This window comes from Petromyzon marinus, chromosome 1 (genome assembly GCF_048934315.1).
Source record: "Petromyzon marinus isolate PM22_M1 ecotype Great Lakes invasive population chromosome 1, UKy_Petmar_22M1.pri1.0, whole genome shotgun sequence".
Taxonomy (NCBI): domain Eukaryota; kingdom Metazoa; phylum Chordata; class Hyperoartia; order Petromyzontiformes; family Petromyzontidae; genus Petromyzon; species Petromyzon marinus.
In genome coordinates this window covers 5,883,590-6,433,418 of record NC_133667.1, presented here as the reverse complement: position 1 = coordinate 6,433,418, position 549,829 = coordinate 5,883,590, and the positions used below count along the sequence as shown (strand labels likewise).

Sequence of the window (549,829 nt, the reverse complement as noted above, 5' to 3'; positions counted from 1 at the left end):
GTAACCCTTGCTATTATCGATTACGGGTTCCAAAAGTCAGGAAGTAGAAATCTTGTCCTGTGGAATGTCGGGAATGAACGCACTGATTTGTACGTGCCGAAGTACAAACTGCACAGCACGTGCGACTGATTGGCCTCCCCAAGCCACACCTACGCTTAGGGCAGCCACATCAAGTTCCCGTGTGGTGCACTGGTTTCTCAGCTAGGGCAACATTGAAGGTGCAGCGCTGTAATTGCGTGCTCATGCTACTGTTGGTGGAAGTGCCTCAACTAGAGGGAACCCTCAAGGGTATCTGTTCTACTCATGCTGACCAAACGTGTTGGAAGAGGTGGGCGTACCCACTCTTTACCCCACCACATGAAACCAGCTGATCGACTAACTTTGGAGTACCCATGAAACTATAATAATAGGGTTTTTCCCCTTTTTTCTGGCAACAAAACTGAAACCTTCTTACAAGGATTCATGTCTGCATTAACCACAATACCTGCAGTCAAAATGCAAACAAAAAACATACTATGATAATATATGCATTGTCCTTGAAACTGATTGGTCCACATCAAGGCACGACTTTCCTTTGAGCCTCGACCCAATTGGTACTCGACCAGATGGCATTTAAGAAACTTGCTCCATTCGTTCAACTTCCTCGCCGAGAGACTGAATCGAACCACTACCAGGATTGCAAGTTAAGTGTGATGACCATTACATCGCATAGAAGACGATGGACACAAAAACACCAGATTGTATGTTTATTGTTAGACATTGTCGTATGAGTGACAAACCAATACTCGGGTTTTTACCAGTTTTTACAGTGTAGTTATCGGGCATGAAAGTAAACATGTGAACAAGCCTACAGGAATGGGGAAGACAAATGGCTCTCCTAATCTGGAGAATGGTAGGGGCGTGGCAGTGCAATGTCGTCGTCCACCCGGCTTATTGAAAGGCAGAATGGAAGTGGACTCAAGCCTACATGTAAAACTAAAAGATAGATCATCCGAGACGGAGCAAGTGTGATAACATTTATAAATGTATTCTCCACTGGACATCGTGACCGCCAATTTGTGACTATCCCTCAAATCGGCACGGAGTGAATGGTTACTTGGCTACGAGACACAATTCTAGCGCTCGCTGCACGAGTTCTTCTTATCGCGATATTTGATTGTATCGCTGCACGAGTTTTCCCTATCGCGATATTTGATTGTATCGCTGCACGAGTTTTCCTTATCGCGATATTAGTGACAGAGCGAGGAGGCCCAGTTCACTCCTCCTCACACCCAAGGGGCGCGGTTGGACGGCTTCGCTTCAGCGAGCACAGCCGCCACGCAGCTCACGCGGTGGTGGCCCCGAGGCCAAGTTGACTGCAGGGCCCCCCCCCCCAGTGCCACTCTCAGACAGGGGCTGGCCCGTTACAAGAGAAACCCTCGCAGTCTTTCCCGAGGAACACAGCGCAGCGAGTACATAGCAGGATGCAATTACATTGGAGATTGTTTACACTTGAGATGAATGACTATCACTGCGCCGCATACTCCGGATTAGAAGACAAACTCTTCCCTGCGTCTTACTGTTCCGGAGCGTCTCATAACCCCGTGAATGCGGTGACTGTCGACTCAGATGACGACGCTGCGGGCGGCAGCCTCCTCCTCTGTTCTCGTCTGAGACGCCGCCCGCTCCATGCACCCAGGGGCGACGCCGGGTCCCAGGTGACGATGGCTGCAGTGCTACCGGGCCCAGGTCGACCAGGGAGCCCCCCACCCCTATTCACAACGAGGCAGGGAGGCGGCACTGTTGGCGGGTCCCATCATCATCATCATCCGCTGTCGCCACCACCACCACCACGAGTGGTTCTCGTGACCCGCGCGGTCTCCCTCGTGGCGGGGTCTCTGCCGCTCCTGCGAGATCCTCACAGCGCTCGGATGTCGCGGTCGAGGTCACCGCTGCTACAGCGAGGCGACTGTCGCCTGTCACACAGCGTGGGGTAACACGGAGGTCGGATTTGCGAGATAATTGTTATAATAATAACAACCTCTCTTTTTATACAGCGCCTTTCATATTGAAGTTTTCTCAATGCGCTGTACGTAAAATGAATCTACACGCACAAGTATTGACAACATCTAAGCCAAATGAAAACCTGCTAATAACAATATTAATGACTACACTCCAAGTCCCCATGATGTGGATGCTGTGCGGAGCGACATTTGCTGTGGTTGACAGGACGAGCGAGTGGCAGGAAGATGGTCAAGGAGTGTTTCACGGTGTGGTTGTACTGCGAGCTGGGATGCGATGTACAAACAATTAACGTATTCGTGATTATCCGGGCTCGTGATGGACTCATTGACGTTCTTATGTTGTAGTCGTTTTGGATGAATCTGCATTGAAGCCTGTTGTTGGTTTAAGGAGCACAGCTGCATGTAGATGCATTTATATTGATGTGTGTGTATCTATACAGATGCATGTGTATCTATACAGATGCGTGTGTATCTATACAGATGTATATGTATGAATACAGAAGCATGTGTATCTATACAGATGCATGTGCATCTATACAGATGCATGTGTATCTATACAGATGCATGTGTATCTATACAGATGCATGTGTATCTATACAGATGCATGTATATCTATACAGATGCATGTGCATCTATACAGATGCATGTGTATCTATACAGATGCATGTGTATCTGTAGTGGAGTAAACGATACGCGTAGGAATTGGCCACATACAGTACATACAGACAGACAAGGAGAACGAGTCACATGAGGTCGAACAGGTGGTCGAGTCACGGGTGGCGTAAACAACCCGAAGTAATTAAGGGAGTCGTGGCACGAGGGCTGTGATTGGTCGAGAGGCTGTTAGTGTTAAGTGGTGGCGTCGCGAAGTCTGACGAAGGGGACAGGTGCGAGCTGGCGGGAAACGGCCAGCGAGCCACGTGGCAATTAATTAAGGTTAATGGGAAATGGGATAAAACGCGAGGTGATTTGAACGGAGGGAGAGTTGTTGCTGGGGAGTTGTTGGCGAGAGGTGGAGAGATACGAAGAGGACAGCTGGCAATGTGAGGGAAGAATAGATAGAGAGCCGAACCCAAGAGACAGTAAATAGCGATAGGGAGAGTTAGCGTTAGTGGAGACAGATAGAGTCACTGTGTGAATAGATAGATAGTCACTGTGTGTGAATAGGTAGATAGAGTCACTGTGTGTGAATAGGTAGATAGAGTCACTGTGTGTGAATAGACAGACAGGATACTGTGTGAGGAGATAGAAGAAGAACCACTGTGTGTGGAAGGGAAGTCACTGCATGTGAGGAGATAGCGACGATACTGTGTGTGAGGAGATAGAAGAAGAACCACTGTGTGTGGAAGGGAAGTCACTGCGTGTGAAGAGATAGCGGCGACACTGTGTGTGAGGAGAGGAAGAACGACTGTGTGTGGAAGGGGAAGCACGGACGATGCCAAAGTGAATCGGAGTGTCCGAGTTGGCGGAGCGCGAAGAGGAGAATTACTGTGTGTACGGAACGGTGGAATAAAAGTGACGGTGGAAAAGAGACGGTTGTCGTCCGAGTGAATTCACGGCACTACATTTGGTGTCAGAAAAAGTACGGAATACGCCACGATGTCAAGGAAAGCGGCAAAGAAAAGAAATGTGCCAGTGGACTCGGGTGGCGACAGCGACAACGTCGATTTGCAGCCCGGCCAGATGGCCGGCAGTACTCCGGACGGTGACAGTGGTTCGGGTGGTGCTGAAGGCCCGGGATCGCCGGAGGATTGCCGAGTCCTCATGACCCAGTGGGAGGCCAGGATGGAGACGTTGTCGGAGGAGTTCCGGAACTTCTTGATGGAGAACCGCATTCAACTACCCGTACCGGGTCTGCCGCCGGAGGTTGCCGCTCAGCCGGAGCGGTTGGAAGATTCTGACGACGAAGACGACCAGTCGGAGGGACCGCCACGATGGCTACACGTACAACGATTTGAGGCCAAAGTGGGAGATTGGACGGCGTTCATACGAAGATTCCGTGCGGCTTACGAGTCCCTGAATTGGACGGAGAGTGCCGCGTTACGAGCACTGCCGACGGCATTGGATGATGACTCCTTGGCGACTTTTAACGGACTCCCTGCCGCTGTCAGAAAAACATTGGACGGTGCTATTGCGGCAATGAGGAAGGTCTATGAGCCGCGGTCGGTCGCCAAACGTCGATTTCAACAGAGGAAACGGGAGGCCACGGAGTCCCCCTTGGCATTCCGCAGCGCCTTGCTGGCCCTCGCCCAGGTTGCGTACCCGGCGATGGACGAGGAGGGCTGGGACTCCCTGCTGCAAGAGAAGATGTTACAGCTGGCGAAAGAATTGAAAGTCGTCTTGTCGCTCCCGGACAAGGATGACGACGACGACGACATGTCATCGTTGCTGATCGCCAGGAACATACAAGTCAGCCTTGACATACGAGACGAACCAGCGGCGGCGAGCACGGTGGCGGTAGACGAGACGCCGCCGATGGCAGCGGCGACCGGGGTGTCAACCGGAGAACAACGGCGTCGTCCCGGGGTATATGGAGACGGCGTGCATCGGACATGCTACGAGTGCGGGCGGAGGGGTCATCTCGCCCGCGACTGCTGGAGACGGAGAGGTGGTCCTCCGTGGGCGCTGAACAACTACAGCGGGCGGTTCTCCCAAGACCAAGGATCCCGTGTGAGTCGAGATGCATTCAATACACGGCCGCCCTATCCACATCACTCATCCGCGTCATCTCAACCGTATTCATCGGGTTCGGATAGTACGCATAGCCGGAATATGTGGGGCGCGTTGGTACATCGTGTGTTGGGGGCCGCGCCGGGATCGTCGGATGTGATGGCATGTATTCAAGGTGTTATGGTACGGGTTATTGTAGATACCGGGGCGTCAGCAACTCTCATTTCGTTGCAAACTTTTCGGTCGCTGCCGACGTCACCTGGATCATTAGCGCCAGTGGAAGGGCCATGTGTAGCGGCAAACGGGGGTAGTTTGGGCATTATGGGCTGCGTGGTTGCGACAATTCAAATTGGGGAGGTTATTATGAGAGGAAGTGTTTTGGTTTAAACGGCCTTGACCTTACCGTGTTTGTTGGGCACGGATTTCTTGCAAAAGATGCCAATTAAGATTTCAGTGGAAAAAGGTTGTTTGGAATTACCATCGGGGAGATGTATGAAATTTTTGGGGACGCCTTTGAAATTTGCGGTGGCGAACGTTGTGGTGCAGGCCGTGGTGAGCCGCACCGTGCGCATCCCGCCTGCATCGCAAATATTGGTGCCGCTACGGTTAAAGAAGGAATTGCCTTGGGATGAGCTATAGGAGGGAGTGCTGTTGACACCCTCAAATGCTGTGTCAAGAATGCCCACCGTGGTAGGAGCTTTGACCATAATACCAACATATTGTGATCCTTTCATTCAAATTGTAAACGCGGGGCACGAAGAGGTTATTATTCAAGGGGGCACTACGTTGGCGCACGCAACGGGTGCGCCGGGTCCAGAAACAAAAACATGTTTTGCTACGGGACAGGATGAAATGTTGTCAAGGGAGGAGGACGATCCGGAATGGTTAAGGGATCTTTACAAACAAAACCCAGAGTTATCGCCTGTGCAACGGTCGAGTTTGCATGCGTTGCTAGTGGAATTTAAGGATGTGTTCAGTTCAGGGAAATACGACGTGGGTCGAACGACATTGTTGCAGCATCGTATTGACATGGGGTATGCACCCCCGATCAGGTTAAATTCGCATCGTGTAGGTCCTCTTGAGAAAGAATGTATTCGGCGATCTGTTGACGAAATGTTAGAGCAGGATATTATCGCCCCACCGTCCAGCCCGTGGGGAGCCCCTATTCTCCTCGTTAAAAAACGTGACGGAACCATGCGATTTTGTGTTGACTATCGGAAATTAAATAAAGTTTCGGTGGCGGAAGCATACCCGCTTCCACGAATTGATGATTCGCTGGATGCCCTGTCCGGCGCCAGAATCTTTTCGACCCTCGATTTGTTGTCAGGCTTTTGGCAATTGCCCCTGGATAATGAGTCAAGACCTAAAACGGCATTTCGGACACCACAAGGATTGTATCAATTTAATGTGCTCCCGATGGGACTCCACTCAGCGCCGGCGACCTTCCAGCGATTAATGGAACTCGTGTTGTCGGGCCTGGAGTGGGAGTCATGTTTGATATATTTAGATGATGTGATTGTTTTCAGAAGGAATTTCGATGAACATTTGCAACGGCTGCGTGCCGTTTTTGGCAGAGTGCGGCGCGCTGGATTGAAATTTAAACCACAGAAGTGCCAATTGTTGAGAACATCGGTGAAGTATTTGGGACACGTCGTTAGTGCGTCAGGAGTGGCCACTGATCCGGAAAAGACGAGTTGTGTGCGTACATGACCAGTGCCGAAAACAGCAGGGGAAGTGCGTAGCTTTGTGGGCTTTGCGTCGTATTATCGGCGGTTCGTTAAGGATTTTGCCACGATTGCTCGACCATTGCATACGCTGACCAGGAAAGGTGTAAAGTTTCAATGGGGGATTGCTGAACAGAAATCGTTTGAAGCGTTGCGGGCCGCACTGGCGGACGCACCGCCGTTGGGATACCCGGATTTTACGAAGCAGTTTATACTTGACACGGATGCCTGTGATACGGGCATAGGCGCGGTTTTGTCACAAATGGTTGATGGTGTCGAGAGAGTGGTGGCATATGGCAGCCGGGTGTTATCGCCGGCGGAGCAAAAATACTGTGTGATGGGTAGGGAATTGTTGGCGATTGTCCATTTTGTGCGCTAGTACCGACCGTATTTATACGGCAGGGAATTTTTGATCCGCACTGATCACGCGGCGCTACAGTACTCGCTGCGCGTGGATCAGCCGTCGGGGCAAATGGCTCGCTGGCTTGAGACCCTCCAGGAGTACTCTTTCACGATCCAGCATAGGAAAGGAACGCACCATGTAAACGCGGATGCTTTGTCGAGGTTGCCTCGACCGGCTGAGACGTGTCGGTGCACAGAGGGCTCGCTACGTTGCGGCCCGCCGCTGCAGGAGGTTCCGCAAACGGTCGCTGCAGCGGGTTCGGGGGTGCCAGGGATAATCCCTGTAGCAGAAATTGGATTGTTGGGGTTGTCATTGAAGCAGTGGAAGCAACTGCAGGTGGAAGATTCCTCGCTGACCAGGATGAGGCTGCGTGCCTCTCGTTAACGGGGATCGGAGGATCGCCCATTTTTGATGTTAACGGAGGGGTTGCTTGTTTGCTGGGATGTGGAAGCACAAAAATTTTGTATTGTTGTCCCGAGGGTATTGCGGGGGAAACTGATTAACGAGATACATGAGAAATTGATGCATCTGGGGGAGAAGAAGACCGCGTTGACGGTGGGGAGTGAATTTTACTGGCTGGGAATGTTTAACTATGTGAAACAGCATGTAAAAGCGTGCCAGGAATGTGCACGGAGAAAAGCGCCGGCTATTGTAAAATTGGGGATTCGAAAACGGGAGAAATCTACGACGATGCCTGCTCCGATGCAGGTGGCTTTGGACCGTCTACGGGAAGCCCGAGAGGTTGCATTGCAAAATACGGCCCGACGACAAGCCGCTAACGAAATATTGTTCAGCAGGCAGCGGCCACGAGAGCCGTGGAGTGTTGGAGATAAAGCCTGGTTGCACTGCCCCATGGTGCCGGTAGGAACATCCCCGAAGTTTCACCGCTCCTGGCAGGGGCCCGTTGATATTGTGGAGGTTTTACGGGATCAGAGTGTGCGAATAAAATTCGGTCGTCGGACATGGTTTGTTCACCCGTCGCGCCTGAAGAAATTTGTGTTACCATATGATGCGTCATCCCCTATCCGAGAGCGGCCTGTATTGGATGTGTCCGACGAACCTGTGGGGAGGTCACAAGTGCGCGTGTCCCAGAGATCTGCCCCCCGTGTGCCTGCAGGATCGCCCTTTTTGGGCAGGGTTACCGACCGGACGCCGATTGAATGGCCACAGATCCGGACCAATGGCCGTCCTGAACGTGAACGACAGACAGCCCCGCCAGCTGAGTGTCGCTGGGACAGGGATGGGCGCAGGGTTCATTGGCAAGATGAGCGAGGCCCTCCCTTACCGCAGGGTATCCCATGCAGGAGAGATGGACCGGCAGCGGGAACCCGTTCCAGGAGGAATACAATACACTGACTTTGGCGGTTGGGAATTCTGTATAAAGGTGTTGTGTGCGTGTCGCTGTGTGGTTGTACAAAATGGTTGTGTATTGCAAATGCGTTATGTATATATGTTGTCATCGTTCCGTTCGCTTCACTCCACTACTCCAAATTCGAGTATATCGTTGCCGGGGACGGCTAGGTTCTTTCATCACGGGGGGGGGAGTGATGTAGTGGAGTAAACGATACACGTAGGAATTGGCCACATACAGTACATACAGACAGACAAGGAGAACGGGTCACATGAGGTCGAACAGGTGGTCGAGTCACGGGTGGCGTAAACAACCTGAAGTAATTAAGGGAGTCGTGGCACCAGGGCTGTGATTGGTCGAGAGGCTGTTAGTGTTAAGTGGTGGCGTCGCGAAGTCTGACGAAGGGGACAGGTGCGAGCTGGCGGGAAACGGCCAGCGAGCCACGTGGCAATTAATTAAGGCTAATGAGAAAGGGGATAAAACGCGAGGTGATTTGAATGGAGGGAGAGTTGTTGCTGGGGAGTTGTTGGCGAGGGGTGGAGAGATACGAAGAGGACAGCTGGCAATGTGAGGGAAGAATAGATAGAGAGCCAAACCCAAGAGACAGTAAATAGCGATAGGGAGAGTTAGCGTTAGCGGAGACAGATAGAGTCACTGTGTGTGAATAGACAGATAGAGTCACTGTGTGTGAATAGATAGATAGAGTCACTGTGTGTGAATAGGTAGATAGAGTTACTGTGTGTGAATAGACAGACAGGATACTGTGTGTGAGGAGATAGAAGAAGAACCACTGTGTGTGGAAGGGAAGTCACTGCGTTTGAAGAGATAGCGACGATACTGTGTATGAGGAGATAGAAGAAGAACCACTGTGTGTGGAAGGGAAGTCACTGCGTGTGAAGAGATAGCGGCGACACTGTGTGTGAGGAGAGAGAGGAAGAACGACTGTGTGTGGAAGGGGAAGCACGGACGATGCCGAAGTGAATCGGAGTGTCCGAGTTGGCGGAGCGCGAAGAGGAGAACGATGGAATAAAAGTCACGGTGGAAAAGAGACGGTTGTCGTCCGAGTGAACTCACGGCACTACATATCTATACAGATGTATATGTGTACTATATATAGGTGTGCATGTAGCTGCATTCGTACATACATATGCATGCACGTATCTACATACATGTGTGTATGAATGTACAGTATGTGTCTACATACTGTACAAATGCGTGCGTGTATGTGTGTATGTACGCACCGTCACTTTCGTTACGTCATTCCCCTTGCAATTGCACTGAACCCCTGTGCTCACATCTCCCCGTGCACGATCTCCGTCCACGTCCCCCCCCCACCGGACAAGGCGGCTTCGCCCTCTGCCTGCAGACGGCCTCCACTCGTCCACCCGCCCGCACGTGGCGCTGCCGCCTGGCGCCTCGCGAGGGCTGCGAGCCAGCGAGACGAACGTGCAGGGGACACTCGTCTCGGTGCGGGGGTCATGCAGGTGTCAGCATCTTTGGCCAAACCAACTAGGACATAAAATGGCAGTGTTCATGAAGGTAGACAATTTCACTGCCTTTCTTGTCCAGGAGCTAAGAGGTAAAGACGCAGCTCTGCAAGTGCTTGCTCACTCAACTGCTGGTGGAAGGGTCTGCACTAGAGGGAGCTCTAGAGAGGGGTATATTCGAGCTACGCTTCAATGCTTGTAAGGGATGGAGGTAGCCGCAGTTTACCGCATATCACACGACCGACGAACTGTGGTGTCATTTAATGAACTCGCACAGTCGTTTTAACTGCCGCTCTGCAGTTCCCTCTGTAGTAAGATGCTGTCAGCCACTGAATGAGAGCTCGCACGTGAGAGGGAACCAGAGCACCCAGAGAACACACACTCGTGCGAGGGGGTCACACTCTATCCCACACAGACGGGACAGGTGGGAGTCCACGTGTTTCCCGCGTTGTCATCCGGCGACGAGGGTTCACCGAGCATGGAAGTGGGGAGCAGTGGCGCGGTGGCCCCTGCACTGCGCTACGAACTCGCCAGCTCGAGTTCGATCCCGGCCACGGCTCACGTCAGTGGCGAGCGATGTCTCGCCTGGCCCCAGGCCCTCTCCACTTCACCAGCCGGCGTTGACCGGCGCGGTGAAGCACGCCAAGTGAAGCAGCCCCCATGGCCGACACGGCGCGGGGGGAGGCCTTCATCCAGCAGTGGATTGTGAAGGGTGGTGCAGAATTTACAGTGTTTACATTTAGTGCTTAATGTATTGTTTAAGTGTACAGTGTTTAAATGTACAGTGTTTATATGTAGTGTTTAAATGTACAGTGTTTAAATGTACAGTGTTTCAATGTACAGTGTTTAATTTACAGTGTTTAAATGCGCAGTGTTTAAATGTACAGTGCTTGAATGTAGTGTTTAAACGTGCAGTGTTTAAACGCGCAATGTTTAAATGCAGCTGCATCTCAGATCTCCGCGCCTCGCTGATGAGGCACAGCAAGGGCGAGACTCGTCTCAAGTCGCTTCGTGTCCCCAACTCCAGCGCCTTGTCAGTGACGGGGAGGCCACGTGACTCGCCCTGGCGAGGCGACGTTCAACACCGACACCGCCACCTGCAGGGCAGGGCACGGTCATCGCTGTTGTCACCTCGCCGCTGTCTCACGCCTCCTGATCACCCCCACCCTTTTCCTCTTGTTTCCCACCACTCTGTATCTCCATAAAAGAGGTTGTCACGTAAACAGAACATGCCAATGTGTGTTTACGTGACAACCCTTAATAGTTGGCTGTGTCGGGTGGTGGCGAGTTTTAACGACACATCTATATATTTACACGATCTAACCCAAAAACCTCTATTATGGATATTGGTCGCGCAAGCCTCCCACGTGTTAAACTGACTCTGTATGTCTGTTGGGGCTTCTCCCGATCTGCTGTCCCCTGCATTGACGCCGTTCGTCAGCAACTCCCCTGTGCGTGGTTCCTTGTCCCCTGCGTGACCCCCCCCCACTCAACCCTGGTCGTGTCCCCGCACCACCTCTACAAAAGCATTACTTGGAGAGCCAGTTGATCAAATCTTATTTTTTTATTTGACACACAGACGTATGCTGTTGTACGATAAATTAATGTTGTAAAAATACATCTCTGTGAATAATAATCTGCAACCTTTTGTAAACCGACTGCTAGGTGAAGAGCTCCCACACACTGCATTGGCAATGATGGTGGCTGTCCAAACTTCACCAAGCTGGGCAGTGCACGCTGGTGAAGGGTGGAGGTCCAGGACCGCTTCAGATTTCACTCGCAGTAGGAACTAGACCAGTGGTTCTTAACCTGGGTTCGATCGAACCCCAGGGGTTCGGTGAGTCGATCTCAGGGGTTCGGCAGAGCCCCCACCACGGAGGTCCGGACACACTTGAATTATTGTGTAAATTTGTGATGACACACACGGCCCGCTTGGCCATCACTGGCTGCAGATGATCATGCTACACTGCTTGGCCAATCAGCGCTGCGGGGAATTTAGTGCGTACTCAGTAGTCAACGTGTGACTGTTGTTGTCGTACGTCGTGTGATTTCTTTAATATTTTATCCATACTAACTATGTCGGGCAAAAGAAGAAAGTGGTCGGACGAATATGTACAACATGGATTCTCATGTATCACGGAACGTGATGGGAGCGAGCGTCCTATCTGCATGATTTGCAACGCCAAGTTGAGCAACTCTAGTCTTGCACCGGCAAAACTAAAGGAACACTTCTTGAAGCTGCATGGAGACGGGGAATACAAGAACACAACACTTGCTGAATTCAGGGTGAAGAGAGCCAGATTCGATGAAAGGGCCACTCTGCCTGCTCTTGGATTTGTACCTGTTAACAAACCGATCCTGACAGCATCGTACGAAGTTGCTTACCTGATCGCAAAGCAGGGCAAGCCACACACCATTGGTGAAACACTTGTGAAACCAGCTGCATTAAAGATGGCGAATCTGATACTCGGAACAGCGGCCGAAGGTAAATTATCCCAAATTCCCCTTTCAAATGACACCGTCAGTGACAGAATAGAAGACATGAGTAAAGACATCTTGGCTCAAGTAGTCGCGGATCTGATTTCAAGCCCGGCAAAATTCAGCCTTCAACTCGACGAAACCACAGACGTTTCTGATCTAAGCCAGCTTGCTGTTTTTGTACGCTATGTGAAAGACGACATGATAAAAGAAGAGTTTTTATTTTGTAAGCCTCTTACAACAACAACGAAGGCAGCCGATGTGAAGAAGCTTGTGGATGACTTCTTCAGAGACAACAATCTTTCATGGGATATGGTTTCTGCAGTTTGTACGGACGGAGCTCCAGTCATGCTGGGAAGAAAGTCTGGTTTTGGTGCGCTAGTAAAGGCCGATGCACCACACATCATTGTGACGCATTGTATTCTGCACAGGCATGCGTTGGCAACAAAAACCTTACCTCCAAAAATGGCAGAAGTATTAAAAACTGTGGTGGAATGTGTGAACTATGTGCGAAAAAGTGCTCTGAGGCACCGCATCTTCAGTGAGCTGTGTAAAGAAATGGGCTCTGAATTTGAGGTACTTCTGCTCCATTCTAATATTCGGTGGTTATCCCGGGGACAGGTGCTGAATCGTGTTTTTGCCATGCGTGTGGAATTAGCCCTGTTTTTGCAAGAGCACCAACACTGCCATGCAGATTGCTTCAAAAATCCTGAGTTCATTCTCATTTTAGCGTACATGGCTGATATATTCGCAGCTCTCAATCATCTCAATCAGCAGATGCAGGGTGGTGGAGTCAATATCATGGAAGCGGAAGAACACCTGAAGGCTTTTCAAAAAAAGCTACCGTTATGGAAACGACGAACAGAGAACAATAACTTCGCAAACTTCCCGCTTCTGGACGACTGTGCAAGTAAGATCGAAGATGTGTCTGGAATCGGAGATATTTCTGTATCCACGGAACTGAAGCAAACAATTGCCACGCACTTAGATGAGCTTGCAAAGTCTCTCGACGGATATTTCCCTACAAGAGAGTCATATCCAGCATGGGTGAGACAGCCGTTCACGTTTGCTGTTGAAACAGCAGATGTCAATGATGAATTCCTCGACGAAATCATTGAAATTCAGCAGAGCCAGGTTCAACAGCAACTCTTCAGAACAACAACGCTCTCAACGTTTTGGTGTCGACAAATTAACAAGTATCCAGTTATTGCTAAGAAAGCCCTGGATTTTTTTTATACCATTTGTTACAACATATCTTTGTGAGCAATCCTTTTCGAGGATGCTGGACATAAAAACGAAGAAAAGGAACAGACTTTGCTGTGAAAATGACATGAGAGTGGCACTTGCCAAGGTGAAGCCACGCATATCTGAACTGATCTCTCAAAGGCAACAGCAGAAGTCACATTGATTTCCAGGTATGTAATTTGTTGTGAGTTTATGCATTGTGTTGGTTTTATTCTTTGAACAAGGTAATGTTCATGCACGGCTCATTTTGTGTACCAGTAAAAAACATATCTACGTCTTGAATTTGAAAAAAATCACATTTTATTTTTCACTAAAGAGGGGTTCGGTGAATGCGCATATGAAACTGGTGGGGTTCGGTACCTCCAACAAGGTTAAGAACCACTGGTCTAGGGAGAGGTGGGAGTGCCCGCACTTTGACTCACCACACGCGACCCGCCGACAGACTGTGGCGATGGTCTAGTTCAGTGGTTCTTAACCTTGTTGGAGGTACCGAACCCCACCAGTTTCATATGCGCATTCACCGAACCCCTCTTTAGTGAAAAATAAAATGTGATTTTTTTCAAATTCAAGACGTAGATATGTTTTTTACTGGTACACAAAATGAGCCGTGCATGAACATTACCTTGTTCAAAGAATAAAACCAACACAATGCATAAACTCACAACAAATTACATACCTGGAAATCAATGTGACTTCTGCTGTTGCCTTTGAGAGATCAGTTCAGATATGCGTGGCTTCACCTTGGCAAGTGCCACTCTCATGTCATTTTCACAGCAAAGTCTGTTCCTTTTCTTCGTTTTTATGTCCAGCATCCTCGAAAAGGATTGCTCACAAAGATATGTTGTAACAAATGGTATAAAAAAATCCAGGGCTTTCTTAGCAATAACTGGATACTTGTTAATTTGTCGACACCAAAACGTTGAGAGCGTTGTTGTTCTGAAGAGTTGCTGTTGAACCTGGCTCTGCTGAATTTCAATGATTTCGTCGAGGAATTCATCATTGACATCTGCTGTTTCAACAGCAAACGTGAACGGCTGTCTCACCCATGCTGGATATGACTCTCTTGTAGGGAAATATCCGTCGAGAGACTTTGCAAGCTCATCTAAGTGCGTGGCAATTGTTTGCTTCAGTTCCGTGGATACAGAAATATCTCCGATTCCAGACACATCTTCGATCTTACTTGCACAGTCGTCCAGAAGCGGGAAGTTTGCGAAGTTATTGTTCTCTGTTCGTCGTTTCCATAACGGTAGCTTTTTTTGAAAAGCCTTCAGGTGTTCTTCCGCTTCCATGATATTGACTCCACCACCCTGCATCTGCTGATTGAGATGATTGAGAGCTGCGAATATATCAGCCATGTACGCTAAAATGAGAATGAACTCAGGATTTTTGAAGCAATCTGCATGGCAGTGTTGGTGCTCTTGCAAAAACAGGGCTAATTCCACACGCATGGCAAAAACATGATTCAGCACCTGTCCCCGGGATAACCACCGAATATTAGAATGGAGCAGAAGTACCTCAAATTCAGAGCCCATTTCTTTACACAGCTCACTGAAGATGCGGTGCCTCAGAGCACTTTTTCGCACATAGTTCACACATTCCACCACAGTTTTTAATACTTCTGCCATTTTTGGAGGTAAGGTTTTTGTTGCCAACGCATGCCTGTGCAGAATACAATGCGTCACAATGATGTGTGGTGCATCGGCCTTTACTAGCGCACCAAAACCAGACTTTCTTCCCAGCATGACTGGAGCTCCGTCCGTACAAACTGCAGAAACCATATCCCATGAAAGATTGTTGTCTCTGAAGAAGTCATCCACAAGCTTCTTCACATCGGCTGCCTTCGTTGTTGTTGTAAGAGGCTTACAAAATAAAAACTCTTCTTTTATCATGTCGTCTTTCACATAGCGTACAAAAACAGCAAGCTGGCTTAGATCAGAAACGTCTGTGGTTTCGTCGAGTTGAAGGCTGAATTTTGCCGGGCTTGAAATCAGATCCGCGACTACTTGAGCCAAGATGTCTTTACTCATGTCTTCTATTCTGTCACTGACGGTGTCATTTGAAAGGGGAATTTGGGATAATTTACCTTCGGCCGCTGTTCCGAGTATCAGATTCGCCATCTTTAATGCAGCTGGTTTCACAAGTGTTTCACCAATGGTGTGTGGCTTGCCCTGCTTTGCGATCAGGTAAGCAACTTCGTACGATGCTGTCAGGATCGGTTTGTTAACAGGTACAAATCCAAGAGCAGGCAGAGTGGCCCTTTCATCGAATCTGGCTCTCTTCACCCTGAATTCAGCAAGTGTTGTGTTCTTGTATTCCCCGTCTCCATGCAGCTTCAAGAAGTGTTCCTTTAGTTTTGCCGGTGCAAGACTAGAGTTGCTCAACTTGGCGTTGCAAATCATGCAGATAGGACGCTCGCTCCCATCACGTTCCGTGATACATGAGAATCCATGTTGTACATATTCGTCCGACCACTTTCTTCTTTTGCCCGACATAGTTAGTATGGATAAAATATTAAAGAAATCACACGACGTACGACAACAACAGTCACACGTTGACTACTGAGTACGCACTAAATTCCCCGCAGCGCTGATTGGCCAAGCAGTGTAGCATGATCATCTGCAGCCAGTGATGGCCAAGCGGGCCGTGTGTGTCATCACAAATTTACACAATAATTCAAGTGTGTCTGGACCTCCGTGGCGGGGGCTCTGCCGAACCCCTGAGATCGACTTACCGAACCCCTGGGGTTCGATCGAACCCAGGTTAAGAACCACTGCCCTAGACGCTTGGCTAGCGTAGAAGAGCAAACAAAATACCTCTAGAGTGTAGAGGGGCTCTCTGCAGCTCCCTCTAGTGGAGGCCCTTCCACCGGCAGTGGCGCGAGTGAGCGAGTGCAGCGCTGCGCCTTTTTAATACATTCTCCTACACTGAATACAAATATTCGCAAAATTCTCCCGTGAAATATTTGGGTGGGTGGCTGGATGATGACAACCGATGGAGACCGACACAGATGATGTGGTTGTGTGACTCTGATGCCACGGGGCCGTTCTCCAACATGAAGGTTTTCACTGCAACGCGATAGATCGGATGTCATAGCAATCTCGCAATCGAGGTGCAATTGGGGTGAGGGGTGGAACATTTATATAACTAATTATTTAAAGCTCGCGTACCACCAAGTGCACAATTCAAGTTCTAACTCTGGCCGGGTGCGACTGCGCGGGTGGCTTGGTCCCCTGTGGGGCTCGAGTCGCCCTCCTCCGTCCAGCCGGTCTCCGGTCTCCGTTGCCCACAAAGGCGATGAGCAAGTTACGGGTGGCAAGGTAACAGGAGGGTGTAAACGTTACCAGTGAGTGCGCCTCTGTACAGACCACTTGGTATGGACGAGGGGGGCGACTCAAGCGACAACTGGTGATGAGGTTGCACGCAGTCAACCCCAAATAGAGTTCACAGGACGAATTGTAATCATGTTGCAGAATCTCTCAAGATTTGTTTTGTTCTGTTTAAATTAAAATATTTCACTCCGATTGCCTCTGGAGATGGCCCATCTTGCTTGCAAGGGTGCCCAGGGTAACCTAAGCCAACAACGTGCACACTGCACCCCAGGCAGGTGCTGCACGTTAGGTTTATGAGGCAGGAATCTTGACGCCCATAATAATAATAAAGAGCTGCCCTGCTCAAGGGGGTTCCTCCGCCATGGGTCATCAAGTCACCGGTAGAAAAGTCCCCAACCCGAAGTCCACAACACGAACTCACCCCGTCTATTGTGACTCATCCGCCAGCCCATACAGACCGTGGCGTCACGCGCCTTTCCGTGGCTTCACGCCACCGCTGGGCAATCTCACGTTGTATTCCCAGCAGCAGTGCAACACTGGCAATACCTGCTACACGTGCCGCTCCCCCCTCAATATTTATCCTGCTGCTGCTGTGGCTGCCTTCTTGTTATATATCATCACTGCTGGGGAAAGAAAAAAAATTTTTTAATTGAACCACAGCAGAGGTGTAATTTGACCACTGGTCAGTATTCAGGAATAGTTTTTTTCAGGTCACCCTAGTTTGAATGTGGTTAGTCTGAAGACTAGAGACTATAGCACATGGATCACGTTGTCTGCGTTTACACACATTAAATATTATCTGACACAGTGGTGACATTGATAGGGACAGTGGAACCAAAGCTGAAAAGTGTGCAAACACGCGTGACGAGTTGCATGCTTGGAATTAACGCAGAGAGAGAAAGAAGAGCACGTGATCTTTGGTTCTATTCGGTAAAGTCACGTAGGTAAAAAATAAATAAATACAATCACGACGTTTCGGCCACAACACAAGTGGCCTTCATCAGGTGAAGGGACAGTGCTGTCACGAAGACAGCGTTGGAATTAAGAAAGTCAAGCCAGGTCGCGTCCTGCCTGTGATGCCGCGTGGGCACGTGGTGCATTCGCACGAGCAACACACTCAACTCTTTCTTGATCAATAATAACCATGCCTTCAAGGAAAACAAACGGATAATATTAAAGTATTAAAGCTTTTGTGACTACATAAAATTACTCATTGTTTTTTTCGGTAAAGTCACGTATGTAGAAATACAATAAAATTATATTTAAAAAAACAATCACGACATTTCGATCACAACGCAAGCGATCTTCATCAGGTGTCAAGAACAAATCACGGAGGTAAATACAACAAAAAGATGAGAGACGAGAATTCAACAAACCTGAAAAAACATGTGAAGCACATCCAGTCAGGCCAACAACACAGACACTTCCTGGCGGACCACGAATTTCAGAAGAGTGATAAATTTCGTGTTCAACCTTTGGATTGCACATACCAGCATAGATAGAATGAAAAATACGAGGTACACGGTCGGTAGAAATACATATACAAGTCCACCAAGAGGTAAGGAGGGAGGAAAGACGGACAGGGAGGCAGAGAGAGGGGGGGGGGTGCCGGAGGGATGAACAGAAGCTTAAATAGGAAATACGGTTGGAGGGGGGGAGGGGCCAGAGCGAGAGCGGCAGCTCAAACACGCACATCTTACACATACAAAACGGCAGCTCAAAAAAGGACCACCTCTTGTAAATACAAAACGGCAGCTCAAAAAATGACCACCTCTTGTAAATACAAAACGGCAGCTCAAAAAGGGCACATCTTACACATAATTACAACGGTAACTTCCCCGTAGAAATGTGATAATAAAGTATTAAAGCTTTCGTGATTGTTTTTTGTTTTAATATAATTTTATTGTATTTCTACATACGTGACTTTACCCAAAAAAAACAATGAGTAATTTTATGCAGTCACGAAAGCTTTAATACTTTATTATCACACTTCTACGGGGAAGTTACAGTTGTTATTATGTGTAAGATGTGCCCTTTTTGAGTTGCCGTTTTGTATTTACAAGAGGTGGTCATTTTTTGAGCTGCCGTTTTGTATTTACAAGAGGTGGTCCTTTTTTGAGCTGCCGTTTTGTATGTGTAAGATGTGCGTGTTTGAGCTGCCGCTCTCGCTCTGGCCCCTTCCAACCGTATTTCCTATTTAAACTTCTGTTCATCCCTCCGGCACCCTCCCCCCCCTCTCTCTGCCTCCCTGTCCGTCTTTCCTCCCTCCTTACCTCTTGGTGGACTTGTATATGTATTTCTACCGGCCGTGTACCTCGTATTTTTTATTCTATCTATGCTGGTATGTGCAATCCAAAGGTTGAACACGAAATTTAACACTTCTGAAATTCGTGGTCCGCCAGGAAGTGTCTAACTGTGTTGTTGGCCTGACTGGATGTGCTTCACATGTTTTTTCAGGTTTGTTGAATTCTAGTCTGTCATCTTTTTGTTGTATTTACCTCCGTGATTTGTTCTTGACACGTAATGAAGATCGCTTGCGTTGTGATCGAAACGTTGTTATTGTTTTGTTTTAATATAATTTTATTGTATTTCTACATACGTGACTTTACCGAAAAAACCAATGAGTAATTTTATGCAGTCACGAAAGCTTTAATACTTTATTATCACACTTCTACGGGGAAGTTACCGTTGTAATTATATGTAAGATGTGCCCTTTTTGAGCTGCCGTTTTGTATTTACAAGAGGTGGTCATTTTTTGAGCTGCCGTTTTGTATTACAAGAGGTGGTCCTTTTTTGAGCTGCCGTTTTGTATGTGTAAGATGTGCGTGTTTGAGCTGCCGCTCTCGCTCTGGCCCCTCCCCCTCTCCAACTGTATTTCCTATTTAAGCTTCTGTTCATCCCTCCGGCACCCCCCACCTCTCTCTCTGCCTCCCTGTCCGTCTTTCCTCCCTCCTTACCTCTTGGTGGACTTGTATATGTATTTCTACCGGCCGTGTACCTCGTATTTTTCATTCTATCTATGCTGGTATGTGCAATCCAAAGGTTGAACACGAAATTTAACACTCTTCTGAAATTCGTGGTCCGCCAGGTAGTGTCTAACTGTGTTGTTGGCCTGACTGGATGTGCTTCACATGTTTTTTCAGGCTTGTTGAATTCTCGTCTCTCATATTTTTGTTGTATTTACCTCCGTGATTTGTTCTTGACACCTGATGAAGATCGCTTGCGTTGTGATCGAAACGTCGTGATTGTTTTTTTATTTTAATATAATTTTACTCTATTTCTACATACGTGACTTTACCGAAAGAACCAATGAGAAACTGATAATAGAAGACGTTTTGGGCTGTGACCCTCCTGTGATGTGGCCCTACATCATGGCTCTGCTAAGAAGAAGAAGGGGCCGTTTCCTCAAAACACGGCTATTGTAAATGTTTTACTGTTCAGGGCAGTAATTTATCAATGTGTTGAGTTTTTTCAAATAACACGCGGATGACGAAGTGCACACGACTGCGGCTGTAACCGCGTTTTATTGCTCTGCAGCTGATGTTCTGTGTGCAGGGGGGATCACAGCGTGCGTGTTGGGAGGAGCGGTGGTGCAGTCGTTAGTACACTGACTTCGAGTTTCAATCTCACTCAAGAACTCCTGGTCTTCCCCTAGGTCGACTCAGCGTTAAATGAGTGCCTGGTGCGTTGTATAAAACATCAGCGCTGGGGAGACAAAGGCGGTCGTGCGTGGTGTTAGCCACCTACTCCCTCGTGTATTGTACCTGCCTTAATAGGTGCTCGCTAACATAACTTTCCCTAACAGCCTGTTAAAAGGCTATGTTGAGGGTCGTTGTCTTTATATTTTGTGTGCGTGAGCCAAGCGGGTGGTCAGAGTTAATGCCCGCAACTGATTTCTCAATCACCACATCTTTTAGAAATCCCCTTTCGTGGCGTCCCCTTCTCTTCAACTAATAATTTGCATGCCCCTGTGTTTCTCAGATCACTGTTTGGTTACTCTGGCAGGGAGCTTCTCATAAACGAGCTCCGTTAAGCGAAACCCCGGTGACGTCATCTGATCCGATCTCACGTGACGAGTCCCTGGCACTCGGCCGCTGTGCAGGTGCCACAGCCGCACGCGAGCTGCCCCTTTAGGCCCCTTCACTCGGCATTCACACACAACGCGCCGTTCTGGGGGAGGAACTCTAGGGGCTCAGGTGGCCAATCATCATCACATCATCAGCAGTAGTCATGATCCATCCACTGCTGGATGAAGGCATCTCCGAGCCGTTGCCATATTTCACATCCACCTGGGTTCTGCACACGAGCTGATGTAATCACTCCGTCTCTGTGGTGGATGTCCTCTTAGGCGTGCTCTCTCCTTTGGTTGCCACTCCTTTGTTCGTTTTGACCACCGCCCATCGTGCGCTACCAAAGCCACTTTCCTTTCCTTAACAGTCCATGTGATGTCTCCAACCTGCGTATGTTCTCTAATTCACGTGCTCTTCTTTCTCTCTCTGCGTTAATCCAAGCATGCAACTCGTCACGCTTGTTTGCACACTTTTCAGCTTTGGTTCCACTGTCCTTATCAATGTCACCACTGTGTCAGATAATATTTAATGTGTGTAAACGCAGACAACGTGATCCATGTGCTATAGTCTCTAGTCTTCAGACCGACCACATTCAAACTAGGGTGACCTGAAAAAAACTATTCCTGAATACTGACCAGTGGTCAAATTACACCACTGCTGTGGTTCAATTAAAATTTTTTTTCCCCCAGCAGTGATGATATATGACAAGAAGGCAGCCACAGCAGCAGCAGGATAAATATTGAGGGGGGAGCGGCACGTGTAGCAGGTATTGCCAGTGTTGCACTGCTGCTGGGAATACAACGTGAGATTGCCCAGCGGTGGCGTGAGGTGGGAGAGTGATTTGGCGCTGCAGAGCGCAGATCGCGTGACGCCACGGTCTGTATGGGCTGGCGGATGAGTCACAATAGGCGGGGTGAGTTCATGTTGTGGACTTCGCGTTGGGGACTTTTCTACCGGTGACTTGATGACCCATGGCGGAGGAACCCCCTTGAGCAGGGCAGCTCTTTATTATTATTATGGGCGTCAAGATTCCTGCCTCATAAACCTAACGTGCAGCACCTGCCTGGGGTGCAGTGCGCACGTTGTTGGCTTAGGTTACCCTGGGCACCCTTGCAAGCAAGATGGGCCATCTCCAGGGGCAATCGGAGTGAAATATTTTAATTTAAACAGAAAACAAATCTTGAGAGATTCCGCAACATGATTACAATTCGTCCTGTGAACTCTATTTGGGGTTGACTGCGTGCGACTTCATCACCAGTTGTCGCATGAGTCGCCCCCCTCGTCCACACCAAGTGGTCTGTACAGAGGCGCACTCACTGGTAACGTTTACACCCTCCTGTTACCTTGCCACCCGTAACTCGCTCATCGCCTTGGTGGGCAACGGAGACCGGAGACCGGCTGGACGGAGGAGGGCGACTCGAGCCCCACGGGGGACCAAGCCACCCGCGCAGTCGCACCCGGCCAGAGTTAGAACTTGAATTGTGCACTTGGTGATACGCGAGCTTTAAATCATTATTTATATAAATGTTCCACCCCTTCCCCCAATTGTATCTCGATTGCGAGTTTGCTATGACATCCGATCTATCGCGTTGCAGTGAAAACCTTCGTGTTGGAGAATGGCCCCGAAAGTGGATACCGCAGAGCTACCTCTCAGATCTCTTCAAGTGCTCCACACACAGTACGGGGTAGGACCCTTCCCAGCCATAGTCCAACGTTGACCCAACGTTCCATGTTTCCTAGGAGTCTACTTGCTGGATGACAGCCTCCCCTACGCCATGCAGGTCGTGGTGGATGGGTGGTTAAATGACCATACTTCACCACGCAGTGCGGGTTGATGAAGGCGAGGTTTATGCCGTACCACCCTCTGCTGGCTACAGCGTAGCCCCGGGCAGCCTATAGCGACCTGTTTCATGAGTGGTGGTCGCCCATCCACGCACTGTCCAGGGTGACTTCTGCTTAGCTCGCAAGAACCTGACACGATTGGGGCAGTGCATGCCGGGTGCTTTGGTAATCGGCAAGAATCTCAAGGGTGCAGTCAGTGGGGCTCAGGGCGTCTCTCTACAGTTACTGAGAGACAGGAAACGCTCTACCAGCTGACGTGTTGAGCCGTGGTGGTCTCTGAGTGTTGTAATTTCAGTGCACGAATCTAATCGGATATAAAAGTCTCCTTTTGGGATTATGGTTTCGAAGAAAGGAAATTGGTGCAAATGCTTATTATGTTTTCGCTCAGGAACACTTTTTTTTGCAATAAATTCGGGTTTGTTAAGTTCTACATGAATCGGTGATTGTGCGTATTGTTGTATATGTGGGTGTGTGAAAATTGATGAAAAATAATTAAAATTAAATGAAAATCGAAATTTGCATAATTAATCCGAAATTATGCTAATTCGTGTAATAATGCGTGTAACTATGCTAATTAGAGAGGTAATCGTATTAATTTATACGAGTGGGTGTGGTTGTGTTAATGATAACCTTTATGATAATCAGGCCCCGCCTCGTTGACGAGGTGGGGTTATCAATCAGGATAACGCAATCAATCGTGTGCAGTTACGCTAGTGTCAATTCGGCCTCGTTGTCTAACTTCGTATTATTGATGAGCATAATGCAATGATTCTCGCTTTAACACTCCCCGAGTGTTCATATTTTAGGTCCCATGTTCATATCGTTCGCTTTAGTTTAATGAGTGTGTATTGGTGTGTTTATAGTTTAGGTTCCCGAGTTCATATCTCGTCGCAGGATACAGATCTTATGCAAAAATTTCAGGAGAGAATCACACGACCACTTCTGTATTAATCAATTTATTTTCTAATTAAACCTTAACTATAATATGTATGTGAACTCTCAATCTCGGAACTTCAACACGGTATCCACACGGTATCAAGACAGTATCATCAACGACTGTACGATTTCACTTTGATAACACATGGACCCCGCATAAAGTGATTGCTGTTAGTGAGAGAGTCAGGACATGTAAATGCTATGCTACACAAAAGCTTATACATTATAATATGAACGATCATTATGCTTGAAATGGTCAGCACATTATCACAGGCGATTGATTAACATGCAACGGTATTCATATAAAAAGACAATCAAACAGTTATTATTTCCAAAGGCATAAATGTAACAACAGATCCACCGGACAGACTATAAGATTACCGAAATGGCTTAGTGTGAGGGTATGCGGCGGAACGTGTAATCTCACGGGATATTAATTAATTAATTCGTGAATAAGATTGTATGATCAGAAAATCGGTTTAGCACGATTCCTCCCCTGGGAGCGTAGCTCCGTGGCGAAGGTGCCAAGGGCTAATTCGTATTGATGGATCGGTTGGTAACTTATGCGATTAGAAGTACAGTCCAAAACAAAATATTAAAGAGGGAAATTATGAATATACTTATAAATGACGGACTGTTATCACACAATCGATGCTTCCACAGCCAGATGGTTCACGGACTTGAGTGTTCGCTTCTGGTTAAGGACCCGTGTATGTTTGAGTGATATGAATTGTTTTGAATAGTCAGTGTTTGGAATTAATTATTTGCGTTGCCATACGCTGAAGTTGGCATCGCTTGTAGGAGAAGTAGCCTCGCTCCCTTTAGAGCGGTGAGGTGTGTGGGAGTGTGTCATACGAATCACCGCCTTCCTCCACGCAGCAGCCAGCCTCCGTCCACGGGGGAGAGTTGCTTGATCGCTCTCAGTGCTGCTCAGTGGACACCTCTCTCCACTGCTGGATGAGCTGCGCGATCACGCTCGTGCTGGTTCGCTGACAGCAGTTTCTCTCCGCTGTTGGATGAGCTGCATCGGCACGCTCCCTCTCTCTGGGTGGAGAACTCGAACGTACTCGTTGCTGGTTTGCTGAAAGCAGGTTTTTCTCCACTGCTGGATGACTCAAGTCGCACGTGCTCTTGCTCTGGTTTGCAGAAGCTCTTGCTTGGTGCGTCGGTCGCTCTGCAGCTGGACTCAATGTAGAATAATCTTTCAGCAATACTCTGTCTTTCAGCTCTTGGAAATCACACTAGGTGACGCCTCACTACCCTGCGAGTCTTGCCAACGTCAGTGGGTAGCGACGGGGCCACTTTGGCTTCTGCTCGCCGCCCCCTGCTCTGCAGCTCGCCGGCTGGCGACCTGTTGCTCTCGTTCCCGATTGGAACTGCTCCTGAGCCGACCCACTGGTCGAACTCCCCACGTTCCGACCTCCTCCGAGTCGAACTCCCCGAGTTCCGACCCCCCTGGTCGAACTGTTCCGAGTTGCTCCTCCGAGTCGAATTGTCTCCCGAGAGTCGACCCCCCAGTCGAACTCTGGTGAGCCGACCCACTCCTGTCGAACTCTTCCGAGTTGCTCCTCCGAGTCGAACTGTCTCCCGAGAGTCGACCCCCCGGTCGAACTCTGGTGAGCCGACCCCCCCCCCCCGGGTCGAACTCCCCGAGTTGCTCCTCCGAGTCGAACTGTCTCCCGAGAGTCGACCCCCCGGTCGAACTCTGGTGAGCCGACCCCCCCCCCCGGCCGAACTCCGGTGAGCCGACCCACTCCTGTCGAACTGAGGTTTCAATGCTCAGGATCCTCTTTTTATGCCCAAAAATCCCTTCACTCGGATCCTGCCCACAAGCCGGGGTTTCTTTCGATTTTTGCTGTCAGGATTTGTCCGTATGCATCTGCGTCCGTGTGTGTGTCCGTACGTGTGTCAGTGTGTGTCCTTGTGCATCACCGACGGTATATTCCGTTGTCATACTCCTACCATAAAACCCACAAGTAAAACAATCAAATGTTATAAATTGTCTCGAAGGCGCCTCTCTGTCTGGGTGCACAACCTGGAAGGAGGGGTGATATTCCCTCCGACTTTCACCGACGCACAAAGAAATGGTTAAAAAGTTTTAAGTTAACATTTCATTTCATCAGAGTTCCATAGTTATGATTCTGTATTAATCCAAGGTCTGAGTCAGCTTCTCGTTGTGGTGTTTGACTCGTGTTTCCCCAAGCGTATACACACTCCTACCCCGCGCTGCAGGGATACAAAGACGGCCGGGATTTCCCTTTCTCTCCGACCCTGGGTTTAACATCGCCCTTTGCTTACGTTGCAGTTTTGCTGTGCGCTTGCATTTCTTTTCCTCTCTACTCTTACTTTAACCCTGCTTATTATTTGCGTATGGGTGGACGCTAGGGCATTTATGTAGACTTAGGAAAACCTGATTGTTATAGGCTTCGGGTCAAGTCGTATAGAAATTATTAAAATATGGAAATACATTTCATATTAAATTAATAGACGGGTGATGGTTACATTGACGTAGCTTGTGGCAGGGTTCAATTGAAGTGGGTGTGAAGATCAATAACTTTAGCCTACCCTGTCGTTAAATTTCGATTTTAAGTTACTTCAATAGTAATGTAGAACCAATCAGCTTTTTGACTGAACTATATCTAGGCTAACGCAAACTCCCAGTGACCCTGGCTTGGTGTGTTTACGTCAGCCCCTGGCAATCCGCTGCGCTCTGCTCTCTATCTGCTCCCTCTGACCCTGGGAGGGCTCTTAATGTCAACATCGTGTTAGTGGGTCATGGTAAAGATAACCTCCACATGCCATGCGGAGGCCTGGTTTGGTGTTTTTATTCATTATTATAAAAAAAAACAATAGAAACATGTATCTATATGTATCGGAAAATTACCTGTTAACATTAAGATGGAAAAGGGGCCTAGATACAACAGTATGGCAGCAGTGTACGAGGTGAAGTCGTTCTCAACACTGCTGCCACGATTGAGAGATCATCTCGCGTAGCTCTCTAATTATCAATAACATTGCTGGGTGGGGAGTCGTGGCACAGCGGTTATCACACTGCACGATTGAACCCGGCGACCCGGGTTTGATTCCCGACCGTAGCTAACATGAGTGGTCAGCAGCGATGTCCGAGCTGCTTGTACCCCCACCCATCACTAACATTGACCAGCTTGGTGAAGTATGGCCAAACAACACCGATCACTGTAAAAGTGTGGGGAGGCCTTCTTCCAGCAGTGGATTGACAAAAGTTGTACATTCATTTATTTGAAACATCGTATATTTGTCTAAAGAATAATTAAATATTATTTTAAATATGCTGATAAGCTGTCATTTTGATTACCTGTCACTTGCAACTTGATTAATATTTATTTTTAAAGTCTTAGCCAGGGGCAGAGCCAGGGGGTGACAGGGTAGACAATTGTCACCCCCGAAAAAATAAAAAATCGAAAATCTGAAACATTCTGCATATAAGTGTACGACACTCGGTCTGGCGGACTCCGTGCAACTGCATTGTCAGAGTGTGTCGCCAACCAATGGCGTCTAGTTCAACAGCCTGACTCTCTAATCATTCTTGAAATTAAAATTTGTTGAATGTCACCCCGGGCTGAAAATCTTGGCTCCGCCCCTGGTCTTAGCCGTACTCTAATAGGTGTTAAGTGTGGCTGTTACAGTCACTGGTCTCTGTCTTGAATAGACGTTTAGTCGCAATGGGCTCCCTTAGGTATAAAACGTGACCCTGAATAATCAGAGATACTTCATGCTAAGCACACAGAGAGCAGCACTCAGCTCCTTTGGGATGCCCCGAGTCACAGTGGTGGAAATTCCACAGTGCTATGACTGATCAGTCTCTTCGTAGAGCAACCACTATTGATCAGAGATCGCATAAATCACATGAGCATGACATCTCAAAATAACTTGAACCTGATACTGTACTTGTTAACACATGTACGCCTAACAATAGCTTCGGTGAATTTCATACGGACAGTAAATGTCTTTGTGTCTCTCTTTCAGTGCGTTTTGAAATCTAGAAGGCTCTCTGCAAGTGCGTGGCAGTGGTTGAGTCTCTTATAAGAGGTAAAGGCGCAGCGCTGCACTCACTCACTTGCGCCACTGCCGGTGGAAGGGCCTCCTCTAGAGGGGTCACGCAGGGGACAAGGAACCACGTCCAGGGGAGTCCTTGACGAATGGCGTTGATGAAGGGGACAGCAGATTGGGAGAAGCCCCAACAGACACACAGAGTCAGTTTAACACGTAGGAGGATGGCGCGACCAATATCATCCATAATAGAGGTTTTTGGGTTAGATCGCGTAAATATATAGATGTGTCGTTAAACCCGCCACAACCCGACACAGCCAACTAGTAAGGGTTGTGCACGTAAACACGAATTGTCATATGCTTAGTTCTTTCGGTAAAGTCACGTTGAAGGGAAACAACAAAATAATAAAATATATATAAAACAATAAAAATTCTCACGACGTTTCGACCATAACACAAACGGTCGTCTTCAGGTTTGTGTTATGGTCGAAACGTCGTGAGAATTTTTTATTGTTTTATATATTTTATTATTTGTTGTTTCCCTTCAACGTGACTTTACCGAAAGAACTAAGATAATGAATTACTGCAGTCACGAAAGCTTTAAATCACGAATTGTCATGTTCAGTTTACGTGACAACCTCTATTATGGAGATACAGAGTGGTGGGAAACAAGAGGAAAGGGGTGGGGGGTGATCAGGAGGCGTGAGACAGCGGCGAGGTGACAACAGCGGTGACCGTGCCCTGCCCTGCAGGTGGCGGTGTTGAACGTCGCCTCGCCAGGGCGAGTCACGTGGCCTCCCCGTCACTGACGAGGCGCTGGAGTTGGGGACAAGAATCGACTTGAGACGAGTCTCGCCCTTGCTGTGCCTCATCAGCGAGGCGCGGAGACCTGAGATGCAGCTGCATTTAACATTGCACATTTAAACACTGCACTATTAAACACTACATTCAAACATTGCAAATTTAAACACTGCACATTTAAACACTGTACATTTAAACACTGCACATTTAAACACTGTACATTTAAACACTGCACATTTAAACACTGTACATTCAAACACTGCACATTTAAATATTGCACATTTAAACACTGTACATTCAAACACTGCACAATTAAACACTGTACATTTAAACACTGCACATTTTAACACTGTACATTTAAACACTGCGCTATTAAGCACTACATTTAAACATTGCACATTTAAACACTGCGCTATTAAACACATTCAAACACTACATATTTCAACATTGCACATTTACACACTGTACATTTAAACACTGCACATTTAAACACTGTACATTTAAACATTGCATATTTAAACACTGTACATTCAAACAGTGCACAATTAAACACTGTACATTTAAACACTGTACATTTAAAACTGTACATTTAAACACTGTACATTTAAATACTGCACATTTAAACACTGTACATTTAAACACTGCGCTATTAAGCACTACATTTAAACACTGTACATTTAAACATTGCAAATTTAAACATTGCACATTTAAATACTGTACATTTAAACACTGCACATTTAAACACTGCACATTTAAACACTACATTTAAACACTGTACATTTAAACACTGTACATTTAAACACTGTACATTTAAATACTGCACATTTAAACACTGTACATTCAAACACTGTACATTTAAACACTGCGCTATTAAGCACTACATTTAAACATTGCACATTTAAACACTGCGCTATTAAACACTACATTCAAACATTGCAAATTTAAACATTGCACATTTACATACTGTACATTTAAAGACTGTACATTTAAACACTGCACATTTAAACACTGCACATTTAAACACTGCACATTCAAACATTGCACATTTAAACACTGTACATTCAAACACTGCACAATTAAACACTGTACATTTAAACACTGTACATTTAAAACTGTACATTTAAACACTGTACATTTAAACACTGTACATTTAAAACTGTACATTTAAACATTGCACATTTAAACACTGCGCTATTAAACACTACATTAAAACACTGCACATTTAAACACTGCACATTTAAACACTGCACACTTAAACACTGTACATTTAAACACTACATTTCAATACTGCACATTTAAACACTGTACATTTAAACACTACATTTTAATACTGCACATTTAAACACTGTACATTTAAACACTGCGATTTAAACACTGTAAATGTAAACAATGTACATTTAAACACTACCTTTAAACACTACATATAAACACTGTACATTTAAACACTGTACACTTAAACAATACATTAAGCACTAAATGTAAACACTGTAAATTCCGCACCACCCTTCACAATCCACTGCTGGATGAAGGCCTCCCCCCGCGCCGTGTCGGCCATGGGGGCTGCTTCACTTGGCGTGCTTCACCGCGCCGGTCAACGCCGGCTGGTGAAGTGGAGAGGGCCTGGGGCCAGGCGAGACATCGCTCGCCACTGACGTGAGCCGTGGCCGGGATCGAACTCGAGCTGGCGAGTTCGTAGCGCAGTGCAGGGGCCACCGCGCCACTGCTCCTCACTTCCATGCTCGGTGAACCCTCGTCGCCGGATGACAACGTGGGAAACACGTGGACTCCCACCTGTCCCGTCTGTGTGGGATAGAGTGTGACCCCCTCGCACGAGTGTGTGTTCTCTGGGTGCTCTGGTTCCCTCTCACGTGCGAGCTCTCATCCAGCGGCTCTGACAGCATCTTACTATAGAGGGAACTGCAGAGCGGCAGTTAAAACGACTGTGCGAGTTTATTAAATGACACCACAGTTCGTCGGTCGTGTGATATGCGGTAAACTGCGGCTACCTCCATCCCTTACAAGCATTGAAGCGTAGCTCGAATATACCCCTCTCTAGAGCTCCCTCTAGTGCAGACCCTTCCACCAGCAGTTGAATGAGCAAGCACTTGCAGAGCTGCGCCTTTACCTCTTAGCTGTTTAATAAGAAAGGCAGTGAAATTGTCTACCTTCATGAACACTGCCATTTTATGTCCTAGTTGGTTTGGCCAAAGATGCTGACACCTGCATGACCCCCGCACCGAGACGAGTGCCCCCTGCACGTTCGTCTCGCTGGCTCGCAGCCCTCGCGAGGCGCCAGGCGACAGCGCCACGTGCGGGCGGGTGGACGAGTGGAGGCCGTCTGCAGGCAGAGGGCGAAGCCGCCTTGTCCGGTGGGGGGACGTGGACGGAGATCGTGCACGGGGAGATGTGAGCACAGGGGTTCAGTGCAATTGCAAGGGGAATGACGTAACGAAAGTGACGGTACGTACACACACATATACACGCACGCATTTGTACAGTACGTAGACACATACTGTACATTCATACACATATGTATGTAGATATATGCATGCATATGTATGCACGAACGCAGCTACATGCACACATATATAGTACACATATACATCTGTAAAGATACACATGCATCTGTATAGATACACATACATCTGTATAGATACACATGCATCTGTATAGTACACATGCATCTGTATAGATACACATGCATCTGTATCGATGCACATGCATCTGTATAGATACACATGCATCTGTATAGATACACATTTATCTGTATAGATACACATGCATCTGTATAGATACACATGCATCTGTATAGATAGACATGCATCTGTATAGATACACATGCATCTGTATAGTACACATGCATATGTATAGATACACATGCATCTGTATAGATACACATGCATCTGTATAGATAGACATGCATCTGTATAGATACACATGCATCTGTATAGTACACATGCATATGTATAGTACACATGCATCTGTATAGTACACATGCATCTGTATAGATACACATGCATCTGTATAGTACACATACATCTGTATAGATACACACGCATCAATATAAATGCATCTACATGCAGCTGTGCTCCTTAAACCAACAACGGGCTTCAATACAGATTCATCCAAAACGACTACAACATAAGACCGTCAATGAGTCCATCATGAGCCCGGATAATCACGAATACAGTCGTTGTGTGTACATCGCATCCTAGCTCGCAGTACAACCACACCGTGAAACACTCCTTGACCATCTTCCTGCCACTCGCTCGTCCTGTCAACCACAGCGAATGTCGCTCCGCACAGCATCCACATCATGGGGACTTGGAGTGTAGTCATTAATATTGTTATTGGCAGGTTTTTATTTGGCTTCGATGTTGTCAATACTTGTGCGTGTAGATTCATTTTACGTACAGCGCGTTGAGAAAACTTCAATATGAAAGGCGCTGTATAAAAAGAGAGGTTGTTATTATTATTATAACAATTATCTCGCAAATCCGACCTCCGTGTTACCCCACGCTGCGTGACAGGCGACAGTCGCCTCGCTGGAGCAGCGGTGACCTCGACCGCGACATCCGAGCGCTGTGAGGATCTCGCAGGAGCGGCAGAGACCCCGCCACCAGGGAGACCGCGTGGGTCACGAGAACCACTCGTGGTGGTGGTGACAGCGGATGATGATGATGGGATCCGCCAACAGTGCCGCCTCCCCGCCTCGTTGTGAATAGGGGTGGGGGGAGGGGGCTCCCTGGTCGACCTGGGCCCGGTAGCACTGCAGCCATCGTCCCCCGGGACCCGGCGTCGCCCCTGGGTGCATGTGTAGGGGTGCTATGGGGAATAAACACATGACACGGGAAGGTGTGGTTCACCCACACCTTGGTGGCTACAACAACGTCCGCTAAGGCTCCAGTGGGTATAAAGTGCGGGGAGCCAGGGAGCTCGGGGCAGAGTGTGGGGCCCGAGGCTGAAGCAACCAGTGAAGAAAGAAGGCCAGCTAGGTGAGACCCTGGAACTCCTGTGACCGCTGCCCTTTTCAGGGCCGGCACAGCAAGCCAGTGGTGCGGCCCCAGAGCCCCAGAGTCAGAGTCCTTCTAAGGGCCGGTCTGGTCGGCGGGGTGCCGAGATCTGTGCCTAACCAGGGCCGGATCTGATAGCCTCCCTTAGAGCCCTACCAGGAGGAACTGGGAGCCTAGAGCTTAGGCCAGAGAGCCTGGGGTGTGTTCCTGAGTTATACGGGTGGAGGGGCCGCTACCCCTTCTAGTGTAACCCTTGTTAAGGTTTAAATAAATAGTGCTGCTTCTATTCTGCCGTCTCCGTGTCCTGGAACCCACTACAACTGGTGTCAGAAGTGGTCTTAAAATGGACACAAGGAGTACAAACCGATCACAGGAACCCCAGGAGGAGGACGGCTCGCCTGGGATTGCGCCAGAGGCCGCGGCCGACGATCCTGGGATGTCCCAGACGCCCCAACAGCAGCCGCCGCTGGAGGAGTGGCCGCCGATGGAGGACGGGTTGCAGGCGGCTCACTCTCGACTGGCTGAGCTGCTGTATGCCGCGGCTTCCACGCTGGAGGAAATCAACCTTGCGGGGCTGCGGGCGCAAAGGCGGCAGAGAGACGAACGCCGTTCAACGGCCATTCCCGCCGAAACACAGCCACCAGATTTCGGATTTGCCGCCATGACAGTGTCCGCCACGGCGATTGGAGGGTCGCAGCGCCACGTGGACGCTGTGGGCCAATCAGCGGTGGTGACGTCATCACCAACGGACGCCCGCTGTCAGGACCAATCGGCGGGCGCATCGTCATCACCTGCGCGACCGCCGATGGGTGTCCTCAGCCCCTCAGACACCGGGGGAGAGGCCGGAAATGGCGCGCGGCACCTCTCAGAGACGAAGCCATCGTTTCAACAACGCCTGCCGGTGTTGAAGGAGTTCGTTTCAGACGGCGGCGACTGGGGGGCCTTTCAACGCCGCTTTCTCGCTCATCAAGAGATGGCCGGCTGGACGGACAACGAGGCGTTGAGTGCGCTACCGGCCATGCTGGACGATGACGCCCTTGCTACGCTCATCACAGCTCCCAGATCAACGCGATCTACGCTACAGTCGGCGCTCCAGGTCCTCACCATAGTCTACGGGCCATCGTCGGACTGCCGCAAACTCTTCCACGAGCGGTGCAGGGGCCAGAAGGAGCCACCGCTGGCGTATCGCACGGCTCTCCTGGCCCTCGCAAAAGCGGCTTTCCCGCGGATGGACGGCGAAGGGGTGGACGCGATGGTGACGGAGAAGCTCCTGGCGTTGGCCCAGGAGCTACAGATCGTCATCGTCGCAGAGGACGACGCGGACATGTGCTCCTTGCGGGCAGCAAGACACATCCACGCGCACCTGATAGCGCAGCGTCGATCACCTCTCGTCCCCAAGGGCGCAGCTGCGGTGTGCGCTGGGACGCCGACCATCCCCCCCTCCGAGGAGGTCTTCGCGGCGGGTCGCCCGGTGGAGTGGAGATCCGGAGGGAGGCCGGCTCGGACCACACCGGATCGCCAGGAGCACCCCAAGGCGCTCATCACGTGCTACAACTGTGGCCGCAAGGGCCACGTGGCTGCGGAATGCCGGGCGCCTCGTCAACGACAGCCGGGACGGTCGGACGGCGCTCCAGCCTACAGGCCTCCGCATCGCAACCCGGCAAGTCGCGGCACCCCACATGCTCGGCCTGTGCACACACCTGTCCCCACCTCGCGCGTTTCGGTGTACGGGCCTCGGGGTACGCCCATTGGTTTGTTGGGTGGCGGCGGGGTCGAGAGGGTGCTCGGGCCGGGGCAGTGGACGGAATTGGCCCACCGCATTGTTGCTGCGTCGGCAGGCTCGTCCGTGGTCGCGGGTCACATTGACGGGGTCGAGGTGCGTATCCTCGTCGATACGGGAGCTTCGGCGACCATTGTGTCAGACTTGATTTATAATATTCTTCCCGTTCAAAGCCGCCCCTTGCTCCCAGTCACCGTTCCATGTTACGCAGCGAACGGGGGTTCGCTGGGTATCATAGGCCAAATTCGAGCACAAATTTGCATTGGCGATATCAAACTCTCCGGGCCGATATTAGTCTCGTCCTCGCTGGCGGTTCCGTGCTTGTTGGGGACGGACTTTTTGGGCAAAATGCCGATTAAAATTCTAATTGATCAGGGTTGCATCGAGCTTCCCTCGGGCCGACGGGTAACATTCCTGCCTTCCCCTGTCACCTCAAGGGCAGCGTGCGCGTCGATACAAGCGTTCGTCACTCGGACGGTGCGTGTACCTCCCGGGGCGCAAATGCTCGTGCCCCTTCGCTTGCGTCGGCCTTTCGTGCCCGGTGTTCTGGACCAGGGAATTCTGTTAGGGCCCTCGAGGGCTGGGGAAAACGGGCTGGATCTGGTGGCCGCTCAAACGCTCGTTAAGGGGAGCGATGACCCGTTTATCCTCGTCCTTAACGTTGGCGTACAGACGGCCGTCGTTCCTCAGGGAACTGTGCTCGCGCACGCGACACCGGTCCCCGTGGTAGACACGGTTATGGGTAATGTGGGGACCGATCCTCTGGCTCAACCGCATTCTGAGGGGGACGATAGTTGGATGGACACACTATGTTCGGGCACGAGTGATCTGTCCGACTCCCAGCGTGCCGGCCTACGCACCCTTCTGACGGAATTTTCCGATGTTTTTAGTAAACACAAATATGACATTGGGTGCACGAAATTGTTGCGTCACCACATTGACACGGGTGACAATGCCCCGGTACGCCAGAATCCTTTTCGGTTAAGTCCGGCCGAAAAAGATCATGTCAAATTGGCAGTGGATGACATGCTGGCTGCAGACATTATAGCCCCTTCCACCAGTCCATGGGGAGCACCCATAGTGCTTGTCAAAAAGCACGATGGGTCCTTGCGATTCTGTGTGGATTTTCGCCGCCTTAATAAGATCTCCGTGGCCGACGCGTATCCACTTCCCCGGATGGACGAATCTCTGGATGCTCTGGCTGGCGCACGTTTTTTTTCTACGTTGGACTTGTTATCCGGATTTTGGCAACTCCCATTGGATGATGAGTCCAAGCCAAAGACTGCGTTTCGCACACCACACGGCCTATTCCAATTTAACCGGTTACCTATGGGATTACACTCCGCTCCGGCGACATTTCAGCGCCTTATGGAACTGGTTTTGGCTGGCTTACAGTGGAACGTCTGTTTGATCTACCTGGATGACGTCATCGTGTTCAGCAAGACATTTGACGAACACCTTTTGCGCTTGCGCGCCGTGTTCCTCAAAATGCGTGCTGCGAATTTGAAATTTAAGCCGCAAAAGTGCCACCTGCTACGGGAATCCGTACGCTATTTGGGGCACATCGTCAGCCGCTCGGGCATATCCACCGATCCCGCAAAGACGCAGTGTGTCAACTCCTGGCCAACCCCCACCTCGGTGGCTGAGGTCAGGAGTTTCATTGGATTTGCGTCTTATTACCGGCGGTTCGTCGCGGATTTCGCGACCATTGCTAAGCCCTTACACGCTCTGACGGCGAAGGGAGTGAAATTTCACTGGGGCCAGGAGGAGGAGGTCGCTTTTTGTTCCCTTCGCGACGCTCTCGTGCGGGCCCCTCCATTGAGCTACCCCGATTTTTCGGAACCCTTCCTGCTCGATACAGACGCCAGCAATACGGGCATTGGGGGTGTGCTCTCACAGGTGATCTGTGGTGTGGAACGCGTCGTGGCTTATGGCAGTAGGGTTTTGTCTCCGGCGGAACAGAGATACTGCGTCACGCGTCGGGAACTCTTGGCTATTGTATTTTTTATGCAACAGTATCGCCCATACCTGTACGGTCGGCATTTCACTGTCCGTACGGACCATGCGGCATTACAATATGCCTTGCGGGTGACACAGCCTTCGGGGCAATTGTCCCGATGGCTCGAAATCCTTCAGGATTATGATTTCACGACCACATATCGGAAGGGTGCTCGGCACACTAATGCGGATGCGCTGTCTCGCCTGCCGCCCGCCTCAGATTGCGCTTGTCTCAGGGGATCGGGGCGTTGTAAGCCGCCAGAGGATAGCCCCCCCTTAGATATCCCGGTTCTCGCTGCTGCCACTGAGGACCCCTTGCCTGAGGGTCCTGTCGGGGAGGGAGGTGCGGACTCCTTGCTGGGGTTGTCCGTTGCTGAATGGGGGCGCCTCCAGATGGAGGACGCATCCCTCCTCGCGTTGCGTCGTCGCGCAGGGGGTTCCGTGCGGGGGGTCGCGGGGATTGATTCATACGGGCTGCTCCAGGGGCTCCTAATGCATTGGGATGGGAGGGCCTGCCGTCACAGGCTTGTGGTGCCATCCGCTTTGCGGGGTAAGGCCGTTTGGGCCGCACACGAGCGACTTTTGCACCTGGGGACCCACAAGACCCTTGCCGTGCTCCAGCTGGATTTCTTCTGGCCGGGTATGGCAAGGGATGTGGATGACCTCCTGGGTGCATGCACTCAGTGCGCCCAACGAAAACCACCAGCGAAAGGCGCCTGCCCACCGCTACAATCTATCACGGTCTCTCGGGTTAACGAACTCGTCGCACTCGATATATTGGGGCCCTTCCCTGCGACCCCTAGGGGTAACAAGTACCTGCTGGTTGGCGTGGAATATTTCACCCGATGGCCTATGGCATGGCCTCTTGCTAACCAGTCAGCAGCAGCCGTTGCCGAGGCCTTTGTCCAGGGCTATGTCCTCGACAAGGGTGCTCCCGAACGGCTGCTGACTGACCAAGGGAAGAACTTCTCTGGCGTCCTTCTGCACGAGGTGTGTGCGCTTCTTGGTACGAAAAAGATTCGCACATCCCCCTATCACCCACAAACCGATGGCATGGTGGAGCGGCTGCATAGGACGCTCACATCTATGTTGTGTCACCAGGTGTGTGACTCCCAGACCGATTGGGACCTTCACATTCCGGGGGTTTTGGCCGCCTATAGAATGGCTCCTCACGTGGCAACCGGCTTCTCGCCGTTCTTTTTGATGTACGGTCGCGACGTTGACCCACCAATTGCGAATCAGCTCCGCGTCTCGGAAACCAGCAGAAAATCGAAATTGGCCGACCACGTTAAATTTAATATCCTGAGGTTGACCGAGGCGCGGGAGGCAGCGGCCCAAAACTCTTCCTCTCGGCAGAAGGCCAACGAGAGGTTGCGATCGCGCCAATCACGCACACATGCGTGGAAGCCAGGCGATCAAGCCTGGCTGCACTGCCCTCAGGTGCCGTTGGCGACCTCGGCGAAATTGTTGCGGCCTTGGAGGGGCCCTGTGGTTATTGTGAAGGTTATGCGGCCGCAGTGCGTTCGTATCCAGTGGGGGAAACGCCGCTGGTACGTACACCCCTCGCGTCTGAAGCCGTTTGTGGCGCCGCGCGTCCCTCCACCACATTACACAGGCCGAGCATGTGATGTCTCCGCTGACTCCCGGACGGCGTCTTCGTCACCTGCCCTTGATGCTTCGCTAACTGTTCCACCTTCAGGCGCCTCAAGAATGACGGCTTCCAGCGCGCCTGCGCCACCCGGTGGGGACGGAGTTTGCCCTTCCGGGGTGACGGAAGACGGTGCACCTGCACAGCCGGTGCCCACTGCCGGGCCGACCGGACCCTCCCCCTACGATGGACCCGCAAATCGGACTCGCGCCAAAATGCGCCGCTTGTTGTAAAAATGGTTCTTGTTACTCTTGTTGTTCACTGTTAAGTTTTCTTGCTGCGTTGATGGGGGGGGCGGGTACAATGTATATGTGTATATAGTGTAATTTTGTATAGGTGGGTTGGGTTATTTATTGGGGTGTTCGTTCTTATGAGGCACGCACGGGTGGGGGTTTGTTGTGTTTATTGTTCGAGTATTGTTGCAGCCGGGACGGCTGCGGGTTACACGGGAGGGGGTGATGTAGGGGTGCTATGGGGAATAAACACATGACACGGGAAGGTGTGGTTCACCCACACCTTGGTGGCTACAACAACGTCCGCTAAGGCTCCAGTGGGTATAAAGTGCGGGGAGCCAGGGAGCTCGGGGCAGAGTGTGGGGCCCGAGGCTGAAGCAACCAGTGAAGAAAGAAGGCCAGCTAGGTGAGACCCTGGAACTCCTGTGACCGCTGCCCTTTTCAGGGCCGGCACAGCAAGCCAGTGGTGCGGCCCCAGAGCCCCAGAGTCAGAGTCCTTCTAAGGGCCGGTCTGGTCGGCGGGGTGCCGAGATCTGTGCCTAACCAGGGCCGGATCTGATAGCCTCCCTTAGAGCCCTACCAGGAGGAACTGGGAGCCTAGAGCTTAGGCCAGAGAGCCTGGGGTGTGTTCCTGAGTTATACGGGTGGAGGGGCCGCTACCCCTTCTAGTGTAACCCTTGTTAAGGTTTAAATAAATAGTGCTGCTTCTATTCTGCCGTCTCCGTGTCCTGGAACCCACTACACATGGAGCGTGCGGCGTCTCAGACGAGAACAGAGGAGGAGGCTGCCGCCCGCAGCGTCGTTGTCTGAGTCGACAGTCACCGCATTCTCGGGGTTATGAGACGCTCCGGAACAGTAAGACGCAGCCTAAAGCTGTGCTCGTCGTCAATACACGCATACAAATGTGGTCACACACACACGTGCGCACGTACCGGATTATAAGACGCACCACCAACCGCTGAGCAAGATACAGGAGGGAAGAGTTTGTCTTCTAATCCGGAGTATACGGCGCAGTGATAGTCATTCATCTCAAGTGTGAACAATCGCCAATGTAATTGCATCCTGCTGTGTACTCGCTGCGCTGTGTTCCTTTTGGAAAGACTGCGAGGGTTTCTCTTGTTAGGGGCCAGCCCCTGTCTGAGAGTGGCACTGGGGGGCCCTGCAGTCAACTTGGCCTCGGGGCCACCACCGCGTGAGCTGCGTGGCGGCTGTGCTCGCTGAAGCGAAGCCGTCCAACGCGCCCCTTGGGTGTGAGGAGGAGTGAACTGGGCCTCCTCGCTCTGTCACTAATATCGCGATAGGGAAAACTCGTACAGCGATACAATCAAATATCGCGATAAGGAAATCTCGTGCAGCGGTACAATTAAATATCGCGATAAGGAAAACTCGTGCAGCGATACAATCAAATATCGCGATAAGAAGAACTCGTGCAGCGAGCGCTAGAATCGCGTCTCATAGCCAAGAAACCATTCACTCCGTGCCGATTTGAGGGATGGTCACAAATTGGCGGTCACGATGTCCAGTGGAGAATACATTTATAAATGTTAGTTTTACGTGTAGGCTTTCACGACCAATATTATTCGATCAGAATTAGTTTATTCAAGGTGAGATCGCGTGGCTATAATGTCAATTGTTTTACTGTAGCCCTCCACCACCCGACAGAGGAATTAAAGTTGCCACGTGGGCACAACGTCGCTCGCTTCGCAACATTCCCTGCACTTTGTTGAAAAACCAAACCGGTGGGCTCGTTTGATCTCACGTGACAACTTCATTTGATTGACTCTGTCGGGTGGTGGAGGGTTATAGTTAAACACTTTACATTATACCGACACAATCTAACCCAACGGGAACTATGAATTGTCATCCATCTTGTTCATTCTCTTATTCCTAAAGCTATGAAAAAATATTACAGTCCTTTGCCAGCCACTTTTGTGTTCTCCAGCTTGATGCACTCATCATGTAAAAGCGTGAAAAAGCATCACATTGATCACGTTATATAACAGTATGAAAGGCTTCTTCAACCCGCACTGACCAGCATGGTGAAGTGTGGTCCAACACAGCGTGCGGAGGCCCTCATCCAGCAGTGGATTGACAACGTGCTGTACAATTCCTATCTGATATAAAGTGCAGGTTTATCGTTTTATTTTACAACAATAGTTATTGTATACCGTGGCGGTGCCATGGCCTAGCAGGAGCGCTGTGCAACCGTTCTGTTTGTTACTGGCCGCTTGGTGCTTTTGGCGCGTGCTTGGCAACAGATACAACGCGAGATCTCCTCTCTTTAATGTTTAAACGCGGCTGCTGAGCACAAGTCCAATAACGCAAAAACGTGAAGCGGCCAGCTACAAACGGCACTATCAAACTTGCAATAGGTACTCTTTGGTTCTTTCGGTAAAGTCACGTCGTAGGTATACAATAAAATAAATCACGAAAGCTTCAAATCAAGATTGCAATAGGTAATCGTTAACAAGACGCGCGTTGTATTGAGCGGGGCTATGATGAGAACTTGAGAACTTGGGAACAGGGACAGGCCGAGCCCTCGACACGCGAGGAGGAACCGACGGGTGGAGTTCGCGAGATCGGTGATCGCGGTCGTAGCGAGAGAAGAGGAGGCAGGAGAGAAGAGTGACTTTGAGTGAATCGGTGAGAGCTGGATCATCAAACAACCCGGCTGCTGCTGCTGTACGTTGATCTCCATCGCGTGCAGCGAGCTGCGTGCTCCACGCCGGATGCGCCTTGCCACGCTCATTCCGCTATGTAACACAATTTTTGTTCCTGAGTGCTAAGTGTTATTTTTAAATTGATTATGCCTAAAACGTATAGAAAATGGCTATTATTCCCCACAAACTTTGCTTTTGTGACCAGGACTTTATGTGAACGTAAGACACAAATGCAATCCACGTTTTCTCATTGAAAATAGGTACATTTCTAAATATCACTGTCCTGGTCACAAACGCAAAGTTTATGGGGAATAATAGCCATTTACTGTACTTTTGAGGCATAACCAACTAGGAAATAACACTTACTACCCAGGAACAAAATTTTGTGTTTGTTACACAGTATTATTAATGTAGTCGATTATTAAATTTGCTCTTGCGTGCTGGTCACAAAAGCAAAGTTTGTGGGGAATAATAGCCATTTACTGTACTTTTGAGGCATAAGCAATTAGGAAATAACACTTACTACCCAGGAAAAAAATTTTCTTTGTTACACAGTGTTCTCATTCCTGCGGCAGTGCGCTCAGAGGCGGCGTTGCTCGAGTTCCGGGCGTGACTCTGGGGCCCCGTGTGGCCGCGCCGCGCTCTGCTACTGGGGAGCGCTCTCGCCTGAAACAACGAAAGCTCCCCATTTCGCATTCCGTTACTTTCGGCTTTCGGGTGAGGCTGGGATTTCCTCTGAGCGCATTGCGCAGCTCTGCTGATGGCAGTAGCGCGCGGGCCGTCATCGTGCCACCAGCTGGTGTCACCTGTAGGTGTTGCTGGCACCCATCCAGCACCACCGGACTTGCCACCCGGCCCATGCGCCACCCACACGCGCATCCAGCAGCCGCCTACACCACGCGCACTGTCCGTCTCGTACCCATCCATCTCTCACTCACAATGTCTTGACGCCCCCTCTCTCTCGACCCATGAGCTAACGAGCAGGATGATATCATTATGATTATGTAGGACATGGATCAGAAATTATACACCGTGACGACGTAAGTTTACAGAGGGACACAGAGAGACAAAAGTCCCAAGGTTATCGAGAACAACAGAATGTGCTGTTAACAGCACCACACACGGTCGCCTTTGTCCTCCTACTTGTATTGTTTACAAATCTGCGACCATATCATCCGTGGTAGGGAATCGAACCTAGTCCCACCAGCACCCCGTGTACGCTGCCCCGCTGAGTCATATCAAGTGACGTCAAGAGACCACGCCCCCGCTAGACGTAGTATAAATACTCCTGGCTGTGGCCCCACTCACTGAGAGACAGCAGCGTGGTCTTGCTGTGTGCCGTACAGACGCGCGCTTGCGAGGTGCTGGTCAGCAGAGGCAGCAGGGACACGAATCGTGTTTTACTTTTTAGAGTGAACCTCCAGCGCTGCCTGATATGGTCGCACAGCGTGTGATGGAGGTGGTGGTGGCGGCGGTGGTGTTGGTGGCCGTCAAAGCTGCATCTGGTAAGATGTTCCAACGCGTCACCATCCAACTACAAAGTCATTCTCGCTGCCAGCTCTCTATCCCTGCTCTGATGACGGCAGCCGTAGGTTTGCCACCTGTACATTACTAGTATGGACCGTACTTACAGTGAGGGAAAAAAGTATTTGATCCCCTACTGATTTTGTACGTTTGCCCACTGACAAAGAAATGATCAATTCTAGATTTAAAGCTTTCGTGACTGCTAGGATCCATACTCTTTGGTTCTATTGGGTAAAGCCACGTAGGTGAAACACGGCAAAACGAATTCTTCTGCCGTGGCTGATCACTGTTACAATGCTGTGGGGGATCACGATATAATTTTCTCCGATACCAAGGTTCTTTGCAAACCCACGGGCTTTTATCAGAGATTTGTTCATGAAGCAATTCAGATCTACAAACACAGACACAATTTCAACCGAGAGGATGGTTTCAAATTAAGCAACCATTGGAAAGATGTGCTAAATCGAACTAAACATTAAAATAATGTCAATGGTACAGTATATTTTTTCAAGTAGTGGTACCCCAAACTTTCGCAGCTCTTATAAATTCCCCCTTTTCACACCATCAATAGGTAAACTCCCCCTTCCCCCCCCCCCCGCGCCAAACTGCAAGTCCACCGGCACGTACACCACCTCTTTCCTAAAATCCGCCAATCAAATGCTAATTTTTATGCTAATTTCTTTGTCAGAACACCTTGTTTGCTCGCACACAGGTCCGATGTCTGAGCGTGGTTGTGTTTCGCTAAATTCTCCTGTTTGATGAGTACTAGGTGCCTCGGTGAATGTATATGCTCTAACTTTAACATAGCTATTTCTGTGACCAGTTACAAGCTAATCACTCAGCTATTTCAATGCTAAATTCGATGCTAATTCCTTTGTCAAGGGGTACCTCTGTGGCTGTGTATACTTTAACTTAGCTATTTCAATGAGCCATTTCAATGCTAAATTATATGCTAATTCCTTTGTCAAGGCGCTTGGTCTTTTTCTTCTCACACAGCTTAAAGGTCGTGATCTAAGCGTGGCTTCTTCCACTCCAGCTCTAATTCCTTTGTCAAGGGGTACCTCTGCGGATGTGTATACTTTAACTTAGCTATTTCAATGAGCCATTTCAATGCTAAATTATATGCTAATTCCTTTGTCAAGGCGCTTGGTGTTTTTCTTCTCACACAGATTAAAGGTCGTGATCTAAGCGTGGCTTCTTCCACTCCAGCGCTGTCCTCCAGACAGTCTCGTCCCTTCACCTGATGAAGGCCGCTTGTGTTGTGGCCGAAACGTCGTGATTTTTTGTTATTTTATTTTCACCTACGTGGCTTTAGCCAATAGAACCAAAGAGTAAAGAAATGATCAGTCTATAATTTAAATGGTAGGTTTATTTGAACAGTGAGAGACAGAATAACAACAAAAACCAGAAAAACGCATGTCAAAAATGTTATAAATTGATTGGCATTTTAATGAGGGAAATAAGTATTTGACCCCTCTGCAAAACATAACTTAGTACTTGGTGGCAAAACCCTTGTTGGCAATCACAGAGGTCAGACGTTTCTTGTAGTTGGCCACCAGGTTTGCACACATCTCAGGAGGGATTTTGTCCCACTCCTCTTTCCAGATCTTCTCCAAGTCATTAAGGTTTCGAGGCTGACGTTTGGCAACTCAAACCTTCAGCTCCCTCCACAGATTTTCTATGGGATTAAGGTCTGGAGTAGCGGGTAGTTTGTGATAAACTACCTCAGGGTGTGACGACCCTGCCTTACGCAAGTCCCAGGCACAGCTGGCCCGGCTGTCAGTACCTGGTAAGGGCCCCTCCCAGGGTTACGCAGTTTTCTCACTGCCTTGTGAGTGTCTCGGGAGAGTCAATGGCTAAGGGAGTAAACCCTGACAGAAAATCAGGATTGGGGCCCCTCAGGCGGTTTTGTGACGCACTGCGGCACATTGCCGGCAGCCCCTGCAGCCAAACTGGTACCAAACGTCGTGCGTGGTACTCCTTTGGACATCACCAGCAAGGCCGAGGGGGGGATCCTGACGCCTTGGCAACCCAAGATTTCCAGAATAACCTGCCCGGGCTTTGCGCTAATAAGAGGTGCAAAAATGGGGAGAGGACACTCCTCGGCCACCTAATCATGGCCAAGAAACACAGCAGCAGTCACGGGTTATAAGCTCATTTTAGATTGGCGTAAAAAATGGGTGCCACAGGTTGCCATCGTCGGTGGGAGGGGTCATTGCACCCCAATGGATAGCTACCGCCCGCCTCAAGCTGGGCAGCCCCCGGCCAATAATGTGCTTTCCCGCCACGGCTCACCTGCTCCAATGGGTGCTTGGAGCTTATGGTTCATCACCAGACAAGTGGGCTGCAAAACCTGCACCAGACAAAACAAAACGAAAGAAGGTTCCAGCCCTTCATTTTGCAAGCTGGAATGTACGCACAATGTGTTCTGGACTCTCCGAAGATCTATTGAGGATTGAGGACATCCGCAAGACTGCAGGTATCAACAGGGAGTTAGCGAGACTCCATGTCGATATTGCAGCACTGCAGGAGACCCGGCTTGCTGGCAGTGGCTCACTACGAGAGAGTGACTACACTTTCTACTGGCAAGGAAAACAGAACGAACCAAGGCAACACGGTGTTGGGTTCGCCGTCAAAAACACACTCCTTGACATGATAGAACCACCGACTGCAGGCTCCGAGTGGATTCTACTCATGAGATTGCTCACTGCTTCTGGCCATGTAAACATCTTGAGTGTATATGCCCCAACACTCTACTCACCTCCGGAGATTCATGACCAATTCGATGAAGAGCTTCACAATATTATTCGCAAAATCCCCAGCTTTGAGCACATGTTTCTGTTGGGAGACTTCAATGCAAGGGTTGGGGCTGACCACGACGCGTGGCCCGCATGCCTTGGCTATCATGGCATTGGAAAGATGAATGCCAGTGGCCAAAGACTACTGGAGCTTTGTTCATATCATAATCTCTGTATCACAAACTCATTCTTTCTCACAAAACCATGCCATAAAGTATCATGGAGACATCCAAGGTCTCTTAATTGGCACCAACTGGACCTCGTCATCACCTGACGAGCCCTCCTCTACTCGGTACTCATCACACACAGCTACCACAGTGCAGTCTGTGACACTGATCACTCGCTGGTATCCAGCACGGTCAGACTACGCCCCAAAAAAATACACGGACTCAAACAAAAGCGCTACCTACACATCAACTCTGCCAAGACATCCCTCCCAGAGCTCACTCAATTATTCCAACACAGCCTTGAGCAGTCCTTACACGACACACCAGATGGAAGCGTGGAGACAAAGTGGGCATACATCAGAGACGCCATCTTTAATGCAGCCATCAATACCTTCGGCAAGCAGACAAGGGGAAACACAGGCTGGTTTGAGGAACACCTGGCTATATTGGAACCCATCCTCCAAGCCAAACGCATGGTGCTCCTGAAGTACAAGCAAGTCCCAACTACAGAATCATTAAGGGCTCTGAAAGCTGCTCGCAGTGCAGCTCAAACGACTGCCAGACGCTGCGCCAACAACTACTGGGTGAATCTCAGTAGTAGGATCCAACTCGCCTCTGACACTGGCAATATCCGTGCCATGTATGAAGGCATCAAGACAGCCTTTGGTTCAAACATCAGGAGGACTGCCCCCCTTAAATCCAGCACAGGGGCCATCATCACTGATAAACAAGAGCAAATGGCCAGGTGGGTAGAACACTACTCAGAGCTCTACTCACGAGACAACGGTGTGTCAGAAGCTGCCCTTGCTGCTGTAAAGCCCCTACCAACGATACACGAACTGGACAATGTTCCAACCTTGAAGGAACTTGACAACGCCATCAACTCACTAGCCAACGGCAAGTCACCGGGACAGGACGGCATCACACCTGAGGTACTGAAATGTGCAAAACCCGCCGTCCTCACAAAACTCCATGAACTTCTCTACCAGTGCTGGGAAGAAGGAGCAGTGCCTCAAGACATGAGAGACTCCAACATCATCACCCTATATAAAAATAAGGGTGACCGTGGGGACTGCAATAACTACCGCGGCATCTCCCTGCTGAGCATTGTGGGGAAAACCTTTGCCCATGTGGCCCTCAGCAGGTTACAGATACTAGCTGAGAGGACGTATCCTGAGGCTCAGTGTGGCTTCAGAGCAGGAAGGTCTACAATTGACATGCTCTTCTCCTTGCGTCAGCTACAGGAGAAATGTCGAGAACAGAGAACGCCCCTGTACTTGGTATTCATTGATCTTACAAAAGCCTTTGACCTCATCAGTAGGGGATGCCTTTTCAAACTCCTCAAAGTGATCGGCTGTCCACCGAAGCTGCTGGCAGTCATCTCCTCTTTCCATGACAACATGAAAGGAACAATACAGCACAGCGGCACCACCTCAGAGGAATTTCCCATACTCAGCGGTGTAAAGCAGGGGTGCGTGCTTGCCCCAACACTATTTGGCATATTTTTCTCACTTAAGCTCACACATGCCTTTGGGACAGCAGAAGAGGGAGTCTTTCTTCATACAAGATCTGATGGCAAACTCTTCAACCTTGACCGTATCAGATCCAAAATCAAAGTCCTCATCAGAGAACTCCTATTCGCTGATGATGCTGCGCTGACAGCTCACACAGAACAAGGTTTGCAGACACTCATCGACCACCTTGCCAATGCCTGCAACAACTTTGGCCTGACAATCAGTCTGTAAAAGACCAATGTCATGGGCCAGGATGTCAGAGACACCCCTTCCATAAACATTGGCAGCTACACCCTGGAAGTCGTTCAGGACTTCACCTACTTGGGTTCTACCATCACCTACAATTTGTCCCTTGTCACAGAGATTGACAAGCGCATTGGGAAGGCGTCAACAGCTATGTTCAGGTTGACTAAAAGAGTGTGGGAGAACAAATCCCTAACGCTCAACACCAAAGTACAAGTGTACCGGGCCTGCGTCCTTAGCACCCTCCTCTATGGGTCTGAGTCCTGGACAACATACGCCCATCAAGAACATCGACTAAACACATTCCACCTCCGATGTCTCAGGCGCATCCTCGATATCAGATAGCAAGATCGCATTCCCAACACCTCAGTTCTCAACTTGGCCAACATTCCCAGCATGTACTCTCTACTCAGTCATAGGCGCCTGAGATGGCTTGGACACGTGCGCCACATGCAGGATGGCAGAATACCCAAGGATGTCTTCTACGGCGAGCTGGCATCAGGCACACGGGTCACTGGTAGCCCGGTCCTGCGCTTCAAAGATGTCTGTAAACGGAACATGACGAGCTGCGACATCAACTCAAATGACTGGGAGAAAACAGCCGGCGACCGACTCAGCTGGCAGCAGGCTGTAAAAACAGGCCTCAGGAGAGGCGAGGAGAAAAGACACACTGCTTGGCCGACCAAGAGGGAGCGATGTAAAGAAAAAGCAACAAACACCTCTGGAGCTGCCACCGCATTCACTTCAAATTGCTGTGGCAAGGATTGTCACTCGAGGATTGGCCTACTAAGTCATTCTAGGCGCTGCAAAACCTACAGCTGACCTCTAAGGCGCAAAAAATAATTGTCTCTCGAGACACAAAGGCCTATGCATGTAAGGTCTAGAGACTGGCTAGGCCACCCCAGGACCTTAATGTGCTTCTTCTTGAGCCACTCCTTTGTTGCCTTGGGCGTGTGTTTTGGGTCATTGTCATGCTGGAATACCCATCCACGACCCATTTTCAATGCCCTGGCTGAGGGAAGGAGGTTCTCACCCAAGATTTGACGGTACATGGCCCCATCCATCGTCCCTTTGATGCGGTGAAGTTGTCTTGTCCCCTTAGCAGAAAAACACCCCCAAAGCATAATGTTTCCACCTCCATTTTGACGGTGGGGATGGTGTTGTTGGGGTCATAGGCAGCATTCCTCCTCCTCCAAACACGGCGAGTTGAGTTGATGCCAAAGAGCTCCATTTTGGTCTCATCTGACCACAACACTTTCACCCAGTTGTCCTCTGAATCATTCAGATGTTCATTGGCAAACTTCAGACGGGCATGTATATGTGCTTTCTTGAGCAGGGAGACCTTGCGGGCGCAGCAGGATATCAGTCCTTCACGGCGTAGTGTGTTACCAATTGTTTTCTTGGTGACTATGGTCCCAGCTGCCTTTAGATCATTGACAAGATCCTCCCGTGTAGTTCTGGGCTGATTCTTCACCGTTCTCATGATCATTGCAACTCCACGAGGTGAGATCTTGCATGGAGCCCCAGGCCGAGGGAGACTGACAGTTCTTTTGTGTTTCTTCCATTTGCGAATAATTGCACCAACTGTTGTCACCTTCTCACCAAGCTGCTTGGCAATGGTCTTGTAGCCCATTCCAGCCTTGTGTAGGTCTACAATCTTGTCCTTGACATCATTGGAGAGCTCTTTGGTCTTGGCTATGGTGGAGAGTTTGGTATCTGATTGATTGATTGCTTCTGTGGACAGGTGTCTTTTATACAGGTAACAATCTGAGATTAGGAGCACTCCTTTTAAGAGTGTGCTCCTAATCTAAGCTCTAAGAGTGTGCTCCTAATCTCGGCTCGTTACCTGTATTAAAGACACCTGGGAGCCAGAAATCTGTCTGATTGAGAGGTGGTCAAATACTTATTTCCCTCATTAAAATGCAAATCAATTTATAACATTTTTGACATGTGTTTTACTGGATTTTTTGGTTGTTATTCTGTCTCTCACTGTTCAAATAAACCCACCATTAAAATTATAGACTGATCATTTCTTTGTCAGTGGGCAAACGTACAAAATCAGCAGGGGATCAAATACTTTTTTCCCTCACTGTATATTCAGATGCAATGTCTGCCACTCCTCGGCAGTGGTTTGACTCTGAAAGGGCTTTGCGTTATTCGGCGCCGTTGTTCCCAGCGCACGTGTTGCGGGATACACTTCGGACGTGCAGCGCAGCGCTGGCGTCCGTGCTCAGTGGAATTTTCCATACGCTGCTGTTGGGCAGTGCCAATGAGCGATGTGCCGTAGTGCCGGAGCACCGGCACCAACGATAACGCAGTCCCGCACCTGGCAGACCTCGAGCCAGCACTGCCATTGCCTGAACCCGGAGCCTCCTCGACGTCGAGAGGGGCCGGGGTGCAGTGTGGGCCTTAGAGACGCACGAGGGGACGTGGGGAGACAGACGCAGACGGACGCGGCGAGGGACGCGCGCGCAGAGACACGGAGGCATGAAGAGTGGCAGACACCGACAATGATCTTGAGATGTAGAGACACACAGGGACGTGGAGACACGAGCGGAGACGTGGAGACGTGCAGTCAGAAAACCAGAGCAGGTGCAGACACCGAGATTGAGATAGGAAGATAAAGACACACGGAGACACAGAGACACCCAGATATAGAGACACACAGACTCATGGAGACATGCGGAGAGACAGACACGCAGTCATAAACATCAGACGAGGTGCAGAGATAGACACGTGGGCACACAGACATAAAGAAGACTATGTAACACAATTTTTGTTACTGAGTAGTTAGTGTTATTTCGTAATTGCTTATGACTAAAAGTATAGAAAATGGTTATTATTCCCCACAAACTTTGCTTTTGTGACCAGGACAGTGATATTTAGAAATGTACTTATTTTCAATGAGAAAACGGGCGAATTTGTGTCTGCATCTTTACCCTTTACATCGCTCTACTCTACTAACACGGGTCACGCACAACAACAACACAAACGAGAGAAGAAGAGAACTCGAATGAGCCGTGGCGCGGTACTGAATCCCAGTGGGCGATGGGACGGGTGGGATAGAGAGAGGGGTGGGTGGTGTTGTTGCTGCTGCGTGTCCGCCACTGCCAGCGCAGTGCCCCTGTGTGCCGTGCGTCTCACGCAGTCCGTGCCCTGCTGCCCTCGTCTTGCAGAGCCCTCGGACGAAGAGATCGTGAACAAGTGCGGCTTTTCTCTCCAGGCGATCCACGGTGAGTACCGGCCTATTGAGAGTGAGTACCAGCTCCTGTGAGTACCGGCTCCTGTGAGTACCGCCTCTTGAGAGTGATTTTTCAGTTTATTTATTTGGTATAGCCCTGTGAGCCATTCGACTCTTGAATCGGGTGCAACCACAACAAAAAAACACGAACAAGAAAACATCTTAAAGTGACTATGTGACTGTGCAAACAGAAAATCCATGAAAAAAACAGCAAAATATTCCTGAAAAAGCACCGTACACCAACGCTGCGTGCAAAAATCCCAGTGGGATGCAAGTCAAACAACAACCACAAGAAAACTTAGATTAAGGCCATCAGTCTAACTCTGTACTACAACAAAACAAACATGTCCAAACCAAAAAACGTTTTCGAAATCACCAAAAAATAACGCCATAATTTCAATGTAACAGTGATCATAGGGACTGTGACCGAATTTTTTTACAATAAACTACATAAATAACATGTAACACCAAACCCTAGAGCCATAGCCGGCTGCATGAGTTACTCCACAACAACAGAAGCATCAGTCGGAGTATCAAATTTTTAAATGCACCTTTAAGATCAGCACTCTAAATCAAAATACAGATAAAACTTTGCAGCGTCATCCGGAGCGAAACATTTTATTTTGTTTTACGCCAATGAATAGCAGTGGCAGCTAGGGGTGTACAATTCCTCTAGAGCAGTTTTGAGAGAAGATCTCATTGGTAGATATTCAAATTGCAGTTTATTGGCAATATCATTCCAGACCCTGGGGGCATCAATAGAAGAGGCCCTTCCTCCAGTTTTTGTATGGCAATGGGGAATGTGAAGCTGGTAAATGAGCGAAGGCCTGAGGTCAAATTTGTTCTTTGAAACAGAGAGGAGATCCAGCAGGTAGTATGCGGATTTCTTTGTAAGTACATCGTGAATAAATAAGATCTGGTGCATAAGCCGTCGAACATTAAGAGATGTTAAGTTTGACCCAATGTAGAGATCACAGTGGTGAGTCCTATATGGGCAGTTCAATGTAAAGCTTAAAGCCGAGTGATAGATGGAATCAAGCTTTTTCAGTACAGTACTTGGGGCTGATTTATACACGATGTCACAGTAATCAAGTAGAGGCAGTATGGTAGCTTTTATCAATTCCAAACGGAGCATTGGGGGGAAGCAGTGCTTGTGTCGATACAGAAAACCAATTTTTATTTTTGTCTTTTTACCAATATAATCAATGTGATCTTCAAAATTCAGTTTTGAATCCAGGATGACCCCAATAAACTTATAGATCTTGACTTGCTCTATTTGATCATTATTTAAGGAATGTAATTGGGGAAAATAACTTCCTGCTTTAGTCCTGGTGAGAAGCATAGCACCTTGGTTTTGGAGGTATTCAGGACTAGTTTAAGAGCAACTAGCTGATGTTGTAGTTTGTTGAAATCACCCTGGAGCTTAGCAATCACGTCATCTGGAGAGCGGCCAGCAGTAATCAGTATCATGTCATCTGCAAAAGATTTACCCTGGAATGATCCAGGTCAGTGCCCAAGTCATTGACATAAAGAGAGAACAAAAGGGGGCTGAGGATGGAACCCTGTCGAACCCCTTTTGTTATCTTAACACTGTTTGACCTCCAACCATCTGTGAATACAGTTGGGGTGTGAGAAAAGAGGTAATTTTGTAACCATTTTACTTCGTTTTCGGAAAAACCGAGGCAACTTAGTTTACAAAGCAGGGTGTTGTGGTCTACTGTATCAAAAGCTTTGGACAGGTTAAGAAAAAGACAGGCACAGTACTGATTATTATCAAGGCTACTGTAATTGTGATTAAGAGATGCTAATGCAGCAGATGTGGTGCTGTATTTTTTCAGAACCCAGATTTTTTAGATGTAGTAGATTGTTGGTGGACAGGAAACTGCTAATTTGGTAGTTCAATAATTTTTCAAAAATTTTCATCAACAGGGTTAGTTATTTGGATCATCTTTAGGGCCTCCTTTGTGAAGTAGACGGACTTAAGAATGTTTCCATTCTAGAGGAACTGATGCTTTTTTGATGGACAGGTTGAAAATATGGGCTATAGGTTTGTATATTAGGTGACCAACAGTTAATAGAGCAAAGACGGGAATACTATCTGCTCCGGTAGAGGAGGACCCTTTGAGGTAGGACAGTTGTTTCAGAACATTACTTTCGTGGTTTGGCTGGAAACTAAATTCGTTTAATGTTTGGACAGGGGTGTAGGAATTTGCATGAGCAGGGGTGACTACCTTTAGAGCTTCGGTCAAGCCGAAAAAGGTTGTAGTTGTCAATCGTAATCTGCAAGTCATTGACGGCAGGAATGAGAAATGTTTCTGTAAGGCAAAAAATGTCCGAGTCAAGATTTTCCACTTCTAGTTTTAGTTGACTTAATTTAATCACAAGTCCTCTGATGTTGATATGTAGAACACCAACACCTTTCCTGCCAGAAAAATATACATAATTATACGAGTTCTTTACATTTGGGCCAGGATGAAACTCAATACCACCCAGAAATAAGAAAAGTAGAATTAATAGTTTGCACAAGTATTTTCTGTGAAAGGATGAAGAGCGGCGAACCTTGGACGAATAGCAGTAGCTCGCAGATGGTGTTATTTTTAAGAGCAGAATGAAGTTTGGAAGGAGTGCTGGTGAAGTAATGGGACAAAGATAGGGTTTTAAAGGATACAATGATGGAGTGTAGAAGTGTCTATAAGCTGTTTCAGTTGCTGGTGTAGTGGCAAATCGAGCAACAAGTATGGACGCAAAGTAACGAGGGTAACCGTTTGTAGAGTTGAGTGTGGCACTAGATATGGCCGAGAGGGATAGCAGTAGGATACAAAGCAAGAGAATTGCCATCTCTAAAATATCCGGGGTACACACAGATTAACACACAAGCGGAAAAGAAAAAATATATATACTTGTAGGCCGAGCACGAGAAAACGTCTTGCCGCACTCATCACACATGCACGGCTTCTCGCCCATGTGCTAGGATTGAACAGTCCCCCCCCCCCCCCCTCAGACAGGGACAGCAGATTCTTGGCTGTAGTGTGCTCGGCTGAACCGATTGCACCGCCTCCTTTCCCCGCCGCAGGATGGTGCTCGAGCTAGCCCTCCTTGAGCTCAGCCCACTACTGGAATGTCGTTTCTTAGCCCCTCGTGTCTCTGCTGTCCGACCAGACGGCCCCACTGAAGCCCACACAGGGGACTCTTCATTTACGACACTTGGCCGTCTTGACGATCTCTGTGAATTTTTCCAGGATGGAGCACCTTGACAGGAACACAGCTTGGGGTCCGTCGCAATGTTGCCTTGGCAGGAACACAGCTTGGGGTCCGTGGCAATGTTTCCTTTGCAGGAACACAGTTTGGGGTCCGTTGCAATGTTGCCTTGGCAGGAACACAGCTTGGGGTCTGTGGCAATGTTGCCTTGGCAGGAACACAGCTTGGGGTCCGTGGCAATGTTGCGTTGGCAGGAACACAGCTTGGGGTCCGTGGCAATGTTGCCCTGACAGGAACACAGCTTGGGGTCCGTGGCAATGTTGCATTGGCAGGAACACAGCTTGGGGTCCGTCGCAATGTTGTCTTGGCAGTAACACAACTTGGGGTCTGTGGCAATGTTGCCTTGGCAGGAACACAGCTTGGGGTCCGTGGCAATGTTGCCTTGGCAGGAACACAGCTTGGGGTCCGACGCAATGTTGTCTTGGCAGTAACACAGCTTGGGGTCCGTGGCAATGTTGCTTTGGCAGGAACACAGATTGGGGTCCGTGGCAATGTTGCCTTGCACGATTAACTCGGCCTCACTCAGGCTGCGCCAGGTGCACGATTTACGAGGCCTCACTCAGGCTGTGTCATGTGCAGTATTACCTAGGCCTCACTCAGGCTGCGCCAGGTGCATAATTAACTAGGCCTCACGCTGCTCCAGGTGCACGATTAGCTAGGCTTCACTCAGGCTGCGCCAGGTGCATGATTTAGCTAGGCCTCACTCAGGCTGCGCCATGTGCACTATTAACTAGGCCTCACTCAGGCTGCGCCAGGTGCATGATTAACTTGGCCTTATGCTGCTCCAGGTGCATGATTTAGCTAGGCCTCACTCAGGCTGCGCCATGTGCACGATTAGCTAGGCCTCACTGAGGCTGCGCCAGGTGCATGATTTAGCTAGGCCTCACTCAGGCTGCGCCATGTGCACGATTAACTATGCCTCACTTAGGCTGCACCAGGTGCACGATTAACTATGCCTCACTCAGGCTGCACCAGGTGCACGATTAACTAGGCCTCACTCAGGCTGCGCCACGTGCGCGATTAACTAGGCCTCACTCAGGCTGCGCCACGCGCACAAATAACTAGGCCTCACTCAGGCTGCGCCAGGTGCACGATTTACTAGGCCTCACTCAGACTGTGTCATGTGCAGTATTACCTAGGCCTAACTCAGGCTGCGCCAGGTGCATGATTTAGCTAGGCCTCACTCAGGCTGCGCAATGTGCACGAATAGCTAGGCCTCACTCAGGCTGCACTAGGTGCATGATTTGGCTAGGCCTCACTCAGGCTGCGCCAAGTGCACGATTAGCTAGTCCTCACTCAGGCTGCGCCAGGTGCATGATTTAGCTAGGCCTCACTCAGGCTGTGGCATGTGCACGATTAACTATGCCTCACTTAGGCTGCACCAGGTGCACGATTAACTATGCCTCGCTCAGGCTGCACCAGGTGCACGATTAACTAGGCCTCACTCAGGCTGTGCCACGTGCGCGATTAACTAGGCCTCACTCAGGCTGCGCCCGGTACACACACGAGTGTACATCACTACACTATCACACACACAGAGAGTGTACATCACTACACTATCACACACACACGAGTGTACATCACTGTTTGAACGCAGAAGTCCCTCTCGTCACGGCCATGAAGCTATGAAGCTGCTGAACTACATTTGCTGGGGGTGGCCTCCAAAATAAAATCCAGAATAGGCGACGTTTTGGCCAATGGCCCTTACAACACACAAGCATTAAAATCACGTCTCACTCTCACACGGCTCACACGGCTCACCCTCACACGGCTCACTCACACACACTCACACACGGCTCACCCTCACACGGCTCACTCACACACACACGCAGCTCACACGCAGCTCATTCTCACTCACATTTTCATACATTCTCACGCACAGTTTACACTCACGCAAAACAACTCACACGCTGCTACACACGCTGCTACACACGTAGACATGGGAGCATGGAAGTACAGGATGACAGTAGATTTTGGCTATACTTCTCTCTGCTGTCTGCAACCTTAGGATAAGTAATTATGAACCCCTACATTTGAACCTTATGGCGCACGCTCCGTGTCACCCAGGGCGTGTGCACAGTCCGTGTGGTGGCAGTGGCGTTGATGTGTACACGTCGATGTGTATACAGTGGGGAGCGGTAACGTAGTGGTTAACGCATTGTACCACGAACCTGGCTACCTAAGTTCGATACCCGCTCATGGCCATGAACAGTGGCAAATATTTTAACTGGTCCTGGGCCTCCCCTAGATCGACTCATCCATACAAATAAGTCCACACATCGTGAAGGCATGATATGGTGTTCAATTAAGAGGACACAACAGACACATACATACAGACACAGACACACACAACCACACAACAACTCCGTTGTTGGATGGCAACTGCCTCCAACTGCCCAGTAGCGTCCTTCATGAGCTTCCTCCAAAGAGTTGTTGGATGGCAACTGCCTCCAATTGCCCAGTAGCGTCCTTCTGCCCAGTAGCGTCCTTCATGAGCTTCTTCCACAGAGGCTGATCTTGACACCGCTGGTACCAGTCATCGGCAATTCCACTCAGCTCCACATCCTCCTGTACCACATCACTGCATCTCTTCTCTAGCCCCTGCTGTGCCCGTTTTGCCCCCTCTATCTGGCCGAACAAAAGCTGTTTAGGCATGCGGTAACTGGGCATGCGAGCTACATGACCCAGCCAACGCAGCCTTGCCTGCTGAAGGAGCTCACCAATGGGACTTTGTCCAGATCTTTCAAAGATTTGTGAGCTCCTCACACAATCCGGCCTGGTTAAACCCAGGATGGGTCGTAGGCAGGCCAGCCAAAATGTTTCTAACTGGCGAAGATATTCCATTAGGTGGGTCAACATGCATACACACAGACACATATCCAACAACAACAACCGCCAATCGCCACTACGTGGCTGTGATGTCGCCACCACGACGCTTGTACCAGGCTATGTGCACCTTGAGGCCATGTGAAGTGTCGAACGCCCACTGGCAGGAGGTCATGGGGCAGACCCTGGTGCCACGGGTTGACTGAATGAGACAACTGGCTGATGCACCACCTGTGCCCCCTACTGTGTCAACTTGCTGTGCTTTAGCCACCTGGCACTCTGCTCGTTGTTGTGAGCGTCGCTCCTCCGCCCTCTGTTGTTGTTGGAGGGCGGCTGCCTCCAACTACCCAGTAGCATCCTTCATGAGCCTCCTCCACAGAGGCCGATCTTGACACCGCTGATACCAGGCATCAGCAAGTCCACTCGGCTCCACATCCTTCTGTACCACATCACTCCATCTCTTCTGTAGCCCGTGCTGCGCCCGCTTAGCCCCCTCTATCCGGAAAAACAAAAGCTGTTTGGGCATGCGGTGATTGGGCATGTGGGCTACATGGCCCAGCCAACGCAGCCTTGCCTGCCAGAGGAGCTCACCGATGGGACTTTGTCCAGATCTTTCGAGGATTTGTCAGCTCCTCGCACAATCCAGCCTGGTTAAACCCAGGATTGATCATAGGCATGCCAGCCTAAATGTTTGTAACCTGGGAAGATGTTCCATTAGGGCGTCCACGTTTAGCAAGCATAGAGAAGGGAGGGAATGACTGTGGCCGAGAAGACCCGAAGCTTCGTGTGGAGCGACAGACCAGGTAGCTTCCACACAGCGTTACGCAACCGATGAAAAGATAATGCCGCTCGACTGATTCGGAGTGAGACTTCTGCTGTTAAACCGGAGCCCGTCATGAACACACTGCCCAGGTATGGGAAACTCTCCACTCTCTCCACAACTGCCCCATCACCGGTTGGGAGTTGTGGGGGTGGAATGCCCGATGGTACAAAATACCCAGGCAGGTGCTTCGTTTTGGTGGGGCTGATGGTAAGGCCCCATCTCTTAGTGGCACACTCCAGTTTCAGCAGGAGCGCTTCCAACTCCTCCTCTGAGTGAGCCGCAATTACTAGGTCATCAGCATACATAACGTGGTTGACCAAGAGGGAGCCATCCCTTGACCGCACCCGGGCATCGATCAGCCTCCCATTGTATCTGTACCTTGATGGAAATTCCTCCAGTACAGCTACTGAAAGCTTCACGAACTACGTGCTTGAAATAGATGTTAAATAATGTTGGAGCCAGAGGACATCCCTGTCGCACCACAAGGTGTACAGGGAATGGCTCTGACTCCCGGTCACGTAGTTTTATCCGGTCCTGCTCACCATCATGAAGGTCCTTAATGAGCGTGAGCAGAGGGGCAGCGACTCCGAAAGCATGAAGAACAACCCAGAGCCCAGGCCTACTGATGGTATCATAGGCCTTGACCAGGTCAATAAAGCAGAGATGTAGTTCTTGTTGGAATTCCCTACACCTCTGCTGTAGCAGACGCACAGAAAATATAGCATCTGGTGCAGGACCGCCCTTTCTTGAAACCACATTGGGGCTCCGCAAGCCTCTCCTCAGCGTGCCTGGCAAGGCATTGTTGAATAATCCTTGCCAGGACCTTTCCCGGCACACTGAGGAGTGAGATGCCCCTGTAGTTGTTACAGTTTTTGTGGTCCCGCTTCTTAAAGAGGGGGACCACCAGGGCATCCTTCCAATCCTGCGGAACCCATCCAGTGGCCCAGACTGTTGTTATGATGTCATGTAGGGTAGTCTGTGCACAAATGCCACCCTCTCTCAGCATTTCGCTAGGGAGATCATCTCTGCCTGGTGCCTTTCCTGGTCTCAGCCTCTGGATCGCCCTTAGTACTTCCTCAACAAATGGCACCTCATCCAGCTACTCACAGGGGGTGCCTTCCTCCTCCAATATTTAAGGCACTGCAGCCTCAGCAGGGTCATCCCCACTTTGTCCCATGATGTTTTCCAGCCTCAGTGATTTCCCTCACAGAAATGCTCAGCAAATCTGCAAACCTGTTCCTGGGGGTTGGAGATTGGATCACCGTTCTTTCCCCTAACGATGGTAATAGGTGTGGCGTTGCAGGTTACTTTTTTATGGAGTTAAATAGGGATTTGTGATCGTGGGCCATTGAGGCAGACTCCATCTCCTCAGCAACCCGCGACCACCACCCATCCTTGAAGCGCCTCATGGCTCTCCGAACCTCCGAGCGAAGGCTCCTCATTCTCTGACGTAGGATGCTGTAGACGATTAGATTGGGCCTGTCGTTTTTTCTCAACCATCCTGAACACCTCCTCTGTCAGCCAGGGTCTCTGGGGAGGTCTGGACCCCGTACCCAAAGCAGCCATTGCAACTGCATGAGTCACAGTCCTAAACCTCGCCCATTTACCCACGACATCAGGAGGAGTGGGGGACGATGTCAACCCCAGCCACAAGCGATGATGAAAGTCTCGCTTGCAACTTTCATCAGCTAGCTGAGACCAGGCCATCTTAGGTTGGAATGGGGTCCTGGGTGTACACCCACCACCGGAGTGGAAGAATGGCAGGCGCATCTTACAGATGACATGTTGATGGTCAGAGGGCAGATCAGCTCCACTGTTGGTCCTGGTGTCAATGACATGGGCTCGCATCTGCTGGTTTGTCACTATGTAGTCCAGCAGATGTTCTTGCTTGGACCTGGCATGCATCCAAGATGTTGTGTGGATGCGCCGATGCTGGAACAGCGTATTGGTAATTACAAGCCCATGGGCTGCACAATAATCTAGCAGCTTCCTACCATTGTTATTGAGCTGATCTGGCCCATGCCTTCCAATTACTACAGACCAGGTGCCAGCATCATGACCAAATCGGGAATTGAAGTCACCCAACAAGATGACTCTATCCCGAGGGGCCACTTTTGCCAGTACCTGTGACAGGAGGTCATAGAAGGCATCTGACTCATCGGGCTTGCCTGCATCCCTCCACGGATGTTCGTCTTCGGTGGGGGCATAAGTAATCACGACCACCACTCCTCGCCTCCGGTTGATGGGGTTTTCGCCATGAGACGTCATAGATGCCCCCAGCACAAGCTTATTAGTTAGATATTTTCGACATGGTTTAGTGGTAATTTATTGAAGGTGGAGGGGTTACCAGCCCCTCGCACTCGTCCAGAGCCCCCATTTAGTCGCTGTGGTGGCTACAAACGCCCAGAGGGGAAAGGCCAATCGGAATTGGCCTTCCCATCACGGCACTGTCCACGACAACGTTGCCTGTCCGGCACCACGAGGAGGTAGGGGGTTGTTTTGCACACACGTACGCACACAGACACACATACACACACAGACACATAGACACACACAGACACACATACACACAGACACACCACCACCAACAACCACGCGCTCTACCTCCACAGAGCGCACGCGCTCACTGCAGAGCATTCCAGGGCTGTTTCCGAGTGGTTTGCATGCAGAGAAGTCGACCCTTCCCTATCGATGGTTTCTCGCTTGAGTTCGCTGCGATGTCCAGGTTCAGAGTTTTCAGATGCCTAATATTTCACACAAAATCACCATCATCACCATTACCATCAGCAGCTGCCATTGTGTCTCCGTCTCGCCACTGCTGGATGTAACAAGCACTGTCCATGTCGAGGTAGTGGGGCAGCCCTGAGAGTGCCGCCGCACGGCACTGCTGATGGAAGGGCCTCCTTCTCCACAGGCGGCAGCTCGAGAGAGCCGCTCTGGAGAGTGACTGGGCCTGCACTACTCATGGCTCGACCACATCACAACTAGTTCCACTCTTAGACTTGTTGATGATGTTCGTTCTCATATCAGAGCACTGCTCGATAGGCTCCTAACAGCTGACTCATCTTTGGTTATGCTCATTATCCATGCACAACATCCTACGCGTGTGTCCTCATTTGTTTATAATTCATGTAAGTTATGAAACAAAGATAATGACAAAGACAACTTAATCAAAGTTGAAAAATACACGACGAAGCTTGTAGAGGTACTTGTTGGGACTTGCACTGAGACAGAGGAGCACGTGAACCAGAACGTGCGCCAACTGGAGACATCGCACTGCCTGTTAACAATGTTATGTCGGTCTCTAATGGGGTCACTAGGCAACAGACTTTACAGATCTCTTTCTTCTCATGAGACCTATAGACAGTGAACGGCGTGAATGAGGTCCACACGGGTAAACGTGTCTCGGGTACTGAACTCACAGGGTGGCCAGTCTCGGATTCTTAAGTTCAAGATTTCTGCCTCGAACCGTGGAGAAACGCCACGTGCACAATCCGTGAAAGCCACTGCAGAGAGGAAGTTAGAGTTCCATGCAATCCAAGAATTTGAACTTCCTCTGTTCGGTCGCTGCCGCGGCCACGGACATTGTCTCTTAGTCATGTTCCATCAGAGAGTAGCGCTCAACAAATTAAACAAAACACGAAGGCCACAAGGGACATTTAAAACTTGTCAGCTTAGTTATTTAAATATTTAGACAGTCCAACTGCCGGGATGCCATGCCAGAAGATCGAACTGAATGGGCGACCTCCGGACTGTGGGGCCCGTGGGACCAATGATTGTGGGAAACTCGCGACGGTGGCGAAGGCCCCGTGCCGATCGCTTCGGTGGCACCGCAGGCCCCTCAGCTCCCTGGGCCACACCGGCCCCTGGCGCCGGATCTCCTTCCACTGTCAAACACGCGCGACCTCTGAACCAATGGAACAAACTGCATGGAGCAGCGGAGACTAAACGTCACAAACCTGGCTCAGTTATTCACGGAGTGGAGAAGTAGGATATGTCGTGACGAGTGTGTGTGTCGTGACGCGTGTGTGTGTGTGTATGTTGTAACGTGTGTGTGTGTGTGCATGTGTCTTTGCACATGCAGCGGTTAATGCGTTACACTATGAGCCCGGCGAATTGAGATCGATTCCCGTTCACGGCCACCAACAGTGACGAATATTTTAATCGGTCATGGGCCTCCCCTAGGTCGACTCAGCCTCAAACGAGTACCTGGTACGGTGTGTAAACATCGCCACTATAGAGACAAAGCTGACCAGGCGTGGTGCTAACTTGCCACAAAAGTCTGCTTTGGATAAAAGGGAGATATTTGTCTTTGCACCACGAACCCAGCAGCTAAGATGAGTGGCGAGCGATATCTGCACCAGTCTTGAACCTCCCAAATGTGGACTCTGGCTTAAATGAGTACTCGCTGCAGTGTGCGATCAGCGCTGGGCAGCAAAGGTGGCCGGGTGTGGAGGTAGCCACCACACTTTGTGTGCCGTGCCGGCCTTCGTCGGAGCTCACGAACGGCACTCTCCCCAACAGCCTGTTAAGGCGACACCGGGGCCCTTTGTTTTTGTACTTCTCTGTGTCTTTATTTGACTGTGTACGCATTTGTGTGTACATGGCTGTGTTGCACCTGTGTTGTTGTAATATCATAGCACGCACAGAAGTAGTTTTGGTGGTTTCAAAATATCTAGTTGTCTGCTCAGGAAGTGGATTGGTACTTCTGCTGAAATTCATAGAAGTTGAATCTGAATTTTGATAATTCTGCTTCTGCGGCATGTCGTCAATGTGGTGGCCAAACATCCCCTGTCGAGTATTCCCTCAGATCCCGTCACGTGCTGGCTGCATCGGCCAAATGGTCGCGTGGATTTTTCTCCGGGTCCTCTGGTTTTCCCTCCACATTTATAAACATGCGTTTAAAGTTTTGCCTGATGTATATATACACGTGATAAGTCACTTTGCTGAGCTATCATTTGTGGGCCAGGTCGCTTCTGAAAAGAGCTATACATCTCAGTGGGCATCAGCTGCTAAAATAAAGAAAATAAATTAATGAGTCACGTGGGCAGAGCACTCTGGCGGGGCGCTGCGCGGCAGGCGGCTCTCACGGAGCGGTGGGGACGCCGAGAGCCTCGCAGTAGCGTCATACACCTGGCTCAGGCAATGAGCGTGCTCATTCGTGTTACAATGCGTGATACACAAAATATAATACAAAGTGTAATCTACGTATCTGGGAAACTGCGTTGATTTGTGAAGTAGTTTTGCCGTAAGATGCAGGGGCAGGGTTGGAGCATGACTGCGCTGAATGGGCAGTCGGGGAGTGGCGAATCTCCTCCCTCCCATCAGGGTCGTGATTACATTCAAGAATCGATCTTGTTTTGAAGTTTTCGTCACTGCAGGAACCCCATACTCTTTGGTTCTTTCGGTAAAGTCACGTAGGTAGAAAAATAAAGAATAAATTATGACGTTTCAATCGCAACACAAGCAATCGTCATCAGGTAGAAAGATATCTACAGATGTATCTTTCTACCTGATGACGATTGATTGTGTTGCGATCGAAACGCCGTGATTTATTATTTATTTATTTCCCCTACGTGACTTTACAGAAAGAACCAAAGCGTATTCAATAATCGATTGTCTCTTTTTAACGTTGTGGTGAATTTTATCAGCTCAATGAGTTGTATGGTCCTATTAACACAGCAGTCTTGTTGAGACGAAAAGCTAACCGATCCCTAATCACGTGATCGATGTGCGAACCGCTGAAGCTCGGGGGAATGGATATCAGTTGTTCCCCCCCCCCCCAACGTCCGTTGCTAACCTCTCCATCGTGATGCATCTCTTTTCTGCTTCAGAATGCAAAAACACGAAGTGCCTCGCAGCCTCACAATTTTGCCAGACGAGGACCGAGCAGGAAAGCGCCGATTCAGGTGAGGGAGACTCTCTGAGCCGTACTAGGCGAGGTGCATGCGGCCTGCATCTCATGTTGGAGATGCACGGTGACACGAGGGCGCAACCGTCCCTCACCCCACGAATGGCGAAGCGCAGCGATCCCGGCTCCTTCTGCACTCATCGCTGGCCACCTCTCCCCTCTCATCTCACTGTCTCACTACCGCATTCTCCACGATCTCTGCTACCTCTTCCTCTCTTATCACTCCACTCCCCTCCACACTGTCTCCTACCTTCCCCTCTGATCTCACTCCACTCCCCCTCCACGCTCTCTCCTACCTCTCATCTCACTCCACTGCCCTCTCTGTATTCTCCACTCGGCTTGATATCGAAGCCTCCCAGTCAACCTTCCCTCCGTGGGAGGCCCATCAGCTCGCTGCCCTTGAGAGCCACGTGTGGCCGATGCCTCGGCTGGAACTCAGGGGGCGAGTCGGCTCTGCCGGCTCCACGCTCTGATCCCCGAGCCAGCAGATGTACGAGTTCACTCCTCGCAGTGTTAATGGGGGGAGGGAGGCTTTGGGGGGCAGTCAAAGTCCCTGGGTTCAAGCCGTGCTGTGCAGCAGTACCAAGTGGCTCGGTTCCATCAAGATCTCTAAGAGAGTACACTTATCAGATTGAAACATTTGCAAACTTTCATTAAAAGAGGAACAATTCGACCCTTCCTGGCGTCTGTTACGAAAGTCAACTTCTCTGTCGAGTGAAAGCATGTCCCTATTTTAGGCACGTGTTTATATGAAGTGGAATCTCCGCTTGTGCAACGTTATCCAATGCTAGCGGTTTCCAAACGAGCTTTAAAACAGGGTCAACCCCCACCACCTGCCACTGGACACCACGCAGCCAAAATAAATCCTGCCACCACCAACAGCTGTGAGCAGGCCACCGGCCCTGGATCGTCTGTTGTACGGAATGGTTCCTCGCGGTAAAGCGACCATCAGTTTCTTATTTAGTTCTACGCAACTTTCTGTTTAACATCTTAAACCGCTCGTGTCTGGTCACAACGTGAATTTAAAATGTAGGTTTCCGGAATACTTGCGATCCCATATTTGTTTTGTGGGTGAGGTCACATTTGGAAGTTTTTATGCCAAAATTCTTGTCATGAACCCTCACTCGACGTGATTATCACCTTTACAAATATCATATTTGCACCTGGCCAATATATGGATCACATTCTGCTTGCTCGCTCCCTGTGCTGCAGAGTGCCAGATGCAACTCTGTATGGAGGCCAAGACGGAGTGCGAGGCGCCACTCAACAAGAACCTCTCTGGTGCTGAAGGTGAGAGACGGTCGACTCTGAATCGAAACGTCGACCTCTGGTTTTCAAGTCAAGGGGACTTAGCCATTGCACACAGGGTCGATTATAATTGAATTGAATCGTGCCCCTGCATTGGAACAATTCAAGGATTTGCTTGGTGAGGGGGTGGGGGTTGGAATTGAATAAAAAAATAAAGCCGCCCACGACAGTGGTTGCCATGTTGTGATTACTCTCGCCCGCAGTTAGAGAGTGGTGATGCATCTGAGAGGCTCTCACGTGGCCATGTGATGGACATAGTCCCTCGTGTTAAAGCACCTGGGCCACTGTCTGTGTGCCGTGCGCTGCGTTTGTAGCACTGTGCAGCGTGCACACTCAGCTCTCTCGGCAGGTTCTTGGAGCAAATGGGCTAAACCCCGTTTGGAAATGACGTTATGAATAGGTAAATAATTCTAGAGTGACACATTAAGCTAAAATGCATGATCAGTAGGCATTTGTTGGGCAGAATTCAATGTGTTCATTGCACAGTAGCAGTGCGTGTTCCCTGCTATGACTAACGGATGAGAGACCTGAACAATGTCAGGAAATTGAACACAATTCTGAAAAGTGTGAAACAGAAGTGCATCGCAAGATGCGTACTCACCATTACATAGAGAGACAAGAAGAGCAACACGTGGATTGGAGAATGCACGCGAGTTAGAGAATACACGCGAGTTAGAGGGACCGTCGGCGTGCTGTGCACTGCCTGTTTCGAGTGTGCATGCACTATTTCACCCCAGCGGTGGTAACACGGTCGGCGCTCCCCGGCCCCCTCTGTGCTGCTCTCAGTGTGCGAGGGGGACGGCTTCGACCGCACCGACCTGGACTGCCTCCTTCTGCACAGGAAGTCGATGGCGGAGCTGACCGGTGAGCTGGGACCTCGGCAGCATCGGCACAGCGAGCACACACACCTGCACGTGTACACACTCACACCTGTCCATGTACACACACTAACTCAAACCTGTCCATGTACACACACTCAATCACACCTGTCCATGTACACACACTCACTCACACCTGTCCATGTCCACACACTCACCCACACCTGTGTACCTGCACACCAGCCCATTCCACATACCTGCACATACACACACCTACCCAGGTACACACACACCTGTCCAGATCCACACACACTTCCTCGTGTCTACCTGTCCACCAATACACCTGTCCACCTGTGCATCTCTACCCCTGTTCATGAATACACCCTCCCCTGCCCACATGCTAACCCGCACACCTGCCGAGCTGTCATGGACGCATACCTGCACAGCACAGACATGGAGCCCCCACACGTATTAAGTACTTCAATGCATTAATGCACAAACATTACCCACACAGCACTGGTCTGTGAGACTTGTGGGTGTGTGTGCTTGTGTGTATGCACGGGGGGGAGTGGTTGCGGAGCGGTTAGCATGCTGCGCTGTGATCTTGTACGACCTGGGTTCGATTCGCGCTCACGGTCAACAGCAGTGACGATTATCTTAACCCTTTCCTGAGCCTCCCTTAGTTCGACTCAGCCTCAAATGAGTACCTGATATGGTGTGTAAACATCGGCACTAGGGAGTCAAAAGCGGCCAGCAGTGGTGCTGGCCACTCACCCTCTCGGGTGCCGTGCCGGTTTTCATAGGTGCTCGCTAACAGCACTTGCTCCTACAGTCTGTTAAAGCTATACGGGGGATCTTTGTTTTTGTATGAATGTGAGGGAGTGGTGGCGTAGTGGCTTGCGCGCTCCACTATCAACCCAGTGACATGGGGTCAACTCCTGAGCAGGGCTAATATCAGTGACAAGTCGTGTCTGCACTTGTCCTGGACCTCCTCCAGGTCCACTCAGCCTTACAATGGGTACCTATTGCAGTGTGTAAAACATGAGCACTGCGGAGACAAAGATGGCCATGCACGGTGCTGGCCACACCCCCTCGGGGCGCCGTGCCCTTCTCAATAGCTGTTCAGTGGCAACAGCTGTCCCAACAGTCTCTGAGTGAATGCGCACGATCTTTGCGGGTGTGCGCGTGTGCGAGCAGATTGCAAGGCTCAGGGCTACTTGAAGGTCAAACGCGAGTGTTTCAACAGGGTGTGGTCGAACATCGTCCGCACTCAGGGTGAGTGCGGCGGTGCTGCTGGCGTCTCACCGCGCCCACTCCCGTGGGCCGGGGCTGGCCCAGTGCGCTCCGTGTGCCGGCTGCCCGTGAGCGGCGCCCAGCGGCACCGCTCAGGGCCAACCCGGCGTGATCCTTGCTCCCTCGCAGGGGAGACGCCGCTGCAATCCATAGCCACAGGCACAGCGCGTAGTCATAGCCATAGCGGTGATCGGCGCACCACCGCGATGTGAACTCTGCAGCCTGAGGTCCATTCAAAAGCCACGGCGAATGTCGGCGGCGAGTAGCATCTCAACGGGTCCTGGCACCTTCACGAACCTACAATGACCAGCTTGGTGAAGTATGGTCAAACAACACCCATGACCGATACGGCGTGGGGAGGCCTTTGTCCACAAATTGACTGTAAATTGTTTTGCATTCACTTCAGCTCACCCTTAATTACAGAGCCTTCTACTGTGAATGTCACCAAATGGTGCCCAGTAATGCCTGAATTGTGTCTCCCATAAAATCAAATCGTTAACTCGCATAGCTACGTAGGGGTCATCATTAGTACAGTCTTGAAGTTAATTATGTAAAGTACTTTAGGAATAAGAAGAGTCGATACAATATGGTGGTTGATAAAATGTGTTTCTTGGCCATTGTGAGATTTTTTAAAAAGTGCCACTCCATCTGCTGCTGTGAAATGTAAAACACCACACGGGTTACATTCCTGTGAACACGACGTGTGTGCTGCATAGGCTCTGGCGACACTTGCAAGGAACTGAGGGGATTTTGAACAATTCCCATACGGCCTGGAGCACCGCTCTCAATGCAGTTCAGGCAAATTGTCAGGCACCGTGCAGTAGAGCGGCACGCACTCCCGGTGTGTGTTCCACTGCCCAAGGAGACACTCGTGTACCGTACTGCATCGCGTTGTGATATCCTGAGCTGTGTGGTGTCAGTGTGAGGAGGGGAGCCCCACCAGACGTGGAAGTGGAGATGGGGTCACAGCAGGGTATGGGTGAGACCGGGGGTGCCTGGTTGTGTGGATGAGTGGTGGTGCAGTGGTTAGCGCACCGTGCTCTGAACCTGGTGACCTGAGCTTGATGCTTCACCACGATAGCAATCAGTGGGGAGTAATCTCTGAACCAGTCCTGGGCCTCCGTTGTGCAATGTGTAAACATCAGCACTGGGTAGCCACACGACCCACTCATGTGACACGTCAGCCTTCATAGATGCTCACTAACAGCACTTGCCCCATGAGTCTGGTGGCGGCTGTACTAGCGGTGTGTGTCTTGTGTTTCTCCCCTCCTCCCAATGCAGCTGAAGCCCTGCTGAAGCGGCCGCACGTCTCCGACGACCTTGTGGGTGGGTATCTCTCCTCCAATCCCACCACGGCTGACCAACCCTCACCCACCCATCCACACCTCCTCTGTCGTGTCTCCAGCGTGACCCATCTGTTGGTGTTCCCATGCCATCTCAACTGCCCAGGCCCGACTTCCACCCTCATAAAAAAAACCCTTTAGAGTTTAGAGGCAACTGGCTCTTGCTACAACTTGGTAAAGACCACCACTGGCCAACTCGATTGTCTTTTACAGGAGCCAAGAGCACAGTTGGGCTCTTTATTGAACCTGAACAAACTTACTACCATCCCCAAATCCATCAAAGCACTTCCCAAACTTCACCTGACCACTAACAACCCCCGTGCTTCAGAGTCACGGACAATTATGTCTGTGAAATAGTGTACACGTATATTGCATTATTGTTTAAAAATTAGCTAACATCCCAATGCAGGACCATCCTAAAGAGTAAGCATCAGACTGAGCGAGGTTTACCTGGGTTGAATAATTGTCACTTTTATTTGAGAGCACGCTGTCAATGCTGTGAGTGCCTCTGTGCGTGAGCGTTTTTCAGTCGCGTCTCTGTGCGTCCTCTGTGCAGAATGCGCGCTCAGCAGCTGCTTCAACAACACGGAATGCTTCCACAACTACCACCACGAGCTCGCTCAGAACCCCGGTGAGCAATTAGGTTCCTTCCTTCCCCCTGCTACCCCTCCACCCACCCATGCCTACACAGCTCCCACTCCCCCCACTCCCCCGTGACCCGAGGCTGGGCCGTGTTGCGAGCGCCCTGGTGGCTGAGAGCACGATTCCCATGTAGGGCAGGGAGACTGATGAGGGCTGTAGGTACACCGCGTCTATCCATCGATTCATTCCGACTCTTAATGCTCACGATACATGCATCGACATGCTTGCATAAGAATTTATGTTTTTATATTTATATAACTGTGTGTGGATATCTCTCACTGGGTGCCCTGTGTGTGTAGATTTCTCTCACTGGGTGCTCTGTTTGTGTGTGTGGATATCTCTCACTGGGTGCCCTGTGTGTGTGTGGATATTTCTCACTGGGTGCCCTGTGTGTGTGTGGATATATCTCACTGGGTGCCCTGTGTGTGTGTGTGCCTCGTGTGTAGCGTCTCACCAGGTGTTCAACCTCACGCTGTGCGCATTCGTCTCCACCGACTACCCACTTGGTGAGTCCCGCAATGTGAGCCCTTCGCGGGACACACAGACAACACTCAAGTATTTGTTTTAGAAACCTAAGCCACGTTCCTAAGCACAGCACCCGGGCCAGGGTGAAAACCTAGGGGTGAGTGGCTGAGCGGTGGCCGTGCCTCACCGCGTGCTCGTGCTGTATCCTTCTTGGTGTTGTTGTCCATCGGTGCAGAGTGCGACCACCGCAACTGTACCCTGGACATCGCCGCCTGCAAGCACCTGGACACGGCGAGCATGCCGGGTACGTGCGCACACACGCACACGTGACCTGGAGCGCACGCAAGCACGAGTACACACAACACGCGCCGTCAATGCTCATGATTCGTCAAACAGGATCGATCCCTGTGCTCTTCGCACAAACGTGGAAGCGTTCGCGTGGGAATCGTTGAAGTGTCATATAGCCAAATTATGTGCGTATAGAGGTGGAGTGGCGGTGCAGTGGTTAGCGCACTGCACGACGTAACCCGGCAAGTTCGATTTCCAGCCACGGCTAACATCAGTGGCGAGCGGTATCTGACCCGGCACTGGGTGTCCCGTCAATTCAACCAGCAGTGGCCAGCGCGGTGAAGTATGGCTAAACAACCCCCGTTACCGACGGCGCAGGGATCATTTCATCCAACAGTGGACGGACAAAGCGCTGTTCACTGCGATGGTCGATGTGACACTCCTCGCTTGCATGGAACGGTTTCCCCTGCAGTGGAGAGGGCAGGGCGAGTGTCGCTGCACGGCGGGGCTCACGCCGGGCCCTCCCCTTTTAAAACGAGTATGGCCGCTACAGTTTTGCGCTCGTGTGAATGTGTGTGTGTTGACACTCGTGTTTGTATTTGTGTCTCTACCAGCTGGAGCTGTGGTTGCAGTGGTGCTGGTCGTTCTGGTGGTTCCGGTGGTACTGGTTCTGGTCATCCTCTACTTGCGAAGACGTGAGAACCAGCGCTTCAGATGTATTACACAAAAAACAAAGATTCCCCGTATAGCCTTAACATACTGTTGGAGCAAGTGCTGTTAGCGAACACCTATGAAGGCTGGGACGGCACACGAAGGGTGGTTGGGTGGCCAGCACCACACCGTTGTCTCCATAGTAGTGATGTTTACACACCGCACCAGGTACTACTTTGAGGCTGAGTCGACCTCGGGGAGCCCCAGAACCGGTTCAGATCATCACTGGTGTTGGCCATGAGCAGGAATCGAACTTGAGTCACCTGGTTTGTAGCGCAGACGTTGCACTACCGCTCTGTGTCTTTGCCACAAATACACACACACTCACACACACGTGCATGTGCACACACGAAGAGGACAGGCTGTACTGCTCTGGTGTGCCACATCTGCCAGCTTATGTGCATGTTATTTGTAGCGCACTGCATTTGCAATCCAGAAGTCGCCAGCAGTTGAAACAATGCTACAAGTTTCTTAAACCCCCCCACCTCTGTCCACCGAGCAGTGTCAATGGGTACGCCACAGTCAATCGGCAGGTCGCGGTGTGATGGGGTAAAGTGTGCGTACTCCCACACCTTACAAGAAGCATCAACAGCTTTTGTTCGGCTAGATAGAGGGGGCTAAACGGGTGTAACATGGGCTAGTGCCCTGTTAACTATTGTTTAAGGGCGCTTTATAAATTTTAATAATTATTATTAGAGAATCAATGGAATGATGTGGCACGAAAGGAAAGGGAGCTGAGTGGACTTGTCAATGATTGGTACCAGCGGTATCAAGATCGGCCTCTTTGGAGGAGGATCGTGAAGGACGTTACTGGGCAGTTGGATGTAGTCACCCTCTAGCAACAATAAAAGGCAGAGGAGCAACGCTCACAACAATGAGCGCAGAGCCATTAGGCTAAAACACAGCAAGTTGACACAGTAGAGGCACAGGTGGTTTGTCTGCCAGTCATCTCAGTCAACCCAAGGCACTTTCTGAGTCTGTCCCCCGACCTCCTGCCAGGCGGGCGTTTGACGCGTCACGTGGCATTAAAGTGCACATAGCCTGGCACATGCGCTGTGGTGACATTACCGCCAACTAGTGGCGAATGGCGGTTGTTGTTGTTGGTGCTTGTAGCTGTGGTGGTTACAGTTGTGGTGGTTTTGGCAGCAGTTGTGGTTGCAGTCGTTGTGTGGTAATGACTGTGGTGGTTGCGGTAGCGGTTGTGGTGGTTGTGCTTGCTGTGGTTGTGGTTGCTGTGGTTGCTGTGGTTGTGGTTGCTGTGGTTGTGCTGCTGTGGTTGTGGTTGCTGTGGTTGTGCTGCTGTGCGTCCACTCCACTGAGTTACGCGCTGCCTCCTCCTCCCCTGCCCTTGTCCCCAGGGAGGCGGGGAGCGAGCCAGGGGGGTACAGCAGCACCAGATGTGAGTGTGCGCGCTCACCACAGCAGCAGCGGGGGGGGGGGGGCACACAGAGGATGTGCAACGCTGAGATCAAGGAGAGCCAGAGATGGGGTGGAACATCGCCCATCTCAGATTGACTGACAGCACGGTCTCCGTAGCTACGGCGCGGTGCGCGTGGACACGGACAGCGGTCCCACGCCTCGGCGTCTGCGCTTCCCAACCCGATTTGTTTGCTTCTCAGTTTTTGTTCCATCTTCATGTTCTCACGAGAGTAGCGCCGTCAGGTGGCTGTACACGAGACTGCACGATTGATTTTAAAATCCCTAGCAAATAAATTAAATGAGCGACTCAATAACTTCCTCCTGCTCAGCTCCAGTAACTCACCGGTCCTTTGCAATAGAAATAATGAATTACAGCGCACGCTGATTTAACACACGCGTTTCACTTTGATAGGTAATCGTTAAAATCTTACTTCGTGCACATACACGTAGGCCACAGCTCATCAGTATAAAAAGACCAGGAGCATTACTCATTCATCATGTAATTATTATGTTAACTTAACGTGGATCGTTTTTGTCTCCCATGTGATTGCGGTGTCATCACAGCGGCCTAGGTGCAGGGCTGTGGGGAGAGAAACTCGAGGTCAAGGAGCTGCTGCTCTTCCTTCTCTCCTACGGATTCTACCCTGAGAGCAGCTCGGGACATTCGGTGCTTCCCCTGCACTTCCAGTGACAACGTCACCGAGAAAGCTTCAGGAGCAACCTCACCGAGCATCGCACCTCCAGGAGCAACCTCACTGAGCTCCACACCTTCAGAAGCAACCTCACTGAGCCCCACACCTTCAGAAGCAACCTCACCGAGCTCCACACCTTCAGAAGCAACCTCACCGAGCTCCACACCTTCAGAAGCAACCTCACCGAGCACTGCACCTTCAGAAGCAACCTCACCGAGCTCCACACCTTCAGAAGCAACCTCACTGAGCTCCACACCTTCAGAAGCAACCTCACTGAGCCCCACACCTTCAGAAGCTACCTCACTGAGCTCCACACCTTCAGAAGCAACCTCACCGAGCTCCACACCTTCAGAAGCAACCTCACTGAGCTCCACACCTTCAGAAGCAACCTCACTGAGCTCCACACCTTCAGGAGCAACCTCACTGAGCCCAACACCTTCAGAACCAACCTCACCGAGCGCAGCACCTTCAGAAGCAACCTCACCGAGCTCCACACCTCCAGGAGGAGGCTGGAGCTGGGATAAGATCCCGTGGTGGTGATGTCTCTCTGAGTCACCATCCCAGCCACTCGCCTCGGCTGGCAGCTCGCTGTGCCTCCTACCACTGCGGTTGAATGTTGGTGTTGTTTTAATTTAACTTATTTTCAAAGTTTTGTTATCATTCAGTCTTTAGTTTTAGGCTCGAGTTTAACTATTTTAGTTGTTAATTTTAGGTTAAAGCACCGGCGTATGTTGTATTTATTGTCTTAAAATTTTACATTTTCATATTATTCAGTAAGCGTTCCTCAAATTTTCTAATTTTTATTTAATAAGAAGTCTGAGTTAGAGTGTTGTCATCCTCACATGACAGCACTCATTGCTGTTGGTATTACTGAGCCATTGTTGTAAATTCCACAGTAACAGGTCAGGGAGCACTTTCTCAATATCACAAACGCGACTGACTTCCTACAAACCAATTTTACAAACCCCAATGGGAATATAGATTCGTTCAGTTCCTGCCCGATCAGGATTTCAACTTGCGACCTGTCATGGTGAGTTGAGCTCTCAAACCATGATGCCATCGGAGGCCTCCATGTCTGACATCGGAACCATCATCACCACCGGTCCCTTAACCGTGGCACTGTGGGGGCTGCAGTGATGCTTTGGCGTTCAACTCTCTCCACCTCTCGCGATCAACGTCTGCAACTGATCTCCTAATGGTCATGTCACCTCCACGCGAAGTTATTCACCCGAACAATGGGCGGTGCGTGGCAGTCGTTGGAAGCACCGCATCTCTGAAATGATTCCAAGACTCACAGCTATAGAATGTAAATTACTACCGTTCATGCAATGGACAACAGTAATATCTAAATCATTATATGAACAGCATTATGTTTCAAATACTATTACAAGCAAACTGAGGCCGTTGCGGTAACGTGAGCCGGCACAGGAAGCAGCAGGATCTGATCGTAAAATGATATCTCAATTCACCACACGTGGCATCTCGTGGCACAAGGCTCATTGTCTCAGACCATTGCAGTTCTGATTAAATACGTCTCGTTGTCCTGCGATTAACGCGGTTGACCACGTACGGTGCAAAAGAAGTTAAACATACGTACGTAGAGAATGCAGCATTAATTGTCATGAATTTGGAGTTGACTTGAATATCACTGCCACCTAGCGATCCAACATCCCCTCTCAGTTGCCAACCATCGTTCCCTGTGTCCTCTCATCTCGCCCCGGCCTCTCTACTCCTCCCCTCTCTCTCACGAGCAGCCGTTTCCCTCCACAAGCACAAATCGTGAAGATGGTGCGAGTTCGACAGCGACATCCCACGTGTCACCACAGCTGTTACACATTACCCGGCACGTGTCACTTTGAGGACTTTCATATTGGTCAGCCAATGTCAGATTATTAGTTTGTAAAACTTAAGAAAAGTGTGTTTTGAAATGGATATATGAAGTTACATGTTTTCTCGGTGGGGGTGTTAATCCACAGAATAGCACGCGCCGTTCATTGCGTATTAGCAGATGCGTTCATGACGTCTGACCATAAATCATAAAACCGTGAACACTCAGACTGTGGGCTTGCAGAGTCGGTGTTGGGTGCTGCAGTGCATTCTGTGTAGGGTACCCTGTTTTTTCTCCATTAAGGCAAAATGTGCCTATTTATAATTTATGTTATTTATATTGTTTTTAATGTATATACAGTACAACCTTGCATATCTGACCGTCATCTATCCACTTTGCCCAATTAACCACCACACCCAGCGCTGTGCTTGTGCACGGTGTAGCGGTCATCTTCGATTGATGCTCACATATTTGACCTTTACACAAATCTGACCTTTATCCACCTGTAGTTCAGTCTGTAACAAGTCAGATATGTGACGCACTAACAGAAAAGACATCAGTGCGACCACCACAGCTAGGGTGCGCACTGGCAGCGTGACCCCAATCTGGGGGATTTTTCAGTGCAGAGCTTGAGGAGATCAAATCGGTTTAGTGAAACCAATTTGATCAAGTCACCTAAAGCCCACATTACAGGCACTCATTTATGAACATGTTCTAAATTATAACCCACCTCAAATAAGTTAGATTTTTTTGTAAATGTGTAAGTCCATACGGTTGTGTTAGATTAACATTGTCACCTAGCATTAGCTGTACTTTAGTTATAATACGCGTTTAAGTAGAGATAATAAACCTTGCTTAATACGAAATGTTATCTATGCAAGTCTGCGCAGGGTACGCGTCGCTGTACATGGTAGGAATGTCACGATTCATCGATCAACATCGATTCTCGAAAATAATAATATCCAGCTCACAATATTTTTGTACATATTAAATAAAAATGAGCAAATGATACAAGCTGTGTATTTGGTCATGCATGTGCTGAAGGAAGTCTCCACTACAGGGATCTCCAGGGAGCCCCCTAGAGGGCGCCAGGCCTCCTGCTCCACGCATTCTCGCGGCACCAGGAGCCGTTCTCACGCTTGCCGCGTGCTTCACACTCGGCACTTCGAATCTCACGGACGCGGCGATTCCCTCTCCTCCTCATTGCCGCTTTTCTCACGCTGCCACGAGTTGATGTCAGGAACCTCACAGTGGCCTCGATCGCGCATTTCAACTTGAGGAGTCTGCCACAGGTGACATCGTGTGTTGTGGGGCTGCCCGGCACCAACAAGCTGACAAACCATGTGTACATCAATAGAGCTTCCACTCTGTTTGGGGCTGTATAATTGTATCAAAACACCTTGGAGGTGGGGCTTTAACATATTTTGTGAATGTATTTTGTAGACATTTTTTTACCAAAACCTTTCACTCTGGCAAAGTTGGTAAAAGGTGCGTTCACGTTTTGTAGGGATTGCTTCAGGGTTTTGTTTTTTTTTTAAAACAAATGTCTCTTTGGACAGAGAGACATCCCCTTGTCTCTTGCCTTAAATATTGGGAAACCGTGATGTGTATTGCATCTGAGCTGCTCGCTATCCAATGTAATAATGTTGCATTGCTGCAGCTCATCGACAATAACCATGCCCATTCAAACGACCAGTCACAGTCGTCTTGCTCAAACAAGCATTGGGTGGTGCTCTACTCGGTTAATGGACCTGAGCTCGCAATGGAAATTCCACATCCCTATGACAGGGACCAGACTATCTGCTGGTGGCAACGCTGCTTGGGTTATTGTGACATCACCAAATCCGAAGCGGAGGCGGCCTCAGCTTGACCCAAACTGTGAACGGCGCTCCCCTTAACGAAGCCCTCAATTAAAGTGAACAATCACCAATGCGCATCGCACTTCGTGATTTAACAGTTTGCATGGCACAGGATGAGAAAATGTGAGGCGGCGATTTCCAACGATGTTGATAATCAGGATTAATTGTTTCTGCTCTTTACAAAATGTATATTATATATTCATTTAAGCATTTTAAAACTCGTGAAGTAGACAATTTTTCGTAAGGAATGGCTGTGTTGCTATAGTAACGCAGCCTGCATCACGACCTCTTTGTTTATTCGTTGCAATGCTCGTGGTTTGTGTTTGGGGCCACGCCAGGCTGGCGGCGATTGGCTCGAATCGCCACGCGGCCACGTGCCCGCAGACGGCAACGCTGCCGGCTGTGCCCCAGGGTGCGGCGCGCGGAGTTAAATCGGCGGTGCCGCTCGCACAAGCGGACTCCGAGTTGCCCGGTCTCTCGCAGTGTCGCTGCCCCCAGCAGGCACCCTGAAGCTGTGCAGTCTTCCCGTGCCTCAGCTCTGTCCTTTCACACGAACTCTTCTCCAGTAGCTGCTGCGACTTCTGTGGCCGGTGACACAACAATGAGTCACGTCATTCTTATTTATTTCACATTTGCTTTGATCTTGACCGTGCCAAACACAGTCGTGTTGTTTGTTCGGAGGGGTGATCTAGAGACTGGTTGAACGCGCGATGAGTTGAGATTTATTGTAGCGATAAATGCGCTGCTGCATGTTGGCTTCCCATATCTGCTGGTGGTCCACGTGCTGAGGGCAGGGGCTGTGACGCCTCCGCTTGGAGAGTCTCCGCGTTCTTGGCGATGGAGACAGCGGCTTGCTGTCTCACCAGAAAGTGGATGACTCGAATCCGTGAGGCGCTCCTCGCTTTGTGCTTCTCAGATGCCGTGGGGCTCCCTCGAACCCTCGTCGAGAGACTCCTAACAACTGTTGAGTCTCAATGTTGATCTGGGGCCCCTCGACTTCGTTGTCGATGTTGTGTCAGTGTCCACTGGTACTCAAATTACTCCACGTACAGTCCGCGCCATGATAGGTGTTATAGGCAGCGAGGCCACTTTGATCATGATGGCAAAGTGTAGTGTATGGGGCCATCCATAAATGACATGACGCGATTTTTGACGATATTTGACCCCCCCTCCCTCAAATATGACGTCACAAAGCTCTGCCCCCCCTCCCCCCCAAAACCATATTTCTATTTTGAAAATAAAACATGCTTCAAATCACTTTAAACTATTGTCATTGTAGTGCGTATTTAACGTGCACTCTGATGTTGTAGGACTGTTATGACAATTAGTGTTGTTATAGCAATTCTATAGTCATTTAAAGTTCTGCATTTTGATGTGACGTCACATTTCTCAACCCCACTGCCTCGTCACACATCGTCACAAATGTCTGACCCCCCCCCCCCCAGGTGCGTGACGTCATTTATGGACGGCCCCTATGTCGACTGAGGCGCACACACACTGTTGTAGGAGGCAACGCGTTTATTAAACAATTCACTGTACACCGGATTGTGTTGCTCAGTGGGGCTAACTTGTCCTAGGCTGCTCACTATGCGCGTACCTGTTAACTCGTGACCCCCAACACGACCCCCGAGTCCCACTGACGCCCCCCATGTCTCGTGCCCCCCCCCCCTTGCTGTATAAAGGCCGGCGCTCCCCGCTTCCGGCGACGCTCCCTTGACTCCTCCCATCGAGGCACCGCTTCAGGTCACGTGCCCTTGACTCCTCCAATCGAGGTCCACTTCCGGTCACGTGCCCTCAGCTCGTCCAATCGAGGCCTGCTTTCGGTCACGTGCCCATAGCTCGTCCAATTGAGGCACCACTTCAGGTCACGTGACCTTAGCTCGTCCAATCGAGGCCCGCTCCCGGTCACGTGTCCTTAGCGAGTCCAATCGGGGCACCCGGCGCCCCTCCAGCACTGTAGCTGGCGCGACCCACAGAGACATTTAACTGTCTACACTTACAGTAGTGATATATATTTTTGGTTCTTTCGGTAAAGTCACGTAGAAGGGAAAAAATAAAATAATAAAAATATAAAACAATACAATTCTCACGACGTTTCGACTGCAACACAAGCACTCATCATCAGGTGTGAAAACCACACCTGATGATGATTTTTTATATTTATATTATTTTATTGTTTCCCTTCTACGTGACTTTACCGAAAGAACCAAGCATATGAATCCCTGCAGTCATGAAAGCTTTAAAAAAAATTTTAGTAGTGACTGTGTTCACGACACTACAAAAGTAACAATATCAACTGTTGTACAGTACTTCTATGGCCCCACGTCTACACCCCCCACCCTCACCCCACCCACACTCACCAAAGTGAGGCGTGCTCTCGAACCCGGCCCTTAGAAGGACATCGGCTCTGAGGCTCTGGGGTGACACCTCTGGCCTGCTCTGCCGGCCCTGAGAAGGACTGCGGGTCAGAGGAGTTCCAGGGTCTATCTAGCCGGTCTTCAGTCTTCAACTCGGTCTTCGGACTTCGGCTCGTGAACACTGCCCCTATCTCTCTGGCTCCCCGTCTTTTATACCAATTCCCCGCCGAGGAGCGGGGTTCTGAGGGATCACAGCACATCCCGCAGCCCCCACCCGTTGGGAGGGCACGCGGGGATCCAAAGCCCACAGCCCCCTGCGGGTAAGCCAAGGGTGCTAGCTGTAACCGATGTGTGTTTGTCCAGTAACACCACTACACATGGACAGCCACTTTGCCAATCCATGACTCGATAAGGGCCTCTATACGCCGGTGCAGGTTGTGGGGCTTAGTTGACTCCGCCTAGCTGCATGTTAATGTTATAACCTTTCTCATAGTGATAATCCAAGCCCTGATCCCTAAGCCTCGTTATAACCCTCCATGTCATCTTAGCCTCATCTATAATAGGCGTAATGGTCTAATCACAATCCTGGCCTTAATCAGAATGCTGAACAATGTCCCGTTGTGACTCATCGCCAATGTTGATTCACAGAAAGAGCCTCCAGATTGAGCAGCATCACTTACTCACGGTGCCACTTCTCTACATTGTCAATCAAACGCGTCGGAGCGTGAGGAAGTTCACACGCGGTGCTACTGCAGGGGTAATGGCACCGCTAGGATACGGTGCCGCAGTCCTGGCGGCTGTGTGAGCTGGGGGCCGCTCCCTCGCGCTGGGGCTGCTGCTGCTGGGTGAGGACAGGGGTCAAGCAGCGTGACCCTAACCTGGCGGATATTTCAGTGCAGAGCTCGAGGAGAACAATCCGGTATAGCGAGAGCGATTTGATCAACAGTCACCTAAAGCCCACATTACAGCATCTCATTTATGAACATGTTCTAAATTATAACCCACCTCACGTTAGATTGTTTTGTAAATGTGTAAGTCCATTTGGTTTGGTTAGATTAACATTATGTCACGTTGCATTAGCTGTACTTTAGTTATACGCATTTAAGTAGAGATGATAAACCTTGATTTATATGAAATGTTATCTATGCAAGTCCCTGTTGCGGGTACGCATCGCTGTACACGGTAGGAATGTCACGATTCATCGATCAACATCGATTCTTGAAAATAATAATATCCAGGTCACAATATTTTTGTACACGTTAAATAAAACTGAGCAAATGATCCAAGCTGTGTATTTGGTCATGCGTGTGCTGGTGGGGAAGAGCCTCCACTGGAGGGATCTCCAGAGAGCCCCCTAGAGGGCGCCAGGCCTCCTGCTCCACGCGTCTCTCAGTCGGCTCGCACTCTCGCGGCACCAGGAGCCGTTCTCACTCTCGCCGCGTGCTTCACACTCGGCACTACGAATCTCACGGACGCGGCGATTCCCTCTCCTCCTCATTGCCGCTTTTCTCACGCTGCCACGAGTTGATGTCAGGAACCCCACAGTGGCCTCGATCGCGCATTCCAACTTGAGGGGTCTGCCACAGGTGACATCATCGTGTGTTGTGGGCCTGCCCGGCACCAACAAGCTGACAAACCATGTGTACATCAATAGAGCTTCCACTCTGTTTGGGGTTGTATAATTGTATCAAAACACCTTGGAGGTGGGGCTTTAATATATTTTGTGAATGTATTTTGTCGACAAGTTTTTTACCAAAACCTTTCACTCTGGCAAAGTTGGTAAAAGGTGCGTTCACGTTTTGTAGGGATTGCTTCAGGGTTTTGTAATTTTTTTTAAACAAATGTCGTCTCTTTGGACAGAGAGACATCCCCTTGTTTCTTGCCTTAAACATTGGGAAACCGTGATGTGTATTGCATCTGAGCTGCTCGCTATCCAATATAATAATGTTGCATTGCTGCAGCTCATTGACAATAACCATGCCCATTCAAACGACCAGTCACAGTCGTCTTGCTCAAACAAGCATTGGGTGGTGCTCTACTCGGTTAATGGACCTGAGCTATGTTGTATATATAGGTGTTATGAAAATTGATGAAAATAATGAAAATTAAATGAAATTTGAAATTTGCATAATTTATCCGAAATTATGTTGATGTATCTGGTGGCCTGGTCTTGATTGGAGTGAGCACGAGGACCGCTAACTTTAGCTTATTCTTGTTATTGCATTTTAAATTTGAACCGTTGTTTTAATGACAAAGGAAAAATATATATATTGTTTAACCCGTGGGCGTCCTCGTTTCTGGCTTGCGGAGGGCTTCCCTCTGCGTGACCTGCCTTAGGGCACATCAAACTCTTGTTCATCTGGAGATCTTCGCAGATAGCTGCTAACATCCTCGCCTGGAGAGTTTTATTATTTCTTTATTTCTTTAATGGTCTGTTTATGATCGACATCTGGTTTTTCGTGTGCCTGGCTTACGGGTTTTATTGATTTTTTTTGTTTGTAAAAAAAAACATATTATATAACGCAAATATTATTGTTAATATCAATTTTGGAAAAGGCTCATATACAACACACCGCCCTTTTAAAAATGATCGGTGGTCTGCCACGGATTATTTTTAAAAATAAAAGAAAAATGCCTTTTCCATCTCGAACCATCGACATTCCTCGAGTTGACTGATTTTTCCTTACAACGCGCGCGTACGTGTCTCAGCATGATTACATTTGAAATAAGAAAATAAAATAACAGGAAAAATAAAAAAATAAAGGCAACATGTTACATCGGTTGTTATCAATTATTGCTACTTTGATTTTTGTTTCAGTTCCTGGGAAACACTGGATAGCGGTTTTGAGCCCGGTGGTAGACCGTTTCCCTCCATTCACCTCTTTGTTTAATGTTTACCAAGTTATCTCATGGCCAGGTATTTTAGAGTAACCTGTAACCTTTCCATGCAACATAATCACATTGTCGTTTTGGTTCATCGTCGGTATGGCTTTAGCCAAATGAGCACGGTGCCTTGGTTCGTATCGGTAATTTTTTTTATCCTTCGCCTTCCCTGTGGGTTTATGTGGCGTGAAGCCATGTCGAGCGCCACCAGGATTAGTACACAACACGAGTTTCCGTGCTCGACTGTTGGGGTAATTTGCCTTCTCCGCAGCCATGTGCAGATTTGCTGACTCCGTACCACGATTCGATTCCGTGCCTCGATTCGATTCCATGTTTTTGCGTGTGCTGGATTTCCACACATTCCATCATGGATTTTTGTCTCCGTAACGCGTTTCCCTGGCACTTTCACAGTACTCTCACGCAATTTTGCGACACAATTGATCGCGTTTCCATTTACCAAACAAGCATGTTTCTCCTCCCGATCCTGTTGGTTATCATTTCCTGTTCGATCACACTTAATGGTTATTTTTCCCTGTTCAATAGGTGTGTTCACCACGGGAGCGACTCTCGTGTTCTCCACCACATTATCAGAGCGGGTGCATGACGCATTTAGTTTTCCACAATCATGGTTCCCCTCCTGGTTCTGTTTGTAACCTCCAGCCTGCTTGATTTTTTCAAAGGGCTGTGATTTTATTTTCAGATCAGCGGACACCTCTTTCCCTGTCATTTTCCTCTCAACCAGTGTGAGCGATTTATCACGTGCCCATGTCACCCTCTTTGTTACAGCCAAGCCATGTGTGCCCCTTCTGTATCGTGGAATGGGGAATCGGCGTGATTCTGCTCTTGGCCTATACACGCCGTGATTCTCGCGATTATGTGTCTTTGTGTGTCGTGGCCGCCCATTCTCTATGTGCCACTGTCGACCGTAATTGTTATCTCGCCATCTGTGTGGGTAATTTTGGCCGGCTGTGTGCCGCTGCATTGGGTGAAGATATGGTCCTGCTCTTTGCTTCCACCCGTGGCGATTGTCGCAAATACGCGTCTCTGCACGCTGCGAACGCTCCTGGCCTGTGTGCCGTGGAATTGGGAACTGGTCTGACTTTGCTCGTGGTGTCCACACGTTCCGATTGTCGCAAATACGCGTCCCTGCACGCTGCGATCGCTCCCGGTCTGCATGCCATTGTCTCGTGTAATTGTTATCTGACCACCCGTGTATGTAATTATGTTGGTAATCCGTGGGTGCTTTTTGTTTTCTGCACTGTGGGCCTGCATGCATCAAATGCCTCACATGTTTTTTCTTTTCCTCTGATAGGCTGGTTACCTTGCCCCATTCTCTGTGTGCTGTGGAATCATTGTTTTTAGCCCGGTACTGCCAAGCCATGTGTGCCCGATCCACTATGTGGTCTAAGGAGGCTGTCTCTGGACTCAAGACCATTCCCACAATTTCTGTAATCTCTGGACTCAAAGATCCAAAAAACATAATTTTGAACCTTTTGTCACCTTCGTGATACTGATCCATATCGCCTGCATAGTACGCTCTTTTAAATCGCATGAGGTAATCCTGAGGATCCTCGTCTGCGCACTGGATCATAGATTTTGCAGCGTTAAATCCCTCAGACAGTGTTAGATATTCTCCAAACTTCCGAATCACTGCCAGGCTCAGCTTTTTAAAATCGTTCCGAACCTCGTATGGTAGCGACTTTACCCATGATATGGATTGTCCATGCAAGCTGCGTTTCAGCAAACTCGCTTTTTCATCCGTTTTCCTCAGACCCCTGATCATTGCTTCTGCTTCTACTGTTGCGATGTGAGTGTGAATGTCCCTGTTCTTATTGTGTGGATCAAAATAGGGAATTTGGACGAGAGCTTTGTCCATCAATCTCAGAGTGTTACTTCTGAACGAGTATTCAGAAAGTTGATCATCGTCATCCGAGTCAGATTCGGATGAGTCATTAACATCACGGTGGCGTTGCTTAACATGATTTTTGTAGTGTATTTTGCGCCTGTAACGTGGGTCAACTTTGCTCGGTGACTCATGTTTGTCCCATGGCTCATACTTATGTGGTTTTTGTGGGGTGTTTGCTTTATATTTGTCTGGTGCGTCGTGCCTGTCGCGATGTTTGTGTCGGCCGTCTGTGCGTGGTGTGCGTTTTCCTGGAGAGTTGCCTCGGAGCTTCGGCTCCGCCCTTTCTCGCGTTATCAGTACAGAATCCCCTAGTGACTTGGTTTTAATATTCTGTCTCACTCTGACTTCGGGGTAATCAGCCCCACCCGTTTCTTTTCCGAATTTTTACTCATTCCATAATCTCTGTTTGTCTGTCTGTGCGAGAGGGTCCGAGTTCAGCGTAGCTATTCCTGAGGTTTTTACATCGTGTTCGCTTTTGTCCCATTTTATCCAGTTCTTAAGCAGTGTCCCAATGTCATCAATACAGCTCCCCTTCCATGTGTCTCCCTGATTTGTTTGCTCTGTAGCAGATCGGCCTGACCGTTTTGGTACAAGTTCCCAATATCCCACAATCCACTCAAAAATTCCTCTTAATACGAGCATCTCTGGAATTTTACTTCAGATTGCATATCAAAACAGTTGTATCCAGAATGCATCAGTTCGACTCGTGTGACTCTGGTATTCCCTTCAGAGCACGTATAAAAACACTTGTATCACAGGATGTGGTCAGTTTGACTCGAGCAAATAATCTTACTTCAACTGTCTTTGTTATACGGCTTGCTCTGGAATTTCCCTTCAGAGTGCGTTTTTGTTTGTTTGTTTTACACCCGTTACAGTCACAGGGCAACGTTAGATCATAAAACCTTGGTTAATACAACAGTGATTTGTTCCTTAATTCGAGCATAAACTGTCTGCGAGAGATCCCGGACGACGCCCCCAATATGTTGTATATATAGGTGTTATGAAAATTGATGAAAATAATGAAAATTAAATGAAATTTGAGATTTGCATAATTTATCCGAAATTATGTTAATCAGTGTAATTATGCGCATAAATTATGCTGATTCGAGAGATAATCGTATTAATTTATGCGAGTGGGCGTGGTTATGATAATGCAGGTCGTTATGGATTATCAGGTCGAGCCTCGGTGACGAGGATTGTGTTATGAATTGGAATAACGCAATTAATCGTATGCAGTGACGCAGGCGTTGTGAGCGTGACCGAGAGAGAGTCGATTCGACTCTGCTCTTTAATTCCGTATTATCGATAAGGATACGATTACTCTCGATTGAACATTATGAATTATGTGTGTTATGGATTATGTGTAGTGATAGTGTGCTTATGATAGGTCTCCAGGATTCAGATCTCATACGCAGAACAATATTATGCAGAATTTCAGGAAGAACCACACACAAACCTTCTGCTTTGATCAATTTTATTTTCTAGCTAACTTTAATTTTTGGATAATATGAAAACTCAATCTCGGGATGTTGGAATTTAAACACAGCGTTAACATGATACCATCACGATTGCGTTGTTTCACCTCGATAGCGGCACCTGTGGTTAATTCCCGACGCGTAACGCAATCGATCGGTTGTTGAGAGAGAGATTAAAAACATGCGAACTATTCTATCAAAACCTTAACCTTATAATATGCAAACTCGTATTCTTGAATGATTACACAACACGGCACTCGGTCTTTGATTCGTATCCAATCCTTAACACATTCTGATATGCGAAATTATTATGCTTGAAATCGTCAGCACAGTACCACGGCGATGTTCGTTCATTGATTCATCAACGATTATGCAATTAAAGCGTTCGACTGAAATAATTCTGATTGCCTCATCAACGTAACTCAATGGGTGGCGATGTTTTTCGTTATCAGCTAATAGTTGACGCAGTTATCATGAGTCTTGTATGTTTAATGGGAGGGTTGTTGATTTATTGCGTTGAGCAAACGCCTAGGTTGATTTCCTTGTCAAAAAAAATGTTTGTTCGTTGTGTAGCGGTGGGGGAGTGAGGAAGGGAGTGTGGGGGAGGGGCATACGAACGACTGCCAGTTTCTGTCCACCGCTGGCTGGATGAGTCAGCACGACGCTCGCCGTCGTCGCGCCGATGAGTGTTGAGTGCGGGGCCGCTTCCCTCTCAGCTCTGGTGACGCGAAGTTGCGCGCTGTAGCACGCTGGTGGCATGCTGTTGGCACGCGCTGGTGCTGGTGGCACGCTGGTGGCGCGCTGTTGGCACGCGCTGGTGCTGATGCTGGTGCTGATGGCACGCTGGTGGCGCACGCTCCCTCTCCTTGAAGATGCACGAACGCGCCCGTGCTGGTTCGCTGATAGCAGTTTCTCTCCATTGCTGGCTGAGCTGCTGCACGCTCTTGCTTGGCGTTGCTGGCCGCGCTCTTTCTCCTTGAAGATGCGCGAACGCGCCCGTGCTGATTCGCTGACAGCAGTTTCCTCCACTGCTGGATGAGCTGCACCGGTGTGCGCTCTTTCCGCTGCTGTAGTATCTGACGCTGCGCTCGCGGGCGACAGGTCAAGTTTTTCTTCTGCTGAGTGAGCCGAGTCGCACGCGCTCTCTTTGTTGAGGTTGTTGGTGGCTCTCTGACAGCAGGTTTCCTCCACTGCTGTATGACTCAAGTCGCACGCGCTTGGTCACTGGTTTGCTGAAGTTGTTGGCGGCTGCTCGTGCTTTTCCGCTGCTGGTTGAGCCACGTTGCACGTGCTTTCTTTGTGGAGATGCTCGAGCGCTCTCAGCGCTGATTCGCTGATACTTTGTTGGCGGCTGGCCAAGCTTTTTCTTCAGTTGAGTGAGTTGAGTCGCACGTGCTCTCTCTGTTGAAGTGCGCGAACGCGCCCGTGCTGGTTCGCTGACAGCAGGTTTCCTCCACTGCTGTATGACTCACATTTGTTGATACATCGCGACTCAGCGATCCTCGCTACTCAGCGAGGCTCGGAGCCAGCTTGTCCTGTGGACGTCTTGACTCGCTGATCTGTCTTGACTCTTGACTTAACTTCACTGACTTTTTGAAAATGCGACTGACCATTATATTCAAAGACAATTCTCTCTGCGCAGTGGAAAAGGGGGGGGGGGCGGGGTCTGTGTGTGTGAGTTCGTGTGTGTGTGTGTGTACAGATGGCTCCTGCGATAACGATCTGTTTGCCCTGGCGTGAAATTCCTCTCTCGCGCTCTTCGGGAGAGACAAAGGTGGTCGGGAGTACCTATCTCTTTATTCTTTCGACTTTATATTTCTCAAATACCATTTGGTCCCATGTTCGCCAAGACTCGTGTTTGAAACTACGTCCTCCCGACACCCCTCTCGGGTTACCGAGGTTCGCATTGATATGATGGAGTTATTAGAAAGAAAAATAATTTTCATTCTGAGTTTAAGAGGTCCGTTTCCAGATTGTTGGAATCCATATCCCTTGGTTCTGTAAGGTTCTATAATGGAATATCGTTTAAGGTTAACACGTTATTATTAATGTTATATTGCAATTTTCTTTAAAACTTTGTTTGCCTGGTTGCCGTGTGTGGGGTGGGGTGTGTCTCCTCATCAAACCCGGCTGGCTTTCCAGATGGCCCCTTGTGATAAGGTGTAATTCCTGCTTTTCCGCGCTGTGAGAGAGACAAAGGTGGTCGGGGTTGCTTGGAATATTGTTTAAACTCTTTCGTAAGTTTGCCCGTTCACCTCATTCCTTCTCGATAACCTTTGATGTGACTCGGTATTTTGTCTCCAAGCTTTGCTTTAACAGTAAAAGTATTAAAGGTGAAAATCATTTGATAGCGAATTAATTATTGGATAATAATTCACTGATGTATCTGGTGGCCTGGTCTTGATTGGAGTGAGCGCGAGGACCGCTAACTTTAGCTTATTCTTGTTATTGCATTTGAAATTTGAACCGTTGTTTTAATGACAAAGGAAAAATATATATATATGGTTTAACCCGTGGGCGTCCTCGTTTCTGGCTTGCGGAGGGCTTCCCTCTGCGTGACCTCCCTTAGGGCACATCAAACTCTTGTTCATCTGGAGATCTTCGCAGATAGCTGCTAACATCCTCGCCTCGAGAGTTTTATTATTTCTTTATTTTTTAATGGTCTGTTTATGGTTGACATCTGGTTTTTCGTGTGCCTGGCTTACGGGTTTTATTGATTATTTTTTTTGTTTGTTAAAAATATATAACGCAAATATTATTGTTAATATCAATTTTGGAAAAAGCTCATATACAACAGCTCGCAATGGAAATTCCACATCCCTATGACAGGGACCAGACTATCCGCTGACGGCAACGCTGCTTGGGTTATTGTGACATCACCAAATCCGAAGCGGAGGCGGCCTGAGCTTGACCCAATCTGTGCACGGCACTCCCCTTAACGAAGCCCTCAATTAAAGTGAACAATCACCAATGCGCATTGCACTTCGTGATTTAGCAGTTTGCATGGCACAGGATCAGAAAATGTGAGGCGGCGATTTCCAACGATGTTGATAATCAGGATTAAGTGTTTCTGCTCTTTACAAAATGTATATTATATATTCATTTAAGCATTTTAAAACTCGTGAAGTAGACAATTTTTCGTAAGGAATGGCTGTGTTGCTATAGTAACGCAGCCTGCATCACGACCTCTTTGTTTATTCGTTGCAATGCTCGCGGTTTGTGTTTCGGGCTACGCCAGGCTGGCGGGGACTGGCTCGAATCGCCACGCGGCCACGTGCCCGCAGACGGCAACGCTGCCGGCTGTGCCCCAGGGTGCGGCGCTTGGAGTTAAATCGGCGGTGCCACTCGCACAAGCGGACTCCGAGTTGCCCGGCCTCTCGCAGTGTCGCTGCCCCCAGCAGGCACCCTGAAGCTACGCAGTCTGCCCATGCCTCAGCTCTGTCTTTTCACACAAAACCTTCTCCAGTAGCTGCTGCAACTTCCGTGGCCGGTGACACAACAATGAGTCACGTCATTCTTATTTATTTCACATTTGCTGTTGATCGTGACCGTGCCAAACACGGTCGTGTTGTTTGTTCGGAGGGGTGATCCAGAGACTGGTTGAACGCGCGATGAGTTCAGATTTATTGCCGCGATGAATGTGCTGCTGATTGTTGGCTTCCCATAGCTGCTGCTGGTCCACATGCTAAGGGCAGGGGCCGTGACGCCTCCGCTTTGGGAGTCTCTGCGTTGTTGCTGATGGAGACAGCGGCTCGCGGTCTCACCAGAAAGCGGACGACTCGAATCCGTGAGGCGCGCCTCGCTTTGTGCTTCTCAGATGCCGTGGGGCTCCCTCGAACCCTCGTCAAGAGACTCCCAACAACTGTTGACTCTCAACGTTGATCTGGGGGCCCTCGACTTTGTTGTCGATGTTGTGTCAGTGTTCAATGGTACTCAAATTACTCCACGTACAGTTCGTGCCATGATAGGTGTTATAGGCAGCGAGGCCACTTTGATCATGATGGCAAAGTGGAGTGTATGGGGGCCGTCCATAAATGACATAACGCGATTTTTGACGATTTTTGACACCCCCCCCCCTCCCTCAAATATGAGGTCACAAAGCTCTGCCCCCCCTCCCCCCCAAAACCCTATTTCCATTTTGAAAATCAAACATGCTTCAAATCTCTTTAAACTACTGTCATTGTAGTGCGTATTTAATGTGGCGCTGCACTCTGATGTTGTAGGAGTTTTTTTTAATAACAATTAGTGTTGTTATTCTATATTCAATTCTATAATCATTTAAAGTTGTGCATTTTGATGTGACGTCAAATTTCTCAAACCCACCCCCCTCGTCACACATCATCACAAATGTCTGACCCCCCCTAGGTGCGTGACGTCATTTATGGACGGCCCCTATGTCGACTGAGGCACACTGTTGTAGGAGGCAACGCGTTTATTAAACAATTCACTGTACACCGGATTCTGTTGCTAAGTGGGGCTAACTTGTCCTAGGCTGCTCACTATGCGCGTGCCTATCAACTCTTGACCCCCAACACGAGCCCTGAGTCCCCCTTACACCCCCCCCCCCCCTTGTCTCGTGGCCACCGCCCCGCCCCTTGCTGTAACAAGGATGGCGTTCACCGCTTCCGGCCATTTGCTCTTAACTCCTCCCATCGAGGCACCTCTTCAGATCACGTGCCCAGACACCTCCAATCGAGGCCCACCTCCGGTCACGTGCCCTCAGCTCGTCCAATCGAGGCCCGCTTCCGGTCACTTGCCATTTACTCCTCCAATCAGGGCCCACTTCCGGTCACGTGCTCTTAGCTCGTCCAATTGAGGCCCGCTCCCGATCACGTGCCCTTAGCGCGTCCAATCGGGGCACCCGGCGCCCCTCCAGCACTGTCGGCAGGCGCGACCCACAGAGACATTTTACTGTCTACACTGACAGTAGTGGCTGTGTTCACGACACTACAAAAGTATTAATATCACCTGTTGTACAGTACTTCTATGGCCCCACGTCTACACTCCTCACCCCACCCATACTCACCAAGGTGAGGCGTGCTCTAATAACCTCCACGACCCACGTGACACGGGGAGGCGCTGATCCAGCAGTGGATTCAAAAAAGTGCTGGACAAGGCCGCAGTGCCACCGAATAAACACTGAGAGCCGGAGAGTTCTGTGGAGGAGTCGCTGCCTCACAGTCTGCTCGTTCCAATTGCAGTCACGGGTAGGCTGAGCTCAACACAAGCAATCATCATCAGGTGTGAACACCACACCTGATGATGATTGTTTTATATTTATATTATTGTATTGTTTCCCTTCTACGTGACTTTACCGAAAGAACCAAGAATATGAATCCCTGCAGTCATGAAAGCTTTAAATTAAAATTTAGTAGTGGCTGTGTTCACGACACTACAAAAGTAACAATATCTACTGTTGTACAGTACTTCTATGGCCCCACGTCTACACCCCCCACCCTCACCCCACTCACACAAAGGTGTGGCGTGCTCTAGTACCCCCACGTCTACACTCCTCACCCCACTCACACTCACCAAGGTGAGGCGTACTCTAGTACCCCCACGTCTACACTCCTCACCCCACCCACACTCACCAGGGTGAGGCATGCTCTAGTACCCTCACGTCTACACTCCTCACCCCACTCACACTCACCAGGGTGAGGCGTGCTCTAGTACCCCCACGTCTACACTCCTCACCCCACCCTCACTCACCAAAGTGAGGCGTGCTCTAGTACCCCCACGTCTACACTCCTCACCCCACTCACACTCACCAAGATGTGGCGTGCTCTAGTACCCCCACGTCTACACTCCTCACCCCACTCACACTCACCAAGGTGAGGCGTACTGTAGTACCCCCCACGTCTACACTCCTCACCCTCACCCCACCGACACTCACCAAGGTGAGGCGTGCTCTAGAACCCGGCCCTTAGAAGGACATCGGCTCTGGGGTCACACCTCTGGCTTGCTCTGCCCGGCCCTGAGAAGGACTGCGGGTCAGAGGAGTTCCAGGGTCTATCTAGCCGGTCTTCAGTCTTCATCTGGGTCTTCGGACCTCGGCTCCTACACATTGCCCCTATCTCTCTAGCTCCCAATCTTTTATACCAATTCCCCACGGAGGAGTGGGCTTCTGAGGGATCACAGCACACCCCGCAGCCCCCACCCGTTGGGAGGGCGCGCGGGGGATCCAAAGCCCACAGCCCCCTGCGGGTAAGCCAAGGGTGCTAGCTGTAACCGATGCGTGTTTGTCCCGTAACACCACTACACATGGACAGCCACGTTGCCAATCCATGACTGGATAAGGGCCTTAAAGTATTAAAGCTTTCGTGACTGCATAAAATTACTCATTGTTTTTTTCGGTGAAGTCACGTATGTAGAAATACAATAAAATTATATTAAAACAAAACAATCACGACGTTTCGATCACAACACAAGCGATCTTCATCAGGTGTCAAGAACAAATCATGGAGGTGAATACAACAAAAAAGATGAGAGACGAGCATTCAACAAACCTGAAAAACATTATGTGAAGCACAGCCAGTCAGGCCAACAACACAGTTAGACACTTCCTGGCGGACCATGAATTTCATAAGTGTTAAATTTAGTGTTCAACCTCTGGATTGCACAAACCAGCATAGAAAGAGGGGCCTCTATACGCCGGTGTGGGTCGTGGGAGTTAGTTGACTGCCTAGCAGCATGTTAATGTTATATCCTTTCTCATAGTCATAACCCTAGCCCTGATCCCTAAGCCTCGTTATAACCCTCCATGTCATCTTAGCCTCATCTATAATAGGCTTAATAGTCTAATCACAATCCTGGCCTTAATCAGAATGCTAAACAATGTCCCGTTGTGACTCATCACCAATGTTGATTCACAGGAAGGGCCTCCAGATTGAGCAGCATCACTTCCTCACGGTGCCACTTCTCTACATTGTCGATCAAACGCATCGGAGCGCGAGGAAGTTCACGCATGGTGCTACTGCAGGGGTAATGGCACCGGTAGGAGACGGTGCCGCAGTCCTTGTAGCTGTGTGAGCTGGGGGCCGCTCCCTCGCGCTGGGGACCGCTCCCTCGCGCTGGGGCCCGCTCCCTCGCGCTGGGGCTGCTGCTGCTGGCGCTGGGTGAGGGGTCAAGCAGCGCGACCCCAACCTGTCGAATATTTCAGTGCAGAGCTCGAAGAGAACAAACCGGCATAGCGAGAGCGATTTGATCAACAGTCACCTAAAGCCCACATTACAGCGACTCATTTATGAACATGTTCTTCATTATAACCCACCTCAAGTTAGATTGTTTTGTAAATTTGTAAGTCCATTTGGTTGTGATAGATTGACATTATGTCACGTATCATTAGCTGTACTTTAGTTATAATACGTGTTTAAGTTGAGATACTAAACCTTGCTTTATGCGAAATGTTATCTATGCAAGCCTCTGTGCAGGGTACGCATTGCTGTACACGGTAGGAATGTCACGATTCATCGATCAACATCGATTCTTGAAAATAATAATAATATCCAGCTTACAATATTTTTGTACATATTAAATAAAACTGAGCAAATGATACAAGCTGTGTATTTGGTCATGCGTGTGCTGGTGGGGAAGAGTCTCCACTGGAGGGATCTCCAGTGAGCCCCCTAGAGGGCGCCAGGCCTCCTGCTCCACGCGTCTCGCAGTCGGCTCGCACTCTCGCTGCACCAGGAGCCGTTCTCACGCTCGCCGCGTGCTTCACACTCGGTGCTTCAAATCTCACGGACGCGGCGATTCCGTCTCCCCCTCATTGCCGCTGTTCTCACGCTGCCACGAGTTGATGTCAGGAACCCCACGGTTGCCTCGACCGCGCATTCCAACTTGAGGGGTCTGCCACAGGTGACGTCATCGTGTGTTGGGGGGCTGCCCGGCACCAACAAGCTGACAAACCATGTGTACATCAATAGAGCTTCCACTCTGTTTGGGGCTGTATAATTGTATCAAAACACCTTGGAGGTGGGGCTTCAATTCCTTTTTTGAATGTATTTTACCAACATCTTTCAATCTGGCAAAGTTGGTAAAAGGTGTGTTCACGTTTTGTAGGGATTTCTTCAGGGTTTTGTAATTTTGTGAAATCAAATGTCGACTCTTTGGACAGAGAGACATCCCCTTGTCTCTTGCCTTAAACATTGGGAAACCGTGATGTAGATTGCATCTGAGCTGCTCGCTATCCAATATAATAATGTTGCATTGCTGCAGCTCATTGACAATAACCATGCCCATTCAAACGACCAGTCACAATCGTCCTGCTCAAACAAGCATTGCGTGATGCTCTACTCGGTTAATGGACCTGAGCTCGCAATGGAAATTCTACATCCCTATGAGAGGAACCAGCCTATCCAATGGGCAGCACGCTGCCTGGGTTATTGTGACATCAAATCCGAAGCGAAGGCGGCCTCAGCTTGACCCAAACTGTGTATGGCGCTCCCCTTAATGACAGCGCTCAACGAAAGTGAACAGTCACCAATGCGCATCACACTTCGTGATTTAACAGTTTGTATGGCGCAGGACGAGAAAATGGCAGGCGGCGATTTCCAACGATGTTGATAATCGGAATTTATTGTTTCTGCTCTTTACAAAATGTATATTATATATTCATTTAAGCATTTTAAAACTCGTTAAGTAGACAATTTTTCTTAAGGAATGGCTGTGTTGCTATAGTAATGCAGCCTGCATCACGACCTCTTTGTTTATTCGTTGCAATGCTCGCGGTTTGTGTTTGGGGCCACGCCAGGCTGGTGGTGATTGGCTCGAATCGCCACGCAGCCGGCTGTGCCCCAGGGTGCGGCCCGCGGAGTTAAATCGGCGGTGCCGCTCGCACAAGCGGACTACGTGTTGCCCGGCCTCTCGCAGTGTCGCTGACCCCAGCAGGCATCCTGAAGCTACGCAGTCTGCCCGTGCCTCAGCTCTGTCTTTTCACACGAAACCTTCTCCAGTAGCTGCTGCGACTTTTGTGGCCGGTGACACAACAATGAGTCACGTCATTCTTATTTATTTCACATTTGCTGTTGATCGTGACCATGCTAAACACGGTCGTGTTGTTTGTTCGGAGGGGTGATCCAGAGACTGGTTGAACGCGCGATGAGTTCAGATTTATTGCAGCGATGAATGCGCTGCTGATTGTTGGCTTCCCATAGCTGCTACTGGTCCACATGCTGAGGGCAGGGGCCGTGACGCTTCCGCTTTGGGAGTCTCTGCGTTGTTGCTGATGGAGACAGCGGCTCGTGGTCTCACCAGAAAGCGGACGACTCGAATCCGTGAGGCGCGCCTCGCTTTGTACTTCTCAGAAGCCGTGGTGCCCCCTCGAACCCTCGTCGAGAGACTCCCAACAACTATTGAGTCTTAATGTTGATCTAGGGCCTCTCGACTTCGTTGTCGATGTTGTGTCAGTGTCCAATGGTCCTCAAATTACTCCACGTACAGTTCGCGCCATGATAGGTGTTATAGGCAGCGAGGCCACTTTGATCATGAAGGCAAAGTGTAGTGAATGGGAGCCGTCCATAAATGACATAACGCGATTTTTGACGATTTTTGACCCCCCCCTCCCTCAAATATGACGTCACAAAGCTCTGCCCCCCCTCCCCCCTAAAACCATATTTCCATTTTGAAAAGAAAACATGCTTCAAATCGCTTTAAACTATTGTTATTGTAGTGCGTATTTAATGTGGCGCTGCACTCTGATGTTGTAGGAGTGTTGTTATAACAATTAGTGTTCATATATATTCATTATTTTATTATTTTATTGTTTCCCTTCAATGTGACTTTACCGAAAGAGCTAAGAATATGAATTACTGCAGTCACGAAAGCTTTAAATCAAAACAATTAGTGTTGTTATAGCAATTCTATATTCATTTAAAGTTGCGCATTTTGATGTGGCGTGACATTTCTCAAACCCACCACCCTCGTCACACATCGTCACAAATGTCTGACCCCCCCCCCCCCCCCAGGTGCGTGACGTCATTTATGGACGGCCCCTATGTCGACTGAGGCGCACACACACTGTTGTAGGAGGCAACGCGTTTATTAAACAATTCACTGTACACCGCAATCTGTTGCTAAGTGGGGCTAACTTGTCCTAGGCTGCTCACTATGCACGTGCCTGTTAACTCGTGACCCCCAACACGAGCCCCGAGTCCCCCTGACGCCCCCCCCCCCTTGTCTCGTGGCCCCTGCCCCGCCCCTTGCTGTATCAAGGACAACGTTCACCGCTTCAGATCTCGTGCCCTTGACTCCTCCAATCGAGGTCCATTTCTGGTCACGTGCCCTCAGCTCGTCCAATCGAGGCCCGCTTCCGGTCACGTGCCATAGACTTCTCCAATCAAGGCCACTTCCGGTCACGTGCTGTTAGCTCGTCCAATCGAGGCCTGCTTTCGGTCACGTGCCCTTCGCTTGTCCAATTGAGGCACCACTTCAGGTCACGTGACGTTAGCTCGTCCAATCGGGGCCCCCGGCGCCCCTCCATCACTGTAGTTGGCGCGACCCACAGAGACATTTAACTGTCTCCGCTTACAGTTTTGATATATATTTTTGGTTCTTTCGGTAAAGTCACGTAGAAGGGAAACAATAAAATAATAGAAATATAAAACAATACAATTCTCACGACGTTTCGACTGCAACACAAGCAATCATCATCAGGTGTGAACACCACACCTGATGATGATTGTTTTATATTTATATTATTGTATTGTTTCCCTTCTACGTGACTTTACCGAAAGAACCAAGAATATGAATCCCTGCAGTCATGAAAGCTTTAAATCAAAATTTAGTAGTGGCTGTGTTCACGACACTACAAAAGTAACAATATCTACTGTTGTACAGTACTTCTATGGCCCCAGGTCTACACCCCCCACCCTCACCCCACTCACACTCACAAAGGTGAGGCGTGCTCTAGTACCCCCACGTCTACACTCCTCACCCTCACCCCACTCACACTCACCAAGTTGAGGCGTACTCTAGTACCCCCACGGCTACACTCCTCACCCCACCCTCACTCACCAAAGTGAGGCGTGCTCTAGTACCCCCACGTCTATACTCCTCACCCCACTCACACCAAGATGTGGCGTGCTCTAGTACCCCCACGTCTACACTCCTCACCCCACTCACACTCACCAAGGTGAGGCGTACTGTAGTACCCCCCACGTCTACACTCCTCACCCCACCCACACTCACCAAGGTGAGGCGTGCTCTAGAACCCGGCCCTTAGAAGGACATCGGCTCTGGGGTCACACCTCTGGCTTGCTCTGCCCGGCCCTGAGAAGGACTGCGGGTCAGAGGAGTTCCAGGGTCTATCTAGCCGGTCTTCAGTCTTCATCTGGGTCTTCGGACCTCGGCTCCTAAACACTGCCCCTATCTCTCTAGCTCCCAATCTTTTATACCAATTCCCCAACGAGGAGTGGGCTTCTGAGGGATCACAGCACACCCCACAGCCCCCACCCGTTGGGAGGGCGCGCGGGGGATCCAAAGCCCACAGCCCCCTGCGGGTAAGCCAAGGGTGCTAGCTGTAACCGATGCGTGTTTGTCCCGTAACACCACTACACATGGACAGCCACGTTGCCAATCCATGACTGGATAAGGGCCTTAAAGTATTAAAGCTTTCGTGACTGCATAAAATTACTCATTGTTTTTTTCGGTGAAGTCACGTATGTAGAAATACAATAAAATTATATTAAAACAAAACAATCACGACGTTTCGATCACAACACAAGCGATCTTCATCAGGTGTCAAGAACAAATCATGGAGGTGAATACAACAAAAAAGATGAGAGACGAGCATTCAACAAACCTGAAAAACATTATGTGAAGCACAGCCAGTCAGGCCAACAACACAGTTAGACACTTCCTGGCGGACCATGAATTTCATAAGTGTTAAATTTAGTGTTCAACCTCTGGATTGCACAAACCAGCATAGAAAGAGTGGGCCTCTATACGCCGGTGTGGGTCGTGGGAGTTAGTTGACTGCCTAGCAGCATGTTAATGTTATATCCTTTCTCATAGTCATAACCCTAGCCCTGATTCCTAAGCCTCGTTATAACCCTCCATGTCATCTTAGCCTCATCTATAATAGGCTTAATAGTCTAATCACAATCCTGGCCTTAATCAGAATGCTAAACAATGTCCCGTTGTGACTCATCACCAATGTTGATTCACAGGAAGGGCCTCCAGATTGAGCAGCATCACTTCCTCACGGTGCCACTTCTCTACATTGTCTATCAAACGCATCGGAGCGCGAGGAAGTTCACGCATGGTGCTACTGCAGGGGTAATGGCACCGGTAGGAGACGGTGCCGCAGTCCTTGTGGCTGTGTGAGCTGGGGGCCGCTCCCTCGCGCTGGGGCCCGCTCCCTCGCGCTGGGGCTGCTGCTGCTGGCGCTGGGTGAGGGGTCAAGCAGCGCGACCCCAACCTGTCGAATATTTCAGTGCAGAGCTCGAAGAGAACAAACCGGCATAGCGAGAGCGATTTGATCAACAGTCACCTAAAGCCCACATTACAGCGACTCATTTATGAACATGTTCTTCATTATAACCCACCTCAAGTTAGATTGTTTTGTAAATTTGTAAGTCCATTTGGTTGTGATAGATTGACATTATGTCACGTATCATTAGCTGTACTTTAGTTATAATACGTGTTTAAGTTGAGATACTAAACCTTGCTTTATGCGAAATGTTATCTATGCAAGCCTCTGTGCAGGGTACGCATTGCTGTACACGGTAGGAATGTCACGATTCATCGATCAACATCGATTCTTGAAAATAATAATAATATCCAGCTTACAATATTTTTGTACATATTAAATAAAACTGAGCAAATGATACAAGCTGTGTATTTGGTCATGCGTGTGCTGGTGGGGAAGAGTCTCCACTGGAGGGATCTCCAGTGAGCCCCCTAGAGGGCGCCAGGCCTCCTGCTCCACGCGTCTCGCAGTCGGCTCGCACTCTCGCTGCACCAGGAGCCGTTCTCACGCTCGCCGCGTGCTTCACACTCGGTGCTTCAAATCTCACGGACGCGGCGATTCCGTCTCCCCCTCATTGCCGCTGTTCTCACGCTGCCACGAGTTGATGTCAGGAACCCCACGGTTGCCTCGACCGCGCATTCCAACTTGAGGGGTCTGCCACAGGTGACGTCATCGTGTGTTGGGGGGCTGCCCGGCACCAACAAGCTGACAAACCATGTGTACATCAATAGAGCTTCCACTCTGTTTGGGGCTGTATAATTGTATCAAAACACCTTGGAGGTGGGGCTTCAATTCCTTTTTTGAATGTATTTTACCAACATCTTTCAATCTGGCAAAGTTGGTAAAAGGTGTGTTCACGTTTTGTAGGGATTTCTTCAGGGTTTTGTAATTTTGTGAAATCAAATGTCGACTCTTTGGACAGAGAGACATCCCCTTGTCTCTTGCCTTAAACATTGGGAAACCGTGATGTAGATTGCATCTGAGCTGCTCGCTATCCAATATAATAATGTTGCATTGCTGCAGCTCATTGACAATAACCATGCCCATTCAAACGACCAGTCACAATCGTCCTGCTCAAACAAGCATTGCGTGATGCTCTACTCAGTTAATGGACCTGAGCTCGCAATGGAAATTCTACATCCCTATGAGAGGAACCAGCCTATCCAATGGGCAGCACGCTGCCTGGGTTATTGTGACATCAAATCCGAAGCGAAGGCGGCCTCAGCTTGACCCAAACTGTGTATGGCGCTCCCCTTAATGACAGCGCTCAACGAAAGTGAACAGTCACCAATGCGCATCACACTTCGTGATTTAACAGTTTGTATGGCGCAGGACGAGAAAATGGCAGGCGGCGATTTCCAACGATGTTGATAATCGGAATTTATTGTTTCTGCTCTTTACAAAATGTATATTATATATTCATTTAAGCATTTTAAAACTCGTTAAGTAGACAATTTTTCTTAAGGAATGGCTGTGTTGCTATAGTAACGCAGCCTGCATCACGACCTCTTTGTTTATTCGTTTCAATGCTCGCGGTTTGTGTTTGGGGCCACGCCAGGCTGGCGGTGATTGGCTCGAATCGCCACGCAGCCGGCTGTGCCCCAGGGTGCGGCCCGCGGAGTTAAATCGGCGGTGCCGCTCGCACAAGCGGACTCCGAGTTGCCCGGCCTCTCGCAGTGTCGCTGACCCCAGCAGGCACCCTGAAGCTACGCAGTCTGCCCGTGCCTCAGCTCTGTCTTTTCACACGAAACCTTCTCCAGTAGCTGCTGCGACTTTTGTGGCCGGTGACACAACAATGAGTCACGTCATTCTTATTTATTTCACATTTGCTGTTGATCGTGACCATGCTAAACACAGTCGTGTTGTTTGTTCGGAGGGGTGATCCAGAGACTGGTTGAACGCGCGATGAGTTCAGATTTATTGCAGCGATGAATGCGCTGCTGATTGTTGGCTTCCCATAGCTGCTACTGGTCCACATGCTGAGGGCAGGGGCCGTGACGCTTCCGCTTTGGGAGTCTCTGCGTTGTTGCTGATGGAGACAGCGGCTCGTGGTCTCACCAGAAAGCGGACGACTCGAATCCGTGAGGCGCGCCTCGCTTTGTACTTCTCAGAAGCCGTGGTGCCCCCTCGAACCCTCGTCGAGAGACTCCCAACAATTATTGAGTCTTAATGTTGATCTAGGGCACCTCGACTTCGTTGTCGATGTTGTGTCAGTGTCCAATGGTCCTCAAATTACTCCACGTACAGTTCGCGCCATGATAGGTGTTATAGGCAGCGAGGCCACTTTGATCATGAAGGCAAAGTGTAGTGAATGGGAGCCGTCCATAAATGACATAACGCGATTTTTGACGATTTTTGACCACCCCCTCCCTCAAATATGACGTCACAAAGCTCTGCCCCCCCCCCTCCGCCCTAAAACCATATTTCCATTTTGAAAAGAAAACATGCTTCAAATCGCTTTAAACTATTGTTATTGTAGTGCGTATTTAATGTGGCGCTGCACTCTGATGTTGTAGGAGTGTTGTTATAACAATTAGTGTTCATATATATTTATTATTTTATTATTTAATTGTTTCCCTTCAATGTGACTTTACCGAAAGAGCTAAGAATATGCATTACTGCAGTCACGAAAGCTTTAAATCAAAACAATTAGTGTTGTTATAGCAATTCTATATTCATTTAAAGTTGCGCATTTTGATGTGGCGTCACATTTCTCAAACCCACCCCCCTCGTCACACATCGTCACAAATGTCTGACCCCCCCCCCCCCCCAGGTGCGTGACGTCATTTATGGACGGCCCCAATGTCGACTGAGGCGCACACACACTGTTGTAGAGGGCAACGAGTTTATTAAACAATTCACTGTACACCGGATTCTGTTGCTAAGTGGGGCTAACTTGTCCTAGGCTGCTCACTATGCACGTGCCTGTTAACTCGTGACCCCAACACGAGCCCCGAGTCCCCCTGACGCCCCCCCCCCCCCTTGTCTCGTGGCCCCCGCCCCGCCCCTTGCTGTATCAAGGACGGCGTTCACCGCTTCAGATCACGTGCCCTTGACTCCTCCAATCGAGGTCCATTTCCGGTCACGTGTCCTCAGCTCGTCCAATCGAGGCCCGCTTCCGGTCACGTGGCATAGACTTTTCCAATCAAGGCCGCTTCCGGTCACGTGGTCTTAGCTCGTCCAATCGAGGCCTGCTTTCGGTCACGTGCCCTTCGCTCGTCCAATTGAGGCACCACTTCAGGTCACGTGACCTTAGCTCGTCCAATCGGGGCCCCCGGCGCCCCTCCATCACTGTAGTTGGCGCGACCCACAGAGACATTTAACTGTCTCCGCTTACAGTTGTGATATATATTTTTGGTTCTTTCGGTAAAGTCACGTAGAAGGAAAACAATAAAATAATAGAAATATAAAACAATACAATTCTCACGACGTTTCGACTGCAACACAAGCAATCATCATCAGGTGTGAACACCACACCTGATGATGATTGTTTTATATTTATATTATTGTATTGTTTCCCTTCTACGTGACTTTACCGAAAGAACCAAGAATATGAATCCCTGCAGTCATGAAAGCTTTGAATCAAAATTTAGTAGTGGCTGTGTTCACGACACTACAAAAGTAACAATATCTACTGTTGTACAGTACTTCTATGGCCCCACGTCTACACCCCCCACCCTCACCCAACTCACACTCACAAAGGTGAGGCGTGCTCTAGTACCCCCACGTCTACACTCCTCACCCTCACCCCACTCACACTAAGGTGAGGCGTACTCTAGTACCCCCACGTCTACACTCCTCACGCCACCCACACTCACCAGGGTGAGGCGTGCTCTAGTACCCTCACGTCTACACTCCTCACCCCACTCACACTCACCAGGGTGAGGCGTGCTCTAGTACCCCCACGTCTACACTCCTCACCCCACCCTCACTCACCAAAGTGAGGCGTGCTCTAGTACCCCCACGTCTGCACTCCTCACCCCACTCACACTCACCAAGATGTGGCGTGCTCTAGTACCCCCACGTCTACACTCCTCACCCCACTCACACTCACCAAGGTGAGGCGTACTGTAGTACCCCCCACGTCTACACTCCTCACCCTCACCCCACCCACACTCACCAAGGTGAGGCGTGCTCTAGAACCCGGCCCTTAGAAGGACATCGGCTCTAGGGTCACACCTCTGGCTTGCTCTGCCCGGCCCTGAGAAGGACTGCGGGTCAGAGGAGTTCCAGGGTCTATCTAGCCGGTCTTCAGTCTTCATCTGGGTCTTCGGACCTCGGCTCTTAAACACTGCCCCTATCTCTCTAGCTCCCCATCTTTTATTCCAATTCCCCACCGAGGAGTGGGCTTCTGAGGGATCACAGCACACCCCGCAGCCCCCACCCGTTGGGAGGGCGCGCGGGGGATCCAAAGCCCACAGCCCCCTGCGGGTAAGCCAAGGGTGCTAGCTGTAACCGATCCGTGTTTGTCCCGTAACACCACTACACATGGACAGCCACGTTGCCAATCCATGACTGGATAAGGGCCTTAAAGTATTAAAGCTTTCGTGACTGCATAAAATTACTCATTGTTTTTTTTCGGTGAAGTCACGTATGTAGAAATACAATAAAATTATATTAAAACAAAACAATCACGACGTTTCGATCACAACACAAGCGACATTCATCAGGTGTCAAGAACAAATCATGGAGGTAAATACAACAAAAAGATGAGAGACGAGCATTCAAAAAACCTGAAAAACATTATGTGAAGCACAGCCAGTCAGGCCAACAACACAGTTAGACACTTCCTGGCGGACCATGAATTTCATAAGTTTTAAATTTTCTGTTCAACCTCTGGATTGCACAAACCAGCATAGAAAGAGTGGGCCTCTATACGCCGGTGTGGGTCGTGGGAGTAAGTTGACTGCCTAGCAGCATGTTAATGTTATATCCTTTCTCATAGTCATAACCCTAGCCCTGATCCCTAAGCCTCGTTATAACCCTCCATGTCATCTTAGCCTCATCTATAATAGGTTTAATAGTCTAATCACAATCCTGGCCTTAATCAGAATGCTAAACAATGTCCCGTTGTGACTCATCACCAATGTTGATTCACAGGAAGGGCCTCCAGATTGAGCAGCATCACTTCCTCACGGTGCCACTTCTCTACATTGTCGATCAAACGCATCGGAGCGCGAGGAAGTTCACGCATGGTGCCACTGCAGGAGTAATGGCACCGGTAGGAGACGGTGCCGCAGTCCTTGTGGCTGTGTGAGCTGGGGGCCGCTCCCTCGCGCTGGGGCTGCTGCTGCTGGCGCTGGGTGAGGGGTCAAGCAGCGCGACCCCAACCTGTCGAATATTTCAGTGCAGAGCTCGAAGAGAACAAACCGGCATAGCGAGAGCGATTTGATCAACAGTCACCTAAAGCCCACATTACAGCGACTCATTTATGAACATGTTCTTCATTATAACCCACCTAAATTTAGATTGTTTTGTAAATTTGTAAGTCCATTTGGTTGTGATAGATTAACATTATGTCACGTATCATTAGCTGTACTTTAGTTATAATACGTGTTTAAGTTGAGATACTAAACCTTGCTTTATGCGAAATGTTATCTATGCAAGCCTCTGTGCAGGGTACGCATCGCTGTACACGGTAGGAATGTCACGATTCATCGATCAACATCGATTCTTGAAAATAATAATATCCAGCTCACAATATTTTTGTACATATTAAATAAAACTGAGCAAATGATACAAGCTGTGTATTTGGTCATGCGTGTGCTGGTGGAGAAGAGTCTCCACTGGAGTGATCTCAAGTGAGCCGCCTAGAGGGCGCCAGGCCTCCTGCTCCACGCGTCTCGCATCGGCTCGCACTCTCGCTGCACCAGGAGCCGTTCTCACGCTCGCCGCGTGCTTCACACTCGGCGCTTCGAATCTCACGGACGCAGCGATTCCGTATCCCCCTCATTGCCGCTTTCTCACGCTGCCACGAGTTGATGTCAGGAACCCCACAGTTGCCTCGACCGCGCATTCCAACTTGAGGGGTCTGCCACAGGTGACGTCATCGTGTGTTGGGGGGCTGCCCGGCACCAACAAGCTGACAAACCATGTGTACATCAATAGAGTTTCCACTCTGTTTGGGGCTGTATAATTCTATCAAAACACCTTGGAGGTGGGGCTTTAATACCTTTTTTTATGTATTTTACCAACATCTTTCAATCTGGCAAAGTTGGTAAAAGGTGTGTTCACGTTTTGTAGGGATTGCTTCAGGGTTTTGTAATTTTGTGAAAACAAATGTCGACTCTATGGACAGAGAGACATCCCCTTGTCTCTTGCCTTAAACATTGGGAAACCGTGATGTGGATTGCATCTGAGCTGTTCGCTATCCAATATAATAATGTTGCATTGCTGCAGCTCATTGACAATAACCATGCCCATTCAAACGACCAGTCACAATCGTCCTGCTCAAACAAGCATTGCGTGGTGCTCTACTCGGTTAATATACCTGAGCTCGCAATGGAAATTCTACATCCCTATGAGAGGAACCAGCCTATCCAATGGGCAGCACGCTGCTTGGGTTATTGTGACATCAAATCCGAAGCGGAGGCGGCCTCAGCTTGACCCAAACTGTGTACGGCGCTCCCCTTAATGACAGCGCTCAACGAAAGTGAACAGTCACCAACGCGCATCACACTTCGTGATTTAACAGTTTGTATGGCGCAGGACGAGAAAATATCAGGCGGCGATTTCAGACGATGTTGATCATCGGGATTAATTGTTTCTGCTCTTTACAAAATGTATATTATATATTCATTTAAGAATTTTAAAACTCGTGAAGTAGACAATTTTTCGTAAGGAATGGCTGTGTTGCTATAGTAACGCAGCCTGCATCACGACCTCTTTGTTTGTTCGTTGCAATGCTCGCGGTTTGTGTTTGGGGCCACGCCAGGCTGGCGGTGATTGGCTCGAATTGCCAAGCAGCCGGCTGTGCCCCAGGGTGCGGCCCGCGGAGTTAAATCGGCGGTGCCGCTCGCACAAGCGGACTCCGAGTTGCCCGGCCTCTCGCAGTGTCGCTGACCCCAGCAGGCACCCTGAAGCTACGCAGTCTGCCCGTGCCTCAGCTCTGTCTTTTCACATGAAACCTTCTCCAGTAGCTGCTGTGACTTCTGTGGCCGGTGACACAACAATGAGTTACGTCATTCTTATTTATTTCACATTTGCTGTTGATCGTGACCATGCTAAACACGGTCGTGTTGTTTGTTCGGAGGGGTGATCCAGAGACTGGTTGAATGCGCGATGAGTTCAGATTTATTGCAGCGATGAATGCGCTGCTGATTGTTGGCTTCCCATAGCTGCTGCTCGTCCACATGCTGAGGGCAGGGGCCGTGACGCCTCCGCTTTGGGAGTCTCTGCGTTGTTGCTGATGGAGACAGCGGCTCGTGGTCTCACCAGAAAGCGGAAGAATCGAATCCGTGAGGCGCGCCTCGCTTTGTACTTCTCAAAAGCCGTGGGGCCCCCTCGAACCATCGTCGAGAGACTCCCAACAACTATTGAGTCTTAATGTTGATCTGGGCCCCCTCGACTTCGTTGTCGATGTTGTGTCAGTGTCCAATGGTACTCAAATTACCCCACGTACAGTTCGCGCCATGATAGGTGTTATAGGCAGCGAGGCCACTTTGATCATGAAGGCAAAGTGTAGTGAATGGGAGCCGTCCATAAATGACATAACGCGATTTTTGACGTTTTTTGACCCCCCCCTCCCTCAAAAATGACGTCACAAAGCTCTGCCCCCCCCCTCCCCCCCAAAACCATGTTTCCATTTTGAAAATAAAACATGCTTCAAATTGCTTTAAACTATTGTTATTGTAGTGCGTATTTAATGTGGCGCTGCACTCTGATGTTGTAGGAGTGTTGTTATAACAATTAGTGTTCATATATATTTATTATTTTATTATTTTATTGTTTCCCTTCAACGTGACTTTACGGAAAGAGCTAAGAATATGAATTACTGCATTCACGAAAGCTTTAAATCAAAACAATTAGTGTTGTTATGGAAATTCTATATTCATTTAAAGTTGCGCATTTTGGTGTGGCGTCACATTTATCAAACCCACCCCCCTCGTCACACATCGTCACAAATGTCTGACCCCCCCCCCCACCAGGTGCGTGACGTCATTAATGGACGGCCCCTATGTCGACTGAGGCGCACACACACTGTTGTAGGAGGCAACGCGTTTATTAAACAATTCACTGTACATCGGATTCTGTTGCTAAGTGGGGCTAACTTGTCCTAGGCTGCTCACTATGCACGTGCCTGTTAACTCGTGAACCCCAACACGAGCCCCGAGTCCCCCTGACGCCCCCCCCCCCCTTGTCTCGTGGCCCCCTCCCCGCCCCTTGCTGTATCAAGGACGGCGTTCACCGCTTCAGATCACGTGCCCTTGACTCCTCAAATCGAGGTCCATTTCCGGTCACGTGTCCTCAGTTCGTCCAATCGAGGCCCGCTTCCGGTCACATGCCCTAGACCTCTTCAATCAAGGCTATTTCTGGTCACGTGCTCTTAGCTCGTCCAATCGAGGCCTGCTTTCGGTCACGTGACCATAGCTCGTCCAATTGAGGCACCACTTCAGGTCACGTGACCCTACCTCGTCCAATCGGGGCCCCCGGCGCCCCTCCATCACTGTAGTTGGCGCGACCCACAGAGACATTTAACTGTCTCCGCTTACAGTTGTGATATATATTTTTGGTTCTTTCGGTAAAGTCACGTAGAAGGGAAATAACAAAATAATAAAAATATAAAACAATACAATTCTCACGACGTTTCGACTGCAACACAAGCAATCATCATCAGGTGTGAACACCACACCTGATGATGATTGTTTTATGTTTTATTATTGTATTGTTTCCCTTCTACGTGACTTTACCGAAAGAACCAAGAATATGAATCCCTGCAGTCATGAAAGCTTTAAATCTAAATTTAGTAGTGGCTGTGTTCACGACACTACAAAAGTAACAATATCTACCGTTGTACAGTACTTCTATGGCCCCAGGTCTACACCCCCCACCCTCACCCCACTCACAAAGGTGAGGCGTGCTCTAGTACCCCCACGTCTACACTCCTCACCCTCACCCCACTCACACTCACCAAGTTGAGGCGTACTCTAGTACCCTCACGTCTACACTCCCCAACCCACTCACACTCACCAGGGTGAGGCGTGCTCTAGTACCCCCACGTCTACACTCCTCACCCCACCCTCACTCACCAAAGTGAGGCGTGCTCTAGTACCCCCACGTCTACACTCCTCACCCCACTCACACCAAGATGTGGCGTGCTCTAGTACCCCCACGTCTACACTCCTCACCCCACTCACACTCACCAAGGTGAGGCATACTGTAGTACCCCCCACGTCTACACTCCTCACCCTCACCTCACCCACACTCACCAAGGTGAGGCGTGCTCTAGAACCCAGCCCTTAGAAGGACATCGGCTCTGGGGTCACACCTCTGGCTTGCTCTGCCCGGCCCTGAGAAGGACTGCGGGTCAGAGGAGTTCCAGGGTCTATCTAGCCGGTCTTCAGTCTTCATCTGGGTCTTTAGACCTCGGCTCCTAAACACTGCCCCTATCTCTCTAGCTCCCAATCTTTTATACCAATTCCCCACCAAGGAGTGGGCTTCTGAGGGATCACAGCACACCCCACAGCCCTCACCCGTTGGGAGGGCGCGCGGGGGATCCAAAGCCCACAGCCCCCTGCGGGTAAGCCAAGGGTGCTAGCTGTAACCGATGCGTGTTTGTCCCGTAACACCACTACACATGGACAGCCACGTTGCCAATCCATGACTGGATAAGGGCCTTAAAGTATTAAAGCTTTCGTGACTGCATAAAATTACTCATTGTTTTTTTCGGTGAAGTCACGTATGTAGAAATACAATAAAATTATATTAAAACAAAACAATCACGACGTTTCGATCACAACACAAGCGATCTTCATCAGGTGTCAAGAACAAATCATGGAGGTGAATACAACAAAAAAGATGAGAAACGAGCATTCAACAAACCTGAAAAACATTATGTGAAGCACAGCCAGTCAGGCCAACAACACAGTTAGACACTTCCTGGCGGACCATGAATTTCATAAGTGTTAAATTTAGTGTTCAACCTCTGGATTGCACAAACCAGCATAGAAAGAGTGGGCCTCTATACGCCGGTGTGGGTCGTGGGAGTTAGTTGACTGCCTAGCAGCATGTTAATGTTATATCCTTTCTCATAGTCATAACCCTAGCCCTGATTCCTAAGCCTCGTTATAACCCTCCATGTCATCTTAGCCTCATCTATAATAGGCTTAATAGTCTAATCACAATCCTGGCCTTAATCAGAATGCTAAACAATGTCCCGTTGTGACTCATCACCAATGTTGATTCACAGGAAGGGCCTCCAGATTGAGCAGCATCACTTCCTCACGGTGCCACTTCTCTACATTGTCGATCAAACGCATCGGAGCGCGAGGAAGTTCACGCATGGTGCTACTGCAGGGGTAATGGCACCGGTAGGAGACGGTGCCGCAGTCCTTGTGGCTGTGTGAGCTGGGGGCCGCTCCCTCGCGCTGGGGCCCGCTCCCTCGCGCTGGGGCTGCTGCTGCTGGCGCTGGGTGAGGGGTCAAGCAGCGCGACCCCAACCTGTCGAATATTTCAGTGCAGAGCTCGAAGAGAACAAACCGGCATAGCGAGAGCGATTTGATCAACAGTCACCTAAAGCCCACATTACAGCGACTCATTTATGAACATGTTCTTCATTATAACCCACCTCAAGTTAGATTGTTTTGTAAATTTGTAAGTCCATTTGGTTGTGATAGATTAACATTATGTCACGTATCATTAGCTGTACTTTAGTTATAATACGTGTTTAAGTTGAGATACTAAACCTTGCTTTATGCGAAATGTTATCTATGCAAGCCTCTGTGCAGGGTACGCATTGCTGTACACGGTAGGAATGTCACGATTCATCGATCAACATCGATTCTGGAAAATAATAATAATATCCAGCTTACAATATTTTTGTACATATTAAATAAAACTGAGCAAATGATACAAGCTGTGTATTTGGTCATGCGTGTGCTGGTGGGGAAGTCTCCACTGGAGGGATCTCCAGTGAGCCCCCTAGAGGGCGCCAGGCCTCCTGCTCCACGCGTCTCGCAGTCGGCTCGCACTCTCGCTGCACCAGGAGCCGTTCTCACGCTCGCCGCGTGCTTCACACTCGGTGCTTCAAATCTCACGGACGCGGCGATTCCGTCTCCCCCTCATTGCCGCTGTTCTCACGCTGCCACGAGTTGATGTCAGGAACCCCACGGTTGCCTCGACCGCGCATTCCAACTTGAGGGGTCTGCCACAGGTGACGTCATCGTGTGTTGGGGGGCTGCCCGGCACCAACAAGCTGACAAACCATGTGTACATCAATAGAGCTTCCACTCTGTTTGGGGCTGTATAATTGTTTCAAAACACCTTGGAGGTGGGGCTTCAATTCCTTTTTTGAATGTATTTTACCAACATCTTTCAATCTGGCAAAGTTGGTAAAAGGTGTGTTCACGTTTTGTAGGGATTTCTTCAGGGTTTTGTAATTTTGTGAAAACAAATGTCGACTCTTTGGACAGAGAGACATCCCCTTGTCTCTTGCCTTAAACATTGGGAAACCGTGATGTGGATTGCATCTGAGCTGCTCGCTATCCAATATAATAATGTTGCATTGCTGCAGCTCATTGACAATAACCATGCCCATTCAAACGACCAGTCACAATCGTCCTGCTCAAACAAGCATTGCGTGATGCTCTACTCGGTTAATGGACCTGAGCTCGCAATGGAAATTCTACATCCCTATGAGAGGAACCAGCCTATCCAATGGGCAGCACGCTGCTTGGGTTATTGTGACATCAAATCCGAAGCGAAGGCGGCCTCAGCTTGACCCAAACTGTGTATGGCACTCCCCTTAATGACAGCGCTCAACGAAAGTGAACAGTCACCAATGCGCATCACACTTCGTGATTTAACAGTTTGTATGGCGCAGGACGAGAAAATGGCAGGCGGCGATTTCCAACGATGTTGATAATCGGAATTTATTGTTTCTGCTCTTTACAAAATGTATATTATATATTCATTTAAGCATTTTAAAACTCGTTAAGTAGACAATTTTTCTTAAGGAATGGCTGTGTTGCTATAGTAATGCAGCCTGCATCACGACCTCTTTGTTTATTCGTTGCAATGCTCGCGGTTTGTGTTTGGGGCCACGCCAGGCTGGTGGTGATTGGCTCGAATCGCCACGCAGCCGGCTGTGCCCCAGGGTGCGGCCCGCGGAGTTAAATCGGCGGTGCCGCTCGCACAAGCGGACTCCGAGTTGCCCGGCCTCTCGCAGTGTCGCTGACCCCAGCAGGCATCCTGAAGCTACGCAGTCTGCCCGTGCCTCAGCTCTGTCTTTTCACACGAAACCTTCTCCAGTAGCTGCTGCGACTTTTGTGGCCGGTGACACAACAATGAGTCACGTCATTCTTATTTATTTCACATTTGCTGTTGATCGTGACCATGCTAAACACGGTCGTGTTGTTTGTTCGGAGGGGTGATCCAGAGACTGGTTGAACACGCGATGAGTTCATATTTATTGCAGCGATGAATGCGCTGCTGATTGTTGGCTTCCCATAGCTGCTACTGGTCCACATGCTGAGGGCAGGGGCCGTGACGCTTCCGCTTTGGGAGTCTCTGCGTTGTTGTTGATGGAGACAGCGGCTCGTGGTCTCACCAGAAAGCGGACGACTCGAATCCGTGAGGCGCGCCTCGCTTTGTACTTCTCAGAAGCCGTGGTGCCCCCTCGAACCCTCGTCGAGAGACTCCCAACAACTATTGAGTCTTAATGTTGATCTAGGGCCCCTCGACTTCGTTGTCGATGTTGTGTCAGTGTCCAATGGTCCTCAAATTACTCCACGTACAGTTCGCGCCATGATAGGTGTTATAGGCAGCGAGGCCACTTTGATCATGAAGGCAAAGTGTAGTGAATGGGAGCCGTCCATAAATGACATAACGCGATTTTTGACGATTTTTGACCCCCCCCTCCATCAAATATGACGTCACAAAGCTCTGCCCCCCCTCCCCCCTAAAACCATATTTCCATTTTGAAAAGAAAACATGCTTCAAATCGCTTTAAACTATTGTTATTGTAGTGCGTATTTAATGTGGCGCTGCACTCTGATGTTGTAGGAGTGTTGTTATAACAATTAGTGTTCATATATATTCATCATTTTATTATTTTATTGTTTCCCTTCAATGTGACTTTACCGAAAGAGCTAAGAATATGAATTACTGCAGTCACGAAAGCTTTAAATCAAAACAATTAGTGTTGTTATAGCAATTCTATATTCATTTAAAGTTGCGCATTTTGATGTGGCGTGACATTTCTCAAACCCACCACCCTCGTCACACATCGTCACAAATGTCTGACCCCCCCCCCCCCCCAGGTGCGTGACGTCATTTATGGACGGCCCCTATGTCGACTGAGGTGCACACACACTGTTGTAGGAGGCAACGCGTTTATTAAACAATTCACTGTACACCGCAATCTGTTGCTAAGTGGGGCTAACTTGTCCTAGGCTGCTCACTATGCACGTGCCTGTTAACTCGTGACCCCCAACACGAGCCCCGAGTCCCCCTGACGCCCCCCCCCCCCCCTTGTCTCGTGGCCCCTGCCCCGCCCCTTGCTGTATCAAGGACGGCGTTCACCGCTTCAGATCACGTGCCCTTGACTCCTCCAATCGAGGTCCATTTCCGGTCACGTGCCCTCAGCTCGTCCAATCGAGGCCCGCTTTCGGTCACGTGCCATAGACTTCTCCAATCAAGGCCACTTCCGGTCACGTGCTGTTAGCTCGTCCAATCGAGGCCTGCTTTCGGTCACGTGCCCTTCGCTTGTCCAATTGAGGCACCACTTCAGGTCACGTGACATTAGCTCGTCCAATCGGGGCCCCCGGCGCCCCTCCATCACTGTAGTTGGCGCGACCCACAGAGACATTTAACTGTCTCCGCTTACAGTTGTGATATATATTTTTGGTTCTTTCGGTAAAGTCACGTAGAAGGGAAACAATAAAATAATAGAAATATAAAACAATACAATTCTCACGACGTTTCGACTGCAACACAAGCAATCATCATCAGGTGTGAACACCACACCTGATGATGATTGTTTTATATTTATATTATTGTATTGTTTCCCTTCTACGTGACTTTACCGAAAGAACCTAGAATATGAATCCCTGCAGTCATGAAAGCTTTAAATCAAAATTTAGTAGTGGCTGTGTTCACGACACTACAAAAGTAACAATATCTACTGTTGTACAGTACTTCTATGGCCCCAGGTCTACACCCCCCACCCTCACCCCACTCACACTCACAAAGGTGAGGCGTGCTCTAGTACCCCCACGTCTACACTCCTCACCCTCACCCCACTCACACTCACCAGGTTGAGGCGTACTCTAGTACCCCCACGTCTACACTCCTCACCCCACTCACACTCACAAAGGTGAGGCGTGCTCTAGTACCCCCACGGCTACACTCCTCACCCCACCCTCACTCACCAAAGTGAGGCGTGCTCTAGTACCCCCACGTCTACACTCCTCACCCCACTCACACCAAGATGTGGCGTGCTCTAGTACCCCCACGTCTACACTCCTCACCCCACTCACACTCACCAAGGTGAGGCATACTGTAGTACCCCCCACGTCTACACTCCTCACCCTCACCTCACCCACACTCACCAAGGTGAGGCGTGCTCTAGAACCCGGCCCTTAGAAGGACATCGGCTCTGGGGTCACACCTCTGGCTTGCTCTGCCCGGCCCTGAGAAGGACTGCGGGTCAGAGGAGTTCCAGGGTCTATCTAGCCGGTCTTCAGTCTTCATCTGGGTCTTTAGACCTCGGCTCCTAAACACTGCCCCTATCTCTCTAGCTCCCAATCTTTTATACCAATTCCCCACCAAGGAGTGGGCTTCTGAGGGATCACAGCACACCCCACAGCCCTCACCCGTTGGGAGGGCGCGCGGGGGATCCAAAGCCCACAGCCCCCTGCGGGTAAGCCAAGGGTGCTAGCTGTAACCGATGCGTGTTTGTCCCGTAACACCACTACACATGGACAGCCACGTTGCCAATCCATGACTGGATAAGGGCCTTAAAGTATTAAAGCTTTCGTGACTGCATAAAATTACTCATTGTTTTTTTCGGTGAAGTCACGTATGTAGAAATACAATAAAATTATATTAAAACAAAACAATCACGACGTTTCGATCACAACACAAGCGATCTTCATCAGGTGTGAAGAACAAATCATGGAGGTGAATACAACAAAAAATATGAGAGACGAGCATTCAACAAACCTGAAAAACATTATGTGAAGCACAGCCAGTCAGGCCAACAACACAGTTAGACACTTCCTGGCGGACCATGAATTTCATAAGTGTTAAATTTAGTGTTCAACCTCTGGATTGCACAAACCAGCATAGAAAGAGTGGGCCTCTATACGCCGGTGTGGGTCGTGGGAGTTAGTTGACTGCCTAGCAGCATGTTAATGTTATATCCTTTCTCATAGTCATAACCCTAGCCCTGATTCCTAAGCCTCGTTATAACCCTCCATGTCATCTTAGCCTCATCTATAATAGGCTTAATAGTCTAATCACAATCCTGGCCTTAATCAGAATGCTAAACAATGTCCCGTTGTGACTCATCACCAATGTTGATTCACAGGAAGGGCCTCCAGATTGAGCAGCATCACTTCCTCACGGTGCCACTTCTCTACATTGTCGATCAAACGCATCGGAGCGCGAGGAAGTTCACGCATGGTGCTACTGCAGGGGTAATGGCACCGGTAGGAGACGGTGCCGCAGTCCTTGTGGCTGTGTGAGCTGGGGGCCGCTCCCTCGCGCTGGGGCCCGCTCCCTCGCGCTGGGGCTGCTGCTGCTGGCGCTGGGTGAGGGGTCAAGCAGCGCGACCCCAACCTGTCGAATATTTCAGTGCAGAGCTCGAAGAGAACAAACCGGCATAGCGAGAGCGATTTGATCAACAGTCACCTAAAGCCCACATTACAGCGACTCATTTATGAACATGTTCTTCATTATAACCCACCTCAAGTTAGATTGTTTTGTAAATTTGTAAGTCCATTTGGTTGTGATAGATTAACATTATGTCACGTATCATTAGCTGTACTTTAGTTATAATACGTGTTTAAGTTGAGATACTAAACCTTGCTTTATGCGAAATGTTATCTATGCAAGCCTCTGTGCAGGGTACGCATTGCTGTACACGGTAGGAATGTCACGATTCATCGATCAACATCGATTCTGGAAAATAATAATAATATCCAGCTTACAATATTTTTGTACATATTAAATAAAACTGAGCAAATGATACAAGCTGTGTATTTGGTCATGCGTGTGCTGGTGGGGAAGTCTCCACTGGAGGGATCTCCAGTGAGCCCCCTAGAGGGCGCCAGGCCTCCTGCTCCACGCGTCTCGCAGTCGGCTCGCACTCTCGCTGCACCAGGAGCCGTTCTCACGCTCGCCGCGTGCTTCACACTCGGTGCTTCAAATCTCACGGACGCGGCGATTCCGTCTCCCCCTCATTGCCGCTGTTCTCACGCTGCCACGAGTTGATGTCAGGAACCCCACAGTTGCCTCGACCGCGCATTCCAACTTGAGGGGTCTGCCACAGGTGACGTCATCGTGTGTTGGGGGGCTGCCCGGCACCAACAAGCTGACAAACCATGTGTACATCAATAGAGCTTCCACTCTGTTTGGGGCTGTATAATTGTTTCAAAACACCTTGGAGGTGGGGCTTCAATTCCTTTTTTGAATGTATTTTACCAACATCTTTCAATCTGGCAAAGTTGGTAAAAGGTGTGTTCACGTTTTGTAGGGATTTCTTCAGGGTTTTGTAATTTTGTGAAAACAAATGTCGACTCTTTGGACAGAGAGACATCCCCTTGTCTCTTGCCTTAAACATTGGGAAACCGTGATGTGGATTGCATCTGAGCTGCTCGCTATCCAATATAATAATGTTGCATTGCTGCAGCTCATTGACAATAACCATGCCCATTCAAACGACCAGTCACAATCGTCCTGCTCAAACAAGCATTGCGTGATGCTCTACTCGGTTAATGGACCTGAGCTCGCAATGGAAATTCTACATCCCTATGAGAGGAACCAGCCTATCCAATGGGCAGCACGCTGCTTGGGTTATTGTGACATCAAATCCGAAGCGAAGGCGGCCTCAGCTTGACCCAAACTGTGTATGGCACTCCCCTTAATGACAGCGCTCAACGAAAGTGAACAGTCACCAATGCGCATCACACTTCGTGATTTAACAGTTTGTATGGCGCAGGACGAGAAAATGGCAGGCGGCGATTTCCAACGATGTTGATAATCGGAATTTATTGTTTCTGCTCTTTACAAAATGTATATTATATATTCATTTAAGCATTTTAAAACTCGTTAAGTAGACAATTTTTCTTAAGGAATGGCTGTGTTGCTATAGTAATGCAGCCTGCATCACGACCTCTTTGTTTATTCGTTGCAATGCTCGCGGTTTGTGTTTGGGGCCACGCCAGGCTGGTGGTGATTGGCTCGAATCGCCACGCAGCCGGCTGTGCCCCAGGGTGCGGCCCGCGGAGTTAAATCGGCGGTGCCGCTCGCACAAGCGGACTCCGAGTTGCCCGGCCTCTCGCAGTGTCGCTGACCCCAGCAGGCATCCTGAAGCTACGCAGTCTGCCCGTGCCTCAGCTCTGTCTTTTCACACGAAACCTTCTCCAGTAGCTGCTGCGACTTTTGTGGCCGGTGACACAACAATGAGTCACGTCATTCTTATTTATTTCACATTTGCTGTTGATCGTGACCATGCTAAACACGGTCGTGTTGTTTGTTCGGAGGGGTGATCCAGAGACTGGTTGAACACGCGATGAGTTCAGATTTATTGCAGCGATGAATGCGCTGCTGATTGTTGGCTTCCCATAGCTGCTACTGGTCCACATGCTGAGGGCAGGGGCCGTGACGCTTCCGCTTTGGGAGTCTCTGCGTTGTTGCTGATGGAGACAGCGGCTCGTGGTCTCACCAGAAAGCGGACGACTCGAATCCGTGAGGCGCGCCTCGCTTTGTACTTCTCAGAAGCCGTGGTGCCCCCTCGAACCCTCGTCGAGAGACTCCCAACAACTATTGAGTCTTAATGTTGATCTAGGGCCCCTCGACTTCGTTGTCGATGTTGTGTCAGTGTCCAATGGTCCTCAAATTACTCCACGTACAGTTCGCGCCATGATAGGTGTTATAGGCAGCGAGGCCACTTTGATCATGAAGGCAAAGTGTAGTGAATGGGAGCCGTCCATAAATGACATAACGCGATTTTTGACGATTTTTGACCCCCCCCTCCATCAAATATGACGTCACAAAGCTCTGCCCCCCCTCCCCCCTAAAACCATATTTCCATTTTGAAAAGAAAACATGCTTCAAATCGCTTTAAACTATTGTTATTGTAGTGCGTATTTAATGTGGCGCTGCACTCTGATGTTGTAGGAGTGTTGTTATAACAATTAGTGTTCATATATATTCATTATTTTATTATTTTATTGTTTCCCTTCAATGTGACTTTACCGAAAGAGCTAAGAATATGAATTACTGCAGTCACGAAAGCTTTAAATCAAAACAATTAGTGTTGTTATAGCAATTCTATATTCATTTAAAGTTGCGCATTTTGATGTGGCGTGACATTTCTCAAACCCACCACCCTCGTCACACATCGTCACAAATGTCTGACCCCCCCCCCCCCCCCAGGTGCGTGACGTCATTTATGGACGGCCCCTATGTCGACTGAGGTGCACACACACTGTTGTAGGAGGCAACGCGTTTATTAAACAATTCACTGTACACCGCAATCTGTTGCTAAGTGGGGCTAACTTGTCCTAGGCTGCTCACTATGCACGTGCCTGTTAACTCGTGACCCCCAACACGAGCCCCGAGTCCCCCTGACGCCCCCCCCCCCCTTGTCTCGTGGCCCCTGCCCCGCCCCTTGCTGTATCAAGGACGGCGTTCACCGCTTCAGATCACGTGCCCTTGACTCCTCCAATCGAGGTCCATTTCCGGTCACGTGCCCTCAGCTCGTCCAATCGAGGCCCGCTTTCGGTCACGTGCCATAGACTTCTCCAATCAAGGCCACTTCCGGTCACGTGCTGTTAGCTCGTCCAATCGAGGCCTGCTTTCGGTCACGTGCCCTTCGCTTGTCCAATTGAGGCACCACTTCAGGTCACGTGACGTTAGCTCGTCCAATCGGGGCCCCCGGCGCCCCTCCATCACTGTAGTTGGCGCGACCCACAGAGACATTTAACTGTCTCCGCTTACAGTTGTGATATATATTTTTGGTTCTTTCGGTAAAGTCACGTAGAAGGGAAACAATAAAATAATAGAAATATAAAACAATACAATTCTCACGACGTTTCGACTGCAACACAAGCAATCATCATCAGGTGTGAACACCACACCTGATGATGATTGTTTTATATTTATATTATTGTATTGTTTCCCTTCTACGTGACTTTACCGAAAGAACCAAGAATATGAATCCCTGCAGTCATGAAAGCTTTAAATCAAAATTTAGTAGTGGGTGTGTTCACGACACTACAAAAGTAACAATATCTACTGTTGTACAGTACTTCTATGGCCCCAGGTCTACACCCCCCACCCTCACCCCACTCACACTCACAAAGGTGAGGCGTGCTCTAGTACCCCCACGTCTACACTCCTCACCCTCACCCCACTCACACTCACCAAGTTGAGGCGTACTCTAGTACCCCCACGTCTACACTCCTCACCCCACCCACACTCACCAGGGTGAGGCGTGCTCTAGTACCCTCACGTCTACACTCCTCAACCCACTCACACTCACCAGGGTGAGGCGTGCTCTAGTACCCCCACGGCTACACTCCTCACCCCACCCTCACTCACCAAAGTGAGGCGTGCTCTAGTACCCCCACGTCTATACTCCTCACCCCACTCACACCAAGATGTGGCGTGCTCTAGTACCCCCACGTCTACACTCCTCACCCCACTCACACTCACCAAGGTGAGGCGTACTGTAGTACCCCCCACGTCTACACTCCTCACCCTCACCCCACCCACACTCACCAAGGTGAGGCGTGCTCTAGAACCCGGCCCTTAGAAGGACATCGGCTCTGGGGTCACACCTCTGGCTTGCTCTGCCCGGCCCTGAGAAGGACTGCGGGTCAGAGGAGTTCCAGGGTCTATCTAGCCGGTCTTCAGTCTTCATCTGGGTCTTCGGACCTCGGCTCCTAAACACTGCCCCTATCTCTCTAGCTCCCAATCTTTTATACCAATTCCCCAACGAGGAGTGGGCTTCTGAGGGATCACAGCACACCCCACAGCCCCCACCCGTTGGGAGGGCGCGCGGGGGATCCAAAGCCCACAGCCCCCTGCGGGTAAGCCAAGGGTGCTAGCTGTAACTGATGCGTGTTTGTCCCGTAACACCACTACACATGGACAGCCACGTTGCCAATCCATGACTGGATAAGGGCCTTAAAGTATTAAAGCTTTCGTGACTGCATAAAATTACTCATTGTTTTTTTCGGTGAAGTCACGTATGTAGAAATACAATAAAATTATATTAAAACAAAACAATCACGACGTTTCGATCACAACACAAGCGATCTTCATCAGGTGTCAAGAACAAATCATGGAGGTGAATACAACAAAAAATATGAGAGACGAGCATTCAACAAACCTGAAAAACATTATGTGAAGCACAGCCAGTCAGGCCAACAACACAGTTAGACACTTCCTGGCGGACCATGAATTTCATAAGTGTTAAATTTAGTGTTCAACCTCTGGATTGCACAAACCAGCATAGAAAGAGTGGGCCTCTATACGCCGGTGTGGGTCGTGGGAGTTAGTTGACTGCCTAGCAGCATGTTAATGTTATATCCTTTCTCATAGTCATAACCCTAGCCCTGATTCCTAAGCCTCGTTATAACCCTCCATGTCATCTTAGCCTCATCTATAATAGGCTTAATAGTCTAATCACAATCCTGGCCTTAATCAGAATGCTAAACAATGTCCCGTTGTGACTCATCACCAATGTTGATTCACAGGAAGGGCCTCCAGATTGAGCAGCATCACTTCCTCACGGTGCCACTTCTCTACATTGTCTATCAAACGCATCGGAGCGCGAGGAAGTTCACGCATGGTGCTACTGCAGGGGTAATGGCACCGGTAGGAGACGGTGCCGCAGTCCTTGTGGCTGTGTGAGCTGGGGGCCGCTCCCTCGCGCTGGGGCCCGCTCCCTCGCGCTGGGGCTGCTGCTGCTGGCGCTGGGTGAGGGGTCAAGCAGCGCGACCCCAACCTGTCGAATATTTCAGTGCAGAGCTCGAAGAGAACAAACCGGCATAGCGAGAGCGTATTGATCAACAGTCACCTAAAGCCCACATTACAGCGACTCATTTATGAACATGTTCTTCATTATAACCCACCTCAAGTTAGATTGTTTTGTAAATTTGTAAGTCCATTTGGTTGTGATAGATTAACATTATGTCACGTATCATTAGCTGTACTTTAGTTATAATACGTGTTTAAGTTGAGGTACTAAACCTTGCTTTATGCGAAATGTTATCTATGCAAGCCTCTGTGCAGGGTACGCATTGCTGTACACGGTAGGAATGTCACGATTCATCGATCAACATCGATTCTTGAAAATAATAATAATATCCAGCTTACAATATTTTTGTACATATTAAATAAAACTGAGCAAATGATACAAGCTGTGTATTTGGTCATGCGTGTGCTGGTGGGGAAGTCTCCATTGGAGGGATCTCCAGTGAGCCCCCTAGAGGGCGCCAGGCCTCCTGCTCCACGCGTCTCGCAGTCGGCTCGCACTCTCGCTGCACCAGGAGCTGTTCTCACGCTCGCCGCGTGCTTCACACTCGGTGCTTCAAATCTCACGGACGCGGCGATTCCGTCTCCCCCTCATTGCCGCTGTTCTCACGCTGCCACGAGTTGATGTCAGGAACCCCACGGTTGCCTCGACCGCGCATTCCAACTTGAGGGGTCTGCCACAGGTGACGTCATCGTGTGTTGGGGGGCTGCCCGGCACCAACAAGCTGACAAACCATGTGTACATCAATAGAGCTTCCACTCTGTTTGGGGCTGTATAATTGTTTCAAAACACCTTGGAGGTGGGGCTTCAATTCCTTTTTTGAATGTATTTTACCAACATCTTTCAATCTGGCAAAGTTGGTAAAAGGTGTGTTCACGTTTTGTAGGGATTTCTTCAGGGTTTTGTAATTTTGTGAAAACAAATGTCGACTCTTTGGACAGAGAGACATCCCCTTGTCTCTTGCCTTAAACATTGGGAAACCGTGATGTGGATTGCATCTGAGCTGCTCGCTATCCAATATAATAATGTTGCATTGCTGCAGCTCATTGACAATAACCATGCCCATTCAAACGACCAGTCACAATCGTCCTGCTCAAACAAGCATTGCGTGATGCTCTACTCGGTTAATGGACCTGAGCTCGCAATGGAAATTCTACATCCCTATGAGAGGAACCAGCCTATCCAATGGGCAGCACGCTGCTTGGGTTATTGTGACATCAAATCCGAAGCGAAGGCGGCCTCAGCTTGACCCAAACTGTGTATGGCGCTCCCCTTAATGGCAGCGCTCAACGAAAGTGAACAGTCACCAACGCCCATCACACTTCGTGATTTAACAGTTTGTATGGCGCAGGACGAGAAAATGCCAGGCGGCGATTTCCAACGATGTTGATAATCGGAATTTATTGTTTCTGCTCTTTACAAAATGTATATTATATATTCATTTAAGCATTTTAAAACTCGTTAAGTAGACAATTTTTCGTAAGGAATGGCTGTGTTGCTATAGTAACGCAGCCTGCATCACGACCTCTTTGTTTATTCGTTGCAATGCTCGCGGTTTGTGTTTGGGGCCACGCCAGGCTGGCGGTGATTGGCTCGAATCGCCACGCAGCCGGCTGTGCCCCAGGGTGCGGCCCGCGGAGTTAAATCGGCGGTGCCGCTCGCACAAGCGGACTCCGAGTTGCCCGGCCTTTCGCAGTGTCGCTGACCCCAGCAGGCACCCTGAAGCTACGCAGTCTGCCCGTGCCTCAGCTCTGTCTTTTCACACGAAACCTTCTCCAGTAGCTGCTGCGACTTTTGTGGCCGGTGACACAACAATGAGTCACGTCATTCTTATTTATTTCACATTTGCTGTTGATCGTGACCATGCTAAACACGGTCGTGTTGTTTGTTCGGAGGGGTGATCCAGAGACTGGTTAAACGCGCGATGAGTTCAGATTTATTGCAGCGATGAATGCGCTGCTGATTGTTGGCTTCCCATAGCTGCTACTGGTCCACATGCTGAGAGCAGGGGCCGTGACGCCTCCGCTTTGGGAGTCTCTGCGTTGTTGCTGATGGAGACAGCGGCTCGTGGTCTCACCAGAAAGCGGACGACACGAATCCGTGAGGCGCGCCTCGCTTTGTACTTCTCAGAAGCCGTGGTGCCCCCTCGAACCCTCGTCGAGAGACTCCCAACAACTATTGAGTCTTAATGTTGATCTAGGGCCCCTCGACTTCGTTGTCGATGTTGTGTCAGTGTCCAATGGTCCTCAAATTACCCCACGTACAGTTCGCGCCATGATAGGTGTTATAGGCAGCGAGGCCACTTTTATCATGAAGGCAAAGTGTAGTGAATGGGAGCCGTCCATAAATGACATAACGCGATTTTTGACGATTTTTGACCCCCCCCCTCCCTCAAATATGACGTCACAAAGCTCTGCCCCCCCCCTCCCCCCCAAAACCATATTTCCATTTTGAAAAGAAAACATGCTTCAAATCGCTTTAAACTATTGTTATTGTAGTGCGTATTTAATGTGGCGCTGCACTCTGATGTTGTAGGAGTGTTGTTATAACAATTATTGTTCATATATTTATTATTTTATTGTTTCCCTTCAATGTGACTTTACCGAAAGAGCTAAGAATATGAATTACTGCAGTCACGAAAGCTTTAAATCAAAACAATTAGTGTTGTTATAGCAATTCTATATTCATTTAAAGTTGCGCATTTTGATGTGCCGTCACATTTCTCAAACCCGCCCCCTCTCGTCACACATCGTCACAAATGTCTGACCACCCCCCCCCCCCCCAGGTGCGTGACGTCATTTATGGACGGCCCCTATGTCGACTGAGGCGCACACACACTGTTGTAGGAGGCAACGCGTTTATTAAACAATTCACTGTACACCGGATTCTGTTGCTAAGTGGGGCTAACTTGTCCTAGGCTGCTCACTATGCACGTGCCTGTTAACTTGTGACCCCCAACACGAGCCCCGAGTCCCCCTGACGCCCCCCCCCCCTTGTCTCGTGGCCCCCGCCCCGCCCCTTGCTGTATCAAGGACGGCGTTCACCGCTTCAGATCACGTGACCTTGACTCCTCCAATCGACGTCCATTTCCGGTCACGTGTCCTCAGCTCGTCCAATCGAGGCCCGCTTCCGGTCACGTGCTCTTAGCTCGTCCAATCGAGGCCTGCTTTCGGTCACGTGCCCTTCGCTCGTCCAATTGAGGCACCACTTCAGGTGACGTGACCTTAGCTCGTCTAATCGGGGCCCCCGGCGCCCCTCCATCACTGTAGTTGGCGCGACCCACAGAGACATTTAACTGTCTCCGCTTACAGTTGTGATATATATTTTTGGTTCTTTCGGTAAAGTCACGTAGAAGGGAAACAATAAAATAATAGAAATATAAAACAATACAATTCTCACGACGTTTCGACTGCAACACAAGCAATCATCATCAGGTGTGAACACCACACCTGATGATGATTGTTTTATATTTATATTATTGTATTGTTTCCCTTCTACGTGACTTTACCGAAAGAACCAAGAATATGAATCCCTGCAGTCATGAAAGCTTTGAATCAAAATTTAGTAGTGGCTGTGTTCACGACACTACAAAAGTAACAATATCTGCTGTTGTACAGTACTTCTATGGCCCCACGTCTACACCCCCCACCCTCACCCCACTCACACTCACAAAGGTGAGGCGTGCTCTAGTACCCCCACGTCTACACTCCTCACCCTCACCCCACTCACACTCACCAAGGTGAGGCGTACTCTAGTACCCCCACGTCTACACTCCTCACCCCACCCACACTCACCAGGGTGAGGTGTGCTCTAGTACCCTCACGTCTACACTCCTCACCCCACTCACACTCACCAGGGTGAGGCGTGCTCTAGTACCCCCACGTCTACACTCCTCACCCCACCCTCACTCACCAAAGTGAGGCGTGCTCTAGTACCCCTACGTCTACACTCCTCACCCCACTCACACTCACCAAGATGTGGCATGCTCTAGTACGCCCACGTCTACACTCCTCACCCCACTCACACTCACCAAGGTGAGGCGTACTCTAGTACCCCCCACGTCTACACTCCTCACCCTCACCCCACCCACACTCACCAAGGTGAGGCGTGCTCTAGAACCCGGCCCTTAGAAGGACATCGGCTCTGGGGTCACACCTCTGGCTTGCTCTGCCCGGCCCTGAGAAGGACTGCGGGTCAGAGGAGTTCCAGGGTCTATCTAGCCGGTCTTCAGTCTTCATCTGGGTCTTCGGACCTCGGCTCTTAAACACTGCCCCTATCTCTCTAGCTCCCCATCTTTTATACCAATTCCCAACCGAGGAGTGGGCTTCTGAGGGATCACAGCACACCCCGCAGCCCCCACCCGTTGGGAGGGCGCGCGGGGGATCCAAAGCCCACAGCCCCCTGCGGGTAAGCCAAGGGTGCTAGCTGTAACCGATGCGTGTTTGTCCCGTAACACCACTACACATGGACAGCCACGTTGCCAATCCATGACTGGATAAGGGCCTGAAAGTATTAAAGCTTTCGTGACTGCATAAAATTACTCATTGGTTTTTTCGGTGAAGTCACGTATGTGGAAATACAATAAAATTATATTAAAACAAAACAATCACGACGTTTTGATCACAACACAAGTGACATTCATCAGGTGTCAAGAACAAATCATGGAGGTAAATACAACAAAAAAGATGAGAGACGAGCATTCAAAAAACCTGAAAAACATCATGTGAAGCACAGCCAGTCAGGCCAACAACACAGACACTTCCTGGCGAACCATAAATTTCAGAAGTGTTAAATTTTCTGTTCAACCTCTGGATTGCACAAACCAGCATAGAAAGAGTGGGCCTCTATACGCCGGTGTGGGTCGTGGGAGTTAGTTGACTGCCTAGCAGCATGTTAATGTTATATCCTTTCTCATAGTCATAACCCTAGCCCTGATCACTAAGCCTCGTTATAACCCTCCATGTTATCTTAGCCTCATCTATAATAGGCTTAATAGTCTAATCACAATCCTGGCCTTAATCAGAATGCTAAACAATGTCCCGTTGTGACTCATCACCAATGTTGATTCACAGGAAGGGCCTCCAGATTGAGCAGCATCACTTCCTCACGGTGCCACTTCTCTACATTGTCGATCAAACGCATCGGAGCGCGAGGAAGTTCACGCATGGTGCTACTGCAGGAGTAATGGCACCGGTAGGAGACGGTGCCGCAGTCCTTGTGGCTGTGTGAGCTGGGGGCCGCTCCCTCGCGCTGGGGCCCGCTCCCTCGCGCTGGGGCTGCTGCTGCTAGCGCTGGGTGAGGGGTCAAGCAGCGCGACCCCAACCTGTCGAATATTTCAGTGCAGAGCTCCAGCAGAACAAACCGGCATAGCGAGAGCGATTTGATCAACAGTCACCTAAAGCCCACATTACAGCGACTCGTTAATGAACATGTTCTTCATTATAACCCACCTAAAGTTAGATTGTTTTGTAAATTTGTAAGTCCATTTGGTTGTGATAGATTAACATTATGTCACGTATCATTAGCCATACTTTAGTTATAATACGTGTTTAAGTTGAGATACTAAACCTTGCTTTATGCGATATGTTATCTATGCAAGCCTCTGTGCAGGGTACGCATCGCTGTACACGGTAGGAATGTCACGATTCATCGATCAACATCGATTCTTGAAAATAATAATATCCAGCTCACAATATTTTTGTACATATTAAATAAAACTGAGCAAATGATACAAGCTGTGTATTTGGTCATGCGTGTGCTGGTGGGGAAGTCTCCACTGGAGGGATCTCCAGTGAGCCCCCTAGAGGGCGCCAGGCCTCCTGCTCCACGCGTCTCGCAGTCGGCTCGCACTCTCGCTGCACCAGGAGCCGTTCTCACGCTCGCCGCGTGCTTCACACTCGGCGCTTCGAATCTCACGGACGCGGCGATTCCGTCTCCCCCTCATTGCCGCTGTTCTCACGCTGCCACGAGTTGATGTCAGGAACCCCACAGTTGCCTCGACCGCGCATTCCAACTTGAGGGGTCTGCCACAGGTGACGTCATCGTGTGTTGGGGGGCTGCCCGGCACCAACAAGCTGACAAACCATGTGTACATCAATAGAGTTTCCACTCTATTTGGGGCTGTATAATTGTATCAAAACACCTTGGAGGTGGGACTTTAATACCTTTTTTATGTATTTTACCAACATCTTTCAATCTGGCAAAGTTGGTAAAAGGTGTGTTCACGTTTTGTAGGGATTGCTTCAGGGTTTTGTAATTTTGTGAAAACAAATGTCGACTCTATGGACAGAGAGATATCCCCTTGTCTCTTGCCTTAAACATTGGGAAACCGTGATGTGGATTGCATCTGAGCTGCTCGCTATCCAATATAATAATGTTGCATTGCTGCAGCTCATTGAAAATAACCATGCCCATTCAAACGACCAGTCACAATCGTCCTGCTCAAACAAGCATTGCGTGGTGCTCTACTCGGTTAATAGACCTGAGCTCGCAATGGAAATTCTACATCCCTATGAGAGGAACCAGCCTATCCAATGGGCAGCACGCTGCTTGGGTTATTGTGACATCAAATCCGAAGCAGTGGCGGCCTCAGCTTGACCCAAACTGTGTACGGCGCTCCCCTTAATGACAGCGCTCAACGAAAGTGAACAGTCACCAACGCGCATCACACTTCGTGATTTAACAGTTTGTATGGCGCAGGACGAGAAAATATCAGGCGGCGATTTCAGACGATGTTGATCATCGTGATTGTTTCTGCTCTTTACAAAATGTATATTATATATTCATTTAAGAATTTTAAAACTCGTGAAGTAGGCAATTTTTCGTAAGGAATGGCTGTGTTGCTATAGTAACGCAGCCTGCATCACGACCTCTTTGTTTATTCGTTTCAATGCTCGCGGTTTGTGTTTGGGGCCACGCCAGGCTGGCGGTGATTGGCTCGAATTGCCACGCAGCCGGCTGTGCCCCAGGGTGCGGCCCGCGGAGTTAAATCGGCGGTGCCGCTCGCACAAGCGGACTCCGAGTTGCCCGGCCTCTCGCAGTGTCGCTGACCCCAGCAGGCACCCTGAAGCTACGCAGTCTGCCCGTGCCTCAGCTCTGTCTTTTCACATGAAACCTTCTCCAGTAGCTGCTGCGACTTCTGTGGCCGGTGACACAACAATGAGTTACGTCATTCTTATTTATTTCACATTTGCTGTTGATCGTGACCATGCTAAACACGGTCGTGTTGTTTGTTCGGAGGGGTGATCCAGAGACTGGTTGAATGCGCGATGAGTTCAGATTTATTGCAGCGATGAATGCGCTGCTGATTGTTGGCTTCCCATAGCTGCTGCTGGTCCACATGCTGAGGGCAGGGGCCGTGACGCCTCCGCTTTGGGAGTCTCTGCGTTGTTGCTGATGGAGACAGCGGCTCGTGGTCTCACCAGAAAGCGGAAGAATCGAATCCGTGAGGCCCGCCTCGCTTTGTACTTCTCAGAAGCCGTGGGGCCCCCTCGAACCATCGTCGAGAGACTCCCAACAACTATTGAGTCTTAATGTTGATCTGGGGCCCCTCGACTTCGTTGTCGATGTTGTGTCAGTGTCCAATGGTACTCAAATTACCCCACGTACAGTTCGCGCCATGATAGGTGTTATAGGCAGCGAGGTTACTTTGATCATGAAGGCAGAGTGTAGTGAATGGGAGCCGTCCATAAATGACATAACGCGATTTTTGACGTTTTTTGACCCCCCCCTCCCTCAAAAATGACGTCACAAAGCTCTGCCCACCCCTCCCCCCCAAAACCATGTTTCCATTTTGAAAATAAAACATGCTTCAAATCGCTTTAAACTATTGTTATTGTAGTGCGTATTTAATGTGGCGCTGCACTCTGATGTTGTAGGAGTGTTGTTATAACAATTAGTGTTCATATATATTTATTATTTTATTGTTTCCCTTCAACGTGACTTTACGGAAAGAGCTAAGAATATGAATTACTGCAGTCACGAAAGCTTTAAATCAAAACAATTGGTGTTGTTATGGAAATTCTATATTCATTTAAAGTTGCGCATTTTGGTGTGGCGTCACATTTCTAAACCCCACCCCCCTCGTCATACATCGTCACAAATGTCTGACCCCCCCCCCCACCAGGTGCGTGACGTCATTAATGGACGGCCCCTATGTCGACTGAGGCGCACACACACTGTTGTAGGAGGCAACGCGTTTATTAAACAATTCACTGTACATCGGATTCTGTTGCTAAGTGGGGCTAACTTGTCCTAGGCTGCTCACTATGCACGTGCCTGTTAACTTGTGACCCCCAACACGAGCCCCGAGTCCCCCTGACGCCCCCCCCCCCCCCCCTTGTCTCGTGGCCCCCTCCCCGCCCCTTGCTGTATCAAGGACGGCGTTCACCGCTTCAGATCACGTGCCCTTGACTCCTCCAATCGAGGTCCATTTCCGGTCACGTGTCGTCAGCTCGTCCAATCGAGGCCCGCTTCCGGTCACGTGCCATTGACTTCTCCAATCAAGGCCATTTCCGGTCACGTGCTCTTAGCTCGTACAATCGAGGCCTGCTTTCGGTCACGTGCTCTTAGCTCGTCCAATCGAGGCCTGCTTTCGGTCACGTGCCCTTAGCTCGTCCAATTGAGGCACCACTTCACGTCACGTGACCTTAGCTCGTCCAATCGGGGCCCACGACGCCCCTCCATCATTGTAGTTGGCGCGACCCACAGAGACATTTAACTGTCTCCGCTTACAGTTGTGATATATATTTTTGGTTCTTTCGGTAAAGTCACGTAGAAGGGAAACAATAAAATAATAAAAATATAAAACTACAATTCTCACGACGTTTCGACTGCAACACAAGCAATCATCAGGTGTGAACACCACACCTGATGATGATTGTTTTATATTTTTATTATTGTATTGTTTCCCTTCTACGTGACTTTACCGAAAGAACCAAGAATATGAATCCCTGCAGTCATGAAAGCTTTAAATCAAAATTTAGTAGTGGCTGTGTTCACGACACTACCAAAGTAACAATATCAACTGTTGTACAGTACTCACCCCCCACCCTCACCCAACTCACACTCACAAAGGTGAGGCGTGCTCTAGTACCCCCACGTCTACACTCCTCACCCCACCCACACTCACCAAAGTGAGGCGTGCTCTAGTACCCCCACGTCTACACTCCCCACTCACACTCACCAAGGTGAGGCGTACTCTAGTACCCCCCACGTCTACACTCCTCACCCCACCCAGACTCACCAAGGTGAGGCGTGCTCTAGAACCCGGCCCTTAGAAGGACATCGGCTCTGGGGTCACACCTCTGGCTTGCTCTGCCCGGCCCTGAGAAGGACTGCGGGTCAGAGGAGTTCCAGGGTCTATCTAGCCGGTCTTCAGTCTTCATCTGGGTCTTCGGACCTCGGCTCGTAAACACTGCCCTTATCTCTCTAGCTCCCCATCTTTTATACCAATTCCCCACCGAGGAGTGGGCATCTGAGGGATCACAGCACACCCCGCAGCCCCCACCCGTTGGGAGGGCGCGCGGGGGATCCAAAGCCCACAGCCGCCTGCGGGTAAGCCAAGGGTGCTAGCTGTAACCGATGCGTGTTTGTCCCATAACACCACTACATGTGGACAGCCACTTTGCCAATTCATGACTGGATAAGGGCCTTAAATTATTAAAGCTTTCGTGACATCATAAAATTACTCATTGGTTTTTTTGGTGAAGTCATGTATGTAGAAATACAATAAAATTATATTAAAACAAAACAATCACGACGTTTCGATCACAACACAAGCGACATTCATCAGGTGTCAAGAACAAATCATGGAGGTAAATACAACAAAAAAGATGAGAGACGAGCATTCAAAAAACCTGAAAAACATTATGTGAAGCACAGCCAGTCAGGCCAACAACACAGACACTTCCTGGCGGACCATGAATTTCATAAGTGTTAAATTTTGTGTTCAACCTCTGGATTGCACAAACCAGCATAGAAAGAGTGGGCATCTATACGCCGGTGTGGGTCGTGGGAGTTAGTTGACTGCCTAGCAGCATGTTAATGTTATATCCTTTCTCATAGTCATAACCCTAGCCCTGATCCCTAAGCCTCGTTATAACCCTCATGTCATCTTAGCCTCATCTATAATAGGCTTAATAGTCTAATCACAATCCTGGCTTTAATCAGAATGCTAAACAATGTCCCGTTGTGACTCATCACCAATGTTGATTCACAGGAAGGGCCTCCAGATTGAGCAGCATCACTTCCTCACGGTGCCACTTCTCTACATTGTCGATCAAACGCATCGGAGTGCAAGGAAGTTCACGCATGGTGCTACTGCAGGAGTAATGGCACCGGTAAGAGACGGTGCCGCAGTCCTTGTGGCTGTGTGAGCTGGGGGCCGCTCCCTCGCGCTGAGGGCCGATCCCTCGCGCTGGGGCTGCTGCTGCTGCTGGCGCTGGGTGAGGGGAGAGGTCAAGCAGCGCGACCCCAACCTGTCGAATATTTCAGTGCAGAGAGAAGATATTCAGTGCAGAGAGAAGAATATTTCAGTGCAGAGAGGAGAACAATCCGGTATAGCGAGAGCGATTTGATCAACAGTCACCTAAAGCCCACATTACAGCGACTCATTTATGAACATGTTCTACATTATAACCCACCTCAAGTTAGATTGTTTTGTAAATTTGTAAGTCCATTTGGTTGTGATAGATTAACATTATGTCACGTAGCATTAGCTGTACTTTAGTTATAATAGTGTTTAAGTTGAGATACTAAACCTTGCTTAATGCGAAATGTTATCTATGCAAGCCTCTGTGCAGGGTACGCATCGCTGTACACGGTAGGAATGTCACGATTCATCGATCAACATCGATTCTTGAAAATAATAATAATATCTAGCTTGCAATATTTTTGTACATGTTAAATTAAACTGAGCAAATGATACAAGCTGTGTATTTGGTAATGCTTGTACTGGTGCGGAAGAGCCTCCACTTTAGGGATCTCCAGAGAGCCCCCTAGAGGGCGCCAAGCCTCCTGCTCCACACGTCTCGCAGTCGGCTCGCACTCTCGCGGCACCAGGAGCCGTTCTCACGCTCGCCGCGTGCTTCACACTCGGCGCTTCGAATCTCACAGACGCAGCGATTCCGTCTCTCCCTCATTGCCGCTGTTCTCACGCTGCCACGAGTTGATGTCAGGAACCCCACAGTTGCCTCGATCGCGCATTCCAACTTGAGGGGTCTGCCACAGGTGCCGTCATCGTGTGTTGGGGGGCTGCCTGGCACCAATAAGCTGACAAACCATGTGTACATCAATAGAGCTTCCACTCTGTTTGGGGCTGTATAATTGTATCAAAACACTTTGGAGGTGGGGCTTTAATACCTTTTTTGAATGTATTTTACCAAATCTTTCAATCTGGCAAAGTTGGTAAAAGGTGTGTTCACGTTTTGTAGGGATTGCTTCAGGGTTTTGTAATTTTGTGAAAACAAATGTGGACTCTTTGGACAGAGACATCCCCTTGTCTCTTACCTTAAACATTGGGAAACCGTGATGTGGATTGCATCTGAGCTGCTCGCTATCCAATATAATAATGTTGCATTGCTGCAGCTCATTGACAATAACCATGCTCATTCAAACGACCAGTCACAATCGTCTTGCTCAAACAAACATTGCGTGGTGCTCTACTCAGTTAATGGACCTGAGCTCGCAATGGAAATTCTACATCCCTATGAGAGGAACCAGCCTATCCAATAGGCAGCACGCTGCTTGGGTTATTGTGACATCAAATCCGAAGGGGAGGCGGCCTCAGCTTGACCCAAACTGTGTATGGCACTCCCCTTAATGACAGCGCTCAACGAAAGTGAACAGTCACCAATGCGCATCACACTTCGTGATTTAACAGTTTGTATGGCGCAGGACGAGAAAATGGCAGGCGGCGATTTCCAACGATGTTGATAATCGGAATTTATTGTTTCTGCTCTTTACAAAATGTATATTATATATTCATTTAAGCATTGTAAAACTCGTGAAGTAGACAATTTTTCGTAAGGAATGGCTGTGTTGATATAGTAACGCAGCCTGCATCACGACCTCTTTGTTTATTCGTTGCAATGCTCGCGGTTTGTGTTTGGGACCACGACAGGCTGGCGGTGATTGGCTCAAATCGCAACGCGGCCATGTGCCCGCAGACACAAACGCTGCTGGCTGTGCCCCAGGGTGCGGCGCTTGGAGGTAAATCGGCGGTGCCGCTCGCACAAGTGGACTCCGAGTTGCCCGGCCTCTCGCAGTGTCGCTGCCCCCAGCAGGCACCCTGAAGCTACGCAGTCTGCCCATGCCTCAGCTCTGTCCTTGCACACGAAACCTTCTCCAGTAGCTGCTGCAACTTCTGTGGCCGGTGACACAACAATGAGTCACGTCACTCTTATTTACTTCACATTTGCTGTTGATCGTGACCGTGCCAAACACGGTCGTGTTGTTTGTTCGGAGGGGTGATCCAGAGAATGGTTGAACGCGCGATGAGTTCAGATTTATTGCTGCGATGAATGCGCTGCCGATTGTTGGCTTCCCATAGCTGCTGCTGGTCCACATACTGAGGGCAGGGGCCGTGACGCCTCCGCTTTGGGAGTCTCTGCGTTGTTGCTGATGAAGACAGCGGCTTGTGGTCTCACCAGAAAGCGGACGACTCGAACCCGTGAGGCGCCTCGCTTTGTGCTTCTCAGATACCGTGGGGCCCCCTAGAACCCTCGTCAGGAGACGCCCAGCAACTGTTGAGTCTCAACGTTGATCTGGGGCCCCTCGACTTCGTTGTCGATGTTGTGTCAGTGTCCAATAGTACTCAAATTACTCCACGTACAGTTCGTGCCATGATAGGTGTTATAGGCAGCGAGGCCACTTTGATTATGATGGCAAAGTGGAGTGTATGTGGGCCGTCCATAAATGACATAACGCGATTTTTGACGATTTTTGACACCCCCCCTCCCTCAAATATGAGGTCACAAAGCTCTGCCCCCCCTCCCCCCCCCAAAACCCTATTTCCATTTTGAAAATCAAACATGCTTCAAATCGCTTTAAGCTGTCATTGTAGTGTGTATTTAATGTGGCGCTGCACTCTGATGTTGTAGGAGTGTTTTTATAACAATTAGTGTTGTTATTCTATATTCAATTCTATAATCATTTAAAGTTGTGCATTTTTGATGTGACGTCACATTTCTCAAACCCACCCCCCTCGTCACACATCATCACAAATGTCTGACCCCCCCTAGGTGCGTGACGTCATTTATGGACGGCCCCTATGTCGACTGAGGCACACTGTTGTAGGAGGCAACGCGTTTATTAAACAATTCATTGTACACCGGATTATGTTGCTAAGTGGGCCTAACTTGTCCTAGTCCGCTCACTATGCGCGTGCCTGTTAACTTGTGACCCCCAACACGAGCCCCGAGTCCCCCTTACACCCCCCCCCCCCCTTGTCTCGTGGCCACCGCCCCGCCCCTTGCTGTAACAAGGACGGCATTCACCGCTTTCGGCCATGTGCCCTTAAATCCTCCCATCGAGGCACCGCTTCAGATCACGTGCCCTAGACACCTCCAATCGAGGCCCACCTCCAGTCACGTGCCCTCAGCTTGTCCAATCGAGGCCCGCCTCTGGTCACTTGATATTTACTCCTCCAATCAGGGCCCACTTCCGGTCACGTGCTCTTAGCTCGTCCAATTGAGGCCCGCTCCCGGTCACGTGCCCTTAGCGCGTCCAATCGGGCACCCGGCGCCCCTCCAGCACTGTCGGCAGGCGCGACCCACAGAGACATTTTACTGTCTACACTTACAGTAGTGGCTGTGTTCATGACACTACAAAAGTAACACTATCACCTGTTGTACAGTACTTCTATGGCCCCACGTCTACACTTCTCACCCCACCCACACTCACCAAGGTGAGTCGTGCTCTAGTAACCCCCACGACCCACGTGACACGGGGAGGCGCTGATCCAGCAGTGGATTCATAAAAGTGCTGGACAAGGCCGCAGTGCCACCGAATAAACACTGAGAGCCGGGGAGTCTGTGGAGGAGTCGCTGCCTCACAGTCTGCTCGTTCCAATTGCAGTCACGGGTAGGCAGAGCTCATCATCCCTCTGGGCAGATCAAAAAAGCACTACTTTCTTGGCAGCTGGAAGTGGTTATCAAGGATAGACTGGCCTCGTCAATAGTAACGTGGAGTTGTCACCACTGGCTCAGGTGCCCTCAGTGGGAGTGAGCACTGCCCCAAACCCGCCGGAGCTGGGATACGCTGAGACTCGACCCAAGCAACACGCACCAGCCGTGTGGCGTGGCTGAGTAAAGCCGCGTGTTCCTCCTGCTATGTCAGCTGTGTCTGTGCAGAGTCTAAGAAACTCATACATCTGAGTCAGCCTGTCTCAGGGCTTGCTTGAGTAATTTTCATCATGCAGAGTCCAATTGTAACCAATAGTGTTGATTAGCTATCGATGTACATACAGAATCAGAATATGTAGTTATACAGAGGAATGCAATGGGCGATACAGCTCTTTTTTTACAGACGATCAGTACAACATTTTACAAACTAAAAAACGCCATGACGAAACATTCACATACAAATCTCATGCTCACAGAAGTATGGACACTTTCGTGCCATTATTTCGAGGGTTTGAGATGAGAGTTGGGAATCGGACACGAACTTCAATATCATGGGCGTTGTTTGTGACGTGGATACAACTCATTCAGCATCAACTGGACACAACTGCAACCGCTCCCTGCCCGATTCCAAATTATGCACAGTGCAAAGGAATGTGTACATGGGCATCCCGTTGTTTTAACTCCACTGCTGGATGAAGGCCTCCCCACGCCGTGAGGGTCACTATATTTGACCATCCTGCACCGCACTGATCAGTGCGGGGTGGCGAAGGTGGAGGAAGGAGAGCACAATGGACTTTGCCGCACTGCCCTCTTCTGCCCATACAAATCCACCTGTAGCTCAGTCTGTAGCAAGTCAGATATGTGATGCACTAACATAAAAGAAAACGACATCGGTGCGACCACCACAGCAAACACGGGCACGTTCTGCAGGGTACGCAGTGGCAATTCAGTGGCTAACTGGAGCTGCCTGCTGCGTGGCTGTGCAGCATGGAGATGCAACTCAAGGCGAAGCAGCGTCGTGCCCCGTGACATTTTTGAGCTGCAGGAGTGCCATTATTTCGCCTATTTGGTTCACTTTTAGGGGATCGCGAAACCCCTATTGTATGCGGGACATGGTACATCCACCACGCTATCTCGAGGACACCCTACAGTCACCACAGTCACCTCTGGGCATGCAGACAATGGTGGAAGCAAGCAAGACCATGAGGGCTTTGTTCGCTAACCCTTCCACAAATGTCTATTCAACGTCAGAGACTCCGTCTTCAAGCGGTGCTTATCTCTGTGGAAAAAAAAATCCACGTTTGTGTGGTGCGGGTCAGTACCTCACTATAACGACGACTGTTGACGTCCCACAATACTGCACTCATTTTAACCACACTGGAGCAATGATGGGTTGATAGACCTCGGCAAGGTAAGGTAATTTACCCTTTTTACTTGGTAAAAGGGTAAAGGATAAAGGTTTCGACATGCTAAGGGGTAAGGTAAAGGGTAGGGTAAAGGTAGAGCGGAAGAATTACCCAGTAGGGTAAAGGTAGCGCGAAGTATTACCCGGTAAATACCATGTTTACCGCTCGTTAAAAGCTCCGTGGCACAGTCCCTGGCCTCCATTAAAAATTGGAATCCTTGAGAGTATTCTATATGAATAAAGTGTTCTACCTAGCATTTACCTGTTATAAATGTTTTTCATGTGTAGTACCCCAGTAATTACCCTGTAATCGGGTAATTTGTATGGGGTAAGGGTAAAAGGTAGGGTAAAGGTAGGCTCGTTGCTTTTGACCTTTTACCTTACCTTACTTAGAGTGATTGTATTGCGGTAAGGTAAAAGGTAGGGTAAAGGTAGGCTCGTTTTTACTTTTTACCTTACCTTTCCGAGGCCTATGGGCTGAGTCAACCATCGGATTGTAACTCGCGGCGTTCTGCTTGCGAGTCGAGCTCTGTGCCACAGCGCCACCCTCCTACAGAGCTCCGGTCTGGTGCGAGGCTTTTGAAGGGTTTTGTGGCTTGGCTTTGTATTCAATTTTTACTTTAAAATGCCACGACGTGCAAAGTGATGCACACTGAACTCAGTGTTTCAGAATAAAACGCAACTTGTATTTGTATGCGTGTGTATGTACATCCACGACTCGAGGGCCTCTCTACGCCGATGCGGGTCGTGGGGGTTCGTTGATTGCCTAGCAGCATGCTAACGTTATAACCTTTCCCATAGTCATAACCCTAGCCCTGATCCCCACGCCTCGTTATAACCCTCTATGTCATCTTAGCCTCATCTATAATAGGCGTAATGGTCTAATCACAACCCTGGCCTTAATCAGAATGCTAAACAATTTCCCGTTGTGACTCATCGCCAATGTTGATTCACAGAAAGGGCCTCCAGATTGAGCAGCATCACTTCCACACGGTGCCACTTCTCTACATTGTCGATCAAACACATCGGAGCAAGAGGAAGTTCACGCGAGGTGGTACTGCAGGGGTAATGGCACCGGTAGGAGACGGTGCCGCAGTCCTAGCGGCTGTGTGAGCTGGGGGCCGCTCCCTCGCGCTGGGGCTGCTGCTGCTGCTGGCGCTGGATGAGGACAGGGGTCAAGCAGCGTGACCTCCAACCTGGCGGATAATTTCAGTGCAGAGCTCGAGCAGAAAAAAACGGTTTAGTGAGACCAATTTGATCAACAGTCACCTAAAGCCCACATTACGATGAATCATTTATAAACATGTTCTAAATTATAACCCACCTCAAATAAGTTAGATTTTTTTGTAAATGTGTAAGTCCATACGGTTGTGTTAGATTAACATTATGTCATGTAGCATTAGCTGTACTTTAGTTATAATACGCGTTTAAGTAGAGATGATAAACCTTGATTAATATGAAATGTTATCTATGCAAGTCTCTGTGCAGGGTACGCATCGCTGTACACGGTAGGAATGTCACGATTCATCGATCAACATCGATTCTTGAAAATAATAATATCCAGCTTACAATATTTTTGTACATATAAAATTAAACTGAGCAAATGATACAAGCTGTGTATTTGGTCATGCGTCTGCTGGTGCGGAAGAGCCTCCACTGGAGGGATCTCCAGAGAGCCCCCTAGAGGGCGCCAGGCCTCCTGCTCCACGCGTCTCGCAGTCGGCTCGCACTCTCGCTGGACCAGGAGGCGTTCTCATGCTCACCGCGTGCCTCACACTCGGCGCTTCGAATCTCACAGACGCGGGGATTCCGTTTCTCCCTCATTGCCGCTGTTCTCACGCTGCCACGAGTTGATATCAAGAACCCCACAGTGGCCTCGATCGCGCATTCCAACTTGAGGGGTCTACCACAGGTAACATCATCATGTGTTGTGTGGCTGCCCGGCACCTACAAGCTGACAAACTATGTGTGCATCAATAAAGCTTCCACTCTGTTTCAGGCTATATAATTGTATCAAAACACCTTGGAGGTGGGGCTTTAATATCTTTTCTGAATGTATTCAAATCTAGAATGTATTTTGTTGCCAACTTTTTTACCAAAACCTTTCAATCTGGCAAAGTTGGTAAAAGGTGCGTTCACGTTTTGTAGGGATTGCTTCAGAGTTTTGTAATTTTGTGAAAACAAATGTCTTCTCTTTGGACAGAGACATCCCCTTGTCTCTTGCCTTAAACATTGGGAAACCGTGATGTGTATTGCATCTGAGCTGTTCGCTATCCAATGTAATAATGTTGCATTGCCACAGCTCATTGACAATAACCATGCCCATTCAAACGACCAGTCACAGTCGTCTTGCTCAAACAGGCATTGGGTGGTGCTCTACTCGGTTAAAGGACCTGAGCTCGCAATGGAAATTCCACATCCCTATGACAGGGACCAGCCAGCCGCTGGCCAGCACGCTGCTTGGGTTCTTGTGACATCACCAGATCCGAAGCGGAGGCGGCCTCAGCTTGACCCAAACTGTGCACGGCGCTCCCCTTAACGAAGCGCTCAACGAAAGTGAACAGTCACTACGCGCATCGCACTTCGTGATTTAACAGTTTGTATGGGGCAGGACAAGAAAATGTCAGGCGGAGATTTCCAACGATGTTGATGATCGGGATTATTTTTTTATTATCTTTACAAAATCTATATTATATATTCATTTAAGCATTTAAAAACTCGTTAAGTAGACATGTTTTCATAAGGAATGGCTCTGTTGCTATAGTAATACAGCCTGCATCACGACCTCTTTGTTTATTCGTTGCAATGCTCGCAGTTTGTGTTTGGGGCCACGCCAGGCTGGCGGTGATTGGCTCGAATCGCCACGCGGCCGGCTGTGCCCCAGGGTGCGGCCCACGGAGTTAAATCGGCGGTGCGCTCGCACAAGTTGACTCCGAGTTGCCCGGTCTCTCGCAGTGTCGCTGCCCCCAGCATGCACCCTGAAGCTACGCAGTCTGCCCGTGCCTCAGTTCTGTCCTTTCACACGAACCCTTCCCCAGTAGCTGCTGCGACTTCCGTGGCCGGTGGCACAACAATGAGTCACGTCATTCTTATTTATTTCACATTTGCTGTTGGTCGTGACCATGCCAAACACGGTCGTGTTGTTTGTTCGGAGGGGTGATCCAGAGACTGGTTGAGCGCGCGATGAGTTCAGATTTATTGCAGCGATGAATGCGCTGCTGATTGTTGGCTTCCCATAGCTGCTGCTGGTCCACGTGCTGAGGGCAGGGGCCGTAACGCCTCCGCTTGGGGAGTCTCCGCGTTGATGGCGATGGAGACAGCGGCTCGCGGTCTCACCAGAAAGCGGACGCTTTGTGCTTCTCAGAAGCCGTGGGGCTCCCTCGAACCCTTGTCGAGAGAATCCTAACAACTATTGAGTCTTCATGTTGATCTGGGGCCCCTCGACTTCGTTGTCGATGTTGTGTCAGTGTCCACTGGTACTCAAATTACTCCACGTACAGTCCGCGCCATGATAGGTGTTATAGGCAGCGAGGCCATTTTGATCATGAGGGCAAAGTGTAGTGTATGGGGCCGTCCATAAATGACGTCACGCGATGTTTGACCCCCCTCCCTCAAATATGACGTCACAAAGCTCTGCCCCCCCTCCCCCCCAAAACCATATTTCCATTTTGAAAATAAAACATGCTTCAAATCGCTTTAAACTGTTGTCATTGTAGTGCGTATTTAATGTGGCGCTGCACTCTGTTGTAGGAGTGTTGTTATAACAATTATTGTTGTTATTGTAATTCTATATTCATTTAAAGTTGTGAATTTTGATGTGACGTCACATTTCTCAAACCCGCCCCCCTCGTCACACATCGTCACAAATGTCTGACCCCCCTCCCCCCCCCAGGTGCTTGACGTCATTTATGGACGGCCCCTATGTCGACAGAGGCGCACACACACTGTTGTAGGAGGCAACGCGTTTATTAAACAATTCACTGTACACCGGATTGTGTTGCTAAGTGGGGCTAACTTGTCCTAGGCTGCTCACTATGCACGTGCCTGTTAACTCGTGACCCCCAACACGAGCCCCGAGTCCCCCTGACGCCCCCCCCCCCTTGTCTCGTGGCCCACGCCCCGCCCATTGCTGTATCAAGGACGGCGTTCACCGCTTCCGGCCACGTGCCCTTAACTCCTCCCATCGAAGCACCGATTCAGATCACGTGCTCCTTGGCTCCTCCAATCGAGGTCCACTTCCGGTCACGTGCCCTCAGCTCGTCCAATCGAGGCACGCTCCTGGTCACGTGCCATTAACTCCTCCAATCAAGGCCCACTTCCGGTCACGTACTATTAGCTCGTCCAATTGAGGTCCTCTCCCGGTCACGTGCCCTTAGCGCGTCCAATCAGGGCACCCGGCGCCCTCCAGCACTGTAGCTGGCGCGACCCACAGAGACATTTAACTGTCTACACTTACAGTAGTGGCAGTGTTCACGACACTACAAAAGTATCAATATCACCTGTTGTACAGTACTTCTATGGCCCCACGTCTGCACCCCCCAAGTTCACCCCACTCCCACTCGCCATGGTGACGGCGTGCTCTAGAACCCCCACGTCTACACTCCTCACCCCACCCACACTCACCATGGTGAGGCGTACTCTAGTACCCCCCATGTCTACACTCCTCACCCCACCCACACTCACCAAGGTGAGGCGTGCTCTAGTACCCCCCCACGTCTACACTCCTCACCCCACTCACCAAGGTGAGGCGTGCTCTAGTAACACCCACGACCCACGTGACACGGGGAGGCGCTGATCCAGCAGTGGATTCATAAAAGTGCTGCACAAGGCCGCAGTGCCACCGAGTAAACACTGAGATCCGGGGGGTTCTGTGGAAGAGTCGCTGCCTCACAGTCTGCTCGTTCCAATTACAGTCACGGGTAGGCTGAGCTCATCATCCCCCTGGGCAGATCAAAATGCACCATCTTCTGGGCAGCTGGAAGTGTTTTTTAAGGATAGACTGGCCACGTCAATAGGAATGTGGAGTTGTAACCACTGACTCAGGTGCCCTCAGTGGGAGTGAGCATTGCCCCAAACCCGTCGGAGCTGGGATACGCTGAGACTCGACCCAACCAACACGCACCAGCCGTGTGGTGTGGCTGAGTGAAACAAGCCGCGTGTTCCTCCTGCTGTGTCAGCTGTGTCTGTGCAGAGTATAAGAAACTTATACATCTGAGTCAGCCTGTCTCAGGGCATGCTTGAGTAATCTTCATCATGCAGAGTCCAGTTGTAACCAATAGTGTTGATTAGCTATAGACGTACATACAGAATCAGAATATGTAGTTATACTGAGGAATGCAATGAGCGATACAGCTCTTTTTTACAGACGATCAGTGCAACATTTAGCAAACTAAAAAACGCCATGACGAAACATTCACATACAAATCTCATGCTCACAGAAGTATGCGCAGCATGGAGATGCAACTCAAGGCGAAGCAGCGTCGTGCCTCGTGACATTTTTGAGCTGCAGGAGCGCCATTATTTCGCCTATTTGGTTTACTTTTAGGGGATCGCGAAACCCCTATTGTATGCGGGACACGGTACATCCACCACGCTATCTCGAGGACACCCTACAGTCACCACAGTCACCTCTGGGCATGCAGACAATGGTGGGAGCAAGCATGGCCATGAGGGCTTTGGTCGCCAACCCTTCCACAAATGTCAATTCAACGTCAGAGTCTTCGTCTTGAAGCGGTGCTTTACGCAGTGGAAAAGGAATTCCACGTTTGTGTGTTAGGGGTCAGTACCTCACTATAACGACGACTGTTGACGTCCCACAATGCTGTACTCATTTTAACCACACTGGAGCAATGATGGGCTGATAGGCCTCGGCAAGGTAAGGTAATTTACCCTTTTTACTGGGTAAAAGGCTAAAGGTAAAGGGTAAAGGTTTCGACATTCTAAGGGGTAAGATAAAGGGTAGGGTAAAGGTAGCCCCGAAGAATTACCCAGTAGGGGAAAGGTAGCGCGAAGTATTACCCGGTAAATACCTTGTTTACGGCTCGTTAAAAGCTCCATGGCACAGTCCGTGGCCTCCATTAAAAATTGGAATCCTCGAGAGTATTATATATGAATAAAGCGCTCTACCTAGCATTTACCTGTTATAAATCTTTTTCATGTGTAGTACCCCAGTAATTACCCTGTAATCGGGTAATTTGTATGGGGTATGGGTAAAAGGTAGGGTAAAGGTAGGCTCGTTGCTTTTGACCTTTTACCTTACCTTGCTATAGGGTAAAAGGTAAGTGTAGAGTGATTGTATTGTGGTAAGGTAAAAGGTAGGGTAAAGGTAGGCTCGTATTTACCTTACCTTTCAGAGGCCTATGGGCTGAGCCAACCATCGGATTGTAACTCGCGGCGTTCTGCTTGCGAGTCGGGCTCTGTGCCACAGCGCCACCCTCCCACAGAGCTCCGGTCTGGTGCGAGGCTTTTAAAGGATTTTGTGGCTTGGCTCTGTGTTAAATTTTTACTTGAAAATGACACGACGTGAAAAGTGATGCACACTGAACTTAGTGTCTCAGAATAAAAAGCAACCTGTATTTGTATGCGTGTGCATGTACATCCACGTCATGATGAGGGGCTCTCTACGCCGATGCGGGTCGTTGGGGTTCGTTGACTGCCTATCAGCATGTTAACCTTATAACCTTTCCCATAGTCATAACCCTAGCCCTGATCCCTAAGCCTCGTTATAACCCTCCATGTCATGTTAGCCTCATCTATAATAGGGTTAGTCGTCTAATCACAATCGTGGCCTTAATCAGAATACTAAACAATGTCCCGTTGTGACTCATCACCAATGTTGATTCACAGAAAGGGCCTCCAGATTGAGCAGCATCACTTCCTCATGATGCCACTTCTCTGCATTTTCGATCAAACGCATCGGAGCACGAGGAAGTTCACGCGCAGTGCTACTGTAGAGGTAATGGCATCGCTAGGAGAAGGTGCCACAGTCCTAGTGGCTGTGTGAGCTGGGGGCCGCTCCCTCACGCTGGGGGCCACTCCCTCGCGCTGGGGCTGCTGCAGCTGCTGGCGCTTAGTGAGGAGAGGGGTCAAGCAGCGTGAACCCACTCTGGCGGATATTTCAGTGCGGAGCTCGAGGAGAACAAACGAGTTTAGTGAGGCCAATTTGATCAACAGTCACCTAAAGCCCACATTTCAATGACTCATTTATGAACATGTTCTAAATTTATAACCCACCTCAAACACGTTAGATTTTTTTTTTAAATGTGTAAGTTCATTTGGTTGTGTTAGATTAACATGTCACGTAGCATTAGCTGTACTTTAGTTATAATGCGCATTTAAGTAGAGATAATAAACCTTGCTTAATACGAAATGTTATTTATGCAAGTCAGGGTACACATAGCTGTACATTGTAGGAATGTCACGATTCATCGATCAACATCGATTGTCAAAAATAATAATATCCAGCTCACAATATTTTTGTACATATTAAATTAAACTGAGCAACTGATACAAGCTTTGTATTTGGTCATTCGTGTGCTGGTGGGGAAGTCTCCACTGGACGGATCTCCAGAGAGCCCCCTAGAGGGCGCCAGGCCTCCTGCTCCACGCGTCTCGCAGTCGGCTCGCACTCTCGCTGCACCAGGAGCCGTTCTCACGCTCGCCGCCTGATTCACACTCAGCGCTTCGAATCTAACGGACGCGGCGATTCCCTCTCTCCCTCATTGCCGCTGTTCTCACGCTGCCACGAGTTGATGTCAGGAACCCCACAGTGACCTCGATCGCGCATTTCAACTTGACGGGTCTGCCACAGCTGACATCGTGTGTTGTGGGGATGCCCGACACCAACAAGCTGACAAACCATGTGTACATCAATAGAGCTTCCACTCTGTTCGGGGCTGTATATATGTATCAAAAACTTGGAGGTGGAGCTTTTATACATTTTCTGAATGCATTTTACCAGCATATTTCAATCTGGCAAAGTTGGTAAAATGTGCGTTCACGCTTTGTAGGGATTGCTTCAGGGTTTTGCAATTTTGTGAAAACAAATTTCGACTCTTTGGACAGAGAGACATCCCCTTGTCTCTTGCCTTAAACATTGGCAAACCGTGATGTGTATTGAATCTGAGCTGCTCGCTATCCAATATGTTGCATTGCCGCAGCTCATTGACAATAACCATGCCCATTCAAACGACCAGTCACAGTCGTCTTGCCCAAACAAGCATTGGGTGGTGCTCTACTCGGTTAATGGACCTGAGCTCACAATGGAAATTCCACATCCCTATGACAGGGACCAGCCTCACCGCTGGCCAGCACGCTGCTTGGGTTATTGTGACATCACCAAATCCGAAGCGGAGGCGGTCTCTGCTTGACCCCAACTGTGCACGGCACTCCTCTTAATGACAGCACTCAACGAAAGTGATCAATAACCAATGCACATCGCACTTTGTGATTTAACAGTTTGTATGGCTCAGGACGAGAAAATATGAGGGGGCGATTTCCACCGATGTTGATAATCGGGATTAATTGTTTCTGCTCTTTACAAAATGTATATTATATATTAATTTAAGCATTTTAAAACTCGTTAAGTAGACATTTTATCGTAAGCAATGGCTGTGTTGCTATAGTAACGCAGCCTGCATCATGACCTCTTTGTTTATTTGTTGCAATGCTCGCGGTTTGTGTTTGGGGCCACGCTAAGCTGGCGGTGATTGGCTCGAATCGCCACGCGGCCACGTGCCCCAGGGTGCGGCGCGCGGAGTTAAATCAGCGGTGCCGCTCGCACAAGTTGACTCCGAGTTGCCCGGCCTCTCGCAGTGTCGCTGCCCCCAGCAGGCACCCTGAAGCTGCGCAGTCTGCCCGTGCCTCAGCTCTGTCCTTTCACACGAACTCTTCTCCAGTAACTGCTGCAACTTCTGTGGCCGGTGACACAACAATGAGTCACGTCATTCTTATTTATTTCACATTTGCTGTTGATCGTGACCCTGCCAAACACAGTCGCGTTGTTTCCTCGGAGGGGTGATCTAGAGACTGGTTGAACCCTCGATGAGTTGAGATTTATTGCAGTGATGAATGCGCTGCTGCGTGTTGGCTTCCCATAGCTGCTGCTGGTCCACGTGCTGAGGGCAGGGGCCGTGACACCTCCGCTTGGGGAGTCTCCGCGTTGTTGCTGATGGAGTCAGCGGCTCGCGGTCTCACCAGAAAGCGGACGACTCGAATCCGTGAGGCGCGCCTCGCTTTGTACTTCTCAGAAGCCGTGGGGCCCCCTCGAACCCTCGTCGAGAGAATCCTAAAAAAATTTGAGTCTTAACGTTGATCTGGGGCCCCTCAACTTCGTTGTCGATGTTGTGTCGGTGTCCACTGGTACTCAAAGTACTCCACGTACAGTCCACGCCATGATAGGTGTTATAGGCAGCGAGGCCACTTTGATCATGAGGGCAAAGTGTAGTGAATGGGGGCCGTCCATAAATGACGTCACGCGATTTTTGACCCCCCCCTCAAATATGACGTCACAAAGCTCTGCCCCCCCTCCCCCCCAAAACCATATTTCCATTTTAAAAATAAAACATGCTTCAAATCGCTTTAAACTATTGTCATTGTAGTGCGTATTTAATGTGGTGCTGCACTCTGATGTTGTAGGAGTGTTATAACAATTACTGTTGTTATAGCAATTCTATATTCATTTAAAGTTGCGCATTTTTATGTGACGTCACATTTCTCAAACCCACCCCCCTCGTCACACATCGTCACAAATGTCTGACCCCCCCCAGGTGCGTGACGTCATTTATGGACGGCCCCTATGTCGACTGAGGCGCACACACACTGTTGTAGGAGGCAACGAGTTTATTAAACAATTCACTGTACACCGGATTCTGTTGCTAAGTGGGGCTAACTTGTCCTAGGCTGCTCACTATGCACGTGCCTGTTAACTCGTGACCCCCAACACGAGCCCCGAGTCCCCCTGACGCCCCCCCCCGCCACCATGTCTCGTGGCCCCCGCCCCTTGCTGTAACAAGGTGGCGCTCCCCGCTTCCGGCCACGTGCCCTTAACTCCTCCCATCGATGCACCGCTTCAGATCACGTGCCCTTGACTCCTCCAATCGAGGGCCACTTCCGGTCACGTGCCCTCAGCTCGTCCAATCGAGGCCTGCATTCGGTCACGTGCCCTTGACTCCTCCAATCGAGGCCCACTTCAGGTCACGTGACCTTAGCTCGTCCAATCGAGGCCCGCTCCCGGTCACGTGCCCTTAGCGCGTCCAATCGGGGCACCCGGCGCCCCTCCAGCATTGTCGCTGGCGCGACCCACAGAGACATTTAACTGTATACACTGACAGTAGTGATATATATTTTTGGTTCTTTCGGTAAAGTCACGTCGAAGGGAAACAATAAAATAGTAAAAATACAAAACAATACAATTCTCACGACGTTTCGACTGCAACACAAGCATTCATCATCAGGTGTGAAAACCACACCTGATGATGATTGTTTTATATTTTTTTTATTTTATTGTTTCCCTTCTACGTGACTTTACCAAAGAACCAAGAATATGAATCCCTGCAGTCATGAAAGCTTTAAATCAAAATTTAGTAGTGGCTGTGTTCACGACACTACAAAAGTAACAATATCAACTGTTGTACAGTACTTCTATGGCCCCACGTCTACACCCCCCAACCTCACCCCAATCACACTCACCAAGGTGATGCGCGCTCTAGTATCCCCACGTCTACACTCCTCACCCTCACCCCACCCACACTCATCAAGGTGAGGCGTACTCTAGTACCCCCACATCTACACTCCTCACCCCACCCACACTCACCAGGGTGTGGCGTGCTGTAGTACCCCAACGTCTACACTCCTCACCCCACCCACACTCACCAAGGTGTGGCGTGCTCTAGTACCCCCACGTCTACACTCCTCACCCTCATCCCACTCACACTCACCAAGGTGAGGCGTGCTCTAGTACCACCACGTCTACACTCCTCACCCCACTCACACCAAGATGAGGCGTGCTCTAGTACCCCCACGTCTACACTCCTCACCCCACTCACACTCACCAAGGTGAGGCGTACTCTAGTACCCCCCACGTCTACACTCCTCACCCACCCACACTCACCAAGGTGAGGTGTACTCTAGTATCCCCACGTCTACACTCCTCACCCCACCCACACTCACCAAGGTGAGGCGTGCTCTAGAACCCGGCCCTTAGAAGGACATCGGCTCTGGGGTCACACCTCTGGCTTGCTCTGCCCGGCCCCGAGAAGGACTGCGGGTCAGAGGAGTTCCAGGGTCTATCTAGCCGGTCTTCAGTCTTCAACTGGGTCTTCGGACTTCGGCTCGTAAACACTGCCCCTATCTCTCTGGCTCCCCATCTTTTATACCAATCCCCCACCCGTTGGGAGGGCGCAGGGGATGCAAAGCCCACAGCCCCCTGCGGGTAAGCCAAGGGTGCTAGCTGTAACTGATGTGTGTTTGTCCCGTAACACCACTACACATGGACAGCCACTTTGCCAATCTATGACTGAATAAGGGCCTTAAAGTATTAAAGCTTTCGTGACTGCATAAAATTACTCATTGTTTTTTTCGGTAAATTCACGTATGTAGAAATACAATAAAATTATATTAAAACAAAACAATCACGACGTTTTGATCACAACACAAGCGATCTTCATCAGGTATCAAGAACAAATCATGGAGGTAAATACAACAAAAAAGATGAGACACGAGCATTCAACAAACCTGAAAAACATGTGAAGCACAGCCAGTCAGGCCAAAAACACAGACACTTCCTGGCGGACCACGTATTTCATAAGAGTGTTAAATTTCGTGTTCAACCTCTGGATTGCACAAACCAGCATAGAAAGAGTGGGCCTCTATATGCCGGTGTGGGTCGTGGGGGTTAGTTGACTGCCTAGCAGCATGTTAATGTTACAACCTTTCTCATAGTCATAACCCTAGCCCTGATTCCTGAGCCTCGTTATAACCCTCCATGTCATCTTAGCCTCATCTATAATAGGCTTAATAGTCTAATCACAATCCTGGCCTTAATCAGAATGCTAAACAATGTCCCGTTGTGACTCATCACCAATGTTGATTCACAGGAAGGGCCTCTAGATTAAAAGCATGCATCACTTACTCAAGGTGCCACTTCTCTACATTGTCGATCAAACGCGTCGGAGCGCGAGGAAGTTCGCGCGCAGTGCTGCTGCAGGGGTAATGGAATCACTAGGAGATGGTGCCGCAGTCCTGGCGGTTGTGAGCTGGGGGCCGCTCCCTCGCGCTGGGGGCCGCTCCCTCGCGCTGGGGCTGTTGCTGGCGCTGGGTGAGGGGAGAGGTCAAGCAGCGCGACCCCAACCTGGCGAATATTTCAATGCAGAGCTCGAGGAGAACAATCCGGTATAGCGAGAGCGATTTGATCAACAGTCACCTAAAGCCCACATTACAGCGACTCATTTATGAATATGTTCTACATTATAACCCACTTCAAGTTAGATTGTTTTGTAAATTTGTAAGTCCATTTGGTTGTGATAGATTAACATTATGTCACGTAGCATTAGCTGTACTTTAGTTAAAATATGTGTTTAAGTTGAGATACTAAACCTTGCTTAATGCGAAATGTTATCTTTGCAAGCCTCTGTGCAGGGTACGCATCGCTGTACACGGTAGGAATGTCACGATTAATCGATCAACATCGATTCTTGAAAATAATAATATCCAGCTCACAATATTTTTGTACATATTAAATAAAACTGAGCAAATGATACAAGCTGTGTATTTGGTCATGCGTGTGCTGGTGGGGAAGAGTCTCCACTACAGGGATCTCCAGAGAGCCCCCTAGAGGGCGCCAGGCCTCCTGCTTCACGCGTCTCGCAGTCGGCTCGCACTCTCGCGACACCAGGCGTCGTTCTCACCGCTTCCGGCCACGTGCTCTTAACTCCTCCCATCGAGGCACCGCTTCAGATCACGTGCGATTGATTCCTCCAATCAAGGCCCACCTCTGGTCACCTGCCCTCAGCTCGTCCAATCGAAGCTCACTTCCGGTCACGTGCGATTGATTCCTCCAATCAAGGCCCACTTCTCATCACGTGCTCTCAGCTCGTCCAATTGAGACCCGCTCCCGGTCACGTGCCCTTAGTGCATCCAATCGGGGCACCCGGCGCCCCTCCAGCACTGTAGCTGGCGCGACCCACAGAGACATTTAACTGTTCTAGATTTGAAGCTTTCGTGACTGCAAGCGTCCACACTCTTTGGTTCTTTTCGGTAAAGTCACGTAGGTAAAAAATAAAACAAAAATCACGACGTTTCGACCACAACACAAGCGGTCTTCATCAGGTGAAGGGACCAGACTGTCTCGAGGACAGCGCTGGAGTGAACACAGCCAAGCTCAGCTACAGCTAATTTCAACTGAGAAGATGGTTTCAAATTAAACAACCATTGGAAAGATGTTCTAAATCGAACCAAACATTAAACTAATTTTCAATGGTACAGTATATTTTTTTAAGCAGTGGTACCCCAAACTTTCGCAGCATCCCCTCTCGTCCCTTTTCACACCTCCCCCCCTGAACATGTTCACCTTTCATCATGCTAAGTCCGCCAATTAAATGCAAATTTTATGCTAATTCCTTTGTCAAGGCACCTTCATTCCTCTCACACAGCTTAAAGGTCGCGGTCTGAGCTTTGCTGTGTTCACTCCAGCGCTGTCCTCGAGACAGTCTGGTCCCTTCACCTGATGAAGGCCGCTTGTGTTGTGGCCAAAACGTGATTTTTTTTTTTACCTACGTGACATTTAACTGTCTACACTGACAGTAGTGGCTGTGTTCACGACACTACAAAAGTATTAATATCACCTGTTGTGCAGTACTTCTATGGCCCCACGTCTACACCCCCCACCCTTACCCCACCCACACTCACCATGGTGAGGCGTGCTCTAGTACCCCCACGTCTACACTCCTCACCCTCACCCCACTCACACTCACCAAGGTGAGGCGTGCTCTAGTACCCCCCACGTCTACACCCCCCACCCTCACCCCACACTCACCATGGTGAGGCGTGCTCTAGTACCCCCACGTCTACACTCCTCACCCTCACCCCACTCACACTCACCATGGTGAGGCGTGCTCTAGTACCCCCACGTCTACACTCCTCACCCTCACCCCACCCACACTCACCAAGGTGAGGCGTACCCCCACGTCTACACTCCTCACCCCACCCACACCATGGTGAGGCGTACTCTAGTACCCCCACGTCTACACTCCTCACCCCACTCACACTCACCATGGTGAGGCGTGCTCTAGTACCCCCACGTCTACACTCCTCACCCCACTCACACTCACCAAGGTGAGGCGTGCTCTAGTAACCCCCACGACCCACGTGACACGGGGAGGTGCTGATCCAGCAGTGGATTCATAAAAGTGCTGCACAGGGCCGCAGTGCCACCGAGTAAACACTGAGAGCCGGGGGGTTCTGTGGAGGAGTCGCTGCCTCACAGTCTGCTCGTTCCAATAACAGTCACTGGTAGGCTGAGCTCATCATCCCTCTGGGCAGATCAAAACACCACCTTCTGGGCAGCTGGAAGTGTTTTTTAAGGATATACTGGCCTCGTCAATAGGAATGTGGAGTTGTAACCACTGGCTCAGGCGCCCTCAGTGGGAGTGAGCACTGCCCCACACCCGTCGGAGCTGGGATACGCTGAGACTCGACTCAACCAACACGCACCCAGCCGTGTGGCGTGGCTGAGTGAAACAATCCACGTGTTCCTCCTGCTGTGCCTGTGCAGAGTATAAGAAACTCATACATCTGAGTCAGCCTGTCTCAGGGCTTGCTTGAGTAATCTTCATCATGCAGAGTCCAGTTGTAACCAATAGTGTTGATTAGCTATAGACGTAAATACAGAATCAGAATATGTAGTTATACTGAGAAATGCAATGAGCGATACAGCTCTTTTTTTACAGATGTCCAGTACAACATTTGACAAACTAAAAAACGCCATGACGAAACATTCACATACAAATCTCATGCTCACAGAAGTATGGACACTTTCGTGCCATTACTCCGAGGGTTTGAGATGAGAGATGGGAATCGGACACGAACTTCAATGTCATGGTCGTTGTTTGTGACGTGGATAAAACTCATTCAGCATCAACTGGACCCAAATGCGACCGCTCCCTGCCCGATTTGTCTTGGCTGTCCAACCTTTGAATTACGATGAAAGGAAAATTTAGTGCAGGTTCCAAATTATGCACAGTGCAATGGAACATGTTAATGGGCATCCCGTTGTCACTCCACTGCTGGATGAAGGCCTCCCCACGCCGTGCCAGCTGCGAGGGTCACTATATTTGACCATCCTGCACCACGCTGGTCAGTACGGGGTGGCGAAAACGGAGGGAGTAGAGAGCAAAGGGCGTTTCCGCACTGCCCTCTGCTGCCCACACGGCCCTTTGCACCTGCTCCATGCACGGTGTTCGCCCGTCGAAGCGCGATCCGAGGTCCACGCAGCTTCGCTTCCGACATCTGGCGAGTTCGGGCGCGTTCCGGCTGAGTTGGCCGTGCCTATGAAGGACGCCGAGGAAGGCCGCGACCTCCTAAACCAAGGGTGGGTTTGGTAAACGCCTGCGAGGGTCCGCAGTGACCACGCCCTGGCTCCTCCATCACTCGCACCTCACCAAGTCAGCAGCTGGGCGCGCAGCCGCTGCCTTGTCGACTCTCCCAGCAGTGCCAGCGATGGCGGCACGGGGCCCGTCGCCACGTGCAGCCAACAGGCACATGGGCTCTGCCGCACGGCGACGACGTCTCTCGCGGCTCTCACGGCTGCCAAGCAACAGCAGCAGCAGCCCCCACGTTCTCGCTGCAAGGGGCAGAGCCGAGCGGCTCATCGTGCCGCGCCGCTGGGGGGAGGGGCCCTGGGGGGGCGGGGCCCTGGAGGGCGTATATTCTTGAAAGCATGCGTTCCTCTTGCCGTGTATGTTAGTGTAATTCTTACCATAAATATTCCCATGCTGTTTTGAGCACTTACATGTTTTCGCCATTTTTTCATTTGATGTCCACGTCTCTGATCAATATGGCATGACAGGTGTTCGTGCACTGTGCCACAAACTCGGCCACCGAAGTTTGATTTCTGGTCACGGAGAACAACAATGGCGAGTGATACGCTAGATCTATGTGCTATGCGGAAGGACCATTTTCCAAAACGTCACCTATTATATATTTAAATGTTAAAGCTATGGAGGCAAAACAAGACGCGTCATGTTTCCTCCAGCAGTGTACAAAGTAGAGCGACCGAGGCGGTTGGAAGAGACCTTGTAGGGCAGCTATCAACTGCGAGGAAGGAGGCGATGGCGAGTTGAGGTGGCATCAGTGGCTCTGGCCGTGGTTACCTCTTTAGCGTGGAGTTTAGTGGCTCGCCAGCCCCCGCACGGAGCTATGAATGGGGGGCACTGCTGTTCCCGATTGGGCCATGGACCTCTACAAGCCACCTTGTATCCCGGGTTTCCAATGCTCTTTTTTTACTTGAATAACTGCTATTTTCGATAAATGCTGCTTAGTGTGGCACATTAGGAATGAACCACTCTTTTGAATAATTCCTTATGTGCTGTGCAATACATCAATGCACGTGTGTACACCAGCATGTGATGACTGAGTTGGGCCTGTGGGGGGCTGGCAGGGTTATTGATTAACCACACTTGTACACCAATCACATGGTTAATGGCGACTCGGTTCAAGTTTCATTTATTAGGTATAGCCCTGTGAGCCATGCGGCTCTTGAGTTGGGTGCAACCGCAACAAACAAAATATGAACAGAGAACATCTTAAAGCGACGACGCGCAACAGAAACATCCTGGAAAAACCAGCAAATCTTCATTTAAAAAAACACCGTATTACAATGCTGTGTGCAAAAATCCCAGTGTGATGCAAGTCAAACAATAACAACCATAAGACAATTTAGATGAAAGTTATCAGGCCAACTCCGCACTTCCGCAAGAAACATGGCTTAACCATATGTTTTTGAAATCACCAAAATTGAGCTATAAAGTACAATGTAAGAACAGTAATCATAGGAACTTTGATTCAAAGTTAACAATAAACGATATACATAACATGTACGATAAAACTTGCAGCCATATCTGGCAGCATGACACTCCCAGTGTATGGTGTGTGAGTGAGCCAGTGGTAGTGTGAGTGTATGATCTGTGAGTCGGTGTATGATGAGTGAGTCAGTGTCTGATGTGTGAGTCAGTGGTAGTGTGAGTGTATGATGTGAGTGAGTCAGCGTATTGAGTGAGTGTATGATGAGTGAATCAGTGTATGATGAGTGAATGGATCAGTGGTTGTGTGAGTATGATGTGTGAGTGAGTCAGCATATGATGAGTGAGTCAGTGTATGATGTGTGAGTGAGTCAGTGTATGATGTGACTGAGTCAGTGTAAGATGAGCGAGTGTATCACGGCATCCTCCCTGCTATCACGGCCTTCTCCACGCCATCACGGCCTCCTCCCCGCCATCGTGGCCTCCTCACCATCACGGCCTCCTCCCCGCCATCGCGTCATACTCAACGCCATCGTGGCCTCCTCCCCGCCATCGCGGTCTCCTCCACACCATCGCGGCCTCCTCCACGCTATCGCGGCCTACTCCCTGCCATTACGGCCTCCTCCCCACCATTGTGATTGAAGGATTGCTATGTGTGACACGCGTGCTGTTGAATCTTTCAGATTAACCACAATAAATGTGTTTTTCCTCGATTTGGAGCACCTGCCCACGTCCTTCATTTTGATTGTGCATCATTAGAAAACCGCATTGCAGCGTGGTGAGGTATGGTCAAATATCTCCACTATTTGCACAGCGTGGGAAGGCCCTCATCCAGCAGTGGACTGACAATAGGGCTTGAACACAGTAGACGGGGCAAGTCCGGGTCTTTGCCCAGTAAAATCTGAGTGTTGTTTCAAAGGACATTGCAATGATTGAGGACCGGTTGAGATTTTTAAACCCAGCGGTAAGGTTCACACCACACAGTTCTCATGCCCAGTCTTATTTATTTCCCTTTCTATTGCGGTGCTCGTTGACAATGCCTGCTGCTGGCTCCCATACCAGAGCCGTCATCTCACGATGCCGTGACCTCTATTCGGATCATGATGTGGACGACGTGTTCATCTGTTGATGGCAACAGACAGGTGGCAGCATGGCCCTTCGCAACCGCATGACTGATGGCTTGCGAGATGACGACTTCTGTCGTGCTCTCGTGATGCGTGCACAATTATTTATCCACAATACACGAACGCGTACAGCGTTAGCCTGGCTCCTCTACGGCGACCAAGCGATGGCGCAGCACGCTGACGAAGTGGCGAACCTGGCAGGAGACGGGACAGCGCTACAGGCAGGAGTACAACACCCACGTCGTGCTGTGTAAGACAGTCACCAAGCTCAAGGAATGTTGTATCAGGATGCACCATCAGCCATGAGCTATCCACTGCTAGATGCACACCTCTCCAATCCGTTACCATATATCATGGTCTTGTGATGCCACAATCTATATAGGTCCCGCACATGATCCAATTCATTGCTCTGTGGCCACGGTGGACAACTTCTCAGGCGTGTTCTCTCCTTTAGCTGCCACGCCATCATTAGTCTCGACCACTAGCCATCATCCCCTCCAGTGACATGTTCTGCACAAGTCACTTACTTCTCTTAAGCCAACGACTTTCTCTCATAACCCAACGACTTTCTCTCATTACCCAACATGCTCTACTACAAAGTGTACCTCTTCATAGCTATGATGAGGTTCATCTGTTCTCTCCTCGTGGTGGTCGCATGGAATGTACTCCTGGTCCTCCGGTGTTGTCCTCCGTATTTAGAAACATTGTTTAGAAACACACGTGTACATTGTTTAGAAACACACGTTTCGGTTATTTAGAAACACGTGTACATTGTTTAGAAACTCACGTGTAGATTATTTAGAAACACACGTGTACATTATCAAAAAACACCCGTACATTATTTATAAACGCGTGTACATTATGTAGAAACAAACGTGTAGATTATTTAGAAACACGCGTGAACATTGTTTAGAAACACACGTGCACATTATGTAGAAACGCGTGTACATTATTTATAAACACACATGTACATTGTTTAGAAAAACGCATGTACATTGTTTGGCAGCTATCAGTTGTAATGGGGTCGCCTCTGTAAACGAGCTCCTAGCTCAGTGGGCTTGGTAAATAAAATTGTTTAGTTGAGTCTCCTTCGCAACCCACACTGATCAATGCAATGCAGTGCAGGTGAAATCAAAATCCCCATGACCACGTGGCATATGGGAGGCCTTCATCAATAACACACGCGGAACACGACTGTGGCTTCTTCCTCACAAACTACACAAGTTAGGATGACACCACAGAAGGCCGTCCTAGTCCATGTTGATCATGGGGGTTGCTTGACTATACTTCACCACGCTGGTCAACGTGGGTTGGTTAAGGAATGCTGGAGGGCGGGACTAGGTTAGATATTACTCGCTTCTGCAATCAGTCATGGCTATGCACCTGTACACAGGTACATGAGGAAGATGATATAGTTGCACTGTGTATCTGTACTCACACACCTGTACATAGGTACATAAGGGAGATCATGCAGTTTCACTATATATCTGTACTCACACCTATACACAGGTACATGAGGAAGAGCATGCAGCTTACACTGTGTATCTGTACCCACACACCTATACACAGGTACATCAGGAAAATCATGCAGTTTACTGTGTATCTGTACCCACACATCTGTACACAGTTTCAGCAATTAGTCACTGTTATTCACCATTCGTAGGGCAGCGCGCTAACCGCACCTACACACGCATACACTATGTATTAGTGTCTGACCAGCTAGTTGTGCCTCAGGCTTGTTCCATCTGGGCCGGCCCTCTAGTTGCTACCGTAGGCGCACACCAGGCTCAACATCCCTGGTGAGTCGGTACAGTCAGCAGCTGCCAACGCCGAACCCCGGGCAGTGGTTAACTAATCTGGAAAACTCAGCTTGTCTGAGCCTGGGCATGTGGAACCCCTGGTGGAGGAAATTCCACCAAAAGGGTCTTTGGACCTTCCACTGCAACCAGGACCATCTCCAGTCGTCTTGACTACGTCTTGCTACTGGGTACAGAAGGGGGCTGGTCAAGAGAGTGAGGTTGATGCTGCGCTAATCACCCTCACTTAAATCCAAGTTCTCTGCGCAAGTCATGGCACTTTTACCATCGTCATTATCCAAGTCCTGTGGCGATGGGTGAGTGATGAAGCAGCAGGCACAGATATGCTAGAAGCTGTAGCCACAAACCTGCATGCAGGTGGCTCAGGATATTGGTCGTGCCCTTGTCGGGGAGGCTGACCCCCGTCTCCCCGCTCATCTGTGACCCACCGCTCTCCGACTCCCCCCCCCCTCGCAGCGGCTCCTCGAGGCATGATTTTAAAGGGGCTGTACGAACCGCCCTGCGAGATCGCAGCTGTGCACCTTTCGCACACGCTAACCACGAGCCGCGCAGTGGTGAGTGCACCCACGCGGGTAGAATACCCGCCGGCGCATGAACACAGGGCACCCCAACGAGTAGGCTCACAGGTTTAACGTGCGCAGTGAGCGCGCACACGTGGGTGAAATTACACACTCGTGCGCAAACACAGGAAACCACAGCGAGCAGGCTCACAAGACCATGCACTCCTCTCCTTACTCGCAGAGACAACACGACAAGGTGTAATGTCTACTGAAGTTAATCTATCCGTGTCAGTGTGGGCCAGCAGGGCACGTCTAACCTATCTCCTGGCGGTCTAGGACTCAATTTGCCTGGTCTCTCCCTACTCACTTTCCCTAAGGGATATTCCCCTTTGTCTTACCGTACTTACGACCCGATCTCGAGGTGTAGGAAGTCGCGGAAAGGCGAGGCTGCACGTAGCTTTTGCTGGGAACTGGACCTGGCTGCTTTGCGACCCGTCTCATGGACGTTCGAGTAGCAGGGGACGATGACTCCATCCCTTTTTATCCCCCTACATCAAAGCTAGCGTGCCGCTACCCGCTGGCCTCTCGTCCAATCCAGAGCCTCGGATTTCCCGCTCTTGATCAATTGGATTAGTCCCCTCTCCAATGCCCGCCTTATATTGTTTAACCAAGTGCACGGCCGAGAGGTCTTCCTGTACCGCCCCAACACACGTTGTGCAAGGGCGAGGTCCCTGCACACGTTGTGCGGGGACGAAGGCCACTCCCTGCCTTCCTGTCGCTCGCTACTCCGCCCTACCCCCCTACCCACCTGCTGACCCGTGTCGAGTGTGGATGCTTTCTATCCGCGGTGGCTCAGCAGCCCCCGTCGTGACCATGTAATTACAACCCAGGTCACGGCGCCATGGTGCATGTTAGCCACGGGGGAGGTCGCCCAATTCCCTGGTCGCAGGAAACCGTGAAGTTTCGTCCCGTGGGAGTGCTTCTGGGTGAAAACCTGCGGCCAGGTGACTTCCCCTCGGGGCTCTATGTGTGGGGGGGTGTGTGTGTGTTTAGGTGGGAGGTGGTGAGGGACGAGCAGCGTCGGCCCCGTCGCTCGGAGGTGGCGGCGTCGTGGCCACTGGGTCAGCAGAACGGCTTTGCTGCTGCGGCATCACAGTGGCAGGCCCGGCCTCGGCGGAGCGGCTTCGCTGCCGTGGCACCACACCCTCACTGGACCAAAGCAGCAGTGAAGTCCGGCAGCACCCTGAGTGACTGAGCAGCCCTATTCAGGATCACCACACTGCTCAACTCCATAGTGAGGAAAGGGTTATACAGCTTTCTTTTGAGCCTCGTCTCAATTGGTGCTAGACCAGAGGACGCCAAAAGGCCTACAGCTCAAAGACATTGCACTATCAAAGTAATGAGGGCTCGGGGTAAGCATCCACATCATTAGACCACCTTTGCCAGTACCAAATTATAATAATAGGGTTTTCCCCTTTTTTTCTGGCAACAAAACAAACCTTTTTTTATAATGCAATCAACGGCATGCGTTTCTAACCACACATATATACAAAAATGTATCGGCCTTTATAGGTTACGTAAAAACACCATCAGCAGTTCCTGAAGAACTGCAATGTGGTCACCATCAAAATGGTGACCACAAATGTGTAAATGTAAACAACTAAAACGAAACTTTTTATTTTACCAGGTAAGGCCCACTGAGCTACAGAGCTCTTTTTCAGAAGCGACCTGGTCACATTTGAGAGCTCAACGAAGCGGCTTGTCATGTGCAAATGGAAAGAAGCCAATACTATAAAGGCATGTTTCTAAATGTGGAGGGGAAAATCGGAGGTCCCAGAAAAAAATACACACGACCACGGGGAGAACATGCAACCTCCAAATATACAGGTGTCGGGGATGGGATCGAACCCACGTCCTCCTGTATACCAGGTGAGGTAAGACTGACAGTAGCAGTGAGACAGACAACTGCAGACCAGTTTCGTTCTTATTAGGACTCATCAGTACAGTGTCCAATGTTCTTCAGGAACAGCTGATGTTTTTGCATGATGCATGTTTCTATGGTTTGTAAAATTTATGGTTGTCCGGCCTGCACTACATTTCTATTGTGGTGATTTAATCAAAGACAAATTGCAAAACACACAAATCCAGTATTTAGCTCACAGTAGTTTATCACACCGAGTCTTGAGTGCAATAAAATACCTAAATACACCTCTCAACGTTTGTGGTCCAGGGCAGGTCCATGGCTTGAGTTGTCTCTTTCAGATGCCACTGCCCCTGCTCACCTGACAGCAGCACACGCTCCACTCAGCTTCTTGAGCCATACCGAGGGAAGGTTGAGGTGGCTTCCTGTGGCCTTCCAAAATTCTCTTGAATTCGGTGACACCATCGCCAGATGCAATTTTACTTCACACCCTGAATGTACCCGATTTATTTTTTTATGTAAAGTTTTAGGTTTTTAATCTTCAACGTTTTTTTTTTCAATTTCACATTTAGGACATGAGGGTGATGACAAGAATGTGAAGCTGCCTTCCAGTATGCAAGAATGAAATGAAGACCACGTTCGCCACTGGTTGGTTCACGAAGCTAAATTGAAAGAGCAACATGCCAACAAATTACACGAGGAAGAGTTAACAGTGCTTTTTTTAGTAAAGCTGCAGCGTGAACAACTCAAGGAGTTTTGGTCTCAAGTCGCTACAAATATCCTTACTCATAGATTCGCGTGATGAATACCTGAAGAAGTCCAAGCTCAAGTCGTCCAGCACCCCTAGCCACGGAGCGACAACACCTGCACTCGGTGATGAAGCCTCGGAGAAGCCACCGTGAAACAAAGGGGGCACAACTCGTTCCTGGCAGCACACAAGCCGATTTCTCAATCTCTGAAGAAAACCCTCCGAATAAAAACAAGAAAATAAATTAAAAGGGCACAGAACAACAGCAAGAGAAGTGTGCGGATCAGAAGCAGACAGAGCCAGGTGATGTGGTTCATGGTGATGACACGAACATAGCACAGCAGGTACATGAAGAAGCTTCACAACCACCTGCAGAGGTGGGGACACAGGAGCATTCCGCTGTTGATGATTCAAGCCAACAAAACACCAGAAAGTCAGGTGAATATTTGCTCACCATGCCCATTTGATCACCATTACACTTCACACAGATATATCAGAGGAAGTGTGCTGGCTAGTGAAACGGGAAACACAAGCTATATAGATCCGGTTCACGAGTTTAAGCTTTTTGCCTGCGAGGGCGACGTTGATGAAGAAATTCTGTAATGAGGTGTTCAGGTTCTCTGCTGGGTGCATGAACAGGAGGACAAATGGCAACATACACTTTGGTGTGGGAGACACAAAGAGCGGGTACAGGCACGGTGAAGTTACCGGTGTCCACGTAGAATACCAGAGCAAGTTTGTTGATACAATCGATAACAACATCTCAAAGTACTTCCAGAAAGACAGGATCAAGATGCTAAAGAATGCATACGACCTCCAAGATTTGTGGAGGTCATTTCGCCTGAACATACAAGTCTTGGTGCATATGTGATAGAATTCGATGTTATCCCTAAGAGCACAATATGCAAATACAATGTTTATTAAATAAAGCAAATGAAGCACACCAATGAAAAATGGCAAGCAGATAAAGAGAACCACGCATAAAAACGAGACGGTGCATCTTCTAAGGATATTCTGGCAACACAGAATTCGGAACAGTGGAAAGAAGAGTATAGACGCGTTTGTAAAGATGTGAAAAAGTGGAATGAGCAGAGCAAACTGGCCGAAACTAACCAAAAAATAGGTCGTAAGCCAGATGATGAAGGCAAAAAACTAACTCATCTGATAACAGGAAGGAAAGGGAGACTCGATGATTCCTATTTTAGTTCCTACATTTTGGTGGTTAACAAAGCAGACAAAAGCCAACTTCAACATCTTGAAATTGTGAAATAAATCAATTGGTTTGCTGTCCTTGATTTTGACCCTGAATCTAACGTCTCTGGACTGTGCAGCCGTGTCCGCCCTGATAGATCACTTAATCTGCATTTTCCTTGGCAGTTTGTAGAACGTGAACATTCTGACATTGAAACATTAGCCAAGGAGCTTAACCTTCACAAGCAAACCAGCTGGATATCATGCAATGGAAGGGCAGACATAGGCAATAACAAAGCCATGGATGCAAAAGAGTTTCAGAGAAAACGTAGTGGAAACCACAGCAGGCTGGTTAGCTTGTGCCACAAGGACCTTTTGCCAAGTGGGAGATTTCTTCTTGTGTTTCTGTCCCCCATTAAAGTTGACAATTTGATTGACCCAATAATGGAAAAAAATATATACTTTCATCAGAAAATGCAGGGCCTTGCTGATAGTATGTTGATAACAGAAAACGTGGCAACATACGAGAGCTGGGCCAATCTTGCACAGACAAAAGTTGACGAAACTGACTTGGGACATAAATCAATTCGTGTTATGAGTTTAGAGCACGTAAACTCAACTATTTTCAAGATCAAAGCTGCGTCAAAAAGCACACAGCGCTTTCTGCGTACGTCCACAAGAGGCTCCTGCTGTTTAACCAAAGTGCAGGAGGAGCGCATGTCTTCCCTCACGGTTGTTTGTGAGAATGAATGTGAAGGCACTGAAGTAAAAAAAGATGAGAAAGGTTTTGACGACTTTCGAATAAGTTTTGAGGAAAACTACTACAAGGGAGGAAAAGTCTGCCCGTGGAACTTCTATTTCTCTGAAAAGCGAAGAAAGCCTTTTATCAAACGTGAGCCGTTTCGTGCTTTAAAGCAGAACGTTGAAGATGCACTTAGGTCAAAGCGATGCCTTCAAATGGTGAATTTGTTTCACCATCCTGGTTGTGGAGGAACAACACTTGCATGGCATGTCCTGTGGGAGCTCAGGAAAAGGTTTAGGTGTGCTGTGATTAAAAACAACTATGATGATCACAGAGAAATTGCACTGCTAAAGTATGCAGAGGCTGACCCTAATATCTACACCCCGGTACTTCTTCTCGCTGATGATGCTTATGATGCAGAAAGCCTCAGAAACCTGCAACACAGCATAATATCCGAGCTGTCAGATGTTCCATTTGATGAGGCACTCATTGTGATGATTAACTGCATGCGTTCACAGGCCCCTGAAGAAAGTCGAAAAGCAAGTGTTTTTGACAGTGTCATTTTAGAGCACAAAATTTCCCCAACAGAGCAAGAACGGTTTGAAAAAAAGCTTAAAGTAATGGAAAATTATTACAAAGAATGTGACAGCTTTCTTTCGTTTATGATCATTAAGAAAAATTTTGATACAAATTACATCGCAAATATGGTAAAGAATATGATGAAAGGTGCTGACTGCAACAGTGAAAATGGTAAACTTATCAGTTGCATTGTATTGCTAAACAGCTACGTAAAGAACGCATCAATACCGGTGACTCGGTGTGAGGTGATTCTTGGAATCTCAAACGTAAAATCCACATTTTGGAGAAAGCAAACTCTTGACGATGGGCTGAGCAAGCATGCTAAATTACTGCTCATTAAATGCCCCATGGATGAAGTGAATGGCACATGAATCTGTGAGAATGTCACACCCACTCGTGGCAGAGCAAGTGCTGAAAGAATTTGAAACAACTGGTGGCCCATCAAGATGTAAAATTGCGCATGATATCCTGGATGAACACTTACTTTACACGGATGGTATGGCGAGAGAATACGTGGTAAAAAATGTGAGGAGCATGTTCATCACACGCCATTGGAAAGAACAGGGTGATGAGACAGATACTCTCTTTGCACCCCTCATTGAAGATGTCATTTCAAACAAATTCAGTGCATCTCATTCAGGCCATGTGGTGCCCGGCATGGAATTGGCCAGGAATGTGCTGCTTCGTGCAGCAGCCAGATTCCCAAAATATGCAGTAATGGCTCAGGCTCTGGCAAGGTATTACTCCCTAAAAGAGAAAACATTTGGCGAAGCTAAACATTGGGCGGAGATTGCAAAATCATTGGCCAAAAGTAACTCGTATATCACAGATACAATTGGTCAAGTTTACAAGTGTGAGCTGAAGCAGACATATGACCTCCGTGCCATTGAGAACAGTGGCTTTCTCCTTCCATCAGATCTCAATAAAGCACTGCAACTGGCAAAAAGGGCATCTGACTTTTTCAAGGAAGCACAGGAACTGGCTAAGAAGGAAGATGCTGTTTTCAACACTGCTGGATTCTTTGGTGATGTTGAAGTGGCCTCATACATATGCACCTTTTTGATCTCACCAAACTGTTTGACAAAAACTACGAAATTAACAAGAAAACGAAGGTGGCATATCTAAATGGAAGGATAGAATTATCACGGATTCCCACAAGTTATGAGGAAGTAAGAGCCACAGTGGAAGTTATACAAAACAATGAATGGTACCTTCGAGAATTAAAAAACCGAATGAAGATTTCTTTGGAGTTTTTGGAAGACTATTTTTGGCTCTTTAAGCCCAGGTATTCTGAAAAGGAAAAAAACTGAAAATAGAGTCCGTCACACAGTCTTACGTTACTATTCTCAGTACACAGATGCTTTTTGTTCAGACAGTTTGGATGGTGATAACAAACTGGATGCCACCAAATACCCTCGACTGAGTGCCAGATCAGAGATTGAAGCAAAAATGGTAACAATGTTAAGGAAAAGCAGAATTTTATTTTTGCAAACCTCGTCTTAAATTGCGTCAGTCCAACATCCAAAAGAATTTCTCCACAAGGAAAACTGCAGTTGATGGTTAAAGACATGCTCCTTGAGATAGGGTTGGAGCATCGATTTCCTGAACGAACCATACTTGATGGCTATGCTGCTCCTGTGGCCCAAAGCAGACGGCAACAGGCGTGAAGTGCGCACCCTGGCAAGTTGCATTGAGGCCATGAATCGATCATGCCGAATGAAATATAAATTAATTATCCGTAAGCGTCAGTTTATGACCAACTTTTTCTTGGTAAACGGCACCGGACTTAACAGGATCGTGTCTCGTCAGAAGATAGACAAGACTTCGGAGATGCAGGGAACTGGGAAATCGTTGTATCAATTATGGCTCAGTGGAGATATTCTGAAAGTGAAACGGGTTGAGGAAACGCTTTTCAGAGTGCACGGATCAACCAACGATGAAGGAAATATATTTCTGGATCATAAATTGATTGTTGGAGACGATAATAATGAGGCGATCATGATCCCTGTGCGCCCAGTAAACCTTGGACAGCTGCGGAAGGGCAAGAGCATTGAATGTGTTAAATTCTTTATGGGATTTTCTATGGATGGTCCCATTGCCTATGATGTACAGTCTGTACGGGACTTCTGAGATAGATTGTGTTATACAGCGGTCTGAATATCAAAACTACATTCTTGAATGCACAGGAAGTTTTCAGTGAATTTTAACATTATTACAAATATATCTATATCAGCAATCAATGTCTGGAAAACTTTGAGAAGATAAGGCCATGTTCTACGTTCTCTAGTATACAAACTTAAGTGAAGAAGTAAAATTTATATTCTTAGTTTTTTTCGGTAAAGTCACGTTGAAGAGAAACAACAAAATAATAAAATATATATAAAACAATTAAAAAATTCTCACGACGTTTCGACCATAACTCAAACGGTCAAACCATAACTCAAACGGTCAAAACTAAGAATATGAATTACTGCAGTCACGAAAGCTTTAAATCAAAAGTAAAATTTAGTTTACAGCTATAAACGGTATTTTAACAGAGGACATCAATGAACCATCTTACAATCAATTATATAATTCAGAGGAACTTTTGTCAATATAACTTTGTCTCCAGATCAAGATGCTATCATGGGCACAGCAAGTGATGCGACGGCACTTTGCCAATCCTATATACCTTCTGCCAGATCCTGAAGGCGATGTAAAGTAGACACGATACCTCCAACATCTGCCTTAATGGGATCGCACCACCTGGCCTTCGGTCTTCCCTTTGGTCGCCAGATGTATGGAGACCACTCCAGTGCTCTGCCTCAGAAACCAGGACTCCTCCTTCCTGTACACGTGCCCTATGTAGCACAATAGCTTTTGCCTGATCATATCTACAACATAGACCTGGCATGTTCCCTTTTGGAATGCTGCATTGTTCATTAATTTAATCGTGTTGGTCTCGGATATCTGTATTCAAATGCCAACAATTTATTTTTAAACTGCATATAATCCATCTATTTGGCTTATGCAATAATTTAGACACCACTTCTACATAAATAACCATTATATCTTTTTTTATGTCCAGATTTATTTTCTTTACCAAAGTGATATCCACAGCTCTTCAAACACCTGACCTTATAAAGCAATATGCCTCCTGACCTCATTCTCACAACGCCCATGCATTGTGGACGTTATTGCACAAGTACACAAAGTCCTCTACGACCTTAACCTTATTTCCTATTGTCGGAGCCCCATGTCAAACGATAGCCAATGCCCAGCTGCAGTTCATCACGACTGCCAAAAGCTGGACAGCTTCAGCCACAGTACTAGCCAACAAATTCGCTTCTGTCTGCACCAAGTCAAACATTCATCTCAGTTGCATTGATCCATGGGTGTTTTACTGTGCTAACTTCATTCATATTGTCATTGAACACGTAGTCCAGCACACCGTTAAACAATGTGGGAGACCAAATACAACTTTGATGAATGCTTGTCCAAACATCAAACCATTCTGATGACTCACCTTCTATTCATACACAGGCCTATCTACTACAATACAGGTGCTTAATCAGCCAACTTAACTATCTTAACTGCGACCTCGCCAGTCATTCGCTTGCTTAACATCGACGAAGCAAATGCAGAGGTCCTCCCCATATCCCCAACTATTCTCTGTTTGTGTAATGATCAGGTCACTGCAGTCTCTCCTTGATCTAAATCCATGATTTTCCTATGAGTCCTTTTATTTATGATTATGAACCCCATTTACAAAGTTTCTAGTAAATGCCTCACGTGGAGTGCTCAGCAGGCTTGTCCCACTAGTTACTGCTCTCCCTTCTCTCCCTGTCGTTATTGAATCTGATGCCTTCGTCCAGTGCTGTGGTAGCTGTCCTCTATTCCAATCAGCATTGATTACCTGAAAATAAAGGTGATAACTTATAGAATTACAATATATACCATAACTACTGTATACCATGTGCGATTTTTTTTCCAAATATCTATTATCTTATTTCATAACTGAACTGCATTTTGCTGACTACGTTCTAATGAAATATTTGTAAGGAAAAGTTTTTCTACTTTTTTGATAGTTTGATCTACTGATATTAATATGTTGTTGCTGTCTAAATAACCTTATTTCATTGCATTAATAGTATATGTACACACACACACAAAGATCATTGTATATACTGACTGTATTGAAACGAGTCATACGAGTTACTTTTGTGGATATCCTATAGTATATTAATGTCTGAAACATTCCATAGGCTACACACGTTTCGTTTTTGCATAAGTATCAACCCGCATGTCAGTTGGAGGTGCCCATCCCCCCCCAGCCAGCCAGCAAGCAAAACTTGTGCCTGATGTAGTACAATCTGATACTATGGTAGCAGGCTGGTGGGTGGTTGTGGGGGGGAGACATGACGTCAGCATGCACGAACCCGGCTCAATGCTGTTCGATGCGAGTGACGTCATCGCGCAGATGTGCGCGGTGATGTCACCACTTGGCCACGTGCCGGTCGCGCGCCAGCCAGACAGGAATCCAGCCAGACAAACTTTGTTTCTATTCTCGTACGAGACGTGGATCTACTCGCGGGTATATTGAGCTCCGTGAGAGATGTGCAGCGCTGTAGCGAGGGCGGGGCAAGCCGCGGGCTGTACGGGCGGCGGGCACGGGGATGGCGCCTTGCCCCGAGTGCCGTCCTCAAGGTGCTGTGCAGCAGCATGTTACAGCTCTTCCACTTCACAACATTCACTGTGCAGCAGCATGTTACAGCTCTTCCACTTCACAACATTCATTGTGCAGCAGCATGTTACAGCTCTTACACTTCACTACATTCACTGTGCAGCAGCATGTTACAGCTCTTACACTTCACGACATTCACTGTGCAGCAGCATGTTACAGCTCTTCCACTTCACAACATTCACTGTGCAGCAGCATGGTACAGCTCTTCCACTTCACTACATTCACTGTGCAGCAGCATGTTACAGCTCTTCCACTTCACTACATTCACTGTGCAGCAGCATGTTACAGCTCTTCCACTTCACAACATTCACTGTGCAGCAGCATGTTACTGCTCTTCCACTTCACTACATTCATTGTGCAGCAGCATGTTACAGCTCTTCCACTTCACAACATTCACTGTGCAGCAGCATGTTACAGCTCTTCCACTTCACAACATTCATTGTGCAGCAGCATGTTACAGCTCTTACACTTCACTACATTCACTGTGCAGCAGCATGTTACAGCTCTTCCACTTCACAATATTCACTGTGTTACAGCTCTTCCACTTCACAACATTCACTGACGAGCGTGCATGCGTCTCGATGCGTTATCTGCATGGCACAGGTTTATAAGATAAAATAAAACGTAGCATGAAAAATGCGTGACTAATGTCTTGTGAGTTAAACTGCGTCTATGAGCTTTTCACATTCATTGGGTCTGATCGCTATAATTCCACAGCAAGTGCAGAATGATAACAATGATGGGATGGTGAAGACGAGGTTAAAGATGATGGTGATATGACAATTATAGTGTTTCGAAATTATAATGTATGAGAAAGATTCGAGTAATCGTGATACATGATCATATTGATGGTGTTTGTGGTAGATGGATGAAAATGATTGTAGAAATAGATTAATTAAAAATATGACAATGAATCTGCAGCTACAACTGCTGATCATCCACCAATCCACAATCGCCACACTCCCCATCCCGTGTCAATCCACCATCGCTCACCTCCAAAGTGCACACTGCATGAGGGACTCGTCTCAGGCTGAGTCACGATAAGAGTGGCTCGACACAGGCTCAACTGGTACAATATTTGCCATGGCCGGAAATCATTGGTGGGGTGCCAGGTTCGAAGCGCAGTGAGCGAGCCATTGCACCACCGCTCCCTGTCATCGCCACCGTGATCATTGTGTCGCACCTGGCACGTCACTACATCACGAGGCGCATGCAAATTGGTTTACCACGTGCACCAAATGCCCCCCCCCCCCATCTACAAACACCACAGCCGCACGTTGCTGTACAGAGAAACGTACAAATCAACTCTCGATTATCTGCGGGAAGACGATCGACGTTGCGGATTCGCGGTGCCCACTCGACGGGTGTCGTTTTATTTTCTCCGTGAACCGCGGAGTTTCACTGAAGACACAAATCGGAAACATTCTCCAGATGGCCGCTAGTTCGACTTTGAGCTGGGTGCCGGATCGACCGAGCGGAATCGATACAATGAGCCGCGAGTCACGATCCACGACGACCATATATGGCAAGGACACGCCCCTCGATTAACGCCACGCCTACCTTTCTGACCATATAAAAAGAGGCGGGGCGTCTGTACAGTCCCGCTTCCTGTGGGCTGCGCTCCGTCACTCGTTGGCTGCGAGGCAGTGACGCGGCAGTGACGTGGCGCGCGGTGACGCCCACAACTCCACCTCAGCCGCGCCCCTCCAGCTGCTCCGCGCGCTGCGATGCCACTGCGGGTTCGTGACAACGTGGACGACACGCGCCTGGTTTCGTACATCGATTAATATACAGGGTGCTTCAAACAGAATGGTAACACTTGTATGGGACTATCGTATTTAATGGGAAAAGAACGGATAATAATAAAACACTGTAGCATGATAACAAATGTAATGTTAATCGCTTAAAAAGTCAAGAGTCTCCACTTGTTCGCCATCATTGTCAACACGTGCCTGAAATCTTCTCCAGGTGCTCTCCAGAGAGGCACTTTTCTTGTGGTATTGTTGCAAATTCTCTGAAGTGTTTACATTTCTATGAAGCACCCTCTAAAGCACCCTCTAAGTTACGTAAACTACCCTCTAACCCTAAGATCTAAATGCCAAAAAGTACACAGCTGCGTTCAAAAAAACAACTTTTTATGTTCCGATAATATGAATCATGTACGATTGGTGTTTAGAGAGCAGTGAATGAGTTTTGTCACCAGGGTGGGGGGCTGCTCGGTCCGCGGAAAAGTTTGCGACGTTCCATTAAGGAGTGACGTCACTGCGGAGCCTGTGCCAGGCTGCGTGCACTCTGAGGCCACGCGGAGACGCGAATAGTGAGGATGAAGCCAGGCGATAGAGGCTCGCACGAGGCCCCCTCTTGGTGTGCAAATAGCGCGACAGCGACACGCGGAACGGCCACGCCGCGCGGCGCCCCGCGGCGCCACTCCACTCAGTGCAACAGCACCAGGGCACGACTCCCATGGTGCCTTTCACGCGGGTCAGGTGACCACCAAAGTGCACGCGCAATGCTCTCAGCCTTGTCTAGACCACCAGCTCACGAGATGGATGCGTGGCCGTGTTATTGTTTAGGCCTCCAACTAAGAGATACAAATGTGCCCATCGCAACTGCGAGCTGTAGACCGGTTTCGTCCTCACAAGGACTCATCAGTACATTACAATAATCAATATTCGCTGCTCTTCAATGCCTCTGGGACAATAGTGGTGGCTTTATGGGGTGCAGGGGCGGGGAATCCAGGGATGGAGGTCGGGAGTCGGGGTGCATGGTCGCTGCTCATGAACAACGGATTGCAGTGGTGCTTGTGATTGCCTTCACAGGAACTGTGGGATGGTAAATGATGGACGACATAAGGAACTGGTGTCGGCGAAAGTGACAAAAACTAAAACACGTCCGTGCATTCAGCCAGCCCTTGAACACTGGAACCCAACACATCACAATGCTGCTGCCGCCCCCACTTTCAGCAATTTATTCATGCTTTGATAACAAATATACATTGCCAGCGTACAGATCTCCCCTATTACAATCCCTGAGTAGTAACACAGTGGTGGCGGTGCGAGTTATACACCGTAGACAGAGACATCGACCTTCCGTGTCTCGCGTGTTTGTCCCTTTGTCCTGCTCCCTTGTGATGGAGCGACTTTCTTCCAGGCTCACAAGACATTCGTTCTCTCAATGAGCTCTCAACTGATCAAAGAAGCATTGATATTAGCTTGTGGTACTCTACATTCTTACGTGTAGCCGTTCTAAAGATAATATTTAAAATGTAGTTTATTTTGCGTGTAAGGAATCTAACCCACTGCAGAAGTTGTGCTATAGCTGCAAAGTAATTCGTAGCGAGTTAGAAAAGAGACATTTCAGCGATGTTAACTTAATATGTTTAACACGTAGGCTTTAACTTAATCTACCATAGCTATGTTAACCTGCATAACCTCTAGAAGTGATTCGGCCACACACACACTTGTATTCACATAAAGAATTACAATTGACAAAATAAACATAATTAGCTAAAGTTGCCTGTGCACATAATAAAAAAATGCAATATGTTAATTAATAAAATCCTTAAATCACAACACATGCCAGGTGAGTCCTTTATCCAGAGTTTTGACTACACCTGCAGGTGAGTCCCTCCTTTACCCAGAGCCAGCCTTGAGGAAGTACACCTCCAGGCGAGTCTCTTCTTTACCCAGAGCCCTGGGTGAATACACCTGCAGGTGAGTGTCTTTTTTACCCAGAGCCCTGAGCGAGTTCACCTGCAGGTGAGTCCTTTACCCAGAGCCCTGGGCGAGTACACCTGCAGGTGAGTTTCTCCTTTACCCAGAGCCCTGGGCGAGTACACCTGCAGATGAGTCCTTTACCCAGAGCCCCGAGTACACCTGCAGGTGAGAGCCCTGAGTACACCACCTGTAGGCAAGTTCCTCCTTTACCCAGATAGCGCCACAAGCGAGTACACCACCTGCAGGTGATTCCCTCACTCCTACGGCTCCCATCAGTTCAAGGGCACCAAGCACAGAGTGATAAAGCGTAAAGCATACATCTCCACAAGGGCGCAGCTTAATCAGATGGCTTGCAGAGGTCCCAGTAAGGTTTACTGTAAGGTTTACTGGGACCTCTGCAATTGTCACACGCCCATTGGAGGTAAACTACCATTTATATGAAGCTTACAAACATTAAACACTAATATATTAATATTCCCGTACATATGTAAACATATCCATTTATATCCCTAAATTAGCAGTAAAATAAAAAAAAATGACAAAAAAAACCCATCATGGGCCACTCGTGAAGGCTGACAATGACGGCCAATGACACGGACAAACTCAGCACGATTCCGCATCGCCCCGACGGCCCCGTGCACACAGACAGACGTAGCCCGCACGATGCTGCAGCTGTGGCATGAGGGACGAGCAGAGGGCGCTTGCGGTCAGTGGTGACGATTGGTGGTGCTGCTACAGCCATGGCCAGAGCCATGAGCTCCTGTTCTGCACCACCCGGACATCCGCTGGCACTGGCTTGGCGCAGTGAGCTAAAGTCTCACGACCGTGCTCTGCAGTGCAGAGGGTAACGTTGGTACCAATGTACTGTACTTGATTTGAGAGGTGAGCTTTGCACAGATTGAGTTTTTTGGTTCACTGGCTGCTGGGTTCATGTGGCATGTTGGCCGAGCACCTTGTCTGGTCTACAGTCGCTGGTCACGAGAACTTCCCAGGAGAATACAATGCTGGCCAAATTTCCCTCTAATCATTATCTGTAAACTCCGACATCTCAATTAGCATAGCAAACCCAGTCGCGTGTGAATGGACGAGCGCCTCCTGCTGGAACGGAGCCCACACGACCCAAAACTTGCCCAGTGCTGGCGAAATCATTCACCGACGCAGCTTCAGCCCGCGACTTGCCCCGCCCTTGCTACAGCGCTGCACATCTCTCACGGAGCTCAATGTACACCTTGTACGAGAACAGAAACTCTGTCTGGCTGGCGCGACCGGTACGTGGCCAAGTGGTGACATCACCACGCACATCTGCGCGATGACGTCACTCGCATAGAACAGCGTTGAGCCGGGTTCGTGCATTCTGACGTCATGTTCCCCCCCCCAACCACCCACCAGCCTGCTACCATAGTATCAGATTGTACGACATCAGACACAAGTTTTGCTGGCTGGCTGGCTGACTGGAGGGGGGGGGGTACGGATAGGCACCTCCAACTGACATGCGGGTTGATGCTTATGCAAAAAGAAACGTGAGTAACCTATGGAATGTCTCAGACCTGAATATACTATAGGATACAAGGCCGTAGCCATGGAGTCAACATTGGGGGGGAGGGGGGGGGCAAATCTTCCAAGGGGTCTGGGGTCCCCCTAATTTCCTGCCTAAAATATAAAAAAATTCACTAACACATGGGATGGACTCTTTATTTATTTTGTGCAATAATGCCTAATAGTATAATGTATTACATTTCTCTGTTTTTTTCTTTTATACCTTTTGTTGTTTCATTGTATAACTGAAGAGACCTCTCACCTCTGGCACCATTTCCCTAATAATGCTAGCAATATCTGAGCCCGTTTGATATGTGTGATTAGCCCCAAACATGGTCAGATGTACCTGCAATAGTCTTGAATTCAATTCATGTCCATGTCTCCGCGTAGCAGCACATTTTCAAGCTGCTGCAAGCTTGTGGAATCCAGCTTGATCAAACCTCTCTATGAATTGAGTATTCACTGTGTCCAAGGTGTTGTAGAAATGGGCTCTGTGCAAAGACTGGGCATCCGGATGGATATGGGCTGCAGCCTGACCGGGGAAACGCTTTGTAGGTTTGCGGATATGAGGCAACTGAATAGGTTGTAGGTCCAACTTTGTTGCCATAGCAGTTGCTTTTGCGAACAAGACATCAAAGTGCTCCTCCGTTCGCTTGTCCTGCATGATTGTTTTCACATGGTCCAGAGCCTCCAACATGCCTGAAGCAGACTGTTTGCTAAGCTGCAGGGAGGTGTTCAGGCACTCCAAATTTCCCATCAGGTCTTCAGTCATTGCAAGGCCGAGCACAGTGTTCCCTTTTAGAAATGTTCCACGAAGACCATTGGCCTTAGTTGAAGTGTCAGATGAGCTGCATGACGCAATTTCTTCAAGGGCTGTCAGCACTGACTCATACTGGCTGAGAACTGAGCAGATGGCAGGGGTGCGAATAGTCCACCTGGTGGGACAGAGAAGTTTCAACGAGGTGAAACCATGCTCTGATTTTGCGATTTCCTGGAAAATCACCTTGAACTTGCCAGATTGATTAAAGAAGCCCCCCAATCCATGCACCAGACCCATTGATTATCTTACTAGTGGAGAGGCTACACAAGCAGCCTGCGTAACTAAGTTCACACAGTGTGGACCACAGTGACAATACATAGCCAGCGGTTCTTTCCTTAAAATGGCTTGCACCCCCTGCAATCGTCCAGCCATATTTGCGGCACCGTCATAGGTTTGTCCTCGAAGTTGGGACAGAGGAAGGCCTAGACACATCATCACATCACGTGCAATCTTGGATATATTTTGCCCTGTCGTTGATGACACTTCCTAGAGTCCTAGGAATTATTCTTTTGGTTGTAGATCTGCATCTACAAAGCGCAAACATATTGGCTCCTGCTCAACTGATATATCCTGGGTGCCATCAATGATGAGTGCGAACTGGACCACTGGCATTGATGTCATTCCCGACACAATTCCTTTGACTGTATTGCCCACCAGCTTAAAATTTCGTTTTGCATTTGGGGACTGGTGAAACAAAAGGTCACCTTTCAGCCAGGTGGTCAGCTCTGCATCGCCCTCTGCCTTGTACTTTAGAAGCTGGCTGAAATTCCCACTCTCCTTATCAACGCCTCGAAAAGCCAGACCTTGCCGTGCCAAGTACTTCACACCCCCAACAATATTCATAAGATTTCTCATCGCTTGTTGCTGCTGTCTTTCAAGCTCATGTGAAAGTTGCACATTAACAGGTGTTGGCTTTTGAATCCGAGTCATCACAGCTAATTTGTGACACTGGTTGTCTTTCTGCGCACTAAATTTCTCCAGTGACAAAAGCTAAATCTGCTTTTGTGTTGCAAAGTATTTAGCACAATAGAAACAGAGGAGGCTGTAATGGAGCTAAGTATAATCTTTAAACCATTTCTCCTGAAAGTAGTGTCCTATTGGATAGATATGACATTAAATCTTGACTTAAAGCTTTCGTGACTGCAGGAATTCATATTATTTCTGTCGTTCGCTAAATTCACATAGATAGAATAATAAAATAATAAAAATGAAAATAAAGTGAATACAAAAATGAATACAAATATCACTATGTTTCTATCGCAACAGAAGCAATCGTCATCAGGTAAAAAAGAGGGGGAAAAGCTGCTAAAGCAGGCTGTTTTAAAGGTTTGAAATGGGTGTAGCCCAAGGGTCATAAAACTAAGTGGGTAGGGCTAGTGATGTTAAAGTGAGAGAGATTAGCATGTCAATGTAAGAGATTAGCATGTCAATGTAAACGGCGGCTTTGTTAGTGTGAACCTGTTAATGTAAAATCAGAGAGTCCAAAAATAACTATCAACACATCACAATCCCCGTTGTGTCCTGTACTCATGACTGGCAGTGGACTTCACGTGCTCTCCACTGGCGTTATGAAAAGCGCCAGGCAATAGTTGCGTAACACGTGAAGTTAGACTTGGATTCATTGCCCGTTAAACCCGCCGCTTGATAAAGGGTCCTAGGCCGAGGTTTAACACAGAAGATGTTCATCAGCTCGTTCTACGCGTGGACTCGACGAAGTGTGCGCCAGTGGCAGCTCTCTGGCCCTCCTCAACCCCTCGCTCCCAGCCGGCCGCTGCAGCACCACGTGGGACGAACTCGCCAAGCGGCAACGCGCGCTGTGGAACCTCCTCGCAGGGGTCGCGCTCCCTCCCCGCACCCCTCCCCCTGCGACGCCTCGCGAGGCACCCCCCCCCCATTCCCTACGGGCTTCATGACAGGAGACACGCGGCGAGTGTGAATGCACGACAGCTCTCAATACTCATTTTCAGCAAAGTCCTGCATTGCGATATTTGACCACTTCTACTCATGAGGGTCTTCATGGGAGTAGGAGATTGGAGTTCCTGGAGAACGCCCCCTCCCTCCACGTACGAGGGGGGTTACACTCAACACCGCCATCTCCTGTCCACGTCGCAGCCCCGCATAGGGCCCGCTGGTTGTTACCCATCCAGGAACTCGCCCGGCTCGCCCGTGCCTCGCTTCCGAGATCCGACGAGGCCGGGTGCCCTCAGGGCGATGTAGCCGCAGTCAAAGAAGAGAACGGCGCCCGTGGTCACGAGCCGAGCACGCCGATGTCAGGGAATCGCTCGTCTCCGGCTAAACTCGCCGGGAGCGCCGCGCTTCCCCCACGCTGCCGTGAACTTTGTGGAAGAAGCCGCGAGGCTCGACCCCCACCCTAAGCGCCTCTCTGCCCAAGTGCCTAGACCGTGGCAAGGTAAGGTAAAAGGTATAAACAACGAGCCTACCTTTACCCTACCCTTTACCTTACCACAATAAAATCACTCTACCCTTACCTTTTACCCTTTAGCAAGGTAAGGTAAAAGGTAAAAGTTAAAAAGCAACGAGCCTACCTTTACCCTACCTTTACCCCATACAAATTACCCGATTACAGGGTAATTACTGGGGTACTACACATGAGAATGGTTTATAACAGGTAAATGCTAGGTAGAGCGCTTTATTCATATCGAATACTCTCGATGATTCCAATTTAAAATGGAGGCCGCGGACTGCGCAACGGCGCTTTTATCGAGCGGTAAACAAGGTATTTACCGGGTAATACTTCGCGCTACCTTTACCCTACCGGGTAATTCTTCCGCGCTACCTTTACCCTACCTTCTACCTTACCCCTTGGCATAGTCGACACCTTTACCTTTACCCTTTTACCCGGTACAAAGGGTAAATTACCTTACCTTGCCGAGGCGGCAGTGCCAGCGTCGCGATCGTCCGCACAAGCGACGCCTCGCGCGTGTTCTTAGCTCGGCCGATTGCCCGGTGGGTCGGAGACTGCTGCCCCTCCAGCAGCACCCCACGAGGCGTGCGCAGTGCGATGCGGCTGCTGCTGCTGCTGCTAATGCTGCCTTGTAGGGCCCAGCCGTGGGAAGGAAATGAGCCATGAGGGTTGTCCCCACCTGTGCGTGTGGTTTTTACTCACAAAACATTCATTCTCGAGTGGTTGGTTAAGCATCCCAGTTGAAGACCCTCTTGAGACTCGGTGAAGCCATCGTAACTAAGTAGCAGTGTTCTTACAGTATCAACATCGTGATTATTATTAATGCGGAACCTCGCACCGCGCCAGGGAATGTTCCTGGAGCAATGGCAGCACGGGAGCCCCCAGCACCACGTGGCACACTTTGGCGCTCCGAGCCAACAGAAGCTGATGGGATCAGCCAAATATAAATCACAGCATAATAGGATTTTTCCTTTTTTTCTGACAACAAAACTGAAACCTTTAACAAGGAATCATGTGTGCATTAACCAAAAAAAAAACACTATAATATATGCATTGTCCTGAAACTGATTGGTCCACACCAGGGATGGCTTTCTTTTGAGCCTCGACCCAATTGGTGCTCGACCAGATGACGCCAAGAGGCGTACAGTTAAAAGACAATGCACTATCAAAGTAATGTAGGCTCGGGGTAAGCATCTACATCATTAGACCTCCTTTGCCAGTACCAAAATATAATAATAGGAAAGCCTACGTGTTAATCTATAAGAATAGGGTTTTTCCCCTTTTTCTAGCAAAAAAACTGAAACCTTTTACGAGGAATCATATGTGCATTAACTACAATACTTGTGGTCAAAATGCAAACAAAAGCACACTATGTCTTTGAGCTGTACGCCTTTTGGCGTCCTCTGGTCTAGCACCAATTGGGTCGAGGCTCAATAGAAAGCCATCCCTGTTGTGGACCAATCAGTTTCAAGGACAATGCATATATTATCATAGTATTTTTTGTTTGCATTTTGACCACAAGGATTGTGGTTAATGCACACACGATTCCTTGTAAAAGGTTTCAGTTTTGTTGCCAAAAAAAGGGGAAAACCCTTATTATATTTTGGTACTGGCAAAGGAGGTCTAAGGATGAAGAAATCACAGCGTTTGTTCTGCAGCCATTGGTGGCTGGGCTCAGACGGATCAAACCATCACCCGGGGACGGCGATTTAATCAGCGCAGTGGCTGTGCGGGAGCAAGATAGACCGGGGCATCGAGACCAGGAGGGATGGTGACAGCATGGCATGGCTTTCATCCAGCAGTGGATAGATAGTGGCTGTCTGGATATAAACACAGCGTTGCCTGTTCAGTGCTTGGCACGATAATTACCCACATTATCTGGCTGAACAACTCGACGCTTCGTGACCATGACCAATCTCAGTTGTAATTTGGGGCTTTTATTTGCTACTCACTTGCAAGCTTTCCCAAATCCCTTTGTTCGTGTCTACACCAGTACTTGGGATACAAAGGCGGCCCGACGAAGTGCTTGCCACACCCCCGCCGTGTGATTATTTAACGCACTTGCTCCCAGTAGTTAAGTAGGTTACCCGAGGCATCTTTGTCTTTGGTGCCGATGGTGGTGGCTGCGAGCATTGCCCGCTCTGCTCTGAACCGCCCACCAGAGTCCAGCTGCTGTCCGTGCAGCAGCGACGGCGGCGCCACGTGGGGGTACAGAGGGGGTCACGTGGGGGCACAGAGGGTGGTCACGGCTCAGGAAGGGCCGCGCATGGCCCAGCTAGAGGCAGGGCTGATTCATCAACCCCATTGTCAAACCCGAGGCTCCTGAGACGTCCATCTAACTGCCTGTTAACTATCCCGCGAACAAGAAGTGGGAAAGGTGACAAAGAACTATGCCGTCGCAGCACCAACATTTTGGAACAACCTCGTTTCTTCCATTAACATCGTAAATCTTCCTTCAAAAATAGTCCAATGCGGAGGATTAGTGCTGGATACAGCCACATTTACAAATGTGATCTGTAACTTTAATCGCTACCCATGTATGGATGATTCAATCTGAATGTGTAATTGTATTGAGGGACTGCGTTGTCTTGGTGGGGTCTGCGACTCTTTTGGTTTTGTTGCCGAGCTTGCATTTGGTGTTGAAAATTGAGCAGGAATTAATGTACTCATGAAATTTTATATTACATGGACTTGCTTAGGGGCCTTCCATAAATGACATCACGCATCTGGGGGGGGGGGGGGGGGGTCAGACATTTGTGATGATGTGTGACGAGGGGGGGTTTGAGAAATGTGACGTCACATCAAAATACGCAACTTTAAATAAATATAGACAACACGTTCTACTTATTCATATTCTTAGTTTTTTCGGTAAAGTCACGTTGAAGAGAAACAACAAAATAACAAAATATATATAAAACAATAAAAAATTCTCACGACGTTTCGACCATAACTCAAACGGTCATCATCAGGTGTGTCGGTTTGCATAAATTTATTTTGAAAACGGCATATTTATTTATATATATAAAAATAACGTTTGCGTCACGCGCAACGATGGCAGTTTGCCAGGACTAGTCCATCTATTTTTTGAAAAGAGGAGGGGGGAGACGAAATTTGTTTTTATGTATGCTGTCTGAAAGGCACTGTAAGCGTGAACAATCAATCAAGAACTGAAATGATTTATCAAATCTTTCCAATGATTGCTAAGATAGAATCCATCTTCTCGGTTGAAATTGTCTCTGTGTTTGTATATGTGGATAGCCTCATGAACGAATCTCTCATGGAAGCCAGATGGCTTACAAAGAACCTCTGTCTTGGAAAAGTCAATGGCATGTGAGCCTACTGAATTAGAACAATGATCTGCTACGGCCGAGGTGTTGGTCCTACCGTGTTTAAGGTCTGCTTTATGTTCACGAATGCGGTCCGAGATATGGCGTTTGGTTTCTCCAATGTAACTACTACCACAGAGGCAACTTAGTTTGTAGACACCAGGGTATTGTATGTCCGGAATCACATCTTTTACAGACGGAACCAGATCACGGATTTTATGTAATGTGTTGAAACGGACCTGGATCTTGTGTTTATTCAAGATTTTGGAGATCTTTTTTGTGATCCCAGCAATGTAGGGTAAAGTGATGGTTTTGAAAGGCTCCTCAAGAGGGTTCTTCTTCATGGTTTGAGTGATAGCTTTGCGGATTGTATAGTCGGAGTAACCATTAGCCCTAAGAGCTTGGTGTACGTGCTTGAGTTCACTGCTTATGTGTTCCTGGTCGGATATGCATTGGGCTCTATGATACAGAGTCTTGATGAGAGAATTCTTCTGTGATGGATGGTGGTGGGAATCCGGTTTCAGATAAGCATCCGTATGGGTAGCTTTCCTGTAGACAGAGTGGCTCATTGAACCATCAGGTCTCTTTTTAATTAGGACATCCAAAAAAGGTATCTTGCCATCTATTTCGACTTCCATGGTAAATCTGATGGCTGGGTGTATGGAATTGATGTGGTCGAAGAATTTGTCTAGAGCAGGCCGGCCATGTGGCCAGATGACAAAAGTGTCATCCACGTACCTCTTCCATAAGGTTGGGCGCAGAGTGGCAGTCTGGATGGCGTCAGTCTCAAATTTCTCCATGAAAATGTTAGCTATAACTGGAGAAAGAGGGGAGCCCATTGGGGTGCCCTCAGTTTGTTTGTAGAAAGTTCCATTCCAAGTGAAGTATGTATTGGTTAAACAGTGTCTCACCAGGGGGGGTACCTCAGTGTTTAGTCCTTGATGAACCAAGTCTTCAATGATTGCAATGGTGTCAGGTACAGGAACCTTGGTGAATAAGGAAACTACATCAAAACTGACAAGCAGGTCGTCTGGGGACAGGGAAATACCCTTGATTGTTGATACCAGGTGAGTAGAATTTTGTACCGCAGAGGTGGTCTTTCCAGTGAAAGGACGCAGGATTTCAGACAAAAAACGAGCTAGTTTGTAGGTGGGGGAGCTGATAGTAGAGACTATGGGACGAAGAGGTGTATCAACTTTATGTATTTTTGGTAAGCCGTATAATCTTGGTGGCCTGGCAGCAGAAGGTTTCAACGAAAACTGTTTAGATTGATCAATTAATGCGGTTGAATCAGAAATTATTTTGTTGGTTTGTGTGACGAGGCTGTTGGTGGGATCTCTTTTTATTTTTGTATAACTACCATCGTCGAGTAATTCTTTAATTTTGTTGTTGTATTCTATTTTATCCATGATAACAGTAGCATTGCCTTTGTCAGCTGAGAGAACTACAATATCATTCCTCTTTTTTAATTTATATAATTCAAAACGCTCATCTTTGCTGAGGTTGCTAGCTGGCATCTTAGCGTTTTTGAGGGTTGCAGCGATTTCAGATCTTGCTACGTCTGCAGCGATGTGACCCAGGCCCCTGAGAGCAACGTCTACTTGGGCAATTATATCATTAACTGGTATGTGTTTAGGTGTGACTGCAAAGTTTAGACCTTTAGCTAAAACGGATTTCAGACCATCGGAAATAGAACTGTTACTGCGATTAATTACGACTTTATTAACATCTAACTTTTTGGTGTGTGGGCTCACATGCCATTGACTTTTCCAAGACAGAGGTTCTTTGTAAGCCATCTGGCTTCCATGAGAGATTCGTTCATGAGGCTATCCACATATACAAACACAGAGACAATTTCAACCGAGAAGATGGATTCTATCTTAGCAATCATTGGAAAGATTTGATAAATCATTTCAGTTCTTGATTGATTGTTCACGCTTACAGTGCCTTTCAGACAGCATACATAAAAACAAATTTCGTCTCCCCCCTCCTCTTTTCAAAAAATAGATGGACTAGTCCTGGCAAACTGCCATCGTTGCGCGTGACGCAAACGTTATTTTTATATATATAAATAAATATGCCGTTTTCAAAATAAATTTATGCAAACCGACACACCTGATGATGACCGTTTGAGTTATGGTCGAAACGTCGTGAGAATTTTTTATTGTTTTATATATATTTTGTTATTTTGTTGTTTCTCTTCAACGTGACTTTACCGAAAAAACTAAGAATATGAATTACTGCAGTCACGAAAGCTTTAAATCAAAATTTAATCGCCTCTACGGGGAGGGTTTTCACATAACTTTAAGATCTTTCAACAAACTCCGGGATAAGAAAGCTCAGCTGATCGAGTCTCTCACCTTCCTGAAGAGATGCCGCGACTCTGGGGTAATACCAATCGCATTTACACTCACCTCTGCTACTGTAACTTCTTCTAATGCGAAACGAATTCTTTTCAAAACTAGCTTAGCTCTTATCTCAGAAAAAATCAGACTTATACGCACAGAACTAGATCAGTTAGACAAGACACTCTACAAATCACACTTATCATTGACGGCAATAATGTCCACATCGGATTGGGAACATGTAGACAATATGACTGCCTCTTCAGCTGCTACTATGTCGACCAAATGTAAGGAAAACCTGATTTCCAAATTTAACCTCCTCTTAAACAAAAGACCGGACCCACACACCAAAAAGTTAGATGTTAATAAAGTCGTAATTAATCGCAGTAACAGTTCTATTTCCGATGGTCTGAAATCCGTTTTAGCTAAAGGTCTAAACTTTGCAGTCACACCTAAACACATACCAGTTAATGATATAATTGCCCAAGTAGACGTTGCTCTCAGGGGCCTGGGTCACATCGCTGCAGACGTAGCAAGATCTGAAATCGCTGCAACCCTCAAAAACGCTAAGATGCCAGCTAGCAACCTCAGCAAAGATGAGCGTTTTGAATTATATAAATTAAAAAAGAGGAATGATATTGTAGTTCTCTCAGCTGACAAAGGCAATGCTACTGTTATCATGGATAAAATAGAATACAACAACAAAATTAAAGAATTACTCGACGATGGTAGTTATACAAAAATAAAAAGAGATCCCACCAACAGCCTCGTCACACAAACCAACAAAATAATTTCTGATTCAACCGCATTAATTGATCAATCTAAACAGTTTTCGTTGAAACCTTCTGCTGCCAGGCCACCAAGATTATACGGCTTACCAAAAATACATAAAGTTGATACACCTCTTCGTCCCATAGTCTCTACTATCAGCTCCCCCACCTACAAACTAGCTCGTTTTTTGTCTGAAATCCTGCGTCCTTTCACTGGAAAGACCACCTCTGCGGTACAAAATTCTACTCACCTGGTATCAACAATCAAGGGTATTTCCCTGTCCCCAGACGACCTGCTTGTCAGTTTTGATGTAGTTTCCTTATTCACCAAGGTTCCTGTACCTGACACCATTGCAATCATTGAAGACTTGGTTCATCAAGGACTAAACACTGAGGTACCCCCCCTGGTGAGACACTGTTTAACCAATACATACTTCACTTGGAATGGAACTTTCTACAAACAAACTGAGGGCACCCCAATGGGCTCCCCTCTTTCTCCAGTTATAGCTAACATTTTCATGGAGAAATTTGAGACTGACGCCATCCAGACTGCCACTCTGCGCCCAACCTTATGGAAGAGGTACGTGGATGACACTTTTGTCATCTGGCCACATGGCCGGCCTGCTCTAGACAAATTCTTCGACCACATCAATTCCATACACCCAGCCATCAGATTTACCATGGAAGTCGAAATAGATGGCAAGATACCTTTTTTGGATGTCCTAATTAAAAAGAGACCTGATGGTTCAATGAGCCACTCTGTCTACAGGAAAGCTACCCATACGGATGCTTATCTGAAACCGGATTCCCACCACCATCCATCACAGAAGAATTCTCTCATCAAGACTCTGTATCATAGAGCCCAATGCATATCCGACCAGGAACACATAAGCAGTGAACTCAAGCACGTACACCAAGCTCTTAGGGCTAATTGTTACTCCGACTAAACAATCCGCAAAGCTATCACTCAAACCATGAAGAAGAACCCTCTTGAGGAGCCTTTCAAAACCATCACTTTACCCTACATTGCTGGGATCACAAAAAAGATCTCCAAAATCTTGAATAAACACAAGATCCAGGTCCGTTTCAACACATTACATAAAATCCGTGATCTGGTTCCGTCTGTAAAAGATGTGATTCCGGACATACAATACCCTGGTGTCTACAAACTAAGTTGCCTCTGTGGTAGTAGTTACATTGGAGAAACCAAACGCCATATCTCGGACCGCATTCGTGAACATAAAGCAGACCTTAAACACGGTAGGACCAACACCTCGGCCGTAGCAGATCATTGTTCTAATTCAGTAGGCTCACATGCCATTGACTTTTCCAAGACAGAGGTTCTTTGTAAGCCATCTGGCTTCCATGAGAGATTCGTTCATGAGGCTATCCACATATACAAACACAGAGACAATTTCAACCGAGAAGATGGATTCTATCTTAGCAATCATTGGAAAGATTTGATAAATCATTTCAGTTCTTGATTGATTGTTCACGCTTACAGTGCCTTTCAGACAGCATACATAAAAACAAATTTCGTCTCCCCCCTCCTCTTTTCAAAAAATAGATGGACTAGTCCTGGCAAACTGCCATCGTTGCGCGTGACGCAAACGTTATTTTTATATATATAAATAAATATGCCGTTTTCAAAATAAATTTATGCAAACCGACACACCTGATGATGACCGTTTGAGTTATGGTCGAAACGTCGTGAGAATTTTTTATTGTTTTATATATATTTTGTTATTTTGTTGTTTCTCTTCAACGTGACTTTACCGAAAAAACTAAGAATATGAATTACTGCAGTCACGAAAGCTTTAAATCAAAACGTTCTACTTAATTAGACTTTTTCATAAATGTTTTCTCCTACAACATCACAGTGAAACGCCGCATTAAATGCGCACTAGAATGACAATAGTTTGAAGCGATTTGAAGCATGTTTTATTTTCAAAATGGAAATATGTTTTTTTTGGGGGGGGCGAGCTTTGTGACGTCATATTTAAGGGGGGGGGTCTGACTTTTTGTGACGCCGTGTGACGAGGGGGGGGTAAAAAAATCTTCCAAAATGACGTCATTTATGGACGGGCCCTTAGCTTTCCTAGACTTTGCACTCAGACCTGTTTGTGTATTGTTTGTTGTTGTAACTTTCTGATCCCGCCCCTGCTGAACATCTGTGAAAAATAATTGCATAGTTCATCGGATTCTTCCGGTCTAAATAGAGATCCCGAGTCTGACAATAGAGGCGGTGACCCCCACACATTGACGTCTTGGGTCGATGCGGCGTGCAGCAGTCCCCAAGTCCCATGCTGTGCACGACTTGGCGACTCCCCCCCCCCCCCCCACTCGGTGCCGCGTGGCCAGGCGGTCGGGGTCACTGAACTCGCCACTCTCTGCAGGGGCCCCACGCGCGCCGCCAGTGCCGGAGTCGCGGACTCCCCCCACGCGGCTCCATCACCAAGCGCAGCCCCCGCAGGTGCGGGGTGCGTGCACGTCAACACTACCACCCAGCGGCGATCCCAGCACACCAGTAGATAGGGGGGCAGGGCTTAACTACGGGAGGGGGGGGGGGCTCCCGAGTTAACTTATCTAGCGGGAGCCATGATAACCTTCATAACGTGAAGTTCAGTGGCTTGCCAGCCAAGCCAAGGAGCTATGAATGGGGGCACTGCTGTTCACGATGGGGGCATGGTCCCCCTAAGTCCCCTTGTGTCCCGGGTTTCCATGTATTTTTTGTGTTACAATTAAGTTATGTTATGAATATACATTGCTCGGGAAATCGCGTTGACCAGCATGGTAACCCCCACAATGTGCACAGCTTGGGATGGTCATCTACCAGCAAGTGGACTGACAAAACGGATGTACATTTTTAATAATAGTAGAGTCAACCTGCGGTGTGAGTGAACTAGTGGCCATGGGAGGCAATACCAGGGGTATCAGCTTGCAGTACGAAGGGACTGGTGGCTAGGGATTGATCGAGAATAGGAGCCTGGACAGGTGACGGTAGAGTCTGTTGGTGGAGTGAGCGTCTAGAGCCAGCGAGAAAATTCGGGAATGGGGGTGTGGCCTTGGTCCATATTTAAGGAAGATGCTCGGGAGACTCGGGGCTGTTGCAGTGGGGTCTCCGCCTGTTCAATGGAACGTGTCTCCTCAATAAAAAAATATATCTCAAGACAAGTGTGTCAAGTCGTCATTACATATGCACAATTATATAACCCAGCACAATGCCCTCTATGAATTGACTTTACTCTTAGCAGCACAGTTACATTCACCACAGCTGGGGATGTCTATACGCATTCACTTCGCTGCTGCGGTTGCTACACTCATTGAGAGCAGTGACAAAGCTGGCTCACATTTATGATTCTAGAGATGGGGGGGGGGGGGGGGGGGTCAGGATCATTGTCAAACCAAAGTGTCTCCCTGCTCAATCGAGCAACGGAATGGTCATGTGGCAGTTGTGGAAATTCCACGTTCCCATGGCGGGGGATCAGCCTCTCAATGGGTTTACTACTTACTGTTCAATTCCCGCAACGTGGTGGTCGTTTATGGCTCCTCAGCCGAACTGCGTTGACCCGCCCAGCTGGGGCTTGAGCTGGCAAGCTTCCACTTGTGAGTGACGTCCTGTGACCGTGGCCCATGGTCGAGCCCTCTACCACTCGTGAATAAGCGAAGCAGGCGATGCTGCGTGTGGGCAACTGGGCTTTCTCTGACGCTAAATAAGCTCTCTCTAACGGCTGTTTTCGTATTTGCTTGTTTAAAATGGTCACGCCCCAAAATGGTTTGTGAATTTGACATGAGGACTTTGACGCACAAAAAGCGCACTCTTCAAACAGAAACTCGCCACAGGGGTTTCATGTCCTCCACTAAAGACCGCGCAGTAACTTAATTTAATTGTTATGATTGTTTACCAAGAAAAAACCTCAATGAGTCTCATGACTCTTTCTCAGCAGGGTCCTGCCAAGTTTTGGCAGAAGGGGGCTTTGTTGCCACCTGCAGCCCCAAAGTTGCAACCTGTGGGCAACCCTGCAGAGTTGGCAAATCTAGACCATGCCACCGACACACAACGGTCCCCACTCGCACGCATGACCCCAGGGGATTCCCAACGTCCGCCGTGCAGCAGACGGCGCGTAGCGTTTGTTGGTGCATGCAGCGGGGCAGCCACAAACCTCTAGGGCGGTCTGCGATCCGAACCGCGAACCTCCGCAGCGAGCCACCTTGTTAGACCCTGTGTAGTGCCTATTTAGACACGGGTACTCCCTTGCCAGTCACTGTCTACGCGTTGATAATCCCTGTGTAGTGCCTATTTATACACGGGCACTGCCTTGCTAGTCACTGTCTACGCGTTGATAATCCCTGTGTAGTGCCTATTTATACACGGGTACTGCCTTGCTAGTCACTGTCTACGCGTTGATAATCCCTGTGTAGTGTCTATAAAGACGAATGTTTCTCCTTGCTAGTCACTGTGTACTTTTAAATACTGTAGCTGTATAGTGTCTATGTAGTTACGTGTAATCGCATGATTATCGCTGTGTACGCCTTGTTAATACCTGTGGAGTTTCTATGTTGATGCGTTTGCTCCCTTGCTACTTACGAGCTGTCTACTCCTGGTTAATCCCCGTGTAATTATTATCGTTAAATAATAATATTGCATGCATACGGTGCTACACATTGCATGGATGTGAGCATCATGGCGCTTGGCAGGGTGGCTTTTTTGCTAGAGCCCTCAACTCACCAATGGACGGTTGAGAGTCCTCATCCGGGTCAGGTGTTGCCTCATCACCCTCCAAGGTCGATAAAATCGCTATCACGTGGTAGAAAGCCAACAGTGGTCGTCTTTGGATAGACTATGGCCATGTGGGATTCCCGCTGCTGCTGCTACTCACAGTTGCTGTTGTAGAGGAGCAGCACTTAGATTCAACAAGAAGACCCCGACTATTTTGTTTCAATTTGTGCTTTCGTGTTATTGCATGTGTAGTGTTGTAAGGACGAGCAGACTTCTTTAGGAGGCACACTCTGTTTATTGTATTATTTCCTTATACAACGCTTAACACACACAGAGGGATATTCGGTCCCCTCACCCGATACCCTAGGGAGGTACAGCCTCCGGACCTGGCGGGACTCACACGCCTACCGCTAACCTCCTTGATACCTAAGGAGGTACACAGCCTCCGGACTTGGCGGGACTCACACGTCTACCGCTAACCTCCTTGATACCTAAGGAGGTACAACCTCCGGACTTGGCGGGACTCACACGTCTACCGCTATCCTAGTCCTCCGGCTAGGACCTAGGGGAGGCTATCTGACCCACCGCTGGCCCGGTGGGTCCTGACCACTGGGTATGCCGAGCCTTAGCCCTTAGAAGGGCTGAAAGGCTGGTCCAGGGTCCTAGCTAGGCTTCAGCCCAGTCTTCTATCTTCGTGCAGGGAGAGAACTCCCCGAGGTCCGTTGGGTCACCCGTCTTATACCCCTTCGTGGCCAGGTAGAACCAATCATACATTCCTACGTGGAACCGTCTGATTGGTTCGCACCAAACCCTGGCCACGATCCGTTTCACCTCGACTGACCCCAACCGTTGTACCCAGGGGTAATGCTGCACTGCCCTGGTGGCAATGCAGGTTACGCAACAGCACGTAGTTAACACCTCTACACATGCACACAGAAGCTTCAGTTGGACCCAAACAATAATTGCAAGTGACCGCACAACTTATCTATATGAGGTCACTTGCCACGGAGTGAGCTTAGATACAGTAGACATTAATTCCTGTCTTTGCCCAGCTACAATTGACCGAGTAAAGGGCATTGGTGTAATGCGGACATTTTGAGATGTTTAAACCTGTGGCAAGGTTCACATTTCACATTTCCCATGTCTGATTATGAGATTTATTTTCCTTTGCAGTACGTTTTGTCAGTCCATGCTACCGGCTTCCATATCCGATCCCTCACCTTGTAAGACCAGACTTAGGGCAACATACTGCAGGTGGCAGCATTGTCCTTTACAGCCGCGTGATTGATGGCTTGCGTGATGACTACTTTCATGACTCAATTTTTTTATAATTATTTATTCACGTAAACATTTACAGTCTCAGCCTGCTCCTGTACCACAACAAAACAATGGTAGGAGACAGGAAACAGAGCTACAAGGCAGGACTAGAGCACCAGAGCTAGAGCATGTGAGACAGTCACCAAGCTAAAGTGATTATTATGATTTCAAGATGGGTCATCAGTCATGCATGATCACTGCTGGATGAAGGCCTCCCTAATCCGTGACCATCTCTCATTGTCTTCCAATGCAACAATCCATTTAGGTCCTGCACACAATCCAACATCCTTGCTCCATCTCCACGATGGACGTCTTCCCATGCATTTTCCAGCCAGCATCTTTTCCACTGATTTGTCCTGCCCAATCCACGCTATGTTCTTATATTCTCGAATACACATAGCCCTCTTCCTGTCTCTTCATTCATTATTTTTTAAATGCATATCTCCATGCTTTCTCAATTTTCAGCATGAGATCACATCTTCAATAACTTCCCTAGGTATTCAAACTCGAATGGGTTTTTCAGATGTATTCCTCTGTTTACCTAAATTGTACAAACTGAGTTCAGGAAAGGTTTCTCTCCCATCGACCACATACATACTATTAATTAGATTCTGGGACAGAATACTTATAGTCAAATGCATTATGAAAATGGAACGTAAGTCAAATGAATTACGAAAATAACCAAATACATATTGAACAGGCACGCTATCACCATTGCATAAAGGTGGATTTGCAGATAAACCGCGTGATGGATTAACTCGAGATGGCAACATCACAGCAATGAATACATCCTCTTTAGCACGGTATGCCCAGTCAAACTTTACAACGTTCATATAAAAAGTGCACTTGCCACATACACTGAATGCGTCACACATTTAACAACTCATTTAAATTAAACCCACTTAAACAAAGTCCACGTTTGTCACAAGGACATTAGGTGGAGAGGTAATAACGCGACATCACGAGATGAGGAAATGTTCGTGGTCTCCTTGGTGTTTGCATGTGGACTGTGGTGGGCCCCTATTCTCACCCCTCTCACGTGTATCTGTAATAAACCGTATGCTGAACGGGGATGTGTGCTGAGAAAACGAGTTGTGTTCCAGCACCAGGTGCACGACTGACTGTGTGCACATTATGGAACCAATAACCTGAGAGACCTTATATTAAAAGTTCTCAACTTATCTCTCACAGCACATCCAAAGTTACCTGGTTGTCAATTCATGTTGAGATCACATCACAGACTAGTCCTTGCCCATAACTCTATTATTATTTCCCATGCAACGGCCCAAATTGTCTAAAATATATAAGGAAGTATGTTAAAGGCGAGACTAAAGGGATTGTCATACACAAGCAAATAAACATTGCAATGTATATATTTGGGTGAAAATGTATTTATTTTAAATGTTATTGGTAAATAAAATGATCAGACGCACAATCTTTTTCTACAATGTTCTTCCAGACTATGATACAGACGCAAAATGACAAATATTTGTTCAATCACCAAAGATCAAAACTCTCCCTGTGCCGCCGCATCCCTTGAGCACCGTAAAGAAACTCAAATAGGATCTCAAGCTCCTCTCTTCTCCTGGAACTTCTAAAATTTTCCCAATCTCCAGAAGCCTTGCCACTTCTCTTATCAAGGCTTTCTTCCTGATGAATCCAGGACTCTGCCCACACGGTACATGGTACTTGCCCTATGAATTATAGAACATGTCCTCACTTCATGGGCCCCAGAACCCAGATTTAACTAGCAACCCCAACCTCTTTTGGAGGTGACCGTCTGTACGTCCCTCACAGCCAGCCAGCCAGCAAAACTTTGATTCTTACATAGAACCATATCTCTCTCCACCGTTCAGGTGCCTTCTTTGTACTGTAATCCACAATGTATCTAGATTTCTCACGTTGTCTCTGTGTCTATCAGCTTCTCTCTTCCCCTGCCCCCTCTTCTACCACTCCCTCTCAATTATTTTCCTCCCTCCACTGTCTCACCCACTTCCCTCCCCGCTCTCTTTCTTCTACCTTTCTCACTCTTCCTCACCTCTCATCGTCGCTCTTCTCATTCCCACCTCTCCAATTCCCATCTCAATGTCTCTTTCCTCTCCCTAATCCTCACTCCCACTGCTTGTCGCTTTGCCTCTCTCTCCGTTTCACGCCCTTTCACGCTCTCCCCACTCCTCTCCATCTCTTCCTCCTCTGTTCTCCTCCCGCACCTCCCTCTGCCATCGCCTTGCGCGAGACACGTGGCTGGGGTGGATGGTGGGTGGGGAGCAGCACGGCATTCTTTGTGAATTAAAAATAAAATTTACACCATGCTCCATGTACAGGCTACGTGATGCGTTCACTCTTGAATTTATTTCGATTATTGAAAACGCCTTCGCCACAGGTAGATGACTATATTGTTGAAATTACAGCCAAAACTCATGCGTGAGTATGAGGTCAAAATTGGTCGACAGCCAAGTAACGTTAGACTCGCCGTGACAGACGAGATCTGTCAGGAGTGGCATAATGCATTTGCACAGGGCGTTTAACGCACCTCTGTGCCTGGGTTCTCGTACCCATACACCTGTACGCAGGTACATGAGATAGTCCATAGAGCTACACTATGTCCGTACCCCCAGATATCTATAAAACTCTATTCAGGTATTTTTTTTATTTAAAGCTTTCATGACTGCAGGGATTCATATTCTTGCTTCTTTCGGTAAAGTCACGTAGAAAGGAAAAAATTAAATAATAAAAATATAAAACAATAAATATTCTCACGACGTTTCGACTGCAACACAAGCAATCATCACACCTGATGATTTTCAAACCTGATGATTTCTTGTGTTGCAGTCGAAACGTCGTGAGAATTTTATTGTTTTATATTTTTATTATTTTATTGTTTCCCTTCTACGTGACTTTACGAAAGAACCAAGAATATATATTCAGGTACATACAAAAGTTAAAAGCATTACGCTGGGTATCCGTGCTCACACATTTAGATAAATTGATTCGGAAGATGTCATGCCCACACGCACTGTGCTGTATCTGGTCGGACTGGCAGGTCGGCTGTGTGGGCGGGGCTTCTCAGGAACAGGCGAGGTAACAACACTGCGACTGTCGGAAAGCCCCAAACTTACCTGCGCACCCGGCATCCGGATCAAGGGACTGTTTGTAACGCCTTACTTTGACCCTCAGAGCCAGTCGTGGTGTTGTAAAGAACACAAGCTCGTGGGCACTCCGGCCTCGTGTTGAATAAGTTCACGTCCTGCATTGGCAAACACAAAATCCCACCGATATATAATTAAATAAATCAGTCATGTTGATCTGATTGGAGCGTCTCACCCAATTGTTTGTAGCCTCATTTCAGCAGCAGTGTTACTACTCTAGGAATGTGGAATTTCCACTGCTGGCTCATGGCCACAAATGAAAATCAATGCCACCGCAGTGCTCGAATAGAGAGGCAATTTGACTTTGGCTACTTGGTCTTGAGAGTTTCAACTGCATACCAAGGAACCTAAATCTGTCTTGGGCCTTGATGACTCATGGCGACGCAAATACCCCGAAACTCGCTCTCAAGATATTTGTAATGTTTATAGTGTTAATTAAGTCTGTAATGTTCGAGCATGACAAACGCATGCAATATACGATGTGTGCACAATGGTACGAGTAAATGAGCTTGTGAGAGAAACTATAATTTTTACGTATTTTCCAGGATATCCACAATGAGCGATATACCTTTTTTTCAGGAGGGTACTGAATTGAATTTGTATTTTAAAATGTTTAGGAAATTGACGATGAGTGTTTATATAAGTGGAAAGACACCAGAGCATCCGGAGAAAAGCCACACGCACCAGAGGGCAACACTCTATCCCCGTACAGATGGAAAGAGATGGCGGTTAATCCACTTGCTGTGCCGCCTTCTCCTGGCGAGCCAGGGTATGGCACCTCGACGCCCACGGGAAGGGAGTTTCACGACACTTGTTTGGTCCACCAACCCTTGCCTCCCCAGTGCTGGATTACAGGCTGTCTAACTAAGATGTCCATCATCACCATGACAGAGACACTCGGCTACATGACAGTATCTTACAGAAATATTTGTCATCCACTTTAATAATCGTGGGAAAATGTATAAATAAAAGAAATATTTCTATCTTCTTTTAAAAAATGTGCACGTCGAGTACCAGAAATTGTAGTGAATTCAAATATTTTATTCATGAAAACAGCCCAAACTCAACAGCGAACCGTGGTGCAGTCTTAGAATCTCCACATCGCATGGCTCTGTCGACCCACGCAAGGGGTTGTGATGGTATCACATCCAGCCATTGGGTGACGCTGTGATACACATCGAGCCATTGGGTGACGCTCTGATACAGTAGTCAGCGCACATTCATGTGGATTTAATTCAAATCCACGGCTAACATGAGTGGCGTGTGATATCTAAACCATCCTGAGGTGTCTCCTTCACAAACCGCACTGACCAGCGCGATGAAGTATAGTCAACTCCCTACGACCACATGGCATGGGGAAGCCTTCATCCAGCAGTGGATCATGCAGATAAGACTGTGTATCTCTACCCAAAGACAACGATCCCCCGTATAGCTTTAATAGTATGTCGGGGCAAGTGCTGTTGCTAGCACCTATGACGGCCAAGCACGGCAGACGAGGGGGTTGGTGGCCAGCATCAGGTCCGGCCGTCTTTGTCTCCCGAGCGGCGACATTTTGAGACACCGCACCAGGTGCTCATTAGATGCTGAGTTGACGGTGGGGAAGCCTAGGACGGTTTACATAATCGTCACTGATATTGACCGTGAGCGGAAATCAAACTCGGGTCGCCGGGTTTGTAGCACAGCGCACTAACCTCTACACTACCGCTCCCCACTGTGTATCTACCCACACACCTGTACGCAGGCACATGAGAGAGATCATGCAGCTTGTATGCCCCCCCCCCCCCACCTAAGGATGTGTTCCTGATATTGGATACATTCAAGAAAATCCGAAAATTGGGCCGAGATACAAAATTGTGGTTGATCCAAATATTTACGTCAAATTGGTCGGTCTCTCCACGTAAAAGTATACATTTTAAATTAGGAGCCGTCCATAAATGACGTCACGCATCTAGGGGGGGGGGTTCAGATATTTGTGACGATGTGTGACGAGGGAGGGCAGGGTTGAGAAATGTGACGTCACATCAAAATGCGCAACTTTAAATAAATATAGACAACACTTTCTACTTAATTAGACTTTTTAATAAATGTTTTCTCCTACAATATCAGAGTGCAGCGCCACATTAAATACGCACTACAATGGTAATAATTTAAAGCGATTTGAAGATTTTTTTTGGGGCGGGGCAGAGCTTCGTGACGTCATATTTCAGGGGGGTCTGACTTTTTGTGACGCCGTGTAGCGACGGGGGGGGGGGGGAGTCAAAAATCGTCTAAAATCGCGTGACGTCATTTATGGACGGCCCCTTACACAACCCATTTGTCACAGAGAGTATATTATTTCAGCAACATTGAAAACTGTGGACCGGTTTTGACAAAGTGTATCAACAGTAATCAGGGTTGATTTCATCAGTGCTGGTGAACTCAGAATTACGTTTTATTGTGTTACAGGAGAACTCCTCTTATCTGTGAGTTCTATTGTGTAGAGGAGAACTCCTCTTATCTGTGAGTTCTATTGTGTACAGAACTCCTCTTATCTGTGAGTTCTATTGTGTACAGGAGAACTCCTCTTATCTGAGTTCTATTGTGTAGAGGAGAACTCCTCTTATCCGTGAGTTATATTGTGTACAGGAGAACTCCTCTTATCTGAGTTCTATTGTGTAGAGGAGAACTCCTCTTATCTGCGAGGATGTGTAGCAGCAATATTGCAGATCTTATTATCTGCGGGGTAAAAATTCGCCGATAACGCAGCAGGGCGAATATACCGCTTAATTCCTCTTATATGTCACGTGTTATAACATGACTAGTGACGTAACGTCCGGTACCCATTGGTGAGTCTGCAGGTAATAGGATGGATTTGTCATGCATCTCCAAACATCTCAGGTAATAGCAGATTTGAGCAGATTTTCAAAGCAACGATGTGGTGCTTCAAACCCCCACGGCTGTCTCTGTATCTCCTTGTAAGCAACAGAGACGGATATACAGAGACACAGATACATACAGATACTAAGAGCCTCAATATAGCCTTCGGGGCCGTCCATAAATGACGTCACGCGATTTTGGACGATTTTTGACCCCCCCCCCTTTGTCACACGGCGTCACAAAAAGTCAGACCCCCCCTCAACTATGACGTCACAAAATAACATGCTTCAAATCTCTTTAAACTATTGTCATTGTAGTGTGTATTTAATGTGCCGCTGCACTCTGATGTTGTAAGAGAAAACATTTATTAAAAAGTCTATTTAATTAAATAGAACGTGTTGTCTATATTTATTTAAAGTTGTGCATTTTTACGTGACGTCACATTTCTCAACCCCCCCCCCCTCGTCACACATCGTCACAAATGTCTGACCCCCCCCCCCCTAGGTGCATGACGTCATTTATGGACGGCCCCTTAACATACTGTCAAGGCAAGTACTATCAGCAAGCACCAATGAGGGCCAACACGGCATAAGAAGGGGTGGGGGGTTACCAGCACCACCCCGTGTGCACTTTGTCTCCCACGTGGCAGTGATTATACACCGCACCAGCTACTCAGTTGAGGCTGAGTCGACCGAGAGGAGGCCCATGACCGGCTCAGATATCCATCACTGGTGTTGGCCGTGAGCAGGAATCGAACTCTGGTCGCCGGGTTTGTAGGGCAGCTTGCTTAACCGCAGACATCGGGCAACGGGTAATAGGGCCGCGGATAAGAGGAATTCTCCTGTGTCTGGTTGGACTGCAGGGCGGCTCTGTGGGCTGGGTTTGTCCGCAACCCGCGAGCGAGCAACGCCGCCGCGACTGTCGGAAAGCCCCGAACTTACCCAGCGCCTGGTTTCCGAGCAGTGACTAAACGCGTGCTATAAATAACCCACGCGGAATGCGCCAGCAGGCAATAAAGCAAATAGATACCCGGTAAGCGCCCGTGGGCACTGTATGTGACATGGATCAAACCCACGCGTGAGGGTGAGCTCTCAAAGCTCTGCCCAGATGGATTAATTCACAGACTCAATCAACTCGGTGGACCCGATCTGTATGTGGAGTCTACTTGGTGCTGCACTTCACGACCCTTGCAGTGCCTATTTCAGAACCCCAGGCAAGCCCTTGTGGTCTCTCACCCGAGCGCTAAGCAGGCTTTAACCTGCTTAGACTGCGAGATCCGACAAGATCGGGCGTTTAGTATAAATCTAGAAGCGAAATAGGACGTTGGTCTAAACAAAAACAATAATTTTAGACAAAAATTTCGTGACTGCAGGAATTCATATTATTGGTTCTTTCGGTAAAGTCACGTAGATAGAAAACAAAAAACTAAATAAAAAGCAAAAAAACTCACGACGTTTCGATCGCAACACAAGCGGTCTTGTTCAGGTTTCATATTGAGATATTTGGCGATGTATTTATTTTATTATCTAGAATTCTCCATGACGTGCATAACGAGTTTTAATGTGAATAGTCCATACAACGTACAACGAAGCAATGCCCGATCTACAAATACGAAGGAGACATCACAGCGATACACTCAACCGCTCCTGACGCGGTTATCTGGTTTGACCACCCGAATGTGAAATTGCAGTTGTTGCTCTGCATCCGCATCAGTCAATGAAAAGAAGCAGAATGGGAATAGTGTGGTAGCAGGGGGCACTCAGTAGCGCATCCATTGCCTGAAACTCCGGCATACACGTGGCTGCCTCATGTGGCTGTCATGTTCATTACTGTGGTGTCGGTGTGCGAGTAAAATGGTTCAATTAGTTCCCTCGCGCATTCACGTGTCCAAGGACAACCCGACAGCCCGCGATGTTTGGTGGACTTATAAACCCGCTGTGACGTCAGTGAATTACCTGATGATCCAATTGTGATTGTTTATTCAAGTAGCGCCACACAAATGGCATCATTATGAGCACGATACTCCCTTTTACTTCATCCACTCAATCCATTGCCTTCATGAATCGTACGACAATTATTATTAATAAATAATCTATCATGCTAAATCTCTATTTTTTCAGTTCCACCTCGTATTCAAATTGTGCTGTTGGCGTCATGAGATGGGAAGTTTACTGGAACGAGGCCATCGGCTCGCTAGGATGGAGTCCACGCGTGTGCTGTGCTGCATTCTCCTGGCACCTCAACGCCCACGGAGAGGGATGTTCCACGATCTTTGTGCGATCCACCAACCCTCGCCTCTACAGTGCTGCATTATGGGCGTGCGACACCAACGCCTGGCAAATAATATACACTCGACTGGGAATAATTCTAGATTTTATTAGGAATTTAATGCATGATTCACCATGTTTCATGTACAAGCTACATGATGTTTTCACTCGTGATTTCACCTTTTTTCAACTTAAACTACCGTCGGCACAGGTTAAACGAATATTGTTGAAATTGCAGCCACACCACATGAATTGGTATGGGGTCAAAATTGGTCAACATCCAGGTAACGTGAGACTCGCCGTGAGATAAATCTGCATGCAGCATTTCTTGGCAAGAACATTGAAGATGAGGTCTGTCGGCAGAGAGGCTGCATGCATTTGCTTTGGGCGTATAACTCACCTCTGTGAGTGTGTTTTAGAACTGCACGCAGGTACATGACAGAATCCACAGAGATACACTATGTTACTGTACGCCCGGGTACCCATACAACTCCATGCAGGTACATATGAAATAATAACGCTGGGTATCCGTGCTGCACACACCTTTAGGCAAATTGATTCGGGGGAGGTCATGCACACACGCACTGTGCTGTATCTGGTCGGACTGGCAGGTCGGCTGTGTGGGCTGGGCTTCTCAGGAACAGGCGAGGTAACAACACTGCGACTGTCGGAAAGCCCCGAACTTACCTGCGCACCCGGCATCCGGATAAGGGGACTGATTGTAACGCCTTACTTTGACTCTCAGAGCCAGTCGTGGAGTTGTAAAGAACACAAACTCGTGGGCACTCCAGCTTCGTGTTGAATAGGTTAACGTCCTGCCATGGCCTATACAAAATCCCACCAATATATTATTAAATAACCCAGGCATGTTGGCCTGATCGGAGCGTCTCACCCAATTATTTGTAGCCTCTTATCAGCAGCAGTGTCACGATGTTAACGTACACACCTGTACACAGGTAAATTATGGAGATCATGCAGCTACACCGTGTTTGTACCCACACACCTATACACAGGTACATAAGGGAGATCATGCAGCTCCACTGTGTATCTGTACACACACACCTGTACACAGGTACACAGGGAGATCATGCAGCTCCACTCTGTTTGTACCCACACACCTGTACACAGGTAAATTAGGGAGATCATGCAGCTACACCGTGTGTCTGTACCCACACACCTGTACACAGGTACATTAGGGAGATCATGCAGCTACACCGTGTGTTTGTACCCACACACCTGTACACAGGTACATAGGGAGATTATGCAGCTACACCGTGTGTTTGTACCCACACACCTGTACACAGGTACATTAGGGAGATCATGCAGCTACACCGTGTATCTGTACCCACACACGTGTACACAGGTACATTAGGGAGATCATGCAGCTACACCGTGTGTTTGTACCCACACACCTGTACACAGGTACATTAGGGAGATCATGCAGCTACACCGTGTATCTGTACCTACACACCTGTACACAGGTACATTAGGGAGATCATACAGCTACACCGTGTGTTTGTACCCACACACCTGTACACAGGTACATTAGGGAGATCATGCAGCTACACCGTGCATCCGTACCCCCAGAGATGTGTTCCTGTTTTTGGATGCATCCAAAAAAAGTTTGAAAATTGGGCCGAGATACAAAATGTTGTTTGATCCAAATGTTTGTTTGTTTCAGATTGATCGGTCTCTCCACAAAAACAAACATTTTTGCAGAAATCATTGGCCCCACGGCATTCTAAGAATACATAATTTCAGAAACCTTCACCAATGCAAGCAAACTCTGGACAAAGTGTCTCAGGCAGGCTTGATAGATTCAATGCTGGTGACTTCAGGATTATTTTCTGTTATGTACAGGATAACTCCTCTCGTCTGTGGTGATTTGAAGAAGCAATATTGCAGTTTCTATTCTCTTTTGCACGGGGTAAAAATTGGCGGATAACCCTTGGATAATAGGACTATTTTACACATTACTCCTTTTATCCTTGCAAAAATTGTGGATAGTGAGTTGTGGTGTAACCTCTAGTACCCGCTGTTAAATCTGCGGGTAATAGGGTAGATTTGCGAAAAAAAAATCGCAGGTAATAAGTAGAATGGACACGTATCTGCTTCAAGGACAAATGTCTGTCTCTATCTCCGTGTAAGCAACAGAGACAGATATACAGACACACACAGATATGAAGACAAAGATCCCCCATATAGCCTTAACAGACTTTTCGAGCAAATGATGTTAGCAAACACCTAAGACGGCCGACACTGTACACCAGCGGGTAGGTGGCCAGCACCACGCCCGACCACCTTTGTCTCCCTAATGGCAATGTTTGAGTCGACCTTGAGGAGGGCCATGACCGGTTCACAGTTTCGTCACTGGTGTTGGCCGTGAGCAGGAATCTAGCTCGGGTTTCTGGGTTCGTAGTGCAGCGCTCTCGCTGCACACACAAAATGTATGATGGGTACACTATGGGTACAGTCACCGATAACCAAGGACAATAGTAATAAATGTGGTAACGGATAATAGGAGTTTTCGCGGACCCTACAGCCGCCACGGGTAATAGGGCCGCGGATAAAGAGGAATTCTCCTATGTCTGGTTGAACTCCAGGGAGGCTCTGTGGGCTGGGTTTGTCCGGAACCCGCGCAGCAAACAACGCCGCGACTGTCGGAAAGCCCCGAACGTTACCTGTGCGTCTGGTTTCCGTGCAGTGACTCAACGCGTTTCATGCGTTATAAATGCCACCTGCGGAATGTACTGGCAGACAATAAAGAAGTTACCCAGGTAAGTACCCAAGCGCACTGCATGTGACATGGTGACACCCCACGCAGATGAGGGGAAACTCTCTGCACAGATGGATCAATCCACAGACTCAATCCAGTTCGTGGATCAGATCTGAATATGGAGTTTACTTAGAAATGCACTTAACAACCCCTGCAGTGCCCAATCCAGAACCCCAGGCAAGCTCTGTGGTCACCCATCCGAGCGCTGACAAGGCTCCAACCTGCTTGGCCTGCGAAATCCGACAAGATCAGGCGTATGAAGGTGATTGCTGGAACGCAAATGCCGATGCACATGCTGCTGTTTAGCATCAATCTAGAAGCTCAAAAGGCAGTTGGCCTAAACTTAAAAAATAACTATACACATTTTTATATTGAGATATTGGGCGAATTATGTATTTTATTGACGAGAATTCTCCAGTAAGTGCACAATCAGTTTCAATGTTAATAGCGTGGTAGCAGGAGGCAGTCGGTAGGGCATCGATTGCCTTGTACACAGGGTTGCCTCATGTGGCTGCCATGTTCATGAATGTGTGCGGTGTGCGAGTAACATGGTTCACATCGTTCACTCGATCATTCACGTGCCCTAGGACAACCCGGTAGCTCGCGATGTTTGCGGGATATATAAACCCATCGTGACGTCACTGAATTACCGGATGATCCAATTGTGATTGTTTATTCAAGTAGCGCCACACAAATGACATTATAAGCACGATACTCCCTTTTACTTCATCCACTCAATCAATTTCCTTCATTAATCGTACGACAATTATTAGTAATAAATGATCTCTCATACTAAATCTCTTTTTTTTTAGTTCCACCTCGTATTCAAATTCTGCCGTTGGCGCTATGAGATAGGAAGTTGACTGGAACGAGGCCATCGGCTCGCTAGGATGGAGTCCACGCGTGTGCTGTGCTGCATTCTCCTGGCACCTCAACGCCCACGGAGAGGGATGTTCCACGATCTTTGTGCGATCCACCAATCCTCGCCTCTACAGTGCTGCATTATGGGCGTGCGACAACAACGCCTGGCAAATAATATACACTCGACTGGGAATAATTCTAGATTTTATGAGGAATTTCATGCATGATTCACCATGTCTCATGTACAAGCTACATGATGTTTTCACTCGTGACTTCACCTTTTTTTTTCAACTTAAACCACCGTCGGCACAGGATAAACGAATATTGTTGAATTTGTAGCCACACCACATGAATTGGTACGAGGTCAAAATTGGTCGACATCCAGGTAACATGAGACTCGCCGTGAGATAAATCTGCATGCAGCGTTTCTTGCCAGGAACATTGAAGACGAGGTCTGTCGGCAGAGTGGCTGCATGCATTTGCTTTCGGCGTATAACTCACCTCTGTGAGTGGGTATTAGAACTGCACACAGGTACATGACAGAATCCACAGAGATACACTATGTTACTGTACGCCCGGGTACCCATACAACTCCATGCAGGTACATATGATGGAATTACGCTGGGTATCCGTACTGCACACACCTTTAGACAAATTGATTCAGGAGAGGTCATGACCACACGCACTGTGCTGTATCTGGTCGGACTGGCAGGTCGGCTGTGTGGGCCGGGCTTCTCAGGAACAGGCGAGGTAACAACACTGCGACTGTCGGAAAGCCCCGAACTTACCTGCGCACCCGGCATCCGGATCAAGGGACTGTTTGCAACGCCTTACTTTGACCCTCAGACCCAGTCGTGGTGTTGTAAAGAACACAAACTCGTGGGCACTCCGGCTTCGTGTTGAATAGGTCAACGTCCTGCCTTGGCCCACACAAAATCAGAAAGGGTTTTATTCGCCATGTAAGTTCACACCGACACGGAATTTACTTTGGCAGGATGGTGCATACATTCAACATATAGGAATCTAAAATCTTAAATAAGTTTTAAAAGTCTAACACCAAGGGGCTGAAGTATATAAAATTAAATAAATATCGAATATAAAATAGCTTTAAGATATAATTTAAAAAAATACAAATAGGGTAACATAGTTAATATCGTCAAGGTGTCGTTATGTAGATCAAATGTTAAAAACAGTGTTAGCCCTTGGCCTTGTTTAACAGGCCAGCAGCAGATGGGAAGAAACTGTTTTTATGGCGTGAGGTTTTGGTCCTGATGGACCGAAGCCTTCTGCCGGAGGGGAGTAGCTGAAACAGAGAGTGTCCAGGGTGGGAGAAATCGGCCATAATCTTCCTCGCTCGCCTCATGGACCTTGTCGTGTGCAGGTCCTCGAGGGTTGGTAGATTGCAGGCAATTACCTTCTCAGCAGTGTGGATGATACGCTGCAGTCTGCTCTTGTCCTTGGCAGTGGCAGCAGCGTACCAGACGGTTATGGAGGAGGTGAGGATGGATTCAATGATCGCTGTATAGAATTGCACCATCATTGTCTTTGGCAGGTTGAATTTCTTCAGCTGCCGTAGAAAGTACATCCTCTGTTGAGCTTTCTTGGTGAGGGAGCTGATGTTCAATTCCCACTTGAGGTCCCGGGAGAGAATAGTGCCCAGGAAGCGGAAGGACTCTACAATTTTGACTGGAGAGTCTAACAGGGTGATGGGGGTGAGTGGTGCTGTATTCTTCCTGAAGTCCACAACCATCTCAACTGTCTTTAGAGCATTTAGCTCTAAGTTGTTCTGGATACACCAGGTCACCAGATTGTCAGCTTCCCACCTATAGTCAGACTCATCCCCACCAGAGATCAGCCCAATGAGGGTGGTGTCATCCGCAAACTTCAATAGTTTGACGGACAGATGATTGGAGGTGCAGCTGTTGGTATACAGGGAGAAGAGCAGAGGGGAAAGGACACAGCCCTGAGGAGTTCCGGTGCTGATGGACCTGGAGTCAGAGACTTGTGTTCCCAGCTTAACGCACTGCTTCCTGTCAGACAGGAAGTCTGTGATCCATTTACAGGTGGTGTATGGCACGTTCAGCTGGAAGAGCTTGTCCTGAAGCAGGGCAGGGATGATGGTGTTGAAGGCAGAGCTGAAGTCCACAAACAGGATCCTGGCGTAGGATGCTGGGGCGTCCAGATGCTGTAAGGTGAAGTGGAGGGCCATGTTAACTGCATCGTCCACAGACCTGTTGGCTCTGTAGGCAAACTGAAGGGGGTCCAGGAGAGGGTCTGTGATGGCTTTGAGGTGTGCCAGTACCAGGCGCTCAAAAGACTTCATTACCACAGATGTAAGGGCGACCGGTCTGTAATCATTTAGTCTTGTTGGCCTTAGCTTTTTGGGCACAGGGATGATGGTGGAGGACTTGAGACAGGCTGGTACATGGCATGTCTCCAGGGAGGTGTTAAAGATGTTGGTGAACACCGGAGACAGCTGGTCAGCGCAGTGCCTGAGGGTGGCTGGAGAGACAGAGTCCGGCCCGGCTGCTTTGCGTGGATTCTGCCTCTTGAAAAGTCTATTAACTTCTCCCTCCTGAAAGGAGATAGTCGTCTCTGTAGTATTGGTGGGGGATGGGGCCTCTTGGGTTGGAAGGGGTGGTTCAGGACAGTCCAATTGTCTTTCAAATCTACAGTAGAACTCGTTCAGGTCGTTGGCTAGGCGGGAGTCGTTAGTGGTGTGGGGGGCTCTGGGTTTGTAGTTGGTGATCTGCCTGAGCCCTCTCCAGACAGAAGCAGCGTCGTTTGTAGAGAACTGGTGTTTTAGTCTCTCTGAGTACAGTCGTTTAGCCTCTCTCACCGCTTTGCTAAACCTGTTCTTCGACTCCTTGAATCTGTCTCTATCTCCACTCCTAAACGCTTCCTCCTTCTCCAACCTCAACCTTCTGAGCTTTGCTGAGAACCAGGGCTTATTGTTGTTAAAGTTCACCCTGGTACGTGTTGGGATACAGCAGTCCTCACAGAAGCTGATGTAGGACGTCACAGCCTCTGTGAGTTCATCCAGACTATTGGTAGCAGTCGTGAACATATCCCAGTCAGTACAGTCTAAGCACGCCCGCAAATCTTCCACAGCCTCACTGGTCCACTGTTTAGATGTCCTCACAGCAGGTTTACAGAGTTTTAGTTTCTGCCTGTATGCAGGAATCAGGTGGACCATGGCATGGTCAGAGTGTCCTAGTGCTGCTCGGGGGACGGCGTGGTAGGCTCTACTGACTGTAGTGTAGCAGTGATCCAGAGTGTTCCCTTTTCTGGTTGGGCATTTAATGAATTGTAAGTATTTGGGGAGTTCGTGGCTGAGATTACCTTTGTTAAAGTCGCCAAGTACGATAACCAACGAATCTGGATTTGCTCGCTCCACACTCAGAATCTGATCGGCGAGCATGCGTTGGGCCTCTTTAACCTGAGGACAAGGCGGCAAATAAACGCCGACCAAAATGAGCGACGCAAACTCGCGAGGCGAGTAAAACGGTTTACAGGTTATAAAAATTGATTCAAGGAGTGGAGAACAATGTTGCAGAATCACTGTGACATCTACACACCAGCCACTGTTAATGTAAAAACAAATACCACCGCCTTTCGTCTTGCCGGAGAGTGCTATGTCACGATCCGATCTTACAAGATGGAATCCTGCTAGTTGTAGCGAAGTGTCCGGAATCAAATCACACAGCCATGTTTCCGTGAAGCACAATGCAGAAGCTGAAAGAAAGTCTTTGTTTTTTACCATCAGTAGCTGAATTTCATCCATTTTGTTGTACAGTGAACGTACGTTGGAGAGGAAAAAGCTCGGAAGCACTGTTCGGATCCCGCGTCTGCGTAGCCGTACTAGAGCCCCCGACCGTTTACCCCTTGGGCGGCGTTTCGTTACTTGAGCAAAGCCTAGCGCGGCATTGACTAGAATGCCTACTAATTCTGCCGCTGGAAGCAGAAAAGTAGGAATTAAATCCACAGGAGTTGTTTCCCTGATATTTAAAAGTTCGTCTCTTGTTAGAGAACTCCGAAAATCTTGGCAAAACACTGAATTGACAGACAAAACAAGACAAAACAGGGCGCACCGACCGGCTGAGGCTACCATCATCAGCGCCATCTTCGCACCAGCACGGGTGTGCTGAACAGCAGGACTCTCTCACCAGCACTGGTGTGTTGAACAGTAGGCCCCTCTCACCAGCATGGGAGTGGTGAACAGCAGGCCCCTCTCACCAACACGGGTGTGATGAACAGTAGGCCTCTCTCACCAGCATGGGAGTGAACAGCAGGCCCCTCTCACCAACACGGGTGTGATGAACAGCACGCCCCTCTCACCAGCACGGGTGTGATGAACAGCAGGCCTCTCTCACCAGCACGGGTATGCTGAACAGCAGGCCCCTCTCACCAGCACGGGTGTGATGAACAGCAGGCCCCTCTCACCAGCACGGGTGTGATGAACAGCAGGCCCCTCTCACCAGCACGGGTGTGTTGAACAGCAGGCCCCTCTCACCAGCACGGGTGTGTTGAACAGCAGGCCCCTCTCACCAGCACGGGTGTGTTGAACAGCAGGCCCCTCTCACCAGCACGGGTGTGCTGAACAGTAGGCCCCTCTCACCAGCACGGGTGTGTTGAACAACAGGCCCCTCTCACCAGCACGGGTGTGCTGAACAGTAGGCCCCTCAACACGGGTGTGCTGAACAGCAGGCCTCTCTCACCAGCACGGGTGTGCTGAACAGCAGGCCTCTCTCACCAACACGGGTGTGCTGAACAGCAGGCCCCTCTCACCAGCAGGCCCCTCTCACCAGCAGGCCCCTCTCACCAGCAGGCCCCTCTCACCAGCAGGCCCCTCTCACCAGCAGGCCCCTCTCACCAGCAGGCCCCTCTCACCAGCAGGCCCCTCTCACCAGCAGGCCCCTCTCACCAGCAGGCCCCTCTCACCAGCAGGCCCCTCTCACCAGCAGGCCCCTCTCACCAGCAGGCCCCTCTCACCAGCAGGCCCCTCTCACCAGCAGGCCCCTCTCACCAGCAGGCCCCTCTCACCAGCAGGCCCCTCTCACCAGCAGGCCCCTCTCACCAGCAGGCCCCTCTCACCAGCAGGCCCCTCTCACCAGCAGGCCCCTCTCACCAGCAGGCCCCTCTCACCAGCAGGCCCCTCTCACCAGCAGGCCCCTCTCACCAGCAGGCCCCTCTCACCAGCAGGCCCCTCTCACCAGCAGGCCCCTCTCACCAGCAGACCCCTCTCACCAGCAGGCCCCTCTCACCAGCAGGCCCCTCTCACCAGCAGGCCCCTCTCACCAGCAGGCCCCTCTCACCAGCACGGGTGTGCTGAACAGCAGGACCCCTCAACACGGGTGTGCTGAACAGCAGGCCTCTCTCACCAGCACGGGTGTGCTGAACAGCAGGCCTCTCTCACCAGCACGGGTGTGCTGAACAGCAGGCCCCTCTCACCAACACGGATGTGATGAACAGCAGGCCCCTCCCACCAGCACGGGTGTGCTGAACAGCAGGCCCCTCAACACGGGTGTGCTGAACAGCAGGCCTCTCTCACCAGCACGGGTGTGCTGAACAGCAGGCCCCTCTCACCAGCACGGGTGTGCTGAAAAGCAGGCCCCTCTCACCAGCACGGGTGTGCTGAACAGCAGGCCCCTCAACAGCAGGCCCCTCTCACCAGCACGGGTGTGCTGAACAGCAGGCCCCTCAACAGCAGGCCTCTCTCACCAGCAAGGGTGTGCTGAACAGCAGGCCCCTCAACATGGGTGTACTGAACAGCAGGCCTCTCTCACCAGCACGGGTGTGATGAACAGCAGGCCCCACAACAGCAGGCCTCTCTCACCAGCACGGGTGTGATGAACAGCAGGCCTCTCTCACCAGCACGAGTGTGTTGAACAGCAAGCCCCTCTCAAGACAAAACTGGACAAAACTAGACAAAACAGGGCGCCCCAACCGGCCGAGGCTGCCATCATCGGCGCCATCTTGACCAATATATTATTAAATAACCCAGGCATGTTGGCCTGATCAGAGCGTCTCACCCAATTATTTGTAGCCTCTAATCAGCAGCAGTGTCAACATGTAAACGTACACACCTGTACACAGGTAAATTAGGGAGATCATGCAGCTACACCGTGCGTTTGTACCCACACACCTGTACACAGGTACATTAGGGAGATCATGCAGCTACACCGTGTGTTTGTACCCACACACCTGTACACAGGTACATTAGGGTAGATCATGCAGCTACACCGTGTGTTTGTACCCACACACCTGTACACAGGTACATTAGGGAGATTATGCAGCTACACCGTGTGTTTGTACCCACACACCTGTACACAGGTACATTAGGGAGATCATGCAGCTACACCGTGTATCTGTACCCACACACCTGTACACAAGTACATTAGGGAGATCATGCAGCTACACCGTGAATCTGTACCCACACACCTGTACACAAGTACATTAGGGAGATCATGCAGCTTCACTGTGTATCTGTACCCACACACCTGTACACAGGTACATTAGGGAGATCATGCAGCTACACCGTGCGTTTGTACCCACACACCTGTACACAGGTACATTAGGGAGATTATGCAGCTACACCATGTGTCCGTACCCCCAGAAATGTGTTCCTGATCTTGGATGGATTAAAAAAAGATTAGAAAATTGGGCCGAGCTACAAAATGTTGTTTGATCCAAATGTTTGTTTGTTTCAGATTGATCGGTCTCTCCACAAAACTTTTTTTTTACAGAAATCATCGGCCCCACGGCATTCTAAGAATACATAATTTCAGCAACAATCACCAATGCAAGCAAACTCTGGACAAAGTGTCTCAGGCAGGCTTGATTGAATCATGCTGGTGACTTCAGGATTATTTTCTGTTATGTACAGGATAACTCCTCTCTTCTGTGGTGATGTGAAGAAGCAATATTGCAGTTTCTATTATCTGCAGGGTTATCCACTATTTTACTCCTCTTATGCACGGGGTAAAAATTGGCGGTTAACCCTTGGATATTAGGACGGATTTTCCACATTACTCCTCTTAATCTTGCAAAAATTGTGGATAATGAATTGTGGTGTAAACTCTGGTACCCATTGTTAACTCTGCGGGTAATATGGTAGATTTGTAAAGTAACTGTATTTTAACGAAAAAATCGCAGGTAATAAGCAGAAGGGACACGTATCTGCTTCAAGGACATATGTCTGTCTATATCTCCGTGTAAGCAACAGAGACGGATGTACAGACACACACAGATATTAAGACAAAGATCCCCCATATAGCCTTAACATACTTTTCTAGCAAGTGATGTTAGCAAACACCTATGACGGCCGACACGGTACACCAGGGGGTAGGTGGCCAGCCCCACGCCCGACCACCTTTGTCTTCCTAGTGGTAATTTTTGAGTCGACCTTGAGGAGGGCCATGACCGGTTCACAGTTTCGCCACTGGTGTTGGCCGTGAGCAGGAATCTTGCTCGGGTTGCTGGGTTCGTAGTGCAGCGCTCTCACAGGACGCACCCACACACACAATGTATGATGGGTACATTATGGGTACAGTCACAGATAACCATGGATAACAGGAAGACATCGGGCAACGGATAAGAGGATATTTCACGGACCCTACAGTTGCCACGGATAATAGGGCCGCGGATAAAGAGGAATTCTTCTGTGTCTGGTTGAACTCCAGGGAGGCTCTGTGGGCTGGGTTTGTCCGGAACCCGCGCAGCAAACAACGCCGCGACTGTCGGAAAGCCCCGAACGTTACCTGTGCGTCTGGTTTCCGTGCAGTGACTCAACGCGTTTCATGCGTTATAAATGCCACCTGCGGAATGTACTGGCAGACAATAAAGAAGTTACCCAGGTAAGTACCCAAGGGCACTGCATGTGACATGGTGACACCCCACGCAGATGAGGGGAAACTCTCTGCACAGATGGATCAATCCACAGACTCAATCCAGTTCGTGGATCAGATCTGAATGTAGAGTTTACTTAGAGATCAACTTAACAACCCCTGCAGTGCCCAATCCAGAACCCCAGGCAAGCTCTGTGGTCACCCATCCGAGCGCTGACCAGGCTCCAACCTGCTTGGCCTGCGAAATCCGACAAGATCAGGCGTATAAAGGTGATTGCTGGAACGCAAATGCCGATGCAAATGCTGCTGTTTAGCATCAATCTAGAAGCTCAAAAGGCAGTTGGCCTAAACTTAAAAAAAAATAACTATACACATTTTTATATTGAGATATTAGGCGAATTATGTATTTTATTGACGAGAATTCTCCAGTAAGTGCACAATCAGTTTCAATGGTAATAGCGTGGTAGCAGGAGGCAGTCGGTAGGGCATCGATTGCCTTGTACACAGGGTTGCCTCATGTGGCTGCCATGTTCATGAATGTGTGCGGTGTGCAAGTAACATGGTTCACATCGTTCACTCGATCATTCACGTGCCCTAGGACAACCCGGTAGCTCGCGATGTTTGTGGGATATATAAACCCACCGTGACGTCAGTGAATTACCTGATGATCCAATTGTGATTGTTTATTCAAGTAGCGCCACACAAATGACATTATAAGCACGATACTCCCTTTTACTTCATCCACTCAATCAATTTCCTTCATTAATCGTACGACAATTATTAGTAATAAATGATCTCTCATACTAAATCTCTTTTTTTTCAGTTCCACCTCGTATTCAAATTCTGCCGTTGGCGCCATGAGATAGGAAGTTGACTGGAACGAGGCCATCGGCTCGCTAGGATGGAGTCCACGCGTGTGCTGTGCTGCATTCTCCTGGCACCTCAACGCCCACGGAGAGGGATGTTCCACGATCTTTGTGCGATCCACCAATCCTCGCCTCTACAGTGCTGCATTATGGGCGTGCGACAACAACGCCTGGCAAATAATATACACTCGACTGGGAATAATTCTAGATTTTATGAGGAATTTCATGCATGATTCACCATGTATCATGCACAAGCTACATGATGTTTTCACTCGTGACTTCACTTTTTTTTTCAACTTAAACCACCGTCGGCACAGGATAAACGAATATTGTTGAATTTGTAGCCACACCACATGAATTGGTATGAGGTCAAAATTGGTCGACATCCAGGTAACATGAGACTCGCCGTGAGATAAATCTGCATGCAGCGTTTCTTGCCAGGAACATTGAAGACGAGGTATGTCGGCAGAGAGGCTGCATGCATTTGCTTTGGGCGTATAACTCACCTCTGTGAGTGGGTTTTAGAACTGCACACAGGTACATGACAGAATCCACAGAGATACACTATGTTACTGTACGCCCGGGTACCCATACAACTCCATGCAGGTACATATGATGGAATTACGCTGGGTATCCGTACTGCACACACCTTGAGACAAATTGATTTGGGAGAGGTCATGCCCACACGCACTGTGCTGTATCTGGTCGGACTGGCAAGTCTGCTGTGTGGGCGGGGCTTCTCAGGAGCAGGCGAGGTAACAACACTGCGACTGTCGGAAAGCCCCGAACTTACCTGCACACCCGGCATCCGGATCAAGGGACTGTTTGTAACGCCTTACTTTGACCCTGAGACCCAGTCGTGGTGATGTAAAGAACACAAACTCGTGGGCACTCCGGCTTCGTGATGAATAGGTTCACGTCCTGCATTGGCAAACACAAAATCCCACCAATATATCATTAAATAAATCAGGCTTGTTGGCCTAATCAGAGCGCCTCTCTCAATTATTTGTAGCCTCTTATCAGCAGCATTGTTACGATGGAAACTTACACACCTGTACACAGGTACATTAGGGAGATCATGCAGCTACACCGTGCGTTTGTACCCAGCTCGTTACCTGTATAAAAGACACCTGGGAGCCAGAAATCTTTCCGATTGAGAGGGGGTCAAATACTTATTTACCTAATTAAAAAGCAAATCAATTTATAACATTTTTGACATGCGTTTTTCTGGATTATTGTTGTTGTTATTCTGTCTCTCACTGTTCAAATAAACCTACCATTAAAATTATAGACTGATCATTTCTTTGTCAGTGGGCAAACGTACAAAATCAGCAGGGGATCAAATACTTTTTTCCCTCACTGTACATTAGGGAGATCATGCAGCTGCACCGTGTGTTTGTACGTACACACCTGTACACAGGTAAATCATGGAGATCATGCAGCTACACCGCGTGTTTGTACCCACAGAGATGTGTTCCTGATTTTGGATGGATCCAAAAAAAGATAAAAAAAAATTGGGCCGAGATACAAAATGCTGGTTGATCCAAATGTTTGTTTGTTTCAGATTGATCGGTTTCTCCACAAAAACGAACATTTTTACGGAAATCATTGGCCCCACGGCATTCTAAGAATATATTATTTCAGCAACATTCACCAATGCAAGCAAACTCTGGACAAAGTGTCTCAGGCAGGCTTGGTTAAATAAATGCTGGTGACTTCTGGATTATTTTCTGTTATGTATAGGATAATTCCTCTCTTCTGTGGTGATTTGAAGAATCAATATTGCGGTTTCTATTATCTGCAGGGTTATCCACTATTTTACTCCTCTTATGCACGGGGTAAAAAATGGCGGATAACCCTTGGATAATAGGACAGATTTTCCACATTACTCTTATCTTTGCAAAAATTGTGGATAATGAGTTGTGGTGTAACCTCTGGTACCCGCTGTTTACTCTGCGGGTAAGAAGGTATATTTGCGAAAAAAATCGCAGGTAATAAGCAGAACGGACAAGTATCTGCTTCAAGGACATATGTATGTCTCTATCTCCGTGTAAGCAACAGAGACGGATATACAGACACACACACAGATATGAAGACAAAGATTCCCCATATAGACTTAACAGACTTTTCTAGCAAGTGATGTTAGCAAACACCTATGACGGCCGACACGGTACACCAGCGGGTAGGTGGCCAGCACCACGCCCGACCACCTTTGTCTCCCTAATGACAATGTTTGAGTCAACCTTGAGGAGGGTCATGACCGCTTCGCAGTTTCGTCACTGGTGTTGGCCGTGAGCAAGAATCTACCTCGTGTCACCGGGTTCGGAGTGCAGCGCGCTCATAGCACGCACCCAGACACACACACAATGTATGATGGGTACACTATAGGTACCATCAACGATAACCAGGGACAATAGTAAGACATTTGGTAACGGATAATAGGAGTTTTCGCGGACCCCACAGTGTCCACGGGTAATAGGGCCGCGGCTAAGAGGAATTATCCTGTGTTTGGTTGAACTGCAGGGAGGCTGTGTGGGCTGGGTTTGTCCGGAACCCGCGTAGCAAACAACGCCGCGACTGTCGGAAAGCCCCGAACGTTACCTGTGCGTCTGGTTTCCGTGGAGTGACTCAACGCATTTCATGCGTTATAAATGCCCCCTGCGGAATGTACTGGCAGACAATAAAGAAGTGATCCAGGTAAGTACCCATGGACACTGCACGTGACGTGGAGAAACCCCTCGCAGATGAGGGGAAAATCTCAAATCTCTGCACTGATGGATCAATCCACAGACTCAGTCCAGTTCGTGAACCAGATCTGTATTTGGAGTTTTCTGAGTGCTGCACTTCGCAACCCTTGCAGTCTCTAATTCAGAACTGCAGGCAAGCACTGTGGGTCACCCATTCCGAGCGCTATCCAGGCTCCATACTGCTTAGATTGTGAGCTCCGACAAGATCAGGTGTAGAAAGGTGATTGCTGGAGGCAAATTCACGATACAAATGTTGCTGTTTAGCACAGAAGCGCAATGGGCCATTGGACTAAATAATGATAACACATTTTTTATGGAGATGCTATTCGATTTTTTTAAATATAATTTGCTAGAACTCTCCATTACGTGCATAAGGAGTTTTTAAATGGTAAGTGTGGTAGCAGGGGGCAATCCGGCGTACACGGGGCTGCCTCATGATGTGGCTGCCGTGTTCATGAACGTGTTGGTGTGCGAGTAAACTGGTTCACATCGTTCACTCGCGGGGTCACGTGTCCAAGGGCAACCCGACAGCCCGCGATGTTTTGTGTATTTATAAACCCACCGTGACGTCAGTGAATTACCTGAAAATCCAATTGTGATTGTTTATTCAAGTAACGCCACACAAATTACACCATCATAAGCACGATAATCATGTTACATCATCTACTCCACTTCCTCCATAATTCATGTAACTATTATTAGCAGTGAGTAATTATCTCTCACGCTAAATCTCGTCTTTTTCAGTTCCACCTCACATTCAAATCGTGCTGCTGGCGTCATGGGCTGGGAGTTTGAACTGGGACGAGGCCATCAGCTCGCGTGGCTTGAGAGCCCAGCAGGGTCCCAGCAGCGCCCTGCCACGGTGCAGGCCACCCGGCCACCAGCCGCCTCTCTGTGCAACCTCTCTGCACCACTCACGCCTCACGCCGTGCCTGCTGCTTGACTCTGGGCACACCGACACGGACAACGTGCCCCCTCCCCGGGCAGTGCAGCAGCTCTGTTAGCCAATGTCACCCAGTTCGTGGGGATCACTCAAAACGAGTACCTGGTGCGGTGTGTAGTAAACATCGCCGCTAGGGAGACAAAGGCGGCCGGGCGTGGTGCTGGCCACCCACCCCCTCGTGTGCTGTGCCGGCCTCCATAGGTGCTCGCTAACAGGACTTGCCCCTACAGTCTGTTAAGGCTATACGGGGGATCTATTTCTTTGTGTGTATGTTGAACTTCTTTCACACCGTACTTAACCAACCGTGCTAATCGGAGGTGAGGGGGAAGGACAACAAACTTAAAACAAAAAGTAGTTCTAAAGAATATTATTTTGGTTCTTTCGGTAAAGTTACGTCGATAGAAAAATAAAAATAAAGTGAATAAAAATAATAAAAAATACTGTAGCCTGGTTCTAATCGGAGTACGGTGTACTGGCAGTCTATAATGTAGACTGTAGCCTGGTTATTAAGCTGAGTGAGTATACTGGTAGTCTATAATGTAGACTGTAGCAATGATTATTAAGCTGAGTGAGTGTACTGGCAGTCTATAATGTAGACTGTAGCAATGGTTATTAAGCTGAGTGAGTGTACTGGCAGTCTATAATGTAGACTGTAGCAATAGTTATTAAGCTGAGTAAGTGTACTGGCAGTCTATAATGTAGACTGTAGCCTGGTTATTAACCTCGGTGAGTGTACTGGTAGTCTATAATGTAGACTGTAGCAATGGTTATTAAGCTGAGTGAGTGTACTGGCAGTCTATAATGTAGACTGTAGCAATGATTATTAAGCTGAGTGAGTGTACTGGCAGTCTATAATGTAGACTGTAGAATGCTTATTAAGCGGAGTGAGTGTACTGGCAGTCTATAATGTAGACTGTAGCCTGGTTATTAAGCTGAGTGAGTGTACTGGTAGTCTATAATGTAGACTGTAGCAATGATTATTAAGCTGAGTGAGTGTACTGGCAGTCTATAATGTAGACTGTAGCAATGGTTATTAAGCTGAGTGAGTGTACTGGCAGGTTGTAATGTAGACTGTAGCAATGGTTATTAAGCTGAGTGAGTGTACTGGCATTCTATAATGTAGACTGTAGCAATGGTTATTAAGCTCAGTGAGTGTACTGGCAGTCTATAATGTAGACTGTAGCAATGGTTATTAAGCTGAGTGAGTGTACTGGCAGTCTATAATGTAGACTGTAGCAATGCTTATTAAGCTGAGTGAGTGTACTGGCAGTCTATAATGTAGACTGTAGCCTGAAAAATATAAAAAAGCCACGACGTTTCGATCGCAACACAAGCGGTCGTCATCAGAAGAAGGGGAGTTCTAAAGAAATTAGTTTTCAATTCAGATTTAAAAGTGCATAGCCACAGTGGCTTCCTAATATCGTAAGGAAGAACGTTCCAGACGGCCACAGAAGCGCATCTGAAAGCGCGAGTGATGCGGTGACCACCGTCTTTGTTCGATGGCCAGCCAAAGGCCGCTGCGAGGATGGCCGGAGTTGGCGTGGTGGTGATGATTTATGCCCCTAGACGACATCACCAAGGTGGTGGTGATGGTTTATGCCCCTAGACGACATCACCAAGGTGGTGGTGGTGATGGTTTATGCTCCTAGACGACATCACCAAGGTGGTGGTGGTGATGGTTTATGCCCCTAGACGACATCACCAAGGTGGTGGTGGTGATGGTGGTTTATGCCCCTAGACGACATCACCAAGGTGGTGGTGATGATTTATGCCCCTAGACGACATCACCAAGGTGGTGGTGGTGGTGGTTTATGCCCCTAGACGACATCACCAAGGTGGTGATAGTGATGGTTTATGCCCCTAGATGACATCACCAAGGTGGTGGTGGTGGTGGTTTATGCCCCTAGACGACATCACCAAGGTGGTGGTGGTGATGGTGGTTTATGCCCCTAGACGACATCACCAAGGTGGTGGTGATGATTTATGCCCCTAGACGACATCACCAAGGTGGTGGTGGTGGTGGTTTATGCCCCTAGACGACATCACCAAGGTGGTGATAGTGATGGTTTATGCCCCTAGACGACATCACCAAGGTGGTGGTGGTGGTGGTTTATGCCCCTAGACGACATCACCAAGGTGGTGGTGGTGGTGACGGTTTATGCCCCTAGACGACATCACCAAGGTGATGGTGGTGATGGTTTATGCCCCTAGACGACATCACCAAGGTGGTGGTGATGGTTTATGCCCCTAGACGACATCACCAAGGTGATGGTGGTGATGGTTTATGCTCCTAGACGACATCACCAAGGTGATGGTGGTGATGGTTTATGCTCCTAGACGACATCACCAAGGTGATGGTGGTGATGGTTTATGCTCCTAGACGACATCACCAAGGTGGTGGTGATGGTTTATGCCCCTAGACGACATCACCAAGGTGATGGTGGTGATGGTTTATGCCCCTAGACGACATCACCAAGGTGGTGATGGTGATGGTTTATGCCCCTAGACAATATCACCAAGGTGGTGGTGGTGATGGTTTATGCCCCTAGACGACATCACCAAGGTGGTGGTGATGATTTATGCCCCTAGACGACATCACCAAGGTGGTGGTGGTGGTGGTTTATGCCCCTAGACGACATCACCAAGGTGGTGATAGTGATGGTTTATGCCCCTAGACGACATCACCAAGGTGGTGGTGGTGGTTTATGCCCCTAGACGACATCACCAAGGTGGTGGTGGTGGTGACGGTTTATGCCCCTAGACGACATCACCAAGGTGATGGTGGTGATGGTTTATGCCCCTAGACGACATCACCAAGGTGGTGGTGATGGTTTATGCCCCTAGACGACATCACCAAGGTGATGGTGGTGATGGTTTATGCTCCTAGACGACATCACCAAGGTGATGGTGGTGATGGTTTATGCTCCTAGACGACATCACCAAGGTGATGGTGGTGATGGTTTATGCTCCTAGACGACATCACCAAGGTGGTGGTGATGGTTTATGCCCCTAGACGACATCACCAAGGTGATGGTGGTGATGGTTTATGCCCCTAGACGACATCACCAAGGTGGTGATGGTGATGGTTTATGCCCCTAGACAATATCACCAAGGTGGTGGTGGTGATGGTTTATGCCCCTAGACGACATCACCAAGGTGGTGGTGGTGATGGTTCATGCCCCTAGACGACATCACCAAGGTGGTGATGGTGATGGTTTATGCCCCTAGACGACATCACCAAGGTGGTGGTGATGGTTTATGCCCCTAGACGACATCACCAAGGTGATGGTGGTGATGGTTTATGCCCCTAGACGACATCACCAAGGTGGTGGTGGTGATGGTTTATGCCCCTAGACGACATCACCAAGGTGGTGGTGATGGTTTATGCCCCTAGACGACATCACCAAGGTGGTGATGGTGATGGTTTATGCCCCTACACGACATCACCAAGGTGGTGATGGTTTATGCCCCTAGACGACATCACCAAGGTGGTGGTGGTGATGGTTTATGCCCCTAGACGACATCACCAAGGTGGTGGTGATGGTTTATGCCCCTAGACGACATCACCAAGGTGGTGGTGGTGATGGTTTATGCCCCTAGACGACATCACCAAGGTGGTGGTGGTGATGGTTTATGCCCCTAGACGACATCACCAAGGTGGTGGTGGTGATGGTTTATGCCCCTAGACGACATCACCAAGGTGGTGGTGATGGTTTATGCCCCTAGACGACATCACCAAGGTGGTGGTGGTGATGGTTTATGTCCCTAGACGACATCACCAAGGTGGTGGTGATGGTTTATGCCCCTAGACGACATCACCAAGGTGGTGGTGGTGATGGTTTATACCCCTAGACGACATCACCAAGGTGGTGGTGGTGGTGGTTTATGTCCCTAGACGACATCACCAAGGCGGTGGTGGTGATGGTTTATGCCCCTAGACGACATCACCAAGGTGGTGGTGGTGATGGTTTATGCCCCTAGATGACATCACCAAGGTGGTGGTGGTGGTGATGGTTTATGCCCCTAGACGACATCACCAAGGTGGTGGTGGTGGTTTATGCCCCTAGACGACATCACCAAGGTGGTGGTGGTGATGGTTTATGCCCCTAGACGACATCACCAAGGTGGTGGTGGTGATGGTTTATGCCCCTAGACGAGATCACCAAGGTGGTGGTGGTGGTGGTGGTTTATGCCCCTAGACGACATCACCAAGGTGGTGGTGGTGATGGTTTATGCCCCTAGACGACATCACCAAGGTGGTGGTGGTGATGGTTTATGCCCCTAGACGAGATCACCAAGGTGGTGGTGGTGATGGTTTATGCCCCTAGACGACATCACCAAGGTGGTGGTGGTGATGGTTTATGCCCCTAGACGACATCACCAAGGTGGTGGTGGTGGTGGTGGTTTATGCCCCTAGACGACATCACCAAGGTGGTGGTGGTGATGGTTTATGCCCCTAGACGACATCACCAAGGTGGTGGTGGTGATGGTTTATGCCCCTAGACGACATCACCAAGGTGGTGGTGGTGATGGTTTATGCCCCTAGATGACATCACCAAGGTGGTGGTGGTGGTGATGGTTTATGCCCCTAGACGACATCACCAAGGTGGTGGTGGTGGTTTATGCCCCTAGACGACATCACCAAGGTGGTGGTGGTGATGGTTTATGCCCCTAGACGACATCACCAAGGTGGTGGTGGTGATGGTTTATGCCCCTAGACGAGATCACCAAGGTGGTGGTGGTGATGGTTTATGCCCCTAGACGACATCACCAAGGTGGTGGTGGTGGTGGTGGTTTATGCCCCTAGACGACATCACCAAGGTGGTGGTGGTGATGGTTTATGCCCCTAGACGACATCACCAAGGTGGTGGTGGTGATGGTTTATGCCCCTAGACGAGATCACCAAGGTGGTGGTGGTGATGGTTTATGCCCCTAGACGACATCACCAAGGTGGTGGTGGTTTATTTGTGGCGAGCGCTTTAAAAGGTGGCCACGAGCCTCACGCGACGCGGCTCAGCCCCAGCATGGAGCCTGCACAGAAGTCGCACTCGCGACACTCGCTGTGGTGCACGCGTTCGTGTCCATTGATGCAGGGACAGTGAACACAGTCCAGTCAGTATGTGGTCATGGTTTAGAAGGCACTTGTCTCTGACTAACAACAACAATAATTCTAGATTTGAAGCTTTCGTGACTGCAGGGAACATCGCCCCAAGTACATCAAGTATTTGATGCTGTGACTGTTCCACCTGAAGACGGAAGCTTGTGTTGCCTCCGAAACGTCGTGATTTAATTGTTTTATTTTAATTTACCTACGTGACTTTACCGAACAACAATATTACCTATTCTTGGTTCTTTCGGTAAAGTCACGTAGACAGAAAATCAAATAAAAGTTAATGAACTAATATTTGAAAAAATATATTTAATTTAATTTTGTAATCTTTTATTTTGACTTTACTGAAAGAATTTCGATTTAAAGCTTTCGTGACTGCAAGGATTCATCTTCTTTGGTTCTTTCGGTAAAGTCACGTAGAATGAGAATAAAATAATAAAATAAGACAATAAAATTATCACGACGTTTCGGCCACAACACAAGTAGCCCTCTTCAGGTGAAGTAACAAAACTGTCGGGACGACGGAGCTCCAATGAAAGAACCAAGAATATTAATTCCTGCAGTCAAGAAAGTTTAAAGTAAAAAAAAATCTTCTTACCTATAAAAGTATTTTTTTGTCTCTCTGTCTGCGCACGCCTTGCAACGCACTAAGCCCCGCCGACAAAAATGTGCTGTTTGTTTTCCTCCGTCAAACGTGAACAAATAAAATCACATTTTAACTTAAAACTTTCGTGACTGCATGAATTCATGGTTCTTTGGGTAAAGTCACGTAGATAGAAAATACAAATTAAATAAAAAATACAATTTTTAAAAACCCACCACGTTTCGATTGCAACACAAGCGGTCTTCTTCGAAAGAACCAAGAATAATAAAATCACACTTTATAATAATTTATATTACTACGCTGATCGCGAACGCCAAAGCACGCATCTGCGCATGCGCGGGAATTCCGCCCCGTGGTTGCCCCTGGCAACGCACGCGCGGGAATTCCGCCCCGTGGTTGCCCCTGGCAACGCACGCGCGGGAATCCCGCCTCGTAGTTGACCCTGGCAACGCACGCGCGGGAATCCCGCCTCGTAGTTGCCCCTGGCAACGCACGCGCGGGAATCCCGCCTCGTAGTTGCCCCTGGCAGCGCACGCGGCCTCGCTCAGCGGCGACGTGAGGGAGCTTCCCCCTCGCGTCAAAAAGGCGGGAAAACAACACGGGCACTACGCTGAGGTAAATGTTGATACTACTACAACACAGAGGCACAACGCTGAGGTAAATGTTGATACTACTACAACACAGACACAATGCTGAGGTAAATGTTGACACTACTACAACACAGAGGCACAACGCTGAGGTAAATGTTGATACTACTACAACACAGAGGCACAACGCTGAGGTAAATGTTGATACTACTACAACACAGAGACACAACGCTGAGGTAAATGTTGATACTACTACAACACAGAGACACAACGCTGAGGTAAATGTTGATACTACTACGACACAGAGGCACAACGCTGAGGTAAATTTTGCACGGTTTGATGTCCTCCTCGCCCCTCCCCACCTCAACGTGTGCAGTTACTACTACAGAGATAGACACTGCTATAGAGTCAATAGATACTACTACAGAGACAGTAGATACTACTATAGAGTCAGCAGATACTACTACTGTCAGTAGATACTACAGTCAGTAGATACTACTGTAAAGTCAGTAGATACTACTACAGTCAGCAGACACTGCAATAGAGTCACTAGACACTACTAACTATTGTGTGTAGCGTGTGTAGGTGTCTATGCCTACAAAATAAAAATTGGCTGGGGGTCGACAATTTGTGGAAACCTTTTAGGTAAACTATTTACCCCCCACTTTCTACAACCTTTTGATTCAGGACTTCTGCAAGCCTCTTTAATTTTGTTGACGGACAAATGGACAAACGGAAAGCCGGGCTTTCACAATAGCTTAGTATTTGTGTATGTACGGTATATGTTATATATTCTTGGTTCTTTCGGTAAAGTCACGTAGAAGGGAAAAAATAAAATAATAAAAATATAAAAAATAAAATTCTCACGACGTTTCGACTGCAACACCAGCAATCATCATCAGGTGTGAAAACCACAACAAGAAAATTTGAAACATTTTCTTGTTGTGGTTTTCACACCTGATGATGATTGCTTGTGTTGCAGTTGAAACGTGAGAATTTTATTGTTTTATATTTTTATTATTTTATTGTTTCCCTTCTACGTGACTTTACCGAAAGAACTAAGAATATGAATCCCTGCAGTCACGAAAGGTTTAAATCAAAAGTATATGTTATGTTTTTAAGATACATTTTCAAACGCCAGGTGCTTCCCGCTAGTAATCAATACAACGCTGATGATGATGACGACGATGTTCCTGATGGTGGTATTGATGATGACGTTGCTGCTGATTATCATTATGAAGTTGATGATCATTTTGACGAAGGCGTTGATGATAATGAGGATAATGCGATGATGAAGACAGTAATTAGGATGCTGTTGATGATAGTTTTGACAATGTTGCTGCTGATTATAATCATGATGCTGATTATAACAATATTGCTGCTGCTGCTGTTGATAATTATAGTAGTTATGACGATGCTGCTGCTGCTAAATATGCTGCTGATGACAGTTTTTAAGATAACTATGATACTGCTGGTGACAGTCATGGCATTGCTGATAATTCTGAAAACGCTACCGAAGATGATAATTAAGAAGATGGTGATGATAATGTTGATGATTATGAACACGCTGCTGATTATAATGGATTTGAGGTCACTGCGTGGACGATGTGCCCTCCTCGTGTTTCTGTTAAAGCGTCAAGGCGCAGCCCTGCAAGTGCTCGCACCGCTGCTCGTGGAAGGGGCTTCAGTGGAGGCAGCTCGAGAGGGCGCCTGTTCGATTACTCCACGTTGACCAGATGCCCTGGAAGAGGTGAGCTTACCCACACTTTACCCCACCGCACGTGACGAGACGATCATACACTGGATGCAGGCTACCCAGTAGTAACGCTGCTAAGTGAAGACACGTTTTGAAATGTATTTTTCCCCCCCGGGGAAACGCCGGGTTACCTCCTGCCAGTATAAAATAAACCCCTAAAAGAACAACAACAATAACAACAATAACCCCGACGTATCTCGGCGCTCCTCGCCTTGGTCCTCGTGGCTAGCCTGACGATGTCTCACCACTCACCTAGCCCTTACCACTCACACAACACTCACCACTCAACACTCACTCACCACTCACACTCACCACTCACTCACCACTCACCACTCACTCACTACTCACTCACTGCTCATCTAACACTACTCATATAGCCCTCACCACTCGTGGTCAACCTGACGATGTCTCACCACTCGCACTCACCACCACTTACACTCACCTAGACCTTACCACTCACACAGCCCTTACCACTCATACTCACCACTCACTCACCACTGACTCACCACTCACACTCACTACTCATCTAACACTACTCATATAGCCCTCACCACTCGTGGTCAGCCTGACGATGTCTCATCACTCACACTCACTCACCACTCTCCTAGCCCTTGCCACTCACACAACCCTCACCACTCAGCACTCATCATACACCACTCATATAGCCCTCAGCACTCGTGGTCAGCCTGATGATGTCTCACCACTCACACTCACCACTCACTCTCAACCACTCACTCACCACTTACACTCACCTAGCCCTTACCACTCACACTCATGTAGCCCTCACCACTAACACTCACCTAGTCCTCACCACTCACACTCACCTAGCCCTCAGCACTCATACTCACCACTCACTACTCATCTTACACCACTCACCTAGCCCTCACCACTTATCTTACACTACTCACAAGACACTCATCACACCACTCACCTGATACCAGTCAACACCCACCAGACATTTACACCACTCACTTAACACTCACTAATCGCCTGCCACTCACCAGATACTACTCGCCACTCACCAGATACTACACTCCTGACACCACTTACATGACACTCACCAGATACTATATTGAACCAAGTAGGCTTCAAAGCGATCCCTCATCGTGATTACCCGTGCTCTATCCACTGATGAATAACAGCCTCTTAAAGCACCAACTTTACAAATAAATTTAACAACTCACAGAGATGCACACTGCATGTACAACGCCTCTCAGCCTCATCCAGACCACGAGCTCAGACATAACTTACATTTATGACCATGTTGTATTTATATACCACAACTTAAAACAATTAGAAAAAATGGCCAAACATAGCGTAGAGGTCAGCCCTGTCCCTGCGTAAGGCTCCCAGGGGCATACGGCAGCAGTGAAGACTGATGACTGCTCCACTGATGAGTCCTTAAAAAGACGAAGCCGGTCTATAGTTGTGTCTTTGTTTCACTGCTGCTTGTTGGTTGGCCATAGTTTCTAAATGTTTCAGTTTGTGGTCTAATATAGCAATGTGGACACACGTGCAGTTCTTTGTGCATATTAGCGAAGTGTTAATGAACACAGCTAAACAGCTGAATATTGCAGCAGACAAAACATTCACTGTGCGTCTATCAGTGACGCCACATGCCGTGACAATCCAGAGTGTGGAGGGTAAACTCCCAAAACACTGTCAGTGGGCATTTGGGCTTCTTAAGAGTCTTGAGTAGAGTCGACCCACACACCTGTACACAGGTACATAAGGGAGATCATGCAGCTACACTGTGTATCTGTACCTACACACCTGTACACAGGTACATAGGGAGATCATGCAGCTTCACTGTGTATCTGTACCCACACACCTGTACACAGGTACATAGGGAGATCATGCAGCTACACTGTGTATCTGTACCTACACACCTGTACACAGGTACATAAGGGAGATCATGCAGCTACACTGTGTATCTGTACCTACACACCTGTACACAGGTACATAAGGGAGATTATGCAGCTACACTGTGTATCTGTACTCACACACCTGTACACAGGTACATAGGGATATCATGCAGCATCACTGTGTATCTGTACCTACACACCTGTAAACAGGTACACAGGGAGATCATGCAGCTACACTGTGTATCTGTACCTACACACCTGTACATAGGTACATAGGGAGATCATGCAGCTACACTGTGTATCTGTACCTACACACCTGTACACAGGTACACAGGGACTATCTCCACAAGGACCATGCCCACATGCACGGTGCTGGGTGTGGTTGGGCTGCAGGGCGGCTCTGTGTGCCGAGCGTCTCAGGAACCCGTGAGCGAACAACACTGCCACTGTCGGAAAGCCCCGAACTTTACCTGCGTGCTTGGGTTCCGTATCCGGGCACTGTACGGAACGCGTTACTTTGACCCTCACACCAGTCGTGGTGTTGTAAAGTCAGAATCAGAATCTGTATTTAGAGTGGAGGAATCCGATGAGCTTTGAAGCTCTTTCTCACAGATGTCCAGTATGGGCGGGTCAGCAAAGTGAGCGTGCCAGTGGGCACCCAGCCTCTGTGTTGAACGGGTTCACGAATTTCCACTGCTGACTCAGAGCCACCAATGAAGATGAGCGCCACACCGTGCTGGTTGAGGCGAGAGACAGTTGAAGTCGTTCACTTTGACTTGTCTTAGTTTGCCCCTCTCAAATTTGAGAGCGTCCCCATGCCGCACAATTGTTAGCTACACAATCACGGGTACGCAGACACAGGTTGTGATGCAAACAGCGAGCATCGGTACTTGCTCCATATGTTACATAAACAGGGAACCGTTTCAAAACGTGAATAAAAACGTGACTGTATTATTTTACGAACAATTTGTAATTTACCAAAGCAAACCCAATTAGTAACAGGGAACCCGAAGTGTGATCCACACAAACTTGAGCTGCACATTATAGTATTCTTTATAAAAAAATGCATTATTCAATGCACTCACAACCCTTACACTGGATGATCCCTGATGAGCATCGATGTCATCTCTATATAAACATGTAACTGCTGTTAAAATATAAAACATCCCGTACTGCGCAGTGTCAACACAGCCATCATCACTCCACACTACACACACCATGTACCACACAGTGTAAACACACCCAGCATCACACCACACTACACACTCCATACACCACACAGTGTAAACACACCCATCATCACTCCACACTACACACACCATGTACCATACACCACATAGTGTAAACACACCCAGCATCACACCACACTACACACTCCATACACCACAGTGTAAACACACCCATCATCACTCCACACTACACACACCATGTACCATACACCACAGTGTAAACACACCCATCATTACTCCACACTACACACACCATGCACCATAAACCACACAGTGTAAACACACCCATCATCACTCCACACTACATGCACCATACACCACACAGTTTAAACACAACCATCATCACATCCAACATATTGGTAATTAACGCTCCCTTATATTAAAAAAAATGTTGGGCAATGGCCCTTCACCACCAGACCACGTGGCTAGCCCGGGTGCTGCCCCCGCCCCGCGTCCCAGCCTGGAAAGCCCCTGGCAGGGAGCCAAGCGAAGTGAAACTCCACGCCCCAATCGCACCTCGCCGCATCACTGGGCGAGAGACGCTCACTCAGTGGTGAGGGTAGACGCGGGGAGCGAGCCAGAGCTCAGAGAGAGTCGCCCGCACTGAGCTCATCGCTGCGTCGCCTGCAGAGGCTGGGACAGGAGCAGCAGGAGCCGCTGCTGCTGCTGAGAGAGGTGAGAGAGCTCTGAGTAGTTCCAGGTCGGGGTTGACCGAATCGTCAAACCCGGTGACCGCTTGTGCGCTGCGCGACTTTGAGATCTGTACCTGAATCGTTGGGGCAGAAAGAGCTCCACTGGCAATCTTAGCGTTGACATTCGGGAAGGTAACGCGTCTCACACAACCAGTACCTCTCTCTCACAACCAGTACCTCTCTCACACAACCAGTACCTCTCTCTCACAACCAGTACCTCTCTCTCACAACCAGTACCTCTCACACACAACCAGTACCTCTCTCACACAACCAGTACCTCTCTCTCACACAACCAGTACCTCTCTCTCACACAACCAGTACCTCTCTCTCCCAACCAGTACCTCTCTCACACACAACCAGTACCTCTCTCACACAACGAGTACCTCTCTCTCACAACCAGTACCTCTCTCTCACAACCAGTACCTCTCTCTCACAACCAGTACCTCTCTCACACAACCAGTACCTCTCTCACACAACCAGTACCTCTCACACAACCAGTACCTCTCTCTCACACAACCAGTACCTCTCTCTCACACAACCAGTACCTCTCTCACACAACCAGTACCTCTCTCACACAACCAGTACCTCTCTCACACAACCAGTACCTCTCTCTCACAACCAGTACCTCTCTCACACAACCAGTACCTCTCTCACACAACCAGTACCTCTCTCTCACGACCAGTACCTCTCTCTCACGACCAGTACCTCTCTCTCACAACCAGTACCTCTCTCGCACAACCATTACCTCTCTCACACAACCAGTACCTCTCTCTCACACAATCAGTACCTCTCTCTCACGACCATTACCACTCTCACAACCAGTACCTCTCTCACACAACCAGTACCTCTCTCTCCCAACCAGTACCTCTCTCTCACAACCAGTACCTCTCTCACACAACCAGTACCTCTCACACACAACCAGTACCTCTCTCTCTCACAACCAGTACCTCTCTCTCACAACCAGTACCTCTCTCTCACAACCAGTACCTCTCTCACACAACCAGTACCTCTCTCACACAACCAGTACCTCTCTCACACAACCAGTACCTCTCTCTCTCACAACCAGTACCTCTCTCTCACAACCAGTACCTCTCTCACACACAACTAGTACCTCTCTCACACAACCAGTACCTCTCTCTCACACAACCAGTACCTCTCTCTCACACAACCAGTACCTCTCTCTCCCAACCAGTACCTCTCTCTCACAACCAGTACCTCTCTCTCACAACCAGTACCTCTCTCACACAACCAGTACCTCTCACACACAACCAGTACCTCTCTCTCTCACAACCAGTACCTCTCTCTCACAACCAGTACCTCTCTCTCACAACCAGTACCTCTCTCTCTCACAACCAGTACCTCTCACACAACCAGTACCTCTCTCACACAACCAGTACCTCTCTCTCACACAACCAGTACCTCTCTCACACAACCAGTACCTCTCTCTCACGACCAGTACCTCTCTCACAACCAGTACCTCTCTCACAACCAGTACCTCTCTCACACAACCAGTACCTCTCTCTCACAACCAGTACCTCTCTCTCACAACCAGCACCTCTCTCTCTCACAACCAGTACCTCTCTCACACAACCAGTATCTCTCACACACAACCATTACCACTCTCACACAACCAGTACCTCTCTCTCACAACCAGTACCTCCCTCTCACGACCATTACCACTCTCACAACCAATACCTCTCTCACACACAACCAGGACCTCTCTCTCTCACAACAAGTACGTCTCTCACACAACCAGTACCTCTATCACACAACCAGTACCTCTCTCACACACAACCAGTACCTCTCTCACAACCAGTACCTCCCTCTCACGACCATTACCACTCTCACAACCAATACCTCTCTCACACACAACCAGTACCTCTCTCTCTCTCTTACAACCAGTACGTCTCTCACACAACCAGTACCTCTATCACACAACCAGTACCTCTCTCACACACAACCAGTACCTCTCTCTCACACAACGAGTACCTCTCTCTCACAACCAGTACCTCTCTCTCACAACCAGTACCTCTCTCTCACAACCAGTACCTCTCTCACACAACCAGTACCTCTCTCACACAACCAGTACCTCTCACACAACCAGTACCTCTCTCTCACACAACCAGTACCTCTCTCTCACACAACCAGTACCTCTCTCACACAACCAGTACCTCTCTCTCACAACCAGTACCTCTCTCACACAACCAGTACCTCTCTCACACAACCAGTACCTCTCTCTCACGACCAGTACCTCTCTCTCACGACCAGTACCTCTCTCTCACAACCAGTACCTCTCTCGCACAACCATTACCTCTCTCACACAACCAGTACCTCTCTCTCACACAATCAGTACCTCTCTCTCACGACCATTACCACTCTCACAACCAGTACCTCTCTCACACAACCAGTACCTCTCTCTCACAACCAGTACCTCTCTCTCACAACCAGTACCTCTCTCTCACAACCAGCACCTCTCTCTCTCACAACCAGTACCTCTCTCACACAACCAGTATCTCTCACACACAACCATTACCTCTCTCACACAACCAGTACCTCTCTCTCACAACCAGTACCTCCCTCTCACGACCATTACCACTCTCACAACCAATACCTCTCACACACAACCAGTACCTCTCGCTCTCACAACCAGTACGTCTCTCACACAACCAGTACCTCTCTCTCACAACCAGTACCTCTCTCTCACACAACCAGTACCTCTCTCACACAACCAGTACCTCTCTCACACAACCAGTACCTCTCACACAACCAGTACCTCTCTCTCACACAACCAGTACCTCTCTCTCACACAACCAGTACCTCTCTCACACAACCAGTACCTCTCTCACACAACCAGTACCTCTCTCGCACAACCATTACCTCTCTCACACAACCAGTACCTCTCTCGCACAACCATTACCTCTCTCACACAACCAGTACCTCTCTCTCACACAATCAGTACCTCTCTCTCACGACCATTACCACTCTCACAACCAGTACCTCTCTCACACAACCAGTACCTCTCTCACACAACCAGTACCTCTCTCTCACAACCAGTACCTCTCTCACACAACCAGTACCTCTCTCACACAACCAGTACCTCTCTCTCACGACCAGTACCTCTCTCTCCCAACCAGTACCTCTCTCTCACAACCAGTACCTCTCTCACACAACCAGTACCTCTCACACACAACCAGTACCTCTCTCTCTCACAACCAGTACCTCTCTCTCACAACCAGTACCTCTCTCTCTCACAACCAGTACCTCTCTCACACAACCAGTACCTCTCTCACACAACCAGTACCTCTCTCACACAACCAGTACCTCTCTCTCTCACAACCAGTACCTCTCTCTCACAACCAGTACCTCTCTCACACACAACTAGTACCTCTCTCACACAACCAGTACCTCTCTCTCACACAACCAGTACCTCTCTCTCACACAACCAGTACCTCTCTCTCCCAACCAGTACCTCTCTCTCACAACCAGCACCTCTCTCTCTCACAACCAGTACCTCTCTCACACAACCAGTATCTCTCACACACAACCATTACCTCTCTCACACAACCAGTACCTCTCTCTCACAACCAGTACCTCTCTCTCACAACCAGTACCTCTCTCTCTCACAACCAGTACCTCTCTCACACAACCAGTACCTCTCTCACACAACCAGTACCTCTCTCACGCAACCAGTACCTCTCTCTCTCACAACCAGTACCTCTCTCTCACAACCAGTACCTCTCTCACACACAACTAGTACCTCTCTCACACAACCAGTACCTCTCTCTCACACAACCAGTACCTCTCTCTCACACAACCAGTACCTCTCTCTCCCAACCAGTACCTCTCTCTCACAACCAGCACCTCTCTCTCTCACAACCAGTACCTCTCTCACACAACCAGTATCTCTCACACACAACCATTACCTCTCTCACACAACCAGTACCTCTCTCTCACAACCAGTACCTCCCTCTCACGACCATTACCACTCTCACAACCAATACCTCTCACACACAACCAGTACCTCTCGCTCTCACAACCAGTACGTCTCTCACACAACCAGTACCTCTCTCTCACAACCAGTACCTCTCTCTCACACAACCAGTACCTCTCTCACACAACCAGTACCTCTCTCACACAACCAGTACCTCTCACACAACCAGTACCTCTCTCTCACACAACCAGTACCTCTCTCTCACACAACCAGTACCTCTCTCACACAACCAGTACCTCTCTCACACAACCAGTACCTCTCTCGCACAACCATTACCTCTCTCACACAACCAGTACCTCTCTCGCACAACCATTACCTCTCTCACACAACCAGTACCTCTCTCTCACACAATCAGTACCTCTCTCTCACGACCATTACCACTCTCACAACCAGTACCTCTCTCACACAACCAGTACCTCTCTCACACAACCAGTACCTCTCTCTCACAACCAGTACCTCTCTCACACAACCAGTACCTCTCTCACACAACCAGTACCTCTCTCTCACGACCAGTACCTCTCTCTCCCAACCAGTACCTCTCTCTCACAACCAGTACCTCTCTCACACAACCAGTACCTCTCACACACAACCAGTACCTCTCTCTCTCACAACCAGTACCTCTCTCTCACAACCAGTACCTCTCTCTCTCACAACCAGTACCTCTCTCACACAACCAGTACCTCTCTCTCACAACCAGTACCTCTCTCTCACAACCAGTACCTCTCTCTCACAACCAGCACCTCTCTCTCTCACAACCAGTACCTCTCTCACACAACCAGTATCTCTCACACACAACCATTACCTCTCTCACACAACCAGTACCTCTCTCTCACAACCAGTACCTCCCTCTCACGACCATTACCACTCTCACAACCAATACCTCTCACACACAACCAGTACCTCTCGCTCTCACAACCAGTACGTCTCTCACACAACCAGTACCTCTCTCTCACAACCAGTACCTCTCTCTCACACAACCAGTACCTCTCTCACACAACCAGTACCTCTCTCACACAACCAGTACCTCTCACACAACCAGTACCTCTCTCTCACACAACCAGTACCTCTCTCTCACACAACCAGTACCTCTCTCACACAACCAGTACCTCTCTCACACAACCAGTACCTCTCTCGCACAACCATTACCTCTCTCACACAACCAGTACCTCTCTCGCACAACCATTACCTCTCTCACACAACCAGTACCTCTCTCTCACACAATCAGTACCTCTCTCTCACGACCATTACCACTCTCACAACCAGTACCTCTCTCACACAACCAGTACCTCTCTCACACAACCAGTACCTCTCTCTCACAACCAGTACCTCTCTCACACAACCAGTACCTCTCTCACACAACCAGTACCTCTCTCTCACGACCAGTACCTCTCTCTCCCAACCAGTACCTCTCTCTCACAACCAGTACCTCTCTCACACAACCAGTACCTCTCACACACAACCAGTACCTCTCTCTCTCACAACCAGTACCTCTCTCTCACAACCAGTACCTCTCTCTCTCACAACCAGTACCTCTCTCACACAACCAGTACCTCTCTCACACAACCAGTACCTCTCTCACACAACCAGTACCTCTCTCTCTCACAACCAGTACCTCTCTCTCACAACCAGTACCTCTCTCACACACAACTAGTACCTCTCTCACACAACCAGTACCTCTCTCTCACACAACCAGTACCTCTCTCTCACACAACCAGTACCTCTCTCTCCCAACCAGTACCTCTCTCTCACAACCAGCACCTCTCTCTCTCACAACCAGTACCTCTCTCACACAACCAGTATCTCTCACACACAACCATTACCTCTCTCACACAACCAGTACCTCTCTCTCACAACCAGTACCTCTCTCTCACAACCAGTACCTCTCTCTCTCACAACCAGTACCTCTCTCACACAACCAGTACCTCTCTCACACAACCAGTACCTCTCTCACACAACCAGTACCTCTCTCTCTCACAACCAGTACCTCTCTCTCACAACCAGTACCTCTCTCACACACAACTAGTACCTCTCTCACACAACCAGTACCTCTCTCTCACACAACCAGTACCTCTCTCTCACACAACCAGTACCTCTCTCTCCCAACCAGTACCTCTCTCTCACAACCAGCACCTCTCTCTCTCACAACCAGTACCTCTCTCACACAACCAGTATCTCTCACACACAACCATTACCTCTCTCACACAACCAGTACCTCTCTCTCACAACCAGTACCTCCCTCTCACGACCATTACCACTCTCACAACCAATACCTCTCACACACAACCAGTACCTCTCGCTCTCACAACCAGTACGTCTCTCACACAACCAGTACCTCTCTCTCACAACCAGTACCTCTCTCTCACACAACCAGTACCTCTCTCACACAACCAGTACCTCTCTCACACAACCAGTACCTCTCACACAACCAGTACCTCTCTCTCACACAACCAGTACCTCTCTCTCACACAACCAGTACCTCTCTCACACAACCAGTACCTCTCTCACACAACCAGTACCTCTCTCGCACAACCATTACCTCTCTCACACAACCAGTACCTCTCTCGCACAACCATTACCTCTCTCACACAACCAGTACCTCTCTCTCACACAATCAGTACCTCTCTCTCACGACCATTACCACTCTCACAACCAGTACCTCTCTCACACAACCAGTACCTCTCTCACACAACCAGTACCTCTCTCTCACAACCAGTACCTCTCTCACACAACCAGTACCTCTCTCACACAACCAGTACCTCTCTCTCACGACCAGTACCTCTCTCTCCCAACCAGTACCTCTCTCTCACAACCAGTACCTCTCTCACACAACCAGTACCTCTCACACACAACCAGTACCTCTCTCTCTCACAACCAGTACCTCTCTCTCACAACCAGTACCTCTCTCTCTCACAACCAGTACCTCTCTCACACAACCAGTACCTCTCTCACACAACCAGTACCTCTCTCACACAACCAGTACCTCTCTCTCTCACAACCAGTACCTCTCTCTCACAACCAGTACCTCTCTCACACACAACTAGTACCTCTCTCACACAACCAGTACCTCTCTCTCACACAACCAGTACCTCTCTCTCACACAACCAGTACCTCTCTCTCCCAACCAGTACCTCTCTCTCACAACCAGTACCTCTCTCTCACAACCAGTACCTCTCTCACACAACCAGTACCTCTCACACACAACCAGTACCTCTCTCTCTCACAACCAGTACCTCTCTCTCACAACCAGTACCTCTCTCTCACAACCAGTACCTCTCTCTCTCACAACCAGTACCTCTCTCACACAACCAGTACCTCTCTCACACAACCAGTACCTCTCTCTCACACAACCAGTACCTCTCTCACACAACCAGTACCTCTCTCACACAACCAGTACCTCTCTCTCACGACCAGTACCTCTCTCACAACCAGTACCTCTCTCACAACCAGTACCTCTCTCACACAACCAGTACCTCTCTCTCACAACCAGTACCTCTCTCTCACAACCAGCACCTCTCTCTCTCACAACCAGTACCTCTCTCACACAACCAGTATCTCTCACACACAACCATTACCTCTCTCACACAACCAGTACCTCTCTCTCACAACCAGTACCTCCCTCTCACGACCATTACCACTCTCACAACCAATACCTCTCTCACACACAACCAGGACCTCTCTCTCTCACAACAAGTACGTCTCTCACACAACCAGTACCTCTATCACACAACCAGTACCGCTCTCACACACAACCAGTACCTCTCTCACAACCAGTACCTCCCTCTCACGACCATTACCACTCTCACAACCAATACCTCTCTCACACACAACCAGTACCTCTCTCTCTCTCTTACAACCAGTACGTCTCTCACACAACCAGTACCTCTATCACACAACCAGTACCTCTCTCACACACAACCAGTACCTCTCTCTCACACAACGAGTACCTCTCTCTCACAACCAGTACCTCTCTCTCACAACCAGTACCTCTCTCTCACAACCAGTACCTCTCTCACACAACCAGTACCTCTCTCACACAACCAGTACCTCTCACACAACCAGTACCTCTCTCTCACACAACCAGTACCTCTCTCTCACACAACCAGTACCTCTCTCACACAACCAGTACCTCTCTCACACAACCAGTACCTCTCTCTCACAACCAGTACCTCTCTCACACAACCAGTACCTCTCTCACACAACCAGTACCTCTCTCTCACGACCAGTACCTCTCTCTTACGACCAGTACCTCTCTCTCACAACCAGTACCTCTCTCGCACAACCATTACCTCTCTCACACAACCAGTACCTCTCTCTCACACAATCAGTACCTCTCTCTCACGACCATTACCACTCTCACAACCAGTACCTCTCTCACACAACCAGTACCTCTCTCTCACAACCAGTACCTCTCTCTCACAACCAGTACCTCTCTCTCACAACCAGCACCTCTCTCTCTCACAACCAGTACCTCTCTCACACAACCAGTATCTCTCACACACAACCATTACCTCTCTCACACAACCAGTACCTCTCTCTCACAACCAGTACCTCCCTCTCACGACCATTACCACTCTCACAACCAATACCTCTCACACACAACCAGTACCTCTCGCTCTCACAACCAGTACGTCTCTCACACAACCAGTACCTCTCTCTCACAACCAGTACCTCTCTCTCACACAACCAGTACCTCTCTCACACAACCAGTACCTCTCTCACACAACCAGTACCTCTCACACAACCAGTACCTCTCTCTCACACAACCAGTACCTCTCTCTCACACAACCAGTACCTCTCTCACACAACCAGTACCTCTCTCACACAACCAGTACCTCTCTCGCACAACCATTACCTCTCTCACACAACCAGTACCTCTCTCGCACAACCATTACCTCTCTCACACAACCAGTACCTCTCTCTCACACAATCAGTACCTCTCTCTCACGACCATTACCACTCTCACAACCAGTACCTCTCTCACACAACCAGTACCTCTCTCTCACAACCAGTACCTCTCTCTCACAACCAATACCTCTCTCACACACAACCAGTACCTCTCTCTCACGACCAGTACCTCTCTCTCACGACCAGTACCTCTCTCACAACCAGTACCTCTCTCACAACCAGTACCTCTCTCACACAACCAGTACCTCTCTCACAACCAGTACCTCTCTCACACAACCAGTACCTCTCTCACAACCAGTACCTCTCTCACACAACCAGTACCTCTCTCACAGCCTCGTATCGGTGATTACTCGCTCGTTGTTATTCTCGTGGTGATGTCGAAGTCAACACTCGGGGCGCGTGAGCTCCAACTTGGTGGGGACAAACTCGGCCCCGTCCATACCAATGCGGAATTTCCATCACTGGCTCAGGGTTGTAAACAGGAGATGAGAACCACGTAAATGCTCATTTGAGCAGGAAATCATTTGAGTTTACCGTTAATAATAATCGTAAAGTATGTGAGAGTACAGTAAACCCTCGCCTTGCGCGAGTTCTGGATTCACGAGGTTCGCATATTGGCGAGTGAATCAATGTAAACGAATTCCCTCTTCGAGACCCGCCCGACTGCAGTGTTCGCGAGTGAACGTGCCAGCCCACCGACACCGGGGAGGTGACATCTGAAACTGTCTGGGAAGGTTCGGCTCGCCTCCTCGGCTGCCCGCTTCGTCCTCGGTCTCACAGAGATCCCGCTCTGAACTCGCTACTGTGCATTTTTACTTCATACATCCAGTCGACTGGTTTGTACATGGTACAAGTGAGTCGACTGTGAGGTCCAGTAAAAAGAACGCGAATGCAATTAGGAAACTCGTTGCTGCTAGCGCTCCCCAAATGATAACTGTGCATTGTTACTAAACACCGGCATCTCCAGAGGAGTCATCCTACTGAATTCCCCTCCATCACCACCACCTCCATCGTGGGCAAATTATCGTCATCAAATTACTATCATCAAAGGTAACACATTGTAATGTATTAATTATTGCAGTAATTGTTGTTCAACATTTACCATCCCCCCCATGTTCACTTGTACCAGGAACGTAACCCAATTTTTCCACTTGTACCAGGAGCGTAACCCATTAAATTTGGGTAGTTAGTGATTTATGGATATGAAAAATTGGAATGTGATTGCCATTTGGATGCCAGGAGATAATTGGTGCATTCCCTTTAATGGTGTTTGGCACGTGGGAAAAATAAACTCTAAGACTCGGAGTAATTGCGTGAATATAAGGAGGTTCCAGTAAAAAAATCTGCACAGATAGATTGAATAATTAATGTCTGTACTGCCATCTCCTGGACAGTTTACAGATCAAGCCTACAACACATGATATCCCCAGGTATTCACCCAAAGTAGGAACCAGGATCAACCTTGACTTCGACAATCGATGTAGTGAGGTCCGGTCATGGGTGGTGGGGTTCGATGGCAGTCGCTAGACCATTTCTCTGTTGCGAGAACACAGCGTCAGCATTCCCTCAAAACGTGTGCATAGGGATTGATTCATTAAGCCTCCTGTGTCGAGTTCAATATAATGCACACACTCATTGCTTATTGTAGTCAATCTATTCACATTTACTACACTAAGCAATTTATATTTTACAGAGTAAGGCCCAGTGAGCTCTAGAGCTCTTTTTCAGAAGCGACCTGGCCGTAAATTATTATAGCTCAACTAAGTGGATTATCATCATGTCGACATTTATAGCAGCCAAATACTCGAAACGCATATTTAGAGTATTTGGACCCAGAGAAAAATCCACACGACCATGGGGAGAACATGCAAACTTCAAATATACAGGCGTTATGGTCGGGATCAAACGCACGGCCTCCTGTATACCAGGAGAGTTAGCATCTCGCCACCGTGGCACCCTTTTTTACACTCCATTGTAACAGAAATGTCCACCTTAAACCCAGCGAGTGCTGCGTGTCGTGAGCCCTAATTGGGTTGGGCATCTGGGGGAGGGAGATAGAGTGCTGGTAGGGCTGTGCGTGCTGATGGTTTGCAGAGCTGAGGGGTAAACCTGGGTTGGTAACGAGAGGCAGTGTTGAGTGAGTTGATGGGCTGTGAAGGGAGGGATATCGGTCTGGGGTCAGGCAGGGGCAGATGGGGTCTTGGGAAAGGGCCTGGACTGTGAAATGACACAAGGGAGACGATCTGTGTCACTGACCCCAACAACAGTCCGGCCTCTAAGCCCAAACCTGGCTCTGGTCCCAGCCTCATGTGAACCACTGAGATGACACGTGGGCAGCTGGTGCTACCAGTCTTCAATTATAATACCGTGTATCTGTACCAAAACACCTGTACACAGGTACAGTATATAAGGGAGATCATGCAGCTACACTGTGTATCTGTACCTACACACCTGCACACAGGTACACAGGGATATCATGCAGCATCACTGTATCTGTACCTACACACCTGTAAACAGGTACACAGGGAGATCATGCAGCTACACTGTGTATCTGTACCTACACACCTGTACACAGGTACATAGGGAGATCATGCAGCTACACTGTGTATCTGTACCTACACACCTGTACACAGGTACACAGGGACCATGCCCACATGCACGGTGCTGGGTGTGGTTGGGCTGCAGGGCGGCTCCGTGTGCCGAGCGTCTCAGGAACCCGCGAGCAAACAACACCGCCACTGTCGGAAAGCCCCGAACGTTATCTGCGTGCTTGGGTTCCGTATCCGGGCACTGTGCGGAACGCGTTACTTTGACCCTCACACCAGTCGTGGTGTTGTAAAGTCAGAATCAGAATCTGTATTTAAAGTGGAGGAATCCGATGAGCTTTGAAGCTCTTTCTCACAGATGTCCAGTATGGGCGGGTTAGCAAAGTGAGCGTGCCGGTGGGCACCCAGCTTCTGTGTTGAACGGGTTCACGAATTTCCACTGCTGACTTAGAGCCACCAATGAAGATGAGCGCCACACCGTGCTGGTTGAGACGAGAGACAGTTGAAGTCGTTCACTTTGACTTGTCTTAGTTTGCCTCTCTCATTCTGGAGAATGTGAACGGAACTTTGAGAGCGTCCCAATGCGGCACAATTGTTAGCTACACAATCACGCATACGCAGACAGGTCGTGATGCAAACAGCGAGCATCGGTACTTGCTCCATGTGTTACATCAACAGGGAACCGGTTCAAAACGTGAATAAAAACGTGACTGTATTATTTTACAAACAATTTTGTGTAATTTACCAAAGCAAACCCAATTAGTAACAGGGAACCCGAAGTGTGATCCACACAAACTTGAGGTGCACATTACAGTATTCTTTATTTATTACAAAAAATATCTAAAGACATTTACCAATTTCAAAATAAAAGTAATTATTTGAAAATTTGAGGAGTTATTCAATGCACTCACAACCCTAAAACTGGATGATCCCTAATGAGCATCTGTACAAACATGTAACTGCTGCTAAAATATAAAACATCCTGCACTGCGCAGTGTCAACACAACCATCATCACTACACACTATACGCACCATGTACCACACGGTGTAAACACACCCATCATCACACCACACTTCACACTCCATACACCACACAGTGTAAACACACCCATCATCACTCCACACTACACACACCATGTACCATACACCACACAGTGTAAACACATCCATCATCAAACCCAACAACTTCGTCAATGATGCTTCCTTAAAATAAAAAAATATAATAGGCGACGTTTCGGGCAATGGCCCTTCACTGCACAAACACCACCAGACCACGTGGCCAGCCCGGGTGCGTCCCAGCCTGGAAAGCCCCTGGCAGGGAGCCAAGCGAAGTGAAACTCCCCGCTCCCCTTGCACCTCCCGCATCGCTGGGCGAGAGGCGCTCACTCAGCGGCGAGGAGCTGGTGAGGAGGAGGACGAGGCGAGGGTAGAAGCGGAGAGCGAGCCAGAGCTCAGGAGAGAGCTGCCTGCACTGAGCTCATCGCTGAAGCAAACCCAATCAGTAACAGGCCGGGACAGGAGCAGCAGGAGCCGCTGCTGCTGCTGCTGCTGCTTAGAGCGGTGAGAGAGCTCTGAGTCGTCCCAGGTCGGGGTTGACCGAATCGTCAAACCCGGTGACCGCTTGTGCGCTGCGCGACTTTGAGATCTGCGCCTGAATCGTTGGGGCAGGAAGAGCTCCACTGGCAATCTTAGCGTTGACATCGGGAAGGTAACGCATCTCACACAACCAGTACCTCTCTCTCACAACCAGTACCTCTCTTTCGCAACCTCGTATCTAAGATTACTCGCTCGTTATTCTCGTGGTGATGTCGAAGTCAACACTGCAGCCAGGTGAGAGATGGGAGGGCTCAGAGAGCAGGGTGAGCTGGGCAGTGCATGATTAGTTTAAAAGAAGTTAAATACTGTGTCCGGAGATGTAAACATTTGTGTTTTGTGACTCTTACTACTGTACACACAGCCCTGACTCGTATCACACCCTAACTCAGTATAACCCTAACTCTGTGTCTAACCCTGCTCTGTCGTCCCGACAGTTCTGTTCCTTCACCTGAAGAAGGCTGCTTGTGTTGTGGCCGAAACGTCGTGATTTTTGTTTTATTTTTTTACCTCTGTCTAGCCCTGACCATCACGCCATCTCTCACCCTAACTCTGTCTAACCCTGACCATCACACCATCTCTCACCCTAACTCTGTGTCTAACCCTGACCATCACACCATCTCTCACTCTAACTCTGTCTCTAACCCTGACCATCACGCTATCTCTCACCCTATCTCTGTCTAACCCTGACCATCACACCATCTCTCACCCTAACTCTGTCTCTAACCCTGACCATCATGCTGTCTCTCACCCTAACTCTGTCTCTAACCCTGACCATCACGCTATCTCTCACCCTAACTCTGTCTCTAACCCCGTCTCTATCCGTATCTCCATCTCTAAGCCGCCTTACTCAATGTAGAACCACACTACAGTATGTAACCCTGACCCTGACTGGGACCCTGTGGAAGTGCGAGTCCCACTTCTCCACTGCTCACTGCTTCTCGTGCCAGCACCGCGCGCTCACTGCCACCTGTGCCACCACCACCACCACCACGGCGACTCAGCGGAGGGGTTCGCGTGAAGTGACCCCGAGCCAGGGCGGTCTCCAGCCCCTCCTCGCTGGGTGCTGCTGCGCCTGTGTAGAGCGGCAGCAGCGGCGCCTGTGTAGAGCGGGGGCAGCAGCAGCGCCTGTGTAGAGCGGCAGCAGCAGCGCCTGTGTCGAGCGGCAGCAGCAGCAGCGCCTGTGTCGAGCGGCAGCAGCAGCAGCGCCTGTGTAGAGCGGCAGCAGCAGCGCCTGTGTAGAGCGGCAGCAGCAGCGCCTGTGTCGAGTGGCAGCAGCAGCAGCAGCGCCTGTGTCGAGCGGCAGCAGCAGCAGCGCCTGTGTAGAGCGGCAGCAGCAGCGCCTGTGTCGAGTGGCAGCAGCAGCAGCAGCGCCTGTGTAGAGCGGCAGCAGCAGCAGCGCCTGTGTAGAGCGGCAGCAGCAGCGGCGTCGCGAGTGGCTTCGTCTCTGCGCCACAGGGAGGCGTCTCGCTCTGGCCAGGCTCCGCGCTCGCTCCCCGTGCTAGAGAACGCGCCTCGTCCTCTCGCTTCTCTCTCCGTCGCCAACGATCGGACAAATCGCCAGGGCGATGTCTCAGCCTTTTCATTAACACGGGGATCTGGCTTATAGTCTATGGGTGGTCAAAACTGCTGACAGTGCCGACTCAGTTAAAACTGAGTCGCGATTGTTAACCTTGTGGCCTTTATTAAACCAGTGAGACTCTTGCTGTGTTTAGTAAGAGAGACCTGGGGCTGTCTGTAGTGAGGTATAGGGGCTGTTGTACATGATTGGTGATTTAGACGAGATCGCTGTAATACTCACAGGAGTGCTCTGATGCCAACACGAAGTCGTTTCTCTCGAATGGCGTCAGGGTTGGGTCTTTAACCTCCACTCGAGAGCCGACCGCGTGATTCGGTCGTTCCTGACACAAACGAGCGAGCAGTGCAGGAATCGAACCGCGGCCTCTGAGACTGCGGAGCTGACGATGCTCAGGCCGGGGTCGTCCCCAACCTGGACCCCGTCTCGCGCTGCCTGCAGACACTCTGAGGGGTTTGCTCCGTGCAGTGCGACATGCCACAGCGTTGTCATTGGGTGCATTTCACTATTGACGTTGTGCTTTTAATAATATATAATGTATGTGTGTCTAGGGGTGCAGTTAAGCGTTGTGGGGAGCAGTAGTGTAGCGATTAGCACGCTGCGCTATAAACCCGGCGACCCGGGCTCGATTCCCGCTCACGGCCAACACCAGTGACGATTATCTGAACCGGTCCCGGGCGTCCCCGAGGTCGACAGCCTCAAATGAGTACCTGGTTGCGGTGTGTAAACATAGTCACTTGGGAGACAAAGGTGGTCGGGCGTGGTGCTGGCCACCCACCCTCTCGTGTACCGCTCCGGCCTTCATAGGTGCTCGCTCACAGCACTTGCCCTTACAGTCTGTTAAGGCTATACGGGGGATCTTTTTCTTTGTAATTAAGTGTCATGGTGGGTGATTGTCTCGTATTCAAGACACAATCAGAGAGACACAACTCGTGTAACGAGCGTCCTGCGAGGGATGTTTGGTAAACTCCTGACCGAGCGTTCACGCGTGAGGGAGCAACCGGACAACTTGCGGGGAAACCCTCGTATACGAGGGGCTACCACTCAGCATCCCTAGACAGTACAGGGCAGCCACCTACTTGCTGTACTACCAGGCAGTCCTGGTCGTCACGTCACGGCCCTGCAGGCCCCGTGTCGTGCGAGCCTCTGTGGGCCCCAGCACGGGGACCGCTCCACCCTCGGGGCTGCGCGGCCTCAGCAGAGTTCCCTCTCGGCCACTCCGCCACCCACTCCACACTTCTCTTGCCGAGCTCAACGCAGAAACTGTCGGGCGAATATAGAAGCTGAGCCGTCGAACGCAGCAGCAGCCTCTGTGCCTCCGAGTTGTGAGGCAGCACCGGGTGGCTGGTGTGGTAGCCGTGGTACTAGAACGCTGGACTTGAATAACCATGTTGTGGATGGACGAGGGAGTGTGGCGTCTCCGATGTCCAAATAAGTGTTGTCTGTGGATCAGGTCTATTGGTGATTTGAGTCGGTGTGGAAAAATTCCCTGTTTCTATAGCAGGGTCTACGATGTAAAGCGACAGTTTTGTTTAACATTTACATTTAAGTAGCATTTGCCTTGGGAAATGTGCCTCACATTGCACACGCACGTGGGCTCACACCGTACAGCACCGTTCCTGTGTCTCAACAACAGACCAACCAACTAAACTCTGTGATAATCTTCAGTTTATCGGCAATACTCTAATGGAGACTGTAGCAATTGTGTTCACGTTGTCTTGATAATAGCGCAGCCGACCAGGTTCCCCAGCGGGAGAGTGCGTGGCTCACAGTCGGGAGGCTGCGAGTTCATCATCCATCTGGTGTCTATAAAATGAGTACCACTTTGTGGGGAAGTCAACCAGTGGTTGTCCTCTGGATAGACTCGCCCCTGCTGTACTACCGTGACATTTTCAACACTGGCTAAGGGCTATACTCGGTATATGAGAACCCCCTCAATGCTAAGTTGAGCAGACAAATCACTTGAGTTGTCATGTAATAATAATACGTCATATAAAAGTATGGGTTTGGCTTTCCATATATTATCTGCAGTTGATTGGGAAGAAGTCAGATAGTAATCTAGATTTGAAGTTTTCGCGGTTCTTTCGGTAAAGTCACGTAGGTATAAACTTCAACCAAGAAGATGGATACAGATTGTGCAATCATTGGAAGGATGTTATTGACCAGGTAAAACCTGAACTGCTTTGTCATGGTTGTCTATCATATCTGCCGGGTACTACTACTACTCTATTTTTCAGAGTTAACCCCTCCGCATCCCCAGCTCTCTCGGCCTCCCACTCCCAGCCCCGCCCACTTCCCACCCCCCCCCCCCAGCCTCGCGTCCCTCTCCTGGCGTCCACGCAGCGCTCCCCCTACCCCACACCCCCACCCCTCCCTCTCCCCCCTTGCTCCTCCCCCTTTCTTGCCTGTGTAGTGTTGTAAGGACGAGCAGACTTCTTTAGGAGGCACACTCTGTTTATTGTATTATTTCCTTATACAACGCTTAACACACACAGAGGGATATTCGGTCCCCTCACCCGATACCCTAGGGAGGTACAGCCTCCGGACCTGGCGGGACTCACACGTCTACCGCTAACCTCTTTGATACCTAAGGAGGTACAACCTCCGGACTTGGCGGGACTCACACGTCTACCGCTATCCTAGTCCTCCGGCTAGGACCTAGGGGAGGCTATCTGACCCACCGCTGGCCCGGTGGGTCCTGACCACTGGGTATGCCGAGCCTTAGCCCTTAGAAGGGCTGAAAGGCTGGACCAGGGTCCTAGCTAGGCTTCAGCCCAGTCTTCTATCTTCGTGCAGGGAGAGAACTCCCCGAGGTCCGTTGGGTCACCCGTCTTATACCCCTTCGTGGCCAGGTAGAACCAATCATACATTCCCACGTGGAACCGTCTGATTGGTTCGCACCAAACCCTGGCCATGATCCGTTTCACCTCGACTGACCCCAACCGTTGTACCCAGGGGTAATGCTGCACCGCCCTGGTGGCAACGCAGGTTATGCAACAGCGCGTAGTTAACACCTCTACATCACCCCCTCCTTCGGAAGCTCCAGCCATCCCGGCTGCAACAATGGGAAACTCCGAAATTACCAACGGTAGAAGAATTGTGAGTGTGCCTCACGAACAACAAGAACAATTAAACCCCTATAAATACCCCCCTTAACAACATAACGTATGTACAAGGCACTAGACATGTCAAAAAAAACATAACAACCGGCGAGATTTCGCGCGCGTGCGTTTCGCGGGGCCATCGTAGGGGATGGCAGGCTTTGTCGGCGGCACAAGGGAAGGAGGAGGATGAGCCAGAGCATCCGGTGGGCCTTTAGGCATCTCCACGGGGACACCTGCTGCTCCACGGTCCATTGAGACCGAACATGGCCTGCATGGAGCCGTCACTCCCGCGTCATCTGCAGGAGGAATGACACGCCTGCGCTGCGGGTTAGGCACCAACGGGGCAACATCCGGCTCGTCGGACGCGTCGCACACTCGGCCCCCATGTCGTGTGTGTTGTGGAGGGACGCGTGGCGTGACGAAGGGTTTTAACCGAGAGGGGTGAACGCACCAGCGACGCCGTCCCCAGCTAATTTTAACACATTGGGGACGCAGGACTTCCACTACCTCAACCGGGCCTCGCCATGGTCTGAGGAGTTTGGCCGACGTGGACACCGGCACCTGGGGGCAGTGGAGCCATGCCCTGTCTCCCGGTGCCCACCGATGCGTGTACGACCGAGGGTCCCGCAGTCGCAAATTTGCCCGTTGGCGGGAAGCCGAATTTTCAATGGCGGCCTCCCGTGCCTCGGCCAACTTACGGAGGTTGAATCGCAAGTGGTCAACGAGCTTTGACTTTTGCGGTGGCTGTTCGATTTCCAGCCGAATGTCGGCGGGAGGAAAGGCATCCCTGCCGTACATTAGAAAGAACGGGGAAAATCCCGTCGCCGCGTGAGGTGCCATACGGTATGCGGCGAGGACCCCCGGAACCTGCAAGTCCCAATCGAGGTGGGATTCATCGACCTGATGGCATAACATAGCGGTGAGAGTTCTATGAAGGCGCTCCACCATGCCGTCGGTCTGGGGATGGTAGGACGAAGTGCGCACTTTCTTAGTGCCCAACAGGCGGCACACATCAGTCAGCAAGGCTCCTGAAAAATTTCTTCCCTGATCGGTCAGCAACCGTTCTGGTGCGCCCTTGTCCAGGACGTAGCCTTGAACAAAGGCGTCCACAACGGCCGCCGCCGACTGGTTGGGGAGGGCCCAGGCCATAGGCCACCGTGTAAAATACTCTACCCCAACCAGAAGGTACTTATTACCCCGTGGCGTAGTAGGAAAAGGGCCCAAAATATCGAGAGCCACCAACTCATTTATACGAGAGACCGAAATGGGTTGCAGGGGTGGACATGCCGGTTTAGCCGGCGGTTTACGTTGCGCACAATGGGTGCATCCCAGCAAAATGTCAGTGACGTCGCGCAGCATGCCTGGCCAGAAAAATTGCAACCGCAACAACCCAATGGTCTTATGAACACCCAGGTGCAATAAACGCTCATGCGCCGCCCATACGGCCTTGCATCGCAAGGCAGATGGCACGACGATTTTATGTTGACACGAGTCAGCATCCCAATGCATCAACAAGCCGCGCTTCATGACAAATGAATTAAATTTGCCCTGTCTTGGAGCTGCATTATTCGCGTGGCGACGCAACCTCAATAACGACATGTCCTCGCCCTGGTGCCGACCCCATTCGGCCAAAGTTAGCCCCAGCAAATCGTCACTGGCCATTGGATCTGCATGATCCAACATCGGCGCTGAGGCGGCGGGAAGTGCGGCTGACACCGTTGTGAGAGGCGCGACCTGCGCAGGCAGTGGCGGCTTACAACGGCCCGAGCCCAAAAAACACGCACATTTTTGAGCCGGCGGAAGGCGAGACAACGCATCGGCATTCGTGTGTTGTGCACCCCTACGGTAAGTGACATTGAAATCGTAGTCCTGAAGGACTTCGAGCCACCGAGAAAGCTGCCCGGACGGTTGGTCAACCCGCAGAGCGTACTGTAAAGCCGAATGATCAGATCGCACGGTAAAATGCTGACCATACAGGTACGGCCTGTATTGCTGAATAAAAAAAACAATGGCCAGCAGCTCACGTCTGGTCACACAGTATCTTTGTTCAGCAAGAGACAAGACTCTGCTACCATAGGCAACAACCCTTTCAATGCCATCAACTTTTTGTGACAGAACACCCCCAATCCCCGTATTGCTAGCGTCGGTGTCCAACACGAATGGCACGGAAAAATCGGGGTACGCAAGGGACGGTGCCGTCACGAGCGCGTTCCGCAAGGAGTCGAACGCAGCCTGTTCTGCGTCCCCCCAATGAAACGCCACCCCTTTTGACGTAAGGGCGTGGAGCGGCTTGGCAATCGTCGCGAAGCCAGCAACAAACCGGCGGTAGTACGACGCAAAACCAATAAAACTACGAACATCGCCCGCAGATGTAGGGGTCGGCCAATGTTGAACACATTTGGTTTTTTCAGGGTCGGTAGAGATGCCCGAGCGGCTAACTATGTGGCCCAGATAGCGCACAGACTCACGCAGAAGGTGACACTTCTGCGGCTTGAATTTCAAGTTAGCGGCCCGCATTTTCAAGAAGACAGCACGCAACCGTTCGATGTGTTCGCCGAACGTGCGGCTAAAGACGATGACGTCGTCAAGATAAATGAGACATGAGTCCCACTGGAGCCCAGCGAGGACCAGCTCCATGAGCCTCTGGAACGTCGCTGGGGCCGAGTGGAGACCCATGGGCAATCTATTAAACTCGAAAAGGCCCTGTGGTGTCCGAAAAGCAGTCTTAGGTTTTGACGATTCGTCGAGGGGGAGTTGCCAAAACCCCGACAGAAGGTCCAAGGTGGAGAAATAGTGCGCCCCTGCCAGGGCATCCAATGACTCGTCCATACGAGGAAGAGGGTAGGCGTCCGCTACCGAGATTTTATTTAGGCGCCGAAAATCAACGCAAAAACGGAGACTGCCATCGTGCTTTTTGACCAGCACTATTGGAGCACCCCAGGGACTAGTGGAGGGAGAAATTATATCGGCCTTCAGCATGTCATCCACAGCCGATTTAACATGCTGTTTCTCCGCCGGGCTAAGCCGAAACGGGTTTTGTCGAATCGGGGCAGCGTCACCAGTATCAATGTGGTGACGCAGCAGCTTGGTGCAGCCAATATCAAATTTAGATTTACTAAAGACATCGGAAAATTCTCGCAGAAGAGCGCGCAATTTAATTCGCTGCGAATGAGACAGATCACCCGTGTCTGTGCAGAGCGCGTCCAACCATCTCTCATCCGATTCGGAAGGAGGTGGGACCTGCGGCGTGTCATGCACGTGTCCCGCGACTCCGGTCCCCAACGGCACCGGGGTCGCGTGAGCGAGCACAGTTCCTTGCGGAATGACGGTTGTGGACAATCCGACATTCAAAACCTGCAAGAACGGCTCCCTGTCGGCTGCTACGAGGGTCTGTGCAGCCACCAAATCTAACCCCTTAGCAGCTGCGTTTGAAGGCCCCAGCAAAATGCCATGTGCCGAGGCCTCCGGGGCTAGCGGTTTTTTAAGTTGCAAGGGCACGAGCATTTGTGTCCCTGGCGGAATGCGGACTGTGCTCGCAACAAACGCCTGCACCGAGGCACTAGCCATGCGCGGATGTGAGGGTGTGGGCAAGAACGCCATCCGTCGACCCGACAGGAGTTCGATGCAGCCTTGATCTACAAGGATCTTAATAGGCATTTTCGCGAGGAAATCAGTGCCTAACAAACACGGCACGGCGAGGGAAGAAGAGACCAAAATAGGCCCTGCCAATTTAATGTCTCCAATCGAAATTTGCGCCCGAATTTGCCCAATAATGCCAAGTGAACTGCCATTAGCGGCGAAACACGGGATAGAAACCCGTTCCAAGGGGCGGCATCGTACGGGCAGTATATTGTAAATCAGATCCGAAATGATCGTAGCCGACGCACCAGTATCGACCAACACACGAAATTCCACACCTTCGATTGATCCGACAACCACGGACGAACCTGCCGTCGCCGCGACTACCCTATGGGCCAACTCAGACCACTGCCCAGGTCCGAGTGGCCGCGAACAAACGCCAGAATACCCCCCATCACACGCCGAATCGTGAGCCCTTCTTATGGTGCGTTGCAGTGTGTATGGTGTGAATGAGGGCCGAGCGTGAGAGGCGTCGCGACTTGCCTGGTTTTGCCGCGATGCCGTGGACGTCCTGTAGTCCTGGCCCCGGGATGCGGAGGGGCGTCGTCGAGGCGCACGGCAGTCAGAGGAGATGTGGCCTCGTCGGCCACAGTTGAAGCACGTCACGTCGCCACGTGGAGCAGGCCGTCCCCGCTGCTGGTCGTTGCGGCGACCAGCGTGGTCGGACGATCGCCGGCCCGTTGACCTGGTCGCCATGAAGGCCCGGTCGGGGGAGAACTCGGCGTCCCTGCTGGCAGGCTCCGACGTCAAAGCCGAGGCAGCGATGGTCCATTCCGTGTGGAGCAGCAGATGTGCGTGGATGCACTGAGCGGCTCGTAGCGAGCACATACCGTCGTCGTCCACCGCTTGGATGACGATGCGCAGCTCGCGCGCCAGCTCCAGCATCTTCTGGAGAACGATGGCATCGATGGCCTCGTCGTCCATGCGAGGGTAACCCGCTCTTGCCATCGCAGGAGAGCGGTCCGGAATGCCAACGGAGACTCTTTAGGGCGGCGTCGCCTGTCGTAAAATCGGCTGCGGACGTCGGATGGAGGCCCGTACACGTCGGACATCCGTCGGAGGGCCGATTGAAGAGTCGCCCTTTGTTGCCTGGGGATGGTGAGGAGCGAGGCGAGAGCGTCGTCATCCAAAGTGGCCGGTAGTGCTCGGAGTGCCTGTGCGTCCGACCAGCCCACCATCTCTTGGTGGCTCAGGAAGCGACGCTGGAACGCCGTCCAGTCGCCCCCTTCAGATGTGAATTCTCGGAAGATGGGCAGGCGTTGTTGGAGGGCGGACGTCGTCTCCCCCTCAGCTTGTACCGTCTCGAGCCGGAGATCGGCGATTTCCCGGGCGATAGAGTCTACTGTACCGTGTCGGTACAGTGATGATGCAGCGTCCGCTGAGGAAATTGAATTCGCAGCGTCGTGTGCTGATGACGTTGCGGGTTGTGATTGGCCCCCCGCGTTCCCAGGATGCCCCTGGCTTCCGCTTCCGGCGGAATCACGTGGTTCCCCGGCGGGAAAATTAAAATGTCTGCCCTGGCCGATGGCGGGAACGTCTGCCGGCTGTTGACTCGGCCTGCCCGCAACCTCCAAGTTGATCTCTTCGAGAATGGAGGCCGCGGCGTGTAGGAGTTGAGCGAGACGGCCGTGTGCTGCCCTGAGTCTGTCCCCCATGGCAGGGGGAGCAACCGGCTGCTCAACCGGTGGCTGGGCGGCCGTCAACGCGGCAGCGTTTTCAGCGGAGCTGGCGGTGCTTGCAGGTGAGACAGCGTTATCTTCGTTTTGGCTCCGCGCGTGGGCTGAACTTCTGGTTTCCATTTCCAACCACTTCTGACTCCAGTTGTAGTGTTGTAAGGACGAGCAGACTTCTTTAGGAGGCACACTCTGTTTATTGTATTATTTCCTTATACAACGCTTAACACACACAGAGGGATATTCGGTCCCCTCACCCTAGGGAGGTACAGCCTCCGGACCTGGCGGGACTCACACGTCTACCGCTAACCTCCTTGATACCTAAGGAGGTACAACCTCCGGACTTGGCGGGACTCACACGTCTACCGCTATCCTAGTCCTCCGGCTAGGACCTAGGGGAGGCTATCTGACCCACCGCTGGCCCGGTGGGTCCTGACCACTGGGTATGCCGAGCCTTAGCCCTTAGAAGGGCTGAAAGGCTGGACCAGGGTCCTAGCTAGGCTTCAGCCCAGTCTTCTATCTTCGTGCAGGGAGAGAACTCCCCGAGGTCCGTTGGGTCACCCGTCTTATACCCCTTCGTGGCCAGGTAGAACCAATCATACATTCCCACGTGGAACCGTCTGATTGGTTCGCACCAAACCCTGGCCACGATCCGTTTCACCTCGACTGACCCCAACCGTTGTACCCAGGGGTAATGCTGCGCCACCCTGGTGGCAACGCAGGTTACGCAACAGCGCGTAGTTAACACCTCTACACCTGTATAACCTTTTACCACGGCAACTCTCTCTCCCACTTCATCAAAACATGTTCTTGCTGTGGTTTTCCCACCTGATGATGATTGCTTGTGTTGCAATCGAAACGTCGTGATTTATTTTATTTTATACCTACGTGACTTTACCGAAAGAACCAAAGAGTAAGTCAGGTAGTGATTGATGGACATGAATCACTGGAATCGGATTGGCACCTGGAATCCCCGAGGTATTCACGTCAAGTACGAACCAGGCTCAAACTACTTGATTTCAACGATCGATGCAGGGAGGTCCGGTCAAGAGTGGTGGGGTTCAATGGTATCGCTAGACTCCGCTTCTGTGGCGTGAACACGGAGCCAGCGTTCATTCACAACGTGTGCATGGAGACTGATTCATAAAGCCTCCTGTATCCAGCTCAATGCAATTCACACACTCATTGCTTATTGTGGGCATTCGCTTCGCATTTACACTCCATTGTAACAGAAAACTTCAACTTAGATCCAGTACCACCTAGCGTGAGCCCTGTTGGGTTGGGAATCTGGGAGAGATGGTGCTGGTAGAGCTGTGCATGCTCTACCAGCCCCGCTGCGAGTGAACTTCACTGACGATCACTCGCACTGAGTACCCGGCATTGGCTTAGCAGAGCACACCCTGCTGATGAGACTCAGTGCAGGTGAACCCAGGCCAGGGTTTAGCTGAGTGAGTAAACAAACCCTGCACCTGCTAACTGCTTCAGACGCATCATCGCCCGTTACTCGCCAGGGAACAGCACGACCACAGCCGCTGCAGCCCCACGGTGATGGTGGATGGCTCTCCATCAGGTGACCCAGTGGCGTTTGTTTACTGGCCACACAATGCTGATGGGACTCAGTGGAGACGAACCCTGGGAGGACTGTCCTTGTCTAAGGTAATGCCACTGAGGTAAAGTAGTCCTGGTGAGCCCAGTGGTTGATGGGTGAGATGTTAATAAAGTATTAAAGCTTTCGTGACTGCATAAAATTACTCATTGGTTTTTTCGGTAAAGTCACGTATGTAGAAATACAATAAAATTATATTAAAACAAAAAACAATCACGACGTTTCGATCACAACGCATATACAAGTCCACCAAGAGGAAAGGAGGGAGGAAAGACGGACAGGGAGGCAGAGAGAGGGGGGGGGGGGGCAGAGGGATGAACAGAAGCTTAAATAGGAAATACGGTTGGAGGGGGGGAGGGGCCAGAGCGAGAGCGGCAGCTCAAACACGCACATCTTACATTTACAAGAGGTGGTCCTTTTTTGAGCTGCCGTTTTGTATGTGTAAGATGTGCGTGTTTGAGCTGCCGCTCTCGCTCTGGCCCCTCCCCCCTTACAACCGTATTTCCTATTTAAGCTTCTGTTCATCCCTCCGCCCCCCCCCCCTCTGCCTCCCTGTCCGTCTTTCCTCCCTCCTTACCTCTTGTTGGACTTGTATATGTATTTCTACTGACCGTGTACCTCGTATTTTTCATTCTATCTATGCTGGTATGTGCAATCCAAAGGTTAAACACGAAATTTAACACTCTTCTGAAATTCGTGGTCCGCCAGGAAGTATCTAACTGTGTTGTTGGCCTGACTGGATGTGCTTCACATAATGTTTTTTCAGGTTTGTTGAATTCTCGTCTCTCATCTTTTTGTTGTATTTACCTCTGTGATTTGTTCTTGACACCTGATGAAGATCGCTTGCGTTGTGATCGAAACGTCGTGATTGTTTTTTGTTTTAATATAATTTTATTGTATTTCTACATACGTGACTTTACCGAAAAAAAACAATGAGTAATTTTATGCAGTCACGAAAGCTTTAATACTTTATTATCACACTTCTACGGGGAAGTTACCGTTGTAATTATGTGTAAGATGTGCCCTTTTTTGAGCTGCCGTTTTGTATTTACGAGAGGTGGTGATTTTTGAGCTGCCGTTTTGTATTTACAAGAGGTGGTCCTTTTTTGAGCTGCCGTTTTGTATGTGTAAGATGTGCGTGTTTGAGCTGCCGCTCTCGCTCTGGCTCCTCCCCCCCTCCAACCGTATTTCCTATTTAGGCTTCTGTTCATCCCTCCCCCCTCTCTCTCTCTGCCTCCCTGTCCGTCTTTCCTCCCTCCTTACCTCTTGTTGGACTTGTATATGTATTTCTACTGACCGTGTACATCGTATTTTTCATTCTATCTATGCTGGTATGTGCAATCCAAAGGTTGAACACGAAATTTAACACTCTTCTGAAATTCGTGGTCCGCCAGGAAGTGTCTAACTGTGTTGTTGGCCTGGCTGGATGTGCTTCACATAATGTTTTTTCAGGTTTGTTGAATTCTCGTCTCCCATCTTTTTGTTGTATTTACCTCCGTGATTTGTTCTTGACACCTGATGAAGATCACTTGCGTTGTGATCGAAACGTGATTGTTTTTTATTTTAATACAATTTTATTGTATTTCTACATACTTGACTTTACCGAAAAAACCAGTGAGTAGGGTGAGATGTTCTCTCATTTCTACCACTAAACCCCGCGCTTGGTTTGTGAACTTATATCAAAATAATAAACTACATCCCATTGCAAGCTACTACTGGGTGTCAGGTCAAGAGAGATGTTTGGCCATACTTCACGCTGGTCAGTGGGAATTGGTGAAGTGGGGGCGAGAGGATGTCGGGTGTGTGTAGGTCCAGGACTGGTTCAGATATCACCACTGATGTTGGCCGTGGCCAGAAATCAAACGCAGGTCGCCAGGTTTACATCGCAATATCCTAACCGCCGTGCTATAGCTCCGCCTGTTTATTTTGCTGTGATCCACAGCTGGCATGGATTGTGCATAAATATGACAACGGCAATGACAGCTGTCACTGCTTGCATGCTCATCACTGGTATCCAAGCGCTCAGTGGTTTGCTGATCATTCGTGTGGCCTTGAAACTTCACAAAGTTCATGACGCGCCATTGTGGAGGATCATGACCCACAACTCCCTCCGGTGATTACAACTCCTCATGGTGACTTTAATTACCACCATTATGAGGAAATGTTCACGCTCCTATTCCAACAGCTGTTCCCCTCTCACTGAGTTCCCTCTGTTCCCACAGCGCTGAGGAGGGAGCGGTTCCACCGTTGACGGTGACGTTGCGAGCTGAGCACGTGAAGCCATGGCTACAGGTTCGTACAGGAGCCGAGACCTGGGGCCACACGAGCCCTGACCTCAGCACCTGGGTCACAGGGACACGGAGACACAGGGCTCAGCCTCCTCACCACAGCCCCATAGCTCTATCCTCTAGACGCAGCGTGTAAACTTACACGCTGCGTCTAGAGCATGTGCAGAGGCCTGTCTGCACGCATGGCTTGAGCACACAGTCCTGAGCTCACGTGGCATCTTTGTGGGGCATGGCCCTGTGTACACGCATGACCTTAGGGTACAAACCTCGACACAGACATGGCCTTCTGTACAAGAAGCCATGGGTCCACTCACGTAAATATAAGTATATAAATCACATACTCTTTGGTTCTTTCGGTAAAGTCACGTAGGTAGAAAAATAAAATAAAAATAGCCACAAGCACGCCAAGTCTCCATCCACAGGCATTGCCGAGCAGCATGGCAGACGCTGAGTGCCCCTCACAGCTCCCTTGGCGCTGGGCTCGGTGTGGCACTCACAACCCTCCCGGTCACTCGCGGGGCCTCTAGAGCAGCGGTCCCCAACCTTTTTGGCACCAGAGACCTGTTTCGTGGAAGACAATTTTTTCATGGACCGGGGGAGGGTCATCATTGGGTCTTTCCCCCTTTTCAAAGAAGCTCTCCAGCGACGTTTGTTTTTTTACTCATTTTGGCTAGGGTTAGCTTGTGGGCTCACCACAACTGTGACTGAGACAAGTGCGCAGTGCGGGAAAGAGGTGCGGACGGAAGTGGTAAATAACAATGTACGGGCTATGCGTAGACTAATATACTGTGTCGGATTCTGACTTCTCATAAGGAGCGCACAATCTAGATCCCTCGCATGCGCAGTTTACAGTAGGGTTCGCGCTCCTATGAGTATCTAATGCCGCCGCTGATCTGACAGGCGGAGCTCAGACAGTAATGCGAGCGATGGGGAGCGGCTGTAAATACAGATGAAGATTCACTTGCTCGCCCACCGCTCACCTCCTGCTGTGCGGCCCGGTTTCTAACAGGCCACGGTCCGGTACCGGTCCGTGGCCTGTTAATTCTCACATAACTTGAAAATTAAATGTATGTATGCTCAATATGCACACATTTGAGCCACTGCTCACTATAATGCGTGCGAGACCCTGCGTGCCGCGTCTGTGACCGTGGTAGCCACACGCACGCCGAGTCTCCATCCACAGGCATTGCCGAGCAGCATGGCAGGCGCCGAGCGCCCCTCACAGCTCCCTCGGCGCTGGGCTCGGTGTGGCGCTCATAACCCGGCCGGCCACTCTCGGGGTCTCTAGAGCAGCGCCACGCGACCCGCTGTGGGTGGAGTTCTGTCTCCCTCTGTGTGGGGCGCGCTGCTCGCAGGCTCAGGGGGGGTTGTGCTCGCGCCGTTCTCCTGCGGCTCCCGCGTCCCAGGCGCGACGCGGTGCGTGGCGGTGGCGCCACCGGGAGCCGTGGGGAGGGTGCGGCCACCGCACGTGGGGGGCGGCGTCCCGTGCCACGTGGGGCTGTGGGGGGCACCGTAGGCGACTCCGCTCCCTTTTCGCGTTACAGCAGCGGCTGTCGTGGTGAGCTCTGAGGGCCCTGATCTGAACACCTCGAGTCTTGTAGCTGGAGCCTTGCTGGCACCATCAGCCCATTAGGCAAGGGATTGGCAGTCGGTGCTCTGGCAGATAATGCTACTCACCGTCAGAAGGTTGAGAGCTAAATCCTCATTGGAGGATGACTATCTGAAGTAGGTAAAAAACAACATTTTTGGGAAGGTATCCTTTTGAGAGGCTGGCTTCTGATATGGGAATGTGAAATATCTACCGTGGATTCAGGGCCCCCAGTGGAGTTGCCACTGACCCATGCTCCTTGAAGCCAAAATGATTGAGTCAATGGACTCGAGTGCGACCCCAGTAATCCGGGTTGTGCTGCTGCTGCGACAGACGAGAGATTCAAGAAGAAGACGGAGCAGGTGCGGATTCTACTGGACGACCTCAAGAAGCTCTCCAGGTGAGAGGGACGTCTCCTCACCTGCAGCGGGGATCCCTGCTGCTATACATTTGAACATAATTTAATTATACAATTGTATCTTTGTTGAGTGTTCCTGCTGAGGACTGCAGTTTCCATGTTAACGACAAATGAATGAATAAACATTAAAAATTAACTCTCTGTGGGAAGCAGAAGCCAGAAATAGTGGGGCAGAGCACAAGCTGGAAGCATAAGAGATATAGAGACATGGGGAAAGGTAGAGGCAGGAGAGACGAGGATTCACGTGGAATATAGTTGAGAATCGGAGAGAAAGACATTTACATGAGCCCTACATAACGCACACACACTGGACATTCGTAAATCATTCCAATTTCTCGTTAATTACATAAAACTATGTTTTTGTCTGTGTATCAGCATTGAACTTGCAATGTGGCCACTGACAGATTTTTATAATGAATAAAAAACAATTCTGAGTGATATCAGTTGTAAAATTGTCTAAAGAGTGACATGAGGTGAATCCTTTTCAGTGACATAGATGCAATTACTAAACAAGCAACTATACAAACAATTACGAGTTTCACTTCCCTGCAATAACATCGACACCTACGGCCAGAATACATGAAATTTACTTCGTATCTGCGACCCACTGTAGAGATTAATCCAAAGATCACTTGTGCATGCGTGTGATCCACATCTCCAGGCCACAGCAGACATTCTGCCTCCCAACCACAGAATACACAAGCACAGTAATGCCAGACTCAGTTATCCTACACCAGCTGTTCACAAAGACAAAATGTGCCATATAAACATTAATAGCGTTTCTCAATTTGTATATCAGTATTCTCTCTTTATAAACAAAATAACTCTAATCCTCAACTGTACCCTTTGTTTTTAGATTTGATAATTCCACCGTTTCAACTCTGCTGAGGATTGATGCTGTAAATGATCGATACAATCCAGAGGAGCGACTCTCCCTAGCACAAACTTTCCACAAGGATGGGGGTGCAGGTGGGTGTCATTCCTGACTGTATCGCGGCTTTTGTAATACACTTTTAACCATATTCTCTCTGGTTCTTTCGGTAAAGTCACGTAGATAGAAGAAATAATCGAATAAAAGAAAACACGACGTTTCGGTCGCAACACAAGTGTCCGTCTTCAGGTGTGAGAAAATGATCTGCTGTTGTGGCTTTATATAGGCACGGGAGGGGAGAGGGAAGGGGGGGGGGGGAGTTTGGCTGTGGGAGTTTAAGGGAGAGGGAAGAGGGTTTGTGGTGTGCAGGGATGGGAGGCACCAGGGAGAGAAGGGGGAGGGTTTGTGGTGCGGATGCACGGGTGGGGTTAGAGAAATTAGCAAGTAAATGGACTTGTTGTACAAGTCGTAATCGGACGATGACAACCGAGTGGGTGAGTGAGGAAAATGACAACCAGGTGTACGAGTGAAAATCTTAGCAGTTAAAACTTAACGTGGTTTATCACATCCTCCCAATGATTGCTCAATCTGAATCCATCTTCTCGATTAAAGTTTTGTCTGTGTTTGTATATCTGGCTGGCTTCATGAACAAATCTCTGAAGGTGGCCCGATGGTTTGCAGAGCACCTTGGTCTCGGAGAAAACAATGTCATGTGTGCCTACAGCATTGAAACAATGGTTCGCCACCGCCGAGGAGTTGGTTCTGCCGTGTTTCAAATCCGCTTTGTGTTCGCGAACCCGGTCTGAGACACGTCGCTTCGTTTCACCAATGTAACTGCTGCCGCAGACACAACTCAGCTTATAGACACTAGGACGTTGCATGTCCGAAATCTTATCCTTCACCGATGGTATCAAATCAGGGATTGTGTACTGTATTGAACCGAACTTTGATCTTGAGTTTAAGATTTTGGAAATCCTTTTTGTGACCCCTGCTATGTATGGTAAGGTGATGGTTTTTATTGGGTCCTCAGATGGTTCTCTACCCATGGATGGGGATGCAGCTTTGCGGATTGTGCGGTCAGAATATCCATTCCTTCTGAGAGCCTGGCATACGTGTTCAAGCTCACTGGCTAGGTGGTGCTGCTCGGAGATGGTGTGTAGGGTTTTGACGAGGGAGGGAGTCAGGCTTTGGATAGGAATCCGTGTGGGTGGCTTTCCTATTGACAGTATCCCAACAAGCCATCAGGTCTCTTCTCGATCAAACATCCAGGAATGGTAGCTTGCCATCATTTTCCACTTCCATGGTGAATTTGATAGATGGGTGTATGGAATTGATGTAGTTGAGAAATTGGTGTAGTACCATCCGGCCATGTGGCCAGATGACAAACGTGTCATCTACGTATCTCTTCCACAAGGAAGGACGGCGGGTGAATGTCTGGATGGCATCTGTCTCAAATTTCTCCATGAAAATGTTCGCTACCACTGGTGATAGGGGGGAGCCCATTGGGGTACCTTCATTCTGTTTGTAGAAAGTACCATTCCAGGTGAAGTAAGGCAATGCCTTACCAACGAAGGTACATCAGGATCCAATCCCCGTTGGACTAGGCCTTCAATGATTGCAATAGCATCAGGTACGGGTACCTTGGTGAAGAGGGAGACTCCATCAAAACTGACAAGTAAATCATCCGGGGACTGTGATATGTCCTTAATTAGTGTAACCAAGTGGGCCGAATTAAATACAGCTGAGGCAGTCTTGCTCGTGAAGGGAAGCAGAGTCTCAAACAGAAATCGTGCCAGTCTGTAAGTGGGTGAATTAATGGTAGATATGATAGGACGGAGTGGAGTACCCTCTTTATGGATTTTTGGAAGGCCGTTAAATCTGGGTGGTCTAGCAGCTTCAGTTTTTAGAGAGAGCTGTTTGGTGCGTTCGATTAGGGAAGTCGAATTGGTGATGATTTTGTTGGTTTTTGTAGCCAAGCTATTGGTAGGGTCTCTGTTAATTTTGGTATAGCAGCCATCATTGAGAAGATCCTGGATTTTGTTGTTGTATGTGGTTTTATCCATGATGACAGTGGCATTGCCCTTGTCAGCTGAGAGGATGAAAATATAATCTCTCTTTTTTAATTGAGCGAGTTCAAAGCGTTCGTCCTTGCTAATGTTGCTAATGGGTTTCTTAGCATTCTTGAGGATAGCAGCCATTTCAGATCTTGCAACGTCTGCCGGGATGTGTCCAAGACCTTTGAGGGCTACGTCGACCTGGGAAATGATGTCATCCACTGGGATGTGTTTGGGGGTGACTGTGAAATTCATCCCCTTAGCTAGTACCGATTTTAGGCTGTCAGAAATTGGGCTGTTATGGTGATTGATAACAATCTTGTTAACATCTATCTTTTCCAAGTGTGGTTCGGGTTTCTTTTTTGACAGGAGGTTGAATTTGGCAATCAAGTTGGCTTTGCTTTTGGTTGACATTGAAGCAGCTGAAGAAACAGGCATGTTATCTACATGGTCCCAATCAGATGTGGACATTTTGTCTGTCAATGCTAAATGTGATTGTAAGAGTATCTTGTCTAAATTATCAAGTTCAAATCGGAGCAGCCTTATTCTTTCTGAGATTAGGCCTAGGCTGGCCTTGGACAGGATCCGTTTAGCGTTAGGGGAAGCAACAGCAGCAGATGCGAGTGTGAAGGTGATCGGTATTATCTTGTGGTCGCGGCATCTCTTCAGGAAGGTGAGAGACTCGATCAGGTGTGCCTTCTTGTCTCGCAGTCTGTCAATCTTGCTGTAAACTCTTGATAATTGTGAAACTGGTAACCATTTATGTAATCGATTACCAGTTCCTAAGTTAGGAATTGGTAATCATCTTCAGTGTAATTTTAAGACTTATTTAGCATTAGCGGAACTACCAACGGCATGGCGGCCAAAGTCACAACATGGTAGATTTGCTCTCGTTGCGCAGCCCCGTAATTACTTGCTCTGCCACTGCTGGCACTAGGACATACACTAGAGCGAGCTCTAGAGAGTATTTGGTCGTCTCCTCTTTCATGCTGACATGATGTTTTGAAATAGATGGATGTACCCACCCTTTAACCTCGACTGTGGTGTACCCATTTATGTTGTTGGCTGGGCAGAGGTGGGGGGATTTTTTAAACTTGCACCATTGTTTCACTTGCCTTCCTGGGAGATGGAATGGAATCGGCGACGTCCAGATTGTGTGTCAAACCATTACTCCATGTCAGCTCCCTTATCTTTTCCATTAAAAAGGGGAAAAGGTTATGGTTATTGATACACATTTCTATATATATTTATGGCAAACCGGTAACTGTGTATTTAATAATAATACATTTTATTTATGAGCTCTTTTCTGAATACTCAAAGACACTTTACATAAAATCATAAAAGCAGCAAAAACAACATCAAATGGTAAAAACACTAAAAACACATCAAACTTAGCTAAACATTAAAAGCAATTTTAAAAAGGTGAGTTTTAAATAATAATATTTACTATTTGTTGCAATTTCATTACCAGTTATAGTTTTGTACTATTTAAACTCTAATACTGATTAAAACAATATCCATGTTGCTGAGTTGTCTGATGAGTCATATTGCCTCCCAGAGCTCTACATGAAGATTCTGACGTCCCTCTCCCCGGACGGCTCCAACGTCCAGGACTCCCTCCACAGAACCATGGAGTGGACTGTGAGGAACCTCGTGCAGTATGTTTTAACCCCAGATCTGAGTGAGTACTGCGCCGCACTGGGGATTCCTGTAAACTGTACAGCACCGGGGATTCCATGAACCATCGCTCCCTACGCCACGTGCCCCTCAGGTTCCTGCACCACGGATCTGACGCCTTCACTCAGCCAGTGCCTCCTGTGCAGCCGATGTGAAATCTGTGTCCATGCCAAGGAATCTTCATTTATACCAACTCATACATAGACGATTAAGTGTACTGTTAGATACTTGCCATTGATTACAGCTAATGCATAAAATTCAATTCAATCGTGTAATGTGCAGTATATTCAGTCATGTGTGTGAGCCTGTGTAGGTGAGGCTCACATAGTGAGCATGTGACTTGTTCAGAGAGGAGAGGGAGAGATCGCTGTCAGTGAGAGGGCTTCACGCGATGCGGAGTGTGAATGGCGGGAGCCACAGCTCCCAGGGCTCTGTGCGATCACGCGCGGCGTGCGTAGCCCCACCACAGAGCGGTTTCAGAGCGGCTGATGCAATCGAGCCCTCCAGCTCCTCGCATCGCACAGATCAGGCTCATAGATCCTTCACCTGGCAGAGGCACACAGGGAGATCTGACAGTGTGATTACTGACACCGAGTTAGTTGATCAGCAGGTCGTGTATGATGGGGTAAAGTATGGGTACGCTAGCCTACTCCAAGATAACTGGTCACCGTGCAAGAGAGCTCCATCGAGTGGAGGGCATTCCACCAGCAGTGGCATGAGCAAGAAATTGGAGGGCTGCACATTTGCACTGCTGACACACAACAACCGGCATTCGCCGCTATGTGACGGTGACGTTGCCACGGCGCTTGTGCCAGGCTCTGTGCACCTTAAGGCCACGTCAAGTGTCAAACGCCCGCTGGCAGGAGGTCACGGGACAGACCCAGGTGCCTTGGGTTGACTGAGATGACTGGCTGATGTACCACCGACACGCAGTGAGTGCTGACACCAGTTTGCTCTTACACACAATGAGTCGTAATGAGTGAGTTCTGACAGTGCTTACTTAGACACAGTGAGTACTAGCATAGTGTGAGGAGTGAAACAGTGAGTCCTGATACAGTGATAGTGAGGAAACAGTGTTTACTGACATGCAGTGAATAATGACACAGTGTGACTGACAGTGTGAGTACTGCCAAACATTGAGGACTGACAAGAATACTGATGTACTGACACATGTTGCACAATGACAGTGTGAGTAGTCACAGTCAATGCTGACATAAAGCAAATACTGACACACTAAGTACTGATATACAGTGAATACTGATGTGGAGCATCCTTAGACTACAACGTGGTGAGATGTTAAATACATCTAGACATGGTGGCGAGATCTTAAATACCTCACCTGGTATACAGGAGGTCGTGGGTTCTATCCCAACCTTGACACCTGTTGTATATTTGGAGTTTGGATGTTCTCCCCGTAGTTGGTGGTCGCGTGGATTTTTATCCGGGTCCTCCGGGTTATTCCCTCCACATTTAGAAACATGCGTTTAAAGTATTTGGCTACAATACATTTTGACATGATAAGCCACTTCGTTAAGCCATCATTTATCGTCAGGTGACTTTTGAAAAAGAGCTATACAGCTCAGTGGGCCTTACCTGGTAAAATGTAAAGTTTAGTTTAGGAAGTTTAATTTAGACAGTGTGAGTAATGACACAGTGAGTAGTAACAGTAACTATTGATAATCAGCGAGCGTAGTAGTAGCAGTCTGCGTGAGCGGTGTGTGGTAGTCACCGGTAGCCACCGTTAGCAGTTTGGTGCACGCAGAGCGGTGCCTGGAGCAGTGAGCACCATGTGGTGGTGGCCTCGTCACTGCGCAACGCAGGGGCTGCCGCGGTGCCGTGGTGAGGAGCCGCCTGGACTCGCCCCCTGCACGGCTCTGCGCCTCCACTCCACCTCCCAACCCCACACTTGAAACTGTCATTGGGAGACGATCTTCACAACAACAACCACTCACAACAAACAACAACCACTAACAACAAAGACCACTTGCAACAACAACAACCACTTGCAACAACAACAACAACCACTCACAACAACAGGCACTCACTACAACAACAACCACTCTCGACAACAACCACTCACAACGACAACCACTCACAACAACAACCACTCACAAACAACAATCACTCACAACAACAACCACTCACAAACAACAACCACTCACAAACAACAATCACTCACAACAACCACAACAACGGCCATTCACAAACAACAATCACTCACAACAACAACCACTCACAAACAACAACCACTCACAACAACAAACGACCATTGGGGAACGATCCTCACAGCCCCAGCGCCTCTGTCCACCCAGCGGCATGAGTGATGGGTGGCAGGTCGCGTGTGGTGGGGTGATGTGTGGGGACGCCAAACTACTCCACGATGTCCCTTCACCGTGGAAGAGGAGACCAAACACCCACAAGAGCTCCGTGCTCGTGGAGGTCCTCACGCCAGCATGGCACGAACACGCAATTGCAGGGCTGCATCTTTGTTGTGTGGACACCAGAGGGTGAAGATACAATGAGGGGGCTGACATCCAGTGAGAGTGCTGACACAGTGAGAGTACTGACACACAGTGAGAGTACTGACACACAGTGAGAGTACTGACACAGTGAGAGTGCTGACACAGTGAGAGTACTGACACAGTGAGAGTACTGACACAGTGAGAGTACTGACACAGAGTACTGACACACAGTGAGAGTACTAACACAGTGAGAGTACTGACACAGTGAGAGTACTGACACAGTGAGAGTACTGACACACAGTGAGAGTGCTGACACGCAGTGAGTACTGACACAGTGTGAGTACTGACACACAGTGAGAGTACTGACACAGTGTGAGTACTGACACACAGTGAGAGTACTGACACAGTGAGCGTACTGACACAGTCAGAGTACTGACACACAGTGAGAGTACTGACACATAGTGAGAGTACTGACACACAGTGAGAGTGCTGACACAGTGAGAGTACTGACACGCAGTGAGAGTACTGACACAGTGTGAGTACTGAGACAGTGAGAGTACTGAGACAGTGAGAGTACTGACACAGTGAGAGTACTGACACACAGTGAGAGTACTGACACAGTGTGAGTACTGATACAGTGAGAGTACTGACACACTGAGAGTACTGACACACTGAGAGTACTGACACAGTGAAAGTACTGACAGTCAGTGAGAGTACTGACACACAGTGAGAGTACTGACACACAGTGAGAGTACTGACACAGTGAGAGTACTGACACACAGTGAGAGTGCTGACACTGAGAGTACTGACACAGTGAGAGTGCTGACACAGTGAGAGTGCTGACACAGTGTGAGTGCTGACACAGTGAGATTACTGACACAGTGAGAGGACTGACACACTGAGAGTACTGACACAGTGAGAGTACTGACACAGTGAGAGTACTGACACACAGTGAGAGTACTGACACACAGTGAGAGTACTGACACACAGTGAGAGTGCTGACACAGTGAGAGTACTGACACACAGTGAGAGTGCTGACACTGAGAGTACTGACACAGTGAGAGTGCTGACACAGTGAGTGCTGACACAGTGAGAGTGCTGACACAGTGAGAGTGCTGACACAGTGAGAGTGCTGACACAGTGAGAGGACTGACACAGTGAGAGGACTGACACAGTGAGAGGACTGACACAGTGAGAGTACTGACACACAGTGAGAGTACTGAAACACAGTGAGAGTACTGACTGAGGGTACTGACACAGAATGAGAGTACTGACACAGTGAGGGTACTGACTGAGGGTACTGACAGTGAGAGTACTGACACTCAATGAGAGTACTGACACTGATTACTGACACAGAATGAGTAGTGACATAATGTGAGTACTTATACACTGAGTACTCAGACAGTAAGTATTGACACACAGTGAGTGTACTGACAGTGACACAGTAAAATTACTGAAGTACTGTATTGACACCCTGATGGGACTGACACAGTGACAGTATTGATGTGAGAGTACGGACACACAGTAAGTACTGACAGAATTAGTAGTGACACAGTGAGTACGTACACAGAGTAGTGACACAGTGAGTAGTAACACAGTGAGTGTACACTAGAGGAGTGACACAGTGAGTGTACACACAGCACTGACAGATTAGTGACACAGTGAGTAGTAACACACTGAGTATGTACACATAGTGACACAGAATGAGTAGTTGCACAGTGTGAGTAGTGACACACAGATTGAGTAGTGACAGTGAGTAGTGACACATAGTGAGAAGTGACACACAAAGTAGACACACAGTGAGTAGTGATACAGACTGAGTAGTGACACAAACATAGTGGGTAGTGACACAGTGAGTAGTAACACAAAGAGATAGTAGTGACACAGTGAGTAGTGACAGAAGGTTAGGAACACAGTGAGTAGTGACACAGCGAGAGTAGTGACAGTGAATTTTGACACAGTGAGTAGTGACACATATGGAGTAGTAACACAGTGAGTAGTGACACAGTGAGCACTGACACAGAGTGAGTAGTGACACACATAGTGAGTAGTGACAGTGAGTAGTAACACAAAGGGATAGTAGTGACAGTGAGTAGTGACACAGAGATAGTAGTGACAGTGAGTAGTGACACACAGAGTGAGTAGTGACACACATAGTGAGCAGTGACACAGAGTGAGTACTGACACAGAGTGATGACACAATAGTTCAGGTAAACTGTGAGGACTGACACATAATGAGAGTACTGACACACAGTGAGAGTACTGACACACAGTGTGAGTACTGACACACAGTGTGAGTACTGACAGTGAGGGTGCTGACTGAGGGTACTAACAGTGAGAGTACAGACACTCAATGAGAGTACTGACACTGATTACTGATACAAAATGAGTAGTGACATAGTGAGGGTGCTGAGACAATGTGAGTACTGAGACAGTGACAGTATTGACACACAGTGAGTGTACTGACAGTGACACAGTGAAATTGCTGAAGTACTGTATTGACACCCTGATGGGACTGACACAGTGACAGTATTGATGTGAGAGTACAGACACACAGTAAGTACTGACACAGTAAGTACTGACAGAGTTAGTAGTGTCCACGATCAACTCCCCTACCTACAAGCTAGCCCGTTTTCTGTCAGATACTCTGCTTCCCTTCACTGGCAAGACCACCTCAGCAGTACTTAACTCAACCAAATTAGTTTCTATGGTCAAAGACATTGTACTATCTCCTGACGATATCCTCGTCAGCTTTGATGTGGTCTCCCTGTTCACCAAGGTCCCAGTACCTGATACCATAACACTAATTGAAGATTTGGTCCAACATGGACTGGACCCTGATGTACCTGTGCTAGTTAGGCACTGCATCACCAACACCTACTTTACTTGGAATGACACACAGTGAGAGTACTCACTCTCACTGTGTGTCAGTACTTACACAGTGAGTACTGACACACAGTGAGAGTACTGACTCTCACTGTGCACCAGTACTTACACAGTGAGTACTGGCACACAGTGTGTGAGTACTCACTCTCACTGTGCACCAGTACTTACACAGTGAGTACTGACACACAGTGTGAGTACTCACTCTCACTGTGTGTCAGTACTTACACAGTGAGTACTGACGCACAGTGTGAGTACTCACTCTCACTGTGCACCAGTACTTACACAGTGAGTACTGGCACACAGTGTGTGAGTACTCACTCTCACTGTGTGTCAGTACTTACACAGTGAGTACTGACACAGTGTGAGTACTCACTCTCACTGTGCACCAGTACTTACACAGTGAGTACTGGCACACAGTGTGTGAGTACTCACTCTCACTGCACCAGTACTTACACACTGAGTACTTACACACAGTGTGAGTACTCACTCTCACTGAGCGCCAGTACTCACACACAGTGAGTACTGACACAGTGTGAGTACTCACTCTCACTGAGCGCCAGTACTTACACAGTGAGTACTGGTGCACACTTAGAGTAATGAAACAGAGTACTGGCACAGTGTGAGCAGTGACACAGTAATTGTGCCGACTCACAGCGAGTACGAACCCAGAGAGAGTATTGACACACAATGAGTACCGACAGTGTGAATATTGACACGGTGAGTACTGACACACAGAGTACTGACACAGTGAGAGTACTGCCAGTGTGAGTACTGGCACAGTGTGAGCACTGACACAGTAAACCTGCTGACTCACAGCGAGGACGAACCCAGAGAGTACTGACACACAGTGAGAGTATGAGTACTGACACACAGTGAGTATTGAGAACGTGAGTATTGACAGAGTGAGTAATAATACCAGTACTGACATAAAGTGTGAGTACTGACACAATGAGTACTGACACACAGTGAGTAGTGACAGACAATGACATTACTGACACACAGTAAATAATGACACAGCTTGATGAATACATCTGCAAGACAGGCTAGTTGTGCTCGCCATTCAGTGTTTGAAGCATGGTAGCTAATGGAGATGTAAGCTCTGACAGAAAGCTGTGCACTTCAGTTTATAGTTCAAAGCCTGTTCAGTATTCTCCCTCTAAACAGCCAGTGGGAAGTCATCGTTGCTCGTGTTCAGATCCCTTGGCTTCGCACAGCTTGCAAAAAACAGTCGAGCATTAAGTGGCCTTGACTTGACCAGGTTTATTGCTTTAACAGCGTCATTTTATACTCCATGCAAATCAGAACTCATTGTTTTTGGAGGCCAACGCTTCCTGATGTATCATGCAGTGGGTCCACTGCACACCGCGATTTTCATTCCTAATCCGTGCTGAGAATCCTCTCAACCGCCCAGTCATTGACGCGGCCGCGAAAACACAAACTTGGGTGCAGGGATTGCAGCTCAGACCGTGTTCAGAGATCAAGTGGTGGACAATGTTAAGAATGTCCTGTCTAGTTGGATTCCCCTTTACACTCTTGCAACATTTGACATGCTGACAACTGTCGTCAGTGTCCCTGTATTGTACACATGCAAGCAGCTGTGCCTCCCCACTGATACCTGTAGACTCATCGAGCTGGAGGGCAAATTAATTACCCATTTTAAGTTTTTCCACAAGTTAATCGATAATATCGGTGGCCATGTCACCCATCCTTCAGGACACTGTGTCACGTGACAAAGGAACGCTCTTAAATGCGTCCACTGCTTTTGTGTCAAGCCTGGTCTCTTGTGTTGTTAGGGTCGCCGGCCCCCGGGATCTCCCCTGCCTGCGACCCTGTCCGCGAAGTACCGACGCTCCCAGACCCTCCACTAGTGTGGGAGCTGCCGCCGCCGCACTCCTCCCCTGGCGGGGAAAGGTCGTCGCGCTCCTGTTCCCCCCCCTGTGCCGTCCCCCCCCGAGTCCGGGTCTCCTGCCGGTGGGGCATCACCCTCGACCTCCCTGGGACCCGCTAGCGCTTCGCCGGCACCCAAACGCGACGCTCCCCGCCCGCGCAGTCGGTTCGTCGTCACTGCCGTCTGGTCCTCGCGGCGCGTCGATACGTCCCACGGACGTTCGCGCGGCTGGACTCGGGAGTTGACGGGCCTGGGGTTGACTCGAGTAGCCAGAGAACCTTTTTCCTTCGCCCTGACCCGCTTTATTCTTTCTACATCAAAGGGGCTACCTGGTGCCGACTCGCGGGCCAATCAGCTCGCTGGGATCACCCGCCAATCGGTAGGCCCATCTGTATCCCAGCATCCCCCGGGCCGTTGCTTTCAGCGACGTCCGCATCTAAATTTACCTGCTCAGCGACCCTCCAGCCAGAGGGCGACCCTGCTTTCCCGCCGCTCGTGGCTCTGCCCTCCTACCTGCCTGCTGACCCGTGTGTGTTGTGTGTGCTGTCTACCCGCGGTGGCTCGGCAGCCCCGTCGTGACCATGTAATTACAACCAAAGTCACGGCGCCGCGGTGGGTGTTAGCGTCGGGGGAGACCGTCCAATTCCCTGGCTGCAGGAAACCGTGAAGATTATCCCTTTACGAGGGCTTCTGGGTGAAAACCTGTCGGCCAGGGTGTCTCCCCACGCGCTCTAATGGTGGGGGGGAGTGCGTGCGTGTGTGTTCCGGTGGGGGGGGGGGTGGGGAGGTGGTGGGGTGGAGCAATGTCGGCCTCGCCGCTCGGAGCGGCGAGATCGCAGGTGGGCCACCCGCCGACCGGCTCCGTGGCGGCGGCATCACAGTGTCAAGCCTGGTCTCTTGTGTCAAGCCTGGTCTCTTGTGTCAGGCCTGGTCTCTTGTGTCAAGCCTGGTCTCTTGTGTCAAGCCTGGTCTCTTGTGTCAAGCCTGGTCTCTTGTGTCAGGCCTGGTCTCTTGTGTCAGGCCTGGTCTCTTGTGTCAGGCCTGGTCTCTTGTGTCAAGCCTGGTCTCTTGTGTCAAGCCTGGTCTCTTGTATCAGGCCTGGTCTCTTGTGTCAGGCCTGGTCTCTTGTGTCAGGCCTGGTCTCTTGTGTCAGGCCTGGTCTCTTGTGTCAGGCCTGGTCTCTTGTGTCAAGCCTGGCCTCTTGTGTCAAGCCTGGTCTCTTGTGTCAGGCCTGGTCTCTTGTGTCAGGCCTGGTCTCTTGTGTGTCAAGCCTGGTCTCTTGTGTCTCAAGCCTGGTCTCTTGTGTCAAGCCTGGTCTCTTGTGTCAGGCCTGGTCTCTTGTGTCAAGCCTGGTCTCTTGTGTCAAGCCTGGTCTCTTGTGTCAGGCCTGGTCTCTTGTGTCAGGCCTGGTCTCTTGTGTCAAGCCTGGCCTCTTGTGTCAGGCCTGGTCTCTTGTGTCAAGCCTGGTCTCTTGTGTCAGGCCTGGTCTCTTGTGTGTCAAGCCTGGTCTCTTGTGTCAGGCCTGGTCTCTTGTGTCAGGCCTGGTCTCTTGTGTCAAGCCTGGTCTCTTGTGTCAAGCCTGGTCTCTTGTGTCAGGCCTGGTCTCTTGTGTCAGGCCTGGTCTCTTGTGTCAAGCCTGGCCTCTTGTGTCAAGCCTGGTCTCTTGTGTCAGGCCTGGTCTCTTGTGTCAGGCCTGGTCTCTTGTGTGTCAAGCCTGGTCTCTTGTGTCAAGCCTGGTCACTTGTGTCAAGCCTGGTCTCTCGTGTCAAGCCTGGTCTCTTGTGTCAAGCCTGGTCTCTTGTGTCAGGCCTGGTCTCTCGTGTTAAGCCTGGTCTCTTGTGTCATGCCTGGTCTCTTGTGTCATGCCTGGTCTCTTGTGTCATGCCTGGTCTCTTGTGTCAAGCCTGGTCTCTTGTGTCAGGCCTGGTCTCTTGTGTCAGGCCTGGTCTCTAAGCACGACGGCTGTGGGCAACATGAGATCGTCAGCTACAAGCAATGCCACTGCATGAGACGCCTCAAGTGCTTTGGCTGATGTTGTTGAGGCTGTTTTCATCGTGAATTGACACCACCTGAAGTGGGAGAGCTTTCTCTGAAAACAACTCAGCTGGCTTAAAGACTTAAGACATTGGTGTTTCCTGTTGAGATGCCGTTACAGATGGGCCGGCTTCATGCTCTTGTTAGCCACAATCTCTCTGCACGGGAAGCAGAGAGGTTGAGGAGGATCGGAGGTCGTGGAAGTAAATCCAAACATGGAATATTCTTCGCGAAATTGGCTGCATTTTGTGGGGTCTGTGTTCACCTTTTTTGTCGTTTCAGTTTCTTTGTCGCTGTTATTGTCTTTATTGCTGCTATTAGGGCGTTTTAACCAATCGTCAATTTTGTGAGGTGTCCTAACGAGCTGGTAACTGTAAGGGAATAAACAAATCATCAGACGCTCTGCATGCGTGGCTACTCTTGGAAACCACATTGTTTACAATCAGTGAGTTTAGAAAGGTATTGTATATCGTTATAGGTTACCATATGGATTTAAATTGTCATTATTTTATATTGGCAGAATCAGACGTGATTATTCTCCAAAGACTCTCGTGTATGATATAATTTCACACATTTATACATCACCTCACGTACCCCCTGGGGTCCACGTACCCCCAGCTGAGAACCACTGGTTTACTTTGTAGTTCTCAGTTTGGGTTGCATGGCCACAGTCGCACTGTGACTTGTCTTTAGTTTTACATTTACGAAGGAGATGAAGCAGTGAAATGTTTCACCAGTGTCTTCAAGGACGAATGTCAAAGCCAGGTGGTGTGATGTTTGGGTCTCAAATGAGTTGTTTATTTTGGATATCCAATTAGCACCGGCACTTCCGATTAGCACAGCTGGCTACATACGTTGCGAAAGAAGTTCAACACAGTACATAGATGTCCACATTGTTCCATCTGTTCACCGGAACTTTTTTGGATGTGGGTGAGATTCTAGGATGGAGAGAGCAGTGCGATCCCAGAAGGACGATCGGGACTTGATTTGGTAACGAGGAACATTGTTGAGGTCTTGGTTGATGGGTCGGTGGTTGTCGCTGGCAAGAAGACGTGGAAACTGCCTTGCAGTTTGCGCAACGTCTCTGTGGATTATTGGTGGCAGAATGATCACCAGAACAGGGAGCCTGGGGACTGGTTTCAGTGTTCTGGGTGAGTGCTGACACATTGAGTCATGACACAGTCAGCAGTGACACACAGTGAGTACTGACAGAGTACGGACACAGTAGGTAGTGACATTGCAGTGAGCATTGACACAGAGTACTGACACAGAGTGATGACACATACCGTATTTTCCCGCATCTAGCCTGCATACGTATATATCCCGCAGACGCATATACCCTGCAAAAATAGCGTTTTGTGTAAAACAAATTTCAGATAGTCCGCATCGTCATATACCCCGCATGCATTCACATCTTTAACGTCGTTACCGCAGCTTAATTCCATCATATTAATACGAAGTTTACAGTTGTAATACATTCCACTATCAATTGTTAACATTAAAATCATAACGTGCACAAATAAAACAAACTAACCGGAAACGAGTGAACTTAAAACAGTAAATAAGTAACAGAAGTAAATATCCAATAAATAAGTAACACATAACTGGTAGATAAATAAGTAAGCGTACTGTTAGGTTTACCAGCATTTGACCTGATCATATTACAGCTACTGGACCGGTAGTTACCCCTGTACAGATGTAGCACTGGTAGATTGTGCACTGCGCAGACAAAGCTCATGGTCGCGACTGTATAGTGCTCAGCCAATAGCAGCGGCCTAAGGAACTCAGCAATTATGATTCCGCGTCTGATAGACGCTTGTTAAGGCCCTTCCCATTGTGCGATCCATAGCCTCAGCTGAAACTTTCGCACCCCCCTGCAGCCACTGAAAGTATTACGGTAAACAAAGTGCGCCCACTTCAAACATTGTCGTTTCATTGTACAAACAATTCGAATAATTTAAAACGTGATAACATGTGCAATTTTAGTGTGAGTGGTTTATTCAGCAGTGCTTTAGTCAAAGGTAAGTGTTGCATAGTGGATAGTCCTACTATGAAAAAATGAAACAAGTTATGACATGTCACACGTGTAAAATATTTTTGGGATAGCCCGCACCTCTATATACCCCGCAGGGTCTTGTTTTGTTTGTAAAAAGTGGTATACCCCGCGGGTTATATGCGGTAAATTACGGTAATAGGAGTTCAGTACTGACACAGTGAGCGTGCTGACACGCAGTGAGAGTGCTGACACGCAGTGAGAGTACTGACACAGTGAGAGTACTGACACGCAGTGAGAGTGCTGACACACAGTGAGAGTACTGACAATGTGAGTACTGACACGGTGAGAGTGCTGACATGCAGTGAGAGTGCTGACACAGTGTGAGTACTGACAGTCAGTGAGGGTACTGACTGAGGGTACTGACAGTGAGAGTACTGACACAGTGAGAGTACTGACACTCAATGAGAGTACTGACACAAAGTGAGAGTACTGACAGTGAGAGTACTGACAGTCAGTGAGTGCTGATATGCAGTGAGAGTACTGACAAAGTGAGAGTACTGACACAGTGAGAGTACTGACACACAGTGAGAGTACTGACACAGTGAGAGTGCTGACACACAGTGAGAGTATTGACACAGTGAGAGTGCTGACACAGTGAGAGTGCTGACAGTCAGTGAGGGTACTGACAGAGAGTACTGACACTCAATGAGAGTACTGACACACACTGACACACTGACTACTGACACAGAATGAGTAGTGACATAGTGAGGGTGCTGACACAATGTGAGAGTACTGACACAGAGTACTGAGACAGTGAAAGTATTGACACACAGTGAGTGTACTGACATTGACACAGTGAAATTGCTGAAGTACTGTATTGACATCCTGATGGGACTGACACAGTGACAGTATTGATGTGAGAGTACGGACACACAGTAAGTTCTGACACAGTAAGTACTGACAGAGTTAGTAGTGACACAGTGAGTACGTACACAGAGTGAGTAGTGACAGTGAGTAGTGACACAGTGAGTGTACACTAGAGGAGTGAAACAGTGAGTAGTGGCACAAAGTGAGTAGTGACACAAAGTGAGCACTGACAGGTTAGTGACACAGTGAATAGTAACACACTGAGTATGTACACAGTAGTGACACAGAGTGAGTAGTTGCACAGATTGAGTAGTGACACACATATTGAGTAGTGACTGAGTAATGACACAAACATAGTGAGTAGTGACACAGTGAGTAGTAACACAAAGAGATAGCAGTGACACAGTGAATAGTGACACAGTGAGTAGTGACACAGTGAGTAGTGACAGAAGGGTAGGAACACAGTGAGTAGGGACACAGAGAGAGTAGTGACTGAGTATTGACACACAGTGAGTACTGACACACAGTGCGTAGTGACACACATATGGAGTAGTAACACAGAGTGAGTAGTGACACAGTGAGTATATACAGCGTAGTGACACAGTGAGTAGTGACACATAGTGAGCAGTGAGACACAGTGAATAGTGACACAGTGAATAGTGACAGTAAGTAGTAACACAAAGGGATAGTAGTGACAGTCAGTAGTGACAGAGTAGTAACACAGTGAGTAGTGACACACATAGTGAGTAGTGACAGTGAGTAGTGACACAGAATAGTAACACAGAGATAGTAGTGACACAGAGATAGTAGTGACAGTGAGTATTGACACACAGAGTGAGTACTGACACAGAGTACTGACACACATAGTGAGCAGTGACACACACTGAGTAGTGACACACACAGTAGTGACACAGTGATTAGCGACACAGAGTAGTGACACACAGTGAGTAGTGACACAGTGAGTAGTGACACACAGAGTAGTGACAGTGAGTAGTGACACACAGTGAGTAGTGATACGCAAAGTAGTTACAGTGAGTAGTGATACAGAATGAGTAGTGACACAGTAAGTAGTGACACAATGAGTAGCGACACACAAGAGTAGTGACAGTGAGTAGTGACACACAGAATGAGAAGTGACACAGTGAGAAGTTACACACAAAGTAGTTACACAGTGAGTAGTGATACAGAATGAGTAGTGACACAAACAGAGTGAGTAGTGACACACTGAGAAGTAACACAAAGAGATAGTAGTGACACAGTGAGTAGTGACAGAAGGGTAGGAACACAGTGAGAGTGACACAGAGAGAGTAGTGACTGAGTATTGACACAGTGAGAAGTGACACACAGTGAGAAGTGACAGTGAGTAGTGACACAAAGTGGTTACACAGTGAGTAGTGATACCGAATGAGTAGTGACACACACATAGTGAGTACTGACACAGAATACTGACACACAGTGAGCAGTGACACAGTGAGTTGCGACACACACAGAGTAGTGACACACAGAGTAGTGACAGTGAGTAGTGACACAGAGTGAGAAGTGACACAGTGAGTAGTAATACACAAAGTAGTTACAGTGAGTAGTGATACAGAATGAGTAGTGACACAGTAAGTAGTGACAGTGAGTAGTAACACAGAGAGAGTAATGACACAGTGAGTAGTGACACACACATAGTAGTGCCACAGAGTAGTGACAGTGAGAAGTGACACAGTGTGAGCACTGACACAAACAGTGGGTAGTGACACACGCATAGTGAGAAGTGGCACACACAGTGAGTAGTGACACTGAGTAGCGATGCAGGGAGTGAGTAGTGGAACAATGAGTGTACACAGTAGTGACACACAGTGAGTAGTGACAGTGCGTAGTGACACACATAGTGAGAAGTGACACAGTCAGTAGTAACACACAGAGTGAGTAGTGACACAGATTGAGTACTGACACAAAGTAGTGACACACAGTGAGTAGTGACACATAGTGAGCAGTGAGACACAGTGAATAGTGACACAGTGAGTAGTGACAGTAATTAGTACCACAAGGGGATAGTAGTGACAGAGTAGTAACACAGTGAGTAGTGACACAGAGATAGTAGTGACAATGAGTAGCGACACACAGAGTGAGTACTGACACAGAGTGAGTAGTGACACAGAGTGAGTAGTGACACAGAGTAGTAACACAGATATAGTAGTGACACAGAGATAGTAGTGACAGTGAGTATTGACACACAGAGTGAGTACTGACACAGAGTACTGACACACAGTGAGCAGTGACACAGTGAGTTGCGACACACACAGAGTAGTGACACACAGAGTAGTGACAGTGAGTAGTGACACAGAGTGAGAAGTGACACAGTGAGTAGTAATACACAAAGTAGTTACAGTGAGTAGTGATACAGAATGAGTAGTGACACAGTAAGTAGTGACAGTGAGTAGTAACACAGAGAGAGTAATGACACAGTGAGTAGTGACACACACATAGTAGTGCCACAGAGTAGTGACAGTGAGAAGTGACACAGTGTGAGCACTGACACAAACAGTGGGTAGTGACACACGCATAGTGAGAAGTGGCACACACAGTGAGTAGTGACACTGAGTAGCGATGCAGGGAGTGAGTAGTGGAACAATGAGTGTACACAGTAGTGACACACAGTGAGTAGTGACAGTGCGTAGTGACACACATAGTGAGAAGTGACACAGTCAGTAGTAACACACAGAGTGAGTAGTGACACAGATTGAGTACTGACACAAAGTAGTGACACACAGTGAGTAGTGACACATAGTGAGCAGTGAGACACAGTGAATAGTGACACAGTGAGTAGTGACAGTAATTAGTACCACAAGGGGATAGTAGTGACAGAGTAGTAACACAGTGAGTAGTGACACAGAGATAGTAGTGACAATGAGTAGCGACACACAGAGTGAGTACTGACACAGAGTGAGTAGTGACACAGAGTGAGTAGTGACACAGAGTAGTAACACAGATATAGTAGTGACACAGAGATAGTAGTGACAGTGAGTATTGACACACAGAGTGAGTACTGACACAGAGTACTGACACACATAGTGAGCAGTGACACACACTGAGTAGTGACACAGTGAGTAGCGACACACACAGAGTAGTGACACACAGTGAGAAGTGACACAGTGAGTAGTGATACACAACGTAGTTACAGTGAGTAGTGATACAGAATGAGTAGTGACACAGTAAGTAGTGACACATAGAGTAGTGACAGTGAGTAGTGACACAGTGAGCAGTAACACACAAAATAGTTACAGTGAGTAGTGATACCGAATGAGTAGTGACACACACATAGTGAGTACTGACACAGAGTACTAACACACAGTGAGCAGTGACACAGTGAGCAGTGACACACACACAGAGTAGTGACACAGAGTAGTGACACACAGTGAGTAGTGATACACAAAGTAGTTACCATGAGTAGTGATACAGAATGAGTAGTGACACAGTGAGTAGTGACAGTGAGTAGTAACACAGAAAGAGTAATGCCACAGTGAGTAGTGACACAGTGTGAGCACTGACACACAGAGTACTGACACAAACTGGGTAGTGACACACGCATAGTGATAAGTGGCACACACAGTGAGTAGTGACACTGAGTAGCGATGCAGGGAGTGAGTAGTGGAACAGTGAGTATACACAGTAGTGACACACAGTGAGCAGTGACACTGAGTAGTGACGCACTGAGGAGCGACACAAAGTGTTAGTGAGTAGTGATACAGAATGAGTATACACACACAGAGTGAGTAGTGACACAGTGAGTAGTAGCACACAGAGTGAGTAGTGACACAGAGTGAGTACTGACGCAGAGTAGTGACACACAGAGTGAGTAGTGACACACAGTGTGAGTACTCACTGTGTGTCAGTACTTACACAGTGAGTACTGACACACAGTGAGAGTACCCACTCTCACTGTGCACCAGTACTTACACAGTGAGTACTGACACACAGTGTGTGAGTACTCACTCTCACTGTGTGTCAGTACTTACACAGTGAGTACTGACACACAGTGAGAGAGAGTACTCACTCTCACTGAGCGCCAGTACTTACACAGTGACTACTGGTGCACATTGAGAGCCAGAAAAAAGGGGAAAAACCCTATTATTACATTTTGGTACTGGCAAAGGAGGTCTAATGATGTAGATGCTCACCCCGAGCCCTCATTACTTTGATAGTGTATTGTCTTTGAGCTGTGTACGCCTTTTGGCGTCATCTGGTCGAGCACCAATTGGGTCGAGGCTCAAAAGAAAGCCGTCCCTTGGTGTGGACCAATCAGTTTCAAGGACAATGCATATATTATCATAGTATGTTTTTTTTGTATTTTGACTGCAGGTATTGTGGTTAATGCAGACATGAATCCTCGTACAAAGGTTTCAGTTTTTTTTCCAGAAAAAAGGGGGAAAACCCTATTATTAGTTCAAAGCCTGTTCAGTATTCTCCCTCTAGACATCCAGCACACCTGAGTGTGAAGTCATCGTTGCTCGTGTTCAGATCCGATGGCTTCGCACAGCTTGCAAAACAGTTGAGCATTAAGTGGCCTTGACTTGACCAAGTTGATTACTTTAACAGCGTCATGTAATACTGCATGCAATGCAGAACTCATTGTTGTTGGAGGCCAACGCTTCCCGATGTATCATGCAGTGGGTCCACTGCACACTGCGATTTTCATTCCTAATCCGTGCTGAGACTCCTCTCACCCGCCCAGTCATTGATGCGGCCGCGTCAACACAAACTTGGGTGTAGGGACTGCAGCTCAAACCGTGTTCAGAGATCAAGCGGTGGACAATGTGAAGAATGTCCTCTCTGGTTGTAGTCCCCTTTACACTCTTGCAGAAGGGGTCATGCTGACAAATGTCATCAATGTCCCTGTATCGTACACATGCAACCAGCTGTGCCTCCCCACTGATACCTGTAGACTCATCGAGCTGGAGGGAAAATTAATTACCCATTTTAAGTTTTTCCATAAGTTAATCGATAATAACGGTGTCCATGTCATCGATTCTTCAGGAAACTGTGTCACGTGACAAAGGAACGCTCTTAAATGTGTCCGCTGCTTTTGTGTCAGGCCTGGTCTCTTGTGTCAAGCCTGGTCTCTTGTGTCAGGCCTGGTCTCTTGTATCAGGCCTGGTCTCTTGTGTCAGGCCTGGTCTCTAAGCACGACGGCTGTGGGCAACATGAGATCGTCAGCTACAAGCAACGCCACTGCATGAGACGCCTCAAGTGCTCTGGCTGATGTTGTTGAGGCTGTTTTCATCGTTAATTGACACGACCTGAAGTGGGAGAGCTTTCTCTGAAACCAACTCAGCTGGCTTAAAGACTTAAGGCATTGGTGTTTCCTGTTGAGATGCCGTTACAGATGGGCCGGCTTCATGCTCTTGTGAGCCACAATTTCTCTGCACGGGAAGCAGAAAGGTTGAGGAGGATCGGAGGTGGTGGAAGTAAATCCAAACATGAAATATTCTTCGCGAATTTGGCTGCATTTTGTGGGGTCTGTGTTCACCTTTTTTGTCGTTTCAGTTTCTTTGTCGCTGTTATTGTCTTTATTGCTGCTATTAGGGCGTTTTAACCAATCGCCAATTTTGTGAGGTGTCTTAACTAGCTGGTAACTGTAAGGGAATAAACAAATCATCAGACGCTCTGCATGCATGACGTAATTTGTTCGCGCTCGCTGGCTACTCTTGGAAACCACATTGTTTACAATCAGTGAGTTTAGAAAGGTATTTTATATTGTTATAGGTTACCATATGGATTTACATTGTATCATTATTTTATATTGGCAGAATCAGACATGATTATTCTCCAACGACTCTCGTGTATGATATAATTTCACACATTTATACATCACCTCACGTACCCCCTGGGGTCCGCGTACCCCCAGCTGAGAACCACTGGTTTACTGTGTAGTTCTCAGTTTAGGTTGCATGGCCACAGTCGCACTGTGACTTGTCTTTAGTTTTACATTAACGAAGGAGATGAAGCAGTGAAATGTTTCACCAGTGTCTTCAAGGACGAATGTCAAAGCCAGGTGGTGTGATGTTCGGGTCTCAAATGAGTTGTTTATTTTGGATATCCAATTAGCACCGGCACTTCCGATTAGCATGACTGACTACATATGTTGCGAAAGTAGTTCAACACAGTACATAGATCTTCTTTGGTTCTTTCGGTAAAGTCACATAGAATGAGAATAAAATAATAAATTGATAAAATAAAATAACACAATAATATTCTCACGACGTTTCGGCCACAACACAAGCGGCCTTCATCAGGTGAAGGGGGCGAGACTGTCTGGTAGGACAGCGCTGGAGTGAGAGAGCCACGTTCAGATCACGGCTTTTAAGCTGTGTGAGAGGAACAAAGAGCCTTGACAAAGGAATTAGCATAAAATTTAGCATTGAAATGGCTGAATGATTAGCTTGTGACTGGTCACAGAAATAGCTATGTTAAAAGTTAAAGCATACACATCCGCAGAGGCACCCATTGTTAAAAGGAATTAGCATAGAATTTAGCATTGAAATAGTTAAGTTAAGGCATACACATCCGCAGAGGCACCCCTTGACAATGGAATTAGCATAGAATTTAGCATTGAAATAGCTGAGTGATTCACTTGTAACTGCTACAGAAATAGCTACGTTGAAGTCAGAGCATACACATTCACCGAGGCACTTAGTACAAATCAAACAGGAGAATTTAGCATTGAAATAACTAGGCGAATTTAGCATTGAAATAACTGAGTGATTTGCTAGTGACTGGTCACAGAAATGACTACACATCTGAGCTATTCACAGTACTATATAGTGAACCAATAAAAACTAAAATATAAATTACCTTCATGTTATCAATAAACTCTATATTCTCCAATCAGCTAAGCTACCAACAATAAGTCGTTATATATCACAATGCTATATGGCGAAAAAATGGGTGGATTCTTACCCTCAAATTTCCGCACCATGGATAGCTACGGGCCCCGTTCAGACGGACGAGTTCGTCCATGGTCGGAACAGAGGAGGGGGAGAGACAGCTGCGAGGCCCTAGTATACTCCATGTTGTAAACCATACCATTAACCGTGGTGTGAGAGGTATTAAGAGGCAATGCTGGCGAAAGAGCTGCGGTCTGAAGGTCATCGTAGAAATACAATTAATTAAGAACAGAAATGATTTAACACATCTTTCCAGTGGTTACTAAGCCTGAATCCATCTTCTCGGTTGAAATTATCTCTGTGCTTGTATATGTGAATGGCCTCATGAACGAATCTCTCATGGTAGCCGGTTGGTTTGCAAAGAACCTCCGTCTTGGATAAGTCAATGTCATGTGAGCCCACTGAATTGTAACAGTGATCTGCCACGGCAGAGGAGTTCGTCCTACCGTGTTTCAAGTCTGCTTTATGTTCGCGGATGCGGTCCGAGATATGTCTTTTGGTTTCTCCAATGTAGCTACTACCACAGAGGCACTTTAGTTTGTAAACGCCCGGGTACTGTATGTCTGGAAGAGCATCTTTTACAGATGGAACTAAATCACGGATTTTGTGTACTGTGTTGAATCGGACCTGGATCTTGTGTTTATTCAGGATTTTGGAGATCTTTTTAGTGACCCCTGCAATGTAGGGTAAGGTGATGGTTTTGAGTGGCTCCACAAGAGGATCCTTCTTCATGACTGGAGTGATGGCTTTGCGGATTGTGTAGTCGGAGTAGCCATTAGCCCTGAGAGCCTGGTGTACGTGCTTGAGTTCACTGGTAATGTGTTCCTGGTCGGAAATGCATTGGGCTCTATGGTATAGAGTCTTGATGAGGGAGTTCTTCTGGGATGGATGGTGGTGGGAATCCGGTTTCAAGTAAGCATCTGTATGGGTAGCTTTCCTGTAGACAGAGTGGCTCATTGAACCATCATGTCTCCTTTTAATTAAGACATCCAAAAAGGGTAGTTTGCCATCTTTTTCGACCTCCATGGTAAATCTGATGGCTGGGTGTATGGAATTGATGTGGTCGCGGAATTGGTCTAGAGCAGGCTGGCCATGTGGCCAGATGACAAAGGTGTCATCAACGTACCTCTTCCATAAGGTCGGGCGTAGAGTGGCAGTCTGGATGGCGTCAGTTTCAAATTTTTCCATGAATACGTTGGCTACAACCGGAGATAGGGGGGAGCCCATTGCGGTGCCCTCAGTTTGTTTGTAGAAAGTTCCATTCCAGGTGAAGTATGTGTTGGTTAAGCAATGTCTCACCAGGGGGGGTACATCAGTATGCAGTCCTTGATGAACCAGGTCTTCAATGATAGCGATGGTGTCAGGTACCGGGACTTTGGTGAACAAGGACACCACATCAAAACTGACAAGCAGGTCGTTTGGGGACAGGGAAATGTCTTTGATTGTCGATACCAGGTGAGTAGAATTTAGTACCGCAGAGGTGGTTTTTCCAGTGAAAGGTCGCAGTATATCAGCCAGAAAACGTGCCAGTTTGTAGGTGGGGGAGCTGATAGTAGAGACGATGGGACGAAGGGGTGTATCTTCTTTGTGTATCTTTGGAAGGCCATATAATCTTGGTGGTCTGGCAGCAGAGGGTTTCAACGAGAACTGTTTGATCTCATCAATTAATGCTGTTGAATCAGAGATAATTTTGTTCGTTTTGGTGACCAGGCTGTTGGTGGGATCTCTTTTTATTTTTGTATAGCTGCCATCGTTGAGTAGTTCTTGAATTTTGTTGTTATATTCTGTTTTGTCCATGATGACAGTGGCATTGCCTTTGTCGGCTGAGAGAACGACAATATCATCCCTCTTTTTTAATTGAGATAATTCAAAACGTTCGTCTTTGCTGATGTTGCTGGGTGGCAACTTAGCGTTTTTGAGGGTTGCAGCGATTTCAGATCTTGCTACGTCTGCAGAGATGTGACTCAAGCCCTTGAGTGCAACGTCGACATGGGCAATGATATCATTAACCGGTAAGTGTCTCGGTGTGACAGCAAAGTTTAGACCTTTAGCTAAAACGGATTTCAGACCATCAGAAATGGAACTGTTACTGCGATTAATTACGACTTTGTTGACGTCTATCTTTTCGGTGTGTGGATCCGATTTTTTGCTGGAGAGGTGATTGAATTTGGAAATCAAATTGTCCCTACATTTGTTCGACATAGTGGCAGCTGAAGAGGTAGTCATATTGTCTACATGTTCCCAATCCGATGTAGACATTGTTGCTGTCAATTTTAAGTGTGATTTGTAGAGTGTCTTGTCTAACTGATCGAGTTCGGTGCGTGTAAGTCTGATTTTTTCCGAGATAAGAGCGAAGCTAGTTCTAGCTAGAATTCGTTTTGCATTGAGAGAAGTTGCAACAGCAGAGGTTAGTGTAAATGCGGTTGGTATTACCTTAGAGTCGCTCTTATCTCGGAAAAAATCAGACTTACACGCACCGAACTCGATCAGTTAGACAAGACACTCTACAAATCACACTTAAAATTGACAGCAACAATGTCTACATCGGATTGGGAACATGTAGACAATATGACTACCTCTTCGGCTGCCACTATGTCGAACAAATGTAGGGACAATTTGATTTCCAAATTCAATCACCTCTCCAGCAAAAAATCGGATCCACACACCGAAAAGATAGACGTCAACAAAGTCGTAATTAATCGCAGTAACAGTTCCATTTCTGATGGTCTGAAATCCGTTTTAGCTAAAGGTCTAAACTTTGCTGTCACACCGAGACACTTACCGGTTAATGATATCATTGCCCATGTCGACGTTGCACTCAAGGGCTTGAGTCACATCTCTGCAGACGTAGCAAGATCTGAAATCGCTGCAACCCTCAAAAACGCTAAGTTGCCACCCAGCAACATCAGCAAAGACGAACGTTTTGAATTATCTCAATTAAAAAAGAGGGATGATATTGTCGTTCTCTCAGCCGACAAAGGCAATGCCACTGTCATCATGGACAAAACAGAATATAACAACAAAATTCAAGAACTACTCAACGATGGCAGCTATACAAAAATAAAAAGAGATCCCACCAACAGCCTGGTCACCAAAACGAACAAAATTATCTCTGATTCAACAGCATTAATTGATGAGATCAAACAGTTCTCGTTGAAACCCTCTGCTGCCAGACCACCAAGATTATATGGCCTTCCAAAGATACACAAAGAAGATACACCCCTTCGTCCCATCGTCTCTACTATCAGCTCCCCCACCTACAAACTGGCACGTTTTCTGGCTGATATACTGCGACCTTTCACTGGAAAAACCACCTCTGCGGTACTAAATTCTACTCACCTGGTATCGACAATCAAAGACATTTCCCTGTCCCCAAACGACCTGCTTGTCAGTTTTGATGTGGTGTCCTTGTTCACCAAAGTCCCGGTACCTGACACCATCGCTATCATTGAAGACCTGGTTCATCAAGGACTGCATACTGATGTACCCCCCCTGGTGAGACATTGCTTAACCAACACATACTTCACCTGGAATGGAACTTTCTACAAACAAACTGAGGGCACCCCAATGGGCCCCCCCCTATCTCCGGTTGTAGCCAACGTATTCATGGAAAAATTTGAAACTGACGCCATCCAGACTGCCACTCTACGCCCGACCTTATGGAAGAGGTACGTTGATGACACCTTTGTCATCTGGCCACATGGCCAGCCTGCTCTAGACCAATTCCGCGACCACATCAATTCCATACACCCAGCCATCAGATTTACCATGGAGGTCGAAAAAGATGGCAAACTACCCTTTTTGGATGTCTTAATTAAAAGGAGACATGATGGTTCAATGAGCCACTCTGTCTACAGGAAAGCTACCCATACAGATGCTTACTTGAAACCGGATTCCCACCACCATCCATCCCAGAAGAACTCCCTCATCAAGACTCTATACCATAGAGCCCAATGCATTTCCGACCAGGAACACATTACCAGTGAACTCAAGCACGTACACCAGGCTCTCAGGGCTAATGGCTACTCCGACTACACAATCCGCAAAGCCATCACTCCAGTCATGAAGAAGGATCCTCTTGTGGAGCCACTCAAAACCATCACCTTACCCTACATTGCAGGGGTCACTAAAAAGATCTCCAAAATCCTGAATAAACACAAGATCCAGGTCCGATTCAACACAGTACACAAAATCCGTGATTTAGTTCCATCTGTAAAAGATGCTCTTCCAGACATACAGTACCCGGGCATTTACAAACTAAAGTGCCTCTGTGGTAGTAGCTACATTGGAGAAACCAAAAGACATATCTCGGACCGCATCCGCGAACATAAAGCAGACTTGAAACACGGTAGGACGAACTCCTCTGCCGTGGCAGATCACTGTTACAATTCAGTGGGCTCACATGACATTGACTTCTCCAAGACGGAGGTTCTTTGCAAACCAACCGGCTACCATGAGAGATTCGTTCATGAGGCCATTCACATATACAAGCACAGAGACAATTTCAACCGAGAAGATGGATTCAGGCTTAGTAACCACTGGAAAGATGTGTTAAATCATTTCTGTTCTTAATTAATTGTATTTCTACGATGACCTTCAGACCGCAGCTCTTTCGCCAGCATTGCCTCTTAATACCTCTCACACCACGGTTAATGGTATGGTTTACAACATGGAGTATACTAGGGCCTCGCAGCTGTCTCTCCCCCTCCTCTGTTCCGACCATGGACGAACTCGTCCGTCTGAACGGGGCCCGTAGCTATCCGTGGTGCGGAAATTTGAGGGTAAGAATCCACCCATTTTTTCGCCATATAGCATTGTGATATATAACGACTTATTGTTGGTAGCTTAGCTGATTGGAGAATATAGTTTATTGATAACATGAAGGTAATTTATATTTTAGTTTTTATTGGTTCACTATATAGTACTGTGAATAGCTCAGATGTGTAGTCATTTCTGTGACCAGTCACTAGCAAATCACTCAGTTATTTCAATGCTAAATTCGCCTAGTTATTTCAATGCTAAATTCTCCTGTTTGATTTGTACTAAGTGCCTCGGTGAATGTATATGCTCTGACTTCAACGTAGCTATTTCTGTAGCAGTTACAAGTGAATCACTCAGCTATTTCAATGCTAAATTCTATGCTAATTCCATTGTCAAGGGGTGCCTCTGCGGATGTGTATGCCTTAACTTAACTATTTCAATGCTAAATTCTATGCTAATTCCTTTTAACAATGGGTGCCTCTGCGGATGTGTATGCTTTAACTTTTAACATAGCTATTTCTGTGACCAGTCACAAGCTAATCATTCAGCCATTTCAATGCTATATTTTATGCTAATTCCTTTGTCAAGGCTCTTTGTTCCTCTCACACAGCTTAAAAGCCGTGATCTGAACGTGGCTCTCTCACTCCAGCGCTGTCCTACCAGACAGTCTCGCCCCCTTCACCTGATGAAGGCCGCTTGTGTTGTGGCCGAAACGTCGTGAGAATATTATTGTGTTATTTTATTTTATCAATTTATTATTTTATTCTCATTCTACGTGACTTTACCGAAAGAACCAAAGAAGATGAATCATTGCAGTCACGAAAGCTTTAAATCGAAACAGTACATAGATGTCCACATTGTTCCATCTGTTCACCGGAATTGTTCTGGATCTGGGTGAGATTCTAGGATGGAGAGAGAGAGAGAGCAGTGCGATCCCAGAAGGACGATCGGGACTTGATTTGGTAACGAGTAACATTGTTGAGGTCTTGGTTGATGGGTCGGTGGTTGTCGTTGGCAAGAAGACGTGGAAACTGCCTTGCAGTTTGCACTACGTCTCTGTGGATTATTGGTGGCAGAATGTTCACCAGAACAGGGAGCCAGGGGACTGGTTTCAGTGTTCCGGGTGAGTAGCGACACATTGAGTCATGACACAGTGAGCATTGACACCCACTGAGTACTGACAAAGAGTGATGACGCATAATAGGAGTTCAGATAAACCGAGGACTGACACATAATTAGTGTACAGATAGTCCCCGAGTTACGATGGTCCCCGACTTACGATATTTCGATCTTACGATGGCGATATCGATACGACAAAATTGTAAAATATTTTAAATTTCGCGCGGCAGGCACACGCAGCAGCGTACGAGGAATCTTGGTGAGTACAGTGAAATATGATACGTTACGATACGTTCAGTGCATGTATGATACGTAGCTTTAGGGTTACCATTATACGATACGTTCAATGCATGTTAAAAGTGTTTATAGCAGATAGGATTGTTTCCAAAGAAAACGTTCTATTAAATTGCAGTTCGTATAGGTAGGCTAAGAACTCACCTTGTTTTTTTACTTTACATTTTACTGTGCAATACAGTATTGTAATTAATAAATGCATACAGTATATAGTTTATACAGTACGGTACTGTAAATTGCTGTTTTGTTAAATTATCACCGTTCTTCAAGACTCCTGGGTAGGCTAGGCTAGGCCATCTTCGACTTACGATATTTTAGACTTACGATGGGGTCGTCATAACGCATCTCCATCGTAAGTAGAGGACTACCTGTACTGACACAATCTGAGTACTGACGCACAGTAAGAGTACTGACACAATCTGAGTACTGACACAGTGAGAGTACTGACACAGTGTGAGTAATGACACACAGTGAGGGTAATGACACAGTGTGAGTGCTGACACACAGTGAGGGTAATGACACACAGTGAGAGCGCTGATAGAGTGTGAGTACTGACACAGTGAGGGTACTGACACGCAGTGAGAGTACTGACAATCTGAGTACTGACACGCAGTGAGAGTACTGACACAATCTGAGTACTGACACGCAGTGAGAGTACTGACAATCTGAGTACTGACACACAGTGAGAGTACTGACACAGTGTGAGTGCTGACACACAGTGAGGGTAATGACACACAGTGAGAGCGCTGATAGAGTGTGAGTACTGACACAGTGAGGGTACTGACACACAGTGCGCGTACTGACAGTGAGAGTACTGACACACAGTGAGAATACTGACACACAGTGAGTACTCATGCGCAGTTGGAGTACTGATACACTAAGTACTGACACAGAGTGACTAGTGACACAGTGAGAGTGCTGACACAACGTGAGTAATGAGACAGTGCAAGTAATGGCACAGTGAGTGTATTGACAGTGACACATTGAGATTGCTGACACAGTACTGTACTGACACACTGATGGGACTGACACAGTGACAGTATTGACATGAGTGTATGGACACACAGTAAGTACTGACACAGTAAGCACTGACAGAGTTAGTAGTGACAGTATGTACAGAGTGAGTAGTGACAGAGTAGTGGCACACAGTGAGTAGTGACACACAGTGAGTAGTGACACAGTGAGTAGTGACACAAAGTAGTTACACAGTGCGTAGTGATACAGAATGAGTAGTGACAGTGAACAGTGATAGTGAATATTGACACACAGAGAGAGTAGTGACACAGTGAGTAGTGACACACACAAAGTGAGTAGTGACACACACAAAGTGAGTAGTGATAGAGTACTGACACAGAGTAGTGAAAGTGAGTAGTGACACACAGTAAGAACTAACACAGAGTGAGTAGTGACACACGGAGTAGTGACACTCGGAGTGAGTAGTGACAGTGAGTAGTGACACAGTGGGTTGTGACACTGAGTAGTGACACAGTGAGAAGTGACACTGAGTAGTGATACAGTAGTGACACAGTGAGTAGTGACATTGAGTGTACACAGAGTAGTGACACACAGTGGGTTGTGACACACAGTGAGTAGTGACACTGAGTAGTGACGCTCAGTAGTGACAAAGTAGTTACAAAGTGGGGAGTGATACAGAATGAGAAGTGACACATAGTGAGCAGTGATAGTGAGTAGTAACACAGAGAGAGAGTAGTGACGCAGTGAGTAGTGATAGTGAGTAATAACACACAGAGAGAGTAGTGACGCAGTGAGTAGTGATAGTGAGTAGTAACACACATAGAGAGTAGTAACATTGTGAGTAGTAATAAACAGAGAGAGTAGTGACGCAGTGAGTAGTGATAGTGAGTAGTAACACACATAGAGAGTAGTAACATTGTGAGTAGTAATAAACAGAGAGAGTAGTGACGCAGTGAGTAGTGACACAGAGTAGTGACAGAGTAGTAACATAGTGAGTAGTGACACAGTGAATAGTGACACAGAGTAGTGACACAATAATAACACAGTGAGTAGTGACACGGTGAGTAGTGACACACAAAGTAGTTACATAGTGAATAGTGATACAGAATGAGTACTGAAACACACATGGTGAGTAGTGACAAAGTGGGTAGTGACTGATTAGTGACACAGAGAGTAGTGACACAGTGAGTAGTGAAACACAAAGTAGTGACACAGTGAGTACTGACACAGTGAGTGTATTGACAGTGGCACAGTGAGATTGCTGACATAGTACTGTACTGACACACTGATGGGACTGACACAGTGACGGTATTGATGTGACAGTACGGACACACAGAGTAGTGACACACAGAGTGAGTAGTGACACAGAGTGAGTAGTGACACACAGTGAGTAGTGACACACAGTGAGTAGTGACACAGTGAGTAGTGACACACAGTGAGTAGTGACACACAGTGTGAGTAGTGACACAGAGTGAGTAGTGACACACAGAGTGAGTAGTGACACACAGAGTAGTGACACAGAGTGAGTAGTGACACAGAGTAGTGACACACAGAGTGAGTAGTGACACAGAGTGAGTACTGACAAACAGTAGTGACACAGTGAGAGTAGTGACACGGTGTGAGTAGTGACAGAGTGAGTAGTGACAGAGTGAGTAGTGACACAGTGAGAGTAAAAATTTTGATTTAAAGCTTTCGTGACTGCAGTAATTCATATTCTTAGCTCTTTCGGTAAAGTCACGTTGAAGGGAAACAATAAAATAAGAATATATATAAAACAATCAATATATTTATATATTGTATTATTTTATTGTTTCCCTTCAACGTGACTTTACCGAAAGAGCTAACAATACAGTGAGAGTAGTGACACAGTGAGAGTAGTGACAAAGAGTGAGTAGTAACACAGAATAGTGACACACAGAGTGAGTAGTGACAGAGTGAGTAGTGACACACAGAGTGAGTAGTAACACACAGAATAGTGACACACAGAGTGAGTAGTGACACACAGTGAGTAGTGACACACACAGTGAGTAGTGACACACACAGTGAGTAGTGACACACACAGTGAGTAGTGACAGTAAGTAGTGACACAGTGAGTAGTGACACACCACAGTGTTGTGTTTACGACCGCCGCGTACCCCGCGTGCTCGCTGTGCCATAGTCCTCAAAGACCGTGAGCGCCTTCTCTGGGACGCTGCTGTTGTTGTAGCTGTTGTTGTAGTAGCTGCTGCTGCTGTTGTTGTAGCTGTTGCAGCTGTTGTTGTTGCTGCTGCTGTTGTTGTAGCTGTTGTTGTTGCTGCTGTTGTTGTAGCTGCTGTTGTTGTTATAGCTGCTGTTGTAGTAGCTGTTGTTGTAGCTGCTGCTGTTGTAGCTGTTGTTGTAGCTGCTGTTGTTGTTGTATCTGCTGCTGTTGTTGTAGCTGTTGTTGTTGTAGCTGTTGTTGTTGTAGCTGCTGCTGTTGTTGTAGCTGCTGCTGTAGCTGTTGTTGTTGTAGCTGCTGCTGTTGTTGTTATAGCTGCTGTTGTTGTTCGTGTAGTAGCTGCTGCTGTTGTTGTCGCTGCTGCTGCTGTTGTTGTTGCCGCTGCTGCTGGCTACACGGGACCATCATCCGCCGTGTCACAAGTCAACTGACTTACACAGCAAGAGAGCTCACACACAGCGTGACTACTGACACAGTGTGAGTACTCACTCTCACTGTGTGTCAGTACTTACACAGTGAGTACTGACACACAGTGTGAGTACTCACTCTCACTGTGCACCAGTACTTACACAGTGAGTACTGGTGCACAGTGATAGTGTGACTAATGACACAGCGAGTACTAACACACAGAGTGAATTACTGACAGTGCAAGTAACAACACAGTGAGAGTGCTGACACAGTGAGGGTGCTCACATGGTGAGTACTGACACAGTAATAGTACTGGCACACAGTAAGATTACAGACACAGTAAGAGTACTGACACACAGTGAGTATTGACACAGTGTGACTAATGACACACACGGTGAGTACTGACACAGTGATAGTACTGGCACACAGTAAGATTACAGACACAGTGAGTACTGACACACAGTGAGTATTGACACAGTGTGACTAATGACACACACGGTGAGTACTGACACAGTGATAGTACTGGCACACAGTAAGATTACAGACACAGTAAGAGTACTGACACACAGTGAGTATTGACACAGTGTCACTAATGACACACACGGTGAGTACTGACACAGTAATAGTACTGGCACACAGTAAGATTACAGACACAGTAAGAGTACTGACACACAGTGAGTATTGACACAGTGTGACTAATGACACACACGGTGAGTACTGACACAGTGATAGTACTGGCACACAGTAAGATTACAGACACAGTAAGAGTACTGACACACAGTGAGTATTGACACAGTGTCACTAATGACACACACGGTGAGTACTGACACAGTAATAGTACTGGCACACAGTAAGATTACAGACACAGTAAGAGTACTGACACACAGTGAGTATTGACACAGTGTGACTAATGACACACACGGTGAGTACTGACACAGTGATAGTACTGGCACACAGTAAGATTACAGACACAGTAAGAGTACTGACACAAGTGACACTGATGAATGGCACACAGTGAGAGTGCTGACAGTGAGGTCTGACACTCAACGTGAGTACTGACACAGTGAGTACTGACACACAGTGAGTATTGAAACTGTGTACTGGCGCAGTGTGAGCATTGACACAGCGAGTTTTGTTATGACGGCAGTCGCACAGAACTGGCACACAGCGAGTAGTGACACACAGTGAGTAGTGACACACAGCGAGTAGTGACACAGTGAGTAGTGACACACAGTGAGTAGTGACACACAGTGAGTAGTGACACACAGCTAGTAGTGACACACAGTGAGTAGTGACACACAGTGAGTAGTGACACACAGTGAGTAGTGACACAGTGAGTAGTGACACACAGTGAGTAGTGACACACAGTGAGTGGTGACACACAGAGTAGTGACACACAGTGAGTAGTGACACACAGTGAGTAGTGACACACAGTGAGTAGTGACACACAGTGAGTGGTGACACACAGTGAGTAGTGACACAGAGTGAGTAGTGACACACAGTGAGTAGTGACACAGTGACTAGTGACACACAGTGAGTAGTGACACACAGTGAGTAGTGACACACAGTGAGTAGTGACACACAGTGAGTAGTGACACAGTGAGTAGTGACACACAGTGAGTAGTGACACACAGCGAGTAGTGACACACAGCGAGTAGTGACACACAGTGAGTAGTGACAGTGAGTAGTGACACAGTGAGTAGTGACACATCGAGTAGTGACACAGCGAGTAGTGACACAGTGAGTAGTGACACAGTGAGTAGTGACACAGTGAGTAGTGACACACAGTGAGTAGTGTCACACAGTGAGTAGTGACACAGTGAGTAGTGACACACAGTGAGTAGTGTCACACAGTGAGTAGTGACAGAGTGAGTATTGACACAGCGAGTAGTGACACAGCGAGTAGTGACACACAGTGAGTAGTGACACACAGTGAGTAGTGACACACACAGTGAGTAGTGACACACAGTGAGTAGTGACACACAGTGACTAGTGACACACAGTGAGTAGTGACACACAGTGAGTAGTGACACACAGTGAGTAGTGACACAGCGAGTGTAGTAGTCGTAGTATTCGCGGTGTGTGTGTTGGATGGACTTTTTATTTATTTTTTACAATAATGTCTAATAGTGTATTGTATTACAGTGCTCTGTTTTTTATTTTTTTACCTTTTCTTGTTTCATTGTATGTAATGGAAGAGATTAGGGATTAATAAAGTACAACTATAACCTCAATCATAAAAACAGGAATCTATGCATTGTTATAGGAAGACAAGTCCAGATAGTGTGGCCAAGGTTTATCAAATTGTTGTTTATATTTACATATTTACAAGTAAACTTGGGTGGGCAGCAGAGGCGTTTGCTCTGCTCTCCTCTCATCTCCTCTCTAGACAATGACAAGTGTCTCAACTTGCCATTCTTCAAGCAAAGGATCCAAAGGCATTTTTGTGCTTATCGTTGACACCGATAAAAGACTGTCATATTCAATCTCGATTTGAAGCTTTCGTGACTACAGGAATTACTCTTTGGTTATTTTGGTAAAGTCACGTAGTAGGTATAAAATAAAATAAATCAAGACGTTTCGACCGCAACACAAGCGGTCGTCCTCAGGCGGAAAAAAATAAAATCCAGCAGTGGAACTGCTGAACCAGCGAGAGAGCAGCTACAGCAACAAGGAGGTTATAGATGTGGTGAAGGAGGAACACAGCGAGAGAGCAGCTACAACAACAAGGAGGTTATAGATGTGGTGAAGGAGGAACACAGCGAGAGAGCAGCTACAACAACAAGGAGGTTATAGATGTGGTGAAGGAAGAACACAGCGAGAGAGCAGCTACAACAACAAAGAGGTTATAGATGTGGTGTAGGAAGAACACAGCGAGAGAGCAGCTACAACAACAAGGAGGTTATAGATGTGGTGAAGGAAGAACACAGCGAGAGAGCAGCTACAACAACAAGGAGGTTATAGATGTGGCGATGGGCAAGCAAGCGGGGTCTGAGCTGGAAAGGAATTCCATCCCCGGACGCAAGCACCTCAGTTGTGTTAATGGGGGACATTAGGGAGAGAGGGATCAGGGAGGGAGATTAGCATGAATGAGCTTCCTTAGCCGCATAAGAGTATCATGCCCGCAAGTATGCGCACAACAGCAGTGTTAATGAGAGATTAGCACCATGAGAGGTGCAATCCAAGTGACACGTGAGCATGAGAGTGCAATCCAAGTGGCATGTGAGCATTGTCTCAAACTCACTCTCCCTTCTTGATTGTATTATCTGAAATACACATGAGAAGCCATACTTAAGAGGAATATCTCAGCTTAAATTAACATTAAGATTAGACTGTTGCGATGTCATTCGGTCTTAACCATCAATATTGGCTCCTTTTCTCACTCACCTCCATGTCACCTGCTCTCCCTGCCCTGCCGGCATCCTCATGCCCTCTCTCTCTACTCTGAATGCACAAGGGTGAACATGGAATAAATAGTATCAGTAAACAAGTGGTGTTTCTTGCCATGATGTTCAGGAATGGATTAATAACAATTTCTGATCTGAACGGCAATTATGATTATATGGAGAATCATTAACTCATCTCTTGTACTACTGTATACTTCTATCATCTGACTGGAACTCATTTTCTCACTGCTCTCAACTTTTCTTCTTTTCTGAGGCTGCCCAAAAAACTCACGAATGTCACTGCCACCCTTCCTGTTGCTCGTGATGACACTCAATGTGAATGTCACTGCCACCCTTCCTGTTGCTCGTGATGACACTCACTGTGAATGTCACTGCCACCCTTCCTGTTGCTCGTGATGACACTCACTGTGAATGTCATTGCCACCCTTCCTGTTGCTCGTGATGACACTCAATGTGAATGTCACTGCCACCCTTCCTGTTGCTCGTGATGACACTCACTGTGAATGTCACTGCCACCCTTCCTGTTGCTCGTGATGACACTCACTGTGAATGTCACTGCCACCCTTCCTGTTGCTCGTGATGACACTCCCTGTGAATGTCACTGCCACCCTTCCTGTTGCTCGTGATGACACTCACTGTGAATGAGCGCTGAATGTAATAAAACTGCGTGCACTTTAATCAAAGAAACACTAATAATGGCATTTATCATAAGTACAGCTATACACTCTACTATACGAATATGCAATAAATGAGAGCGACTGTCTACAAATATGACACATGCAGCGCAACATAAATTATTGACACTTTACTCAGACTTCACGTGGGCTTTCTGACAAATATAACGTAATAGAGACATTCACGTTAGTTGAACACGCCCGTGAGCGCCACTGTTGGTCGCTGGGTGAATGTGTGGCTAATTCACTTTCCAAGTAACTTACTTCGCTATGATAGCTAACGTTACTGATGGTTGATTGATTAGCAATCGCAAATCGGCCCGTTTTCACCAAAAATGTTTGTTTTGACTCGACAGTGATGTAGCCTACGTAACACTCATATAACTTTCTAGTTTTCCACTTTTTAATACATTTTAAAGTAATGAAATGGAGAGACAGTACAGTGCGTTACATTGATTGTACCTACCCACAGCAGTCGAGCAACGGATGGTGCTGGGGTAGGGCAACACCACGTGACCACCACACGCAGAACTGCAGTGCACCGTGATACTAGAACCGGTAGCAGTAATAATGATGGCAACTTGTTAAGTTTGGTTATGATTATTATTACAGTTGCTCATGATTATTTCGTACGGCGGTGCGTGATTTGCTTGTCGTAGCATAGCATTTTTTAATGTTTTATAACAATATATTGGGGGGGGGGGGACATTGAGCATATTTGAATATTACAATTACGGCCTTGGTTTAAAGCGATTTGAAGCATGTTTTATTTTTAAAATGGAAAAATGGTTTTGGGGGGGGGGGGGCAGAGCTTTGTGACGTCATATTTGAGGGGGGTCTGACTTTTTGTGACGCCGTGTGACGAGGGGGGGGGGTCAAAAATCGTCCAAAATCGCGTGACGTCATTTATGGACGGCCCCTAACCACTAAACTCAACTTCACCACTGAGCAGCTCACCCCTCCCATCTCATTCACCCCCCCTCCTCCACCCCTTCTTCACTCTACACTCACCTCTTACTCAGCCACTCACCACCCCTCACTCACCACCCCCTCACCCACTACCTCACTCACCGTGCAGTGTCCACTCACTCAACACAGCGAGTAGTGACACACAGTGAGTAGTGACACACAGTGAGTAGTGACACACAGTGAGTAGTGACACACAGCGATTAGTGACACACAGTGAGTAGTGACACACAGTGAGTAGTGACACAGCGAGTAGTGACACACAGTGAGTAGTGACACAGTGAGTAGTGACACACAGCGATTAGTGACACACAGTGAGTAGTGACACACAGTGAGTAGTGACACAGCGAGTAGTGACACACAGCGATTAGTGACACACAGTGAGTAGTGACACACAGCGAGTGTAGTAGTGACACAGTGAGTAGTGACACACAGTGAGTAGTGACACACAGCGAGTAGTGACACACAGTGAGTAGTGACACATAGAGTGAGTAGTGACACACATAGTAGTGACACACAGAGTGAGTAGTGACAGAGTGAGTAGTGACACAGTGAGTAGTGACACACAGTGAGTAGTGACACATAGAGTGAGTAGTGACACACATAGTAGTGACACACAGAGTGAGTAGTGACAGAGTGAGTAGTGACAGAGTGAGTAGTGACACACAGTGAGTAGTGACACACAGTGAGTAGTGACACACAGCGAGTGTAGTAGTGACACAGCGAGTAGTGACACAGTGAGTAGTGACACAGAGAGTGAGTAGTGACACACAGTGAGTAGTAACACAGAGTGAGTAGTGACACACAGTGAGTAGTGACACACAGTGAGTAGTGACACACAGCGATTAGTGACACACAGTGAGTAGTGACACACAGTGAGTAGTGACACAGCGAGTAGTGACACACAGTGAGTAGTGACACAGTGAGTAGTGACACACAGCGATTAGTGACACACAGTGAGTAGTGACACACAGTGAGTAGTGACACAGCGAGTAGTGACACACAGCGATTAGTGACACACAGTGAGTAGTGACACACAGCGAGTGTAGTAGTGACACAGTGAGTAGTGACACACAGTGAGTAGTGACACACAGCGAGTAGTGACACACAGTGAGTAGTGACACATAGAGTGAGTAGTGACACACATAGTAGTGACACACAGAGTGAGTAGTGACAGAGTGAGTAGTGACACAGTGAGTAGTGACACACAGTGAGTAGTGACACATAGAGTGAGTAGTGACACACATAGTAGTGACACACAGAGTGAGTAGTGACAGAGTGAGTAGTGACAGAGTGAGTAGTGACACACAGTGAGTAGTGACACACAGTGAGTAGTGACACACAGCGAGTGTAGTAGTGACACAGCGAGTAGTGACACAGTGAGTAGTGACACAGAGAGTGAGTAGTGACACACAGTGAGTAGTAACACAGAGTGAGTAGTGACACACAGTGAGTAGTGACACACAGTGACTAGTGACACAGGGAGTAGTGGCACACAGCGAGTGTAGTAGTGACACAGTGAGTAGTGACACACAGCGAGTAGTGACACACAGTGAGTAGTGACACAGAGTGACTAGTGACACACAGTGAGTAGTGACACACAGTGAGTAGTGACACAGTGAGTAGTGACACAGTGAATAGTGACACAGTGAGTAGTAACACACAGTGAGTAGTGACACAGCGAGTAGTGACACACAGTGAGTAGTGACACACACAGTGAGTAGTGACACACAGTGAGTAGTGACACAGTGAGTAGTGACACACAGTGAGTAGTAACACACAGTGAGTAGTGACACAGCGAGTAGTGACACACAGTGAGTAGTGACACTGAGTAGTGACACAAAGTAGTTACACAGTGCGTAGTGATAAAGAATGAGTAGTGACAGTGAACAGTGATAGTGAGTAGTGACACACAGAGAGAGTAGTGACACAGTGAGTAGTGACACACACAAAGTGAGTAGTGATAGAGTACTGACACAGAGTAGTGAAAGTGAGTAGTGACACACAGTAAGAACTGACACAGAGTGAGTAGTGACACACGGAGTAGTGACACTCGGAGTGAGTAGTGACAGTGAGTAGTGACACACAGTGGGTTGTGACACTGAGTAGTGACACAGTGAGTAGTGACACTGAGTAGTGACACAGTAGTGACACAGTGAGTAGTGACATTGAGTATGTACACAGAGTACTGATACACACATAGAAGTGACACTGAGTAGTGACACATAGTGAGTAGTGACACACAGTGGGTGGTGACACATAGTGAGAAGTGACACAGTGAGGAGTGACACTGAGTAGTGATACAGTAGTGACACAGTGAGTAGTGACATTGAGTATGTACACAGAGTAGTGACACACAGTGGGTTGTGACACACAGTGAGTAGTGACACTGAGTAGTGACGCTCAGTAGTGACAAAGTAGTTACAAAGTGTGGAGTGATACAGAATGAGAAGTGACACATAGTGAGCAGTGATAGTGAGTAGTAACACACAGAGAGAGTAGTAACATAGTGAGCAGTGATAGTGAGTAGTAACACACAGAGAGAGTAGTGACGCAGTGAGTAGTGACACAGACAGAGTAGTGACATAGTAACATAGTGAGTAGTGACACAGTGAATAGTGACACAGAGAGTAGTGGCACAATAATAACACAGTGAGTAGTGACACGGTGAGTAGTGACACAAAGTAGTTACATAGTGAGTAGTGATACAGAATGAGTACTGACACACACATGGTGAGTAGTGACAAAGTGGGTAGTGACTGATTAGTGACACAGAGAGTAGTGACACAGTGAGTAGTGAAACACAAAGTAGTGACACAGTGAGTACTGACACAGAGAGTGAGTACTGACACAGTGAGTGTATTGACGGTGGCACAGTGAGATTGCTGACATAGTACTGTACTGACACACTGATGGGACTGACACAGTGACGGTATTGATGTGACAGTACGGACACACAGAGTAGTGACACACAGAGTGAGTACTGACACAGAGTGAGTAGTGACACACAGAGTGAGTAGTGACACAGAGTGAGTAGTGACACAGAGTGAGTAGTGACACAGAGTGAGTAGTGACACAGAGTGAGTACTGACAAACAGTAGTGACACAGTGAGAGTAGTGACACGGTGTGAGTAGTGACAGAGTGAGTAGTGACACAGTGAGAGTAAAAATTTTGATTTAAAGCTTTCGTGACTGCAGTAATTCATATTCTTAGCTCTTTCGGTAAAGTCACGTTGAAGGGAAACAATAAAATATATATATAAAAATAGATATTTATATATTTTATTATTTTCTTGTTTCCCTTCAACGTGACTATACCGAAAGAGCTAAGATTACAGTCAGAGTAGTGACACAGTGAGAGTAGTGACACAGAGTGAGTAGTGACACAGAGTAGTGACACACAGAGTGAGTAGTGACACACAGAGTGAGTAGTGACAGAGTGAGTAGTGACACACACACAGTGAGTAGTGACACACAGAGTGAGTAGTGACACACCACAGTGAGTAGTGACACACGGAGTGAGTAGTGACAGAGTGAGTAGTGACACAGAGTGAGTAGTGACACAGAGTGAGTAGTGACACACAGCGAGTGGTGACACAGTGAGTAGTGACACACAGTGAGTAGTGACACACAGCGAGTAGTGACACAGTGAGTAGTGACACACAGTGAGTAGTGACACACAGTGAGTAGTGACACACAGCGAGTAGTGACACAGTGAGTAGTGACACACAGCGAGTAGTGACACACAGCGAGTAGTGACACAGTGAGTAGTGACACACAGAGTAGTGACACAGAGTGAGTAGTGACACACAGAGTGAGTAGTGACACACAGTGAGTAGTGACACACAGCGAGTAGTGACACACAGTGAGTAGTGACACAGTGAGTAGTGACACACAGTGAGTAGTGACACACAGTGAGTAGTGACACAGTGAGTAGTGACACAGTGAGTAGTGACACACAGTGAGTAGTGACACAGTGAGTAGTGACACACAGAGAGTAGTGACACAGAGTGAGTAGTAACACACAGAATAGTGACACACAGAGTGAGTAGTGACAGAGTGAGTAGTGACACACAGAGTGAGTAGTGACACACACAGAGTAGTGACACACAGAGTAAGTAGTGACACACAGTGAGTAGTGACACACCACAGTGAGTAGTAACACAGAGTGAGTAGTGACACAGAGTGAGTAGTGACACACACAGAGTGAGTAGTGACACAGTGAGTAGTGACACAGAGTAGTGACACACAGAGTGAGTAGTTACACACAGAGTGAGTAGTGACAGAGTGAATAGTGACACACACAGTGAGTAGTGACACACAGAGTGAGTAGTGACACACAGTGACTAGTGACACACAGCGAGTCGTGACACACAGCGAGTAGTGACACAGAGTAAGTAGTGACACACACATTGAGTAGTGACACACCACAGTGAGTAGTAACACAGAGTGAGTAGTGACACAGTGAGTAGTGACACACACAGAGTGAGTAGTGACACAGTGAGTAGTGACACACAGAGTAGTGACACACAGAGTGAGTAGTGACACAGTGAGTAGTGACACACAGAGTGAGTATTAACACACAGTGAGTAGTGACACACAGTGAGTAGTGACACACACAGTGAGTAGTGACACACACAGTGAGTAGTGACACACATAGTGAGTAGTGACACACACAGTGAGTAGTGACACACACAGAGCGAGTAGTGACACACAGTGAGTAGTGACACAGTGAGTAGTGACACAGTGAGTAGTGACACACAGTGACTAGTGACACACAGTGAGTAGTGACACACAGCGAGTAGTGACACAGTGAGTAGTGACACAGCGAGTAGTGACACACAGTGAGTAGTGACACAGTGAGTAGTGACACACAGTGACTAGTGACACACAGTGAGTAGTGACACACAGCGAGTAGTGACACAGTGAGTAGTGACACAGCGAGTAGTGACACACAGTGAGTAGTGACACAGTGAGTAGTGACACAGAGTGAGTAGTGACACAGTGAGTAGTGACACAGTGAGTAGTGACACACAGTGAGTAGTGACACAGTGAGTAGTGACACACAGTGAGTAGTGACACACAGTGAGTAGTGACACACAGTGAGTAGTGACACACAGCGAGTAGTGACACAGTGAGTAGTGACACAGCGAGTAGTGACACACAGTGAGTAGTGACACAGTGAGTAGTGACACAGAGTGAGTAGTGACACAGTGAGTAGTGACAGAGTGAGTAGTGACACGGTGTGAGTAAAAATTTTGATTTAAAGCTTTCGTGACTGCAGTAATTCATATATTGTTATATATTTTATTATTTTATTGTTTCCCTTCAACGTGACTTTACCGAAAGAGCTAAGAATACAGTGAGAGTAGTGACACAGAGTGAGTAGTAACACACAGAATAGTGACACACAGAGTGAGTAGTGACAGAGTGAGTAGTGACACACAGAGTGAGTAGTGACACACACAGAGTAGTGACACACAGAGTAAGTAGTGACACACACATTGAGTAGTGACACACCACAGTGAGTAGTAACACAGAGTGAGTAGTGACACAGTGAGTAGTGACACACACAGAGTGAGTAGTGACACAGTGAGTAGTGACACACAGAGTAGTGACACACAGAGTGAGTAGTGACACACAGTGAGTAGTGACACACACAGTGAGTAGTGACACACACACAGTGAGTAGTGACACACACAGTGAGTAGTGACACACATAGTGAGTAGTGACACAGTGAGTAGTGACACACACAGAGTGAGTAGTGACACACCACAGTGAGTAGTGACACACCACAGTGAGTAGTGACACACACAGTGAGTAGTGACACACATAGTGAGTAGTGACACACACAGTGAGTAGTGACACACACAGAGTGAGTAGTGACACACCACAGTGAGTAGTGACACACCACAGTGAGTAGTGACACACCACAGTGAGTAGTAACACACAGAGTAAGTAGTGACACACACAGAGTGAGTAGTGACACACACAGTGAGTAGTGACACACAGAGTGAGTAGTGACACACAGAGTGAGTAGTGACACACACAGTGAGTAGTGACACACAGAGTGAGTAGTGACACACACAGAGTGAGTAGTGACACACACAGAGTGAGTAGTGACACACAGAGTAAGTAGTGACACACAGAGTGAGTAGTGACACAGAGTGAGTAGTGACACACACAGTGAGTAGTGATACAGAGTGAGTAGTGACACACAGTGAGTAGTGACACACACAGTGAGTAGTGACACACACAGTGAGTAGTGACACACACAGTGAGTAGTGACACACATAGTGAGTAGTGACACAGTGAGTAGTGACACACACAGAGTGAGTAGTGACACACCACAGTGAGTAGTGACACACCACAGTGAGTAGTGACACACACAGTGAGTAGTGACACACATAGTGAGTAGTGACACACACAGTGAGTAGTGACACACACAGAGTGAGTAGTGACACACCACAGTGAGTAGTGACACACCACAGTGAGTACTGACACACCACAGTGAGTAGTAACACACAGAGTAAGTAGTGACACACACAGAGTGAGTAGTGACACACACAGTGAGTAGTGACACACAGAGTGAGTAGTGACACACAGAGTGAGTAGTGACACACACAGTGAGTAGTGACACACAGAGTGAGTAGTGACACACACAGAGTGAGTAGTGACACACAGAGTAAGTAGTGACACACAGAGTGAGTAGTGACACAGAGTGAGTAGTGACACACACAGTGAGTAGTGATACAGAGTGAGTAGTGACACACAGCGAGTAGTGACACACACAGTGAGTAGTGACACACACAGTGAGTAGTGACACACATAGTGAGTAGTGACACACACAGTGAGTAGTGACACACACAGAGTGAGTAGTGACACACCACAGTGAGTAGTGACACACCACAGTAAGTAGTGACACACACAGTGAGTAGTGACACACATAGTGAGTAGTGACACACAGTGAGTAGTGACACACACAGAGTGAGTAGTGACACACCACAGTGAGTAGTGACACACCACAGTGAGTACTGACACACCACAGTGAGTAGTGACACACAGTGAGTAGTGACACAGTGAGTAGTGACACACAGTGAGTAGTAACACACAGTGAGTAGTGACACACAGTGAGTAGTGACACAGTGAGTAGTGACACACAGTGAGTAGTGACACACAGTGAGTAGTGACACAGTGAGTAGTGACACACAGCGAGTAGTGACACGGTGAGTAGTGACACACAGTGAGTAGTGACACACAGTGAGTAGTGACACACAGAGTAGTGACACACAGTGAGTAGTGACACAGTGAGTAGTGACACAGCGAGTAGTGACACAGCGAGTAGTGACACACAGTGACTAGTGACACACAGTGAGTAGTGACACAGTGAGTAGTGACACACAGCGAGTAGTGATACACAGAGTAGTGACACAGAGTAGTGACACACAGTGAGTAGTGACACACAGTGAGTAGTGACACAGTGACTAGTGACACACAGTGAGTAGTGACACACAGTGAGTAGTGACACACAGTAAGTAGTGACACACAGTGAGTAGTGACACAGTGAGTAGTGACACACAGAGTAGTGACACACAGAGTAGTGACACAGCGAGTTGTGAGACACAGTGAGTAGTGACACACAGTGAGTACTGACACACAGAGTGACTAGTGACACACAGTGAGTAGTGACACACAGTGAGTAGTGACACACAGTGACTAGTGACACACAGTGAGTAGTGACACAGTGAGTAGTGACACAGTGAGTAGTGACACACAGTGACTAGTGACACAGTGACTAGTGACACAGTAAGTAGTGACACAGTGAGTAGTGACACACAGTGACTAGTGACACACAGTGACTAGTGACACACAGAGTGAGTAGTGACACACAGTGAGTAGTGACACACATAGTGAGTAGTGACACACAGAGTGAGTAGTGACACACAGTGAGTAGTGACACACACAGTGAGTAGTGACACACAGAGTGAGTAGTGACACACAGAGTGAGTAGTAACACAGTGAGTAGTGACACACAGCGAGTAGTGACACACAGTCAGTAGTGACACAGTGAGTAGTGACACAGTGAGTAGTGACACAGTGAGTAGTGACACAGTGAGTAGTGACACACAGTGAGTAGTGACACACAGTGAGTAGTGACACACAGCGAGTAGTGACACAGCGAGTAGTGACACACAGTGAGTAGTGACACACAGTGAGTAGTGACACACACAGTGAGTAGTGACACACAGCGAGTAGTGACACAGCGAGTGTAGTAGTCGTGGTAGTCGCGGTGTGCGTGTTGGATGGACTTTTTATTTATTTTTTACAATAATGTCTAATAGTGTATTGTATTACATTGCTCTGTTTTGTCTTTTTTACCTTTTCTTGTTTCATTGTATGTAATGGAAGAGATTAGGGATTAATAAAGTACAACCATAACCTCAATCATATAAAGAGAAATCTATGCATTGTTATATAAAGACAAGTCCAGATATTGTGGCCAAGGTATATCAAATTGTTGTTTATATTTACATATTTACAAGTAAACTTGGGTGGGCAGCAGGGGCGTTTGCTCTCCTCTCCTCTCATCTCCTCTCTAGACAATGACAAGTGTTTTGACTTGTCATTCTTCAAGCAAAGGATCCAAAGGCATTTTTGTGCTTATCGTTGCCACCGATAAAAGACTGTCATATTAAATCTCGAATTGAAGCTTTCGTGACTGCAGGAATCCATACTCTTTGGTTCTTTTGGTAAAGTCACGTAGTAGGTATAAAATAAAATAAATCACGACGTTTCGATCGCAACACAAGCGGTCGTCCTCAGGCGGAAAAAATAAAACCCAGCAGTGGAACTGCTGAACCAGCGAGAGAGCAGCTACAGCAACAAGGAGGTTATAGATGTGGTGATGGAAGATCACAGCGAGAGAGCAGCTACAACAACAAGGAGGTTATAGATGTGGTGAAGGACGAGCACAGCGAGAGAGCAGCTACAACAACAAGGAGGTTATAGATGTGGTGATGGAAGAACACAGCGAGAGAGCAGCTACAACAACAAGGAGGTTATAGATGTGGTGATGGGCAAGCAAGCGGGGTCTGAGCTGGAAAGGAATTCCATCCACGGACGCAAGCACCTCAGTTGTGTTAATGGGGGACATTAGGGAGAGAGGGATCAGGGAGGGAGATTAGCATGAATGAGCTTCTTTAGCCGCATAAGAGTATCATGCCCGCAAGTATGCGCACAACAGCAGTGTTAATGAGAGATTAGCACCATGAGAGGTGCAATCCAAAGGGCATGTGAGCATGAGAGTGCAATCCAAGTGACACGTGAGCATGAGAGTGCAATCCAAGTGGCATGTGAGCATTGTCTCAAACTCACTCTCCCTGCTTGATTGTATTATCCTGAAATACACATGAGAAGCCATACTTAAGAGGAATATCTCAGCTTAAATTAACATTAGGATTAGACTGTTGCGATGTCATTATTTGGTCTTAACCGTCAATATTTGCTCCTTTTCTCACTCACCTCCATGTCACCTGCTCGCCCTGCCCTGCCGGCATCCTCATGCCCTCTCTCTCTCTCTCTACTCTGAATGCACCAGAGTGAACATGAAATAAATATGATCAGTAAACAAGTGGTGTTTCTTGCCATGATGTTAAGGAATGGATTAATAACAATTTCTGATCTGAATGGCAATTATGATTATATGGAGAATCATTAACTCATCTCTTGTACTACTGTTTACTTCTATCATCTGACTGGAACTCATTGTCTCACTGCTCTCAACTTTTCTTCTTTTCTGAGGCTGCCCAAAAAACTAACAAATGTCACTGCCACCCTTCCTGTTGCTCGTGATGACACTCACTGTGAATGTCACTGCCACCCTTCCTGTTGCTCGTGATGACACTCACTGTGAATGTCACTGGCACCCTTCCTGTTGCTCGTGATGACACTCACTGTGAATGTCACTGGCACCCTTCCTGTTGCTCGTGATGACACTCACTGTGAATGTCACTGCCACCCTTCCTCTTGTCGTGATGACACTCACTGTGAATGTCACTGCCACCGTTCCTGTTGCTCGTGATGACACTCACTGTGAATGTCACTGCCACCCTTCCTGTTGCTCGTGATGACACTCACTGTGAATGTCACTGCCACCCTTCCTCTTGCTCGTGATGACACTCACTGTGAATGTCACTGCCACCCTTCCTGTTGCTCGTGATGACACTCACTGTGAATGTCACTGCCACCCTTCCTGTTGCTCGTGATGACACTCACTGTGAATGTCACTGCCACCCTTCCTCTTGCTCGTGATGACACTCACTGGGAATGTCACTGCCACCCTTCCACTTGCTCGTGATGACATTCACTGTGAATGTCACTGGCACCCTTCCTGTTGCTCGTGATGACACTCACTGTGAATGTCACTGCCACCCTTCCTCTTGCTCGTGATGACACTCACTGTGAATGTCACTGCCACCCTTCCTCTTGTCGTGATGACACTCACTGTGAATGTCACTGCCACCGTTCCTGTTGCTCGTGATGACACTCACTGTGAATGTCACTGCCACCCTTCCTGTTGCTCGTGATGACACTCACTGTGAATGTCACTGCCACCCTTCCTGTTGCTCGTGATGACACTCACTGTGAATGTCACTGCCACCCTTCCTGTTGCTCGTGATGACACTCACTGTGAATGTCATTGCCACCCTTCCTGTTGCTCGTGATGACACTCACTGTGAATGAGCGCTGAATGTAATAAAACTGCGTGCACTTTAATCAAAGAAACACTAATAATGACATTTATCATAATCAAGTACAGCTATACACTCTACTATACGAATATGCAATAAATGAGAGCGACGACTGTCTACAAATATGACACGTGCAGCGCAACATAAATTATTGACACTTTACTCAGACTTCACGTGGGCTTTCTGACAAATATAACGTAATGGAGACATTCACGTTAGTTGAACACGCCCGTGAGCGCCACTGTTGGTCGCTGGGTGAATGTGTGGCTAATTCACTTTCCAAGTAACTTACTTCGCTATGATAGCTAACGTTACTGATGGTTGATTGATTAGCAATCGCAAATCGGCCCGTTTTTACCAAAAATGTTTGTTTTCACTCGACAGTGATGTAGCCTACGTAACACTCATATAACTTTCTAGTTTTCCACTTGTTAATACATCTTAAAGTAATGAAATGGAGAGACAGTACAGTGTGTGACATTGATTGTACCTACCCACAGCAGTCGAGCAACGGCTGCTGCTGGGGTAGGGCAACACCACGTGACCACCACACGCAGAACTGCAGTGCACCGTGATACTAGAACCGGTAGCAGTAATAATGATGGCAACTTGTTAAGTTTGGTTATGATTATTATTACAGTTGCTCTTGGTTTTTTCGTACGGCGGTGCGTGATTTGCTTGTCGTAGCATAGCATTTTTTAATGTTTTATAACAATATATTGGGGGGGGGGGGGACATTGAGCATATTTGAATATTATAATTACGGCATTGGTTTAAAGCGATTTGAAGCATGTTTTATTTTTAAAACGGAAATATGGTTTTGGGGGGGGGGGCAGAGCATTGTGATGTCATATTTGAGGGGGGGTCTGACTTTTTGTGTCGTCGTGTGACGAGGGGGGGGGGTCAAAAATCGTCCAAAATCGTGTGACGTCATTTATGGACGGCCCCTAACCACTAAACTCAACTTCACCACTGAGCAGCTCACCCCTCCCATCTCATTCACCCCCCCTCCTCCACCCCTTCTTCACTCTACACTCACCTCTTACTCAGCCACTCACCACCCCTCACTCACCACCTCCACTTCCTCTTCATTCATGGACACGTGAACAAAGACAAAGATACCCCGTGTAGCCTCAACAGGCCGTTGGGGCAAGTGCTGTTCGCGAGCACCGATCAAGGGCGGCACTGTGCACAATGGGGTGGGTGGCCAGCACCACGCCCGACCGCCTTTGTCTCCCTAGAGACTATGTTCACACTTTGCATCAGGGACTCGTTTCAGGCTGAGTCGACCTAGGGGAAGCCCAGGACCGGTTTAGATAATTGCCACTGGTGGTGGCCGTCGGCTTCATAGCGCAGCTGCACTCCCGCTCATCACTACCACAACCACCATTACCTAACTACTATAACTACCACTACAATCACTAGCACCATTACCTAACTACTATAACTACCACTACAACCACAATCACCATTACCTAACTACTATAACTACCACTACAACCACTAGCACCATTACCTAACTACTATAACTACCACTACAACCACTACCACCATTACCTAACTACTATAACTACCACTACAACCACTACCACAACCACCATCACCTAACTACTATAACTACCACTACAACCACTACCACAACCACCATTACCTAACTACTATAACTACCACTGCAACCACAACCACCATTACCTAACTACTATAACTACCACTACAACCACAATCACCATTACCTAACTACTATAACTACCACTACAACCACTACCACCATTACCTAACTACTATAACTACCACTACAACCACTACCACAACCACCATCACCTAACTACTATAACTACCACTACAACCACTACCACAACCACCATTACCTAACTACTATAACTACCACTGCAACCACAACCACCATTACCTAACTACTATAACTACCACTACAACCACAATCACCATTACCTAACTACTATAACTACCACTACAACCACTACCACCATTACCTAACTACTATAACTACCACTACAACCACTACCACAACCACCATCACCTAACTACTAAAACTACCACTACAACCACTACCACAACCACCATTACCTAACTACTATAACTACCACTACAACCACAAACCACAACCACCATTACCTAACTACTATAACTACCACTACAACCACGACCACAACCACCATCACCTAACTACTATAACTACCACTGCAACCACAACCACCATTACCTAACTACTATAACTACCACTACAACCACAATCACCATTACCTAACTACTATAACTACCACTACAACCACTACCACCATTACCTAACTACTATAACTACCACTACAACCAATACCACAACCACCATCACCTAACTACTATAACTACCACTACAACCACTACCACAACCACCATAACCTAACCACTATAACTACCACTACAAACCACAACCACCATTACCTAACTAATATAACTACCACTACAACTACTACCACAACCACCATCACTTAACTACTATAACTACCACTACAACTACTACCACAACCACCATTACCTAACTACTATAACGACCACAACCACTACCACAACCCACCATTACCTAACTACTATAACTACCATTACAACCACTACCACAACCACCATTACCTAACTACTATAACTACCACTACCACCATTACCTAACTACTATAACTACCACTACAACCACAACCACCATTACCTAACTACTATACCTACCACTACAACCACTACCACAACCACCACTACCTAACTACTATAACTACCACTACTACCACAACCACTATTACCTAACTAATATAACTACCATTACAACCACTACCACAACCACCATTACGTAACTACTATAACTACCACTATAACCACTATCACCATTACCTAACTACTATAACTACCACTACAATCACTACCACAACCATTACCTAACTATAACTACCACTACAACCACTACCTAACTACTATAACTACCACTACAACTACCACCACCATTACCTAACTACTATAACTACCACTACAACCACTACCTAACTACTATAACTACCACTACATCTACCACCATTATCTAACTACTATAACTACCACTACAACCACTAACACAACCACCATTACCTAACTACTATAACTACCACTACAACCACTACCACAATCACCATTACCTAACTACTATAACTACCACTACAACCACTAGCACCATTACCTAACTACTATAACTACCACTACAACTACAACCACTACCACCATTACCTAACTACTATAACTACCACTACAAACACTACCACAACCACCATCACCTAACTACTATAACTACCACTACAACCACTACCACAACCACCATTACCTAACTACTATAACTACCACTGCAACCACAACCACCATTACCTAACTACTATAACTACCACTACAACCACAATCACCATTACCTAACTACTATAACTACCACTACAACCACTACCACCATTACCTAACTACTATAACTACCACTACAACCACTACCACAACCACCATCACCTAACTACTAAAACTACCACTACAACCACTACCACAACCACCATTACCTAACTACTATAACTACCACTACAACCACAAACCACAACCACCATTACCTAACTACTATAACTACCACTACAACCACGACCACAACCACCATCACCTAACTACTATAACTACCACTGCAACCACAACCACCATTACCTAACTACTATAACTACCACTACAACCACAATCACCATTACCTAACTACTATAACTACCACTACAACCACTACCACCATTACCTAACTACTATAACTACCACTACAACCAATACCACAACCACCATCACCTAACTACTATAACTACCACTACAACCACTACCACAACCACCATAACCTAACCACTATAACTACCACTACAACCACAAACCACAACCACCATTACCTAACTAATATAACTACCACTACAACTACTACCACAACCACCATCACTTAACTACTATAACTACCACTACAACCACTACCACAACCACCATTACCTAACTACTATAACGACCACAACCACTACCACAACCCACCATTACCTAACTACTATAACTACCATTACAACCACTACCACAACCACCATTACCTAACTACTATAACTACCAATACCACCATTACCTAACTACTATAACTACCACTACAACCACAACCACCATTACCTAACTACTATACCTACCACTACAACCACTACCACAACCACCACTACCTAACTACTATAACTACCACTACTACCACAACCACTATTACCTAACTAATATAACTACCATTACAACCACTACCACAACCACCATTACGTAACTACTATAACTACCACTATAACCACTATCACCATTACCTAACTACTATAACTACCACTACAATCACTACCACAACAATTACCTAACTATAACTACCACTACAACCACTACCTAACTACTATAACTACCACTACAACTACCACCACCATTACCTAACTACTATAACTACCACTACAACCACTACCTAACTACTATAACTACCACTACATCTACCACCATTATCTAACTACTATAACTACCACTACAACCACTAACACAACTGTAGGGGTGCTATGGGGAATAAACACATGACACGGGAAGGTGTGGTTCACCCACACCTTGGTGGCTACAACAACGTCCGCTAAGGCTCCAGTGGGTATAAAGTGCGGGGAGCCAGGGAGCTCGGGGCAGAGTGTGGGGCCCGAGGCTGAAGCAACCAGTGAAGAAAGAAGGCCAGCTAGGTGAGACCCTGGAACTCCTGTGACCGCTGCCCTTTTCAGGGCCGGCACAGCAAGCCAGTGGTGCGGCCCCAGAGCCCCAGAGTCAGAGTCCTTCTAAGGGCCGGTCTGGTCGGCGGGGTGCCGAGATCTGTGCCTAACCAGGGCCGGATCTGATAGCCTCCCTTAGAGCCCTACCAGGAGGAACTGGGAGCCTAGAGCTTAGGCCAGAGAGCCTGGGGTGTGTTCCTGAGTTATACGGGTGGAGGGGCCGCTACCCCTTCTAGTGTAACCCTTGTTAAGGTTTAAATAAATAGTGCTGCTTCTATTCTGCCGTCTCCGTGTCCTATAACCCACTACAACTGGTGTCAGAAGTGGTCTTAAAATGGACACAAGGAGTACAAACCGATCACAGGAACCCCAGGAGGAGGACGGCTCGCCTGGGATTGCGCCAGAGGCCGCGGCCGACGATCCTGGGATGTCCCAGACGCCCCAACAGCAGCCGCCGCTGGAGGAGTGGCCGCCGATGGAGGACGGGTTGCAGGCGGCTCACTCTCGACTGGCTGAGCTGCTGTATGCCGCGGCTTCCACGCTGGAGGAAATCAACCGCGCGGGGCTGCGGGCGCAAAGGCGGCAGAGAGACGAACGCCGTTCAACGGCCATTCCCGCCGAAACACAGCCACCAGATTTCGGATTTGCCGCCATGACAGTGTCCGCCACGGCGATTGGAGGGTCGCAGCGCCACGTGGACGCTGTGGGCCAATCAGCGGTGGTGACGTCATCACCAACGGACGCCCGCTGTCAGGACCAATCGGCGGGCGCATCGTCATCACCTGCGCGACCGCCGATGGGTGTCCTCAGCCCCTCAGACACCGGTGGAGAGGCCGGAAATGGCGCGCGGCACCTCTCAGAGACGAAGCCATCGTTTCAACAACGCCTGCCGGTGTTGAAGGAGTTCGTTTCAGACGGCGGCGACTGGGGGGCCTTTCAACGCCGCTTTCTCGCTCATCAAGAGATGGCCGGCTGGACGGACAACGAGGCGTTGAGTGCGCTACCGGCCATGCTGGACGATGACGCCCTTGCTACGCTCATCACAGCTCCCAGATCAACGCGATCTACGCTACAGTCGGCGCTCCAGGTCCTCACCATAGTCTACGGGCCATCGTCGGACTGCCGCAAACTCTTCCACGAGCGGTGCAGGGGCCAGAAGGAGCCACCGCTGGCGTATCGCACGGCTCTCCTGGCCCTCGCAAAAGCGGCTTTCCCGCGGATGGACGGCGAAGGGGTGGACGCGATGGTGACGGAGAAGCTCCTGGCGTTGGCCCAGGAGCTACAGATCGTCATCGTCGCAGAGGACGACGCGGACATGTGCTCCTTGCGGGCAGCAAGACACATCCACGCGCACCTGATAGCGCAGCGTCGATCACCTCTCGTCCCCAAGGGCGCAGCTGCGGTGTGCGCTGGGACGCCGACCATCCCCCCCTCCGAGGAGGTCTTCGCGGCGGGTCGCCCGGTGGAGTGGAGATCCGGAGGGAGGCCGGCTCGGACCACACCGGATCGCCAGGAGCACCCCAAGGCGCTCATCACGTGCTACAACTGTGGCCGCAAGGGCCACGTGGCTGCGGAATGCCGGGCGCCTCGTCAACGACAGCCGGGACGGTCGGACGGCGCTCCAGCCTACAGGCCTCCGCATCGCAACCCGGCAAGTCGCGGCACCCCACATGCTCGGCCTGTGCACACACCTGTCCCCACCTCGCGCGTTTCGGTGTACGGGCCTCGGGGTACGCCCATTGGTTTGTTGGGTGGCGGCGGGGTCGAGAGGGTGCTCGGGCCGGGGCAGTGGACGGAATTGGCCCACCGCATTGTTGCTGCGTCGGCAGGCTCGTCCGTGGTCGCGGGTCACATTGACGGGGTCGAGGTGCGTATCCTCGTCGATACGGGAGCTTCGGCGACCATTGTGTCAGACTTGATTTATAATATTCTTCCCGTTCAAAGCCGCCCCTTGCTCCCAGTCACCGTTCCGTGTTACGCAGCGAACGGGGGTTCGCTGGGTATCATAGGCCAAATTCGAGCACAAATTTGCATTGGCGATATCAAACTCTCCGGGCCGATATTAGTCTCGTCCTCGCTGGCGGTTCCGTGCTTGTTGGGGACGGACTTTTTGGGCAAAATGCCGATTAAAATTCTAATTGATCAGGGTTGCATCGAGCTTCCCTCGGGCCGACGGGTAACATTCCTGCCTTCCCCTGTCACCTCAAGGGCAGCGTGCGCGTCGATACAAGCGTTCGTCACTCGGACGGTGCGTGTACCTCCCGGGGCGCAAATGCTCGTGCCCCTTCGCTTGCGTCGGCCTTTCGTGCCCGGTGTTCTGGACCAGGGAATTCTGTTAGGGCCCTCGAGGGCTGGGGAAAACGGGCTGGATCTGGTGGCCGCTCAAATGCTCGTTAAGGGGAGCGATGACCCGTTTATCCTCGTCCTTAACGTTGGCGTACAGACGGCCGTCGTTCCTCAGGGAACTGTGCTCGCGCACGCGACACCGGTCCCCGTGGTAGACACGGTTATGGGTAATGTGGGGACCGATCCTCTGGCTCAACCGCATTCTGAGGGGGACGATAGTTGGATGGACACACTATGTTCGGGCACGAGTGATCTGTCCGACTCCCAGCGTGCCGGCCTACGCACCCTTCTGACGGAATTTTCCGATGTTTTTAGTAAACACAAATATGACATTGGGTGCACGAAATTGTTGCGTCACCACATTGACACGGGTGACAATGCCCCGGTACGCCAGAATCCTTTTCGGTTAAGTCCGGCCGAAAAAGATCATGTCAAATTGGCAGTGGATGACATGCTGGCTGCAGACATTATAGCCCCTTCCACCAGTCCATGGGGAGCACCCATAGTGCTTGTCAAAAAGCACGATGGGTCCTTGCGATTCTGTGTGGATTTTCGCCGCCTTAATAAGATCTCCGTGGCCGACGCGTATCCACTTCCCCGGATGGACGAATCTCTGGATGCTCTGGCTGGCGCACGTTTTTTTTCTACGTTGGACTTGTTATCCGGATTTTGGCAACTCCCATTGGATGATGAGTCCAAGCCAAAGACTGCGTTTCGCACACCACACGGCCTATTCCAATTTAACCGGTTACCTATGGGATTACACTCCGCTCCGGCGACATTTCAGCGCCTTATGGAACTGGTTTTGGCTGGCTTACAGTGGAACGTCTGTTTGATCTATCTGGATGACGTCATCGTGTTCAGCAAGACATTTGACGAACACCTTTTGCGCTTGCGCGCCGTGTTCCTCAAAATGCGTGCTGCGAATTTGAAATTTAAGCCGCAAAAGTGCCACCTGCTACGGGAATCCGTACGCTATTTGGGGCACATCGTCAGCCGCTCGGGCATATCCACCGATCCCGCAAAGACGCAGTGTGTCAACTCCTGGCCAACCCCCACCTCGGTGGCTGAGGTCAGGAGTTTCATTGGATTTGCGTCTTATTACCGGCGGTTCGTCGCGGATTTCGCGACCATTGCTAAGCCCTTACACGCTCTGACGGCGAAGGGAGTGAAATTTCACTGGGGCCAGGAGGAGGAGGTCGCTTTTTGTTCCCTTCGCGACGCTCTCGTGCGGGCCCCTCCATTGAGCTACCCCGATTTTTCGGAACCCTTCCTGCTCGATACAGACGCCAGCAATACGGGCATTGGGGGTGTGCTCTCACAGGTGATCTGTGGTGTGGAACGCGTCGTGGCTTATGGCAGTAGGGTTTTGTCTCCGGCGGAACAGAGATACTGCGTCACGCGTCGGGAACTCTTGGCTATTGTATTTTTTATGCAACAGTATCGCCCATACCTGTACGGTCGGCATTTCACTGTCCGTACGGACCATGCGGCATTACAATATGCCTTGCGGGTGACACAGCCTTCGGGGCAATTGTCCCGATGGCTCGAAATCCTTCAGGATTATGATTTCACGACCACATATCGGAAGGGTGCTCGGCACACTAATGCGGATGCGCTGTCTCGCCTGCCGCCCGCCTCAGATTGCGCTTGTCTCAGGGGATCGGGGCGTTGTAAGCCGCCAGAGGATAGCCCCCCCTTAGATATCCCGGTTCTCGCTGCTGCCACTGAGGACCCCTTGCCTGAGGGTCCTGTCGGGGAGGGAGGTGCGGACTCCTTGCTGGGGTTGTCCGTTGCTGAATGGGGGCGCCTCCAGATGGAGGACGCATCCCTCCTCGCGTTGCGTCGTCGCGCAGGGGGTTCCGTGCGGGGGGTCGCGGGGATTGATTCATACGGGCTGCTCCAGGGGCTCCTAATGCATTGGGATGGGAGGGCCTGCCGTCACAGGCTTGTGGTGCCATCCGCTTTGCGGGGTAAGGCCGTTTGGGCCGCACACGAGCGACTTTTGCACCTGGGGACCCACAAGACCCTTGCCGTGCTCCAGCTGGATTTCTTCTGGCCGGGTATGGCAAGGGATGTGGATGACCTCCTGGGTGCATGCACTCAGTGCGCCCAACGAAAACCACCAGCGAAAGGCGCCTGCCCACCGCTACAATCTATCACGGTCTCTCGGGTTAACGAACTCGTCGCACTCGATATATTGGGGCCCTTCCCTGCGACCCCTAGGGGTAACAAGTACCTGCTGGTTGGCGTGGAATATTTCACCCGATGGCCTATGGCATGGCCTCTTGCTAACCAGTCAGCAGCAGCCGTTGCCGAGGCCTTTGTCCAGGGCTATGTCCTCGACAAGGGTGCTCCCGAACGGCTGCTGACTGACCAAGGGAAGAACTTCTCTGGCGTCCTTCTGCACGAGGTGTGTGCGCTTCTTGGTACGAAAAAGATTCGCACATCCCCCTATCACCCACAAACCGATGGCATGGTGGAGCGGCTGCATAGGACGCTCACATCTATGTTGTGTCACCAGGTGTGTGACTCCCAGACCGATTGGGACCTTCACATTCCGGGGGTTTTGGCCGCCTATAGAATGGCTCCTCACGCGGCAACCGGCTTCTCGCCGTTCTTTTTGATGTACGGTCGCGACGTTGACCCACCAATTGCGAATCAGCTCCGCGTCTCGGAAACCAGCAGAAAATCGAAATTGGCCGACCACGTTAAATTTAATATCCTGAGGTTGACCGAGGCGCGGGAGGCAGCGGCCCAAAACTCTTCCTCTCGGCAGAAGGCCAACGAGAGGTTGCGATCGCGCCAATCACGCACACATGCGTGGAAGCCAGGCGATCAAGCCTGGCTGCACTGCCCTCAGGTGCCGTTGGCGACCTCGGCGAAATTGTTGCGGCCTTGGAGGGGCCCTGTGGTTATTGTGAAGGTTATGCGGCCGCAGTGCGTTCGTATCCAGTGGGGGAAACGCCGCTGGTACGTACACCCCTCGCGTCTGAAGCCGTTTGTGGCGCCGCGCGTCCCTCCACCACATTACACAGGCCGAGCATGTGATGTCTCCGCTGACTCCCGGACGGCGTCTTCGTCACCTGCCCTTGATGCTTCGCTAACTGTTCCACCTTCAGGCGCCTCAAGAATGACGGCTTCCAGCGCGCCTGCGCCACCCGGTGGGGACGGAGTTTGCCCTTCCGGGGTGACGGAAGACGGTGCACCTGCACAGCCGGTGCCCACTGCCGGGCCGACCGGACCCTCCCCCTACGATGGACCCGCAAATCGGACTCGCGCCAAAATGCGCCGCTTGTTGTAAAAATGGTTCTTGTTACTCTTGTTGTTCACTGTTAAGTTTTCTTGCTGCGTTGATGGGGGGGGCGGGTACAATGTATATGTGTATATAGTGTAATTTTGTATAGGTGGGTTGGGTTATTTATTGGGGTGTTCGTTCTTATGAGGCACGCACGGGTGGGGGTTTGTTGTGTTTATTGTTCGAGTATTGTTGCAGCCGGGACGGCTGCGGGTTACACGGGAGGGGGTGATGTAGGGGTGCTATGGGGAATAAACACATGACACGGGAAGGTGTGGTTCACCCACACCTTGGTGGCTACAACAACGTCCGCTAAGGCTCCAGTGGGTATAAAGTGCGGGGAGCCAGGGAGCTCGGGGCAGAGTGTGGGGCCCGAGGCTGAAGCAACCAGTGAAGAAAGAAGGCCAGCTAGGTGAGACCCTGGAACTCCTGTGACCGCTGCCCTTTTCAGGGCCGGCACAGCAAGCCAGTGGTGCGGCCCCAGAGCCCCAGAGTCAGAGTCCTTCTAAGGGCCGGTCTGGTCGGCGGGGTGCCGAGATCTGTGCCTAACCAGGGCCGGATCTGATAGCCTCCCTTAGAGCCCTACCAGGAGGAACTGGGAGCCTAGAGCTTAGGCCAGAGAGCCTGGGGTGTGTTCCTGAGTTATACGGGTGGAGGGGCCGCTACCCCTTCTAGTGTAACCCTTGTTAAGGTTTAAATAAATAGTGCTGCTTCTATTCTGCCGTCTCCGTGTCCTATAACCCACTACACAACCACCATTACCTAACTACTATAACTACCACTACAACCACTACCACAATCACCATTACCTAACTACTATAATTACCACTACAACCACTACCACCATTACCTAACTACTATAACTACCACTACAACTACTGCCACCATTACCTAACTACTATAACTACCACTACAACCACTACCACAACCACCATTACCTAACTAGTATAACTACCACTACAACCACTACCACAACCACCACTACCTAACTACTATAACTACCACTACAACTACTACCACAACCACCATTAACTACCTACTATAACTACCGCTACAACCACTACCACCATTACCTAACTACTATAAATACCACTACAACCACTACCACCATTAACTAACTACTATAACTACAACCACTTCCACCATTACCTAACTACTATAACTACCACTACAACCACTACCACAACCACCATTACCTAACTACTATAACTACCACTACAACCACTACCACAACCACCACTACCTAACTACTATAACTACCACTACAACCACAACCACCATTACCTAACTACTATAACTACCACTACAACCACTACCATAACCACTATTACCTAACTACTATAACTACCACTACAACCACTACCACAACCACCATTACATAACTACTATAACTACCACTACAACCACTACCACCATTACCTAACTACTATAACTACCACTACAACCACCATTACCTAACTACTATAACTACCACTACAACCACAACCACCATTACCTAACTACTATAACTACCACTACAACCACTACCACAACCACCATTACCTAACTACTATAACTACCACTACAACCACAAACACCATTACCTAACTACTATAACTACCACTACAACCACAACCACCATTACCTAACTACTATAACTACCACCACTACCACAATCACCATTACCTAACTACTATAACTACCACCACTACCACAATCACCATTACCTAACTACTATAACTACCACCACTACCACAATCACCATTACCTAACTACTATAACTACCACTACAACCACAATCACCATTACCTAACTACTATAACTACCACTACAACCACCACCGCCAGCAGCAGCGCGGTCGCTCCTCACACGCGGGAGGGGGAGACGGAGTCCGCCTCGTGGCCACTCAGCCACTAGGGGACATTCACTGTCTCCACTCAGCCAGTGGGGGACATTCAATGTCTCCACTCAGCCACTGGAGACATTCACTGTCTCCACTCAGCCACTAGGGGACATTCACTGTCTCCACTTAGCCACTGGGGGACATTCACTGTCTCCACTCAGCCAGTGGGGACATTCACTGTCTCCACTCAGCCAGTGGGGACATTCACTCTCTACTCAGCCACTGGAGTAGTGACACATAGCGAGTAGTGACACACAGTGAGTAGTGACACACAGTGAGTAGTGACACAGTGAGTAGTGACACAGTGAGTAGTGACACAGTGAGTAGTGACACACAGCGAGTAGACACAGTGAGTAGTGACACACAGTGAGTAGTGACACAGCGAGTAGTGACACACAGTGAGTGTAGCAGTCGTAGTAGTCGCGGTGTGTGTGAGTAGTGACACACAGTGAGTAGTGACACACAGCAAGTAGTGACACACAGTGAGTAGTGACACACAGTGAGTAGTGACACAATGAGTAGTGACACACAGCAAGTAGTGACACGCAGCGAGTAGTGACACACAGAGTAGTGACACAGAGTGAGTAGTGACACAGTGAGTAGTGACACACAGTGAGTAGTGACACACAGTGAGTAGTGACACAGTGAGTAGTGACACAGTGAGTAGTGACACACAGTGAGTAGTGACACAGTGAGTAGTGACACACAGTGAGTAGTGACACAGTGAGTAGTGACACAGTGAGTAGTGACACAGTGAGTAGTGACACAGCGAGTAGTGACACAGCGACTAGTGACACACAGTGAGTAGTGACACACAGTGAGTAGTGACACACAGTGAGTAGTGACACAGTGAGTAGTGACACACAGTGAGTAGTGACACAGTGAGTAGTGACACACAGAGTAGTGACACAGTGAGTAGTGACACACAGTGAGTAGTGGCAAACAGTGAGTAGTGACACAGTGAGTAGTGACACAGCGAGTAGTGACACACAGTGAGTAGTGACACAGTGACTAGTGACACACAGTGACTAGTGACACACAGTGAGTAGTGACACAGTGAGTAGTGACACACAGCGAGTAGTGACACAGCGAGTAGTAACACACAGCGAGTAGTGACACAGTGAGTAGTGACACAGTGAGTAGTGACACACAGTGAGTAGTGACACACAGCGAGTAGTGACACAGTGAGTAGTGACACAGTGAGTAGTGACACAGTGAGTAGTGACACAGCGAGTAGTGACACACAGCGAGTAGTGACACACAGTGAGTAGTGACACACAGTGAGTAGTGACACAGTGAGTAGTGACACAGTGAGTAGTGACACACAGTGAGTAGTAACACACAGTGAGTAGTGACACACAGTGAGTAGTGACACACAGTGAGTAGTGACACAGTGAGTAGTGACACACAGCGAGTAGTGACACACAGTGAGTAGTGACACAGTGAGTAGTGACACACATTGAGTAGTGACACAGTGAGTAGTGACACACAGTGAGTAGTGACACACAGTGACTAGTGACACAGTGAGTAGTGACACATAGCGAGTAGTGACACACAGTGAGTAGTGACACACAGTGACTAGTGACACAGTGAGTAGTGACAGAGTGAGTAGTGACACACAGTGAGTAGTGACACACAGTGAGTAGTGACACAGTGAGTAGTGACACACAGTGAGTAGTGACACAGTGAGTAGTGACACACAGCGAGTGTAGTAGTCGTGGTAGTCGCGGTGTGCGTGTTGGATGGACTTTTTATTTATTTTTTACAATAATGTCTAATAGTGTATTGTATTACATTGTCTGTTTTTTTATTTTTTACCTTTTCTTGTTTCATTGTATGTAATGGAAGAAATTAGGGATTAATAAAGTACAACCATAACCTCAATAATATCAACAGAAATCAATGCATTGTTATAGGAAGACAAGTCCAGATATTGTGGCCAAGGTTTATCAAATTGTTGTTTATATTTACATATTTACAAGTAAACTTGGGTGGGCAGCAGGGGCGTTTGCTCTCCTCTCCTCTCATCTGCTCTCTAGACAATGACAAGTGTCTCGACTTGCCATTCTTCAAGCAAAGGATCCAAAGGCATTTTTGTGCTTATCGTTGACACCGATAAAAGACTGTCATATTCAATCTCGATTTGAAGCTTTCGTGACTACAGGAATCCATACTCTTTGGTTCTTTTGGTAAAGTAACGTAGTAGGTATAAAATAAAATAAATCACGACGTTTCGACCGCAACACAAGCGGTCGTCCTTAGGCGGAAAAAAATAAAATCCAGCAGTGGAACTGCTGAACCAGCGAGAGAGCAGCTACAGCAACAAGGAGGTTATAGATGTGGTGAAGGACGAACACAGCGAGAGAGCAGCTACAGCAACAAGGAGGTTATAGATGTGGTGAAGGAGGAACACAGCGAGAGAGCAGCTACAACAACAAGGAGGTTATAGATGTGGTGATGGGCAAGCAAGCGGGGTCTGAGCTGGAAAGGAATTCCATCCACGGACGCAAGCACCTCAGTTGTGATAATGGGGGACATTAGGGAGAGAGGGATTAGGGAGGGAGATGAGCATGAATGAGCTTCCTTAGCCGCATAAGAGTATCATGCCCGCAAGCATGCGCACAACAGCAGTGTTAATGAGAGATTAGCACCATGAGAGGTGCAATCCAAAGGGCATGTGAGCATTGTCTCAAACTCACTCTCCCTGCTTGATTGTATTATCTGAAATACACATGAGAAGCCATACTTAAGAGGAATATCTCAGCTTAAATTAACATTAGGATTAGACTGTTGCGATGTCATTATTTGGTCTTAACCATCAATATTTGCTCCTTTTCTCACTCACCTCCATGTCACCTGCTGTCCCTGCCCTGCCGGCATCCTCATGCCCTCTCTACTCTGAATGCACCAGAGTGAACATGAAAGAAATAGTATCAGTAAACATGTGGTGTTTCTTGCCATGATGTTCAGGAATGGATTAATAACAATTTCTGATCTGAATGGCAATTATGATTATATGGAGAATCATTAACTCATCTCTTGTACTACTGTTTACTTCTATCATCTGACTGGAACTCATTGTCTCACTGCTCTCAACTTTTCTTTTCTGAGGCTGCCCAAAAAAACTCACGAATGTCACTGCCACCCTTCCTGTTGCTCGTGATGACACTCACTGTGAATGTCACTGCCACCCTTCCTGTTGCTCGTGATGACACTCACTGTGAATGTCACTGCCACCCTTCCTGTTGCTCGTGATGACACTCACTGTGAATGTCACTGCCACCCTTCCTCTTGCTCGTGATGACACTCACTGTGAATGTCACTGCCACCCTTCCTCTTGCTCGTGATGACACTCACTGTGAATGTCACTGCCACCCTTCCTGTTGCTCGTGATGACACTCACTGTGAATGTCACTGCCACCCTTCCTGTTGCTCGTGATGACACTCACTGTGAATGTCACTGCCACCCTTCCTGTTGCTCGTGATGACACTCACTGTGAATGTCACTGCCACCCTTCCTGTTGCTCGTGATGACACTCACTGTGAATGTCACTGCCACCCTTCCTGTTGCTCGTGATGACACTCACTGTGAATGTCACTGCCACCCTTCCTCTTGCTCGTGATGACACTCACTGTGAATGTCACTGCCACCCTTCCTGTTGCTCGTGATGACACTCACTGTGAATGTCACTACCACCCTTCCTCTTGCTCGTGATGACACTCACTGTGAATGTCACTACCACCCTTCCTCTTGCTCGTGATGACACTCACTGTGAATGTCACTGCCACCCTTCCTGTTGCTCGTGATGATACTCACTGTGAATGTCGCTGCCACCCTTCCTGTTGCTCGTGATGACACTGTGAATGTCACTGCCACCCTTCCTGTTGCTCGTGATGACACTCACTGTGAATGTCACTGTCACCCTTCCTGTTGCTCGTGATGACACTCACTGTGAATGTCTCTGCCACCCTTCCTGTTGCTCGTGATGACACTCACTGTGAATGTCACTGCCACCCTTCCTCTTGCTCGTGATGACACTCACTGTGAATGAGCGCTGAATGTAATAAAACTGCGTGCACTTTAATCAAAGAAACACTAATAATGACATTTATCATAATCAAGTACAGCTATACACTCTACTATACGAATATGCAATAAATGAGAGCGACTGTCTACAAATATGACACACGCAGCGCAACATAAATGATTGACACTTTACTCAGACTTCACGTGGGCTTTCTGACAAATATAACGTAATGGAGACATTCACGTTAGTTGAACACGCCCGTGAGCGCCACTGTTGGTCGCTGGGTGAATGTGTGGCTAATTCACTTTCCAAGTAACTTACTTAGCTATGATAGCTAACGTTACTGATGGTTGATTAGCAATCGCAAATCGGCCCGTTTTCACCAAAAATGATTGTTTTCACTCGACAGTGATATAGCCAACGTAACACTCATATAACATTCTAGTTTTCCACTTGTTAATACATCTTAAAGTAATGAAATGGAGAGACAGTACAGTGCGTGACATTGATTGTACCTACCCACAGCAGTCGAGCAACGGCTGCTGCTGGGGTAGGGCAACACCACGTGACCACCACACGCAGAACTGCAGTGCACCGTGATACTAGAACCGGTAGCAGTAATAATGATGGCAACTTGTTAAGTTTGGTTATGATTATTATTACAGTTGCTCATGATTATTTCGTACGGCGGTGCGTGATTTGCTTGTCGTAGCATAGCATTTTTTAATGTTTTATAACAATATATTGGGGGGGGGACAGTGAGCATATTTGAATATTATAATTACGGCCTTGGTTTAAAGCGATTTGAAGCATGTTTTATTTTTAAAACGGAAATATGGTTTTGGGGAGGGAGCAGAGCTTTGTGACGTCATATTTGAGGGGGGGGGGTCTGACTTTTTGTGACGCCGTGTGACGAGGGGGGGGGGGTCAAAAATCGTCCAAAATCGCGTGACGTCATTTATGGACGGCCCCTAACCACTAAACTCAACTTCACCACTGAGCAGCTCACCCCTCCCATCTCATTCACCCCCCCTCCTCCACCCCTTCTTCACTCTACACTCACCTCTTACTCAGCCACTCACCTCTTACTCAGCCACTCACCACCCCTCACTCACCACCCCCTCACCCACTACCTCACTCACTGTGCAGTGTCCACTCACTCAACACTCACCTCTTACTCAGCCATTCACTCACCACCCCCTCACCCACTACCTCACTCACCGTGCAGTGTCCACTCACTCAACACTCACCTCTTACTCAGCCATTCACCACCCCTCACTCACCACCTCCACTTCCTCTTAATTCATGGACACGTGAACAAAGACAAAGATCCCCCGTGTAGCCTCAACAGGCCGTTGGGGCAAGTGCTGTTCGCGAGCACCGATCAAGGGCGGCACTGTGCACAGTGGGGTGGGTGGCCAGCACCACGCCCGACCGCCTTTGTCTCCCTAGAGACGATGTTCACACTTCGCATCAGGGACTCGTTTCAAGCTGAGTCGACCTAGGGGAAGCCCAGAACCGGTTTAGATAATCGCCACTGGTGGTGGCCGTCGGCTTCATAGAACAGCTGCACTCCCGCTCATCACTACCACAACCACCATCACCTAACTACTATAACTACCATTACAACCACAACCACCATCACCTAACAACTATAACCACAACCACCATTACCTAACTACCACTACTACCACTACAACCACTACCACCATCACCTAACTACTATAACTACCACTACAATCACTAGCACCATTACCTAACTACTATAACTACCACTACAACCACAATCACCATTACCTAACTACTATAACTACCACTACAACCACTAGCACCATTACCTAACTACTATAACTACCACTACAACCACTACCACAACCACCATCACCTAACTACTATAACTACCACTACAATCACTACCACAACCACCATTACCTAACTACTATAACTACCACTACAACCACAACCACCATTACTTAACTACTATAACTACAACCACTACCACCGTTACCTAACTACTATAACTACCACTACAACCACAACCACCATTACCTAACTACTATAACTACCACTACAACCACTACCACAACCACCATTACCTAACTACTATAACTACCACTACAACCACAACCACCATTACCTAACTACTATAACTACCACTACAACCACTACCACCGTTACCTAACTACTATAACTACCACTACAACCACAACCACCATTACCTAACTACTATAACTACCACTACAACCACTACCACAACCACCATTACCTAACTACTATAACTACCACTACAACCACAACCACCATTACCTAACTACTATAACTACCACCACTACCACAATCACCATCACCTAACTACTATAACTACCACTACAGCCACAATCACCATTACCTAACTACTATAACTACCACTACAACCACAACCACCATTACTTAACTACTATAACTACCACTACAACCACTACCACCATTACCTAACTACTATAACTACCACTACAACCACCATTACCTAACTACTATAACTACCACTACAACCACTACCACCGTTACCTAACTACTATAACTACCACTACAACCACTACCACAACCACCATTACCTAACTACTATAACTACCACTACAACCACAACCACCATTACCTAACTACTATAACTACCACTACAACCACAACCACCATTACCTAACTACTATAACTACCACTACAACCACAACCACCATTACCTAACTACTATAACTACCACCACTACCACAATCACCATTACCTAACTACTATAACTACCACTACAACCACAACCACCGTTACCTAACTACTATAACTACCACTACAACCACTACCACAACCACCATCACCTAACTACTATAACTACCACTACAATCACTACCACAACCACCATTACCTAACTACTATAACTACCACTACAACCACAACCACCATTACTTAACTACTATAACTACCACTACAACCACTACCACCGTTACCTAACTACTATAACTACCACTACAACCACAACCACCATTACCTAACTACTATAACTACCACTACAACCACTACCACAACCACCATTACCTAACTACTATAACTACCACTACAACCACAACCACCATTACCTAACTACTATAACTACCACTACAACCACTACCACCGTTACCTAACTACTATAACTACCACTACAACCACAACCACCATTACCTAACTACTATAACTACCACTACAACCACTACCACAACCACCATTACCTAACTACTATAACTACCACTACAACCACAACCACCATTACCTAACTACTATAACTACCACCACTACCACAATCACCATCACCTAACTACTATAACTACCACTACAGCCACAATCACCATTACCTAACTACTATAACTACCACTACAACCACAACCACCATTACTTAACTACTATAACTACCACTACAACCACTACCACCATTACCTAACTACTATAACTACCACTACAACCACCATTACCTAACTACTATAACTACCACTACAACCACTACCACCGTTACCTAACTACTATAACTACCACTACAACCACTACCACAACCACCATTACCTAACTACTATAACTACCACTACAACCACAACCACCATTACCTAACTACTATAACTACCACTACAACCACAACCACCATTACCTAACTACTATAACTACCACTACAACCACAACCACCATTACCTAACTACTATAACTACCACCACTACCACAATCACCATTACCTAACTACTATAACTACCACTACAACCACAACCACCGTTACCTAACTACTATAACTACCACTACAACCACTACCACAACCACCATTACCTAACTACTATAACTACCACTACAACCACAACCACCATTACCTAACTACTATAACTACCACTACAACCACAACCACCATTACCTAACTACTATAACTACCACTACAACCACAACCACCATTACATAACTACTATAACTACCACCACTACCACAATCACCATTACCTAACTACTATAACTACCACTACCACCACCATTACCTAACTACTATAACTACCACTACAGCAACAATCACCATTACCTAACTACTATAACTACCACTACAACCACTAGCACCATTACCTAACTACTATAACTACCACTACAGCCACAATCACCATTACCTAACTACTATAACTACCACTACAACCACTAGCACCATTACCTAACTACTATAACTACCACTACAGCCACAATCACCATTACCTAACTACTATAACTACCACTACAACCACAACCACCATTACATAACTACTATAACTACCACCACTACCACAATCACCATTACCTAACTACTATAACTACCACTACCACCACCATTACCTAACTACTATAACTACCACTACAGCAACAATCACCATTACCTAACTACTATAACTACCACTACAACCACTAGCACCATTACCTAACTACTATAACTACCACTACAGCCACAATCACCATTACCTAACTACTATAACTACCACTACAACCACTAGCACCATTACCTAACTACTATAACTACCACTACAGCCACAATCACCATTACCTAACTACTATAACTACCTCTACAACCACCACCGCCAGCAGCAGCAGCAGCGCGGTCGCTCCTCACACGCGGGCGGGAGGGGGAGACAGAGTCCGCCTCGTGGCCACTCAGCCACTGGGGGACATTCACTGTCTCCACTCAGCCACTGGGCGACATTCACTGTCTCACTCAGCCAGTGGGGACATTCACTGTCTCTACTCAGCCACTGGGGGACATTCACTGTCTCCACTCAGCCAGTGGGGACATTCACTGTCTCCACTCAGCCAGTGGGGACATTCACTGTCTCCACTCAGCCACTGGGGACATTCACTGTCTCCACTCAGCCACTGGGGACATTCACTGTCTCCACTCAGCCACTGGGGGACATTCACTGTCTCCACTCAGCCAGTGGGGACATTCACTGTCTCACTCAGCCAGTGGGGGACATTCACTGTCTCCACTCAGCTACTGGGGACATTCACTGTCTCCACTCAGCCACTGGGGACATTCACTGTCTCCACTCAGCCAGTGGGGACATTCACTGTCTCCACTCAGTGGGGGACATTCACTGTCTCCACTCAGCCAGTGGGGACATTCACTCTCTACTCAGCCACTGGAGTAGTGACACATAGCGAGTAGTGACACACAGTGAGTAGTGACACAGTGAGTAGTGACACAGTGAGTAGTGACACAGTGAGTAGTGACACACAGCGAGTAGACACAGGGAGTAGTGACACACAGTGAGTAGTGACACACAGTGAGTAGTGACACAGCGAGTAGTGACACACAGTGAGTGTAGTAGTCGTAGTAGTCGCGGTGTGCGTGAGTAGTGACACACCGTGAGTAGTGACACACAGCAAGTAGTGACACGCAGCGAGTAGTGACACACAGAGTAGTGACACAGAGTGAGTAGTGACACAGTTAGTAGTGACACAGTGAGTAGTGACACACAGTGAGTAGTGACACACAGTGAGTAGTGACACACAGTGAGTAGTGACACAGTGAGTAGTGACACACAGTGAGTAGTGACACACAGTGAGTAGTGACACAGTGAGTAGTGACACACAGTGAGTAGTGACACAGTGAGTAGTGACACAGTGAGTAGTGACACACAGTGAGTAGTGACACAGCGAGTAGTGACACAGCGAGTAGTGACACAGCGACTAGTGACACACAGTGAGTAGTGACACACAGTGAGTAGTGACACACAGTGAGTAGTGACACACAGTGAGTAGTGACACAGTGAGTAGTGACACACAGTGAGTAGTGACACAGTGAGTAGTGACACACAGAGTAGTGACACAGTGAGTAGTGACACACAGTGAGTAGTGACACACAGTGAGTAGTGACACAGTGAGTAGTGACACAGCGAGTAGTGACACACAGTGAGTAGTGACACAGTGACTAGTGACACACAGTGACTAGTGACACACAGTGAGTAGTGACACACAGTGAGTAGTGACACAGTGAGTAGTGACACAGTGAGTAGTGACACACAGCGAGTAGTGACACAGCGAGTAGTGACACACAGCGAGTAGTGACACAGTGAGTAGTGACACAGTGAGTAGTGACACACAGTGAGTAGTGACACACAGCGAGTAGTGACACAGTGAGTAGTGACACAGTGAGTAGTGACACAGTGAGTAGTGACACACAGCGAGTAGTGACACAGTGAGTAGTGACACAGTGAGTAGTGACACACAGCGAGTAGTGACACACAGTGAGTAGTGACACACAGTGAGTAGTGACACAGTGAGTAGTGACACAGTGAGTAGTGACACACAGTGAGTAGTAACACACAGTGAGTAGTGACACACAGTGAGTAGTGACACACAGTGAGTAGTGACACAGTGAGTAGTGACACACAGCGAGTAGTGACATACAGTGAGTAGTGACACAGTGAGTAGTGACACACATTGAGTAGTGACACACAGCGAGTAGTGACACACAGTGAGTAGTGACACACAGTGACTAGTGACACAGTGAGTAGTGACAGAGTGAGTAGTGACACACAGTGAGTAGTGACACACAGTGAGTAGTGACACAGTGAGTAGTGACACACAGTGAGTAGTGACACAGTGAGTAGTGACACACAGCGAGTGTAGTAGTCGTGGTAGTCGCGGTGTGCGTGTTGGATGGACTTTTTATTTATTTTTTACAATAATGTCTGTTTTTTTTTATTTTTTACCTTTTCTTGTTTCATTGTATGTAATGGAAGAAATTAGGGATTAATAAAGTACAACCATAACCTCAATAATATCAACAGAAATCAATGCATTGTTATAGGAAGACAAGTCCAGATATTGTGGCCAAGGTTTATCAAATTGTTGTTTATATTTACATATTTACAAGTAAACTTGGGTGGGCAGCAGGGGCGTTTGCTCTCCTCTCCTCTCATCTCCTCTCTAGACAATGACAAGTGTCTCGACTTGCCATTCTTCAAGCAAAGGATCCAAAGGCATTTTTGTGCTTATCGTCGACACCGATAAAAGACTGTCATATTCAATCTCGATTTGAAGATTTCGTGACTACAGGAATCCATACTCTTTGGTTCTTTTGGTAAAGTCACGTAGTAGGTATAAAATAAAATAAATCACGACGTTTCGACCGCAACACAAGCGGTCGTCCTCAGGCGGAAAAAATAAAACCCATCAGTGGAACTGCTGAACCAGCGAGAGAGCAGCAACAACAACAAGGAGGTTATAGATGTGGTGAAGGACGAACACAGCGAGAGAGCAGCTACAACAACAAGGAGGTTATAGATGTGGTGAAGGAAGATCACAGCGAGAGAGCAGCTACAGCAACAAGGAGGTTATAGATGTGGTGAAGGAGGAACACAGCGAGAGAGCAGCTACAACAACAAGGAGGTTATAGATTTGGCGATGGGCAAGCAAGCGGGGTCTGAGCTGGAAAGGAATTCCAACCCCGGACGCAAGCACCTCAGTTGTGTTAATGGTGGACATTAGGGAGAGAGGGATCAGGGAGGGAGATTAGCATGAATGAGCTTCCGTCGCCGCATAAGATTATCATGCCCGCAAATATGCGCACAACAGCAGTGTTCATGAGAGATTACCACCATGAGAGGTGCAATCCAAAGGGCATGTGAGCATGAGAGTGCAATCCAAGTTGCATGTGAGCATTGTCTCAAACTCACTCTCCCTGCTTGATTGTATTATCTGAAATACACATGAGAAGCCATATTTAAGAGGAATATCTCAGCTTAAATTAACATTAGGATTAGACTGTTGCGATGTCATTATTCGGTCTTAACCGTCAATATTTGCTCCTTTTCTCACTCACCTCCATGTCACCTGCTCTCCCTGCCCTGCCGGCATCCTCATGCCCTCTCTCTCTCTCTACTCTGAATGCACCAGAGTGAACATGAAAGAAATATGATCAGTAAAGAAGTGGTGTTTCTTGCCATGATGTTCAGGAATGGATTAATAACAATTTCTGATCTGAATGGCAATTATTATGATTATATGGAGAATCATTAACTCATCTCTTGTACTACTGTATACTTCTATCATCTGACTGGAACTCATTTTCTCACTGCTCTCAACTTTTCTTCTTTTCTGAGGCTGCCCAAAAAACTCACGAATGTCACTGCCACCCTTCCTGTTGCTCGTGATGACACTCACTGTGAATGTCACTGCCACCCTTCCTGTTGCTCGTGATGACACTCACTGTGAATGTCACTGCCACCCTTCCTGTTGCTCGTGATGACACTCACTGTGAATGTCACTGCCACCCTTCCTGTTGCTCGTGATGACACTCACTGTGAATGTCACTGCCACCCTCCCTCTTGCTCGTGATGACACTCACTGTGAATGTCACTGGCACCCTTCCTGTTGCTCGTGATGACACTCACTGTGAATGTCACTGCCACCCTCCCTGTTGCTCGTGATGACACTCAATGTGAATGTCACTGCCACCCTTCCTGTTGCTCGTGATGACACTCACTGTGAATGTCACTGCCACCCTTCCTCTTGCTCGTGATGACACTCACTGTGAATGTCACTGCCACCCTTCCTGTTGCTCGTGATGACACTCACTGTGAATGTCACTGCCACCCTTCCTGTTGCTCGTGATGACACTCACTGAATGTCACTGCCACCCTTCCTGTTGCTCGTGATGACACTCACTGTGAATGTCACTGCCACCCTTCCTCTTGCTCGTGATGACACTCACTGTGAATGTCACTGCCACCCTTCCTCTTGCTCGTGATGACACTCACTGTGAATGTCACTGCCACCCTTCCTCTTGCTCGTGATGACACTCACTGTGAATGTCACTGGCACCCTTCCTGTTGCTCGTGATGACACTCACTGTGAATGTCACTGCCACCCTTCCTGTTGCTCGTGATGACACTCACTGTGAATGTCACTGCCACCGTTGCTGTTGCTCGTGATGACACTCACTGTGAATGTCACTGCCACCCTTCCTGTTGCTCGTGATGACACTCACTGTGAATGTCACTGCCACCCTTCCTGTTGCTCGTGATGACACTCACTGTGAATGTCACTGCCACCCTTCCTCTTGCTCGTGATGACACTCACTGTGAATGTCTCTGCCACCCTTCCTCTTGCTCGTGATGACACTCACTGTGAATGTCACTGCCACCCTTCCTGTTGCTCGTGATGACACTCACTGTGAATGTCACTGCCACCCTTCCTCTTGCTCGTGATGACACTCACTGTGAATGTCTCTGCCACCCTTCCTCTTGCTCGTGATGACACTCACTGAATGTCACTGCCACCCTTCCTGTTGCTCGTGATGACACTCACTGAATGTCACTGCCACCCTTCCTGTTGCTCGTGATGACACTCACTGTGAATGTCACTGCCACCCTTCCTCTTGCTCGTGATGACACTCACTGTGAATGAGCGCTGAATGTAATAAAACTGCGTGCACTTTAATCAAAGAAACACTAATAATGACATTTATCATAATCAAGTACAGCTATACACTCTACTATACGAATATGCGATAAATGAGAGCGGCGACTGTCTACAAATATGACACATGCAGCGCAACATAAATTATTGACACTTTACTCAGACTTCACGTGGGCTTTCTGACAAATATAACGTAATAGAGACATTCACGTTAGTTGAACACGCCCGTGAGCGCCACTGTTGGTCGCTGGGTGAATGTGTGGCTAATTCACTTTCCAAGTAACTTACTTAGCTATGATAGCTAACGTTACTGATGGTTGATTGATTAGCAATCGCGAATCGGCCCGTTTTCACCAAAAATGTTTGTTTTCACTCGACAGTGATATAGCCAACGTAACACTCATATAACTTTCTAGTTTTCCACTTGTTAATACATTTTAAAGTAATGAAATGGAGAGAGAGTACAGTGTGTGACATTGATTGTACCTACCCACAGCAGTCGAGCAACGGCTGCTGCTGGGGTAGGGCAACACCACGTGACCACCACACGCAGAACTGCAGTACACCGTGAAACTAGAACCGGTAGCAGTAATAATGATGGCAACTTGTTAAGTTTGGTTATGATTATTATTACAGTTGCTCATGATTATTTCGTACGGCGGTGCGTGATTTGCTTGTCGTAGCATAGCATTTTTTAATGTTTTATAACAATATATTGGGGGGGGGGGACATTGAGCATATTTGAATATTATAATTACGGCCTTGGTTTAAAGCGATTTGAAGCATGTTTTATTTTTAAAACGGAAATATGGTTTTGGGGGGGGGGCAGAGCATTGTGATGTCATATTTGAGGGGGGGTCTGACTTTTTGTGACGTCGTGTGACGAGGGGGGGGGTCAAAAATCGTCCAAAATCGCGTGACGTCATTTATGGACGGCCCCTAACCACTAAACTCAACTTCACCACTGAGCAGCTCACCCCTCCCATCTCATTCACCCCCCCCTCCTCCACCCCTTCTTCACTCTACACTCACCTCTTACTCAGCCACTCACCTCTTACTCAGCCACTCACCACCCCTCACTCACCAACCCCTCACCCACTACCTCACTCACTGTGCAGTGTCCACTCACTCAACACTCACCTCTTACTCAGCCACTCACTCACCACCCCCTCACCCACTACCTCACTCACTGTGCAGTGTCCACTCACTCTACACTCACCTCTTACTCAGCCACTCACCACCCCTCACTCACCACCTCCACTTCCTCTTAATTCATGGACAAGTGAACAAAGACAAAGATCCCCCGTTTAGCCTCAGCAGGCCGTTGGGGCAAGTGCTGTTGGCGAGCACCGATCAAGGGCGGCACTGTGCACAATGGGGTGGGTGGCCAGCACCACGCCCGACCGCCTTTGTCTCCCTAGAGACGATGTTCACACTTCGCATCAGGGACTCGTTTCAGGCTGAGTCGACCTAGGGGAAGCCCAGAACCGGTTTAGATAATCGCCACTGGTGGTGGCCATCGGCTTCATAGCACAGCTGCACTCCCGCTCATCACTACCACAACCACCATCACCTAAGTACTATAACTACCACTACAACCACAACCACCATTACCTAACTACTATAACTACCACTACAACCACAACCACCATTACCTAACTACTATACCTACCACTACAACCACCATCACCTAACTACTATAACTACCACTACAACCACAACCACCATTACCTAACTACTATAACTACAACCACTACCACAACCACCATTACCTAACTACTATAACTACCACTACAACCACTACCACAACCACCATCAGCTAACTACTATAACTACCACTACAACCACTACCACCATTACCTAACTACTATAACTACCACTACAATCACCATTACCTAACTACAATAACTACCACTACAACCACTACCACCATTACCTAACTACTATAACTACCACTACAACCACAACCACCATTACCTAACTACTATAACTACCACTGCAACGACAACCACCATTACCTAACTACTATAACTACCACTACAACCACAATCACCATTACCTAACTACTATAACTACCACTACAACCACTACCACCATTACCTAACTACTATAACTACCACTACAACCACTACCACAACCACCATCACCTAACTACTAAAACTACCACTACAACCACTACCACAACCACCATTACCTAACTACTATAACTACCACTACAACCACAAACCACAACCACCATTACCTAACTACTATAACTACCACTACAACCACGACCACAACCACCATCACCTAACTACTATAACTACCACTGCAACCACAACCACCATTACCTAACTACTATAACTACCACTACAACCACAATCACCATTACCTAACTACTATAACTACCACTACAACCACTACCACCATTACCTAACTACTATAACTACCACTACAACCAATACCACAACCACCATCACCTAACTACTATAACTACCACTACAACCACTACCACAACCACCATAACCTAACCACTATAACTACCACTACAACCACAAACCACAACCACCATTACCTAACTAATATAACTACCACTACAACTACTACCACAACCACCATCACTTAACTACTATAACTACCACTACAACCACTACCACAACCACCATTACCTAACTACTATAACGACCACAACCACTACCACAACCACCATTACCTAACTACTATAACTACCATTACAACCACTACCACAACCACCATTACCTAACTACTATAACTACCACTACCACCATTACCTAACTACTATAACTACCACTACAACCACAACCACCATTACCTAACTACTATACCTACCACTACAACCACTACCACAACCACCACTACCTAACTACTATAACTACCACTACTACCACAACCACTATTACCTAACTAATATAACTACCATTACAACCACTACCACAACCACCATTACGTAACTACTATAACTACCACTATAACCACTATCACCATTTCCTAACTACTATAACTACCACTACAATCACTACCACAACCATTACCTAACTATAACTACCACTACAACCACTACCTAACTACTATAACTACCACTACAACTACCACCACCATTACCAAACTACTATAACTACCACTACAACCACTACCTAACTACTATAACTACCACTACATCTACCACCATTATCTAACTACTATAACTACCACTACAACCACTACCACAACCACCATTACCTAACTACTATAACTACCACTACAACCACTACCACAACCACCATTACCTAACTACTATAATTACCACTACAACCACTACCACCATTACCTAACTACTATAACTACCACTACAACCACTGCCACCATTACCTAACTACTATAACTACCACTACAACCACTACCACAACCACCGTTACCTAACTACTATAAATACCATTACAACCACTACCACAAACACCACTACCTAACTACTATAACTACCACTACAACTACTACCACAACCACCATTAACTACCTACTATAACTACCGCTACAACCACTACCACCATTACCTAACTACTATAAATACCACTACAACCACTACCACCATTAACTAACTACTATAACTACAACCACTGCCACCATTACCTAACTACTATAACTACCACTACAACCACTACCACAACCTTCATTACCTAACTACTATAACTACCACTACCACAACCACCACTACCTAACTACTATAACTACCACTACAACCACAACCACCATTACCTAACTACTATAACTACCACTACAACCACTACCATAACCACTATTACCTAACTACTATAACTACCACTACAACCACTACCACAACCACCATTACATAACTACTATAACTACCACTACAACCACTACCACCATTACCTAACTACTATAACTACCACTACAGCCACCATTACCTAACTACTATAACTACCACTACAACCACAACCACCATTACCTAACTACTATAACTACCACTACAACCACTACCACAATCACCATTACCTAACTACTATAACTACCACTACAACCACAAACACCATTACCTAACTACTATAACTACCACTACAACCACAAACACCATTACCTAACTACTATAACTACCACTACAACCACAAACACCATTACCTAACTACTATAACTACCACTACAACCACTACCACAATCACCATTACCTAACTACTATAACTACCACTACAACCACTACCACAATCACCATTACCTAACTATTATAACTACCACTACAACCACTACCACCATTACCTAACTACTATAACTACCACCACCACCGCCAGCAGCAGCAGCGCGGTCGCTCCTCACACGCGGGCGGGAGGGGGAGACGGAGTCCGCCCCGTGGCCACTCAGCCACTAGGGGACATTCACTGTCTCCACTCAGACACTGGGGACATTCACTGTCTCCACTCAGACACTGGGGACATTCACTGTCTCCACTTAGCCACTGGGGGACATTCACTGTCTCCACTCAGCCAGTGGGGATATTCACTGTCTCCACTCAGCCACTGGGGACATTCACTGTCTCCACTCAGACACTGGGGACATTCACTGTCTCCACTTAGCCACTGGGGGACATTCACTGTCTCCACTCAGCCAGTGGGGACATTCACTGTCTCCACTCAGCCAGTGGGGACATTCACTGTCTCCACTCAGCCACTGGAGTAGTGACACATAGCGAGTAGTGACACACAGTGAGTAGTGACACAGTGAGTAGTGACACAGAGTGAGTAGTGACACAGTTAGTAGTGACACAGTGAGTAGTGACAGTGAGTAGTGACACACAGTGAGTAGTGACACAGTGAGTAGTGACACACAGTGAGTAGTGACACAGTGAGTAGTGACACAGTGAGTAGTGACACAGTGAGTAGTGACACACAGTGAGTAGTGACACAGCGAGTAGTGACACAGCGAGTAGTGACACACAGTGAGTAGTGACACACAGTGAGTAGTGACACACAGTGAGTAGTGACACACAGAGTAGTGACACAGTGAGTAGTGACACACAGTGAGTAGTGACACAGTGAGTAGTGACACACAGAGTAGTGACACAGTGAGTAGTGACACACAGTGAGTAGTGACACACAGTGAGTAGTGACACAGTGAGTAGTGACACAGCGAGTAGTGACACACAGTGAGTAGTGACACAGTGACTAGTGACACACAGTGACTAGTGACACACAGTGACTAGTGACACAGTGAGTAGTGACACACAGCGAGTAGTGACACAGCGAGTAGTGACACACAGCGAGTAGTGACACAGTGAGTAGTGACACAGTGAGTAGTGACACACAGTGAGTAGTGACACACAGCGAGTAGTGACACAGTGAGTAGTGACAGTGAGTAGTGACACAGTGAGTAGTGACACACAGCGAGTAGTGACACACAGTGAGTAGTGACACACAGTGAGTAGTGACACAGTGAGTAGTGACACAGTGAGTAGTGACACACAGCGAGTAGTGACACAGTGAGTAGTGACACAGTGAGTAGTGACACACAGCGAGTAGTGACACACAGTGAGTAGTGACACAGTGAGTAGTGACACAGTGAGTAGTGACACAGTGAGTAGTGACACACAGTGAGTAGTGACACACAGTGACTAGTGACACACAGCGAGTAGTGACACACAGCGAGTAGTGACACAGCGAGTAGTGACACACAGTGAGTAGTGACACACAGTGAGTAGTGACACAGTGAGTAGTGACACACAGTGAGTAGTGACACACAGTAACTAATGACACAGCGAGTGTAGTAGTCGTGGTAGTCGCGGTGTGCGTGTTGGATGGACATTTTATTTATTTTTTACAATAATGTCTAATAGTGTATTGTATTACATTGTCTTTTTTTTACCTTTTCTTGTTTCATTGTATGTAATGGAAGAAATTAGGGATTAATAAAGTACAACCATAACCTCAATAATATCAACATAAATCAATGCATTGTTATAGGAAGACAAGTCCAGATATTGTGGCCAAGGTTTATCAAATTGTTGTTTATATTTACATATTTACAAGTAAACTTGGGTGGGCAGCAGGGGCGTTTGCTCTCCTCTCCTCTCATCTCCTCTCTAGACAATGACAAGTGTCTCGACTTGCCATTCTTCAAGCAAAGGATCCAAAGGCATTTTTGTGCTTATCGTTGACACCGATAAAAGACTGTCATATTCAATCTCGATTTGAAGCTTTCGTGACTACAGGAATCCATACTCTTTGGTTCTTTTGGTAAGGTAACGTAGTAGGTATAAAATAAAATAAATCACGACGTTTCGACCGCAACACAAGCGGTCGTCCTTAGGCGGAAAAAAATAAAACCCAGCAGTGGAACTGCTGAACCAGCGAGAGAGCAGCTACAGCAACAAGGAGGTTATAGATGTGGTGATGGAAGAACACAGCGAGAGAGCAGCTACAACAACAAGGAGGTTATAGATGTGGTGAAGGAAGAACACAGCGAGAGAGCAGCTACAACAACAAGGAGGTTATAGATGTGGTGAAGGAAGATCACAGCGAGAGAGCAGCTACAACAACAAGGAGGTTATAGATGTGGTGAAGGAAGAACACAGCGAGAGAGCAGCTACAGCAACAAGGAGGTTATAGATGTGGTGTAGGAAGATCACAGCGAGAGAGCAGCTACAGCAACAAGGAGGTTATAGATGTGGTGATGGAAGATCACAGCGAGAGAGCAGCTACAACAACAAGGAGGTTATAGATGTGGTGTAGGAAGATCACAGCGAGAGAGCAGCTACAACAACAAGGAGGTTATAGATGTGATGATGGAAGAACACAGCGAGAGAGCAGCTACAGCAACAAGGAGGTTATAGATGTGGTGAAGGAAGAACACAGCGAGAGAGCAGCTACAACAACAAGGAGGTTATAGATGTGGTGTAGGAAGATCACAGCGAGAGAGCAGCTACAGCAACAAGGAGGTTATAGATGTGGTGAAGGAAGAACACAGCGAGAGAGCAGCTACAACAACAAAGAGGTTATAGATGTGGTGTAGGAAGATCACAGCGAGAGAGCAGCTACAACAAGGAGGTTATAGATGTGGTGAAGGAAGATCACAGCGAGAGAGCAGCTACAGCAACAAGGAGGTTATAGATGTGGTGAAGGAGGAACACAGCGAGAGAGCAGCTACAACAACAAGGAGGTTATAGATGTGGTGATGGGCAAGCAAGCGGGGTCTGAGCTGGAAAGGAATTCCATCCACGGACGCAAGCACCTCAGTTGTGTTAATGGGGGACATTAGGGAGAGAAAGATCAGGGAGGGAGATTAGCATGAATGAGCTTCCTTAGCCGCATAAGAGTATCATGCCCGCAAGTATGCGCACAACAGCAGTGTTAATGAGAGATTAGCACCATGAGAGGTGCAATCCAAAGGGCATGTGAGCATTGTCTCAAACTCACTCTCCCTGCTTGATTGTATTATCTGAAATACACATGGGAAGCCATACTTAAGAGGAATATCTCAGCTTAAATTAACATTAGGATTAGACTGTTGCGATGTCATTATTCGGTCTTAACCATCAATATTTGCTCCTTTTCTCACTCACCTCCATGTCACCTGCTCTCCCTGCCCTGCCGGCATCCTCATGCCCTCTCTCTCTCTCTATTCTGAATGCACCAGAGTGAACATGAAATAAATATTATCAATAAACATGTGGTGTTTCTTGCCATGATGTTCAGGAATGGATTAATAACAATTTCTGATCTGAATGGCAATTATGATTATATGGAGAATCATTAACTCATCTCTTGTACTACTGTATACTTCTATCATCTGACTGGAACTCATTTTCTCACTGCTCTCAACTTTTCTTCTTTCCTGAGGCTGCCCAAAAAACTCACGAATGTCACTGCCACCCTTCCTGTTGCTCGTGATGACACTCACTGTGAATGTCACTGACACCCTCCCTGTTGCTCGTGATGACACTCACTGTGAATGTCACTGCCACCCTTCCTCTTGCTCGTGATGACACTCACTGTGAATGTCACTGCCACTCTTGCTCGTGATGACACTCACTGTGAATGTCACTGCCACCCTTCCTGTTGCTCGTGATGACACTCACTGTGAATGTCACTGCCACCCTTCCTCTTGCTCGTGATGACACTCACTGTGAATGTCACTGCCACCCTTCCTGTTGCTCGTGATGACACTCACTGTGAATGTCACTGCCACCCTTCCTCTTGCTCGTGATGACACTCACTGTGAATGTCACTGCCACCCTTCCTGTTGCTCGTGATGACACTCACTGTGAATGTCACTGCCACCCTTCCTGTTGCTCGTGATGACACTCACTGTGAATGTCACTGCCACCCTTCCTCTTGCTCGTGATGACACTCACTGTGAATGTCATTGCCACCCTTCCTGTTGCTCGTGATGACATTCACTGTGAATGTCACTGCCACCCTTCCTCTTGCTCGTGATGACACTCGCTGTGAATGAACGCTGACTGTATTACAACTGCGTGCACTTTAATCAAAGAAACACTAATAATGACATTTATCATAATCAAGTACAGCTATACACTCTACTATACGAATATGCGATAAATGAGAGCGGCGACTGTCTACAAATATGACACATGCAGCGCAACATAAATTATTGACACTTTACTCAGACTTCACGTGGGCTTTCTGACAAATATAACGTAATAGAGACATTCACGTTAGTTGAACACGCCCGTGAGCGCCACTGTTGGTCGCTGGGTGAATGTGTGGCTAATTCACTTTCCAAGTAACTTACTTAGCTATGACAGCTAACGTTACTGATGGTTGATTGATTAGCAATCGCAAATTGGCCCGTTTTCACCAAAAAATGTTTGTTTTGACTCGACAGTGATATAGCCAACGTAACACTCATATAACTTTCTAGTTTTCCACTTGTTAATACATTTTAAAGTAATGAAATGGAGAGAGAGTACAGTGTGTGACATTGATTGTACCTACCCACAGCAGTCGAGCAACGGCTGCTGCTGGGGTAGGGCAACACCACGTGACCACCACACGCAGAACTGCAGTGCACCGTGAAACTAGAACCGGTAGCAGTAATAATGATGGCAACTTGTTAAGTTTGGTTATGATTATGATTACAGTTGCTCATGATTATTTCGTACGGCGGTGCGTGATTTGCTTGTCGTACCATAGCATTTTTTAATGTTTGACAATATATTGGGGGGGGACATTGAGCATATTTGAATATTATAATTGCGGCCTTGGTTTAAAGCGATTTGAAGCATGTTTTATTTTTAAAACGGAAAAATGTCTTGGGGGGGGGGGGGCAGAGCTTTGTGACGTCATATTTGAGGGGGGGGGGTCTGACTTTTTACTACCACCACCATTACCTAACTACTATAACTACCACTACAACCACTACCACAACTACCATTACCTACCTACTTTAATTACCACTACAACCACTACCACAATCACCATTACCTAACTACTATAACTACCACTACAACCACTACCACCATTACCTAACTACTATAACTACCACTACAACCACCACCGCCAGCAGCAGCAGCAGCGCGGTCGCTCCTCACGCGCGGGGTGGAGGGGGAGACGGAGTCCGCCTCGTGGCCACTCAGCCACTAGGGGACATTCACTGTCTCCACTCAGCCACTGGGGACATTCACTGTCTCCACTCAGCCAGTAGGGACATTCACTGTCTCCACTCAGCCAGTGGGGACATTCACTGTCTCACTCAGCCAGTGGGGACATTCACTGTCTCCACTCAGCCAATGGGGACATTCACTGTCTCCACTCAGCCAGTGGGGACATTCACTGTCTCACTCAGCCACTGGGGGACATTCACTGTCTCCACTCAGCCAGTGGGGACATTCACTGTCTCCACTCAGCCAGTGGGGACATTCACTGTCTCCACTCAGCCGCTGGGGACATTCACTGTCTCACTCAGCCACTGGGGGACATTCACTGTCTCCACTCAGCCAGTGGGGACATTCACTGTCTCCACTCAGCCAGTGGGGGGCATTCACTGTCTCCAATCAGACAGTGGGGACATTCACTGTCTCCACTCAGCCAGTGGGGGACATTCACTGTCTCCACTCAGCCAGTGGGGGACATTCACTGTCTCACTCAGCCAGTGGGGACATTCACTGTCTCCACTCAGCCAGTGGGGACATTCACTGTCTCTACTCAGCCAGTGGGGGACATTCACTGTCTCCACTCAGACAGTGGGGACATTCACTGTCTCCACTCAGCCAGTGGGGGACATTCACTGTCTCCACTCAGCCAGTGGGGGACATTCACTGTCTCACTCAGCCAGTGGGGACATTCACTGTCTCCACTCAGCCAGTGGGGACATTCACTGTCTCCACTCAGCCAGTGGGGATATTCACTGTCTGTACTCAGCCAGTGGGGGACATTCACTGTCTCCACTCAGACACTGGGGACATTCACTGTCTCCACTCAGACAGTGGGGACATTCACTGTCTCCACTTAGCCACTGGGGGACATTCACCGTCTCCACTCAGCCACTGGGGACATTCACTGTCTCCACTCAGCCAGTGGGGGACATTCACTGTCTCCACTCAGCCAGTGGGGGACATTCACTGTCTCCACTCAGCCAGTGGGGATATTCACTGTCTCCACTCAGCCAGTGGGGGACATTCACTGTCTCCACTCAGCCAGTGGGGACATTCACTGTCTCCACTCAGCCAGTGGGGACATTCACTGTCTCCACTCAGACAGTGGGGACATTCACTGTCTCCACTCAGCCACTGGGGACATTCACTGTCTCCACTCAGCCAGTGGGGACATTCACTGTCTCCACTCAGACACTGGGGACATTCACTGTCTCGACTCAGCCACTGGGGGACATTCACTGTCTCTACTCAGCCAGTGGGGGACATTCACTGTCTCCACTCAGACACTGGGGACATTCACTGTCTCCACTCAGCCAGTGTGGACATTCACTGTCTCCACTCAGCCAGTGGGGCACATTCACTGTCTCCACTCAGTCAGTGGGGACATTCACTGTCTCCACTCAGCCACTGCGGGACATTCACTGTCTCCACTCAGCCACTGGGGGACATTCACTGTCTCCACTCAGCCAGTGGGGACATTCACTGTCTCCACTCAGTCACTGGGGGACATTCACTGTCTCCACTCAGGCAGTGGGGGACATTCACTGTCTCCACTCAGCCACTGGGGGACATTCACTGTCTCCACTCAGCCAGTGGGGACATTCACTGTCTCCACTCAGCCAGTGGGGGACATTCACTGTCTCCACTCAGCCAGTGGGGACATTCACTGTCTCCACTCAGCCACTGGGGGACATTCACTGTCTCCACTCAGCCAGTGGGGACATTCACTGTCTCCACTCAGCCACTGGGGACATTCACTGTCTCCACTCAGCCAGTGGGGGACATTCACTGTCTCACTCAGCCAGTGGGGACATTCACTGTCTCCACTCAGCCAGTGGGGACATTCACTGTCTCCACTCAGCCAGTGGGGACATTCACTGTCTCCACTCAGCCACTGGGGGACATTCACTGTCTCCACTCAGCCACTGGGGGACATTCACTCAGAGTGGTCTCCTTTGTTTGACCAGAGGGAAACACTGAGATTCACTCTACCCAGAGTAGTCTCATCTTACTAAATTGGAGCCCCTGAGAAAATTTCTAGCGAATTAATTAATTATTTGACCAGGTGCGAGTTATTTAGATGAACTGTCTCTATTGAGCGATTCCTTTATTTAACCTTTAATATTCACTATCTTTAGTGAGTGATTCATGTGTTTAACCATGCGAGAGTTGTTGAGATGCACGCTCTACTGATAGGGGCCATTAAGATTTACTATCCAGATTGAATGACTCCTTTATTTAACCAGTTAAGAGCCATTGCGATTCACTATCTCTCGTGAGTAACTCCGTTATGTAATCCTGCGAGAGCCATTGAGGTTCACTCGATGCAGTGATTTACTTCTTTAACCAGGTGGGAATCATTTACTTCTCTAGTGAGTGAATTAATTATTTAACCAGGTGAGAGCCATTGAAATTCACTCTCTCTAGTGAGGGGTGAGGGGGTGAGGGGGGCGGTGGTGAGGGGGTGAGGGGGAGGCGGTGGTGAGGGGGTGAGGTGGTGTGTGTACACGGTTTGTGTGTGTACATGGTTTTTGTGTGTGTGTACATGTTGTGTGTGTATACATGGTGTGTGTGTGTGTATACATGGTGTGTGTGTGTATACATGGTGTGTGTAGGGGTATCGTGGTGTGTGTGTACATGGTGTGTGTGTACGTGGTGTGTGTGTGTACGTGGTGTGTGTCTGTGTACGTGGTGTGTGTACATGGTGTGTGTGTGTGTACATGGTGTGTGTGTCTGTGTACATGGTGTGTGTCTGTGTACATGGTGTGTGTCTGTGTACGTGGTGTGTGTGTACATGGTGTGTGTGTGTGTATACATGGTGTGTGTAGGGGTATCGTGGTGTGTGTGTACATGGTGTGTGTGTGTACATGGTGTGTGTGTGTACGTGGTGTGTGTCTGTGTACGTGGTGTGTGTACATGGTGTGTGTGTACATGGTGTGTGTGTCTGTGTACATGGTGTGTGTCTGTGTACGTGGTGTGTGTACATGGTGTGTGTGTACATGGTGTGTCTGTGTACGTGGTGTGTGTCTGTGTAGTGGTGTGTGTAGAGGTATCGTGGTGTGTGGAGGGGTACCACGGTGCGTGTATCGGGTGGAGTGGAGGGACCTCTGAGTCTGATTCTCCTCTCTCTCTGGTCACAGAGACGACCTTCGTGGACTGTGGAGGCCTCAAGTTCCTGCTGAGCCTGCTCATGCACCACGCCTGCCAGGGCCTCATGCTGCGCTTTGTGAGTCACGCGGAGAGGGGGGGGGTGAGAGACAGAGAGAGTTAGAGAGTGAGTTAGTTAGTTAGTGAGAGAGTTAGAGAGGGAGTTAGTGAGTGAGAGAGTTAGTGAGAGAGTTTGTGAGTTAGAGAGAGAGTTAGAGAGTTAGTTAGTGAGAGAGAGATAGAGAGTTAGTAAGTGAGTTAGAGAGAGTGAGAGAGTTAGTGAGTGAGTTAGCGAGAGAGTTAGTGAGTGAAAGAGTTAGAGAGAGAGATAGAGAGTGAGTGAGTGAGAGAGTTAGTGAGTGAATGAGAGAGTTAGTGAGTGAGAGAGTTAGTGAGTGAGTGAGAGAGTTAGCGAGAGAGTTAGTGAGTGAGAGAGTTAGAGAGAGAGTTAGTGAGAGAGAGTTAGCGAGAGAGTTAGTGAGTGAGAGAGAGAGTTAGAGAGAGAGTTAGTGACTGAGAGAGAGTTAGCGAGATAGTTAGTGAGTGAGAGAGAGAGTTAGAGAGAGAGTTAGTGACTGAGAGAGAGTTAGCGAGAGAGTTAGTGAGTGAGAGAGAGACAGTTGAATAGTGAGTGAGAGAGTTAGAGAGTTAGTGAGTGAGAGAGTTAGAGAGTTAGCTAGTGAGAGAGTTAGAGAGTTAGTGAGTGAGAGTTAGAGAGAGAGTTAGTTAGTGAGTGAGAGAGATAGAGAGTTAGTGAGTTAGTGAGTGAGTGAGAGAGTTAGTGAGTGAGTGAGAGAGTTAGCGAGTGAGTTAGAGAGAGAGAGATGGGTTAGAGAGAGAATTAGTGAGTTAGTTAGTGAGTGAGAGAGTTAGCGAGTGAGTTAGAGAGAGAGTGATGGGTTAGAGACATTACTCCACGTTATTGACGTCCTAACAGACGAACCTTACAGCTCACAATGAGGGAGACAGACTTAGAAGACAAATGTCAATGTGGAGTGGGAGCGATCTCAGGGTGTCTTGTCGAGTGCTTGTAGAATCGCCAGTGTGAATGGGGCCGTCCATAAATGACGTCACGCACCTGGGGGGTGGGGTCAGACAATTGTGACGATGTGTGACGAGGGGGGGGGGGGTTGAGAAATGTGACGTCACTTCAAAATGCGCAACTTTAAATAAATATAGACAACACGTTCTACTTAATTAAATAGACTTTTTAATAAATGTTTTCTCCTACAACATCAAGAGTGCAGCGCCACATTAAATTCTCACTACAATGACAATAGTTTAAAGCGATTTTGAAGCATGTTTTATATTTGGGGGGGGGGGGCAGAGCTTTGTGACGTCATGTTTGAGGGGGGTCTGACTTTTTGTGACGCCGTGTGACGAGGGGGGGGGGTAAAAAAATCGTCCAAAATCGCGTGACGTCATTTATGGACGGCCCCAATCATCCTGCCGGATAAGCCTGCTGTTTGTGTACTCTGTGTACATTCTTGTGTTTGTACCTCAGATGTGTGCGCCGTGTTGTTGGCGTCTTGCCTAGCAAGTCCGTCCTGCGCCGTGCGATGTTGCTGTGCCGTGTGTGCCCTGAGCGTCTCTCGCGTCTCTGCACTTCACCGCCTCGTCTACAAGTTGTCACTTGGGGATTGCCACTTGGGGATTGCCTCTTGAGGTGCGGCAGCGATCTCGCGTGCGCTCCGTTCTGCCTCCTCCTCCTCCCGCTTGTGCCGCCGCTCCTCCTCCTCTATCCGCTCCTCCTCCTCCTCTATCCGCTCCTCCTCCTCCTCCTCTATCCGCTCCTCCTCTATCCGCCGCTCCTCCTCCTCTGCCGCGATGAGCTTCAGCCGTGCCAATCTGGCGGAGTCGTAGACACGAGACCAAGTCCTAGTGCAGAGTGGCGCCGTCTTACACAGTGGAGACGCTTGCACCGGGGGCACCATCTTGCTGGCCTGCTGCTGCTGCTGGACGTCTCGAGAGAGAGAGTTAGAGAACGAGGTGGAGAACGAGGTAGAGAGAGAGGTAGAGAGAGAGGTAGTGAACGAGGTAGAGAGAGAGGTAGAGAACGAGGTGGAGAACGAGGTGGAGAACGAGGTAGAGAACGAGGTAGAGAGAGAGGTAGAGAGAGAGGTAGAGAACGAGGTGGAGAACGAGGTAGAGAACGAGGTAGAGAGAGAGGTAGAGAGAGAGGTAGAGAACGAGGTGGAGAACGAGGTGGAGAACGAGGTAGAGAGAGAGGTAGAGAGAGAGGTAGTGAACGAGGTAGAGAGAGAGGTAGAGAACGAGGTAGAGAACGAGGTAGAGAACGAGGTAGAGAGAGAGGTAGAGAACAAGGTGGAGAACGAGGTGGAGAACGAGGTAGAGAGAGAGATAGAGAACAAGGTAGAGAAGGAGGTAGAGAACGAGGTAGAGAGAGGTAGTGAACGAGGTAGAGAGAGAGGTAGAGAATGAGGTAGAGAACGAGGTAGAGAACGAGGTAGAGAACGAGGTAGAGAACGAGGTAGAGAGAGAGGTAGAGAACGAGGTAGAGAACGAGGTAGAGAACGAGGTAGAGAACGAGGTAGAGAACGAGGTAGAGAGAGAGGTAGAGAGAGAGGTAGAGAACGAGGTAGAGAACGAGGTAGAGAACGAGGTAGAGAATGAGGTAGAGAACGAGGTACAGAACGAGGTAGAGAGCAAGGTAGTGAACGAGGTGGAGAACGAGGTAGAGAACGAGGTAGTGAGAGAGGTAGAGAGAGAGGTAGAGAACGAGGTGGAGAACGAGGTAGAGAGAGAGGTAGAGAACGAGGTAGAGAACGAGGTAGAGAGAGAGGTAGAGAACGAGGTAGAGAACGAGGTAGAGAACGAGGTACAGAACGAGGTAGAGAGAGGTAGAGAAGGAGGTAGAGAACGAGGTAGAGAGAGAGAGGTAGAGAACGAGGTAGAGAACGAGGTAGAGAGAACGAGGTAGAGAGAGAGGTAGAGAACGAGGTGGAGAACGAGGTAGAGAACGAGGTAGAGAGAACGAGGTAGAGAACGAGGTAGAGAGTTGGTGACTGTATCGCTGTGTGAGAGTAGTGGGGAGCGGTAGTGTAGTGACCTGCGCGCTGCGCTACGAACCCGGCGCCCCGGGATCCATTCCCACTCACGGCCAACACCAGTGACGACTATAGAAGCCGGACTCCCCTAGGTTGACTCAGCCTCAAAAGAGCAGCTGGTGCAGAGTGTGAACATCGCCACTAGGGGGACAAAGGCGACCGGGTGTGGTGCGGTCAGTCGCCTCCTCGTGTGCCGTGCCGGCATTCACAGGTGCTCGTTTAAAGCACTTGCCACGACAGTACGTTAAGACTATGCAGGGGAACTTTGTCTTTGTATGTTTGAGAGTGTGGGAGAGTGTGTGTGAGTGTGTGAGAGTGTGTGAGGGTGAGTGTGTGAGAGAGTGTGGGTGAGTGTGTGAGAGTGTGGGTGAGTGTATGAGAGTGTGGGTGAGTGTGTGAGGGTGAGTGTGTGAGTGTGTGAGAGAGTGTGGGTGAGTGTGTGAGAGTGAGTGTGTGAGAGAGTGTGGGTGAGTGTGTGAGAGTGTGGGTGTGTGAGTGTGTGAGAGAGTGTGGATGAGTGTGGGTGAGTGGGTGAGTGTGTGAGAGTGTGTGAGTGTGTGTGAGTGTGGGTGAGTGTGGGTGAGTGTGTGAGAGTGTGTGAGGGTGAGTGTGAGAGAGTGTGTGAGAGAGTGTGGGTGAGTGTGTGAGAGGGTGGGTGAGTGTGTGAGAGTGTGTGTGAGTGTGTGAGAGTGTGTGAGAGTGTGGGTGAGTGTGTGTGAGTGTGGGTGAGTTTGTCAGAGTGTGGGTGAGTGTGTGTGTGTGAGAGAGTGTGGGTGAGTGGGTGAGAGTGAGTGTGTGTGAGTGTGTGTGAGAGTGTGATAGTAACTGTGTTTGTATGGGGATGAGTGTGAGTGTGTATATGAGAGTGAGTGTATGTGAGTGAGTGACTGTATGGGGATGAGTGTGTATAGAAGAGTGAGAGTGTGTGTGATAGTGACTGTATGGGGATGAGTGTGAGTGTGTATATGAGAGTGAGGAGCGGTGGTGCAGCGGTCAGCTCACTGCACCACGAACCCAGGGACCCGGGTTTGATTCCCGCTCACGGCCAAAGCCAGTGACGATTATCTGAACCGGTCCTGGGGCCCCTCTAGGTCCACTCAGCCTCAAACTGGTATCCGGTGCGGTGTGTAAACATCACCACAAGGGAGACAAAGGCGGCCGGGGCTGGTGCCGGCCACCCCCTCGTGCGCCGTGCCGCCCTTCACAGACGCCGCTCGCTACCGGCGCTTGCCCCGAGAGCTGCTGAAGGCTGTCGGGGCGACCTTTGTCTTTGTTGGTGAGCGTGGGGTGAGAGGGAGTGACGTCATCACCGAGGGGTGCGAGTGGCAGTAAATGAGTGACAGTGAGTGTGATTGAGTGTGAGTGAGTGACAGTGAGTGAGTGACAGTGAGTGACAGTGAGTGAGTGACAGTGAGTGACAGTGACAGTGAGTGAGGGACAGTGAGTGAGTGACAGTGAGTGACAGTGAGTGAGTGACAGTGAGTGAGGGACAGTGAGTGAGTGACAGTGAGTGACAGTGAGTGAGTGACAGTGAGTGACAGTGACAGTGAGTGACAGTGAGTGAGTGACAGTGAGTGAGGGACAGTGAGTGAGTGACAGTGAGTGACAGTGAGTGAGTGACAGTGAGTGACAGTGAGTGAGTGACAGTGAGTGACAGTGAGTGACAATGAGTGACAGTGAGTGAGTGAGTGACAGTGAGTGACAGTGAGTGAGTGACAGTGAGTGACAGTGAGTGAGTGACTGTGAGTGAGTGACAGTGAGTGACTGTGAGTGAGTGACAGTGAGTGACAGTGAGTGAGTGACAGTGAGTGACAGTGAGTGAGTTACAGTGAGTGAGTGATAGTGAGTGACATTGAGTGACAGTGAGTGACAGTGAGTGACAGTGAGTGACAGTAAATGAGTGACAGTAAATGAGTGACAGTGGGTGACAGTGAGTGACAGTGAGTGAGTGACAGTGAGTGACAGTGAGTGACAGTGAGTGAGTGACAGTGAGTGACAGTGAGTGAGTGACTGTGAGTGAGTGACAGTGAGTGACAGTGAGTGAGTGACAGTGAGTGACAGTGAGTGAGGGACAGTGAGTGAGTGACAGTGAGTGACAGTGAGTGAGTGACAGTGAGTGAGGGACAGTGAGTGAGTGACAGTGAGTGACAGTGAGTGAGTGACAGTGAGTGACAGTGAGTGAGTGACAGTGAGTGACAGTGAGTGACAATGAGTGACAGTGAGTGAGTGAGTGACAGTGAGTGACAGTGAGTGAGTGACAGTGAGTGACAGTGAGTGAGTGACTGTGAGTGAGTGACAGTGAGTGACTGTGAGTGAGTGACAGTGAGTGACAGTGAGTGAGTGACAGTGAGTGACAGTGAGTGAGTTACAGTGAGTGAGTGATAGTGAGTGACATTGAGTGACAGTGAGTGAGTGACAGTGAGTGACAGTGAGTGACAGTAAATGAGTGACAGTAAATGAGTGACAGTGGGTGACAGTGAGTGAGTGACAGTGAATGACAGTGAGTGAGTGACAGTGAGTGACAGTGAGTGAGTGACTGTGAGTGAGTGACAGTGAGTGACAGTGAGTGAGTGACAGTGAGTGACAGTGACAGTGAGTGAGGGACAGTGAGTGAGTGACAGTGAGTGACAGTGAGTGAGTGACAGTGAGTGAGGGACAGTGAGTGAGTGACAGTGAGTGACAGTGAGTGAGTGACAGTGAGTGACAGTGACAGTGAGTGACAGTGAGTGAGTGACAGTGAGTGAGGGACAGTGAGTGAGTGACAGTGAGTGACAGTGAGTGAGTGACAGTGAGTGACAGTGAGTGAGTGACAGTGAGTGACAGTGAGTGACAATGAGTGACAGTGAGTGAGTGACAGTGAGTGACAGTGAGTGAGTGACTGTGAGTGAGTGACAGTGAGTGACTGTGAGTGAGTGACAGTGAGTGACAGTGAGTGAGTGACAGTGAGTGACAGTGAGTGAGTTACAGTGAGTGAGTGATAGTGAGTGACATTGAGTGACAGTGAGTGAGTGACAGTGAGTGACAGTGAGTGACAGTAAATGAGTGACAGTAAATGAGTGACAGTGGGTGACAGTGAGTGAGTGAGTGACAGTGAGTGAGTGACAGTGAGTGAGTGACAGTGAGTGAGTGACTGCGAGTGAGTGACAGTGAGTGAGTGACAGTGAGTGACAGTGAGTGAGTGACAGTGAGTGACAGTGAGTGACTGACAGTGAGTGACAGTGAGTGAGTTACAGTGAGTGAGTGATAGTGAGTGACATTGAGTGACAGTGAGTGAGTTACAGTGAGTGACAGTGAGTGACAGTAAATGAGTGACAGTAAATGAGTGACAGTGGGTGACAGTGAGTGAGTGACAGTGAGTGAGTGACAGTGAGTGACAGTGAGTGACAGTGAGTGAGTGACAGTGAGTGAGTGACAGTGAGTGACAGTGAGTGACTGCGAGTGAGTGACAGTGAGTGAGTGACAGTGAGTTACAGCGAGAGAGTGACAGTGAGTGACAGTGAGTGACAGTGAGTGAGTGACAGTGACAGCAACTGAAGCAGCTGAATCAGCTACTGAATGAGCTACTGAAGCAGCTGAATCAGCAACTGGCAGTGCGTGACAGTGAGTGACAGAGTGAGTGACAGTGAGTGACTGAGTGAGTGACAGTCAGTGAGTGACAGTGAGTGACAATGAGTGAGTGACAGTGAGTGAGTGACAGTGAGTGACAATGAGTGAGTGACATTGAGTGACAGTAAATGAGTGACAGTGAGTGACAGTGAGTAACAGTGAGTGAGTGACAGTGAGTGTGAGTGAGTGACAGTGAGTGAGTGACAGTGAGTGACAGTGACAGTGAGTGACAGTGAGTGACAGTAAGTGAGTGACAGTGAGTGACAGTAAATGAGTGACAGTGAGTGTGATTGAGTGTGAGTGAGTGACAGTGAGTGACAATGAGTGAGTGACAGTGAGTGACAGTGAGTGAGTGACAGTGAGTGACTGAGTGAGTGACAGTGAGTGACAGTAAATGAGTGACAGTGAGTGAGTGACAGTGAGTGGCAGTGAGTGACAGTGAGTGGCAGTGAGTGAGTGACAGTGAGTGACAGTGAGTGACAGTGAGTGAGTGACAGTGAGTGAGTGACTGAGTGACAGTGATAGTGAGTGACAGTAAGTGAGTGACTGAGTGACAGTGACAGTGAGTGAAAGTGAGTGAGTGACAGTGAGTGACAGTGAGTGAGTGAAAGTGAGTTAGTGACAGTGAGTGACAGTGACAGTGAGTGACAGTGAGTGAGTGACAGTGAGTGAGTGACAGTGAGTGACAGTGAGTGAGTGACAGTGAGTGACAGTGAGTGAGTGACAGACAGTGAGTGACAGTGAGTGAGTTACAGTGACTGAGTGACAGTGAGTGAGTAACAGTGAGTGACTGAGTGAGTGAAGGATAGTAAGTGACAGTGAGTGAGTGACAGTGAGTGAGTGATAGTGAGTGACAGTGAGTGAGTGACCGTGAGTGACAGTGAGTGAGGGACAGTGAGTGAGTGACAGTGAGTGAAAGTGAGTGAGTGAGTGAGTGAAAGTGAGTTAGTGACAGTGAGTGACAGTGAGTGAGTGACAGTGAGTGAGTTACAGTGAGTGAGTGACAGTGAGTGAGTGACAGTAAGTGACAGTGAGTGACAATGAGTGACAGTGAATGACAGTGAGTGACAGTGAGTGAGTGACAGTGAGTGACAGTGAGTGAGTGACAGTGAGTGACTGTGAGTGACAGTGAGTGAGTGACTGCGAGTGAGTGACTGAGTGAGTGACAGTGAGTGACAGTGAGTGAGTGACAGCGAGTGAGTGACAGCGAGTGATAGTGAGTGACAGCGAGTAACTGAGTGAGTGACAGTGAGTGAGTTACAGTGAGTGACAGTTAGTGTGAGTGACAGTGAGTGACAGTGAGTGAGTGACAGTGAGTGAGTGACAGTGAGTGACAGTGAGTGTGTGACAGTGAGTGACAGTGAGTGACCGTGAGTGAGTGACTGTGAGTGACCGTGAGTGAGTGACCGTGAGTGAGTGACTGTGAGTGACAGTCAGTGAGTGACATTGAGTTACAGCGAGTTACAGTGAGTGACAATGAGTGAGTGACAGTGAATGACAGTAAATGAGTGACAGTGAGTGAGTGACAGTGAGTGTGATTGAGTGTGAGTGAGTGACAGTGAGTGACAATGAGTGAGTGACAGTAAATGAGTGACAGTGAGTGACAGTGAGTGACAGTAAATGAGTGGCAGTGATTGAGTGACAGTGATTGTGACAGTTAGTGATTGACAGTGAATGAGTGACTGTGAGTGACAGTGAGTGACTGAGTGACAGTGAGTGACAGCGAGTTACAGCGAGTTACAGTGAGTGACAATGAGTGACAGTGAGTGAGTGACAGTGAATGAGTGACAGTGAGTGTGAGTGACAGTGAGTGACAGTGAGTGAGTGACAGTGAGTGACAATGAGTGAGTGACAGTGAGTGACAGCGAGTGACAGTAAATGAGTGGCAGTGAGTGAGTGACAGTGAGTGTGAGTGAGTGACAGTGAGTGACAGTAAATGAGTAACAGTGAGTGAGTGACAGTGAGTGACAGTGAGTAAGTGACTGACAGTGAGTGACAGTGAGTGAGTGACAGTGACAGCTACTGAAGCAGCTGAATCAGCAACTGAAGAAGATGAATCAGCAACTGACAGTGACAGTGAGTGAATGACAATGAGTGAGTGATAGTGAGTGACAGTGAGTGAGTGACAGTGAGTTACAGTGAGTGCCTTAGTGAGTGACAGTGAGTGAGTGACAGTGAGTGAGTGACAGTGAGTGACAGTGAGTGGGTGACAGTGAGTGAGTGACAGTGAGTGACAGTGAGTGAGGTACAGCGAGTGACAGTGAGTGACAGTGAGTGAGTGATAGTGAGTGAGTGACAGTGAGTGAGTGATAGTGAGTGAGTCACAGTGAGTTACAGTGAGTAACAGTTAGTCAGTAACAGTGAGTGAGTGACAGTGAGTGAGTGACAGTGACTGATAGTGAGAGACAGTGAGTGAGAGTGACAGTGAGTGAGAGTGAGTGACAGTGAGTGAGTGACTGCGAGTGAGTGACAGTGAGTGACTGAGTGAGTGACAGTGAGTGACAGTGAGTGACAGTGAGTGAGTGGCAGCGAGTGACAGCGAGTGAGTGACAGCGAGTGATAGTGAGTGACAGCGAGTATCTGAGTGAGTGACAGTGAGTGAGTTACAGTGAGTGACAGTTAGTGTGAGTGACAGTGAGTGACGGTGAGTGAGTGACAGTGAGTGACAGTGAGTGAGTGACAGTGAGTGACAGTGAGTGTGTGACAGTGAGTGACAGTGAGTGACCGTGAGTGAGTGACTGTGAGTGACCGTGAGTGAGTGACCGTGAGTGAGTGACTGTGAGTGACAGTCAGTGAGTGACATCGAGTTACAGCGAGTTACAGTGAGTGACAATGAATGAGTGACAGTAAGTGACAGTGACAGTAAATGAGTGACAGTGAGTGAGTGACAGTGAGTGTGATTGAGTGTGAGTGAGTGAGTGACAGTGAGTGACAATGAGTGAGTGACAGTGAGTGAGTGACAGTGAGTGAGTGGCTGTGAGTGACAGTGAGTGAGTGACAGTGAGTGAGTGACAGTGAGTGACAATGAGTGAGTGACAGTGAGTGACAGCGAGTGACAGGAAATGAGTGACAGTGAGTGAGTGGCTGTGAGTGACAGTGAGTTACAGTGAGTGCCTTAGTGAGTGACAGTGAGTGAGTGACAGTGAGTGAGTGACAGTGAGTGACAGTGAGTGGGTGACAGTGAGTGACAGTGAGTGAGTGACAGTAAATGAGTGACAGTGAGTGAGTGACAGTGAGTGAGTGACAGTGAGTGTGAGTGAGTGTGAGTGAGTGAGTGACAGTGAGTGACAATGAGTGAGTGGCAGTAAATGAGTGACAGTGAGTGACAGTGAGTGACAGTAAATGAGTGGCAGTGATTGAGTGACAGTGATTGTGATTGAGTGTGAGTGAGTGACAGTGAGTGACAATGAGTGAGTGACAGTGAGTGAGTGACAGTGAGTGACAGTGAGTGAGTGAGTGACAGTGAGTGACAGTGAGTAAGTGACAGTGAGTGATAGTGAGTGACAGTGAGTGAGTGAGTGACTGAGTGAGTGACAGTGAGTGAGAGTGAGTGACTTAAGTGGAATTGAGTGAGTGACAGTGAGTGAGTGACAGTGAGTGAGTGACAGTGAGTGAGTGACAGTGAGTGACAGTGAGTGGCAGTGAGTGAGTGACAGTGAGTAACAGTGAGTGAGTGACAGTGAGTAACAGTGAGTGAGTGACAGTGAGTGACAGTGACTGACAGTGAGAGACAGTGAGTGAGAGTGACAGTGAGTGAGATTGAGTGACAGTGAGTGAGTGAGTGACTGCGAGTGAGTGACAGTGAGTGACTGAGTGAGTGACAGTGAGTGAGTGACAGTGAGTGACTGAGTGAGTGACAGTGAGTGACAGTGAGTGACAGTAAATGAGTGGCAGCGAGTGACAGCGAGTGAGTGACAGCGAGTGATAGTGAGTGACAGCGAGTAACTGAGTGAGTGACAGTGAGTGAGTTACAGTGAGTGACAGTGAGTGTGAGTGACAGTGAGTGAGTGACAGTGAGTGACAGAGTGAGTGAGTGACAGTGAGTGACTGAGTGACAGTGAGTGACAGCGAGTTACAGTGAGTGACAATGAGTGAGTGACAGTGAGTGACAGTGAGAGTGACAGTGAGTGAGTGAAAGTGAGTGAGTGCCAGTGAGTGACAGTGAGTGAGTGAGTGACAGTGAGTGACAGTGAGTGAGTGGCTGTGAGTGAGTGGCTGTGAGTGACAGTGAGTTACAGTGAGTGCCTTAGTGAGTGACAGTGAGTGACAGTGAGTGAGTGACAGTGAGTGACAGTGAGTGGGTGACAGTGAGTGACAGTGAGTGAGTGACAGTGAGTGAGTGACAGTGAGTGTGAGTGAGTGATAGTGAGTGACAGTGAGTGACAGTGAGTGAGTGATAGTGAGTGAGTGACAGTGAGTGAGTGATAGTGAGTGAGTGACAGTGAGTTACAGTGAGTAACAGTTAGTCAGTGACAGTGAGTGAGTGACAGTGAGTGAGTGACAGTGAGTGACAGTGAGTAACAGTGAGTGAGTGACAGTGACAGCTACTGAAGCAGCTGAATCAGCAACTGAAGTTGCTAATTTAGCAACTGAAGCAGCTGAATCAGCTACTGAAGCAGCTGAATCAGCTCCTGAAGCAGCTGAATCAGCTACTGAAGCAGCTGAATCAGCAACTGAAGCAGCTGAATCAGCTACTGAAGCACCTGAATCAGCTACTGAAGCAGCTGAATCAGCCACTGAAGCAGCTGAATCAGCTACTGACAGTGAGTGACAGTGAGTGACAGTGAGTCACAGTGAGTGAGTGACAGTTAGTGACAGTGGGTGACAGTGAGTGAGTGACTGTGAGTGACAGTGAGTGAGTGACAGTGAGTGAGTGACTGTGAGTGACAGTGAGAGACAGCGAGTTACAGTGAGTGACAATGAGTGAGTGACAGTGAGTTACAGTGAGAGTGACAGTGAGTCAGTGAAAGTGAGTGTGAGTGAGTGAGTGCCAGTGAGTGACAGTGAGTGTGAGTGAGTGACAGTGAGTGACAGTGAGTGAGTGACAGTGAGTTACAGTGATAGTGACAGTGAGTGAGTGTGAGTGTGAGTGAGTGAGTGCCAGTGAGTGCCAGTGAGTGTGAGTGAGTGCGTGACAGTGAGTGACAGTGAGTGACAGTGAGTGACAGTGAGTGAGTGACAGTGAGTGAGTGGCTGTGAGTGACAGTGAGTTACAGTGAGTGCCTTAGTGAGTGACAGTGAGTGAGTGACAGTGAGTGAGTGACAGTGAGTGACAGTGAGTGGGTGACAGTGAGTGACAGTGAGTGAGTGACAGTAAATGAGTGACAGTGAGTGAGTGACAGTGAGTGAGTGACAGTGAGTGTGAATGAGTGACAGTGAGTGAGTGATAGTGAGTGACAGTGAGTGACAGTGAGTGATAGTGAGTGAGTGACAGTGAGTTACAGTGAGTAACAGTTAGGCAGTGACAGTGAGTGAGTGACAGTGAGTGAGTGACAGTGAGTAACAGTGAGTGAGTGACAGTGACAGCTACTGAAGCAGCTGAATCAGCAACTGAAGTAGCTAATTCAGCAACTGAAGCAGCTGAATCAGCTACTGAAGCAGCTGAATCAGCTCCTGAAGCAGCTGAATCAGCTACTGACAGTGAGTGACAGTGAGTGAGTGACAGTGAGTGACAATGAGTGAGTGACAGTGACAGTGAGTGAGTGACAGTAAATGAGTGACAGTGAGTGAGTGACAGAGTAAGTGACAGTGAGTGTGAGTAAGTTAGTGACAGTGAGTGACAGTGAGTGAGTGATTGAGTAAGTGACTGTGAGTGAGTGAGTGACAGTGAGCGACAGTGAGTGAGTGACAGTGAGTGAGAGTGAGTGACTGTAAGTGGCATTGAGTGAGTGACAGTGAGTGAGTGACAGTGAGTGAGTGACAGTGAGTGGCAGTGAGTGAGCGTGAGTGAGTGACTGTGAGTGACCGTGAGTGAGTGACCGTGAGTGAGTGACTGTGAGTGACAGTCAGTGAGTGACATCGAGTTACAGCGAGTTACAGTGAGTGACAATGAGTGAGTGACAGTAAGTGACAGTGACAGTAAATGAGTGACAGTGAGTGAGTGACAGTGAGTGTGATTGAGTGTGAGTGAGTGAGTGACAGTGAGTGACAATGAGTGAGTGACAGTGAGTGACAGTGAGTGACAGTAAATGAGTGGCAGTGATTGAGTGACAGTGATTGTGACAGTTAGTGATTGACAGTGAATGAGTGACTGTGAGTGACAGTGAGTGACTGAGTGACAGTGAGTGACAGCGAGTTACAGCGAGTTACAGTGAGTGGCAATGAGTGAGTGACAGTGAGTGACAGTGAGTGAGTGACAGTGAATGAGTGACAGTGAGTGTGAGTGACAGTGAGTGACAGTGAGTGAATGACAGTGAGTGAGTGGCTGTGAGTGACAGTGAGTGAGTGAGTGACAGTGAGTGAGTGACAGTGAGTGACAATGAGTGAGTGACAGTGAGTGACAGCGAGTGACAGGAAATGAGTGACAGTGAGTGAGTGACAGTGAGTGTGAGTGAGTGACAGTGAGTGACAGTAAATGAGTAACAGTGAGTGAGTGACAGTGAGTGACAGTGAGTAAGTGACTGACAGTGAGTGACAGTGAGTGAGTGACAGTGACAGCTACTGAAGCAGCTGAATCAGCAACTGAAGAAGATGAATCAGCAACTGACAGTGACAGTGAGTGAATGACAATGAGTGAGTGATAGTGAGTGACAGTGAGTGAGTGACAGTGAGTTACAGTGAGTGCCTTAGTGAGTGACTGTGAGTGAGTGACAGTGAGTGAGTGACAGTGAGTGACAGTGAGTGGGTGACAGTGAGTGACAGTGAGTGAGGTACAGCGAGTGACAGTGAGTGACAGTGAGTGAGTGATAGTGAGTGAGTGACAGTGAGTGAGTGATAGTGAGTGAGTCACAGTGAGTTAAAGTGAGTAACAGTTAGTCAGTGACAGTGAGTGAGTGACAGTGAGTGAGTGACAGTGACTGACAGTGAGAGACAGTGAGTGAGAGTGACAGTGAGTGAGAGTGAGTGACAGTGAGTGAGTGACTGCGAGTGAGTGACAGTGAGTGACTGAGTGAGTGACAGTGAGTGACAGTGAGTGACAGTGAGTGAGTGGCAGCGAGTGATAGTGAGTGACAGCGAGTAACTGAGTGAGTGACAGTGAGTGAGTTACAGTGAGTGACAGTGAGTGAGTGACAGTGAGTGACAGTGAGTGAGTGACAGTGAGTTACAGTGAGTGCCTTAGTGAGTGACTGTGAGTGAGTGACAGTGAGTGAGTGACAGTGAGTGACAGTGAGTGGGTGACAGTGAGTGACAGTGAGTGAGGTACAGCGAGTGACAGTGAGTGACAGTGAGTGAGTGATAGTGAGTGAGTGACAGTGAGTGAGTGATAGTGAGTGAGTCACAGTGAGTTAAAGTGAGTAACAGTTAGTCAGTGACAGTGAGTGAGTGACAGTGAGTGAGTGACAGTGACTGACAGTGAGAGACAGTGAGTGAGAGTGACAGTGAGTGAGAGTGAGTGACAGTGAGTGAGTGACTGCGAGTGAGTGACAGTGAGTGACTGAGTGAGTGACAGTGAGTGACAGTGAGTGACAGTGAGTGAGTGGCAGCGAGTGATAGTGAGTGACAGCGAGTAACTGAGTGAGTGACAGTGAGTGAGTTACAGTGAGTGACAGTGAGTGAGTGACAGTGAGTGACAGTGAGTGACAGTGAGTGAGTGACAGTGAGTGTGTGACAGTGAGTGACAGTGAGTGACCGTGAGTGAGTGACTGTGAGTGACCGTGAGTGAGTGACCGTGAGTGAGTGACTGTGAGTGACAGTCAGTGAGTGACATCGAGTTACAGCGAGTTACAGTGAGTGACAATGAGTGAGTGACAGTGAGTGACAGTGACAGTAAATGAGTGACAGTGAGTGAGTGACAGTGAGTGTGATTGAGTGTGAGTGAGTGAGTGACAGTGAGTGAAAATGAGTGAGTGGCAGTAAATGAGTGACAGTGAGTGACAGTAAATGAGTGGCAGTGATTGAGTGACAGTGATTGTGATTGAGTGTGAGTGAGTGAGTGACAGTGAGTGACAATGAGTGACAGTGAGTGAGTGACAGTGAGTGACAGTGAGTGAGTGACAGTGAGTGACAGTGAGTAAGTGACAGTGAGTGATAGTGAGTGACAGTGAGTGACAGTGAGTGAGTGAGTGACTGAGTGAGTGACAGTGAGTGAGAGTGAGTGACTTAAGTGGCATTGAGTGAGTGACAGTGAGTGAGTGACAGTGAGTGAGTGACAGTGAGTGAGTGACAGTGAGTGACAGTGAGTGGCAGTGAGTGAGTGACAGTGAGTGAATGACAGTGAGTAACAGTGAGTGAGTGACAGTGAGTAACAGTGAGTGAGTGACAGTGAGTGACAGTGAGAGACAGTGAGTGAGAGTGACAGTGAGTGAGATTGATTGACAGTGAGTGAGTGAGTGACTGCGAGTGAGTGACAGTGAGTGACTGAGTGAGTGACAGTGAGTGACTGAGTGAGTGACAGTGAGTGACAGTGAATGAGTGTCAGTGAGTGACAGCGAGTGAGTGACAGCGAGTGATAGTGAGTGACAGCGAGTAACTGAGTGAGTGACAGTGAGTGAGTTACAGTGAGTGACAGTGAGTGTGAGTGACAGTGAGTGAGTGACAGTGAGTGACAGAGTGAGTGAGTGACAGTGAGTGACAGTGAGTGAATGACAGTGAGTGACAGTGAGTGAGTGACAGTGAGTGACAGTGAGTGACAGTGAGTGTGTGACAGTGAGTGAGTGACTGTGAGTGACCGTGAGTGAGTGACTGTGAGTGACAGTGAGTGAGTGACAGTGAGTGACAGTGAGTGAGTGACAGTGAGTGACAGTGAGTGAGTTACAGTGAGTGACAGTGAGTGAGTGACAGTGAGTGGGTGACAGTGAGTGACAGTGAGTGGGTCAGTGACAGTGAGTGAGTGACAGTGGGTGAGTGACTGAGTAACAGTGAGTGAGTGACAATGAGTGAATGACAGTGAGTGACAGTGAGTGTGAGTGAGTGAGTGACAGTGAGTGACAGTGAGTGAGTGACAGTGAGTGACTGTAAATGAGTGACAGTGAGTGACATTGAGTGAGTGACAGTGAGTAACAGTGAGTGAGTGACAATGAGTGAATGACAGTGAGTGACAGTGAGTGTGAGTGAGTGAATGACAGTGAGTGAGTGACAGTGAGTGACAGTGAGTGACTGTAAATGAGTGACAATGAGTGACAATGAGTGACAGTGACAGCAACTGAAGCAGCTGATTCAGCTCCTGAAGCAGCTGAATCAGTAACTGAAGCAGCTGATTCAGCTCCTGAAGCAGATGAATCAACAACTGACAGTCCGTGACAGTGAGTGACAGTGAGTGAGTGACAGTGAGTGACAGTGAGTGACAGTGAGTGGGTCAGTGACAGTGAGTGAGTGACAGTGAGTAACAGTGAGTGAGTGACAATGAGTGAATGACAGTGAGTGACAGTGAGTGTGAGTGAGTGACAGTGAGTGACAGTGAGTGTGTGACAGTGAGTAACAGTGATTGAGTGACAATGAGTGAATGACAGTGAGTGTGAGTGAATGACAGTGAGTGAGTGACAGTGAGTGACAGTGAGTGAGTGACAGTGAGTGACAGTGAGTGACTGTAAATGAGTGACAGTGAGTGAGTGACAATGAGTGACAATGAGTGACAGTGACAGCAACTGAAGCAGCTGATTCAGCTCCTGAAGCAGCTGAATCAGCAACTGAAGCAGCTGATTCAGCTCCTGAAGCAGATGAATCAACAACTGACAGTGCGTGACAGAGTGAGTGACAGTGAGTGAAAGTGAGTTACAGTGAGTGAGTGACAGTGAGTGACAGTGAGTGAGTGACAGTGAGTGAGTGATAGTGAGTGACAGCGAGTGAGTGACAGTGAGTGACGGTGAGTGAGTGGCATTGAGTAACAGTGAGTGACAGTGAGTGAGTGACAGTGAGTGACAGTGAGTGAGTGACAGTGAGTGACAGTAACTGACAGTGAGTGACAGCCTCTAGGATCCATTCAGGGCCCTCTTTGGTGGGGTTTAGTGTCACAGGGACAAGAGGGATTTCACTTTACTACAAACATCAACTTATTGTTTTTAACAATGGTAAATTTTAAACAATCCCAGACCTGTGCAGTTCCACAGGTGTTGGTTATCTCATTGTACCAGAGCAACTGGGCCTCATTCTTCGTGACGTCTTTGCTAGTTAACACCAATAGTTTCGTGTTTCAATGAACGTGGATTTCTGTTGCCTATACAACAAGAGAGAGTGGCTGTCGTGTTGAGCAGCAGCAGCTGCTGTGGTTACGCAACAGAATTCGGTCTCCTGCAGCAGCTGATAGGGATCCCATTCTGCTGGCGGCCGATCAGATCCAGATTCCCAACACGCGGAGTGGATCTCAGCGGCTGGGATTCAGGGTCAGGCTGAGTGCGCCTCGTGACATCGGCTCCCATGGGCCCCGCACCGTGCACTCTGATGTTCAAGTCAACACCACCATCACTCATCATCATCACCATCATCTCCATCATCATCACCATCATCTCCATCACTCATCACCATCATCACCACCATCATCGCCATCATCATCACTACCACCATCATCATCATGACCACTACCATCATCTCCATCATCATCACCACCACCATCATCACCATCATCTCCATCATCACCACCATCATCACCACCATCATCGCCATCATCATCATCACCACCACCATCATCACCAACATCAGCATCACCGCCATCACCACCATCATCACTATCATCACCCATCATCATCATCACCATAATCATCACTCATTATCATCACCACCATCACTCATCATCACCACCATCATCACCACCACTACCATCATCATCACCACTACCATCATCATCATCACCACCATCATTATCACTCATCATTATCACCACCATCATCATCACTACCATTATTATCACCATCATCACAACCATCAACATCATCACTTGCACCACCATCATCATCACTCATCACCATCATCACTCACCATCATCATCACTACCATCATCACCACCGTCATCATCACAACCATCAACATCATCACTTGCACCACCATCATCACCATCATCACCACCATCATCACTCATCACCATCATCACTCACCATCACCATCACTACCTTCATCACCACCATCATCACAACCATCAACATCATCACTTGCACCACCATCATCACCATTACCACCATCATGACCATCAGCCACTGTCCATCCACTGCTGGATGAAGGCCTCCCCAAACTGTCCCATGCAGTGTTCAAGACAATCTGAAGCAAGTTGCAATGCAGCTACTCACTTGCTCAGCCCCATCCCATGGCCCAGCCGACTGGGAAGCTGAGTGGGAAGCTGAGTGGGCAGCTGAGTAGGAAGCTGAGTGGGCAGCTGAGTGGGAGCTGAGTGGGAAGCTGAGTAGGATGCTGAGTGGGAAGCTGAGTAGGAAGCTGAGTGGGCAGCTGAGTGGGCAGCTGAGTAGGAAGCTGAGTGGGAAGCTGAGTGGGAAGCTGAGTGGGCAGCTGAGTGGGAAGCTGAGTGGACAGCTGAGTGGGAAGCTGAGTGGGCAGCTGAGTGGGCAGCTGAGTGGGCAGCTGAGTGGGAAGCTGAGTGGGCAGCTGAGTAGGAAGCTGAGTGGGCAGCTGAGTGGGAAGCTGAGTGGGCAGCTGAGTAGGAAGCTGAGTGGGCAGCTGAGTGGGAAGCTGAGTGGGCAGCTGAGTGGGCAGCTGAGTGGGCAGCTGCACGGAGCTCCGAGGGATCCCTGACAGAGGCAGGGGCAGGCCCCAGCCTCGTGCTGAGCTGCACTCCGCACGACGCTCATCGTCACAGCAGCAGCAGCAGGCGGTTGTTGTCACCGTTGCCGTGAACAGGAAACCCGCTTCCTCAGCGCGGTTCTCAGCGTCGCTTGCGCCGTTTGTCGCCGTCGATCCGCGCTGCTGCGTCGCATCAGGACGTGGTTTGTGTCGCCGTTCGTCACTTCTGTTACCTTGCATTGGAAACTCAAACTTATTGACTTCGAGTATTGCCTGCAACTCGTTTATGTTGCATCAACACGTGAGTTGTTTCAACAGGAACTACATCTGTGCATCTTATTTGTCCTTATGCTTAATTTTTATTACATTTTATTGGTAGTTGATTTTCTTATTTAACCCTATGCATTGACAAGTGCAGTGTAGCTGTAGAATGAACCTGACGCTCGCTGTGGTGACTCGTTGCAGGAATCCCGCAACACGCTGAGGTATGCTGTTACAACTCTCTCAAACCTGAGCATGGAGCCGGAGCTGAAGTCGTGCTTCCACCAGGAGCTGGCGGCGGACGTGCTGGCCTGCTACCTGGACGTGCCCGACGCTCCCTGCAAGCTCTCCGCTCTTTACGCCCTGGCCAGGGTCTCCACTGAGCAGGACCTGGACATCATCTGTAACGCACAGGGTGAGGAGGAGGAGTCTCACCACGGGCTGTGTGACCACCCTTGGGGTGAGGGGCACTGGGGTCGAGGTGTGTAGAGTCACGTGGCCACGCGGTGCCGGCGTCTCTCCGTGCGTGGCGATCGACCGCGACGGGGGGGGAGTGGAGTGGAGGCCGCGTCACCAACCACGCCCCTGACCCAGTCACGTGACCCCCCCCCACTGCCCACGTGCCGCTGAGGGCCCTGCCAGGCCGCGTGCTCAGCTCGAGGCGCTGCCGCTCCCTCGCCGTGCCGGTGCCGGGAGGCCCCAGCCAGGGCAGAGACAGCGTGCTCTGCTGTGTGCTGCTGTGTTAGCTGTGTGTGTGTTAACTGTGTGTGCTGTGTGTGTGTTAGCTGTGTGTGTGTTAGCTGTGTGTGTGTGTTAGCTGTGTGTGTGTTAGCTGTGTGTGTGTTAGCTGTGTGTGTTAGCTGTGTGTGTGCTGTGTGTGTGTTGTTCATGCTGTGTGTGTGCTCTGTGTGTGTTGTGTGTGCTGTGTGCTGCTGTGTGTGCTGTGTGCTGCTGCTGCTACAGGAGCCATCTCCCTGCTGACGGACATGGTGAACCGGCCCTCATACAAGAACTACACGGTGCTGGAGAACATCCTGTACTCATCCAAGGGGCTGGTGAAGACTCTCACCATGGTCTCCATCACGGCCGGCATCCGCAGGAAGGTGAGGAGGCCTCGCGCTCCGTGCCGCGGGCTCCTGGCCAGGCGGCAGCGGCCGCTGTGCCGATGGCTCCTGGGGAGAGCCCCTTGGGGCAGCGTGGCGCTTGTAGGGAGAGGGGGGCGGGGGTGGGGGCGGTGGGGACGGGGGGTGGGGGCAGTGGGGGCGGGGGGTGGGGGCGGTGGGGGCGGTGAGGACGGGGGGTGGGGGCGGTGGGGACGGGGGGTGGGGGCAGTGGGGGCGGGGGGTGGGGGCAGTGGGGACGGGGGGTGGGGGCGGTGGGGGCGGTGAGGACGGGGGGTGGGGGCGGTGGGGACGGGGGGTGGGGGCGGGGGGTGGGGGTGGGGACGGGGGTGGGGACGGAGGTGGGGACGGGGGGTGGGGGCGGTGGGAACGGTGGGGACGGGGGGGTGGGGGCTGGGGGAGCTGAGCCCAGACACCAGCGATGACGACACCAGTCAGGCGGTGTGAGGGTCTCTCCATGCGCACAACGCTCACGGGAGCAGCGCTACGACCAGTGCAGGTGACTCGTGGATGTCAATAATTATATACACACTCATTGAATACAACTTTAGATATAATGCGTAAGGAATTAAAATATATTGTTATAATTGTTCATCATAACTTGCGAGTGCACATTGAGCGTAACATGGATGCAGGATAATGTACTGTGCTACTTTTGATGCTTGGATATTTACAAGACGCACGTTTGTCCATGAAAGGGCAGGTAGACAAGTCTACAGGGACACTCACGTCTACACAGCATCACAGCGTTCATACGAATCTGGTTACTGGGCTGTACCTGGTCCCCACGTGGTTGGTGTGGCTGCTGTGAACATCCCAGATGCTCCACTCTGTGAGTCACTCCACGTGACTGGGTAGAGTGACTCTGTCCAGATTCTCACAGACAGCAGATCTGTGTGTTTACTGTGTATAGATGTGGGATTACTGTGTTTAGACGAGAGATTACTGCGTGTCGAAGAAAGACTACTTTATATATTTTTGATTTTCTTTTAACCTATCTACGTGACTTTACCAAAAGACCCAAAGAATATGAATTCCTGCAGTCACAAACGCTTTAAGTCAAGATTAAAGACTACTTTATTTAAATGGGAGAATACTGTGTTTAGATAATAGATTACTGTGTTTAGATAATAGATTACTGTGTTTAGTTAATAGATTACTGTGTTTAGATAATAGATTACTGTGTTTAGAAGAAAGACTACTTTGTTAGATGGGAGATTACTTTGTTTAGATGAGAGATAACTTTTTCGATTAGCGATTACTTTGTTTAGATTATAGATGTTGCTTAGATGAGAAATTACTTTGTTTAGATGGGGGTTACTTTCTTTAGATGAGAGATTTATTAGTTTGGATAGAGGATTACTTTTTTAGATTGTGAATTACTTTCATTGGATGAGCGATTACTTTGTTTTGATAACAGATTACTGTGTTTATATGAGATATTACTTTGTTTAGATGTTAGATTACTTTGTTTATATGAGACATTACTTTGTTTAGATGAGAGATTACTTTGTTTAGATGGGGGTTACTCTATTTAGATGAAATATTCTTTTTTTTAATGGAGGATTACTTTGTTTAGAGGGTGGTAACACTCATTCCCCTTACAGAATGAACAGATGTCAATGAATCCACTTGTACCGCCATCCCCTGGCAAGCCAGGAGGTGGTGGCCTGGCTCCCGTGGGAGTTTCACAAATTTGTGCGATCCTCCAACCCTCGCATCCACGGCGCTGGGTCACGGTGCACAGAGCCCCCGGCGCTACGTGGGGTCACTTGCGAGCGATGTTCAGAGTCGGACCGTGACGCCGGCCCGCATCGCCGCTGGTTTTCAACCGCGGATCTTTAACGTCCGCCGTGAAGCAGGCCGCGTGCACGTTTGGTGACTCCCCCCGCGGTATTTACCAGGGCGGCCCCCGGGATCAAACCCCGAGGCTCCGCACGAAGCGGCGACCGCGCCGCCGCCGGGCCCCATCGGCCCCCTCGCTGCGAGCGACCGTCGCTCGGCACAGCGCACGGCTGGGAGAGTCTCTGTGGGGACTCGGTGGGGTGGTGGGGGGCCCGGTTGGTCTGGGCCCCCCTCAAGTAACACCGGGGGAGCCCAACGGCACCAGACGTCTCCTCTAGCGGAGCAGAGCTGGGCGCGGCGACACAGGGGACGAGTCTACGCAGCTTCACAGCTTCTAGGAGCACAGTCAGTTTATCAGCTGTGCACGTTAAACAATAGACATTAAATAACAACCACACATTGACAATAGCAGTACAGGAACAGTAAACAACAACGCGGTATAAACAATCCAACTAAATTTGCAGTCAGATAATTTCAGTTGTGGAAAGAAACACGAATCGACGGTAATTAGTTTCATGAATTCAGGATCACGACTCAACTCATCAGACGCTGCAAGGGATCCGCGTGCAGGGGCCGCGTGGAAGCGCAGGAGAGAGGCGACGCCGCCCACGCACGAGGCCACCGCTAGCGGAGTCCAGACGCGGGCTGCCCCCTCCGGGACACGGCAGGGGGTGCCGAGGCTCGCGCCGCGGGGACTCGCGCGCGGAGTTCGTGCGGCGGAGAGACTCGTGGGCGACCGCCCAGGAAACAAACTCTCCCCGGCGGTGCCGTCTCCCCGCAGCGCGCGGTAGCGGCCACGCCGGTGGGCGGGGCGGTCCTCGCGCGGAGGGAAGCGCCGGAGGGAAACCCGGCCCGGACTCGGCGAGGCCGATCCGCTTACCGCCACCGCCGTGCGTCCGCGCGCCGCGTGGCCGTGATCGGCGACGCGGCCGCAGGGGGCGGCGGCGCGCCGCTAGGGAGCGGTTCGCGACGAGCGTCGCTCGCTCTCTGGGAGGGAAGCTGCCGTGGGGTCGTGGCGAGGAGGGCGCTGGACTCGCTATCCGCGGGTCGCCGGCTCGATCCGATCTCCCGGCGCGGCAGCTGAAACAGCGGGGCAAGCTTCTTAAACCCCCGCCTCTGTCTGCCCAGCGGTAGATTGCTCGCTGCAGTGAGTTGATGAGGAGGCCGCGTGTGGTGGGGTACAGTGTGGGTACTCTCACGTCTTTCAAGATGTCTGGGCAGTGTGGAAGAGTAGACCAAATACCCTCTAGAGGGGCTGTCTATAGCTTCCTCTACAAGACACCCTTCTGCCAGCAGTGGCGTGAGCGGGCACTTGCAGGGCTGCTTCTCTGCTTAGTACTTGTGTACAAGACCCTCGTGTAGGTGAGTGTTGTGTACAGGGGGTGTACTTGTGTGCCAGCGTGCAGATGGATAAAGCCAAATACCTGGAGAGTTGCAGGATTTCGCCTTTTTCAAACACACAACGTGGTTCATGATATTCCACATTTCATCTCTGCCTGCTATTATCTCTGCCTGCTTTTTCTACAAAAGCCTTCAGCGTATACGATCTCGTTCAATGTTACACGTCCAGGTGCAATGTTGATTGGTCGGTGCCGTTTGGTCGGGTCTCTGCGGAAGCCGTACTCAAGAAAATATATTTTAAATACAACCAGGAAGATTCCCCACCAGTTGCTTCCAATACTTTTTCCCAGTTTATATTTTCAACATCTGCAATAATTTGTATCTTGTGAAATTCGTTGGTGTATCTTGTTCTAAGCATCTTGGGGGAGGGTGAGTTATGATACTTAGCAAGTCCATTCCAGCTTTCCATTACAGTTCTCATGTTTATACCTAACATTCCCACAGACACCTCATGTGTTTATAAGGTGTGATTAGCAACACAGAGACGTTTAACATGTAGGTTTTCATAATAGACGTTTTTGGGTTAGATCGCGTAAATATATAAATGTGTCATTAAAACCCGCCACCACCCGACACAGCCAACTAGTAAGGATTGTCACGTAAACAGAACGTGTCAATTCGTCACTAGTACAGCACTAACCGGTGTGTTGGAGAGCCAAGCCACAACATTTACAATCTGAGTACGACGTTTCGCCAGTAATTACAACTAGCTTCATCAGGCGACAGCCAGATTTGTGGAGAAGTCCACTTGTTTTATTCCTTATATAGAGGCATAGACGTGGTGACCACACTTCTGCGCTCTTGCGCCAAGTGGGGAAGGGATTAATGATCCCTTTGGGGCTCGTATAATGCGGATGCATAATGTACGTTGACTCATTAATTCCCCCCCCCCCCACATTGCGCAAGAGCGCAGAAGTGTGGTCACCACATCTACTCCTCTATATAAGGAACAAAACAAGTGGACTTCTCCACAAATCTGGCTGTCGCCTGATGAAGCTAGTTGTAATTACTGGCGAAACGTCGTACTCAGATTGTAAATGTTGTGGCTTGGCTCTCCAACACACCGGTTAGTGCTGTACTAGTGACGAATTGACACGTTCTGTTTACGTGACAACCCTCACTAGTTGGCTGTGTCGGGTGGTGGCGGGTTTTAACGACACATTTATATATTTACGCGATCTAACCGAAAAAACCTCTTAAGGATGATATTGGTCACGAAAGGCTACGTGTTAAACATAGCCTTTCTCCCGGCACGGGAGAAAGGCTATGCTCACACCACACACGGGTCTCTCTGAGTGAGAGTGAGAGGATGACTCGTCCCTGCTTTGCCCCCAGACGCTGCAGCCTGGAGCCGAGCTGGATGAAGAGGCGCTGCAGGAAATCCTCCCTGAGGTGAGGCGGCTCCCGGGGCTCCCTCGGCTCCGGCGTGGCACCGCGCCCGGCGCCCGGCGCTCAGGGTGCCGCGTGGCGCGCGGTGCACGGGGGGCGACGTGACGAGCGCGACGCCGGCCTGCCGCTCGTAGAGCGACGCGACACCGCACTAACTGCACTCGCTGCAGCGCTCCACGCGTCCACGCTGCTCCACGCGTCCACACTGAGCTCCACGCGTCCACGCTGCTCCACGCGTCCACGCTGCTCCACGCGTCCACACTGAGCTCCACGCGTCCACGCTGCTCCATGCGTCCACGCCGCTCCACACGTCCACGCTGCTCCACGCGTCCACACTGAGCTCCACGCGTCCACGCTGCTCCACGCGTCCACGCTGCTCCACGCGTCCACGCTGCTCCACGCGTCCACACTGAGCTCCACGCGTCCACACTGAGCTCCACGCGTCCACGCTGAGCTCCACACGTCCACACTGAGCTCCACACGTCCACGCTGAGCTCCACACGTCCACACTGAGCTCCACACGTCCACGCTGAGCTCCACACGTCCACGCTGAGCTCCACGCGTCCACGCTGCTCCACGCGTCCACACTGAGCTCCACGCGTCCACGCTGCTCCACGCATCCACGCTGAGCTCCACGCGTCCACGCTGCTCCACGCATCCACGCTGAGCTCCACGCGTCCACACTGCTCCACGCATCCACGCTGCTCCACGCATCCACGCTGCTCCACGCGTCCACGCTGTGCTCCTTACACGGCAGTCGTGCGTCGTTACACCCGGACGTAGTCAGTGGGATCCCACGCTCCTTGTATTGATAAACACAGTTGTGGAGCTGAACATTGACAAATACAACAATAAAACATTCTTGGAGTTGTATTGTGAGAGGAGAGGTATTATCGTGCGTATAAATACTCCCATGTCTATTCTCCTTACTTTCATGAACCCACAATGACCAGTGTGGTGGAGTATGGTCAAATTACCCCCCCAACAGCAGTGGATTGACGACACGGCCTACACACGTCCACGTGCACACTGCCAGCTACAATTCTCAGGCGACGAATTTTCTTTACGACAGCAAAACGCGACCGCGATGCAACACGCCGAGACATTCCAGTAACGGGCTGCATGACGTCGGCGGTAATCCATTGTGACGTCACGGCACCACACGGCAGGGGGAGGGGGGGAGGGGAAGTGGCCCACTGCCCCAGCCAAGTGGGGAGCTCGCGTTAGGGGGGAGAGGAAGATTGACATGGGGAGGGGACACGGAGAGGGAGGAATCAGCAGCAGGCTGAGGAGAAGCCAGGGAGAGGGGGGAGGGGGGGACAACTAACCCCCTAATGAACGAGTTGACCCACACGCGGCTGGTGGGCTTAGCAGGCGGCCTTCCACCACTCCTCATTCCGCTGCCGCTTGACCACCGAGGGTCTCTGTCCCTCTTTCTCCCGTCCCGACCTCCCCACCTCCTCGTCCGCCCCGCTCATCGTAGACTCTGTAGGAAGGGAGACCACGTGACTTCGAGCTCCCACTCCCTCCCTTTAATCTTGTGGCTCAAGTGCTCCATGCCCGCCTGTGTCAGGGGGGTGTTGTGTCAGGGGGGTGTTGTGTCAGGGGGGTGTTGTGTCAGGGGGGTGTTGTGTCAGGGGGTGTTGTGTCAGGGGGTGTTGTACCAGGGGGTGTTGTGTCAGGGGGGTGTTGTGCTAGGGGGGTGTTGTACCAGGGGGGTGTTGTGTCAGGGTGTTGTGCTAGGGGAGTGTTGTGCCACTGTTTCCATGGAGGGGTTTGTGCTCCTTCCACTTGCCCAGTCGTCTTCCTGGCTACGATGCTAAAGGGTTGGAGTAGGGCGTGCTGCTGTCTCGTCACGGTAGCGGGTTTCAGGCCCCAGAGTCCCTTCGATCGACGGGGAGAGGTTAGTACCACGTGTCGTTGGACAGCACCAGAGTGTCGTGATGGAGATTTACAACGTCCGGACATAGCCACAAAGCATGGAGGTAGTCGGATTGTGATTTTAACGGAGCTCTTGAGGAAGAATGATGCGGGAGCCCTGGCAATGAGCATGGCTCGGCACACGCAGTGGGACACGGGCAGTGACATTGACGACGATCATCACGTGACGTGAAGACGAGTGTAGCAGGCGGCGTGCGTGCATCTCTACCCCTCCACTCTGTCTCCCTGTCTCTCGCTGTGAGCGCAGCTGAGAGAGAAGCTGAAGGTGGAGACTGAGAGACGAGGTGAGGAGCACTCCTTGTAGTGTCACTTACACTCAGTGTGTGTTACATACACTCAGTGTGTGTGTCACTTACACTCAGTGTGTGTGTCACTTACACTCAGTGTGTGTGTCACTTACACTTAGTGTGTGTGTCACTTACACTCAGTGTGTGTGTCACTTACACTCAGTGTGTGTGTCACTTACACTCAGTGTGTGTGTCACTTACACTTAGTGTGTGTGTCACTTACACTCAGTGTGTGTTACTTACACTCAGTGTGTGTCACTTACACTCAGTGTGTGTGTCACTTACACTTAGTGTGTGTGTCACTTACACTCAGTGTGTGTCACTTACACTCAGCGTGTGTCACTTACACTCAGTGTGTCACTTACACTCAGCGTGTGTGTCACTTAAACTCAGCGTGTGTGTCACTTACACTCAGCGTGTCACTTACACTCAGCGTGTGTCACATACACTCAGCGTGTGTGTCACTTAAACTGTGTGTGTCACTTACACTCAGCGTATGTCACTTAAACTCAGCGTGTGTGTCACTTACACTCAGCGTGTCACTTACACTCAGCGTGTGTCACACTCAGTGTGTGTGTCACTTACACTCAGTGTGTGTGTCACTTACACTCAGTGTGTGTGTCACTTACACTCAGCGTGTGTGTCACTTACACTCAGCGTGTATCACTTATACTCAGCGTGTGTCACTTACACTCAGTGTGTGTGTCACTTACACTTAGTGTGTGTGTCAATTACACTCAGTGTGTGTCACTTACACTCAGTGTGTGTCACTTACACTCAGTGTGTGTTACTGACACTCAGCGTGTGTGTCACTTACACTCAGTGTGTGTGTGTCACTTACACTCAGTGTGTGTTACTTACACTCAGTGTGTGTCACTTACACTCAGTGTGTGTGTCACTTACACTCAGTGTGTGTGTCACTTACACTCAGTGTGTGTGTCACTTACATTCAGTGTGTGTGTCACTTACACTCAGTGTGTGTGTGTCACTTACACTCAGTGTGTGTTACTTACACTCAGTGTGTGTCACTTACACTCATTGTGTGTGTCACTTACACTCAGTGTGTGTGTCACTTACACTCAGTGTGTGTGTCACTTACACTTAGTGTGTGTGTCACTTACACTCAGTGTGTGTCACTTACACTCAGTGTGTGTGTCACTTACACTTAGTGTGTGTGTCACTTACACTCAGTGTGTGTCACTTACACTCAGTGTGTGTGTCACTTACACTCAGTGTGTGTTACTTAAACTCAGTGTGTGTCACTTACACTCAGTGTGTGTGTCACTTACACTTAGTGTGTGTGTCACTTACACTCAGTGTGTGTCACTTACACTCAGCGTGTGTGTCACTTACACTCAGTGTGTGTGTGTCACTTACACTCAGTGTGTGTTACTTACACTCAGTGTGTGTCACTTACACTCAGTGTGTGGTGTCACTTACACTCAGTGTGTGTGTCACTTACACTCAGTGTGTGCGTCACTTACATTCAGTGTGTGTGTCACTTACACTCAGTGTGTGTTACTTACACTCAGTGTGTGTCACTTACACTCAGTGTGTGTGTCACTTACACTTAGTGTGTGTGTCACTTACACTCAGTGTGTGTCACTTACACTCAGCGTGTGTGTCACTTACACTCAGTGTGTGTGTGTCACTTACACTCAGTGTGTGTTGCTTACACTCAGTGTGTGTCACTTACACTCAGTGTGTGGTGTCACTTACACTCAGTGTGTGTGTCACTTACACTCAGTGTGTGCGTCACTTACATTCAGTGTGTGTGTCACTTACACTCAGTGTGTGTGTCACTTACACTCAGTGTGTGTGTCACTTACACTTAGTGTGTGTGTCACTTACACTCAGTGTGTGTGTCACTTACACTCAGTGTGTGTGTCACTTACACTCAGTGTGTGTGTGTCACTTACACTCAGTGTGTGTTACTTACACTCAGTGTGTGTCACTTACACTCAGTATGTGTGTCACTTACACTCAGCGTGTGTTACTTACACTCAGTGTGTGTCACTTACACTCTAGTGTGTGTGTCACTTACACTCAGCGTGTGTGTCACTTACACTCAGTGTGTGTGTGTCACTTACACTCAGTGTGTGTTACTTACACTCAGTGTGTGTCACTTACACTCAGTGTGTGTGTCACTTACACTCAGTGTGTGGGTCACTTACACTGTGTGTGTGTCACTTACATTCAGTGTGTGTGTCACTTACACTCAGTGTGTGTGTCACTTCTATTCAGTGTGTGTGTCACTTCCACTCAGTGTGTGTGTCACTTACACTTAGTGTGTGTGTCACTTACACTCAGTGTGTGTCACTTACACTCAGTGTGTGTGTCACTTACACTCAGCGTGTGTGTCACTTACACTCAGCGTGTGTGTCACTTACACTCAGCGTGTGTGTCACTTACACTCAGCGTGTGTCACTTACACTCAGCGTGTATCACTTATACTCAGTGTGTTTGTCACTTACACTTAGTGTGTGTGTCACTTACACTCAGTGTGTGTCACTTACACTCCGTGTGTGTGTCACTTACACTCTGTGTGTGTCACTTACACTCAGTGTGTGTGTCACTTACATTCAGTGTGTGTGTCACTTACACTCAGTGTGTGTGTCACTTACACTCAGTGTGTGTGTCACTTACACTTAGTGTGTGTGTCACTTACACTCACTGTGTTTCACTTACACTCCGTGTGTGGTGTCACTTACACTCAGTGTGTGTGTCACTTACACTCAGTGTGTGTCACTTACACTCAGTGTGTGTGTCACTTACATTCAGTGTGTGTGTCACTTACATTCAGCGTGTGTGCCACTTACACTCAGTGTGTGTGTCACTTACACTCAGTGTGTGAGTGTCACTTACACTCAGTGTGTGTGTCACTTACACTTAGTGTGTATGTCACTTACACTCAGTGTGTGTCACTTACACTCAGTGTGTGTGTCACTTACACTCTGTGTGTGTCACTTACACTCAGTGTGTGTGTCACTTACACTCAGTGTGTGTCACTTACACTCAGTGTGTGTGTCACTTACATTCAGTGTGTGTGTCACTTACACTCAGTGTGTGTCACTTACACTCAGTGTGTGTCACTTACACTCAGTGTGTGTCACTTACACTCAGTGTGTGTGTGTCACTTACACTCAGCGTGTGTCACTTACACTCAGTGTGTGTGTCACTTACACTTAGCGTGTGTCACTTACACTCAGTGTGTGTCACACTTAGTGTGTGTGTCACTTACACTCAGTGTGTGTGTGTGTCACTTACACTTAGCGTGTGTGTCACCTACACTCAGTGTGTGTGTGTCACTTACACTTAGTGTGTGTGTCACTTACACTCAGTGTGTGTGTCACTTACACTCAGTGTGTGTGTGTCACTTACACTCAGTGTGTGTTACTTACACTCAGTGTGTGGTGTAACTTACACTCAGTGTGTGTCACTTACACTCCGTGTGTGTGTCACTTACACTCTGTGTGTGTCACTTACACTCAGTGTGTGTGTCACTTACATTCAGTGTGTGTGTCACTTACACTCAGTGTGTGTGTCACTTACACTCAGTGTGTGTGTCACTTACACTTAGTGTGTGTGTCACTTACACTCACTGTGTTTCACTTACACTCCGTGTGTGGTGTCACTTACACTCAGTGTGTGTGTCACTTACACTCAGTGTGTGTCACTTACACTCAGTGTGTGTGTCACTTACATTCAGTGTGTGTGTCACTTACATTCAGCGTGTGTGCCACTTACACTCAGTGTGTGTGTCACTTACACTCAGTGTGTGTGTGTCACTTACACTCAGTGTGTGTGTCACTTACACTTAGTGTGTATGTCACTTACACTCAGTGTGTGTCACTTACACTCAGTGTGTGTGTCACTTACACTCTGTGTGTGTCACTTACACTCAGTGTGTGTGTCACTTACACTCAGTGTGTGTCACTTACACTCAGTGTGTGTGTCACTTACATTCAGTGTGTGTGTCACTTACACTCAGTGTGTGTCACTTACACTCAGTGTGTGTCACTTACACTCAGTGTGTGTCACTTACACTCAGTGTGTGTGTGTGTCACTTACACTCAGCGTGTGTCACTTACACTCAGTGTGTGTGTCACTTACACTTAGCGTGTGTCACTTACACTCAGTGTGTGTCACACTTAGTGTGTGTGTCACTTACACTCAGTGTGTGTGTGTGTCACTTACACTTAGCGTGTGTGTCACCTACACTCAGTGTGTGTGTCACTTACACTTAGTGTGTGTGTCACTTACACTCAGTGTGTGTGTCACTTACACTCAGTGTGTGTGTGTCACTTACACTCAGTGTGTGTTACTTACACTCAGTGTGTGGTGTCACTTACACTCAGTGTGTGGTGTCACTTACACTCAGTGTGTGTGTCACTTACACTCACTGTGTGTCTCACTTACACTCAGTGTGTGTCACTTACACTCAGTGTGTTTGTAACTTACACTTAGTGTGTGTGTCACTTACACTCTGTGTGTGTCACTTACACTCTGTGTGTGTCACTTACACTCAGTGTGTGTGTCACTTACATTCAGTGTGTGAGTCACTTACACTCAGTGTGTGTGTCACTTACACTCAGTATTGTGTCACTTACACTCAGTGTGTGTGTCACTTACACTCAGTGTGTGTGTCACTTACACTCAGTGTGTGTGTCACTTACATTCAGTGTGTGTGTCACTTACACTTAGTGTGTGTGTCACTTACACTTAGTGTGTGTGTCACTTACACTCAGTGTGTGTCACTTACACTCAGTGTGTGTTACTTACACTCAGTGTGTGTCACTTACACTCTATTGTGTGTCACTTACACTCAGCGTGTGTGTCACTTACACTCAGTGTGTGTGTGTCACTTACACTCAGTGTGTGTTACTTACACTCAGTGTGTGTCACTTACACTCAGTGTGTGTGTCACTTACACTCAGTGTGTGCGTCACTTACACTGTGTGTGTGTCACTTACATTCAGTGTGTGTGTCACTTACACTCAGTGTGTGTGTCACTTACACTTAGTGTGTGTGTCACTTACACTCAGTGTGTGTCACTTACACTCAGTGTGTGTGTCACTTACACTCAGTGTGTGTTACTTACACTCAGTGTGTGTCACTTACACTCTAGTGTGTGTGTCACATACACTCAGCGTGTGTGTCACTTACACTCAGTGTGTGTGTGTCACTTACACTCAGTGTGCGTTACTTACACTCAGTGTGTGTCACTTACACTCAGTGTGTGTGTCACTTACACTCAGCGTGTGTGTCACTTACACTCAGTGTGTGTGTCACTTACACTCAGCTTGTGTGTTACTTACACTCAGTGTGTGTCACTTTCACTCAGCGTGTGTCACTTACACTCAGCGTGTGTGTCACTTACACTGTGTGTGTCACTTACACTCAGCGTGTATCACTTATACTCAGTGTGTTTGTCACTTACACTTAGTGTGTGTGTCACTTACACTCAGTGTGTGTCACTTACACTCTGTGTGTGTCACTTAGACTCAGTGTGTGTCACTTACACTCAGTGTGTGTGTCACTTACACTCAGTGTGTGTGTGTCACTTACACTCAGCGTGTGTCACTTACACTCAGTGTGTGTGTCACTTACACTTAGCGTGTGTCACTTATACTCAGTGTGTGTCACACTTAGTGTGTGTGTGTCACTTACACTCAGTGTGTGTGTGTCACTTACACTTAGCGTGTGTGTCACCTACACTCAGTGTGTGTGTCACTTACACTTAGTGTGTGTGTCACTTACACTCAGTGTGTGTCACTTACACTCAGTGTGTGTGTCACTTACACTCTGTGTGTGTCACTTACACTCAGTGTGTGTGTCACTTACACTCAGTGTGTGTCACTTACACTCAGTGTGTGTGTCACTTACATTCAGTGTGTGTGTCACTTACACTCAGTGTGTGTGTCACTTACACTCAGTGTGTGTCACTTACACTCAGTGTGTGTCACTTACACTCAGTGTGTGTGTGTGTCACTTACACTCAGCGTGTGTCACTTACACTCAGTGTGTGTGTCACTTACACTTAGCGTGTGTCACTTACACTCAGTGTGTGTCACACTTAGTGTGTGTGTCACTTACACTCAGTGTGTGTGTGTGTGTCACTTACACTCAGCGTGTGTGTCACCTACACTCAGTGTGTGTGTCACTTACACTTAGTGTGTGTGTCACTTACACTCAGTGTGTGTGTCACTTACACTCAGTGTGTGTGTGTCACTTACACTCAGTGTGTGTTACTTACACTCAGTGTGTGGTGTCACTTACACTCAGTGTGTGTGTCACTTACACTCAGTGTGTGTCACTTACACTCAGTGTATGTCACTTACACTCAGTGTGTGTGTAACTTACACTTAGTGTGTGTGTCACTTACATTCTGTGTGTGTCACTTACACTCTGTGTGTCACTTACACTTAGCGTGTGTGTCACTTACACTCAGTGTGGGTCACTTACACTCAGTGTGTGTCACTTACACTCAGTGTGTGTGTCACTTACACTCAGTGTGTGTTACTTACACTCAGTGTGTGTCACTTACACTCTAGTGTGTGTCACCTACACTCAGTGTGTGTGTCACTTACACTTAGTGTGTGTGTCACTTACACTCAGTGTGTGTCACTTACACTCAGTGTGTGTGTCACTTACACTCAGTGTGTGTTACTTACACTCAGTGTGTGTCACTTACACTCTAGTGTGTGTGTCACTTACACTCAGTGTGTGTCACTTACACTCAGTGTGTGTCACTTACACTCAGTGTGTGTCACTTACACTCAGTGTGTGTGTGTGTCACTTACACTCAGCGTGTGTCACTTACACTCAGTGTGTGTGTCACTTACACTTAGCGTGTGTCACTTACACTCAGTGTGTGTCACACTTAGTGTGTGTGTCACTTACACTCAGTGTGTGTGTGTGTCACTTACACTTAGCGTGTGTGTCACCTACACTCAGTGTGTGTGTCACTTACACTTAGTGTGTGTGTCACTTACACTCAGTGTGTGTGTCACTTACACTCAGTGTGTGTGTGTCACTTACACTCAGTGTGTGTTACTTACACTCAGTGTGTGGTGTCACTTACACTCAGTGTGTGGTGTCACTTACACTCAGTGTGTGTGTCACTTACACTCACTGTGTGTCTCACTTACACTCAGTGTGTGTCACTTACACTCAGTGTGTTTGTAACTTACACTTAGTGTGTGTGTCACTTACACTCTGTGTGTGTCACTTACACTCTGTGTGTGTCACTTACACTCAGTGTGTGTGTCACTTACATTCAGTGTGTGAGTCACTTACACTCAGTGTGTGTGTCACTTACACTCAGTATTGTGTCACTTACACTCAGTGTGTGTGTCACTTACACTCAGTGTGTGTGTCACTTACACTCAGTGTGTGTGTCACTTACATTCAGTGTGTGTGTCACTTACACTTAGTGTGTGTGTCACTTACACTTAGTGTGTGTGTCACTTACACTCAGTGTGTGTCACTTACACTCAGTGTGTGTTACTTACACTCAGTGTGTGTCACTTACACTCTATTGTGTGTCACTTACACTCAGCGTGTGTGTCACTTACACTCAGTGTGTGTGTGTGTCACTTACACTCAGTGTGTGTTACTTACACTCAGTGTGTGTCACTTACACTCAGTGTGTGTGTCACTTACACTCAGTGTGTGCGTCACTTACACTGTGTGTGTGTCACTTACATTCAGTGTGTGTGTCACTTACACTCAGTGTGTGTGTCACTTACACTTAGTGTGTGTGTCACTTACACTCAGTGTGTGTCACTTACACTCAGTGTGTGTGTCACTTACACTCAGTGTGTGTTACTTACACTCAGTGTGTGTCACTTACACTCTAGTGTGTGTGTCACTTACACTCAGCGTGTGTGTCACTTACACTCAGTGTGTGTGTGTCACTTACACTCAGTGTGCGTTACTTACACTCAGTGTGTGTCACTTACACTCAGTGTGTGTGTCACTTACACTCAGCGTGTGTGTCACTTACACTCAGTGTGTGTGTCACTTACACTCAGCTTGTGTGTTACTTACACTCAGTGTGTGTCACTTTCACTCAGCGTGTGTCACTTACACTCAGCGTGTGTGTCACTTACACTGTGTGTGTCACTTACACTCAGCGTGTATCACTTATACTCAGTGTGTTTGTCACTTACACTTAGTGTGTGTGTCACTTACACTCAGTGTGTGTCACTTACACTCTGTGTGTGTCACTTAGACTCAGTGTGTGTCACTTACACTCAGTGTGTGTGTCACTTACACTCAGTGTGTGTGTGTCACTTACACTCAGCGTGTGTCACTTACACTCAGTGTGTGTGTCACTTACACTTAGCGTGTGTCACTTATACTCAGTGTGTGTCACACTTAGTGTGTGTGTGTCACTTACACTCAGTGTGTGTGTGTCACTTACACTTAGCGTGTGTGTCACCTACACTCAGTGTGTGTGTCACTTACACTTAGTGTGTGTGTCACTTACACTCAGTGTGTGTCACTTACACTCAGTGTGTGTGTCACTTACACTCTGTGTGTGTCACTTACACTCAGTGTGTGTGTCACTTACACTCAGTGTGTGTCACTTACACTCAGTGTGTGTGTCACTTACATTCAGTGTGTGTGTCACTTACACTCAGTGTGTGTGTCACTTACACTCAGTGTGTGTCACTTACACTCAGTGTGTGTCACTTACACTCAGTGTGTGTGTGTGTCACTTACACTCAGCGTGTGTCACTTACACTCAGTGTGTGTGTCACTTACACTTAGCGTGTGTCACTTACACTCAGTGTGTGTCACACTTAGTGTGTGTGTCACTTACACTCAGTGTGTGTGTGTGTGTCACTTACACTCAGCGTGTGTGTCACTTACACTTAGTGTGTGTGTCACTTACACTCAGTGTGTGTCACTTACACTCAGTGTGTGTGTCACTTACACTCTGTGTGTGTCACTTACACTCAGTGTGTGTGTCACTTACACTCAGTGTGTGTCACTTACACTCAGTGTGTGTGTCACTTACATTCAGTGTGTGTGTCACTTACACTCAGTGTGTGTGTCACTTACACTCAGTGTGTGTCACTTACACTCAGTGTGTGTCACTTACACTCAGTGTGTGTGTGTGTCACTTACACTCAGCGTGTGTCACTTACACTCAGTGTGTGTGTCACTTACACTTAGCGTGTGTCACTTACACTCAGTGTGTGTCACACTTAGTGTGTGTGTCACTTACACTCAGTGTGTGTGTGTGTGTCACTTACACTCAGCGTGTGTGTCACCTACACTCAGTGTGTGTGTCACTTACACTTAGTGTGTGTGTCACTTACACTCAGTGTGTGTGTCACTTACACTCAGTGTGTGTGTGTCACTTACACTCAGTGTGTGTTACTTACACTCAGTGTGTGGTGTCACTTACACTCAGTGTGTGTGTCACTTACACTCAGTGTGTGTCACTTACACTCAGTGTATGTCACTTACACTCAGTGTGTGTGTAACTTACACTTAGTGTGTGTGTCACTTACATTCTGTGTGTGTCACTTACACTCTGTGTGTCACTTACACTTAGCGTGTGTGTCACTTACACTCAGTGTGGGTCACTTACACTCAGTGTGTGTCACTTACACTCAGTGTGTGTGTCACTTACACTCAGTGTGTGTTACTTACACTCAGTGTGTGTCACTTACACTCTAGTGTGTGTCACCTACACTCAGTGTGTGTGTCACTTACACTTAGTGTGTGTGTCACTTACACTCAGTGTGTGTCACTTACACTCAGTGTGTGTGTCACTTACACTCAGTGTGTGTTACTTACACTCAGTGTGTGTCACTTACACTCTAGTGTGTGTGTCACTTACACTCAGTGTGTGTCACTTACACTCAGTGTGTGTCACTTACACTCAGTGTGTGTCACTTACACTCAGTGTGTGTGTGTCACTTACACTCAGCGTGTGTCACTTACACTCAGTGTGTGTGTCACTTACACTTAGCGTGTGTCACTTACACTCAGTGTGTGTCACACTTAGTGTGTGTGTCACTTACACTCAGTGTGTGTGTGTGTCACTTACACTTAGCGTGTGTGTCACCTACACTCAGTGTGTGTGTCACTTACACTTAGTGTGTGTGTCACTTACACTCAGTGTGTGTGTCACTTACACTCACTGTGTGTCTCACTTACACTCAGTGTGTGTCACTTACACTCAGTGTGTTTGTAACTTACACTTAGTGTGTGTGTCACTTACACTCTGTGTGTGTCACTTACACTCTGTGTGTGTCACTTACACTCAGTGTGTGTGTCACTTACATTCAGTGTGTGAGTCACTTACACTCAGTGTGTGTGTCACTTACACTCAGCGTGTGTGTCACTTACACTCAGTGTGTGTGTGTCACTTACACTCAGTGTGCGTTACTTACACTCAGTGTGTGTCACTTACACTCAGTGTGTGTGTCACTTACACTCAGCGTGTGTGTCACTTACACTCAGTGTGTGTGTCACTTACACTCAGCTTGTGTGTTACTTACACTCAGTGTGTGTCACTTTCACTCAGCGTGTGTCACTTACACTCAGCGTGTGTGTCACTTACACTGTGTGTGTCACTTACACTCAGCGTGTATCACTTATACTCAGTGTGTTTGTCACTTACACTTAGTGTGTGTGTCACTTACACTCAGTGTGTGTCACTTACACTCTGTGTGTGTCACTTAGACTCAGTGTGTGTCACTTACACTCAGTGTGTGTGTCACTTACACTCAGTGTGTGTGTGTCACTTACACTCAGCGTGTGTCACTTACACTCAGTGTGTGTGTCACTTACACTTAGCGTGTGTCACTTATACTCAGTGTGTGTCACACTTAGTGTGTGTGTGTCACTTACACTCAGTGTGTGTGTGTCACTTACACTTAGCGTGTGTGTCACCTACACTCAGTGTGTGTGTCACTTACACTTAGTGTGTGTGTCACTTACACTCAGTGTGTGTCACTTACACTCAGTGTGTGTGTCACTTACACTCTGTGTGTGTCACTTACACTCAGTGTGTGTGTCACTTACACTCAGTGTGTGTCACTTACACTCAGTGTGTGTGTCACTTACATTCAGTGTGTGTGTCACTTACACTCAGTGTGTGTCACTTACACTCAGTGTGTGTCACTTACACTCAGTGTGTGTGTGTGTCACTTACACTCAGCGTGTGTCACTTACACTCAGTGTGTGTGTCACTTACACTTAGCGTGTGTCACTTACACTCAGTGTGTGTCACACTTAGTGTGTGTGTCACTTACACTCAGTGTGTGTGTGTGTGTCACTTACACTCAGCGTGTGTGTCACTTACACTTAGTGTGTGTGTCACTTACACTCAGTGTGTGTCACTTACACTCAGTGTGTGTGTCACTTACACTCTGTGTGTGTCACTTACACTCAGTGTGTGTGTCACTTACACTCAGTGTGTGTCACTTACACTCAGTGTGTGTGTCACTTACATTCAGTGTGTGTGTCACTTACACTCAGTGTGTGTGTCACTTACACTCAGTGTGTGTCACTTACACTCAGTGTGTGTCACTTACACTCAGTGTGTGTGTGTGTCACTTACACTCAGCGTGTGTCACTTACACTCAGTGTGTGTGTCACTTACACTTAGCGTGTGTCACTTACACTCAGTGTGTGTCACACTTAGTGTGTGTGTCACTTACACTCAGTGTGTGTGTGTGTGTCACTTACACTCAGCGTGTGTGTCACCTACACTCAGTGTGTGTGTCACTTACACTTAGTGTGTGTGTCACTTACACTCAGTGTGTGTGTCACTTACACTCAGTGTGTGTGTGTCACTTACACTCAGTGTGTGTTACTTACACTCAGTGTGTGGTGTCACTTACACTCAGTGTGTGTGTCACTTACACTCAGTGTGTGTCACTTACACTCAGTGTATGTCACTTACACTCAGTGTGTGTGTAACTTACACTTAGTGTGTGTGTCACTTACATTCTGTGTGTGTCACTTACACTCTGTGTGTCACTTACACTTAGCGTGTGTGTCACTTACACTCAGTGTGGGTCACTTACACTCAGTGTGTGTCACTTACACTCAGTGTGTGTGTCACTTACACTCAGTGTGTGTTACTTACACTCAGTGTGTGTCACTTACACTCTAGTGTGTGTCACCTACACTCAGTGTGTGTGTCACTTACACTTAGTGTGTGTGTCACTTACACTCAGTGTGTGTCACTTACACTCTGTGTGTGTCACTTAGACTCAGTGTGTGTCACTTACACTCAGTGTGTGTGTCACTTACACTCAGTGTGTGTCACTTACACTCAGTGTGTGTCACTTACACTCAGTGTGTGTGTGTGTCACTTACACTCAGCGTGTGTCACTTACACTCAGTGTGTGTGTCACTTACACTTAGCGTGTGTCACTTACACTCAGTGTGTGTCACACTTAGTGTGTGTGTCACTTACACTCAGTGTGTGTGTGTGTGTCACTTACACTCAGCGTGTGTGTCACCTACACTCAGTGTGTGTGTCACTTACACTTAGTGTGTGTGTCACTTACACTCAGTGTGTGTGTCACTTACACTCAGTGTGTGTGTGTCACTTACACTCAGTGTGTGTTACTTACACTCAGTGTGTGGTGTCACTTACACTCAGTGTGTGTGTCACTTACACTCAGTGTGTGTCACTTACACTCAGTGTATGTCACTTACACTCAGTGTGTGTGTAACTTACACTTAGTGTGTGTGTCACTTACATTCTGTGTGTGTCACTTACACTCTGTGTGTGTCACTTACACTTAGCGTGTGTGTCACTTACACTCAGTGTGGGTCACTTACACTCAGTGTGTGTCACTTACACTCAGTGTGTGTGTCACTTACACTCAGTGTGTGTTACTTACACTCAGTGTGTGTCACTTACACTCTAGTGTGTGTCACCTACACTCAGTGTGTGTGTCACTTACACTTAGTGTGTGTGTCACTTACACTCAGTGTGTGTCACTTACACTCAGTGTGTGTGTCACTTACACTCAGTGTGTGTTACTTACACTCAGTGTGTGTCACTTACACTCTAGTGTGTGTGTCACTTACACTCAGCGTGTGTGTCACTTACACTCAGTGTGTGTGTGTCACTTACACTCAGTGTGTGTTACTTACACTCAGTGTGTGTCACTTACACTCAGTGTGTGTGTCACTTACACTCAGTGTGTGCATCACTTACACTGTGTGTGTGTCACTTACATTCAGTGTGTGTGTCACTTACACTCAGTGTGTGTGTCACTTACACTCAGTGTGTGTGTCACTTACACTCAGTGTGTGTGTCACTTACACTTAGTGTGTGTGTCACTTACACTCAGTGTGTGTGTCACTTACACTCAGCGTGTGTGTCACTTACACTCAGCGTGTGTGTCACTTACACTCAGCGTGTGTGTCACTTACACTCAGCGTGTGTCACTTACACTCAGTGTGTGTCACTTACACTGTGTGTGTCACTTACACTCAGCGTGTATCACTTATACTCAGTGTGTTTGTCACTTACACTCTGTGTGTGTCACTTACACTCAGTGTGTGTGTCACTTACACTCAGCGTGTGTGTCACTTACACTGTGTGTGTCACTTACACTCAGTGTGTGTCACTTACACTCAGTGTGTGTGTCACTTACACTCTGTGTGTCACTTACACTCAGTGTGTGTGTCACTTACATTCAGTGTGTGTGTCACTTACACTCAGTGTGTGTGTCACTTACACTCAGTGTGTGTCACTTACACTCAGTGTGTGTCACTTACACTCAGTGTGTGTCACTTACACTCAGTGTGTGTGTGTCACTTACACTTAGCGTGTGTCACTTACACTCAGTGTGTGTCACACTTAGTGTGTGTGTCACTTACACTCAGTGTGTGTGTGTGTCACTTACACTTAGCGTGTGTGTCACCTACACTCAGTGTGTGTGTCACTTACACTCAGTGTGTGTGTCACTTCCACTCAGTGTGTGTCACTTACACTTAGTGTGTGTGTCACTTACACTCAGTGTGTGTCACTTACACTCAGTGTGTGTGTCACTTACACTCAGTGTGTGCGTCACTTACACTGTGTGTGTGTCACTTACATTCAGTGTGTGTGTCACTTACACTCAGTGTGTGTGTCACTTACACTCAGTGTGTGTCACTTACACTCAGTGTGTGTGTCACTTACACTCAGCGTGTGTGTCACTTACACTCAGCGTGTGTGTCACTTTCACTCAGCGTGTGTCACTTTCACTCAGCGTGTGTCACTTATACTCAGTGTGTTTGTCACTTACACTCTAGTGTGTGTCACCTACACTCAGTGTGTGTGTCACTTACACTTAGTGTGTGTGTCACTTACACTCAGTGTGTGTCACTTACACTCAGTGTGTGTGTCACTTACACTCAGTGTGTGTTACTTACACTCAGTGTGTGTCACTTACACTCTAGTGTGTGTGTCACTTACACTCAGCGTGTGTGTCACTTACACTCAGTGTGTGTGTGTCACTTACACTCAGTGTGTGTTACTTACACTCAGTGTGTGTCACTTACACTCAGTGTGTGTGTCACTTACACTCAGTGTGTGCATCACTTACACTGTGTGTGTGTCACTTACATTCAGTGTGTGTGTCACTTACACTCAGTGTGTGTGTCACTTACACTCAGTGTGTGTGTCACTTACACTCAGTGTGTGTGTCACTTACACTTAGTGTGTGTGTCACTTACACTCAGTGTGTGTGTCACTTACACTCAGCGTGTGTGTCACTTACACTCAGCGTGTGTGTCACTTACACTCAGCGTGTGTGTCACTTACACTCAGCGTGTGTCACTTACACTCAGTGTGTGTCACTTACACTGTGTGTGTCACTTACACTCAGCGTGTATCACTTATACTCAGTGTGTTTGTCACTTACACTCTGTGTGTGTCACTTACACTCAGTGTGTGTGTCACTTACACTCAGCGTGTGTGTCACTTACACTGTGTGTGTCACTTACACTCAGTGTGTGTCACTTACACTCAGTGTGTGTGTCACTTACACTCTGTGTGTCACTTACACTCAGTGTGTGTGTCACTTACATTCAGTGTGTGTGTCACTTACACTCAGTGTGTGTGTCACTTACACTCAGTGTGTGTCACTTACACTCAGTGTGTGTCACTTACACTCAGTGTGTGTCACTTACACTCAGTGTGTGTGTGTCACTTACACTTAGCGTGTGTCACTTACACTCAGTGTGTGTCACACTTAGTGTGTGTGTCACTTACACTCAGTGTGTGTGTGTGTCACTTACACTTAGCGTGTGTGTCACCTACACTCAGTGTGTGTGTCACTTACACTCAGTGTGTGTGTCACTTCCACTCAGTGTGTGTCACTTACACTTAGTGTGTGTGTCACTTACACTCAGTGTGTGTCACTTACACTCAGTGTGTGTGTCACTTACACTCAGTGTGTGCGTCACTTACACTGTGTGTGTGTCACTTACATTCAGTGTGTGTGTCACTTACACTCAGTGTGTGTGTCACTTACACTCAGTGTGTGTCACTTACACTCAGTGTGTGTGTCACTTACACTCAGCGTGTGTGTCACTTACACTCAGCGTGTGTGTCACTTTCACTCAGCGTGTGTCACTTTCACTCAGCGTGTGTCACTTATACTCAGTGTGTTTGTCACTTACACTTAGTGTGTGTGTCACTTACACTCAGTGTGTGTCACTTACACTCAGTGTGTGTGTCACTTACATTCAGTGTGTGTGTCACTTACATTCAGCGTGTGTGTCACTTACACTCAGTGTGTGTGTCACTTACACTCAGTGTGTGTCACTTACACTCAGTGTGTGTCACTTTCACTCAGTGTGTGTCACTTACACTCAGTGTGTGTGTGTCACTTACACTCAGCGTGTGTCACTTACACTCAGTGTGTGTGTCACTTACACTTAGCGTGTGTCACTTACACTCAGTGTGTGTGTCACTTACACTCAGTGTGTGTGTGTCACTTACACTCAGTGTGTGTTACTTACACTCAGTGTGTGGTGTCACTTACACTCAGTGTGTGGTGTCACTTACACTCAGTGTGTGTGTCACTTACACTCACTGTGTGTCTCACTTACACTCAGTGTGTGTCACTTACACTCAGTGTGTGTGTCACTTACACTTAGTGTGTGTGTCACTTACACTCTGTGTGTGTCACTTACACTCAGTGTGTGTGTCACTTACATTCAGTGTGGGTGTCACTTACACTCAGTGTGTGTGTCACTTACACTCAGTGTGTGTCACTTACACTCAGTGTGTGTGTCACTTACACTCAGTGTGTGTGTCACTTTCACTCAGTGTGTGTGTCACTTACATTCAGTGTGTGTGTGTCACTTACACTTAGTGTGTGTCACTTACACTCAGTGTGTGTGTCACTTACACTCAGTGTGTGTGTCACTTACACTTAGTGTGTGTGTCACTTACACTCAGTGTGTGTCACTTACACTTAGTGTGTGTGTCACTTACACTCAGTGTGTGTCACTTACACTCAGTGTGTGTGTCACTTACACTCAGTGTGTGCGTCACTTACACTGTGTGTGTGTCACTTACATTCAGTGTGTGTGTCACTTACACTCAGTGTGTGTGTGTGTCACTTACACTCAGCGTGTGTCACTTACACTCAGTGTGTGTGTCACTTACACTTAGCGTGTGTCACTTACACTCAGTGTGTGTCACACTTAGTGTGTGTGTCACTTACACTCAGTGTGTGTGTGTGTGTCACTTACACTCAGCGTGTGTGTCACCTACACTCAGTGTGTGTGTCACTTACACTTAGTGTGTGTGTCACTTACACTCAGTGTGTGTGTCACTTACACTCAGTGTGTGTGTGTCACTTACACTCAGTGTGTGTTACTTACACTCAGTGTGTGGTGTCACTTACACTCAGTGTGTGTGTCACTTACACTCAGTGTGTGTCACTTACACTCAGTGTATGTCACTTACACTCAGTGTGTGTGTAACTTACACTTAGTGTGTGTGTCACTTACATTCTGTGTGTGTCACTTACACTCTGTGTGTGTCACTTACACTTAGCGTGTGTGTCACTTACACTCAGTGTGGGTCACTTACACTCAGTGTGTGTCACTTACACTCAGTGTGTGTGTCACTTACACTCAGTGTGTGTTACTTACACTCAGTGTGTGTCACTTACACTCTAGTGTGTGTCACCTACACTCAGTGTGTGTGTCACTTACACTTAGTGTGTGTGTCACTTACACTCAGTGTGTGTCACTTACACTCAGTGTGTGTGTCACTTACACTCAGTGTGTGTTACTTACACTCAGTGTGTGTCACTTACACTCTAGTGTGTGTGTCACTTACACTCAGCGTGTGTGTCACTTACACTCAGTGTGTGTGTGTCACTTACACTCAGTGTGTGTTACTTACACTCAGTGTGTGTCACTTACACTCAGTGTGTGTGTCACTTACACTCAGTGTGTGCATCACTTACACTGTGTGTGTGTCACTTACATTCAGTGTGTGTGTCACTTACACTCAGTGTGTGTGTCACTTACACTCAGTGTGTGTGTCACTTACACTCAGTGTGTGTGTCACTTACACTTAGTGTGTGTGTCACTTACACTCAGTGTGTGTGTCACTTACACTCAGCGTGTGTGTCACTTACACTCAGCGTGTGTGTCACTTACACTCAGCGTGTGTGTCACTTACACTCAGCGTGTGTCACTTACACTCAGTGTGTGTCACTTACACTGTGTGTGTCACTTACACTCAGCGTGTATCACTTATACTCAGTGTGTTTGTCACTTACACTCTGTGTGTGTCACTTACACTCAGTGTGTGTGTCACTTACACTCAGCGTGTGTGTCACTTACACTGTGTGTGTCACTTACACTCAGTGTGTGTCACTTACACTCAGTGTGTGTGTCACTTACACTCTGTGTGTCACTTACACTCAGTGTGTGTGTCACTTACATTCAGTGTGTGTGTCACTTACACTCAGTGTGTGTGTCACTTACACTCAGTGTGTGTCACTTACACTCAGTGTGTGTCACTTACACTCAGTGTGTGTCACTTACACTCAGTGTGTGTGTGTCACTTACACTTAGCGTGTGTCACTTACACTCAGTGTGTGTCACACTTAGTGTGTGTGTCACTTACACTCAGTGTGTGTGTGTGTCACTTACACTTAGCGTGTGTGTCACCTACACTCAGTGTGTGTGTCACTTACACTCAGTGTGTGTGTCACTTCCACTCAGTGTGTGTCACTTACACTTAGTGTGTGTGTCACTTACACTCAGTGTGTGTCACTTACACTCAGTGTGTGTGTCACTTACACTCAGTGTGTGCGTCACTTACACTGTGTGTGTGTCACTTACATTCAGTGTGTGTGTCACTTACACTCAGTGTGTGTGTCACTTACACTCAGTGTGTGTCACTTACACTCAGTGTGTGTGTCACTTACACTCAGCGTGTGTGTCACTTACACTCAGCGTGTGTGTCACTTTCACTCAGCGTGTGTCACTTTCACTCAGCGTGTGTCACTTATACTCAGTGTGTTTGTCACTTACACTTAGTGTGTGTGTCACTTACACTCAGTGTGTGTCACTTACACTCAGTGTGTGTGTCACTTACATTCAGTGTGTGTGTCACTTACATTCAGCGTGTGTGTCACTTACACTCAGTGTGTGTGTCACTTACACTCAGTGTGTGTCACTTACACTCAGTGTGTGTCACTTTCACTCAGTGTGTGTCACTTACACTCAGTGTGTGTGTGTCACTTACACTCAGCGTGTGTCACTTACACTCAGTGTGTGTGTCACTTACACTTAGCGTGTGTCACTTACACTCAGTGTGTGTGTCACTTACACTCAGTGTGTGTGTGTCACTTACACTCAGTGTGTGTTACTTACACTCAGTGTGTGGTGTCACTTACACTCAGTGTGTGGTGTCACTTACACTCAGTGTGTGTGTCACTTACACTCACTGTGTGTCTCACTTACACTCAGTGTGTGTCACTTACACTCAGTGTGTGTGTCACTTACACTTAGTGTGTGTGTCACTTACACTCTGTGTGTGTCACTTACACTCAGTGTGTGTGTCACTTACATTCAGTGTGGGTGTCACTTACACTCAGTGTGTGTGTCACTTACACTCAGTGTGTGTCACTTACACTCAGTGTGTGTGTCACTTACACTCAGTGTGTGTGTCACTTTCACTCAGTGTGTGTGTCACTTACATTCAGTGTGTGTGTGTCACTTACACTTAGTGTGTGTCACTTACACTCAGTGTGTGTGTCACTTACACTCAGTGTGTGTGTCACTTACACTTAGTGTGTGTGTCACTTACACTCAGTGTGTGTCACTTACACTCAGTGTGTGTGTCACTTACACTCAGTGTGTGTTACTTACACTCAGTGTGTGTCACTTACACTCTAGTGTGTGTGTCACTTACACTCAGCGTGTGTGTCACTTACACTCAGTGTGTGTGTCACTTACACTCAGTGTGTGTTACTTACACTCAGTGTGTGTCACTTACACTCAGTGTGTGTGTCACTTACACTCAGTGTGTGCGTCACTTACACTGTGTGTGTGTCACTTACATTCAGTGTGTGTGTCACTTCCACTCAGTGTGTGTGTCACTTCCACTCAGTGTGTGTGTCACTTACACTTAGTGTGTGTGTCACTTACACTCAGTGTGTGTCACTTACACTCAGTGTGTGTGTCACTTACACTCAGCGTGTGTGTCACTTACGCTCAACGTGTGTGTCACTTACACTCAGCGTGTGTGTCACTTACACTCAGCGTGTGTGTCACTTACACTCAGCGTGTGTCACTTACACTTAGTGTGTGTGTCACTTACACTCAGTGTGTGTCACTTACACTCCGTGTGTGTGTCACTTACACTCTGTGTGTGTCACTTACACTCAGTGTGTGTGTCACTTACACTCAGTGTGTGTGTGTCACTTACACTCAGTGTGTGTTACTTACACTCAGTGTGTGGTGTCACTTACACTCAGTGTGTGTGTCACTTACACTCAGTGTGTGTCACTTACACTCAGTGTATGTCACTTACACTCAGTGTGTGTGTAACTTACACTTAGTGTGTGTGTCACTTACATTCTGTGTGTGTCACTTACACTCTGTGTGTGTCACTTACACTTAGCGTGTGTGTCACTTACACTCAGTGTGGGTCACTTACACTCAGTGTGTGTCACTTACACTCAGTGTGTGTGTCACTTACACTCAGTGTGTGTTACTTACACTCAGTGTGTGTCACTTACACTCAGCGTGTGTCACTTACACTCAACGTGTGTCACTTACACTCAGTGTGTGTCACTTACACTCAGTGTGTGTCACTTATACTCAGCGTGTGTCACTTAGACTCAGTGTGTGTGTTTCACTTACACACAGTGTGTGTGTCACTTACACTTAGCGTGTGTGTCACTTACACTCATTGTGTGTCACTTACACTCAGTGTGTGTCACTTACACTGAGTGTGTGCCACTTACACTCAGTGTGTGTCACTTACACTCAGTGTGTGTCACTTACACTCAGTGTGTGTGTCACTTACACTCAGCGTGTGTGTCACTTACACTGTGTGTGTCACTTACACTCAGTGTGTGTCACTTACACTCAGTGTGTGTGTCACTTACACTCTGTGTGTCACTTACACTCAGTGTGTGTGTCACTTACATTCAGTGTGTGTGTCACTTACACTCAGTGTGTGTGTCACTTACACTCAGTGTGTGTCACTTACACTCAGTGTGTGTCACTTACACTCAGTGTGTGTGTGTCACTTACACTTAGCGTGTGTCACTTACACTCAGTGTGTGTCACACTTAGTGTGTGTGTCACTTACACTCAGTGTGTGTGTGTGTCACTTACACTTAGCGTGTGTGTCACCTACACTCAGTGTGTGTGTCACTTACACTCAGTGTGTGTGTCACTTCCACTCAGTGTGTGTCACTTACACTTAGTGTGTGTGTCACTTACACTCAGTGTGTGTCACTTACACTCAGTGTGTGTGTCACTTACACTCAGTGTGTGCGTCACTTACACTGTGTGTGTGTCACTTACATTCAGTGTGTGTGTCACTTACACTCAGTGTGTGTGTCACTTACACTCAGTGTGTGTGTCACTTACACTCAGTGTGTGTGTCACTTACACTTAGTGTGTGTGTCACTTACACTCAGTGTGTGTCACTTACACTCAGTGTGTGTGTCACTTACACTCAGCGTGTGTGTCACTTACACTCAGCGTGTGTGTCACTTTCACTCAGCGTGTGTCACTTTCACTCAGCGTGTGTCACTTATACTCAGTGTGTTTGTCACTTACACTTAGTGTGTGTGTCACTTACACTCAGTGTGTGTCACTTACACTCAGTGTGTGTGTCACTTACATTCAGTGTGTGTGTCACTTACATTCAGCGTGTGTGTCACTTACACTCAGTGTGTGTGTCACTTACACTCAGTGTGTGTCACTTACACTCAGTGTGTGTCACTTTCACTCAGTGTGTGTCACTTACACTCAGTGTGTGTCACTTTCACTCAGTGTGTGTCACTTACACTCAGTGTGTGTGTGTCACTTACACTCAGCGTGTGTCACTTACACTCAGTGTGTGTGTCACTTACACTTAGCGTGTGTCACTTACACTCAGTGTGTGTGTCACTTACACTCAGTGTGTGTGTGTCACTTACACTCTGTGTGTGTTACTTACACTCAGTGTGTGGTGTCACTTACACTCAGTGTGTGGTGTCACTTACACTCAGTGTGTGTGTCACTTACACTCACTGTGTGTCTCACTTACACTCAGTGTGTGTCACTTACACTCAGTGTGTGTGTCACTTACACTTAGTGTGTGTGTCACTTACACTCTGTGTGTGTCACTTACACTCAGTGTGTGTGTCACTTACATTCAGTGTGGGTGTCACTTACACTCAGTGTGTGTGTCACTTACACTCAGTGTGTGTCACTTACACTCAGTGTGTGTGTCACTTACACTCAGTGTGTGTGTCACTTTCACTCAGTGTGTGTGTCACTTACATTCAGTGTGTGTGTGTCACTTACACTTAGTGTGTGTCACTTACACTCAGTGTGTGTGTCACTTACACTCAGTGTGTGTGTCACTTACACTTAGTGTGTGTGTCACTTACACTCAGTGTGTGTCACTTACACTCAGTGTGTGTGTCACTTACACTCAGTGTGTGTTACTTACACTCAGTGTGTGTCACTTACACTCTAGTGTGTGTGTCACTTACACTCAGCGTGTGTGTCACTTACACTCAGTGTGTGTGTCACTTACACTCAGTGTGTGTTACTTACACTCAGTGTGTGTCACTTACACTCAGTGTGTGTGTCACTTACACTCAGTGTGTGCGTCACTTACACTGTGTGTGTGTCACTTACATTCAGTGTGTGTGTCACTTCCACTCAGTGTGTGTGTCACTTCCACTCAGTGTGTGTGTCACTTACACTTAGTGTGTGTGTCACTTACACTCAGTGTGTGTCACTTACACTCAGTGTGTGTGTCACTTACACTCAGCGTGTGTGTCACTTACGCTCAACGTGTGTGTCACTTACACTCAGCGTGTGTGTCACTTACACTCAGCGTGTGTGTCACTTACACTCAGCGTGTGTCACTTACACTTAGTGTGTGTGTCACTTACACTCAGTGTGTGTCACTTACACTCCGTGTGTGTGTCACTTACACTCTGTGTGTGTCACTTACACTCAGTGTGTGTGTCACTTACACTCAGTGTGTGTGTGTCACTTACACTCAGTGTGTGTTACTTACACTCAGTGTGTGGTGTCACTTACACTCAGTGTGTGTGTCACTTACACTCAGTGTGTGTCACTTACACTCAGTGTATGTCACTTACACTCAGTGTGTGTGTAACTTACACTTAGTGTGTGTGTCACTTACATTCTGTGTGTGTCACTTACACTCTGTGTGTGTCACTTACACTTAGCGTGTGTGTCACTTACACTCAGTGTGGGTCACTTACACTCAGTGTGTGTCACTTACACTCAGTGTGTGTGTCACTTACACTCAGTGTGTGTTACTTACACTCAGTGTGTGTCACTTACACTCAGCGTGTGTCACTTACACTCAACGTGTGTCACTTACACTCAGTGTGTGTCACTTACACTCAGTGTGTGTCACTTATACTCAGCGTGTGTCACTTAGACTCAGTGTGTGTGTTTCACTTACACACAGTGTGTGTGTCACTTACACTTAGCGTGTGTGTCACTTACACTCATTGTGTGTCACTTACACTCAGTGTGTGTCACTTACACTGAGTGTGTGCCACTTACACTCAGTGTGTGTCACTTACACTCAGTGTGTGTCACTTACACTCAGTGTGTGTCACTTACACTCAGTGTGTGTCACACTTAGTGTGTGTGTCACTTACACTCAGTGTGTGTGTCACTTACACTCAGTGTGTGTCACTTACACTCAGTGTGTGTCACTTACACTCAGTGTGTGTGTCACTTACACTTAGCGTGTGTGTCACTTACACTCAGTGTGGGTCACTTACACTCAGTGTGTGTATCACTTACACTCAGTGTGTCACTTACACTTAGCGTGTGTGTCACTTACACTCAGTGTGGGTCACACTCAGCGTGTGTGTCACTTACACTCAGTGTGTGTGTCACTTACACTCAGTGTGTGTTACTTACACTCAGTGTGTGTCACTTACACTCAGTGTGTGTGTCACTTACACTCAGTGTGTGCGTCACTTACACTGTGTGTGTGTCACTTACATTCAGTGTGTGTGTCACTTCCACTCAGTGTGTGTGTCACTTCCACTCAGTGTGTGTGTCACTTACACTTAGTGTGTGTGTCACTTACACTCAGTGTGTGTCACTTACACTCAGTGTGTGTGTCACTTACACTCAGCGTGTGTGTCACTTACGCTCAACGTGTGTGTCACTTACACTCAGCGTGTGTGTCACTTACACTCAGCGTGTGTGTCACTTACACTCAGCGTGTGTCACTTACACTTAGTGTGTGTGTCACTTACACTCAGTGTGTGTCACTTACACTCCGTGTGTGTGTCACTTACACTCTGTGTGTGTCACTTACACTCAGTGTGTGTGTCACTTACACTCAGTGTGTGTGTGTCACTTACACTCAGTGTGTGTTACTTACACTCAGTGTGTGGTGTCACTTACACTCAGTGTGTGTGTCACTTACACTCAGTGTGTGTCACTTACACTCAGTGTATGTCACTTACACTCAGTGTGTGTGTAACTTACACTTAGTGTGTGTGTCACTTACATTCTGTGTGTGTCACTTACACTCTGTGTGTGTCACTTACACTTAGCGTGTGTGTCACTTACACTCAGTGTGGGTCACTTACACTCAGTGTGTGTCACTTACACTCAGTGTGTGTGTCACTTACACTCAGTGTGTGTTACTTACACTCAGTGTGTGTCACTTACACTCAGCGTGTGTCACTTACACTCAACGTGTGTCACTTACACTCAGTGTGTGTCACTTACACTCAGTGTGTGTCACTTATACTCAGCGTGTGTCACTTAGACTCAGTGTGTGTGTTTCACTTACACACAGTGTGTGTGTCACTTACACTTAGCGTGTGTGTCACTTACACTCATTGTGTGTCACTTACACTCAGTGTGTGTCACTTACACTGAGTGTGTGCCACTTACACTCAGTGTGTGTCACTTACACTCAGTGTGTGTCACTTACACTCAGTGTGTGTCACTTACACTCAGTGTGTGTCACACTTAGTGTGTGTGTCACTTACACTCAGCGTGTGTGTCACTTATGCTCAACGTGTGTGTCACTTACACTCAGCGTGTGTGTCACTTACACTCAGCGTGTGTGTCACTTACACTCAGCGTGTGTCACTTACACTTAGTGTGTGTGTCACTTACACTCAGTGTGTGTCACTTACACTCCGTGTGTGTGTCACTTACACTCTGTGTGTGTCACTTACACTCAGTGTGTGTGTCACTTACACTCAGTGTGTGTGTGTCACTTACACTCAGTGTGTGTTACTTACACTCAGTGTGTGGTGTCACTTACACTCAGTGTGTGTGTCACTTACACTCAGTGTGTGTCACTTACACTCAGTGTATGTCACTTACACTCAGTGTGTGTGTAACTTACACTTAGTGTGTGTGTCACTTACATTCTGTGTGTGTCACTTACACTCTGTGTGTGTCACTTACACTTAGCGTGTGTGTCACTTACACTCAGTGTGGGTCACTTACACTCAGTGTGTGTCACTTACACTCAGTGTGTGTGTCACTTACACTCAGTGTGTGTTACTTACACTCAGTGTGTGTCACTTACACTCAGCGTGTGTCACTTACACTCAACGTGTGCCACTTACACTCAGTGTGTGTCACTTACACTCAGTGTGTGTCACTTATACTCAGCGTGTGTCACTTAGACTCAGTGTGTGTGTTTCACTTACACACAGTGTGTGTGTCACTTACACTTAGCGTGTGTGTCACTTACACTCATTGTGTGTCACTTACACTCAGTGTGTGTCACTTACACTGAGTGTGTGCCACTTACACTCAGTGTGTGTCACTTACACTCAGTGTGTGTCACTTACACTCAGTGTGTGTCACTTACACTCAGTGTGTGTCACACTTAGTGTGTGTGTCACTTACACTCAGTGTGTGTGTCACTTACACTCAGTGTGTGTCACTTACACTCAGTGTGTGTCACTTACACTCAGTGTGTGTGTCACTTACACTTAGCGTGTGTGTCACTTACACTCAGTGTGGGTCACTTACACTCAGTGTGTGTATCACTTACACTCAGTGTGTCACTTACACTTAGCGTGTGTGTCACTTACACTCAGTGTGGGTCACACTCAGTGTGTGTGTTACTTACCCTCAGTGTGTGTCACTTACACTCAGTGTGTGTCACATACACTTAGTGTGTGTGTCACTTACACTCAGTGTGTGTCACTTACACTCAGTGTGTGTCACTTACACTCAGTGTGTGTCACTTACACTTAGCGTGTGTGTCACTTACACTCAGTGTGGGTCACACTCAGTGTGTGTGTCACTTACACTCAGTGTGTGTTACTTACACTCAGTGTGTGTCATTTACACTTAGCGTGTGTGTCACTTACACTCAGTGTGGGTCACACTCAGTGTGTGTGTCACTTACACTCAGTGTGGGTCACTTACACTCAGCGTGTGTCACTTACACTCAGCGTGTGTCACTTACACTCAGTGTGTCACTTACACTCAGTGTGTGTCACTTACACTCAGTGTGTGTCACTTACACGCAGCGTGTGTCACTTACACTCAGTGTGTGTGTCACTTACACTCAGTGTGTGTGTCACTTACACTCAGTGTGTGTCACTTACACGCAGCGTGTGTCACTTACACTCAGTGTGTGTGTCACTTACACTCAGTGTGTGTCACTTACACTCAGTGTGGGTCACACTCAGTGTGTGTGTCACTTACACTCAGTGTGTGTCACCTACACTCAGTGTGTGTCACTTGCACTCGGTGTGTCACTTACACTCAGTGTGTGTCACTTACACTCAGTGTGTGTCACACTCAGTGTGTGTGTCACATACACTCAGCGTTTGTCACTTACACTCAGTGTCTGTGTCACTTACACTCAGCGTGTGTCACTTACACTCAGCGTGTGTGCCACTTACACTCGGTGTGTGTCACTTACACTCAATGTTTGTGTCATTTACACTCAGTGTCTGTGTCACTTACATTCAGTGTGTGTGTCACTTCCACTCAGTGTGTGTGTCACTTCCACTCAGTGTGTGTGTCACTTACACTTAGTGTGTGTGTCACTTACACTCAGTGTGTGTCACTTACACTCAGTGTGTGTGTCACTTACACTCAGCGTGTGTGTCACTTACGCTCAACGTGTGTGTCACTTACACTCAGCGTGTGTGTCACTTACACTCAGCGTGTGTGTCACTTACACTCAGCGTGTGTCACTTACACTTAGTGTGTGTGTCACTTACACTCAGTGTGTGTCACTTACACTCCGTGTGTGTGTCACTTACACTCTGTGTGTGTCACTTACACTCAGTGTGTGTGTCACTTACACTCAGTGTGTGTGTGTCACTTACACTCAGTGTGTGTTACTTACACTCAGTGTGTGGTGTCACTTACACTCAGTGTGTGTGTCACTTACACTCAGTGTGTGTCACTTACACTCAGTGTATGTCACTTACACTCAGTGTGTGTGTAACTTACACTTAGTGTGTGTGTCACTTACATTCTGTGTGTGTCACTTACACTCTGTGTGTGTCACTTACACTTAGCGTGTGTGTCACTTACACTCAGTGTGTGTCACTTACACTCAGTGTGGGTCACACTCAGTGTGTGTGTCACTTACACTCAGTGTGTGTCACCTACACTCAGTGTGTGTCACTTGCACTCGGTGTGTCACTTACACTCAGTGTGTGTCACTTACACTCAGTGTGTGTCACACTCAGTGTGTGTGTCACATACACTCAGCGTTTGTCACTTACACTCAGTGTCTGTGTCACTTACACTCAGCGTGTGTCACTTACACTCAGCGTGTGTGCCACTTACACTCGGTGTGTGTCACTTACACTCAATGTTTGTGTCATTTACACTCAGTGTCTGTGTCACTTACATTCAGTGTGTGTGTCACTTCCACTCAGTGTGTGTGTCACTTCCACTCAGTGTGTGTGTCACTTACACTTAGTGTGTGTGTCACTTACACTCAGTGTGTGTCACTTACACTCAGTGTGTGTGTCACTTACACTCAGCGTGTGTGTCACTTACGCTCAACGTGTGTGTCACTTACACTCAGCGTGTGTGTCACTTACACTCAGCGTGTGTGTCACTTACACTCAGCGTGTGTCACTTACACTTAGTGTGTGTGTCACTTACACTCAGTGTGTGTCACTTACACTCCGTGTGTGTGTCACTTACACTCTGTGTGTGTGTGTCACTTACACTCAGTGTGTGTTACTTACACTCAGTGTGTGGTGTCACTTACACTCAGTGTGTGTGTCACTTACACTCAGTGTGTGTCACTTACACTCAGTGTATGTCACTTACACTCAGTGTGTGTGTAACTTACACTTAGTGTGTGTGTCACTTACATTCTGTGTGTGTCACTTACACTCTGTGTGTGTCACTTACACTTAGCGTGTGTGTCACTTACACCCAGTGTGGGTCACTTACACTCAGTGTGTGTCACTTACACTCAGTGTGTGTGTCACTTACACTCAGTGTGTGTTACTTACACTCAGTGTGTGTCACTTACACTCAGCGTGTGTCACTTACACTCAACGTGTGTCACTTACACTCAGTGTGTGTCACTTACACTCAGTGTGTGTCACTTATACTCAGCGTGTGTCACTTAGACTCAGTGTGTGTGTTTCACTTACACACAGTGTGTGTGTCACTTACACTTAGCGTGTGTGTCACTTACACTCATTGTGTGTCACTTACACTCAGTGTGTGTCACTTACACTGAGTGTGTGCCACTTACACTCAGTGTGTGTCACTTACACTCAGTGTGTGTCACTTACACTCAGTGTGTGTCACTTACACTCAGTGTGTGTCACACTTAGTGTGTGTGTCACTTACACTCAGTGTGTGTGTCACTTACACTCAGTGTGTGTCACTTACACTCAGTGTGTGTCACTTACACTCAGTGTGTGTGTCACTTACACTTAGCGTGTGTGTCACTTACACTCAGTGTGGGTCACTTACACTCAGTGTGTGTATCACTTACACTCAGTGTGTCACTTACACTTAGCGTGTGTGTCACTTACACTCAGTGTGGGTCACACTCAGTGTGTGTGTTACTTACCCTCAGTGTGTGTCACTTACACTCAGTGTGTGTCACATACACTTAGTGTGTGTGTCACTTACACTCAGTGTGTGTCACTTACACTCAGTGTGTGTCACTTACACTCAGTGTGTGTCACTTACACTTAGCGTGTGTGTCACTTACACTCAGTGTGGGTCACACTCAGTGTGTGTGTCACTTACACTCAGTGTGTGTTACTTACACTCAGTGTGTGTCATTTACACTTAGCGTGTGTGTCACTTACACTCAGTGTGGGTCACACTCAGTGTGTGTGTCACTTACACTCAGTGTGGGTCACTTACACTCAGCGTGTGTCACTTACACTCAGCGTGTGTCACTTACACTCAGTGTGTCACTTACACTCAGTGTGTGTCACTTACACTCAGTGTGTGTCACTTACACGCAGCGTGTGTCACTTACACTCAGTGTGTGTGTCACTTACACTCAGTGTGTGTGTCACTTACACTCAGTGTGTGTCACTTACACGCAGCGTGTGTCACTTACACTCAGTGTGTGTGTCACTTACACTCAGTGTGTGTCACTTACACTCAGTGTGGGTCACACTCAGTGTGTGTGTCACTTACACTCAGTGTGTGTCACCTACACTCAGTGTGTGTCACTTGCACTCGGTGTGTCACTTACACTCAGTGTGTGTCACTTACACTCAGTGTGTGTCACACTCAGTGTGTGTGTCACATACACTCAGCGTTTGTCACTTACACTCAGTGTCTGTGTCACTTACACTCAGCGTGTGTCACTTACACTCAGCGTGTGTGCCACTTACACTCGGTGTGTGTCACTTACACTCAATGTTTGTGTCATTTACACTCAGTGTCTGTGTCACTTACACTCAGCGTGTATCACTTACACTCAGCGTGTGTGTCACTTACACTCAATGTGTGTGTCACTTACACTCAGTGTGTGTCACTTACACTCAGCGTGTGTGTCACTTATACTCAGTGTGTGTGTGTCACTTACACACAGTGTGTGTTACACTCAGCGTGTGTCACTTACACTCAGTGTGTGTGTCACTTACACTCAGCGTGTCACTTACACTCAGCGTGTGTGTCACTTACACTGTGTGTGTCACTTACACTCAGTGTGTGTCACTTACACTCAGTGTGTGTGTCACTTACACTCAGTGTGTGTCACTTACACTCAGTGTGTGTGTGTGTCACTTACACTCAGTGTGTGTCACTTACACTCAGTGTGTGTGTGTGTCACTTACACTCAGTGTGTGTCACTTACACTCAGTGTGTGTCACTTATACTCTGTGTGTGTGTCACATACATTCAGCGTGTGTGCCACTTACACTCAGTGTGTGTGCCACTTACACTCAGTGTGTGTGTCACTTACACTCAGTGTGTGTGTCACTTACACTCGGTGTGTCACTTACACTCAGTGTGTGTGTCACTTACACTCAGTGTCTGTGTCACTTACACTCAGCGTGTGTCACTTACACTCAGTGTCTGTGTCACTGACACTCAGTGTCTGTGTCACTTACACTCAGCGTGTTTCACTTACACTCAGCATGTGTGTCACTTACACTCAGCGTGTCACTTACACTCAGCGTGTGTGTCACTTACACTCAGCGTGTCACTTACACTCAGCGTGTGTGTCACTTACACTCAGCGTGTGTGTCACTTACACTCAGTGTGTGTCACTTACACTCAGTGTGTGTCACACTCAGTGTGTGTGTCACATACACTCAGCGTTTGTCACTTACACTCAGTGTCTGTGTCACTTACACTCAGCGTGTGCCACTTACACTCGGTGTGTGTCACTTACACTCAATGTTTGTGTCATTTACACTCAGTGTCTGTGTCACTTACACTCAGCGTGTATCACTTACACTCAGCGTGTGTGTCACTTGCACTCAGCGTGTCACTTACACTCAGCGTGTGTGTCACTTACACTGTGTGTGTCACTTACACTCAGCGTGTGTCACTTACACTCAGTGTCTGTGTCACTGACACTCAGTGTCTGTGTCACTTACACTCAGCGTGTGTGTCACTTACACTCAGCGTGTGTGTCACTTACACTCTGCGTGTGTCACTTTCACTCAGCGTGTGTCACTTACACTCAGCGTGTGTGTCACTTACACTGTGTGTGTCACTTACACTCAGCGTGTATCACTTATACTCAGCGTGTGTCACTTACACTCAGTGTGTGTCACTTACACTCAGTGTGTGTCACTTACACTCAATGTGTGTGTCACTTACACTCAGTGTGTGTGTCACTTACACTCAGTGTGTGTGTCACTTACACTCAGTGTGTGTGTCACTTACACTCAGCGTGTGTCACCTACACTCAGTGTGTGTCACTTACACTCAGTGTGTGTGTGTCACTTACACTCAGCGTGTGTCACCTACACTCAGTGTGTGTCACTTACACTCAGTGTGTGTGTCACTTACACTCAGTGTGTGTGTCACTTACACTCAGTGTGTGTGTCACTTACACTCAGTGTGTGTGTCACTTACACTCAGTGTGTGTGTGCCACTTACACTCAGTGTGTGTGTCACTTACACTCAGTGTGTGTGTCACACTCCGCGTATCACACTAGCACTCAGGTATTGTCACACAACTATCACAGAGCACTTGGTGTGTCACAATCAGGCACTGTCACTCCTTTCAAGTCGGTTTGAATGAGTGCGTCACAGTGAGTATGATTGTGATTATGGTGTCTCACGTTAAGTGTCTTACAATGAGTGATTGACAGTGTCTCACAGAAAGTGATTGTGAGTGAGTATGAGTGAGTGCGTGTGAGTGTGTGAGTGTGAGAGTGCCAGTGAGTGCTAGTGAGTGAGTGTGAGTGAGCGAGTCTGAGTGAGTGAGTGAGTGCGAGTGAGCGAGTGAGTGTGAGTGAGTGTGAGTGAGTGCTAGTGAGCGAGTGGCACTGTCCCGTCTCATCCAGACTACACGCTGGAATTAGGAGACATCGCTGTGAATCCCGCTGTCACAGTGAGTTTCTCAGCGAGTGAGTTTGAGAGTGCCAGTGAGTGAGAGTGAGTGAGTGAGTGGCACTGTCCCGTCTCACCCAGACTACACGCTCGAGTGGGGAGACATCGCCGTCCACCCTACGCGTCGCTCCGTGCAGAAGTGGCCCAAGGCCAGGGACGGCCTAATCTACGTCCCCTACAAAGTGTCCGTCGCCTTCTGTGAGTGGCCTCACCTCCTCCTCCCTCTACTCATTCCTTGCTCCTCCTGTACCTTGTCCATCCTGTGCCTTGTCCATCCTGTGCCTTGTCCATCCTGTTTCTTGTTCATCCTGTGTCTTGTCCATCCTGTGTCTTGTCCATCCTGTGCCTTGTCCATCCTGTACCTTGTCCATCCTGTGCCTTGTCCATCCTGTGCCTTGTCCATCCTGTGCCTTGTCCATCCTGTGCCTTGTCCATCCTGTGCCTTGTCTATCCTGTGCCTTATCCATCCTGTGCCTTGTCCATCCTGTGCCTTGTCCATCCTGTGCCTTGCCCATCCTGTGCCTTGTCCATCCTGTACCTTGTCCATCCTGTGCCTTGTCCATCCTGTGACTGGAAGGTGACGAGATTGAGGGCAGAGTTCACATCAACAGTGGCCCTTGTCTAGAATGAAGCGCAGGACCCAATGTAAATCAGGATGTAAATTATCATTCAGAGCTGTGCTCTGTGTGGATTGATAATCACGTGACTGGGCGTGGAGATGGCTGTGGCAAGCTGGTGGTGAGCAGAGAGTCAGGCACAGGGTTTGACCCTGAAGAAGAAACCCAACTCGGTGTCTTAGTCTCTGTAAGATGCCGCCTGGTTACTTGAATCCGCGTGATAATCAAGCCACATCCACAAGTGCTGAATGATTGACGCTCCATTGAAATAGCTGCAGCAAAATGAGGCTGTTTATTGACATTTCACTAATCCTAAGGACCAAGGATGGAACCAGAACTCATGATTTGAGATAGAATCTGAAGATTAGTGGAGGAATTCTCTGCAGCTCTCTATAGGAAATACATCCACATCGCCCAGGAAGCAGACCGACTCTCAGATGAAGAGGACACACAAATCAAGTGTCTCTATACACACGACATCATCACGCACGGAGGCCTGTAACCAGGCCTCGATTCATTGACTTACATCAGTCGTGGCTCATGATACACACATGGCACCATGCGTGTAGGAGCCAGTGACGTGCAGCGCATACCCAGCGTGTGTGACTGTGATGGGAACGCCGCATTGAGACCAATGGAGCAGAGGAAGCGGTGCACACGACACGGAGAGTGCAGAGTGGCGCTAGGGAGCCTCGCGTCGCCATCACGGATCGTGGAGATTCCTCGCGTCGCCGGGCGGGGGACTGCGGGGCCGAGATTTCACTCATGCAGGGACTCCGCTCCGGGCTTTATCTGAAGCAGTGCCGCTCACTCAAAGCAGCTTGATTAGACATTAGAAGCGACGGATGCCAATGAGAAAGGACAGATAACGATGTTTGTTTTCTATCTGCTGTGTTTGTTCTTTAGCTGCTGTCAAATAAATGTAGTGGGGACCCAGAGAATGAGTGTTAAGTCAATAAGCCACACGTGACATGCTATCCAGTCAAAGGCAGTGGTAACCGTGATGCTACTCTAGAACAACGAGTAGATTGCAGCACCTGACCCACAGTGTCCATGAAAGAGAAGCAGCTCTCGCAGAACGGGAAGTTACTCTATCAACTCAAATAAAGCGGCGCCGTGGTTTGACTGAGCGACGCCTCCTGCTGCTGAGTGGAAGCGCAGGGAGAGGCGGCGGTGGCGGCCGTGGGGCCGAGGAGGCAGAGCGGCACCCGGGCCCTCCCCAGGGAGCCCAGCGCTACCACCACTCACACTCCACCCCACGCCGTGCCACCCGCTGTGCCCCCCTCTGTGTCCACCACTGTGCCCCTGTCCGTGCCCCACGCCGTTGGATGCGCTTGGCGCTCGGCGATCGCCGTGGGCTCTCCCTGTTCACGCCGGCCCCGCCGCTCACGCCCAGCGTGTGACCTGTAGACGATGGCGATGTAAAGAAGATCAAGGAGGCGGCGCTGGAGTTTGAGAATAAAACGTGCGTCCGGTTCATCCCTCGCTCTGAAGAGGCCGACTACATCTACATCCACGCACGGGACGGGTGAGATATGGAGACACGGACACGGCAGAGACATGGACACGACAAAGACATGTACACTACAGATACACGGACACTACATCTCTCTGTGATGAGTGGTGAGTGAATGGGGCTCGGTGCTCAGGCTGGGGTTGTCTCTGTGTGGTGAGTGGTGAGTGAATGGGGCTCGGTGCTCAGTCTGGGGTTGTCTCTACAGGAATTGGTCGTTCCTGGGCCGTCAGGGTGGGGACCAGGCGATGTCCCTGGAGCCCGGCAAGGTGACCAAGGGCACGGTTCTGCACGAGTTGATGCACGCGCTCGGCTTCCACCACGAGCACTGCCGTAGCGACCGCGACGACCACGTCTTGGTGCTGAGCCACAACCTTAGACCAGGCGAGACATTCAGTGGATTAAGCAGAACTCTTGTTCACGATGTGCAATGTTCTAAAATGATCTGATGGTTGTGCTCCTCCATCTATGTCGAGATACTGTTTGTATGAGTGGTGATGTGAAGGAGACTCTTCATTGTTTTAGTCTAACAATGGCTGAGACCCATCTGATATTTTGTCATGTGTGATGCATAATACAGCACAATAATCTCTACATATTTTAAAAGTGCCATCTACATATCTCTTCTACAAGGAAGGACGTAGGGTGGATGTCTGGATGGCATTTGTTTCAAATTTCTCCATGAAAACATTCGCTATCACTGGTGATAAGGGGTGACGTCATGATTTATTTTATTTTATACCTACGTGACTTTACCGAAAGAACCAAAGTGTATGGATTCCTGCAGTCACGAAAGCTTCAAATCTAGAGTAATTTCAGACTCGTGATGAGCAGATGGCTACGTCTAAAATGGTATCTTGCCTTCCGAACTCATCATTAAGTACCGAATGTGTACTTTGCCACATGACATGATTCTGATTACACAATTTGGATAAGATTGGGGATAAATTATTTGTTAAAACCTGACCAGTTTAAGTGTCAGTCTGACAGCACAGATTTCTTGCACTTTTGTGTTGAGCTCTCGGACACGTTATTGATCCTGTCTTTGAAGTCACACTTTAACCTGTTTACATCCTCACATCCGCAAATCATAGGGTGCCTAACATGCAGATCCCTAAGTCTTGCTGCTATCTGCAGACAGCCTCTTAAGTGATGGAATGATTGTGTACATCCATTGAACATGAACAAATCATTGTCATCACAGTATCATAGATTTGCCATTTTAGTGTAATTGAATGGAGTTTTTACTAACGCTGGGATATCTCATCACTGGCCGATTTTAAGATTACTTTCTTGGATACTCACATAGGGATGTGCTGTAAGCTAATGTGTGATGTGTTTATGTTTCAGAATGGGTGGATGACATGCGGAAAACATCAAATGAGCATAATCTCAGGACCCCCTATGACTACAGCTCTGTCACTCACTACAGCATGTAAGTGTGTGTCTGCTCACTTCACATCTAAACTAAACGATTTTTATTTTATCAGGTAAAGCCCACTAAGCTGAATAGCTCTTTTTCAGAAACGACCTGGCCATAAATGATAGCTCAAAGATGTGGCTTATCACGTGAAAATTTAGAGCAGCCAAATACTCTAAAAGCATGTTTATAAATTTGGAGGTAAAAACCGGAGGACTCGGAGGAAAATTCACACGACCACGGGGAGAACATACACACTCCAAATTAGAGGCCGACCGAAATTCGGTTTCGGTGCCATAAGTTGGCAAATGGCCACTTTTGGCATACTTTCGGTTTCTGCCGAAAGTACATTTTTAACTTGCAGTTTACTTTCGGTTTCGGCCGAAAATAAATTTATAACTTTAGGTCAGGTTTCAGTTTCGGCCGAAACTGATATTGCTGAAGTGGGCCACTGTGTGGGTGTCCCACCTGATGACGGACGCTTGTGTTGCGCCCGAAACGTCGTGATTAAATTTATTTTATTTTTTATACCTACGTGACTTTACCGAAAGAACCAAAGAGTATGGATCCCTGCTGTCACGAAAACTTCAAATCTAGATTACACCGTGAAGAATATCGAAACATGCGGTGTGGGATTACTTCGCTAAAGTCGATTCTGATCAAAGCACGGCGCAGCAACCTGCTGGGTGAGGATATGGAAAAACTGGTATTTCTTCACTACAACATTCGTTTGTTTGGATATAATTACTAAGTAAGTAACACCTAAAGGTTTGATATTTAGTGACTCTTACTGCAGGCTCTGAATGATTAGTTCTAGATTTATTTTTTTATTAAAGTAGCATTGCATCATGACATATTTAATAAATCTTGTGTTCGGTAACTTTGGTTATATACCTTTCTGTTTCGGTCTCGGCCGAAAGTGTAGTTAAACTTTCGGTCTGGTTTCGGTTCCGGCCGAAACCAGAAATTCAGTTTCGGTCTGCCTCTACTCCAAATATACAGCCATCAGGGTTAACATCTCGCCATGGTGGCAACCCTTTAAATAGCACCACACAGAAAATTGTATTAAAAGTAATGCACGTGACTCTTTATTTTGGTTCGCAAATGCCATGTCGCAAGCACAGCGAATGCCATCACACACATCACCCAGTAGTGTACCATGCCCTCCAGAGAGATGCTGTTGGATATATTGGCCTTTTTCCAAAATTGATATTAATAAAAATATTTGCTGATAAAAATTTTTTCGATAAATAAATAAGAACACAGACAAACCCAGAGCACAGCAAACAACAGATGGAAATCGTAAAAAGACCAATTAAAAAAAAACTCTGGGGCAAGGAAAGGTTAACGGCTATCTGCGAAAATCTCCAGATGAACCAGGATAAGCTGTGTTCCAGAGAGACCCCGGCCACCTTTGTCTTCCCGCAGCGCAGGGAAGCAGGAATTTAACACCAGAGCAAGGGAATTTATTATCGTGCGGGCCATCTGCACACACGATGCGCTGGACTTAATAATGGCACCCCACCCCACTACCGCGGGCGGACAAGTAATTAAAACAACCACACACAATACATAAGTGTCATACATAACATTAATGTTAACGTTATTCACCGTAAACTATATTCCGTTTATATAACCTTGCAAACACCAAGGAATACGAATTCCCAGGATGAAGAAACTTACCTCTTAACTCAGGATATCGGAAATAAAATGATATAAATGATAAAGCATACACACGGAATGACGAAAATTAATAAAAACTGAGGAAGGGCCAGGATAACAGGGTGAATCACAACCTTGTTGAACATAAAACTAAATGATATTTGAGCGATGTTAAACCGAGGGCCAGAGAAAGAGAGAGCCTCCCGGCCGTCTTTGTCTTCCCGCAGCACGTGATAAGAATATTCATACGCTCAGAGAGAGCATCTTCCCTCGTGAAAATAAAAATCAAATACCTTGAGTCACAGACAGAATCATAACTGCAAGTGGTACGATACGAAATCGTGGTGGAATAAATGTTAACTTTAAAAGCCTTAACCCAACCTTGGTGCGTAGAGAAAAGGTCACACAGGGAGGGCCGACCGGACAGGAAGGGTCGCCCCCTTTCCCCCCAGAATTGTATAACGCAGACAGAGGGACGCCTTCGGGACGATTTGAAGCGTCTGTTTCCTTTTGATGGTTTATGGCTTGAGGAGGGGATGGTGATCAATATGTAGTGCCATGGATGGGCTGCACTTGCAGGCAATGACATGCAGCCCTGAAGCAGTTGGGGGGCCGCGAGGGATTCTACGATCCCTCGCAAACACTCCTAAAGGCTGGGGAGCTGCGGCTGCACTGACCTGCAACGACAGACATGCGGACCTCAGTGGGGTCACCCACGTCCCTCACTGTGGTCCGCACCTCGGCTGAGAAACGGATATAAGGCGAACCTCTGGAGAGGTCCAAGCAGTTTAAAAACCGAAGCAGTTGGAGATGGAAGCAGTTGGAAACTGGAGCAGTTGAAGATAACCAGTTGAAGAAAGAAGACCTGCTAGAATAGGACTCTGAACCCCTAGCTTCGCCGTCCTTTTAAGGGCCGAAGCTCGGTGAGGTCAGTGTTGGACCTGTACCTTGGCTGGGTCAGGTCAGGTAGTCTTAAATAGTATATTATAGCCGGAGGACCTGGAGCGTAGTCGGGTTAGGCATGCTACACAGGAGGCGTATAATATACCAAGTGGAAGAGGTCCTCAAGATCAACTGTATGAAGAACTGATGTATAGTGGTTAGGGTACGTGTGGATAATAAAGACGTGCCCCCCCCCTACGAAGTGTCTCCGGAGCAACACTACAAATGTAATAAAATGACACACACACGGATGCACACACACACACAGGCCACGCCCCCCCTCCCCCCACTGCGCAGAGTGGAGATTTTTTTTCGAATATAACAGCCAACCATCATCTCGACCAGTTCAACAAGTCCGTCAGCCCGGCCAGAAGAGGGCGGCGAGCGGCTGGCTCCAAGGAGCGCGAGGCTTGCTGAGTAGCGATGTATAAACGAGCGTGAAGAGTTCAAAGACGAAGTATCGCTCAACGACTTTTATTTCTACATCGAGTGCCAGCTTTCAGCTGCAGCGCGGCCAGCGCCGCCAAGCAAGGGCGTCTGCTGTCAGCGGCCAAGCGTGTGCCGACTTGGCTCATCCAGCAGGAGAAAAAGCCTGACCAGCTGCCCGTGAACAGAAGAGTCAGCGAACCAGCGACGAGCACGTTCAAGCGTCTCCACAGAGAAAGCGCGTGCGGCAGCTACTACAGCAGCGGAGAGAGCGCGTGCGGCACAGCTCATCAACCAGCGCGATCGCGCATCTTCAAGGAGAGGGAGCTGGCGCAGCCCCACAGCAGTGAAAGGAGCCTGCAGCTGCCTGCGGGCCAGCGCTGAGCGCGTTCGAGCAGCACCAGGAGAGGGCAGCGTGTCGGCGCAGCTCATCACCCAGCGGCGTGAGACACGCCGAGCGAGAGTTCAACCCAGCCATCGGTCGTATACCCTCCCCCACCCTCACAAACCCGCGGCCAGCGGCATCCACTCACAAAGAATTTAGAAAAGGAACAATCAACGGACCCCGCACTCAGACTAATTATAATACATGAACCATCAGCTGGCCATGAAGACATCGGGGCTCACCGAGTGATAACAATCCGGCGGTTATAAGTACATTAATTAAAACATTCTCTCAAAAAATGTTCTGCGTTTTGTGATTGTACTTCTAATCGCATACATTACCGATATATTCATCAATACGAATTAATTATTGACACCTTCGCCACGGAGCTACGCTTACGGGGAGAAATCGTGTTAAACCGGTTTCCTTATCATACAATCTTGTTCACGAATTAATTAATCTCCCGTGAGATAGCACGTCCAGACGCACACCTTACTCCAAGCCATCTCTTTAATTATACAATCTTGCTGATGAATCTATGAACACATATTTTTGTCTTTAGAAATAATAATAGTTTGATTACTTTTCGTATGAATACTGCCGCATAATTTTAAGGACTTTATTAATATTTTCCATATGCTCGTGTACTCTGCATAATAATCAATTGCTCTGCTACAAAGTGAAACAACGTGATAACAATTGCCTTGAGGGTTGCTTATGGATCTATTCATATTTTCCATATGCTCGTGTACTCTGCATAATAATCAATTGCTCTGCTACAAAGTGAAACAACGTGATAACAATTGCCTTGAGGTTTGCTTATGGATCTATGAATGAATGCAATACTATGTGGACAATTCCAAGTATAATCATTCATAATAGAGTATTAAGGTTTTTGTTAGAATAGGGTGCCTGCATGTTTCAACGACTCTCTCTCACCAACTGAGCTCGCGTTACGCGGTGGAATCAATCCACATGTGCCGTTGCCAAAGTGAAACAACACAATCGTTGATGATACATACTGTGTTGATACTGTGTTGATACTGTGTTGAAATTCCAAGCCAAGAGTTGCATCTTCTAGAGTAAAGGTTTCGTTTATAATGAATTGCTTAAACACAGAAGTTGGTGTGTTCCCTTCCTGTTTCATGCATAATCTTATTATGAGAACTGTATTCTGCGTTGAGATCTGAATTTGGAGACCTGACATGAACACACTAATACACTCAGTGCATGTTAAAGTGAGAATAATTGTATTATACCGATCAATAATACGAAGTTAACCAACGAAGCCGAGTTGACTCTGGCATGCTCACAGCACCTGCATAACTGCATACGATTAATTGTCTTATCCCGATTGATGATATGACCCTCGTCAGCGAGACGGGGCCTAATTATAAAGCATGTGATTAGCATAATCACACCCACTCGCATAAATTAATAAGATTATCTCCCGAATTAGCATAATTTATGTGCATACTTACATACATTCACATGAATTCGGATAATTACGCATTTTTAAAATTTAATTTAATTTTCTTTATTTTCATCAATTTTCACATCTCAACATATACAACATGCTACCAGTCAAGCGGTAGAAGGAGAGGAAAGTGTGATCTTCATGCCCTTCATCATGAGATCAGCAAGTGCCACGTAGGCTCAACTTCAGCTGAAAGCTCCTTCACATGGCCAGGGTGCCTCGTAGAGTGGGCTCACAGTGTGTGTGGTACGCTTCTGTTGTCCACATTGAAAGTACATCGAGCAATTACGAATTTGGTTGAGTAGTAACGACTTCACACTGAATGCATCTATTTTTATTCTGGACATTTTCGCTAACATTGAATAAAAGTCTAGAATTACAAGAATTTCAATACCATGATTCCAGATATACTTTACATAATAAATTATCGATGGATCGTGAGTAGTTTAATTAGAGAGAATGGAAACACTATCCTGTGATGCGTTTCTTAGGAGTGGATTTTTATGAATGGACTCCTAGTGTATCGTGATAATATCCAGTTGTCGAGGTGGGAACCAAAGTAGGAAATGGTTTCAAAAGCAAAATACCTTTTCAGGCTATGAATGCGTACAATATCAGTACCCTCCAGAGCAATTCATGCTATCTGTTGAGGCATGAAGGAAGAACATTACGAAACGGCTCTTGTGTGCAGTTGACGACATGACACGAAACTGAGGATGGTAACTCATGGAAATTAGTTTAATCCAAATTAAATATTTCGTTAAACATTGAGTCAAAATAGATTAGCACTCATTGGTGGATGCGATGGTAAATATTACCATGCAGTAAGACCCCATGATTCCGTAATTATATTGACTAAAACACTGTTCACGTGCTATTAAGCTGTGCATGGTGGGATATGGTAAAATATCAATGCTAATCTTGTGTAGGGAATTCAAGGTGCACAAAGGTGAAGCGGCTTGAGTGACTTGTAGCTATACGGGATAGGGGCACCCATAACCAATGCCCCTACACCACAGCCCCCAGCCCTTAGCAGCTCTGGATTCACCAATAACAGCATCTGTTGGAATGATGAAGGGAAAGGGGGTACTGGGTGTCCACAGGACACCTTCTGGATTGAACTGTTATGTACAGCACACGGACTCTGTCTTGAGAAAACCAAATCTTAACAAATTGGAGTCAGAATTGGGATATAGTTGGTATCAATGAATGAGCGAAGTCTGTGTCTACTAGAGTTTGCAGCAGGAAAAATAATTAAAGTAATGAATGGACGTGGAGAAGCCCAAATGGTTAAATTAAGAACGAGGTTAATTGTATTCCAATAGACAAACTCCAGATCGTCAGACGTCTCTGTTATTGACGAATTGAACACAGGAAGTGATCACAGACAGATTCGATTCAAGTTGCACTTCAACAAAGCCAATAGCAGGCAAAACAAAGACCGTTCACATAATACATTTACGTCAGTTCCAATACCTCGAGGATACAATTGCAATGCATGTCACCATTTTTAATTGTGCATTCACTAACATAGCAGTGAATAGTGCATGCAAGTGGGGGAAAGGTTAGAAAGCAAACATAGGGCGAGTTGTCTAAAACCACAATATGTTTTTTGAGAAACAGGTAAAATATCAAAAGAGGGAGATGCATGATTGAAACTTGATTTCACATAACTCTGTAACATAATTAGGAAAATAATAAGGAACCAGACCACAACAAAAACATGAGTGAAGTATAGCAAGTAATAGGAGCCGGAAAGCAGTAAATTATGGGCTATTTACGGCACTAATTAATATACACTGACGACAGACACCTGTAAGAACTGTGGTTCTTCATGTGTGGTAAGTGTTACATTTGATGTTCTTTACTTTATTAAAAAAATATTGTATGTATTTTTCACGTGCAAAAAGTTGTTCGAGCAGAACAATTTGTGGCTGAAACGTAACTCAGCTTTTAACATGGGAGTCAATGGGAGAACAATGGGAGAACGATGAGCGTATAACGAGTTTTCGCTTTAAGAGCAATTTTTGCGGAACATATCTTGTTCGTTAAGTGAGACACTCCTGTATCACAATGCGTCTGTGCCCCAGGACCGCCGGTTCGAAAGATGAGCAGAGCCCGACCCTGGTGCCCAGGGACAGGAGCACTTTGCGTCGCTTTGGAGGTGGCCACACCCTGAGTGAGGGCGACGTGGAGAAGATCAAGAAGATGTTCGATGGTGAACCAGCAGCACTGAGTCCGAGCAACGCAGCTCCAGCACAGATGCGCCCAGAGACAGGTGATTACAGCTCCATTCGTCGTATTCTGCGGTCGGTGTTAGCCCTTTCTCTTTCCGAGACGTCTGCAAGTTGCGGGGTGGGTCCCGTGAACCGCTGAATCTCGGCACGTGCAAGCGGTTAGCGTTTATTTTATTTGTAGAGGCATAGGGCCACTGTTTTTAAAGACATTGCACTCACCGCAGAGAACTGTAGCGACACAGATCCTACTCTATTATAGCTGGTGCTAAACTGTGCCACACGCCCTCCCGCGTGTGAACGTCATCAGAAAACGTATGACGTACATGTACGTTATCGGAATGGGAACGGGTTAATATTGTTTTAACAAAGCATTGACGGTGCAATAATAGCCTGCAGAATTTGTGGAGCCAGCATGTTTGAAGGTGTTATAAATAAATACTAAATAGTGAACAATAACATGGCAACTACCCTGCTCCTAAGTTGGTGTGGGGCAGTGACGTAGCGGTTACAGCACTGTGCCGTCAAGCTGGCAACCTAAGTTCAATTCGCAGCCACAATTAACATCAGTGGTGACATCTGCAGTGGTTATTCGGCCCTCATCTTCATCAGCCGACACTGGCCAGTATGGTGCAGTATGGTAGTTATGCAATAGCTTTGTCTGTCTGTCCAACTGCTGTCCGTCTGTCCATATCACTGGTGGGGGGAGGACAGTCACAACAATGCTTGTGAAGATTATCTCATGTAATTAGCTTATAATACAGCTGTGGTGCCATTACAGACTCGCCCTATACAGTGATGGAAAAACGTATTTGATCCGCTGCTGATTTTGTACGTTTGCCCACTAACAAATAAATGATCAGTCTATAATTTTAATGGTAGGTTTATTTGAACAGTGAGAAACAGAATAACAAAAAAACATCCAGAAAAACGCATGTTAAAAATGTTATAAATTGATTTGCATTTTAATGAGGGAAATAAGTATTTGACCCCTTCTCAATCAGAAGGATTTCTGGCTCCCAGGTGTCTTTTATACAGGTAACGAGCTGAGTTTAGGAGCACAATTTAAGAGAGTGCTCCTAATCTCAGCTTGTTACCTGTATAAAAGACACCTGTCCACAGAAGCAATCAATCAATCAGATTCCAAACTCTCCACCATGGCCAAGACCAAAGAGCTTTCCAAGGATGTCAGGGACAAGAATGTAGACCTACACAAGGCTGGAATGGGCTACAAGACCATTGCCAAGCAGCTTGGTGAGAAGGTGACAACAGTTGGTGCGATTATTCGCAAATGGAAGAAACACAAAAGAACTGTCAATCTCCCTCGGCCTGGGGCTCCATGCAAGATCTCACCTCGTGGAGTTGCAATGATCATGAGCACGGTGAGGAATCAGCCCAGAACTACACGGGAGGATCTTGTCAATGATCTCAAGGCAGCTGGGACCATAGTCACCAAGAAAACAATTGGTAACACACTACGCCGTGAAGGACTGAAATCCTGCAGCGCCCGCAAGGTCCCCCTGCTCAAGGAAGCACATATACATGCCCGTCTGAAGTTTGCCAATGAACATCTGAATGATTCAGAGGACAACTGGGTGAAAGTGTTGAGGTCAGATGAGACCAAAATGGAGCTCTTTGGCATCAACTCAACTCGCCGTGTTTGGAGGAAGAGGAATGCTGTCTATGACCCCAAGAACACCATCACCACCGTCAAGCATGGAGGTGGAAATATTATGCTTTGGGGGTGTTTTTCTGCTAACGGGACAGGACAACTTTACCGCATCAAAGGGACGATGGACGGGGCCATGTACCATCACATCTTGGGTGAGAACCTCCTTCCCTCAGCCAGAGCATTGAAAATGGGTTGTGGATGGGTATTCCAGCATGACAATGACCCAAAACACACGGCCAAGGCAACAAAGGAGTGGCTCAAGTAGAAGCACATTAAGGTCCTGGAGTGGCCTAGCCAGTCTCCAGACCTTAATCCCATAGAAAATCTGTGAAGGGATCTGAAGGTTCGAGTTGCCAAACGTCAGCCTCGAAACCTTAATGACTTGGAGAAGATCTGCAAAGAGGAGTGGGACAAAATCCCTCCTGAGATGTGTGCAAACCTGGTGGCCAACTACAAGAAACGTCTGACCTCTGCGATTGCCAACAAGGGTTTTGCCACCAAGTACTAAGTCATGTTTTGTAGAGGGGTCAAATACTTATTTCCCTCATTAAAATGCAAATCAATTTATAAAAATTTTGACATGCGTTTTTCCGGATTTTTGTTGTTATTCTGTCTCTCACTGTCCAAATAAACCTACCATTAAAATTATAGACTGATAATTTATTTGTCAGTGGGCAAACGTACAGAATCAGCAGGGGATCAAATACTTTTTTCCCTCACTGTAGATGACTGGACAAGTTTATCAAATGGTTGGCCAATAAATTAGCAAAAGTCTTCTCATTGCTGACATGGGCCTCTTACTGCTGCGCAACACCACATGGTATGGCGGGTGACATCGCACGCTGATAAGGCACGTGGACGTTCCAAGGAAGCAAGCCAACGCAGCGCTGGTCATAGGGGGCACTAGGATTCAATATGTACGTTCATGTTTACATTTGTAAACAGGATGACATCACTCGGAATGTCATCCCATTACATGCAACGAAACTCTCATAATTAACGGATTAATTTTAAATGTAAACACAGTTGAGGTCTAGTGCCATCAGGAGCAGGCCTGTCTTGCCTGGTTTCCCTGTCCAGGTCCTCATGCTTCCCTGGAGAAGCGAACCAGGATGACACTGGGGTAGGCCCAAGTCACAGTGCAGAGCTAGGGACCCCATGTGTAGTGCATGGTTATTCACAGTGCATAACTAGGGATCCCATTTGTGGCGCATGTCTATTCAAAGTACATAATAAAATCAGGTGTTCCCTATATATTTTTATGAAGCTTATACTCGTCAGTAATTAAGTACCGTGGAAGCTGTGTGAATCTTACCTCCGGTCTATTGCTATCTCTAGTGCGTTTGTCCTCTCTATTGCTACCAGGACTTGCTGGAGGTCTGGGACTATCAACTGACAAAGCAACATCTCAGTAACGTTCCATCAAGATGTTTAAACAAAAATATAAAGTGCTCACCCACATTAGCTTTGTCTGCCCATCTGTCATCTGTCTGTAAAAGTTGGCACGTGAACTTTCCTAATGATGATCTAATATGAGCACAAGTGCTTCGTGATAATGGATGAGGATTCACATATTTTAACAGAGGAGGTCCTCCCGGCTAAATAGGATGAGATCCCTTTTAGGACGAATCCTACAATTACAAAGTCGGACTCAAGAAGACTATAATAGAGGTTTTGTTGGGTTAGATCGCATACATATATAAATGTGTCGTTAAAACCCCCCACCATCCGACACAGCCAACTAGTAAGGGTTGTCACATAAACATAACGTGGCCAATTCGTCACTAGTACAGCACGCCAGTGTGTTGGAGAGCCAAGCCACAACATTTACAATCTGAGTACGACGTTTCGCCAGTAATTACAACTAGCTTGATCAGGCCACAGCCACATTTGTGGAGAAGTCTAACTGTTTCGTTCCTTATATAGAGGCGTATATGTAGTGACCATGCTTACGCGCTCCTACGCAAAGTGGGGGGGGGGGGGGATTACTGAGTCAACGTACATTATGCATGTGCAAAAAGACTAGTAAGCTGTAGGTGATTAAAAGCTGATTAAATGTCCAGACCAATGAAAGCCGTGATTGCAAAGGAGTCGTTGATTGTAAGAATGGCGTCGAAGACTCTGGCAATTGCGGTCTCCGTGGAGTAAGTCTGACGATAGCAGATTGATAGAGACAAAAGTTTGGTGAACAGGTAATGTGAGTTAATATAGAATTGAAGCTTTCGTGACTGCAGAAATTACTATACTCATTGGTTTTTTTCGGTAAAGTCACGTATGTTGAAAATAAAAAATAAAATTTAACAATATAAAATTAAAATAAATCACGACGTTTTGAACGCAACACAAGCGATCATCATCAGGTGGAAATGGGGTAAAACACATAGCGAGGGACCACATAGGGGGACATCGCACACATTCCACATAGAGAATTGTAAACTGCACGGAGGCAAATACAACAGGAAGATGAGAGACGAGAAACCCAACAAACCTTAGAAACATAATGTGAAGCAAAACCAGTCGGCCAACAACACAGTTAGACACTAACCTGGTTGACCACGTATTTTCAAAAGACCTAAATTTCGGGTTCATCTTTTGGGTTGAACATACCAACGTAGACAGAGTGAACATATGTTTTGGACAGCAGAGAGAGACAACCAGAATAATACCACACCAAGAGACATACACACATGGAGAGGCACACAGAAAGATGCCTGGAGAGATTACATACGGGGACTTATATAGGCTGTAGAGATGGGGGGGGCGGGGGTGAAGAGGAAAACAAAAGCAACAAAACGTGGGAAAACAATACGGGACCTACACTAAGGGAGCACGTGGGAAAACCTAAAAGGGGGCAGAAAACAGAAACGGAGGGAAAAAACTGAAACGGAGACAGACTACGGTAAACAAAAAATGAAGCAAATTGTAGCACGTATAAATACATACGAAGAGAAGATAACACAAGGCAAGATGTTTGTAAAAATGACCTCCCCATAGAGGTGGATTAATATAGAATTGAAGCTTTCGTGACTGCAGAAATTACTATACTCGTTTTTTTTCGGTAAAGTCACGTATGTTGAAAATAAAAATAAAATTTAACAAATAAAATTAAAATGAATCACATTATATTTCTAAGGTTTGTTGGGTTTCTCGTCTCCAATCTTCCTGTTGTATTTGCCTCCATGCAATTTACAGATCTCTATGTGCAATGTGTGCGATGTCCCCCTATGTGGTCCCTCGCTATGTGTTTTACCCCATTTCCACCTGATGATGATCGCTTGTGTTGCGTTCGAAACGTCGTGATTTATTTTAATTTTATTTTGTTAAATTTTATTTGTATTTTCAACATACGTGACTTTACCGAAAACATAACAATGAGTAAGGTAATGTGAGTTTAATGTGAGTCTTAAGTTGAGCAAGACGTTCAAGGAGTTTAGAAATAGTGGAGAGGTTAGCAATCGGCCAGTAGCTGGCAGGATTGTCAGTATCTAGTCCGCCATGAAACGTGATCTTGTGCGAATCAAAAGGTGGCACTATTACCATTGGCCATGATCAATCCACTGCTGGATGAACGGCTCCCTAAGCCGCAGCCACCCCCACAATAATGTGATGTAAAAATCCACCCATCACTTAAACATAAACTGATTTCATCGCTCTATCTCCCTGGTTGGTGGTTTTCACAGGTGCATTCCCTACCTTAGCTGGCACTCAGGAGTTATTTTCAACCATCAGTCATCATGCCTTTAGCCATGACGTGTTCTGCCAAGCCAGTTTACTTTTCTTTACATTGTGAGCAATGTCACTCACGAGTGTATGTTCTAGAATGCATGTGGTCCCTTTTCTGCCCCTCAGTGTAATCCCAAACATGCCTGTCTCCACACTTCTTTGCACACTTAATTTGTTTCTTTAATACTCTTTGGTTTTTTCGGTAAAGTCACGTAGATAAAATAAAATAAATGAAAACTAAATTAAATCACGACAAAAACCAACAAGATCATCACTAGTTCGACTTCCCTAATCGAACCAACCAAACGTCCCTCCCTAAAACCCTCCGCTGCGAGACCTCCCAGATTCTATGGTCTTCCCAAGATCCATAAAGAAGGTACCCCACTACGGCCCATCGTGTCCACGATCAACTCTCCTACCTACAAGCTAACCCGTTTTTTTATCGGATACTCTGCTTCCCTTCACTGGCAAGACCACCTCAGCAGTACTTAACTCAACACAATTGGTTCCTATGGTCAAGGACATTGTACTGTCTCCTAACGATATCCTCGTCAGCTTTGATGTGGGCTCTCTGTTCACCAAGGTCCCAGTGCCTGACACCATAACAATAATTGAAGACTTGGTCCAACATGGACTGAACCTTGACGTACCTGCGCTGGTTAGGCACTGCCTCACCAAAACTTACTTTACCTGGAATGGTACCTTCTACAAACAAAATGAGGGTACCCCTATGGGTTCCCCCTTATCACCAGTGATAGCCAATGTTTTCATGGAGAAGTTTGAATCAGACGCCATCCAGACATCCACCCTTCATCCTTCCCTGTGGAAGAGATATGTGGATGATACTTTTGTCATTTGGCCACATGGCCTCCCAGCATTGAACCATTTCCTAGACCACATCAATTCCAGACACCCATCCATCAAATTCACCATGGAATTGGAGAAAGATGGCAAGCTGCCATTCTTGGATGTTCTGTTTGAGAGGAGGCCTGATGGCTCTTTGGGATATTCTGTTTACAGGAAGGCCACCCACACAGATTCCTACTTGAAGGCTGATTCCCACCACCACCCGGCTCAAAAGAATTCCCTCATCAAAACATTATACCATAGGGCTCATTGCATTTCTGACCAACACCAGCTGGCCAGTGAATTGAAACATGTACATCTGGCCCTCAAGATGAACGGATACTTTGACCGTACTATCCGCCAAGCTGTTTCTCCCACCATACAGAAACAACCACCTGATACTCCGATCAAAATCATCACGTTGCCATATATAGCAGGCGTTACCAAAAATATTTCCAAAATTCTAAACAAACACAAGATCCAGGTCCGGTTCAATACAGTACACAAAATCCGTGATCTGATCCCATCTGTAAAGGATGTCATTCCTGACTTACAGTACCCCGGTGTTTACAAATTGAGTTGTACCTGCAGTAACTGCTATATCGGGGAGACAAAACGACATATTTCTGACCGAATTCGCGAGCACAAATCAGATTTGAAACACGACAGAACGAATTCTTCGGCCGTAGCTGTCATTGTTTCAACACAGCGGGTTCTCATGATATTGTTTTCTCCAATACCAAAGTACTCTGCAAACTTCCCGGATACTACCAAAGATTTGTCCATGAAGCCATCCAGATATACAGACATAGACACAACTTCAACCGAGGGGATGGTTTTAAATTGAGCAATCATTGGAAAGATGTCATCAACCAAGTCAAAATTTAGCTGCCTTATAATTGTACAGCCATTTCCATTTCTTCCAGTTGGTTGCGCTCGTTTTCGACAACCGCTCGACAACCGCTCGCCATCGCCTCTCCATCCCCCTAACCCCCTGCAGCATAACAAAAGGCAGCTTAACTTACCCCCCCCCACAGCCCTTCCTAGCTCCCCCCCCCCCTTAACCTGTATATAATCTCGGGTATCTTAGAGCTCTCTTCACTTGATACAGCCATTTTTCTGTGACGGTTTCCACCTGAAGACGGAAGCTTGTGTTGCCTCCGAAACGTCGTGATTTAATTTAGTTTTCATTTATTTTATTTTAGCTATGTGACTTTACCAAAAAAAAACAAAGAGTATGAATCCTTGCAGTCACGAAAGCTTCAAATCTAGAATTGTTGTTTTATTGTCTGTGTTTATGATCCGAGTGTCATTGCAGGTAATATAAATATGCATTAGTTAAAATGTTTATTAAATACTTCTGAGAACAAATGCATGTTGGAAAACGTTACAGAAAGCATGCATGTACATTAGCTTCTATCTGGTTTAAAGTTTTCTTATCGGTATATGCCAAATAACAATGTATGGAAGAGTATATTTAATCACAATCATAATTGCTGTAACATTTTCCAATAATTTTTAACATATAGTGTTTGTTAGTCCAGTGTTCAGTCATTGATAACTTTCACTTATACACCATTAATCTACACGTATTTTCTCGAAATGTCATTAATATACATTGTATATGTCATCAAACTGACCTCTAAGTTGTTCAATCTCTCGATCAAAACGTTTGGATTCCATTTCTGTGCATTCCCGTGCAGGGCTGTGCAGTGATGATGATGCTGTCTCTGGTCTCTGCTGCACAGGTGCAAGCGCTGTGCAGAGGGATGCGGGGAACGTCCCAGACTTCAAAATAGAAGACGCCATGTGGCTCTTTAAGGTGGCGTGATGCATGAGACGCCTTCATGTTGAGTTCTGCAAATCTTTCCCTTTGTGTAACCTTCGTATAAATTAACTTTAAGCATTGAAAACATTCACAAGAATATTCCATTTCCATTATGTTTACATTATATTGTTTTGGATTGTTGTGCTGATTTACTATTTGTACTTAGTCATTCATGGCTTAAAACAGTATACTTGTGTAGTGTACAGTATTACATTCACATATTGATGTAATTCACTAATCCATGATGGATTAGTTAATTAATTACTAATGGTATCTTCATTATTGTTTGCAGATTAACAAGAAGAAAAAGGAAAAAAATGAGCATGGTAAATATTTTTTATTGTGATTACACAAGTGTCATTATTTGAGATAATTAACAATGTCATCCAGTACCACTGTCACTGAGGGGAGGAGGAGGGGAAGAGGCAGAGTTCTCGGCTGGTATGTCTCCTTTTAAAGCCAATTCTCATTGGTTTGTGGAATGCACAGTTTGCCAACAGAATAGCGTTTCACGCCACATCTCAGGTGGACAGAGTAATCAAGTAAGTGGGGAAACACCCAACAAAAGCCCAGAGTCTTCAGGAGTGTGCAGTGCACCTGGCATTCTTGGCGTGGATATGGAACACTCGAAGCATGTCTCACAGAAAATATATTGCTGAATGCAAAATAAATAGGCAGACAATATGCCTCCTTCACATATTTGTCCCTCCACTTAAAAACATGTTTGGTTATCACATCAGCCACACGGCCCTCTGAGAGTGCATAATTTCATCAGCATTGGTTCAACACCGGTCAACTCTGGAGCAGTTTCAATATTCAGTGTCTGATCTGTGTCAGGCTTGATTCAGCCAATGTAGGCAAACTGAAAAATGTTTGTAAGTAAGGAACCTCTCTGTTAGATATGGGCCCCAGTTCAACGCAACAGATATGTAACACGACACAGAATAATAATGTACCTTATTGTGGAGAATATAAGTTACAATAAATAAGCAAACAGTACTCCACCTTTACAAATCTATCCCTCCAGATAAAAAAAAAAAATCTATAATGTTTTCACATCCCATCAGACAAAAAGCATTCTGTGAGTGCAATAGCTTCTAAGAGTTGCAAACATTATTTAATTTTGATATGTGGATTGACAGAAATGTAACAAAGGTATATTGTATGCTTATTTATTTAGTTACTTATATCCTCCTCAACGACGCTTCTGGTTATTTGGTGTTCTAAATGCATCGTGTTACATTGTATTTTCAAATATTAGGTTTAAATCTCCACACCCATGTTGTTAAATGCAGGATATTTAACATCGTTTTGTTGTGTTGCAACATCGTCCGGCCTCCCCACGTTGAGGTTGTTACTCATGGTCATGCGATGCTACAGTCCGTCTCATTTCTACGCGAGCTGATTTCATTGCTCCATCTTCATGGCGGTGATCCTGAGCATTTTCCCTGCTTTAGTTGCCATTCCATTGCGAGTCTCGTCCATCGGTCATCGTCTCTTAGCGACGTGTGTATATAATTATTGTAACATCGATGTAAGATGCAATTAAATGAACGACACTATATAAACGTAATTATTCTCACCATTAACCTGTGAATGTTCTCTGAGCCATGTGTTTCTCTTTCTGTGCAAGTGTCATTTCCAGTATGCAACTCTCCACGCTTCTTTGCCTATTGTTCAGTATTTCTTCACTTTCAATTTTCATTGTCCATGTTTGTGATTGATGTCTTCGCAGACAATGTACTCTGATTGAAACTTTCTTCATGAGGCACATTGATGCGTTGCTTTTCATTACCATCATTTTTTTATTAACAATATTACATACGAGAGCAGGCTATGGAGTCCAACACAGAACTCATGCCTGAAAGTAAACATCAAAATACCGAAATCAACATTTCTCAAATTAATTATTGGTCATGACTCTCTGGGGGTCCCATTGTGATGTCAGCTAGCGGAAGACAAAGTTGTTGCGAAGCTGTCTTCTGGGATTGTTCTGTACAACACGAGAATGTCTGCAGTCTAACGTTACACACAACTTAGGATACGACTCGTTAAATGTTGGTCCTGGTGATACATGGTTTACCCACTGTACAATCAGGGGAACCTTTCAATTCAGAGAATCTCTCCAGATTTCAATTGGGAAATTAAGGGATGCTTAGGCATCGTTTAAACTGATAATTTTGTGACGAGTCCCTGCCATGTCGCCCAGTGATTGTATGTACTGTGTGTGTGTGTGTGATCCCCTGCCAGAGTTCAAAGTTGAATGTGGTGGTGTCAAAGACTGCCCTTCGGCAGCCGGAGTGACACAATGGCCCAAGAGTCAGGATGGCAATGTCTACGTTCCATACGAGGTGTCGGCTGCCTTCTGTGAGTGTCACTGTGATCTCTACTGTTGCTGGAGTGTGCACCATGCCTAATGTAAACACTGCAGTAGGCAGGGCTGTACACTGAAGACCTAAGTCTGTGTCGCACAAGGAAACTCTCTAGCTCCTCTGATCATCATTAGAGAGGCAACACGCAGCTCTCATGCTGCTTTTGTCACTCATGAATTGTGCCTCATGCTGCTCCTGAGAGCTGTGGGTCGAAGCCCAAAGCAGCCAAAGGCAAAAGAGCATCATTCACGATGTGAGACTGCTGCCACGGTTTTATGGTGTAGTGTACAAACCAATAGTTGTTCTCCTCTTAAAGGTCATTAAAGTTAAAGATTTTATACAAAAAAAACTATATGTACGATTAATTGTGAGGAGGAGATTAATATTCCGTATGTGTAGATAAGTGACTCGTCCATATATACGATACACGCATTGGCTATACTGCACATGGAACATTCCAAAGGAATAATTCAGGGCAATTTAATCTTCTCTCCATCTACCTTTACTGTGGTTTCAGCCATTAAAACAGAGCGCCTGTGATGAGGAGATTGTGTGTTTCTTAGCTTCCGTTGATAGTTATCAGCACCCAGTCTACTTGTGTCTGCTGAGCAATCTGCCCTCCCTGCTGGTGTCTGGTGTCCTGCAGCCACCGTCCGGGTACTTTAAGTGGCCTTGGCATGGCCAGCTGCCACGTGAGCCGGCTCAATGCAGTGCAGGGAGCCGCTGGCAGTGATGTTGCATAGAAGTTTGTATTCAGCTAGGGGTGTCCTCATTCACTTAGGTTTTAGTTTATACTGGGATCTACGCATGCCCATCGTGGATTGTGGTATGTTCTGATAACTTGTGTATTTCATTTATTGTGGAGTATATTGCATACACTGATGATGTATTTACTTTTAGGCTAACCTATTTAAAGCCATTTCTGTAGCGACAGGCTAGCTTGTGTATCACACACACCTTAATACACTCCTCAATACACTCCTTGTGTAATTATTGCTGGAGTGTGCTCTGCAAGTATTTCATTGAGCATGAGCACGTGTGTTTCGTGTTGCTTTCATTAAGTAAGTTGCAGTATTCATAATTGCAAATTGTTATATTAAAACACTTACAGTTTACTCTTTGTTTTTTTTCGGTAAAGTCACGTAGAAATAAGAAATAATAAAATTACATAATAACGTACGACGTTTCTATTGCAACACAAGCAATCATCATCAGGTACAGAAGAGCTAAATTTAAGAGAGAGAGGAAACACATAACCGCAGATACATATACAGACACCCAAGTAGAGGGAATTAGCACAGATACACCAGGGGATACAGAGAGAGATGGAGGAGCACACTAAATAACACAGGGTTTAGCAAAATTTGGAAACCATATAAAGCATCACAGACGGTCGGTCAAAACGCAATTAACGCATGGTCTGGTTGATTACGCTATTTCAAAGATTGCTAAATTGCAAGTTAAGTGTGAAATTTAAGAGAGTGATAGAATGCAGACCGCATACACATATATGACATCTAAGCAGAACAATTTGCACAGAGACACATGGGGAGAGACACGCACACAGTGAAGCAGCATCTCTGTGTCGAGGCCTTAAATAGACAGAGACGGCGGGACTGGGACTGAGAGACAATGGGAAACAAATTAACATGAAGAGAGTATACATCAAAGGACGGCGCGGGTGGATGACATAAGTTGTCAAGCACATAGGGGCTGCGGAGGAAACAGCAGCACACACTCAGAGACACCAAGGCACACACACAGGCAGAGACAGCACAGTGACACAAACCCAGTTTAAATAACTCTTTGCTTACACCTAGTGCATTTGTATCATAGACACCAGATTGATGATTGTGGTTAAACCAGATACAAGTTCTTATTTATCCACGTAGGATTTTAGATTACTAAGTAAGGGACATAAATAACATCAATCCAATCACACGCATTGTTCTTCCACAGATGACTATGACCGTGAAGCCATCCAGCGTGCAGTGGAAGAATTTGAAAAGAAAACTTGCGTCCGCTTCCACCCTCGCAAAAGAGAGCGAGACTTCATTCACATCCAGGCCTTGGATGGGTGAGCCTGATGGGACTCTCCTGAGCCTTCGCACCCAGCATAACAGCATGGCGAGACAGTCCGCGAAGGACTTGTTACAATCTAATTACACTTGGATAAGGGGCATTAACACGTTGTATTCCTCTACGTGAAATCTGGCAAAAACATTAGCAAGCTACAGCAAGTACAGAATTTTTTTGCACGTGTCGTGACAAGTACTTCGAGATCCGACCATGTGTGTCCGGTGCTCACTCAGCTGCATTGGCTTCCGGTTTCCAAACGAATACATTATGAGGTGGCACTCACTCCACACAAAGTGTTTGCCACAAATGAACCACAATACCTAGTTGATCTCGTCAAGGAGCATAAACCAATCAAGTGAACACCATCGGACAAAAAAGCTCACCACATTGTACGCTTTCAGATGCGCTTCTGTGGTCATCTGGAATGCTCTTCTTTCCGATATTAGGAAGCCACTGGAGCTATGCTTGAAAACTAATTTCTTTAAAACTGCTTTTTGTCATTAATCTGTTGCACGGTTGGCTACGTACGGTGCGAAAGACGTTCAACAAACATACTTACAGTGCTGGGATTGGGCAGTGAATAAAGCAGTGGTCAGCGTGCTCGCCACAATCAGTGGCTTGCATGGAGCCGATGGCTGAATTCTTACGTCCAGACAGCCAATACTTTGCAAATGTCTTTAAGGCATTCCCAAAGTATTGATTTTTTTTTAAACAAGAACTTGGAGGGCACGTAAACATTTATGACTTTAAAACATTTGCAAATGGTAAATAATTTCAGGACCGATGATGTTGTCAGAAAGGGCATTGCAGCCTCTGCTGATAAATGTTTCATGGCATAATTGTGTCACAATGATGCCAATTTTGAAATATCGATTTAAAGCTTTTGTGACTGCAATGATTCATCTTCTTTGGTTCTTTCGGTAAAGTCACGTAGAATGAGAATAAAATAATAAATTTATAAAATAAAATAACACAATAATATTCTCACGACGTTTCGGCCACAACACAAGCGGCCTTCATCAGGTGAAGAGACGAGACTGTCTGGTAGGACAGCGCTGGAGTGAAAGAGCCACGTTCAGATCACGACCTTTAAGCTGTGTGAGAGAAAACAAAGCGCCTTGACAAAGGAATTAGCATATAATTTAGCATTGAAATGGCTGAGTGATTAGCTTGTGACTGGTCACAGAAATAGCTATGTTAAAAGTTAAAGCATACACATCCGCAGAGGCACCCCTTGACAAAGGAATTAGCATAGAATTTAGCATTGAAATAGCTGAGTGATTAGCTTGTAACTTGTCACAGAAATAGCTACGTTAAAGTCAGAGCATACACATTCACCGAGGCACTTAGTACAAATCAAACAGGAGAATTTAGCATTCAAATAACTAGGTGAATTTAGCATTGAAATAACTGAGTGATTAGCTAGTGACTGGTCACAGAAATGACTATGTTGAAGTCAAGGCCTACACATCTGAGCTATTCACAGTACTATATAGTGAACCAATAAAAAACTAAAATATAAATTACCTTAATGTTATCAATAAACTCTATATTCTCCAATCAGCTAAGCTACCAACAATAAGTCGTTATGTATCACAATGCTATATGGCGAAAAAATGGGTGGATTCTTACCCTCAACTTTAGCAACACGGATAGCTACGGGCCCCGTTCAGACGGACGGGTTCATCCATGTTCGGAACAGAGGAGGGGGAGAGAGACAGCTGTGAGGCGCTATTATACTCCACGTTGTAAACCATACCATTAACCGTGGTGTGAGAGGTATTAAGAGTCAATGCTGGCGAAAGAGCTGCGGTCTGAAGGTCATCGTAAAATACAATTAATTAAGAACAGAAATGGTTTAAAACATCTTTCCAATGGTTACTAAGCCAGAATCCATCTTCTCGGTTGAAATTGTCTCTGTGCTTGTATATGTGAATGGCCTCATGAACGAATCTATCATGGTAGCCGGTTGGTTTGCAAAGAACCTCCGTCTTGGAGAAGTCAATGTCATGTGAGCCCACTGAATTATAACAGTGATCTGCCACGGCAGAGGAGTTCGTCCTACCGTGTTTCAAGTCTGCTTTATGTTCGCGGATGCGGTCCGAGATATGTAGTTTGGTTTCTCCAATGTAGCTACTACCACAGAGGCACTTTAGTTTGTAAACGCCCGGGTACTGTATGTCTGGGACAGCATCTTTTACAGATGGAACTAAATCACGAATTTTATGTACTGTGTTGAATCGGACCTGGATCTTGTGTTTATTCAGGATTTTGGAGATCTTTTTAGTGACCCCTGCAATGTAGGGTAAGGTGATGGTTTTGAGTGGCTCCACAAGAGGATCCTTCTTCATGACTGGAGTGATGGCTTTGCGGATTGTGTAGTCGGAGTAACCATTAGCCCTGAGAGCCTGGTGTACCTGCTTGAGTTCACTGGTAATGTGTTCCTGGTCGGAGATCCATTGGGCTCTATGGTATAGAGTCTTGATGAGGGAGTTCTTCTGGGATGGATGGTGGTGGGAATCCGGTTTCAAGTAAGCATCTGTATGGGTAGCTTTCCTGTAGACAGAGTGGCTCATTGAACCATCATGTCTCCTTTTAATTAAGACATCCAAAAAGGGTAGTTTGCCATCTTTTTCGACCTCCATGGTAAATCTGATGGCTGGGTGTATGGAATTGATGTGGTCGCGGAATTGGTCTAGAGCAGGCTGGCCATGTGGCCAGATGACAAAGGTGTCATCAACGTACCTCTTCCATAAGGTCGGGCGTAGAGTGGCAGTCTGGATGGCGTCAGTTTCAAATTTTTCCATGAATACGTTGGCTACAACCGGAGATAGGGGGGAGCCCATTGGGGTGCCCTCAGTTTGTTTGTAGAAAGTTCCATTCCAGGTGAGGTATGTGTTGGTTAAGCAATGTCTCACCAGGGGGGGTACATCAGTATGCAGTCCTTGATGAACCAGGTCTTCAATGATAGCGATGGTGTCAGGTACCGGGACTTTGGTGAACAAGGACACCACATCAAAACTGACAAGCAGGTCGTCTGGGGACAGGGAAATGCCTTTGATTGTCGATACCAGGTGAGTAGAATTTAGTACCGCAGAGGTGGTTTTTCAGTGAAAGGTCGCAGTATATCAGCAAGAAAACGTGCCAGTTTGTAGGTGGGGGAGTTGATAGTAGAGACGATGGGACGAAGGGGTGTATCTTCTTTGTGTATCTTTGGAAGGCCAAATAATCTTGGTGGTCTGGCAGCAGAGGGTTTCAACGAGAACCGTTTGATCTCATCAATTAATGCTGTTGAATCAGAGATGATTTTGTTCGTTTTGGTGACCAGGCTGTTGGTAGGATCTCTTTTTATTTTTGTATAGCTGCCATCGTTGAGTAGTTCTTGAATTTTGTTGTTATATTCTGTTTTGTCCATGATGACAGTGGCATTGCCCTTGTCGGCTGAGAGGACGACAATATCATCCCTCTTTTTTAATTGAGAAAATTCAAAACGTTCGTCTTTGCTGATGTTGCTGGGTGGCAACTTAGCGTTTTTGAGGGTTGCAGCGATTTCAGATCTTGCTACGTCTGCAGAGATGTGACTCAAGCCCTTGAGTGCAACGTCGACATGGGCAATGATATCATTAACCGGTAAGTGTCTCGGTGTGACAGCAAAGTTTGTAAGCCATCTGGCTTCCATGAGAGATTCGTTCATGAGGCTATCCACATATACAAACACAGAGACAATTTCAACCGAGAAGATGGATTCTATCTTAGCAATCATTGGAAAGATTTGATAAATCATTTCAGTTCTTGATTGATTGTTCACGCTTACAGTGCCTTTCAGACAGCATACATAAAAACAAATTTCGTCTCCCCCCTCCTCTTTTCAAAAAAAATAGATGGACTAGTCCTGGCAAACAGCCAATCGTTGCGCGTGACGCAAACGTTATTTTTTTATATATATATAAATAAATATGCCGTTTTCAAAATAAATTTATGCAAACCGACACACCTGATGATGACCGTTTGAGTTATGGTCGAAACGTCGTGAGAATTTTTTATTGTTTTATATATATTTTGTTATTTTGTTGTTTCTCTTTAACGTGACTTTACCGAAAAAACTAAGAATATGAATTACTGCAGTCACGAAAGCTTTAAATCAAAACATTAAGGTAATTTATATTTTAGTTTTTTTTATTGGTTCACTATATAGTACTGTGAATAGCTCAGATGTGTAGGCCTTGACTTCAACATAGTCATTTCTGTGACCAGTCACTAGCTAATCACTCAGCTATTTCAATGCTAAATTCTATGCTAATTCCTTTGTCAAGGGGTGCCTCTGCGGATGTGTATGCTTTAACTTTTAACATAGCTATTTCTGTGACCAGTCACAAGCTAATCACTCAGCCATTTCAATGCTAAATTATATGCTAATTCCTTTGTCAAGGCGCTTTGTTTCCTCTCACACAGCTTAAAGGTCGTCATCTGAACGTGGCTCTTTCACTCCAGCGCTGTCCTACCAGACAGTCTTGTCTCTTCACCTGATGAAGGCCGCTTGTGTTGTGGCCGAAACGTCGTGAGAATATTATTGTGTTATTTTATTTTATCAATTTATTATTTTATTCTCATTCTACGTGACTTTACCGAAAGAACCTAAGAAGAATTTTGAAATAGTTAACTAATGCCACAGTTATGTGTTTCCTTATTTCTGAATTCAGTCTTCTCTGCTCAGTTGCTGGGTCACCATGCAGCGGTAATCCTTTCCTAAATTTAGCTGATGCCAGCATTCTGATTGGTGGATTTGCATGCATTATTAAGACAATTTTAGAATGCATGAAATATTACATTTCTCAAAAGCTGAATTTAAATAAAGTTTTTTTATTACTTGTGAAACTATACCAGACAAATAATAATATGGTTTTCCCCCTCTTTTCTGGCAACAAAACTGAAACCTTTTTACGAGGAATCATGTCTGCATTAACCACAATTCTTGTGGTCAAAATACAAACAAAAAACACACTGATAATATATGCATTGTCCTTGAAACTGATTGATCAACACCAGACAATTTGGATTTCCGTCGCAATCCCATGTGACAATGCTCTACATAGTAGTGGGACATGCTGAGGGAAGAAGCACGGCGATCGCTCTTGAGAGAGAAAGGAAAAGGGAAGCTCTTGAGATTCAACCTGAGCAGGAGCAGGGAGTAGACAGCACAGACGACTGGGGAGGGGAATTCCAATGAACATACCTGTGGATACTTTAGTTTGCATTTTTACATTGATAATTCAAGTGTAAAAATGTGTTGGTGAATCAAATAACATAGCAATGCAAACCAGTACAGCCATGTCCAGTCAGTGCCTAATTTTATTCCAGAAAACACTATTTTGAGAATCAAAGAATGGATGCGACAATTTATTAAGTAACCAAAAAGAACAAGTTAGGGAATGTTTCCTGAGTTGGACCAGGGACAAGGGTGTGCTCTATGGCCAGGTGCTTGGGGAAAGTTTGTGTGGACCAAGAAAAGATTAGTTTCATGACCAAATTTCATGGCAATATTTGTATTTCAATGTAACATGCACAGAACATTAAATACATGTGAGCTAGTTTCATGTAAAATAAACACTGTACTGTCTATTTTCGTCAGCAATGGGTGCACATGCACTGGCTTGCATGGGCATATGCACACTCAGCGAGAACTGGGCATGGGCATTCGCATCGACCCAACTACTCAGATCATCACCATCATCTTCCATGAAGGCCTCCCCAAGTTGTTGCCATCTCTCACTGTCCCTCAGTGCAATAATCCACCCAGCACCTGCAGACGATGAACACCCATCGCTCCCTCTCCGCAGTAGACATCCTCTTGGGTGCATTACCTTCTCTGACTGCTGCCACTCAGCAGTTGTTCTCGCCCACCGGCCATCATCCTTTCCAGCGACGTGTCCTGCCCAAGTCCAATCCCTTTGTTTAACAGGCACTATTACCTCTCTAACCTGCATATGTTTTCTAATTCATGCATTCATGTTTCTGTCTCTCAGTGTAGCTCCAAGCACGCGTCTCTCCATGCTTCTTTGCGGCGCACTCTGAGCTTCTGTTCCATCCTCTTCGTCAGTCTCCATATTTCTGATCCGTATGTCATAGTAGGTTATATGAACTCAGTAGATGCTTTACTCTTCAGACACATTTCTGTTTTTCAGATGTAAAACAGGCACATGGTTGCAATTCCTCTCAGCACATTTAACAATTATATCTTGGCCATAATAAACCGTGAATATGTTTAGAATAACAATCTCATCTGAAAAGGTTTCCTTTTCTGAGTCATTATTTAACTCTGAATAATTACTACTGTTGTACAAACCACATTCAGTTGAAGCTGGAATATATGCTGTCACATCTCGAGTGGAGCACTCACTTCCTACCTCACTGTGCTTGGTATAATTCAACGTAAATCAGTCAGGATAAGTGACGGTCCAGCTTTCACCGATTCACTCCAACGAAGGCAACGTAATTGAATCAATGCAGAGGGATGCTAACCTAAGTTATAAGAGTTGCGCATTTATAAATGTATTTTGTCCAATCACGCGCTGACCAGCGAACAGTCGCATACTTGTTGCTCTTCTTTCACTCCCATGAAATGCACTCATTAATTGCTTCCCCGTGTTGAGGGCTCAGGCTCCGGGACTGCCTGTTGCCTCTCGTCCGTACTGTGTTCACCACATTGCAGGTCACAACGCTTGTCTTGCTTCTTCACCTGCACTGCTCAACTTTCGCATTATCTTATAACCTCGCTGAATTCAGGAAACGTGTTAACTCTTTCCTATTAAAACTTTGACAGTGCTGTTTGTTGCTCGCTGATTGCCATATTGACCATCTCATTAACCTTGATGAAAAAAACACTGTTTGGAATAGAGCTCCAAACAAAACATGAGATAAAAATGCTATCTTAACAAAACATAAGGAGAGTTACAAATGTACCACTTTCACTCTTGGTTACAGTATTACATGTCAGGCATATCTGCACTGGAGAGGCGAACCATCCAGTCCTCCTTCACCATTGCTGGAATTTTGGCAAGTCTTTTGACCCCAAGACCCAGGACTTTCTAATTTAAAGGCACTTAAAATTCTCTCTCACCTCTTGGCACCTGCCCTGTGCTGCCCTGCATCTGTTTCTGAATTGTCATGAACAGACCAGGCAGGTGTGAAGCTGTGTTGCGTTTGAATTTTTTTTATGGCAAAATCTCTGCAGGCCTCTCAGCAAGAACTGGTCGTACCTGGGCAAGAAGGGTGGAAAGCAGGATCTGTCCCTAGAGCCCGGGAAGGCGATCAAAGGAATCGTTCTGCACGAGCTCATGCACGCCCTCGGCTTCCACCATGAACACTCCCGCAGCGACCGAGATGCACACGTCTGGGTGCTGAAGGAGAACATCAAGCCCGGTGAGAAAGCAGCAGAGGAGGAGGGGCGGTGGTGTACGCAGACACGGCAAGCACAGTTGGAAGACGCGGAGAGTTATGAATGTAGTTGTGGTGCTTGACTCATAAGGTTCCAATGTAAAATCCTGATCGGGGATCGACTCAAACCGTCATCCCTCTGGGCTGGATAAATTTTTTACCACTTTTTGGTCATCCAATGTCGAGACATGGGATGTGGCTCAGGGCTGGAACCAAATGCGAGCTTTGGCTCAATGCTCGTGTGGGTGTGGAGACGCTGTTTGACTTCTAATCATCTACCGTATGTATATTGTACAATGTGTTGTATTTAATGTTTTGAAATAGTTTTACAAATAAGTTACAGAATGTTCATTTATTTAATAACATTCACTTCTAAGCACAAATGAGACTAAGAATCCCAAACCCTTGTGCATTCTACAATGCACCTGCACTCGTGTTTATTACTAACCCGTACGCTTAATGTTTTTCAGAGTGGAGGCCTCAAATTGTGGATATTAAATCCACTGCTCAGGATTTAGCAGCGCCCTACAACTGCAACTCCATCATGCACTACGGCATGTACGTGCTTACTCATCGAGGGCCATTACCCTACACTAGCAGCACTTGAGCGCAACACGTACATATAGCTGCACACGGTGTTGACGCTTGTGCTGTGTGTGTGCATGTATCCAGGTTGGAAGGCTCTATAGACGAGCGCAATCCGACCATCCTGCCTAGAAAGCCTCTGCTCATGCAGCACATGGGATGCAGCAGCTCCCTGAGCCACGGTGACGTCGTGAAGGTGCAGAAGCTGTATGGATTCGAGGCGCCGCCACCTCCGCCCGTGCCAGTGCTCCCAGCGCATCAGCGCGCCACAGGTGCATGCCCGAGCGCTGTGGCAGAGGCTGTACCATCTATCTCCTGTCTCCTGCCGAGTGGGACCAGCGTGGCACTTGATAGTTGGTGATGCTTAATGATAAATAGCTTGACTTCAAGTTAACTAGTTTTGGTTACAGGAGTGCATATTTTTTATTCCAAAAAAATTGAAATACGTCGAATCTGCTGTGATAGTGCAGACCACGGTGTGCATATAAGTGTATGTAATGTACACCTCATAGCAAGAGAGATTTGCAGATGTTTTCCAATTTGCATGCTAAAACAAACGCTGCTGGATTGCATTAGCCTAAAAGTAGCATAGACTGATGGTCTAAAAGTATTTAATATCAAAAGATAGATCTTTATTTTATTACCCCACCAACAGACGAAAAATGCTGTCGACTCAGTGACCCTCTTCCCTCTCTGCTCCTCAGTGAAGCCGCATGGCACACACTTCACCCACTCCTGTCACCCGTGTTTCCCCCAGATTCTCAGCGTCAGTGTGATGCACTGTTGCCTCGGGTGTTTGTGACTCTGCTGCAAGTTCTTGAATAATTATTCACAATACAAGCATCTAGAGTGCGCATATGTGATTCTGTACATCTGTGTGTGTACATGCACGTATGTACGTACATATGTGTTTATATACATGTGTGTATGTACATGGGGAGCGGTAGTGTAGCAGTTATCGCACTGTGCTACTAACCCGGCGACCTGAGTTCGATTGCTGGTCACGGCCAACACCAGTGATTATTATTCGGAGCCAGTCCTTGGCCTCCCCTAGGTCGACTCGGCCTCAAATGAGTACCTGGCGTGGTGTAAAAATCGCCGCTATGGAGACAAAGACAGCACTTACCCCAACAGTCTGTTAAGGTTATAGGGGAGACCGTTCTCTTTTTTTCGTACGTGTGCTCCAGTGGCAGGAGAGGATAGGGTGCAGGTCCGGGAGGACGTCCCCCTAGAAGAGTTGGTGGGGTCCCTGACGAGCAAGGTGAGCGCACGACCTGTTACCACCCCCCACCCACTCGCTGCCTGCAACACCAACACCACTACCAGCATCACTGTCACCATCATCACCGTCACCATGAAGAGAACAAGAGGAGCAGTGCGGTGCTACATGTCGTTATGAAGCGTACCTGACACGCAGCTCATGCCACCATGTCAGTGTGCTTTTAGGTTTGAAAAACGTCCCAAGAAACATGTAGGAAATGTATTGAAAATGTTGTGGACAGCATTATAAATTACATATATTTGAAATTGTTAGGATAACACTTGTAGTGGGAAAATGTACCAAAGTGTAATCGTGGATTTTGTTGAAAGCAAGAAACAGGAACAGGATAATGAGGCGTTGGTGTGCGAGGCAGGCCTCTCACTTTTCTTTTTTCCATCCACAGACGCGGAAAAGTGAGACTGAGCGAAGAAACACAACAGGTGTGCGTCGCTTGTGTTGCTACCGTGATGTTCATTTGGGACAGCACAGATTCATCTGCCTCTCGTACAATGGATAATAGGTGTCATGGATAGTAGGCATCGTTCATAATGGACATTATGGATAGTAGTATCATTGACAGTAGGCATCATGGATAGTGGGAATTGTGGATAATGGGCATCATGGCTAGTAGGCCTCATGGATAATGGGCATCATGGACAGTAGGAATGAGGATGGGGCTCATCAACTGGTAGTGACCCTTCTTGCGTGATTCACATTGGGCTGTAGCTTTGTCTTGCACGTGCTGTTCCACTCCACGTGCAAGGAACCAAACTCCTCTTCGAGCAGCCACAGCCATCTTCTGTACGGCGTCCAACCTAGAATCTAGGTTGCTTTAAAAATCCTATAAAGAGGTTTAAGTCACCATCAGCCATGATTAATCCACTGCTGGATGATGGCCTCCACAAGCCATCCCCATTTCTCATGGTCCTGAAATGCAACAATGCACCGAGTATAACTGCACATGCGCATTACCCAGGGTTCGTGACTCCTCCCGTAACCCGTGGGACCATTGTTCCTGAAATCCGGGAAAGTATTGCAGATTTTTGGATCTCCTCTTGGGAGCCATACTGCTCCCCATCACTAACCTGATGTCCAAGAGGCAGCACGTGATTAGTGGCTGGCGGGAAGGTGTGCAGTGATTCACCACATCAGTGATCCCACAAGTTGTCATGTTTTAGGGTAACAGCACAATTTAAGAAAGTATAATTGTGTTGTTTGATCTGTCTTGTTTTGTCTATTGTGTGTTCATTCTCGTGTGTAGTTTTATTGACTTGGTAGCCAACTTTTCATAATTAGTTCAAGAAAAGAAAGAAAATTAAATGCTTCACAGTCAGTTTTATTCAGAACTATGGGTTAATGCTATTTTAACTCTACACACATATACTGCATATTGTGTTGTTTTGCGACTCAGGTCTACCTTGAAAAAGAGACCATGAGTCTCAAAAAAATATTAACTGGATAGAAATGTCTCTGTATATGTGTATGAAGACATTTGATGCGAGTGTTGCATTCCCATCAGCAGTAGGCATGTAACGATTCACGATGTGGTGCTTTCTCATAATTCGGTGTGACCTTTATATCCCCAGTACTGATGTTTATACACCAGACACTAATTTATAACTAAGCCAACCTAGGGGAGATCAAGGACCACATCCATGATGTTAGCCGTGAACGAGAATCGATTTTGGGTCGCCAGGTTTGTAGCACATTGCGCTAACACTTTGCTGCTGCTCCTCACTTGCATGGACAAAGATCCCCTGATAGCCTTAACAGACTTTGGGGGCAGGCGCTGATAGAGAACACTTATGAAGGCTTTCACAGTACATGAGGGGGTGGGTGGCCAACACCATGCCTGGCCGTCTCCCGAGTGGCGATTTTTACACTGCACCAGGTAGGTACTCATTTGAGGCTGAGTTGACCTAGGGGAGGCAAATGACCAGATCAGATAATCACCACTAGTGTTGGCCGTAAGCGGGAATCAAACTCGGGTGACCGGGTTCATAGTGCAGCATGCTAACCGCTGGGCCACCGCTCCCCATACTTACATAGACAAAGATCCCCCGTATAGTGTTAACATACTGTTGGGGTAAGTGCTGTTAGCGAGCACCTATAAAGGCCGGCACAGCACATGAGGGTGGGTGGCCAGCACCACGCCCGGCCGCCTTTGTCTCCCTAATGACAGACATGCACATTTATATACACATAAAAAAAATGTGAGTATAAACAACCGCCATTGCCCACTAAGTTGTGCCAAAACCATTGCATACACATCCACACACGCACAAATGCACACATTCAAAGATCCCGCGTATGGCCTAAAGCAACCAAAATTAGTTGTGATCTGCTCAGCGATTTGTGCTGACGTATTTCATTACATGCACATTTGCAAACTACCATCATTTGTTACAAAATTAAATACGCGGGGTAAGTTCCTGCTGTAAAGAGGCAGTGCATTAAAAAGGATTTTGTAAATAATTAGGGAATGATTTCGGGATTCTTGTGCTTTTCGGTAAATAATGTAGGCATCTTGATTTAAAGCTTTTGTGACTGCAGTAATTCATATTCTTAGCTCTTTCGGTAAAGTCACGTTGAAGGGAAACAATAAAAAATATATAAAACAATAAAAATTCTCACGACGTTTCGACCATAACACAAACGGTCATCATCAGGTGTGTCGGTTTGCATAAATTTATTTATTTATAAACGGTGTATTTATAAAAAACGTCAGCGCCACGCACAGCGATTTGGCAGTTTATTTAGAAGGACTAGTCCATCTATGTTCTGAAAAGAGGAGGGGGGGAGACGAAAAATTAATGTATGCTGTCTGAAAGCCACTGTAAGCGTGAACAATCAATTAAGACCTGAAATGGTTAATCAAATCTTTCCAATGATTGCTAAGCCAGAATCCATCTTCTCGGTTGAAATTGTCTCTGTGCTTGTATATGTGGCTTAGCAATCATTGGAAATATTTGATTAACCATTTCAGGTCTTAATTGATTGTTCACGCTTACAGTGGCTTTCAGACAGCATACATTAATTTTTCGTCTCCCCCCTCCTCTTTTCAGAACATAGATGGACTAGTCCTTTTAAATAAACTGCCAAATCGCTGCGCGTGGCGCTGACGGGTTTTTTTATAAATAAATAAATACACCGTTTATAAATAAATACATTGATGCGAACCGACACACCTGATGACGACCGTTTGTGTTATGGTCGAAACGTCGTGAGAATTTTTATTGTTTTATATATATATTTTATTATGTTATTGTTTCCCTTCAACGTGACTTTACCGAAAGAGCTAAGAATATAATGTAGGCATCGTTGAAAAGAACCAAACACACAAAAAGAGTCTTGTCACTGCAATTACCAGAAAAAAATATCTATGCACGCTTCTAAATACGAGAACCCTGTTGCACAACTACTCGCTCAGATAAGGACAAAGCAAGTTGTAAGTGATTACGTCACGCAATTTGGAGAGTGATTTAGTTGTGCAACTGATCGCTGAGGTGTGGACCCGGATTTCTCAGCTACTGACAAATCAGGATTGTGGGGTGGGGGCAGGGGGCAGCACTGTGCTGTCAACTCAGAGTTCGATTCCTGCTCACGGCAAACATCAGTGGTACTTCGCCTAGGATGACTCAGCCTTAAGTGGGTGTTTGATGCTGTATACTAGAGGCCGACCAAAACTGAATTTCTGGTTTCGGCCGAAAACGAAACCAGACCGAAAGTAAAACATTTACTTTCAGCCGAAACCAGAAATAAACCGAAAGTTAGAAATTTACTTTCGGCCGAAACTGAAAGTAAACCGAAAGTTAATTTTTTGGCGTCGGCCGAAACAGAAACTATGCCGAAAGAGGCCATTTGCCAACTCTCGGCGCCAAAACCGAATTTCGGTCGGCCTCTAATTGTCAGACTTCGAATATCGGTATCAATGCGCGTGTAGACTGAAGCGAACGCAACGCATAATCGAAGGCGGGCAGGCGGCTGGGAACAGACAACAGAGGCACTTTGTTGTTGTCCCGCCAAAGAGACCTCACCCATGGATGGAGATGCAGGCTGCCGTCTGTTGACCGATCATATCTACATTAGCAGACCATGGTTGCGGCTGTAACCTCGCTCCCAAGCTGCTGCTGCTGCTGACGTGTGTGTGTGTTTGTAGCTTATCGCATAGGATTGCCTAGTGCCGACTGACCGGCCGATCGGCAGAGTGATAGACGTAGCACTAGCGTTATGTTCTAAAAATAGATCTTCAGTTGACGAATGACGACCGAAAGAAAATATCAGTTTCGGCCGAAAGCGAAACCAGACCGAAAGTAAAAAATTTACTTTCGGCCGAAACCGAAAGTATGCTGAAAGAGGCTATTTGCCAACTTTCGGCGCCGAAACTGAAACCGAATTTTGGTCGGCCTCTACTGTATACACACTTCGTTGGTGTGCATCTGTAACCCCGAACTTGGGAATCAAGGGTTGGTGGATCACTACGAGACAGAATGGTGTCAGTTGATGGTTTGGAGGCTGGTCATAAATATCATCATTCCGATTATTAGCTTCATCTTCGTCTATTATCACCATTATTATCATTCATATCATAATCATTGTTTTTTAGTTGCGATAAGGGGTGCTAAGCCGTCTTAGGCTAAGCGCTCTATTCCATGCCTTCTAGAAGGGCGGATCAACCGTCAGACGCACACGACCACGTGTGTGTGTCTGTGTCATGTACGAGATGCGCAACTCGGTCTATAGGTTGAGTGAGCGTGCAGATGTCTGCGTGCACAGATTGGATCTTTAGCACTTCCTCGGGTACTGATTGGCTGCAGGGTTTTGCAGAATGGGGCTCCACCCATTTCTCGCGGCGAATCAGCTCAACACAGTTTCACTCATTCCGTGCTTTGCAGAATTCTGCCGTTTTCAAGAATCCCACAAAGGGTTGATAACAGACACTACATGAATTAGGGCCTTCACTAACTATTTATGGCTGTGATTAAAGTTGTAGTTTTATATATAGGGTTAAGTCAGGTTTTCTATAATTTTTTTTACATATGCTTCATTTTGTAATGTTGTCCATGTAGCTTGTAATCTCATGTAGCCAGGTAACAAGAGCGTGTTACATCCTACATCATATGATGTGAGTCATGTTGACCCTGTGCCATCACAACTTTTTGGGGTTAGTCTGGATGACCGGGCCCTGGCTCACTGTTGGGTACAGCAAACTTGTAGCACACCTTTGATATCAAGTGACTGATATTCAAATAATGCAGATGGACAGATGCGAGTATCGTCTGAGATAAAGTGGGGTCACCATGTTTTTTAAAATAATAATTACCTATTTATCCAGTAGAGCCACAACTGAGTGGTAGGACTCTTTTTCAGGAGGGTCTTCGATTTTTTAAAAATATGTTTTCAGTTAAATAATGATGAGTTTTTATTATAGAAGTAGGAGAAAACCGGAGCACCCAGAGAAAACGTATATGCAGGTGGAAACAATCAAATGTTCATGGGGAATCCTGATCATTATAAAGGGTGCCTTAGATTGGCTCTATGACACATACAGATTAATGTTCAGACCTAAAGCATCATCACAGGTCTTAAGACTGGCTCAACAAGACTGGAGTTTAGTCGGTGAGACTGTACATCCATTGAGACTCATGAAACATTACCTCTTTTGCAAGGACAACCTCATTGCTATTCTTTGCTGTTATTAATATCGCATTACTATTTATATATGCAAATCCTCGTATTAAATTTTGGTAGAAAGTTGCTGCTTCAATGAACTATTACAATGACTAACAGGTTAAGTCAAAACAGTCAGAGATTGGAGATGAAGACCTATGTTATGGCCAGCTGGCCTTCGTTAAATATTCTGGTTTACAACTAACAGCTTTAAATAAGATGTGCAGCATTTCTAGATTTGAAGCTTTCGTGACTGCAAGGATCCATACTCTTTGGTTTTATTCGGTAAAGTCACTCCAAACTTCCAAGGTGGTGTATTATCATCTTATGCTAATTCCAAGCTCTGTCAGTAGTACGTTTTATGCGAATTTCCTTTGTCAAGGCGTTTACTGTTTACCCCCTCACAGCTTAAAAGGAGGCGACCAGCGCTTGGCTTTCTTCACTCCAACGCTGTCCGCTGGACAGTTTGGTCCCTTCACCTGATGAAGGCCGCTTGTGTTGTGGCCGGAACGTCGTGATTTTGTTTTATTTTTTACCTACGTGACTTCACCGAATAGAACCAAAGAGTATGTGCAGCATTGACAGCATAAACCCAGTCCTGCCCATCACTTCCAATCAAGCTAAGGCTCCCTGCTGTACAACGCAGCCAGGCAATTTGGCCGAATGTTGTTCCCACTCAGTGACCCCAAGAAAGAAAAAAAACCTCATTTTTGTATTAGTTTTTTTATTCAATCTCCAGACCATGTGTTGTCTATATTCTACAATAGTTATTGTGTACAGCAGAGCTATTTTTCTTCTTCTGAGTTCTTGAAATATCATGGAATGTCCTTTTGACACGTGAATGGAGCAGATTGCTCGGTATTGAATGCAATGTATTATTTCTGTTTCAAATGAAAATATAATCGCACGTTATGCCATTTGTTCCCCATCCCTGATTTGTAAGAAGAATGGTCGTTCGTATTTATACCACTTCTGGCTTCTGATTAAATCTTTCAGTGGTGGAGTGGGAGAAGAAAACAGAGCCCCTGAGGGCCGTTTTACAGCAACTGAAAAAGCTGTCCAGGTAATGAGAGATGTTGTCAGCAACCACCAAACGCGTAGCTGTGGGACAGCTTGCGAGAGGTGGAACGAGAGAATATGCATATTGGGTGGACATTAAGGGTGAAGAGAGAAGCAGCGGGCAGCAGCAGAATTAAGCGAGGCAGAACGAGGCAGTTTCAGTTGCAGTGTACGGAGAGAATCAAATAAAGAGCTGGGCTCTATGGTGAGCGTGGTGCATGGAGAAATAAAGATTCAGAATGATGGGGGCTCAAAAGTGAGAGGAGGAGTAGAGAGTGACAAGTTAGGAAGAGTGGGGAGAGAGGAAAGTGAGAGCTGGCATAGAGGAGGTGTGGTACACAATAGAAAGGGATAGGGGCCTTGTGTTGGAAATATTGGAGGGAGACAAAGTGATGAGGGCAGATGGGGATGAAGATTGGTGAGGGGGAGATGGGAAAACTACAGAGACAGGTGAGGATGATAAAAAAAAATGGGTGTAAATGTTGCAATGGGCGGAGAGAATGGGTTTTTATAGAAAAAAACATAAAGTGAGAGTGAACATGTTGTGGAGGTATAGTCACGATACTAAAGGAAGGCTGAATGGAGTGGTGCGGAATTGGTAGGGGAAATGGTGAGAGAGTGGAGACACTGAAATAAGAGTAAAGAGGGGCAGAGTTGGAGGAAAGAAGACAACGGGCAGTGAGGCAGAGATTAAGCGGAGACAGGGAGGCCAGCGTGTAGGATGCACACCAAGGCAGAGGAAAACGCAGTAGATACCCAGTGTGGGGACATTCTATCCCTGCACATGGCAATATAGTTTCGAGCTAAATGCCAATACCGAGGTCTGCTGGCCATGAGAGGGCCTTAGGATAGAGTTTGTGTAGTTTGCTATTTCTCCATTTAAGGAGCGCAGACTCCAATTGTTTACTATGTGGTCCATAGTGGAGGCATAAACATGATAGAAGTGGAGAAAGATTTACAATAATTCAGAGAATAATGTCGGTGTGTTCATTGGAATGACATTACAAATATTTGATAACAATGCAATTGTCTTATTCTCAATGAGTTTCTAGACTCTTTCCCTTGAGAAAAGAAATGCTCAATATGCAGCCCAGCCTGAGAAACTGCACTTTTACACAGATATACTTTACTTTATTTACACATACATTACATAAATTACAGATATGCATGTTGTGTAAATTACACAATTAAACATTACTTCAATTACACACATACGAGATTACTTAAGTTACAAACATACGCGCGTTTGTACGTATGTAGATCTTCTTTCGCACAGTACGTAGCCAACCGTACTAATCAGAGGTGTGGGGGAAGGACAACTAAACACGAAAATCAGTTCAAAAGACATGTGTTTTCAATCGAGCGTGACTTCAATCACATATGGGAGACTCCCATTACACACGTGTCAATTCGATTACACGCGTGCTACTTCAATTGCAAACATACACACAAACACGTTACTTGATATACACACGTTACTTCAATCACACATGCGTACCACTGGCATTGCCCAAAACAAATTGAAGACTGAAATTCTTTCCGATCCCTTTTGCTTCAGCTATGACAGTTCCACGGTGCCGATCCTGCAGAGGCTCTTGGATCTGCTGTCGGCACAACGATCTAAAGAGGACAGGAAAGACATGTTTGATGCTTATAAAGAGGAATCTGGAGATTGTACGTACTGTTTACGTTGTGTAGTCTTCTTATTTCTTAAATTGTGTCTGATGTAAAGTGTACTACTTTCCTTAAAATACTAAATAATAAAATAACAGTTATTCAGTTCACTACAGAGGATATAATTGCTTTAAACATCTGATTAAATAGAAAAAATTCGAATTATTAGTACAGATGAGTGGATACTGGTAAATGTGTTGAAGGGCTTTAAAATCTCCAACTTTGTAACATATATACGTTGTTCAATGTACGGTCATCAAACTATAACTTAAAAAATATATACCTGCAATAATGGTTTGCCATCATGCCCAGGAACTGCCTTACAAAGTAATTGTATTTATCCTGGTCAATATTCTTAGCAATCCTGCAGCGCTCCAGCAGTAGAGCGCATGCACTCCACGGTTTCTCCCTGCTCCAGAGAGCAAAGCAGTGGCACCACGAGGGGCTCTGAGCCAGTGGGAGAAATCCCACAGAGTGGGAGTCCTCAATACATCAAAATACCCAGCTACTGTGCTTGCAAGTGGTTAGGTGCCATATGTTTATTGATGGTATCATATACATATATAAACTTGATAACAATGTCAATTGCATTGTCTTTGCTGTAACAAGGTTTCTAGAGTGTAACCAGGTACCCATAAGAAAATGAACATTAATCCCCAATAGGTTTTACCTGTGCCAAATTAAAACCAAAAATAAACCATTAATTTAAATGCTAAGTATGTAAATACCCCAAAAAATCCAAAAATGTGTCATATTAGTTACCATAAAAACAGAAACAAGGCTGATGCATATTGATCTGTGATGGATATGTGTCCTTCTTCCCATCAGTGTTGAGGATGATCATAGAAGCACCAAATCCAGACAGTGCAAGACAACCCCTCCTGTGCTTGGTGCAGAAGATTTCCATTACAGTATCCAGTTATAATGCTGAGGAAGGTGAGAGATGTTTGCATGCTTAAACTCCAATCAGAATGAATTGTGTACCTGAACTGGACAAAGGCTCAATGTTGAGCAGGTCCAATGGTTTGTTACAAGGCTGGCTAATTTCCCTGTAGCATGAATACTACTGGGATAAACTTGATTGACCTTGCAGTTTGCTTCAGTAACTTTTTACGATAACACACCTGGCAATTACAAAGATGAATAGGCCTCCTGAAATGCAATGGCGATCTCCTTTGATTTACACCAACGTGCCTTTCTGTAATTGAAGTAACTGAGATTATCCTCATTCTGTCTGTGAACATGAAAACAAAGGGGTATAGAGACTGTAATGTGTACACATGCATACAAATGCACACACAAAACAATTTTCATACACATACACGTAAAATGACACCTGCATACATACACATATATACACAAATGCACACCTACAAATACACAAACATGCAAATACGCATGAATACTGAGATAGCAGCAGATACTACTGGGAGACGGTCATCATAATTAACTCTAGCCAATGTGTCTCCATGATGAAATAGGCACAGATAGGTAAGCAACTCCATTGGCAGAGCTAGTGGAGGAATTTCCACATTCCTCTACCAGGCATATGTCTATCCATAGGACAATCCGTGATGTCTACTCCCAATGCCTTTCATGATGTCTACTCCCTATGCCTCCCATGATGTCCACTCCCAATGCCATCCATGATGTCTACCCCCAATGCCATCTATCAGGTCCCCTCCCAATGCCATCTGTGATTTCCACTCCCAATGCCATCCATGATGTCCACTCCCAATGCCATCTGTGATTTCCACTCCCAATGCCATCCATGATGTCCACTCCCAATTCCATCCGTGATGTCCACTCCCTATGCCTTCCTTGATGTGAATAACATAGATCCATTTTCCACCAAGCATTTTAAATATCTGCCAAACAAAGCCTATTTCTTCAGTGAATCATATATTTTTAAACATTGCAATAAAAAAAGTTCTACTTTGATAATAATAATAATAATATTGAGGAAACTGTTTTATTTCCATTTGCATAGGATTTGTAATTTGACTGGCCTATACAACGTCTATACGACATGCTCCACTGTAGTGACAATAATAATCATGTCTGTGCCAGGTGGACAAGCAGGAGTCTCTTTAAAAAATGGGGACATTGCTGGAGACCTCTCAGAGGAGGTTGTGGAGTGGCCCAGGAACCAGGATGGCAAGGTGTACATCCCCTACAACATCTCCATCGCGTTCAGTGAGTGCAGTACACATGGCCTGCTTCTAGTATGGCTGGCATTACCTGGGTTTTTTATCTTCAGGCTGGGCTATGTTACATGAGCTTCATAACCCTAGGTTGAGTTACTTTGCCTCTCACATGTTACAATATTTAGGTTTAAGACACATTATTAAATCACCTGCATCTTCTAGCCTAGGTTGGCTTACATTGCATGGTTACAAATAATGCAGCTTGTTGCATGTCCTTTATTGGTAGCTGGTCAAACTATTTGTCAGCATGCTTATTGATGAGCCAGTTTTCTCCCTGAGTTTGGTTACATTTCCACCTCCACCTTCAGAGTTTCTTCATAAATTACCATATAGTGTACTCTTTGGTTCTTTCGGTAAAGTCACGTAGGTATAAAATAGAATAAATCACGACATTTTGGGCACAACACAAGCGTCCATCATCAGGTGAGAAAGCATGATCTGCTGCTGAGACAGACTCTTTTAAAAGGTTTGAAATGGGTGTAACCCAAGGGTAATAAAGAAGTGGGCGGGGCTAGTGATGTTAATGTGATCAATTAGCATGTAAATGTAAGATCGGAGAGCGGCCTCCACGACAAGGGCATGGGAGTGGCTATGTTAATGTGAGAGATTAGCATGTTAATGTAAGATCGAAGAGTGGCCTCTACGAGGCAAGAGTGTCAACGCAAGAGAACCACCGCAACAGTGGCCATGCCAGTGAGACACTCAGCCCATAACACAGTAAGAACCAACGATACATCGAGGCTAAGGGAGCAGAAGTGGCCATGTTAGTGAGACCCCAGCCCGTTAATGCAGAGGCATCCCACAGGGAAATGCAACACAGAGAGTCGGAGATAACAGCCAAATGGCAGGAAGGATGGAAGCCTCACAGCGAGTTATGACTTTACCTGGTTAATAACGTCCTGCGATTATGAGAGATGGACTGTAGGGCATGTGAGCATGAGAGTGTAATCCAAAGGACATATGAGCATGAGAGTGCAATCCAAAGGATACGTGAGCATGAGAGTGCAATCCAAAGGACATGTGAGCATGAGAGTGCAATCCAAAGGACATGTGAGCATGAGAGTGCAATCCAAAGGACATGTGAGCATGAGAGTGCAATCCAAAGGCATGAGAGTGTAATCCAAAGGGCATGTGAGTATGAGAGATCTAAGAGAGAGGCATAGAGAGAGAGACACAGAGAGTTGGAAATAACAACTGACATAGGCAGGTAGGATGGAAACAACACAGTCAGTTAAGACTTTACCTGGTTAATAACGTCCTTCCAATGATGGTTCAGTTTGTACCCATATTCTCGGTGGAAGTTGTGTCTGTATTTATATATATGGATGGCTTCATGAACAAATCTCTGAAGGTAGCCGGTATTATTTACAAGAGTCATCCATAATGTTCTGCTGTCATGTGTGTTGAGGAAAGGGAGGGATGATATATATCTATGGGACTTTTTTGTCAGTATCAAAAGTATGAAGAAAAACTAAGAATAGGTTGCTATATATGTTCTTGGTTCTTTCGGTAAAGTTACGTAGAAAGAAAAGAAGACAGCTTGTGTTGCGATCGAAACATCGTGGGTTTTTTGCTTTTAATTTAGATTTTTATTTTCTATCCACGTGACTTTACCGAAAGAACCAAGAATATGAATTCCTGCCATAACGAAAGTTTAAAGTCGAAGAATAGGTTGCCACAAGTACATGTGGTTAATGTGAACTTTATGCCTTGAGAAAGGTATCTATTTGGTGTTTGAACATCTGTATTATTGCCTGAAAAGTTTAAACCTATTATGATATCACATGCTCCTCAGGAGCCATTCAAAACCATCACTTTACCCTACGTTGCGGGGATCACAAAAAGATCTCCAAAATCTTGAATAAACACAAGATCCAGGTCCAATTTAACACATTACGTAAAATCCGTGATCTGGTTCCGTCTATAAAAGATGTGATTTTGGACATACAGTACCCTGGCGTCTACAAACTAAGTTGCCTCTGTGGTAGTAGTTACATTGGAGAAACCAAACGACATGTCTCAGACCGCATCCGTGAACACAAAGCAGACCTGAAACACAGTAGGACCAACACCTCGGCCGTGGCAGATCACTGATATAATTCAGTAGGCTCACATGACATTGACTTCTCCAAGACAGAGGTTCTTTGCAAGACATCTGGCTACCATGAGAGATTCGTTCATGAGGCTATCCACATATACAAACACAGAGACAATTTCAACTGAGAAGATGGATTCCGGCTTAGCAATCATTGGAAGGATTTGATAAACCATTTACGGTCTTAATTGATTGTTCACGCTTACGGTGGTTTTCAGACCACATCCATTATTTTCGTCTCCCCTTCCGTTTTTCCGAACATGGATGGACTCGTCCATCTGAAAAACTGCCAAATCGCTCTCCGTGGTGCTAACGTAAAAAAAACACCACTTTTTTCAAAATGTCTTGCTGTGGTTTTCACACCTGATGATGATTGCTTGTGTTGCAGTCGAAACGTCGTGATAATTTTATTTTTATTATTTTATTGTTTCCCTTCAACGTGACTTTACCGACAGAACCAAGAATATGAATCCCTGCAGTCACGAAAGCTTTAAATAAATAAATAAAATAGCTAATAATTACCAACGCCTTTTACGGCAGAGAATAACTGTCCCTCTTACAACATTAATCCACATCTATCGCTAAATATGGTCATCCTTGAATAATTTAATATTGTGTAAGTGCATTTTTTTATTACAAAACAAATTATTCTATAAAATATGTTGAGTGTTGTATTGTGTATCTTTTTTTCAGATGAAAAGGACAAGAGTGAAATTAAACAAGCCATTGAGGAATTCACGAATAAAACCTGCATCCGTTTCATACAGAGAGAGGAAGCACATAAGGACTACATCAACGTTCAAGCGCTGGAAGGGTCAGTGCCGTTTGATTCAACTCACACCCAACTTCCCACATGCGTTGTGGCACCTGTACTGTAGCGTTCCTACACCTGTAGTTCCTCAAGGTGCATGGCATGAGAGGGCAGTGTAAATAATTCGTGGTGATGATGGCATCTGCCTAATCGTGGTAGTGGCAATAGTGTGAATGTACACAGTATAAGAACAGCCTTGTGTCTGGGTGTGAATTACATAACAATGTACCATATAACAAATTTTAAAAAGAGTGCTGCGCTACTGTTATTCTAATCATGTTCACATGCTATGACTATGATGTACATTGTTTACATATGCTGTTAGTCATATTGCAGGTGTGACATGAACCTAATAATCACAATTATGAAAGGGAGGGGTTAAAGAACAAAGTGAATAAATGGTAATTTTAAGAAAATCTAAATATTCCCAAACAGTGGTTAATTTGAAATGGCACTTGTACTGGAGTACTTACATGTGTACTTACAAAGTGCATGGTGCAAGATATGAACAGAAAGTATTCACATGGAGAGCCGATGGGTCTTCAAAATCTGCTTAAATCATGGTGGGAAAGTCGACAGTGATTACACTATGTAACACGATTTTTGTTCCTGGGTAGTAAGAGTTATTTTCTAAATGCTTATGCCTCAAAAGTATAGAAAATGGCTATTATTCTCCTCAAACTTTGCTTTTGTGACCAGGACTTTTTATGTGAAGGAATGACACAAATGCACACGTTTTCTCATTGAAAATAGGTCAGTTTCAAAATATCACTGCCCTGGTCATAAAAGCAAAGTTTGTGGGGAATAATAGCCATTGTATGTACTTTTGAGTCATAAGCAATTAGGAAATAACACTTACTACCAGGAAAAAGAATATTGTTACGCAGTGTTATAGATGAGTGGGTCACTCGGTTTTCAGTTTCAAATACAATGCATATATTACCAGAGCATTTTTTTGCATGTTCACCACAAGTATGTGTGGTTAATGCAGACATGATTCCTTGCAAAATGTTTCTGTTTTGTGTTTTAACATCTTAACACCCGCTTTATTGCCAGAAATGGTAAAACCTATTCTTATATTTCGATACTAGCAAGAAAGGTCCCATATTTAAGTTAGTGTATGTATGTTGAACTTCTTTCACACCATATGTAGCCAACCATGCTAATCGGAGGTGCGGGGGAAGGACAACAAGCTAAATAAAGTGCATGTCTCGTGTCTAGCAGTCATTACGATCTCAGCCAAGCAGTCTTGGTGATGCTGCTTAGCTATGCACAAGGTAGTGAGGCCATCTTGATCAACAGCATAATGATTCGCACATTCATTAGATTTGAAGTTTTCGTGATTGCAGGGATCCATACTCTTTGGTTCTTTCGGTAAAGTCATGTAGGTATAAAATAAATTAAATCACGACATTTCGGGCGCAACACAAGCATCCGTCATCAGGTGGGACAACCACAGCAAGAAACAATTGCTGAAGTGGGAAAAAGGGCTGCTGTAACAAGAGGTTATATAGGTAAGAGAGGGGGGAGGAGCAAGGGGGGGAGAGATAGAGAGGGGAGGGGTGTGGGGTAGGGGGAGGGGAGTGCTGCGAATACGTTTAGAGGACGAGCAGACAATGCTGGGGGGGGGGGGTGGAAAGTGAGCGGGGCTGGGAGTGGGGAGCTGAAGCAACATACCAAAATGCCGGGGGTAGGGGGGGGAAGTGAGCGGGGCTGGGAGTAGGGAGCTGAATCAACAGGAGATGCGGAAATGAAGGCAACACCATACAGCAGTTAAGGTTTTACCTGGTTAATAACATCCTCCCAATGATTGCTCAATTTGTATCCATCTTCTTGGTTAAAGTTACGTCTATGTTTATATATTTGGATGGCTTCATGAACAAACCTTTGATAGTAGCCCGAAGGTTTGCAGAGTACCTTGGTTTCGGAAAAAAAACATTATCATGAGAGCCCACAGTGTTATAGCAATGGTCAGCCATGGCGGAGGTATTAGTTCTGCCGTGTTTCAGATCTGACTTGTGCTCGCGAACACGGTCCGAGATACAGTAGAACGTCGGAGATCGAATGCACCAGAACTCGAACAAATCGGTGCTCGAACGATATTTCCGACAATTTTTTGCCCCCGAAAACCGAACGAAATTCGGAGTTCGAACGGACAATCGCGACTTGAAAGAACCTGTATGGCTGAGACGCGTATGGCCAGCAGCATGCATGACGCTTACCCAGACAAAGGTTTTACCGTGTGAGAGGCTCAGTTAACGCGTAGCTCTCACCCAGTGCAGTTACCCGCAAAACATCGTTCCTTAACTTTGTGTGCAAAATTGGTTAAGTTACAGAATTTTGTAGAAAAATATCACCCAGATAAGGCAGTAGCCAACCGAGTGAGCAATTTTTTTAATGATAATGCAATGTGTCATTTTCGAAACATCCTAAAATAGAGGCGGAAACAAACCTCTTTAGATAAGTTTTTAGTCAGAAAGAGCTCAAGTGACTCACAGTTAGTGGCACAAAAGAGGCACAAAAGAGAAAGAACCCCAGTAGGGCAGTTCCCCGACGTTATTATGGAAGGGGACTCCCCTTCCAAACAATAACACCACCACCTCCTCCTCCTCACCACCTTCCACTCAAGCCATCAACTTTATTTCATTTATTCCATATATTTATTCATTTATTCCATTTATTGATTGTTTCTTGTTTTTTTGTATGATTTTATGCATGTAATTACTGTAAACTTCGTGTAAAAATGCTTCATAATGAGATATTTATTGTGTCTGGGACCAATTAATGTCATTTACATTAATTCTTATGGAGAAAATTAATTCGGTGTTCGAACAAATCGGTGTTCGAATGGCCTTCTGGAACGAATTAAGTTCGATCTCCGGGGTACCACTGTATGTCGTTTCCCCAATGTAACTGCTACCGCAGGTACAACTCAGTTTGTAGACTCCAGGGTATTGCATGTCAGGAATGACATCCTCCACAGATGGGATTAGATCACGGATTTTGTGTACTATATAGAATCGGACCTGGATCCTGTATTTGTTTAAGATTTTGGAAATCCTCCCCCCTTTCTTACCTATATAACCTCTTGCCATGGCAGCTCTCCCGCCGACCTCAGCATTTTCTTGCTGTGGTTGTCCCACCTGATGAAGATCGCTTGTGTTAAGACCGAAATGTCGTGATTTGTTTTATTTTATTTTATTTCTACCAACATGACTTTACCGAAAGAACCAAAGAGTATGGATTCCTGCAGTCACGAAAGCTTCAAATCAAGATTCAAGGTTTGCGTGTTTTCTGAGGGATCCATGCCTTTGACAAACCCTGTATGAACAGGGCGAATAACCTCCGGAAGGGTTCTCTTTAGGCGCTGCGCCAGGGTTTTAGCATACAGTTTATAGTCTGTATTCAAGAGAGAGGTGGGCCTGTAGTTCTTGGTCTGGTCTATGGGGGATCCCGGTTTATGCATAACGGTGATTGTCACCTCTTCCATGGAGTCCGGCGGGAGTTTCCCTTGTCTAACAGACTTTTTTAAAGTGTCAAGGAGGTGTGTTAGGATCGGGGGGCCCAGGCTTCTGTAAAACTCTAATGGGATGCCATCGGGGCCTGGGGCCTTCCTTTTTGGGGGAGGAACCCAGGGCCCCTCGAAGTTCGGGAGCTCGATCGGGGCTTCCATAGCTTCCCTCCAATCTGGGTAGAAATGGGGTAGGGGAGTTTCAAGTAGGAATTTCTCTATGTTGGGGCTCGATGGAAGGTCTGACCAGTACAAGTCCATATAGAAGTTGCAGAACTTCTTATTAACCTCTGCTGCCCTCATCCTGAGGGGCCCATCGGCATCCTTGATCCCAGTTATATGGTTATGAAAATTTGTTTACACTTGACCAGCCGGGCTAAGAGCTTGGTCGTAGAGGTGGAGGGGTTGTGAAACGGAATCTCGGCTCTCATAAAGAGGAGGGAGGTTTAGTCATTTAACACCTTGTCTATTCCAGCTTTAGCCCATTAGCCTCCTCTTGGACTGCACGAGATGGGGTTGTCTTGAATAGGCTATGTTTCTCATTCAGTTTCTCCTCCTGCTCTCGGATGCTTCTGGCTCTTTCTTCCTCCAGGCCCCTTATGAGATTAAAATGCCCCTAACGGTAGCTTTAAGGGCATCCCAGACCACCAGGGGAGAGATTGGGGGGGATGATCTCCAGTTTATTTCCATGAAACTAGTGACCTCATTTCTGATTCTTTTTAATAGGCCCGCATCCTTCAATAATCTGGTGTTCATGGCCCATGTACTATGGGATTCTTCAGTGGGGTCCTTAATAAACTGTGTAAGAACAGGACAGTGGTAAAAAAGCTGTTGGTCAAGTATCCTTACTTTTGAGACCGAAGGAGTGTCTTTGAGATTAAAAAGTAATCGATTCTATTTTTCGTCGTGAGAATTTTATTGTGTTATTTTATTATTTTATTCTCATTCTACGTGACTTTACCGAAAGAACCAGAGAAGATAATCGATTCTAGCGTGATATCCCAGTCCCCTCCCACAATTATCTCATGCTCTCTCTGCCCTACCAGTGCTGCTATTGAGGAGAACGTCCTGGAGTTTACCTAGGGTGGGGGGGTGTAGATGTTCAGCAAGATAAGATCCCTCCATGCAAAGGAGCCATCTACCAGGATAAATCTCCCCTGATGGTAATTTTTTAGAGGAGGGGTGGAAGTTTACTCTCTTATGGATCAAAATAGCTACTCCCCTGCTACCCTGGGAATGAGAAGAATGGAAAACCTGTCCCACCCAGCCACTCTTAAGCTTAGCTGACTCGGGCTAAGTGAGATGGGTTTCCTGAATGAAGGTCTTTTTTATAGGCTGGTTATAGCCATTGACGTTCAGGGAGATGATGTTTAGTCGGACAACCTCACCTTCGTGCCTCACTGAGGTGCGGAGGGAAGTGTTTCCATTAGCTGGCAGTGGCATCGTATATCAAGGCGGGAGGGTCTGAGGGCCAGGGGGCTGGACCCAGCTGCTGACTATGAGGCCCCGATCCATAGAAGCCAGAGTTTCTATGGTGGACTGCATGGTGAGTACTGACCTAGGGAGTTGGAGAGGGGAAGTTTGGGGAGGGGGCCAAACACCGGTCCCCGAAGGGGGGGAATCTCTGTGTCCTCCAGTGATAGCCATAAAGTGAGGCGTTCCACCATGACCCGTGTTGTGTGCCTTGCATTGTCCATGAGTGGAGTACAGTGCAGAGTGTCATCGTGCAGCGGAGGAGGGAGGGGGTTGGTTGAAAAAAACCCTCCCGGTGGAGGAAAGAAGTGGGGGGGATCACCAAGATAGATAAAGATAGCCATACAAATGTTAACAGTAACAGGCCAACAGTAACAGCATAGTGGCCATCGAATCAAATACTAAGCCGTGTAAATCACAGATGGGAAGTAACAGCCGTTGAGGGGGTGGGGGGAGGTGAGATCGCGTGAGCGAGGCTGACAGTTGGGCTCAAACTTTCCGACTCTAAATGGGGCCAACAGTGGCACCAAAGGGATCATGGTCCCCAACAATAAACAGCGCGAGTCGCGAATGGTGGGTTCCAATTGTCGGGGGGGAGGCGAGGCCAAGACAACATAAGGGTCGTAGCGAGATGGAGAGGGGGCCAAAAAAAACACGCCTATAATGTTTACACCATTTACATTCATTCTGAAAGAATATTATTGCAGATGAATACGGATTTTAAATATTAAATGCTTAAATGCACCACATCTCACAGCACTAGATACATCTACTCGCTAACGCTAACAGCATCAATAATACATTTTAGTGATGCTATTCTTCATCAGTATTATTATATGAATTAGTTTTTTATCATATTACTCCGATGCCGATGTGCCGGTTATGCAGTGTCAGTGTATATCGGTGTTCTTATTGTAATACACGGTGCTGTGTGAGCAGGAGCTGGTCGTTTCTGGGCAAGAAGGGAGGTGCCCAGTCCGTGTCCCTGGAGCCCGGGAAGGTGGACAGGGGCACGGTTCTGCACGAGTTGATGCACGCGCTCGGCTTCCACCACGAGCACTGCCGCAGTGACCGCGACCAGTACATCAAGGTCCACGAGGACAACATCGAGGAAGGTGAGTGGTGCCATTAGAGCAGTGGTTCTCAAAGTGTGGTCCCTGGACTACCAGTGGTCCTTGATGTTCCACCAGTGGTCCATGACGGTCCTCCAGGTAGTCCGGGGGTGATGCAACTGCAGGTTGATGTGAAAATAATATTTTGGACATGAATTTCTATTTTACTTATTATATTTAATTTAATAAGGTAGTTAGGGAAACTACCCTGATTAAACTACCCTCACCCTCAGATTTAAATGCCCCCCCTGCCCCAAAAAAAACCTAAAAGCTGCGTTAAAAAAATATATGCTCCGGTAATATTCATAATTTGTATCAGTGGTATTTAGAGAGAGAAGTGAATGCGTTTTGTCACCAGGGGGCTGCGTGGTCCGAAATGTTTACATCGGCTGAGTGGTCCGCAGGCCAAACATTTGAAAAACTGCACTAGAGTGAGTAAAGCACCCTGGGTAGGTGTGTGATTCATTGCTAGCAACGACTTGTATTGCACAAATAATCCAACATTTTTGCATAGTAACCGATAAAGTGCATTGTTTGGTGTATCGTATAGCTTAAATAGGAAATTACATTACACAACAGATGAGCTCAACTGTTGCACAGTGCAAGTATTGCTCGTGCAGCAGGGCTGAGGCTGCAGGGGCCTCCTCTCTCTCTTGCCGCTTCTCAGCTGGGCACCGCTGTGCACAGGAGGAGTCTACAGTGCTCCGGTGTAAGGGTGACCGGAAAGTACTGTTACCATTTCACTATAACACATCCTCTACCTATTCTGTACGAGTAGTGGGAATCGGGTGACGAGACAAAGGTGCTTCTCTTAATGGGCCTCACCACTTATCTGGTTTCCGTTATCACAACTCTCTCTGTATATGCATCTTGTATTGTCTGTGGATTCTCAGCATAGTCGAGCGAACTCGTAATCTCATGAAGGTGGCAGTAGCTCCACTAGTAACCGGAGCTTGTGACTGCAGCCGCACGGCTGTGCTGCAGGCTGCGTGTGCGGTCGCGCGTACACATGCGGTCGGGCGGTGCCGCACTCACGGTGCTCGCTCCACATGGCGACTCTCGAGTAGCCTCCTGCTTGGCCCATCACCTCGGTCGAATCAGGAATGACTACCACTCCACAGTGGTTATTTTACCGGTCTCCACCATAGAAATGTGGAATTTCCCCCACTGACTCAGAGCCAGCAGTGGATATAAGCGCCGCTCCACACGGTTGAGCTGGAGATGCTTCAGTGTCATCTAAATGGACGCAATGGAAGATTCACAATTACGTGGCACAAACACTACCACAACAATGTGTGTGCTCTTGGTAGAACCGTTAACAGGTTGAAACGTGTTAAGATGCCCACATTAAGGCAGTGTTTTATAATCGTGAGGGCTCCTTGTGCCTGCTGCCTGCAGATGAGCTGGGGCAGTTCAAACGGCTGGAATGCAGTGGCTGTGGAGAAGATCTCCCCTACGACTACCTCTCCATCATGCACTACGGCAGGTGGGCCTCCACAGGCTGTGGCCTTTACTCATGGCAGCGCTTCGCCCGTTGTTACACACAAGCATCGTGCGCTGTCTTGGAGGATTGTGAATAATAAAATAATAAACATATTGGCATTCGTCTCGAGGCCACGCACGTAAATAGACTCAACGTTTAGAGAAATCAATTAAAACGCGCCTTGGGAACTAACTTATGAGTCTCAAAAAGTAAAACAAGTGCAGGATTTCCGCCTTCAACAATCCTGTGCACATTTGTCTGGAGGCCTTTGAGATGATGAACCACAGAACATGATGTAGTTAATGTTTGTGGTGCTAGTGATGAAACAGACCCTTGTCTGGAAGTCCAAGTGTGTATTGGGGTTGTGATTTAATATAGCCCACGGACTGTTCATCAGAATGTCGACACGTTAAGTACAGTGTAGGAATTGCATCGCCTAAGCTGCCAGGAAACAACATTTTATGAAAAAAATTAATGCACCAAACATTAATCAGCATAAAATAATAAAATATAGATTTTTGTTAGTACAACACTTCTAAATTATATTTTGACTCTGAGATAACCATTGTTAGGGGTCTCATCACCATCAATGTCTCCACTGTGAGAGTCGCGTCACGAGACTGGGAAATGAGCGCGGCGCTCCTTCAGTCTGCAGAGCACCGCTCAGTGTGCACGGTCTCCCTCATCACAGAGATCACCGCTCAGTGTGCACGGTCTCCCTCGTCACAGAGAACACCGCTCAGTGTGCACGGTCTCCCTCATCACAGAGAACACCGCTCAGTGTGCACGGTCTCCCTTGGCACAGAGAACACCGCTCAGTGTGCACGGTCTCCCTTGGCACAGAGAACACCGCTCAGTGTGCACGGTCTCCCTCGTCACAGAGAACACCGCTCAGTGTGCACGGTCTCCCTCATCACAGAGAGGTGTGCCGCTCGGCCACTTGTGGAGTTGCGTGACCCACAGAGTGCTCGCTCAGCATGACACAACACAGCCCTCACTGCGCAGAGAGCGCTGGGCGCCTCTCAATACTAGGATCAGCCACATTAGGTGAAAGCAACTGAAGATTGTATTGTTACATTAAATTAAGTAACATTTATATTGTACTTTGTGGCTTCTTTGGTGAAGAAGCTGTGACTAGCCTTGAGAACTCTGCTTTATGATGGGCTACTCTGGATGGTTCTTCTTCATGCTGGGGAGAGAAAGCTTTCCTATGTCTCAGTTTTCAGAGGGTTTTACCTCTTAGAGCTGGGCTTGGCCCAATCTTATTTGTAAAGGATGCCCGTGTTGCCTGCCATGCGTCATGGTTTCCTAGGGGTAGACAACATTCAAAACAAACCAGTCCTGATGCCATTCATTGCTGTTTCACTGTTTGAGGTCGTGTCTATTTTAGAGTGCATGCGCATTATTGAGTAGCTGAATGCACGATAGCTACATGAGTACTAACCCTGAAGACATGAAATCATGCACGCACATAGATACTGTAGGCCTCTATTGCAGGGATCAATTGAGTGTGTGAAAGGTGGTGGCATGGGTAATACAGCTGTGTCCCAGGGTACATTGGTGTACACGTGACAGACTCTAACGCGGCAGCCTCTTGTTTGCCACTAACGTACACTTGGCTTACGATCTGTACACTTCACCTCAATTGGTCATCATCTGTTCTGAGGAAGGAATTGATTACACATCTAATAAAGTAACCGGTAAAAGATTTAGAGCGGTAACCATTCACTCGAGTCCAGTGTGTAACGCGCTGATCTCCCCTCCAGGTACGCCTCCTCCTCGGACTACATGAGTGAGACGATCACCCCCACGACAGCAGCTAAAGCTCCCATTGGCCAGAGGAGCGGCCTCAGCCCGCTGGACGTGCTCAGAGTGCAGCGCAAGTACCAACCGGTTTGTCACTGACCATCAATCTTCACTGAGCTCACATTTTCATTTTACATGGACATAGCACTGTGTTAGAATCGGAGCCATGCAACACGTCAAGGTGTTGCCAGTTGTGGTGCAATCACCACATCGGAAGGATGATTTCTAGTTGAAATCATTGCTTTGGCCTTATTAATGTCTGTGGGAACTTCTCAATCGGATGCAGGCTGGAATTAGCTCTCCAAAAATATTGGATGATATTTTTCTGCATTCATTTGCAATTTTAAAGTGTAATTCCTCTTGTACAGGGACACCTTCGCTAAAGAAACTTCACCCTTTGTGTATTTTTCCTGAAACGTACGACCTGCAGCTATGAAAACTCTGTAGTGCATCAGTTGGAGTTCATATTTTTGTTATTTTGACATTACAGTAGAACATTCAACATGCTGTGGGGGCGTGACGTTTCCCAATAGCTTAAAGCCACGGATGGAGGAGAGTAACAAGTCACCCCTAGAAAACATTACCCACAAATTACTCAACAGGGATTGCGAGGCGTGATTATCGCCCCTCCTGGCAGGCATTCCTACTTGTAGGCCGCATAGGGACAGCTGTCACTATGGGCGCTCTTTGAATGTTTTGAGTAGCTGAGGCATATGTGCACCATTTAAATGCAAATATTTCCATCAAGTTTAATGACATTTAATGAATTGTAATCATTTGGTTATTACTCAGAAGACTGTGTGCGTGTGTTGTGAGTGTACGAGTCGGCAGTGCTTGTTGAGTCGCTGCTTTGGTGCCTGTCTAGAGATGAGCCTCCCCCCCTCCCACCTGCGCTCGATGGGGCATGGCCACACTCGCACCTGAATACACGCAAGGCCTTGCTCATTGATTCTGCTCTAATTGCTTGTCTTGTGCGTTATGATGTTTGTTATGTTGTGCTAAATTTAATGATGCATGCTTTCTTGGGTTTTCAATCAGGTGCTGATGGTTTTATCTGTTGAAATTAGTAACAGGAATTGTCTCATAACTTACCCCAATGTCCCTCGCACAGGAGACGGTATCTCAATGGGCTTGCACCTGCGTCTATATAAATGTAATTGTTATTGCCGGAGGGTCTTTTGGCAACAGTGTCATGGACCGTTCACCCCTCACCAATGTAAAACACTGGTGGCTGTAGCTGCTCTGCCAACTCCTGGTTGAGAAGGCAGTGGACAGCGCTAGGCTGGCTCCATCTACTGCCTTCTGCTTGGCTGGTTGTTACATTTTACTGGTAAAATTAATCTGTATCTCACATTAAATAAATATTTCTTGTATTCGGCTCATTGTAGATAATTAGTATTTGGGGTTCGTGTTAAGTGAACACAGCACATTATAACCTACACTCACCATCATCACCAATTGTCTATCCACTGCTGGATGAAGGCCTCTCCATTGTGTCACCATCTCTCATGATCTTGCACTACAATCCATAAACGATATCACTCTGTTTCCATGGTGGTTGTACTCTTGGATGTGTTCCTCGCTTTGGTTGTTATCCCATCACCAGTCTCATCTATCGGCTATCGCACTTCTAGCAATGTCTTCAGTTTGTCTTTGTTCCCTGGTCCACGTGTTGCTGTATTTGTCTCTCAGTATAATTCTATGCATGCATCTCTCGATGCTTTGCACAATCTTCAGCTTTTTTTCATACTCCTTGTCAGTGATGATGTTTCTGACCCATTTTGTATCATGGGTAATGTGGAAAAATAAATTAAATCACGACGTTTCGATTGCAACACAAGCAATCAGTGAAATATCATACTATATTAGAAAAAAGTTTTGTTCACTGGTTGGCTGGCTAGAGGGTCGTGTCCAAAGGAGGTGCCGGCTGCTGGTATTATTTTTACACACCAAGAACAGTTTTAAGCATGGCACTGCCACTCCTTATTCCGTCACCTTTCCGTGAAATAGTTTTCTTCTCGAACTTCAGCCCTATCATTTACTAACATTACCGTGAAAAAAGCACCTTGGAGACAGATAATAGTCTCTTTTGATGTTATTACTCCAATCCATATTTCACAATTATCAAATGTTGCTGTAAATAGCCTTGGGGCTAGCATATAGCTCTACCTGACACTTCTGATTTGTATTTTGTGACTCTCTGCTTGCAATATCAATGTAGTGGCTCCTTTTGAAATGGTATGGCTAATCTATGTTTGGTTTTACACACGAAGTTGTTAATACACATTACTGTTTTCTTTCAGAACCTGGCTGGTGTGTCAGAGGACAGAGCCTTGAAGGACGCTGTTGCTAAGGTATGGAAGTGAAGAGGAGTGATCAGCGCGAGCAATGGGAGTGAATCTGGGTGTTCGTTATTCATAATTCACCCTTCACACGAAAATCAACAAAGCACACACCTCTAACATTGCCCAGCAGCAGGAGCAGTAAAAGCCATGCACGACGAGACTCATCGAGTCCAGTGTGTAATGAGACTTGCGTGTTCAATAGACAATCATAAACATACAATCCGGAGCAGTTTCAGTGAAAAAAGATACTTTTAATAGTTCTGTAACCTATGTTAGTGCAATGTTTTTATTAAATTTGTGGAGTTAAAGGGCAGTGTTCTTTATCAAGAACCTAACAGAGACAAGGCTGCAAAGCTTCAAGATAAATGGCAAAACTAAAATCATATTCAACAGGCTAACTGAGCAATCGGATAGATATATAATTGAGAGACAAATAGTGGAACACATGGCTCAGGGAAAACACGCAAGTAAGAGAAATCAAATACATCTTTCAGAAAACTAAGTGGGCTTGGGGAGGACACGCTACAAAAAGGAATGATTGCCGGTGAATGAGATTAATAATGGAGTGGCAGCCAAAGGATGGAACATGCCGGCAGGATGTCCTCTGTTGAGATGGAGTGTTGAGATCAGCTCGCGTGGAGGAGATAGATGGATTGTTTCATTGTGAATTCGGGAGAGATGGCCACAGCTGGCGGAGACCTTCATCCAGCAGTGCATGGTGATGAAAAATACTAACATTTTTACATTGAACATGATTCCCTGCTTCAACTGAGCCATACGCTGGCTCTAAATCAGGTGCAGTGCTCTGAGTGTGAGGTGAACAGCCGAGGGTGAACGTGCGGTGTGTTTTCCTCCAGACGTCCGCTCTCTGTGAAACCCTGGAGGAGCCTCCTCGTCCGGTGAGTGTTCCTGAGTCCTGGTGACTTGCACAGCGACGTGCGCCTCGCAGGAATTCACGTTGTTGGTCCCTGTTAGACGGTACACATGGTGGTGGTGGTGAAACAGCCGGCCACAAGATGCGTGGACACAACCTCGATAGGATCTTGTTGGTGGGACAGGGAACACCCACGCTTCCTTTCACCATTCGAGTCGCAACATCACAACTTTCCCAGTAGCTCAGGCGTTGTTTTTTGTAACTGCATCTTGTAAACAAAAGTTAGCACGATAAAGTGCAGTGATATTATCTTTGTATACATTAACATTTTAAAGTAGCGTTCAACGTATTTTGTAATTAGATTTAACATGCTCCTTGCACATTGTGGTTAACTGTGACACTATGTTGTGTATGTCATTGCGAGTTAAGTTACGATATTGTTGCTTTTGTTTGTAGACACAAGATGTTTCAGCACAAATGGAGGTAAGCGTGTTTGCACCACAGGGAGGGAGAGGGAAGCACGACACGCAGCACTGCAGCCTGCATGTGTGAACAACATGTGTGGCCTAGCATGCATGAACAATCAGCAGTCCCCCACACCCACGCCCACCTACCTGCCTTAACTTGGTGTTATTTACGTGTAACTTTGTGCAGACATTTACATATTCCTTACCATGTTGCGAGCGTATGCGCGCACTTAGTAGATTGCAGAGCGTTCATCACCCAGTCGTGTCTGCATGGCTTGTTTCACTGTACGCGCTACATTGAGAACTCGTCCAGCATGAGGGGATGTGGGCGACAGGATCACCGACAAGAGGAGTTCCCTTGGGCTACCTGCAGCCGTCCATATTTTCCAGGAGCTTGGCCATGCCGCTGTTGCTCACCTTTATTTCCATTGCATTTTCATTGTGGACCTGTCCCGTGCTGTCATAGACTTGTCACAATTAATGCAGACCGGGTTCCACAAGGTGATGGAATGGCATGGCAATTGAGTTGGTTTCCCGTTGCCTTCTCCAACAGTGTGTTTTAGGTGACGCCATCACACAGTTTTGTGTTATACCTAGGGCAACTTTCTGCACTTTACAGTCTAATATACTGCACATACCTAAGCCACCAATGGCTGTGTTACTACACTAGTGTTATGGCTCAAGTAAGTTTTAATATTGGTCATGCTGGCCTATCCAATAGGGCACCCTTAATGATTATGGTGAAACGATTAATTACATAATTCATTTGATGCTCATGATACATGAAATCATGCGTGATAAATTATTATTATTTAAATATATTGCAGCCACTAGAGACAGTACAGTGCATCACAATATAAAAACAATAATTGCTTCTCGAATCAAATTCAACCAATCGTGACGATTCTTCAGATTCATACTCTTTGGTTCTATTCTGTAAAGTCACATAGATAAAAAATAAAATAACAAAAATCACGACGTTTCGGCCACAACACAAGTGGCCTTCATCAGGTGAAGGGACCGTGCTGTCATGAGGACATGATGTCATGAGGACAGCACGGTCCCTTCACCTGATGAAGGCCGCTTGTGTTGTGGCCGAAACGTCATGATTTTTGTTATTTTATTTTTTACCTACGTGACTTTACCGAATAGAACCAAAGAGTATGGATCCTTGCAGTCACGAAAGCTTCAAATCTAAGATTCTTCAGATTGCCATGGGGCAGAATCATTACAGGCTGTCACCTGCACAGGAGCGATTCATAGGCAAGGACCAGATCAGCTCAGTTATAAGGGGAGACAACTGCTCGATATTTGTGAATGTCGTAGCAAACACCAGCGGTGAGGCGACATGACAACTTCCATTTTAACTCCTCATTATGGTTCGCCAGTATTGCTGACACTGATAGTATAACCTACTGCACTACAGTTACTCGGGTTGCCAAACACAATAGCCCTCAGTAGAAAGGGGAGCCCCCTTTAAAAGATGAACTGGTGCAGCATGAAGATTACTTAAGATAACCTCTCAGGAAAATCTCTGATGGCTATAAAATGTGTGCTGGCCACCGTGTCTTCAGATGCAGTTTTATTTCAGCACAAAAACTGCAAATAAAATGTTACTGCAATAGTATAATTTAAAAGTCACATACGTTAAGGCGAAAGAGAAATAAACCATGCAACGTGATTGCAAAACCTCACAATGCATTTCCTTGTAAGGCACATGAGCAGAGTATGATGCGTGTTGACCCACACAGACACGCAACTCTTTCTTAGTCCCATCACATTCTGCTGCTTGTGTCGCTGGTCCGATCGTGTGATTCAATGTCATTCACAAAGTTGCGTCGGAGGCGATTATGCACAGATCGTTTACCCCTTGTCATCATCATACACAGTGCAATCCCTTGGTGTTGTATATTTCAACAACATGCAAAAATGTGCACTGCGTGTACAAAAACTTTATGCATTATGCAAAATCACGAGTTCCTGAAGATTTCAACTGCCCAGAGCATTTTACTGTCATCTTCTTGTAAATGTGGGTTTTATGTGGGTACTCCGTTTCCTCCTACATGAAGCCAAACACTCATTCATGTGTTTGGCACGTGGGTCACGGTCCGGGATTTGTCACTATTAGCCATGTGTGCAGTAGATGCAAGACAAATACTTTTCTAACGCCTACAAGGCATACATATAATGCCTTTATGAAAGCGTTAGTGATATAAGAATACCAAGTGTACTTATTATTAATGGCTCTGTGCAAACATCCCACTGTTGGACTGTTCAAAAATAGAAATTCAAGTGATATTTTCCTAAATGATAATCCCTGTTACACATATAATCCAACAATGTTTTTAATCTGCTTCACTGTGACATGTGCATTTTCCTGCTGTGTGAAATGTTCACGTGGCAAAGTTGTCACAGTGGAAACCAAGGACATGCGGTCAGGAGAGGCAGGGGAGGCAGAGCCTCACCTGTCATACTCCAATGAAAATAGCTGTTACGAAAAGTAAAAAAAGAATCAAATGAAATAAATATTAAGAATTTTCCACTGATCTGTGTTATAAATGTAGTTTCTGTACAATTCCAATCATTTTTTATCATCAAAATCGCCAAATTTGCGGAGCTCTTCTGCAAATACAGGAAGAGACGAGAGGTGAGGCAGCGACGAGCTCAGCCTCCCCTCTGAGTGCGCAACTCCTCAGTAATTGGATGGAACGCGGGCAATAAGCGCGTGCCTGTTACTATCTCAGTATGTTGCCAATGTGATGTTTGTAGACCCCTTCATTTCATGGCCTCGCCTTGCATACTCCAGGTAACTTATTTCACGTATGTGTATAAATATATTTAGGCTCGCTGGTCTCGTCATGAAACTGAAATGAAAAAGCACCAGGGGAGGCAGATATTACATCTGCCTCACTGAGGGGGACGTGTCTAACATGCCCCCCTCAGTGAGGACACGCCCCCTCCGTGAGGCCACGCCCCCCTCAGTGTGTGAATCTGGCTCTGACACTAGCCAGTGCCTCCCCAGCCATTGACCTCACCGCACGTCACTGGTGGAAACTTGTGGGCGTAGATGCACAGTAGTATTGAATGTTGTCCATCTCAACACTACTGAGGCCTATAATTGAGAATCATCTCTACTCCGCTAAATGAATGCACATCCAGAGAAACAGTCCATAGCATATATATAACCTCTGCCTACATTTGTTCATCGTGTTCTCCCAATAGATAATTGAGCAGCTGGTGATGCAGCACTTACAGGGGCTCCTATTGGAACACATGGAAGCAATGAAGAAAAAAAAAGAAGAGGAAGAAAAACGAGGTAGAGAGTGTGTGTCCCCACACCCGGGCTCTGATGATAATGGAACTAATCGTGCGTCTATGTCATTCCTACCTCCCCTTGCTACTGTTGAGTGCAGGTGCCTGGTGAGTATTGTATTAGCGTCAAGTCCGTATCACATGAATAGCTCTCAGCATCCCATAGCTAAAATAAAGAATCGTTCTATAAATCAATCTGAATGGTCAATGTGTATAACACATTGTGTTGTATGATACAGTTCAGACTATTTTAGGAATGTCTTAAAATTCACAAATGACTCACGAAACAAATACTTTAGTGATACTGCATTGGCAATGGTGCATGAGCACAATACAAACCCAACGTATTCATCAATAACACTATCCTATAAGGCAAAATATATACTATAGGCAACATTTAAAGTAATGGCCATTTTTCAGGACATCGAAGAGTTACTATTATATGGTCATTGCCAGTCAAATCTCTCTGCCAATGTTATTGATTTTCCATCAGACACGATGGGTAGCACAACGCTTGAGGCTGTTAACTCGCTGTGCTATCCCAGCTGTTGTCAGTCACTAGCGAGACACAAGCCGCTTTTGTGCAATTGGGAATGAAGCCCCAGCTGCATCACATTGTGATTGAGGCATGATATGATTTACCCTACTGGTGATATGGAAACTTGTCACGGTTTGAGGTAGTGCTTAGATTTAAGAATCAATATTGTTCGTCTCATACTTTGTCTCATTTGTGTTGTTTCTTAATTGTTCCATCTCGTGTGTACAGTTTTGTTAGATCCATTTGCTTAAGAGTAACATTAAACAGTTTTTGCATTGGTGTTGTCATGGAATCGCACACGCATGACCCGATGTGTGCATCGTGAGTGTAATAATTTTTTACCCAATGAATAATGTATTGTTACATGTCTGATATATCTCGTGTGTTGCGTATACGTTCAATGTGGTTAGCAAACAGTTCGGGTTGGTAATAATTCATCCATTCTCGGGCTCACAATGCACATCGAATCACGCGTGCACTGTATGTGTTGTACGTTGTGGGCAGCAGAGGGCAGTGCAGAAAATCCCATTGTACTTTTATGCTTCTGCATTTATGCTCCCCACCTTAACCAGCCCGCACTGTCTAGCATGGTGAAGTATGGTCATTTAAACCCCATGACGTACATGCCTGGGGAGACCCTCATCCAGCAGTGGATGACTGCACATATACAGGATACCCTTGAATAAAACAGGCTTATCGTTCACGGTTTCGATCTATCTCGGACAACCTCTTTGTGTACCATTTAGCTACCGCGGGGGTTAGTTTTGGCCTTTCGCTGTCAGCGCCACCTTTGGCGTGCAAGCATCTTGCGGACAAAGACCCCCGTTTAGCCTTAACTGACTGTTGGGGAATTTTGATGTGAGCGAGAACCTATGACGGCCAGCACTACGCATTTGTCTCCCCAGTAGAGATGTTAACACATCGCATCAGGTACTTATTTGAGGCTGAGTCGACATAGGGGAGGCCCAGGACTGATTCAGATAATCGTCAGTGCTGTTGGGCGTGAGCGGGAATCGAACTCAGGTCGTCGGGTTTCGAGCAGCGTGCTAACCATTGCACTACCGCTCCCCACTCGTGGACAAACACACAACAGCTTTGGATAATCATCAACGGTAAATAAAGTATTTATTCAGTATTTATAGTCCTTATTGTCTAGGATCGTTTTTTGTATGGTTTATTACATATTTCAATTGTTTAGTTTTGAGTTAATTTGGCATAGAGACAGTGCTTATTTCAATTGTGATGTCTATTTTTGGTTGCCGTGTACCTTATCCCATTGTTTCGGGAAGGCTTAATGATTGAATAACGCGGTTTTGGCTTTCGCGGTACTATCCAAGAAAGTAACCCCCGAGATGTTCGAGGATCTCCTGTACAACAAACATCCAACTCCTCCCAGTGGTTTCCGTTCGTCTCCATGTTAAGTTTAACAAATACGAGTTACCTGTCTCATTTAGTGCATGTGCTGCTGCATCAAGTGAAGCAGTGGCTCAGAGGCTGATCGATATTTTTGTGCTGCCTATATCTTCTAAGCAACTGCACAGGAGGTGCCAAAAGCGTGACCTTGCTCCAAATAATAGCAGCATTGTTTGAAATATTTGCGCCGTTACAAATGCAAGTGCCCTTCACGTCCGCCAACTGCGTTGTAATTGCTTTTTCTTCTATTTTTCAGCTCGGGAGAAGAAGAGCTGCACCATTCAATAGTTTTGGACAAGTGCCCATGTTCACTTCTGCCTTGTTAGGATGCGCTACAATTACACATCTTTACTTTACTCTCTCCAAAAGTTACGTGATTAAAGTGGTTTTACAACTCTACCACTAATGAATGCTCTCATATACACGAACTCGTCTACAAAATACAGCAATTGGTGGAAAATCTTAAATTATAAACAGATTAATGTAAACCACAACTAGTACTTGTCACAATAAAAAATAACATAATTAGAGCACACTTGTTCCCACAAAAGCATGCTAGTGCGCAATTTCCATAAAGACTTGGTAATCCAGTCAAGTAAATTCCAAGTCATTCACCTGTGTAAAGGTGCACTGATTATGCTCTTTGCTTGGATAAGTCAATTCGTTTTTTGGAGTTTCACTTTAGATTCATGATCCCTTTAGTTGTGATTAAACATTTATACAGAACTCATCTAATATGTTATCCTATTACCCACTACTCTTATTATCCGTGGCACCTGTAGCATCTGCAAAAAATGTTCTTACCCAAGTCCTTTTCTTCCTATTATCTGCAAAAGCTGCTTCCTATTGTAAATCATAATTGCTTCCTATTGCACCCCATATTATTCGTAGCTAAATGGAGTCATGGCAAATTCATACTTTTACCCGCAGCTTATCTACTTTTACCCGCAGCTTATCCGCAATGTTTTAAAATCTATATGGAGCTACAAAGAAAACAATTATTGCGCCAAAGTCCAGGTTTTTCTTTTTCTTAGAATAATTTTGCTCATGCATAGTATTCAATTTTGTAGCGTCATAGGTCATGACGTATTGCCAACTTCTGCTGCGCTTAAAAAACTCACCCCTCCCCAAACCCCCACACCTACTGAATCACGATGCTAAATAACTATTGTAACTCCTGCTAAACATCTGATTAAATATAATTATATTTCAATACCTGTGGATATCTATGGGTTATCTGCAAGTATTGACCACCCTATTTCCCAGCATGCACTGCACTCCAGAACTCTTTGATTATCCGTGTATTTTTGTGGATAAGTATAATTGCGTGGCAATTTCATTTTATTCGCGATTACATGAAATTTTACCCCTGTGGATAAGTGGAGTAAAACCACGAATAGGATCCGTGATAATGGTCCCTCATTAAAATGGATGAGGAGTTATGTATTAATATGGATTTATACTGTTTTAGATGCTTTTTTCTGTTTCATTGGGGAATTTCTATATATCTTATGGATGACTGTATTTACCTTGGGAATATGGTTGTGGTCTTCTGAACATGATGGGATGTGTATTCTCATGTGAAAGGGCACTATATATGGTAGGAGACAACACATTCCTTACCTGCAGAGTTCTGTGGTGACCTTGGTTTATGCACAGCAAGAGGCACATTGAGATATGCAGGCAGAGAATGAAGCGGCTAGCTGGTCTAGCAGAGTGCGATGCTGAGAGGAAAGTCACAGCCCAAGAAACTGCAGGGACAGGAGTGCGGTGTCGTGCCCATTGCACTGCCGATACTCATGGAGCGGCTCGCTGGAACAGGGGGCTTGAGAATTGTGTTGCTTTTATGAGACCTTTGCCAGTAACAAGATAGAGTAATAGGTTTTTACCCTTTTAGCTGGCACAAAAAACTGACACCTTTATACAAGGGATCATGTTTGCAATAACTACAACACAAGCAGTCAAACATGCAAACAAAAAGAAACAACTGATAATGATATGCACTGTCCTTGAATTTGATTGGCCCACACCCGAAACGGCTTTTCTTAGAGCCTAGTCTCCACTGGTGTTGGACCAGATGACACCATAAGGTGTACAACTCAATCAGCGCACTATCAGAGTATTGAGAGCTCGGGGTAAGCCTTTACATTATGAGACCTCCTTTGCCAGTAACAAAATATCTTGTTCTAAGAAAAGCCGTCTCGGGTGTGGACCAATCAAATTCAAGGACAGTGCATATCAGAGTTTCATTTTTTTTGCATTTTTGACTGCTTGTGTTGTGGTTATTGCAAACATGATCCCTTGTATAAAGGTGTCAGTTTTTTGTGCCAGCTAAAACGGTAAAAACCTATTACTATAATTGTGTTGCTGTTTATCTCATCTCAGTCTTCGTTCAAGCTTCTTGTCATGGATAAGAAAATCTTGAAAAGACATCGATAACGGTTCATGTATGTTCGCATGACTCTCCTGTGTTATTGATTGGTGGCACCTGGGTACAGAACTCGAAACATCTACAACATTTGAGCCAATTCAGACAGTATCTTCGAAAATTTGTACATGTAGACAATATTTAATTGTTGGTGTGGGTTTTATTTAAGTCCGTATAAGCAGGTACGTACCGTGCTCATTGTATTGGCTTGGTCGCTCTAGGGCAGTGGTTCTTATAGTTTTTGGATCCACAGACCCTCAACCCTCAAAACTCTTTCGCGGATCACCTTGTACACCAATTGTATAACTTTCAGTTCTGGAAAAGAATTGTGGGATGTTAATTAAAAAACCATAACAATTAGCTTTTTATTGAATGATCTAAAAGTAATGCAACCGGCAGTACAAAATGTAAGTACAGTACAAAATAGAGGGTTTTGTGAAAAGGATCGCCGTGTCTGTGACAGTTCCGTGGACCGCCCACGGCCTTGTGGTCCACGGCTGGGAACCACTGCTCTCGGGAATGTAATTCAAACCGGATCAGTGCCTTGTGTTAACCTTGTAATCTGTTAACCTCATCAAAATACGCTCGGAATTATGCGATGTGTATTTTAAATAATTAAGTGTACGAGCATATGGATATAATATAACAATAAAATGCTCTGAATGTTGCTGTGGAAATCCTGTTTGTGACGCTAAGTGTTGTGGAATTGACATGGTCTCATGTCTCAGGTCGACTCGGCTATTTCGGGGTTGCATGACGAGAGCGTTCATTATCAGTGTTTACCTCACTTCCTCTCTCTCCTACCTCAGTGCAGATTTCACTGTTTTGCGCGTGGTGTAACAGGTTTCTACATTTATTTTGTTTAGCCAGGTGAGAACTCAAAAGACAAGGATAGTGGCATTTGCAAAAGTGACCTGGGGCATTCGTCTGCCAGTGGGGGTGATGATCGCTGTTTAATCCAAATTGAGTAATTTCCATGGTAATTTGCTAGTTTGCCAAATCTGAATCCTTATGCCAGCACAGTGGCCTGCTCTTGCCAAGTATAAACCGGGGATCTTTAGCATCCACTGTGAAGGAGATGGCGCTTACGTATGGTTAATACATCCAAAGTATTATCCAGGAAGGCGACTGGGCTCGAACCACAAACCTCTGCAATACTTTCACCCTCACTGGACACTCAGGGGCCAATTCCTGTACAATTTAGTTTCATAATTTTGAGGATTCTACACCTTATAAAAGCAGTTAATGCCGGCTTTACAAGACTCAAGAAGTACACAAAAAACATTAGACTGCAATATCCTGTTCTTTTTCATGGCATTGTGAGAAATTAGGAACGCGAGTTAAAACAATGGCACGTGACCATTTACATTATCTCTATGAAGAAGTAACAGTGTCCACATTAATCTGAAACGAGCACAGTGCACTAAACGCACCGGTGGATGATGATGCAGCGCGCCTGCACTCTGCCATGGCCAGACAGGGCCCACATGCAAACGCAGCTTTAGCAGCCTCGTTTACCTCCAGTCGTCTTTACAATTAAAAATACATATCTTGAGTTCACAATTCATTTAATGGTTATGTTTAATAGTATCTATGCATAAAATATACGCATTCATTAAACTATTGGATAGTATGACATCATTCGAGCTATGAACACTCCACTGCTGGATGAAAGTTTCCCCAAACTACCTTCACCTTGGTTCTGCGATGCGACAATCCGTCTCGCCACTGCACCCGAGCCGAGTTCCTCGCCCCGCCTGTGTGCTGGACAACCTCTCGGCCGTGTTCCCTCCTTGGCTGCCACTTCCCTAATCGTCTCAGCCACCCGTCCCGTCCGTTTCCTGCACATGCCCATTTGAATAACCATCAATATGGTGTCTGAAGCTCGTGTTCTTTTAAGCCACGTGTACCTCAGTATCTCGCTGCTGGTCTACGCATGCACCTCTCCATGCTTTCTTGCATGTTCAGATGTTTATTATTCTTTGTTAGTTTCATTGTGTATGTTCCATGTCGTAGCAACACGCTCCAGCCCAAAATGGCAATCAACTGGAGTAGACTGTGAATATGTTGATGCGGGGTGGGGGTTGTAACTGGAGTAAGAAGTCGAGTTCTGTGGCTCTGACATGGATAAGCGGTATCGCTCAACCACAATCTCAAATTCACAACCACCGTCAATTCACAACCACCACCAATAACCCACTAACGTTACAAAAACAAGTCACGCTCTACTCACATTCCAATCACCGCCCCAAATCCACAACCACCACCCTTAATTTACTTTGCTTACAAGTTGGCGAGTGTCTCAGGGTGTATGTAGAGCAGGAGTGTAGTGGTTGGTGCACTGTGATACGAACCCCAGTTTAATTCCCGCTCACGACCAATACAATCTGAGAATAATTGAATCAGTCCTTTAAATGAGTACAGGTCTCTACTTACGATGGAGATGCGTTATGACGACCCCATCATAAGTCTAAAATATCGTAAGTCGAAGATGGCCTGGCCTAGCCTACCCAGGAGTCTTAAAGAATGGTGATAATTTAGCAAAGCAGAGCAATTTACAGTACCGTACTGTATAAACTATATACTGTATATATTTATTAATCGCAATACTGTATTGCACAGTAAAATTTAAAGTAAAAAAACAAGGTAAATTCTTAGCCTACCAATATGAACTGCAATTTAATATAAAGGCGGAAGGTGCGTACATCCCGGCAGCGTCCCAACGTGCAGGATCGTACCTCGTACGCTCCTGCGTTTGCCTGCCGCGCGAAATTTAAAATATTTTACAATTTTGTCGTATCGCCATCGTAAGATCGAAATATCGTAAGTCGGACCATCGTAACTCGGGGACTATCTGTACCTGGTGTGTACACATCAGCACTGGGAGACAAAGGCATGCGCGTTTGCGAACAGCGCTTGCACCAGCAGTCGTTAAAGGCGATACGGTTCCAGCTTACGGATCTTTGATTCCAGCTTAAGAATCTTTGCGTCGTGAGTGAAGTATCTCGTGGTGAGTTTCTCACAGCGAGTGTAGTGAGTGTTGCAGGCGGAGGCACAGAAACGATGACAGATACACAGAGATGGCGAAGAAATTCGAAGACACGGAGACCCACAGACACAGACGACAGAAAACTGGACGTAATAACGAAACAACAAAAACCTATATCATCAGTGTGTTACCTGCGATGAAGACATCAGATCATAAGCAGAAGATGGTTGGTTGTATCACAGGCATCGAGAGGCTCTTATCCAGCAGTAGATCGATCAATGCACGTATCTCCGTGTGTCTCAGTGACTGTGTCCTCGTTTCTCTGAAACTCCTTAACTCTATCTGCGTCTGTCTCTGTCTCCATGTGTGTCGACATCTCCGCCTGTATCTCTGTATCTTATCTGCCTCTCTATATCCGCTTGTCTCTGCATCTCCGTGTATTTTCATGTTCGCTGTGTTTGTATCTCCCTGCCTCTATATGTTTCTATGCATCTCTATCGGTATCTACGTCTCTTTGCCTGGTGTTTGTCTCTCCCTGTCTTTGTCTATCTCCGTAGGGCCCTCTGCACCGTCGTCCATCTCTCTATCTTGGAGACAACGCCAGACTCGTGGTCGAAGTTTGTAAACAAATTCCATCGCGATCTCTGGACGGCAGATGCTGCCAACTGCAGGGGCGGTGCAAATTTAAGGATCGCTCCCCGTGTGTACCTTATGCAAGTCAAATACACAGAACATCAACTATGCTGATGAATATTATGTGGACCAGTGTAACAAAGAATCGCCCGTGGCGTCGTGGACTGAAGGAGCGCGACTGGAGGGGGAGAGGAGGAGTCCCAGGAACGTGGGGGCGCTGTGCATCCATGAGCCTCACGCACAGGGTCACCTCGTGTGGGCACGACGCAGCTACCAGCGTCGTGATTTACCCTCCCATGTGTCACGGTCTCATTCTACCGCTCCACAGCGGCCTCTGTCGGTGTCGACGTCGTCACCTGTGGGGGCTTACGCCGTAGACGCGCGTCCTGTGGTTGGGATATTGCAGCGGGGAGGCTTAGAGAACACACAAAGCGAGCGCCTATGAAGACCGGCACGGCACACGAGGGAGTGGGTGGCCAACAACACGCCCGGCCGCCTTTGTCTCCCTAGTGGCGATGTTTTTTTACACATACCCCTAGGTACTCAATTGAGGTTGAGTCGACCTAGGGGAGGCTCAACCTCAATTGGGTACCTAGGGGAGGCCCAGGACCGGTTCAGATAATCGTCACCACTGGTGTTGGCCGTGAGCGGGAATCGAACTCTGGTTGCCAGGTTCGTGGCGCAGCGCGCTAACCACTACACCACTGTTCCCCATCTAGAGAACACACACGTACAAGTACTATGTATGTGTTTACTTCTCTTGATGAGCGATATTTCCCATTGCTTTCTTGTTTGCAATAAAAACAGCACGTAGCAAGTATACACGTGCCAAATGCAAAAGTCATGCTTGATGCAGGAGTAATAAGTGTCTTACTGTCTGAGTCAGACATTTGCACGTTAACGTAGCGATTGGAACATATGGTAGGAGAGGACCTTCGTAATAGAACACGGCACGTGGTGGAGCACATTTGTCAGATGGAGGGCAGGTCACAGAGACGTTAATGCAGTGGCCCCAAGAGGTCAGTGACCAAGGGAAAGACCCAACGCCAGATGTTAGGATACCGTGCACACGCGGGATCTATGGAGCATGCTGAACCTCGTGTCTGAGAGATGACATGCAACATATAGGAATCGGAAATAACACTTTTGCAATACAGGATGTGATGCATTCATCATAAGTTGCATCATAAATTATGAGCATAAATAAACCGTGTCCTTCCTGAATCATACCGTCCCGCTGCATCAATAACAAATAATTTGACTCTAAATGGTATCATGACCAAACAGCACGCAATTTTAAAACAATACCAATTATGTACAGCAACACACACGCTTATAGCGTCAGTTAACCAGATTGCTTAAAATGCGTTGATTTCATTTGTCAGTGCCAGACATTGCCTGCTCTTATTGAACGTGCCTCTCCACGTCACATCGCGCATGCTCAGGGCCGTGTGTGTCTGCATGTGTTTGTGTGCTGCGCGTGCTCCTCTCCTCGCTCCGCCTCTTCACGACTCCCGTGTTGCGTTGCGGCGCGCTTCTTTGTTCCTCAGTGCACCATGCCCCGCTCTGGTGCCGCCCGCACAGTTCAGAATTTGAGTTTCAACGGAATGTCACGCTCCCCTCCTGCTTTGAGCGTGGCTAGCAGAGGAGATGCACCCAGGAATGTGGCAGACAGTTTCATGCAACGTACTGCTTCTCTGAAATCGACTGCTGCCACCAATCAGAATCGGTTTGGGGCTCACGAGGCTTGGCCACGGGTGAATGGGCGTGACATAACCGCGGGTGTGTAAATGGAGATGGGGAGGTTTGGGGGTGAGGGTTACGGTTCGGTCTACTGATTGGCTGCAGCAGCATTTCTCATCTCAGAGCAGCAGTCCGGTTTTTGCACCTCAGTGCCCAGACACGTTAACCGCATCACGACACGTTTTGGCAGCGTCTGGCACTTCCCAGTGCGCAGGCTGTCAAATATTGATGCTACTTAAGGTAACAATGATGTGGTCATATATGTATTTCTTTGGCAAGTAAACGTGTATTATTTAATAACCCACTCATTTCAAATGGTCGTCGTACAATTCACTGTTATTGGCCACGTGAAGAAATTGAACCTGCTAAAGTGATGTCAAGTCTGGTGATACCGACACGTTGAATATTTAATCTGGGCTCATGGTCAAAATTAGTGATTCCACGGCGAAAGATTTACACGAAACATTCCGGTATACTGTGTCAGTCACGGCAATGAAAGCCCAAATGATGCTTCATGCAATAAAGTTGTTCCTGTGTAATTCGACATATGCGCACTGAATGTTCCGTTAACGCAAGTGTTCCTTTGTCAGTACATTCCATGTACATAAATTTCCCTGATATACGAAGGTACACTGTATAGCAAAAACACCAATCTCAGGCAGACACTATCACATGCCCTGAGCTTTCAATATACATTTTCGCTGAAATAAAACGTGTGCGAAACAGATTTAGAACATTGTAACGCTTTTAAAACAATGATCTCACCAAGACCAAGATAAACACACACTCCTACTTATAGCGAAAAAATGTGTTAAAGACAACTGGAAAATCTACTCAATGTATAATTGGATCTGAGAGAATAGAACACGATCATTTGCAGCTCCACACCGAGTCGTTTAAAAAAAGCAAATATAGCACGTGCACTGTTCCGTTATTTGTATGGATGATTAAACACGGTTCAACATGAAGACTGTATACTTAGTATTTGACATTTTTCACATGCAAATTTAAACAATGCAAATTAAGCAACATCTCTGTTATCCGGCATCCATGGGGAATGGAGGGTGCCGGTTAATCAAAGATGCCGGTTATCTGAGAGTTATACGTATGCTTCACCAAATTTCCAAGTTCATTCAACTTTTCAAGAAATAAACTAAGTCGACATTTTAACTATGATATCAGAAATAAAATACTCTTTTACAGAGGTACTCACCAGTCAGGTGTAGATCATTCTAAGTTGATTGTAGATAAGCAGTGAGGCCGTTTAGAGCACAGTATATACAGCAGTACAGGGTTGCATGTACAGATCTTTAATAAGCACACAGCAAGATGCCAGATGGCTGCCGGAATTTTCGCGGATACGTGAAGGAATATTTGTATTGCAGTCTGACAGATGGTGATAAATAGAGCATCCCCGGTGGTAAAGTGCCGGATAACAGAGATTTATCTGTGCATGTTTGCACAATAAAACCCCAATGTTTAATGAATAAGATTCAATTTTGTTTCTACATTTATAGTTTTACATATTTTTCATATCTATTTATTTTTCCAACGTAACACTCCAAAACAGGAGCGTTCATACAGAACAAGAATGTGCCGATGATCGCATTGCTATCTCTCAGAATAAATATGGTACAAGCGTATGCCATTTGTACTTTCAGGCGTGTGTCAGATGAGGTGCATGGGGATGGAAGTGTAATGTTGAATGGACATCCGAGTGCAATAGAGATTATTCACAGCATTACCCGGCATCGCTTTGTTGTGATACAGTCGGATATCGGCCACCAAAAAGCAAATGAGATGAAGGTGGACACACGAGTGCGCATATCAGTACCAGGGCAATCAATTCTCATGATATGGATACGTTTTGAATCTATGCCTTTTACAATAAAAATGTAATGTTATATAATCAGTACCATTAATTTCCCATTAGACTTTGTTTAGAATTTAGTTATTCATACTTTTCTTGAGAAATTCACCATGAATGTAATTGTTGCTTCACAGATGTGTTATGGTAAGGAGCTACTCTTGAAGCAGCAGCGCCAGGTGTGTGTTTAGCGAGTGCATCGTGACGTTCCCACGTGGAAACGGGAATATATACAGAGCGTGATGGGTGGGTCTTTGAGTCAGCAGATTCTCAGTTGTCAGTGTGGGCATTGCCAAGCGGCGATAAAGACAGTGGCTTATTAAGAGTGGGGGCACGGGACTTGTTGAGAGGAATGTCTCCCCTCTTCATGGCCCGGCACCTGTGCCCCTCCGGCCCGTGGGCCGCGGTGCGGTGACGCCGCCTGAACACTCGGGAGTGATGCCGCTGGTTAACCACTCCACGGGGTGGGAGATGTTTATAGGCTGATGCGTGACAGAGAATAACCACACCACGAGGTGGGAGTTGTTTACAGGCTGATGCGTGACAGAGAATAACCACACCACGGGGCGGGAGGTGTTTATAGGCTGAAGCGTGACAGAGCATAACCACGGCTTATCGGCAGCCTACAAGGAAACCTGGAAAACATGAGTAGGGGTGATGCATTTAAATGCATTCTAATTCTGGTTGTTCAGCATAACGGAGTCTTGGCTGTGTGAAGTCAACGTGCACCTTAATCTAGAACGTGCACCTTGCCCAGCACGCCGATAAGAATGGCACCAACAAACGTAGCATACATTCCAAACACGTGGTTTGTGCGTGTAACACTGAATATTCATTTTCTGTCCCAATTATCACTCATGCCTACGGTGCTTTGGAACCCTAAACAATTTGGAAAAAAATATGAATCTAAATTTGAAGTTTCCGTGACTGCAGGGATCCATACTCTTTGGTTCTTTCGGTAAAGTCACGTGGTAGGTATAAAACAAAATAAAATAAATCACGACGTTTCGATCGCAACACAAGCAATCATCATCAGGTGGGAAAACCACAGCAATATATTTTTTTGCTGAAGTGGGACTCGTGGGAGAGATATACCGTGGTAAGAGGTTATATAGGTAAGAGAGAGGGGGGAGGGGGGCAAGGGAGGGGGGGCAAGGGAGGGAGGGCGTTGCGTGGACGCTCGAAGAGGGGGACGCTGAGCTAGGACGGGGGGAAGTGGGCGGGGCTGTAAGTGGGAGGCTGAGTGAGCTGGGGATGCGCGGGGGGGGGGGCTACAACAAAGCAGCTGCAGTACCAATAAAGCAACAACACCAATGCAGCAGCAATACCAAATGGCAGCTACACCAAAATTAACAAAGATCCTACTAACAGCCTGACTACAAAAAACAACAATATCATTACCAGTTCGACTTCTCTTATCGAACCAGTCAAACGGCTCTCCCTAAAACCTTCTGCTTCTAGACCACCCAGATTCTATGGTCTTCCTAAGATCCATAAAGAAGGCACTCCACCCCGGCCCATCGTTTCCACTATCAACTCACCTACCTACAAACTGGCCCGTTTTTGGTCTGATACCTTGCTTCCATTCACTGGCAAGACTACCGCAGCAGTACGTAACTCAGCTCACTTGGTCTCTCTAATCAAGGGCATTTCACTGTCCCCAGATGATCGTCTCGTCAGTTTTGATGTGGTTTCTCTGTTCACCAAGGTTCCAGTGCCTGCCACCTTAGCAATAATTGAAGATTTAGTCCAACTGGGACTGAACCCTGATATTCCTACTTTGGTTAGGCACTGCCTTACCAACACTTACTTCACCTGAAATGGTACTTTCTACAAACAAAATGAAGGTACCCCCATGGGTTCCCTCTTATCACCAGTGATAGCGAATGTTTTAATGGATAAATTTGAAACAGATACCATCCAGACATCCACCCTACGTCCTTCCTTGTGGAAGAGATATGTGGATGACACCTTCGTCATTTGGCCACATGGCCTGCCAGCATTGAACCAATTTCGCAACCACATTAATTCCATACACCCATCCATCAAATTCACCATGGAAGTGGAGAAGGATGGTAAGCTACCATTCCTGGATGTTTTGTTTGAGAAGAAACCTGATGGCTGTTTGGGACACTCTGTCTACAGGAAAGCCACCCACACAGATTCCTATCTGAAACCTGATTCCCACCACCATCCGGCACAGAAGAATTCCCTCATCAAAACACTACACTATAGGGCCCACTGCATTTCTGACCAACACCACCTAGCCAATGAACTGGAACACGTACACCAGGCCCTTAACATGAATGGATATTCAGACCGCATTATCCACAAAGCGGTCTCTCCAACCATGGAGAAACAACCCCCTGAGACGCCGATCAAAACCATCACGTTACCATACCTAGCAGGCGTTACCAAACAGATTGCCAAAATCTTACACAAACACAAGATCCAGGTTCGATTCAGTACAGTACACAAAATTCGTGATCTAATCCTAGCTGTGAAGGATGTCATTCCTGTCATGCAATATCCGGGAGTTTACAAACTAAGTTGCTCCTGTGGTGATTGTTACATTGGGGAAACGAAACGGCATGTCTCGGACCGTGTTCACGAGCACAAGGCAGATTTTAAACACGGCAGAACCAATACCTCCGCCGTAGCTGATCATTGCTATAACGCTGTAGGCTCTCATGATATTGTTTTTTTTTCCGAGACCAAGGTGCTCTGCAAACCTTCGGGCTACTATCAAAGGTTTGTTCATGAAGCCATCCAGATATATAAACATAGACATAACTTCAACCGAGAAGATGGATACAAATTGAGCAATCATTGGAAGGATGTTATTAACTAGGTAAAACCTTTATATACTTTATGGTTGTTCCATCATATTTACCGGGCCCTAGTCTATTTTGCCGAGTTAATTGCATCCCTAGCGTTTGTAATTGCTGCTGCATTGGTGTTGTTGCTTTATTGGTACTGCAGCGGCTCTGTTGTAGCCCCCCCCCCGCGCATCCCCAGCTCTCTCAGCCTCCCACTTCCAGCCCCGTCCACTTCCAGCCCCGCCCACTTCCCCCCCCCCCGTCCTAGCTCCGCATCTCCCTCTCCTAGCGTCCACACCCCCTCCCTTCCTTGCCCCCCCTCCCCCCTCTCTTACCTATATAACCTCTTACGACGGTATCTCTCTCCCACTTCAGCAAAAAAATGTTCTTGCTGTGGTTTTCCCACCTGATGATGATTGCTTGTGTTGCGATCGAAGCGTCGTGATTTATTTTATTTTGTTTTATACCTACGTGACTTTACCGAAAGAGCCAAAAAAAATATGAACAGTTGTAACCAAATGTGGAATAGCAAACTAATTTAGTAAAATTATTGAAGAGTAATGTTTTTTTTTACAAATATACCGATTGGAAACTACAGAAATGCATCATGGTAGGACGAGAGACAGCATCGCTCATGAACGTGAGTGCAGTTACAGCCATCATCGTTATTTTAAGTTATCATGTAAAACTGTGCAACACAGCCGTATAGTGCTATGTTTGAGTGTTGTTTACTAGCGGCAGCCGTCTTGCCCTCTGAACCCGTGGTCCACGTCTCGGCATTACCACAAATTTAACAACGCCAACACACGCGCAGGGTGCTGCTCAATCCCCGTAGGGTGCGAGAACCAACCAGGTTGGGTCACGCGACGTTCCGCTCGTACCCAGACACTCTCAGATTTGCGTCTTAGATTCATAGCCGACGCCGCCCAGAAATGTTCGCTGCTTCCGCACGGACGTTGTGGGGTAGGGCCTGGACGATCGTGGGGAGGCGTCAGCGCAGCGGGCAGAGGAATCTCCGCGTGGTCGCCCACGTGGGACCACACGCCAAGTGCCGCACCACCACCACCAATCTCACGGTGAGATTGGTGGTGGTGGTGTCTGGGTCCCCCGCGCGCCTTGGATGTGCGTGTTGTTGGGTGTGCACGTCAAGAGTGGTGCATGCTCACGGCTGCCTTTGGAAGTCAGATTAATGTAAGTGCGCAAGCCTGGTTGAATCCATTTAACACATTGGCTAAGGGCATGCCCATAGACCAAAGACGACAAGCTGTTGTGTATATTGTGTTGTTTAAAAAAAAGTAAACTATTAAAATATGAAATTATGTAGAATGTGAATATGTTAATTGCTCTAATTCTAATATAATTAGGCGTACACGTAATTAAATGCGTGTTTAAGTGTAATTAACAATGTGTGTTACATATTCTTAGTTTTTTTCGGTAAAGTCACGTTGAAGAGAAACAACAAAATAACAAAATATATATAAAACAATAAAAAATTCTCACGACGTTTCGACCATAACTCAAACGGTCATCATTAGGTGTGTTGGTTTGCATAAATTTATTTTTAAACGGCACATTTATTTATTTATAAAAAACGTTGGCGTCACGCGCAGCGATTTGGCAGTTTGCCCAGGACTAGTCCATCTATTTTTTTTTTAAAGAGGAGGGGGGAGACGAATTTTTTTTATAATGTATGCTGTCTGAAAGCCACTGTAAGCGTGAACAATCAATTAAGAACTGAAATGGTTTATCAAATCTTTCCAATGATTGCTAAGATAGAATCCATCTTCTCGGTTGAAATTGTCTCTGTGCTTGTATATGTGGATAGCCTCATGAACGAATCTCTCATGGAAGCCAGATGGCTTACAAAGAACCTCCGTCTTGGAAAAGTCAATGGCATGTGAGCCTACTGAATTAGAACAATGATCTGCTACGGCCGAGGTGTTGGTCCTACCGTGTTTAAGGTCTGCTTTATGTTCACGAATGCGGTCCGAGACATGGCGTTTGGTTTCTCCAATGTAACTACTACCACAGAGGCAACTTAGTTTGTAGACACCAGGGTATTGTATGTCCGGAATCACATCTTTTACAGACGGAACCAGATCACGGATTTTATGTAATGTGTTGAAACGGACCTGGATCTTGTGTTTATTCAAGATTTTGGAGATCTTTTTTGTGATCCCAGCAATGTAGGGTAAAGTGATGGTTTTGAAAGGCTCCTCAAGAGGGTTCTTCTTCATGGTTTGAGTGATAGCTTTGCGGATTGTATAGTCGGAGTAACCATTAGCCCTAAGAGCTTGGTGTACGTGCTTGAGTTCACTGCTTATGTGTTCCTGGTCGGATATGCATTGGGCTCTATGATACAGAGTCTTGATGAGAGAATTCTTCTGTGATGGATGGTGGTGGGAATCCGGTTTCAGATAAGCATCCGTATGGGTAGCTTTCCTGTAGACAGAGTGGCTCATTGAACCATCAGGTCTCTTTTTAATTAGGACATCCAAAAAAGGTATCTTGCCATCTATTTCGACTTCCATGGTAAATCTGATGGCTGGGTGTATGGAATTGATGTGGTCGAAGAATTGGTCTAGAGCAGGCCGGCCATGTGGCCAGATGACAAAAGTGTCATCCACGTACCTCTTCCATAAGGTTGGGCGCAGAGTGGCAGTCTGGATGGCGTCAGTCTCAAATTTCTCCATGAAAATGTTAGCTATAACTGGAGAGAGGGGGGAGCCCATTGGGGTGCCCTCAGTTTGTTTGTAGAAAGTTCCATTCCAAGTGAAGTATGTATTGGTTAAACAGTGTCTCACCAGGGGGGGTACCTCAGTGTTTAGTCCTTGATGAACCAAGTCTTCAATGATTGCAATGGTGTCAGGTACAGGAACCTTGGTGAATAAGGAAACTACATCAAAACTGACAAGCAGGTCGTCTGGGGACAGGGAAATGCCCTTGATTGTCGATACCAGGTGAGTAGAATTTTGTACCGCAGAGGTGGTCTTTCCAGTGAAAGGACGCAGGATTTCAGACAAAAAACGAGCTAGTTTGTAGGTGGGGGAGCTGATAGTAGAGACTATGGGACGAAGAGGTGTATCAACTTTATGTATTTTTGGTAAGCCGTATAATCTTGGTGGTCTGGCAGCAGAAGGTTTCAACGAAAACTGTTTAGATTGATCAATTAATGCGGTTGAATCAGAAATTATTTTGTTGGTTTGTGTGACGAGGCTGTTGGTGGGATCTCTTTTTATTTTTGTATAACTACCATCGTCGAGTAATTCTTTAATTTTGTTGTTGTATTCTATTTCATTCATGATGACAGTAGCATTGCCTTTGTCAGCTGAGAGGACTACAATATCATTCCTCTTTTTTAATTTATATAATTCAAAACGCTCATCTTTGCTGAGGTTGCTAGCTGGCATCTTAGCGTTTTTGAGGGTTGCAGCGATTTCAGATCTTGCTACGTCTGCAGCGATGTGACCCAGGCCCCTGAGAGCAACGTCTACTTGGGCAATTATATCATTAACTGGTATGTGTTTAGGTGTGACTGCAAAGTTTAGACCTTTAGCTAAAACGGATTTCAGACCATCGGAAATAGAACTGTTACTGCGATTAATTACGACTTTATTAACGTCTAACTTTTTGGTGTGTGGGTCCGGTCTTTTGTTGAAGAGGTTAAATTTACAAGCACAGAGACAATTTCAACCGAGAAGATGGATTCTATCTTAGCAATCATTGGAAAGATTTGATAAACCATTTCAGTTCTTAATTGATTGTTCACGCTTACAGTGGCTTTCAGACAGCATACATTATAAAAAAATTCGTCTCCCCCCTCCTCTTTTAAAAAAAAAATAGATGGACTAGTCCTGGGCAAACTGCCAAATCGCTGCGCGTGACGCCAACGTTTTTTTTTATAAATAAATAAATGTGCCGTTTAAAAATAAATGTATGCAAACCAACACACCTGATGATGACCGTTTGAGTTATGGTCGAAACGTCGTGAGAATTTTTTTATTGTTTTATATATATTTTGTTATTTTGTTGTTTCTCTTCAACGTGACTTTACCGAAAAAACTAAGAATATGAATTACTGCAGTCACGAAAGCTTTAAATCAAAAATGTGTGTTACGTGTATACAGGATACAGTTCTCGCAATTGAGATAGAATGAAGCACTCGGGCCCTTCTCAATCTAAACAACTTTAATAGCACTTACCCTAACATCCAACAACACTCATTATCAGAATACCAATAACAGTACACATGCAAATATACGTACTCATCAACCCGTACTGAATAATCATAAAAGCATCAACGGTCAATCTCACGATCACGTGATTAAAAGAGAACAATAGACAAACACCTCAACATGGCGATAGTCGTACGTAATTCGTGCTCAAATGCGCATCAAATGCTTAGAAAACTTCAACGATCGGATCTCACAATCACGTGATTTAAAGAAAACAACCCGGCTGTTTCAAGGTAACGCGACAATGCACAATTCGTTTGTTGGGGTGTGTGATGCATGCAAGCTGGGGTTCTTATTAGCCCGCAATCGTGTATAAGGCACATGTAAATGGTGTGAAGTTAATGTTCTTCCATCTTTTGTCTTCTTTCTTCCCCAAAAATACCTCCAGTCCCACAAGGATGTGGAGAACGCCAGGCTGGGTCCACAGCTGGAGTGCGCTCGTGGCCACGCTGCTCAATGCACGCTCACTGATTGCACGCCAGGCTCGATCTGCAGCTGGAGTGCGCTGCCGCCACGCTGGCCCAGCACGTTGCCTGTCAGCAGCCTTGGGAGTGGCTTTGGTTCGCGAGCACCCCCTGGGCTGCTCGCCCTCAGAGATCTCACGCTGTGCAGCAGCAGCCTGCACGTGACAATCGCTCACACACTCCCGGCCTCTCCACCTCATACAATGTCAGGTTGACTTGACAACAGACGTCATTTTTCCAGCCTACAGTAGGACAATATTTCATGCACACTCGATATTGGTGGATGACTCAAGTCTCCACTTGGGAAAGTTGCTTCACGCCACCATGGGCGTTTTGCCAAGGATTCCCTGACAACTCTTAACTTAGTACATTATTATCTAGAAAAATATATTTTTCTTTTTAATAACAACGGCATGAAGAATGCAGTTTCAGGTCTCTTGCCACCATAAACTCTTATCAATCAAGAATTTCCCTCAACCACGTAACTTATCACACCTCTTAGCTTAGTACAGTACAACTTATCGAAGTCCTTTACTCTACAAGTTACTCAAAATATGAAGAAAAACGGAAAATAAAATGTTCAGTGATACTTAGAGTCTGCCTTAGCAAGAACCCAACTCTACTGCAAGTCACGTGGGCAAATCCCAGAGCCTGTCCCTTCAGGACTGCTTTGTATGATGCTGTGTCGTTTGATTAGGAATGTGTAATTGATTTCCTAAGTTATATATAAAAAAGCCCAAAGCTCCTCCCACCTTTTTTTTGGCTTTCTGGATACCCTGGCGTCAGGGGTTATACCTCCTTTGGAGGTCATCCCAAGACGGTGTGAACTCTGATGTACTTAGCTGCCCCTGGTGGTGTTTACTTAACTTGTGAAAGCTGGCCACCCAGACATGGTGTATGTGTGTGTCAGTGGCCCATGTTGCAGGGTAAAAATAAGTAATATTTTAAAATACTTTTTAAAACACGCTTTAATTAAATGTCCCGCCGAGTAATGGCATAACTCCACGACTCCAGGAAGTGGCCCCGAGGCTTGCCATAACGTAAGGGACCGTGGTGATTTACAGCTAACGTCAGTTGAGCGTGAACAATTAGACCCAAGCCGAAACATAACATAAAAAGATGGTTTAAATTTTTAATGATAGAATATAGTATTGTCATCAGTATGACATAAGTATACCAAGTTTGCAGTCGATAGTACATTGGCAAGTGGGTTAAAATTGAGTTACAAGATTTGAGGATACGACAACAGTGAGTTAAATAAAAGCGTGTAATAATAAAAATGGCCTCCCTCTCTGGGTATCTTTGTCCCCTCTCCGACTGAGGCTGCTTCGCCGAGTTCGATTCCCCCTCAGTAAATACAGTGGCGTTTATCTGCACTGGTCCTGGTTCCCCCCTTACGTGGGCTCAGCATTAATATGAATGACTGGTATGGCATGTAAAGATCGCCAATGGGAAGACAAAGGTGGTTGGGCGTCGCCCAGATTATACACCCTTGACTACATATACATTTTGGTTGTCGAGAATTGACAATTATAATATATAAATGTGTCTTGTTCTGAATGATCTTTTAAGGTCAGTACTTCAACACGAACTTCCATAATTCAATTATAATAAAGTCTCACATGCGTATCCAGACCGTATGGATAATTACGTACAAATAAGTGATTGTGAATAAGATTATGCAAAATAGTCATATTGTAACCGTTTTCCCCTGAGCTGCATTATCATATAACGGCACACCCTATCATCAAGGTTAATGTTTCATAGAGTAACGTTTCATACCTTGATGTATTAATAATATTAATATGTGGTGGTTGTCATTCTGAACATTGGCTTTTGTGGTCCCCTTTGATTAAAGCCTCATTATCAACTTCTCATTCTAATGTTACATTTTTACTCCTCCATGGTTACCCTCAACCCTCGGAATGCAATCAACCCACCTATATCTGTACAAAGAACTATGACATTCAAAATAGACAATATGTAAAAAAATATATTGCAAAAGGCACATATACAACAAAGCGATCAAAAACAAACAGCACTGTCGAGAATTGTCGCATTGCTTGAATCGAGCTGGGTTGTAAAAGTCGAGCGGTGCAAGGGAAGAAGCAGACAGAGATACGTTTTGACCTGCAGTATCATGGTCGAACAGCTGTTGGAAGAGATGACACAGTCTGATACACTGAGCCCTCAATATTGGTGGAGTAGTTGTTGAGTAATTAGTGGTGGAAAAGTGGAATTGGTGGTAGAAGAGTGGTTACAAAACAGATGGTCCTATTTTGATATGTGTAGTAGATTGATGCCAATGCAGTCCCCTACGTTTTATTTACATGGCTACAGCACCTTATGACCCATGCCTTATTTTTATTTATCCTACACAGGCTGAATGTCATAGGCAATCGGGCCTTCCATAGTGAACCCTACAAAAAAGGTGACAGACTCGATGCTCTTGCCCATCCTCAGTGGTCCCAGGTTTACTGGGTGCACAGGAATCTTGATGGCCTTATTTTTCCCATCACCAGCACTGAACCTATGGTCAAGGTAAATGTCTCCTTCATCAGTAGTTGATCCCCGAACTCTAAGGACGATTTGTTGAACTTTTTTTTCCTTGAAAATCTCCCCACTGAGCCATAATAGACGCAAGGATTTCCCAGTTCTCTGCATGTCTGCAGTTTTGTCAATTTTTGTTCGAGACACTATTCTTTCCAATCCATTTCCCTTCCCCAAAAAGAAATTGGTTGTTAATTGTTGTCTGCGGCTCATGTATACATATTTTGCTCGGAAGGATCGTTTCATTGCCTCAATGTATTCTGCCAGCTGATTCACGTCAGTTCTTTTGCTTTCTTCATTGAGCCACAGTAAACGTAAAGCCAGAAAGTATGGTTCTGGAAATCTGTGTTGTGTTCCTATTTCGTGGAAGATATTGTTCAGCATAGTCACCAGTTCACTATAGGGGGAAACCGTTTTGGATTTGTTATTTACACAATTTAGGATAACGTTAGCAAAAATTAAATTTTGTTTTTCCTTAATGTTATTGATATTTTTAGAATTACAAAGTATACTTTTATAGCTGCTGACAATAACCTCCAGAGATTTTTCAGCATTTCGTTCAGCAAGATAGCGTATAAGTCCTGGAAGTCTATCACCGTGTTCTGACTCAATTTCATTCGTAGCACTTAATTTTGGGAATTGTTTCGCATCCAGTTTTTCTGACTTCTCTGAACAAAATATCGTTGTATATTGGTTGTAAAACTGTTCTACGGTGTAACGATGCTTGTCTTGTATTTGTGATTCGGCATACCTTGGCTTAAACAGCCAAAAATAGGCTTCCAAAACTTCTAAGGAATACTTCATTCTCTTTTTTAATTCTCTAAGATATAACTCATTGTTTTGTAAAACCTCCACTGTTGCTTTTTCTTCTTCGTCATCTGTAGGTATTCGTGACAAGTCAATCCTTCCATTTAAATAGGCCACCAGGGTTCTCTTGTGGATTTCACCAGTTTTGTAAAATACTTTGGTCAGCTCAAACAGTTGCAACATATGTGTGGCAACCTCAATATCGCCGAAGAATCCAGCTGTGTTAAAGGCACCATCCTCTGTTTTAACCAACTCCTGTGCTTCTCTAAAAAAGTCAGAAGCACTTTTTGCAAGCTGTAGTGCTTTATTAAGATCTGATGGAGGAAGGAACCCTTTTTTCTCTATGGCGCTAACATCAAATTTCTGCTTCAGTTCATGCTTATAAATCTGACCAATTGTGTCTGTATTGTAAGAACTATTTTTGACCAATTTTTTTGCATGCTCTGCCCATTTTTTGGCTTCATCAAAGTTGTTGTCTTTAAGGTAGCAAAACCTTGCAAGAGCCTGGGCCAATATCGCATCTTTTGAAAATCTATCTGTAGCACAGCACATTAATTCTTTAGCATTTTGCATGCCCGATTCCAACTTACTTGAGTGGCTTAATGTACTGTATTTCTGTTTAATGATGTCTTAAATAAGAGGTGCAAAGAGACTGTCTGTTTCATCGCCCTGCTCTTTGCGATGGTGGATGACAAACATATTCCTGACATTTTTAACCAAGTGCTCTCTTCCCATGCCATTATTAAAAAGGATATCTTCAGCAAGCAGTTCTTTAGCAATGCTAAATCTTGAAGAGCGATTCGTTGTTTCAAATTCTTCCAGCACTTGTTTCGCCACGAGTGGATGTATCATTCGGACTGATTCATAAGTGCCATTCACTTCGTCCATGGGGCATTTAATGAGCAGCAATTTGGCGTGCTGACTCAAGCCATCTTCAAGAGTTTCTTTCCTCCAAAAAGTGGATTTTACTTGTGAAATTCCGAGGATTGCTTCACATCTAGACACTGGAATTGATGTGTTTTTTACATAGTTGTTCAACAATGCAACGTAACTGATCAATTTAGCATTGGGCCTATTGCTACTGTAGTCTAAACCTTTGAGCATATTTTTCACGGTATTTTTAATATAATTTGAATCAAAATTTTCTTTAATTATCATGAAAGAAAGGAAGTTGTTGCATTTCTCATACTCATTTTTTATTTCTTTAAGCTTTTCTTCAAACAGGTGTTGCTCAGTAGAAGAGAGCTTTTGTTCCAAAATGACACTGGTCATTAAATGGTTTTTCTGACTTTCCTCAAGGGCTTGAGACCGCATGCAGTTTACCATGACAACAAGAGGTCTGTCAAATACGACGTTTGACAGCTCAGAAATGATGCTGTGTTGAAGTTGTTTAAGGATCTCTGTGTCGTCAATGTCGTCAGCCAGCAGTAGCACTGGGGTGTAGACCTTAGCATCGTTTTCTGCATACTTCAGTAGTTCTTTAACTTGAACCGAAATTTCCTTCTGGTCATCACTGTTACTTTTGATCACAGCACACCTGAATTTTTTTCTGAGCTCCCATAGGACATGCCATGCAAGTGTTGTTCCTCCACAGCCAGGGTGGTGAAACAAGTTTACAGATTCAAGGCATCGGTTTGACTTCAGTGCATCTTCGATATTCTCCTTTAGATTGTTAAATGGTTCACGTTTGATGAAAGGTTTTCCTCGTTTCTCGGAGAAATAGAAGTTCCATGGGCAGACTTTGCCTCCTTTGTAGTAGTTTTCCTCGATACTTCGCCTCAATTCATCAAACGCTGTGTCATCTGCCTCTATTCCTGTATCTTCACACTCATTCTCACACACAATCGTCAGTGAAGACATCCGTTCCTCCTGCACTGCTGTTAAAGAGCATGATCCTCCAACTGATGTACGCAGAAACCGTTTCCGACTCTTAGTCGCCGATTTAATCTTGTAAATTGTGGAATTGAGATGATCCAAGCTCATACTGCGTATTGACCTGTACGCCAATTCATCTTCGTCCACCCTCGTGTGTGCAAGTGTCGCCCAACTTTCATATGATTCTAGACGTTCTGTTATGAGCATCATATCAGAAAGTCCGTTTAGTTTTTGATAAAAATAGAAAAATGTTTCCATCATTGGATCAATTGGGTCATCAATGTTCATAAGTAAAAGAAAAACAACAAGAAACCTTCCAATGGGCATGAGGTCGTTGTTGCACAACAAGCTTACAAGTTTGCTATGGTTATCACTGCGTTTTTTCTGAAACTCTTTGGATTCCATCGGCTTTTCCTCATCAATGTTTGCTCTTCCATTACAGAAGATCCAGCTGGTTTGCTTGTGTAGGTTTAGATTCTTGGCAATGGTCTCAATGTCATTATTTTCACGTTCTACAAACTGTCGGGGAAAATGCAGGTTGGGTGACCTTTCAGCACGGACAAGGCTACACAGCCCAGAAATGGTGTATTCAGGATCAAAGTCAAGGACTGCAAACCAATTTATTTCTTTTACAAAGTCAAGGTGGGGCAATTGGCTTTGGTCCGCCTTGTTTACCACCAATATGTACTTTTTGTAATAGGAATCATCAAGTGTCCCTTTCCCCCTGGTAATTAATGTAGTTAGCTTCTTTCCATCATCCATTCAACGATCGATTTTGTAGCTCGTTTCGGCCAATTTTCTTTGCTCATTCCACTTTTTCACATCTTCACAAATGCGTCTGTACTCTTCTTTCCACTGTTCAGAATTTTGTGTTGCCAGAATATCCTTAGAAGATGCACCATCTCGCTTATATACGTGGTTCTCTTTACCCGCTTGCCATTTTCCATTGACGTGCTTCATTTAATAAACATTGTCTTTGCATATTGTGCTCTTAGAGCTAACATCGACTTCTATCACATACGCACCAAGACTTGTATGTTCAGGCGAAATTACCTCCACAAATCTTGGAGGTCGTATGCATTCTTTAGCATCTTCGATCCTGTCTTTCTGGAAGTACTTTGATATGTTGTTGTCGATCGTATCAACAAACTTGCTCTGGTCTTCTATGTGGACACCGGTAACTTCACCGTGCCTGTACCCGCTCTTCGTGTCTCCCACACCAAAGTGTATGGTGCCGTTTGTCCTCCTGTTCATGCAACCAGCAGAAAACCTGAACACCTCATTACAGAATTTCTTCATCTTGGATTCTTCATCAACATCGCCCTCACAGGCGAAAAGTTTAAACTCGCGAACCGGATCTATATAGTTTGTGATTCCCGTTTCACTAGGCAGTACACTTCCTCTGATATATCTGTGTGAAGTGTAATGGTGATCAAATGGGCATGGTGAGCAAATATTCACCTGACTCTTGCTGGTGTTTTGTTGGCTTGAATCATCAACAGCGGAATGCTCCTGTGTCCCCAGCTCTGCAGGTGGTTGTGAAGCTTTTCCATGTACCTGCTGTGATATGTTCGTGGCATCCACATCAACCACATCACCTGGCTCTGCCTGCTTCTGATGCACACTCTTCTCTTGCTGTTGTCCTGTGCCCTTTTTATTTATTTTCTTGTTTTTCTTCGGAGGGTTTTCTTCAGAGTTTAAGAACTCGGCTTGTGTGCTGCCAGGAACGAGTTGTGCCCCCTTTGTTTCACAGTGGCTCTGAGTCTTCTCCGAGGCTTCATCACCGCGTGCAGGTGTTGTCACTACGTGGCTATGAGTACTGGACGACTTGGGCTTGGACTTCTTCAGGTATTCATCACGCGAGTCTATGAGTAAGGATATTTGTAGCGACTTGAGACCAAACTCCTTGAGTTGTTCACGCTGCAGCTTTACTAAAGAAGGCCCTGTTAACGCTTCCTCGTGTAATTTGTTGGCATGTTGCTCTTTCAATTTAACTTCGTGAACCAACCAGTGGCAAACATGGTCTTCATTCCAGTCTTGCATACTGGAAGGCAGCTTCACATTCTTGTCATCACCCTCACGTCCTAAATGTGAAATTGAAAAAAAAAAACATTAAACCTTTACATAAAATAGAAATCTGGTACATTCTGTAAAATTGCATTTGGCGATGGTGTCACCGAATTCAAGAGAGTTGAGGAAGGCCACAGGAAGCCACCTGAACCTTCCCTCGGTATGGCTCAAGAAGCCGAGTGGAGCATGTGCTGCTGTCAGGTGACCAGGGGCAGTGGCATCTGAAAGAGACAACTCAAGCCATGGACCTACCCTGGACCACAGACGTTGAGGGGTGCATTTGGGTATTTTATTGCACTCAAGACTCGGTTTTATAAACTACTGTGAGCTAAATACTGGATTGTGTGTTTTGCAATTAGTCTTTGATTAAATCGCCACAACAGAAATGTAGTGCAGGCCAGAAAACCATAAATTTTACAAACTATAGAAACATGCATCATGCAAAAACATCAGCTGTTCCTGAACAACATTGGACACTGTACTGATGATTCCTAAGAAGAACGAAACTGGTTTGCTGTTGTCTCTGCCTCACTGCTACTGTCAGTCGCCACAGTGGTGAGATGTTAACTACCTCGCCAAGTATACAGGTCGTTGGTTCGATCCAATCCCCTACGCCTGTATATTTGGAGTTTGCATGTTCTCCCCGTGGTCATGTGGATTTTTCTCCGGGTCCTCCGATTTTTCCCTCCAAATTTAAAACATGCCTTTATAGTATTTGGCTGCTATCCATTTGCACGTGACAAGCTGCTTCGTTGAGCACTCATATATGACCAGGTCGCTTCTGAAAAAGAGCTCTGTAGCTCAGTGGGCCTTACCTGGTAAAATAAAAATAGTTTAGTTTTTTACATTTGTGGTCATCGCAGTTCTTCAGGAACTGCTGATGGTGCTTTTACGTAACCTATAAAGGCCGATACATTTCTGTGTATATATCTCTGTGGTTAGAAACGTATGGCGTTGATTGCATTATGAATTTCATAATAATAATAAGCATCCAACTGTTTATAATGAGCAACCGAAGCAACACATTGCCCATTTAAATGTTCACCTGAAATTGCGTTGGAAACAAGCGGTGTGCATCACACGTGCGCGTGTAACAGCGGCAGTGCGTTCACTTTGTGGAGCCGTGCAGAGAGGCTGGGGATGGCGGTCAAGGGGAGTGCTTCACGTGGCACTGTCCAGGCTTCACTTCAGACTCTCCTTATCTCTCCCCATCCCTTATCTCTTTCTATTATCTTTCCCCATTTATAATTTCTCACATCCAAAATGTCTCCATGTTCACTATCTCTCCCCCTTCCTCAGTCGCTCTAAATAATTACGAGCTATGATCAGATGGCAATTTGAGCAAGCCTGCCGATATGTGACTCCACTTAAATAAACCCCGTATTTAAAAAATATGATTCCAGTGCAAAAAGCTCTAAAATCCTGGCCGTGTTCTACCAAACAATTGTTGGGATTCACGTTGCACCTGGATAACCCTTTCAAGCTATGCACACAAAAGGCCGTGTTTAGCTTTCTCTTATGAGAGTGCTATTGTGAAGGAGGGTGCTCATCAAGCACCGAGTGGTGCAAACCTAGAACATTCCTGCAATACTTTGCCCACGTTTCAACTATGGAGTCCAAATGTTGTTGAGTTACAAGTCTCCACTGTGTGGTGATACCTGTACGGACTGCATGGACATTCCCATTGGTCCCCCTGCTCTTTCTTTTCCCCCACAGCTGTAATGCAGCACTTGTTAGTGTGGGTATCGGTGGATCATTCGGAGACCATTACTTGCTTGAGACTCCCGATCTGCAGTTGGTTACTCTGCCTCTGGGTACTCTGGATTGTGATAAAAACTGGAAATTAAGTAACTCGCCAAACTTATGAGGTTATAAACTTCCTGAGAGAGACACCCAGTCCCAGTATTTTAACCTCAGAGCTCAGTAGTGCATGCTCGATGTCTCTCATTGCTTCTGACAAGGCTTGTAGCAGCCTTCCAAGCAGCTTGACAATATCCATGACCTTGAAGATTCATGATACTCAGATATAATTCAAAAGAGGCTCTTCTCTGCTCAAAACGCCCCCAACCTGAAGCAGTACAATCGTCGTCATACCCAAGCATCGTGAATGTGTTCAGTCTCGTAGATGTCAGACGTCAAGTGCGTTCAGGCCTGGTTAGTGCTCGGATAGCAGACTGCCTGTGAATACCCAGTGTTGTTAGCTTGGGCCATAATGTGACTGGGAGATTGCTGTTACAGCAATGACTCAATTGATTATTGAATCCATCTGTGTAGAGATCAAGCGTGCTACCCTCTCGTATGCGTGGGCTTTCTTAGTTGCACTCGTTTATAAACAGGACCTTGCTAAAATGACAGTCTTGACACTAGCACGGCCCAACAATCACCCTCACTGGCCCAGCATGGGAAAGCCAGAGCTCTGCCATGCGTGCACCGAGGTGAGCAGCCCGGCCCGGGAGCGCCTCGCCTGGCGCGTGCGTCGCCTGGCGGGAGACCCGGTGGACGATGTCAGAGACGTCAGGGAAAGCGGTCCACACACCTGGAGAGCTGCCACCCCTCAGCGGGTACTGCACGTGCAGGTTGGCTTCGTGGAGGCCCCCGTGTGTAGACAGCCTCGTGGAGAGAGGCAACTTGAAAAACAAACGAGGCAAGGTCATTCACTGATGCGCATAAGTGCATTTATCAACGTGCAACTCTCATGACCTACTGTAGGTTATCACGAGTGTGCACTATTCAAGCATTGTAAGGGCTATTAAATCGTTCTGTCTCACATTTCCTCTGAACTGGTTAAATGTCTGTAAAGAGTCTCGATCTTCGTGCAGCGCCAGTCACCGCTGACCGCAACGCTGCCGGGTCCGCCGACACTCGGTGTCCAAGTGAGCGGAATGATCAGGGTCACCGTGAGCTGCCAAACGAAGATGGCGACGATTGACAACGGAGTGTACCGACACACACGTGATAATGCTGCACATGGAAACTACAATTTGTGTTTTTCCTCTGAAAAACTATGTAGAAGAACAATGTAAGGGAAAACTGATCTCTTACAAAACTATTTCCATTTGTTAGCCTGTCAGAGTGCTACGCAAGGAGCAAGTGGCAATAACTGATGATGAGTGACAAAGTCACGGTCATGGATCAGGGAGTCACGCTGCAGGGCAGCTTGATGACCGAGTTGGCTCGCGCTGCACTGCGCCCCAGTCCCCTCCATCGCCTCCCACCAGCCTCACGGCAATCCGCCCTTTGCTGCAGTACTCCCCTGCTGCTGCTTGTTGGGGGTTCAACCCCTGGATACAGCGTAGATGCACTTTTTGGTGTAAGACTTCCACAGTGACACGACGATCATGGATGCTGTACACGCAAATATAAATACAGACGCCTTTCAAGATTGCCAAGTCGCTAAGCTGAGTCAGAGGGGCAGGCGCACCGGGGCCCTCGTGCTGAGTATCCACGACCAATTGGAGGGGCGCTGCTCTGCTCGCAGGCTCAGCCCAGATTCCCCAGCGCTGAGCGCGCTCGCTCGTGGCCTCCGGAGCTCTCCGTGACGAGGGGGCCACGCGCTCTCTGCTCCTCGGCGGCGCTCGGTGCCGGGCTCCGCGTCACGGGGTCATCGCGGAGCGCGACGAGGCATCAACCTCCCCCCTCACTTCATCTCCAGATCCACGGTTTTCATTTTCAAAATGCGCACCTAGTCCTGGCTTAACCGCGCCGAATGGAGTTTGAACGCAGTGTCACTGTGGCGTCACTGTGGCCGTGGGAGGTAGGGGAGGGGCCACTAAGAGTAGAGGCCGACTGAAATTGAATTTCTGGTTTAAATTCTGGTAAATTTTTTACTTTCAATCTGGTTTCAGTCGAAAGTAAAAAAAATAACTTTCTGCTGAAACCGAAGCCGAAACCGAAACTTTAACTACACTTTCAACCGAGACCCAAACAGAAAGGTATATAACCGAAGTTACTGAACACAAGATTTATTAAATATGTCATGATGCAATGCTACTTTAATTAAAAATAAATCTAGAACTAATCATTCAGAGCCTGCAGTAAGAGTCGCTAAATATCAAATCTTTCGGTGTTACTTACTTAGTAATTATATCCAAACAAACGAATGTTGTAGTTAAGAAACAACAGTTTTTCCGCATTCAGCCAGACAGGCTGCCGTCTGTTGACCGGTTGTATCTACATTAGCAGCCCATGGTTGCGGCTGTAACCTCGCTCCCAAGCTGCTGCTGATGTGTATGTGTTTGCAGCCTATCGCATAGGATTGCTTAGCGCCGACTGACCGGCCGATAGGCAAAGTGATAGATGTAGCACTAGCATTATATTCTAAAAGTAGATCTTCGGTTGACGAATGACCAAAAGTCAATATCAGTTTCGGCCAAAACCGAAACCAGACCGAAAGTTTAAAATTGACTTTCGACCGAAACCGAAAGTGTGCCGAAAGAGGCCTTTTGCCAACTTTCGGCGCCGAAACCTCTAATGCCAAGTGGCCTTCAGTATAAGACATGATGTGTATAATACATTATGTATATCATACATTATCTGTATAATACATTATGTGTATAATACATTGTGTAAAAGACTTCGATTTAAAGCTTTCGTGACTGCAGGGATTCATCTTCATGGTTCTTTCGGTAAAGTCACGTAGAAGGGAAATAACAAAATAATAAAAATAAAACATAATAAAATAAAATTCTCATGACGTTTTAGGCACAACGCAAGCAGCCATCTTCAGGTGATGAAACAGAGCTGTCGGAAAGACAGCATCTTAATGAACACTCAGCTTGGCAGCGTATTTTAAGCTGGCTGGGAGGAGGAGAGAACATATTTATGACAAATGCAGATATGGGGTTAGTCACTTCTTGCGGAATGTGTAGGCGGTGGGGTGGTCTCAAAGCCATATTATGCTGTAGTGTATTACTGCTAGGATTAGCAGTAATAAAGGGAGGGAATTTTTAATAATAAAGAACTGCAGCAGTGCTTTGGCTAACCCCATATCTGCATGTCATCAATATGCGCAATGAATGTTGAAGTACGGCCCACCCACACTCAGCAAGCAGCTGTGGCACATTAGGAATGGACCACTCTTTAAATTATTTCCTCGTGCAGCAAGTGAGTAAAGTGTGGTTTTGTGAAAGTCCTTATGTGCTGTGCAGTACATCAATGCACTAGCATGTGATAACTAAATTGGGCCTGTGGGTGGCTGGCAGGGTTATTGATTAACCAGACGTGTACACCAGTCAGGTGGTTAATGGCGACTCGGCTGAGAATTGTTGTGACACACGTGCTGTTGCATTTTACAGATTTACCGCAATAAACGTCGCTCACCCGGTCGCACTCGTTCACCTCGACCGTGTAGACGCCACCGCAGGGCAGCAGCAGGAACACGCAGCCGGCCCTACGGCACACAGAGAGACGCGTGAGCAGCGTGCCACCGTGACGCACACAGAGACGGGAGCAGCGTCCCACCGGCACTCCCTTCCCCCACTCACTTTACCCCACTCACTTTACCCACAGTGACCAGTGTGGTGAAGTATGGTCACACAATCCCCATGACTGACACGGCATGCGGATTCCGTCGTTCAGCTGCAGATTGACAAAGTACGGTGCATGAGTGTTAATAAACCGGTGTCAATGGGCAATCTGAGCGCACAGCGCTTCCGGCTTTTATACGACAGTCAACACGAGAGAGAACCCCGTGTCGAGACGCCTTCCTGTTGCCTTCATCTTCAATTCTACATCCTTCGTTGGTCTTTACAAAGGCCGACCGCAGTTGACCTTCCAGTTGACAATTGTTTCAGCAACCATCGAGTGATGATGGGCTGAGGTATGTGAGCTGGCTGCTGCAGTGCCACCCAGCCTAACATAAGCTACCAGGTAATAATTACAATTATTAATTACAATGACTGATGTATTCACTTCATTATTATCGCGTCAGACACACAGATGAATGATGAGCTGCGTCATCCTCACACTGGGACCAGCACCCTGAGGCTGGTGCTTGTAAGGGGAGTGGTGCTCTGGCACAGCGCCTCCCAGCTGGGTCATCTGTGTGCATCATCGAACACAGAGAGACGGCCATGGCTGAGCCAATGAAGGACTGCTGTTAATTATTTTGTGCTTATTGAAGGGTAAGAGAGCTGAACTTTGCCACACATTCAGTGAAAACTACGCTTATCAAGTGTTTGTGTCGACTACCTGCTGTGACACAGATCACAAACAGGGACACTGACGAAGAGGATGGAACAGAAGCTCAAAAGTGCTCAAAGACGCCTGGAGAGCTGCATGCTGGGTACTGCACTGAGAAACAAAGAGGACCACGCGGATCAGAGACCACATGCAGGTCAAGATGCACTTTTGGCTGTTAATGAGCAGGCTGGGGCAGCATGCGTCGCTAGACGGGACGATGGCCGCCGGTGGAGGTTCGTGATTGGGCAGCAGCCAAGGGAGGGAAAGAGCCGCGGACGGCGTCTGCCGTGGAGGTGCAGCGATGAGGTCGCCTCGCGTGCAGCTGCTGGGTGGACCGCTGCATCGCGGGACCATACGGATGGCGGCGTATTGGGAGGCCTTCGTCCAGCAGTGGATTGATCATGGCTGGTGATGATGCTCGAAAATAGAAACATTCAAAAGATCGAAGCCCTTCAATTTGGCTCCTCCAAAACGACAACCCGGAGGGTGATTCGTGTTGCTCATCGGGCAGGGCCAGCCTCGCTCTGCTTTGCTCTACGCCTCACGCTCCACGCTTACAAACCAACGGTCCCCAGCACCAGTGAACCCAGCACGTTGTCTTCAGGGGAGTGTGACGCTGATAGAAAGTGAATCGCGCCATCATTGTCGAATCCGGCGTGTCCACTCACACCAACACAACGCACTGTAGATGTGGGCCAATAAGCAGCATCGACCACTTAGACCGTGCAGTAGAGCGACGTAACACGGCTGACAGTTCCACAACTGCGTGTGGTGTACACCCAACATGTTGAGATATTTCAGTCCCGCATTAAAGGTGTGCCCCAGAAAAACCTGACAGCCCACATTGTTGCACGTGTTCATGAAACAAACAGTGGCTTTAATGAAATACACGGTGAAATAGGTGTGATAGTCTAATCAAGTAATGCCACATTAAATGACAGCATCATGGACTTCATCTACTTTCTCGATCACCTCATCAATTTGTTGCACTTTTTGTGTTTTATTTTACCAGGTAAGCCCCACTAAGCTGCATAGCTCTTTTTTAGAAGTGACCTGGCCATGAATGATAACTCAACGAAGTGGCTTATCAGGTGGAAATTTATATCGCATGTTTCTTAATGTGGAGGGAAAAACCGCAGGACCCGGGGGAAAATCCACGCGACCATGGGGAGAGAGCGTGAACACTCCAAATATACAGCAGGCGTTAGGGTCGGGATCGAAACCACGACCTCCTGTATATCAGGCAAGGTAGTTAACATCTCACCAACAAATTCAAGGGCTTTGATTTTTTTTGATGTTCTATAATATATCTGCATCCAGGAGGGGCGTGAATTGGGCTGTTTGACCAACTCGTCTAATGAGAGTTTTATCCTGTGGGAGAAACCGGAGTAGACAGAGAAAACACCGAAATACGAGGGGATAATTCTCAGAGCTCCGCACAGATGGATTCAAAACAGTTTACTTGATTTGCTATCTCCTCGCTCTCACGCAGCTCGGAGAATTTGTGAGTTTCACAAGCGTGCGTGATCCACCAACCCTCGCCTCCAAAGCCATGGATCTAAGGTGTGCGGCAATAACTCTCCGTGTCCCAGCACTCGCTGACCACAAACCACCAACTTGGCTGCTGGCTGGCTGCCATGCTTATCGCTTGCGAGCAGCAAAGTGCTTGCTCAGTAATGTTACTTGGCTATTTAACATAGCCACATTCGATCAAATAGCTTAATTAATTATGAATGTCCTGCATGAAGTCAAAGACAAACATTTCAGAGTATCTACGTGTACCCGGAATGTAAACGGCAACCTGAGTTCGACTCCTGGCCATGACCAACATAAGTGGTGATGTCTGGACTGGTCCTGGGTTCCCATGCACCAACCCACACTGACCACGGTGATGAAGAAAGTTTAAACAGCCGCCATGACCGGTACGACGTGGGGAGGCCTTCATCCAGCAGCAGTGACAAAGGGCCGTGCATTACCACCACCGCCACCACTACGTCTATACTACGTGCACCGCAGTAAACTGCAGGGTGCAGTGCTGGGGGCTGATTGACATCAAAGAGACGATGCTTCTATGGACAGCCTGTCCCGTGGGGCTTATCGGCGTGTAGCCGATTGTTCATCACTGTGCGGGGTTTGGCGACTCTCCCCGACGTCTCCCCCACCGAGGGGATCTGCACGCCACTTCTCTGCGACGTGAACTGGGCCCCGTGTCCCCGGGGGTGGCGCGTCCGCGTAACCCGTGCCGAAATGCGATGATGCCCTGTGCTCTCGCCTTACCGTGGCTCGTGCCGCATCTGACATCATCCCCGCGTCGACGCCCGCGCCGGCAAGCTCCATCTCCACCACGGAGCGAGGCGGCGGGGGGGTCCACACGGCTACGTATGGCCTGCGAGACGAGCAATGGCACGCGCGAGAAGTCATCGCTGGGGAAGCTGCTCGGAGCCAAAGTGATACCTGAAATGAAGACTGGCGCTGCTGATGTGTTGCTGTCATGCGTGGTAAGTCATGCTATGTATGTTGAACGTCTTTCGCGCTGTACGTAGCCAACTGTGATAATCGGAGATGCGGGGGAAGGACAACAAACTAAACACAAAACACAGTTCTAAGGAAATGAGTTTTCAATCGATATGTAAAAGTGCACATTTCCAGCGGCTTCCTAATATCGGAAGAACATTCCAGACGGCCGCAGAAGCTCATCTGAAAGCGCGCAACCCAGTGGCCCTCTTTGTTCAATGGCCAGCCAAAGGCCGCTGTGAGGATGACCGGAATTCCCGTGATGGATTATGCTCATAGACGAGATCAGCAAGGTATTGTGGTTCATTTGTGGCAAGCACGTTGTGTATAATGAGTGCGACCTTAAAAAAATATGTTCATGATTCACAGGCCCGCATCTATCCACTGCTGGATGAAGGTCTCCCAACGCCGTGATGATCATGAGGATTGTTTGACCATACTTCACCACGCTGGTCAGAGTGGGTCGGTGAAAGACTGGGGATGGCCAGAACCGGCTCAGATATCAATCACCTTTGATGTTGGCAGAGGCCGGGAATTGAACTCAGGACACCGCGTTCATCGTGCGGCACGCGAGCCACGCCTCAAGGCTACCCCCCCCCCCCCACCAATGTGAGTGTCTGCACGGGACACGTCTAGACAATTAGCTCGAGGGCGAGTGAGCGGTGTCAGCAAAACTCGCTCGGCCAGGGAGGAGAGGGCGTGGAGCGGATGGCCCAGGCGCGCACTCGGCGACGCTGAGTGGGTAGACCGCACTGGGAATGGGACGCTGGAATTTCCAGCAGTGGCTCAGGAAAGGCTCAGTCCTTTCAGAGAACCCATTCCCGTGCACCGATTAAGCCACAGCTTTAGGGGGCCTCCACCTAGAATCAACGTAGGGGGCACGGTAGATCAGCTCATGCTGTCTGCAGGATACACCACCGTGCTCCCCACTGGCATAAGCCATAGCCGGGAATCGAACTCTGGTTAGCAGATTGGCGCAGTCTGCCATGCTTACAATCTCTCCATGACAAATTATACAGACGCATTCTATGTGTGTGTGTGCCTGAACAGCACTTGCCCCAAGTCTGTTAAGGCTATATGGGTTATCTTTGTATTTGTTATCTCATGCGCGGAGTGGTGGCACAGTGGTTAGCACACTCCGCTATGAACCCGGTGACCTGAGTTCGATTCCCGTTCATGATTAATAACAGTGGAAACTAATTGAACCAGTTCTAGTCCTCCCTTAGGTCGACTCAGACTTAAATGAATACCAGGTGCGATGTGTAAACATCAGCAATGAGGAGGCGTGGCGCTACCCCCCCCGACCCCGTGTTCTGTGCCCGCCTTCATAGGTGCTCGCTAACACCACAGTCATTGAAGGCTATACGGGGAATCTTTATATTTGCTGTTTGTAATCTCATGCTCAAGCAATGCAGTCTCGCCGCGGTGTGACCCTGCAGAGCGGGGTGCACGTGCTATGTCTCCTTGCACACGCGTGGTGTGTGTTGATTGTGAATGGGTGAGTTGTGTTGTTAGTCGTGCTTGTGAACCACAACCTCTAAACATTTTATTCCATTTCACATGGAATTTCAGGAAAAAGAAATTTGCCGAATATTCAGCAGCTTCGTAAAAATCGATCCATCACACTCAGTGAGGCTCAACGCGGCGTCACTAATCGGAGCATTTTGTATCCATAACACTGGCAGGTCGAGTTTACGAAAAGCAGTCCGGGTCTCGTGATAAATGCCGCGCGGCACACAGTCGCCAACGTCTGCGGCCGTACATTGTCGACATGTGCCAGTGCAGCACAATCAATATCCGTACCGTGCTATGCTCCAGCGGCTATGCTCCCCACACTGACCGGCGTGGTGAAGTATGGTCAAAGTAACCCCCTCATCAGGCAGCGGACCGACACCGCGCGTCCACACGCCAGGTCGTCACGACGACTCCCCTCGTTCCTCCGGGAGAACCTCGCGCGTGGCAGGCCACGTGACGCCCCGGGTTTGCCCGGAGCGCGCCCGGCGAAACGAAACGCGGCGCCGGAGTGGCGACGGACTCCGCCGTCTCTGCGCAAATCACAAACGCTGTGATTTCTATTTGGCTGATCCCAGCAGCCTCTGTTGGTCACGGAGCGCCACGTGGTGCTGGGGGCTCCCGTGCTGCCATTGCCCCAGGAACATTCCCTGGCGCGGTGCGAAGTTCCGCATTAATAATCACGATGTTGATACCGTAAGAGCACTGCTACTTAGTTACGATGGCCTCACCGAGTCTCAAGATGATTTACCAAGAGGGTCTTCGACTGGGATGCTTAACCAACCACTCGAGAATGAATGTTTTGTGAGTAAAAACCACACGCACAGGTGGGGATAACCCTCAAAAGTCCACACAGACGCGTTCACTAACCCACTTGCGATATTACAATGTCCTGGAGGGTTTTGGAGGTTCACCAATCTGTGTGATCCATCAACCCTTGTTTCAGAAGGTCGCCTCTTAGCTTCGACGACGAACTCCGCCGTGTTCGTGTCTGAGCCTCCGCAGTGACTGCGTGACGGCTCTACAGGGGCAGCCCCCTCCCTCTCTCCCTCCCACGCCGTGAGGCGCGGGCCGCTGCTGCCCGGCGCTGTTGCGCAATCGGAGACGGCGACCGCGCGGCGCGCCGAGCGGCTTCCTGGATACGCAGGCGCCACCACAGACGCGGGGCGGTGCCGGTCACGGAAGCCTTCCCACGGCTGGGCCCTACAAGGCGGCAGCAGCAGCATCGCACTGCGCACGCCTCGTGGGGGTGCTGCTGGAGGGGCGGCAGTCCACGACCCCGCCGGGCTATCGGCCGAGGTAAGAACGCGCGCGAGGCGTCGCTTGTGCGGACGGTCGCGACGCTGGCACTGGCGCGGCCGGCTGGGAGCGAGGGGGTGAGGAGGGCCAGAGATTCCCGCCACTGGCGCACACCTCGTCAAGTCCACGCGTAGAACGAGCTGTGTTAAACCTCGGCCGAGGAGCCTTTATCACGCCGTGGGTTTAACGGGCGATTAATCCAATTCTAACTTCACGTGTTACGCAACTATTGCCTGGCGCTTTTCATCACGCCAGTGGAGAGCACGTGAAGTCCACTGCCAGTCATGAGTACAGGACACAACGGGGATTGTGATGTGAATCCAAAAGATGTCCTCGAAGGGTTATGGAGCCGGGATTTGGCACAAACACAGGCGAGTTTGCTTTAAACTGTCAATCAAGCTCAACACATTTCGAGATTCGCCTCCCAAAAATGACAGACTCGAGGTAGATGGGTTCCAGTCCAATGAGCAGGGTCAGTTTAAAGTTCTATACTGTTTAAAGTTCTGCACTGTTTTGAGTTCTACACTGTTTAGAGTGCTACAATATTTAAAGTTCTATATTGTTTCGCCTGCCGAGGGGTGTGACGATAAAGCCGACAGAAACCGGGCAAAGCCGGTTCAAGACGAGTTCATTATACGTCAAAGTCATGGTTATGGTAACACAGTATGCAGTGGGAGATAACACAATGTATAGCATATTCTAACACTGTATACAGTGTATTCTAATATAGCATTGTGTTATTACACATGGTGTATTCTGAAAGAGTATACAGTGTATTGTAATATAGCATTGTGTTATTACACATGGTGTTTTCCAACAGATGATACAGTGTACTATTAGGACATGAAAAAACAACAAAAATCATGTAATTTGTCCATGAAAAGCTGAGTCTCAAGATATTTTTTTCAGGAGAGGCTTGCATGTGGTGATTGGCAAATTCGCTTTTGGGGAGTGGTTTGGCTTCAAAACACCCCGAGAAACCCCAACGCATACAGCCGATAACACTCGCAGGTCTGCACGGATGGGTTCATGAACCCATTTGCTGCACTAACATCTCTCGCGGCGCAGGGTTTTGGGAGTTTGATCAATCTCTACGTAATGCACCAACCCTAGCCTCTTCCCACGCTGCGTGTGGTCACAGGCATGGCCCACCGCGTGCCGCTCAGTGTCGCACGGGGAACAGCCAAAAGGACATTCAGAGAAGTGCGACTCAGCCATCAGGACGCCTGCCCTGCAGGTGTCAATGTCTGCAGACCCACAGTTAGGCAGAGACGCATCACAGGCGTTGTTTTTACGAGAGCCCTACACCGGATGGCCGAGTCATTTCCTCTATGGGAAATGCGCGCGTGGGAGGGAACCGCAGTGCACCGGATTGAAGGCACCGACACGAGACGCCAGTGTTAAGGATACAAAATCCAACGATTAATGACGACGTTTTTTCCATCTCGAATTGATGTTTACAGAGCTGATGAATATTCGACCAATTTATTTTTCATGGAATTCCATGTGAAATGGAATAAAATGTTTAGAGGTTGTGGTTCACAAGTACGACTAACAACACAACTCACCCATTCACAATCAACACACACCACGCGTGTGCAAGGAGACACAGCACGTGCACCCCGCTCTGCAGGGTCACACCGCGGCGAGACTGTATTGCTTGAGCATGAGAATACAAACAGCAAATATAAAGATTCCCCGTATAGCCTGAACTGACTGTTGGGGCAAGTGGTGTTAGAGAACACCAATGAAGTCGGGCACAGAACACGGGGGCGGGGGGGGGGGCTAGCACCACGCCTCCTCATTGCTGATGTTTACACATCACACCTGGTATTAATTTAAGGCTGAGTCGACCTAGGGGAGGACCAGAACTGGGTCAAATAGTTTCCGCTGTTATTGATCGTGAGCGGGACTCGAACTCAGGTGACAGGGTTCATAGCGGAGCGTGCTAACCACTGATCCACCGCTCCGCGCATGAGATAACAAATACAAAGATAACCCATATAGCCTTAACATACTTGGGGCAGGTGCTGTTCGGGCACGAGCACACACAGAATGCGTCTGTATAATTGGCCTTGGAGAGATGGTGAGCATGGCAGACTGCGCGAATCTGCCAACCAGAGTTCTATTCCCGGCCATGGCTTATGCCAGTGGGGAGCACGGTGGTGTATCCTGCAGAGAGCATGAGCTGATCTACCGTGCCCCCTACTTAACATTGATTCTAGGAGGAGGCCCCCTAAAGCTGTGGCTTAATCGGTGCACGGGAATGGGTTCTCTGAAAGGACCGAGCCTTTCCTGAGCCACTGCTGGAAATTCCAGCGTCCCATTCCCAGTGCGGTCCACCCACTCAGCGTCGCCGAGTGCGTGCCTGAGCCACCTGCTCCACGCCCTCTCCTCCCTGGCCGAGCGAGTTTTGCTGACACTGCTCTTTCCCTCGAGCTAATTGCCCAGGCGTGTCCCGTGCAGACACTCACATTGGGGGGGGGGGGGGGGTAGCATTGAGACATGGCTTGCGTGCCGCACGATGAACGCGGTGTCCTGAGTTCAATTCCCGGCCTCTGCCAACATCAAAGGTGATTGACATCTGAGCCGGTTCTGGCCATCACTCGTCATTCACCGACACACTCTCACCAGCGTGGTGAAGTATGGTCAAACAATCCTCATGACCATCACGGTGTTGGGAGACCTTCATTCAGCAGTGGATAGATGCGGGCCTGAGAATCATGAACATATTTTTTTAAGGTCGCACTCATACAAAACGTGCTTGCCACAAATGAACCACAATACCTTGCTGATCTCGTCTATGAGCATAATCCATCACGGGAATTCCGGTCATCCTCACAGCGGCCTTTGGCTGGTCATTGAACAAAGAGGGCCACTGCGTTGCGCGTTTTCAGATGAGCTGCGGCCGTCTGGAACGTTCTTCCGATATTAGGAAGCCGCTGGAAATGTGCACTTTTACATTTCGATTGAAAACTCATTTCCTTAGAACTGTGTTTTGTGTTTAGTTTGTTGTCCTTCCCCCGCATCTCCGATTATCACAGTTGGCTACGTACAGCGCAAAAGATGTTCAACATACATAGCATGACTTACCACGCATGACAGCAACACATCAGCAGCGCCAGTCTTCATTTCAGGTATCACTTTGGCTCCGAGCAGCTTCCCCAGCGATGACTTCTCGCGCGTGCCATTGCTCGTCTCGCAGGCCGTACGTGGCCGTGTGGACCCCCCCGCCGCCCTGCCCCGCGGTGGAGATGCAGCTCGCCGGCGTGGGCGTCGACACGGGGATGATGTCAGATGCAGTGCGGCACGAGCCACGGTAAGGCAAGGGCACCGGGCAGCATCGCAATCCGGCACGGGTTAGCAGACGCGCCGCCGCCGGGGCCAGTTCACGTCGCAGAGAAGCAGCGTGCGGATCTCCTCAGTGGGGGAGACGTCGGGGAGAGTCGCCAAACCCCGCACAGTGATGAACAATCGGCTACACGCCGATAAGCCCCACGGGACAGGCTGTCCATAGAGGCATCATCTCTTTAACGTCAATCAGCCCCCAGCACTGCACCCTGCAGTTTACTGCGGTGCACGTAGTATAGACGTAGTGGTGGCGGTGGTAATAGACGGCCCTTTGTCACTGCTGCTGGATGAAGGCCTCCCCACGTCGTGCCAGGCATGGCGGCTGTTTGAACTTTCTTCACCGCCGTGGTCACTGTGGGTTGATGCATGTTTACCCAGGACCAGTTCAGACATCACCACTGATGTTGGTCATGGCCAGGAGTCGAACTCAGGTTGCCGGTTTCATTCCGGGTACACGTAGATACTCTGAAATGTTTGTCTTTGACTTTATGCAGGACATTCATAATTAAGATATTTGAGTGAATGCGGCTATGTTAAATAGCCAGTAACATTACTGAGCAAGCACTTTGCTGCTGGTAAGCAAAAAGCATGGCAGCCAGCAGCCAAGTTGGTGGTTTGTGGTCAGCGAGTGCTGGGACACGGAGTGTTATTGCTGCACACCTTTGATCCATGGCTTTGGAGGCGAGGGTTGGTGGATCATGCACGCTTGTGAAACTCACAAATTCTCCGAGCTGCGTGGAGGTGAGGAGATAGCAAATTAAGTAAACTGTTTTGAATCCATCTGTGCGGAGTTCTGAGAATTATCCCCCCGTATTTCGGTGTTTTCTCTGTCTACTCCGGTTTCTTCCTACAGGATAAAACTCTCATTAGATGAGTTGGTCAAACAGCCCAATTCACGCCCCTCCTGAATGCAGCTATATTATAGAACATCAAAAAAATCAAAGCCCTTGAATTTGTTGATGAGATGTTAACTACCTTGCCTGCTATACAGGAGGTCGTGGTTTCGATCCCGACCCTAACGCCTGCTGTATATTTGGAGTGTTCACGCTCTCTCCCCATGGTCGCGTGGATTTTTCCCCGGGTCCTCCGGTTTTTCCCCCCACATTTAGAAACATGCGATTAATATTTGGCTGCTATAAATTTCCACCTGATAAGCCACTTCGTTGAGTTATCATTCATGGCCAGGTCACTTTTAAAAAAGAGCTATGCAGCTTAGTGGGCCTTACCTGGTAAAATAAAACACAAAAAGTGCAACAAATTGATGAGGTGATCGAGAAAGTGGATGAGGTCCATGATGCTGTCATTTAATGTGGCGTTACTTGATTAGACTATCAGCTATTTCGCCGTGTATTTCATTAAAGCCACGGTTTGTTTCATGAACACGTGCAACAATGTGGGCTGTCAGGTTTTTCTGGGGCACACTTTTAATGCGGGACTGAAATATCTTAACATGTTGGGTGTACACCACACGCAGTTGTGGAACTGTCAGCCGTGTTACGTCGCTCTACTGCACGGTCTAAGCGGTCGATGCTGCTTATTGGCCCACATCTACAGTGCGTTGTGTTGGTGTGAGTGGACACGCCGGGCTCGACAATGATGGCGCCATTCACTTTCTATCAGCGTCACACTCCCCTGAAGACAACGTGCTGGGTTCACTGGTGCTGGGGACCGTTGGTTTGTAAGCGTGGAGCGTGAGGCGTAGAGCAAAGCAGAGCGAGGCTGGCCCTGCCCGATGAGCAACACGACTCACCCTCCGGGTTGTCGTTTTGGAGGAGCCAAATTGAAGGGCTTCGATTTTTTGAATGTTTCTATTTTCGAGCATCATTATCACCAGCCATGATCAATCCACTGCTGGACGAAGGCCTCCCAAGACGCCACCATCCGTATGGTCCCGCGATGCAGCGGTCCACCCAGCAGCTGCACGCGAGGCGACCTCATCGCTGCACCTCCACGGCAGACGCCGTCCGCGGCTCTTTCCCTCCCTTGGCTGCTGCCCAGTCACGAACCTCCACCAGCAGCCATCGTCCCGTCTAGCGACGCATGCTGCCCCAGCCTGCTCACTAACAGCCAAAAGTGCATCTTGACCTGCATGTGGTCTCTGATCCGCGTGGTCCTCTTTGTTTCTCAGTGCAGTACCCAGCATGCAGCTCTCCAGGCGTCTTTGAGCACTTTTGAGCTTCTGTTCCATCCTCTTCGTCAGTGTCCCTGTTTGTGATCTGTGTCACAGCAGGTAGTCGACACAAACACTTGATAAGCGTAGTTTTCACTGAATGTGTGGCAAAGTTCAGCTCTCTTACCCTTCAATAAGCACAAAATAATTAACAGCAGTCCTTCATTGGCTCAGCCATGGCCGTCTCTCTGTGTTCGATGATGCACACAGATGACCCAGCTGGGAGGCGCTGTGCCAGAGCACCACTCCCCTTACAAGCACCAGCCTCAGGGTGCTGGTCCCAGTGTGAGGATGACGTAGCTCATCATTCATCTGTGTGTCTGACGCGATAATAATGAAGTGAATACATCAGTCATTGTAATTAATAATTGTAATTATTACCTGGTAGCTTATGTTAGGCTGGGTGGCACTGCAGCAGCCAGCTCACATACCTCAGCCCATCATCACTCGATGGTTGCTGAAACAATTGTCAACTGGAAGGTCAACTGCGGTCGGCCTTTGTAAAGACCAACGAAGGATGTAGAATTGAAGATGAAGGCAACAGGAAGGCGTCTCGACACGGGGTTCTCTCTCGTGTTGACTGTCGTATAAAAGCCGGAAGCGCTGTGTGCTCAGATTGCCCATTGACACCGGTTTATTAAAACTCATGCACCGTACTTTGCCAATCTACAGCTGAATGAAGGAATCCGCATGCCGTGTCAGTCATGGGGATTGTGTGACCATACTTCACCACACTGGTCACTGTGGGTAAAGTGAGTGGGGTAAAGTGAGTGGGGGAAGGGAGTGCCGGTGGGACGCTGCTCCCGTCTCTGTGTGCGTCACGGTGGCACGCTGCTCACGCGTCTCTCTGTGTGCCGTAGGGCCGGCTGCGTGTTCCTGCTGCTGCCCTGCGGTGGCGTCTACACGGTCGAGGTGAACGAGTGCGACCGGGTGAGCGACGTGGTGAGCCGAGCCAACGAGCGCCACGGGCCCCTGGTGCCGAGCGCGGCGACCTTGCACCACCAAGGCAGGCGGGTGAGTGCAGCCACGCACTGCAGACGATGCACTCACTCGCTGTGCTGCTGCTGCTGGGTAGCCGGCCTCTCCACACCACGAGGCGTGCCCCAGCACTGTCGCCTCCTAGGATGCCTCTCAATTGCTCTCTTTGAACTGCTTCACATTTTTCGAGTATCAATTGTTGGTTTACCATGAACAGCAGTTTCTTAACTACAACATTCGTTTGTTTGGATATAATTACTAAGTAAGTAACACCTAAAGATTTTATATTTAGTGACTCTTACTGCAGGCTCTGAATGATTAGTTCTAGATTTCGTTTTAATTAATGTAGCATTGCATCATGACATATTTCATGAATCTTATGTTCAGTAACTTCAGTTATATACCTTTCTGTTTCGGTCTCGGTCGAAAGTGTAGTTAAAGTTTCGGTTTCGGCTTCAGTTTCAGCAGAAAGTAAATTTTTTACCAGAAATTCAATTTCAGTCGGCCTCTACTCTTAGTGGCCCCTCCCCTACCTCCCACGGCCACAGTGACGCCACAGTGACACTGCATTCAAACTCCATTCGGCGCGGTTAAGCCAGGACTAGGTGCGCATTTTGAAAATGAAAACCGTGGATCTGGAGATGAAGTGAGGGGGGAGGTTGATGCCTCGTCGCGCTCCGCGATGACCCCGTGACGCGGAGCCCGGCACCGAGCGCCGCCGAGGAGCAGAGAGCGCGTGGCCCCCTCGTCACGGAGAGCTCCGGAGGCCACGAGCGAGCGCGCTCAGCGCTGGGGAATCTGGGCTGAGCCTGCGAGCAGAGCAGCGCCCCTCCAATTGGTCGTGGATACTCAGCACGAGGGCCCCGGTGCACCTGCCCCTCTGACTCAGCTTAGCGACTTGGCAATCTTGAAAGGCGTCTGTATTTATATTTGCGTGTACAGCATCCATTATCGTCGTGTCATTGCGGAAGTCTTACACCAAAAAGTGCGTCTACGCTGTATCCAGGGGTTGAACCCCCAACAAGCAGCAGCAGGGGAGTACTGCAGCAAAGGGCGGATTGCCGTGAGGCTGGTGGGAGGCGATGGAGGGGACTGGGGCGCAGTGCAGCGCGAGCCAACTCGGTCATTGAGCTGCCTGCAACGCGACTCCCTGATCCATGACCGTGACTGTGTCACTCATCATCAGTTATTGCCACGTGCTCCTTGCGTAGCACTCTGACAGGCTAACAAATGGAAATAGTTTTGTAAGAGATCAGTTATCCCTTACATTGTTCTTCATAGTTTTTCAGAGGAAAAACACACAATTGTAGTTTCCATGTGCAGCATTATCACGTGTGTGTCGGTACACTCCATTGTCAATCGTCGCCATCTTCGTTTGGCAGCTCACGGTGACCCTGATCATTCCGCACACTTGGACAGCGAGTGTCGGCGGAACCGGCAGCGTTGCGGTCAGCGGTGACTGGCGCTGCACGAAGATCGATACTCTTTACAGACATTGAACCAGTTCAGAGGAAATGTAAGACAGAACGATTTAATAGCCCTTACAATGCTTGAATAGTGCACACTCGTGATAACCTACAGTAGGTCATGAGAGTTGTATATTGATAAATGCACTTATGCGCATCAGTGAATGACCTTGCCTCGTTTGTTTTTTAAGCTGCCTCTCTCCACGAGGCTGTCTACGCACGGGGGCCTCCACGAAGCCAATCTGCACGTGCAGTACCCGCTGAGGGGCGGCAGCTCTCCAGGTGTGCGCACCGCTCTCCCTGACGTCTCTGACATCGTCCACCGGGTCTCCCGCCAGGCGACGCACGCGCCAGGCGAGGCGCTCTCAGGCCGGACTGCTCACCTCGGTGCACGCATGGCAGAGCTCTGGCTTTCCCATGCTGGGCCAGTGAGGGTGATTGTTGGGCCGTACTAGTGTCAAGACTGTCATTTTCAGCAAGGTCCTGTTTATAAACGAGTGCAACTAAGAAAGCCCATGCATACGAGAGGTTAGCACGCTCGAACTCTACACAGATGAATTCAAGAATAAATTAAGTCATTGCTGTAACTGCAATCTCCCAGTCACATTATGGCCCAAGCTAACAACACTTGGTATTCACAGGCAGTCTGCTATCCATGCACTAATCAGGCATGACGACGATTGTACTGCTTCAGGTGTGGGGCGTTTTTAGTGGGGAAGAACCTCTTTTGAATTATATCTGAGGATCATGAATCTTCAAGATCATGGATATTACTTGGAAGTTTACTACCAGCCTTGTCAGAAGCAATGAGAGACAAAGAGCATGCACTACTGAGCTGGGTGTCTCTCTCAGGAAGTTCATAACGTCATAAGTTTTTATCACAAACCAGAGTACCCAGAGGCAGAGTAACCAACTGCAGATCGGGAGTCTCAGGCAGGTGATGGTCTCCGAATGATCCACCGATACCCACACAAACAAGTGCTGCGTTACAGCTGTGGAGGGAAAAGAAAGAGCAGAGCGACCAATGGGAATTTCCATGCAGCCCGTTCAGGTATCACCGCATAGTAGAGACTCGTAATGCGACAACAGCATTTAGACTCCATAGTTCGAACGTGGGCAATGTATTCCAGGAATCCTCTCGATGTGTACTGCTTGGTGTTTGATGAGCACCCTCTTTCACAATGGCACCCTCACAAGAGAAATCTAAACACAGCCTTTTGTGTGTACAGCTAGAAAGGGTTATCCAGGTGCAACGTGAATCCCAGCAATTGTTTGGTAGAACACGGCCAGGATTTTAGAGCTTTTTGCACTGGAATCATATTTTTTAAATACAGGGATCATTGAAGTGGAAACAGATATCGGCAGGCTTGCTCAAATTGCCATCTGATCATAACTCTTATTTATTTAGAGCGACTGAGGAAGGGGGAGAGAAGAACATGGAGACATTATGGATGTGAGAGATTATAAATGGGTAAAAATAATAGAGAAAGAGATAAGGGATTGGGAGAGATAAGGAGAGTCTGAAGTGAAGCCTGGACAGTGCCACGTGAAGCACTCCCCTTGACCGCCATCCCCAGCCTCTCTGCACGGCTCCACAAAGTGAACGCACTGCCGCTGTTACACGCGCACGTGTGATGCACACCGCTTGTTTCCAACGCAATTTCAGGTGAACATTTAAATGGGCAATGTGTTGCTTCGGTTGCTCATTATAAACAGCTGGATGCTTATTATGAAATTCATAATGCAATCAACGCCATACGTTTCTAACCACAGAGATATATACACAGAAATGTATTGGCCTTTATAGGTTACGTAAAAGCACCATCAGCAGTTCCTGAAGAACTGCGATGACCACAAATGTAAAAAACTAAACTATTTTTATTTTACCAGGTAAGGCCCACTGAGCTACAGAGCTCTTTTTCAGAAGCGACCTGGTCATATATGAGTGCTCAACGAAGCAGCTTGTCACGTGCAAATGGATAGCAGCCAAATACTATAAAGGCATGTTTTAAATTTGGAGGGAAAAATCGGAGGACCCGGAGAAAAATCCACATGACCACGGGGAGAACATGCAAACTCCAAATATACAGGCGTAGGGGATTGGATCGAACCAACGACCTGTATACTTGGCGAGGTAGTTAACATCTCACCACTGTGGCGACTGACAGTAGCAGTGAGGCAGAGACAACAGCAAACCAGTTTCGTTCTTCTTAGGAATCATCAGTACAGTGTCCAATGTTGTTCAGGAACAGCTGATGTTTTTGCATGATGCATGTTTCTATAGTTTGTAAAATTTACGGTTTTCTGGCCTGCACTACATTTCTGTTGTGGCGATTTAATCAGACTAATTGCAAAACACACAATCCAGTATTTAGCTCACAGTAGTTTATAAAACTGAGTCTTGAGTGCAATAAAATACCCAAATGCACCCCTCAACGTCTGTGGTCCAGGGTAGGTCCATGGCTTGAGTTGTGTCTTTCAGATGCCACTGCCCCTGGTCACCTGACAGCAGCACACGCTCCACTCGGCTTCTTGAGCCATACCGAGGGAAGGTTCAGGTGGCTTCCTGTGGCCTTCCTCAACTCTCTTGAATTCGGTGACACCATCGCCAAATGCAATTTTACACAATGTACCAGATTTCTATTTTATGTAAAGGTTTAATGTTTTTTTTCAATTTCACATTTAGGACGTGAGGGTGATGACAAGAATGTGAAGCTGCCTTCCAGTATGCAAGACTGGAATGAAGACCATGTTCGCCATTGGTTGGTTCACGAAGTTAAATTGAAAGAGCAACATGCCAACAAATTACACGAGGAAGAGTTAACAGGGCCTTCTTTAGTAAAGCTGCAGCGTGAACAACTCAAGGAGTTTGGTCTCAAGTCGCTACAAATATCCTTACTCATAGACTCGCGTGATGAATATCTGAAGAAGTCCAAGCCCAAGTCGTCCAGTACTCATAGCCACGTAGTGACAACACCTGCATGCGGTGATGAAGCCTCGGAGAAGACTCAGAGCCACCGTGAAACAAAGGGGGCACAACTCGTTCCTGGCAGCACACAAGCCGAGTTCTTAAACTCTGAAGAAAAACCTCCGAAGAAAAACAAGAAAATAAATAAAAAGGGCACAGGACAACAGCAAGAGAAGAGTGTGCATCAGAAGCAGGCAGAGCCAGGTGATGTGGTTGATGTGGATGCCACGAACATAGCACAGCAGGTACATGAAGAAGCTTCACAACCACCTTCAGAACTGGGGACACAGGAGCATTCCGCTGTTGATGATTCAAGCCAACAAAACACCAGCAAGAGTCAGGTGAATCTTTGCTCACCATGCCCATTTGATCACCATTACACTTCACACAGATATATCAGAGGAAGTGTACTGCCTAGTGAAACGGGAATCACAAACTATATAGATCCGGTTCGCGAGTTTAAACTTTTCGCCTGTGAGGGCGATGTTAATGAAGAATCCAAGATGAAGAAATTCTGTAATGAGGTGTTCAGGTTCTCTGCTGGTTGCATGAACAGGAGGACAAACGGCACCATACACTTTGGTGTGGGAGACACGAAGAGCGGGTACAGGCACGGTGAAGTTACCGGTGTCCACATAGAAGACCAGAGCAAGTTTGTTGATACGATCGACAACAACATATCAAAGTACTTCCAGAAAGACAGGATCGAAGATGCTAAAGAATGCATACGACCTCCAAGATTTGTGGAGGTAATTTCGCCTGAACATACAAGTCTTGGTGCATATGTGATAGAAGTCGATGTTATATCTAAGAGCACAATATGCAAAGACAATGTTTATGAAATAAAGCAAATGAAGCACGTCAATGGAAAATGGCAAACGGGTAAAGAGAACCACGTATATAAGCGAGATGGTGCATCTTCTAAGGATATTCTGGCAACACAAAATTCTGAACAGTGGAAAGAAGAGTACAGACGCATTTATGAAGATGTGAAAAAGTGGAATGAGCAAAGAAAATTGGCCGAAACGAGCTACAAAATCGATCGTAGAACGGATGATGAAGGAAAGAAGCTAACTACATTAATTACCGGGGGGAAAGGGACACTTGATGATTCCTATTACAAAAAGTACATATTGGTGGTAAACAAGGCGGACCAAAGCCAATTGCCGCACCTTGACTTTGTAAAAGAAATAAATTGGTTTGCAGTCCTTGACTTTGATCCTGAATCCGCCATTTCTGGGCTGTGTAGCCTTGTCCGTGCTGAAAGGTCACCCAACCTGCATTTTCCCCGACAGTTTGTAGAACGTGAAAATTCTGACATTGAGACCATTGCCAAGAATCTAAACCTACACAAGCAAACCAGCTGGATCTTCTGTAATGGAAGAGCAAACATTGATGAGGAAAAGCCGATGGAATCCAAAGAGTTTCAGAAAAAACGCAGTGATAACCATAGCAAACTTGTAAGCTTGTTGTGCAACAACGACCTCATGCCCAGTGGAAGGTTTCTTGTTGTTTTTCTTCTACTTATGAACATTGATGACCCAATTGATCCAATGATGGAAACATTTTTCTATTTTTATCAAAAACTAAACGGGCTTTCTGATATGATGCTCATAACAGAACGTCTAGAATCATATGAAAGTTGGGCGACACTTGCACACACGAGGGTGGACGAAGATGAATTGGCGTACAGGTCAATACGCAGTATGAGCTTGGATCATCTCAATTCCACAATTTGCAAGATTAAATCGGCGACTAAGAGTCGGAAACGGTTTCTGCGTACATCAGTTGGAGGATCATGCTCTTTAACAGCAGTGCAGGAGGAACGGATGTCTTCACTGACGATTGTGTGTGAGAATGAGTGTGAAGATACAGGAATAGAGGCAGATGAGACAGCGTTTGATGAATTGAGGCGAAGTATCGAGGAAAACTACTACAAAGGAGGCAAAGTCTGCCCATGGAACTTCTATTTCTCCGAGAAACGAGGAAAACCTTTCATCAAACGTGAACCATTTAACAATCTAAAGGAGAATATCGAAGATGCACTGAAGTCAAACCGATGCCTTGAATCTGTAAACTTGTTTCACCACCCTGGCTGTGGAGGAACAACACTTGCATGGCATGTCCTATGGGAGCTCAGAAAAAAATTCAGGTGTGCTGTGATCAAAAGTAACAGTGATGACCAGAAGGAAATTTCGGTTCAAGTTAAAGAACTACTGAAGTATGCAGAAAACGATGCTAAGGTCTACACCCCAGTGCTACTGCTGGCTGACGACATTGACGACACAGAGATCCTTAAACAACTTCAACACAGCATCATTTCTGAGCTGTCAGACGTCGTATTTGACAGACCTCTTGTTGTCATGGTAAACTGCATGCGGTCTCAAGCCCTTGAGGAAAGTCAGAAAAACCATTTAATGACCAGTGTCATTTTGGAACAAAAGCTCTCTTCTACTGAGCAACACCTGTTTGAAGAAAAGCTTAAAGAAATAAAAAATGAGTATGAGAAATGCAACAACTTCCTTTCTTTCATGATAATTAAAGAAAATTTTGATTCAAATTATATTAAAAATACCGTGAAAAATATGCTCAAAGGTTTAGACTACAGTAGCAATAGGCCCAATGCTAAATTGATCAGTTACGTTGCATTGTTGAACAACTATGTAAAAAACACATCAATTCCAGTGTCTAGATGTGAAGCAATCCTCGGAATTTCACAAGTAAAATCCACTTTTTGGAGGAAAGAAACTCTTGAAGATGGCTTGAGTCAGCACGCCAAATTGCTGCTCATTAAATGCCCCATGGACGAAGTGAATGGCACTTATGAATCAGTCCGAATGATACATCCACTCGTGGCGAAACAAGTGCTGGAAGAATTTGAAACAACGAATCGCACTTCAAGATTTAGCATTGCTAAAGAACTGCTTGCTGAAGATATCCTTTTTAATAATGGCATGGGAAGAGAGCACTTGGTTAAAAATGTCAGGAATATGTTTGTCATCCGCCATCGCAAAGAGCAGGGCGATGAAACAGACAGTCTCTTTGCACCTCTTATTGAAGACATCATTAAACAGAAATACAGTACATTAAGCCACCCAAGTAAGTTGGAATCGGGCATGCAAAATGCTAAAGAATTAATGTGTTGTGCTACAGATAGATTTTCAAAAGATGCGATATTGGCCCAGGCTCTTGCAAGGTTTTGCTACCTTAAAGACAACAACTTTGATGAAGCCAAAAAATGGGCAGAGCATGCAAAAAAATTGGTCAAAAATAGTTCTTACATTACAGACACAATTGGTCAGATTTATAAGCATGAACTGAAGCAGAAATTTGATGTTAGCGCCATAGAGAAAAAAGGGTTCCTTCCTCCATCAGATCTTAATAAAGCACTACAGCTTGCAAAAAGTGCTTCTGACTTTTTTAGAGAAGCACAGGAGTTGGTTAAAACAGAGGATGGTGCCTTTAACACAGCTGGATTCTTCGGCGATATTGAGGTTGCCACACATATGTTGCAACTGTTTGAGCTGACCAAAGTATTTTACAAAACTGGTGAAATCCACAAGAGAACCCTGGTGGCCTATTTAAATGGAAGGATTGACTTGTCACGAATACCTACAGATGACGAAGAAGAAAAAGCAACAGTGGAGGTTTTACAAAACAATGAGTTATATCTTAGAGAATTAAAAAAGAGAATGAAGTATTCCTTAGAAGTTTTGGAAGCCTATTTTTGGCTGTTTAAGCCAAGGTATGCCGAATCACAAATACAAGACAAGCATCGTTACACCGTAGAAAAGTTTTACAACCAATATACAACGATATTTTGTTCAGAGAAGTCAGAAAAACTGGATGCGAAACAATTCCCAAAATTAAGTGCTACGAATGAAATTGAGTCAAAACACGGTGATAGATTTCCAGGACTTATACGCTATCTTGCTGAACGAAATGCTGAAAAATCTCTGGAGGTTATTGTCAGCAGCTATAAAAGTCTACTTCGTAATTCTAAAACTATCAATAACATTAAGGAAAAGCAAAATTTAATTTTTGCTAACGTTATCCTAAATTGTGTAAATAACAAATCCAAAACGGTTTCCCCCTATAGTGAACTGGTGACTATGCTGAACAATATCCTCCGTGAAATAGGAACACAACACAGATTTCCAGAACCATACTTTCTGGCTTTACTTTTACTGTGGCTCAATGAAGAAAGCAAAAGAACTGACGTGAATCAGCTGGCAGAATACATTGAGGCAATGAAACGATCCTTCCGAGCAAAATATGTATACATGAGCCGCAGACAACAATTAACAACCAATTTCTTTTTGGGGAAGGGAAATGGATTGGAAAGAATAGTGTCTCGAACAAAAATTGACAAAACTGCAGACATGCAGAGAACTGGGAAATCCTTGCGTCTATTATGGCTCAGTGGGGAGATTTTCAAGGAAAAAAAAGTTCAACAAATCCTCCTTAGAGTTCGGGGATCAACCACTGATGAAGGAGACATTTACCTTGACCATAGGTTCAGTGCTGGTGATGGTAAAAATAAGGCCATCAAGATTCCTGTGCACCCAGTAAACCTGGGACCACTGAGGACGGGCAAGAGCATCGAGTCTGTCACCTTTTTTGTAGGGTTCACTATGGAAGGCCCGATTGCCTATGACATTCAGCCTGTGTAGGATAAATAAAAATAAGGCATGGGTCATAAGGTGCTGTAGTCATGTAAATAAAACGTAGGGGACTGCATTGGCATCAATCTACTACACATATCAAAATAGGACCATCTGTTTTGTAACCACTCTTCTACCACCAATTCCACTTTTCCACCACTAATTACGCAACAACTACTCCACCAATATTGAGGGCTCAGTGTATCAGACTGTGTCATCTCTTCCAACAGCTTTTCGACCATGATACTGCAGGTCAAAACGTATCTCTGTCTGCTTCTTCCCTTGCACCGCTCGACTTTTACAACCCAGCTCGATTCAAGCAATGCGACAATTCTCGACAGTGCTGTTTGTTTTTGATCGCTTTGTTGTATATGTGCCTTTTGCAATATATTTTTTTACATATTGTCTATTTTGAATGTCATAGTTCTTTGTACAGATATAGGTGGGTTGAGTGCATTCCGAGGGTTGAGGGTAACCATGGAGGAGTAAAAATGTAACATTAGAATGAGAAGTTGATAATGAGGCTTTAATCAAAGGGGACCACAAAAGCCAATGTTCAGAATGACAACCACCACATATTAATATTATTAATACATCAAGGTATGAAACGTTACTCTATGAAACATTAACCTTGATGATAGGGTGTGCCGTTATATGATAATGCAGCTCAGGGGAAAACGGTTACAATATGACTATTTTGCATATTCTTATTCACCACAATCACTTATTTGTACGTAATTATCCATACGGTCTGGATACGCATGTGAGACTTTATTATAATTGAATTATGTAAGTTCGTGTTGAAGTACTGACCTTAAAAGATCATTCAGAACAAGACACATTTATATATTATAATTGTCAATTCTCGACAACCAAAATGTATATGTAGTCAAGGGTGTATAATCTGGGCGACGCCCAACCACCTTTGTCTTCCCATTGGTGATCTTTACATGCCATACCAGTCATTCATATTAATGCTGAGCCCACGTAAGGAGGGAACCAGGACCAGTGCAGATAATCGCCACTGTATTTACTGAGGGGGAATCGAACTCGGCGAAGCAGCCTCAGTCGGAGAGGGGACAAAGATACCCAGAGAGGGAGGCCATTTTTATTATTACACGCTTTTATTTAACTCACTGTTGTCGTATCCTCAAATCTTGTAACTCAATTTTAACCCACTTACCAATGTACTATCGACTGCAAACTTGGTATACTTATGTCATACTGATGACAATACTATATTTTATCATTAAAAATTTAAACCATCTTTTTTATGTTATGTTTCGGCTTGGGTCTAATTGTTCACGCTCAACTGACGTTAGCTGTAAATCACCACGGTCCCTTACGTTATGGCAAGCCTCGGGGCCACTTCCTGGAGTCGTGGAGTTATGCCATTACTCGGCGGGACATTTAATTAAAGCGTGTTTTAAAAAGTATTTTAAAATATTACTTATTTTTACCCTGCAACATGGGCCACTGACACACACATACACCATGTCTGGGTGGCCAGCTTTCACAAGTCAGTAAACACCACCAGGGGCAGCTAAGTACATCAGAGTTCACACCGTCTTGGGATGACCTCCAAAGGAGGTATAACCCCTGACGACAGCGTATCCAGAAAGCCAAAAAAAGGTGGGAGAAGCTTTGGGCTTTTTTATATATAACTTAGGAAATCAATTATACATTCCTAATCAAACGACACAGCATCATACAAAGCAGTCCTGCAGAGACAGGCTCTGGGATTTGCCCTCGTGACTTGCAGTAGAGTTGAGTTCTTGCTAAGGCAGACTCTAAGTATCACTGAACATTTTATTTTCCGTTTTTCTTCATATTTTGAGTAACTTGTAGAGTAAATGACTTCGATAAGTTGTACTGTACTAAGCTAAGAGGTGTGATAAGTTACGTGGTTGAGGAAAATTCTTGATTGATAAGAGTTTATGGTGGCAAGAGACCTGAAACTGCATTCTTCATGCCGTTGCTATTAAAAAGAAAAATATATTTTTCTAGATAATAATGTACTAAGTTAAGAGGTGTCAGGGAATCCTTGGCAAAACGCCCATGGTGACGTGAAGCAACTTTCCCAAGTGGAGACTTGAGTCATCCACCAATATCGAGTGTACATGAAATATTGGCCTACTATAGGCTGGAAAAATGACGTCTGTTGTCAAGTCAACCTGACATTGTATGAGGTGGAGAGGCCGGGAGTGTGTGAGCGATTGTCACGTGCAGGCTGCTGCTGCACAGCGTGAGATCTCTGAGGGCGAGCAACCCAGGGGGTGCTCGCGAACCAAAGCCACTCCCAAGGCTGCTGACAGGCAACGTGCTGGGCCAGCGTGGCCGCAGCGCACTCCAGCTGCAGATCGAGCCTGGCGTGCAATCAGTGAGCGTGCATTGAGCAGCGTGGCCACGAGCGCACTCCAGCTGTGGACCCAGCCTGGCGTTCTCCACATCCTTGTGGGACTGGAGGTATTTTTGGGGAAGAAAGAAGACAAAAGATGGAAGAACATTAACTTCACACCATTTACCTGTGCCTTATACACGATTGCGGGCTAATAAGAACCCCAGCTTGCATGCATCACACACCCCAACAAACGAATTGTGCATTGTCGCGTTACCTTGAAACAGCCGGGTTGTTTTCTTTAAATCACGTGATTGTGAGATCCGATCGTTGAAGTTTTCTAAGCATTTGATGCGCATTTATGAGCACGAATTCCGTACGACTATCGCCATGTTGAGGTGTTTGTCTATTGTTCTCTTTGAATCACGTGATCGTGAGATTTGACCATTGATGCTTTTATGATTATTCAGTACGGGTTGATGAGCACGTATATTTGCATGTGTACTGTTATTGGTATTCTGATAATGAGTGTTGTTGGATGTTAGGGTAAGTGCTATTAAAGTTGTTTAGATTGAGAACTGTATCCTGCGGTGAGACCTGAATCCTGAGACCTGCCATAATTACACAGAATTGATAAGCGAGAATTAGTAAATGTTAAAGCGAGAATCATTGTTATCGCAATTGATAATACATACCCCTAGACAACGTGAGAGTCAATAATTATAAGAACTCGTGGTAACTTTATGCATAATCGCTTCTTAACCATATACATGTTAATCATTGATTCAAATCGCAGTCATTATTCATTACACGTAACACACACATTGTTAATTACACTTAAACACGCATTTAATTACGTGTACGCCTAATTATATTAGAATTAGAGCAATTAACATATTCACATTCTACATAATTTCATATTTTAATAGTTTACATATTTTTTAAACAACACTATACACAACAGCTTGACGTCTTTGGTCTATGGGCATGCACTTAGCCAATGTGTTAAACGGATTCAACCAGGCTTGCGCACTTACATTAATCTGACTTCCAAAGTCAGTCGTGAGCATGCACCACTCTTGACGTGCACACCCAACAACACGCACAGCCACACACAGCAGCCAAGGCGCGCGGGGGACCCAGACACTACCACCACCGTGAGATTGGTGGTGGTGGTGCGGCACTTGGCGCGTGGCCCCACGTGGGCGACCACGCGGAGATTCCTCTGCCCGCTGCGCTGACGCCTCCCCACGATCGTCCAGGCCCTACCCCACAACGTCCGTGCGGAAGCAGCGAACATTTCTGGGCGGCGTCGGCTTTGAATCTAAGACGCAAATCTCAGAGTGTCTGGGTACGAGCGGAACGTCGCGTGACCCAACCTGGTTGGTTCTCGCACCCTACGGGGATTGAGCAGCACCGTGCGCGTGTGTTGGTGTTAAATTTGTGGTAATGCCGAGACTCAGAGGGCAAGACGGCTGCCGCTAGTAAACAACACTCAAACATAGCACTCTACGGCTGTGTTGCACAGTTTTACATGACAACTTAAAATAACGATGATGGCTGTAACTGCACTCACGTTCATGAGCGATGCTGTCTCTCGTCCTGCCATGATGCATTTCTGTAGTTTCCAATCGGTATATTTGTAAAAAAAAAATTACTCTTCAATAATTTGACTAAATTAGTTTGCTATTCCACATTTGGTTACAACTGTTCATATTTTTTTTGGTTCTTTCGGTAAAGTCACGTAGGTATAAAACAAAATAAAATAAATCATGACGCTTCGATCGCAACACAAGCAATCATCATCAGGTGGGAAAACCACAGCAAGAACATTTTTTTCGCTGAAGTGGGAGAGAGATACCGTGGTAAGAGGTTATATAGGTAAGAGAGGGGAGAGGGGGGGGCAAGGAAGGGAGGGGGCGTGGACGCTAGGAGAGGGAGATGCGGAGCTAGGATGGGGGGGGAGTGGGCGGGGCTGGAAGTGGGCGGGGCTGGAAGTGGGCGGGGCTGGAAGTCGGCGCGGCTGGAAGTGGGAGGCTGAGAGAGCTGGGGATGCGCGGGGGGGGGGGCTACAACAGAGCCGCTGCAGTACCAATAAAGCAACAACACCAATGCAGCAGCAATGCCAAACCCTAGGGATGCAATTAACTCGGCAAAATAGACTAGGGCCCGGTAAATATGATGGAACAACCATAAAGAATATAAAGGTTTTACCTAGTTAATAACATCCTTCCAATGATTGCTCAATTTGTATCCATCTTCTCGGTTGAAGTTATGTCTATGTTCCTATATCTGGATGGCTTAATGAACAAACCTTTGATAGTAGCCCGAAGGTTTGCAGAGCACCTTGGTCTCGGAAAAAAAACTGTCATGAGAGCCCACAGCGTTATAGCAATGATCAGCTACGGCGGAGGTATTGGTTCTGCCGTGTTTAAAATCTGCCTTGTGCTCGCTAACACGGTCCGAGACATGCCGTTTCGTTTCCCCAATGTAACAATCACTACAGGAGCAACTTAGTTTGTAAACTCCCGGATATTGCATGCCAGGAATGACATCCTTCACAGATGGGATTAGATCACAGGTTTTGTGTACTGTACTGAATCGAACCTGGATCTTGTGTTTGTGTAAGATTTTGGCAATCTTTTTGGTAACGCCTGCTATGTATGGTAACGTGATGGTTTTGATCGGCGTCTCAGGGGGTTGTTTCTCCATGGTTGGAGAGACCGCTTTGTGGATAATGCGGTCTGAATATCCATTCATGTTAAGGGCCTGGTGTACGTGTTCCAGTTCATTGGCTAGGTGGTGTTGGTCAGGAATGCAGTGGGCCCTATAGTGTAGTGTTTTGATGAGGGAATTCTTCTGTGCCGGATGGTGGTGGGAATCAGGTTTCAGATAGGAATCTGTGTGGGTGGCTTTCCTGTAGACAGAGTGTCCCAAAGAGCCATCAGGTTTCTTCTCAAACAAAACATCCAGGAATGGTAGCTTACCATCCTTCTCCACTTCCATGGTGAATTTGATGGATGGGTGTATGGAATTAATGTGGTTGCGAAATTGGTTCAATGCTGGCAGGCCACGTGGCCAAATGACGAAGGTGTCATCCACATATCTCTTCCACAAGGAAGGACGTAGGGTGGATGTCTGGATGGTATCTGTTTCAAATTTATCCATTAAAACATTCGCTATCACTGGTGATAAGAGGGAACCCATGGGGTTACCTTCATTTTGTTTGTAGAAAGTACCATTTCAGGTAAAGTAAGTGTTGGTAAGGCAGTGCCTAACCAAAGTAGGAATATCAGGGTTCAGTCCCAGTTGGACTAAATCTTCAATTATTGCTAAGGTGTCAGGCACTGGAACCTTGGTGAACAGAGAAAACACATCAAAGCTGACGAGACGATCATCTGGGGACAGTGAAATGCCCTTGATTAGAGAGACCAAGTGAGCTGAGTTACGTACTGCTGCGGTAGTCTTGCCAGTGAATGGAAGCAAGGTATCAGACCAAAAACGGGCCAGTTTGTAGGTAGGTGAGTTGATAGTGGAAACGATGGGCCGGGGTGGAGTGCCTTCTTTATGGATCTTAAGAAGACCATAGAATCTGGGTGGTCTAGAAGCAGAAGGTTTTAGGCGAGCCATTTGACTGGTTCGATAAGAGAAGTCGAAATGGTAATGATATTGTTGTTTTTTGTAGTCAGGCTGTTAGTAGGATCTTTGTTAATTTTGGTGTAGCTGCCATTTGGTATTGCTGCTGCATTGGTGTTGTTGCTTTATTGGTACTGCAGCTGCTTTGTTGTAGCTCCCCCCCCCCCCCTGCGCATCCCCAGCTCACTCAGCCTCCCACTTCCAGCCCCGCCCACTTCCCCCCATCCTAGCTCCGCGTCCCCCTCTTCGAGCGTCCACGCAATGCCCTCCCTCCCTTGCCCGCCCCTCCCTTGCCCCCCTCCCCCCTCTCTCTTACCTATATAACCTCTTACCACGGTATATCTCTCCCACGAGTCCCACTTCAGCAAAAAAAATATTGCTGTGGTTTTCCCACCTGATGATGATTGCTTGTGTTGCGATTGAAATGTCGTGATTTATTTTATTTTGTTTTATACCTACCACGTGACTTTACCGAAAGAACCAAAGAGTATGGATCCCTGTAGTCAGGAAAACTTCAAATTTAGATTCATATTTTTTTCCAAATTGTTTAGGGTTCCAAAGCACCGTAGGCATGAGTGATAATTGGGACAGAAAATGCATATTCAGTGTTACACGCACAAACCACGTGTTTGGAATGTATGCTACGTTTGTTGGTGCCATTCTTACCGGCGTGCTGGGCAATGTGCACGTTCTAGATTAAGGTGCACGTTGACTTCACACAGCCAAGACTCCGCTATGCTGAACGACCAGAATTAGAATGCATTTAAATGCATCACCCCTACTACTGTTTTCCAGGTTTCCTTGTAGGCTGCCGATAAGCCATGGTTATGCTCTGTCACGCTTCAGCCTATAAACACCTCCCACCCCGTGGAGTGGTTAACCAGCGGCATCACTCCCGAGTGTTCAGGTGGCGTCACCGCACCGCGGCCCACGGGCCGGAGGGGCACAGGTGCCGGGCCATGAAGAGGGGAGACATTCCTCTCAACAAGTCCCGTGCCCCCACTCTTAATAAGCCACTGCCTTTATCGCCGCTTGGCAATGCCCACACTGACAACTGAGAATCTGCTGACTCAAAGACCCACCCATCACGCTCTGTATATATTCCCGTTTCCACGTGGGAACGTCACGATGCACTCGCTAAACACACACCTGGCGCTGCTGCTTCAAGAGTAGCTCCTTACCATTACACATCTGTGAAGCAAGAATTACATTCATGGTGAATTTCTCAAGAAAAGTATGAATAACTAAATTCTAAACAAAGTCTAATGGGAAATTAATGGTACTGATTATATAACATAAAATTTTAATTGTAAAAGGCATAAATTCAAAACGTATCCATATCATGATGATTGATTGCCCTGGTACTGAAATGCGCACTCGTGTGTCCACCTTCATCTCATTTGCTTTTTGGTGGCCGATATCCGACTGTATCACAACAAAGCGATGCCGGGTAATGCTGTGAATAATCTCTATTGCACGCGGATGTCCATTCAACATTACACTTCCATCCCCATGCACCTCATCTGACACACGCCTGAAAGTACAAATGGAATACGCTTGTACCATATTTATTCTGAGAGCAATGCAATCATCGGCACATTCTTGTTCTGTATGAACGCTCCTGTTTTGGAGTGTTACGTTGGAAAAATAAATAGATATGAAAAATATGTAAAACTATAAATGTAGAAGCAAAATTGAATCTTATTCATTACACATTGGGGTTTTATTGTGCAAACATGTACAGATAAATCTCTGTTATCCGGCACTTTACCACCGGGGATGCTCTATTTATCACCATCTGTCAGACTGCAATACAAATATTCCTTCACGTATCCGGGAAAATTCCGGCAGCCATCTGGCATCTTGCTGTGTGCTTATTAAAGATCTGTACATGCAACCCTGTACTGCTGTATATACTGTGCTCTAAACGGCCTCACTGCTTATCTACAATCAACTAAGAATGATCTACAGCTGACTGGTGAGTACCTCTGTAAAAGAGTATTTTATTTCTGATATCATAGTTAAAATGTCGGCTTAGTTTATTTCTTGAAAAGTTGAATGAACTTGGAAATTAGGTGAAGCTTAAGTATAACTCTCAGATAACCGGCATATTTGATTAACCGGCACCCTCCATTCCCCATGGATGCCGGATAACAGAGATGTTGCTGTATTTGCATTGTTTAAATTTGCATGTGAAAAATGTCAAATACTAAGTATACAGTATTCATGTTGAACCGTGTTTAATCATCCGTACAAATAACGGAACAGTGCACGTGCTATATTTGCTTTTTTTTTAAACAACTCGGTGCGGAGCTGCAAATGATCGTGTTCTATTCTCTCAGATCCAATTATACATTGAGTAGATTTTCCAGTTGTCTTTAACACATTTTTTCGCTATAAGTAGGAGTGTGTTTATCTTGGTCTTGGTGAGATCATTGTTTTAAAAGCGTTACAATGTTCTAAATCTGTTTCGCACACGTTTTATTTCAGCGAAAATGTATATTGAAAGCTCAGGGCATGTGATAGTGTCTGCCTGAGATTGGTGTTTTTCCTATACAGTGTACCTTCGTATATCAGGGAAATTTATGTACATGGAATGTACTGACAAAGGAACACTTGCGTTAACGGAACATTCAGTGCGCATATGTCGAATTACACAGGAACAACTTTATTGCATGGAGCATCATTTGGGCTTTCATTGCCGTGACTGACACAGTATACCGGAATGTTTCGTGTAAATCTTTCGCCGTGGAATCACTAATTTTGACCATGAGCCCAGATGAGATATTCAACGTGTCGGTATCACCAGACTTGACATCACTTTAGCAGGTGCAATTTCTTCACGTGGCCAATAACAGTGAATTGTGCGACGACCATTTGAAATGAGTGGGTTATTAAATAATACAATTTTATTTGCCAAAGAAATACATATATGACCACATCATTGTTACCTTAAGTAGCATCAATATTTGACAGCCTGCGCACTGGGAAGTGCCAGACGCTGCCAAAACGTGTCGTGATGCGGTTAACGTGTCTGGGCACTGAGGTGCAAATACCGGACTGCTGCTCTGAGATGAGAAATGCTGCTGCAGCCAATCAGTAGACCGAACCGTAACCCTCACCCCCAAACCTCCCCATCTCCATTTACACACCCGCGGTTATGTCACGCCCATTCACCCGTGGCCAAGCCTCGTGAGCCCCAAACCGATTCTGATTGGTGGCAGCAGTCGATTTCAGAGAAGCAGTACGTTGCATGAAACTGTCTGCCACATTCCTGGGTGCATCTCCTTTGCTAGCCACGCTCAAAGCAGGAGGGGAGCGTGACATTCCGTTGAAACTCAAATTCTGAACTGTGCGGGCGGCACCAGAGCGGGGCATGGTGCACTGAGGAACGAAGAAGCGCGCCGCAACGCAGCACGGGAGTCGTGAAGAGGCGGAGCGAGGAGAGGAGCACGCGTAGCACACAAACATGCAGACACACACGGCCCTGAGCATGCGCGATGTGACGTGGAGAGGCACGTTCAATAAGAGCAGGCAATGTCTGGCACTGACAAATGAAATCAACGCATTTTAAGCAATCTGGTTAACCTACGCTATAAGCGTGTGTGCTGCTGTACATAATTGGTATTGTTTTAAAATTGTGTGCTGTTTGGTCATGATAACATTTAGAGTAAAATTATTTGTTGTTGATGCAGCGGGACGGTATGATTCAGGAAGGACACGGTTTATTTATGATCATATTTTATTATGCAGCTTATGATGAATGCATCACATCCTGTACTGAAAAAGTGTTATTTCCGATACATAGTTGCATGCCATTGGTTTCACAAATCTCTCAGACACGAGGTTCTACATGATACATAGATCCCGCGTATGCACGGTATCCCAACATCTGGCGTTGGGTCTTTCCCTTGGTCACTGACCTCTTGGTGCCACTGCATTAACGTCTCTGTGACCTGCCCTCCATCTGACAAATGTGCCCCACCCTCCACCACGTGCAGTGTTCTTTTACGAAGGTCCAACTTGGCTACCTCTCCTAGCTTATTTTCCAATTGCTATGTTAACGTGCAAATGTTTGACTCATACAGTAAGACACTTATTACCCCTGCATCAAACATATGTCTTTTACATTTGGCACGTGCATACTTGCTATGTGCTGTTTCTATTGCAAACAAAAAAAACAATCGGAAATATCGATCATCAAGAGAAGTAAAGCAAACACACAGAGTACTTGTACACTGTGTGTGTGAGTACTTGTACTCTGTGTGTGTGTGCGTGTTCTCTAGGTGGGGAGCAGTGGTGTAGCGGTTAGCGCGTTGCGCCATGAACCCGGCAACCCGAGTTCGATTCCTGGGCCTCCCCGTAGGTCGACTCAGCCTCAATTGAGTGCCAATGTGTAAAAAATACATCGCCACTAGGGAGACAAAAGCGGCCGGGCGTGGTGCTGGTCACCCACCCCCTCGTGTGCCGTGTCGGCCTTCATAGGCGCTCGCTAACAGCACTTGCCCCAACAGTCTGTTAAGGATATATGGGGGATCTTTGTCTTTGTGGGTTCGCTATGCCTCCCCGCTACAATATCCCAACCACAGGAGCGCGTCTGACGCGTGTCTACGGCGCAAGCCCTCACGGGTGACGACGCTTGTGTCTTCCTCGCTCCTTTAGTCCACGCTGCCACGGGCGATTCCTATCCGAGTTGTGATATGCCACGTTATTCTTTTCGGCTACTGTAATGTGTAGTTTGTTATATTGGTCCACATATAATATTCATCAGCATAGTTGATGTTCTGTGTATTTGACCTGCATAAGGCACACACGGGGAGGAAGTCAGCGGTCTGTGATGCATGCTAGTGATATTAATGTGAGAAATTAGCATGTTAATGTAAGATCGGAGAGCGGCCTCCACGACGAGTGCGCGAGTGGCTATGTTAATGTGAGAGATTAGCATGATGTTAATGTAAGATCGCAGAGCCACCGCGACATCGAGGTCGGCGTCCGGAGGTGGCCACATTGGCGCGATAAATTTTACCTGTTAATGTGAAATCAGAGAGCCGAAGCCACGGAGAAAAATATATAATTTAACATCGGAAGGTGGTAGGATGGGAACATTACAGCTAGTTACGACTTAAACTGGTTGATGACGTCTTTCCAATGATTGCTGAGTTTGTACCCATCCTCTCAGTTGAAATTGTCTGTCTGTATATATGGAAGTGCACTTAGCATTGACTGATTGAAGTCCAGCAGCATGGACGGGAACCTTTAATGAAGGGTTTATTCCTTTGGTCCATCTTTTCCCATGGGCGGTGCCATGGCCCTGCAGTGTTTGCCATTTGTTGCAGACGTTTGTAGTTCGAGCCCAGTGGCCTTCCTGGACATTTCTGTGCATGTATTAACCATAAGTATCACCATCTGCTTCACAGTGGATGCTAAAGATCCCCGGATTTTACTTGGCAAGAGCATGCCACTCTGTGCTGGCGTAAGGATTTTTGAGTCCTCACCTGGCTAAACAAAATAAATGTAGAAACCTGTTACACCGCACGCAAAACAGGGAAATCTGCACTGAGGTAGGAGAGAGAGGAAGTGAGGTAAACACTGATAATGAACGCTCTCGTCATGCAACCCCGAAATAGCCGAGTTGACCTGAGACATGAGACCATGTCAATTCCACAACACTTGGCGTCACAAACAGGATTTCCACAGCAACATTCAGAGCATTTTATTGTTATATTATATCCATATGCTCGTACACTTAATTATTTAAAATACACATCGCATAATTCCTAGCGTATTTTGATGAGGTTAACAGATTACAAGGTTAACACAAGGCACTGATCCGGTTTGAATTACATTCCCGAGAGCAGTGGTTCCCAGCCGTGGACCACAAGGCCGTGGGCGGTCCACGAAACTGTCACAGACACGGCGATCCCTTTTACAAAACCCTCTATTTTGTACTGTACTTATATTTTGTACTGCCGGTTGTAAAACTTTATTTAGATCATTTAATAAAAAGCGAATTGTTCAGTTTTTATTTATTAACATTTCACAATTATATTAGAGTAGTGAAAGCTATACAATTGGTGTACAAGGTTGTCCACGAAAGAGTTTTGAGGGTTGGGGGTCTGAGGGTACAAAATCGATGAGAACCACTGCCCTAGAGCGACCAAGCTAATACAAGGTGCATGGACGTACCTGCTTATATAAACCCACACCAACAATGAAATATTGTTTATACGTAACATTTTGTCAAAGATACTGAATTGGCTCAAATGTTGTAGATGTTTCGAGTTCTGTACCCAGGTGCTACCAATCAATAAGACAGGAGAGTCATGAGAACATACATGAACCGTTATCGATGTCTTTTAAAGATTTTCCTATCAATGACAAGACGCTTGAACGAAGACTGAGATGAGATAAACAGCAACACATAACTTTTGGAGTAAATATAGTAAATATGTATAATTGCAGCGCATCATAACAAGGCAGAAGTGTTAAATTGGCATCTGTCCAATATTAAATGGTGCATCTCTTCTCCCGAGCTGAAAATAGAAGAAAAAGCAATCAGCAACGCAGTTGGTGGACGTGAAGGGCACTTGCATTTGTAACGGCGCAAATATTTCAAACAATGCTGCTATTATTTGAAGCAAGGTCACGCTTTTGGCACCTCCTGTGCAGTTGCTTAGAAGATATAGGCAGCACAAAAATATCGATCAGCCTCTGAGCCACTGCTTCACTTGATGCAGCAGCACATGCACTTAATGAGACAGGTGACTCGTATTTGTTAACCTTAACATGGAGACGAACGCAAGCCACTGGGAGGAGTTGGATGTTTGTTGTACAGGATATCCTCGAACATCTCGGGGGGCTACGTTCTTGGACAGTGCCATGAAAGCCAAAACCGCGTTATTCAATCATTAAGCCTTCCTTAAATAATGGGGTGAGGTACACGGCAACCAAAAATAGGCATACAAATTGAAATAAGCACTGTCTCTGCCAAATTAACAAAAAACTAAATAATTTAAATATGTAATAAACCATGCAAAACGATCCTAGACAATAAAAAGGACTATAAATACTGAATGAATACTTTATTTACCGTTGATGATCATCCAAAGCGGGTGAGTTTGTTTGTCCACGAGTGGGGAGCGGTAGTGCAATGGTTAGCGCGCTGCTCGAAACTCGACGACCTGAGTTCGATTCCCGCTCACGCCCAACAGCACTGACGATTATCCAAATCGGTCCTGGGCCTCCCCTATGTCGACTCAGCCTAAAATAAGTATCTGATGCGATGTGTTAACATCTCTACTGGGGAGACAAATGCGTAGTGCTGGCCGTCATAGGTTCTCGCTCACAGCAAAATTCCCCAACAGTCAGTTAAGGCTAAACGGGGGTCTTTGTCCGCAAGATGCTTGCACGCCAAAGGTGGCGCTGACAGCGAAAGGCCAAAACTAACCCCCGCGGTAGCTAAATGGTACACAAAGAGGTTGCCCGAATTAGATCGAAACCGTGAACGATAAGCCTGCGATATTCAAGGGTATACTGTATATGTACAGTCCTCCACTGCTGGATGAGGGCCTCACCAGGCATGTACGTCATGGGGTTTAAATGGCCATACTTCGCCATGCTAGACTGTGCGGGCTGGTTAAGGTGGGGAGCATAAATGCAGAAGCATAAAAGTACAATGGGATTTTCTGCACTGCCCTCTGCTGCCCACAAACATACAGTGCACACGTGATTCGATATGTGCATTGTGAGCCCGAGAATGGATGAATTACTAACCCGAACTGCTTGCTAAGCACACAACACAGACGAGATATATCAGACATGTGACAACGCATTATAAATCGGTTAAAATATATTACGCTCACGATGCACATGTCGGGTCATGTGTGTGCGATTCCATGACAACACCAATGCAATTTTTTTTAAGTTACTCTTAGGCTAAAGGATCTAATCAAACTGTACACACGAGATGGAACAATTAAGAAACAATACAAATGAGACAAAGTATGAGACGAACAGTATTGATTCTTAAATCTAAGCAATACCTCAAACCGTGACAAGTTTCCAAATCACCAGTAGGGTAAATCATATCATGCCTCAATCACAATGTGATGCAGCTGGGGCTTCATTCCCAATTGCACAAAAGCGGCTTGGGTCTCGCTTGTGACTGACAACAGATGGGATAGCACAGCGCGTTAACAGCCTCAAGCGTTGTGCTACCCATCGTTTCTGATGTAAAATCAATAACATTGGCAGAGAGAGTTGACTGTCAGTGACCATATAATAGTAATTCTTCGATGTCCTATGAAAAATGGCCATTGCTTTAAATGTTGCCTATAATATGTATTGTGCCTTATAGGGTAGTGAATACGTTGAATTTGTATTGTGTATTATTGTGTATTATTGCCAATGCAGTATCACTAAAGTATTTGTTTCTTGAGTAATTTATTAATTTGAAGACATTACTGAAATATTCTGAACAGTATCATATTACAATATTCATACAACACCATGTGTTATACACATTGACCATTCAGATTGATTTATGGAACGATTCTTCATTTTAGCTATGTGATGCTGAGGGCTATTCACGTGATATGGACTCGACGCCAATACAATACTCACCAGGCACCTGCATTCAACAGTGGCAAGGGGAGGTAGGCTTGACATAGACGCACGATTAGTTCATTATCATCATCATCAGAGCCCGGGTGTGGGGACGCACTCTCTACCTCGTTTTCATTCATTGCTTCCATGTGTTCCAATATGAGCCCTTGTAAGTGCTGCATCCTCAGCTGCTGAATTATCTATTGGGAGAACACGATGAACAAATATAGGCAGAGATTATAAATGTGCTATGGACTGTTTCTCTTTATGTGCATTCATTTTGGGGAGTGGAGATGATTCTCAATTACAGGCCTTAGTATTGTTGAGATGGACAACACACACTGTAATTATGCATCTACGTCCACAAGTTTCCACTATGACAACTATGCCACGTGAACATTTCACACAGCAGGAAAATGAACATGTCACACTAAAGCAGATTCATCACATTGTTGGATTATATGTGTAAAAGAAATTAATATTAGTATTAACTGATCTAGGAAAGTATCACTGTGTTGAAATTCTCTTTCAGAACAGTCCAGCAGTGGGATGTTTGGACAGAGCCATTAAAAACAATAAGTACACTTCGTATTCTTATAGCACTAAGGCTACCACAAAGGCATTATATTTATGCCTTGTAGGCGTTAGAAAAGTTTTTGTCTTACATCTACCGCAAACATGGCTAACAGTGACAAATCCCGGACTGTGACCCACGTCCCAAACACATGAATGAGTGTTTGGCTTCAAGTAGGAGGAAACGGAGTACCCAAAGAAAACTCACATTTACACGAAGATAACACGGTAAATGATCTGGACAGTTGAAATCTTAAGGAAATGGTGATTTTGCATAATGCATAAAGCTGAGGGCTTTTGTACACGCAGTGCACATTTTTGTATGTTGAAATATACAATATTACAACACCAAGGGATTGCACTGTGTATGATGATGACAAGGAGTTAACGATCTGTGCATAATCGGATCCGACGCAACTTTGTGAATGACATTGAATCACACGATCGGACCAGTGGCACAAGCAGCAGAATGTGATTTGATTAAGAAAAAGGTGCGTGTCTGTGTGGGTCAACACGCATCATACTCTGCTCATGGGCCTTACAAGGTGATGTATCGTGAGGTTTTGCAATCACGTACGGTTTATTACTTTTTTGCCTTAATGTATGTGACTTTTAAAAATTATACTATTGCAGTAACATTTTATTTGCAGTGTTTTGTGCTGAAATAAAACTGCATTTGAAGATGCGGTGGCCAGCACATATTTTATAGCCATCAAATATTTTCCTGAGAGGTTATCTTAAGTAATCTTCATGCTGCACCAGTTCATCTTTTAAAGGGGGCTCCCCTTTCTTCTGAGGGCTATTGTGTTTGGCAACTGTAGTGCAGTAGATTATATTATCAGCAATACTGGCGAACGATAATGAGGAGTTAAAATGGAAGTTGTCATGTCGCCTCACCGCTGGTGTTTGCTACGACATGCACAAATATCGAGCAATTGTCTCCCATTATAACTGAGCTGATCTGGTCCTTGCTTCCGAATCGCTCCTGTGCAGGTGACAGCTTGTAATGATTCTGCCCCATCGCAATCTGAAGAATTGTCACGATTGGTTGGATTTGATTCGAGAAGCAATTATTGTTGTTATATTGTGATTCATTGTCCTGCCTCTAGTGGCTGCAATACATTTAAATACAAATAATTTATCACGCATGATTTCATGTATCATGAGCATCACATGATTTAAGTAATTTATCGTTTCACCCATAATCATTAAGGGTGCCCTATGGGATAGGCCAGCATGACCAATATTCAAACTTACTTGAGCCATAAGGCTAGTGTAGTAACACAGCCATTGGTGATTTAGGTATGTGCAGTATATTAGACTGTAAAGTACAGAAAGTTCTCCTGTAACACAAAACTGTATCTTGTGATGGCGTCACCTAAACACACTGTTGGAGAAGGCAACGGGAAACCAGCTCAACTGCCCTTCAATCACCTTGCGGAACCCGGTCTTCATTAAGTGTGACAAGTCTATGACAGCACGGGACAGATCCACAATGAAAATTAAATGGAAATAAAGGTGGGCAACAGCGGCATGGGCAAGCTTCTGGTAGATATGGACAGCTGCAGTTAGCCCAATGGAACTCCTCTTGTCGGTGATCCTGTCACCCACATCCCCTCATGCTGGACGAGTTCTCAATGTAGCGCGTACTGTTCTGCCTCACGGCAGGTGTTTGACTCACGGCAGATGTGGGGGTGTGTGTACACAGGAATTTCCTGTTTTGATGCCGAGTTTGGTCACATGACCAGGAAGTTACGATTTAAGATTCCCTCTCAACCACGCGGGTGTCAGCCATTACACAGAGTACAAAATGGAGGCACAAATAACGTCTCGGTGACCACAGGTGTTCATTGTGGGACTTTAAGAAGCATTGTCTGTAAGGTCGTTTATGTTCCTATAATACTGGAAATGCTGTTATAATGTTAGAATGACCGTTATAATGCTGTAAATGCCTTTATAATGCTGTTAAATTGTTATGATAAAAACGAGGCCTAGTTAACAACGATGCCTGCAACTTGCCTTATTGCAAATGTTACTTATAATTGAATAAGTCGAGTCAGACTTGTACCCATGTAACCTTTTGCGATCTTGAGAGCAAGGATGATGAAATATCTCATCCACAGTTCAGTGTTATGTGTAGTGCTGTACATTTAGGCTGCAGCATGGTGATTACACGATGTGCCCTTAACACAGTAGCTTATTCTCGTATAGCTATTCAGTACTAATGTCGGTGCCTGGTCCATCCAGGATCTATTGTTGAGTTTCATGTTATCTAAGACAATGTTATGATGCTGTAGTGTTCATTCATTGTATTAATATTACCAAAGATGAACAAATGCTGCATTTGTGCTGTTTTTCCATCAGTTTTACCTCGTTAAATTCATTAAATACGTTTGGAGTCTGATGTTCACCCTGGCTCTGAAGGTATATTGGATGCGAGGCTATCTACTCGGATAGTGGTGCAACGCAGCGCACAGCGAGGCCGAGACACATACAGTGAAACGTGCCATGCAGACACGACTGGGTGATGAACGCTCTGCAATCTGCCAAGTGCGTGTATACGCTCGCAACATGGTAAGGAATATGTAAATGTCTGCACAAAGTTACACGTAAATAACACCAAGTTAAGGCAGGTAGGTGGGCGTGAGTGTGGGGGATTGCTGATTGTTCATGTGTGCTAGTCCACACATGTTGTTCACACATGCAGGCTGCAGTCCTGCATGTCGTGCTTCCCTCTTCCTGTGGTGGAAATACGCTTACCTCCATTTGTGGTGAAACATCTTGTGTCTAGAAACAAAAGTAACAATATCGTAACTTAACTTGCAATGACAAACACAACCTAGTGTCACGGTTAACCACTGTGCAAGGAGCATGTTAAATCTCATTACAAAATACGTTGAACGCTACTTTTAAATGTTTAATGTATACAAATATAATATCACTGCACTTTATCATGCTAACGTTTTGTTTACACGATGCAGTTACAAAAAGCAACGCCTGAGCTACTGGGAACGTTGTGATGTTGTGACTCGAATGATGAAAGGAAGCGTGGGTGTTCCCTGTCCCACCAACAAGACCCTATCGAGGTTGTATCCATGCATCTTGTGGGCGGCTGCTCCACCACCACCACGTGTACCGTCTAACTGGGACCAACAACGTGAATTCCTGCGAGGCGCACAGGAACACTCACCGGACGAGGCGGCTCCTCCAGGGTTTCACAGAGAGCGGCCGTCTGGAGGAAAACACCACGCACATTCACCCTCAGCTGGTCACCTCACACTCGCAGCACTGCACCTGATTTAAAGTCAGCGCATGGCTCAGTTGAAGTGAAGAATCATGTTGAATGTAATGATGTTATAATTTTTCATCATCACCATGCACTGATGGATGAAGGTCTCCACCAGCTGTCGCAATCTCTCTCGATCTCACAATCAAACAATCCACCTATCTCCACACGAGCTGATCTTATCACTCCATCTAAACAGAGAACATCCTGCCGGCATGTTCCATCCTTTGGCTGCCACTCCATTATTAGTCTAATTCACCGGCAATCATTCATTTTCATGACGTGTCCTCCCCAAGCCCACTTAGTTTTCTGAAAGATGTATTTGATGTCTCTCACTTGCGTGTTTTCCCTGAGCCATGTGTTCCGCTATTTGTCTCTCAATGATATATCTATCCGATTGCTCAGCCTGTTGAATATGATTTTAGTTTTGTCATTTATCTTGAGGCTCTGCAGCCTTGTCTCTGTTAGGTTCTTGATAAAGAACGCTGCCCTTTCACTCCACAATTTTAATTAGAAAAAATTGCACTGACAGGTTACAGAGCTATTAAAATTATATATTCACTGAAATAGCTCCGGAATGTATGTTTATGATTGTCTATTGAACATACAAGTCTCATGTTTAGGCATGAGTCGATGAGTCTCGTCGTGCATGGCTTCTACTGCTGGACAATGTTAGAGGTGTGTGCTTTGTTGATTTTCGTGTGAAGGCTGAATTATTAATAATGAACACCCAGATGCACTCCCATTGCTCGTGCTGATTCACTCCTCTTCACCTCCATACCTTAGCAACAGCGTCCTTCAAGGCTCTGTCCTCCAACACACCAGCCAGGTTCTGAAAGAAAACAGTCATGTGTATTAACAACTTAGTGTGTTAAACCAAACATACAGTGAGGGAAAAAGTATTTGATCCCCTGCTGATTTTGTACGTTTGCCCACTGACAAAGAAATGATCAGTCTATAATTTTAATGGTAGGTTTATTTGAACAGTGAGAGACAGAATAACAAAATCCAGAAAAACGCATTTCAAAAATGTAAGAAATTGATTTGCATTTTAACGAGGGAAATAAGTATTTGACCCCTCTGCAAAACATGACCCAGTACTTGGTGGCAAAACCCTTGTTGGCAATCACAGAGGTCAGACGTTTCTTGTAGTTGGCCACCAGGTTTGCACACATCTCAGGAGGGATTTTGTCCCACTCCTCTTTGCAGATCTTCTCCAAGTCCTTAAGATTTCGAGGCTGACGTTTGGCAACTCGAACCTTCAGCTCCCTCCACAGATGTTACATGGGATTAAGGTCTGGAGACTGGCTAGGCCACTCCAGGAACTTAATGTGCTTCTTCTTGAGCCACTCCTTTGTTGCCTTGGCCGTGTGTTTTGGGTCATTGTCATGCTGGAATACCGATCCACGACCCATTTTCAATTCCCTGGCTGAGGGAAGGAGGTTCTCACCCAAAATTTGACAGTACATGGCCCCGTCCATCGTCCCTTTGATGCGGTGAAGTTGTCCTGTCCCCTTAGCAGAAAAACACCCCCAAAGCATAATACTTCCACCTCCATGTTTGACGGCGGGGATGGTGTTCTTGGGGTCATAGGCAGCATTCCTCCTGCAAACACGGCGAGTTGAGTTGATGCCAAAGAGCTCCATTTTGGTCTCGTCTGACCACAACACTTTCACCCAGTTGTCTTCTGAATCATTCAGATGTTCATTGACAAACTTCAGACGGGCATGTATATGTGCTTTCTTGAGCAGGGGGACCTTGCGAGCGCTGCCGGATTTCAGTCCTTGACGGTGTAGTGTGTTACTGATTGTTCTCTTGGTGACTATGGTCCCAGCTGCCTTGAGATCATTGACAAGATCCTCCCGTGTAGTTCTGGGCTGATTCCTCACCGTTGTCATGATGATTGCAACTCCACAAGGTGAAATCTTGCATGGAGCCCCAGGCCAAGGGAGATTGACAGTTTTGTGTTTCTTACATTTGCGAATAATTGCACCAACTATGCATGCATAGAATTATACTGAGAGACATACAGCAACACGTGGACCAGGGAACAAAGATAAACTGAAGACATCGCTAGAAGTGCGATAGCCGATAGGTGAGTCTGATGACAACCAAAGCGAGGAACATGCCAAAGAGTACAACCAGCATGGAAACGGAGTGATAAAATTAGATTGTGGTAGTGCAAGACCATGAGATGCTGACCAAATGGAGAGGACTTCATCCAGCAGTGAATAGACAATTGGTGATGATGGTGAGTGTAGGACATGTGATGTGTGTTCACTTAGCATGCTCCAAAATACTAACTATCTAGAAGCTGCTGAATACAAGGGAGATTTATTTAATGTGAGTTGCAGATGGCTTTTACAAGTAGAATTAAACAACCGGTCATGCAGAGGGCAGTAGATGGAGACAGCCTGGCACTGTCCACTGCCTTCTCAACCAGGAGTTGGCAGAGTAGCTGCTTGCTGTGTGGTCGTTACAGCGCCACAGCCATCAGTCTTGTGAACGGTCCATGACACTTGCCTGAAGACCCTCCGGCAATAGCAATGACATGTCTATACACGCAGGTACAAGCCCATTGAGAAACCTGTGTAAGCGAAATGTGGGATAAGTTATGAGAATTCCTGTTGCTAATTTCAACAGATAAAACCATAAGCACCTGATTGAAAACCCAAGAAAGCATGCATCATTCAATTTAGCACAACAACATGCATATAGCATAACGCACAAGACAAGCAATTAGACCAAAATCAATGAGCAGGGCCTTGCGTGTATTCAGGTGCGCGTGACCATGCCCCATCGAGCGTAGGCGGGGGCTCATCTCTAGACAGGCACCGATGCAGCGACTCAACAAGCACTGCCGACTTTTACACTCACAACACATGCACACAGTCTTCTGAGTAATAACCAAATGATTACAATTCATGAAAATATTCAACTTTATGGAAATATTTGCTTTTAAATGGTGATTATATGCCTCAGCTTTTTTAAACATTCAAAGAGCGCCAATAGTGGCAGCTGTCCCTGTGCGGCCTGCAAGTAGGAATGTCTTCCAATCCCTGTTGAGTAATTTGTGGGTAATGTTTTCGAGGGGTGACTCGTTACTCTCCTCCATAGGCGGCTTTAAGCTATTGGGAAACGTCACGCCACCACAGCATGTTGAATGTTCTACTGTAATGTCAAAATAACTCAAATATAAACTCCAACTGATTCACTACGGGGTTTTCATAGCCGAAGATCATACGTTTCAGGAAAAATACACAAGGGTGGGTTTCTTGAGCGAAGGTGTCCCTGTACAAGAGGAATTACACTTTCAAATTGCAAATGAAAGCAGGAAAATATCAATATTTTTGGAGAGCTCATTCCAGTCTGCATTCGATTCAGAAGTTCCCACAGACATGAATAAGACCAATGCAATGATGTCAACTAGATATCATCCTTGCAACGTGGCAATAACACCGACATAGGCAACACCTTGACGTGTTGCATGCCTCTGATTCTAACAGTGCTATGTTCATGTAAAATGAAAATGTGAGCTCAGTGAAGATTGATGGTCAGTGACGAACCGGTTGGTACTTGCGCTGCACCCTGAGCACGTCCAGGGGGCTGAGGCCGCTCCTCTGGCCGATGGGAGCTTTAGCTGCTGTCGTGGGGGTGATCGTCTCACTCATGTAGTCCGAGGACGAGGCGTACCTGGAGAGAGCGCATTACACACTGGACTTGAGTGACTGGTTACCACTCTTTTACCGATTACTTTATAGATGTGCAATCAATTACTTCCTCAAAACAGATGATGACCAATTGAGTTGAAGTGTACAGGTTGTAAGCCAAGTGTACGTCAGTGCCAAACAAGAGGCTGCCGCGTTTGAGTCTGTCACGTGTACACCCATGTACCCTGGGACACAGCTGTATTACCCATGCCACCACTCTTCAAACACTCAATTGCTCCCTGCAATAGAGAGAGGTCTACAGTATCTATTTGTGTGCATGATTTCATGTCTTCAGGGTTAGTACTCATGTAGCTATCGTGCATTCAGCTACTCAATAATGCACATGCACTCTAAAATAGACGACCTCAAACAGTGAAGCAGCAATGAATGGCATCAGGACTGGTTTTTTTGAATGTAGTCTACCCCTACGAAACCATGAAGCATGGCAATAAACACAGGCATCCTTTCTGTTGCTTGGTGGTTCTCTAGCATGCGAATGGGCACAGCTGTGTCACAATAAAATTGGGCCGACCCCAGCTCTAAGGGGTAAAACCCTCTGAAAACTGAGATATAGGAAACAGCTCCCCAGCATGAAGAAGAACCATCCAGAGTAGCCTGTGATAAAACCAAGCTCTCAAGGCTAGTCTATTAAATGTTCACAGCTTCTTTACCAAAGAAGCCACAAAGTACAATATCAATGTTACGTAATTTAACGTAACAAAACAATCTTGAGTTGCTTTCACCTAATTTGGCTGATCCTAGCAATGAGAGGCGCCCAGCGCTCTCTGCGCAGCGAGGGCTGTGCCGTGCCAAGGGAGAGCTTTGCGGGTTACACGACTCCACGAGCGGCCGAGCGGCGCCGCTCTCTGTGCCAAGGGAGACCGTGCACACTGAGCGGTGATCTCTGTGATGAGGGACACCGTGCACACCGTGCGGTGCTCTGCAGACTGAAGGAGCGCCGCGCTCATTTCCCAGTCTCGTGACGCGACTCTCACAGCGGAGACATCGATGGTGATGAGACCCCTAACAATGGTTATCTCAGAGCCAAAATATAATTTAGAAGTGTTGTACGAATATAAATCAATATTTTATTATTTTATTATGTCATGCTGGTTAATTTTTGGTGTATTAATTTGTTTTCATAAAATGTTGTTTCCTGGCAGCGTAGGCGATGCAATTCCGACGCTGTACATAATGTGTAGACATTCTGATGAATAGTCCATGGGCTATTTTAAATCACAACCCCAATACACACGTGGACTTCCAGACAAGGGTCTGTTTCATGATCAGCACCACAAACATTAACTACATCATGTTCTGGGGGTCATCATCTCGAAGGCCTCCAGACAAATGTTTTCCCGCAGGATTGCTGAAGCAGGTAACCCTGTGCAGGTTTTACTTTTTGAGCCTCATAAGTAAAATTCGTCACCAAAAGCGCGTTTTATTTAGATTTCTTTAAACGTTGAGTCTATTTAGTGCGTGACCTCGAGACAAATGCCAGTTTTTATTATTTTATTATTCACAATCCTCCAAGAGAGTGCATGATGCTTGTGTGTAACAACGGGCAAAGCATTGCCATGAGTGAAGGCCATAGCCTGTGGAGGCCCACCTGCCGTAGTGCATGATGGAGAGGTAGTCGTAGGGCAGATCTTCTCCACAGCCACTGCATTCCAGCCGTTTGAACTGCCCAAGCTCATCTGCAGGCAGCAGGCGAGCTTAGAAAACACTACATTAATGCGGGCATCTTAACAGTACTTTTCAAACTGTTAACGGTTCAACAAAGGGACCGTCCATAAATGACGTCACGCGATTTTGGACAATTTTTGACTCCCCCCCCCCCCTCGTCACACGGCGTCACAAATGTCTGACTCCCCCCCCCTAAGTGTGTGATGTCATTTATGGACGGCCCCCAAGAGCACACACAGATTGTTGTGGTAGTGTTGGTGTCACGCAATTGTGAATCTTGCCTTTGCGCCCATTTAGATGACACTGAAGCATCTCCAGCTCAACCGTGTGGAGCGGCGCTTATATCCACTGCTGGCTCTGAGTCAGTGGGGGAAATTCCACATTTCTATGGTGGAGACCGATAAAACAACCACTGTGGACTTACCATGAAGTGGTACTTGTTACTGATTCTAACGAGGTGATGGGCCGAGCGGGACGCTGCTCGAGCGTCGCCGTGTGGAGCGAGCGCACTGAGTGCGACGCCGCCCGGCCGCATGTGAATGCGCGACTGCACACGCAGTCTGCAGCACAGCCGTGCGGCCGCGTAGACACCAGTGGTGCTACTGCCACCTCCATGATATCACGAGTTAGCTAGAGTGAGCTGACGATCAAGAGACAATACAAGAAACATATATTGGGAGCTGTGATCATAGAAACCAGCCGAGCAATGAGGCCCGTTGAGAGAAGCACCATGGTCCCGTCACTGGCTGTGCTTGCAGTGCGAAACTCAGTACCCACTACTCGCCCATACTGCTGTGGAGTGCCTAGCAGTGCTTATAGACCACGTGCTGTTCCCTACACACAGAAAAGTACAGGGTGTATTATAGTGAAAGGGTAACAGTACTTCCCGGTCACCCTTACACAAGAGCACAGCAGACTCCTGTGCACAGCGGTGCGCAGCTGAGAAGCGGCAACGGAGAGAGGAGGCACCTGCAGCCTCAACCCTGGGGCACGGCAGGGGGTGCTGACTAAGCGACGCTCGCATTGTGCAGCAGTTGAGCTCGCGTGTGAGTTCCTCGTTAAACTGAACGATACACTGCAAGTCAGTATGAGGCAGTGACAGTCATGAATAGCATGCCTACCTTGGATACCTTAATCACACTCGTGGCACACTCGTGGCACCACTCACGTTCTTTCATGTTGTCCTCGTGGACCTTGATGTACTGGTCGCGGTCACTGCGGCAGTGCTCGTGGTGGAAGCCGAGCGCGTGCATCAACTCGTGCAGAACCGTGCCCCTGTCCACCTTCCCGGGCTCCAGGGACACGGACTGAGCCCCTCCCTTCTTGCCCAGGAACGACCAGCTCCTGGGGAGGACAAATCCCATCCACGTTCACGATGACCCCCATGGCTTTCGTGACGTGTGCATGATGAGCTGCATCGTGACCTTCAAAGTAAAGATCTAACATCGTATTGTGTGACCATCGTGGCTGAGTGAAGGGGTTGTATTATGTATGTGGACTTATTTTGCACAGTACGTAGCCAGCCGTGATAATCGCTGCTGCGGATTAAACGTCAGCTTCTGTACTCTGTATGGGAGTGCACTATGTGAGGTCCACTCTGTAATACTCCCTTGGCTTTCTGGGCTTGACTGTGCCGTGATCAATGTGCAATGTGCTCAACAGAAATGCCTTCATGATATTCGTCTTTCACTGAGCAAATCAATGCTGCACTGTAAGCTTTATAAAACAGCCATCGTCATGGCTTTGATTACTATGCAGCTGCACAAGTAAAACACATTCCTGCGGAGGGAGCTGGTAGGAACGTTGGGTTGCTCGGTCAATGGGCAGGGTCAACGGCGGCGTGGTGTATTCCGCTTTGACCGGGCAGGGCCCACTGAGCTGTATACGATTCCGATGTGACCTTTCCTCGAATGATGGCTCAACGAATTGGCGGCTTATAATGTAGAGATTGAGAGCAGTCGCATACTCCAAACGCATGTTGTTGATTCTCCACGTGGAGGGAAAAATGTCATGAAGATGGCCAGACGTGGTTGGCGGCCACCCACCCCCTCGTGTGTGCCGTAGCCGCCTTCCCCACCCAGCCCCTCCCTCCCCACCCAGCCCCTCCCCACCCTCCCCTCTCCACCCAGCCCCACCCCTCCCATTTTTGTATGCACGACACACGGACAGAATAATCCCCTGTGGGCTGGTGGAACCAGGAGGTTCCTACCAGTATTACTATATACCTGGTTTATCAGATATGTAGTGAGTTCAACTGAGTGGCAGACATACACTTGGAGGCAACACATTTATTTAATATTTATTTAACACCAACACACGGGGTAACTGTCCCTTAACAGAATAACAACCTATGGTGGTGATCACCAGGCTAATTACACTAATTACAATTTAACTAGCTTCTACGGACCGGACCACAGCTTGGGTCCAGGTCCACGTGTTGGAGACTCGGTATAACGTAGGACGTAGACAAAAGTTTCTTCAGGATGAACAACAACCCTGGCCCCTCTCGGGACCCGGCTTATATCCTCTGCAGCGTGGCTGGCTCCGCCCTTGGCCACGACCACCTTCCAGAATCCTCGGGAAGGATCTGGATTCCAATCACGTGACCGCCCCTAGCCCCCACTTGGGGCCCCTTTGTAGACTTAACTAGTCACGTGTCCTCCCGGGTCAACCAGAGTACCATGGCCTGTAGTAACCTCGTTCTTACGGCCGGCATTCTCACACCCTGTCCTGTAGGGCTGGCACTGAACGCAGAGCGTGGTGCCATCTAGCGCTATCAATCAGCGCTCACCGAGCCCCTCTAGGGCCGGTACTACACCCACACCATTGTGGTGTCCACGATGTCGTTACACCGCACTCCGTGCCTCTCTAGGGCCGGCACAGTCCAGCGACATCCCGCGATGTCACGACAGATACATTGAGCATGTGAACACAGGTATTGTGGCACATTAACTGTGCCTGTTAAATCTATTACATTAAAATACAGTAAACCAGCCATTTTAGCACCAGGCAAGAGCCAATTATTTTTGCAAGTTAAACCTCAGAAGCTGTACTTCCAGGAAAACCTCCTCTGTTCCACTCTATCCACGGTATGAATCCTCATCATTTTGGCTCCTCCCTGTAATTACGAATTTGCGCTTAAATTGGCGAATTTTCATTTTGGAGAATGAAAATATTAGCTGCACTATCATATGTCATATGCAGATCAGGTGGAAAAGTCCATTGTACTACTCTGTGGATCAAAGGTTACATGAAGCGATCTCAGAGGTAGTTCTGTGATATCCATTTCTGTGGGCCATTCTCTAAAGCGAAGAGTTGCGCTCCTCTGTAAGAAATCCAAAGGGATACTTTATCTCTTGATGCCGAGAGAAAAATGGGATTAAATTCACGGAAAAACTTGGATATAAAAAAATTGGCAGATATTTTGACAGAACAACATTTTCAATTACCATGCCCAGCTCTCTCTTTCTCTCCCCACACACTCATCCCACAGCCCTCTAGTTCTCTCACCACGCCCCCCACACTCTCTTCCCACATCCCCCACACTCACTCCCCACACACTCTCCCCACACCCCCTCGCCCTGTCAACCCTGCTGCTCTCTCCACACCATGTTCTCTCTCAACGCCGCTCACTGCTGCTCACCCATCCAGGGCCTGGAAGTTGATGTAGTCCTCCTGGTTGTCTTTCCGGATGAGCCGGATGCAGGTTTCCTCTGCAAACTCATTAACTGCCTGCTGGATGTTCTCCTTGTCATTGGTGTCTGAAGATAATAATCACGTTACATTAGAATCACATTACAGCCCACGGCGCCTGTTTTATAATCACATGGCACTCGTATTAGAATTGCACTATGCCTGTATAGATGCAGAGATACTGCCACATGGACCGACGGATATAGAGAGCTAAGAGGGAGAGAGAGTGAGACTGAGAGACAGAAAGAGAGCAGGAAAGATGGGAAGAGAGTGACAGACATGGAGAGGCACACACATAGAGACACAAAGATGCTTGGAGTGACATGAATAGAGAATTAGGATAAATGCTGAGAGACTAGAAGACGGATGTAGAAAGAAAATAAAATAGGAGAGACAGAGAGAGACACGGAGAGATATAGAGGGCTCCATGTGGCGAGCCATGAATGAGTAATGTGCGGATGGCCTGTGTAGAGTCGGCAGTGCCAGCTCAAGTAGCTCCAGACTGGGGCTCTCACCACAGAGACCCAACCTGAAGCCACGGCTGCCGTCTGTGTGTGGTGAACTCACCGAAACCAGAGCAGACGTCGTAGAGAACGTAGACTTTGCCATCTCCGTGCTTGACCCAGTCATGGCTTCCATCTAAACAATCAACACGCATGCTCACTATCGCACAAAGTGGAGCCTAAACAATCAGGAATCATGCAAGACGATCCTATTTTTTTGTGTAAAAATATACAGATTGGTCAATTGCTTCCCCACTGAAAACATTTCACAATCACACCCAGTGATCACACCGATCTCAGAGCAATACAAAACTTATCAGCGACACGGGTTCAATTCCTCTTCATGGCCAACATCAAGTGACGATTATGTGAACCGGTCCTGGGCCTTCCCTAAATCACTCAGACTGACACGTTGTAACAAGTCACCTGCTCACACTTTATTTATCTATTTTGGCACCAGTTGTAGGCACTCCTAGAGCTATCTGTATGGTCACTTAGATCTAACTTCTTCCCACTCGTATCTACGTTACACCTCACTTATCCTGCCCTCGGCAGCTCTGTTCTCAGCGACTCCGCACACAGCATCCTCGCACACAGCTACTCCGCACACACCATAGTCGCACACAACGTAGTTGCACACAGCGTCTTCGCACACAGCGACTCCTAACACAGCGTATTTGCACACAGCGTCTTCACACAGCAGCTTCCTAGCTCCACCGCTGCCCTCACCTACGCTCCCTCACTCGCTCACTCGTCTGTCCCAGGCGGGGGGATCAACCATCACCCTCCCGGCGACGCGTGAGGGTTGAGGTCCGTTGACGGCTCGAGCGGCAGCGGCGAGATCTCTTAACTCTTGTCCCCAGCAACAACTCTCCCGCTCCCCTCACCCACATGCCCTTATATGCTCCTGCCTATTATCCGAGAGCTCTCGTGTGTCTCTTTAAGGCCAGCCAGGCCGGTGCCTGTCAGCCCAATAATCAACCCTTATCTCCCGTCTCCCTGGCAACACCACCGTTGTCAGCGTGCACAACCGGTCGACCCCGTTTGCACCTGCTGTACCCCTTAACAACTGGCAGTTTGTCCGTGCAAACCTAACGTTTGCACGCGCGTACCCGATTGCCCTCAGTTGCCCACGGCTAACTGTGCGCACAGCATATTTCACTCCTCTACACATGCACAATAACAACCGCCATTCGCCACTAAGTGGCGGTGACGTCACCACGGCGCTTGTGCCAGGCACGTTAAGGCCACGTGAAGTGTCTAACGCCCGCTGGCAGATCACAGGACAGACCCAGGTGTGATGGGTCGAATGAGATGACTGGCCGATGCACCACCTGTTCCCCCTCCACACACAAACACTTTAGAACACATTAATTTCCATAGTATATTTTCCCATGCTCTTATCACCTTGCTCATTTCAAGAAATGCTTTAAGTCTTATCTATTAGTGCTGTTTGTTACTGGCCACTTGACGTTTTGGGCCTTTGGTTCTGTGGTCAGTCAAACATGTAAACAAGTTTACAGGGGCTGTAAAATGATAGCACTACTGCCAATGCACATTGGCCTAATTTATTTAGATTTTTTTCGTTCGTATCACTAATTATTACGTGTTTACCTACTGGACCACTGTTGTTAGCTTGCTTTGGTAATTATTATTGGAGTAAACACATTTTACTTGCATTCAATATTGCGGATTCGGCACTTCTGGTGTCAAAGTTGCGTCTCTGCCGCTGTGGTAAAGAACGAACAGAAATCCTTGCCGAGAGCCGACTGTGAGGAGTGACGACGCTGAGTGAGGGTCTCGGGGCTCAGAGTTTCCCCCAAGACAGACAACCAGCTGCTCTCCTGAAGCCTTTTAGGGGCTTTGTCCCACTACCTACCGGTCATTTTCATGGAGAAGCTGGAATCGCCATTGAGATTAATGGGGGATGCATGTAAAACCCCGAAGCTGTCAAAGCAAGCAGATTATTCAAATAACCAAACGAGAGCCCCATTGAGAGCATCAGGGTGATCTGGTCATGGATGCAAATGAAGCAACTCAAAATAGCGCAGAAGATGCGGAATAAATTAAGAGCGATAAGTTACCACAACAGAACAATACATGTCATTGCACTGGGCAGTGAGATGCATTTCCCAGTTTGAGGCGTGTGAGGAGGTAGTGAAACTCTGTCTTTCACACGGCCCGAGCAGTGAGTGGCTCATCAGAACCAAGCGAAAGTAGACGGCCGATGGGTGTGTGAGCGACGCGGTATTGCTCCACGTGCGAGCAGTGCGGGGCTCACAGTTGCGCTGAGACGCAAACGTTTATCGTCACCACAGCAGCGTCGTCCAAGTCTCGTATGGACACTCCCATCATCACAGTGGCAGTAAAACGTTTGCATTGAGTGGTTCTTGAAAAACAATATTTATGTATGTAAATAACAATGATGTTATTTAAATGTTTTATAAGGTGTTCAATGTGTATTACACGTTTGTATGAGTGCAGCTACATACCCAAGTATAGATCTGTGGCACACCACGTCCGTATGAATGTTTATAAATGGGTTATAACGCTTGCCCTCCGTGGTGTACCGTGGATTACAGGATCTGCAGTGTAGTCCCGCCATATTAACGTGGCTAACTGGAGTTCTGCTTTACCACTATTACTGACAGTAATGTCTGGTACGATGCACAGGCCATTGTCATACAGGTGCACAGGCCTGATCCATCCAATGGTGTCAGGTCCGGGTTCAGTAGCCTGCGCTGTTCACGTTGCCAACGGCGATTAAACTTCATGCAGAACGTGAATGCTTCAGGTGTTTTATTTGTTCATTTGCACTCTGTGTAGATGTTAAAACGATTGAAACTTCATATGAAATCACACCACCATATAAATCAACTTACTATGGAGTTAAACAATTTTAGTTTTAACGAGGTTGTGTCGCGCTTGTAAAGTGACTCACTCTGCTGGTCGCGATGGAACCCGAACGCGTGCTTGAGCTCACGAAGCACCACGCCCTTGTCCACCTTGTTTGGCTCCAAGGCGATGGACCGAGCTCCTGCTCCTGCACTGGAGCCCGGCAGTGAGGAGTCCCTGAAGGGAAACCGCGTGTTTCACGCACAGGGCACGTTTAACAGAGGCCACGTGTCAAGTGCACCGCACTCCTGCACCAGTGACAAGGATCACTCTATGTGGGGACAGTTCTTTTAGTATGTTTCAGTTGTGGGAATTTTTTTTTAATTTGCCAATGAATAATGTCTGTCTGTAGCAGGGGGTCATGATAAACCTTGCAGAGAAAAAGTAAGGTAATATAAATTTCATTCCAAAGCCGTGTCGCTGTTAAGCATTTATCCTAAAAAAATCCAGGAAAACTAATCTAAGGGTCGTCTAAAACTCGACGATAAAATTCAGCGATAAATAGGAAAGCCTTCTCAGGCAATGCGAAGTCACATTCCTTGCAAACGCATCCTGATAATGTCATTACATGTGACTTCATGTCATTGCTCGAAAGCTAACATTCATTATTATCAGTCATGATCAATCAACTGCTGGATGAAGGCCTCAAGTTGTTGACATCTCTCCCACTCCTGTGATGTCAACAATGTGTAGTGGATCCAACTGAGTCGCAGACGTACTCTTTGGAGGCAACACATTTATTGATACCAACACACGGGGTAACTACCCCTTACACTATAACAACCTATGGTGGTGGACCACCAGGCTAACTTCACGAATTACACAGTAACTAGCTACAACGGACTGGACCCCAGCTTGGGTCCAGGTCCACGTGTTTGAGACTCTGTAGGACGTAGAACGTAGATTTCTTCAGGATGACAACAGCAGCCGGTCCCTCTCGGCGGCCCGGCTTATATCCTGTGGCATGGCTGGCCCTGCCCTTAGTCACGACCACCTTCTAGAATCCTCGAGCAAGATCTCGGACCTGACACGTGACCACCCCTAGCCCCCACCTGGGGGCTCTGTGTAGACTTTTCCGGTCACGTGTCTGTCGGGGTCAACCAGAGTGCCATGGCCCTTTGTAACCCCATTCCCATGGTCAACACTCTCACACCCTATCCTATAGGGGTCGGCACTGCACGCAGAGCGTGGTGCCATCCAGCGCTGTCAGCACTCACCGAACCCCTCTAGGGCCGGTACTGCACCCACATGTGAGTGGTGCACGCGATGTCAATACATCGCACGCCGTGCCTTTCTAGGGCCGGAATTACACAGTGACATCCGTGATGTCCGTGATGTCACTCCAAATGTACGGAACACCTGCACACACGGTGAATTCACTGCTCGATCTCTGTGGCAGACTCCCTCTCCTGATGCGACCTGCTCAAGTCCACTCGATTTTCTTGACTGGCGCTCCACCCCCTCAGAAAGGATTCCCTTCTCACTGGGTCTCCTTCGCCTGAGGTTTAAGAATGCCCATTCACTGGGCTATCTGTGGCCGATACACGGAATGCAGGATACCGGATTTGGCAGTGAGCTGCACACTCGACTGTCCGGCCCATTCCCCCAACACCGCCTCATTGCTGCCTGCTTTGGATTTCCGTGATGGTGGAGACATTTCAGACTGACGACTCTGGTCTCCGTGCTGTCATGAAACGTCTCGCGTGTCACATCAGAAGGCTCGCGTGTCACATGAGAAGGCTCGCGTGTCACATGAGAAGGCTCGCGTGTCACATCAGAAGGCTCGCGTGTCACATGAGGAGGCTCGTGTGTCACAAGAGAAGGCTCGCGTGTCACATGAGAAGGCTCGCGTGTCACATGAGGAGGCTCACGTGTCACATGAGAAGGCTCGCGTGTCACATGAGAAGGCTCGCGTGTCACATGAGGAGGCTCACGTGTCACATGAGAAGGCTCGCGTGTCACATGAGAAGGCTCGTGTGTCACATCAGAAGGCTCGCGTGTCACAAGAGAAGGCTCGCGTGTCACATGAGAAGGCTCGAGTGTCACAAGAGAAGGCTCGCGTGTCACATGAGAAGGCTCGCGTGTCACAAGAGAAGGCTCGCGTGTCACATGAGAAGGCTCGCGTGTCACATGAGAAGGCTCGCGTGTCACAAGAGAAGGCTCGCGTGTCACATCAGAAGGCTCGCGTGTCACAAGAGAAGGCTCGCGTGTCACATGAGAAGGCTCGCGTGTCACATGAGAAGGCTCGCGTGTCACATGAGAAGGCTCGCGTGCCACAAGAGAAGGCTCGTGTGTCACATCAGAAGGCTCGCGTGTCACAAGAGAAGGCTCGCGTGTCACATGAGAAGGCTCGCGTGTCACAAGAGAAGGCTCGCGTGTCACAAGAGAAGGCTCGCGTGTCACAACAGAAGGCTCGCATGTCACATCAGAAGGCTCGTGTGTCACATGAGAAGGCTCGCGTGTCACAAGAGAAGGCTCGCGTGTCACATCAGAAGGCTCGCGTGTCACATGAGGAGGCTCGTGTGTCACAAGAGAAGGCTCGTGTGTCACAAGAGAAGGCTCGCGTGTCACATGAGAAGGCTCGCGTGTCACATGAGGAGGCTCACGTGTCACATGAGAAGGCTCGCGTGTCACATGAAAAGGCTCGCGTGTCACATGAGAAGGCTCGCGTGTCACATGAGAAGGCTCGCGTGTCACAAGAGAAGGCTCGCGTGTCACATCAGAAGGCTCGCGTGTCACAAGAGAAGGCTCGTGTGTCACATCAGAAGGCTCGCGTGTCACAAGAGAAGGCTCGCGTGTCACATGAGAAGGCTCGCGTGTCACAAGAGAAGGCTCGCGTGTCACATGAGAAGGCTCGCGTGTCACATGAGAAGGCTCGCGTGTCACATGAGAAGGCTCGCGTGTCACAAGAGAAGGCTCGTGTGTCACATCAGAAGGCTCGCGTGTCACAAGAGAAGGCTCGCGTGTCACATGAGAAGGCTCGCGTGTCACAAGAGAAGGCTCGCGTGTCACAAGAGAAGGCTCGTGTGTCACATCAGAAGGCTCGCATGTCACATCAGAAGGCTCGTGTGTCACATGAGAAGGCTCGCGTGTCACATGAGAAGGCTCGCGTGTCACATCAGAAGGCTCGCGTGTCACATGAGGAGGCTCGTGTGTCACAAGAGAAGGCTCGTGTGTCACATGAGAAGGCTCGTGTGTCACATCAGAAGGCTCGCGTGTCGCATCAGAAGGCTCGCATGTCACATGAGAAGGCTCGCGTGTCACATCAGAAGGCTCGCGTGTCACAAGAGAAGGCTCGCGTGTCACAAGAGAAGGCTCACATGTCACATGAGAAGGCTCGGGTGTCACATCAGAAGGCTCGCGTGTCACATCAGAAGGCTCACATGTCACATGAGAAGGCTTGCGTGTCACAAGAGAAGGCTCGCGTGTCACAAGAGAAGGCTCGCGTGTCACAAGAGAAGGCTCGCGTGTCACATGAGGAGACTCGCGTGTCACATGAGAAGGCTCGCGTGTCACAAGAGAAGGCTCGCGTGTCACATGAGGAGACTCGCGTGTCACATGAGAAGGCTCGCGTGTCACATGAGAAGGCTCGCGTGTCACATGAGAAGGCTCGCGTGTCACAAGAGAAGGCTCGCGTGTCACATCAGGAGGCTCGCGTGTCACATGAGGAGGCTCGCGTGTCACATGAGAAGGCTCGCGTGTCACAAGAGAAGGCTCGCGTGTCACATCAGGAGGCTCGTGTGTCACAAGAGAAGGCTCACATGTCACATGAGAAGGCTCGCGTGTCACATGAGGAGGCTCGCGTGTCACATGAGAAGGCTCGCGTGTCACACGAGAAGGCTCGTGTGTCACAAGAGAAGGCTCGCGTGTCACATGATAATGCTCGCGTGTCACATGAGAAGGCTCGCGTGACACATGAGAAGGCTCGCGTGTCACATGAGAAGGCTCGCGTGCCCCCTCCTTGCTGCCATGAGTGAGCACGGTGGAGAGTTCAGTGCAGTGGAGATCGCCCGGGTGTTTAAACTTTCTCATGCTGTCTGTGGTGCTACCGTGCTTACTGTGGTGAAATCTGTGGTGGTCTGAGGTGCTAGCTGTGATGCTATCTGTGGTGCTTTTGGTGGTGCTATCTTTGGTGCTGTCTGTGATGCTGTGGTGCCAACTGTGCTGCTGTCTGTGGTGCTATCCGGAGTGGTCTCTGTGGTGCTGTCTGTGGTGCTCTCTGTGCTGCTATCCAGCACCCTGTGCTCCAAGCATTGACACGTGCTTATAATGACAAGGGTTTACATCTACAGTCATGGGAGCAAAGGGAACGTAGCAGCATGGGGAGGCCCTGACTGCTACAGAGGAATTGTGGAAGTGAGACCAAGGCTCTGGGTGCTGTGAGAGCCCCATGTGAGCTGCCTGTGCCAGGGCCACGTGGAAGAAGACTCGCGTAACACCCGGGAGGAGACGCACCTGCCCAGTGCTCTGAAGAAAAAGTAGTCCTCCTGGGGGTCTTTGGGAATCAGTCTGATGCACGTTTTCTCCGTCAGCTCATCACTGGCCTGCTGAATGGCTTCTTTGTCACTGTCATCTGAAAGGCGATTGTTATGCACACAGTGATGGCATGCATGAGTTGCTTTACCTTTTCAACAAACCGAGACCAACAAACCTATTCGCAATGCACTAGCGCGCTATTCACCACTATGCTGAGTCATCGTCATCATTTATAGTGGTGATATCCATTTATTTATCTTGATCCTCTTGGCATTTCCATCTCAAAAGTGAGAAAGGAAACAGATAGCAGACTAAAACCATTCAAGACGCATTAACGAAGAGGAGAAATATAAAAAGAGACAGATGCGAGACTGAAGATTCAACACAGAAGTGTGTAAAATTATTACCGAAATAATGAGAAAACAAATCAGAGAACACAACACAAACATGAGTGAACACATCATCCAAGCAATGGGAGCACAAACGCAGACAAAAGGAGGTTGTGGGAAATTCACAAATGGGAGATAATGCAACCATAGCTCGTGAAAGAGATTGAATCTTAAAATTATTGGACGAATGTTTTGAAAATCTGTTCAGTAAAAATTAACCGTTTTTTCCCGCATATAACCCGCGGGGTATAACACTTTTTACAAACAAAACACGACCCTGCGGCGTATATGGAGGTGCGGGATATCCAGAAAATATTTTACACGTGTGACATGTAAAAATTTTTCATGGTAGGACTATCCACTATGCAACACTTAACTTTGGCTAAAGCACTGCTGAATAAACCACTCACACTAAAATTTTACATGTTATCACGTTTTAAATGATTCCAATTATTTGTTAAATGAAACGACAATGTTTGAAGTGGGCGCACTTTGAAGTGGGCGCACTTTGTTTACCGTAATACTTTCAGTGGCTGTAGGGGGGTTCGAAAGTTTCAGCTGAGGCTATGGATTGCACAATGGGAAGGACCTTAACAAGCATCTACCAGACACGGAATCATAATTGCTGAGTCCCTTAGGCCACTGCTATTGGCTGAGCACTATACAGTCGCGACCATGAGCTTTGTTTCAAACTTCCAATGGCTTTGTTGGCAGGAGGCAATGGCGTTACCTTAGTGCCGCTATTGTCTGCGCAGTGCACAATCTACCAGTGCTAAAACGGTACAGGGGTAACTACCGGTCCAGTAGCTGTTATATGATGAGGTCAAATGCTGGTAAGCCTAACAGTAAGCTTACTTACTTATCTACCAGTTATGTGTTACTTATTTATTGGATAATTACTTTTGTTACTTATTTACTGTTTTAGGTTCACTCGTTTCCGGTTAGTTTGTTTTCTTTGAGCACGTTATGATTTTAATGTTAACAATTGATAGTGGAATGTATTACAAATGTAAACTTTGTATTAATATGATGGAATTAAGCTGCGGTAACGACGTTAAAGATATGAATGCATGCGGGGTATATGGAGGTGCGGGCTATCTGAAATTTTTTGTGGGGTATATGCGTCTTGCGGGTTATATACGTATGCGGGCTAAAATACGGTATATAAACCAGGAATCAGACCATCTCAGATAATAAGAAGGAAGTTCCAGATGTTACACTGGAAGAAATTAACTCTGCCCTTCACAATAGGGCAAAGGGGAATGCTCTTGGACCAGATGGTCTAACTGTGGACATCATCAAATAAGCGGGACTTCACTGCTGAAACAAACAATAGCGGATGTGTTCACAAAAGATTTGCACAGAAATAAAATAAGACAATCTTGGAATGATGCATCATTGAAACCTACTTGAAGATTTATAGACCCACATCATTAGCCTCTAATTGCACATTTATAAATAGTTCACATAAATCATTGCGAATATCATTATTAATAACTTAGAGGGCAACCAACCACAAGAGCAAGCTGGCCTTGGGAAGGTTTCTCTCCCATTGGCCACATAATACTATTAATCAGATATGGAAAAGACCAATCAATTCCAATTAACACTGTGCCTCCACTAAGTAGACTATGAAAAAGCAGTCGACTCGGTAGTAATTGATGCAGTCATCCAATATCTCCCAAACCAACACACTTGAATAAACTTTTTCTTTACATAGTGAATGTAGATATAAACTCAGCACTATCCCAGCATGAAACACACTTTTCTAACAATAACCTTGAAGAGTTTAGTTTATG

At 47.5% G+C, this 549,829-nt stretch overlaps 8 protein-coding genes and 2 long non-coding RNA genes across 11 annotated transcripts in view; 6 read left to right on the top strand and 4 right to left on the bottom strand.

Moving 5' to 3' along the window:
• Positions 1-42,023: 42,023 nt before the first annotated feature.
• On the top strand, positions 42,024-63,146 carry LOC142906753 (uncharacterized). The gene is made up of 3 exons (XR_012930481.1): positions 42,024-42,205; positions 50,123-50,179; positions 62,929-63,146. It is a non-coding gene; the product is annotated as an uncharacterized LOC142906753 (long non-coding RNA).
• Positions 63,147-64,232: 1,086 nt separating this feature from the next.
• On the top strand, positions 64,233-74,832 carry LOC142906714 (uncharacterized). Its single transcript, XM_076055112.1, has 10 exons — positions 64,233-64,295; positions 65,100-65,177; positions 66,329-66,406; positions 67,706-67,750; positions 68,324-68,398; positions 68,856-68,915; positions 69,110-69,178; positions 69,777-69,857; positions 71,232-71,272; positions 71,857-74,832. Exons 1-10 carry the CDS (start codon positions 64,238-64,240, stop codon positions 71,938-71,940), a joined length of 669 nt encoding a protein of 222 aa, XP_075911227.1. The 5' UTR covers positions 64,233-64,237; the 3' UTR covers positions 71,941-74,832.
• Positions 74,833-158,131: 83,299 nt separating this feature from the next.
• Positions 158,132-159,808, top strand: LOC142930552 (sterile alpha motif domain-containing protein 9-like). Its single transcript, XM_076073269.1, has one exon. It carries the CDS (start codon positions 158,333-158,335, stop codon positions 159,722-159,724), a length of 1,392 nt encoding a protein of 463 aa, XP_075929384.1. The 5' UTR covers positions 158,132-158,332; the 3' UTR covers positions 159,725-159,808.
• Positions 159,809-215,555: 55,747 nt separating this feature from the next.
• Positions 215,556-463,764, top strand: LOC142906670 (uncharacterized). Of its 2 annotated transcripts, XM_076054965.1 has the most exons (39): positions 215,556-215,692; positions 217,298-217,414; positions 220,931-221,189; positions 248,062-248,131; positions 250,049-250,115; positions 250,990-251,102; positions 254,617-254,739; positions 337,836-337,921; positions 356,805-357,015; positions 357,564-357,703; positions 362,303-362,359; positions 364,545-364,581; positions 396,415-396,531; positions 398,361-398,478; positions 398,672-398,847; positions 399,814-399,898; positions 406,866-407,053; positions 414,999-415,072; positions 415,371-415,404; positions 417,329-417,445; positions 419,410-419,527; positions 426,761-426,948; positions 427,434-427,521; positions 427,636-427,820; positions 428,736-428,809; positions 429,213-429,249; positions 435,476-435,542; positions 437,097-437,212; positions 438,041-438,148; positions 439,283-439,408; positions 442,208-442,328; positions 448,249-448,424; positions 449,820-449,907; positions 451,671-451,797; positions 454,014-454,064; positions 454,913-454,954; positions 455,386-455,412; positions 458,619-458,712; positions 460,916-463,764. In XM_076054965.1, exons 4-39 carry the CDS (start codon positions 248,122-248,124, stop codon positions 460,945-460,947), a joined length of 3,618 nt encoding a protein of 1,205 aa, XP_075911080.1. In that variant the 5' UTR covers positions 215,556-215,692; positions 217,298-217,414; positions 220,931-221,189; positions 248,062-248,121; the 3' UTR covers positions 460,948-463,764. The 2 variants fall into 2 exon arrangements, with proteins under 2 accessions (XP_075911080.1, XP_075911131.1); XM_076055016.1 differs by lacking the exons at positions 215,556-215,692; positions 217,298-217,414; positions 220,931-221,189 and adding an exon at positions 233,870-234,356.
• A 13,544-nt stretch (positions 463,765-477,308) lies between these two features.
• Positions 477,309-481,767, bottom strand: LOC142906618 (sterile alpha motif domain-containing protein 9-like). The gene has a single exon (XM_076054827.1). The coding sequence runs from the start codon at positions 481,765-481,767 to the stop codon at positions 480,211-480,213; it is 1,557 nt and encodes a 518-aa protein (XP_075910942.1). The 3' UTR covers positions 477,309-480,210.
• A 57-nt stretch (positions 481,768-481,824) lies between these two features.
• Positions 481,825-483,831, bottom strand: LOC142906577 (sterile alpha motif domain-containing protein 9-like). The gene has a single exon (XM_076054739.1). The coding sequence runs from the start codon at positions 483,829-483,831 to the stop codon at positions 481,825-481,827; it is 2,007 nt and encodes a 668-aa protein (XP_075910854.1).
• Positions 483,832-484,019: 188 nt separating this feature from the next.
• Positions 484,020-490,613, bottom strand: LOC142906633 (sterile alpha motif domain-containing protein 9-like). Its single transcript, XM_076054891.1, has 3 exons — positions 490,459-490,613; positions 487,676-487,766; positions 484,020-485,153 (listed from the first exon to the last, which is right to left on the bottom strand). The coding sequence occupies exon 3, from the start codon at positions 485,110-485,112 to the stop codon at positions 484,030-484,032; it is 1,083 nt and encodes a 360-aa protein (XP_075911006.1). The 5' UTR covers positions 485,113-485,153; positions 487,676-487,766; positions 490,459-490,613; the 3' UTR covers positions 484,020-484,029.
• Positions 490,614-495,546: 4,933 nt separating this feature from the next.
• On the top strand, positions 495,547-515,162 carry LOC116940594 (sterile alpha motif domain-containing protein 9-like). The gene is made up of 5 exons (XM_076054674.1): positions 495,547-496,644; positions 499,850-499,963; positions 503,026-503,179; positions 504,801-504,891; positions 507,296-515,162. Exons 2-5 carry the CDS (start codon positions 499,899-499,901, stop codon positions 512,248-512,250), a joined length of 5,265 nt encoding a protein of 1,754 aa, XP_075910789.1. The 5' UTR covers positions 495,547-496,644; positions 499,850-499,898; the 3' UTR covers positions 512,251-515,162.
• Positions 515,163-529,168: 14,006 nt separating this feature from the next.
• LOC142930546 (uncharacterized) lies at positions 529,169-531,417 on the top strand. The gene is made up of 3 exons (XR_012946503.1): positions 529,169-529,268; positions 529,817-529,966; positions 530,468-531,417. It is a non-coding gene; the product is annotated as an uncharacterized LOC142930546 (long non-coding RNA).
• A 2,815-nt stretch (positions 531,418-534,232) lies between these two features.
• Positions 534,233-549,829, bottom strand: part of LOC142925132 (uncharacterized) — an 18,953-nt gene continuing 3,356 nt past the window's right edge. Inside the window, exons 3-9 of the mRNA XM_076068049.1 lie at positions 547,621-547,738; positions 543,212-543,342; positions 540,335-540,406; positions 539,718-539,835; positions 537,243-537,418; positions 535,998-536,085; positions 534,233-534,371 (exon numbers count right to left, since the gene is read on the bottom strand). Of these exons, the coding sequence (XP_075924164.1) occupies positions 534,233-534,371; positions 535,998-536,085; positions 537,243-537,418; positions 539,718-539,835; positions 540,335-540,406; positions 543,212-543,342; positions 547,621-547,738 (842 nt within the window). The remainder of the gene's footprint in view (positions 534,372-535,997; positions 536,086-537,242; positions 537,419-539,717; positions 539,836-540,334; positions 540,407-543,211; positions 543,343-547,620; positions 547,739-549,829) is intronic.

Bases quoted from the DNA above. Each gene is read 5' to 3' on its own strand.
- LOC142906714 (XM_076055112.1), top strand. From the start codon at position 64,238: ATGGAGGCCAAGACGGAGTGCGAGGCGCCACTCAACAAGAACCTCTCT. The intron at 64,296-65,099 runs GTGAGAGACGGT...TGCTGCTCTCAG, and splicing joins GAACCTCTCTGGTGCTGAAG to TGTGCGAGGGGGACGGCTTC. The intron at 66,407-67,705 runs GTGAGTGCGGCG...CTCCCAATGCAG, and splicing joins GAACATCGTCCGCACTCAGG to CTGAAGCCCTGCTGAAGCGG.
- LOC142930552 (XM_076073269.1), top strand. From the start codon at position 158,333: ATGGATGCAAAAGAGTTTCAGAGAAAACGTAGTGGAAACCACAGCAGG.
- LOC142906670 (XM_076054965.1), top strand. The intron at 417,446-419,409 runs GTGAGTGTCACT...GTTCTTCCACAG, and splicing joins CGAGGTGTCGGCTGCCTTCT to ATGACTATGACCGTGAAGCC. The intron at 438,149-439,282 runs GTGAGAGATGTT...TGTCTGTGCCAG, and splicing joins CAGTTATAATGCTGAGGAAG to GTGGACAAGCAGGAGTCTCT.
- LOC142906618 (XM_076054827.1), bottom strand. From the start codon at position 481,767: ATGCAAAATGCTAAAGAATTAATGTGCTGTGCTACAGATAGATTTTCA.
- LOC142906577 (XM_076054739.1), bottom strand. From the start codon at position 483,831: ATGGATGATGGAAAGAAGCTAACTACATTAATTACCAGGGGGAAAGGG.
- LOC142906633 (XM_076054891.1), bottom strand. From the start codon at position 485,112: ATGCAAGACTGGAATGAAGACCATGTTTGCCACTGGTTGGTTCACGAA.
- LOC116940594 (XM_076054674.1), top strand. From the start codon at position 499,899: ATGCAGCTCGCCGGCGTGGGCGTCGACACGGGGATGATGTCAGATGCA. The intron at 503,180-504,800 runs GTGAGTGCAGCC...TTGTTTTTTAAG, and splicing joins TGCACCACCAAGGCAGGCGG to CTGCCTCTCTCCACGAGGCT. The intron at 504,892-507,295 runs GTGTGCGCACCG...TTTCACATTTAG, and splicing joins GAGGGGCGGCAGCTCTCCAG to GACGTGAGGGTGATGACAAG.